At 40.2% G+C, this 496,576-nt stretch overlaps 2 protein-coding genes and 2 long non-coding RNA genes across 9 annotated transcripts; 2 read left to right on the top strand and 2 right to left on the bottom strand.

The window, feature by feature from the left end:
- Positions 1–38,299: 38,299 nt before the first annotated feature.
- On the top strand, positions 38,300–412,970 carry HECW2 (HECT, C2 and WW domain containing E3 ubiquitin protein ligase 2). Of its 5 annotated transcripts, none has more exons than XM_023622255.2 (29): positions 38,300–38,734; positions 192,134–192,460; positions 271,159–271,266; positions 279,445–279,539; positions 283,833–283,908; positions 288,265–288,434; positions 290,781–290,923; positions 295,549–295,649; positions 296,310–297,659; positions 298,896–298,991; positions 307,368–307,518; positions 308,213–308,316; positions 309,120–309,244; positions 319,400–319,585; positions 336,199–336,333; positions 339,638–339,740; positions 341,729–341,825; positions 357,176–357,259; positions 361,415–361,524; positions 371,604–371,724; positions 373,191–373,304; positions 383,670–383,822; positions 385,609–385,707; positions 389,048–389,177; positions 390,214–390,360; positions 391,010–391,124; positions 393,941–394,026; positions 395,051–395,163; positions 409,881–412,970. In XM_023622255.2, exons 2-29 carry the CDS (start codon positions 192,169–192,171, stop codon positions 409,990–409,992), a joined length of 4,716 nt encoding a protein of 1,571 aa, XP_023478023.1. In that variant the 5' UTR covers positions 38,300–38,734; positions 192,134–192,168; the 3' UTR covers positions 409,993–412,970. The 5 variants fall into 5 exon arrangements, with proteins under 5 accessions (XP_023478023.1, XP_070098173.1, XP_070098174.1 ...); XM_070242072.1 differs by having other exon boundaries at positions 38,670–38,872; XM_070242073.1 differs by lacking the exon at positions 38,300–38,734 and adding an exon at positions 39,357–39,495.
- LOC111768780 (uncharacterized) lies at positions 390,583–391,014 on the bottom strand. Its single transcript, XR_002801319.2, has 2 exons — positions 390,849–391,014; positions 390,583–390,751 (listed from the first exon to the last, which is right to left on the bottom strand). It is a non-coding gene; the product is annotated as an uncharacterized lncRNA (long non-coding RNA).
- LOC102150082 (uncharacterized) lies at positions 396,332–403,629 on the bottom strand. The gene is made up of 4 exons (XR_011428593.1): positions 403,473–403,629; positions 401,708–401,895; positions 396,526–396,600; positions 396,332–396,441 (listed from the first exon to the last, which is right to left on the bottom strand). It is a non-coding gene; the product is annotated as an uncharacterized lncRNA (long non-coding RNA).
- Positions 412,971–435,781: 22,811 nt separating the features above from the next.
- Positions 435,782–472,522, top strand: STK17B (serine/threonine kinase 17b). Of its 2 annotated transcripts, none has more exons than XM_023621972.2 (8): positions 435,782–435,960; positions 445,540–445,704; positions 452,149–452,361; positions 462,343–462,487; positions 464,393–464,519; positions 466,331–466,379; positions 467,511–467,690; positions 469,085–472,522. In XM_023621972.2, the coding sequence occupies exons 2-8, from the start codon at positions 445,583–445,585 to the stop codon at positions 469,365–469,367; spliced, it is 1,119 nt and encodes a 372-aa protein (XP_023477740.1). In that variant the 5' UTR covers positions 435,782–435,960; positions 445,540–445,582; the 3' UTR covers positions 469,368–472,522.
- Positions 472,523–496,576: the final 24,054 nt, after the last annotated feature.

Genomic DNA, 496,576 nt, shown 5'->3' with positions numbered 1-496,576 from the left:
TTGAGGACTTTTGTGTCTGTTTGTGGGAGATGTTGGTCTTTATTTTTCTTTTGTAGTAATGTGTTTGGTTGTGACATTACGATAATGCCAGCCACATAAAATGCATTGGGAAGTGTTTCCTCTTCTTATTTTTTTCTGAAATAGATTGTATAGAATTGGTATTATTTCTTCCTTAAAATGTTTTCTAGAATTTTCAAGTGAAACATCTGGGTATAGAGTTTTCTTTGTTGAAAGGTTTTTAACTACAAATTCAATTTATTTAATAATTATTGGGCTATTGTTTTGGGGCTTTTTCTCTGAGTAAATTTAGTTTGTGTCTCTTAAGGATTTGTCCCTTTAAGTTCTTGAATTTATGAGCATAGAGTTGTTTGCAGCCTTCCCTTATTATTATTTTAATCTCTGTGAGGATGTCATGATAGTCCCTCTTTATTTCCTAATATTGGTAATTTTTGTCTTCTCTCTTTTTTTTCTTGGTCAGTCTGGCTAGAGGTTTTACCAATCTTATTGATTTTTTTTAAAGACCTGGCTTTTGGTTTCAATGATTTTTCTCTATTGTTTTCCTGTTTATTGATTTTTTTTCTCTGTTTATTATTTAAACCAGAATACTTTTGAGAGTAAAAGGGCTTACTATTAATAATTAAACCAAGACAAAAGGCATAAACTGGAAATGTTCCAGGAAAACTAGGATGTATGGTCACCCTGCCTCTATAGGATATGTAGGAATGGGGGAATAGGTAGATGGAAACTTCTGTGAAGATAAAACTTTACAGTGTATGCCTTTTAGTATTATTTTTATTTTAAATCATTTGAATGCATAACCTATTCAAAAATAAAATAAATGTACTTCTTCAAATATCTGGCATAATTCCTGGCATAGAGTAAGATCTCAGTGTATGCTGTTGAATGAATGAATGAATGATCCAGTTAGCATTGGTGATTACCTGAGTTTCATTGGAGAAAATGGGATAATCATTATACATCCAACTCTGAAATCTACAGCATGTGTATCACAATTGAATGATTGTTTTGCTCTGTATTCCTAACCTGCAGGTTTGATAACATACATATTATCATCACAGATTTAGTTATTTTGTTTTCATTATTTATATCTTTCCAGTTCATTCGAGGCATCTTACCTGTGAAGAAAGAGTAAACTGCAGCTTACTGTAGAAACTCAGGAGGAAGGAAAAGGATATCGCTGAGGGTCTCCCCTGCTCTCTTCCTTTTCCTCAAAACCTGTGCTCCACCTACATGGTTGTTGTAGGGATTTCCATTCTGTACACGGTTCTGTATGTATGCCCCATGCACAACCAAAGTCTCTTCCACATGATTTTTGGCCAAGAGAACCTCCACAATAGTAGGAAAATTTATGAGAAGTAAGATTTATAACGTGATTGTTTAGGATTCAGTGTCTGGATGAAATGTTATCAAAGCTGCAGTCAGGACCTTTTCAGTTGTGTCTGAGACTCAGCTGCTTTATTGGATGTGTAGCATATCCTTGAATTCCATGAGTCAATAAATCAGATGACTTGAATACAATTTTTATTTGTGGAATGAAAAAGGATTATAGCATCGTTTCTTGTTCTGTGGATTTGGGAAAAATCATCTCTCTCTCTTAAAAATCATATCTTTTATACATATCTTTTTTTTTTTTAAAGATTGGCACCTGAGCTAACAACTGTTGCCTATCTTTTTTTTTCCTGCTTTTTCTCCCCAAATCCCCCCAGTACGTAGTTGTATATTTCAGTTGTGGGTCCTTCTGGTTGTGCTATGTGGGACATTGCCTCAGCACGGCTCCATGAGTGGTGCCATGTCCGCACCCAGGATCTGAACCAGTGAAACCCTGGGCTGCCGACGCGGAGCACACAAACTCAACTACTCCGCCAGGGGGCTGGCCCCTATATATACGTATGTTAAAAAACTGATTTGATAAGTTAAATGTAAGTAATACATTTTTAAAAATACATTCAAAAGATAACTATTTCTGGAAATAATAAGAATGCTCCTAGTTATAGTAAGCAAAGATTAACCCAGCCCTTCAAAACACAAGGCTCTGAGATAAGCTACAGATCAATATTACAAAAGGAATGTGTCTCATCCAAAACGTACAAAATTTCAAGTGCGTGAAAAGTGGAAATTAAAATAACATTTCACGTAGACATTGAACTCTAAACAACCAGTTTGTGAATCTTATTTTTCAGGATTTAATCCTTTATTGCGAAGGTTCTGTGATTCCTTTGTAAATCTTTATTAATTATACTTGGACACGGATGGTGCTTTGTTACAATAATGGTAACCCCCTACAGCATATAAATATATATATTCTACTAAAAACATTCAAATTGAGATCACGGTATCACTTAGATATCTTGGTGAAACAATTATCATATGGTAAAAGGCTAAATCTTCATAAAACGTTATTTAGTAAGTTTACATTGCAGTGTAGAATTGTTTCTCTTCTGGCCCTCAACAAAGAGAAAAATCTATATTCACATTTCTGTTTTTGTTGTTTCTCCATAACAGTCATTACAGAAGACCCACCAAGATAGTAAGTTTAATCAAACATATGACAATAAAATCAAGTTTCTACATTAGCTCTGAAGTGCATATTGTCCCTTGAAACCTTTGACAGCTTGGCTGCTTTCATTTTCTACCCCCGTACACTCTCTTCCTGAAAAGCATTCTGGCTTCTTAAAATAGCTGTTCATGGAAAACATTCTCTCTAGCTACAGTGCTACTAAGATACAATTTCTTTTCTTATGTAAACTGAACAGCTTACTAAAGTCAAAGGACTACTGTTTTATATGACAATGAAAAAACTGGGTTCATGTATTCCTTATTCTACAATTGCAGTTTTAAAGATTTTTCTTAAACAGAAATCTTTGTCCTAGAAATATTAGCCAATATGCCTGACACTGCTGTTCTTTAGCTGTATGATCTTGGGAAAGTTACTAAACTCTGTGCTTAGTTTCATATTTGTAAAGGAGAGAGGATTAAGTAAGTTAGTAATACTGCTAAGAGACAATTAATTGTCCATAGGTCTCTCACATTTCTCTATGACTTGGGAGGAAAGGCACTGACTGCCCTTTATTCTGGACTGTCTTGTCAAGAATATTTGTACTGGGAACAGCCTTGGAAAATAGAGACCGTGTCTGCCTCTGGAGCAAAGGGCAGGCTTGCTTACCATCCATTATAAAAGATTTGGATTCCCTAAACTCAGGAATCTCCTCCTATAACACAATCCATCACATGTGCAATTATCCATCTGGGCCAATCTGTGAGGCTCCTCTGGTACTTGGGGGTAAGGGGAACTAAGGCAAACATGCTGATAATTATGCTGCTTGCAGTGTTATGAGTAACAAAGTCCTTTGTCTCTGACCCAGGAGTCTCATGTCTCTGTCAGCATCCATGAAACTGGCAGGATAACTTGCTAGCTCACAAGAAGGGTAGAATCTCAGACCCCTTTACAGTCCTTGACACAGATGAAAGGCTTAGGGTCTGGAATATAGAAAATGCTCAACAAATGTTAATGTTTATCACCATCAACATTATCTATCTGGCTTCAAAAATACTAAGATTTGACCTAGCAATTATGCTTCTAGGAATTTATTTGGCTAAAAGTTGTGAGATATGTGTAAGGGGATGATTTTAATTATAAAATTTTTTATAATAAAAAAATTGGAGTAAACCTAAATGACCATTCTATAAGTCTGCTATCACCAACAGTAATAACCACCTAACAAAACCACTCTAAAATTCAGTGCCGTTAAAGTAAGCATTTGTTCTCACACTCATGGATGTCTACAAGTTGGCCAGAAAAGCTCTGCTCTATGTGTTCCCTTCTGGGGCCCAGGCAAAAGGGAGCAGCAACTACCTGGGGCATGCTCTTCTTGGGAATGATAGAAGAACAAGAGGGCAAGCCCAACTGTGGAAACACATTTCAAGCCTCTGCTTGTGTCACATCTAATAACGTCCCAATGGCCAAAGCAAGTAATATGGCAAAGCCCAAAGTCAAGACACAGGAAATTACACCAAGACCACCATGAATCCATGGCAAGAGTGTTGGGTGGACTATAGGAGAGTGAGGAATTGGAATCCACAATTTAATCTACCACAATCTTCAATAGAAAAGAGGTTAAGTAAGTATAGTATGTTCAAACTAAGCAGCCATCAAAAAGAATGAGTATACTTGAATATTCTAAAATGGAAAATGTGCACAATATAACAATGAATGAAAAGAACAGATTGTAAGATATGTATATGATCCTGTTTTTATTTAAAAGAAAAACCTTTAAATACATGTATTTATTTTATATGTGTCGTAAAGCGCTTGGACGGATACACAAACTTTTAACAGTATTTATCTTCAGGATTGGAGTTGGGAGATGAGGCAAAACTTACTTCCACTTTATACTTTATGTACATTTGTATTGGAAAAACGTTTTTATAGATATGTATTACTTTTATAATGAAACCTGATAAAGATAAAACAAAAAAATACTGAAAGAAAATGACGAACAAAGATGTTTTTATCTTTCAGGTATTTTCTAGTTAATGACTCATTTCCCATTCCCTTTTCCCAGTACACATAAGAATAAAATAAATCTAATATCTAGAAGTTTTAGGTCTTAGATCCTGCCCCCACAAAACATCATTCTGCTTCATAAATGGTCTGTTTCATTCCATATAATCGCCCTTAGAATTATTGGGTATCTTTATGGAGCAGAGCATTCCTAAGAGTATTTGAGGATTTTCTGAGTTTCTTGACATTTATTTCAGATATGATATTTTTATGTTTTAAAATTCCCATTTGGTTCCTTTTATTTAAATTATGATTTCTATTTCTCCGTTGAGAACTTCCATTTTCCCATTCATTTCAAGAGTGTTTACTTGTACCTCGTGGAATATTGTTATAAAGGCTACTTTAGAATCTATGTCTGATATTTCCAGCATCTGTGTCAGGAGTCAGCAAGCTAAAGCCTGTGAGCCAAATCCAGCCTGTTTTTTGTCTGGCTCACCAGCAAAGAATTGTTTTGACACTAAGGTTTTAATTAAAACTAAAGTTTTAAATGGTTGGGAAAGAAATCGAAGGCTAATATTTTGTGAGGTGAAAATTATATGAAATAAAAATTTCAGTTTCCATAAATACAAGTTCATTGGAACACGGCCCTGCTTATTCATCTACATATTGTCTGTAACTGGTTTTGTACTACAATGACAGAGTTGAGTCATTGTGACAGAGACCACATGGCCCACATAACCTAAAATATTCTTTCCATATGGCTGTTTACAGGAAAAGTTTGCTCCTGATCTGAGTTATTTTAGGCTTTGCATCTGCTGATTGTCTTTTCCCTTAAAAATTGGTCATATTTTCCTGTTTCTCAGTAGGTTGAGTAATTCTGGATTGTATCCTAGATATTTGGAATATTACATGGTGAGACTCTGGGACCTTTTAAAGTCCTCTGGAGAATGTTGATTACTTTTTGTTTTAACAGAAATCAACCCAGTTAGGTTCCGATTTTAAGCTCTATCTCAACTTCTGTGGGAAGTGGTTTCAATGTCATTTCAATTTCTGAAGCCTTTGCTATACTGCTTCATGTCTGTTCCATATGTGCACAGCTTGGGAGTGAGCCTGCAACTTATGTTGGTTCATACACAGAATCAGAGGGTCTCCTCCACCTGTCTCCTCTCTGATATCTCCTTGATTCTCTTCAACTTTTTTTTTTTTTTTTGAGGAAGATTAGCCCCGAGCTAACTGCTGCCAATCCTCCTCTTTTTGCTGAGGAAGAGCGGCCCTGAGCATACATCCATGCCCATCTTCCTCCACTTTACATGTGGGACGCCTGCCTCAGTATGGTTTGATGAGCGGGGCCATGTCCGCACCTGGGATCTGAACTGGCGAACCCCGGGCCACCGAAGTGAATGTGTGCACTTAACCACTGTGCGACCAGCCTGGCCCCTCTGTTCAACTTTTGAGGGCCCCTTTTCCCAGTCTTCTGGGTAGAAAAATGGGATTTCTCAGAGAGTTGTTGTCCATGCTGCTGCACAATTACACACAACTGGAGTTTCCTTAGAGTAACAGCAGCAATAAAAGAGAGACAGAGAACAGAAGTTTACACCTGTACAGGCCATTTTTCAAGTTTTGAGTCCTCTCTACAATCCACTTGTTATTTTTTTTCCCCAGAGTCCTCAGGTAGTTGCTTTTCATTTATTGTCCACAGTTTTTATTCATATAAGGTTTTAGCTCCTGCATACAATTAAGGGGCTGAGATTTCCAGAGCATTAAACACTGTTTTAATAATCACTATACCACTATTTGGTAATAATTTTGCTCTAAAAGCTTGGAATTATTGGGATTAAGAATATGCAAAAGGCACTATCATGTTTGATTTACCTAAGACCATCAATCCTCATGAATCCTTAGAACCTTTACTAGAATAGAGTACGTGAATGAATTCTCATGATGAAGACACATTGACCTGAGTGAAGAGGTTTACAGACCATGACAAATCTAAGTGGACTCAAAGTGTTTATTCTGTTAGATCTAATATGAGAAGCTGCATGGGTCAGTCAATGAGGCCAGGACTCTTATTTACAGGTGACAAGAGGAAGAGAAGAAGAAAATAATTTTTTGCAAGTCCAGGGGTGGAGTTAGCATGGTAGAAAAACTAATGGCCCCACAAAGATGTCTATATCCTAATTCCTAGAACCTGTGGGTGTGTTACCTTACATGGCAAAAGGGGCTTTGCAGATGAAGAGAGAGATCTTGTCGTGGAGAGATTCTCTGGGTTATCTGGGTCCAAAGCAATCACAAGGGGCTTTATAAGGGGAAAGAGGGATGCAGGAATGTCAGAGTCATAGAAGAAGATGAGATAATAGAAACATATGATAATGGAAGCAGAGGTCAGAGAGAGAGAGTAACATAGACAGAGAAAGAGATCTGAAGATGCTGTGCTGCTGGCTTTGAAGATGGAGGAAGGGGCCATGAGCCAAAGAATGCGGGTAGCCTCTAGAATCTGGAAAAAGCAAGGAACAAGATTCTCCTCTACAGTCTCCAGAAGGAGCAAGCCCTGCCAATACCTTGACTTTAGCCCATTGAGACTGATTTTGGATTTCTGACCTCCAGAACTGTAAAGTAATAATTAGGGCCCAATCTCTCTCTGTCTCTGTCTCTCTCTGTCTCTGTCTCTCTCTCTCCCTCTCTCCCTCTCTCTCCCTCTCTCCCTCCCTCTCTCTTTCTCTCTCTCTCCCCCTTCCCCCCTCCCCCTCTCCCCCTCTCTCTCTCTCACTGTCTCTCTCTCTCTCTCTCTCTCTCTCCAGCCTTCCACACAACTCACTCTTGCTTCTACTTATCTCTACTTGACTTCATTTCTATTGCAGATGTAGGCTTTTCTCACATGATGAGAAACATGGCTGCAAGCAGCAGCAGTTTCACCTCTTTCCAGCCCTGTGTCTGCAGAGTCAAATAGGATTTTACCTTCTAGAGCCATTTAGAAGTATCTCAGAGGAGCACTTTGATTGGCTTGGCTTGGGTCAAGTCCCCACCCATTGAACCAAATTATCCCAATAAATGGAAGAGGACATAACAATAAGCCAGAGATGCCTCAGTCACTTGCAGACCCCCTGAAAGGGGGAAGGGAGGAGGAGGTTAATGTAATGGCGGTTGCACTAGAAGCACATGGAAAAATTAGCAAATTTTCCAAAGGATAAAGGGTTACTGATCAAAGAGAACAAATGTCCACCACAGTTGCTTATTTTACTAGCTAGACCCAGCAAGGCCACAGCAAAGATAATGTCAGTACATAACCCTGGATTTCCGTTGAGATTAACAACTAAGACCACAATCCACCTCCTATTCCATTAACGGGTCTGCATTTACTTGCCCACTTTACCAGCTGCATCAGTTAATATTAGATTTTGCTTTGAATGACAGTAAATTCAAAATAATGATGACTTAAATAGGATGGGGGGTTGCTTCTCTCTCACGTAGATGAAATCTGGAGGTAGACAGTTCAGGGCTGGCAGATGCTCCTCGGTGTTAGGGCCATAGACATTTTCTCTCTTGCTGTCTACCATCCTTAGCAAGTGACTTCCACCTTATGGTTCAAGATGGCTCCTCATGCTCTAACCATTGTGTCTGTATTCTAGAAGGCAGAAAAGAAGGAATGAAAAGAGCACATCTCCTTCCTAAAGATATTTCCTGGAAGTTGAACACATCCTGTTGATCAGAATATTGCCACATAGCCTGATTCTCAAGCCACCAGCTTATTTCCTGAAAACTAGTGGGAAAAATAATTGAACTTGAGGGGGAAAAGTGCAGCTCTGTCACTTTCTAGTTTGGTGACTTTGGGAAGTCATAATACAAGACAGTTTGTTTATCTGCAATTTGAGGGTGTGACCATTAAAATAATTTTTAACTTAAAAAAGCTATTATTTCTTTTAGTTTGTAACAGAAAGAATGTTCTAAACTGATTGCTTACATGTCTTATATCTATGTATTTTTAGGCATTGTGATTGGTCGATTAGCTTCAATACTTTCCTATAATGGCCTCTGGAATGGCACTGTTGACCTCCATCCTGCAGAGTCCCAGTGGCTTTTTTTGCCTCCATCCTTCCTGACCTCTCTGTAGCATATGACACCATTGCTTATCCTTATCCTCCTGGGCACCTCTCTTCACTTGTGTTGTAGAACAGAACACTCCAAATCAAGCACAGACAGACTCAAATCCTCAAACTGAGCTGAAGCTAGGCTCTACACTGTAACAAAACTGGACTGAAGTCTCAGGGGAGACAGAAGGGAAGCACAATACAGGCTACTGGCTATTGAGTTTGGCTGCCTTTGTAACTGCCTTTGTAACATCCATGCTGCTGCTCTTCTGCTTAGAGACCATGTGGCCTCCGTGGTTGAGGCCAGTTTCCTTCACCTCTTATGAGGAGCTTCAGGTACATTCTTGGAAGCCAGGCCTAGAGGGAAAAAATTCCCTTCTCACCCTATTTAGGGTCCTTTTCTTCCCAAGCTGATTGACAGTGAAAATAACCATGTCCATCCTAATAGCTCACATACGTGCTTTAACATGACACCTCCGTGCACAGAATCCAATATGAATTCAGGAGATGCACTCCCAACAGCAGCAGGATCACAGCTCTAAATGCCGCACTTCCAAATAGCAGAGAGACAATTTTTTTTAACGTCTCGAACCTGTATCGTTATATTTTGAATAATACCACTTGCTGGACAGCAGCAATTCAGTTCAAGATGAGCTTTGTCAAACCCAGTCTGGTTCCTCTTATGATCTCTTCTCCAGTGTGAGATGAAAGTGTCTACATGTGCTTCCCACGCTTCTTGGGATTACAGAGTCTGATCTGTGATAACTGCTCAAATGAGAACAGAAGCGTCTCAGCAAATGTGGTAACGTTCTGCCGGCAGAGGGCTATTTGAACCTACTCACAGTAAACATTTCTCCAAAGAGGACTTAAGCTGCAGAGATTCTGCTCTGGTTATAACCAAGAGACAAATTCGTGATTACAAATGCAGTTTAGCTTCCTGGAACCCATAGCAGGCACGTGGGTGCCCCATGCTATACCCGTTAGCCTGGGTGATTCCAGGCCACCTGTGGTGGACAGCTCCAACACAGTGCCAGTGTCCAGTCTCAAATGTGGGCAGTGGTGTCCCTTCGCCTTTCTTGCTCAGGGCTTTCTCTGAAGGCACAGAAGGCTGCTTAGCCCATGCAGGCTCAGCTGGAAATTTGGAGGAAGTGGTGGTAACACTCCTGGAGGCAACTCTCAACCAGTGGTGAAGGGAGATCGGAGAATAACGAGCCTGCCTCCAGTTCTTTAGTGAGATGATTCTGGGGCACATTCTCCGTGGTTCTTCAGAGAATTCCCAGGGGAACCAAACCCCAGTTGCCTAGTTAAATGAGGCATCCTTTGTTCGTCCTTCTCCCTTCTCTGTTTCCCACTCTCTCTACTCTTTTATTTCAGCTTCTTACTTTAGATCACATCCTAAATAAACATCCCACACCCAAGTCCTTGCTTCAGATTCAGGTACTGGGAAAATCTGAACTGAGAATCACAGAACTCTAATATCTGCATTGTTTTATGTGGGCTTCAGTTTTCTTTTGTATTTTTAAATGTTCTATTTGAGTGATTTTTTTCAAATTAAGGAAATAACATATCAAAGCTGCATTCAATTCTGAGTGTCTCACAATACTCGAAGACTGATTGCAGTTCTGAGATGACGTTTTGCCCTGCCCCCAACTTTCCCCTATTTCCATCAATGCTTCAGAGATCTTACAAGTGTGTTGAGCCAAGACTCAAGCTCAAAGAACCATATTCAATCCCCCATAAGCTCTTTCTGCAAAGAGGAAGTGTCTCTGAAGCATATGCCTTAGAAACAGGAGCTCAGCCCTGAACTGAGGGCAGAGGAAAGGCTGCCTTCCTCTTTCACATCTCCCTCTAAGAGTCAATACCTTCTTGCTGTGCAGTTGATAACTGCATTCTCTGTGAACTTACATATATCTTAGAAGCATAAATTATTTAATTCATTAACCAAATAGCCATTTATTGCTTGCATCAGACACTATGCTAATTACAGGGGCAACCACAATTAATAAGACAAGATTCCAGAAGACAAGGGATTCATTGTCTTATTAGAGAGACTGAAACAAACAAATTGCCCTCCTGCTGTCATCAAGGAAAGCCCAGGAGACTCAGCACATAGAAAGGGCATCTGATGAGGACAGGGGTCCAGGTAGTGAGGTCTGAGAAATCTTTCTGGAGGAAATGTTGCCAGAGTTAAGTAGAAAGAGATGAATAGAAGATGTGCAGTTGACTAAGGACAGAAAGGGAGCCCCAGGTAGGAGGAAGAGTCTGTGCAAGTGTGGCTGGTGGTGAGAAAGCAAGATGCGTGTGGGGAGCAGCAAGTGCAGTGTGAGTAGAGCAGAAATGGTGAGAAATGAAACTAGATAAGTAGGAGTAGTTGGATCAAAGTTGTGCTAAGGGCTCTGAATTATGTCTTGAAGCTGCCTCAATTTTGTCAGTCTCTGAAACCGTTTACTTAGTGAAATGACTAGATTTATGCTTTAGAAAGATCAATTTGGTAGTCCTTTGTAAGTGGCTTAGAAACAGTAAAGGATAGAGGCAGAGAGGCTAATTAAAAGACTGCAGCAGGGGCTGGCCCCATGGCTGAGTGGTTGTTTGTGCACTCTGCTGCAGGCGGCCCAGTGTTTCGTTGGTTCGAATCCTGGGCGCGGACATGGCACTGCTCATCAAACCACGCTGAGGCAGCGTCCCACATGCCACAACTAGAAGGACCCACAACGAAGAATATACAACTATGTACTGGGGGGCTTTGGGGAGAAAAAGGAAAAAAATAAAATCTTAAAAAAAAAAAAAAAAGACTGCAGCAATATCCAGGCAAATGAGCCTAAAGATCTGAATTTGTATATGGCATACTTAATTGACCACTGCACAATTTTTGTGTGTGCAACACCTACTTACTGTGTGAGGAGTACAGTTTTGAGGTTGCTGACTTAGGAAGCTATTCAGGAGGCAGCAATGGTGGCCCACAGAGACTGGTTGAATGTGGGAGTGAAGAAGAGGGAAGAATTCAGGATGGCTTTGTCAATTGGGTAGAACATACAGCCATTTAAGAAGACAGAGAGAGGAGGAAGATGAGGTTTTGTGGTATATTCGTTATCTCTTCCTGCATAACAAATTTCCACAATTAACCTGCTTAAAATAACACATTTATTGTTTCACAGTTGCTGTGGATTAGGAAACTGGATATGACTTAGTTGAATCCTCTGCTTAAGGTCTCATGAGGCTGCATCTGGAGGCTCCACTGAGGAAGAATCGGCTTCTAAACTTACTCAGGTTGTGGCCAAATTCATGTCCTGTTGTTGTCAGACTAAGGGCCCCAACTTATTGATGATGATCTGCTGAAAGCTGCCTTCAGCCCCTTGAGGCGACTTGCAGTGTCTAGAGGCCACCCACAGATCCTTGCCACATGGACTCTCCCAGCATGACTACTAACTTTGCTGAGCCAGCAAGGAGAGTCTCTGGAGCGAGTCTGCTGGCAAAACAGAATCTTATATAACATAACACGGAGGTGTGCCATCCCGTCAGCTTTGCCATATTCTACTGTTAGAAGCAAATCAGAAATTCCACGCACGCTCAAGGGGAAGGAATTTCACAAAGACGTGAACACTATGAGGCAGGAATTAAGGGCCACCGTAGAGTCTGTCTGCCACATTGGGGAAAATGAGTTCCGTTTGGACATGTTGAGATTCACGTAACATCCAAGTAAAGATGTCCAGTGGGATATGTGAGTCTGGAACCAAAACAGAGTTTTAGGGCTGGAGCTGTAAATCCAGAATCTACAGATGGAATATAAATGGTAGCTGAAATGGTGGAAGGAAGAATGCATATTTAGGCATCTGAGAAGATGGAGATGAATTAATATTCTCTCTTCAAACTTGAGGACAGCCAAGTTGTTCCCCAGCCTTCTTTTCAGAGTGAAACAATGTCAACACCCACTTCTATTTTCTCCTTACTACTCCCTTTTATAATCCTTTGTTTGTTCCCCTTCGGACGTCCACTTGTTTCTGTGCATTGCACTGAAATGAAAGAATTCAAATTAGAGGCTGTACGTTATTAAAGGTTCTGGTTAATCCTTAATAAAGCAAAACTATCTCCAGGGTATTTAATGATCTCTTTTGTTTGTCCTTGTTAATGTGATTTTAAACTTTTAAACAATGTATTGTATCCTAAATCATATTTCACTCACCCAAGACAATATTGAAGGAAGCCAAAAATAATTGAAATCTCCCCAAACTAATTAAAAACCTCAGAGCACATCTAATAATAATTTAAAAAAATAAGAAGGGAATATGTAATTATTGACATGTTTTACAAAGTAATTTGGGCATCTGTGTTGAAGAGTAATAACAAGGGAAGAATGTTAACCATGTTACCAATACATTCAATAGGTTACCATAATATATCGGGTTTAGCTGTTTAGATTTTGGAGTCAGAATTTAGAAGAAAATTATAAATTATGTAAGTTAGGGAATTACATAAACTAGTTCTTGCAGTGTCATAGAAAATGACCAGAAGAGTTGAAAAGGAAAAGGTATTGGGATAACGGCTAAGGGGTGTGGAATTTCTTACTGGGAAAATGAAAATGTTCTAAAATTGGTTGTGGTATGGATGCACAACTCTGTGAATATACTAAGAACAATTGAATTGCACACTGTTAATCTCAAGAAGGCTGTTTTTTGAAAAAGGTGGGCAATAGTGTTTATTTGCTGACAGTGTTTGTTTCAGCTGCCATATCTCTGTTCTCCACCAGGGCAAGGTGAAGGCTGGAGCACCTAGCGATTTGAAGGTGCTCAGCTGACAGGAAGCCAGAAATTTCTGTGCTCTTGCTGCTTCTCTAAGCCGTCGCAGAGGAAAAATCCATGTACCCTTTCTTCAAGGAACTCTGGAATCAGTCTCTCTCTCTCTCTCTCTCTCCCCTACTTCTGTCTCTTTCTTTTTCTTTCTCTCTTTCTTTTTTTTTTTTGCTGCCAAATGTGTATTGGTAAACAACTGTAGTGTTCAGAGATTAAAAATTCTAGTTTAGTAACTTGAATTTTTAATTTATGGTTTTATGGAAGGAAGCAGTTTATACATCATTTTAAAATTAACTTTATGTACCTTATGGTAATATTTATTTTATTTTTTTAAAATACAAAACAATCATGTTATTATCTGTGTGCCTTTCCAGATCCATTTTCTGCTCTCCTCTTTCCTGTTCTGTGCTACAGGAGACCAGCCTTTATGGAGACCATTGGACAGACTCTCCTGCCTTCCAGTTGCTTGTGGCCGGTGGAAGGCACAGGCAGAAGGTCAGAGCAGAGAGGAAAGAGTGCCTGCTGTTGATTTTCCTTTGTAGGCTTTGGTTTAGGCAGCAACTGAAACCCTCTGATTCCTCTCCTGAAAGTCAAATCTCCTGTCAGACCGCTATCCCACACTGCAGCTCACACCAGGTTATGGAAACATTACTCCCTCCCCTTACCCTTTCAAGTTCGGAGGTGGTGAGGGCTGCCCACTGTTACTACTCCCTGGATGTTTTTCCCTGTCTTCTTGTTCCTTAAAACGGCCCATACCTCTGTAAACAGTCCCTTCTGTACCCCTCTCATTACCTTCTCTCTAATTACCCCTTCGCATGTGTCATCAGCTTCTTGCTGGGATCCTAACCATATTAGGATTGAACCATAGGATATCTTGTGTCTGGATCTATACAAATGGAGAAAAATGTTACCAAACCCCCCAAAACAAAAAAGGATGGGAATAATATACATCAACTTCAGGATAGTGATTATTTCTAAGGAAGAGAAGGAAGGAGGAAAGTGGGAATTGTGGTTTTTTTTTTTTTTTTTTTTAGCTATATCTAAACTTAGTTCTGAAAATAGTATTTAACAAAAATCTAAAATAAATATGGCAAATAGTTAATTCTTGTTTAATCTCAGTTGTGGATACATGGATGTCTCTTTTCTGTATTTTGGAAAAATTAAGAAATGAAATAAATTTATCTTATTTTAGATTGAACCTGTTTGTAAAAGAACCCACTCTGGAGGATAGGTTGGGTGCACCTATGGGGGGGATTTGGTGTATGTGGACTAAGGAAAGGGAAGACAAAGCCTGAGCGTTTAAGGTGCTACGCTGGTTGAATTGCACACAAAAAATTAGCTGAATCTATACCCATAACAACACAGATAAGTTCCTATTGTTCCCGGGGGATGATATAATGACATTACTCATCTTACTTAGAATCCTGGAAACAGTGTCTCAGGGCCATGTAATCTCGTGCAAAATGTATATGCAAATAAACTTGGAGTAGTTTTAACCGTGAGGCTTCCACAAAGAGAACTCTCTACCAGCCCTGGCTGCTCTGATTTGGGGAGAAGAGTCCAGGAACAACAGTGTAAACAAAATGGAAGACCGTGAAGATGGCCATGGACTAGAATGAAAGATGTTTTCTTTAAATCCTCACTTTCTGAGCTGGAAACATTTTTGCTAATTATTCTATGGCTCAAATTCTCTTTCCAGGTTCCTGGAGAAGTCTCTTATGAAAGTGGTGGGCTGACACACTAATTTTCTAGACCTCCTCTGAATTCTCATTGTCTCTATAACATACTTGGCACTTAACTACATCCTTCCTGGTTTTCAGCCATGATGTTTGTGTGGGACGGTCCCCATTGCCCTCTGTAGGGGCAGATCCTGGATGGGGTAGGCACAAACCAAACAAATCAATCCATCCCATCCCCCAGCCCCCATCGTGATTGGCTTAGAAATATGCACTAATCTAATCAGATTCAAGGAGACCTAAGGAGACTTTGCGGGGGCTTCAGGAAAAGAGAGGCTTCTGTTCTTTCCCTGGGCTTAGGGAAATAAGGATATGAGGAAGATGGGATTGCTGCAGCCATCTTGCTACCATGAGAGGAATCGGCCTGATGATGAAGTCCCAAGGAGGCAAAGTCAACCTGGGCCCTGGTGTTTTAGTTTGGCCTAAAGTCAGGCTGTGCCCAGTACCAGCCCTAACTGAAGGTTTCAGTTATGGGAGCTGACACATTCTCCCTCCCTCCCTCCCTTTCTTTGAAAACCCAACTAATACAGAAGCACCTAGTGTAGTGTGACTCTCAACAAATCCTCTGATCAGCTGACAAGGTAGATTTGCTGAATTAGACAGGTTGTCAACATCAGTTAGGCAAGATTTGTGTTTGAATGATAGTAACATAGACACAAACAGTGACTTATGTACCCAAGGGTTTGTTCTTTCTCCACAATAAGTTCAGAGTTTGGCATTTCAGGCTGGTACAGTGACCCTGAAAGGGCCAGGCTTATTCTACCTTTTTTGCTTCACTGTGTTAGTCATGGATTCCATTTCCAGTGTTAACCTCCGGGTCCAGTGTAGCTGCTGAACTCCAGCCATCATGTCTGTGTTTGAGGCAGAAGGAAGGAAGAAAAGAGGAAGGACAAAAGGGTGTACTTTCCAGCTAAATCAACTTCCTTTAACTGTTTTTCCCAGAAGGCCCACCCATAACATCTCATTGGCCAAGATTTAATCTTATATTTGTATCTGGAAGAGAAGCTAGCAACTGTAGTATTTTAGCTGGAGATATAACTACCTATGATAGACTGATTAATGGCTGTCTTACTTCTCCAAATCTGTGACTATGTTACCTTACACGGCAAAAGGGACTTTGCTGATATGATCATATTAAGAATCTTGAGATAGGTAGAATATCCTGAATTACCCAAGTGGGCCCAATGTATTCACAAGGGTCTTTATAAGAGAGAGGCAAGAGGGCTCAAGGCAGAAGAAGTAGATGGGACGATGGAGGCAGAGGTTGGAGTCGTGAGCTTTGAAGATGGAGGAAGGAGTCACAAGCCTGGAAATATAGGTGGTCTCTAGAAGCTGGAAAACGCAAGGAAAGAGACTCTCCCGTGGAGCCTCCAGGAGGCAGGCCTGATGACATTTTGACTTTTTAATTCAGTGAAACTGATTTCAGAATTCTGGCATCCAGAATTGCAAGGTAATACACTAGTGGTTTTCTAAGCCATGAAATTTGTGGTGATTTGTTATAGCAGCAATAGGAAACTAATACACTATTCCATATGAAGTTAGTGTTCTGTTACTAAGGAAATAGTCTCCATCGGTTTCTGCTGGAATGGGAGGTAATAAACGTGTGGATGATGAACATCCCCAAAACCCATGGCCGCTTGGGTACAGCCCATTTATAAGACAATTGCCATTACATTTGTCTAATCATAGAAGTATGATTCATCTAAAAAGAAAATGACCTTAATTAATACACTTTAATTTGGAAGCTTAGTTGGCTGAAAAGTCCCCAGATGGTCATTTTTTCAGTTCTTTAGCTCATAAAAGTTTTTTTTTTTTTTGGTGGTAGTAGTGGGGGGCAAGGGGAGTAATAGCACCTGTATTTGCCACAACTTTAGTTAACAAAAGGAAAAAGAATGTATTTGGAACTGTATTTCAAAAAGTGGATTAAAAAGTCTATAACTGAATCAGAAAACCTACCACTGGAAGTCTGATTGTCATGAATACAATGGTTACAAAAGAGATATTTGGACAATTTTGTTCACAGTGTAATTTTCTAATGTCGTCAATACGTACTAAACATTTTGGAAAACTTTGTATGTTGAATATCCTCGTTGAAGTTGTAATGAACCAGAATTCTCTCATAAGAGGGGCTGCTTATGAAGGGCATGAAGGTGGTCCTGTTTCTTTTGACAGCTACGTGGGTGAGACAAATCTTGTTATAAACAAACTAAACCAAAACAGTCAAATGCCTAAAATAAGGAACTACCATCATTATTAGAAACAACTATATGATGGTACTCAGAGAAAAATGATATTTTCTTTAGAAGAGTCCAAGCAAAATGGAATGAAACTCTTTATTGCAGAGTTTCTTTGATGCTCATTAGTGACTCTTCTGAATGCTGTTTAAAGTCCCTCGGGCGTGGCAACCATTGCCAGGTAGGGCTTCACCTCCTAAGGAGTTCAATGAGGTAAGAAGCTGCTGTTAGTTAACAAGCCAGAGGAACCGCATAGGCTGTAGGCTGACTACATAATGTGTCTTCCCACAACTCAACATCCAGACAAAATAAACAAGAATCAAAATGGCCATGGTACAAATCTGTCTACAAGTAAGGCTATGACGAACTCTGGCCTTCCAGTGGGGGGCTGCTAGTGCCATGTGAGTTTCTTAGGTGGCCCTTGGGTTTGGTTTTATGATCTTCCTCCAACAATGTGAACTCTTAGCTTATTTTGACACAAGATAAGCTAAGTAAAACTCCAGGAGAGGGTGCCAGCCCCTTAGCAGAGTGGGTAGGTTTGTGCACTCGGCTTCTGTAGCCCAGGGTTTCACCGGTTCGGATCCTGGGCGCCACCCTAGCACTGTTCATCAAGCCATGCTGAGGTGACGTCCCACATAGCTTGACTAGAAGGACCTACAACTAGAATATAAAACTATGTACTGGGAGGGTTTGAGGAGAAGAAAAAAGAAGAGGGAGATTGGCAACAGATGTTAGCCCAGGCCCAATCTTAAAAAAAAAAAGACTCCTGGAGAGTGGTTTTTGTGTGTGTAATAAAATATACATAACATAAAATTTACTATATTAACTATTTTTAAGTTTACAATTTCATAGCATTAAGTACATTCACAATGTCGTGCAACCACCATTCATCTCCAGAACTTTTTCATTTTCCCAAACTGAAACTCTGTACCCATAAACACTAACTCCCCATTCCCCCTCCCCATAGTGCTGGGAAACCACCCTTCTCCCTTCTATTTCTATGAATTTGACTAAGTACCTCATATAAGTGGAAACATATAAGATTTGTCCTTTTTTGTCTATCTTAGCATAATATATTCAAGGTTCATCCATGTTGTAGCATGTGTCAGAATTTCATTCCATTTTAAAAAATATTTTTAAATTAATTTTTTAAATTGAGGTCACATTGGTTTATAATGTGTAAATTTCAGGTGTACATCATTATATTTCAGCTTCTGTATAGACTGCATTGTGTACATCACCAAAGGTCGAGTTTCCATCCGTATTTGCCCCTTTACCCCTTTTGCCTTCCCCTCACCCCCTCCCCCTCTGGTAAGCAATAATCTGTTCTCTTTATCTATATGTTTGTTTGTTTATCTTCCACATATAAGTGAAATCATATGGTGTTTGTCTTTCTCTGTCTGGCTTATTTTGCTTAGCATAATACCCTCAAGGTCCATCAATGTTGTTGTAAATGGGATGATTTCATCTTTTTTATGGCTGAATAGTATTCCATTGTGTGTGTGTGTGTGTGTGTGTGTGTGTGTGTGTGTGTGTGTATACCATATCTTCTTTATCCATTCAACCATTGATGGGTACTTGGGTTGCTTCCACATCTTGGCTGTTGTAAATAGTGCTGCTATGAACATAGGAATGCATAAATCTCTTTGAGTTGTTGATTTCATGTCCTTTGGATAAATACCCAGTAGTGGAACAGCTGGATCCTATGGTATTTCTATTTTTAATTTTTTGAGAAATCTCCTTACTGTTTTCCATAGTGGCTGCACCAGTTTATATTCCCACCAGTAGTGTATGAGGGTTCCCTTTTTTTCACATCCTCTCCAACATGATTTTTCTTGTCTTTTTAATAATAGCCATTCTGACAGGTGTGAGGTGATATTTCATTGTAGTTTCAATTTGCATTTCCTAATAATTAATGTTTTTGAACTTTTCATGTGCCCGTTGGCCATCTGTATATCTTCTTTGGAAAAATGTCTGTTCATATCCTCTGCCCATTTTTTTTATCAGGTTCTTCATTTTTTGAGAATTTCATTCCTTTTAAAGGCCGAATCATATTCCATGGCATGTTTATACCAGATTTTGTTTATCTATTCATCCACGGACATCTGGGTTGTTTTCACCTTTTGGCTTTTGTGAATAATGCTGCTATGAACATTAGTGTATCAATATCTGTTCAAATAGGAGAGTGGTTTTTAAATAGGTAAGAGCATCTGATTCACCTAGGAGAATTCTCAAAATATATACAAGAAAGTGGGAGACTCTACCCGTAGAGGCTTTGACTGAGTAGGTGTGGGGTGGGAGTCCAAGGCACACACATCTGATTACAAATCACTGCTCTGATGTATCAAGAAGGCACATAAAAATGAGAAAAAAGTTTTAAGAGACATCAATGGAACTCTCTCCAGAAATAGCATGGTCTAAGAAATTATTTCTAAGGACTTTTGTGCATGGGACTAGAGTGTTATCACTATGTTTCATCTGGAAGACATCCAAAAAGTATGAGATGCTAATGTAAAACAGTTGTGATGTTGAGCATTATTGTTTGAGATGATGTCATGATAGAGGCTTCAATAGTGACGATGAACACCCCGTTAGGGAAGCGAAGTTGGTGGCACTTGGTCATGGGATCTACAGTATTGTCCTAAAGAGAGAAAGCTCTGGTTCTAGAAGTAGGGCTGGTAAATTTTTGAACACTTTTAATTGAAATGTAATATGGATACAAAAAAAGTGCACCCCTACTAAAAATGTCTAGCTTGATGAATTTTCACAAACTGATGCACTTGTGTAACTAGCACCCAGGTTAAGAAAGGGACTATCATCAGCTTCCCAGAATCCTCCCTCATGGCTCTCTTCTATTCATAACCAGCCCCCCAAACCCCAAGGTATCCTCTATCCTGACTTCTAAATGGCATTAGTTAGCTTTCCTTGTTTTGTGCTCATATAAATGGAATCATGCAAAATATATTTTTTTGTATCTGTCTCCCTTCACCCTACTATGCTTGTGAGATTCACCTATGTTGTTATTTAGTTGTAACTTGTTCATTCCGTTACTTTATAGTATTCCATGTGAGTAGTGTTTGGGTTTTTTTGTTGTTCACGTAGGCATATATACCTGAAGTGTGTAAGAGCAAATCATTATCTTGATGTAAATTCATGGGAAAAGCCCTTAAAACTGTTCAAAGCCTCTAGTTCTAACTCTGTGCTCACCATGATGCTAATGTCTAAATTGTAATTTGAGACTCTAAATGATATTATCCACCGGAAAGGAGAACCCTGAGGTGTGGCCTAACATTTCTGGTGCCAGCGATTCCCTTCAGCGAGTTAATAACTGGATGTCTCGAAATATACCTGAGTGTCCTGTGAGTTGTTTTGGCATGAATAGATTCCCTGTGATTCTGTCCGCTCCAGGAGAATTGATAAAATTGAAGTTTTTGAAGCTTCAAAACTGAGATATTGACTGTCAATGAATCTAGGTCTGAAATTACCTGATGGCGATTGATCTGATCCCTATTGACCTGAACCCTATTGATCTGAACCGTAAAACAGTCTACTTGAAATGTACTTCTAACTGTGTCCAAGTCTATCATTTCTCAAAGTGTAAATATCCTGAAAAAGAATGCCGGTCAGGAGCCCAGCAGAAAATAGGAGGCATGCTGAACTGGAATGTTGTACAGAACGTCACACAAAGTCTGTTTACAGACGCTTAGGCGGAGTTAAGAAAACTAACAGGAATGTTGAGGTCCCCAGGGACCAGCAACAGTGAGAAGTTGCTCCTATCCATAGCACAAATGGCAATGATGTCCTGGAGTCCACTGGGGGCTGGAGTAGTGGAAGGGGGACTGCCCGACAGAGGGGATTCAGCCACCGCAACGAAGGTCAAAGAGGAAGTTGGAGAGAAGACACTCCAACTCCTCACTCATCCTACCCTCCAATCTCCTCCAATGCTGGGAACAAGGGAGCCTGTTGGCAGTCTTATGGGTCAGTCTGCCAGGACACAAAGCAGGGCAGAGAAGGGTGGAACATGGGTCCGCAGAGCAGGTGGCTTGGCACACAGAGAAAACCAGTGTAAAAGGATAAGCTGTATGTGGCGTAACATCGGCCCCAGGACATGGGGCAAAAATAATGCTTAAAAGGGCACCATAATTAAACTTTTTATATATTTTATGTCATTTTTCTAGGGCCTCACCCTTGCTTTTAATTTCACAATGTATTTTCTATGCTTCTGTTTCACTTTAAGTCTTTTTAGATTAATTGCCGCATCACCTGTTACCTCTGTGTGACCTTGAACTAAATCACAACATAAACTGCTTGGCACAAGTTTCAGTAATGAGATAGCTTCTGGGAAAGATGTCTTTTCTTTGGCCAAAGGCTATAGCATCACCCACAGTCTTGTCCCCATACAGAATCATGTTTTGGGTTGGAATTTTGAGCCAAGTAGAAATGCTGGGTCTACCTGACATATTTGTTCATCAACAAGAAAAATATGCCAACTATAGTACACATTTTGGATTTTTAAAGCATTCGTGGTGTTTCTTAGATGCATAAACAAAATATTATCTTCTAGGGGTATCTCTTTCTGGATCTTTAAGTTTATTTTTGTTTTTCATCTCAAGAAATTGTGAAGAGATATATTCATTTAACAAGGAATTTTCAGCTCTTCCTATATGAATATTATTGAAAATGCTATAAGGAGGGGTAGTATTAAGAAAAATGCTGAAAAGACGAAAAGAATAAGAAAGTAAGAAACTATCAAGGAAACTATTAAAACAAATGCAAAAGTTATCTGAGCTAGTGAGTGATTTGAGTGAGATTAATTTTAGGCATCTTAAGGAAATAAAACTTTGAAAAGTAATTTAAAAGCTATCTTATTTTAACCAAAAAAGACTATACACCATGGTAGAAAAAATACTGGATTTTGAGTCAGCGGCCTGGTGCTAGTCTTGGCAAAGAGCTTATGCTTTCTGTGCTTCAATTTCCAACCTGTTAAGTTGGGATAATAGTGAAATTAATTTCTCAAACGAGAAATTATATGTTAAGATTTTTTGAGAAGTTAAATATTCTTTGCTAATAATGCAATTGCAATATTTCAAAAATGCCTCCTGATTTAGTTTCCCTCATTGGTAAGCCGACCTCTTTCCCCCATCCTGGCCTCATTAAAGCTTCGCAATGAGAATGCCAGTCAGAGCCCAGCAGAAAATAGAAGGCATGCTGAATGAGAATGTTGTACAGAATGTCACGAAAAGTCTATTCACAGAGGTTTGGGCAGAATTAAGAAAACTAACAGGAATGTTGAGGTCCCCAGGGACCAGCAACAGTGGGCAGTTGCTCCTGTCTATGGCACAAAGGGCAATGATGTCCTGGAGTCCAGTAGGGGCAAAGAAGCACATGCTGTAAAGGCATTAGGCAGCCCAAGGAGTCTGCTTTTAGCCAAAGGAAATCCCAGGTAGACAGGAAGGCGAAGTAAAAGAAAAACATCTCTTCTAGCTCCAGCAGGTCATGGGGGCAGACAGAGATAGGAGAGGCCCACAGTGCGACAGATGTGTCTCTTAAAATATATGCCCTCTCCAGTCTGGCCTCAAGAAGTGGATATGTTAGGGAAAGGACTCTTATTTTGATTTATTTTGTTTATCCATTTATTTTTATTGGAAAATACACGTAACATGAAATTGACCATCTTAGCCATTTTTAAGTGTCCAGTTCAGTGGTATTAAATAGATTCACATTGTTGCACAACCATCGCCATCACCTATCCCTATAACTCTTTCATCTTGTGAAATGAAAACTCTATACTCATTAAACAATAACCCCCGACTCTTTTCTCCCTCCAGCCCCTGGCAACCACCATTCTACTTTCTGTCTTTAGGATTATGACTACTCTAAGTACCTCGCATAAATGAGATCATACAGTATTTGTCTTTTTGTGACTGGTTTATTTCACTTAATACAATGTCATCAAGGTTCATCCATGTTGTAGCACATTGCAGAATTTCCTTTCCATTTAAGGCTGGCTAATATTCCATTGTATGTATATAGTACATTTTGCTTATCCATGCATCTGTCAGTGGGCATGTGGGCTGCTTCCACGTTTTAGCTATTGTGAATAATGCTCCTATGAACATGGGTGAACAGATATTTCTTTGAGACACTTCTTTCGATTTTTGGGGGTATATACCCAAGAGTGGAATTGGTAGATCATATCATAATTCTATTTTTATTTTTTTGAGGACTGCCATATTATTTTCTATAGTGGCTGTTACCATTTTACATTCCCACCAACAGTGCACAAGGGTTCCAATTTCTCCACATCCTCACCAACAATTGTTGTTTTCTGTTTTTGTTTTTGTTTTTTTTAAATAGTAGCCAACCTAACTGGTTTGAGGTGGTATCTCATCATAGCTATGATTTGCATTTCCGTAATGATTAGTGATGTTGAGCATTTTTTTCATGTGCTTATTTGTTATTCGAGTATCTTCTTTGGAGAAATGTCAAGTCCTTTGCCTATTTTTGAATTGGGTTAGTTTTTTTTTTTGTTATTGTTGAGTTTTAGGAGTTCTCTCTATATTCTGGATATTGATCCCCTATGAGAGATAAGATTTGCAAATATTGACTTTTTACTCCCTTGCTAGGGTCTTTTGATGTACATTTTTTGTCCTGAGGAAGATTTGCCCTGAGATAACATCTGTGCCAATATTCCTCTATTTTGTATGTGGGTCACTGCCACAGCATGTCTGCTGACAAGTGGTGTAGGTCCATCCCCAGGAACTGAACCCAGGCCACTGAAGTGGAGCATGCCAAACTTCACCACTAGGCCAGGGGGCCAACATCCAGAAATTTTTTTAATTTACATCTAGTCCAACTTGTCTATTTTTTCTTTTGCTACCTGTGTCATATCCAAGAAATCATTGCCAGATTGTGTCATGAAGCTTTTGTCATACGTTTTCTTCTAAGAGTTTTATTGTTTTAGGTCTCACAGTTAGGTCCTTGATCCATTTTGAGTTAATTTTTGTATTCGGTGTTAAGTAAAGGTCCAACTTCATTTTTCTGCACGTAGTTATCCAGTTTTCCCAGCACTATTTGTTGAAAAGACTATCCTTTCCCCCATCAAATGGTCTTAGCACCTTGTCAAAAATCATTTGACCATATATGCGAAGGTTTATTTCTGGGCTGTCTGTTCCATTCCATTGGTCTATACATCTGTCTTTATGTCAATACCACACTGTTTTAATTACTTTATGCTAACACCACACTGTTTGTGGTAAGTTTTGAAATAAGGAAGTGTGAAACAACCAGTTTTGTTCTTCTTTTTCAAGATTGTTTTAGTTATTTGGAGTCCCTTGAGATGCTATATGAATTTTAGGATGAGTTTTTCTATTTCTGCAAAAAAAGTCATTGGGATTTTGATCAAATCTGTAGATCACTTTGGGCAGCATGGGTATTTCAACGATATTAGGTCTTTCAATCTATAAACATAAGATGTGTTTCCATTATTTGTATCTTCTTTACTTTCTCTCAGCAATGTTTTACAGTTTTCACTGTGTAAGACTTTCACCTCCTTGGTTAAGATAATTCCTACATATTTTATTCTTTTTGATGCTGTTGTAAATGGAAATGTTTTTGTAATTGCCTTTTCATGTTGTTTATTGTTTGTGTATAGAAATGCAACCGATTTTTCTTTTTTTAAGGAAGATTAGCCCTGAACTAACATCTGCTGCCAATCCTCCTCTTTTTGCTGAGGAAGACTGGCCCTGAGCTAACATCTGTGCCCATCTTCCTCTACTTTATGTGTGGGACACCTGCCACAGCATGGCTTGACAAGCAGTTCGTAGGTCTGCCCCTGGGATCCAAACTGGTGAACCCTAGGCTGCCGAAGCAGAACGTGCAAACTCAACCGCTGCGCCACTGGGCTGGCCCCGAAATACAACTGATTTTTATGTGTTGACTTAGTATCCTGTTGCTTTGCTGAATTCATTTACTAGATCTAATAGATTTTTTGTGGAGTTTTTAGGATTTTCCACATGTGAGATCAGATTGTCTGCAAACAGAGATAATTTTACTTCTTTCTTTTCAATTTGAATGCCATGGATTTCTTTTTCTTGCCTAATTGCTCTGGCTAGAGCTTCCAGTACTATGTTGGATAGAAGTGGTGAAAGTGGGAATCCTTGCCTTGTTTCTGATCTTAGAGGAAAAGTTTTCAGTATTTCACCAGTGAGTATCACATTCACTGTGGATTTTTCATATGGTTTTTATTATATGGATGTAGTTTCCTTCTATTCTAATTTTATTGAGTGTTTTTATCATGAAAGGGTGTTGAATTTTGTCAAAAGCCTTTTCTGCATCCATTGAGATGATCATGTGGTTTTGTTCCCCTTCATTCTGTTGATGTGGTGTATTACATTGATCAATTTTCATATGTTTAAACATCATTGCATTCTAGGAATAAATCCCACTTGGTCATGGTGTATAATCCTTTTAATTTGCTGCTGAATTCTGTTTGCTAGTATTTTGCTGAGGATTTTTTCATCAATGTTCATAAAGGACATTGGCTTGTAGTTTTCTTTTTTATAGTGTCTTTATCTGGCTTTTGTATCAGGGTTATAGTGGCCTCATAGAATAAGTTAGGAAGTGTTCCCTTCTCTTCAATGTTTTGGAAAAGTTTAAGAAAGATTGATATTAGTTCTTTACATGTTTAGTAGAATTCACCAGTGAAGCCATCAGGTCCAGGGCTTTTCTTTGTTGGGAGATTTTTACTTTTTATATTTTTATTTTTGGTGAAGAAGATTTGCTCTGAACTAATGTCTGTTGCCAATCTTCCTCTGTTTCATATGTGGGTTGCCACCACAGCATGGCTTGACAGTGCTCTAGGTCTGTGCCCAGGATCTGAACCCATAAACCCAGGCTGCCAAAGCAGAGTGTGCTGGACTTAACAACTATGCCATGCAGCCAGATACTGTTGGGAGACTTTTGATTACTGATTCAATCTCCTTACTAGTTACAGGTCTATTCTGATTTTCTGTTTCTTTGTGATTTAGTCTTTGTAGGTTTTGTGTTTCTAGGAATTTGTCCATTTCATCTAGGTTACCCAATTTTTTGGCATACAATTGTTCATAATACTCTCTTATAAACATTTTTGTTGTTGTAGAGTCAGTAATAATGTCTTCATTTTCATTTCTGACTTTAGTAATTTGAGTCTTCTTTCTTTTTTTCTTAGTTCATCTAGCTAAAGGTTTGTCAATTTTGTTGATCTTTTCAAATAACCAACTTTTTGTTTCACTGATTTTCTCTATTCTCTATTTCATGTATCTCTGCTCTAATTTTTGTTATTTTCTTCCTTCTGCTAGGTTTGCATTTAGTTTGTTATTCTTTTTCTAGTTCCTTAAGTGGCAAAGTTAGGTTGTTGATTTGAGATCTTTCTTGTTTTTTAATGTAAACATTTATAGCTATAAATTTCTCCTTCAGCACTGCTTTCACTGCAGCCCAGAAGTTTTGGTATGTCATGTTTTGATTTTCATTTGTCTCCGAGAATTTTCTAATTTCTCTTGTGAATTCTTCTTTGATCCATTGCTTACTTAAGAGTGTGTTGATTAATTTTCACAATTTTGTGAATTCTCCAGTTTTCCTTATGTTACTGATTTCTAACTTCATTCCATTGTGGTCAGAGAAGATAGTTTGTATGATACCTATCTTTTTAAATCTATTGAGACAATTTGTGACCTAATATATGGTCTATCCTGGAAAATGTCCCATGTGCACTTGGAAGAAAGTACACAATTGTTATTGGGTGGAGAGTTCTGTATGTCTGTTTGATATAGTTGATTTATTGTGTTGTTAAGTTCTCTATTTTCTTACTTATCTTCTATCTGGTTGTTCTATCCATTATTGTGAGTGGGGTATTGAAGTCTCCAACTGTTATTGTAGAACTTTCTATTTTTCCCCTCAATTCTGTCAGTTTTTGCATCACACATTTTGATGATCTGTCAGTAGGTGTGTAAATGTTTGTAACTCATATCGTCTTGCTGTATTGTACCTTTATTATTATATAATGTCCTTCTTTGTCTCTTATAATCTTTTTGGATTTAAAGTCTATTTTGTCTGATGCTAGTATAGCCACTTCTGCTCTCTTTTGGTTACGATTTTCATGGAATTTCTTTTTCCATCCTTTCACTCTCAACTTGTTCATGTCTTTGGATCTCAAGTGAGTGTGCTGTAGACAGCATATAGTTGGATCATGTGTTTCCATCCATTCTGCCAATCTCTTTCTTTTGATTAGAGAGTTTAACTCATTTACATTTTTTTTTTTTTTTTTAAGATTTTATTTTTTCCTTTTTCTCCCCAAAGGCCCCCGGTACATAGTTGTATATTCTTTGTTGTGGGTCCTTCTAGTTGTGGCATGTGGGACGCCGCCTCAGCGTGGTTTGATGAGCAGTGTCATGTCCGCGCCCAGGATCCGAACCAACGAAACACTGGGCCGCCTGCAGCGGAGCGCGCGAACTTAACCGCTCGGCCACGGGGCCGGCCCCTTAACTCATTTACATTTAAGTTAATTACTGATAGAGACTTGCTTCTGTCATTTGGCTATTTGTTTTCGATATGCCTTGTAGCTTTCCCCCTCATTTCCTGCATTACTGTCTTCTTTTGTGTTTAGTTAATTTTTTGTAGTGAAATGTTTAAATTTATTTCTCATTCCTTTTTGTGTAGTTTATAGCTATTTTCTTTGTGTTTTCCATGGGGATTTCATTTAGCATCCTAAAGTTATAACATTCTAATTTGAATTTATATCAGCTTAACTTTAATAACATACAAAAACTTTGCTCTTTTATAGCTCTTTTCCAACCACTTTATGTTGTTGATGTCACAAAATTACATCTTTATACATTGTGTGCCCCAAAACATAAACTGATAATCATTTTAAATACATTAGTCTCTTAAATTATGTAGAAGACAAAATTTTAATGCATTCATCTCTTAAATTATATAGAAAACAAAGTTACAGTAATACTAGCTTTTACATTAGTAATTTTTTCTTTAAATTTATTAGTCTCTTAAATTACGTAGAAAACAAAGAGTGCAGTTACAAACCATTGTTACAATAATACTAGCTTTTATAATTACCTATGTATTTACCTTGATTTCTCCATATGGCTTTGAGTTACCATCTACTGTCCTTTCATTTCACCCTGCAGGACTCTCTTGAGCATTTCTTGCAGGACAGGGCTAGTGGTCATGAACTCTCTCAACTTTTGCTTATCTGGGAATGTCTTAATTTCTCCCTCATTTTTGGAGGATGGTTTTGCCAGATGTAGGATTCTTGGTTGAAAGTTTTTTTCTGTAAGCATTTTGAATATACCAGTTCACTGTCTACTGGCCTCCAAAGTTTCTGATGAGAAATCTGCTGATAATCTTAGGGTTAATCTTAGGAACACTTGTCTGTGATGATTTACTTCTCTCTTGCTGCTTATAGGATTTTCTTCTTTGGCTTTTGATAGTTTGATTATTGTGTGTCTCAGCATGGGTCTCTTTGAGTTGATCTTGCTTCGAGTTTGTTGAGCTTCCTGGATGTTTATATTCATGGATTTCATCAAATTTGGGGATTTGCAGACATTATTTCTTCAAATATTCTTTCTGTCCCTTTCTCTGTCTCTTCTCCTTCTGGGACTCCCATGATACATATGTTGTTCTGTTTAATGGTGTCCTACTGGTTCTTTAGTCTCTGTTCACATTTCTTCAATCTTTTTTCCTTCTGTTCCTCAGACTCAATAATTTCCATCGTTTTATGTTTAAGTTTGCTGATTCTTTCTTCTGCCTGCTCAAATCTGCCTATGAAACCCTCTGGTGAATTTTTCATTTCAGTTGTTGTAATTTTCAGCTCCAGCATTTCTTTTCTTTTTCTTTTTTAGGTTTTCTATATCTTTATTGGTATTGATATTTCCATTTTGCTCACATACCATTTTCTTGACTTTCTCCACATCTTCCTTTAGTTCCTTGAGCATCTTTAAGACAGTTGTTTGTCTAGTATTTCTGCCATTAGGTCTTTTTCACAGTTTCTGTTGATTTTTTTTTTTCCTTTAAATGGGCCATATTTTCTTGTTTCTTTGTATGCCTTGTGATTTTTGGTTTTACTCAAATCTAATAATATGGTGACTCTGAAAATCAGATTCTCACCCTTCCCTAGGGTTTGCTGTTTTTTGTTATTGTGTGTTTTCTTTCTCTCTTTCTTTCTTTCTTTCTTTTTTCTTTTTTTTTTTTATCATTGTAGGCTGTCTCTGGATCAAGGACCAGCCTGAGGTGTAAACTTAAGGTCTTCTCAGGTCTTTTCTGAGCCTTTCTGGGAATGCATGGTCAGTTTCTAATTTTTCCCATATATGCAGCAGTCTTTGAATTTCCTAGTCTTTCATGTGTAGCTCTCAAAAGGGCAAAAAGCAAAAACCAAAGGGGAAAATAAGGGCAGCAACTCTTTAAATCCCCGGAAGTCACTTCAGCTGGAGGGGGAGAGGCTTGCATCAAGGGGTGGGGTAGGTGCAACAACAATGGCTATGCTCCTCTTTGTCTATACCTCTGTGATCAGACACAGCAATCAGTGATCAAAGCACAGATGCCTGAGATTTGGAGGACAGGGTCCTTTTTGCCTGTCCCACTTCCCACAAGCTGTGTAAAAGCTGCTCCAGGAACATGTGCACAGCTGCCTGCCACATGGCTGGGGTTGGGGGATGGGTAGCAGCTACTGTGCTAAGAGCTGAAATTGGCCTAAATTAACCACAATTTACCATCCAAATCTTCCCCTGGAAGTTGCAAGCCTTCAACAGGCTTCTAAAATAGTTACATCAGACAGATTCTGATGGTACAATTGTTGTCCACTGGGGAGACAGATTCCTGGTGCTTTCACCACTATCTTCCCAGAATCCTCTTCAGTTTATATTTAAGGTTTAGTAAGGAGGTTGCCTGACAGGCTGCCCTGGCACCAACTTGAGGGCAGCGGCATCAAAGTAAGTTCAGGGGCCCAGTGTAGTTAGACAGAGGGAAACTGTGAGTTTAACTTTGCTGAGGCTGCCTCAGTTTCCTTGCTGAGGATGGGCCTCAGAACTAACCACATGCTGATAAGAGGAACATGGAAAGCAGCTGCGCTGAGAATGGAGTGACTGTCATAGGACCACAGGTGATGAAAGGTGAGGTGAGTCCACAGTAGAGCCCATGGGAGGCATGGCCTAGGCCATGGAGTAGACAGCACATATGACAGTGCAGGGGAGCAGAATCTGTCACCTCAAGATGTGTCTCTTTGGCATGGGAATTATTTTGGGCTGGTTACCTTTAAGAAACTGCAGACATGGGAGAAGCTCTGAAAACCAGGTAGAAATTACCCTTGTAAAAGACATTAACATTTGTAAGGGAAATCTCCATCTTAAAGGTGTCTCCCTCTCTGTACACAGAAGAGGGAGGATGACCTTATCTCTAGAAACTGTTATCAATGCAGAAGGCAAGGATTTAAATCTGCATAATAACCTTACTCTTGTTTACTGTGCTTTTTCCGGTAATCTCCTATAACTGACTCCCCTACCCCCAACATCCTCCTTTGTCTTTAGCTGAAGACGGTGTTTTAGGTTGGCAACCCCAGCCATTCTGGGAGTTACTGAGTTTTTCTGGGTTTCTCCCATGTATACGTGTAATAAAAGCTTTGTTTGATTTTCTCCTGTTATTCTGTCTCATGCCAATTTAATTCTTAGGCTAGCCAGAAGGGTCTAGAGGGTAGAGGAATTGTTTTCCTCCCCTACAACAGAAATATAGAGGCATCTATAGCAGAAGCAGCAACTACGAGGAGGCCCAATCAGCCAGGGATTAATGCTGGGCTCCCTGGAAGCTGGGAGATCAGAGAGTGAGTCACAGTAGCCACAGGCTTTAGCAGCTTTCACCAGCTGAAAACCCAGAGGTGGGACCAGTTAATTTTCTACAGTCGGGGCAGCCCAGACAGCCACTCCCCATGAGAGGCCAGCATAGATCCAGAGGATGCCATGTGGACATCTGGATTCAGCACCTCAGCTGCTGTCACATGGTCACTTAAGACATAAGCCTCCACTGCCACCTCTCCTCCCAGGCACTTGCTTGGGAGAGGGGGCAAAGTCTGGGAGACTGAGCCTTTTTCAACTGAAAAGACAGAATTAATCTAAAGAGATTCTTTAAACTTATCAGGCTAATTTTACCAGGTGGGCTTTTCTTCTTAAATTCAAAAAATAAATTTTAATTTCAAGTAGAAAAGATCAAATTAAGGATGAAATAAAGAAACATACAAGTATTAATAGTAATAATCCCTTTGCAATGGAATCACAAATGTACTCAAGTTACAGTCATATCTTTATATTAGCCCCTGAAACACTTAACTCTTTTTGAATGAATGAACAAATGAAGTACATAAAAAAATACATTAAAAAATTGGGGGATGGGGAAACACTACTCTAAAATATCTTAAAAACCAGGTGATTGCGGACAAAACCTTAATACAGTAAGATGCTATTTATCCATCTCCCATCTCAGCACCTCTGTACTTGCTGTTCCTTCTTTCTGGAATGCTCCTCCCCCAAATGCCTGAGTTGCTGGTCCTTTACTTCTCTCGGGTCTTTATTTAAAAGTCGTTTTCTCAGGGAAGCTGTTTTCCTCCCCTATCTAATATTCAACACTTTCAAACCTTTTATACAAATAACCCCCAAATATGAATGGCTTAACATGGTAAGCGTTTATTTCTTACTCCTGTCTCAATCTGGGCACAAGTGGTGCTATTCTCCTGGGTGGCTCTTTTCCAAGCAGTACTCACAAAGCCAGACTTCTATGTTGCAGTGCTGCCATCTTTCAACATGTGGCCTTCCTGGTCTAGGGAAGGGGGAAGAGGAGGTAAGAAAGGTATATAGTATGATTAACCACCTCATAGTGGGTCTAGAAATGACCCACATTAGTTCTACTCACATGTCATTCGATAGAACTAGTGACAAGACCACTTATCCATGAGGCAGCCTGGGAAAAATACAGGAGCACATAGCGCTTAGTAAAAACTAAGACATTTGCCTTCTGGTTATCAAATATCCATCTGTTCCCTTTTTCCCTGTGGCAGACAATGAGTTAAGTTCTCCATTGAGTCATGTCCTGATAAAAACCCTTTCCTTGAGTGTGGGTGAGATCGGTAACTTGCTTCTAACCATTAGAATGTGGCAAAAATGATAAAATGGTACTCACTTGATTAAGTCATGTTATATAAGACTCTGTCTTAGAAGACTGGAAAGATAGATTCTCCTGCTAGCTTTGAAGAAATGATGTCATTTGGTCTGGAGCCAGGAGGAAATGAATTCTGCCAACACAGTGAGTGAGTGGATTTTTCTGCAGTCGAGCCTTCGGATGAGAATGCAGCCCAGCAGACGCCTTGATTGCAGCCTTGTGAGACCATGAGCAGAGGTCCCAGTTAAGCTGCGTCCAGATTTACAACCCACAGAAACTGTGAGACAATAGATGTGTATCGTTTTAAACCACTAAGTTTGCAGCAATTTGTCAAGCAACAATAGAAAACTAATGCATTCCCGTATTTAAAAAACAGTCATTTTCTCCCTAAGGAGGACAATCCAGCCACTGTTTTCTAGGTCTTTGGGTGATGTGCAGTGCTCTCTATCAAGTCTGGATGTGGTGCCTTATGGTATAACAACACATTGCCCAAATGGACGAGATACCTGCCTCCTCTAAAATCCGCTATAGAAATATGGCTACCCACAATAGGTATTCACATTTGGAAAAGAAAAGAATGGAAGACACACAGCAGTCTCTTGTCCAGAGTAATTCTGAAATGCTATGGGTAGGCACTATGAGGTATGCCCGCCCTGGCAGTTTGGGACGTTTCATGAGTAAATTCTGGTTTTGCTCTCAGAGAGGACCTCCCTCACCTTTTGTTCTCCTCTAGCTCCATCCAACCCCTTATCTCCTCTGTGAGGTGCTTTCTTCCCCATTACCCTCCCTGGCCACATATGAAATGAAGAACAATATATGGGATCTCCTTGGGGGTGCACAGCGTTCAAAACCTGCTTCCTGCACATGGAAAATTGTTCTAAAGTCTTGACCTGATAAAGATTTTTTTAGTCTTGGCTAATAGTTTCTTTGGTAATATAATTTCCTCTGAAATAAATAGGTTTCTGATGTTTTGCTTCCGGTCAGTTACACGTGCCGGTAACTACACCCAAAGTGTTTCTTCTAAATATAAACTTTAAACCTCTCTCAACTTAATGGTAACCCTGAAGCTATCTGACCACACCTTCAAATTTGGTCTTTTCCCTGGTGGAGTTTCACTGAGGCTTTGTCTCTTAAAGCCTTTATAAATCCCATCTTTTACTGCTTGGAAACTAAAGGCAGTCAGCCTTTCTACCTGCACACAGATTGACATTTCTAGACTCTCGATCATTAACTCTTTTTCATTTCTTTTTGAAAACGGGCTATTTCTTTCCTGAACTCATCTCTTTCTTGTGATCCTTTGCCATATGCAACCCATAGTTTCCATCACTTGCTAATTGATTCTTTCAAGTCACTTACCTGAGAGCTGCTGACTCAGTGTCACAAGGTAAGTTATCGCGGCAATATTTTACTAATTGTTTTGCCACTGCATATTATTCTCACTATCTTCCTAGCTTCCAATATCAGTTTTCTTGCTACCTGTTACTGAACTCCTAAGTAAATGCCACATATTTCAGGTTTTAATTATAACAATACTTTATTTCAAGGTATCAATTTCCATTGTCATCAGGGTCATTAATACTGGCTGCTGTAAGAAATAACTCCCACATCTAAGTAGCTGAACACTTTATTTCTGGCTCACATTGCAGTCTTAGTTACCTCTCCTCAACTGATGGTTCAGGGATCCAGGCTCCTTCCCTCTTGAGATGGCACCATTTCAACACTTGACCTCTGTGGTATCCAGTGAAGATGAAGAGAATGAGAGAAGTCACATCGAATTCTGAACCTTCACAGCCAGAAGTGACACCCATCACTGCTGCTTAAATTCTATTTGCCGGAAGTAGTTACCTGGCTCTACTAAATGCAAAGGAGACTGGAAAATGTAGAGGAACATATGGATATTGTAAACTTTAACACTTTCTGCCACATCTTGCTTATTACTTGACCATTAGAATATAAGCCTCACAAGGCACGGATTTTTGTCAATTCTCTCTACTTTCATATCCTCAACACTTAGAAGAGTGCCTGGCTTATAGTAAGTGGTTATTAAATATTTACTTAAATATATGAAAGGGAGAATTCAGAGCTTCCTACCATTGGTAATGGGTGAGAAATTGGAAGAAAACAAGAAATTCTGAGCAACCAAAATACATCAATGCAGAGGCCGGCCCCATGGCCGAGTGGTTGGGTTTGCGCACTCTGCTTTGGTGGCGTGGGGTTTCTCCGGTTGGGATCCCGGGTGCCGACATAGCACTGCTTGTCAGGCCATGCTGAGGCAGCGCCCCATATAGCACAACCAGAGGCACTCACAACTAGAATATACAACTATGTACTGGGGGACTTTGGGGAGAAGAAGAAGAAGAAGAAGAAAAAGATTGGCAACAGATGTTAGCTCAGGTGCCAATCTTTAAAGAAGAAAAATTGATGCCACAAAATGTATGCACTAACCTCACATACTTCATTCACTGCAATGCCTCCCTCCACAAGCCATTCTAGACAAAGTTCTAATGGGAATACTTCCCTAGTCTATCAATTCCATACCAGACCATAAGCAGGAACTTAGAATGAGATAAGAAAGATTATCAAGAAAAGAAAAGGTAATATGTAGGAAAAATATGGGGTTCTAAGGAAAAAGTGGCTCTTAAAGAATGACAACAACAAAAACTATGGTAGCCTGTGGCCATTTAGTGTGGAGGCAAATGTATTTACACCTACTTAGCTTCTATGGGCATCACTGAGTCATAGCAAAGTAAATAAATCATAGTCACCATGAAAATAATGAGTCAATTAGGTTTGATACACTTTCTTTAAAAGACAGAAAAGTTGTAACACATTTAAGAATATATTTTGGCATTCAAATGGATATCCCTCAGTCATGCTCTAAATTTCCTAGTTGTAACTAGTCACTTATGATGGTTGATAGATAACACATAACAGGAATGGATGTCTCAAAGTATTTTGCGCTTAATGAGTCATTTCTTCAGTTGGAAGTTCCTACTCCCTGAATGCTATGATATTAGACCATATTCACAGTATCAGGTTCAATACGGATCCACATTTTGTGGAGTCTGAAGATTATACAATTCAGAGCCTTCTTTAAGAAAAGAATGCATAAGTATAAAAGGAGGAACGAAAAATAATGTTTAAAATTTAAAAATCACAATAAATTACAAAAATTCCCAAGTACCAGACATCACCAAATCCAGAAAAATACCATGATTTTAAAAAAATTAATTAACTGCCTAATATACCTTTACAATACTTTTAAAAATATGTTTTGGTTGCATACTCTTTGATTTCTTCTTCATCTGAAAATGATTTTGTCACATTTTGTTCTATAGAGTTAACAGATATTACAGTAGCATGCTTTCTGCTGGCATAGTTGATTGAAATTTGTTTTTCTCGTTGATCGCTTAGAAGAATTTCTTTCCAGTCCACAATTCATAATTGGGAAAGTTACATACATTTTTAAGTCTGCTGTCAAATTTGGGAAAATCTCTACCAAGTTTCTTCTGCATATAAAGAATAAGATGTGGGAGCATTTTGCACATTCTGGTTCTGGGTCTTTACACTTCAGACATTGTCTACCTCATTGCCTATATACTTCCCCGCTGGGGTCCTGGGGTCCTGAAGTATCAGCATTCATTTGCTGACATTCTTTGGCCTTCCACCTTCATGTCATGACACCAAGTGGCCCAGTTGATGGTAGGCCTTGGAGCAGTCAGAATAGATGTCACTGTTAGATGGGTTATAATGCCCATGAACCACATAAATTTATTCCACTTAACTAACTCAACTTCCCCTTAGCCAGATCCTCAAAATGGCCTGTAACCACTCCAGCGCTTCCAGACACAAGGGGAATTAAGACAGAAGAGAAGTTAGAGTGAAAAGAGACTCTTGAGATTAAAATATTACTTTTGAAACTTTTACAGAATCATAAGACCACCTAGAACACACTTCTAGGACCCCTTCTGCAGGGTTGGAAGGGGCTTGAAGTTTAACTTTCTTGGACTCTGCCTCTGGGTTTAGCTTCGGACACTACACTTGAGGAGGAGTGTTCACACACTTGAGCACATTCACAGAGAGGCGGTAACCCAGGATGGGGAAGGGTCAGGACGCTCCGTCATACGATGAGCAGTTAAGGGCCATGCAAAGATCTTGGAAGAGACAATTCAAGAGGTTCCCAAGTCTGTCTTTAGTACTTGGAGTCCTGTGAGGAGAAAGAAGTATTTTGACTCAATGTAAGGAATCACTTTCTAATGTTAGGCCAGTTTCGACATAGAATTGACCAGCTTGTGAAATACTGAGTTTTCCTTACGGGACTGGTTTATGAAGAGGTTAGATGAGAACCAGTCAGGGATCCTGTGGAGGGGAGACCCAAACTGGGTAGTGGTGGTGAAGGTGGAGGCAGAGTGCGGTATGAAAGAACCTCACCTTTACACACTTTTGCAAGTCTGGGATTTTAGGATGACTTTGCTCTTACTATTATTTGACACCATAGCCTCAGGTTTAATGCTGGATGTATAGATAGTTTTAAAGACAGATGTGGTTCACCTTTTTTTTTTTTTAAAGATTTTATTTTTCTCCCCAAAGCTGCTGGGTACATAGTTGTGTATTTTTAGTTGTGGGTCCTTCTAGTTGTGGCATGTGGGATGCTGCCTCAGCATGGCTTGATGAGCAGTGCCACATCTGCGTCCAGGATCCTAACCAGTGAAACTCTGGGTCACCGAAGCAGAGCGTGCAAACTTAACCACTCAGCCACAGGCTGGCCCCAAGAGGCTCACCTTTTAAAGTGAGAGAAAAAAGTTTTGTTTTTTTTTTTAAACTTAAGAGAAGCACTAATGATCCATTTTGGCTCTATTTTTATGCTTTTGGTTTAAAGCTAGATTGTAACATAGTGATTAATCAATACAAGGGGTTACGGGTTGCAGGTGTGGGATTGCTGGGTCTAGAGCAAATTGTACATCGAGAACATCACAGGAGATCTCTCGGGATCCCTATTCTTCCAGTCGGAACAGAACAGGATTCTTTTTTTGCCGGCTGTGTGTGTGTGTGTGTGTGTTTCATCAGTTCCGTGGAGGGCCATAGCAATGGTGCCTGGGATGGATAGATCCAGGGGAATAATGAGTCAGGGCTTTTTGAGACACGTGACAGAACACAACTGAAACTGACCTGAGGCAATCAAGAGGAGGGGGATTTATTGGCTTCAGGGATGGAGTTCACTTCAGACACATTTGCCTCCTGAGCCTACTTGAAGTTGGCATCCTTCACATGCACTGGTGGTACTTGTGATCACTGGTTTATACTCTTTCAAATTAGTTATCCTGGTTAAAGGGCTTCTTTTTCTGAACTGATTCAGCAAAAGCCCCAGATTGAGTTCCTGGACCAATATGCCCATCCTAGAAGCAATCACTGTCGTCTGGAATATGATGACTGGGGACAGAGGGTATGAGGTGTCAGTATTATTCCGGAACTACAAAGACTCGTGGGCGAGGGGGAGGGGTAATTCCCAAAGGAAAAAAGAACCGCTGTTACTACAAAAGACAGAGAGATGGATAATACTGACAGCACATCCTCAAAAATCCCCAAATACAGATACCCATTATTTGGTGGGAGGGAGGGGGAAGAAATGTTTGGGACTTCCTCCATATGGCTATAAAACTGTAAAATCGAGTAAATCTTTCCCATATCCGGACGGATACCATGCAGAGGGGGCAATATCCTCACATTTCAGCGTTTTTTACTGTTTCTCCGAAGTGGGACTGAGTCAATAAAGATGCTACAGAAGACGTAAGTAGACAGCTGGAAGTATTGATACAGAAATTTTTAATTTTAGTGCCCTCTTTAGGCAGAGCAGCTCGGCGCGCTGTCAGTAATCCATTTTTAGTCGTGACCACACCCCGTGTAGGTGACATGAGTATTACCGCCTTGCCCTTGCAGCTGGGGAAACCGAGTCATGACACTCCTCCATTCAGCTTTCCGGTGGGATTTAGGAAGAGACCTGCCTGCATGACCTCAGAGGGTCTCCTCCTTCCTCCGCGGCGCCTCGCAGAACCCTCATGTCCTTCGGCGTCGCAGAAGGAGAGCAGCTCGGCTCCGCCGCAGCCTCGGGATTCGTCCTCCGCTCCGCAGCACCCGCCCGCTCTCCCGCACCTTCCTCGGGCAGGTCCAGCTGGCCCAGGTTTGGCTGTCCCTTCCGTCCCCCTCGCCCCCGCCTCTCTTCCCCTGGTCCCCGACGTGCAGGACGCCCCCAGCCCGGCGCCCCGCAGGGAGGCGCGGGCCCATGGCGCGCGGGCGGCTCGTGGGAGGGGCGCCGGAGGTGAGCGGGCCGAAGCCTTCGCCCCTGCGAGCCGGGGAAAGGGGGCGGCGGGCGGCCGGCCGGCAGGCGGGGAGCGGCGCGAGGGGGCCCGGCGGGCCGGCGCGCTGCTCGCGGGCGACGCCTGGAGAGGGAGCGCCCGCGAGCGGGGACCTCGGAGCGCGGGCGGGAGCCATGGCTTCGCGCGTCCCCGCCGCCGCCGCTGCTGACTCGACACGATCGGCGGGGCGCGCGGGGGGCGCGGCGTAGCCCGGGGCGGGCGGCGCGGGGCGGCCGGGGAGCGCCGAGGGGCGCCGGCGGCCAAGGAGGATGCCAGCACAAAGGCGAGCCGAGGGCCCGCGCGCGGCGCAGGGCGGCGGGACGGGCGGCTGAGGGCGCGCCGGGCACCTCTGCCCGCGCCGCGTCTCTCTCGTCGCCGCCTCGGGTCGCGGGCTCGGGGTCTGCAGCGCAGGGTCCCTCGGCGCCGGGAGCTGCATGCGACGCGCGGCGGCGCCCCCGGCCGCCTGTTGTCCCCGCGGCGCGCGCCGAGCGGCCGGAGGGCGCGGGGCCGCGGGCCCGGGCGACTGCGGGCCGACTGCGGGGCGCCCTCCCGCCCGCGGCCCGGCCCGGCCCGGCCAGCCGGCCAGGTGAGTGCGCGGCCGCAGCCCCCGGACGGCGGGCCGGGGCTTTGTTGTCCTCGCTCGCGCCCCGGCGCGGTCATTCATTTGACATTTCGGCTTCCGCTGTCTTGAAACGCGGGTGAGAGGCACCGGGGCGTGTTTCGGGGTTCGGTTCTCCCGGGGAGCGGACACTTCTGAGCGCATTGGAGCATCCCTTGCGGGAGAGGAGGCTTCCTTTCCTTTCGGTTCGGAATGTGCTGTGATGCTCCGCTGCTGGGGCCTGGGGCCTGGGGCCTGGAGGAAGCTGGGTCCGCGGATTCAGACGTAGACGTTTCCGAGGACGTGCAACTGCAGAGAGCCGGCGCTTCCATGCCGGGTCTCCTCTGTTAGCCGTGCTCAAGTGTTTGCCTTGCTTCTTAGGAGTAATGTTAGGAACACCTTTACAGGCGCATGTCTTTCTTTTGGAGTTGGAAGTCTTTGGAGACATACCGAGAGCTTCCAGTTAGAGTTACAGGGGATCAGTGGATGTTAAACTTGGAGAAGGAAAGCGTTAGCGATCATCACAGATAGAGGTGGACGGTGGGCAAACTTCCTGGGGGCCTTCAGCCTTCCTGCTGCGATTTCTGCCTTCTCTGTCCCAGAGTCAAGCCAACTCTGAATTATTATTATACATATCCTTCTGTCAAAGTGTGAAACTTGTCTTTTTTTTTTGAATAGTTTTGTATAGTTTGTCATTTAGAAGAAAAAGATTTTAATGTAACTGGTAGCGACCTCTATGAGACCTGGTGAAATTTCATGTATTCGTTTGTCTTATCAGTGTGATTTTCATTTTACTATTTCTCCTATTCCCTCAAGGGCTCATTTCTTCTGTTGCCTAGAGAGAGCTCCCCTCCCCCAACCCCTTCCCAACAGATGGCTGTGTGTACTGAGAGGTTACCTTTAAAATGACACTCACGTTGCCTATAAACAAAGAAGGATCAGTTATTAAGCTTATCTTTGGTCTTATTAAAGCAAGAGGCCTATTCTGCATGGGGATGTTATTAATGGTGTGAAAATCTGGAGCTTGCTAATCTGTTTGGTCATCAGAAGATTCCTGCGGGGCTTGTTTATATAGTGTGGGAGACAGATGGCATCGCTGGCGAAAAAGAGAAGCCCAGCATAAAGGGTTATTGTATTCTGCAGAAATGATCCACTTCACTGTTGGGAGGTGGGGTAGGGTGGGGAGAACATAATTTTGATCTCCCAAAAGAGCCATTATAACCTTACCATCCAGCAGCCTGACCAGTTAATTTCTCCTGTCTTTGAACATTGGAAAATCATCTTAGTGCTATTGATTTTGATTATTTCTTTGACACATTTTGGCCTCAGTTGTGGTTATGTGAAGCAGTGCAGTTATATTAACAAAAATGTCTTTGAGTTTAAGACTATCGTACCACCTATGGGTGGAAAACAGTCGGAGCTCTCTTAGCTCATACAATGGCCCCTTGGACTCATAGTGTCTCCTAGCTGGAAGGCCATTAGTCCTGTCTGCATGAATTCAAATGAGTTTCGTTCACCATCTCTGTGACAGGTGGTCTCCCAAGTCCGAGCGTTTGCTCCCAGCCTCTCAGCTGTGGGTAGTACTCTACTTCTGTGAGACTAAGACACTTGCGTTGCCACTGCCTCCATCACAGCACTGAGCGGCCTTTGGCCTTGAATCTTTATGGATGACTGTGGAGTCCATGAAGAAATCAAAGTCATTCTCAACATTTGAGACAGGCCGGCCGGAGCTTTTCTGCTCCTCCCACCATTGTAGATTCTTTATGTGCTGTAGATTGCAAACCTGGTCTTCCCTCCTTATGAATGTGAGGGAAAATATTCCAGTAAGTTAATATTCACCAGCCACAGGACTAAATTTAATGAAGAACATGAGCAATATTTGACCCCTCTGAACAGGAGGTGTGGAATAAAAGTAAGCATTGGTTCTGTTTAACTTGGGCAGTGTTACTTGGGAGAAAAACATATTTTCTTACTCTCTTTAAAGCCTTTTGCATCACCATTCTCAGCAAAAGGCAAAGAAACTAAGGTTGTTGCCTGTGGTTGAGGACAGACGCCTTTTCTTCTGGATGAATGTGTTTTGCAGGAGAGGTGGCTTTTGGGCTCTGCCCAGTTTCAGCATGTGCCCTGGCATCAACGAAAGGATCTGACATTCAAAATACATGTTAAATCCGTGGCTGGTATCTGTGTACTCTCTCACCAGGTTGCTGTCTCTCTTGTGAAGGATTCCTTTAAGAGAAACCCAGGGCTCCAGGCGTGGGGCTTCCTGTGGGCCTGGCCTGGATCCACATTCTAGTGTCTTGCTGCATGCTTTCTTAGGTAAAAATGGAACCCGTTTTGCGTGGTGTGTTGTATGGGGAATGGCAGCATGCAGTGAAAAGCTTTCCACTTTGATGTTGAGAGCAGGCCTGGCCTGAAGGGGAGAGGACTATATCTGAAGCTTGTCTGACCCAGCAGAGTTTCATTCTTTACTCACAGGATGCCTTTTGTATGGGAGTATGAATGAGGGGTTAGAAGGGTGACCTGACCTCTTGGTTTGCCTGCAGCAGTCCCAGTTTATTCCTCTTGACCTTTCTTAATGCTCAAACATGTCCCCTTTCACGTTTAAAAGTGCCCTGGTTTGGATGATGAATTATATGGTCATCCTAAATATTGACGGATCTTGACTATTTTCTTTACCATCCTCTCCTGACCTCAGACTTTGAATCTTGCTTTATCTCAGTCTTTTATTTATTAAGTGCAAAGATAAGAAAGGTTAAAAAAAATTAAAGCAAAAAATGCATACGGAAAAAAAATAGCAAGGAAGATAGAAGAGCGAGATGATTGATTGCTTGTCACCTATTTACACATATAGGAAATAAAACAGTTTTATCCTTAAGTTGTTAAGTGTCTCCTGTGGCTCTAAGCCTATGTTATTATTGTGTTCAAGAACAGTAAGAATTAACACTTGCCATTTACCTAGGGCTGACAGGAATTGGGACAACCCCTGTGACGTGGGAGAGCAGCTTCAGCAGAACCTGCCTGCAGAGCGGATAGATGCATGGCTCTTGCAGATATGAATGCAAGTTTCAACATCTCGTGTTTGGTTCAGTCCTTGTATATTTACTGAGAGTTCAGAACATAAATGTTGTTGTGAAGACTTGACTCTGCATCCTGCTAGTTTCCAAGCCCTCTGGGCCATGAGCGTAATAGAAGAGCCTTTGTTTTCTGTCCTCTTCTGACTCCGGTCTTGGGTGTGGGTCTCAGCTTTTCATACAGAGGGCTTGCAGAGAAGACCCTGGTGTGCCTGCTCACCACGTGAAAATTCTCATGGGGGTCTGAGACTGTGCAGGTTACCTGGGGTGGGGGTGAGGGGTGGGTTCCAAAGCTAGAGATAGGAAGCTTGTGGCACCTACTTCTGCTGTGCTCCTTTGCTTAAAGAATCTCCTGTTTGAAATATTTTGCTTGCAGTGCTGGCCAGTAGGTGTTATAATTGATTATGGCTGTCACCTTTTCCATACCCACTCCACTAAAATACTCTAATGCTTGGTCAGCATGCCTGAATAAGAAGAATTTTACGTATCTCCTTAATAAGTAGGATGACCATGTAACTTTTTTGTCCAGACAAGGACACTTTTGAGAGTAGAAGGGGATACTAACTGGAAGGGGCACCAGATCAAAAACTATAAACTGGGGCTTTCCCAGGAAAACTATGATGTGTGGTGGTCTTAACTATGACCCATACTTATACATGAAGAATACCCATATAAGGGCCAGCCCCAGTGCCCTAGTCATTAAGTTCAGTGTGCTCTGCTTTGGCGGCCTGGGTTCCCGGGTGTGGACCTATATTGTTCTTTTGGCAGCCATGCTGTGCTGCTTGCCCACATACTAAAAAATAGAGGTAGGTTGCCACCGATGTTAGCTCAGGGCAAGTCTTCCTCAGCAAAAAACCCGAAAAACCAAAAAACACCCATGTGATAGAAAAATGTCCTTAGCTTCTTCTACATTTGTTCAACATATATGTTTATGTGTGTACATGCACATATGTGTATATGTTTACACAAACATTGATCTTATATCTATGGGTATGTGTATTGTAGGGTTGAAATTAACCTCTTAAGAAGGCCTAGTTATTTGGAAAATTGTGGCCTTCATCGTCTTTCATGGACTGACTTGTTGTTGTTGTTGTTGGGGTTATGATAGTTTACAACCTTGTGAAATTTCAGTTGTACATTATTATTTGTCAGTCATATTATGGGTGCATCACTTCACCCTTTGTGCCCACCCCCCACCCCCTTTCCCCCTTGTAACCACTCATCTGTTCTCTTTGATGGACTGACTTTTTAACCAAACTCTCTGCGTCCAGCCTCTCCAAACTTTCAATCATCCTCTGACCTTGTGTATTTCTGTTGGTATAATTCTCTTGCTTAAAAACCTTTGATGGCTCTCCATTTTCTGTTTAATTCTTAATGTAAGATCTGCAGACGATTTGGTGGTTAGAAGGGAACAGCAATGACAGAATTTTATTCATTCATTAATTCATTCAACTACTATTCATTGAGCACCTTCCATGAGTCAGTCTCTGATCTTGGTGCTGGGGATACACCAGTGATGAAGAAAGGTCCCTGCCCTTGTGGAGTTTTCATTCTATTGAGGGTAGAGGAGTGGGAGTGGAAGACACTTAATAAATCAAATAAATAAGTAAATTATGTAGCATGCTGGAAGGAAGTAAGTACTTTAGAAGGAAGAGAAAGTAGAACAGGATAAATGTGGTTGAGTAGCCTTCATGGAGAAAGAGACTTTATCAAAGACTTAAAAGGAGGTGAGAGAAGTTACTCATGCAGATTCCTGAGGGGAAGTGTTCCAGGCAGAGGGAACAGCCAGTGCGAAGGCATGAAGGTGAGGATGGGTTTGAATGTGCTCAAAGATTAGCAAGAAGACCAGCATGATAGGGTAGGGCGACCAGTGGGGAGTTGGAAAGGGGGTGTAGAGTGGCAGAGTATGTGGGACCTTGAGATATGAGAGTAGTTATGATTTCAGCAGAAATCCCACTGTGTTCTTAATACTCATTACAATATTAAAAATTGTGTTTGTACTATGAAGACTGTCCCGGTCAATATAGCTTACACTTCATAAATGGTGCACCTCATCTTGGTTAATAGACTTTTTATATCATTGCTTATTGTTTATTTGTTAAAATAGCATTTTTTTGATGTTGTTGCTGGTCTTAAATTGTATCCCTATTTCACAAAAATAGATTACTGGCTCAAAAGTGGTATATTGAAGAGTGAAAATAGTGATGAAAATGGTAATGTAAATGTCACAGTTCAGAATGTCATAAACATACTTAGAGAACTGAATCCCACTACAAATGTAAACTGTAAATCTGTGTGTATAATAAGGGGATTTGTGAGACTGATGATTTCAAAACAGTACTGAAATTGAAATGTGCAAACGGAGATTTGACGATGACTATCTCAAAACTGTTTATCATTGGGTTTACCATCCATTCGCTCCTAATCCCCAGTAGTTGCCTGTTATGAAACTTTGTCCAATAGTGGCATGAAGCCATGGATGTTTTGGTGTCATTTTCAAACAAAGCACAGTGGCTTCTCTGTTACACTATTGAGGTTTCCCAGGACAAACACACAATAATGCTTTCCATTACAAAATTAGCATATTATATCGCTAAAGGTAGATAAGAGACTAAAACTCTAGTGGCATTGTTAAAGGATCCTTGTAGCAAAAATAAGAATGAGTCAGATTATTGAAGAGACACTTGGAAAATCAGCTGGAAAGTTAAAACAAACATTATCCTTGGAGAGAAACCAGAAGTTATTGACAGAATTCCTTTGTCAAATGACATGGTTGTCTGTTGCATAATATCAGCGGAGTGGAGTGTGGAAGAGCCATCACTATCAAGTTCCTGCTAGCAGATCTTTCACTTTGCGGTCGGTTGAAACCACCCATGTCATGCAGAGAATGAGTCAGCTTTTGGCATTGGTTCAGGGAGGAGTGCTTGGTGATGCTTTGTTCATTTATCCCTGGATACTCGTGCTATAAGGGAAGAGATTTTTCTTTTGGTTAGCTGTTATTTACGAGACTGGAAAAGTTGCTCAAGGACCGGGACTGAGAAGAGTGCTAGTTTCATGCTCACATAAGAAGGTGATGGCTTTGTGAAGAAAAGAAGTTGTACCTGAAAGCCAATCCACAGGCTACTCCATTTACAGAGAAGATGCAGTGCCTTCTGATCTTGAGGAAATGCTAAAAGAAACAACGAAAACCGGATACAGCCACATTGCGGCCCCTGAGTGTGCGTGTGCTGTGCAAAGTGGTGGGCAGGGAGCACGGGATTGCTTCTGCGTGCTGACGGACGCTGCCTGGCCAGGCGCAAGGCACTTGTGTAATATTGTGTCTGTGGAGGAAGAGAAGTGTTTCTTCATGACACTGATTAGAAATGATTTCTCTTATATCAAGTGACTTACCTCAATAATATACTCTGCCCACGGTGAACCGCGTCAAGGACAGGGAGGGAAGGAAGAATTGTTAACACACAAAACAATCTGTCGCAAGCTTAAGACTCAGAAATTTTTTCATTAGAGAGAGTTGAAGGTCCACGTTGACCATAAAGGGTTAAGGAGATAACATTTCTGGTAATGGACAGTCCCTTAAATAATAAGCATGTTACCTCTCCGTGATCTCTTGGAAGAAGAAGAACACGAAGAAATAGAACGCAGCCCCGGTCCTTGTGATGGGGAGAGGGCTCAGGTGTCTGCTCGATATTTGAGATCCTGTAGAGAACACGATGGGAGGAACCTAGGCTGTTAGGGTTTTGCGTTAAGATACTAGGTGGCAGGGGGCACAGGTCGAAGGAGGTGGAGAAGTCTGGCAATGGGGCGTGACCTTTCTTACACTTTTGCCTTGGGCTTGGCTTCATTTCAGACAAGTGGACCGATACTCAGAGGTTTTCACAACTTGATCTGTATTGCCCCTGACCTAACCTAGAAAGAAAAAATCAATGATCCCTGGTGGTCTTGGATTCTGTTTGGGTATGCCTCCCCTCTACCCCCCACACCCCCTTTTCTTCTTCCCTCTCTTCCTTTGTTGTTTCCTTCTTCAAGCCGCTGAGTTGGCATCTTTAAACCAGAAGAGACTTTGTGTGCTCACTTCCTATATCTCCGCGTCTTAAGGCGGGTATAGCTGCTATGCGGGCGAGATGGATAAGGGCCTGTAGGGAGGGGAAGTTCTGTTCCTTGCTCAGCTAAAGAGTTATAGCTCACATTTGAAAATCTGAACCTTATTCTTCAATAAAGATCCGTTTCCTTTTTTTTGAACTTAAATAAAGTTGGAGTCATTGTCTTTTGTCTAATAACTCTTCTATAGTGATGGCCATTATTTAATTCTAGGACAGAAGTCATTCATGCATTATTCATTGAACAAACATTGAGAGCCTTATATGTGCCAGGCTCTATGCTAAGTGATAGGTATAAAAGAGGTTAATAGTTAAACATGGCCCTGCCCAGATAAAACAGCGAATCCAGTGGGAGACAGGCCAGAAAGATACGCTAAACCAACAAATATATAATTGCAAAACAAATGTGGCAAAAATGTTTACATTTGTTAAATCTGGGTGGTGGTATGTGGGCTGCTATTATATTAACTTCTGAACTGTATGAACTTATGAATGCATTTTTGAGATATTTCATAAGTGAAAAATTAAAAAAACATAGTCAGAAGTGTGATAAGTGCTTTGCAGAGGGGGACTTTGATAGAGAGTGCAGTGTTGCTGAGACTTCCTTTAGATAGAGAGGTCAGGGAAGGCCTGAAGTATAATTCATCACTTGCCTAGATGAGAGGGATGAGGATAAGCTGGACAGGGTTCAGAGAAGAGTCACAACGATGATTGATGACAGAGTTGAGAATAAGACCTATGAGGACAGTCTCAAAAAACTGGGACTGCTGAGCAGCAGTAGAAATTAACCTGATGCAGCGATGTAGGGTATCTTTTTCTTAAATTTATAGGGGCTTTTATACATCCACATTCTCTTCACTCATTTCCCATGGTCAGGAGCAGGCAAGGCAAGTGATTCGGATTAGAATTACTTGTTAGAGGAAAATTGAAATTTTATTCCGCAGTTGAGGAAAAATTGGAAAGGACCTCAGAGGCAAACTAATTCAGCCTTCCTGTGAAGAAATATCTCTTTAATGTTCTTAACAGGTGATTGTCAAGTTCTTAGGAGATCGTTCCCACGCTTCCTCCACTCAGATGGGGTGGTGGTGAGTGGGGGACTCTGGTTTCCTTTAATTAGGCAGGTCTTCTTTCCACCCCATGCATATGCCACACTCATCTCTGCCTCAGTACCTTTACCATAGGAAGCACTTTCCACCTGGGATGCCCACCAATTCTACTAACTCTTCCGGGCCCCGGATCTCCATTGCCTTTCTGTATACAATTTGAAAACTGGTTTTCATCATCTTTTCCCCATCTCACCCTTCTGAAGAACGTGGCATTCCTAGGAGTAAGTGCAGCTTCCTTTCTCAGTGATTGACAGTAAGGGTGGGGTGGAGGGAGTGTCCTATTCTGGAGGGGACAGAGGGAAGTGTGTTTGGTTTGACGTCTTCCCCCAGATGCTGATAGGCCACCCCCTTGGCATCACTATTTTTATAGCATTTAAAATCTTAATCATCTGCCTCTTTAGGTGGTGCACTTGTTACTTTGTTTCCTGTTAGTCTTCGCCAACTGGATTTTAAGCACTCTGAATGTATGGAAACTTGGCTAGCATCTCTGTGTAATGATCGCAGAGTGAATATACAATAATCAATGACTAATGGCTGAAGGAACCATCATTTCCTTCCCATGGACCATTATGAAAGGCTGTTATTTATATAAATCAGATATTAAGTTGGCACAGATCCGAAAAGATTGACATTTTTGTAGTTTTAAAATGGCAGAAAGTCAAGTCTTGGAGGTCTCATTCATTCAGATAATTCTCATCTCAGAAACCTCCCTCTTCCTTTGTAAGTCTTCTCTTTGCTATTCAAAGCATAATCCGCAGACCAGCAGCATCAGCATCACCGGGAAGCTTGTTAGAAATGCTGCATCTCAGGCCCCACTCCAGACCTACTGAATCAGAATTTGCATTTTAACGAGATTCCCCAGATGTGTTGTATGCACAGTAAAGTTTGAGAAGTATTATTTTAACTCATCAGAATTCAGAAATTTGGGAGGAACATTTGTCTTCAAAAAGAAATAAGTCTGGAAATGAAGATTTCATTGGTCTATGGATGATGAGATCGTCAGTGCTTTCTACCGTGTGGCCTGGAATTACACTGCTTCGTGTAGGAGCTTCCAGGCCAGAAGATGCCTCTGTAACAGTGTCTTGGAGTAATTTAGGTAAGTGGGGGATACTTGGATGTCAGACACGATGGTGATTATCGGAAGTTGAAGCAGTTGTTGGACTGAGAAGCTAGGAGAAGGTAGAGGAACACGACCATGCAACCTGAAACCAAAGATAAGGGGAGAGATCTTCCTTTTGTGAGTGGAAACAACTTCTAACTCGTGGGACTTGGACTCCTCGCAAACTTCAGCCCCTCCAGAGTCTGCAGGTCGCAAATGAAACCAGCTGGCTGTGCTGTGTGTGGAAACCTTGTGGAGAGGTGAGGATCACAGGAGGCATTCTTCATCGGGGGGGAGCGCGTGTCACCACTCAGCTCACCCAGTTGTTGCCACTTGGGCATTTGGGTCCAGCATGGCCAAATCTTCTGATTTTTCAAATGAAGCTAAAAATGTAAGTTTGTATGTAAAACATCTCTTGAGTGTAATATGTTGGTAGTTAAAATGTTTATACAACAGCTCAGGCCAAACAAAATTCATATGCTGCCTGCATCTGTTTGCAGCCCCTGATCTGCAGCTACAAAGCATATGAGTGGTGTGAATACCCGGCTTTTTCAGTGTGGGGCACCAACACAAATAGGGGTGTTTTGGTCCTAGTAGGGACCATTTTGGATTTTGTTACGAAGTAAAAGAAATAAAAAGACATAAAATAAAGGAGCTGCATTTGCTTTGAAGGCCTGACTTAAAATCTGTGTCTGGAGAACCTCAGTAACTAACAGTATTTGAAGGAAAGAGTTAGGTGCCTAAAGGAATAAAACTTAGGTCCTGTAGCATCTGAGGGGGGAGTAAGCATAGGGTTGAGATGATGGTGAGGAGATGGAGACATGGGAATTACTCGGCACCCCAAACTAGGATTACACACTCCAATGGGGCAGTCAGAGCCTGGAGGCTGGACAACAGCCTGGACCTTCTTGTGCTGGGAGAGAAGTGTGACTGGAGATGGAATTTGACTTAGTTTATCTTTAGCCACTGATTGTTGAATTTGGGTGGCTGCTAATATTTAAAGTTTGCTGGAATTGGGTTTTCAATTAAAGTTTGTTGTGATAATATTAGCATTTTATATATTTTGAGAGGAAAACTAGGGGAAGGGATCAAAATTCTTTCCAAGGATTTGTTACTAATTATGTTTCTTGTTAAAATCTAAATTCGTCAAGGGTCAGGACTGTTTATTATTTGTCTTTGCATCCCCGGCATCTAGCACAGTCTGGGTCAGTGAATGTTTGTTGACCTGAACTGATTATAAGACAAAATATAATTTATTTTCTGTCTTGGTAAGTCATTCTTTGGGTATTCCTTTTCCTCACTGATTTAAAAAAGTATCAGCTTTATTGAGATATAATTTACATAACATGAAATTCACCATTCTAAAGTATACAATTCGGTGGGTTTTAATACATGACAGAGTTGTGTAACCACCACCACTATGTAGTTCCAGAACCTTTTCATCACCCCTGAAAGAAACCCAGTACCCGTTGGCAGCCATTCTCCATTTCACCTAGTCCCAGCCCCTGGCAACCACCGTTCTATTTTCTGTCTCCATAGATTTGCCTACTCTAGACATTTCATATAAGTGGAATTAGATAATATGTAGTTTCTTTGTGCCTAGCATCTTTCACTTAGTGTTTTCAAGGTTCATCCACGTTGTAGCATATATCAGTACTTCACTCTTTTTTATAGCCAAATAAAATTGTATAGATGTCCACGTTTTCTTTATCTGTTCATCAGTTGATGGACATTTGAGATGTTCTCACTTTTTGGTATTGTGAATAATTATGCTATGAGCATTTGTGTAAAAGTTTTTGTGTGGATATATGTTTTAATTTGTCTTGGGTATACACCTAGGAGTGGAATTGCTGGGTCATATGAGACTTTGCGTTTATCATTTTGAGGATCTACCAAACAAGATTCCAAAGCAAGTGCACTACTTTACATTTCAATCAGCAATGTATGAGGGTTCCAATTTCTCCATATCCTCATCATCGCTTGTTATTGTTTTTCTTTTTGATTTTAGCCATCCTTGTGGATGTGAAGTGGTCTTTCATTGTGGTTTTGATTTTCTTTTCCCTAATGACTAGTGATGCTGAGCGTATTTTTGTGTGCTTATTGGCCATTTGTATATATTTGGAGAAATGTCTATTCAAATCTTTTGCTAATTTTTAAATAGGGTTATTTATCTATTTTTATGTTGTATGAATTCTCTATATTCTGGATAATAGACTTTTATGAGATATGTGACTTGAAAATATTTTTCCTATTCTGTGGATTGTTTTTTCACTTTCTTGATAGTGTCATTTGAAGCACAAAAGTTTGTAATTTTGATGAAGTTGTTATCCCTTTTTTTTTTTATCCTTGGGCTCTTGGTGCCGTATTTATTCTTATTGATCTTCTAATTGTTCTATTCATTATGGAAAATGGAGTATTGATGTCTCCAACTATTGTTGTTAAATTGTCTATTTCTCCCTTCTCCCTTCAATTCTGTCAGTTTTTATTCATTTCTTCTGCAGCCCTGTTATTAGGTACATATATATTTATCATCATTATATCTTCCTTTTAAAAAATTATTATTTTTAGTTGAGGTGACATTGCTTTATAACATTATATATATTTCAAGTGTACATCATGTTTCAATTTCTGTATATACTACGTCATGTTCATTATGTCTTCCTTTTGGATTGACCCTTTTATCATTACAAAATATCCTTCTTTCTCTCCAGTTACAATTTTTATCTTAAAGTCTATTTTGTCTGATATTAGTGTTGCCACTCCAACTCTTTTTTTGGTTCCTATTTGCATGGTGTATCTTTTTCCATCCTTTTACTTTCAACCTATTTGTGTCTCTGAATTTAAAGTGTCTCTTTTAGACAGCATATAGTTAGGTCACTTAAGAAAAGTATTCTGCCAATTTCTGCCTTTTGATCAGAGTGTTTAACTGGAGTGTTTAGTTTATCTATATTTAATGTAATTACTGATAATTAAGTAGGATATATGTCTGCCTTTTTCCTATTAGTTTTCTGTGTCTTCTGTCTTTTTTATTCCTTGATTCTTCTATTACTGCCTTGTTTTGTGTTAAATATGTATTTTCTAATGTCCCATTTTAATTCCTTTGTTGCTGCTTTTCTGGAGAAGGGAATTTTCGTAGAGTTTTACTCCATCGTTCTTGATGATATTGTTGTGATATGTTTTTGAGTTCTTTTCTTAGTGGTTGCCCTGGGGATTGCAATGAACTTTTTAATTTAAAACAATCTATCTAGTTCAGAGAATTTCAACTTAATTTCAAAAGTATATAAAAACTTTATTCCAGTATAGCTCCTCCAGTCCTTGCTTTGTACATTATAAGCCCATCACTACATTTTAATAATTGTTGCCTTATGCAGTTGTCTTTTAAATTAGACGACAGAAAAGAGTTATAAGCAAAAGTGCATTTATGTGTCTTGTACATTTAACTATGTAGCTAGCCTTACTGATTCTCTTTATTTCTTCATGTGGATTCAAGTTAGTGTTTGATGTTTTCTCATTTCACCTTCAAGGACTCCCTTTATTCTTGGAGGACAGATTTTGCTAGTGACAGATTCTCTCAGGTTTTGCTTGTGTGGGAATGTCTTAAATTTCTCCTTCATTTTTGAAGGATAATTTTGCTAGATATAGAAGTCTTGGCGAGTTTTTTGTTTTATTACTTTGAATATGTTATTCCACTGTCCTCTGGCCTTCATAGTGTCTAATGAGGAATCAAGTGTTAATCCTACTGAGAATGGCTTGAATGGGATCAGACATTCTTTTCTTGCTGCATTCAAGTTTTTGTCTTTCTCTTTTGACATTTTGCCTATGATGTGTCTTGATGTAGATTCTTTTAAATTTATCCTACTTTGAGTTTGTTGAGCATCCTGAATGTATAGATTAATGTTTTCATCAAATTTGGGAAGTTTTTGTCCGTTGTTTTTTTAACTATCCTTTCTGTGCCTTTCTTCTCCTTCTTGGACTCCTTGTATGCATGTATTGATGCAGTTGCCGGTGTTCCACAGATCTCTGAGGGTCTTAATTTTTCTTAATTATTATTTTGTTCCTAAGACTGAATAATCTCAATTGACCTATCTTCAAGTTCACTGATTCTTTCTTCTGCCTATTTAAATCTGATGTTGAACCCCTCTAGTGAATTTTCCATTTCATGTATTGTACTTTGCAACTCTAATTTTTATCTGGTTCTTTTTTTAAAAATAATTTTTATTTCTATGTAGATACTTTCTGTTTGGTAAAACATTCTTTTATAGTCTCCTTTAATCTTTAGACATGTTTTCCTTCAGTTATTTGAACATATATGTATATAATAGCTTATTTAAATCTTTGTCTAGTATGTCTCAAATCTGGACTTCTCAGGGACGTTTTTTGATTGATCGCTTTATTTCCTGTGTATAGGCCATACTTTTCTATTCATGTGTTGTAAGTTTTTGTTGGAAAGTGGACATTTGAAATAATATAATGTGGAAACTCAGTAAATCAGGTTTCCCTCCCTCCCCAGAGTTTGGTGTTTTTGCCCTACATTGTTGTATTTGTTTACTCACTTTTCTGAACAAACTTTGTAAAGTCTGTATTTTTTGTCACGTGGCTACTGAAGCCTCTGCTTGCTTCTTAGTGGTCAGCTAATAATTTTTTTTTAAAAAGATTTTATTTTTCCTTTTTCTCCTAAAGCCCCCCAGTACGTAGTTGGCATTTTTAGTTGTGGGTCTTTCTAGTTGTGGCACGTGGGATGCCACCTCAGTGTGGCTTGGTGAGCAGTGCCATGTCCATGCCCAGGATTTGAACTGGTGAAACCTTGGGCTGTCGAAGCAGAGCACACGAACTTAACCACTTGGCCATGGGGCTGGCCCCGTTCAGCTAATAATTTGGCAGAGATTTCCTTAAGTGCGTGGAAACAATAAGTCTCTCAGTGTTTGCTGAGAGGTTCTATGTGCATGTTAGGGCACATCTTCAGCAATCAGCCAGGCAGTTGACAGCTCTGCTTTAGTCTTCACTTCCTGCTTGCACAGAGCCTCAATGTCAGCCAGAGGTGAGAAATTAGCATCTTCTTATGTATTTCTTGTGTATATGCACAGTGCTGCACATGCATGCAGCCTTCTAGATCCTAAGGAATATGTCAGAGTTTTAAAAATCCTTTTATGGACATCTTATTCCCCAAATCTTCCTTTTAAGTTTGTTTGCCAGCCTCTTTTTTTGCCCCAACTGGCATTGCTGCTTCAGGCATCTGCAGTGTTAGGCAATTACAGCTGATTGTTTTCAACAAATGCTATGGGGATAGAGCTTTTCCCATTGAGTGAGCTCTGAATTAGGTCCAGTAAACACAAGCCCTGATAATGGGGCTTTTCTAGATAACTTCCAGGTCAAATAGTGACAGTTCTCTGAGATAGGGCCTTTTTGGGGAACTTGACACCCATTCTGTCTTCTCCAGTGACTGTTAGAGTGCTGGTTTGCACACTTACTGTGGCTGCAAGGATGCTGGTTTTCAGGGACACTGATGCTGGTGAGAGAGTGATGGAAAAGGAAAAATTAAAATGCCACAAAGCTTGCTGTTCTTATTGAGACTCAGCCATTTTTTGTGACAAAATCATCCTTGTGATGTTATAAGCTGTTTAATTTCCAGAATTGTGAAAAATTTGATTTTGACAATTTCTGCCAATATTCTTTCTGCTTTTAGGGAGGAGTAGATTTCTGGCCTTACTCAGCCATTCAGGAAGTGCTTTGCCTTCCTACTGAATTTTACAACTGCCTGCTATCCTTGTGATGTTACGTTTGGTTGACTTCTTTCTCTCTCTCTTTTTTTCTTGTGTTCTTGCTTTCTATTTTTAAGATTTTGAAACATAGTTTTATTATCTTTTTTCATCTTTGTTATTTGTTTTTTCCCACAGGTACATACTTTTTTTTAACATCCACGTGTAGATTAAAAAAATTAATTGAGGTAAAATACACATAACAAAATTTGCCATCTTAATTAACCATTTTTTCTATTTCTTTCTTTTTTTTTGCTGAGGAAGGTTCACGCTGAGCTAACAACCATGTCACTCTTCCTCTATTTTGTATGTGGGTTGCTGCCACAGCATGGCTGCTGACAAGTGGTATAGGTCTGCACCCAGGAAATGAACCCGGGCCACCAAAGTGGAGCATGACAAACTTAACTACTAGGCCATGGGGCCAGGCCCTTAATTAACTGTTTTTAAATGTACAACTCAGTAACGTTAAGTACATTCACATTGTTGTGCAACCAATCTTCAGAACTCTTTTCATCTTGAACAACTGAAAATTTGTACCCACTAAACAATAATTCCCCATTTCTCCCTCCCCCCAGCTCCTGACAACCACCATTCTACTTTCTGTCTCTATGAATTTGACTGCTCTGGGTATCTCATATAAGTGGAATCATGCAGTATTTGTCTTTTTGTGACTGGCTTATTTTACTTAGCGTAATATCCTCAAGGTTCATCCATGTTGTAGCATGTGTCAGAATTTCCTTCCTTTTTAAGATTGAATAATATTCTGTTGTATGTATATACCACATTTTGTTTACACATTAACCCGTTGGTAGATACTTGGGTTGCTACCATCTTTTCACTATTGTGAATATTTTGCTGTGAACATAGGTGTACAAACATCTCTTTGAGACCTTGCTTTCAGTTCTTTTGAGTATGTGATTGGTTTCTTTTTGCTTTGTGTGGAAGCATCTGTGGAAATATCCAGTGTGATAGTTTTTAAAAATAGGTTAGTAAACTTAATGAGTTTCTTAAATTTTCCTATATAATACATTCTTCGTTAGACAGGACTCAGAATTATTTTCTGATTCTTCATGGACATAGATATTACTTCACTTGTTCTCCCATTTTTAAGCTGGTAAGGTTTTGTAGTTTTTAAATGACTTGAAGACATGTCAGGGCTAGGAAATGAGTAAATTACAAAATCAGTTGGGATCTGACTTCTGATTCCTAGTTGTAACCTTAAATTCCTGTGTTCCATTATTTTTTTATGAGTCTAAATAAAAAGAAGACTGTAGAGATAAGAAGTATTGTAGTTCTTTTGAATAAGAAACCAATATAGCATTTCATAGTCTAAAGTTTACAGATAAACAAGTAGGATATTGGAGAAATATATTTAGGAACAGAAAGGAACATATTTAGTCATTGAAGTAGATGTGAATGGCCGTACATTCTTTGCACGTCTGGGGAGCAAACTCAGATGCTTGCGTAACGTAGGCAGGTAATATAACTCTGTGAAGCAGACCAGCTGAGGACTCTGGTAAGCTGAACCTCCCATGCGCTTTCTAAAGGGACGGCTGCTGCTAGCTTCTGCCAGATTATTGCCCCAAGATGCTAAATGTGCTAGTTTTTCAAGAAAAATCAGAAATTGGAATTTTTATGTGAAATCTCCTTATTTTAAAGAGTATAATTTAAATTACAAATAATTTAAAGATGTAAATAAAACATTATGCTACTCAACCAAATAAGTTTGCAAGCTGGATTTATGATTGTAATTGAGGTCAAGAAACTTATGAATTCAGAGGGTAGCTAATTTGATAGATACCACATAAATAACATGTTTACGATAATTGGAGAAAAAGGAATAAAAATGCTTATGATGGTAATATTTCTAGTGCTGGAAAGGACCGTAAAGATTAGCTAGTGTCTCCATTTTATTTTATAGTTAAGGAAACAAGACCCAACAAAGTTAAGTGACTTTCCATGTTTGCACTCATACCTATTAAGACTTTTGGAACCATGCAGAGCAAGCTAAAGCGTAGCAATGCCAGCTCCTATTCTTAAAATGCATTTGGCTCTCTCTTGCGTTCTCATTGACGGTAACTTAGTTTTAAATAGACTTTTTCCATATGCTTTCACATGTTATGTCCTATGATCATCACAATCTCAAATTATAATATAGGTGTTATTCTCATTTGGCAAAAGAAGAAACTGAGTCCCAAAGAAGTTTTGTGACTTGCTCAAGTTCACATAGCTAGTTTGTAATAGTATATCCATTATAATTTCTCCTACAGCCTGAGACACCTTTGAGAGTGATAATTACACTGGGACAACAGGCACAAATGGGGACAGTCCTTGGTCACTTAGTGATAGAGCTAATAATAGGATCTAGTCTCCTTATTTGTAATGTAAATTCTTTCATCATAGCGGGAAGATCAATAATATGACAAAAAAAAAAAGGTGTCCTAAGGGAAAAATATACAAGTGCTGAAAAGACCAGAAGGATAAAAGATTATCATGTGGAAAAAAGTAGACAGAAGACATTTCTTGGGTAAGCTTTGGTGTTTATCAAGGAGAAATTGACATTTGAGACAAAGTTTTGTTTCTATAATTTTTCTTTTTTTTTGACTAGTGCTTTTTTAAGGCTCTTTGTTTTCCTCCATCTGATTTTATTCATACTTCTAGTCTCCATTTTGCAATAGATGGGGATGGGTGTCACTAAGTAACGTGAGTTTTTGACTTGGCGGCACTGTCTGAGATGTTTTTAGGAACTGAAGTTTCATGTAATGGGAATACAGAAATAACTGCCGTAACATAGAGAATTTTTATTTAGATATATATTTGCAGGTTATAATGACTTATCAGTTTTTTAAAGAAACACACAACTTGACTTTGAATGAACTTCTGACAAATCCTTAGCTAAATTTGGAAATGCAAAGATAATAAGAGAGAACAAGGGAAGCAAGACATGCGAATCTCCAAGGCAAACAATTAACTATTTCTAAAGGACCTATGTTTGAAGTGATGTATTTTATTAATTGTTTTATTTTTAGATGTGTGTAATATTAAAGTTAACCAAAGGATTTACTGGGTAACTGTGGTATATAAATAAGATTAAAAATTTGTTTTCAAATTTTAGAGGAAATAAAATATGCCACTTCTCAATTTCCAAAACATGAGAAGGTTTTATTTAGTGATTTTGTTTAATTCTCATTAAGGGAAGGATGAAATTAATCTAGAAACAGACTTATTAATGTATCTTACCACTGATGTTTTTACCGTATAAGGTAAGGAAGCCTCTTACTTTTGCTAAAGAATGTAATTAGTTCCAGGATTTCTTTGTGACAGAAGCCCATAGCAATGTTAGGTAATGAATTCTGATTGAACACCTAGAATTACAGAAATATCCCATTCCTGCATTTTCCATCTACAGGCACACCTCAGAGATACTGCGGGTTCTGTTCCAGAGCACCGCAATACAGCAATTATCACAGTAAAGCAAGTCACACAAATTTCTTGGTTTCCCAGTGCATGTAAAAGTTATGTTTACACTATACTGTAGTCTATTCAGGGTGCAATAGCATTATGTCTAAAAAAACAATGTACATACCTTAATTAAAAAATACTTTATTGGGGCTGGCCCCGTGGCCGAGTGGTTAATTTTGCGCACTCCGCTGCAGGCGGCCCAGTGTTTCGTTGGTTCGAATCCTGGGCGTGGACATGGCACTGCTCATCAAACCACGCTGAGGCAGCGTCCCACATGCCACAACTAACAACTAGAAGGACCCACAACGAAGAACATACAACTATGTTCCGGGGGGCTTTGGGGAGAAAAAGGAAAAAAATAAAATCTTTAAAAAAAAAGACTTTATTGCTAAAAAATGCTAACCATCATCTGAGCCTTCAGTGAGTTGTATTCTTATTTCTGGTGGAAGGTCTTTCCTCAGTGTTGGTAGTTGATAGCTGATCTGGGTGGTGGTTGCTGAAGATTGGGGTGGCTGTGGCAGTTTCTTAAAATAAGACAACAATGAAATTTGCCACATCAATTGACCCTTCCTTTTGGGAACAGTTTCTCTGTAGCATGTGATGCTCATTGATAACATTTTACCCACAAAAGGATTTCTTTAAAAATTGGAGTCAGGACCCACAACTAAAATATACAACTATCTACTTGGGGGATTTGGGGAGAAAAAGCAGGAAAAAAAAAAAAAGAAGATTGGCAACAGTTGTTAGCTCAGGTGCCAATCTTTCAAAAAAAAAAAAAATTGGTCAGTCCTCTCAAACCCAGCTGCTGCTTTATCAACAAAGTTAAGTCATTTTCTATATCTTTTGTTGTCATTTCAACAATCTTCACAGCATCTTCACCAGGAGTAGATTCCATCTCAAGAAACCACTTTCTTTCCTCAACCATAAGAAGCAACTCCTCATCCGTTAAAGTGTTGTCATGAGATTGCAGCAATTCAGTCCCATCTTCAGGCTCCACGTGGAATTCTAGCTTTCTTGCTATTTCCACCACATCTGCAGTTACTTCCTCCACGGAAGCCTTGAATCCCTCAAAGTCATCCATGAGGGTTGGAATCAACTTTTTCCAAATTCCTGTTAATGTTATTATTTTGACCTCTTCCCATGAAACATGAATGTTCTTAAAGGCATCTAGAATGATGGATCCTTTCCAGAAGATTTTCAATTTACTTTGCTCAGATCCATCAGAGGAATCACTATCCATAGCAGCTATAGCCTTACGAAATTTATTTCTTAGATAGTAAGACTTGAAAGTCTAAGTTACTCCTTGATCCATGGGCTGCAGGATGGAGGTTGTGTTAGCAGGCATGAAAACAACATTAATCTCTTTGTATATCTCCATCAGAGCTCTTGGGTGACAGGTTCATTGTCAATCAGCAGTAATATCTTGAAAAGATTTTTTCTCTACGGTGGGCTTAAAATCTTCAGTAAACCATGTTGTAAACACATGTGCTGTCTTCCAGGCTTTGCTGTTCCATTTATAGAGCACAGGCAGAGTGGATTTAGCTTAATTCTTAAGGGCCCTAGGATTTTTGGAATGGCAAATTAGCGTTGGCTTCAACTTAGTCACCAGCTGCATCAGCCCATAACAGGAGAGTCAGCCTGTCCTTTGAAGCTTTGAAGCCAGGCACTGACTTCTCCTCTCTGGCTCTGAAAGTCCTAGATGACGTCTTCCAATATAAGGCTGCTTTGTTTACATTGAAAATCTGTTTAGTGTAGCCGCCTTCCTGAGTTATTGTAGCTAGAGCTTCTGGATAACGTGCTGCAGCTTCTCCATCAGCACTTGCTGCGTCCCCTGCACTTTTATGTTATGGAGACAGCTTCTTTCCTTGAACCTCATGAACCAACTTCTGCTAGCTTCACACTTTTCTCCTGCAGCTTCCTCCCTTCTCTCAGCCTTCACAGAATTGACAAGAGTTAGGGCCCTGCTCTGGATTAGGCTTTGGCTTAAGGGAATGTTGTGGCTGGTTTGATCTTCTATCTAGACCGCTAAAACTTTCTCCATATCAGCAATAAGGCTGTTTTGCTTTTTTATCACTGTGTGTTCACTGGAGTAGCACTTTTAATTTCCCTCAAGAACGTTTCCTTTACATTCACAGCTTGGCTATCTATTTGGCACAAGAGGCCTACCTTTTTGGCCTGTCTTGGCTTTCAACATGCCTTCCTCACGGAGCTTAATCATGTCTAGCTTTTGATTTAAAGTGAGAGATGTGTGACTCTTCCTTTCACTTGAACACTTAGAGGCCATTGTGGGGTTATTACTTGGCCTAATTTCAATATTGTTGTGTCTCAGGGAATAGGGAGGCCTGAGGAGAGGGAGAGAGATGCGGAATGGCAGGTCAGTGGAGCAGTCAGAACATACACATTTATAGATTAAGTTCACCGTCTTATGTGGGCGCTGTTCACGTCGCGCCAAAACGATTATAATAGTAACATCAAAAATCACTCATCACAGATCACCATAACAAATATAGTAATAATGAAAAAGTTTGAAATATTTCAGGAATTACCAAAATTTGACACAGAGACACGAAGTGAGCAAATACTGTTGGAAAAATCGTGCTGATAGACTTGTTCAACTCAGGGTTGCCACAAACCTTCAATGTGTAAAAATGCAATATCTGCAAAGCAAAATAAAGTGCCATGCAATAAAACGAGGCATGCCTGTAATTTCCTTGGAGTTGAGGTTCTATAGGTATGCCGTTCCGCTGCCTCACAGCTTGTCTCAGGTGACACATGTGCCAGCTATTGTGCTGTGACAAACAAGGGTCACTGGTTTATGATCTTTTCTAGTTAGCAACATCTTCTCGTTACCTAGCACCCAACTGCTAAGCGCCTGCCTTGTATTTTATACTCACATAACATCATCACCCCACTTCTGTTACCAATTTTACGATTGTTTGGGAATGAGCTCAGCTGGTGTGATAGGCACTGCCCCAAAACACAGTGGCCCTAAAGGTGGAAGCTTATTTCTCTCTAAAGTTTTCTCTAATATTTCTGTCTTATTTTTACCTGAGGTAGCGTTTTGGAAAAACTAATCCTTCCCTCCTGTGTGTCTCCTTTATTTTCACACAGAACACTTCACTTTTGACTCTTCTGGTCACCAAATGTGTGGAGGGTTTTCCCCCACCAAGCAATTCTCTGCGATACCAGCTGGGTGCCCTACAGTTTAATTCAATTCTGACACTCTCTCCCCAGTGATAGCGTCAGATCCCACGGGTTAAGGGCTCAGGCCCACGCCCTGCCGCCGAGTTCACATGCCAGAAGAAAGTACTAGGTCCCCAGGTTGCCCATAGCTGCTGTCCAACTTGGCTACGGATTGGAGGTTCCCATGACCTCCTCCCCCTTTCGATTTGATTAACTTGCTAGAGCAGCTTATAGAACTCAGGGAAACACTTATGTTTACCAGTTTATTAAAGGATATGATAAATGATACAGATGAACAGCTAGATGAAGAGATACCTTGGGGACGTCTGGGAGGGTCCCAAGTGCAGGAGCTTCTGTCCCTGTGGAGTTGGAGTGTGTCACCCTCCCAGTCGGTGGATGTGTTCACCCACCTGGAAGCCTCGTGAACCCCATACTATTGGGACTTTTATGGAGGCTTCATCACGTCAGCATGATAGATCATTAACTCCACTTCTAGCCCTTCTCCCTTCTCAAGAGGATGGGGGCAGAACTGAGAATTGCCAGCTTCTAATCATGGCTTGTTCTTTTCCGTGCCCAGCCCCCCATCCAGGTGCCCAGCCCCCATCCAGGTGCCCACCCAGAGTTGCTTCTTTAGAACAAAAGACACTCCTATCACCTAGGAAATTACAAGGGTTTCAGCCCTGTGTCAGGAACCAGGGGCAGAGACAGTATGTATTTTTTCTATGGTTCTGCAGGTAGCCAGGTAGCCCGGGAGGGCTAGGCTCTTTGAGGGCTGCGTTTCTTTTACTTTGTGGCTGTGCCATCCCTTCGCGTGCTGTCATCATCTGCATGGTTGAAGCTGCCTCAGTTCCACATTTGTGTTCCTGCCTGTGAGAAGGGAGAGAAGCACGTGACATGGAATTGGGGGCTGGCAGATGTATCCTCTAGCTGAATGGTCATACCCTGGGCTAAAACTGTTACCGGGAAAGAAAGTGAGGTTAGGTTTTGGGCAGTGCCTGGCAGTCTGCCACAGTTATTTAACTTCTCTGAATCTTAGTTTCCTCCTTTGTGAAATGGTGATAATAATGGTGTCTACCTCAGAACGTTGTCTTGAGGGTTAGGTAAGGTCATACGTAGTGATTCTTTATTCAGTTTCTGGCATATAAAATAGGCTTAATAAATGTTAGCTTTTAACTAGGAAGATATTTTTCTAACGACAAGAATCACTATTGCTTTTTTGTTTTTTAACACCTAAAGAACTCTTAAGCAATGCTTTTTTTACTTCAGGAAAATTGTGCTGTTTAAAGCAGTAAAAGGCATGGAACTAAATACTACATACATGGAGACCACAGATGTTATAGAAACATAGCATCTAGGTTTTTTGTTTGAAAAAAAGTATTGTTTTTTAAAAAGTTTTATCAATGGACTATTTCCCGCTGTTTCTCATAATGGTTTTAATGTAGATAACACGTAAGTAGGTTTTGAGGTAAGTAGTCCATTAGAGCAATTTAATTTCACTTGTGAAAATTTTAGTTAGATTTTTCTTTCAAAGTGGGTCATCGCTAGAAGCAATCCATTTATTTGGGAAGATGTTCTTAGCATATGGATTTGCTGCAAAAGTGAGAATTCTAAAATGCCTTTGTGACTTAAAAAAAGTTGTTTTCCTGATATTTCGCTGGGGGGAATAAACTGTAAAACCTCTTACTAACTTAAAAAAACCCCAAACTTCTTTATTATTGATAGTTTTAGGCATATACAAAAGTAGAGAAAACTTAGTAATATTTTGAACTACCTGAGTTTGAAAGTAGGGAAAGTAATCCCAATGATGCGGGGTCGGTGAGCCGAGGAGTCGAAAGAAAGATTTCTTAGACTCTCAAGATCTGGCAGTAGTGCTCTTTTATTTAGAGAATAGTGTGGAATAGCATGGGGACAGGACCCATGGGCAGTCAGAGCTTCTGCTGCCGCTTCTTCTGCTGCCCCCGCTGGCATGGGGACAGGACCCACGGGCAGGCAGAGCTGGTGTGTGGGGACAGGACCCACGGGCAGTTAGAGCTCCTGCTGCTGCCCCGAGTTGAGGGTTAGGGCTAAATTTAAGGCATGGGTATGTGAGTCATCTCTTTACAAGACAAAGGAAAAAAAGTTAAAATGGTACCAGTGCCGGTAGGGTCCGGCCATTGGGCGGTCCCACAATTTTTAGATAAGAATCAAACCGGATTGAGTAAATGGCAGAAGTCACCGCTCAAATATTATCTTCAACTAAAGACAAAGGAGGATTTTGGGGTGGGGGGTCAGTTACATGAGGTTGCCAGACAGTAAACGACTTAAGTTCTTGCCTTCCCCATTAAGAGTTTCCAGAGATAAGGCCATCCCCCACTTCCTCCTGGCACAGAGAGGGAGGCATGGAGATTTCCTTCACAAATGCAATTGTCTCTGATCAAAGGGCAAGCAAATTCCACTCCTTGGAGCCTGGTTCTCATCTGCAGTTTTAAAATTAACCAGCCTAAAAATCCTCGTCATAAACCGTGTTTTAAAATTAAGCAGCCTAAAAATCCTCATCACCAACACTCCTACTATAATAGTATTGTGAATATTTGAGTGTGCTATCTATTATTTGTCATTGGTAGCTGGGAGAAAACGTTTAAATCTAAAACAAATTATTGTCTTTAATCTTTCATAGCCAATTATTATTTATTTTCAATGTTATTGTTTTTCAATAAAGAAAGATAACTTTATTTGGGGTTTTGCTTTCCTTATTAATTTTATCCCATCAGTTGTTAAGGATCATTTATTAACGTTTTTGAAAGCAATTCTTAGCAGAAGCCAGTTTTTGGTTAAAAAATAAAGATGAAAAGTGACTAGGCCGTTATTCAGGGATTTTTGTTAGTTTTGTGAAATCATATGTTAATTTGGTTAAAGTGGAGTCTCTTTCCTTTGGAAATGTATTTAAAGATGAGAAAGCTGACCTTTAAATCTATTTGTGCTTTAATCCCCTACTTTCTTTGATGATAAGAACATAAGAAACAAATGACGAATCTGTTCCTTTGTTTTTTGTTTTTTTGGTTTGGCCCTCTACGAATATGTTCATTTGCTGCATAAGAATTCTCCCTTGGTTTGCTATTTCTTGGGCAAAATGCCACAAGAGAATATGTCTGCTATCTGCTTTGTCATTGTCAATTTTAGATTAAATTCCCCTAAGTTAGGTTGAGTTCTCATTGTTTTAACTGTAGCTTTTGGTACGTGTCCTCCTGATCTCTGGAATCGCTGCGGGTTTACTCTGTGGTGAGTTGAAGAGGATCGCTTTATGTGAGGTGAGACAGGGATGGGATTCCATAGCCGCCAGCCTCCTAGTTGCTGAGGTTGGTCTTCATTGTCAACTTGGTGACAAGTGTTGGCCTAAAGGCAGGTTTGGATGTTCCCAAAGCATTTCTCTTCTATCCCTGAAAAGTACTGCTTGCCTTGAAAAACATGGAAAGCACAGAAAGAGAAATTAGCTCTCAGCTTTTAACATATTGTCTACTGGACAACCTTAGTCATAAAACTTTTAATGCTCTATTTTATTTTTAAATATTTATGATCCGTATAGATTTGGGATATTGAATGCATAGTTCAGAGATAATTGTAATTGCTACCAAAATCCAAAGATAAGTTTATGCTGGAAGCTTCCACAGTAGGAAGCATGAGATTGAGAAACATAAGTTTTTATGGAAAAAATAAGGCTGAGGAGGAATAAGAAAAGTTAATCAGTGTTTAAAATAAAAATTTTTTTCTTCTCTTTCCCTCACCCTTTAATTTTGAAAATTATTATCTGCAGAAAAATTGAAATGAAAAGTACTCAGATTTATGCACCCTTATGTTCATTGCAGCATTACTCATAATAGCCAAGACGTGGAAGCACCCCAAGTGCCCATCAACTGATGAATGGTTAAAGATGTGGTATATATGTGTGTACACACACACACACACACACACGCACAATGGAGTACTACTCAACCATAAAAAAGGCAAAACTGTGCCATTTGGAACAATGTGGATGGACGCTGAGGGTATTATGCTAAGTGAAATAAGCCAGACAGAGAAAGACAAACGCTCATGTGGAAGATAAACAAACACATGGATAAAAAGAACAGATTAGTGGTAACTAGAGGGGAAAGGCATGGATGGGATGGTAAAGGGGCACATATATATGAGGATGGGTAAAAACTAGACTAGTGGGGCTGAGCATAATGCGGTCTGTACAGAAACTGGTATACAATAATGTACACCTGAAATTATACAATGTTATAAGCCAATATGGCCTCAATAAAATAACTGAAAAAAAAAAAGAGCCAGCCCTGATGGCCTAGTGGTTAAAGTTTGGTGTGCTCTGCTTCCGTGGCCTAGGTTTGGTTCCCAGGATAAGGACATTCTCCTACCACCCCAAATGTTGTTGCTATTGTTATCACCATTGTTGAACCTAAGAAAATTAACCATAATGTGGATTATCTATTACTATGGATTCATGGATATTAAAAATTAAACGTGTTTTATTAAAGATTGGCACCTGAGCTAACAACTGTTGCCAATCTTCTTTTTTTTCTTTCTGCTTTTTCTCCCCAAATCCACCCAGTATATAGTTGTATATTTGTTTTAGTTGGACTTTCTATTTGTGGCATGTGGGATGCTGCCTCAGCGTGGTCTGACCGGTGGTGCCATGTCCACGCCCAGGATCCAAACCAGTGAAACCATGGGCTGCTGAAGGGGAGCACGCGAATTTAACCGTTCAGCCATGGGGCCGGCCCCTAAACGTGTTTTAATTGATTATCAATATTATACTTTTAGATACACCAGTTGCCCTAAATCTGGTACCCCTTCCAGCCAGCTCCTTTATTCTTTATACATGACTCCTGTAGTTTTTGAGTACTTCCCTACTTTTGGGAATAAATATTTTTAAGTGACTAAAGTAAAGTTACATTTATTTTATAATCAAGTAAATAAAAATATCCTAGACATTTTACACAATTAAATTAATTTTCTTCTATCAAAAATTGCTTGGTTGAAGATTCTCCTTTCCTATAGTCTAGTGATGTGTGCATAACTTTGATTTACTGAAGACTATAAGCATAGCAGGAGTCCAGTTTTTGGTGTGTTTCTCGAAGTTGGTCCTTTTCTGATTCATGATTCAGAATAAAAACTCCTCAGTGCTGCCTCGTTGGACCCTCTGTCATCCCAGAGACTCAGAATAACGTGGATGCTTAAGATGGAAAAAAAGCTCTGGGACAGCCCTCCTCTCATGTGTCCACTCTGTTTTTCCCTCCTGCCATACTGTTTGGAAATAGTATTTACTAGTGCTCATTTTCCAGTATCTTTCCCAAATTTTAATTGGAAAAACCTCTACTGCTTCTCTGCCATCGACTTTACCTCCTTTTTTCTATCTCCAACCTCTCTTTAAGCATTAACCCTGAAATTGCCATTGAAAACAGTTTACAAAAATAACTCCTACAGGGAAAATGTCATTAAATTTTAATTACCGGGGCCTTATGAAGAGTAGTTGCCGTAAAGTATACTGAAATGGAATCCTTCTTTTGTCAAGTTCTGATATAAATGACTTTACTTCTCTATACCTTTAAAGCACACGTAAGAATTTCAGTTTCAGTCCATCTCTCTAGTGGTGGTGTTTCTAGTGTGCTTGGGGGTCGGGAGCGATTGGAGGCGGGCAGGGACCAAGCTGTTCAGGATCTCTTACTAGGCTGACATTATCCCCTCATTCCTTGTCGTCGGAAATTCTGATTAACCACATGTGGATCTATTCAGGCATTATTATTTTGGCTGCATTTCTCTCTTCTTAGCCTCAAGACTGTTTTAAGAGATTCAGATACCTTGCTCATATCTAGATGTTGTCGAAAGCATTGTCATAATCCACCATTCTTATAAGCCTGTCAAAAAGGAAATAAAGTGTTTGACATAACTTAATCTTAGCGAAACCATGCTGTTTTCTAGTGAATGCCTCTTTTTATTGCTCCTAAATTCTCACAAACCACTTATTCGGTTATTCATTTCCGAGGTTTGCAGGGCAGGAAATCAAGCTGTGTGATTTTCCGAATCTACTCTGCTTCTAACTTTTGTCTACTCCCAGACGGCAGCCTGTTTCTGCAGCTGCATGCTGGCCATGCTGTGGAGTAAGATAAAACTGTGGTCAAGAAGTCATTGTGTGGACCTTTTTTGTGGAAAATTGTACTTGAGGACCCACCAAGAAGATGTCTGCAGACTCTGTTTTGAGAAAAGCTGACTTAAGAAAACTAATTTTCTGGAAATGCCTGTCAATTATTTCTTCAAAAGAGAAGTCTTGTCATTGAACTAGTAATATGTTTTTAGTTTATCCAAAAACATGAATACACAATAAAGAATTTCTGTAACACTCAGTTCCCTGGGGCAGGGGTGGGGAGCAAAGACATATGAGGACCTCACTGAAAAAACAGTGGCTGGGACCTTTGCTACTAAAGGCTGGTCTCTGCGCGTCAGCATCCCTCGATGCTTATTAGCAATCCTGAATCTTTGACTCTGTTCTAGTCCTGTTGAGTCAGAATCTGCATTTGGACGCTATCTCCAGGCGGTTCATATACACATTAGGCTTGGGAAGCACTGGGGATCGTTTTCGTGAGACTGTCCCTCTGCATGGAGACTGGTTGGGTGATAAAGGCTCATCTTGGGAAGTACCTGCAGATACCAAATAGCATAGTCGGGAAGATCGTTTCAGAGTGAAAGCATTTCAGGTATTTATTGTAAACTCTTGGCTGAATACGGTTGTTAGATGTTGGCCTTCCTACACTACTCCTTCCAAGAAGGCTTAAAGAGATGTTTCCCAAATACCAAGAAAATTATTATTATTATTATTATTTTTTGATGAGAAAGATTGGCCCTGAGCTAACATCTTTTGCCAGTCTTCCTCTTTTTGCTTAGGAAGATTATCCCTGAGCTAACGTCTGTGCCAGTCTTTCTCTATTTTGTGTATGGGATGCTGCCACAGCATGGCTTGACGAGCAGTGTGTAGGTCAGTGCTTGAGTTCCAAACCTTATGAACCCCAGGCCACCAAAGCAGAGTGTGTGAACCCAACCACTACACCACTGGGCTGGCCCCAAGAAAATTATTTTTAAAAAGTGATTTTGTAGTCATTTTGCTTGTCATAGCTAGAGGGCTCAAATACTTTCTTCTCTTTTCCTGCTTTATATATTCTTTGTATCCTGATACCATGTGGCTAAATTTTTTCTTTTTTGAGAAAGATTAGCCCTGAGCTAACTGCTGCCAATCCTCCTCTTTTTGCTGAGGAAGACTGGCCCTGAGCTAACGTCTGTGCCCATCTTCCTCTGCTTTATATGTGGGACACCTGCCACAGCATGGCTTGACAAGCGGTGCCATGTCTGCACCCAGGATCTGAATCGGTGAACCCCGGGCTGCCAAAGCAGAACATATGCACTTAACCGCTGCGTCATGGGGCCGGCCCTTAAATTTTTGAAGTGATGCTTCAATGTGTAGGGAAAACTCTAGGAATAAAGGTGTTAGGAGGCCTCTGTTGTTCACGTCCTAACTGCTGGGCTCCCTAAGCCCAGTAGGATGGCTCCTTTAGTTCTGTGACACTGGAGGTTTGGGGTGAGGTGCCAATTTACTGTGTAGCCCTGTGAATAGTGATCACTGAACTCTAGATGTCATAACTCCCATAGCCCAGCATTAACTTTAATAATGTTGATGGCAGCTTGATATAAATCAGATTTGCCCAGCTTTCTAGATGTTTCACTTATTCTGGCGTGACGGTGAAGGAATTGAGCCTCTTCCACTCATATGACAGTCTCTCACATCTCTAGATATTTCTGAGGGGTGGACAGGTCAGATGTGAATCTGATAGGCTAATATATGTGCCCTGGAAGCAAACGCCTTAAGCCAATGCCAGACTGCAGGTACATCTTCCTGGCTCGCTCAGGTGGGAGGTCCATTGGGAATTGCTAGTGTGATGCCCTGACAGAGGGCAGCAGGATGATGTGGTGGAAAGAGCACTGGATTTGGAATTAGATGGATATGGGTTTGAATCCCAACTCTCCTGTTTATTAGTTTTGTGGTCTGGTAGCAGTTATTTAATCTCTGATTTCTAATTTCTATAAATGTGAAAATAGGGTTAGGGGCCAGCCCCATAGCTGAGTGGTTAAGTTTGCGCCCTCCGCTTCAGTGGCCTGGGGTTTTCCCAGTTGGGATCCTGGGCACAGACATAGCACCGTTCATCAAGCCATGCTGAGCTGGTGTCCCACATGCCACAACCAGAGGGATATAGAATATACAACTAGAATATACAACTGTGTACTGGGGAGCTTTGGGGAGAAGAAGAAGAAGAAGAAGAAGAAGAAGAAGAAGAAAAAAAAGACTGGCAACAGATATTAGTTCAAGTGCCAATCTTTAAAAATAGGGTTAATTTGTAGCTCCCAGGATTGTTGTGAGGCCCTAATGAGATAATATATTAAGAGCCTAATACCATGCCCGGCACAGAGTAGGTGTGCATTAAGTGGTCAGTACGCATCACTGTATACATTTGGTATATTAAATAATTCCTTACCAGTTTTTGTTTTTCATGCCTGCCCCAGCTAAACTAAGTTGGGATTTAAGTAGCTTTTGATAGTTTTGCCCATCCAGTATATTCCAAGTGATTCTTTGCCAGGTAAGCATCATCTTTTATTATTGCCACCATGGCCAGACATTGACCTTTAAAGGCACAGTGTTTTTTTTTTTTTAATTGCAGTAATATTGGATTATAACATTATATAACTTTTGGATGTACATCGTAATATATTTAGAATTCTGTGTAGATTACATCATGTTCCCCACCCAAAAACTAATTATAGTCCATCTTGTCACATGTGAGCCTAATCAGCCCTTTTGCCCTCGCCCCGCTTCCCCTATGGTAACCACCAATCCAGTCTCCATTGCTATGTGTTTGTTTGTTGTTCTTTTTATCTTCTTCTGAGTAAGAACATACGGTATTTGACTTTCTCCCTCTGACTAATTTCACTCAGCATAATACCCTCAAGGACCGTCCATGTTGTCACACATGGCCGGATTTCATCATTTCTTATGGCTGAGTGGTATTCCATTGTGTATATGTACCACATCTTTATCTATTCGTCCCTTGATGGGCACCTAGGTTGCTTCCAAGTTTTGGCTATTGTGTATAGTGCTGCAGTGAACATAGGGGAAAGGCACAGTGCTTTCAACCTGGCAGATTCATCAGCTGGATCATAGCTAGCAGGGATCACATGTCCAGAAAGCTGAGAATATTCCTTCTTACACAGAGGATGTGGCACCATGTAGTCAGAGTCAGGAAAAAGAGAGGATACGTGTAAGCCATAACATTAACTTGTGGTGAAAAGGGCTTTGATGATTAGTCATGTTCTAATGATTGGGGCATGTGGAGTTCTTTTCCATGAGGAAGGCTATGAAATGCAATGCTGGGCTTCAAAAAGTGTGCTCATGTAATCCCCTGGAAAGGAAATTTTTCTTTACAATTTAGAAAGGATGTAGAGTCCATTGTAAGACTCTATAGCCGAGTTTAGAAGTCTACTTATATTGGAAAACTAGGAAGTGTGGCGTAAAATCCCTAATTTATCAGTGTTGTCACTGCAAATATTTGATTATAGCTTTTCCCTTTTCTTCTTTCTGTCCCTGAATCTGAGCCCACGGCCACGTGTGAGCTTGGAGACTCTGATTTTAGATATAGATGGAGTGTCTTGATTATTTTTAACTCTAAGTGGTGGATATTTGGAAAAGGTTAGAAAATTAACTTTAATCAGATTTAAGAAAATTACTGAATGAGGAATATAGTTTGTTTTGTTTATTATATTTATGCATCTGTAAAATGGTGATAATAATAGTACCTACTTCATGGGATTATTACCTACCTTATAGGATCGATGAAATACTATATGTCGAGTGCTTAGGCTGGTGCTTGGCACGCGGTAAGCACGTATTAAAATAGTATGAGGTATTATTAACTTTTTGTTACTAGTTTCTCTCTGATTACAGAACAGAAATGTTCACTGTGGAAAATGTAAACTGAAACAAGGAAAACAAAAATGACTGTAAACTCTCCCCGATGAAGACTGATATTAACATTTTGGTATGTCTTCCCAGCCTTCTTTCTGTTCCCCTGTATACATATGTTTTATATAAGGAAACCAAAATTATACTGGTTTGAAACCCACACTTTTCACTTATTATATTAGTAATGTTTTCCCATGTCATTGAATATTCTTCTATCACATGATTTTATTGGCATTTTATTTTATGTGTTTCCTAAAACTTGGTTTCCCTATTGTTAGATATTTGTGTTGTTTTCGATCTTTCATTTGTTTTTAGTTTATGGTTTAAGAGCAGTTTTAGTTTACAATAAAATTGAGAGTATGGTACACAGATTTCCCATATAGCTCCTGCTCCAACAGATGCATAGCCTTTCCCTTTACCAACATCACTCATCAGAGTGGTACATTTTTTACTAAGGATGAGCCTGCATTGACACATCATAATCACCCAAAGCCCATAGTTACCTAAGTGTTCACTCTTGGTTTTATACATTCAGTGGGTTTGGACAAACGTATGATGAAATCTATCCATCACTATAATATCACACAGGGTATTTTTCACTGCCCTAAAAATTCTCTGTGCTCTGCCTGTCCATCTCCCTCCCACCCCCCCACCTGACAGCTGCTGATCTTTTTGTTGTTTCTGTAATTTTGCCTTTTCCAGAATGTCATATGGTTGGAATCATACAGTATCAAACCTCCTCTGGCTTCTTTCACAGAGTAATGGGCATTTAAATTTCCTCCATGACTTCTCATGGCCTGATAGGTCATTTCTTTTTAGCGCTGAGTAATATTTTGCTGTCTGGATGTACCACAGATTATCCATTCACCAATGTAGGGCATCTTGATTGCTTCCAAGTTTTGGCAATTATGAATGAAGCTGCTGTAAAAATTCATGCGCAGGTTTTTGAGTGGACGTTAATTCTCAGCTCTTTTGGATAAATACTAAGGAGCATGACTGCTGGATCATATGGCAAGAGTACATTTCATTTTGTAAGAAGCCACCAAACTGCTTTCCAAAGGGGCTGTACCATTTTGCATTCCCACTGGCCATCAATGAGAGTTCCTCTTGCCCCACATCCTTGTCAGCATTTGGTGTTGTCATTGTTCTGGATTTTGCCATTCTAATGGGCGTGTAGTGGCACCTTGTTGTTGTAGTCTTTCGTTATTTATAAGTAATTCGCCAGTGAATATTTTTTTCCTGGAAGAGGAGTTGCTGGATCAAAGACGATGTTCACTTTTGTACCTGTTGCAAAACTGCCCTCTGCGGAAGTTTTACAAATTTATATTCCCACTTGGAATATATGAAATTTGGTGCTCACTCTAAAAAGGAACATTATAATTTTACAAAATTGTCAATTTGATAGGTAAAAAACTTTATTTTCTAATGATACTGAACTATTTTATGTTTAGAAACTATATTTTTCTGAGGCTACTTGTTTTTGTCGTTTGCACTTTTTTGGGGGGTTTTGGTTTGTGAAAAGTTCTTTATTTTTTAAGGCTATCAACTCTTTCTTTTAAAGATTTTATTTTTTCCCTTTTTCCCCCAAAGCCCCTAGGTACACAGTTGCATACTTTTAGTCGTGGGTCCTTCTAGTTGTGGCATGTGGGATGCCGCCTCAGCATGGCTTGATGAGCGGTGCCATGTCCGCACCCAGGATCTGAACTGGTGAAACCCTGGGCCACCGAAGCGGAGCATGCAAACTTAACCACTTGGCCACGGGGCCTGCCCCTAAGGCTATCAACTCTTAATCAAGAATGTTGCAGATATTTCCTCTAATTTTTAATGTGTTTGTTCATAATGTTTTTGATAGAGATTTTCATTTTTTTGATAGTCAAATTTATCAGTTTTTCCTTTATGGACTTTACATCTGTGTTATGCTTGGAATGTCTAGCTCCATTCCAAGATTATATAATCATTGTGTTTTGGTTCACTTCTTCATTCCTATGTTTTAGTTCCACAGGTGTTTATTGAGTGGCTCTAATATGGCAGTGCTAAGTCAATAGTAACATAAAAAGTAATAATTCTTACCCTTTTGGAGCTTCAATCTAGTAGAAAATAGACTTTAATTTCTTTAAACTTTGCACAAATAAAATTAAAACTGTGGCAAGTGTTATGACGGAGAGGTAAATGGTAATATAAAAATGTCTAATGAGGGTAACTGACCTGCTGGGGCCTCCAGGATTGCGTTCCTCAGGAAGTGATCTTGAGCTAAACTCTGAGGAAGATTGTCGTTCCGTCACAGTAAGGAGGTGGTGGAGGAGGGCATTTCAGGCCCTGGCAGAGGCCACTGTAGCTGAAGCACAGAGATCAAGATGAAGCGGGATTATGTCGAGATTATGCCTGGGGAGGAATTTCGAAGCGAGACCATCTGTGGACTTGTAGGTCCTGTTGTGGATTTTGATCTTCTGTTGTAAGAGCAATGGAAAGCAACTAATGCGACTTAAGCAGGATGTTTAAAGTAGATGACACGATGATTTCTTTTCTTTTAAAAAATGTTAATTCTAATCCCTTTGGAGTTTATTTTTATGGGGCCCATGCGTTTTCTTTCCAAGTAGTTAATCATGGTCTCCATGCTGCTTCTCTTCCTCCTCCTCATTCTCCTCCTCCTCCTTATTTTGTTATCCAATCCTTCCTTTTCCCATTGAACTGAAGTATGCTCTTATCTAATGAAATTTTATATATAACGTGTGTCTTTTATGCAGTAAGAGGTTTTGATAGGCCCTTTGCTTGTGTTTCTTCTTAGTCTTACATGAGGGGAAATCTGTTCATTCCTGATATAGGCCATATTTGTCCTTATTCTTGGTGTTCTTATTCTGGGTTTACCTTGTAGGTTTCATAATCCTTTTTTTGGCCTTTTAAGCTGGAGGGCTGAGTGCTGTGCACTGTGTCACTGTGATCTTTCTTCTTTTTTTTTTTGTTATTGAGTTCATAGTAGTCTACATCAATGTGAGATTTCAGTTGTACATTATTTCTTGACTGTCAGCACATAAGTGTTCTCCTGCACCCCTCTGTGCCCACCCCCGACCCTCCTTCCCCTGGTAACCCCTGAACTCTTTTCTTTGTCCATGTATTTGTTTATATTCCACATATGAGTGAAATCATCTGGCGTTTGTCATTCTCAGACTGGCTTATTTTGCTTAGCATAATTCCCTCAGGGGCCTTCCATGTTGTTGCAAATGGGATGAATTTGTCTTTTCTTCTGGCTGTGTAGTATTCCATTGTATATATATACCACATCTTCTTTATCCAATCATCAGTCCATGTCTTGGCTATTGTGAATAGTGCTGCAATGAACATAGGGGTACATATGCTACTTTGGATTGTTGACTTCAAATTGTTTGGGTAGATACCCAGTAGTGGGATAGCTGGGTCATATGGTAGTTCTATTTTTAGTTTTTTGAGGAATCTCCATACTGTTTTCCATAGTGGCTGCACCAGTTTGCATTCCCACCAGCAGTGTATGAGGGTTCCCTTCTCTCCATACCCTCTCCAACATTTGTTATTTTTAATCTTAGTGATTATAGCCATTTTAACAGGTGTGAGGTGGTATCTTAATTTCCCTGATGATTAGTGAGGTTGAACATCTTTTCATGTGTTTATTGACCATCTGTATATCTTCTTTGGAAAAATGTCTGTTCATCTCCTCTGCCCACTTTTTGACTGGGTTGTTTGTTTTTTTATTGTTCAGTTGTATGAGTTCCTTATATATTATGGAGATTAACCCCTTATTAGATATATGATTTGCAAATATTTTCTCCCAATTGGTGGATTGTCTCTTTGTTTTGATTCTAGTTTCTTTAGTGTTGCGGAAGCTCTTTAGTCTGATGAATTCCCAGTTGTTTATTTTTTCTTCTGTTTCCCTTGTCTGAGAGGACATGGTATTTGAAAAGATCCTTTTTAGTTCGATGTTGAGGAGTGTACTACCAATATTATCTTCTAGGAGTTTTATAGTTTTAGGACATATCTTTAAGTCTTTGATGTGATCTTTATTCTTTATGGATCTGTGGTCCAAAGCAGGTATTTTCTGATCTCTTGTCCTTGTTATCTTTCTATAAGGGTAAAAATTTATTTCGGGATGATCTGAAAACACTACAAGTAATTTCCAAGCCAGCAGTTTTGCACATCACAGAGCCCAGTGCTTGTTGTTCTTCTGGGCTAATCCTCTCCAATGATTGACTTCTGTTTGTGGATCACAGTGCCCCCCAGCTGCACTGCGTGCTAGAAAGTGTAGCTGGTGGAGATTAAAGTGGAACTGGTACAAGAAAACAAGTATTGGCCTAAGAGGGCAGCTCCCGCTACCTGAGAAGGCAGCCTGAGGGAGTTCGCTTCCCTTTGTGTGCAAAGCGCAGGTTCTGGGGGGTATGGGGTGGGGACACATATTTTGGGTAAGTGAATGAAATACTCCCATGTGACCTACTTCGATTTAGGTCCTAAGACTTCAAATGAGCTTTAGTTAGGAGTTGTTTCTTCAGTTTTTTGCTAAGTCATTGAGCCATTTGTCGAGTTTCCGGGCCTGTGAATATACGACTGAGAAGACATTGAGCCAATGAGCATAAATCAAGAGTTGCTTGTTTTTTGTCACTGTAATTCAGAAATTGTTTTTAAAAACCCTCTACCCCCATCTGAGATGTCTGGAGATTCCTTTCCTGGTGAACAACTCCTTGTCTGCTGCGCCACTTGGGGCTGGTCATTTGAGTGAGATGTCGAGGTTACTGACTGAAGAGATTTTATTGGAAACATGGAAATGACACCATCGTATACGTGTGTTGTGGGTTGGATGTTGTTTATGGCTCAGTCAATGGTGTCTTTGATTAAAAACTCACGTAGTCCGTGGGGCATCGATTTGATTGAACGTAAAGCTCTGTAAGAGGCCCCTTTGATTTCGTGAATCATCAGCCTGAAGTCTCTCCGGACACTTGTTTTGCAAATCAGAGTTTAAATGCAGATGTCTCCTAGACCAACAATTTGGTGCAATTTTCTACCATGTTTTCTTGGTCACTGCTCATCCTGCTAAGGAGCTTGAGGGCAATTGACTAGTGCCTGGGAGTATAATTTTGTTGCAGGGTGTAATGCAAACACTATTACCATTTGTAATGCTCTATTTATTTGTTTACCTGTTTATTGTCTGTCTCCTTATAGAGGAGGAAAGCTTTTCTATTCTTTCCTTCTAGGTTCTTTGGCCTAATAATTAAATTGACATAAGACAGATTAACAGGAGAAAATAAAATTTAATTTTATAGGTGTGGAAGTCTGTAAAAATATGAGACTCAAAGAAGTGACCAAAGCCGGCAGCTTTTGTACCTTTTAGACAAAGAAATGAGAAATTTATGAAGAATTGGCAAGACAAAGAAGTTTGGGCTTACGGTAGTAAATTAGTGAGGAAGTAACAGGGTTTGCGTATATAGGCTTCTCTGCCCTAAATGGTGATAGGGATGTCTCTCTTCCTCCTGGTGCGGGGTTGGGGGAGGAGGGTACCTTTCACATGGGAGATTTACTTCCTGCTTTTCAAGGGGACAAAGGAGGGTTAGAGTGTCCTTCTTCAACAGCTGTTTCTCAAGTAATTTTAATTCAAAATAATCAATTTGCCAAAGTGGCGTATTTTCTTTTTTCTTTTTTTTGAGGAAGATTAGCCCTGAGCTAACATCTGCCACCAATCTGCCTCGTTTTGCTGAGGAAGACTGGCCCTGAGCTCACATCCATGCCCATCTTCTTCCACTTTATATGTAGGACGCCTGCCACAGCATGGCTTGATAAGTGGTACGTAGGTCCGCACTTGGGATCTGAACTGGTAAACCCCAGGCTGCCCAAGCAGAATGTGTGAACTTTAACTGCTGTGCCACTGGGCTGGCCCCCCAAGTGGCATATTTTGGAGTGGCATATTCTGCTCCCCTTCATCGTCAATAGACTTTAAGCAGTAGACATAGCTGTTTTATTCTCCACTGTGTGCCCAGAGCCTAGTGCGGTATCTGGCATGTGATAGATGCTTCATACATATTTGCTGAATGAATGAATGAACTTGAGAGTCCCCGTAACTTCAGGTTATCGGGGAGTCATAGACTTATGTTTTTGACTTTTGTTGGCTAACCCACAACTTCAATTAACTGGATTCCAAAACCTCTTCTAGGTATAGTAGAATCACCTCGTGCAGTCCCTACTGTTGAGCAGAATTTAAACCAAATGGCATTTCTGGGGAAGAACCATTATTTACATATCAAATGCATTTTCTTTTGACTTGCAAAAATGATCATTATCTTCTAGTTTATCTAAATTTGATTCCTAGAAATCAGGTATAGGAAAACATAAGGGCCTGTGAGAAAGGATGGGGTTTTCTTCCCTTCAGCCCCACCATACCCATTTTTTCTGGGGCTTGGAGCACAGCCGTCTCCCTTCTGGGGCCTTGGCCAAGCTAATAGTGGAAACAGTTTAGGTAAAGTGGGATGGAGATGAGATATTTTTGGGTTCTAGGGTTAGGCTGAGAGGAGCCTAGAGACTTTAGTCTCAGGCTGAATCTGGGAGTTCCTTTCTTCTGATTCACTGAAGAGGAAGGACCCACCCCCTCACTGCCGTTCTCACCTCCACCTTGCTCCACTGAAGGAAAATCTAGTGGAACCAAATGGTGGAGACAGCAGCAGAGGAAGATGAGAGGGAACCTGGGACTCTGGCCAAGGAGTTAAGACGCTGAAGGAACCACTGGCAAGCAGAAGAGAGGAAGGACGTCCCAGTGTCTCAGAGTGTCTCAAAGTGATCATGTTAGGAGATGGTGATTTATTTTTATTTTTATTTTTTAAAGATTTTGTTTTTTCCTTTTTCTCCCCAAAGCCCCCCGGTACATAGTTGTATATTCTTTGTTGTGGGTCCTTCTAGTTGTGGTATGTGGGAGGCTGCATCAGCGTGGTTTGATGAGCAGTGCCGTGTCCACGCCCAGGATTCAAACCAACGAAACACTGGGCCGCCTGCAGCAGAGCGTGCGAACTTAACCACTTGGCCATGGAGCCAGCCCCAGGAGATGGTGATTTAGGGAACGATAAAGTAACTTTTTTGTACCGTCCTCTGTACTCTGTGCCTCATTTTTTTAATAGTAAGACTTCTCTGCTAATGGACTGTATTTCTTTTTCTTTTTTTTTTTTGAGGCAGATTAGCCTTGAGCTAACATCTGCCGCCAATCCTCCTCTTTTTGCTGAGGAAGACTGGCCGTGAGCTAACATCCATGCCAATCTTCCTCTATTTTATATGTGGGATGCCTCTCACAGCATGGCTTGACTAGTGTGTAGGTCCACACCTGGGATTTGAACTGGTGAATCCCGGGCTACCAAAGCAGAGTGTGTGGAACTCTAACCACTTGGCCACTGGGCGGCCCCCGGACTGTATTTCTGTTTTCTCTAAAGTTGAAGCTTAGGTCATCTTCTGTGAGTGAGACAGATAAAAGCTGTCTGGAAATTTGAGGATAGTGGAGAAAGTGAGAAATAGTTGTCATGGGAGTGGACCAGAGGGCTGCCTAGGGAAAATCTAGAAGGATTTCTGGGCAGTTGAGGGCCTGAGAGGTACTTTGGGGAATATAAGTGTGTCTGGCATAAACCTGGCTGGTCAGCATCACATCTTCCAAGAAGCCTTCTTTGACGCGAAATCCTCTCTGATTTACGACTTAAATCTCTCTCCCTGCTACTCATACATCCACCTGGCGCTACCTTATAATTCTTTGCATTTTGGCTGAAGTATTAGTTTCCTGCTTCTCTCTTCTCAAGGACAGGGCATGCCTTGTTCCCTCTTTTGGACCGTAGGAGCTAGTGCTCTGCCCATCTCATATTAGCCTCTGAGTAGCATTTGAGTTAGCTGAGATATGGAAGAGAAGCACAAGAAGTGATTCCGGGTGGTGTATTGTTATGAAAGCTGGGGAGTAGTGTCAAATGACAAAAATAGTACAATTTAGTAACTAGTTTGATGTCCTTTATTCAAGGGAAAACAATCCATGGACTGGGGGAGTGCAGCACCTCATGAGCTGTGGAGCACTCTTCCTGAGGGATTTTGGGCAAAAGCAAGTTTTATAGAGTCAGAAGAGACAACGTGGAAACAGCATGGTTGGCTGGGAGGCTGGGGATTTTGTTACAAAGCTAGCAGGTCGTAATTTCTAGGGTCAGGTAAGCTGGCTGCAGCTGAGTTGGAGGATTGTGGTTGGTGTATGTCAGGTTTCCTTGACAGATGCTTGCCATAAGTGTGGCTGACTTAGGTTTAGATTTGTGATGTGGGCTGGGCCACTGGGAGAGTCTTCCATTTTGTGGGTCCCAGTATGTGAATTAACTTGATCCACAAAGAATGCTAAGAAAGAGTGATAGTCAACAGTAAGAAGTGCTAGGAAGGAAAATCAGGAATGAGAAGGGTTGCGTATGGTGTGAAGGAAGTCACTGATGACCATGAGGAGGAGAGTTTCAGACAAAATTTGGATCCTGAAGTCAGATTGCAGAGGCTTATGAAAAGAATGCATGGCTAAATAAAATTATGTTTCCTCAAAATTTAGTGTAATTTTCAATTCATATTGCTCTCTTTCAGATCAAGGAGTAATTATTGTACATCTAAGTTTAAAAGAAATTTATAATGATGTTTGCCGTTTAAACAAAATTATTGGATAGTATGTTTAGATACTTGAAATTGTATGGTACTGCAGAGATGTAAATCTTTATGCAGTGTGGGGGAGATTACACATATATAAAGAAGGATATTAAATTCCAGGATTTGTGTGTTCTGAATTATCATCTGGAATAGAAATTTATCAGTAAACAGAAGCCAACTTTTGCTAGGTGGTGTCTACAAATGTTACCGAGCCCTAAGGGACCACTGACCCACAAGTGGATCCTTTTGTCTGGAGCTGCCTGCGCCCCTAGAACGAGAGTGGGTTCAGAATAGCAGAGCAGAAAGTATTTGTTGATCAACAGATGGAGGAGACAGACCTTCTCCCGGAGGGAAGGCGAGCAGGGTTCTTATGGGATGTGGAGGGGGCGGGGTCTCCACATCATCATTTGCGGGGGTGGGGGGGGGCGTGGGGGGGGTGGGGGCATTGGGGGCATTTGGGGCATGCACAGATCTTCCTGTCTTCCACACGGCACCTTTTGCACGCATTTCCTTTAGTGCACAGCACCCCATCGCCTTCTTGGGCCTTTCTGGTTTGGACTGGTTCTGCCGTGTGGCCATCTGGCGTTGTTCTGACTTGGTTCTTATAAGTAAGCACAGCTTAAAAACAAAGCATTAGACATGGAAAATGTTTTAGGGACTTCCCTGGGTGACAGAAATATTAGTCTTTCCACTTCCTAGAGTGGATTACTTCAAAATAGTTGTGTTTTCTATAGTCTGTCATTTTTTAACAATAGCTTGAACATTTTCCATCTTTGAAGGTCTCATACAAATATTTGCAGAAAATAGTATCTAATTACTATTTCTTTTCACTTAACTTCCTGCCCCTGTCCTTGGCTATAAGTTATTGGGTTTCTTTCTGATAAAATGAGGTGGCTGTGTCTTTTAGTTGTTTTCATTGTGAGACTTTTATTTCTTTCAGTCCCTGAGGTATTGCATTTCTTTGGCTCTTTCTTATTCAGCAGATAGACCAGTTTACCTGGTCTGTTGTGATGACGATGAGAGGAACATGTGGATTTCGTTGAATTTCCTAGTTCCTCTTGGAGACAATGGACTTTTTGCTGGGCAAAAAGACAAATACTTAGATTTTATTCTAATCAGAAGTTTGAATGCTTAGCACTGTCTTGCTTATATGCCAGCAACGAGGCATTAAAGATTTAAAATCTTTATTGATCTTATTAGAATTCTTTTTTAGTCATTAACGTTCCTGGATGTAGCTAAGTTTCCTTTAGTTGACTGTATTTGATCTTAAGATGTAACAAATTACCAGGGCAGAAGATAAGAATTGGAGGTTCTCATTGATCAAACATACACCTTCACAAAAAAGATTATTAAAATAGATGCCTAATAACACACAGATCAATGGAGCAGAATTGAGAACCCAGAAATCAACCCACACATCTATGGACAGCTAACTTTTGATGAAGGAGCTGAGAACATACAATGGAGAAAGGAAAGTCTCTTCAATAAATGGTGTTGGAAAAGCTGGACAGCTACATGCAAAAAGGTGAAAGTAGACCATTATCTTACACCATACACAAGAATTAACTCAAATGGATTAAAGACTTGGCTGTTAGACCTAAAACCATGAAACTCCTAGAAGAAAACATAGGCAGAACACTCTTCAACATCAGCCTTAGTAGCATCTTTTTTTTTTTTCCTGAGGAAGATTCACCCTGAGCAAACATCTGTTGCCAATCTTCCTCTTCTTTTTGCTTGAGGTAGATTTGCCTGAGCTACCATAACATCTGTGCCAATCTTCCTCTATATTGTATGTGGGTTGCCACCACAGTGTGGCTGACAAGTGGTGTAGGTCTGTACCCGGGATCCAAACCTGCAAACCTGGGCTGCTGAAGTGGAGTCTGCTGAAATTAACCAGTACTCTAGGGGGCCGGCCCGCTTAGTAACGTTTTTTTGAAAAGCATGTCTCTTCAGGTAAGGGAGACAAAAGAAAAAATAAGCAAACGGGACTATGTCAAACTAAAAAGCTTCTGCACAACAAAGGAAACCATCAACAAAGTGAAAAGACAACGTAATAATTGGGAGAATATATTTGGAAATCATAGATCTCATAAGGATTACTTTCCAAAGTGTATAAAGAACATACAAGTCAACAACAAAATAACAAACAACCCAAGCAAAAAATGGGGAGAGGATCTGAATAGACATTTTTTCTAAGGAAGATGGCCAACAGGCACATGAAAAGATGTTCAGCATCACTAATTATTAGGGAAATGCAAATCAAAACTTCAATGAGATATCACCTCAGTCCATCAGAATGGCTATTATTTAAAAGACAAGAAATAACAAATGTTGGAGAGGATATGGAGAAAAGGGAACCCTCGTACACTGCTGGTGGAAATGTAAACTGGTGCAGCCACTGTGGAAAACATATGGAGATTCCTTAAAAAATTAAGAGTAGAACTACCATATGATCCAGTATTCCACTTCTGAGTATTTATCCAAACAACATGAAAACACTAATTCAAAAAGATATATGCACCCCTATGTTCATTGCAGCATTATTCACAATAGCCAAGACTTGGAAGCAACCTAGGTGCCCATCAATGGATGAATGGATAAAGAAGATGTGGTATATATACAGAATGGAATACTACTCAGCCATAAAAAAAGATGGAATCTTGCCATTTGTGACAACATGGATGGACCTTGAGGGCATTATGCTGAGTGAAATAAGGCAGATGGAGAAACTCAAATACCGGATGATTTCACTCATATGTAGAAGATAAAAAAACAACAATAATAAACAAACACATAGGCACAGAATACATCGGTTGTTGCCTGGGGAGAAGGGAGAGAATGGGGGAGGGCGAAAAGGGTAAAAGGGCACATGTGTATTGTGATGGATGGCAATTAGATTTTGGGTGGTGAACACAATGTAATCTACACAGAAATGGAAATATATGATGTACACCTGAAATTTATATAATGTTATAAACCAATGTACCTCAATAAAAAGTTAAATAAATAAAAAAATGCCTAATAAATTATGGTACATTCTTCTAATAGAATTCTAATTTACCATTAAAAGTGATGCTGTAAAGAAAAATTTATTGCTAGAAGAAATTCTCTACAATATATTTTTAAGGAAATAAAGCTAGTCACAAAATAGTATAAATTATTTCATGATCTCATTTTTGTATCTATTTACTTATGTATTTATGAATAGAAAAGAAACATCTGGAAGAATATATACCAAAATGTTAACAGGGATTATCTCTGGGAGTTATAAATAAGGATGGCTTTCCTTTTTTTCCTAATAACATTTATAGAGACTGAAAGTTAATACTAAATTTGAAAGGAAAGCTGTTATTTAAAGAACTTTCAGTGAAAATTTCCTGTCTGTGGTAATTTCTTAATTTCCTTTTTTCTTTAGCTCATTGCTACTTCTTAGAGGTACGTCTAGAGTGACAGCGAAAACAATTTCCCAGTTGTCATTCGTTTCGTAAGACGAGTCACATCACTGTTAGAACTTGGGTTTAAGTTGAGATCAGAAAATAAAACTGTCAGGACCAGGAAAGAAGTACGGATGGAGACTTCTAAGTGGGAATTAGGATTTAGGCTTAGAATATTAAGTGAAGGATAGAAGTTCGCTTGGCCTCCTAAGACCAGGACATTAACCAGTGGATGAGTGAACCAAACTAGTGCCAGAGTCTAGCCTGAGATTGCAGACTGGAATACAGTTCAGAAAGGTAAGCGGGTTGGCAAGGTCAGAGTGCTGAGACAGTTCAGCTAGGCAATCTCAAATAGAATGGACAAAGGATCACGTCTCTGACAGTTGAAAACCCAACAAGAATTGGGCAAGCCTCCAAGGTGAGTGTTGCCCAGCAGGTGACAAGTGTCATCTTTTCTTTCAGGTCCTGTGCTCATCAGTGAAGCCTGTCATCTAGACCTGGCAAATGACTGTCCAAACCCCTGAATCATGCCCTCTGTCACCTTTACCTGGTGGTTCACATACCTCGTGGGAGATGGCCCATGGGCCTGTTCACCCCAGAATGTTAGAGCGTTGCCTGAAACCTGTCAGGTCGATTGGTAAACATACTCTGCTATGAGTATCATTTCTCATTCAGTTTTTCCTGGGAAAAATGTCTGTGGTGCAATGCTGAAGAAAATTGCTTGTATTATAATCTGTCTACATAGAAGCTTTAACCAAAAAGTGCTTTTCTGTAAGGAAAAAGCTATGAAAGTAAGTTTTAGTCAAAGTAGTTTCTGTGTGTGGGTATGACTTTAGTGTAGACGTTGAAGGATGCGGTGATATTAAAAGAGAATGCGAATGGTAAATATCAGGGAAAATATAGTTTTGACCAGAAAAATTAGATTTAGGTTAATGAAATATTCTTTGGAACCATTAAAAAATGTAAATATATGGATAAGTCTTAAAAACTTGTTGAAGGACAGAAGACCCCAAATAATATATTACAATATAGTTCTACTCACATGTGATTCAGAAACAGGTGAAACCAAACTATGTTGTTTTGGGGATGTATTCAGAAGTGGTGGAATTGTGAAGGGAAGGGAGGAAGTCATTTTCCTGAAAGTAACGATAGTGAAAGCTTCTGGAGGAAGCAGGAATTTATGGTCAGGAGGGGGCACACAGGGGCTCCTGGCTACTGACTCTGCTGTAGTTTTTCAACCCAAATGGCAGTCACAGGTTCTCACTTTATAATTATTTGTTACAGAGTATATTTATGTCTTCTGCATTTTCTGTATCTGTTTTCTTTTCTTTTTTTTTTTTTAAAGATTGGCACCTGAGCTAACAACTGTTGCCAATCTCCTTTTTTTTTTTCCTGCTTTTTTCTCCCCCAGTCCCCCCAGTACATAGTTGTGTATTCTTAGTTGTGGGTCCCTCTAGTTGTGACATGTGGGATGCTGGCTCAACATGGCCTGATGAGCGGTGCCCTGTCCACGCCCAGGATCCGAACCAGTGAAACCCCGGGCCGCCGAAGCAGAGTGCGCGAACCTAACCACTCGGTCACGGGGCCAGCCCCTGTTTTATTTTCTAATAAAAAGGCTTTAAAAAGGATGTAATGACTACCATAGCGAGTATGCAGTCTTTGGTCTCAGATTTAAAGGGCTCCTAAGTTTGTGTTGTGGGTTGAATTGTGTCCCTCCAACGTTCATGTGTTGAAGTTCTCACCCCTCGTACCTCAGAATGTGACCTCGTTTGGACATGGAGTCCTTACAGAGGTAATCAAGTTAAAATGAGGAGATTTGGGTGGTGCTTAATCCAACATAATTGGTGTCCTTATAAAAAGGGGAAATTGTGACACGGAGGGAAGATCTGGTGGAGAGACATAAGAAGATGGCCGTCTACAAGCCGAGGAGAGAGGCCTGGAACAGATCTTTGCCTCACAGCCCTCAGAAGGAACCAACCCTGCTGACACCTTGACTGTGGCCTTCTCCCCTCCAGCACGGAGAGACGATGTCTGTTGTTTCAGCCACCCCGTTTGTGGTGTTTGTTACCACAGCAAAGTAACACGGTTTGGAAGACTAATCAAGATTTTACTTTATTTTTTTAATCAGTAGGTTTACTTATTACAAGTGACCGGCTTTAGGGTTTTTCAAAGAGGAGCGCGGAGAACCCCTTTTCCCGTGTGACTCAGGCATCTCTAATTAAGGTGACTGAAGAAGGCTAGGAGCAAGTATGTGGTTTATTCTCAAGTCGTAAAGGTTTTGTTTAATATAATAGTTATCTAATTATTTTTCAGAGTTCTGACTATATTTTTTTGCCTTTTCTATTTTCGTAAACATCTGTCTGTTTCATATAGTGACTTCACACTTGATTTCTTTTCTTTTCTTTTTGTGTTTTTCATGAGGAAGATTGGCCCTGAGGTAACATCTGTTGTCAGTCTTCCTCTTTTTGCTTGAGAAAGGTTGTTGCTGAGCTAGCATCTGTGCCAGTCTTCCTCTATTTTCTATGTGGCTCGCCACAACAGCATGGCTTGATGAGCTGTGTGTAGGTCCGTGCCCAGGATCCAAACCTGTGAACCCTGGGCTGCTGAAGTGGAGTGCATGAACTTAACCACTATGCCACTGGGCCAGCCCCACAGTAGATTTCTTATGGGTGTTATTTAAGCAATGAGTTGCATTCCTCTATTAAACTCACCCATACTGTAAAAAACAGACCTCACTCAAGTTCCCTCAGCTGATGGAGCTGCCCAGGAAAGGAGATTCACAAATGATGTCTGACACTACACTTCCGCTCAGTTGGCCCTCAGTTGCTGGTGTAGGATGTCTCCTTGCTGCCCTGGAAACTAAGCATGATCATGTGATAAAGTCTGACCGTCGAGGGATGGTTGCCCCCTCCATTTCTGTTTCCTCCTTGCTGACTCAGACATGGTGAGACTTGAAAGAGCCATCTGGCACTAGAAGTGGAACCTCTTCCTGCCTGGACTGGTTACCTCTGGACTGTGAAATGTTAAGATGTAAATATGTTCAAGCCGCTTTGCTTTTCGATTTCTGAGTAATAGCACCTGTGTCTATACCCCCAACTAATACACCCCAGTAGTTAGAGGAAGGTGAGGACTATAGGTCTCCTGCCAACTCCCCTACCCCAGGTATGAAAGCAAATGTTTATTTGTTAGAGGGCATGAAAATACACCTAGAGGGCCGGCCCGGTGGTGCAGCGGTTAAGTTTGCACATTCCGCTTCAGCGGCCCAGGGTTCGCTGGTTCGGATCCCAGGTGCAGACATGACACTGCTTGGCAAGCCATGCTGTGGTAGGCGTCCCACATATAAAGTAGAGGAAGATGGGCATGGATGTTAGCTCAGGGCCAGTCTTCCTCAGCAAAAAGAGGAGTATTGGCGGCAGAGCTCAGGGCTAATCTTCCTCTAAAAATAAAAAAACCAACATCTACAACCTACTTTGTCAGTTTAATAAAGTTTATGTGTTTGTCCTTTTAGATGTTCCCCACTTTGCTTAATAGAGTCACTGGAGGTGGATATGACAATGTTGTAGAGGCAAGATTCAGTTAAGCTTAGAGTTGGCATTAAACAGCCAAAATTGTCCAAATAAAGTGTGCCTGAGTGCAGAATCCAGCGTGGGGCCATCCTGCTGAGTCAAGCCTTGTAAATAGGTCAGGTTATATCCCTTCATGGAATAGTGGGGTGCCCCTTAAGTATTTCTAGCCAATTCGCAAGTCTTGAACATCTCCAATTTCAACAATAAAAGCCCATTTCTAATTTCCATTTTGGTAACTGACAACCTTAGATCTTTATTGGCGGTAAAGACAGTGAAAATCTTATAGTAGCTGTTTCTTAATGTGGCCTTTTGATTACCTGATTCTTCAGAGTGTATTCTAAAGGAAATTTCAGACCGCTTAATGGTAGCTGCTAGCGTTATGCTGCTTCTCTCAGCTTCTTGCTGCTTCTCCTTCTACTCTCTTTCTCTGCAGCCCTCCATTATACCTTCTCCCCAGAGTCCTCATAACTTTTGATTATTCTTGGCTTCTGCTTTAGAGTTTCAGTTTGTTCTTCCTCTTGATTTTTTCCATCCTTCTACTATATGACAGCTGTTTCTGTATAAGTTGCATTCAAATACCCTGGGAAAGGATCTTACTGAGTTGCTTAATCCCTATTCAGTACCCTTTATTCATCCTGGGGCCCAGCTCTCTTGCTTGGCCACCTTGAAGACCAGGGGTCTTTCTCGTGACCAGACTACAGCTGACACCTGGAGGTCAGGCACCAACCCCTGATCCAGTCAGTTGTAGCCAGGGTTGCAGGATACCTTTTATAAAGGTTGAAAACTTGTGTGTAAGAAACTGTTTCTGGACCCGTTGTTCTTGTTTTTTTATTTTTTGTGAGGAAGACTGGCCCCAAGCTAACATCTGTTGCCAGTCTTCCTCTTTTTTCATGAGGAAGATTGTCCCTGAGCTAACATCTGTGCCAATCTTCCTCTATTTTATGTGGGATTCCACCACAGCATGGCTTGACTAGCGGTGCTAGGTCTGTGCCTGGGATCTGAACCTGTGAACCCCAGCCCGCTGAAGCAGAGCACGTGAACTTAACCACTATGCCACTGTGCTGGCCCCTGGACCCATTGTTCTTGAAGACAGGGAATATACCAAATTTCTCAGACCCCTCTCCAATACTTTCCTTGATGCTTGAAACGGAACAGGGACATAATCACAAACCAGATATTCCAGTAAAATTCTGACAAGTGTAATTAATTAAATCCCCTCAACTAATGTTTATAGAGTGTCTGCCAGACACTGTGCTAGACAAGTCAGCCAGTCATACCAAGAGCTGAGTTGAGTGGAGGAGACAAATGATGACAAACAAAACAAAAAAACACTCATGACAACACCTTGAGGAGAAGGCCCCTGTTTCCTTCTCTCCATGGCCTGGGTTAATTAGGACAAGGAGCTGGGAAGTGGCCCTCAGGGAATCTGGCCACAGACAGGATTTGTGCCTGAAAGAAGGAAGGAAAGTAATACGTTGCAGCCTTTATTTGCATGAAAGTTGGCTGTAATAGGGGCTGAGTTTACGGAGATGCACACTTTTGTCCTGTGAATTTCTTATAGCAGTGAGCATAAACAACTCCTTGTAATCAAAATAATGTGGGTTTAAAGAGCCCACCGTAATCAAAATATGAGCTGTGTGTTCACCTTAATTGCAAATAGCGTTGGTATATCTTCATCATTGGAAACTGTTGAGTATGCCATTTTGCTACAGTAAATGGTTTTTTGATGCTAAAATTCACTGGAAGGAATTCACAGCATTAATTTGGAGGATTTGTGAGTTCTCTTGGGTGCCATAGAATTTATGAATCTATTAAGTGCTTTTTGATTACTCTCAGTGCTTGGGATCCAGTGATGCATCCCCTTCAGAACTTGGGAACAAGGGCTGTGTGATTGCCTTTGACAGTTAAATGGAGCAGAGACAGAATGGCTTCAGGCTTGCCAGGCAGATTGAACATATGAGCATGGTTTAGGAGAGAACGTGTCAGTGCAAGTGGGGCTGGTCAGGTGTTGAAGGACAGGAGGATGCCCAAGGATGAGCCCTGGCCTGCTCTGGGATGGATATGACTGCTGCTTTAAACAGATGTTGATTAAACATTCAAGTCATATTATACACTGTCCTTGGTCTCATTCCATTTTCTCTGTCAAAACTCTTATATATTGATCAGGACTTTTTTTGTTTACAAGAGATAGAAACCCACCTCCAAGTGGCTTAAGCAAAGAAGGAGTTCATTGTCTCTCATAAATGTAAAGTTCATGGGGCCTCCTGGGCTCAGGCATGGCTCGACTCCGATGGTACACAAGGTTGTCAGGCAATGTCTCTCTCCATCTCTTGGTTCTGCTCTCCTGCTGGCTTCGTTTTCCATCATTGCTCACTCCTTGAGGTGGCTCTCTGTGTCTCCCAGCTCGTATCCTCAGTTTAGCAATCCCACCAATTGCTGGGGCAGTTTCAGCCCTGGGGTTGGCCAGTCCGGGGACATGTGCCCACCCAACCATCTAAACCATAGGTTTTCTTAATCCGGGGCGAGTAGTTCTCAGAAGTAAAATTTTGTAGTCAGAATAAAGTGGAATGGACTTGAATAGGCAGAAATGGCAGTCTTCCTCTGAAGTTCTGTTGTTTGATTTCCATGGGATGTGCCTATGGGAAGAAAATGCATTTGCTTCCAGGCTCCTTGACAGAGTTTTCCCTGTAAATTAATACAATGACATTCTGTGTGTGTGTGATCACATGTAGAGCTTATGAGTTATGATAAGGTGAATTTGTCCCCGAGAGAAGAGTCTACTCTGAATATGGCAACTACTCGGATTCCACAGCCTCCCAGACTGAGGTGCCAGGTCTGGGCTTGAGCAGACAGAGTCTGAGGAACGGGGCCTCGTGGAGCCCTCCTTTCCATTGCTGTTTGCTGTTGCTTTTTCCTTAGGAATTCCCACTCCGATTACCACATTATGTGTGTGGTATGCCAGTTTTTAAAAAGGGCCTGGCAACAGGAAGACGTGAGTTGCCACAACAGATCCTACCTGTCCTCTAGCCAGCATTGTGTTTAATATAAATACCCTCCAGAGACCTCCGGTCTGACTTGCTCTTGGAGAAGTAGCGCCATTATTTTTCCCCGTTCCTACTTCATGCTGTGCAAATGTGGCATTGGATGGAATCCGTTTCCCAGAAATGGTGCCTGTGGAATTGTGAGGTAATCTTGCCACAGTGGGCTCAGACTTTCTGGGGGTCCTAATGGAGTGCTTAGGGCAGAGGGAGGGGTGAGGGTGGAGGGGGGAGTTGGTGTGTAGGCCCTGAGAGGAGGGAAGAGTGGCTGTTGAGGCTCAGCATCTCCGTCCCCTGCCCCTCCACACCACCCCAAAGAGTGAAGGACTCCTGTATCTTAGCTCGAAGACAAATGGGACCTCACTAAGTGCCCTCACCTGCCCCAGAAGGTAAATGTTTTACTCTGGCTTTTCAAGGTCCCCTGAGGCTCAGGGAGGGAGGCCCACTCAAGTCTGGCACCTCATCCTACTGGGGTTCGGGTAGAGGCCTGCCGTCCCCGGGGCTCCTGTGTAAGGGCTGGGGTAGGCGCAAGGCTGTGCTGGTTCTTCTGGGGGAGCCCGGTCTCTTTCCTTTCCTGCGGGCCTCGTTTCTATGATGCCTACTTGAGAGCTGTTTGCACAGTCGCTTTGCCTCCTGCCTCTTTGGATCCCTTTGCCTGGAAAAGCCCTGAAATCTGGGAGCACGGGGCTCCCCAGTAGATGAATTGAATGCCACGAGAAGGCCTACCTAAGGCTTTCTAGATATTTTACCAATTTACCTGTCTTTCTGGGGAAAAGTTACTGTGTCTTAGAACAGGAAGGACAGCACACAGTGGTGGATTAAATACTGAGAAGAGCAACATGAAAGTTAAATTTCTGTAATCACCTCTGCTGTCAATAATGTCAATAGTTTATATTTGTGTAGAGCATTTTATGTTGAGTATATAACTTCTTTATATGCACATTTACACATACGTTAAAAAATGTATTACAGCATTTCCAGATTGTCTTTTTGGGTAGATCTTTAAAATGTATCTTGAGTGTTCTACGTAGGAAATCACTTTTTTATTCTAAGAAGTTATGTGCATCTTAATCTGTAACACTCTTCACTTGTAAATTTGTATTTAACTTAACAGTTAATGTCTAAAATATTTTCTGACTGTAGCAAATGTTTGATTACTAGAATTTAGAAGATATGGAAAGGTGCAGAGAAAAAAGTGAAAATCTCTGAAATGCCCCCTTCCAGTACATTGGCGTCCCTCATGGGCTCTCTTGCATAAGCTGTACCCACATTGCTTCCTCCGTGCTTTCCAATTCTGATTTCTTCACTAGAGCAAGTACATAAAGACTCTTCTGAAGCAGCCTGAGTGAATACTTCTTCTAGAATTTTAAGATTTCCCTCAATCCTTTACCCATTCTTAATTTGACAGAAATATTTTTAGTTGCCTTCCTCTACCAAGTCTTTCTAAAGCATTTAACTTGGTTTCCATAGATACCATCACTGTTTCTTTTTGCTCTCAAAGTTCTGTGGTTTACATAATATTTAATTAAGTTATATAATTACAGTAACAAGAAGAGCTGGCATAAACAGGGCTGGGAACAAACACAGTTGGGTTTTGGGGGCGTGCAACTCAGCTGGTGGGAACAGAGGTGCACATGCAGCCTGGAGGTCCAGTGGGCATCGCTCAGTATGTTTTATGGAGGGAATGAAGAGCATCAGCTATTGGTAGGGTTGGGTAAGTGAAGGCTGGGTTAGAGGAGGTTGGGAGGAGAGTTTTTGATGTAAAGATTCTGATGGATGGAAGGGCACAGATAAGCTGAGAAGAGTTTTATGTACAGTCTCTTGCCACATCGCTCAATTTCCAAGTTCTTTTATTCTTTCTAGTTCCTGATACATTCTCTTTCATATAAGTAGGATGACGTCATTTCTTTTGTGTGATCATTCTGTGGAGAAAGTGTACTGATTAAAAATATTATACTTCCTCAGTGTTTTCTATTCTTTGTTTCAGAAAAATGTATGCAAAAAGAAGATGGAATTTGAAATTGAGATTCTTAGGCATAAATACTCCCTCTCTCATACCTGATTGCTAAGTACCGATCAGTTTCGTTGATGCTAGCAGATTAGCATAGTAGCTTAAAGATTGAGTGGGTCATTAATGGGTGAGCAACTACTTGCTCTTTCAATCTTTAAAAGTCTTAAAGGAACACCAATCATGGATATAAAAATATGATAAAAATATATATTTATTGACTAACATTTTACACAAAGCTCTTGCATGTTTTCTGTCATTCAAGCCTTACCACTTCCTAAGAGGAGGAATGGCGGAGAATATCACCCCTATTTTATACTTTTGTGAAATGAGCCTCAGCGGTGAAGCAATTCACCCAAGGCCCTGCAGTGGCCGAGCTCCTCAGGCAAGAGCTCAGGAATCTTCAGAGTTTCTCTAACAGTCCAGCTTTAGTCTCAACTTAAGACTCTAGGATGCTTCTGGACTTCTGCCACTATTCATGTCAATTGGGCAATAGTTCCTTGTTTTTAGGACTAAAAAAATTGCATAGACTCTTCCTTTTCAGACTACCACTTCTCACTGTTTGAAGGACTTGGTTTCTTTGTTCAGAGATATTTTTTCCATCTTCAAAGAGTATTTCAGCTCCAAGAAAACCGCCATGGCAGTGGGCTGGCTTGGTACAGAGGCAATGGCTGGTCCCCGGGCCAGTTACTAAGCTTTTATTTCTGGTAAGTTTTGATGAGTAGTCTGCAAGCTGGCCTCTGTTCTCTCTCAGTCACAGGGGTTGTCCTTCAAATAAAAATGAAGGTACCTGGGAGGAAAACTTACACAAGCAAAAAACAAAAGTCTCAGAACATGTTGGCTCATGATACCTTTGTGTACTTATACAAACTCAGAGTTTTCAACAAGACAAGTGATTTTTACCTAAGTACTCAAGGCTGGGCATGGAGGGGCGCTGGCTAAGTCTGTGACCCACTGAGCTCCAGAGTGGCTGCTCTGTTAGGAGAGTTATCAGGGTGGAGCTATATCTCTCCCATTAGTGTGATGTGGGCACTTCTGTAGACCTCCTTGGCGGTGACCTCTCTGAGGATTGCTGAGTGTGTGGGGTACCTTTTAACATCCCCAAAATGAATCTGGGGCTGCTGTGCTGGATAGCAAATTGTCCTTTTTATTGCCCTCTCAGTGATTCAGTGTTTGCCAAAGTGTCATCCAGAACTACCTGTGTTAGAATCTCTTGGGGTGGGGCCTGGGAATCTTAATTTTAAACAAGCTACCTATTCATAGGTACTCTAAAATTTGGTAACCACTGGCTCCTTTCTCATCTTCTTTGTCTTTGTCACAGGCATTTGAGATACACTAAGGCTAAATCAGTTTATGGAAGGGGGTGGGGAGGACACAGGGGGCCAAGGTCTCTAAGGTAGAGACACAATCGACGCTCCGGACCATCTCTGTTAGTGTCCTCAGTCTTTCTGCCGAGCGCTCCTCAGCCACACCTCAGCCTGGCCCGTTCTCCGCCCTCGTTCCTGCTGTCCCTGGGTTTATGAGAAGTCTTTCCATAATTGCAATCATCTGTGTCCTGTCTGGTCTGCTTGGCAGGCCAAGAGCTCTGCCACCTCCTGATCCCCAGCTTCCATAAATTATAAACTGTTGGATCCAGCCGGCTGTCTCTAGGTTGGGTGTTTGAATTCCTCTTGGATCTGTTGCCTTCCATCCCGAGCCTTTCTGTCTTCCCACCTCGCACCCTGTTCCCATACATACACAGCACATTCTTAAGTTCCTAACAGGTTTTTTCCCCAGTATCCTTTTTTGTTTTTTGCTTTTGTTTATATCCACAAGCACATTTTCCTGGAAATTCTGCTATGGTGTTAAGGTGTTCGGGTTCTTCCGCCATAGCTGATTTTCCCTTTGAGGTTCCCAGAGGCCTGGGAGGGAGGAAGAAGAATAGTGTTCTTCCTTCTTGCTGGGATGGGGATGACTTTAGGCAAAATTAAACAGAAAGGAATTGGTTTTGTCCTTTCCTTCCCTTTCACTAGTTTCACCTTTCCTGGCCTCTGTATTTGAAGTTAGCCATGAGATGGGTGATGTATATGCCACGCAAGAGATGGCTGATGTGTGGGGAGCTCTTGGCTTGTTCCGTTACCGCTGCTGCTGTCTTCCACCCAACACCGCCACTGATGCGGCCGTCGGAGACCCAGAGAGTTGCAGTGGACTTCTGACTTGACGGATCAGTGCTCAGTTTATTCCTGTAGTACAGTGGCCATTTGGCAGATGAACAGTATGAGTAGCCGGCCTTGTAGCTCTCAGCTCCTAGTCCAGAAAGTTGGATTATGTGCCTGCTGAAGAGCATTTTCCATGTAACTTCTTCTTTTTTTTTTTAAAGATTTTATTTTTTTTCTTTTTCTCCCCAAAGTTCCCCGGTACCTAGTTGTATATTCTTCGTTGTGGGTCCTTCTAGTTGTGGCATGTGGGATGCTGCCTCAGCGTGGTTTGACGAGCAGTGCCATGTCCGTGCCCAGGATTCGAACCAACGAAACACTGGGCTGCCTGCAGCGGAGCCCGCCGACTTAACCACTCGGCCATGGGGCCGGCCCCTCCATGTAACTTCTTAAGATGTATAATCTCCTTTTCCCCTTCAAGCTCGAGGTGAGTCCTGGATGCAGATCTAGGTACCAAATGGCAGACTCTAATGGTTATCAAGAAATTATTAGTTTTTTTACTAGCCCTCTTTCTGCTATCAGTAGAATAATTCTGGAAGTTGGTGGGGCATAGATACATAGGCAGCAGGAGTTTTATGAGGCCGAGCATGCCAGCTTTGAAGATTTATGGGCTTTAGACACTTTCTCTGGAAAGCAAGTGTCCACTGGCATTTCTTTTCTTTTCTTTCTTTCTTTCTTTTTTTAGTGAGGAAGATTGGCCCTGAGCTAACATCTGTGCCGATCTTCCTCTATTTTGTATATGGGATGCCACCACAGTGTGGCTTGATGAGTGGTGTGTAGGTCCGTGCCTGGGGTCTGAACTTGCGAACCCTGGCCTGCCAAAGTGGAGCACGTGAAATTAACCACTGCACCAGCGGGCTGGCCTCTCCACTGGCTTTCTCATCTTTCTAGTTCAGCTCTCTCAGATGGTCCTGTGGCCCATACAGTAGTCTCTTATGCAGAATGCTGCCGCAGCTGTCACAGTTCCGAGTGGCAAACCATGCACGTAGGTGTACCGAGAAAACTAATGAACTCAGAATTGGACAAAGCCAGAGGGTAACGCACATTTTATAGGAACATCAGAGTGTTCTCATATCAGGTTATTCTTCCATGAAATCTATTATCACTGACTTATTCATTGTATCCAACCTTGGCCATTTATAAAAATAGAGTTTAAGTTTTTAGGATGCTGTATAATTCCGGCCCACTTTGCTTTTCCAGATTGTTCCAAGAAGTGCTCCCGAATTATTAAGCCTCAATTACCCATTTCTTCCCTCTGTAACAGTTCTTTGGTAGGTGTTAGAGTGGAAAACAATCTGATTACATTCTTTATTGTCTAGTGATTCCCCTGGAGGTAGTTGGATTTTTTTTTTAGTGGGTAATGATTGTTAAACTCAGATCTCTAATTGATGACATCTGAGCAGTGTAACATAATGAAATGAGCAATTTCAGACATTCTGGGCAAAAGTGAAGAGGCAACATAAAGGAATTTATGACAGTTTGTCCTTGTGTAATCTTCTAAGCTGTCTCTGCTTTCTCTGACTTGTCTTCTGCTGCTTTTGAACTCATGCCGTCTCTGCGTTTCCAAAGTGACTGTAGGAATTAGGGCTGGGTGGGGGGGGAGGGGAAGCATGGCCAGGCCTTCCCTGCATACACGTGGGGTTGACCGTGCCACAGCCCTTAGACCTAGAAAGGTATATGGTGAGGGGATGTGCAGCATTCTCACATATGGGCTCCCAGGGCGGGGTGCTTGAGGCCTTTCATTAAATTGCCCTAGAGCTTGCCTTTAGGGGATCTCTTTATCTTTCAATATGTCATGCAAGGCATCACACACCAAACTCACCCACCCTCTGCCTCAGGCAGCTGAATTGGGTGTAGGACAGTATAAAATTTCTAAACGTTGATGTATTTGAAATCTTGTCCTTTCCTGTGTGTTATGTTGGAAGCAGCACTTTAAGAAACAGCAAAACCAGCATGGTGAACGCTCTGTATTTCTTGTAGTGGTGCTAAGAACCAATCCACATTCATTTTAGTACTGATCATGATTTGGTGTTTCTTCAGTTGGAGTCTTCACCAGCTTTCTGAAAGCAGCGCTGATTTTTGCAAACTTGGAAATCTATTTTCTCTTTTATGGGAGTGCTATAAAAAAGGGAGCTTTATTTTATTTTAGTTTTAAAGATTGGCACCTGAACTGACATCTGTTGCCAATCTTCTTTTTTTTTCTTTCTCCCCGAAGCCCCCCAGTACATAGTTGTATATTCTAGTTGTAGGTCCTTCTGGTTGTGCTGTGTGGGACACCACCTGAGCATGGCCTCATGACGTTTCTAGGTCTGTGCCCAGGATCCGAACTGGCGAAGCCCTGGGCTGCTGAAGCAGAGCACGTGAATGTAACCACTCAGCCACGGAGCTGGCCCTTAGAGGCTAGCTTTTTTAGCAGTTGAAGAAGAGTGTTTTTAGTAATATTGACAATTTGTTTTCTTCTTAGTCATTTGCTGTGCAAATTGGTATAAACTGAAGGAGACCACATTGGTTGGGGTGTTGGCCACTTTGTTAATTTAGTGTTTGCCATTTCAAAACTGTCCCCGTTTAGGTGTGGGGAACTATGTGTCAGTTGAAATAGGATCTGATTTTGGGAACTCAGGCTTGTAGCAAGATGGTTGCCCCTAATAGAATTTGAGGCAAGAAGAGCACAAAAAGTGCCCTGTTCATTCTGGTTATCCCTGCCCAGCCAGGTGAGGCCACTGGAGGAGGCAGTGAGTGCTGTCGTGTTTGACAGTAGAGGTTGACCGTGGAGACGCTGTCTGAGGCTGCGGCGGGCGGTTGTGTTAAGCAGGCTCTCGGGAGCTACTTTTAGCTCTTTGAAAAATTTATATCTGAAAGCCCCAAATCTTCCTCCTGCGTCACAGCAGCTGGCCTACATTCAGAATACGCAGCCTCTCATCTGATATTTATGGGAGCTGGAGTGAGGCATCAGAGAATAGAAGAAGATTTAGCTATCATTTCAACCCCCGTTCTCATTTCCAAGTTTCCAAGGCTGAAAAGATTCTTCCACAGTCCTTAGGTATGTATTTTTTAAAGAGGAGAAAAGAAACAAAATCCTCCTGATGTTTCACACTCCCTGAATTGAGATCTCAGAGCATGTTGCTGCTAATAATTTATTCCTATTTATTAATGCTGACGTATGAGCAGTTTCGTGTGTGTGGTAGGGAAGAGCTGCATAATTTAAGAACAAAGCAGAGTAAACATTTTTGGCTGCACAAGGACAGGAGCCCCTGACACATTCGGAAGACTCATTTACAGCCAGACTAAACTTCCCTGTGGTCAGGAATTGCAGCTGCAAAACAGGATTATGAATAGCTGGATATTAAAATTAGTACATACTACTTTCCAGTTGTCTGATCTCAAGTAGTTTAGCACACAAAGTTGGGACTTTTTTGCAGATGCATATTATCAGTGAAAGCAAATGAAACCAGAATTCTGGGAATAGTGTGCAACAGTAAATCGGGGAGTAGTAATAAAAAAACAAGTCAAATCCCCAGCCCAGCTGAGCGCTCGTGAACAATATCAAAGCGGCAGATGGTCTGGGTTGGAGAGTTCTTGGCATTGAGGATGTACAGTAGCCATTGGCCACAAGGCTAGTACTACCCCAAGCCAAATTTGGTTTCTTGTTCTTGACGCAAAGCAAGAATGGAAGCGATTGTGAAGCTTTCATCTTAGACATTTAATTAAATTCTGTAATGTAACATTGACCTCGTATTGTTTTATAGTGAAGCAAGCTGAGCCAGAAAAAAAGCCTAGTTTAAGGTGACAGTAACAGAGCTACTTGACTAATTAAACACATTGCTAATGGAAAATGAAGAATGAAATTACATCTATATATTCCTTTTCCGGTGCCATGGACAAGGATGCGTATGAGTTTGCTGAGATTAAGGAATAGGAGCTTTTCTGTCCTTCAGCCTGCAGATTTAAGGGGAATGCAGGAGGATGGAGAGGGAAGTGAGATACAAGGTAAGAAAAAACAAAAAGGACGAGTTGTTTCTTGGCTGCTGTGGTTCAAAATAATTTAAAGGGCGAGGTTCATTTGTGGTGGTTGAGGCTGCTTCATATCATGGAAGGGGCTCTAGAATGTCCCACATCAATGACAGACGTCAGTGTGCTAGAAACGTGGCATTGGAAGTAGATAGAGGTCATTGCTTGCTAATTCCCAACCAACGTAGGGGTCTTTCTTACAGTTTCTTCACAGGGGATCAGGTGACCTCAGCTTGGACCTTTTCACATTATAATTTATTTGTTTACCAGAAGATCAACTGCCCAATCCCTAGTTTCCAGGAAGAATGAAAACATGCTAACTAAGCACCTGTCTCAGTCTTCAAACCAACATGGGGAAGATGCAGTTGAAGTTGTGTGCAGGGTAAAGGGATAGGAAGAGGGCACCTGGTTGGTCTCCACATCAGATAAATATTAGCCTGAAAAAAATTATAGCTACAGAAACTGTATGTTATCTTTCTTCGACCCCCATGCATTTTGAATATATTTTCTTTTTTTTTTTTTTAAAGATTTTATTTTTGCTTTTTCTCCCCAAAGCCCCCCGGTACATAGTTGTATATTTTTAGTTGTGGGTCCCTCCAGCTGTGCTATGTGGGATGCTGCCTCAGCATGGCCTGATGAGTGGTGCCATGTCCGTGCCCAGGACTCAAACTGGCGAAACCCTGGGCCACCGAAGCAGAGCACGCAAACCTAACCACTTGGCCATGGGGCCAGCCCCTGAGTATATTTTCTTTCTTTCTTTCTTTCTTTTTTTTTTGAGGAAGATTAGCCCTGAGCTAACCCCTGCCAATCCTTCTCTTTTTGCTGAGGAAGACTGGCCCTGAGCTAACATCCGTGCCCATCTTCCTCTACTTTATGCATGGGACACCTACCACAGCATGGCTTTTGCCAAGCGGTGCCATGTCCGCACCCAGGATCCGAACTGGTGAACCCCCGGCCGCTGAGAAGCTGAACGTGCAAACTCAACTGCTGTGCCACCGGGCCTGCCCCTGAATATATTTTCTTAATAAGATGTTTTGGGGAGCGACAGACAGGAGAGTTCACTAACCCATGCCAAATTATGCCAAACTAATCTCTCCTTCCTCCTCCCTCTTTTCCTTTTTTCCCTTTTTTCCCTTCTTTGTCTTCTTCCCTCTCTTTCTCCTTATTAGTATTACCATAAGTAAAATAAGATTAAGTAGGGAGATATGTCTAGGTTATAGCAAGATAATTGATAAGATCTCTCCAGGTGGCATTGTGGCCACGATGGACACATGTGCCCTGGATCATAATGTTAGGTGCCAGACACAGTGCTTGGTGCCACCTGTGCAACAGTAAACCAATGAGAAGTGGCCCCTGCCCTCTAGGAGCTTACAGCATGTCTAAGGAAAGAGACTGTTACAAAACGAAGGCGGGAAAATATGTTGAAGCAATGATGGGAAGGTGCGGCGTGTTCTGTTGGATCTAACGGACCCTCAAGGTTAGGGAGGATTTCTCCAAGAAGAAGATCTTGAAGCTGCAATCTGGAGACAAATAATTAACCAGGTTAACATTAGGAAGTGGTAGAGTATTCCCGGGAATAGCGTGTGCAAAGACTCAGAGGTGAGAGAGAACATGTTCTCTTCACGGACCTGAAAAGCATTAAATATGGTAAGTGCATTTGTTAAGGTACAAGCTAAGCTGCTGTAACAAGGTCACCCCAAGTTGCAGTAGCTCCAACAAGATGGAAGTTTATTTTCTCCCACAAAATTGTCTGGAATTGGTTGACAAGCCAGGGTGGATAGCCAGCACTACTGTTAAAGGTCATTCTGGAAGTCAGGTTCTTTTTTCTTGGTCATTCACTTCACCAATGAAAGGTTATTTCTAGCATCCCTTATACTAATTAATGAAGGACAGGTGCATAAAGTGATAGCTGATAGCAAGAAGTCTGCTATTGGAATACGTGTCAAGGGGAATGGAACCCAGTCTTAAGGTTAGGGATAATCTCTCAGAGGAGGTGAGAACCGAAGCAGAAGTTGGCCACCTGAAGCTGAGGAGGTGGGAGAGCTCCGGGCAGAGGGAAGAGCATGTGCAAAGAACTCATGGCGAGAGGGAATCTGGTATATTTAAGACACTGAAAAACACTGGGTATAGTGTGTGTTAGGGAATAATTGAAGGTGCTGCAATAAAGAGACCACAAATTATAATAACTCAAACAAGATAGTTTATTTCCCTCCCATAGAACAGCCAGGATTTGGTACAGCAGCTTCTGGAAGCTGGACACCTGCATAGGGTCTTTGCAATGCTAACAGGAATGAATTCTTGATTAGGGGACTTGAACTGTTTACTATTGTCCCATGTTTGTAAATTAATACACACGCACGTATATGTCACTGTCTCACTATATTTTAAAGTAAATTACAAGACAGCTCCATAAACTATGTTAAAGAGTTTAGGATCTATCCAAAGGTAAATGTGAAGCTATTGGAAGGAGGGGAATTAAGTTTGCAATTTAGAGACGTGGCTCTGGTTTTAGTGCCGTGAATGAATGGGTGGGCAAGGCAGAAGGCTGGAGACCAGGTAGGCTATTGCTGTAATCCAGGTGAGGAAGGATGTGGTGTTGTGGACTCTCTGGGACGGTTATCTACTAGACATAGTAGAGTTAATAGGCAGAACTTCAGGGAGAAGAGTTTGGCAGAAGTTAACTATTTTAATCTATTGCTCTCCAGACCTGAAATTCATAATATTATTTGAATCCCAAGACTTTTAAATGTGCACAAGTTTATTTAATGAGGAGTTGCAAAGTCACGTATTTACTAGTGCTTGAGAACAGGAAAACGAAATAAATACAGCAGGTCTTTGAAGTGGTGGGGGGGCTATGTGGAACTGGATGGCATATGCCCTCTCTGAGGGGCAAGTCTGCTCAGTTCCAGCCAACTGTTGCCATTTGTAAAAGACAACTCATTGTTGCCAGATCTTTTGACTTTTTTCCTTTTTTTAAAGAGTCTTGGATTGTTATATGAAATCTTCTGACTTTTAATTATTGGCCTCTAAGTGAAAATTAAACAGACTTACAAAGTACTGTATAGGCCAGCACTGGAAGGGCCAAGCAAAACAGGTCTGTAAATGGGATTTGGTTTGCACAGATTGATTTGTGCTTAGGTGTTACTAACTGTATCAGGGTAGGCTGTTATAACAAATCCAATAATACAGGGGTCAAAAGAATAGAGATGTTTGTTTCTCATGTGACATTTCCAATGTGAAAGGACCAGGCAGCCAGACATCCTTGCTCTTTGTGGTCATTCAGGAACTTCCCAAATTTTGCTCCACCATCCCCAAGTATAGTATTGTTCATCTGCATGGTTCGAGTTGGGTCATCACATCCGAATTCCAGTCCTCAAAAAGAGAGAAAGAGAGCATGGGTGAGGCATGCCCATCTTAAGGTCCTTGCCATATATTCATAACAACTCTTAGTGTTTGTTTGTATTTTTTACAGTGTACTTCCCTGTTAATTTTTTTTATCCTTAATGATTCTTGAGCCTGGCGTGATGGGTTATCATTCCTATTTGACAGAGAAATGAGGTTGAAGTAGGTGGTGACTTGCCCAAGATGACAAAGAGAATTAGTGGCAGATTAGACTCTACCTTGACTCCCTTTTAATAATAATAAAATGCCTTTTAAATGAATTTATAATAAATATTTAAAATAAAACTCCATTTACTTGAGTTCCTGTTACCAAACAAAACTTAGTCACCTACCAAAGTGTGAAGAGAGATGGCAACATATTGTTTTCCTCCTGGATACATTATCATAGTCCTCTTCCAAGGTATCATTCTTGATTATTCTTGGCATAACACGGGGAATCCACAAAAGCCAACAGTCTTTTGAGCGCTCAGTAGATAGTTTTGCTCTGACTGAACCAGAACATTTTTTGTCTTAAATGTTGCAATTTAATTATGTACAGGAACATTGATTCCTTATGGTGTGGTTTCCACATGCGGTTATAACCCTCAACCTCATTCAGTTTTTGTTTCTGAGAGAACTATTAGAGAGTGTCGTGGCTGGAATTGCTCTCATTAGTCAAATCAGTCTTACGGTTCTGGGTACCCCTGACTCCCTGCACCAATAAGTGAAATTTCATTTATCGGTTTTGGGAGCATTTCGCTAGTACGAATCAGAGAAAGCCCCAGAATTTCCAGACACTTGACTGCTCTCTCTCATTTTTACTCCAGCCGTTGAAGGAAACATTGAAATGGTGAATTTGGAGTTCTAGAGAATGAAAAGTTGTAGGGACGTGGAATTCTCTGTCCTTGGGCTTTTATTAGAATTAGGAAAAGAACCAGGCGTGACCACATAATTGTGACTGCTCTGATGAAGAATGGGCAGAACAATGGAACAGTGATGAGTTGACAATGCCTTGGATGTGCACAATAGAAAAGCCTTTTTTGTTTTGTTTTGTTTTTGGAGGAGCATCGTGTTCTGGTCGGTGGAGCCTGGGATGATAATGCCAGGATAGCAGGGTTCTAGTCCTGGCGCTTCTGGCACGGACGCGCAGCACTGACTTGGAAAGTCTGTTAGCTTTGGTTGCTTCAGGGAGCAAATCATTTTTCGTTAGGGGAGGCTGGTCTACCTCCCATGTAGAGAACAGGGTGGCGGTCATGTTGCTTATATGTAACTTAATTTCTGTAATTAAAAAAATATGCTTGACTTTGTTTTCCATTAATTAGTCAATTTCCAATAATGTAGGCACGAATGTTAATATTGAATTAATTGCTTGCTAATGCATCGCACACTTATGTAACTGAATCATTTAAAGAGATAAAGGTCTGTATCACTTTTATTGAGGGAAGAATTTATCATATTAAGTAATGGCCCAAATGATCTGGAAATATAGGAGAACCTTAACCAAAGATGCCACCGCCCATACGCTCACCGTCACCGCCATCAGCAGCGTCTATTGAGCCCTTGCTGTGGATTCATTTTCTAGAAAAGGAAAATGAAGCTTTGAGAGGAAAGCGATCACTCAATCTTTTATGGTCTCTATGAGCAAAAAATTAAGGACTCTTTATCATTATATTTTTAAAATGTTGAAATACAAAAAAATGCAGACCTGCGAGTCTTTGTGTCGGTGAGCTTTCTTTAAGCATTAATTTACATGACTACTTACAAAATTTTAACCAGGACATAAAAATCATGTAACGTTTCTTAAAAATGTTCTCCAAACTATTTCTAGGTTTACATTTGCTAAAAATGTAGACCCCCCCAGGGCTGGAAGTACAGTTCACAGTGTTCTGCTACACGTTTGAAGCTTCTCTGAATTGCATTATTTCCAATATTCATGTAGATGCTTATTCTGTTTTATATCTTTTGTTTTATATCTTTTGTTTTAACATAAAAATACTGCTGTTTTAAATTGCTCAACATTGGGTAAAATTTGACACTTCAAGAAGGTTTTCCTGTCATTTCCGATGCTTCTAGCATTGCCTCAGACCCTGAGTGTGAGCTCTCGAGTTTGGCAAGTGCAACTTTATGTCGTGTACGGTGGCTGGGTTCACATGATTTAGTAATATTCATATATAAGTTTCTGAAACATTGTTGTGAAGAAAATATTTTGTAATTATCTCCGTTAGAAGTTTTCTGTGTAAAAGCAGTGATGAGTTGGTGACTAATGGTAGGTTTTTCTTTTTGGTACTCCCTTTTCATAGTAGTGCTGAAATAAAAGGGAGACTCAGGGTAGAGGAAATGCTTTGAAGTGACAGGCCTGGGTCTCATCCTGGTTCCCCCACTTCTAGCTTTGTGAGCTTGGGCCAATTGTTAATACTTGACCGATAAGAGAACTTCGATTCTTCGTATGTTAAGTGGAATGATAATATCTACTACATTAGATTGTCGTGAAGATAAAACAAAGTAATGCTTTTCTCCCTACCTGAATCCGTCCCAGTGTGTCCATCTGCCACATGGCCGCTGGGTTTTGGAAGGGATGTGAACATTAAGGGATGGCTGGGAAGCTTGTGCCTAGCTTTAAATGTATGCTTTCTTCCATAGATCCTAAAACCACACTGTTTTATGTTTTAGCTAGCTTTCTCCTGTTCGCAGTATATTTTCTCTGATCTTATAATAAAGTACTTTCGTCTTACTTTTGGTGGATTATTACTCATGTATTCCCTCCTATGGGAGCTGAACATTAATCTTAACTGGATTGAATTCCCTCAGACCTGCCTGTCTCCATGTTGACTATTCTGCTTAACTATGCGACACTGCTGCATGTCCGTCATTGAAAGCAACAGTTGAAAAACTGTTTTGAGTATTGTTTTACAAACCAATGTAAGCCCTTTTGCATATGCACCACTATTAGGCTTATTTGCTTTGGTAAACATCTCTAACCTCCAATACTTAGGAGTAACTTTCTTACAGGTTATAGTGAAAGCAAGTTTCAGACTTCATTCCATTGCACATGAAGATGTTTATTAGCAAGAAGGTACAAAAAAAATATCATATAGCATGCTCTGTAATCTCTATGAATTCCAAACAATCTGTCCTTTTTAGGTGCTCTCTCTCTCTCTTTTTTTTTTTTGTGAGGAAGATTGGCCCTGAGCTAACATCTGTTGCCAATCTTCTTTTTTGCTTGAGGAAAATTGTTGCTGGGCTAACATCTGTGCCAATCTTCATCTATTTTATGTGGGATGCCACCACAGCATGGCTGGACACGTGTTGCTAGGTCTGTGCCTGGGATCTGAACCTGCGAACTCTGGGCCGCCAAAGTTGAGCACCCAAACTCAACCACTACGCCACTTGGGCCGGCCCTTTTAGGTACTCTTTAGGTGCACATTACATGGTAGATTTTCCTGGGGCAATTGCAACAGTATTCTAGCAGGAAGACTGTGTTAACTCTCTAGGGTTGGGTGGACAGGAATCCACTGAAACAGGATTCTATACCCAGGGCCTTTAAGAATCAAGCCTAAGGTGCCAATCTTAACATCACAGTCTACATGCTCAGTAGATTTTTATTTTTTGGTAATAATTTGAGATTTACAGAAAAATTGCAAAGATAATACAGAGTTTTCATATATCCTTTACCTGATTTCCTCTTTTGTTAACCTTCTACACTACCATGATTTATCTGTCAAAACTAAGAAATATACATTGACACGTTGATGCTAACTAAACTCTAGACTTTTTTCCTCTAACACCCTTTTTCGGTTCTAGAAAATCCAGTCCAGAATACTACATTGCATTTAGTCATTAGATTTTTGTCCTAGGTTTGTGGGAGAGATCAGTTCACACATCTTAAGCACCGCTAATTTTACCAATGAAGACTCGTCTCTAACATCTGCAACACCTGTGACCAAACCTATCAATGGTGATTGGAGAGAAGGAAAGCTGTCCCTGGGAGTGCGGTTCTTTTGGGTCAATGTCAGGTGACCACCATTGGCCTGTATAGTCCCAGTTAGGGTGGAGATTAAAAGGAACACACACATACATTTCATACTGCTCTGCTGTGGTGTTTAAAAGTGAATTCCAGGTAATAATATAATACTTGGGTTATGTTCAAATTCAGTTTAGGTTAAGTAGGTGCTATAGATCATTGAGGAAAGGAAATCCTTCGTTCTTTTTAAAAAAATTTACAGCATTTTCCACCCTAGTTAGAAAAAGTAGTACTTTTGTTTACTTGTAAGACATCCAGAAAATGGAGAAAAGCATAAAAAAGTAAATATGCCTGATTCACATAATTCCCATCCTACCGATTTTCTTGGGTTAAACATTAATTTTTCCCTTAAATCTAACTACGCCTGTGACCCCTAGCCGCGAGGAGAATGTTAGCAGTGCTTGCAGTCTGTGAATCTGCACATCCTTCTCCAAGTGTTTCATGGAGGGTTTTGCCTTTTTGCCATCAGAGGTGGACTGGACTGATCTCAAGAGCTGAGGAGCAAGAAGACAAGATGCTTCTGAGCATAAATTATTACCTTTATTTCAGCAGAGTTTATTATGGAATTTTACACTTCTGTGTTTTCAAGAAATAAGGAAGTGTGTAAATGTTCCTTAGCACATAGACTGATTGACATGTGATGTCACAGCTGAAGCAAGCTGCCAATGTTTTTGTCTGTTTATTTTGCTTTTTAAAATTTTTTGGTACGGTTGTCGAGTTACTGATGTGTCACTGTGGGAGAGATTGATGACTGCGGCTTTGCCTGTCTGCTGCACTGGTGAACCTGTGAAAGTGGGACTGAGTGGCAGAGGAAAGGCAGGTTCCCATGAAGTGGGACGTTTCAGTCCTGACTCCACCACCTTCTGATGGTTTGAGATTGGACGTGGTCATGCTGCTTGGCCTCTCCCTGCCTTCTTCCTCACCTGTAGCACCGGGATGGTGATAAAGACGTCAGAGCTCTGGGGTTACGTTATCTGAGATGATGTATGTAAAGCACTTAAATACGTGGTAGCTTTTATTAATAGTAAATGTATTTTTTTAAAATGGTTGTGAATTGAATTAATTCCAGTCCTGAGGCAGACATCTGTTGAGCTCCCTCTGTGTGCTAAGCTCTGGCCATGGCACCAGGGACACAGAGAAATGACGTGTCCCAGTTCTCAAGGTGCTGCACATGTCGTGGAGATAGATGCCGACCCTACGGCACATGTGGGGCAGGCGTTATGGGAAGACTGGTGAAGGCCAGAGAACCCTGCCTGGGAGAGGCAGAGATACAGAGAGGATGCGGGTCGTCAGGAAGGCAGCAGACGCTGAGCTGAGGCTGCGTCCTGGATTAGTGGGGGAGGGCGGGGCCTGGCACAGAGGAGTTCAGGATCCCCTGGAGGCCCTGAGTGGGACTCTCTAAAGGACTTCCCCGAGGTGACGTGCAGAAGCCTTTTGTAAAGTGAGCCTTTGCTACTGAGGTCTTATAAATTTGGTTTCAGGTATCCCATTTCCATCGCATCAGGCTCAGATGCCTCTGCATTTTTTTTTTGTATTATATTTTATTTTTTCTTAACACACTTTTGGATTATAAGAGACCCATAACAACATTATAGAAAATTTGGGAAACAGAGAAAAAGAAAAAAAAAAAAAACAGTCCACAATTCCATAGCTGTGTTAGTACAGTGGATTTCCGTCTTTTTTCAGCTCATCCTGGATGTGTATAAAAACTCTCTTCCTCCCCTTCCTATTTTATGCCACTCAAATTTGGTTAACACAAACATTAAAGAAGTCTGAATTGCACGCCACATGCTCTCTGTGGGGTGTTAAAGGAGGGGGAGTTGCGGTAAGGATGGATTATCCTGCGGGGCTTCCCTGGGTGATGATTGAGGTTGAACTATGGGAATTATGAGCCCCAGACATTTTTAGCAAGAGTTGCCGTCCCCAGTCACTGGTGAGCTGCTGTATCTGGAAATTGTGGGGAGGCGGGGCTGGGGGTAGTTGGGAGTGTCCATAAATGAGGACGGAATAATTTTCACAAATTTTTATCTTATATGCCTCTGCTATTGATTACCTAATATTTTGTATTTTCTACCTAATATTTCTAATTTTCTGTTTACCTACTTTTTATTTAACTCAAGGAAGTTTGTTTTAAATGGTAGCTCTATCCCATTATTACATGATTAAGAGAAGGTAACTGTAGCAATCATTATGATGAAAGCAAAACAATGTGGTCAACTTCTAGTTGGATACTGATACTTGCCAAAGGCTCTAAGCCAAATTTCCGCTCTTTCTTAAGATGGGAGATTAGCAAGTGCTGAAGATTTACTGACGGCGTCCTGTCATCAAACAGAGACTTGGTTTCAGTAGAACTATTGGAATAAAGTGCTTATATTGTATGTGTGCCAATTTACTTTGAAAGTGCTTGAGGATAAACAGTGTGATCCTTTCCTCATTTTCTTCTTAGAGGCTGTTCTTATTTTAGGTACCCTAATAAGCAATTAATACCTTCAGTATTAGACATTCAGAACTTCAAATATTGTTATAGACATCTATGCCAGAGGATTTAACTAGCCTAAGGGATGTTAGGAATAATTTTTCATCCATGAAATGAATGATGCTTGTATGAATAAGCCATGGGAAGCCCAGGAGTTGCCGCTGGGGTGGAGTCCTCAGGACACCGGTTCATCCTGCCGTCCAGACACCGTGTCTTTCCTCTTAGGTGGTAGTAGGTAGTACGTGAGGAAGAAAGGGGGACTGCCTTGAGCTACAAAACAGGTTGGTACCTGCTCACTAGTAGGTGCACCTTTGGCTGGATTTAGTCCGTGACTTGATTTCAGAACATACTACTCGGTAGCAAGCTTGTGGGGAATGGGCTGCATAGCTTGTACCTAACTTCACCGATTCTTACTAAAAGACCCAGGTTTTCTGAACAGGTCTGCTTGTAATAACTTTCTTACTCTCTGATTCAATGTGATTTAAAGCCTGTTCTATTACGAAGCAACATATCCTGAATTTTGGAAAATATAGCCCTAGGGAAAGCCATGTTTGTTTAACTCTGGCTTGTTTTCTAGCAATCTGGGGTAGATCAGTATTTCTCAAATTAACTGCAGAAGGGTCAGTTTTTCTTTCTTAAAATTTTGATTTCCAAAACATTGTGGACTGATGCTATGAATTACTAGAAAAATAAAAGAGAAACGGTACATACAAGATATAAGCCCAGACTTTTTATTATTAGATTCAACAGACAAAATGACATTCCAATAAGCAATAACAAATATAACATAGGAAAATTATAATTATGAAAACTGTGCACTTGTTCCTTGAAAGTGTGTGTATGGCAATTAATTAGAGAATTGTTATTACATTCAAACTTTTGTTGACCTGTAATTGTAACTAAACAAATAATTGTAAGTGAAGCAGCAATTCCCCATAATATGTGTTCATACACACACTTTGAACAACTACCATTTATGTCAGTATTTAAAGTTTTGTGTTTTTTTTAAGATTTTATTTTTTTCCCCTTTTTCTCCCCCAAAGCCCCCCAGTACATGGTCGTATATATTTTTTTTAGTTGTGGGTCCCTCTGGTTGTGCTATGTGGGATGCTGCCTCAGCATGGCTTGATGAGCCGTGCCAAGTCTGCTCCCAGGATCTGAACCGCCGAAGCAGAGTGAGCGAACTTAACCACTCGGCCACGTGGCTGGCCCCTCAAGTTTTTAATGCTACAAATGTACTTGCTTTCTGCTTCTGAACATATCTCATCTGGGTTGGACTGATGACATGCTACTCACAAAGCATAGTGTCTACCTAAAATGTTTTAGGTTTTGATTTAATAACACTCATAGTCGAGAAACCCGTCTCGCAGAGAGTGTGTTGACAGGAATGGAAGAAGAGATTTTTAAAGCAGTTTCTTCAAGCTCAGGATATTCATTTAAAACTTTTATCCAAAGTGAGGCAAGTGATGCTATTATTTTCAGATTAATCCTCCATCCTTTATCAGTCACCAATTTCAAGAATTTTGTAGTGAATAACTTGCCTCTTGAAGAAATAAATGATTTCTGGATTTTACACACTTTTGGATTATAGTTGTGCACTAACTGAAAGTGCTGTATGTTGTGGCATGGACCTATTGGACGTTCCTGGCATACGGCTTGTACCCCATGTGTCCCACCCCACAAGTTTGATAAACCCCCAGCTGGTCTTGACTTGTTCAGTGAGCAAAGTCCACTGACCACAATTGTGGATGTCAGGACAAGGTCAATGTGCTAGAATTTCTGACTGCTTACTCTCTATTTCTGCACTTATTTCACCGACCAGTAGCAAACCTTTTGCTGATGGGCACTGGTCCATGGACCACTCTGTGAGCAGCACTGTGCAGATGATCCCTTTTACTTACTGTATCTCTGTGCTTAGGATTTATTTTTTCCTCCTCTTCTATACCTATCCAGATCCTCCCCAGTTACACTAGCCTTTCAGAATATCACTTTTGTGGCTTCTTACTATATTCATTTGTTCTGCACATTTTTGTTTAATTAATACTGTTTTGCATTGTCTTCTCATTGTTTATGAGACGAATGTTTTCTCATCAGCAACATTTCGAGCCTCTGAGGACAGAGACTTAGCACTGTGCTGGGAATGCTCATTGAATACTCTTTAGGCGGATTGCTGGAAAAGGCGAAACAGCAACCACCACTGTGGTAGACTTAACATTTAAAGATGGCAAAGTTTACATATAAAATATAGAATATTATGAAATTTACTGTCCTATCTTCACTGTTATCCATACCTAAACTACAAATGAATTTTTTAGGCTTAAAAAATAAAGAATAAAGGCAAAATGAGTAAAGGGAGTCAAAAGGTACAAACTTCTGGTTGTAAAATAAGTAAGTCCTGGGGGTGTAATGCGCAGCATGGTGACTGTAGTTAATAATACTGCATTGCATATCTAAAAGTTGCTAAGAGAGTAGATCTGGAAAGTTCTCATCACAAGAAAAAAAATCCTAACTATTTATGGTGATGGATGTTAATGAGACTTACTGTGAAGATCATTTTGCAACATGTACAATTTGAGTCATTATGTTCTACACCTGAAACTAATATAACGTTATATGTCAGTTATACCTCAATTTAAAAAAAAGGATAAAGGACAAGAATAGTGGAATGGATGGTCTTATGGTTTTTTGTTTGTTTTCTTGGTCTGAAATATTGTATTAGTGGTATATTAAAAAGTCAAACCAGGGGCTGGCCCCGTGGCCTAATGGTTAAGTTCTTGTGCTCCGCTTCCATGGTCCTGGGTTTATGGGTTCGGATCCTGATACGGACCTATACACTGCTCATCAAGCCCTTCTGTGGTGGCGTCCCACATACGAAACAGAGGAAGATTGGCCCAGATGTTAGCTCAAGGCTAATCTTCCTCAAGCAAAAAGAGAACATTGGCAATAGATGTTAGCTCAGGGCCAATCTTCCTCACCAAAAGAAAAAAAAAGTAAAACCAGTTGAAGAATTGGCAAGAGAAGTCTTTTGTATCTAGATAATTGATACAAAATATTGAAGGAAGGTTGCAAAGTGGTGGTCTTCAAACTTGCTTTATTTGGGCCATATAGTCTTAAAAAATTAGAATATATCACATGAAAAAATCCAGATTTCTTTAAAAAGCCCTAATGTTAGGCCTCATGGGTAAGAATGGCAGTTGCTCCCTGCCTGTTTCGCAGCTCCCTACCATGTCTCACAGTCCCCACCTTTCACAGAGGGTGTGCAGTCGGCTTCATTAATTTTCCTTACCTGCCTGGACCCTGGGTGTTAGAGTGTGACCTCTGGTAAAGGGTGCTGCATTAAAAAGTCTCCCACACCACAGCGTGTCAGTGAGCAGGCTGCAGGGAGGGCCGCTACCTAAAGAGAATCTATTGGATTGTCCCACTGGTGATGTCCTAACTCCTGTCACCCTGCTTCTCACGGCCTGCTCTGAGGGGTTGCTGTTCTCTTTACCGTGCCTTCCACCCCCTCCACCCCTACTGCCCTCCTGGCCTGTCTAGAAACCTCCACCCCAGCCTCGATCTGCTTGCCCCTCACAGCTCTGTCCTTTGGATTACACAGTTTCCTCATGCAATGCTAACCTTACGGGACCCCTGGTTTTGCCTTTGTCTTCATTGTTCTGGAATATTCTTTCATAGCACTTTGTTTCTTCAATCTCGCCTATTATAATTTGTAATCATATACTTAATGTGCTTGCTTATTTAATACCAAAGCATGAGCTCTACGATGGGCCATCTCCACTTTGTTTGCCTCTTAAGCCTCGCCCCTGGTATTGTGTGACACGTGCTAGGCACTCACACATGTGTCGGTTGAATGAATTGAAGCTGCCGGTGCAGCAGGCTTGAGGGTGGGTTGTGGAATTATTGGCACCTCTGCCGTGTGCAGTACGGCAGTCTATCTTAACTTAAAGCCCATTTCTATGGAATTATTCCAGAAAATGAATGGCAGTATTGACTGATGTTTTGATAAGTTATTAGTTACGTTTTTGGTGCTTGTGATTTCACATGTAGAAGTTTGATGTTTCATAATTCCAAAAATAATTTATTTACTGTACCTGTGTTAGCATTAGTCAGAATACAAAGTTTAATTTCTAGAGATTTTCAAGAGGGTAGAAGAGAATTCCTCACTACTAATTGCTTGTGGTTATAATTCTGAGGGGAAAAATAAGTCACCATTAAATTAGTTTCATACTAATTAAAACTGCAGTACTGCACAATACAGTAATTAGAACTGCTTGTCCGTAAGCTCTTCTGGGCTTTTGATCACATGTAAAAATGTAGATGGCAAAGTAAAAAGTAATATAATAATCCCCGTATTTGTGGAAAATAACTACTGAAATCCTACTTTGTTTTTTAAATCAGTGTCTTAGTGTTGGGGGCTGGAAGTTTTGTTTTTTTTTTTTTAATTATGAAGTATAATAATTAAGGGAATTTATTTAAAGAAAATCCCACAATCTTATTAAACCATTTTTATTTTTCTACATTTGAATCAGAAGCTTACTGAAACATTTAATAATTTATTTTTCTCCTGATTTTGGTAGAAATATATATATTTTTTCAAAGATTGGCACCTGAGCTAACATCTGTTGCCAATCTTTTTTTTTTAACTTCTTCTCCCCAAAGCCCCCCAGTACATAGTTGTATATTCTAGTTGTGGGTCCTTCTAGTTGTGGCATGTGGGATGCCGTCTCAGTGTGGCCTGATGAGTGGTGCCATGTCCACGCCCTGGATCTGAACCGGCAAAACCCTGGGCCACCGAAGTGGAGCATGAGAACGTAACCACCATGGAGCTGGCCCCTAGAAGTATTTTTTTACAGAGTAATAATTGTGGTTATTTGAAAGCTCAAGATAAAAATATTCATAAAAAGCAATCCTGTAGGAAATAATGGAATTCTCCTTAGGGATGGGCAAAATGGAGGAGGAATGAAAGAAACGAGCTCTTTCTCTCCTAAGATGCTTTTGGGGGCTGAAGGGATGGAGGGCAAAGAGCCAAGAAGGGAGGTTGCAGAGGTGCCTTCTGGGGTAATTTGCATATCCTCAGAAATATTAGTGGGAGGGAGGATGAAGGAATTAAGCCTGCTAAAGAACCAAAATACTGTTCTTTCTTATTATACCCCCACCTACTCATCCTCCACACGGCCCTCCACACTGATGCTTTTTATAATCCATGAATTTTGAAAGTCAGACTCTTCATGTGCGCATCAGCTGCAGTGGGAATCCAGTGGCTTTCTTCTGCAGGCTCTTAAATTGTGATCTTGAAGAAAATGTTTGCTGGTTGAGTTTTATAATTTGTGTTTTAGCTGCGCCACAGAGAAGAGTGGAAATATTTAGCTTGTTTGTCTTGAACATACCTGGAGATTGATGGACACCAGCTTCTGTATTTGACACAGTGTGGCTTATTAAGTGTTCTTTTCTCCCCTCTGCGGTGTAGTAAAGGAGTAGAAGACAGGTTAGAAAAAGTAGGTCATAAGATTTAACCGAAGAAAAGTGAAGGAGCATATTTCTGTCTCCCGTTTTTCAGAAAGCAGTTCCCGTTTAGAGACGGTTGCAGAAGGACAGAAATACTCACTTGTTTAAAGTTCTAATTTTTTCCCCCAACATGTAAATTATATAAATGGCATAAGCAAACATATTTAAAATATAGTTCCCTATTATGATTTTTCCCAGGACAGTTTAAAACAATGAACCCAGGTTTCCAGAGTGTGTTGGAGTGAAAGAGGAGTGTTAATGTCACAGGAGAGAAGTAGCTGGACAGACGTTCTGGTCGACTGCTCTTAAACCGCCTGACCCCTGCCTGGTGGTGGAAGGAACACGTTGACTTTTCTTACTTGTTCCGTTGTGTGAGGAAGACTCCTCGTAGAGTGAGCTGTGCTTTCTCTTAATCATGACGCTGCAGTTAGGTATAATGTTTAGGTAAGTTATAGAGTTGGTTATTTGAAATTCAAAATGCATTTTTCCCCTGGAAATAATGTTGTAATTCAGTGATAAGAAGGCAGTGTAGTGTAGTGAGTAGAGCCCTGGACCTGGAGTTAGATGTTGCATTGCCTCTAGGCCAGGGTCCCTCAACCTCACCACTTTTGACAATTTGGACGGGTTAATTCTGTGTCGTGGGGGGTTGTCCTGTGCACTCATTGTAGGATGTGTAACAGCCTCCCTGGCCTCTACCCTCTGGATGCCAGTAGTAGTCACCCCAGTTATGACAATCAAAAATGTCTCCAGACACTGCCAGATGTCCCTTGGGGGCAAAATTGTCCCTAACTGAGAACCTCTGCTTTAAATGCATGAGCTTTAAGGCCTTGGTCATATTATATAACACCCCTCAGCCTGTTTTTCTCCCTATAATTTGGGTACCACTCACTTCCAAAGAGATAATGAATGATTTTGAAAGTGCTTTGTAGTCTACCCACATGTGTCTCTATTTGTATGTGCGTATATGTGTACGCATATCATATTTAAATATATGTACACATATGAATAGATTTCCCAGTGTTGAGCCATTCTTTTATTTCTGGAATAAAACCTGTTTGATCACAATATGTTGTTCTTTAAAACTATTTCGGTTTTTAAAACTATTGGATTTTCTAATATTATACTTAAAAGATTTTATACCTAGAATCATAAGTGAGCTTGGCCTGTAGCAATGTTTCTCAAAGTGTGGTCCGTGTGTCAGTACCAAGTACTGGCAGAATGTGACCTACTGTTAGATAGTATGCAGATAAATATTAAAAATTGTTGTAGGTATGCAATTGTATTCATATAATTTTGACAAGTGATACTGGTTTCCCATTTATAATAGTGATATAAATTTATCTTTTAGAGTAGGGAATCCATTTAAATGGACATTAATCAAATAATATTTATATGTACTACAGGTGTTAACTGGATATGTTAAAAACTGTGAAGATGGCTCCAGAATGACTATTTGGGAAACTATTGGCCTATAAAGTAAGGGTGTGTGTGTGTGTGTGTGTGTGTGCGTGCACGTGCGCGTGCTAGAGAAAGGCGTGGAAGAGGGGAGGAGACCCCTATGTGTATCCATGCCTGGTTGTTTTGCAGATTCTGTGAGTCTCCTGAATGTTCAGAAGCTTTCCATAGAGGGGTTATCTGGGTCCATTTTTTTTTTAGAGGTATTTTTTTTAATGACTTTTCTAATTTCTTTCATAGTTATTGGTCTGTGCAGTATTTTCACCTCCTTTGGGTCTTTTTTGACCTAGAATGCGTCTTTTAAGTGAGATCACGTGGGCCGTTTGCTCCCCTCCTCACTGGACTTGAACAAGCCGAGTAAGTCCCAGTCCCTTTCCCCGCTGACCCCATGCCTCTGTCCTCCCTGACCACTGCATTGAAAGACAAGCCCCCTTCCTTGGCTCTCCACGCTAACCGCCTTTATTTTTCTTCATGGTACTTAGCACCGTATGAGTGCTCTGTATTTCTTTCTCTCTCCCTCAACCCTCGCCCCAAGGGACCCTCTGCAAGAGGGGGACTTCATGGGTTTTGTTGACTGCGATAGCCCCAGGGCTTGGCATATAGGTCCTGGAAATATTTGTTGAATGAATTAATACATTTATATTTTCCTAGAAAATTATCTACTTTGGTTAGAGTTTAGAATTTGTTGGCATGAATCTGTAGTATTCTCTTAATACTGAATTGGCAGTTATGTCCTCTTCTTCATTTTTATTGTTGCGTATTTGTGTTTTCCTTCTTCTTAAAAACCAGACTAGCCTGTCATTCGTCTGCTCTAATGGTCTTTTCAGAGTATCAGCTTTTGATTTATTAATGAAGTTAGCTTTCTCTTCTATTAATTGCTGTTTTTGTCATTATGAATTCTTTATTTCTGCTGTCTTGGTGTTTAAAAATTATTTTTAAATTTCCTTTTGAACTATAAAGTATGGTTATGAACATAGTATTTTATTCTTGTTGTTGTGGATCAGATCTTAAAATGCTGTTTAAGGCACGAGGTAGCCAAACACCAGTAGGTAAGATTCTCGAGTTGGCCGCTCGTTGGGCGGCAAGCGAACGCAGTGGGAGGGCCTGACTGGAGCTCACAGGTCAGCTAGAATGCTGTGTGTCCCATATTTTCTTGCTTTGTGATCTTGAGGAACTTGCCAACCTTTCTGAGCTCAGTGGATAAAAATGTGGATAGTAATAGTGGTTGTAAAATTTTGTGAAGAGTAAATGAGAAGATATATGTAAAAAGCCCAGTTCCTGAGTGTGGAAGGCACGTTCACAACCACATTCCCTGGTATTGGAGTGCGTGATGTGTAAGGTTTGATGCTACTCTCTCTGTCCGGAAGAACTCTCAAATAAGCAAATCATTCAAGTCAAGTAAAAGAGAGAAGCCAGGACCTCAAAAAGAGAGGGACCTTGAATTGTGTGAGGATAAGGGCTGGTGTGGAAGATGGGGAGAATTAGACTACAGGTGGAAGTCGAACATAACATGCAGTGTAGCATGACAGAGGTGTGTGGGCCTGTGGGCTGGCGTGGACCTGTGAGCTTTTCCTTGAAGCCTGTAGTGTTTGCCTGGTGGGTAGCCAGAGGAAGAGGAAGCTGAGTTAACTGCAGTGATGGTCATGTGAGACAACCTCCTTGCCAGGGGTCTGGCTTGGAGGGACTGAGAGGGGAGTTCGTCAGGTAGAAGCATCCAGCAGGTGAGCCCAGGAGAGCAGGTGCTGCATCCGTGTGATGGGGTTGGGTATACCACAGTCCTGGTACCACTGGTGAGCTGGGCATTGTATGACCTCTGCCATTTTTGGATAAAGCAAGCCCGGGATGCTCCCAACTAGAAGCATCTGTGATGGATTTGACAGTGGGAGTCTCTGGGTTGGTGGCTCTGCTGTGGAGGGCTCACGAAGAGCAGAGCAAGGCCTGTGGTGGGAAATGTACTTAAAAATTCTTTTGTGTGTAATGTGATAAACAACTTTTAAACGCTGCTGCTTATGTTGGAAATTTTTGTGTTTGTGTTTCTGTCCCTGTGAGGTGGGCAAAACTGGCCTTATGCAGAGGCTTAATAAATATCAGTTCCCTTCCATCTTTCTTCTTGTTTCCTTTCTTTCCACTCGATTCTTCGAGCTGTGTTCTCAACTCGGCTGTTTCAGGGAGACACCACTCCTGCAACAGCAGAGCACTGGGCCTCTCCTTTGCCCTTCCTTCTGCTGCTGTTGGCAGTGTGGTTGGAGGAACGCGAGGGTGGGAAGGGTGGTGGGGGTCAGGATTGTAGGGTTTTTCTCTTGCCCCTGACTCCTCTTCCCCTCTTTCTCTCCATGCTGCTCTGGACTGATACTGAAAAATTGCATCTCCTGCCTCTGTACTTGGTGAACACACTGCTGCCCTCGGAACTGGGCAAGAGGCCGTTCCTGTGGCTCTCCTCTGGCATGCCCCTCCCCACAGAGCCAATGGTGTGTCCGTCTGGAGCCTGCGCCCTGCCCTCTGGAACACCCTCTGGGCAATCTGGGTACTGGATTTCCCTGCCCCAAAGGCCCAAGCCTGCTTCTAGGGCCTGCTTGGGCCCCTTGATGGGGCTTCCTATTGAGGGCAAACGGAGAAGTCAGTGAGCACACCCTTAGGGGTGTCTAAGAGGCAGCTATTTACAGGAATAGAAGAGAATTTGTGAATAGAGCTTGGTGAGCTGGCTCAGGGGTCCACAAGTATGCATGGGTGAGGCTCCTCGTGGTGCCGATGGAGCTGGGGGTAACAAGAGAAAGGTAACTGGCATTCTGGCCCCTGGCACTCTGGTTAGAATTTCAATTCAGACCTGGCTTTCCAAACAGTTATGAGGGTCAGGTAGGAGAATAGGACATAAGCCTAAGTCACTTAATGTTTTGATCTATGATAGTACTTGTGGGTTTCGATATTGAGAATCTTTTGCATTTGAAGGGACTATTTAAAAAATGAAAAGCAGGAGAAACTCTGTGCTCTCATGAATATAAGTACAAAACACATGGAGTACTTAGACTATTAATGCTAATTCGAGAATTGGTAGTTTGTTCCTAAAAAAAATATATATCTTTTTTGTCAGTTATTGTAGTTGTGGCATCTCTTTCAACTGTCTCTTCAGTACCATGCAAAATTTGAAAGAAGAGTTTCACAGTGAAGAAAACATGTTAAAAAATATTAATCACCTTTTATAACCTATAATTTAAAAAGTTATTCCGATGTTTTTGGGTTTTCATAAAAGAGACAGATAAAGAAAATGTTCCCGCCTCTACTAGCAGCTCATTTTTTATTATGTAAAAATTCTGGGTATTCTTCTTAAATTTCTGAAAAGAACAACCTGAAGACGGTTTAAAGTAAGTAGGTGGTTTCATTACATTATTATTTGCACTCATTTTATCTTTCCTTCTTATCCATCTCCACCTTCATATTCCAAAGAGAAAAATGTTGCCTTTTGGAAATGTTTTAACCCAGCCAATTAGGGCGGGAAAATTAAGGATGTCCTCGCTGTTGGAAATTTGCCCTCCATCTGTGGGCATTGTGTTTTTCGAGCCAAGCCTGCCTTGACCTTGGTGTCTGAAGTGTTGCGTCCTGGCTAGGTGACTGCCCCGTTGACAGAGAAGTAGCTGCAAGGGAATTGTGGGCAAGAAATGGAGATGTGGAGGGGCCGTGGTTGTCCTTAAATCCAGTAGAGTTTAGGTGGGTCATTCCCAAGTGCTGTTCTGAGACAACGTTTTTATGGCTTTAGAAAAACGTGGACAATGTACTGAGTTTTTATTAAAGCTGAGGTTATTCAACTTAAGGAATTAAATGAGAAATGCTAAATGATGTTAATTATGCTAGTTTTTGTTTTCTCTTAAATATCTTTGTTTGACAAAATAAAAAGTTTGCTAGTCTATGTCAGCCCTCAAGTTGTTTTTGGAATTCTACTGTCCTGTGAATCCCAAAAGTCTACCATTCACTCTTTTAGTGGCAGCAGCAATTACTGTATCAGCTTTTGGTCTTTTTTCCTAGCAGTGAGAATTGTTTCTATGAAAATTACTTGAAATGCTCACATCTTTTAACAGTGGAAGATTTTATGTATATGCGTATGTATGTATGAACGTATGTATTTTATGTGTTTTTGTATTAAGGAGATCAACCTGCTGCTAATGTCTGTGTTGCCATTAGGTCATGGGATGGGGAATTGGGTGCTGAGGTTGCTTTATCGTGAGTTATATCAAGTTGTATGCTATTTCTTTTTTCTAAAAGTTGATATTCAGAGTGCTGGATCTTAGTCAAAAAACTTGAGGAAAGAAAGTTATATAGTTCTTTAGATCACATGTATTATCTCAACTTGGAGTCATAGCGATAGTATTGTTTATTTAAGAATTTCCATGAAGGGCAAGGAGTTTACCATATCTTTTTTTTTTTTTTCCCCGAGGAGGGACATTTTTAGGGATCCTTACGGTTGGAGTAAAATATGCAGTAGGACTTAAAATAAAATGGATTCTCAGACTCATTATTCCATCTGTTGTCATATGCTTATAGAAAAGAATAGAAATGTGATACACAAGTGAGCTTTGTTCTAACAAAGTCAGGTGTCTCTGGAAGGGCGTGCAACTTAATCCTTAACTCAGAATGATTAAGAACAATGAAGTTAAAATAAAACCCTTCAGGAAAAGAACTTGCTGGAAGTGCTTGAATTCTTTAGGGTGGTGTTGGGGGTTTGGTCAACGTTGATGTTTAGTGTATATTAAGTACTTTTTTAAATTTAATTTTTGTCCCTTTAAAAAAATGTATGCATTTTAATATGTTGTTGAGTCTAAGAGGGGAAGCAAGCCCCAGAATTCAGTGTAACATGAGAATTTGCAGAGTGAAGGACTCTAAATTTGCCTTTGAGAAGGTTACCAGTAAAGATAAAAGATGTCTGAAACTGCCTGTGGGTTCTAAGAATAAACTGAGCATCATTTTCCAAGTTAAGCCTCCATTGAAATAGCTTATTTTCTTCTGCATTCTCAAGTCTTTTCAGGGTCCCTTGGCTTTGAAACTGTTAAATGCAAGAAGCATTATTTCTGTTTCTTTGTCAAATGTGTTTAATTTAAGTTAGCAAACTAGCATTGATTTGAAAATTAAGACTGCTTAATGCTGGCAAAGTTCCAGTGAAACTAGTCTACTTTTATATCCTGCAGTCAGCATGAATTTAAGCTTTTTTTGAAAGCAGTTTGTCAGTACATCATAAGAACTTTAAATATGCGACCTTTTAATTCTACTTCTGGGTTCCTATTCTAAGAAATAATCAGAAATACATATAAACCTCTATGCACAAAGATGTTCACCATAATATTATTCATAAAAATGAAAAAAGGGACTTTGGGGCTATTTCCAATAAATGGGAATGGTTAGAAAAGTCATGTAGTCATGTAATAAGATATTTAAATAGCTTCTAAAATGACACATCCTGAGAATTTTTAATTAAATGAGAAAAGAAAACACTTGCCAGAATGTCAAGTAAAGAAAAAACCAAAACACAAGTTGTAAGATTTCTGTAACTTTCAGTTATTGGAAGAGGTGGTAGCTCTCGAATTTCCAAGGTGCCTTTGCCTTTCTGGTGAGCTGGTGAGTTATTATTGCTGAAGAGTAGCTTTCTAATGCATTCAGTGGAGTCAACAAGCATTCACTTCCCATTTACTCTGCCAGATATTATGCTGGGCCCTGAGACACAAAGATGAAGAGCCTAAGATCCCCAGTGTCTGAATGCAAACTTGATATTTTCTCCCGTTGACTAGTAAGCAGCGGAGTTCTAGTTAAAGGTCCCACCCTGGCTTTCTTTCCTGGGTGGAAGTCTTTGCCTTAGGAATCAAGGTGGGACAAGCCACCGTGCTGCAGAAAAGAAGCCAGGAAGTCCGACTCACCTTAGGAAATCTTCAGTGGATAGTTGGCTCTGCACATTTTCAGCCTGCATATTTTGCAGGAATCTATAGATCCTAGAATTGGGGATTGGGAGTAAGATTTGATGTACTTTTTAATGTTGTGTCCACATTTCTCTCTCCTTTGGGCTCCTAAAGACCTCCAGCCAGTCCTGTTTGTATTAGTCTGTGCTGTCAACTGGGAATGGGTCCATATTCCTCACTTAACTGAGAATTTCTAAAAGGCAGGTACCAAGACACATTCATCTTTTTAGCCCACTTCCCTCCAGCCTTTCATAGTGTCTAGCAAATGGTAGGCACTCAAGAAATGCTTGGAAAAAATGAATTATGGATATTTTATAGTTAACAACTGCTATAATGTAGAATAGGTGGATGGAGAAAAACCAGCTTAAGATGTGAGTAACATACAAAAAACATGGCTTCCTCAGTGCCATCACTCTTCAGGAGTGAAATTTTAGGAAGAAAATTTACTCTGTTTTACAGGTCAGTGAGGTTATATGGTATTTTATACCTACTATCTTACCCGGACTTAACAAATTTGAGACCAATTATAAGGCAACATAAGCTCTTTGGAAAAAAAGTGCTATGCATATCTGAATTGGAAATTTGATTATTTTTAACTCCAGTGGGAGTTCAATGGCAAATGCAGAGTGAAAAAGGGCTTAAGAATTGGAGGAAAACATGCTGTAAAAAGAATATGAGCATGATAATTATAAAAAATGCTTGACATTAGTCATACCGATAGAAAATAAACATATGATAATTACTATATATGTACGTGTGCATATATAAATATATGTATTATATATAGGTGTGTATGTATATATGGAGTTAATCAGTGTTTCTCATATCAGCACCAGTATATTGCAGTTGTGATCAATAAAAAGAAAAATAGTTGAAAGCATCAATACATATTCTCTGAGTCTTATGTTTCAAATACTGTACTAGTCTCTAAGGCCACCATGGTCCAAGGGTTTTATATTTTCTTAGTGATTCAGGACACACACACACACAACACACACACACACATTCACACACAAAGTTAAAAAAATACGTGCAAGCACGTGCTATAGGAATTTCAGCTAGTTTTTAATAGGTCTAAAATTAGTCCTTTCAACCTCTATATATTGTTATTGAAAACTTGTGTTCAGTCAAGCATGGGGGGAAAGCAGCTCATTTTGTAATTAAAGTTCCTTATATTGTAAATATAAAGTCTGGTAGCTGGAAAGATAAAGGAAATGCATTCCTTTCCTGCTCTGAAACCTTCAGTGGCATTTCTTGCCTGCAGAATAAAATCCAAAATCTTCTTTCTGTTTTTAACCCCTATTGTCTGTTTTCCACTTTATGCAGACTTCTCAACATTGTGAATTGCACTCTGTCTCCAAATTGACCTTCCCTTGATTTCCTGCCTCCGTATTTCTGCTAAATATGATGCCAGCTGCCATGTGCCCTGTGTTAAGAATCTTATATATTCTATCTCATAAAATCCTAACGGTGACTCCTCGTTTGGGTTCATTATTTTGTCCAAAGCCACACAGCTAGTAAGTGTGAAAGCCTGAACATGAAGCCAGGTTCTCTGACTGGCAGCCTGTGCTCGTGCTCTCCGGCCTTTCTCCACCACCTGGAATGCTTTTTTCCTCTGTCTCTGCGTGTCTAAATCCTGCCCATTCTGCAAACCCAGTTTGTGTGAAAGTTCTGCCCTGAATCTTTTCGATAGGTGGTCTCTCCCTCCTTTGACCATCTGTCACTCTTTATACCTCTTTAGAGGCATCCACCATCTTTTGCATTATATTATAGTATTTTTATGTTACGTATCTCATCTTTGCCAGCAGCTCACAAGCTTTCTGAGTATAAAGAGTGATATGTGTTACATCCTACCAACCTGTATTGGTCACCTCCAATGTGCCTGGTATCGTGCTATGCCTTTCCGTGCGGTTGTCTTGCTTAACCCTCCTGGCAGTACTGGGAGGAAGAAATCTTACGCATCTTACAGAGGATCAGAGTGGGCAAGTGATGTTGGAGACTGAAGAGCAGATGCAAAGCTAGCATTTGTAATCAGAGAGTCTTAACTCTGAGCCTAGAGCTCTTTCCACCATGTACAGAATTCCACCTATGGAATCCTCAATGGAGTGCCTTGGATCTGAGAGGCATGCATAAAATCTGTTGAATGAATAAACATGAATCACGTTAACTGTAATCTAGAGTTTTACGTATAAAAAATGTACCAGGACGTTGTAGTAGTCTTGAACTTTTGGATTTCATATATTTGCTTGTGTCCTGGACTATCTTGAGTGTCCCAGAGGCTCTAGGACTCAACTACCCACTCCTCAATTGGCATGCCCTTCCCTCTTGTGCTTTGTTTTTGTAAATGGCAGCACTATCTATCCAGTTGGCCCAGGAAATCTGGGAATCTTCCTAAACTTGTTCCTTCTGTAACTACCCTTCTCCCCTCCCCCATCTAACTGAATATTGAGTTCTGGAAATTCTACCTCTTAAATCTCTCTTGAATCTGTACCATCCTCCCTGCCATTTGGGGTCATTGCAATTGCCTTCAAGTTTTCTCCTCTCAATACCATCCTCCACATTGCTACTAGAATGCAATTTCTGACATGGAAATCTGATCATCTCACTTTCTGGCTGAAAATTTCTTTTCAGTGGCCCCCCACTGGCAACTTGTCAGCATGCCATACTTTGTGATATGGATTCCAACTCTCTGTCCAGCCTCAGCTTCCCACCGCCACCCTCTTGGCAACACAGGCCATTTTCCTGAAGTCCTGTTCTCAGATGTTCGTTCCTTTAGATTTGGGATACCTTTTTCTTGAAATGCCTCTCCCTACCTGGTGAATTCCTACTCATCCTTCAAGACTGAACTCAAAAGCCGTGGCTTCCATGAGACAGCACTGAAGCCCTGGGGGGGTCAGTCATGCCCTCCTCTATGTTTCCAGCTCAGTTCAAACTTACAGTTGGAGTTGTAATGTGTGTGCTTACATGACTGTTTCCTCTCAGATTATGAATGATTAGTCTTTGTAGTCTAGTGCCGGGCACAAAACCACTGAACAGTTATAAATGCTTACAAAGGAAGCCAATTCTGAATAGTAAATAAGTAGGCTTACTGCCCCCCCCCCCCAATTTTGGAGTTACTGTTGAACTATTGTATAAATATGATTGTAATCTCACTGACCGCTAGCCCCAAATTTTCTTTTTGAAAAACATTCAAAGTACCTGAGAAATACTGTTCCTCCATCTCTAGTTTAAATTATGGCCAATTAGCCATTTGACAGACAAAAGAAACATATGTTTTTAGAAAAGAGATGGACAATACCCAATACACTGACATCCCTAATTTACTCTTTGAAATATAATCAGATTGAGAATTCGGATACCCAGAGGCTCAGTGGTTTTAAAAAAAAAAGTGTATTTCCATTAGTAGCAGAGACATGTCTGAATTTCTGTTTGTTATCTTATCTAATTCTGATCTTTTTAGAAACATTCAGGCAGATTTTTCTGAAATCTGAGTGTGCTTACTTCAATCAGCTGTCCCCATTCTGTTCCCTCCTGTCACTTTACAGCACAGGTTTTGTCTTTTTATTTTCGAGTCAAGATCTTTGTTAAAGTTACATCTCTGCTCTCTAGCGTCTCAGACTTGAAAAGCCTTTGTTGTTTTTGTCAATAAAATGAGTCTATTGAATTTTGTTGATGAAATTTTTGCTAAAGAAGGGCAGTTTCTCTGGCAGCTTCAAAGGTATGTAATACAAGATTAAAGATGATGAGGACAGCAAAAGGTGTGGCAACACTTACTTGCTGCTACTGATGTTAATCTCTTTGGAGTGCATTCCCCCCTGCCCCCCAAGTTTTCTTTTAAATTTGAGGAAAGAGAACACTTTGCTAATAACAGTGGCACCCTTGAACTAGCACCTCAGAAAGAAAAATATATTTCATCTAGATCCACCCCCCACCCTCCTTCACCCCCAATCCTTTGGCCTTTGAGGATGAATTTGCTGGAGAGTTTAATAATTTCCATTTGATAATTTGGTCTTCAGCAGGCCTGACGGACACCTTATAGACTAAGTAACTTTTTTCCTACTTCGTCTTCTGTCAGCTGCTTGCAGGTTTGGCCGTTCCACATGGCAATGGACATTTCCCCCAGCGGTTTTGGGGAGTAGTAAATTGGGGATTTTTAGTGAGAGGTGGGAAAGTCGCCATAATTCTGTCTAGCGGCCTGGGGTCCTGGGAACTCACAGCCTGGGAAAATGGTCCAGCCTATATAATGCCGATCAGGTAACAGAGGGAGACTCTGACTTTCTGACCACAGTGTACGTGCTGTTTCTGGAACATTCTGTGATGATCTGCATGCTTTGTACTAAGGAGTGTTACTCTCAAATATAAACAATCGCTTTTCTCTATTTACTTTGCAACATTTTTGACTGTTAGTTTTTCTTAATAGATTGTCTGTTTTTAATTTAAGTATTAAATGGTAGTGTATACTATTTTAGAATCAGGATTTTATGTTAGGCTTGAAGTTTTAAATTTCCACCAAGATTCAGAGATTTAACCCACCTATTTGAAAAATCTTCATGAAGTTGTGTTTCTCTTAGTCCTGTTAGTATTATATTCACTTTAAGTGAAATCTTAGAAGAGCTAATCTTGGAATTATAGTGCATTTATTCCTTATAATTATTATCTTTATCTTAGAAACAAATTGTATACTTGGGGTAAATTTGTTTGTTTTATTATTATATCAGCATATAGACAATTATAATGCTGAAGAGTTTGGAGTTGAGACCATCTGCAAATGATACCTTACTATTTTAAGTTACATCTGTTATCTGATAACATCTTGAAAATTAGTTTTGAGTGATGGTGGTTGGTTTTCTTCCATTATAGACACAAACTTCTGGGTTAATAAGCAAATCAGTCAGAAGGCTAAGGTTTCTCTGTTTTTTGTTTAAAATGTTAACATCCCATTATATTTAAGTTCATTGACGCAGGGGCTGTCACAGTGCTTAGCCAGGCTTTGAATGCAGTAGGAGTGGAGTAAACCTTGTTTTTAGATAGTCTATGTGCTGCACACTTCTTTTCTTACAACTTTGTTGAGGTATAATTTACATGCCACAAGATTCACTCATTTTAACTATATTCAGTGGTTTTTAGTTAATTTACAGAGTTGTACGGACATCATCACAATCCAGTTTTAGAACATTTTCATCACCACAATGAAATTCCTCATGCCCCTTTACAATTAATCCTTTTTCTTACTCCTGGGCCTAGGCAGCCACTAATCTTCTTTCTGTCTTTCCACGTTGGCTTTTTCTGAATATTTCATATAAATGGAATTGTATGATATGTGTTGTCTTGATTTTGGCTTTATTCACTTAGCAAATGTTTTTGAGGTTCGTTCATGTTGTAACATGTGTCAGTACTTCATTCCTTTTTTACTGCTGAAGAGTATTCCATTGTATGGACATTCCATGCATTGTTTAACCATCCACCAGTTGGTGGACATTTGAGTTATTTTCTGCTTTTTGGCTATTCTGGATAATGCTGCTGTGAACATTTGTGTACACCTTTTTATTTGGACATATGTTTTCATTTCTCTTGGGTAGACACTTGGGTGTGAAATTGCTGGGTTGTGTGGTAAATGTGTGTTTAATTTTTTAAGAAAATGCCTGTTTTTCAAAGTGGTTGCACCATCTTCACTCTTGGTAGCAGCTTATGAAGGTTCTTGTTGAATAAATCTTTTTAAAGTGCTTTGAAGGCATTCTCTGGGTTGAGTGAAAGCAGACTGGTGAATGAATTTATTTTGTGGGCAAGAACATCTCCTGTCATTGTCAGGCAACAGGTGTAGGAGTGTGGCCATTTTCATGAGAAAGATGAAACTGGAAAGGAAGAGAAGATGAAGTGAAGGGAAAGGGGGCAACCCATCCTCCATCCTTTGAACAACCATGGTTCAATTGTTTGTTATTTGTTCATTAAATTTGGTTTTGGTTGTGATTTTTTCAGTGCTTTTCAGGAGTAGTTAAATAAAATCCTTTCCAGAGAGGGCCTAGCCCAGAGAGTGAAGGAATGTCCCAGGCCCTTGGCACCTCTGTCACTTTTTGGGCATCTCCCTCAGTGGGCTGAGTGTGGGAGAGTAGGGCTGCTGACATCTCCTCTTGCTTGGCTGTGGTGATAGTGGAGAGTGGAGAGCACCCTGTATGGTGCAAAGGGAAGAGCTCCTCTGTGGAATCAGATAGCCGTGGCTTTGAAATGTGCTTCTGCCACTAACCGTGGAAACCTGTTCGAGCCCTTAGCTCTCCTGATTCTCAATTATCTCATCTCTCTTGGTTACCTAACTCTTTCCTCTTTGTAGTCTTCTCTGCAGGAGAGCTTCGCATATCATAACAAGGGTTAAAGTATCATGCAACGAAGAGAAGAAAGTAGGGGAGGACACATTCCTATTCTTTACTTTTGGCTACGCCATCCGCCATCTCTCTGATTCTTTGGGATCTTTCCTTGTTAACAAGACCTGCTTCCCAGGGCTAGAGGCCAAGGGACGGGTCATCCTGGACTGCTAAAATGGCAACGGCAATCTTGAGTGCGTGAGGAGTAAGCATTTGCACAAGGCTTTGTGGTGTGCTCCTAAGCACTTCCAGGGCTGGTTTTCTTGGAATTTTTTAGTCCGATGGTTTGAAGGAAAGGATTTGGATTGAGTAGATTGACTCTATGGGACTTGCATTACTGTGTGGATCCATGACACAGGTTCTTTTGATCTTCCTCCTGGTCACGCATTAGTCCCTATTGAATTTAGCAGTGTCCCTCCAACACACCCTTGAATTATAACAGCATCTTTGAGAATAAATAGCTTCGAGGACCTTAGCAGAAAATCAGTACTTTGTTATGGAAAATGATAGCTCTCTTATGATAGAGTGGTTATATCTCTCACTTTGAGACCTTGAAAAACCTTCTTAACATTTCTAGCAAAGCATAAAAACAAAGTACCATTTAAAAAAGGGTGTTCAGTATACCCTTCTAAAAGCCTACTAACTGACAACATTATACTGTCTTCTGGTTAACAATACCAGCAAAACGATACTAGGGACTCAATCCCTCTGTAAATTCCCTTTTTCTTGAAGTCATCTGCCTGTGTAAGTACACCTTAAAAAAAAGGAACTTAACTAAAATTGCAAGAATAAAAGATACTAACTCTATTTGTGTTGCTCCAAAATCTCTTAAATTTATTTTAGTGAAAATACAATTTTTTTGTGAGGAAGGTTGGCCCTGAGCTAACATCTGTGCCCATCTTCCTCTATTTTGTATGTGGGACGTTACCGTAGTGTGGCTTGATGAGTGTGTGTAGGTCTGCACCTGGGACCCAAACATGTGAACCCCAGGCCACTGGAGCGGAGTGTGTGAACTTAACCACTATGCCACCAGGCTGGCCCCAATATACAATTTTTAATACAGTATAATCTGTGTAGGTAATATTTTAGTCTTTGCTTTTTAATTTACGTTTGTACGTGTGTATTTTTATGCACTGAATTTTTAAACTGTTTATCAAATACTATGTGTAGTCACTGAGTTTTGTGCTATACCCAAGTATCATCTCGTTTAATTTCCACAATATTCTACATAAGGTTAGATGCTATTTTGACGTTAAAAGTCATGGTCATTGTAGAAAATCCTGAAAAAGAAAGCGAATCATTAGCAATCCAACCATTTAGAGACAACATTTTGGGGAAATTAATTTTACTTCTTTTTCTCCTAGGTTTATATAGACACAGGAGTGTTTTATGTAGTGTGTGTGTGTATTCTTTTTTTTTTTGCTGAGGAAGATTTGCCCTGACCTCATGTCTGTTGCCAGTCTTCCTTGTTTTGTATGTGAGCTGCCACCACAGCATGGCCACTGACAAGTGGTGTAGGTCAGCACCAAGAACCGAACCCGGGCTGTTGAAGTGGAGTGTGCTGAACTTAACCACTAGGCCACTGGGGCTGGCCCTGTGTGTGTCTTCTTCATGAAAAAATTAGAAACTTATTGTATGTATTTTTTGAAATATGCTTTTTATTATTTTAACAATATATGGTGGAATGAACGTTTCCTCATACTATTAAATACTCTTCTATAACATCACTTTAATGATTTCCCCTGCTTATTGTAAAGGGAATAAAGCTCACTGTCATTCAGTCAGTCAATTCAGAAATATAACAAAGAAATAGAGTCACTGTTTTGTGTCTATGCTTTGAGACTTTTCCCTATTTTTGATCTCCTTTAAAGGAGCTATTTACATGTGGGTAGAAATACTTGTCAGGACTGTCATCTGACTTGCCTTAACTCTTGCTGGTTTTTATTGTAAGACAGGAATTGGGTGTTTTGCTGTTTTGGATGTAAGAAGGGATTTGGTCCTGTTCCTTATAACACGCCCTTGAGAAATGGGATCGTAAGAGCCTCCTTGGAGACCATGAGCAAACTGACTTACATGCCTGTAGACCTGTTGCTCACGATGGGAATGAGAGTCTTACTGAATACTTGCCAGTCCTGAAACGTGCACAGGCACTTCCCCATTTATAAAGGAAATATGGTAAGTAGGGTTTCAGAAAGATCATGGGCTTTGACACTATCCCATTTGTTAATTTGTGGTTCTAGGTCTATACCTTATTTTCTAACTAAGCTTGTTCACGTTCCCCAGCCAGCTAATTGGAGGATAAAGGGTCCTGATAGACCTCAGGCCTCCTGTTAAAGCTGGTGCATTTTGGATAGATGTCATTGATACTGTACCCTTGGGAATACTGCCTAGTAAATGCATTGATCTCAAGAATTGCTGTTTTTTATGTGAAAATTTTATCTTAGAACAATGTCAAAATTTTAGAGCCATGTATTTTTGGTCAATACTACAGTTTTGAGATGATTAAATTCATCCAATATTTGGCCCCTGTCTTCGGAGACCATCTGGGTCAAGGTCAGATTCTCTGACAAGGCATTGCCTGGGGTGGGATGTAATTCAAGGCACTTATCTGGAGACCGCTCCTGCAGGCGCTGTGACTGAATAGCCTAAGTTCTTTCTGTGGAGAGTGGGGTGTGGCTCCGCTTCAGGGCTAAGGTCTCAACATCAGCATCTTGGAACGTTAGTAAGCCGAGTCTGGATAGGGTTCAATTTTACGAGGAATATACTGGTTGGCTTTCATGGACCAGCCTGAGCATCCTCACCCAGAGATGGGTGATGTAGTGATAATTACCCATCTTTCATGGCACCACCTTGGCAATAATGGCAGTTTATTTAAACCCTCTGTTTGCGGATTTCATATTAGCCCTGCTTTCCAATGAGGAAATGAATAGAGGTGAAGCTGCTTCAATTTCTCTCAGCTTATATTTGGAATCACATGGGAAAGGGGTGGACATTGAGCATTTCTATTCTTGTTTAATAGTTCCTTTGGATGCTGGGTCCCAGTCTTTGTTACCAAGTTAAAATATCCTTCCATTCATTAAGCCTCTCTAAAAATAGGGCAGAGTATGCAGTAATAATTAAGGGTGCTGCATCCCACGTGTCTTCTTCCCATTTCTGTCCCTTCCAGGGGAAGGCTGCCACCCACCCCTGGGCCCTGAGAGGATGCTCAGTGTTGCCAGTGAGTTTATGTTTTCTGTTGGGAACACTTGTGTGTAATGCTGGCAGAGTGCACTGGCTTGAGGGTTTTTCACAATCATCGTTTTTCTGTGAGCCCAGGGGGAGTGCATCTGCAGTGCATGACTGTGCGGAGCTTGGCCGGCCTCCCTGTGCTCTCACATCATGAGAAGGTCTGTTGAACTCTCCGTCCCACCGGCCAGCGGCGAAGTTGGGAAACATGCGGGAAGCTCAGCTGGGAGGCTCTGGAGAGCTAGGAAAGGCCATTTAGTTTGCCTACAGAGATGTGTGGTCCCACGTGAGGTCTATGGTAGAGCTTCCAGAAGGCCTTCTCACTTTAGGAATTGCTCTTGGCCCTTCTGTAAAGTTTTTCTTTCTCTCTTTTTCTCTCTTTCTCTTTCTGTCTTTCTTTCTCTCTCCTTCTTTCCCTTCCTTCCTTCCTTCCTCTCTCTTTCTGTCTCTCCATCTCTTTCCTTCCTCCCTCCTTCCCTCCCCATCCCCTCCTTTTTTCTTTCTTTCTGCTTTTTCTCCCCCAAACCCCCAGTACATAGTTGTATATTTTAGTTGTGGGTCCTTCTAGTTGTGGCATGTGGGACACTGCCTCAGCCTGACGAGTGGTGCCACGTCCGCGCCCAGGATCTGAACCGGCGAAACCCTGGGCGGCCGAAGCAGAGCGCACTAACTTAACCACTTGACCACGGGGCTGGCCCCATCCCCTCTTTCTTTTAGAAAATAACAAAAGGCTGCAGGAACTGAAGCATGGCCTGCATTCTACCCCAAAAAGAAGTCAGCTATCACAGGGAACATGGTGCCAGAATCTGGACCTAGAATACCACCACACCCTTTGCAAAATCCACAAGAATTGCTGTGTTTCCGACACTATTTCTGTGTGATATAGGTGGGGAAATTACAAATGCTGTATTCGGTATTGGTAAGCGATAGGAATAGTGTGGTGTAATGAAAGATAGCTAGTTCTGAATTGATTAAGGGATTTATCTTCCTGTGTTTTGAAGAGTTTCTGCTTTCTCCTCATTTTACTAGCCTTCATTTTTCTAAGTATTTTTATGCCTCATACTTTTGATCACATTTTTCTTCTTAAAACTCATTTTTGTTTTTTAAATTAAGTAGCTTTTACAGCCTTATCTTTTATGGTGATAACTCATCTCCTTACTTTCCTTGTTATTATCTCCCTGGCCAGCTCCCTTCCCGTCTCTTTCCCAGCCACGTCTTCCTCCATCCCCTTGTTACGACGTGCTGATATTCTCTCCTCTTCTGTCCTTGCCCTGATCCTTCCCTCTTCCTGGTTTCAACTCTGTGCTCTGCTCCCAACTCAGTTTCTCTAAGCCACACCTTTCTGGAGACCTCCACTGTGATGCTTCACAGATACCCCACGCTCGACGTACCCCCATCAGAACTCAACATTTTTGTACATTTTCTCATCTCCTATTGCTCTTTCTCTTGTGATCCTGCCCTTTAGAAAACTGAGAGTTGTCTAGACTCTTCCTTCTCTCAGTAACCACATCACAAGGCCCTGTTGTCTCCTCCTACTTAATAACTGATAACTGTCTCCTTGCCTCCTGTTCCATGCTCGCTGAGTCAGACTTGAATTTCTTTTGACTTAGAATCTTTTAATAGAACCTGTAACAGCTTCCAGTCTTGTCACCCACCTGCAGTACAGCCAGAGGACTCCTGGCCACCTTGAATACAGAACTTCCATGCTTGAATCCTTTAATCAGTCCCATAGGTTTCAAGATGAAGTTGAAACTCTGGAGGATACATTCAAAGCCCTCTGCGACTTGACTTCTTCATGCCTCATCAGCCTCCTGTGTTGCTGTTTGCCACACACTTCTCCCATCCTCAGAACACATTTGCACACGCATGCACACGTACACGCTCATGCACACAGAGGCTCAGACACACACTCTCATTGTTACTTTCTGTTGCAGGTTAACCCTGCAGTTCCCTGAACATGCCATACTCTCTTACTCTTTTGTTCCTGTTTGTTGATTTCATTTTGGCAACACATTGCCCCTCCTGATTGCTCCTCCTTTGCTTCTTTGCCTGGCTGTCTTCTTGTGGTCCTCCTTTAAGACTGAGAATAGGAACCATCCTTCTGGAGGAAGTGACCCAGCATTTTGTGTGATTCTGTGCCTCAGCGTTGCTGTCACTGTGGCCACAGCCCCGTTGAAACATTTATCGTTCTGTCCTGTAGAGATGTTTGTACTTGTTTGGTCTGTGTCTGGACTCACCATAAATTCATTAAGGTCACAGACCTTTTCATTCATTCACTCATTCATTCATTCAGCAAGTATTTGAGCAGCTTCTATGTACCAGGTACTGGTCTAGATGCTGCTTTTTTTGTATCTTCAGGCCTAGCACCAAAAGTGTAGTGACTGGAAAATAGTAGGATATCAGTAAATGTCAGATTACAATCTGGAATAAGATTTTCATTTTCAGAAGAGAAAATATTCTGGACAAATACATTAAACTGTTAGCTGTGGTTAGCTTTCACTGTGGGGTTACTGGTTATTTACACTTTTTTCTTTACCTTTCTCATTTATATTGAGCATATATTGCTTTCATAATCAGGGCAAAAACCTTAAAATGATAAAAAGGAATTGTAATTACAAGGATAATTACAAGGAAAAGTGGTCATCAATTATATATTTTTATTCTTCATTTTGTTAATGTGGTGTATTACATTGATTGATTTGTGGATGTTAAACCATCCCTGCATCCCTGGAATAAATCCCACTTGATCATGGTGTATGATCCTTTTAATGTGTTATTGTATTTGATGTGCTAATATTTTGTTGAAGATTTTTGTATCTATATTCATCAGTGATATTGGCTTGTAATTTTCCCTTTTTCTATTGTCCGTGTCTGGTTTTGAAATCAGCGTAAATTTGGCCTTGTAAAATGAGTTAGGAAGCATCCCGTCCTCTTCAGTATTTTGGGGAAAATTTGAGAAGGATAGGTATTAAATCTTCTGTGAATGTTTGGTAGAATTCACCAGACAAGCCATCTGCTCTTGGACTTTTGTTTTTTGGGAGGTTTTTGATTACTGTTTCAATCTGTTTACTTGTGATTGGTCTATTCAGATTCTCTATTTCTTCTTGATTCAGTTTTGAGAGATTGTATGATTCTAAGAATTTATCCATTTCTTTTAGGTTATTCAGTTTGTTAGTGTATAGCTTTTCATTGTATTCTCTTATAGTCCTTTGTGTTTCGGTAGTATCTGTTGTAATTTCTCCTCTTTCATTTCTGATTTTATTTGTTTGAGCCTTCTCTCTTTTTTTCTTAGTGAGTCTGGCTAAGGGTTTGTCAATTTTTTTGTCTTTTCAAAGAATGAGCTCTTAGTTTCATTGATCCTTTCTATTGTTTTTTCAGTCTCTATTTTGTTCATTTCTGATCTGGTTTTTATTATTTCCCTCCTGTTAATGACTTTGGGTTTTGTTTATTCTTCTTTTCCTAGTTCTTTTAGACATAGTGTTAGATTGTTTATTTGATATTATCTTTCTTGTTTCTTGAGGTAGGCCTGTATTGCTATAAAATTCCCTCTTAGTACCACTTTTGCTGCATCCCATAAGTTTTGGTATGTTGTGTTTTCATTTTCAATTGTCTCCAGGTATTTTTTGATTTCTCCTTTGCTTCCTTCGTTGATCCATTAGTTTTTCAGTAGCATGTTGTTTAGTCTTCACATATTTGTGACTTTTCCATCTTTTTCCTTGTAGTTGATTTCTAGTCTCATACCATTGTGGTTGGAAAAGATGCTTGATAGGATTTCACTCTTCTTAAATTTATCAAGGCTTCCTTTGTTTCCCAAAATATGGTCTATCTTTGAAAATGTTCCATGTACACATGAAAAGAATGTGTATTCTGCTGTTTTTGGATGGAATGTTCTTTCTATATATATCTATTATGCCCATCTGGTCTAGTGTTTCATTTAAGGCCATTGTTTCTTGTTGATTTTCTGTCTAGATTATCTATCCATTGATGTAAGAGGGGTGTTAAAGTCCCCCACTATTTTTGTGTTGCTGTCAATTTCTCCTTTTATATCTGTTAATACTTGCTTTATATACTTCGGTGCTCCTGTGTTAGGTACATATATATGTTAATAAGTGTTATGTCTTCTTGGTGGAGTGTCCCCTTTATCATTATATAATGTCCATCTTTGCCTCTTGTTGTCTTTTTTGTCTTGAAGTCTGTTTTGTCTAAGTATAGCTACATCTGCTTTCTTTTGCTTGCCATTTGCTTGGAATATCCATCTTCTATCCCTTAACTTTGAGCCTATGTTTGTCTTTAGAGCTGAGCTGTGTTTCCTGGAGGCAGCATATTGTTGGGTCTTATTTTTTAATCCATCCAGCCACTCTGTCTTTTGACTGGTGAATTCAATCCACTTAGGTTTAGAGTAATTATTGATATATGAGGGCTTAATACTGCCATTTTATCTGTTTTCTAGTTGTTCTATATTTCTACCTCCATTAGCCTATGCAGGTTCTATCCTTACCTCTTCCTCTTCTGTGTTTTTGTTGTCACAAGTTATTCTTTTTTGTGTTGTGTTTGTGACCAAATTGAAGTGGTTATAGTTATTTTTGATGCTTTCTCACCCTTTATCCTTTATGTTATAATTGTTTACTAATCTATTCTGATACAGATTTGCAGTTTTATTATTTTTTCTGTCTATTTACCTTCTTGCTCAAAGCTTTGTGAACTTTTGCCTTTTTGTTTCAGGTAAGAGGGCTCCTTTCAACGTTTCTTGTAAGGCAGGTCTAGTGGTGATGGACTGTCTCAGTTTATCTTTGTCTGGGAATGCTTTTTTCTCCTTCATATCTGAAGTATAATTTTGCCGGCTAGAGTAATCTTGGCTGATGGTTTTTGTCTTTCAGTATTTTGAATATATCAGTCCACTCTCTCCTAGCCTGTAGAGTTTCTTCTGAGAAATCCACTGAAAGTCTGATGGATGTTCCTTTGTAAGTTATTTTCTATTCTTTGGCTGCCCTTAATACTCTTTCTTTGTCATTGACTTTTTACAGTTTTAATGTATGTCTTGGAGAAAGTCTCTTTGTGTTGATATAATTAGGAGTTCCATTAGTTTTGTGTACTTGTAAGTCCAGTTCCTTCCCCAGGTTTAGGAAGTTCTAAGCTATTATTTCTTTGAATAAGCTTTTTACTCCTTTCTCCCTCTCTTCTCTTTCTGGGATACCTATTATCTTCATATTACTTTTCTTAATTGAGTCAGATATTTCTCATAGAATTTCTTCATTTTTTGGAAATCATAGTTCTCCTCTTCCACTCGATTCATTTCTAGATTTCTATCTTCAAACTCACTAATTCTTCCTTTCGTATAGTCTGCTCTATTTTTAATGCTTTCTACTTTATTTTTTATCTCATTAATTGTGTTCTTCATCTCCAAAATTTGATTGTTTGTTTTTTTTTATAGTTTCAATCTGTTTGGTGAGGTACTCCTTCTGTTCATTAATTTTATTTGTGAGCTCATCGAACTATCTTTCTGAGTTTTCTTATAACTCATTGAGTTTCTTCATGACAGCTATTTTGAATTCTCTGTCAGTCAGATTGCAATCTTTTGTGACTTCAAGTTTGGTTTCTGGAGAATTGTCATTTTCTTTCTGTTCTGTCATGTTACTGTAGTTCTTCTTGGTAGTTGGTGAGTCAATCCTCTGCCAGCACATTTGTGGTAGTAATCACCTTTCTTATTTGGGTAAGGCTTTGGTTACGAGCCACTTTTGGTTGTGTTTGAGAGCCTGCCCTTTCCACCTTCCACTGCTTCTGCTAGAGGTGTCATCAGTGCCCTCCTTGTGCTGCTTGTACCTCTGAGGTTGCTGGTGCCTTGCTGATTATGATGTTGCTGCAAGCTCAGGTGTTGCCACTGGGGTCATCAGGCTACGAGCACTTCTGCTACTTCTGGGGTCACTTGGGTCTCCTGTTCCCCCACTGGCTCTCCATGGGCTCCCCACAGGCTTGGATGCTGCTGCCCTGTGCACGACCTGCACTACTGCTCTCGGGTTGTCTGGGTGTATTGGCTGCACCACTCCTAGGGACACTGGGTTCATGGGTGTCACTGTTGCTGCTGGGGGCCTGGGGATCCAGGGACTTGTATGCAGAGCCAATGTTGGGGGTGCCACCACTGGGGTCTGTGTCACTGTTTCTGCTGTGGTTCCTGAAGCCTCTGGTCTTAGGTTCTGCCTGCCACTGCTGGGCGGGGGCAGGGGCTAAGCAGGGAGACATTGTTGGTGCTGCTTGCTCATGCAGCCTCTGGTCTCTGGCATGAGCCCTTGTGTTTTGAAAACTCAGGTCAAGGTGCCCTGCCCCAGCCAGGGAATTCCAAGTTATATATACTGTCCCCACAGTTGGAAAGACCAGGCCACTAGTAGGGGTGGGGGAGAGGGCAGGGTCACCAGCTCCACTCTATGTCCTGAATTCTTGGCACATGTGTGCCACCTGCCCTGGAGGGGAAGCAGGGGCTAAGCCTCTTATGCTGTGTCTGCTCCTGCAGGCTCTGTATGCCAGTGTGAGGATCTGTGCCTTGGATTGCCGCTGCTGGGGGAGGGGGCTGCTCCCCTAGTTCCACTGCCTCAGGGGGTCCAGTCCACCTAACTTCAGGTATATAGATGCATGGATCTCTTCTGCATCCTGTCGTGCTGTGTAGGTCATCCTTTGTTGGTCAATGGATGTCCGATTGGATGTTTTATAAAGAGGAGAGACAAAGGGAATAACTCAATCTGCCATGATGTTGATGTTACTCTCAGGAATCTATTTATTTTTAAATGAAAGAAGAAGCAGAACACGAAAGAATATATACAGAAAGAACACAGTTTTGCCTTATGTATGTTAAGAAAGGGGACCTTAGACAGAAATAAATCCTTAAGTGTACGGTTAAATGATGTTCAACAAGGGTGCCATGGCTACACAATGGGGAAAGGACAGTCTTTTCAACAAATGGTGCACGGAAAACACGATATCCATATGCAGGAGAATGAAGTTGGATCCTCACCTTACACTGCATACAAAAGTTAACTCTATAAAGCTCCTAAAAGAAAACATGGAGGAAAAACTTGAAGACATTGGATATGGCAGTGATTTCTTGACTATGACACCAAAAAGCATAGGCCATAAAAGCAAAGATAGACAAATGGGACTACACCAAACTTAAAAACTTCTGTGCAGTATAGAAAACAATAACAAAAACTTTTCTGTGCAGGAAAGGCAACCTACAGAATGGGGTAAAATAGCCCAATCTCTCTTTCCAGAATTTTCTTGTCTCCTTCTCATATTTCTCCTTACACCTGTGGTTCTCAGGCCTCACTGTGTATTAGCACCACCTGGGGACTTCAAGACAAAACAAAACAAAACAAAACACTACAGACGCCGAGGCCCCCTCCCAGAGACTCAGTGTTAATTGGTCTGAGGAGGGCTTGGAATCAGCCCCCAGCTGATTCTTCTGTGCTATCAGGATGCGAACCACTGCCTCCCACACGTCCTGTGCTTCATACACACGAAAGGAATGCCTGCTACCTCTTTGGACTCAAACACCGAAGCTGGCACAGAACCTGACACATGTAAAATAATCACCACTTCAAAATTTGTGGATTAGTGACTAAAAGTGGCTGTTAGGGAATTGCAAAGGCTCCAAATGCCGTTTCAAAATTTATAATGTGATTGACATTCCTGCAGAAATCTCAGTGACTTTTAATCTGGAATGTGTGCAGGTTGGTTACTAGGAAAGAACTTGCTTAACAGTAATATCCATAATTCTTCACTATTGCTACCCAGCTCAGGATCTGTAGTTTGCACAACTGAATAAGACTATTAGATGTGAACGGCCGGTCTCCACTGTTCAGTTTGTCAGGAAAGAGCTGAATAATTAATGATACTAATAACAGTGACGTCTATCAAGTGACACACTGGCACACTCTTTACAAGCATTATACGGCGCACTTTACACTCACCATCTCATTAATCCCACGGAAACCCTATGAGTTAGATGCTGTTACCTCATTTTACGGGCGAGAGGCTGAGTCCCCAGCCCTCAACGCTTGTGTGCAGTCTAACGTCAGAGAACGGTGAGGGGAGACTGTAGGCTGAAAAAATAGAATGGTAGGGTTTCTGAAAGTTGGCATATATTATTCGGAAAACAAACCAGATTGTCAAGAACAGCAGGCCTATTATCTCGTTTTTGTTTCAGAGAAACATTTATCTTTGGAAGCTAAGATTAGCTTTGCTTTTAAAAAATCTTTTAGTTAAGTGTTTATTGATTTCAGACGAGTAATTCGTACCATTCAGCCATTTTGCTTCCTAATAGGTAATTATGGAGGGGTTTGTAACTGAGGAGCTTTTTGTAATGAATTCTTGATTTGCATACCAGGCCTGTTTTGTGAAGCTGAGCATCTGGCTGAGTGAACTGGCACAAAACTTTATTAATGTAATGAACATCTGTTTAGCATTTACTGAGTGGTAGGTACTGTGCTTAAGTACTTTGCATGCGTTATTTCATTTAATCCTTACAAAGACCCAATGGTGTGGGTACAGTTAACCACAATTTAGCCAGTGAAAAAGCCGAGGCTCAGAGAGGGTCAAGGCTCTGCCTAGAGCCACACAGCTCATAAATTGCAGAAGTGGGACTCAAAGCAAAGCTGCCAGTCTTCAGAGCACATGCTTTTAACCACTACATTAGATTGCAGTTCAACATATATGCGTATGTTAAGAAGGCTTTGAGTTTGGGAATGGAACACAAAATTATAAACTCGTTGGCTCTCTTCCTTCGTGAAGGAAATGGTATAATTTTTATAATGCAAAAGTTGGAAATAATCCTTTATTAAAGAAAGGCTTTGACTGCGGTGGCTTTGAAGGTCTTTTTCATTGCCAGGACTATATGAAAATTGAGATCTAGTGAAGGTACAAGATTGTTGTTTGCATGATGGTAAGAGAATTTGGGCCAATTATTGTCTTTAAAAGCACCTCGCTTTCCCTGAGGTCGATTATCTGACAACATCTCTGTGAGAAGCAGAATGCCTGGGTTTATCCCCTGGGTCCACTGCCACTGCTGTAGAGTAGGGCTTCTTTTCTGTACATCTTGGGGCTGTTGTGAGGGACCGGGGGGTTAATACTTGCAGCACACTGGGGCAGTGCTGGGCACAGTTCACACTCAGCACGTGTCAGCTGTTAGAGAACATGGGCACAAAAAGCCTCTGAGAAGCCAAAGTGTGTGTCCCAGAGTTCACGCATTAAAACAGAAGCCCGTTGACGGGGGCCACAGGTGTGATGCTTAATTGGGTGTGACCCGATTAATTGGTCCCTCTAAGTGTGGGAACAGTTGTGGCAGATTGAATTATCTCGTTTCTCACTGAAAAGCACGTGGAAACAGCATGGTGGAAAAGGATGAGGCTGCTTGGCTGCCCAGAAACAGACGCAGAGGCAGCAGACTCAGAAAAACACAAGGTGCAGGGACTCCAGAGCCAAAGCAGGTTGGGGTGGCTTAATGTCCGGACGAGCAATTCTAAGATGAGACGGGCCTCTTAGAGTAAGGGGATGCCACACGTGCTGCGGTCTGAGCACCACCTTTCAGGTGGAACAGTTCTGGATCATTAACTTGGGAAATGCTAGAGAAATGAGTCTGATTTCCCTTGTAACGTGCTCAGGCGTCTAGGAAAGGAAAAGAAAAAAGTCTTGTCTGCCATATTATTAAAAATGGTAGTATTTTCTTCTGATTGCAAGGTAATTGTTAGTTGTAGAAAAGCACAAGAGGATAATAAGTTAACCTAGAATCCCACCTCTGGTCTGGTGTGTATCCAGCCAGTCCTTTTTTAAGGCAGATATATATATATATATATATATATATATATATATATATACACCACACACATAATATATATGTATGTGTGGTATATAAAATATACATTTTAAAAGGATACGTATGTACACACATATATAAAATACATATTATGCAAAAATATGTATTATATATAATATATTCTAAGGAATATATGTACATTATATGTGTATGTATATAAAATATACATTTTAAAGAAATATATATACATATGCTGTGTGTGTATATATACACACATATAGTAGTCATTGGGGGCTAAGTCAAAGCACTCACCAGAAACCCATTGGATCAATCATAAAAGAGGATATAGAAGATTCTATGTGTTTTACATGGGACAGAACTTTTTTTGCACGTTACAGTTGGAGACCTGCTGAGCCGACGAGAGCAGGGAGCAAAGGGAAGCTCTGTCTGTGTCTGCCTTGGTGCTCAGATCATCCTGGCCTTAAGATAATTCCAAATCAAGGTGGAGAGCTCGAAAATGTTCCAGTTGACCTCTAGGATTTAGTCATTTTTGTAGTAACATCAAGCTTCTGTTACTTTTGTATATTTTAGTAGATTTATTGTTGTGTATGATTTCATCTTAGGCAGTGGTTATATTCTAAAATCAGGGCATAGGTAAAGGCACATCTGAAATAAATGCATGTAATTAAAAACAGTGGGGTTATGTTGTAGTATAGTTTTGGACACTTTTAAAATTTTAAACTTAACTCTAGTTTAAACATTCCTTAAATCAATAAATATTTTTAGTGAGTACTTAGTCATCTGTCTTTTGAATGTGCCATAGTTTCTTTAACCAAGTGCCTTGGATGTTAAGGTTGTTTCTAGATTTTGATGTTATAAATGTGATGAATTAAGGGCATTCAAATTTTTATGCACGTCATTGGGGAAAATTCCTAGTCATGGAACTATAAGTCAAAAAGCGAGTAATTTTTTTAAGGCAAATAATTTGACATATATTACTAAATTGCCCTTCAGAAATGTTATACTATTTTCCTTTCCTTCACTCCCATAGTTACTGATATTTTAAAAGTCATTAAATCATTGTTTTTGTAGAGTTAATTTAAGTTCTGGCCTGGCTTATTAAATAATGAAATAATTTATTTTTTCCTTTGTGACCCTATAATTTATACAACCCATGGCCAAAAATGGAGGAACAAAAAGAATAAAGAAAATCAAGCCTGTGGAGCTGCAGGACTGAGAGGCGATAGTCAGCTCCCTTGCATGATCTCTGTGAGCTGGGCAGTCTGGTAGTGTGGCGTTTACTGACATGACTCTCCTCGGATCCTGGAAACGTACGCTTGTACGAGGTAGTCGCAGGTCTAAGTGGTTAAGCCTGTTTCCTGTGGAGAAGGAAGTAACACAATCTCATGGTTGATTTACAGTGTGGAAAACCTACTGGAGCTTTCATTCAGGTAATGCTTGGATTGACTTAAATTGTGTGTATTCAATGGCATTGTTGCTATTGAAGCAAGTGAGCTGCTGGGCGGGGGACTGAGAACCTGCAGGCATTGCCACTGGGACGGAGACCTCCCGTGCTGTGTGCAGTCAGCTCTGGGGTATAGCCATAGAGAGAGGAGTTAGATCATTCCTTCCCCTGTGCTTCTCATTTCATTTCTGTTTCCCACTCTTTTTTTCATTATAGTTGCATGATTTATCAGTTTAGTCCATGGTACATTAGATTTGAGGTCTATTAATTTTCTGTCCTTCAATTACTACATATGTGTAACTAACACATGAAAGATGATGAAAAATTAAGTACTAGCACGATAGGTGAAGCAATGATGGTGTTCAGGTCTTGTTTGTATTCCTAATCCCCATCCTAGTGCCTAACACAGAGTAGGTACGTGTTATGGGCTGAACTGTGTCCCCTCAAAATTCATATGTTGAAGTGCTAACTCCCATTATCTTAGAATGGACTGTATTTGGAGATAGGGTCATTAAAGAGATAATTAAGTTAAAATGAGGCTACTGGTGGGCCCTAATCCATATGACTGGTGTCCTCGTAAGAAGGGGAGATTAGGACAGACACACACAGAGGAAAGACCATGTGAGGACACAGGGAGAACATGGCTGTCTGCAAGTCAAGGAGAGGGGCCTCGGAAGAGACCAACCCTGCTCACACCTTGATCCCACACTTCCAGCCTCCAGAACTGTGAGAAAATCAATTTCCGTTGATTAGCCACCCAGCCTGTGGTACTTTGTTACGGCAGCCCCAGCTAACTAATACCGTATGTTATCAACATTTGTTGAATTAATGATTGTCTTTTGAATTCCCCTGCTCACTTTTAAAAATCATATTTGTTGCCGAATGACTTTAACTGGGTCGCGACATTTTCTGCATAAAACTTTTCACTATGGTGAGGCAGTCACCTTGCTTATTCTAGAAGGGTATAAATAAGCCTTGCAAGTGAGGATCTAATTAGGAAACTGTCAGGTAAACAGATGATGTCTCACTGGAAGCCCCTTACGGAAGCTTCAGACTGCTGAGCTTTGTGATTCAAAGACCCTCTCCTCCGTTCAAATTCATTATACATTTCACTGATTTGTTCGTACTTTTTCTTTCTCCCTGAATTTTTTCTGCCTACCAGCCTGCTTTTATGTAAGAATCTGTTTTCCCTAAGCTCACTGGCTTCACTTAGAGTCTTTAAACTGAAGTGTAGTGAGAATTAAATTTATTCTTAAAGGCATGCCTGCTAGGTAATTTTAAACACACATTAATGTAACTGTGAAATAGGTACCTAGACAAAGGAAATGACAGGCATTTTAATGAATATGTGAAAACATTGATTTCTTTTCCTGACTTGGCTTATGAATTTGTTATATCTCTTCATTTCCTGAAAAATGAGAGTGATGCAAGAATGCTTTGCGTGTCTTCAGGTTTCCAGTGTGTTCTAAATGTCTTGCCAACTGGTGTTAACCCTGAGCCTCGCTCTGCTCTCCTCCTCTGCTCCAGGGTGCATCTCCACGTTAGGTACTCACCTCATGTGCTCATGTGGCTGATAGACTTGTTACCGCACAAAATTGGGGTTCTCTTGCCCGATGTGCAGAAACAAACCAGTTAATTATGGCATCAGCCTTTGGGAAAGAAATCCACTTTATTCTGTGAGATTGATCTGCAGGGAGACAGGGGGCTTGTGCCCTTAGATGTGTCTCCCCACTTCAGGATTGGGGCCAAATTTAAGAGGGAGAGCAGGCTGGCATGTGGAAACACTGGCGGAATAGGTTTTGACTGGTGGGCTTCAAGCACTTATGGTAAGGTTCTATACATATATGATAAGCTTCTAAACATTTATGATGAGGTTCTAAACTTTTATGGTAAGATTTTCAACATTTGTGGTAAGGTGGGGAAGGAATTTTAACACTGGATATTCCGGAATGACAGACCTCTCACTTCTGATAAGAGTCTGACTCTTAAGTTCTGGTTGTGTCCCGATCCTTTGGGTCCGCGGGGAGGAGAATCTTTGGTTCAGCCATTATTTCAGGTCAAGACCTCTTCTTCTGCGCATGCTCTGGCCACGTGACTTTACAAATTTTCTGAAAGACAATTCTTAATCACTCTGTTGATAGGATGGGATCAGTTGAACTGGTCCTGGAGGGCCCGCGGTTACACACTGGCTTGTGGGCTCCCTGATGGTAAGGACGGTGTCCTATTGGAATTTCGGATCTCCCTTAACTCTGCCAAGTGCCTTCATGTGCTTGCTATGTGTGTGATGAAGTGAATGCAGGACTTGGCAAATGTGCAAATAATTTTGGGTCACCAAAGTGAGTCACTTCGTAAATTGCTTCTTAAAGACTCTATATAGTAGCCAAGTTGCCTGAAATAGTTTACAAGTGTTATACCATTATAGATGCTCACTGTATTTTTAGGTTAAGATAAAAATGAGGTTCATTAAACTTGGAAGGTTAAGCAACCAATCTAAAGCACATTGTAAACTTACCTGGGTTGGGATTTCTGAAGAACATGCAAGGTAGTGCTGTACTTACAACTGAATATTTTAAAAACCAAACAAAATTAGCTCAGTGCTCACAAGATCATCTTTCATAGTCTGTAATAGCAGGCATACTTGCTGTCAAAATAGTGTGAAAACATATAGCGTGAGTCAAAGAAATGATGCCATTGATGTAATAAATAAATTGTTTATTTACTGACACATTTTGCTCTGGCTATGCCTTTTTCTTTTTTACCTCTGAGGAAGATTAGCCCTGAGCTAACATCTGCCAATCCTCCTCTTTTTTTCTGAGGAAGGCTGGCCCTGAGCTAACATCCTTGCCCATCTTCCGCTGCTTTATATGTGGAACGCCTACCACAGCATGGCTTGCAATGCCGAGCCATGTCCGCACCCGGGATCCGAACTGGGGAACCCCGGGCCGCTGAAGAATGTGCACACTTAACCACTGCGCCACTGGGCCAGCCCTGCTTTGGCTATGTCTTAAAAGACAATAATAAAAACCTCCCTCTTTAATTAGCTGACATAACTGATAATCAAGTATCTCAAGTGTTCTCATCATATCCTCAACTTACTTATTGGGGATCTAATATATATAGAAGATACTGCTTTGGGGTAAGACACTACAATTTTGTGAACACATTATTACATTTATAGGACATTCGTAAATATTAAATTTACAACCCTAGAATGAAGGCAGAGTGAATACTCCCTGGAAAGATGGGGAAACTGATGCTCATTGAGACTGTGATATGTTCAAGTGCATATGCCTAGTAACTGACAGAACTGGAACCGGAACTTCCATTTCCCTGTTTTCAATACTGTGGTCTTTCTACCAGTTCTAAAAATATTACATGTTTATAAGAAAAATGGTTCCTAGGTTTAATCCATGAGTCTAGTCATGTGTATAATCACTGCGTTAACGGTAGTGCTGGGTGCTGTAACTAACACCATAGCTCCAAAATTTTTAAGATAAGATTTAACCTAGAGAACATAAGAACTTGTATAATAATGAGGTTTTAATTTATTTTATTGAAATAAATATATTTTAAAATGATTTATGCAAGCACATCTACCAACCCATGAAACCCTACCCACTTCCCCATCTCCAAATATTGCCCTATAACCTGATGCTCAACAACAACAAAAACGCTTAGTTCACACAGTTGTCCTTTATTGTACCTGAAGACTGAACTAATAAAAGCCACCAAAAAAAGTTTTCTACCTTAAAGTTTGCGGTAGAGCTAGATGGAATAACTTTATTATTATTTGAATACTTGGGCTTATAACTCCTTAGAAATGGTCTGTACCTTAAAAGAGCATGTGGCATAAAAAAGAAGATAAAAAAGGCACATGAAGGTCTTGACGTCTAGTGTAAATGAATGATATGGTGGGTAAAGGAGAGATAAAGGAATTAAATGTTGGTTCTCATTTTAAAGTCTTTATGGAGGATGTGGGTCTTAAGCCACATTGTAGAAAACTATTATGCTAGAAGTGAGGTGGTGTAGGGTAGTGATTAAGGGTGGGTGCTCTGAGTCTGATATCTTGGATTTAAATCCTGGCTCCACATCTTAGTAGCTAGGTGGCCCTAGACAAGTTACTTAAATCCTTTTGGCCTCAGTTTTGTCATCTATAAAATGGGAAAGTCAGTGTTACGACTCATGGGGCTGTGAAGATTAAGGGCGTCAGTACCTACCAAGCACATGGAACAGTGCCTGGTGGGTAGTAAGTGCTCAGAGAGTGGTAATTACATGGGAAAGCTGAGGATAGAATTGCAATGTGGAAGAGGAATTTGGGAAGCCAACAGCAGCTCCATGTCATCAGGTCATGTTATATGTGACAATAACTCAATCCCCAGGAAGACTCCTGACTAGTTTCAGGTCTTATGGAATATTGGAGAGAGTAAGACCAACCTGGGTTCATAGCTTGTCCTGCCGTTTACCTAAACTTCAGTTTCCTTGTAGATTGTTTTGAGACCTAAAAAGAGAACCTGTAATTCAGTTCAACAAACATATATCGAGTGTCTGTTGTGTGCATTGATTGATACCAGCCACTTTTTTAGGAGCTGAGGTTATAAAGAGAACTAACTAACTTTCTGGCCTGGAGGAGTTTGCATTCTGGTGTTGTTAAGTAAGTATGCCTGCTTAGGCACAAAGTGGGTAAAGAGTTAGCATGGTGCTCAGCACGTAGTAGGTCCTCAATAAATGTCAATTATCATCCTTCCTTCAGGACACCCTTCATCCAGCGGATCTTTAGATCAGATTAGTGCTAGGCTTACCATGCAGTTATTTCGGGCAGGGATTGGCAGACCTCTATAAAAGGCTGTAGTAAATATTTTAGGCTTTGTTATCCATATCGTCACTGTTGCAATTACTCAGCTCTGCTGTTGTAGTGAGGAAGTAGCCATAAACACTATGTAAATGAACGCAAGTAGCTGTGTTTCAGTAAAACTTAATTTACAAAACAGGTAGCTAGGAGGTAACTGAAGTGACCTGCCTCTGTTGAGACATTGGATATTGACTGTTGACCTCGATGTACTTTATTTGTAGTGGGTCAACTCATAAAACATGCCTGGAGAAGGAAGGAGTTCTGTTGTTGAAAGAAGTGAACTGTATTTGCCTGCCTGAAATAGGATAAAACTGGGATGTTTGGGAAGTGAGAGTGGCAGAGTGGTGGGGCCACACAGAGGGGTGGTGTGGAGTCCACCATGAAAACATGGTGGAGTGTTTTGTGGGATGGCTTTAAGAAAGGAATGAAGTGGTCAGAATAATAGATGGATGTAAATTTCAACCACATCATAGAAGTTGGTGTGCAGGTGAAAGAGGAAGGGTGAAATGGGTTGAAATGGCGATGAAGGAATGTCATAGATTCATAGATGTTGGATTCCAAAAGGACCTTAGGATTGGGTCCAGTCTTCCCATTTCAGTGATAAAGAAATCGAGACCCAGAGCTGGGCAGTGACGTGGGTAAGTTTGAACCTCCTCTTAGTGGACAGCTGGCTCTTGAACCCAGAATCCAGATTTCCTTTCCACTATATCCTTCAGCAATATAATGCCAAGAACTTTACGAAAGACGGGAACTATGATTGATCCCATCGCTAGAATGCTGTTGCAATTGTTCTCTCATTTCCAGTACAGTGTTTCTATAGCCAGTGAGAAGGACTGATGACATTTTTAGGTTGATTTTCTTTTGAGACCACCCTTTATCTTGTAATAGTTAGGGTGGAGTTTTGCTCGGGCTCCTAACAAACACTTGCCGTTATATACTGTGGCCATTAGATTCATTGTAATGAAGTTTCTAGGACAGGTAAAAATGTAGGCCCCAAACAGGTTCCAGCTGGCAGGATGCTGAGCTGAAGCCCTGTTTCTGTGCAGGCTGTGATTTTGTGATTTTATTTACAAACATTGATTTCAATCTTTTTCAGTTTCCTGGAAACGTTTCTGTCTCTGGATATATTTTTATAGCTTTGGCTGCATTCCAAGATGCTGGTTTAAGGTGGGTCAGACTTCAACAAAAGTGGTTAACTCACTTTTATACCTAAATTTCAGGGAACAGAGAGGAACAAAGAAAAAGGACTAAAGGAGTGTTCCAGTTCAACCAAGGCCATCTCGCCTTAGCATGATACAGTCTCTAAACCCTGAACTATGGCAGAATTCCTAATTAAGTGAATGAGTTCATCAGATGTTGAACTGGCTACCATGTACAAACTACAGTGCCAGAATAAATGATCATACTTAGCATTTGAAAATGTGCTGGACCCTGTGCTAGTAAATTATTAATATTAACGTCATTACTATTATTTCCTAAGATGTTAGACTAATACCCTGTGATTCTTGTACGTGCAATTTAAGGCAACTAATATATGTCTTACACTATTATTAGAATTTCTAGTAGTATTAGTAGTCATTTTAGTATTCAATTTAGTAGTCATGAAGCATTTTTGGTTAATGGTTATTGTGAAAATGTTGTCAGGAACTACGTGTATACTTGCTTTAGACACAGGATGGACATCTGCATCTAGGAGTTTTATCTCATACTTAAAATCATACCTTTAGAGCTGGAAGAGTTTTCGGAGATTCTGTAATCCAATATCCTCACGTTACAGATGATGAAGCTGTGGTCTGGAGAGCTTAAATCATTTACCTGGAATCCCTATACAGTTAATTAGTAGCAGAAGTAGGACAGACAGTCCAGCTCGATTCCTAAGAAGTCAGGAGTAATGAGAATTTTTTTCTTTTGGGATAGGAGCAGATTTTGAGAATGGAATCTCTACAGTGGTTTCCTGAGTCAGCCTTTGTACTCTATTTCTTCTGGACCCTGACACATAAACCAGCCTTGTTCCCATCTCCTGAGCATTATAAAAATTTGGCAAGTTTTGTAGTGCCTGCATGTGCAGGGCACCAAGTAAGTGGCCTTGGGGAAATCACAAAGGTGTAAGGCAGTCCCTGGTCTTAAGAATTTACCAAGAGCCCTGCCGGTCTCCACCCTGAAGTGGGGAAAGGGTCAGGATTGCTATAGGGATGGGAAGTTTCAGACTAGGCAGATTCTTACTGGGATTCAAGATAGGTCCAAAAACTTGGACTTTTAACCGTTATGCTTTCTTGCCTCTTTAACTGTAACTACAATGCCATTACCACATCTAAAACATTAACAATTTTTTAATTTCATGAAATATCTTGGTCTCATCAATGTCATAATGTTTTTTCCACCTGCAAGGATTTAAAAAACTTCCACATGAGGCCCACGCATTGCAATTGGTGGGTATGTCTTTCAAGTCTCCTTTAATCTAATGAGTGCCCCACCTATTTTTTTCTTGCAGTTTAAATTTTGAAGGAATCAAGTTATTTGTCCTCTTAGAATTTCCCACAGTCTGGATTTTGCTGAACGCATTCTTTGTGGTTAGATTAATATGTTCCCCTGGCCACTGTATTTCTTGTAAATTGGTAGTTGAATCTGGAGGTTTGAACAGATTTGGGTTTAATTTTTTTTGGCAAGACTACTTCATACTTCAGAGGTGGTGGTGCGTTCTCACATAGATTCTGAAAGTTTGTAGGAAAAGGAACGTGTAGCTCCAAGGTGCTGTCAGTTTTCTTGGGAAGAATGTTCCCACTACTTAATGGAAAAGGCCTGGAAACCTTCACCCCACCCACCGGGCTGGGTTGGCTGTCCTTCCCTTGTGTTTCCATAGCAAGTGATTCCATAGCATGTATCAAATTAGATTGTCCGCTTTTGTGTCTGTCTTCTCCACTTCAGTGTGCACTCTTCAAGGAATTGTATAATTATTGATTTTTGTAACATAGAGCTTAGCATAGTGCCTGGTATTTAGGCACATGAGATTTATTAAATCCATTAGAATAAATAAATTAATGGAGATAAAGGTGTTCTTGAGGCATGTTTCGGTCTAGGGTTATTGCTCTGCTTGGCCAGTTGTCAATATTTGGGGGCTATGGTAAGGCTTGGAAGCAAAAATAGGAATGCTTCTTTTAGTTTTATTATGAAATCAATACACATTGTGGAAGTTGCTTAGCCTTTAAAATATCAGTCTAAAAAATAATTGGTTAATTAAAGGGGGACCTTAATTCTCTTGAGGTTAGCTATCAAATTGTAGCTGTAGGCAAAATTGGACTGTATTTGCTTGTTGAAGCTGTGGCTACCCGGTGACCTTTAGAAGAAAACAGAAAACAGGAGAAGCAAGGCTAGCTTCTTGGGTGTACAACTAGTGCCGTCACACAGGGCGCTCCACTCAGAAGGGCTCTGTGCTTGGGGTGCAGTGCTCTGTGGTTGCTATCTTGAAATTCTTGATAATTTTATTTTTGAATTTGTGTTTCTGTAAGTGAAGTCTAGTGGGACAATGGAGCATGTCCAGGAGCGTGGAGCCCTGCCTCCCTGGGACAGATGATGCTCTCCCACCTCCTGGTACCCTGTTCCTGCCTAGCCTGCCCCCATCCTCACCATTAAGCAACCACTATCACCCTCTGTCCCTAGTGGAAGTCTGGGTGCAGGGAGGGCCTGGGTCCACCATGCACACCCCTTGGTGTCTCAGTGCAAGGCATGGTGGTGGTTATTCTCCCTGGGCTGGCAGCTCCATAATGCTTTCAACAGGTGACTCAGTGCCCCTCATCCACTCCTGATCCAGGTACTGAGTGTGTCCCAATGCAGAGGTTGCAATCCCCTGGGGTGGTCTGTCCACAGTGGGTTGGGTAGCATGCCCCATTGCAAGGGGAATGGCTTGACTTTACTGCCCCTGGCGCAGATACTCTTGGTCCAGCAGCTGGTGGTAGGGGGAACCCCCTAGCTGGTGGGCTGCACATTTATGCCAAGCCATGGGTCAGGGCCTCAGGTGCCTGTGAGGGTCTGTACTATCCTGGTGAGTATCTCTGTACTCAAGGCAGCATGGCATTAAATAGCAAATAAAAAATACCATGATAGTTTGAGTGAGAGAGATGACGGAAGAAAGGAAAAGTTTTATATTTTAGTACCTTTAATGGCACTTTTATCCCACTTTTTGAACCAGGAGCCCTATATTTTTATTTTTGATCGGGCCCTGCAAATTATGTAGCTGGCCCTGAATAGAACATAGTCACAAGGCATATAGAAAAAGGAGAATCTTGGTCATTCTGCAGCTAGCTCTCTCCAGGGGGAGAGAGTGTGGTCAGTTTACTTGGATTCTTTTAAGAATAACATCTCCTTAGCTGTTTTGTCTGAAGTATACTTTGTAAGGGCCTCTAAATCCCTTTTTCTATCATTTCAGTGTTCACCAAAACAATCATGTGATTATCGTTTGCCTCCCATGATCTTAACTCTGGGAGAGAATGTCGGGATCAAGTGAACTTTATTTTCTCATACCTAATGCTTAATAGTTTTCTAATACCTTATGTCTCATAAAAGATAGTTGTCTTTTATTGTAAACTAAACTAATTGATGTTTTCATTTTCTATATTGGTCTGTACGCTTGTTTTATGAAAGTCCACCTTTGAAGATGCATCCCGCTTGGCGGGATGCCACAAGTAGGTTTCTGAGCTTTCAAGCTTGAGGGCTGAAACTTGACCCTGAGGGTCATTAATCCCAGAAAGGAGCAACACCCTGTGAGGTCTCTCAGGAGGTGGTCTGCCACTGATTTCCTCTGTGAGTGTGTCCACAACATCGCCGTGTGGCCGGGTACCGATGTGCTTATTTTTCCAAAGCATTTGTGTTCTGGGCACAAATAACAGCTGTGAAGCTTATTCAGGCCTTGAACAGAACCAGCCTAAGTGCACCTCTTTGGGCAGCACCTAATAAGCCTGTGGCTTCTAAATAGGATGGAATTAATATGTAATTGAAAAGGTCAGGGAAACCAGGCTAAAATTGTGATCGTCTACCTAATTTTAGACATAAGAAACAAGTTTGTGGTCTTCAAAAGATCTTTTAAAAAACATTTGCTGCCAAACACCTGCTCTACCATATGCCACTAGTTCTTAAGTAATCCTGAAAGCAGGGATGGGATATTACAGAAGAGTTTAATTATGAATGCAAAACCTTCCTGAAACTTGCTACTGAAAGCTTTTCAGTGTCTACTGCCTGCAAGAGATGGGTCATGACTGGAGAGACTGCAAAGGGCTAAAATTAAATCCTTTATTTCCTCCCAAATAAAGTGTTTATTCTCAAATTCGTGTCAAAAACATTTCTTGAGTACAAGTGCTTAATAAGTACCCTGCACATATGTCTTTGTACATAGGTATTATGTACAGTGACCCCGTTGAGCCAAGCATGGAGGAGAAACACGAGTAAGAGTCAGACGTTTTGCTTATGTAGCCAACACACAGTAGAGAGGATGTTTTGGGCAGGACTCTGTGGTTGCGAGGGACCTCGAACTTGCTTAATCAAGAACAGAATCTTTTTTACTCTGTAACTGAAAGCTCTGGGGACTGGACTAGGTTTTGCATGGCACGATGCAGGCGTCAGAGAGTGTCTCTCCCCTTCAGCTCCATATCTGGCAGCCCATCCAGCTTTCCATCCTCCCTCGGCAGTGCTTTTCCTGGTCCCTGAAGGAAAGCGGGGCCAGATTCTGAGAGAGTTCTGTGGTCTCCACTTGTGTAACGTGCACATCCCAGAAGCCCTCACTGTGGCTGAGGGATGGAATGTGCTGACTGCTGAGCTGGACCCTCTGCGGTGCCCCTGGGGCTCAGACGAGGCCTCGTCTTACTCTAATGGACTGAGAATGAGGGGGCAGTGTGTCCCCAAACAGAAATCAGGCTTTTATCACATGTAGAACAACCCAAACACCACATTTTTCCTCTGTTGTAGTTAAGTGAATACAAAAATAAGTATATTAAGATACTAAAGTACACAGTACTGTGTGTGCAGGGAGGTGAAAGGAGAAAGGAATCTTAAGTTGGGGAAGTTGGAAAAGCTTTGTGGGTGGGACCCCCAAAACTGATGCGTTTGGTTAGAAATGTGGAAAGGAAGACATTTCAGGCAGAACCATCTCTTTTATTGGGGAGAAATGGGGAAAGCACGTGGCTGAGATGGGAACCAGGTTGGGAGGAATACACAGATTGGAGAATAGATATTTTGAGAGGAGTAACAGTTTGTGTGGTGGGGAAAACTTTTGTGGGTGTGTTGGCAAAGGTCTCAAATGCCGGGTAAGCAGTAGGAAGTCCTTGAAATGTTTCTCAGCGCTGGCAATATACAAATAAAGCTGCGATTAAGACAGACCAGGAGGTGATTCAGGTCGCACTGAAGTAGGGGGACCAGTTAAGACCGTCTTAGTCCTTCAGATGAGAGGATGGTACCGGGAATGGAAAGATGGGGCAAGATGGAAAAGAAAGGGTGGGTCTGGGAGGAAGAGTCGAACATAACTCAAAGCTCTTGAGGCAGGTTTATATTTATAGAAATAAGGAAGCCTGGAGAGGGAGCTAGTGGAGGAAGAGGAGAGAGATCCAGAGTTTGTCCTTGGAAATATTGAGTCCTGCGTCAACACAGCGTAGTGTGCTCGGTTAAGCATTGGATGGAGACTCAGGCAATGGACCAGAGTGAGTAGCTGTGGCTCAGAGACCCAGTGATTCCCAGAGGCAGTCTGAGAAATGTGTTGAGGCAATTTGGATTTTGAATATGCTCCTGAGATTTAGTGGACATTGCTGCAGTACTCGAGGCGTCCCGCATAAGGAAGAGCTGTTCTACCCACATGTCAGTTGCACTTCCCGTTCAGAAGGTTCAGAACGCCTTCCTGATGATGGCAGTCAAGGCGCGTGCAGTCTTGTTGGCAAGCATAAATTCCTACTGCTTGTGGTTTTTATGTCTGTAATGGAGTGATGAATATTATGCCAAGGGCTGCAGGTGCTTTTGGGATTTGACTCCCACTTTCCCTTTGAGAGAGACGGGGAAGATGTATGTCTGAGATGGAGCTGGAAGTGATGTGGAACCCCCTGGATTCACTTCCTTCTTCTACTACCAACTTGTACGTGCTGACAGTGGTCAGTTTTCTGCACTGTTGCTTTGTCGTCCATTACGTAGGACAAGGAGGGGCTGGCTTTGTGCCTGAGTAATAATATCCTAGTGCAATGAGTTTATGTTCTACTATATTATGGCCCATTCCCAATTATTTGAGGCTGAATTATGTACCCTTGTCTTTGGCCCTGACATTGGCTGTGTTCCTTGTCACTAATTGGGGTTCCAGTGGGTGTTCTAATGGGTGCTTCCTGACCCCATCTTTCTCTTGAGATGAAATCCAATAATCATCGTTTGTTATAAGATGGCCCTCTTGTATATCCCACTGTTTAGCGGTTGTCTTTGCCATAGCCAGGCTACTGTCCTTTCTTATAGTTGCTAACAGTGAGTTTCTATTTGGTGGTACAAATCAGTACAGGATTTCCCAAGAATTGAGCAAGTGGGATGAAGGCAGCTTTCTGGTGTCTCACACTGCCCTGTTCTCAGTTGCAGGGCTGGGTTGCTGTTCTGGAATGAGTTGGGATCTCCTCTGATACTTCTGACATGTATTTTTCTGATACTATTCTTTATGAAAATATTTATGGGGATTAGGTAAAAAGCAACTGTTGAGAATAAAGTTAAAATGAATAGCAATAGTAATAGTAACAACAATAATTACTCCCCCTCGACATACCTTTTATCCCCCTTCTGGTTAGTGAGTATGAACAACAGAGTGTTCAGACTTACTTTACAGAACCATATAGTCAAACGACAGTGATGGCAGAGCTATAGGCGAGATAAAGTCTGCTTTTTAGGTTACTGACCAGCAGGAAAAGTAAAGACACTGCTTGCCAGCCGCCAGGAGACCTGTCTGTGGACATGTGTCCGTTTTTACAAGAGCCGTGGGGAGCTGCACAGGATTGCAGCTGAGCTTTCTGCTCCCCGGTCTGCCTGCTAATCCTTGCTGCTCCTTAGAGCCTCGGTCAGCTCTCCCCTTGCCTGGAGCCCTCCTGTCACTCTGATTTCTCCTTTTTAATTTCCTGCTGCTTCTGTTTCTCACAAGCCGGTGCCTGAATCTCACCGGAGGCTTGTTCGCGAAGGGGACTTGTGTCCTCCCTGAGGTGCTCAGCTCCTGCAGGACAGGGGTGGCCTCAGCCCTCGCTCCCTTTCAGACTATCAGGCAGGCGGTGAGAGCTTAGTCTCTGCTTGTCAGTTTTATTCAGATTTCATTTTAAAGGAGTATGAAGATTCATTCAGATTTTTTTTTAATTCTCTTTGAAGAGAATTAAAGGAAAATCAATTAATAGCACAGACTTTGTATTAGATTATGGCACTATGGAGAATGAAACCGTCTGGGACATTTGAAGGGATTTTGAGATTAAATGCATTCTGCATCCCATTTAGAATTTTTCCTCCAGAAGCACTTGAAAGCCAAGAAAGAGGAAGAAATGCTGTCTTTATCTTAAAAGTCATACAAGATTTGCTATAAATGGTCTATTAATTTTTAACTTTAGTAAGGAAATTTAGATTGAGTTTGATTTTTTTTTAATGGTAGCAATTTGATGAATTGAATAGACCAGAATTCTTATTAGATGGCTGCTAGAAAAATACTCATTACAACCTTCTTCCACTCATTAAATATGGGCAAATTTCTCTTTTTCATATCTTCACTTAGCTTTTACTTTTAATGAGTTGAGAATATGATATTATTTCTATCTGGACCTTTTTCATTTCCTTCAGGGGAAAAACTCAATCTTTTACTGTTCAGAATTCTACTTTCCTATACAAGTTGTAAGCCCTCCTTCCTTCTTTTCTGGGTTTGTCAGTAACCAAATTAGATAATGGACCCATATGAAACCAGTGAGAGCTTTGGATAAAATGTAAATTAATTATTTTCTTTTTAGATTTTTAGCTATTTAGCATCTTGTAGATTAAAAACCTCTACTTGATAGTTGCTAACTGAATTTTTTCATAATGGCTCTGTGAGAAGAATTGAAAAATAATACCCAATTTGGTAAGGATGCGGCAAAACAGGCCCATTCATACATTGATGGTGAGAATATAAATTAGGAAATGTGACCATAGGAAACACTCTCCAGATATGCCCCATGCTTATCTTATATGTGTCCTTAAATGATATCTTTTTATAAATTGCATTTATAAGACATCTCAGATGTAAGCAGAAATGAGGAAATGTTAGCCATTAGTTGAATATTGATACCTAACAATTTTTGAGAAATAACTTTGTGCCAGCTGCTGGTTTAAGCATTTTGCATGTATCATTTTACTTATTTGCCCCCCAAAACTAATGATAGTTGTGCTATTGTCACCTGCCTTTTTTTTCATAGGGAAACTGAGACACAGAGAAGTTATGCAACTTGCTAAAGTGATAGAGCCAGAAGTGGAACCCAGGCCACTTGACTCCAGGGTTACTACAGCACATGGGTTTTTTCTGGGTGGGGGAATGTGTTGAGAAAGTCTATGCTAGAGAGACATGGTGAGGGATTAAAGGGTCCCAGGTTGGGAAAATGTGGGAGGGGGTTTGATGACAAAGGCAGAATAAGGATGGTCCTCAGACCAGCTGTGGGTTTGCTGAAATGCTCTTCTTCTGTAGCAGCACCTGGGCTTGCCTTTTGAAACCTCCCTTCTTCGGGACGCCGGAGGTGGGCCTATGACCCGGCCTGGGCCAATCAGAGAAGTCCTTGCACCTCTCGGACCACAGTGATTGGTTCGAGGATGGCCAGATAACTCACACAAAGCCAACTAGAACTAATAAGTTTTCATTCCGGAAATTTTATTGTGACTCTTTACAAAGAGATGCTGTCTTTTCACTGGACTTAAAGCTGGAAAGATGTCAGCCTGGAGCTGCTGGCAGACATCTTGCCACTATTAAGGTAAGACCCTGCTAGAAAATGAGGATCATACAGAGAAAAGCAGAGGTGAGAGATGGAGAAAAAGAGATCAAGTTCTGATATATCTCCTGGATCTAGCTATGTCTAAAGATGTGACGTATGAGAGATCCACTCCTAGATTTTTCAGTATGTGAACCCACTTTTTTCCCCCTTCTGCCTCATCTCCCCTGTCCTCTCCCCTCCCTTTTTTTCTCCTCCTCTCCCCTCCCATTATAGGTGAGTTGGGGCTGTGTTGCCTGGGGATCTTCTGAGCCTCTCAGAGCCAACCATTGAGAAAGGACTTTGGTCATTGATGCTCTCTGGGAGGCAGAGCTGTGGAACCGTGCACCAAGCCAGTGTTGGCATCAGAGAAATCTGTAAGCTGTGAAGACCCATCCATGATAAGTCCCCTCTCCCTAGGTCCAAAGAGTGGGGTGGGAGTATGCTACATACCATGTTTTCTGAATTGAACATAATTCTAATAAATGGGCCTCTGCTTTGAAAGCCTTAATGTTAGAGTGGTTAATTTGCTTAGTCTCGTGCACTTGAGGGAAGAAACTAGAAATCCCAGCAAATGCTTTCATCAGAAACATATTTATCCTGTGATATCCTATTACGTCCTACAATGTACCTTGTAGGAGTCAAATCCTAAACACGTAGTCAGCACGGGAGACAGGGTGGGAATTCTTTGATAAATCTTTCCATTATCAGATGTGAAATGACGGATAGCTTTCTCTCTAAGCTTTGTGCCTTTTCTAGAGATGTGTAGCTGTCTTGCAAGTCACAAAATCGAGGTCTGTATAAATTGGTACTACTGAAGGCCTATGACCTTTAGTAAGATTTTCTGAGCTAGCATCCAAATGAATGTTTGTGAGGGATTCTTTGAGAAGGCTCTCTTTTGCCTAGTATGGGAACATTATTATTAAAGTGCACACTTCCCTATCAAATATATTAATTTCCCTCAGTTCATGGCTTAATGATATTTGTAGTATCTACCCACCTCTACTGCAGGCCTTTATGGGAGCTGGCTGATGTGCTCTTTCTTACATTGTCTACTCATTGTTAAATTGGTAAATGATACATCATTTCATTTTCACTCAAAGGCATATTTAAATTCTTTATTATACGTTTAGTGAAACTATATCCTTTTTATTATGAATTCAGTTGGCAGTAACTGAGATCACTAGCTTAAAGGCCAAGTAGTTTATTTTAACATGCGGCTTCTTTGAATAGTTATTTATAGTAAGATGATACTACTGGATTTTATATAGTTTATTTCGTGGGAGAATCACACTCCGACCTAAAGGGTGTGTGCAACAAATAGTCTTTTCTGGCTCCTGAAGTTGGTTCTGGAAAAATTTTAGCTGCATTGTTAGGCAAGATCCCACACCCTCACCCACATTTTCTGGTGATGTGCCATTTTCTAAATAGGTCCTGCCTGTTCCAAAATGAGTATCAGTAGCTGGCAGCAGTTGGAGAATGTTAATTGAGCTCTTGTGTTAAAGAGTGGCACTCAGTTTCCTAGATTGTGCCCTGTTCCCCTGTGGGTTTTCCAAATGATTTCTTTCCTTTTCCCTTGTGTGTTAAATAAAACATTCAGCACTAATAAATCCAGACCTTGTGCTGCACTGGTTGACATTTATGTCCACCTTTGTCTTGAAGCCGGTTGTAAAATTTGATCCGTACAAAGTTGGCAGACATAGTCTGTTCTCAGACCGCAGTTTTAATCATCTGGTTCAAGAAAGTTATCACTAATAAATTCTCTCTTAAAAATCCAGTCCTCCCCTAAAATTCCTGTTTTAACCTCCAGGGTTTGGGTATAGGTTATTGGATGGGTGATTCTTAAAGTCAATTAATTGTCGTCTTGAAGAGTGGTTTCTAAACTTTTTTGATCTTGCACCCAGGTCAGTGAAAATTTATTTGTACATGATGTACACTTACCATTGTGAAAGAACACATTATAAATTATATGTTACATAAATTAAGATAAATAATTTACACTTGGGTCTGTTATGTATATTATACAATGGACAAAACCTAGGGATCAAAAGGATTTTATGAGAAAAAAGTTTTAATATTTTCTTTTTGAGCCCAGTGCACCTTGCTTTAGAGACCACTGATTTAGAAAGCAGAAGATAATTCAGTGCACCCAAATGGTTCTTTTTGAGCTATACCACTAATCCCAGTTTGATGTTTTTGAAGGATGTATTTTTTAGTAAACTTCCGAATGAATTTAACTTGAATACAACTTCTGGTCACAATTAATTTCTATCAATTCTCTATTAAGGGAATGTGGTTACCAGTTCACCAAGACGAGGTCTTAAAATTTTATTATGAAGTGTTTGACATACAAAAAAATATAACATGTAATATAACAAACATCCATATTTTTATCTACTACCTTAAAAAATAAAATAGTACCTTTCTCCTGAAGAGGGATCCACTCCCCTGAATTTGCTGTTTCTTATTCCCATGCAATTATGGACCTATGTTTGGGTCCCAAACAATGAGTTATTGTCTTGCATGTTTTAAATTTTATGCAAAACATGCATACAATATGTAGTATGTATTTGTCCACAGCTTCCCCCCTCTGTACATGTTGATTATGGATAACTCTAATTCATTCATTCCCACAGCTGTATAATATTCTAAAGTTTGAAAATGCCACCGTTTATCTATCTATTCTTCTGTAAGCAACATTTAGTTTGTCTCTCCCCCCCCCCTTTTTTTTATTATGAATAATCCTGGTCGAGATTTTTAAAGTGAACATTGGTTAAGCTTTTCCTAGGATGTACCTAGGACCAGAAGTGCTGAATTGTCGGGTGTGCATCTGTTTGTGTTTACACAATATTCCCCACCAGTGCATAGATGAATTCCCCTGACTTCTTATCCTTACACCTGGTATGGTCAGACTATTTAATTTTTGCCAGTTTGATGGACGTGAAATGATATCTCATTGTGGCTTTAATTTATCTTTTCGTAATATGTTTATTGGCTATTGAGATTACATTTTCTGTAAATTGCTTATTGAGGTATTTTGCCCAGCTTTCTATTTTTTTATTTACTGGCCACACACACACACACACACACACACACACACTGTGATTCAATGACCTTCAATAGAATATAGAACAGTTCTTCATTTTTCCTCTCAGGTCCGGCCCTGATATGGAATCATATCACACCCCACCCCTTTAAAAACCTCGTTGCTTCTCCTTTAAGGTGACATTACAGTGTAAACAAGCTGCGATTAACTTGCTAAAAGACATTTTGCAACCTAAAGGCTGTCGAGGAAGATGGGGTGGATAAATGTAGGAAAATACCAACAATGCAGGCTTCTGCAATTCCCTTGTGAACACTTGAGGCTTAGACGTGTGTGTTGATATGTGTGTATCATCCTGCCGTTGTTTCCTTCCTCTTCCAGCCCAGTTTCCAATGTTACAGATCTTGCTGACCCTGGAGTTATTTTGACCTACACGTTCATATCTAGGGAAAATCTGTGGCTGTAGAGTGGAGATATTAACAACAAGCCATGTAAAAGTAGACTAGCGTAAAGCAGTGCTACTTAAAGTGTGGTCTGCGTCGGGCGGCTTCCCATCACTTGATAGTTCATTAGAAATGCAGATTCTCAGGCCACACCCCAATCCTACTGACTCAGAGGCTGTATTTGAACAAGTCAAGTTTGAGAAGTTTTTCTTTCAAAAAGGAATCCCAGTCAAGGTTGACCTGCCTCCCTCAGTCTTCTTTCAAAGTAACTGGCGCGTGGGCGTGGGAGGGTGTTGACATCACTGTGCACAGAACAGACAACTTGAGGCTCTATGCGCGTGAGAGGTTCATTTTAGTTCATTTGTTAATTGAAAAACTCTTCTCTAAAGAAACAACTAGGGGAATGAAGGAGTTACGAGTAAAATATGTAGTGATGATTATTAGACTTTGTTGCTATCTGCTATTTTATAAAGAAATGGAAGCTTTTTAGCAGGAGAAGAGAATGTAGTTTTGTAACATGGATCACTTAGGGACTAGGCTAGGCCTGGATTGGAGGGGCTTGTAAGCAAAAGTCTAGAAAGCATGAAAATTATTTAGAAGAAGAGGAAATAGGAGGTGGGATCAAGGGAGCATCAAGGATCTTGCTCAGAAATGAGGAGAACACCTTCCCTTTTCTTGTTTCTATGTTAGAAGTTGTATTGCCGAGACCCACTTTTATTTTAACCTTTCAAGTTTAACCTGGTAAGTTAATTACTATTTCTGACATTGTTTCTATTGAACAATTTTCTACTGAGTAGCCCTTGTAGCCAGCCCTTGGTGGTCTAGTGGTTGAACGCCCGAGGCCTGGGTTCATTTCCCAGTCAGGCAACCACACGACACACAATGGCAGTCTGTCGGTTGTCATTCTTCGGTGGCTGTGTGTTGCTCTGATGCTGAAAGCTATGTCACTGATATTTCAAATACCAGCAGGGTCACCCATGTTGGACAGTTTCAGCAGTGTTTCCAGACTAAGACAGACTAGGAAGAAGGACCTGGCCACCCACTTCCGAAAAAATTGGCCATGAAAATCCTGTGAATAGCAACGGCGCTTTGTCTGCTAGAGAGCTGGAAGGTGAGAGGATGGTTCAAACAGACCAGGCAGCGTTCCACTCTGCTGTCCACAGGGTCGCTAGGGGTCAGAATCCACTCGAGGGCACTAACAGCAACAACCCTAATGGACCTAGAGCCGACTGGGGTTATACACACACATAGCAGCCATTTCCTGCACTTAGTGCCCATAGAGCCTAGGAAGAGAGTCAGATGTGGAACCAAAGCTATAACAAAGTTAATAGAAAGTGCAATAATAAAAGTATTGAAACTGAGCCTCAGTGTCTTCCTGAAGTCTTATAGGATTACTGTGAGGATTTAATGAGATCTGCAAAAAGGCCCAACAAAAGTTCTCAGTAAATAGCAGCCACTCCTTCTCCTCTTCCTTCCTCCTGTCCCACTAGTCCCATCTCAAACAGTTTGGTTCCCGAGTCTATAGAGATTAGTACTAAGAGGTTAGCAGTAAGAATAGTAGTAGTGGTGGAAGTGTTGATGAGGTGCAAAGATAGGGAAGAAGTGATTTTCTGTGGGAAGAGACATTTGGGGTTCCAAGTGAATGGCTTGAAGAATGCACATGCATAGCTTTTCTAAGTGTTGAAGATGAGGATCATCTTCATTTAAATTCCAATAATTCACAACTTGCTGAAGATAAAGACTAGGCTGAAATTTATCCTAACCCATTTTTTTGGGGGAAGCCCTAGGACAAGCTTTATGAGGCAAAGGGACCTCAGCTGTTACTTGTTATGTCCCAGCAGGAGGCAGAGTCACCAGGTGACATGCCAGCATGCTCAGTAGCAGTGTGAGTTCTCCTCTAACAAGTCTGAAAACTAAGGGGTTGGGGGGTTATTAGAGATGAGAAAGAAGTTCAAGATCAGGAGTTGAGCACAATTGGAAACAATATTCCTAAAAATATTGCTTTATTCCTCTCTTCATAGAACTTCAGTAGCTCCCTCTGCCTATCTAGCTTTCCAGGTATCCCTGTACTGGTCCAGAGTCCATTTCTGGCTCGCTTTATTCTTTTACCTGTCTTCCTGTGCCCATTCAGTAATCCCACTGGGGATGACTGTTTCCAGTCTTTCCAGCTGACCCAAATCATAACCATCAATTAATATCTGCTTCAAATCACACTTCTCTTTCCTCTCTGAGCTCTTCCTGTTTCAGATGATTTGGATACCTGCTGTCCATCTTTCCTGCCAACTTCAGTCGTATTTTGTGCACCTGTCCCTCCCTACATTGCCTATGTCTTGTCCCTCTGAATGCTTTGGAAGTTCCCTGAGAGCTGGAGATCTTATAATTTTCGGTTCTTACAAGTTCTTACAGTTTCTTAGAAGTGATGGTTACTTACTGTAAAAGATAACCCTTTGCTAGCTAAATTCCTGCCATCTGAACCCAGGAACAGAATAGATTTGGATAGCTTTTTGGAGAGGAGGGAATTGGAGGAAAGTCACAGAGGTCTAGCTACTTTCCTCATGGCTTATCTCAAGCTGCCAACTTGAGGTCTTTGAAGGTTGGGAAGAGATGCACACAGTTAGCTCCTGAGCCAGTGAGAGCCAACTCCAGCACGCCACTTAAAGAGATGCCCCATCTCCCAGCTTGTTATCCAAATCTGAGCAACAAAATATTAATAGATTTGAATAACATGGTTTCTTTCACTATCAAACTCATAGAGGGGATCGGGGGGTTTCATTTATTCTTGATGATTGAATTCTTCTGGTATGTGGGTATGATAAAGAGAATTCTTAGCCTTTAGACCAATTTTCTAGTTCCTAAAAAATATTTTTACAGGCTTCCATGTTAGAGAGCCAATTAAGAGGTTATGAGATTGGATCTGAGCAAAGATTTCTAGCTGTTTGTTTGCACAGCCTATGAAAGCAGTTCTTTGAAGGACTATGAGCATAGCAGACATTCAATAAATGTTGGCCAGATGATTGATCTAAGGAAACAGCCAAAGAAAGAGGAATAGTTCTTTTGTATATCCAGTAGAAATGCACAAAGCTAAAGTAATATAAAACAAGAAGCTGGGAAGCTTCATTTATATTTAGTGTCCTCTTGGATCAGTGGTCAACCAGAATGGCCAAGGATTTGCCAGGCTCATTTAGGAAACATGAGCTCATTTGAGCTTAATATGAGTATAGGTATTTGTAGAGGAAGTGTACTAATACTTCCTATGGACAAAGTAAAAGATAAGGCAGATTCCCTAAAGTAAAATTAGGTTTAAAGGTAGTAGAAGAAATGGTGAATTTAAGAGCACCCTAAAAATCACGGTATAGTTTGGGCCCATATTGTCCTGGGCGCATGGTTGTTTTTTAATCTATTCTTCTTATTTTGGAAGATTAAAGACATGGAAGCCAGCAGTATTTTGATTATACAAATTTGAATTTCTAATTAAAGCTAACCACTGCTTCACAGATAATCTAGAGAAGAAAGTTAAAGCCTGTTGCTTTTAATAAACACTGCTGAATTTGGAAGAAGACTAGATTAGCCAAAAATCTTATTTTATAACTTGAGATTCTAAAATGCAATAGAAAATCAGCCCCTTAGCATTTCCCAAAATATTCTAATCCATCTGCTTAAGAAAATTACTGCCACATACTGTAATTTGTTAGTAAGAAATAAAACGCGTTCACTCTTAATGCTGTGATTGGGGTGGTTCATCCTCCGCTGAGGAGTATATACAACCACCCCTCTAGGAGTGTGTTAGGATTACTGGCAAATACGGGCGTTACCATCCCCTCCTTTAAGCAAATGTTCTACAGACATGTAATCTTATCCTATTTGGAGGTGTATCATCCTCTTTCCTACCATGCACCTAAAAAATAGTCATGGCACTAACCTCTTACCCTCCCTGAATTCTCATGGGTTTGAGCATAGCCAATGAGATACAATTACAGGCTGAGTTTTTGCCTCTTGCTTGTAAAATCCTGGAAATTAAACTTCAAGTTTCCCTTTGACTTTTTCCCTTTGATTGTTTGGTAGTTTTGTAATGGAAAGAAGATTGAATATCTGAGCTCAGTCAGCAAAAACCCGTCACTTGCTATCCTGAAAGGAAGTAGGGTCTGCTGTAGTTGTGGTGGCGCCTTCACAGTTAGTAAAACACAAGACTGATGATACTTAGCTTGTTATTCTAACTCCCAGCAGCACTATTTGGCCCTGGATCTACACTAATTTTTTTCCCTCCTGTGTAATGTATGCAGTTGTTCAGATGGGAATTTGGGGTGTGTTTAAAGGCCCAAAAATGAGAGTGAAGATGAGGCAATAAGAGCTGGTGATAAAGTGGCAGCATATACTGTCTTGGTGCCATTTTCTGGATGTTCATGGTGAAAGATCCAAAATGAAATTGGAAGCAATAGAGATGAGAGGGGCCCAAAAGTGGGTGGCAATTTTAATGTGTTCCCTTTCAGAAGGATAGGTAAAAGAGCTTTTCAAAAAAAAAAAAAAAAAGCTTAGAGATGGATTTAAAAGTAAAATAAAAGGACCTGGCTCCTCATAGATGGAGGGAGGGTGGGACAGTAGCTTAAAATAGTACTCACTCTCAGTTCCTTTATAGGAAGCTTCCAGCACAATTTGATTTTATTTCTTGGGTCAAAATGAAGCTCAGATAATGCATGGCGCTAGTTGGTTCTGTTGCCACTAAGGGTTCTCAAGGGAGGAGAGTCACCGCACAGGCACTGCCGCCTGCTTGTCACAGCGTAAAGTGTGGAACGTCTTGGGATGAGGAGAGCTGTGGCGAAGAACCATTGCATCTGACAGAATTCAAAGAACAAAGAGATCAGGTCATTCAGTTAAATCATCCTGGAAATGGTTCCACTTTATAATATAAAATAGAATATTATATAAGCAAGTTTAAAACAATGATGTCGGCTATCTGTCTGCAGTTACTACTGTTAGAGTCATAACGCATAATGCAGTATTCTGAGGAAGCCCAGCCTCGTAGTTGTTAACTTTTATTTCTATTAAAATTCCCTCTTTGCAGTTATTTTTTGTTTCTTTTTTCAGGGTTGGGTGGTGGTGGTTGTTGTCTACAGCCTGACTTGTGTGACGAATCTATCTTGGATCTATCAATGTATTTCCAAACATTGCAGACACTAAGGAGTCTCTCTTGTTTTTTAGAGAATTCATCTCAAACTCGGTAACCCATGCTAACAACTACAACTGATAGAACACACGCCAGTTACAATGATTGCTGCTGCTTTTTCTCGTTCTAATCTCATGAAAAAGATGAGACAACCCTGCTACACCCGCAGGGCTTTTGGTGCTGCCACCTGAGATCGCTAGGGAAGATAGGATTGGGTTGTAACACATCCCATGACTCATTGCTGCTGACCGACTACAGAACTTCCGAGTTCAACTTCTACCAGGACTCAGAAGCCCTGGCTTTAGGACCATTGGGGAGTGGGAGAATTTGCAATTTCTTTCACTGCTGGTGGGAGTAGGGGACATTTGTCTCATGTTTGGAAGTCTCCCTGGAACAGGGGACAACAAACAGGCGGGAGCTGGGTTCCCTCCGCTGGCTCTCTTACCCATTTGTTTCATCTGCTTGGGCCATTCCTTAAGGCTTTCTCTTACATTGTATTTTCTGGTCTTTCCTTTTGCTCGCCCCTGTGTCTCCTTAGATTATACATTTCTGATGTTGTTGAGATGAGAGCGTGCAGTTGTTTTGACATAATTTATGTCCAGTAATACTCAGGATTGTTAAATATAATGAAAGATCATTTCATTTTGTTCAGTGTCTTTTTTTTTTTGGTGGTGGTGGTCAGGGGTTGCTTCAGAGATTTGTAAGTTTATCATTTACTAAAAATTTCAAAACCATCTGCTTTATAAATAAATGGCCTTAGAAGAAGACCTATTAATAAAATAGGTTTGTTTTTGGTCAGAAGTGATTATATTAAGTTTTAAGATTCTAAGCTAAGACCTAATTAAAGCATAACCAGGAATTGCCATCTGGAAAGCACTATTAATGGATCCAGAAACATCTTTTGTCATCTTGAATCATAGAATAGAATTTGCACTGAAAAAAAAAAAAATGATGGATTGGGTAGAATCCAAAGTCTATGAAAAAGTCTGGTCTACCTAATTCTTTTTTTCTTTTGGGCCAATTTATTTTGCATATCATTGCCAATTAATAATAATTCCTCTATTGCTTATGTGCAGAATATAACATTTAGTTTTTGTAGCCCTGTGCTGTTTGTTGTTTTTTTAATGCTGTCTCCTGAACTGGACTTTGAGGTTCTAGAGAACATGAACCAAATCTTTCCTTTTTCTACATATTCTGCAATGCCTAACATGGTACTGGGCATAAAATAAGTGCTTAAGGAACACCTAGTACTTTGTTAGGTACTCGTATGTTTATCAGGTCAATGTGTTTACATTCCTGTCATCTTCCTCATCTGGTTTCATAGTTTTTGCTCTGGAGCTTTTTGGAGCCTTGCCTCTTTGCTTTAGTACATAGCAATGCTGAATCACAGATCTTCATCCATTGGAGGTGGGGTGAGGAGTGGGGGGTAGTAACAGTTAAAGCCAGGTACTCCCAGCTTTATAAGACCTTTCACTGTCAGAGATTGGGTAACTCAGTTATATAATATAATAGAACTGGTAGAGGGCACAGGAAAGGGAAATAGCTCCATATATTAGACTAAGGTGGCTTTAAAGAATGTGGGTACCATCCCTTTGGATTCTTTCTTTGGACCATATACCACATGCATCATTGATGAACACCTTGGCTCATTTCACATGTTTCTTAAGTATTGAGTGCTTCTTCTGTATTTGGCCTTTTCAGGTTTTGTAGTAGTAGGTTTTTCTTTTTAGTTCGTTGTAAGGGAAAAGATAACAGAAGTGGGAGACATGGTTATTCTGACTTCTAAATGAATCACAGACATAAATTTGTAGAGCTGGGAGATGTCTTAGAGATCAGATAGCCCCACTCTCATTTTTATAGGTAAGAAAATCGAGGACTGGTAGGGTTTAGTGACTTAGGTAAGGTCACAGTTAGTAGAAGTCAGAATGGGACAGAGTAGGTTGAGATAATTGATTTATATTATTTCTAGACTCTCCAACCCAGTTTGTAGAAAGTATTATTCTGTGGATAGATATTGAAGAAACACACATTCTTAAAAAGTGTAATTTAAAAAAAAAGGTCTTTTAAAAGATATTTCATATGCTAATATATTGAACAGCTCTATAAGATGACCCTGCATGGAATACAATTAAGAGGTGAAAATACCATGTAGTGGGCGTATAGTTGAGAAATCTGGGTCCTAATTCCAGACCCATTAATTGCAAGATATATGACCTTGGGAAAAAATCATAGAGCACTCAGAAAGTCAGTTGATGTTATCATTCAAAGTGGAAGAATTAGACGAGGTTGTCTCTGAGGGCTCTTTACTTCTAAAGTCTTGTGTAAAAGTGAAACAGTGGCAAACACCTGACCTTGACATGGTCAAAGCTTTATGAAATCAGAGTTGAGACTGACATATCTGGTGTCTTACCAATGTGTCAGCAGCTTAACATTCAGAAGTTCATTTCTTGATTCCATACCATCTCTATTTATTAGGCATTATTGGTGCTTTTCCAGGTAATTTCTATTTCTTAGCCTTAATTTGGATACCTCTTCTTTGCCTGGAGCTTGGTGCAGGAATATGAATACCAGGAATAGATACATAAGAACAGTAAACTTATTATTTAGGAATCTTTTGGCTTTTCCAAAGGAACAGTCCATACATGTGGTAGATGTGTTGGTGTAATAAAGAATAAAGAAGGGGCTGGCCTGGTGGTGCAGCGGTTAAGTGTGCACGTTCTGCTTTGGTGGCCCAGGGTCCGCCAGTTCGGAACCTGGGTGCGGACATGGCACTGCTTGGCAAGCCATACTGTGGTAGGCGTCCCACATATAAAGTAGAGGAAGATGGGCACGGATGTTACCTCAGGGCCAGTCTGCCTCAGCAAAAAGAGGAGGATTGGCAGCAGATGTTAGCTCAGGGCTAATCTTCCTCGGAAAAAAAGAAAGAATAAAGAAAACTAGGATGCTTAAATTTGAAGCATCTTTTAAGGAAAAGTGCTATCACTGCTCTGTGGGCTAGGTTTGTTGAATTAGTGTATTTTGCCTGATAAACTTCCCTTATTTTATACTCTGTAGAAAAATAAATCCAGAGTTTCTTAGCCCTGCTCCCTCTTATTCAAGGAAAGTCCCCCAGGAGGGTAAACAGGAAGGCCACCTGGTCATATTTAAATGTAATTTTACCTTGTCTGCCATCACCATGTGCTGATTGTCATGATCTTGAGGAATCAATCTTGCACCAGCCCAAGCTGGAACCGTCTGCAGTGTCTGCGGCCCTGAGCCCTCCCCACCTTTCTTCAGAGGCTAGCTGGTCAGTCATGACTCCCACAGAGCCATTTGCAACCCACTTGTAGGGTGCTTTTGGAAGACTGTGGCAAAGGCAGTGTGAAGCCAGTGGGGTGGCAATATTTTCCTGTTGGGGTAAGGTCAGTTGGTGATAGGAAATAATGTATATATATATATATAGTACAAGCTCATAGCTTAGGGTCTGGCACATTGTAGGCTCTCAGTAAACATGTTATTATTCTGCTTTATGATTTTACCTCTAGGTTTAAGCCCTCAGGCAATCAGCAAGCAGGCCCCTGTATTTTGTTAAGACTTGGGAAAGAGCCTCCAGATTTTTTTTTTTTTTTAAAGATTGGCACCTGAGCTAACAACTGTTGCCAATCTTCTGTTTTTTTCTTTTTTTAAAATTCTTCTCCCTAGAGCCCCCCAGTACCCAGTTGTATATTCTAGTTGTAGGTCCTTCTGGTTGTGCTGTGTGGGATGCCACCTCCGCATTGCCTGACGAGTGGTACCATGTCTGTGCCCAGGATCTGAACAGGTGAAACCCTGGGGCTGTGGAAGTGGAGAGTACAGACTTAACTATTTGGCCACAGGCCAGCCCCGAGCCCCCAGATTTAGTGTGGAGTTTTAGAACACTGTTCTTTCTATTTTTTAACTTAAAAAAAAAAAAAAGAATCTAACATGTTCTGTGACTGTAGCATCCCTGATTCTAGGGATCTGCAATTAGGGGCTTACTTTGTACTGAAGGCTTATATATCTAGAAATAATTCAGGCTCCTTCTAAGAGTGTGGGAGTATGGGGGTGTGAACTGTGAAAAATAGAGTCTTTCTTTTGAAATTTATATGCTGCTTTAGGATGAAAACACCAGGAGTCAAAAATACTAGATCAAAATGCAGCTGTTTAAAATTAAACGGCTCAGAATTTTGGGTTACAAATGGTGGTCTAAAACTTTTTTGTCATTTATATGACCTATTTCCTTAAGAAAAAAATTGATTTTGGGCCATTGGTCAAACTACATTGTCTTTTGAATTTTCTTTGTTTCTCAAGTTAATTTGAGAAATATAATAATTTTTTATTCCTAGTGTTGTATATTACTATGGTCTTTATTAAAGGTGAATGCAAATTTAGTTAATAAAGACTATTTTAATTTAAAATATCACATAAGACTTTTTTCCGCAAAAAGAATGCCGCAATTAAGGGCCACAATTTAGAAACAATGCCAAATTTGTATTGAAAGGATACTTTGTAAGAAAAATGTATAGAAAAAGTTCTCTATAGCACTACTTTTTATAATTTTGAATTTTGGAATACTTTAGAAATGCTTTTATTACCATAAAGTCATGAATGAAAGAAAGATATCTATGACCACTACAATTATTCAACTTTGTTTTAGAAATTCTAACCAATGTAATTATCCCAGAGAAATGAAACAGGAAGATACAGAAATCACCATTATTTGTAGATAATATGATTGACTACCTAAAACAATAGGCCAAGGAAATGGAAATAATTTATGAAAATTAAATAAAACGACCTATCTTTAATCCCAGTAAGAATCACATAAATGCAAGTTAAACAATAATGAGATTTGTTTTTACTGTTCAGATGGGCACTATCTCATATAATATGGGCAAATATTTATTGAGTACTTATTGTGTATCAGGTGTTGTAGTAACTTATTTAATCCTTAAAAATAACCCGTTAAGATAGGTGTAATGATACCATCTCTGTTTTGCAGAAATGTTGAATAGCTTTCCAAAGGTCATAGAGCTAGGCCGTGGCAGAGCTGGGATTGGAACCCAGCTATAGAATTCTAGTCCTAGAACCTGTTCTCTTATTCACTAAACTGCCTGCAAAGATTGATAACATTGAGTGTTGGTGAAGGTGTGGGGAGGGAAATAGCCATCTCTCCTGCACTGTAGATATGGGGACTGTTTACTGTACCTTCTTTCTAAAAGGCATTCTGGTAACACCACTCAACAACTTAGGATCCAGCAATTCCACTTCTAAGAATTTCCCCTAAGTAAATAATCAGGGAAGTGTGCAATAGTGAATGAATGAGGATGATTTACAACATGGTTTATAGTAATAACCGAAATGTCTGTCTTGAGGGAATTACTGAATGAAATTATGGTACATCATGCAATGGAATGTTACATGCCTATTAAAAAGGATGATATAGTGCTGTTTGTTAATATGAATACCCACATTTCATATTGCATGAAAACAAGCAGGTTATAAAACAGTTTGTACTCTGTATTATGATCTCATCTTATCTATACGTCTAAGTAACCGGGCATGTATTTATAGACCAACATGCAGTGGGCTGGCATCTCTGGGTGGTGGCATTATGGATGATATTTATCTTCTTTTTTATCTTTTCTCATCTTTTTTGAAATTTTATTGTGGGCATGTGTTATTTTTATAATTGGAAAAAAGCCTGTTTCCTTTCCTTATTCCCTCAACTGTTATTGTTTTGTGATAAAATTAGGTGGGCAAGTTTTACCTTGTTTTCATGCTTTCCGAATGTGAGGCAGTCTTTTTTGTGGAGCTTTTCTTGAAGCTGCATGTCACAATTTTGTTTTTGAAGTTTCAGCTTGCAAGGTGATTTCTTCGCTACCCCAGCAGCTGCAGAGATCCAGGGTTCTGTCATTAGGGGGCGCGGATGAGCTTTGAATGTGCTCTGAACTGTGGAGCCCACCCTCACTGGCTTGAGCTTCCTGATTTAAACATGACCTTTCTGTAACATAATTTATATAAAAATAGAACTCTGTTTAAGTAACTAAACATAAGCTATCACTGAACAATGAAGCAGATGATATTAAAATCAACAGATGTCATTAATAATCAGGAATTCTTCATCAAACTGTCACACTGTTTCTTTTGTGATCATACATGCAGGTCCTGATTAGAATGTTCTTTTCCTCTTAAATCTCAGTTTGATGTAAACACCTCCCAAAGCTTGTGGTCCATTCCATACCCCACCTGGGTTTGAACTTGTCTCGTTGAAGTGCTTTGGGAAGTTTATTTTTTATTTAGATTCTGGGTCAGATACCCTAAACTTCTATGATGTAGAAGAACAAAGAGTCATCACTAGTTTCTTGGAGGGGATCCCAAGCCCTCGGTGATTAGGTGCTTTCAGTCATAGAAGTCTTTTTGTGTGAGTGGATTAATTTGCTTACATGGTTTCTGAGGGAGAGCGAATACATATAAGGGTCTTGCTGAGTTCCCTAAACATGTTACTTAGAACAGAACTAATGACCATTAAAAGCAAATTTACCAGAAAATAAGCTAGTTTTTATTGGAGGCCACCCTTTTATCATGGATTCTTACTGGTCCTTGTGGATGGGGCTTAGCCATGGTTGTTTTTATATTCTCAGGCCTGGAATTGATTTGCTGAAATCATAGGATTATCTCGTTGGACAGTGGCCAGTTCATAAGCCCTGCTCTGAAAATAGACCAGGCTGTGGTTATTGGGCCCAAGTTTTTTCCTTAGAGCTTTGGGGTCAGTCACTCTGATGCGGGGTCGGTGAGCCAAGGAGTCGAAAGAAAGACTTCTTGGACTCTCAAGGTCTGGCAGTAGTGCTCTTTTATTTAGAGAATAGTGTGGAATAGCATGGGGACAGGACCCATGGTCAGTTAGAGCTGCTGCTGCCGGCATGGGGACAGGACCCATGGGCAGTCAGAGCCGCTGCTGCTGTCACCACTGCTGCTGCTGCAAACATGGGTGGAGAGTAATGCTAAATTTAAGGCATAGGTAGGTGAGTTATCTCTTTACAACACAAAGGAAAGAACGTGTAAACCGAGTTGTTAAAATGCTATCAGTGCCTGTAGGGTTCTGGTTATTGGGTGGTCCTATAACTTTTAGATAAGAATCAAACTAGATTGAATAAATAGCAGAAGTTACCGCTTAAATATTATCTTCAGCTAAAGACAAAGGAGGATGTTGGGGGTGGGGGGGAAGGTCAGTTACATGAGGTTGCCAGACAGTAAACAACTTAAGTTCTTGCCTTTGGCATTGATTAAGAGTTTCTAGAGATAAGGTCATCCCCCTTCTTCCTGGCACAGAGAGGGAGGCATCTTTACAGATGGAGATTTCCCTTACAAATGTAAATGTTTCCCAACAAAGGGCAAGCAAACTCCGCTCCTCAGAGTTGCTTTTATTAAAAGTAACCAGCCCCCTTCTCATCTGCAGTTTTAAAAGTAACCAGCCTAAAATAATCCTCATCAACTCATTTGGCCATGCATAGACAAGGCCCAGATTGTTTTCTGTGGAAGATCTTGCCCAGAAATGATCTCTTCACCCACCTCCACGCAGAAGAGGAGTGGCTTTTTGTGTAGGCATACGTACTGGTCAGCTGCCTTCACGTTCATAAAAGGATGAGACCCCTCCCAGTGGCTCTGCCGTTAGTCACTTGTGTCAAATATTGAAGGTCAGATTTCCATTAGTGGACATTATCTTGAAATTTCTGTTGCCAAGTTCTTTTTCTTTTTTTTTTCCTGGGAAAGAGTCAGCCTGAGCTCACATCTGTTGCCAATCTTCCTCTCTTTTTTTTTTCTCCCCAAAGCCCCAGTGCTTAGTTGCATATTCTAGTTGTAAGTCCTTCTAGTTCTTCTATGTGAGCCGCTGCCACAGCATGGCTACTGACAGGGGAGTGGTGTGGTTCTGCGCCTGGGAACTGAACCCTGAGCTACCAAAACCGAGTGCACCGAACTGTAACCTCTAGGCCATCAAGGCTGGCTCTCTGTTGCCAAATTCTTGCAGGAAACTCATATATGGGAAATTCTATTCACAAGGATTTGTTTAAAAAATATGAAGTCCAGCCATTGCTTTAGGATCTAAGATTGAAGTCTAAATTTTACCCTTGAGTTGAGCTGGAGTGTAGCGGCTAGACCAGTGCTGTTCCCCTAGAAATATAATGAGGCATTCCTGTTAGTTTTTTTAGTAGCCATATTGAAAAAGAACACATGAGATTAATTTTAATAATTTATTTTATTTAACCTAATATATCTGAAGCATCATTTCGATTTGTAATCAATATAAAACTTTTTAATGAGATATTTTACTTTTATTGTGAATACTAAGGCTTTTTTTTAAAATCTGGTGTGCATTTTATGCTTACAGCCTATCTCAATTTGGACGAGGCACATTTTGGATGCTTAACAACCACACGTGGCTGGTAGTTTTTATAGTGGACAGTATACTGTAGACCGTTATAGACCCATGTATGAATGTTCCTGAATTGGTGCTATTTGTGTTAAGCCAATGAGATGTCATCAAAATGGTAATACAACAACATTGTTGTGCTTGATGTAGATATAAGATTGCAGATTAATACTTCCTACATCAGAAAGACTAATAAGAGAAAATTCTCTCAGGTCTCATTGATGAGGATTTTTAGGCTGGTTAATTTTAAAAAACTGTAGATGAGAAGCAAGCTCCGAAGATTGGAATTTGCTTGCTCTTTGAGAGATATTTGCATTTGTGAAAGAAGGGGGGATGACCTTGTACGGACCTGAAATTGGCCACCCCAAGATATGTCTCTTTGGCATCAGGATTGTTTGGGGCTGATTGCTTTTGATAAACTGGGACAGGGAGGGAGGCTCTGGGGAATGGAACTTGCCCTTGTTGGGACACATTTACATTTGTAAGGTAAATCTCTATCTGTAAAAGGTGCCTCCCTCTCTGTAGCAGGAAGAAGAAGAGAGATGACCTTATCCCTAGAAACTCTTAATGGGGAAGGCAAGAACTTAAGTTGGTTGCTGTCTGGCAATCTCATGTAACTGATTTAGGGTGGTGGCTTCTGGCCTTTACTTAATCCTATTTGATTCTTGTCTAAAAGTCATGGGATCACCCAACGACCAGACCCCACCTGCACTGATACCATTTTAACTTTTTTTCATGTTCTTTCCTTTGTCTTGTAAAGAAATGATTCACATACCCATGCCTTATAAAATTAGCCCTAACCCTCAACTCGGGGCAGCAGCAGGAGCTCTGACTGCCCATGGGCCCTATCCCCACGCACCAGCTCTGCCTGCCCATGGGTCCTGTCCCCATGCTATTCCATACTATTCTCTAAATAAAAGAGCATTACTGCCAGATCTTGAGAGTCCAAGAAATCTTTCTTTTGACTCCTTGGCTCACCAACCCCGCATCATCATCACCCGAAAACCACTTGTGTTCATCTTGTGGACATGTGGACCCGGCCTGTGACTCTTATAACTCTTTGGTTGGGATGCTAGAAAGTTCAGAGACAAGTTAATGGTGTGTTTCTAGAATGAGAGCAGCACAGAATGGCGTGTGTTCTGGGTATGCACTTTATCCTTGTCTTTCTTCCTCTTACTTTCCTCACTGACTTCTCTTCGGCTTGTTGAATGTCGTACTGCAACATGCCATGCAAATTTGTTTTGAAGAAGGATGGGGATAAATAAAATGCTGAGTTATCTAACTTTTATTAAGTTTAAATAATTATGTCACTCTAAATTTTATGGAAAATAGAATTGAAAAATATTAGAAAGATTGAAGTCTCTCAGGGGACTTTTGGTTCATTTAAAATTAGTTTAATAAACAGGTATACTTGGGAAGATAGTATCTATGTTAGTGGGTCTAACTTGGGAGTATATGGAGATATTCACTGTTAATTTCTTATGTCAACAGTCCTCAAAGTTTAGCGTTCACCAGCATCAACTGGGGAACATGTTAAAAATGTGATGTCTGGACTCCGCCCCATGGATGTATTAGGATCAGTAGATTTGGCTTGGGGTCTAGAAAATGGTAGTTGAACACATTCTCTGGTTGTCGTATTCCTGATAGCTGCTTCTTCCATCTTCCTTCTTCCTAACCCCAATCTCCCAGAAAAAGTACTCTCCTTACCTAATCTCCACAGTCTTTTTCTTTTGGTCCTTCTCTTTTTTCCTAGCTTTATTGAGACATAATTGGCATATAACATTGCATAAATTCAAGATGTACAACGTGTTGGTTTGATGCCCTTATGTATTGCAAAATGTCATCACCACAGTGTTAGCTAATACCTCCATCACATCACATGATTACCATTTTTTTCTTTTGTGGTGAGAACGTTTAAGATCTCCTCTCTTGGCAACTTTCAAATATATGTACAATATTATTAACTATAATCACCCTGTGTACATTAGCTCCCCAGGACTTATTCATCTTGTAACTGGAAGTTTGTACCCTTTGACCAACGTCTTCTATTCCCCTCTGTCCACCCCTGACCCTAGTCTTTTCTATCTTTCTTCTACTGCCTCTCTTGGGCTAAGCACCATGTTTCTTAGGTCAACTCAGATTCTTTGGATTTTTCAGTTTTTCCTCCTTGCTTAACCAATTGTCTAGGTTTTGTACACGAAATGGTGGGATGTAGCTAGTTTGTTATCTAGGATTCTTAAAGTCTGTGACAGAAATGCAACCCAACTTTCCTAACCAAAAGAGAAGGTGCCAGAAGAGCCCAGGCGTGGGCCTTGTCTTTGGCTCCCTGGAGTGAGGCTGGAGCCGCAGTCTCTTGGTCAAAGGCTGGCTGACCACCAGCGTCCACAGACCTCCAGAAAGCAGCAGGGGAGCACTCGTCTCAGAGGAGGACAGGAGAAACGCTGGTACTTGTGATTCCAAATCTCTTCTTTATCCCGGTTACTCATGCATCATGAGAGAAGGGCTGAGTATTGTGAAGAGTGAGTTTTTGGTTTACACTGTGATCCTTCTTTTAAAAAACATAATTGGATTAATGAGGTAATGGATAAGTGCAGGTGTTTTGATATTTTCCCCCAATTATAAACAGTTATAATTGATCTGCACTTAAATGAGATTTTAATTTGTTTGAAACTATTATTAAAGGCCATGGTATCTTTCTAAATTGAATAGTGTTATTCTAAACAAAAACAAATATTTAATTTTATTTATAAATTGAATGTATTTCTTTCTTTGAATAGATTTTAATCCATTAATTAAAATGCTGCTTCTTGTTGTATATTGAATTTGGGAGCAGAAACCCAATTTCTCGAAATTTTATGAGTGAAAATAATTTGACTCATTGAAACAAATGAAAAATTTTCAGCATCTTTGGAAAGAAAGTGGCAATTTTACTTATAGTCATATAACTTTATCTGATATGTGATCTAAATAAAGTAGTTCTATCAATTTTGTAACAATTGTCTATTCTGGGGCTGGCCCTGTGGCTGAGTGGTTAAGTTCGCGCGCTCCGCTGCAGGCGGCCCAGTGTTTCGTTGGTTCCAATCCTGGGCGCGGACATGGCACTGCTTATCAAACCACGCTGAGGTGGCGTCCCACATGCCACAACTAGAAGGACCCACAACAAAGAATATACAACTATGTACCAGGGGGCTTTGGGGAGAAAAAGGAAAAAAATAAAATCTTTAAAAAAAAAAAAAAGAATTGTCTATTCTATAGAAATCATTCCACCAGATTTCAAACCTTGCTTCATCCATGGTGTTCTTCTCTGTTCCACTTTCCATGAATAGTTGCCATGTTTCTTTTACTGCACTAGATATCTGGCGAAACTAGTGGGAAAGGAAAGGTGTGGAGACGACCAAGCTGCTTTGTGTGAGGAATTACCACGTGTGGTTCTGAAGTTAGCTGGAGAGCCATTAGGGTGCCCCCAGGACTGGTTTATGCATCAGTGCATTTGGGTGGGAGGAAGCTGGTACTTTAAGCAGGCAAGGTTCCCAGACTTAGCGTCACCAATTTCCTCCTTTTTCCCTGTATCTTTAGGCTAAGAGGCCATCACTGTCTTCCTTTTAACATGTACGCAAATGCCATGGAAACCAACCCCAGCATTGATATGGGAGGCAGAACTTCACTTCTCAGCTCACTGCAGGATTTCTGTGTACAAACCTTCATGTACTTGCTCAAGGAACTCTCTAAAGATGTGTTCATTACCCTTTTCAAAAATAGCCAGGTGAGAGGAGAAGGGCAAGAAGGATGTGATTTTTACTGACTCCTGCTCTGGAAGGGCTTCTGTCCTCAAAGCCACTCCTTCGGGCCTCTTTATTATGCCTGCACATTACAAAGTTTGTCAGAGTCCAGGGAGACTGTCTCGAGAGAGGGAAATTGCTGCTCCTCAACAATGTTAGGAGCTTATAAAGTTGACTTATAGTAAATCTATGGCATACAAGAAATAAATAAATAATGACTTTCTATGTCTGCAAAGCTTACAGTAGGTGGACCAGAAGTGGGAACGAGGAGGCGGAGAGAAAGCAAGCAGGTAGGGTAGCTCTGGAGCCCTGCTTTGGCAGTGGAAGCCTGCTTGGTGCCCATAGTTAAGGCATTGACTGTAAACCCTGTAAATAGATCATTTCATCCCTCCCCCCCCAATTTTATGGATAAGCCAAGGTACCACATGATGTGGTCTTAGTAACCCAGTCAGATCTTGGGGCTTATAGAAGCCACAAGGAGCTGTGGCATATGGGAAGAGAAGCTGACTTTAAAGACCTGAACATGGGCTGGCCCGGTGGTGTGGTGGTTGGGTTTGTGTGCTCCACTTCAGCGGCCCAGGGGTCACGGGTTCAGATCCTGGGTGCGGACATACATGGTGCTCATCGGGCCATGCTGGGGTGGTGCCCCATGTATAAGTTAGGGGCAGATTGGCACAGATGTTAGCTCAAGGACAATTTTCCTCAAGCAAAAAGAGGAAGATTGGCAACAGATGTTAGCTTAGGGCCAATATTTCTCAGACACACACACAAAAAGACCTGAGTGTAGGTCTCAGCTTGGTGCCCTCGTCTGGAAATCAGACCTATAGCTAACATTTCCATCATGAGGGAGCTGTGGAGACAACATGGGGGTGAGGAAGGGGGCAGAGGATAGACAGGAGATACCAGAAAAGCAGGCCTCTTAAAGTGAATCCATTTACATTGGGAAGCCAAATTTCATAGTAAATAAGGGAAAAAAGGGTTTGATCTTGACAAACAAAAGTTCAAATTAGAGGAATCAGTTTATTTTAGCTTACACACAACAAAATTCAGATTACAATCACAAATAAGGCCTAATTATTAGAAGGACCGAAGAACAAATGAAGTGAAGAACAAATGAAGTGTTGACGTTTCTAGAGGGTCGAGGGAGCTAATTTTTTTCAGGGAGATTATGCTATTTGTCTTTCTTACCACAGTCGTGAAAGTCCTATTGCAAAAACTGCTTCAGGGCTCTATCACTTCCACAAGGCTTCTCTTTGATCCTCTGATATTCAGATTACTCTTCATCTATTCTCCTGCAGTTGTCAGCTATTCTGACATTGCCAGATCCTTATCAGTCAGTGGTTTTGCATGTGATTCAACTAGGTCTTCAAAATCTTTCATTGACTTTTATGAATTCCTGAATCTTCCTAGTTCATGCACTTTCTCTTTGCACTCAATTGATTGTTGAAACATCTGAAATTCAGTGAGTGACTAACAGTCAGAGATGTGACTGGCAGGCATCAACTCTCTCAGTGCCTGTGAGATGTGGTTGAATGGGGACTCATTTTAAAAGTCTTCACTTCGTTGTTTTATGATGTTTTGCTTTCTTCTTCAGCTCCTTAGTAGAGAGGAGCTGGATAATGAATACCGAGATAAAAAGGATCTCTTCTTCCTCAAAAAATACTTGAAAACTATAGTGCTATGAAAATGCAGGTATTCCTTTTGGGAAAGGCTTAAAACATTTTTTTTTTTTAAGAATGATCTTTTTTTAAATTTATTTTTACTTTTTGAGGAAGATTAGCCCTGAGCTAACATCTGCTGCCAACCTTTCTCTTTTTGCTGAGGAAGACTGGTCCTGAGCTAACATCCATGCCTATCTTCCTCTGCTTTATATGTGGGACGCCTGCCACAGCATGGCTTGCCAAGCGGTGCCATGTCCACACCCGGGATCCAAACTGGCAAACCCTGGGCCGCTGAAGCGGAACGTGCGAACTTAACCACTGCGCCACCAGGCCGGCCCCATTGAAACATTTTTTTATTGTAATACTTGATTTAAACTTGAACTTGGTATCAATAAGCAGGATCATGATACTGAACAGAACTGTTTCCTTATCCACATGCAGCATATTGATGTTTGTTTGACTGTTGGTTCTTCCAGATGATTCTCCATACCGCTGGGAGTCTCTTGAATTGGGTGATTTATTAGTTCTTATTTTAAGTTCATTCTTCTTCTAGACTTAAGACTATAAGTTCCTTGAGAATGAAGTCTGTTCTGTTTGTTATACGCTGGACCCAGTGAGCCTCACCCATTGGAGGCACTGGAGAAGGATGGTTTGAATGACAGCCAGGCAGGGGTGGCCCTCTGATCAAGACTGATGGGTGACTCCCCTCCCTGACATGATCATTCCTTATTGGTGGATTCCGTCCCTTGGCCCTTTTTCTGCTTTCATGCGCCTTTTCTTAACCTCTGTAATCATGGTCAGCATTGGCTGGTAATCTCAGACCTTGGAATTTAGTCCATATGTTTGCAACTTCTGCCCACAACCGCTGCACTGTTCCAGTGAAATTCCTTCCGTTAGAAATCTTACTGCAGAGGCAAATCACTTGTAAAGTTAAAAATAATAATGGATCATTTAATTGAAGGGGACATTGTTCTGGGTGCTCTGCCGAGAAAACCATCTAAATATGGTTGTCAACTTAGAGGGGACGTCTGTCTGTCATTCCAACTCTGCATGAAGGGTACATTCTAGTGGGGAGAGATACTAGAGTGACACTAATAAACTATACTGTGTGGATGTGAGTGCTATGGAGGAAAAATAAAGCAGGGAAAAGGGATAGGTAGGGTTGGGGCAGTTGAAATTTTACATACAGTGGTCAGGGAGGGTCCCAGTGAGAGGGTAGCATTTGGTAAAAATGTGAAGAGGCAGCAGAGTGAGTCATGTGGATATTGAAGAGAAGAGCTGAGGCAGAAGAAACAGCAGATGCAAAGGCCCTGTGGTAGTGTGGCCGGTGCCTTCTAGGAACAGCTGTGGGACTAGGGCAGCATAAGCATGGATGGCTGTAGTGGTAGATGAGATCAGAGAGGACAGGGGATCAGATCATGTGGGTCCTCGTAGACCATTGTAAATGTTTTGGCTTTTACTCTGAGTGAAATGAGGGCCACTGGAGAGTTTGGGTAGACAACAAATAACCTGACTTACATTTGAACAGAATCACTCTAGTTGCTGTGTTGAGAATAGATGGCAAGAAGCCAAGGATGAAAGCAGGAAGGAGGCAGTTATTTGTTTGGAGGACACGTGATCGTGGTTTGGACCAGGCGAAGGCAGTGAAAGCTCATTCCTATCTTTCCTCACTTTTTAATAAGACTCTTTCTTTGGCCTAGAATTCATGCCATATTCCAAGGGCCTCTTCTGTCTTTCAGCGCCCGGTTCCATTTCTCCAGCAGGCTTCTCTTAAAGGCTGTAGTCCCTGTGGTCGTCCCCCGCAGCGAGCTCACTGACTTCTGCGCTTAGACCTTGTAGCGTGGAAGGCAGTTGTCCTCCATTTCTTTCATGTCGGTTGACTTGCTTTTCTTTCTAGACTATAGCAAAGGCCTTATCTTGTGTTTTGCACACAGAGCTGGCACTTTACTCAGTCAGTCCTTTTTGGATGGCTGGCTAATTCTAAAGAAAGTCAGCATGTATTCATCTTGTGGGTTTGGTCCTTTTCCATGCTTCTTTTCTCTTTGGAGCAGTTAACCCCATCCATTCATTCATCTGAAAAATATTTACTAAACGTTTACTGTTTTGTGGAGGATGTAACATGTAAGGGAAACAGTAATTGTCCTCAAAGAGTTTCTAGTCTGGCAAGAGAAGACATGAATCTTCATGATTAGACGACGAGGCATTGTGAGGTGCAGGTGACATGAATGATACGCAGAAGGCCGCTGGAGTTCAGTGGTAGGAATGTTGCCTTCTGGCTGGGTGTTCTTCCAGAAGAGAGTGGTCCCTGGGCCCTGAAGCTGGAGTAGGTGGAGAGAATGAATGGTATGGGCAATGCTGGGTACGCTAAGCATTTTTATGGGTAGCAGAATGGATGTTTGCATTGGAGAAAGTTTGTATGGAACTTTGGGGCTATTTAAGCAAGTAGAAAGAAAGCGACTCAAAAATCCACGCTCTCCTCTCCACCCTGACCCCAGGAGCCACCACTCAAATCCATGCCATCCCCACCTCTGCCCCCACCTGCTCACTTCAGGTCCCAGCGTAATCAGCTAAATGCCACTGCCTGTGAGAGGCCTGGCCTGCTCACCCGACCTCAGCTTGGTCCCAGCCCTGCCCCGTGGTTTGCTCCCATCATGGCCCTTTAATTATGTTATTTACTTAATTGGAAGTGTTGTCATTGAAAAAGTGCTGCAGGGAGGGAATAGATGGATTGACCGTCTGGGGGAAAATACGAGGCTCAGAACGGCCTATTAAGAAGTGATGGTTTAGATGTGATATGACGTGAACTTGGGTTCGTACGGTCGTGGCAGTGGGCATTGGAAGAGAGGAGCATTAAGGCTTAAAAAAAGTGTGTTCTGTGGGGTATAGGAGTACCTGCCACAATTACTTGTGCTTATAGTTATGGCCTCTGGTGTTTTATGGAATAAACAATTGTGTTTAAATAGAGTTGGTTGTCTTTTCTAGCAGCTTTTGACAGTCAGTAACTAGGGGCGCATGTTTTGTGGTTTGTTTTGCAAGGAAGACTTTCCCACACAAATATGCTCCAGTCACCACAAAATAATGCAGAATTCTTAAATATCTGAATTCCATTTACCAACAATTGGTAATTATCTGCAGCTTTAGCTGAACATAATGTTTTGGCATGTGTTCCATGCAAAAGAAAAAACCATCTTACTCCCCAAGGAGGTACAGGGAATAAAAGTTTAATATCTTTCAAAAGAAATGACTCTAACATGAATTGATTCCACTACCCTCGCAGAAACCATCAATATTTATTAATAGACAAGCAAACCACCAGCAATGTTTGATATCAAAGCAGAGAGTTTTTCTTTTTTTTTTTTAACACTTGGATCGACCATGGAACTTCATGTGTGTTTACTGAAACATAGGTTAGAATTTTACAAATATATGAAGTTTTGTTTTCCATTTTCCTAATCTGGCGTGATATTTAAAATTGATTCTAGAAATTAAGTTTTACTCTTCTTAATTTAATAGCATTTAAAAAGTATAGATCAGTGTTTAAAAAAATCGATATCTATGCCAATGGATATCATTCCAGTAAGAGACTCAACTCAGCATAGTCTACCATCAGCTATTGAGATAAATGAGTAAAGATGTGGCCGTCGTTCCTCCCACACATGCTGTCCGCTGTCCTATGTTCTTCTCTCATTACATATTTCAGAGTCTGCCATTTTTTCAGTGATTTTTTTCTTTTTCCTTTGTTTTTGTCCAGTATTCATTTCCTTTTCTTCTGGTACCAACTCACTTCCTCCTTTTTGAGGACTCTCTTTTCCCCTACCTCCTTCAGTCTGAGTGGAATTGCTGGCCTGCATGCCTTTTCTTCTTCTGCGTAGACCCATAGGATTCTCTCTCCCAGGACTCAGTCCTGAGCAACACGATGGAGAGAGGGCAAATGTCTGGGTGGATAGATCCTGGTGGCTACTAGTAACCAAGAGCAGCTTTGACTCATTGTTTTTCCTCTTTGTTTTATTTTATGAGCTACCCTGCATCTTTTCAGTGAAGCTCCTTTCTGTTTTAGTTTATCAGAGAGGATTTCTCTTCCTTGCAACTAACTAATGTGCCCTCAGGGATGACTGTTTATTGCGATAGATAGTTGGAAATATCCTTTCATATCAAAGGTATATACTTTAGTATATATTTTTTCTGATTATATATGCTATTTGTAGAAAATCTAAAAAAATACAAAAAGAGAGGAAAAGAAAATTATTTGTAATCCCTCTATCTATAACTATTGAAAAAAAATCTTTTTTTCTGTATGTGTTTATAAACACAATTTAATTATATTGTGTATATAACATTATTTGATTATACTTAACATTTTATCATGGTGAACAGGTTCCCATGCCAAAAATTAAAAATATGCTTTTAATGGCTCCATAGTATTTTACAATGTGAATACACCATAATTGAACTATTCCTTCATTGTTGGAAATTTATTTGCTTTCAGACTGCTTTCTATTATGAATAATGTTGTGATGAGTATCTTTTTTCATAAATCTTTGCCAGTTTCTCTGCTCCTTTCCTTAGGTAGAGCCCTAGAGACAGATCACTGAGTCAAGGGGGGTGTGAGCATGTCCAGGTGCCAGCCAGCCGTGTAGAGAGCTGCCCTGTCAGCGGCGTGTGGGTCGCGGCCTCACGCACAGTCACTTCTGAGGACTGTTATTTTTCAAAGTTGACATTTTAATGGATAACAAATTATATCTTATTTTTGTTTTAATTTGTTTTCCAATATGTAATTATTAATGACTTCAGTTTTTTCTTTTGTGACTTATCTATTCACATCTACAAAGAAAAGTTTAAATAATTGAGTTAAAAACCTTATTTAGTTTAAAGAACTAAAAAGAGTTAAATCAAATCTTAATTATTTCCTCTTCTTTATCTATTTGCATATTCAGTGATTTAAAGCTAAATCAGCATCTTGAAAACACTGTTGGACTCAGTCTTTAAAATTAACAACTTTTGGAACTTAAAATTATTTCTTTCTATTTGTATATATCCCTTTTCCAAGTTTACAGGTGGACTGTTTTTATGTTGTGGATCCTAACGTATCATTTAATAAAATTGCGGGGAGAAGAGCCTTTTCCTAAAGGCGGCAGCCTGGAGGAAAGATTTCATTTTCTGATAACTTTTCCATCTGGGAAGAGGGAGTGAGGGGCAGCTCATTGCCCCAGACTCTCTGTGAAGTCATGGAGCTTTTCCTGGCAGGGTGTATAGGAGGGACTTTTCTGGTCGTCTTAGTCATTTTACTGTCATGCTCCGGCCGAGTAGGCTAAGCATTGGGTTGTGATTGTGTATGACAAACCCTGAGTGATGACTTATGAATGCTCTCTCTTAGCAGTAGACACAGTGGAAATCCACTGAGGAGGGATCTTTAGTCAAGAATTTGGTGATGGCTTTCTTCATCTCAATGCTGACCGGCCTTGTGGAGTCTTGACCATAAATATAGTTTTTTTCCCCCTTTGTTTTCCTCATTTATATAGTAAAACACACATGGAGTTTGAAGCATAGTATAATTGAGCAAGTGTGTGTAGGTGGGTATTTTTTTGGAATTTGAAAGGTTAAACAAGGATGCTGGTTATTCTTATCGGATTTAATATCCACTCTAGCAAGTGAAAATCCTAGGGTGCATTTCTAGTCTGTAAAAATTTTTTGACAATGCATGCTTTCAGTACTTGCCCCTTAGGTGAGGTTTAGTAAATTGACATTCGCCTCCAGGTTCTTTAGCAAAAGTATTTTAAATAAAAACCTGTTACCATGCAAAAGGGCACCATCTGCTTGCCACAAGACAAAAGCCAATCGTCAAGAGGCAAGATGGGGGCAGAGAAAGGGCATTTTATTAAGTGATAAGCTAGCAAATCAGAAGATGGTGGACCAGCATCCTAAAGAACCATCTTAAGGAGGGGTGCAGAATCTTGAAGCAGTCATACAGGCCAGTGGGTTCTAGAGGAGGGGATTGGGAATGTTGACCCTCTGGTGTTACAGACTGGGGGTCGCCACACCAGATCTTTAAATTGTCATTGATGACCGCTGTCAGCATAGACGCTCTGTCTGGGTGTCATCACATTACTGAGGAACTCAACAGAAGAAAGTTATTGCCTTATTGCAGCTGGGAGGTGCATCACAAGCAGGGGTCATAAGATCTACGGAGCAGGTCCATCTCCTGGCGGGTGCATGTCCAGCTGGGTTAGTCAGTCAGAGGTCATTCAAAGTTACTATGGGGTTTCTTTTCTACAGTATGGCGTCCCTCATATCAACCTTGTGTTGAACTGGTATCAAACGCTTGGTTAATGTGTTTGTCATCTGCTACTCCCTGTATCTTCTAAACAAAATTTCCTGCTTTTGGAAATGAAGTTGTATACTAAGGTGTTTTGAAATTTGCTTAGTAGTTACTTCTCTCTTGACCTCTGGAAGAAAAGTGATTTGTTTTCAGTTGTTCCTTAAGCAAATGTCTGTCATCTGAGAGAGCAGCATAGTGCAGAACTAATCGTAATTAGAAGAGGGAGGTTTCTTTTAAAGAGTGCTACGTCATGTTAGGTTGTGTCCGTTGGGAAGTAGACATACAGGCAGAGGCTCACCATGGGAAGAATTATCTAAGGAGCTTTAAAGGACCAGCTTTCTAGTTAATAAAGATGGTGGGTTCTAATCATTTCCCCTAACCATCAGCTTTGTCTTCTAAAGCTGCTCATAAGAACATGGATAATTTTCTGAAGAAAATTTATCTTTCTTATTGCAGAAGGCATAGGTGTGAAACCAAGAAACAGATCAAGAATTCTTAGATTTCAGTGGGAGAAAGTGTAAAGCAGCCATTCCCTGTTGTTTGAGTAGCATGAATTTTCCCATATGAGAACATTGCATTGACTAATGTCGTTATAAATTAAATTTTAACTGTAAAATTTAGAGTCGTTTGATTTTCCTCATCTTTTTGCAGCTTTGCAAATTAATTTTTGCATGGTGTTGGATCTTATTTACAATCGAAATGTGAACTCTAAAAGATACATTACTTTTCCTATAGGGGAAAAATGAAGTTTTCCAAAGCAGATTTGGTGATAGTCCCTCATTGTCATCTAAGCATTCTGGTTTTATTTCTTTTGCATTGATCTAACTTATGTAAAGTATAACATCTGAATGAGGCTTTTAAACCTTGAGCTAAGCCTTTTAGAGATACATTAGCATCTTCAATTGTAATTAATCAACACTAAGGCTATTATTAAGCAGAAACTTGTATTTGAATATTTGTTTTACCTCTGTCCTCATAATAACCAGCAATTTGAGCTCACCCTCACAACAGTCTTTGGGACATAGTTACTTGGATATATTGCATTTACTTTAAACTCACCCAGAATGATATTGATTTTCTCAGCCCTGTCAGTGTTTCTGGGGTTCTATTGTCACTTGATTGAGAAGTCAGAATTTAGTCCTAATGCTTTCCTCACTTTTATCCCCTATATTCAATCTGCTGCCAAGTCTTTGTGCTCTTTCTTTGAACTATTCCTGTTGATCCGCTTCCTTTTTGTGTTACTAAAATCCATTCTTGGGCACTCAGGGCCCCAGGCCTTAACTAATCTGTTAGCTCCTAACTGGTTTCCCACCCTGTTTTCTTCCTCTTACAATCGGCCCTGCATAACCTCTCCGATTAAATTTCCCATACTTAAATTTAGTATTTTGACGCCTCTGCTCGAGACCCTGAATGGCTCCCTGCTCATCACTGTTGGAGAGGTTCCAGCTGAATCACTTCACACTCTGTGCCCAAGGTGCTCTAAATCCTCTCTTCTTTTCTCTAATCTCATGTCTCACTATGTACAGTTACTGGCTTGTGGGTGGTGGGCTCTAAGAGTTCTTTTACCCGTGGGTTATTTGGAAGTTAGAATTAATTTTTTATGTAGAAATAATTCTTTAAGATCTGTCGTTGAGTTCCTAAGCCATAATTCAAAGACCTGTGTATCCTAATGTAGCTGATTTCTGGGCTCTGGGAGCCAGGAGCCATGTCAAATAGGGAAGCCAGAGACCCATGGACTGTGTTCTCCTTCTTTCCTAAGCACAGGGTCACCAGCACTAGGCAGAACTGATGGTGGTTTTTGTGTATAAAGGTGGTCTTTAGCATTTGATTTCTCTTAACTGTCTTCCAGGTCCTAGTGTTTCTGTCCCCAGACTCTTAGGCATGGAGAGCTATTCCAAACTAAATAATGCATTAATTAATTCAGTAATTATGTTGTTTGCTTACTAAAATAACAATAGTTGCTTTTTATTGGTCACTTTTGCATGTGATTTTTCTAATCCTTACAACAGTCTTGCATGGTACATTAAAGTTACTTGCATTTAATAGATGAATACATTGAGGCTGGGTGCACTTCGTACATTTTTTTTCTTTCTTCTAATCCTTTAAGACTTACCTCAGATATGTAACCTCTGCCACAAAGTATTTTCTCTCTCCTTCGGACAACCTCCTGCCTCACAGATCCTCAGTTTCCTCATCTGAAAACAGGTAATGGTGATAGCGCTCAAATTTAATTCACAATATTCTGGGGTCTCACTTGAGAAAATACACGGGAAAGTGCTGTGGAAATGTTTGAACACTTTATAAATAGTATATTGCTATCACTTCCTGATGCCCCACAAGCATTTATTACCTCCGTCATGTATTTGTTAGGACACATTGTACATAGAGATGAAGTGTCATTGATACCAGATTAAATTCTTTTGTATGTGAATATTTGGTCTTCTCTCCAAAAAGCCGACGTTCCTGGAGGGTAAGGGCCATGTTACATGCTTTCGGAAAAGAAAAGAAAGAATTTGAAAGAAAACCTCACTCTTTTTCCTGTTTAGCATCCTTTGAGGCTTTATGCTAGGTATGTACCGGTAGATGCTTCATACGATTTTGCATGGTTCAATTAAACTAGCAAATTCACACTTTTCTAGCTTGTATTTTCTTTTCCACTAAAAGTAAATATATTATTTACTCAGCTTTTGGATCCATCTATTACATATCTCTTCTTGTAAAAATGCAGGGTTCCCAAGAGCTGGGCCTTTGTCTTTTGCTCTGTTGTATCCTTAATGCCTTTCACGTGGGAGGTGCTCCGCAAAATTTTCTTGAAGGAAGGAATGAATGAATGAACCCAATACTGGTGAGAAAGTCAAATTTCCACCTGTATCTCTGGATTGAGGACCAGAAAATGGCTCTTGTCAGGATTATGGGGTCAAGGCTCACATTTCAGAGGAGTTGAGTCCCTCAGTGCCTACAAGGCTCTTTTTTTCCCCCTGTTTTTGGGGCTGTGGCCTTGAATAATTGAGGATGCTGACAGCCTACTCTCCCAATGGGTGGGGGATGAAGGGACTAGAATTAAAGTAGGCTGCAGTCACATCATAGTATTAATAACAACTCGATTGATTATTACTGTATATCAGGCCCTGTTCTAAATGCTTTACCTGTACAATTATTCAGTTCTCTCCGGTATCCTATGAGGCAGGTGTCATTATGTCCTTACTGTACAAGTGGGAAGATGGGAGCACAGAAAGTTAAAACAAATTATCTGAGACCACAGAGCAATTTAATGTAGAGACATGACTGAAACCCAGAAATCAGGCTCTGGGCTTATTCTCTCTCCACTGTGCTAACCTGTCTCCCTGATTAAATAGAGGTCATTTTAAAACAACAGTGTTGGTGTACTTACATGTTTTTTTCTTTTTTTCTGGAGCCAAGTAATTTTCTGTAGTTCTTCTGTTGTGACTTTAAGGTATGAAGGTTCTGGCCTCTTCCTTTCTCTTGGGGATGTGGTTCAGTGATAGACAGCCTGCATTTGCTGTCTGACTGCAACGTGTTAGCAGTTAATTATTTATAGTGCTCCTTGAAGCTGATGTGGTGCTTTCCTCACTCTGCATTTACAAAGAAAGAACGGCCTGTTGAAACCCACTGAAATGAACATGTCATGAAACCCTCAGATTACAAGTTGACCTGTATTTTAGGCTTCATGAGTTTGAGGTTGTGCAATGGTTATGGGTTATATTGTGTCAGAATTACTATATACCACATCAGGAAAAGAACTGTTAAGTTTATGAAGAATATCAGTTTCTCTGTTTTATTTTTGTCCTTTTCACATAGGGTGTCTAGCCCGCCAATCCAAGTTATTTTAATTCAAGGGATAGTGCTAAAAATAGGAGATCAACTTTATGACAAATTAATTGAATAAATACATTTACAAGTACCATTACCCCAGCAATGGCAGAATTTGGGTCCTCTTCACTCAAAGTGTTTATGAAATGGTTTGGGGGATTGGAGAAATTAGGGAATTCACCTGTTTTCTTCCCTGAGACTCAGTATCCAAGGTTTTTAGTTGTAATGTAACTATTGCACTAAGACTAGTTTTTTGTTTTTCTTTTTTTAGTGGAAGCTCATGCTGACTTTGCAGGATATCTTTGTAGGGGTGGCCTTTAAATGAAACATGGTGTATCAAAGAGGCCAGCACGTGCGAGGGATGCAGAGTAAATGTTAAATTCATAAATTTATAAACTGCTGAATTATGTAGTTCCGAAATGGGTAATATAGAGGAGAGCTAGATTCATTCTGTGCAGAGCCAATAGGATCCGGGTGAGGTGGTGTGAATCCATGGGCAGACAGGAAAGGCACTGGCAGATAGAACCTCAAATGCACTAGATTACAGTGCCCAGGTCTTAGAAAGAATCTCTGTCAGAATCTGGCAGTGGAGAGAAAAATGGATATTTTAGGGCTAGACTCTCAGTGAGCCAAAATGGGACTGTATCTGTGTTCCAACAGGAAAAGCCCTGTTTCTTTAGATGGAGGCCAAGTGGAGCCAAAGGAAATAGCTTATCGTGGGTCCAGATGGTAGAAATAGTGTGGACTGGCCAGAAAATCAGAGATGGCGAGGGGCAGCCCCAGAAAAGGGACACAAGGTGTAAGCCGTGCCCCTAGGAGCTTAAGAAGTATCTAGGAGAAAAATGCTCACTGTTCATTTAACAAATATTTATGAATACCTACTGTGTACTGTGTACTGTTGCAGACACTGGGGATAAAATAGTGAACAAAACAGATGAAAATCCCTGCCCTTGTGAAGCTTACATTCTTTTTTTTTCCCTTTCAATTTTATTTAGGTATAATTGACAAATACACTCTACTCTCTATGCTACACTTCTGCTCTTTTTCTAAGAGTTTGACTTTTTTTAAGATTCTACATATAAATTTTACAATGCAGTGTTTGTCTTTCTCTGTCTGACTTATTTCACTTAGCATAATTGCCCTCAAGGTCCATTTATATTGTCGCAAATAGTAGGATTTCCTTCTTTCTCATGGCTAGATAATATTCCATTGTATATATATAATAAATCTTCTTTATCCATTCATCCATTGATGGACACTTGGTTGTTTCCATATCTTGGCTATTGTGAATGATGCTGAAATGAACATGGAAGTGCAGATATCTCTTTGAGATCCTGTTTTCACTTCCTTTGGATATATACCCATAAATGAGATTGCTGGATCATATGGTAGTTTTATTTTTCGCTTTTTGAGGAAGATCTATACTGTTTTCCATAGTGGCTATACCAATTTACGTTCCCACCAACAGTGCGCAAGAATCCTCTTTTCTCCACATCCTCTCCAACACTTGTTACCTCTTGTCTTATTGATAATAGCCATCCTAACAGATATGAGGTGATATCTCACTGTGGTTTTGATTTGCTTTTCTTGATGATTAGTGATCTTGAGCACCTTCTCATGTACCTGATGGCCATTTGTATGTCTTCTTTGGCAAAGTATTTACTCAGTTCCTCTGCCCATTTTTTAACTGGATTGTTTCTTTTTTGCTATTGAATTGTTTGAGTTCTTTATATTTTATATTTTGGATATTAACCACTTATCAGACATATGATTTTGCAAATATTTTCTTCCATTCAGTAGGTTGCCTTTTCATTTGTGTTGATGGTTTCCTTTGCTGTGCAGAAGCTTTTCAGTTTGATGTAGTCTCATTGCTTACTTGCCTTTGTTGCCTGTGCTTTTGATGTTAAGTCCAAAAAATCATCCCCACAACTGATGTCCAGGAGCTTGCCTCCTATGTTTTCTTCTAGAAGTTTTATGGTTTTAGTGCTTAGTTTCAAGTCTTTAATCCATTTTGAGTTGCTTTTTGTATACGGTATAAGACGTCGTCCAGTTTCATTCTTTTGCATATGGCTGTCTGGTTTTCCCAACACCATTTATTGAAGAGACTGTCCTCTCTTCAAGCTTACATTCTTGTTGGGGGAAGTACACAATAACCAAACAAATAAGTACATGGTACTGTGCGGTACATCAGATCATAATAATTGCTATTGAGAAAAATACAGCAAGAAAGGAGAGATGGGGAAAGCTGGGGTGCTGCAGGTTTAAATATGATGGCCACTGTGTTTAAGTGAGGAGGTGATATTTGAGCAAGCTTTTGAAAAAGACAGTAAAGTTTTTTTCAAGAGTTAGGTTCCTATGCTAAGGAAATTGAGCAAGTGAACTTGTTCTCAATGGTATATTTTAACTATGTTTAGCATGTGTCAAAATTTTGTGTCCTGCTATTTAAAAATTTAGTTACAGCAGGAAATAAATACATGTGTGGGGTGAAGGAGAAGAGGATGCCATTTCTGAAGGTGGGGTGTCTGGTAATGGAGAGACCTAAAATGGATGGTAGAGAAATCCCCTTCTCCTTAATTGCTAGGAGAAGTTGTGCCGAGTGAAATTGAGGGCCACAGGTGTGTGATGGTCTTTGCCGTCGTGTGACCTCAGTCTATAGAAATTGTTTCTGACATCATCAGTTGACAGTAGAATAATAGGTTTTGACAGCAGAAGATTATATGGTTAGGCTTTAATAAATGCTCCTCAAGGCTTTATATCTGGGAAGCTTAAACCTGATTCCTCCCGTTGTAGCGCTAATGCTTTGCGCCTGTCTGTCTCTTGCAGCTTTGTAGGAAGCCAACCTCAGAGAGGCAGACGGGATGGCTAGCTCAGCCCGGGAGCACCTGCTTTTTGTGCGGCGTCGAAATCCCCAGATGCGGTACACACTGAGCCCAGAGAACCTCCAGAGCCTGGCCGCCCAGAGCTCCATGCCCGAGAACATGACCCTACAGCGGGCCAACAGCGACACGGACCTGGTGACTTCTGAGAGCCGCTCCAGCTTGACTGCCAGCATGTACGAGTACACGCTGGGGCAGGCCCAGAACCTCATTATCTTCTGGGACATCAAAGAGGAGGTGGACCCCAGTGACTGGATTGGTCTCTACCACATAGGTGAGTCAGGTGAAATGGACCTGCCTGTGACTCAAGAGCATCCCCTTTTACTCTGACGTCATACTATTCTGTATTTTCTCCTGGAAAAAAAAAAATCACACGCACAAGTAAGCATAGCAAGACTCTGGGAATTTTCCTTTCTTCTTTGAGAGTGAAAGAGTCAACAGTTACAAACACCTTTGCTGATATGAATTTTGTGGTTACATTTCTGCTCTGATTAAATGCCAGAACCTGCAGATTTTACAGTATTTTCTTTTTAAAACTTCTCTTTGCCCTTGGTCAGTAGTCCTATTCTGGAAAGAGGTGCTTATTAACGTTTACTTATATTTTTACACTGATGAGAAAGATATCTTAGATTTAGATAACTGATGTGAAAAAATGTTCTGTATTTTCTAAAGGTTGAACTTCATTAAGAACACCTTGTAGTCTAAGGTATCTTTTCATTTCAAAATTCCTTGATGTGTCCTGGATCAATTAGATGAAGAAAGTGTCGTATTTTCCTAACAAATAAGTTAGAAATAGATCGCTATTTGTTTTAATAAAAATGTCCCAGTTCTGTGTGGCTAATTTGCATCAGTTATTCAAAGGCGAGTGAATGATGAATATGCATCCCAGAAAATACAGAGTCTGCTTTATTTGAAAGCCAAAGTCAAAACCTACCAGTCAACCATGAAGAAAATCTAAATCCAACCTGATAATGAAATCTAGCATTCCCCAAAGTTGGAGAGCTTTTTAACGGAATGAAGGGAATTCCTTTCAAAATTTAACATCAGATATGTTATTAGAAAGACATCGTTGGTTTCAATGCTGATCATAAACCAAGCAGCCCCTTCCCCCCTTTTTAATGAATAAATTAGCAGGAAAAACAGACCCATCGTTTATGGCAGTGCTGCTCAGTCAGGGACGATTTTCCTCCCTAAGGGACATTTGGCCATGTCTGGAGACGTTTTTGGTTGTCACAACTGGATAGGGGATGGGAGACCAGGGATGCTGCTAAGCATCCCACAATATGCAGGACAGCCTCCCACAGTAATTATCTATCCCCAAATGCCAACAGTTCCGCCGTTGAGAAACCCTGGTTTGAAGCAAAGTAATATTCTTGCTGAAATTTTATTAAAATGTTAAACCCACTGTACTTTATGTTTCTCTGGGACCCAGAATTTTATGTTGACTAACATAAAGTTGGTTTGTATTTACCTTCGTAGCTCGTAATGTTTAGTCATGCTGGATAGCAAGAAATCTAAAATGACAAAAAAAAAAAAAAATCAATGAATTCTTCTCTTTTTTTCTCTTATGACAGCAAAAGGGGGAAAAGTCTTCAGAGTTTAGCATTTTCCCCAAGTGTGTTTAAATATATATTAAAAGTGAGGAAATGCTTAATATGAGACAACAAATAGACTGTGTTTTTCTTAAATGCTTTTTATGTGATATTTCTTTGGGACACAATCAATTTTACTTTCTTGATTGAAGAAAGTAATTTTTGTATGAATAACTTAATCTGTAAAATGCCGGAATCACTTAAGACAGTAATGCCTATTACTTCATACTTTTTTCCCTGACTTTCTTCCTGTTTCTCCATCTCACTTGTTATATTTCCCTTTCTAAATGTATTCAGGAAGGAACTCAAGTATTCAAAGCTGAGTTTATCTTATCTCCAAGTGATGAAAACCACAAAATCTTGGTGTTCTTATATTTTACTTTCTAGAGGGAACAATATAGGTCAAAGTTCTAAATCTGGAATTAACCCAAGGATATAGCTAGGAAAGTAGAATTAGGAAATAAATCTCTTTAGAAAAATACTAACTCTTCCTCAGTCTATTTCAAGAGGCTTCTGTATCTTTCTCACATAGCATTGTATCTTTGCTTTGTTGTATGTAATGTCTTTTCTTTTCCCCTTTGGCCAATTTCAACATTTTCTCTTTATCTTGGTTTTTAGCAGTTTGTCTATGATGTACCTAGGTGTGATTTTCTTTCTGTTTATCCTAGTTGGAATTCTCTGAGCTTCATAAGTAAATGTTTTTGATGAAATTTTTGGCCATTGTTTCTTCAAATACTTTTTCTATCTATTTTTACTTTCTTCTTCTTTTTCTGAGACTCCGGTTACACATATGTTACATCATTTCATGTTGTTCTACAAGGCCCTGAGGCTCTGGTTAATTTTCCTTAAATCTCTTTGATATTCAGATTTGTTAATTATCAGTCTTCAAGTTCACTGACTTTTTCTTTTTCAGCTTCATTCTGCTATCAATCTCATCCAATGGATTTTTAAAATTTCAGTTGACTTCTCATGTATGGAATTTGCATTTCTCTTTAAAAAAAAATTTTTTTTTTCTCCCCAAAGCCCCAGTGCATACTTGTATATTCTAGTTGTAGATCCTTCTAGTTCTTCTATGTGAGTCACCGCTGCATAGCATAGCAACTGACAGATGAGTGGTGTGGTTCCATGACCAGGAACCAAACTTGGGCCGCCAAAGAGGTGAGAGCACTGAACTTTAACCACTAGGCCATCAAGGCAGGCTCTGCGTTTCTCTTTTTATAGTTTTTATTTCTCTTATGAGATTCTCTATATGTTAACTCGTTCAGACCACATTTTTTAATTGAATTGATTACCGTTGCTTTAAATTCTCTGCTACATCCAATATCTGGGCCACCTAAGGGGCAGTTTTTATTGTCTGTTTTCCTCTTGGCCATAGATCCCATTTTCCTGTTTCTTTGCATATCTAGCAATTTTTTATTTTACATTGGACAACTGAAGATTCTATGTTGTAGAAATTCTGAGTTCTGTGGAATAATTTTATTTGAATGTTAATTTTTATTCTAGGAGGCAGATTTATTTCCTTGTACTTACTGGGTGTGATTTTTACACCTTGTTAGGATGGATCCATGGAAAGCCCAGTGTAGTTCCCCAGCACTTCTGACTTGATGGGACTCAGCCTCCAAGTTTGGTCTTGCCTGTGGATTTTGTTAGGGCTTGGTTTGGGGCTTTGTTAGGTAGGTCTATGGTAGACCTTACTCTAGGACTTTGCACTTATTCCTGAGTAGTGGCGTTTCTGAGGTCTTAGCTGGAGGCCCAGAATGTTAACCAGATCTCTCTGCTCTGGCTGGGCTGTAACTCTGGGGTTCTCCAGCATGCTTGACCTCTAGCAACATCACTGTACTCTCAGCCCTGTAGCAGCTGCTCTCTGGAAAGCCTTGGTAGTCTCACCCTGCACATGTGTAGCCCAGACTTTAGCCAAGGCCTGTAGGGGATCCCTGTGTCCACTTTTGGCCTTCACTCTTGCATAGTTCTTTCTTTCCAGTGCCCTGCCTTGAGATTCCAGTCACTTTGGTTGACTCACACGCTGATCTCTGCCTCCCCAGCTTATTAGAACTGCCCTGGACCCCGGCCTCCCCGCACTGTGCTCAGAAAATCATCCCCTGGCTGAGATCTGGGTGGTCATAGAGCCACCTCATAAGTTTCTCTTCTCTCTGGGATTTTAGTCTTATACCACCTCTTGTGCAATGTCTGAAAACCACTGCCTCCTACTTTTACAGTTGTTTACATTAGGAAGAATAGTCTGGAACTAATTACTTCAGTATGACCTGAAGCAGAAGTTCCTCCCATGCTTTTGATTTAGGGTAGGCAGTAAGAGGTTCCACTTAATTCTCCCATGTAGCATTTGCAGAGAATTCTGAATAAAACTGATGGTTTGAGGCCCATGTGTTCGTCAGTTTTTCTTAGTGCATTTTCTGATTGTTTCTGATCCCTACCAGGGAAGAGGCGTGAGGAACTGGCACCCCTAGACCTCTCAAGGGATTGAGATGAACACAGACTAACATTCACGAATGAAAATAGTGCACAGGTATAATGAGGTACTTGGTGTTCTCAGACATGTTGTTGGTTTTGGCAGGTTTTCCACAATGAATAATTTTAAAAGGTATCTAGAATATTAAATATGGTTCACTTATATAGTTGCAGGGTCGTGGCTGTTTAAAAGGCTTATCTGGGACCTCAAAATGAGTGAGCAGAGGCCCTGGCTTTAAGCAGAAACAGCCATTTATCTCCTGAGGTTAAGTCAGGCTGTTCTGACCACTAGACTGGAGGCAGCCTTGCTTCTGTGGGGACTTTGCCCTTCCACATGGAGAGAGATGGATGACAGCACTGTAGTCTTTGACTGACAGCCATTTCTTGATCTCTTCTTCCTGATGGGGTTGAGGGTGGGCAGCAAGCCCTTGATCCCCAGCCTCAGGAAAGGTCTAGACCTACATGGGAATTCAAATAGTGAGTAGTCTAGGAGAGGGCATGAGACCCAGTTCTGGCCAGTGAGATGGAAGGGGAGACTTAGGGGGACTTCCTTTTCCAATGAAAAGCCAGAGCTTCATGGAGAGAGAGTCTTTAAACCTCCCCTTCTCTTGTACTTGGGATTCTGGTGAAAGGATGTGTAATCTTGAGTTGTTGCATCCGTTTAGCAACCATAGACATCAATCAAGAAGATAAAAAGCTAAGGACAACAGAGCAGAAAGATAGTCCAGACTTCTTGGTATATAAAAAAAGTCTCCCCCTCTTTGTTTAAGTCATCATTTCTTTCTTGTATGAGCATTTATTCCTAACAGAGCCTCTGGGGTGGCCATAAAGATGGGAAAAGGAAAGGAGAGACACAAGTGCTTTTAAAGGCAGGTGAAGACTGAGTGGGCCACTTCAGGAGTTGCCGCTCCAGGGAGAGTGCTTGGGCTGCTTTAGTATAGGTAAAAGCCACTAGGTTATTTTTATAAGAAGTAACAAAAATTTGATATAAAAATTTTGAAGAGAGTAACCCCAAGCCCTGGAAATTTTTGAAAGTTTAACAAGACCAGGAAAGTGATGGGAAGAATCTTTCAAATGAGTAATTAGTAACTTGAAAATATGCAAAAGAGTTTTCATGGACATCATTAAGTGAAGGTTGGTGAGGTGATATGTTTGGAGAAGACCTGAGAGCAAAGAGGAAATGCAAGGCTAGGATGGGGAGAAGAATCTCAGGGTCCAGGTTGTGTTGTACTTTAAGGCTATAATGGCTAAACAGGAATATGCATAATAAATTATCTCAGGCTCTGGGAAGTAGATGCGCTGAGAATCCAGGTTTCATGACAGTATGTCAGGAAAGTCTTCAGGTTTCTATACCTCTTGGTAGGAAGCAGCCGCTCCCCACCAGTTGTGTCCCAGGAGCCGGACTGTTTCCTAGCAACGTCTGGTTTTATTTGTGGAACAGAGAGATGGTCTCTATAGAAATAAGTCCCGAAGGGGAGGGATTTGGGCGGAACACCGGGCTGGCGAGGTGTGGCCTGTTGGCACACTCTGCATCTTGATTGTGTTTCTCTTGGCTTACATTTTCTTCCTCTCTAGAAGTGTGGTTAGTTTTGTTTGGCTAATTGTTAATAATGTTTTGCACTGTACAACTCACTCCAGATGACTTATAGCACTGTGAATCTGGAGGGAAAATATATTCTCCTGAATCAGGAAAATAAATCTTTCTTTAGGCAGTTTAGGCTGTAGGGGAGGAAGACTTTTCCTCTACCTAAATGTGGGTTCGTCTGGCCGGAGAACGAGTTAAATTCACATGAGACAGAATAGCAAGAAAAAATTGAACAAAGCTTTATGAGGACCATGGCCTAGGGCCTTTCTTCCCAAAGGAAGAAAGGGCACCGAAGAAGTGGGGTGCACATAGTGGTTATATACCCCCAAACAGGATATTTCACATATGATTGAAATGTCCCTCCCACAATAGTCACAAGATTGCCCTGTCGGCACAGAGCTTGATGGACACAGCAGGTAGTGGGTCTGCTATCTCAGAGGGCTTGTAGCAGGAGGCAAGTCTATTGTCTCGAGCTGGACGGTCACAGGTGAGCGCAGCAATCAGTTCCTAGCCTAAGGAAAGATGCTTAATCCTTTTGGGAGGGGGAGGGAAGTCAGTTACAGGAGGTTACCAGACAAGCACAATAAACAAATGCAGATTTAAGTCCTTGCCTTCCCTATTGATTAAGAGTTTCTAGAGACAAGGTCATCTCCCCTTCTTCCTGGTAAAGAGGGAGATAGCTTTACAGATGGAGAGTTCCTTTACAATGTAAATGTCTCTTACAAAGAGTAAGTAAATTCTACTTTTCAGTTGCTTTCCTGTCTGCAAAGTAACTAGCCTCAAATAATCATCATGCCAAAGAGACATATCTTGGGGTGGCCAAATCCAGGTCCCCACAAGGCAGTATGTAGATCCTACTGGGAATACAAAGAAAAAAAGTTGAAAATATCAAGGCACCACTTAGAGACACTTTGGATACGAACATGGTTCTCAAAACAGATGCTAATTACATCTTCTCCCTTCAGAAAGTTTCACATACATCCTGAGATTTCCGGAGATGATCACAGTGTAGCTATGGCCCTGAATCTCCAAATTACAACAGTTAATACCTTGCAGATGGTTTTCAAAAATCACTAAGTTTATAATTTATGGTTGGTCTCCAAAATTGGAATCGACCCCTCACAAGTTTAACCGTGCTGCTCGCTGCCTCCTCCTAAGCTCTCTAAATGAAAAGAGCCAAATGCTCATCTCGTGTAAAAACACGTAGGGGGCCCAGCACACACAGCTTTTCACGAACAGCCAAGTGGATGCCTTGGAAAGAGGAGGCAGAGCATATTAAATTTGTTTCAGGTTCACTAATTCTCCTTAGCCTTTCGGTTTGTGCGTATTTTTCTGGCTATTCAAAAGAAAAACACTTCAAAAGGCTGAATTGGCTTTTTCTCATTTGCAGGCCACTTTAGGTACCTGAACAGAGCTAGGAAAATGCATGTTATGAACATTTTTAAGGGTCTGCTGTGCTGTCCAGGAGTGCTACTCAAAGCGCTGATCTGCCAACCATTTGTTACTGATCTGTGACTAGATAAGAAACTTTCTCCAGGGTGTAAATCAGTGTAACTGCTTCCTTCACTGAGAAAATCTTGCTATTAAAAAAAAAATTCACTTAAGCTAAATAACGGGCTTATTGAGGTAGATGTTTCATAGTCTGGCTCAAGCTTCTTACCTTGCCATGGACCAGTGACTAGCAGCTGACCAGAATCTGTCTGGACCACACTGAGTATACCTCTCATGTCCATCTGTTGATGAGCTCTTCAAAGACGAAGGGCAGAACAACTGTGTATTGACTCTGTCTTAAAAAAAATCATGGCTTATGTATTATGATGTTTCTCAGATTTCTTTGCAATTGGATGGTAAAATAAAGTAAGATTGCAACAGTCAGCCAAAGCATTAGGATCATGAATTTTAGAGCTCTGATCCCAATGTTTAAGCTGATGTTTTATGGATAAAAAAGACTGAGGTCCAGAATGGTGATGCCATACAGCTAGTTGAAGGCCGTCAAGGCTGGAGCTCACGTGTTCTGTGTCTCAGTCTTCATTTCTTCCCCTCTGTGTTGAAAAATATAGTCTAGTGTTTTCTAGCCTTTAGTTATTCGCTCAGCACCTTCTAGATTTTTACAGTACTGGATTATCACCTGTACTGTTAATATTTTTCTGTAAACCATCTGATTAAAACAAAACAAGCTGGTTATTTATCCTGACCTTGTTCTAAGCAATGAGGTCTGGGACAGTTTTGCTGTGTTAGTTGTATTTCTTTCTAACATGTATTAACTCTTCAAAAATAGCTTTTGTCGATGAAGCACCCAGGATCATTCCATGCAGCGCGCTTTGAGAAATTCTGAGGTTATCAGTGGTTAAGAGCACAGGCTCTGTCGTCAAATAGACAAGTCAATTCAAATCCTAGCTTGGATGAATTATATAATCTTTTAAAACCTCATTTTCCTCATCTGTAAAAAAAAGAAAAAGACTAAGAAAAGTACAAATATCATGAGAATTAAGTGCGATAATGTGTGTAAAGCTCTCAGCAAGATGCCTGGGCTCATTGTAAGGTCCTGCTGATTATAAACTCTCATCATTATTTTGGCTACTGTTAATGATAGTGAAGTCATTTTCCTGGTAGTATAAAGCTTCAGCACAAACTTACCACTAAATCAGTCCACAAGAAGGGATTTCCAGATTGAAGTGACATACTAGGACAATTCTGCTTATAGAAAACAAAAGCCGTTCCTTTGAAACTGAGCTCTAGGAATTATACAAAGCACTAAAAATATGAATGCTAAATAAGGCAGTATTTTAATTTGAGTATTATGTAGGTTCTAAACCAACATGCTTTCCAAAGTGATGGAAAAGTTGCCGTTTAATCTGAAATTCAATCAAATGGAACAAAGAATTTATGTATAAGGTATTCAGTTTCCAGAATAGCTATCAAATAGTTGAGTGCCTATTCTTAAGCTCTTTTTGTATTTTTACATGATTACTGCCAAAGAGATATTACTTAAGGTCATGTCTTTACATTTTAAAAAATGCTCTTAGAAAATAAGAGGTTTGAACATGACATTATTTTTTGGAGCAACTTAACTCTAAATTACTTTTTGTTACTTAGTACTATCAGTCAGAACAGGTCAGATGCTGCAGTAATTAACTAACCCTGAATCCTCAGTGGCTTACCAGAACAAAAGATGATTTGTTGTTGCTAACGCTGCCTGTCTAGCATGGGTTGGCAGGGGGCTTGCTTTGTACTGTAATTTAGGGATGCAGTCTCACAACCCTCTTGGTTTTTACCATATTGGAATATTAAAGGCTGACCCACCTTGTCATTATAGCATCTGTAACACAGGGCCTCTCAGGCAGGTGTGAAGGGAAGAGAACTGGAGATTGTTACTCCAGCTCTTAAATGCTTTGGCCCCAAGGCGACACATTTCACTTCTACTCAGAGCTGATCATTCAGCATTAGTCCCGTGATCTGCCTCACTACAAGGGGACTAGGCAATGGGGAGAAGCTCCTGGGTAATTAGTGAGCAGTCAAGGTCTCTGCCATTAGTAGATATGTCTTGCTCATGTGGGGACCTGGAATTGGCCACCCCAAGATATGTCTCTTTGGCATCAGGATTATTTGAGGCTGATTGCTTTTGATAAACTGGGACAGGGAAGGAGGCTCTGAGGAATGGAACTCGCCCTTTGTTAGGACACATTTACATTTGTAAGGTAAATCTCTATCTGTAAAAGGTGCCTCCCTCTCTGTACCAGGAAGAAGAAAGGAGATGACCTTCTCTCTAAAAACTCTTAATCAATGCCAAAGGCAAGGACTTAAATCTGCATTTTATTGTGCTAGTCTGGTAACCTCCTGTAACTGACTTCCCTCCCCTTCCCAACGTTGGTGTCTCCTTAAAGATTAAGCATCTTTCTTTGGGCTGGGAACCGATTGCGGAGCTCATCTGTGACTCCCCCCACCAGCCTGAGGCAACACACCTGCCACCCTGCGGCATTCACTGGGACAGCAGACCTATCTGTCGTTTCCATCAAGCGCTGTGCCGACAGGGCAATCTTGTGACTATTGTGGGAGGGACATTTCAGTCACATGTGAAACGCTCTGTTTGGGGGTATATAACCACTATGTGTACCCCACTTCTTCGGTGCCCTTTCTTCCTTCGGGAAGAAAGGCCCCGGGCCATGGTTCCTCATAAAGCTTTGTTTAATTTTCTCTTGCTATTCTGTCTCATGTGAATTTAATTCGTTCTCTGGCCAGACGAACCCACATTTGGGGAGAGGAAATGTCCTCCTCCCCTACACTCACAGCATCTCTGGTCCTCTGATCTGTTGCAAAGCCTAAGGCAATCCTTGCGTTGTCACTGCAAGAATAGATGCTGGGGGTTAAAAAGTGTCATACTTTGGAAGACACTTTGCAAGGTGTTCAGGAGCCTGAATGAGAGCACACCTCTGGGGGTGGGGGACCGAGGACAGTACCTGACATCATGGATGCACAGTGGCAGTGAGTGGAATCTGCATTCACAGCATTGCATTGGTGTCTCAGACCATCATGGAGCTTTCTTTTTAAACATGCATGTCAAAGATTTGGTTCACAGAGAAGAATGGTTGTGGAAGACTTCCTTGGGCATTAGGTAGATGTTAAAAAATGGTATAGCTCAGTGTACTGAAGAGGCTAAAGTATATTTTATCCCCTAACGTACTGGTGGAAAGCCATACTTGAAATAGACATTCATCTCTCCGTATATTGAGATGGTTTTTATTTTCTGTCCAGTTATTCTATAAACATTACCTGAGTTTTTTTCCCTCGTGGCGATTTGTGTCACTTTTCCGTAAAGGAGGCTTATTTAGGCGCCATAATTACTCCCGGTTACATAATTGTAAATATTTTGTGAAGATAGCATTGGTATGAGGTTTAGAAACTCTTCATTCTGGTAAAACCCATTACTAACCCACGGAATAATTGCTTACCACATCTTTTAATTTTGCAGTGTTTGTTATAATTGGCTTTTCATACTTTTCTAGGGACTAAATAGTGGACACACCAATAAAGAACACATTTTTAATGCCATCTTTTTATCCTGATATCTCTCTTAAAGTCTGTTGTCTGTTCTTAGCTGCTCTATCAACTTCCTTTTAGTTGTTGCTGATGTACCTTTTCCCACCAATTCACTTTCCGCCATTCTTTGGCTGCTTCAGATAGAGCTGCTGTAAATCATCTATAGCTTTATGGTTTTAATCCAATCCGGGTGACTAGCTTTTAAAATTTGTGCATTTAGTGTTTTTACATTTGCTCTTATTTTTTTTTATACATTTGGATTGATTTCCACATCTTATTTTGTTTTCTGTATTCCGTGCTTTTTCTTATTTTCCCCCTACTTTTATGTCTTCCATGGAAATGATGAGTTTTCTTACTCCGTACCTCCTACATTCTTCCTCAGTGTGTTTGCTTGGAAGTTAAACATTCTGGTTCTAGTCCGTTAGTGGTTCCCTTTAAAATTTTGTCATGTATAATTGAGTCAATAAACGATATAAGGAATCAGTATCTTTAAACACCTGTGAACTGTCCAAGGATCTTAGGACATATTCATTAGAATCACTTTCCTCCCCATCTTCTCTTTTACTGTTGATATTTAATTCCCTCCTGTTTCAAACCCCTTCTTCCATGTTAGTCATTATCATTATTGTTTTGTTTTTTTCATAGACAAGAATCGTTCTGGTTATATATTCTGCCAGACAAACCCCTACAAAACGTCGTGGCTTAAAACAACAATTTACTGAATGAGTAGACAATTTAATGATGAAAAAAAAGACATCTGAATCAGTGGCACTAAGTGCATGGGATTTGGTTTTCCTACAACACCCACACACACTCATACAGACACACACCAAAAGTTGCGTTCTAAAATAAATGGAAGCAAGTAGGAGAAGTTTAAAATTTAACTTCAAATCCATGTGGATTTACCAAACCAAAGAATACTTTTTTTCCCTCTGGTTAACGTAGGTAATGATAAAAGGGGTCAGGTGTGTCTGAAATCTTCTCTTCATTTTCCCCAGGGTGTTTGTCCCTCTCTGGGCTCTCACGTGTTCTCTCTTTCGTTTTGCATCATTTATTTTTATCCTTAGTTTAAGCCAGGCTTAAATCTGAATTACAGTAGAGCTGTGATAACTATCAAAGTCATTATGTTAATTTCTGTCAGTTGTCTTCCACAGTCTGGCTGGCATTATTGTGGAGTTTTCGAATAAATACAGACTCGCTTCACAATAGTGTGTACTTCATATGGACTTCGGAGGATCTATAAGGAGCAATTCAGATTTTCAGTGTGTTTTAAGTTGTGGGGACAGTGTTATGACTCAGATTTAATGGTGACATTAAGGAATTCTTCCTCTAAGTCCTTGTAGTTTTGCCTTTTGTGTGTATTTTATTTAAATTATGAGTTGCAAAACTCCATATGTATGCATGCTCATGAAGAAAGCCTGATTTTTCTTTTCCTACATCAAAATTTATAAAACAACAATAAATACTATAGATGGTCACATTTTCTCAAGGTACTGTATAAAATCGTTTCGAGAACCACACTAATGTCTTAATTACAAACAAAGGTTGAAGTGGGTAGAGTCCAGTGGATCCATTAACCTTGGCACTGGGGAGTAGGTGGCCAAGAGGATGGTTTTGGTGTCGGGATATGGGACAGACCTGGGTTCAGATTCTGGCTCTGCCACTTAGTTGGTGCTTAGGAATTATTTAACCATTCCGAGCCTCAGTTTCTTCATGTACAAAGAGGGAACAATACCAAGTTTACAAAATTGCAAGGAAGATGAAACGAGATGACATTTGTAATGTGTGTACAGAGGTAGTTGCTTCATGAGAGGTAGCAGCCACACCCCCCACAAACATTTGTTGAGAGCCTACTATTTGTCTGCTGCTAGGCAGAAGGACACCAACACGAATCAGATCACATTTTTGTGGGGTGAGAAAGAGGTCAGAATGGTGCAGTGTGTTCAGAACAATATTACAGAGGCCATGAGAGCACGGAGCAGGAACAGTTTAATGCCTGAGGTGGGTTCAGGGATGGGAAGTGTACAGAAGGGGCTTCACCAAGAAGGTGATATTTAGACTCATCATGAAATAGGATTTTCTTTCTTTCTTTTTTTTTTTTTTGGTGTTCACATGAGAAAGTCATTCTGGGAACTGGAAATATCCTATGCACGTGCCAGGGCTTCCTTATGCTCTACTTGAAGATTGCACCTCCTGTCCTCATCGCCCTTTCTGCTTGGCTGACTTCTGTGCATCCTTTTAGACAGGAGTCAGAAGTCACCCACTCTGAAACAGTGATGTGAAAAAATTGCTAAGGGACTCTTTCAGAGCTGGTGACTCTGTGTTGTAATTTGTCTTTTTCCACATTTGTCTTTTCATGCCCTCTTAGCTCCTTAACTGCGTCCTGTTCATGCTGTGTCCTGAGCACCATACCTGGCTCTCAGTGCTGCATTATCCATACAGATTAATTCATTTCATTAAAGAGTAGGTTTTAGCCAAGAACAATTATGACATTAAATACTTTTTTATTGAAGATTATTCCATATTATGTAGTTTTCTCCCAATGATTTTTATTCAACAGATTATTTTTGGTATTCATTCATTCATTCATTCATTTGTGCAGCAATATTAGGAGTTTACTATGTACCAGGTATCAGAAAGAATTTTTTAAATATCTATATTTAAGACCGTAGTTAAAGGGCTGTCATTCTAGATTTTTCAATTATTATATAAAATATTGGCCTTTTGCCTCCTATTTCCTTACCCATGGATTCTGTCTTGATTAGGAAAGCATCGTATGTTTAAATAGAAATAAATGTATTCCCTGAATTCAGCTTATTTATTGCTTTAACTCCTATTTTTTTGTCCTGTCTTGTTCTCTTATTTCCAAAAATATGCATCTGCTGCTCTAAGCAATCATGAATGTTTTTCTGAAAATTGTGTGTAGTTTGGCGTGAAGAATATCTGTAGTGTTTCTGATGTTCTGAAATATGTATTTATATATTCACAGTATAACTGTTACCTCTATTGCAAACAAGTGCTATTATAAATTACTGATGGGTCAAGAAATGATCGTCTTGTTACTCTACAAAAATAAGTACTACATTTTGAAGGGGATTATAGTTATAGCACTAGGCTAAAATGTTATAAGCAAATATGTTACCGAAAGACAAACTGAAAAAAAAAGCCGCCTTGAAAATTCCAACTGAGGATTTACATTAGGTTATCTAGTAGGATTCTAAATATTGATTCTATTTCTTTTTAAAGCATCCAAATAGATAGGTTTCTTTAAGTGTAAGTCTGTGGCCTATTTTTGATAGGGTAAAACATTCTGTGTGAAAAGGAAAGCATTAAGAATTCAGTGAACCTCTGGAGGAGGTTAAATTCTTAATTTTGGGCTGTGTGACAGCCGTTTCTTCTCCTGTTCGCTTTAACTACCAAAACCTGTCACTCCTGAGCCATTTCAAGGAGAGAAACAAGGTGAACTGTGCTCTGCCCATGACCCACTGTAACTGCTGATTTGAGCAGGGTTCCAGGGCATATGTCAGGTAACTTCGAATTTTCTGGTCCATCTTGTGATTCGCTGGCCTGAATGGAGTGCTACTGAAAGTAATAAAATTTCTTTTAAAATATCATTATTATTACACGTAAAAGTCTAACTACAGCAGTACAGCTAAGATAAGCAGCAACGTTATCATCTTTGTGTTGTGCTGCTATCCATGGGAGCTCCAGAATTCCTCATTTTCCATAAGTTTCACTCAAATGTAAGGAAACTGTGTTACTTATTTAAGGAAATTGAATGCTGGTCGTGAAGTACTGCATTTTTCATCATTTGGAATCATTAAAATATATTATTCGTCTGTCGAAATTTATTTTCAATCTTAGAGTCATAGAGGTTTTAGATTTAGAAAGGAAATTAGTGACCATTTACTTCATTGGCCTCATTTTACAAATAAGAAACAGAGGGCCCAGATGAATTAAGTAGTGTGTCCATGGTTGATAAGCAAGATCATGGAAAAGCATGCAGTGTTTAATAGGAATTGCCTCCACGGTGGAGTTACTCATGAAGGGAAGTTAGGTGCTAACATCAGTTACTGCAGGTGATTTTTGAGTGTAGTCGAAATTACCCTTGAAAAGGCAATGTGGCTTAACAACGAGTTCAACACAACCAGGTTTTCTTCCAGTGTTGGAATAGACTGCTGTTAGACAGAGTGCCAGGGAAGAAGTTGGCTTGTGTTTAGGGGCAGTTTTTATACCAAAAAACCCTATCATTTAAAACTAAAATTCCGCCCAGCCTAGTGGGCTGCTTGGAAGAACTGTGTATTTCACGCTCCCTTGAGGGCCGTACACTCAGGGGCTGGCCTGGGTCCCGTGCTATTTAGATTGTTCTCTTTCGCAGCCTCTCTCCTTGTCCCCAGTGGGCCATGTGCTTACACCAGAGTATGCAAAAGGGGCAGTTGCAGTGGCTCCTCTGAATATCAGTTCACCTTTGAGGATTTGATAGAATCTGATGAGTCGCTTCCTTTAATGAAGGCTCTGAGAGATTTATTCAATAAATTGGTTTTTTTTACTAGTTTTTAAAGCACTGTCTGAAATATCTCCCCAATACTTATTGTCAGTTTGTCTGAGCAGTACTTCAGTGAAAGAGTTTTTCTTTTACAGCTGTCACAGTTTTCAGATGACTTCTCTTTTCAGATACATAAGCATATTTTTTGTTCTGTTGTTTCTTATGCTTCTTTTTTCAGTTCTGCTCCGTTCCTTGGGATTTGGATTCCACAGGGCTGAGTGTGAACCGCAAACTCTGGGCCTAGGAAAGGCTCAGATGATCTAATATGATTGTTTAGGGTACAAAAATTCCTTTGCCGTTAAATTTCAAACCGACTCATCTTTCCCTAAACTGTCAGTGATGTAATTTATTGTTTCCTAAGGGCAGATGTGACCAACACCAAAAGGGTCCATGAGCTGAAGTATTTCAAATATTAAAATATTTCAAAATTTCTTCAATATCTCTTGAGAAAAGAACATGAAGAAATAAATGATGTATATGGAGGATTCTTATTTATGAGAGGTTACGTTTCCCGTTTACCAAAATCATGACTTGCAAGTCAACAATAACTCTTAAAAGTGACACCAGACCTTTGTCGGTCTCTGCCGCCCCGCCTCAGATGCTGTCCGCTGCCCTTTATTGTTGACGCTTTTCTTTTCCTTGGCTGTGACACTGTCCTGGCTCCCCAGTTTTCTGGTCATTCATTTTTTCCTCTTTACTGAAACTCCTTTGTAGTCTTCAGGTTTTATTGTGATCCTTTTCTTTTTAATAACCGTCTCCTTGGATGCTTTCATTCACTCCCAGCTTTAGGCTGTCGAAGCTTTCTAACCAAGGGGGGCTGGAGCCATCTCTTCCTGGCTCATGCACGTTTCTTCCCAATTCTGCATTCAGAGCCCTCACCTTGGTGCGTGAAGTCAGCTGTGATGAGAGCATGTACACCACAGAAAGGGGCGAACACTGCACCACAGGGCCCCCCCAACCCCAGCCAGCCCAGCGCTCGTTTGCCAGCGTACCAGTATCGAATCCTAACCTCTGTCTGAAGCTCCCGAGATCATCTTCTTCTGCATATCCTACTCCTTCCTCGAACTCAGCTCGTTCAAAACAAATTGATTGGCATGCCAAACCAGTTCTTCTCGGTTTCCCTATTTTTGTTAGTAGAAACCCCAGTTTAGTCTGTCAGCTTTGAAAACCTTGCCCAACTTGACTCCTATACCGCTGTCAACCTGCACATCTAGTCTGCTGCTGCGTGATGGAAGTTTTAAGTCAGCCAGGTTTCTAACTGGCACTGTTGCATCGTTCAAGTCTTACTTTCTTTAGGTCTTTATCATTACCTTCCTCAGTAATCTCCTCAGTCTAACATACTTTTGTCCAAGCCATGTTCCACATTATTGCCAAACATTTAATAAATAACAGTTTATTTTTGCTAGGCATTAAGCTAAGTGCTTTATATATCATACCTCATTTAATCCTTAAACAACCTCGTGGAGTAGTGTATCAGTTAGGATTTGTCAGTGACTAACAAAAACAACAAACTAATCTAGCCCTTCCCTGGACCCAATGTCTGTGGCCAGGAGGATGGCGGAAACAGATTATCCTTCGAAACCACAAGGCCACCTGGAGGTAGGATGGGACTAGTGTCATACAAGCTCCACTGCGGAGGCTGGGGAGAGGGATGGATGCCAGGTAGTGCCATAAGTGGCTAATTTAGGCAGCTGTTAGTATTCTCATTTTACAGCCAAAGTAATAGACCAAGAAGTTAATTAACTTCTCCGGGGTGTTTTCAGTTAGGATAAGGAGGAGCTGAAATTTTCCTGACTGTGCAGCTTAGGCCATCCATTATCCTTTGTCATAAGCCCCCAACTCATGTAGTAGAGGCTGTGAAGTTGGGTAGACCTGTGCGACACTGGGCAAGTTACTTACCCTCTCTGATAATATCAGTCTCATAGGAAATAATAAAATCCTCAGCAGGATTTTTCTGCATACATATAAAGTGCTTGGCACAGGACTTGGTTTAATAAAAGTCTAAGAAATGTCAACTATGATGATGATGATGATAATTAAACTGTATATTTCAGCAAGGCAAAGAACATATTTTTCTCTTTCTGTTTGCTCTACTGGCGAGTATAGCCCATTGCTTTTGGATAAAGTATTTGTTGAGTCAAAAAAAAAAAAACCCTAAACACTATGTGTAGGAAAATGGGATGATGGAAATTGTACTTCAAGGATTACTAGCATCATTAACGTACAAGGATGTTAAAATGGAACTCATCTGGGATCAGTTTCAGCTGAGGCCCCCAGTGAAAGGTGACAACCACCTCCACACTCCAAAGTGAGGTACTTGCCCGTCCAGGCAAGACGTGGGGAGGAGGTGGCCCAGAATCATTCTCATGACCCTTACCTGGCCATGCAGGTGAGAGAGGAGTTGTTGGCTTGATGGAGGATTTCTTTGGGGCTATCGTCAATGTGCTGGGGAGCCCATTCTCTCTGTCAAACACGTACACGCTGGAGAGATGCGGGGGGCTTTCCTCCACCTCACGTCAAGTGAGAGGGCTGTCCGAGGAATTGCTCCGAGTGCTCGTGAGTGTCCTCTGCAGTGTGAGGGACACCGTGGACTGGTGTCTGACCCCACCTGAGGACTCTAAGGGCGAGAAGCTGTGGCTGAACTCCGAGTGAGGAGGGCTCGCTGGAGTGGCCTTCACTGCCTGAATTGTTGGGACGCGAAGGCATGTTTCTTGTGGGCCAGAGGTAGGATCCACCCACAGTAGAGCTGGTGCGGGGTCATTGTCACACCTGCTCCAAAGGACTACCTGGAGGAGCTGATGTTGCCCAAGGGCCACCTGCAGGGACAGGATGGAAGACCTCGGCTGAAAGAGGCCAAGTGTGCTCCTGGAGGCCCAGCATCTGAGGGGCGGAGGGTTGTAAGTGACTACATTGAGGAAAGTGCAGGTGAGAATCCCTGGAAACGGAGCATCTCTCCAGAACCGGGGAAGTGTCCCCTTGAGAGAAAAAGACACTCCAGGCTCATAGAGTGTGGCATCAGATTGTGGCAGTGCCAGCTCAGCCAGACCGTCTCTGCCTCCTGACCTCTCCTTCCACTGCTGTCACGCTGTTAGAGTCAGACGCAGGTGGGCGATGGAGAATGCAGCCACGCCTGCTATCTCTCCGCGGGCTCCCTGCCTGAAGCAGGCCTGAGCTAAGACAGAGGGAAGATTTCATTGTAACTGAAGTTTGGAGTTTTGACCATGACACAGGACTGGACATTTTTTTACAGAAGCAAACATTTGTGTGTCTTGATGTAACCAGAGAACTTTTCAGTTATCTCAGCATGGCCAGAAAAGCCAAGGGGCCTGCTCTCATTTCATCCAGTGTGGAGCACAGAACTAGTCCCACAGCGCAGACTGGAGCAGGCAGCTGAATCAAAGAACAATGCTGCTTTAAGTTGCACCCAACGCGCCCTGCCTGCTCGGTGTAGTAGTTCACCGAATACCCAGTTATAAAATTCATACTGGAAACGATAGGGTTAAGCATTGTCTTTGGAGTGTGATGTGGAGAAGACATACTGAGATTTGTTTGGTTTGATTTTCAAGTTGCAAATTGAGATGTTACAGGAATGGGGGCCAGGCCCGGCTTTAGTCTTAGATTTAGGGTGAACTTGAGCTCACCGCCCCTGGGCCGAGTGGGATAGAAAATGGAACTGCTGGGGAAAATGTTGCCTTTCTCTGTCTCTTGCTTCTAAGTCAAGCCAACTGACAGCTGTGCTCAAGTCCCCTGGAGAGAACCACTTTTGAAGAAATATGCATGTGCCATCAGGCTCTGAACTATTTATGGAAAAGCAAAGCACTTCGCTCAAAAGCTGCAAAGAAGAAAGAGCAAATCAGAGGACCGTGTTCTCCGTGCTTTTGACCACGTTGGTGGGAAACAGCCGGGTGAGGAGGTGGACAGCGGAGTAGTAATCATCACCAACAGCGACAAACAACACACTGAGGCAGGAGCTGCCTGAGTTCTTGAGGCGTGAAGCACAGAGAGACTGAAGAGAGGCCTCCTGTCCCTAAGAACGGCCTTGACATTCCTATAGACACCCGCGCAGACCGACAGGCTAAGAGAAAGGAGGGATGCTGTGTGCCGTCTGTGTGGCTGGGGTAAACTTCGAAGAAGGAAGGGGGAGCTCCAAATTAGCGAGCGGAAAAGAAGGCAGCATTAAGGTTTTAAGACTTTGGTCTTCCCTCCAATTTACCCATGATAATGTGTCTATCGTGCCTTTATGTTTAGAGTGCTCTTTCAGAAGCATTTCATGGAATTCTTAGAGCAGCTGTCTGCCTGATTGTGCCACCTGAGGGTGGAAACCAGCTGAGGAAACTAAACGGGTGACGTTGCTTACCCCAGGTCAGATGGGTGGTAACAGAATTTGATCAAATTTGTCTTACAATTTCCTAATTCAGAGGGCTCTTGTGGTGTACCAGCCTTTCGTGCTGTGTTAACAAAGTGGGGTGAGAGGATTTAAGATGGTTTGTGGGCAATATTTTTAAAATTTAATAGTGATGTGTTTATTTTCAAGGTTATGTTATATTATTGGCAGGAAGACTGGTTTTCCATTAATGGACTAAGACAAACTTATTTAAGTAAAAAGAGTAGAAATAAAAAATCATCAAGTAAATAGTGCTGCCGAGATGTGTCGGTGATTGTGAACGGGGCCTGTGCACTTGTGATGTTTAGGAACCCCTGGTCTAAAGGCTTATTGGCCAAAAACATAGAACTTATACTTTGATTACGTCCTCTGAATCTTATACTTGAATTGTCTCATGTGGCTCGGTCCCGACCTCACAAGTGCATTATAAACTCTGTGAACAGGGACTGTGTCTTATGTAATGTAGGTGTTATGGGTTGAATTGTGTCCTCCCAAAATTCATGTGTTGAGGTCCCAACCCCAGTACTTTAGAATGTGACCTGATTTGGAGATAGGGTTTTTACAGAGGTAATCAAGTTAAAATGAGGTCATTAGGGTGAGCCCTAATCCAGTATGGCTGGTGTCCTTGTGAAAAGAGGAAACTTGGAGAAAGATGTGCCGTACAGGGAGAACGCCGTGTGAACGGGAAGATGGCCATCTCCAAGCCGAGGAGAGAGGCCTGGAACAGATCCTTCCCTCACAGCCCTCAGAAGGAAATAACTCTGTCCACACCTTGGTCTCATTCTTCCAGCTTCCAGAAGTGTGAGACAATAAGTTTCTGTTGTTTAAAGCACCTAGTTTGTGGTACTTTGTTTTGGTAGCCCTGGGAAACAAATATAATAGGTATTTGCTTAAATACTGGGAATGTAACTAAAAAAGCCTCAAACTGAATAACACAGTCTCCTTCCAGTGTAATTTTGATCACAGTTGTAGCAAGTTTCAAATTAAAAATGCTTCCTCAGGAGCTTTAAGGCTTTCCCGGGCTGCCTCTTCTCTCTTTTTCTGCTTCAATAATGCTCTCCCTACCCCACTCCCACCCCAGCACCACCATCTCCTGAGCTTGGCACCCTCTGCTGTGTCTCTTTCATGTACAGTGCCCTAAATGTCTTGACTTGGCCACCCTGAGTCATATCAAGGGCTGTCTTCCTTTCCACAAGCCTTTGGTATTGAACTGGATTGCTTTTTTTAACTTCCATTGCTTTGTGGTTTTTTGATTTCTTCTGACCAGGAAAGAACCTTTAGAAGTGGTAGCACCCAGTAAAAAGAAAGGGCACTATTTGAATTCACCACAGAACCTGGCCCTTAATTAAAAGATGCTGCTGCCTCCCACTGAACTATTGCTTTGTGTGGCACTTGGAGCTCAGAGTCTGTATTTATCTCGAACTAAATGTTGAGTTATCTCAGCACACTGCATCCTTACCAGTTGTGGGTGTGTGCCTTCCACTGGATCCTGTGAGCTTACAGACTGGCCGTGGCTTCATCATGTTTGGATCCCCAGTGCCTAGGACCCGATTCAAATTCAATAACAATCTGTTGAATCATGACCATTTTAAAGGAGAACTGAGATTCAGTGTCCTATAGGCTGTATTTCAATTTGACATACAGTGAAATTCTGTGATATGATGCACCTGAAATGCTCTTCTAGTCTTTAGATTCAGAATCTTGTTGATTAGGAGACTGCTTTTAGTCCTGAACTGGGTTCCCAAGATTTTGTAGATCCTGTATTTCTAGGGAGCTTTAGGAATTATTTTCAATGGTTTAGGAAGTGATCCATTTAGACACAGGAGATGGACCTAAATAACTCCCCCTTTTTTCCGTGATTTCTTAAAGATGTATTTCTATGAGTTAGATTGGACAGATATGATCATTTTCTAGAATCCATCTAATTTAAACCACTCTGTCTATTTTTAAGTTCTGCTCTCTGTGACTGAATTTTTAAAACTCTAACTGTCAGCACCTGACACATTGGTCCTCCTGGATGATGTTATACTTTTCATCACTTTTAGGATTTTGTCCAAATGTAATGTTGCCATTTACCGATGGAATACTTCCATCCAAATGTGTTATATGCACTTTTGTTTTGAAGAGCAAGGCAATGGAATGATGATGATGTTTATAAATCTCTGCTTCCAGAAATGAGAACACTTGGGAAAGCAACAGCAGTTTTACATCTTTTCATGATCAAACCTTGCACGAGGATGCTGCCATTCTATCCCATGGGATAAGTCTGTGCTGGCTTGTCGGGGGCAGCTATCTTAGAGTCTTTGCTGCTGTGGGAGAAACAAGTAACTAAATGTTGTTTCCCATATTCCAACCTGGGGTTGATGAACCAGGGAATTCACTTTAGTAGATCTTTCATGATTCTCATGCCAGGTTTTGTGGGTAAAACACAGTCTCTACCTTTAAGGGAGTTACTGTGTGATGGGCTCAGGATGGTGGCTCAGGTTTGAGGCTGGGATCTGGCATTAATTAGCACGTGTGTGTCTTCTCAGTCTTATTCTGGCACCATGGCACGTTTCATTCCTGCCCTCACGCCCAGAGGGCTCCTCACTGAACCTTACCACTGCCACAGGATGTAGAAGTGGCACCCACTTGACAAATACGGCTGGGAATGCTCTGTGAGCCTTTAGCCTAATTCTACAGGAAATCCTTGGGTCAGCTGGAGGCTTTCTGAAACTTTCTTTGATATAACTCAGTAATTAAGAGATCCTGGGCACTTTTGTGGCTAGGTTTGAGTCTGGTTGGTTGGCCAAAAGCATGGGATTGAAGTAGCACCATTCTGTGCACTACAGATGGAGGGAAGATTGGTCACTGTCTTGGTGGTGCCTAATTTTTGTTTCATGGAGCATTTCCTGTAAGAAATCCTCACTTCCTCAGGAGTCAGAGTAGGTATGACTCAGACAGAAAGCCATAAAGTTCTACGTTTTGTATCCTAAAGGAATCTTTGAACTCACTTGTTTAACTTCTCTTACATTTTAGTCAGCAAAACAGAGGTTTATAGACTTGCTCCATTTTTCACAGCCTGTTAGTGGAACTGTCTAGCTCTAGAATTCGGGTCTTCTCTTTGTCCTCTGTTGGTCTTGCGTTGTCTGTTTTGCCCAAAATCTTTCTAGCCAAGCACTGTGTTCAGTGATATGTTGATAAACTGGCTGTCTCTTAAAAAAAAAAAAAAAAAAAAACCTCTCTGATTTGTAGTGTTTATAGATTTCCATGGTATAAGTACTTCCACCATGGCCAATTTCAAGCTGCCACCAATCTAACAACCAGCTTTCAAAATTCTAGAAACTTAACGATTGGCTCCAGCACACGGCTGATTGTATTCTCCTGCCTCTTCTTTTTAGGCATTGTTGGTGGCATGTCAGTGACCAATGTCCTGTGAGGTAGGTAGACCCTGTGGTGATGAGAGAAAAAATAATGTGACTAAGAAAAGGGCCATTCATTGATTAGCTCAGTTAAAATAAGTCCAGCATTCCCTGGTTCTAATCTCTTCGTAAGACTCTGTAGTCTTCTTGAGTTAACATGTGATAATAAATACCGGAGGCTAAGGGTGCATGTTTCTTTTGGTTCTAAAGCATGTTAGAACAGTCACGTTGTGGGACTTAGAATTTCCTATTCCTGAAGATTCTGCATCTTGAAAGAAAGTCCAGTGGAGGAGTGCAGAACATTTCCCATCTCATCGTTTACTTATATTTCACTATCACCACTGCACCCAAACCCAATTTGGCACTCCTCCATCTAGCTATTTTGAGTTTAGAGACCGGAGGGGACAAGATATTGGGGACAATGTCATCAGAATCAGAACTGCTTACAGAATAACAGATTCTAGAGCTGGGTTGACCCTGTAGGTAATCATCACTCATATACTATAGTTGAGGAATCTGAGAGACCGATGGAAACCTGAACATAACCACCGGGCTGTTGGGAGTCATCATTTGGGATTGTAACATGATTCTTGATACCCCATTCAGTGTTCTTTCCATGACAGCATTATGACTATTTGGTTTTTTCACCACATTCAGAGCATGGGAAGAAATATAGCATATGTCACTAGCCTCTGACTTCAGATGATAAATCTTGGATTTTCTATATGTCCTTTGTTCATACCAACAAGTGGGAAGTGAATAGAGTACTGATTTGGAGGACTGCCTAGGAGTCGTTTAACCTCCTGCCACTTGTGGTGCATAAGTTGTCAGTGAAAGGACTCGGAAGGTACTGGATGATGTGAAACTTGAAGCTTTTCAAAAGAATCATTAAAGGGTGTTTATATATTCGGAGTGAAATCTTCAGGATTAAGATAGAGAATACCCCAACTGTCTTGCCTTGAGAGGAAGACTTGGCTTTGTATGAGGATTCAGTTAGATCCTTCAAGAAATTAAACACCTACAATGTGCCAGGCATGTGCTAGGCACTGGGAATACACAGATGAATAAAATAGCAACTTTGTTTTCTAGGAACATACAGCCTGAGGGAGAAGAGACGTGTCAATAAATAACTTGAGTATAACTTTCTAAGTGCAGCACATGCACAGAGCACGTGAAGGCAGAGGGTCCAGTTCAGTACAGGTTTTCATTTGGTAGCCTAGGCTTAGGAAGAAGAGCACTGATCAGGGAGTCCAACAATTAGGTTTTGGTCCCAGCACTGCACTGCCTGACTGACCTGGTATAAATCATTTAGCATCTTTCTCTCAATGTTAGCAAAAGGAAGAGTCTTGGTGACCTCCTAAAAGGTTCTTGGGAGGATTAAACAAATGTCTATGCAAGTGTTTTGAAAGTATTGTCTGTCACATAAATGCAAGTATATTATTTTCATTTTGGAAACAGGTAATGTTTTTTTTTTTTGACCAGAAAGCTCATACTCTTTGACTCAGCCCTCCATATAAGCATTCGTTATAAAATATTTATTGAGCACCCTCTTGGTGCTAGACATACTTCCAGGTCCTGGGCTACACCAGTGAATAAAACAGACTGGATCCTTGCTTTTGGAGCTTATATTCTAGAGGCAAAAGACAGAAAATCAACAGAGAAGAAGAAGATCAGATAGTAGTTCAAGCAAGTACAATGCAGATAATAAAAACAGAGTAATATGATAAGAATGATTGGGTAGACTTTATATTGGAGATCAGGAAAGACCATTCTGAAAGGTGACTATTTTTTCTATTTTATTTTTTATTGAGATTATGATAGTTTACAACCTTGTGAAATTTCAGTTGTACCTTATTATTTGTCACTCATATTATAGGTGGACCACTTCACCCTTTGTCCTACCTCCCACCCCCCCTTTCCCCTGGTAACCACTAATCTTTTACCTTTGTCCACATGTTTAACTTCCACATATGAGTGGAGTCATACAGAGATTGTCTTTGTTTATCTGGCTTATTTCACTTAACATAATACCCTCAAGGTCCATCCATGTTGTTGTGAATGGGACAATTTTATCCTTTTTCATGGCTGCGTAGTATTCCATTGTGTATATGTATATGTGTGTGTGTGTGTGTGTGTGTGTGTGTGTGTGTGTGCGTGTGCGTGTGTGTATACACCATATCTTCTTTATCCAATCATCAGTTGATGGGCAATTAAGTTTCTTCCATGTGTTGGCTATTGTGAATAACGCTGCAGTAAACATAGGGGTGAATGGGTCTCTTTGAATTGCTGATTTCAAGTTATTTGGGTAGATACCTAGTAGTGGGGTGGTTGGCTCATATGGTATTTCTATTTTTAAATTTTTGAGAAATCTCCATACTGTTTTCCATAGTGGCTGCACCAGTTTTCATTTCCACCAGCAGTGTATGAGGGTTCCTTTTTCTACACAACCTCTCCAACATTTGTTATTTTTTGTTTTGGCTATTTTAGCCATTCTAATGGATGTAAGGTGATATCTTAGTGTAGTTTTGATTTGCATTTCGCTGATGATCAGTGATGATGAGCATCTTTTCACGTGCCTATTGGCCATCCATATATCTTCTTTGGAGAAGTGTCTGTTCATATCCCCTGCCCATTTTTTGATTAGGTTGTTTGATTTTTTGTTGTTGAGTTGTGTGAGTTCTTTATATATTATGGAGATTAGCCCTATGTCAGATATATGCAAATATTTTTTCACAGTTGGTGCATTGTGTTTTTGTTTCAATCCTGTTTTCCCTTGCCTTGTAGAAGCTCTTGAAAGGTGACTTTTAAGCTGAGTGGCAAGAAGGAACAAGCCTTGCAGATATCAGAGATAGGAGCTTTATAGGCAGACGAAACAGTTCCAGCATAAGCTCTAGTCAGAAATGAACTTGCAAGTTTCAGGCACAGAAAGAGGGGCAGTGTGGTGAGAGCACTATGGATAAGGGCAAGTAGGACGTGATGGGGGTCAGAGAAATGGGCAGGTTGGATCACAGAGCACTTTATCAGCCAGTGGGAGGAATTTTGGTTTTATTCGCAGTACAGGGGAGACCAGTGAAGGGTTTTAAACAGCAGAGTAAGAAGATTGTTTTGTCTGCTGGTGGAGAATGAGTTGTAGATCAAAGTCTTGTAGCAGAGAAGGTGAGAGAGAATATGGGCTTATAGCAGAGAAGTTGATAGGAATAGAATGTATATATGGTGTTATTGAAGATACTATCAACAGAATTTCCTCGTGGCTCAGATATTGGTGTGGGAAAGAGAAGAATCAGAGATGACTCCTTAATTTTTGACCAGAGCAATTCAAATTACTGAGGGAGGAGTAATTGTGGGGAATGAGGAAGAAGAGAAGAGGCAGTTAAGAATTTTTCTGTCCCTGTCAAATTTGACATGCCTATTAGACATCCAGGTGGAGATGTCAAGAAGGAAGTGTGGTCCTTGAATCTAGAGTCTAGAAATCATTGAAAAATAGATGGAGCTGGAGAAGTGCAACCCCGTACTATCTTGAAGGGGTTTAGCATGGAGGCTGGGCAGAGGGGAGAAGGAGTCACAGAAGTCTGAGAAAGAGTGGTCGAGAAAGAAAACCATGAGAATGAGGTGTCCTGGAAGCTGTGAGGAGAAACTAGGGAATGATCAAGTGGGAGGGAAGTAATCAACAGCGTCAGTTAGAGCTGAGAGGTCAAGTACTGTAAGAGCAGAGAAGTGACAGTTGGGCTTAGCAACATGGTAAGGGGGGTCATTGGTGTCTTGACAAGATTGGGGGGGATAGAAGTTGGAAGGAAGTGAGTTGGGGAGAAAATGTGAGTGAGAAAGTGGCTATTTTGGCTGCAGACCATTCCCTCAAGAAGTTTGCTGTGAAGGGGCGTAAAGCAATGGAGTAGTGCCTAGAGGACATTCGGAATAAAGCGAAAACATTTTTGTGTTTTGTGTTAATAGATGTGACCTAGTAAACATTGTCCAGGTGACGTTGGTGATGCAGGAGAGAGGATAATGGCAGGAGATAAATCCTGGAGAAGATGAGAGCAGATGCAATTTAGAGCACAAGTCAGGGGCTTAGACTTCAGCAGGAGCAGAGGTACTTGATCCAGAAGGGCAGAAGGGAATGTAGAGAAGATGTGTCTAGAGGCAGGTGAGTGGTAGATCTGGCAGTGAAAAGGTGAGTCTCTTTGCTTCTGTTTTTTTTGCATTGGAAGGCAGTAGGGAGGCAGAGGAGAGAGGTAAACACGTGACACAGTTACCCAGGGAAATGAGAGAGTACGTATATCAGAGCAGTGTAACAAGGTTGCCTGGCAGTGTTGAGTTCCGTACAAGATTTGTGGTCACGAGTCTAAAGTAAGACCAGTGAGCATCCTTGTGTTTGGTTTTCTTTTATTTCCACCAGCCAGGCTGCGAGGGGGTTGTAAGTAGGTAGCTAGGTTTAACTACTGCTGAGCTTTGCCATGAGAGTACAGGAGACGGGAAGAAGGAAGATGGAGTTAGAGGGTAAGTGTAAGAATAGATCAAGGAAGCTATTGGGATAAAGAAGATATGGATGACTTGGGGTGATTGACAGAGAAAGTGAATTGGAGGGCTTGAGATGGAAGGATTTCTGGAGTGAGAACACTGGAGCTGGTGAGCTGGAAGATCAGGAGGTGTTTGAATACAGAAATATGCCAAAAGACAGGAAACAATTTCCAAGATGATAAAATGAAAATCTCAGGAGTAAAAATCACTTTGGGGTTTGATGCAAGTATTTAGAGTGTTTCTCCACGATAAAAGAAAGTGTCAATACATTCTCAAGTTATAAACTTTTGACTAGGAGAGGCATTAGAAGGCCCTCCAAACCTTCCTGGCTGGTCTGGACAGGTTTATTGGGTGTTGGGAAATGAGAACATCACTTTCTTCTACTAAAAGGCTTTGAAAAATCTCTTTATTCCTAAATAACCCTGGGAGACATGGCACAAAGAAGCGTGACTAATACTTTGGGCAAGGGACTAAACATTCATGGGGAGAGTCATAGGGAGAATTATGCTTTTTAACTATAAAAGTTAGTAGAACGGGACTCATCGCCAGCCTCCAGTTCCAGTACCATGTGTCTCCTTACCAGTAAGAATGATTTAAAAAATCAGGTTCATCCAATGTGGACACTACAAGTTGCTACAGACACTTCAGCTGTAAGGAAGCTGTTTGTTGTATGGATTCAAACAGAAAACTTTCTCCTGGAACTTAACTGCATGTAGTGCAGTGGTTAGCCAGCCACAGCCAGTGAGTAGTTCTGTTGTATATTATTAAAACGAAGCGTCACTTAAAGCATTGATCTCAGGTGAATATGAGGCCTAAACCACATTCATGTAACATAATTTGAAAAGAAATTGTGGATGCTCTGGAACATGTTGACAGTGTGGTGGTGAAGTAGACAACATGTTTGATATACAGCCTGAGTGAAACCTTGAAAAAGTGTCTGGCTTACAATCTGGCTACGTATATTAAGCTGGGAGACAGACATGTTTCTATTTTTTGTTTTTTAAATTTCCTTCAAAAGATCTGAGGCCCCATTACATTTTGTCATTCTTCTTCCCTGTGTGTTTCCTTACACCTACTGATCTTATGGCTATCTTATGGTTATCTTATCTTCCCTGCAGAGAATGAATTTTCCAGAATGTTGTGCTTCATTTCCTTGAGAGCTTTTCAGCTGTAGAGTTTTTTCACTGACAAGAGATAGCTGTGAAACTTCAGGGAAGTGACTCAGTCTCCTAAAATAAATCATGGAAGTTGCCGAGGACTTTGTAATCAAGTCACATTTTGCAGAAATGAGCTACAAAGTATAAATGTCTTTTTGAAAGGACGTTTTAAAAATTATGGCATCTTGAAGATCTGAAGGTTTGCATTTACTGAATCCTTTTCACATGATGAGATGAACTTTTAATGGCAGAATCTACCTTTCCTGGGAAGTCTTTTTAACAGTCTATTTGTATACCCACGTTTATGTGAAAAGCAGAAACATTTAGTGATCTGTTGCTTTATTAGGATGATCATGTTCCCTAAAACCTGTCTATTAAACACTTTCTTGCACATTACGTCAACTGTCAAACAAAGAGTCAAATACAACATTGAGTTGAGCGTCACTTTGGTAGCCTGTGGCTATTCGGTACTTCAGGCTCGCCCTTTGACCAGGTTCTGCCCTGCCCAGCACAGTTACAACCGGTCATCGGTTGGGGAGAGCCACAGAAGGATAAAAACCCCAAGGCAAAGAGGTCCATTTGTTAGCTAATTCTTGCTCTATTTGGTTGACAAATACTTAAGTTTCTTTCATAAGTACGTATTTGGTCTCCCAAATTAAATTGTTGGCCATAGATGTTTTGTTTGCTCACTTACAGTTTGTTTTTTGGAGGGGTTCTGGGCTCTTGTCAAAGGCCCACTGCAGTGACTTGTATTAGGTACATGAAAAACACATCACTGGCTGTGCTGCATTATTCATTCTGAAAAAAACGCTGTTAATGGAATGACAGAGAAACGTTCTGGAGCATCGTATCTCTCTGGGGGACTGAATAATCAAAGCAAAAGTGGCCGAAGTAACCCACAATGTGGAGAGGCACTGGGTACAACATTTATGGCTAAAAGTCTCTCACTTGGATTCTCACGTTGGACAACAGTTCCAAAGTATCTTTGACTAAGAATAAAAATTATACTGCCTGCAAACCCTCTCCCAAAAAACGAAATCCGAGGTCTGTTAAGTGGCCAGGTACAACGTAGCTGCTTGATGATTGAATTTTTGACTAAAGCTTGCATTTCTTTTTTTCTTTTAGTGAGTTAAGGTTATTATGGCAAGTTTCTCTCCTTGGGATGCCTAGTTACTGCTGGTCCTCCATCCATCTGATGATCCTACAAACAGTAGCCATCCCTTGATTCAATGTTTTAACTTATCTGGGAAATTTTGTTTTCTATGGGAAATCATATTGATGAATTAATAAATTTCTCTCATTAATAAAACTTTTTCTCTAAGATGATAAAGGGAAGCTCTTTAAATGTTCATATTTCGTTTTAAAACATCTGTGGATGTATATTCATATTTGTGTGTATAAAACCTCTATGAAAGGTATATTGTTACCTGATGTGATAATTTGAAATATTTGGTAAGAGGAAGGGATGATTCATATTTTCAGAGGTAGAGTTTTTAAAGAAGAATTTTATTTAAAAATTGCTACAAGAGTATTATATTTTTTTGTAAAATTTTGAGCAATATGAGTTGTTTCTTTTTTTCCACTAAAGGTAAGAAGTATTAATGAGGGACTATATATAATAATACGCATACATAAACACACTTGCACAAATAAACTTTTAAACAAAAAAATGTATCATGCTAGACGTATTCTTCTGTAAATTGCTTTTGTTTTCTCTTTGTAGTACATCTTGGACATCCATCTGTCTTAATATTTATTGTTTTAACTTTTTTATAATATTCCCTAATATGCTTGCGCCATAATTCGTTTAACCATGACCCTACTGATAGTTATTTGGGTTGATGCCAAAATTTGATATTACAATTAGTGCTGCAGTAAACATTCATACACTTACATTTTTGAACATTTGTGTTAATATTTCTAAAAATTTAATTTCTAGGCATGGAACTGCTGAGGCAAAGAATGTGCATGTTTAACTTGAGTGATATGGCTAAGTATCCCTCTAGAAATGTTCTATCAATTTAAAAGCCTATTATTAAGCATGAAACCAAATTAGAAATTGCTCAAATGATAGAGATTACAAGTCTGCTGAATGATTAGGACATACATCACAGATGAAGTGGTATACCTTTTTAGATTTCATGGAAATTTAAAAATTGTATTTTAAGTAGACTCAAGTTGAATATAAGAATAGGAAATTATTTTAAACTTCGTATTTTGCATTTTCTGAGAATGCAGGTTAGTGGCACAGAGAGAGGGCAAAGAGTCACCATTTGGCCTTGGAAGGGGCGGTGAGTGAAATGCATCTGTCAGGAAGATGCTATCTGGAACAAGATGGTATTTAGTTAGGTTTTCATGATTTTTAAGTAAACTAACAGTGACTGGGATTCCGTCCAAGAAGGTCTTTGTGCTGGGACAATGCATATCTTTAGGCTCTGGAATGGAAGTAGAATAACAAAATTTCCTGTGCATATTTGGTTTATAAAAATAACCTCTTTGAAAGCACATTTTCAAGTTTCAAGTATCCCGTGCTTCTGAACTATTTCTAGGCTATCCTGTTTCAGTCAAAGGGCTTGATTTTAATACAATACACAAGCTTATCTTTTCACTCAAGAGCAGAATGCTATATCTTTTCCAGAGGTATGCAGGCATTAGTCATATACCCTACTCTCCTTCCCCCCAACACGAAATCCTTCCTCTGTCTGTCCCACTTCCTTGCTGATGTATGCAACGGGAGGATGCAGTTTCTCTGCAACGTTGGCAGTTATAATTAGGCTATCCCTTTTGGAAAGGCCTCAAGAAACCCATAGTGGAGGTTCCAAAGGCACCGAACACTATTCACTGTGATTAGAAAAATTGTTGAAAATTTGAGATTTGGTTCTTGGATGTATGGAAATGCTCCTGAAGAACTGGCCTGGGGGAGGGAGCCAGTTAATTTCATGTAAGATAAATTCTCCTTGCTTACAGATTCTAGCATAGTTTATTATTGTAGGGCCTACTCTGTTATTAGTTACTCTTGTAATTCAATTACGTACAATATAATTGTTGAGTACTACTCTATTAGGACCTTCTCGAGGAGTTTGTTTAAATCCAGAGGACCCTCTCTTGTGCTGAAAACTTGCCAGCTTCCAATGCCGCTATTCTCTTGCCTAGAAAACATCAGTAGACACAGCAGTGAAAAACTATCGAACCGTTTGTTTAAAGATGTGTTAATATTTGTTTATAATTTGAAGTATTCTCTTGAAAACTAGTTTGGCCTCCAAGTCCAAGCATCCATCAGTCCTTCTTAGGAGACTGTGTGGTTAGAGCACCAGCATTGGGGTTCAGTAGGCCTGGGTTTGAATCTCACCTTTGTCACCTACTAGCGGCTTACACTTGGGCAAGGTATGTAAATTTACAGTTTTGTCGTCTGTCAAATGGGCACCATGACTCCTGTGGGACTGGAGAAAGAAATGAATAAATGTTTGTGAAGTGTATAGCGCCGTATTTGACCTGGAGGAAGATCTTGACCCTGAGTCACTGTTCTTGTAGTTGGCACTTCCTTCTCCGTTTTGTGGAAACTTAGACTCGTACTTCCCAGAATTTTGCCTCAGAGTTCCCACTGCAGACAGTGGTGAACAGGTATTGGTCTCTGGAAGTTTAAGCCAAAGTAGTCTGCTACTAGAATAGAATTATTTGAAATCTTGTTTTATCTCAAGCTCTTGGTAATGTAAGTGTGCTTTCACATAGAAATGCTTTTTTGGGATTACTAGTTAAATTACTTAATGTTACTCCCCTTTCTTCTTTAAATCTTTAAAAGAAATTAACCTCCAAAAAATACGCTTCATGTTTGTACTGGGACCAGGGTCACCCCTGGCACACCAGTGTGTTCTTCTGGAGTATGCATACCCAACTGGAGAACCATGGCCAGTGGCTGAGGTCCACAACCACAGCCCCGGGAACAGTAGAGAGGGACTCTAGGACTATCAAGGGCTGTATGCAGTTGTCATTTTGAGATTAAGAATGAATTTTTCGGCCAATACATCATCACTAATTGAAACAAAATCAGGTAATAACATTGGATTGTAAACATACGTTGGTTTGGAAGCCATACTTCTATCGCTATTTTAAAAATTTGTTTCTCCTCAGAATTGTTGAGCTCCTGAATCTGTAGAATACTAGGAACCTTTTACTCTCACTGTGGAAACAAAATTTGGGGATACAAGATATCCAGAGAGTCATAGCTGCATACAGCGACATATGATGAAAAATGAGTGGTGTGGTTAGTAAATGACATTTTCTTTTTTTTAAAGATTTTATTTTTTCCTTTTTCTCCCCAAAGGCCCCTGGTACATAGTTGTACATTCTTCATTGTGGGTCCTTCTAGTTGTGGCATGTGGGACACTGCCTCAGCGTGGCTCGATGAGCAGTGCCATGTCCGCGCCCAGGACTCGAACCAACGAAACACTGGGCTGCCTGCAGCGGAGCATGCGAACTTAACCACTCGGCCATGGGGCCAGCCCCAGTAAATGACATATTTAAGAGAGAGAGATTCTGCTTTGGACTGAAAGCCAGAGGTGGCTTCGTAGACATTCATAAAGGACTTAGAGTTTGAAGAACTGGTGGGATTTGGTTGGTTGGAAAAGAAGCTATTGTAGGGGTATTTCTTCTCTTCCCTTCTCATAACCAAGCTGTTTCTAAGTCTTAACTGCTACATCCTCTACCAACACCTAATTTATTAAAACCTATAGCAATATCTCTTGCTTTCACAAAGACCTACAATAATTACATAACATCTCCCCGGCTGAAATTGTTTATTTAAACTGTCACGTTTTGCTATAGATATCCCTGTTTCTCTACATGCGTAATTAAATTATTTTTCCCCATGGACTTGGCCATGTTGTTTTGTTTTCAAAACCCTTAAGTTGATCATTAGCCTTCCTTGTCAAATTCAGTCCTTCTCATCCAGCTGAGACTGTTTCCAGACCAATGTGTCCTCTCTCATTTCTTACATGGACACATTCAGACTTTCCAGGCCATTTTATCCTCCTCTCTCCCTGCTGACCACCCCTTTCACCCCCACCTTTTTTCCCTTCTTTGCCTTCTTCCCTCCCCTTTGCTGTCCTGAAACAACCTTCCCTTTCTTAAGAACAGCTCCACTTCCTGCTCATGTATCTCAGGAAGGACATGCTTTCTGCGGGGCTGTCTGAGCTTTGTGGAACCTAGCCCTTACTATTATCCGGCTCACCCTGTCTCCAGTGAGCCCTTCTGTGAACATCTTGGGTGCAGGTGAGAAGGATGAGGCAAGTGAATCAGTGGTATTGGGGCATTCTGTTGAGTTTTAAAGGGCTTGGCATCAGAAGCATTTGAAAAACAATGTCTTGGCGTGTATGAAAGGAAGTGATAGCTAAACGCGTCAGTGAAGACCCATAACCCAAAGAATTTAACTACTTCCAAGGGAAGACTGATTGTGGCAAGTTGAGCACCTTAATAAAAATGGGAAAGGTGCCTTGAGTGTTTGCAGCTGATGATGCTCTCTGCCATTTGCTGGGAGATGAAGGGGGTTCTGTCACGATTACCTGTGAAGTTATGCAGAGAGCTAGCAAACCTGTTGAGCATAAACATAATACATTCTTTAAAAAATAATAGAAAGAAACCACAAAAACCAAACTCACTTACGTCTTCACTGTCCACTGCCTCCCAACCCACCAAAGGATTTAAGATTTGACAAATCCAGGTCCCTAGAGGCTGCCTGGGAGGAGTTTGTGTGTATAGATGCAGGTCATGGAGATGACGTGAATGGGGTAGGGACAGTGGCCCCAGGATGTGAACGTCAGTAAGCTTTTGGGGAGGTGAGTGAAAGGCTTACTTTCTGAAGAAGTGATATTTCTCTGGTACCTGCATTGTGCTAGGCACTACCTATGGATGCCCTCGTTTGTTCTTCTGGAGCCGGAAGCAGGACACAGTGTCTTTCCTCTGTCATGCCTAATTGGATAAACAGCTCCCATTCTTCCATATGTGGAAGACTTCACAAAGGCAGTTTTTTTGAGTCGGAATATATGCAAACCTAGGCCTACGTTATATCCGCGAGACAATTTGCTGGAACTGGCAGGGACGTTGCCACCGTCCCACCTAGGCGCTTTACTCATTCTTGTTCCCTCCTTGACCTCTGTGAACATTTCAGCTTTATCACCACCACTGAGAAAATGCCTGGAGGCAAGTCTCTGTGTATATAAGGGCGTTAATTTGAGGAATATTTCTCCAAAAGGAGACACAATAAGGATACTTTTATAGCTTATGTTGAGCATTTAAAAATTGTTCTTTTTAAAAGGTAGAAACAGTCTTATACATTGCAACCAGAAATGTATAAGAATGCCTGTTTTTGCTTGTTTATTTTTATATCTTTTACTAGATATGCAGAGAATCTTTAAAAACGGCATTTAAAAATTATTTTATTTTATTGAGGCCATATTGGTTTATAACATTATATAAATTTCAGGTGTATGTTGTTAGATTTCAATTTCTGCGTAGACTACCTGAGGGCATTTTTGAACTCTTCTCTGTATGATAATTTGCTGTCTGTTTTTGGTTCTGTGTGTATTTTCTTTCATCCCTTTGATGAAAGAGATGTAAATCATTTTGTAGAAATAGATCACTTTGATGTAAAGAGACCCTGGGAATTGACCATCTGTGTTTATCTAAACACTCTCTCTGTAGTTTGAATTATAAACTTCTCAATTACTTTTATGCTATTGCTTTTCCTTGTATATTTTTATTGCATTTAGACATGTGACCCCCGCCCCCATTCTCTATCCCCAGCCCTGGCAGCCAACATTCTACTGTCTGTCTCTATGAATTTGACTACTTTTAGGTAGCTCATTTAAGTGGACTCTTACAAAATTTGTCCTCAAGTTTCATCTATCTTGTAGCATATGTTAGAATTCTCTTCCTTTTTAAGGCTGAATAATATTCCATTGTATGTATAGAACACATTTTGCTTCTCCATGCATCCATCCATGAACACTGGGTTTGTTCCACCTTTTGGCTATTGTGAATAATGCTGCTATGAACACAGATATACAAATACCTGTTTAAGTCCCTTTTCAATTCTTTGGGTACAAACGCAGAAGTGGAATTGCTGAATCATGTGGTAATTCAATGTTTGATTTTTGGAGGAATCACCATACCGTTTTCCATAGCAGCTGCACTGATTTTCATTGCCACCAGCAATGCACAAGAGTCCCAATTTTTCCCCTCCTCACCAACAGTCATATTTTGTTTTCTTTATAATAGCCATCCTAATGGGTGTGGAGTGGTATCTCATTGTGGTTTTGATTTTCATTTCCCTAGTGTTTAGTGATGTTTAGCATCTTTTTATGTGCTTATTGCCCATTTGTATATCTTTGTTAGAGAAATGTCTATTCGAGTCCTTTGTCCATTTTTTAACCAGGTGGTTTTTTTTTGTTTTTGCTGTTCGGTTGTACAAGTTCTTTATGTATTCTGGATTTCAATCCTTTACAGATACAGGAGTTGTAAATATCTTCTCCCATTCCGAGGGTAGTCATTCATTCTGTTGATAGTGTCCTTTAACGCATAAAAGTTTTTAATTTTGGTGAAATCCAACTTATCTATTTTTTCTTTTGTTGCTTGTGTTTTGGTGTTATATCCAAGAAATCATTGCCAAATCCAATATCATGATGTTTTCTCCTTGAAATTTTATAGTTTTAGCTCTTACATTTACATCTTTGATCCATTCTGATCATTGTTTATCATAGAATATGAGAAAGATACAGCTTCAGGGGCCGGCCCCATGGCCGAGCTGTTAAGTTTGTGCTCTCTGCTTTGGTGGCCCAGGGTTTCGCCAGTTTGGATAATGGGTGCCGACCTAGCACCTCTCATCAAGCCATGCTGAGGTGGCGTCCTACATAGCAGAGCCAGAAGGACCTACAACTAGAAATTACGACTATGTACTGGGGGGCTTTGGGGAGAAGAAGAAGAAGAAGAAGGGAAAAAAAAGAAGATTGGCAACAGATGTTAGCTCAGGTGCCAATCTTTAAAAAAAAAAAGAAAAAAGATCCAGCTTCATTCTTTTGCATGTGGATATCCAGTTTTCTCAACACTTGTTTAAAATTCTGCCCTTTCTCTATTGAATGGCAAACATTTAAAAAAATAATATTTGCAAACCCATTGTTTTTTTCTCTCAGAGAGGCATTGTGGAATATTGGGTTTTGGAATCATACAAACCTGAATTTAGATGTAACTCTACTACTAACTAACTATATGATCTGGGTAAGTTAACTGACCCTTCTGAGCCAAGTTATTGGATGGATCATCCATCTGTCTGGCTTCTGATCAACTTCTAGATGGTCTGAACTCTGTATGGACTAAAGGGGTGGTGTTTATTGACTCACTGAATTTTACACCAGCCCCAAGTTCAAGCAAAGGGATGGACAAAGCATCTTATTCTCAAAGTCAAGATACAGCAGAATTTTGTTTCCCTTTATCTAATTGATTTGCCTTATATTTATGTAATGAGAGAAATAGAAAGCAAATTCCTTCTATCTTCACTCTTTTTATCTGTAATATTTTTTCTACAGTCATTTTCTGGGATCATAAAAGTTTTGTATGCAAAGAATGATGTTTCCATGTCTTCCTTTTCTCTATTTATTTACTGTTTTTTCAGTGTTGATTTCTATTGTTTTTGTATTTATTTAATGTTTTCCAGCAATATTTCTGAAACATATTGGTAACATTTGACATTTTTGTATATTTTTTTAAGGAGAATGATTCATGCTTTTTCATTACCTTCTCCTACTTCTGAGATTTATAAACTATTATTTTGATGTTTCGAAGATAGATATGTGTTACATTGCTCACAAAAACACTAGCAAATCTTTTCTCCTAAGTCCTTGACTTGAACATTTACTATTAAAAAGTAAATTTTGTTTATATAATAAATTTCCTTAAGCTTTTGTACATAGCATTTTAAATAATAAGTATAAAACTTAAAATCAGGGGCCAGCCCCGTGGCCTAGAGGTTAAGTTCAAGGGTTCCGCTTCGGTGGCCCAGGGTTTCACTGGTTCAGATCCTGGGCGTGGACGTGGCACTGCTCATCAAGCCATGCTGAGGCAGTGTCCCACATGCCACAACTAGAAGAACCCACAGCTAAAAATACACACCTATGTACTGGGGGGCTTTGGGGAGAAAAAGGAAAAATAAAATCTTTAAACAAAACCCAAAACGTAAAATCAAAGAACTGGAAGGCTCCTTAGCAATCAGACAGCCCTGGCACAGAAAATAGGTTTTATCTTACATGCCTGTTTGAGCTGATTAGTAGAAGTTACGTAGAGTGCTGTTTAGTAAGATTGAAGCTTCATTCTGGAAAGAGCTGTATAATCCATTAATGGTGTTTAGTGTAAGAGATGGAGAACAACATTATTCAATTTTTTTTTTTGAAGATTGACACCTGAGCTAACATCTGTTGCCAAATGAGCGGTGCCATGTCCACGCCCAGGATCCGAACCAGCAAAACCCTGGGCCTCTGAAGCAGAGTGTGTGAACTTAACCACTTGGCCACAGGGCCGGCCCCCAACATTATTCAATTTTATTCTATTCCATTACCAATCTTAATATAATCTATTTTACAGGTTTAAAAAACTTAATCTAAAAGGAAAATGATTTGCACAAATTTATATAGGATATCTGTAGTGGGTTGAATGTTGTCCTCCCAAAAGTCTTGTCTACCTGGAACCTCAGAATGACTTTATTTGGAAATTGGATCTATGCAGATATAATTAGTTAAGATAAGGTCACACTGGATTAAAATGAGTCCTAAATCCAGTGACTGGTATCCTTAAAAAAAGAGGAGAGGACAAATAGAAAGACATAGAGAAGTCCAGGTGAGGACAGAGGCAGAGATTGGAGTGATGTAGCTACAAGCCAAGGAACACCAAGGATTGCCAGCAACGACCAGAAGCTAAGGAGAGACAAAGAAGGATTCTTCCCTGGAGCCTTTAGAGGGAGCATGACTGTGCCAACAGCTTGATTTCAGACTTCTGGCTTCTAGAACTCTGAGAGAATATATTTCTATTCTTTTAAGCCACTCAATTTGTGATATCTAGTTATGGCAGTCCTAGGAAACTAATAGAATATCTGGGACTAGAATACATAATACATCCTTATTCTACTTTCAAAGAGTTAAGCACAGCACGAGAAAAGCATAGAAGACCTAAATGTTGAAAAGTGGAAATTCTATAGATTACACTTGTTAAAATTTTCGGCACCAGATGTTGAGATCTTAAATCTAAATTATATATTCATAAGAACTAAATATTATAGTGAGAGCAATATCAATTCAGTACAAAAATGGAACAAGGAAGATCTTGATTGAGTGCTGTATCAGTCAGGGTCCATGCAGGATGCAGGTAACCATCTCAATTTAGATAATTTGAGGAGCCTTTAATACACAGACTATTTACAAGGGTATGAGAAGGGCAAAGGAAAATCACAAGGGCTGATACATGGCTAGTAGCAGTGCTGTGGGGTACCATTACCACTCCTAGGCCTGAAGATGCAGGAAGAGGGGCAGTGGACTAGAACCTGGATAACAGAGAGCCAGGTGGAGAGGGTCACCTGGTAGGAGCTGTGTAACCTCCAGGGGAGCTGCATATTTAAGACTGGGAGTTTAATATCCTAACCTTACTCTTCTCCCTCCCTTCTATCACTTGCTATTGCTCCCTGTTGACTAAGCCCAGAGCAATCTTGAAGACAAAGGAACTGAAGGATACAGTCCGTACAAATCAGTTTCCCAGGGCAGAGAACAGAATGGAGAAGTGTGCAGAGTGGATGGGGTGAGGGTGGGGCAAATGGAAGATATCCAGCCCAATGCCAATGAGTATAAGAATATCATGATGTAGAATTTCTTAGACAAGATATGAAGTTCAAGTCAGAAAATCCTCTTGTCTAGACATTTAGCCCATTCATCACACACACACACAAAAGCAACATTTTTGCCTAGCACAAAGTCTTAATCTACTTGTTGGTAAGTGTCTTGTTTCTTATGGTGATAAGGTCTATAGAAGTGTGTATTTGTTTCCAGAACATTAAATGCATTGGCCCCAGCTGGCATTAAGTATGAAAGCATTGTGTTAATAAAAAACAACAAAGTTGAAGATGGCCTTGTTTCCCCCAGGAGGCTGGAAGTGCAGTCACAATACTCTCTCTGCCACGTTGTGAATTAGTACAGTGTAATTTCTGTTTTACAGATGAGAAAAGTCAAGGACAGAAAAGACTAGTAATCTACCCCGGTCACTTCTAGTGATTTTAGTATTCCTGCAGGGACTTTTGCCGCTTAGTTTGAGAAGTGATCAGCTGGCTGCTGTGAAGTCATGATATCTGATAATTTGGGGTAGTACAAGGAGTACTGGCAAGAATGTAAAAATAATTCCCTCTGAGAAGTAAATTGTAAAGTCGACATATTGAGTGTGCCAAGTAGCCTTAAAGAACTTGCACAGTTCTGACTTGAAATCCCTGAAGCAGCTGGTGAAGAGCGTGGATTCCAAAACCTGCTGGCCTCAGTTCAGATTTCACTTGGCCACTTTTTCCCTGTGACATTGGGTAAGCCACTTAACTTCTCTGAGCCTCAAGTACCTCAGGAATAAAGTCGGTATTGGAATAGAGTCTACCTCATGCAGTGGTAGGGAAAATTAAAAGAGTTAATGAATATAAAGTACTTCATACAATACCTGACATCAAAGAAATACTGAATAAGCATTAACTATTATTAGGCCAAACCCTGGCTGTAACAGACTTAACATTTTGAAATATCCAAAGAGGTTTTCAGAAGGGGCCTTGGCTAGCTGTAGAAGCTTAGAGCGAGCAGTGTGGTCCTTGGCAATGTCCATCTAATCACTGTCCAGAGAGAGGTCTGCCCAACGGTAAGGTCTGTGTGGTCCCAAGGGCCAGAGGGGCATGTGTCAAATGGCGTTAGCCAGAGGCCTTTAAACATCTGAAGTCACTCCCCTACTTCTGATTTCTTGCTACCAAGTAAACTTGTGATGATAATTTGGCTTTCTGTGTAGTTTTCCTAGAAGGCAAGAGGATGGAAGAATTAGGCCCCCTTCAAAGTCATCAACTTAGTCTGCCTCTGATTCTGACCAACTCTGGGGGCCTGACAAGATCGAACCTCTTGCAGAGCCAGGAGGCAGATCTCTAATATTGGGGATTTCACCAAGTCGCAGTCTCCCAAACCACATTCCCCAGGCTGTTTGTAGTATTCATTGATAAAGCTTCCCTGGTCGGATCAGTTTCGGACACCATAGGAGTCCGAAGGCTTCTGGGAGCTTTTATATTTGCTAATGCATGTTGTGAGCCTCTAAGAGGGGTATAGTGTCCACCACATTCTCCTCTTATTTGACCAGGAGCCGCTTTTCCTCGTAACTTCTCAAAATGCTAAGATTTCTCAAAACACACTAGAAAATGCTGTACTCCTAGGGAACCATCTCTCTGTAAGGCTTCTTGGTAGCACATCCATTTGCCTGCAGCAACCAGTTCCCCAACACGACAATTACTTTCATGCATGGAATATCGTTCAATTAATGACATGAGGTTGCTGTGCCATATGGAGAGAGAAACCAGACATGAGTGAAAAATTTGTCCTGAATGGTCCATAAAGTGACTAATCCATAACAGATTGCACTTCAATCACAACTCATTATACACTGATTTATTTATGCTTCAAATCCTGGGAACTGGTACTTTCCTGTCTCCGGTCAAGGGTCCCCCATAGAGAGGTCTGTACTTTCGTTCTGTGTTTCACAGGTGCTCCTCCTCGTGGCGGGAGCCACGCCCCCAGTGCCCATCTTCCCTGCCAACAAAAGTAACTGACATAATAATCAGAAAGCAGCTCTGTGGACAGTGACTCTTGTGTCTGAGAAGTAAAGACATCCAGTAACCCTAATATTTTTCCTTCTGCAGAACTGCCACAATGTTGTGCTTTTGATACCCAGAAAAATTTACCCCTTGTTTCATTTTTCTAGGTTTCCAGTCTTGTCTATTGAAAATCAAACATATGATTAGATGCTGTACATACATTAAGGAAAAATAAAATAGGTGTAGTTTGAAGGCCCACAAGTAAACAGAAGGTTGTGTAGCATAGTAGTTAGACTCATGTACCTTCAAGTCAGATATCTGGATTGAATCCTGGCTCTGCTACTCGTCAGTTGCGTGACTGTGGGCATATTACTTAATCTCTCTGCGCCTCAGTTTCACTATCTATAATACGGGAATAATAATAGCATCTGCCTCTTAGGGTTGCTGTTAAGATTAAATTAATTCGTATTTATAAAACACTCAAACGACTGATAATACTATATAAAATGTTAAATCCATATACCTAAAGAAGGTCATGAAAAAGCAAAAAATTAGTCTTTCAAAAATAACCTTTTTGTACAATTAGAGTAATAAAATTGTGTTTTAAGGAATGTGTTTGAATAACTCAGTGCTCCTAAACCCTGTTTAATTTAACTGAGGTGAATGAGGGCTTGGAATTTGATAAAAATTATCCACTGCTGATACTCTTCAGTGAAATAAGCAAGTTGCCAAATGATGGTCCCACAGTCACAGCAAGGAAGACAAACAGTGTAGTGTGGCGTGTTCTTCTCTTAGCGTCACCTCACCACACGCACCTCAGTGATCTCTTCTCTACTACTGACTGAATGCTGAAATGGGGCCACAAGATCTCTATCCTGGGGGACGTGTGTGCATATTCTCAGGGGTGTGTTTTTTACAGTAAGTTTTAAGTTTTGTGTTTCTGTTCCAGGGATAATCTCTCCAAAGTATTTAAACATATTCTGACTCATTAAGATCATCAGTTTATAGCATTGGTGCTTACAATGTTGCTGTCACCAAGGAATACTGCTTTAATTGTCTGAGCTTAGGAGAAAAGGTAAAAGGTAGGTTTAATATGTAAATGATGTGCTTGTGCCAAGAAAGGGCCAAAAACAAAGATTTCACAGTAGTTTTAATAGAGAAAAATGAGAAGAACTGAGTCATCACCCAGCATCATACATTATATTTTCAAAATAACCTTTGCCGTTGGTAGCTGGTGTCGTAGTCTCATTATAGTTCCACAAAACACCATCACCAATGACGGTAAATAAGCATTGTTAATTAGGATTTTGTTTCCTAGTTTTGCTTGTGTTTAATGCATAATTTTTTTGTTTTATGAATTTGTTTAGTACTATTGATATTTAGTTATATATTTGTGTATATTAAATATTATAATAAAAATAACCTATCTATGCTAGGGATCGTGCCAGAAATCTTTTTCCCCTTTATATAAGGAATTTATTCATTAGTCAAATTCAAAACACTGCCTAGGAAGGAGATGGTCTTGGCCCTGAGAGCTTCGTTTTGCTTAAAAGAGACTCAGGACACAAAATGTGGAGGAGATTTTTCCCACCTTTTCCTAACTTGCAGTGCTGGGTGCCCAGCTTACCAGCCTGGACAAACAAATGCTGTACATTTTCTATACAAATGCTGTAAATGGTGGCAGTGACAGGTAATTCAGACAGGTAGTCTGTTTCTTTATATTGCCCTCAGTTTCTCTGCTCCTTTTACGTCTTCAAATTTTCCCTTTATCTCCTTGCTGCTCCACGAGCATTTTCTGGCAAGCTTCTGCCTTAGGGCCTTTGCACTGGTCATTCTCTGCCTAGGACACAGAGGCGATCTCTCACACCTCACTCCCTTCTTTGCTCAAGTGTCACCTTCTGAATGAAGCCTATTCTGCTTTTCTGCTCTCGAGCCCCTTACCCACCCTACTATTTTTCCCTGAACACTTATCACCTCCCAATATACTCTGTAATTTACCTGATATGTTTATTGTTTCTTGTCTATCTGCCCCTGCCATCTCCTGCTAGAATGTCAGCTCCATAAGGCCGGGAGTGTTTTTGTTTGTTTATTTCACTAATGTGTACCAAGGGCTTAGAATTGACCTGGCACAAAGTAGTCGCTGAATAAATAACTGCTGAATAAATTTGCATTCCACTTTCTCCTTAGTCCATTTCTTCAAGTCATAGCCTACATTTCTTCTTTCCCAACAGTTTTGAGGATGGGAGTGGAGGTGGCACATTGTATATCTTGGTACAAAGAAGTTCAGGATACACAGCTCTGCACTGTCCTGACATTTTTGACATTCAGTGAGGCATTTTACATTAGATGAAGTATATTTAATAGATATTTATAGATAGGCTTCTATCTATCCGGTTAGTTTCCTTTGGACTAGTTGAAATAACTAATTAAGAGAACAGAACTCATCTCATACAGCAGTTATTTTAATCCAGCTAAGTTACATTCCAATAAAATACTCTGCGTTAGTATTGCACTTGACAGTTTGAAGAGCACTTTGGTAAAAGCGTCCTTGTATGTTCTCTTCCACAACTTTGACTAGACTGAACAGATATATTCAGTCCTCTTTCACTGGAGTTCCAGAGAAGTTAAAGAACTAGCACCAGATCACAAAAATGGGCTTCTAAAACCTGCAGCCTCAGTCTCGAGTCCTACCTCAGTGAGCAGAGCCCTGTTTTTGTAGCAGTTATGGCATCAGATTACAGGCTGTTAGTAGAGAGAGATGACTTGGGAAGGTGTTTTACAGGACGAAATTTCTCTCTAATGAGGCCATTATAAAAGATTTATTTTAATATTCCCATTTTCAGTGGTTTATTGAGTACTTTTCATTAAGTAACTATAGCTTTAATATTCTGATTAAGTAAATGGGCTGTTGTTTGTAAGGCAGAGAAAGCTTTTACATCTTAATGAGATTACATTGTGATGTATTGCCTGTGGGATACAGGAAAGAAACCATGCAGGAGGTGACTCAGGAGATTTATTGTAATGTCATGAAGTTATTGAGAAATGCGGAGAAGAATAAAATAGATTAAACACAGGTGTTCAGGACAAGTGACTAATATTTTATGAGGCATGCAAAAGAAATGAGTCAACTGGCAGCATAGCTTTTTTTTTTTAAATTTTACTCAGGACATTGTAATAAGGACTGTAAAAAGTACTAGGGAGGGGTATCACAAGTGTTTTCATGATTTCACTGTGTAAATACTTATAAATTTTTATTCTCTTGTCTGCTTCCCTACAACCCTTATAAGTAACCCTTTTAATAACACTTCTGTTATGTGACTTGCCACGTTGTGATTTTTTTTAATGTAGCCATTGCCTCCTCTGGCCTGTGAGAGATGGGACCAAACCTTCATCATTTTGGTGTTCCTGGTATCCAGCATGTATTTGGCCATGGAAGGCCATGCACAGTGCATGTTCATTGTCAAGTGAATGAGTGAGCTTAATGAGCAGTCCTGGATGAGATTGTTGCTTTAAATAATCAGACCTTCAGTTGGGGAGATCCAGATTTCATTTCTTTCTGGGTTTGCACAGATAGAATTAGGAAAAAGAACATCTGAATGTAGAGTGAGCAACACCAAGTTAATTGCTTTGCACGCATTACCTCATCTAATCCTCAACAACCTGTGGAAGTTGTACAATTCCCATTCCCATTTTAAAGATGAGGAATATGGAGCCTGGCCCCATGGCTGAGTGATTAAAGTTCCGTGTGCTCCGCTTTGGCAGCCCGGGTTTGTGGGTTTCGATCCCAGGCACAGACCTACTCCACTCACTAGCCATTCTGTGGCAATGTCCCACATACAAAATAGAGGAAGACTGGCACAGATGTTAGCTCAGGGCTAATCTTCAAGCAAGAAAAGAGGAGGATTGACAGTGGATGTTAGCTCAGGGTGAATCTTCCTCAGCAAAAAAAGATGAGGAATATGGAGCCCAGAGGTATTAAATTATTTGTCCAAAGTCATACCGGTAATAATTGATAGAGTAGGGTTTGAACACAGGGAATATATTTAACCACTATGCTAAACTGCTTAACTTTTTTGCCATGAAGTAAAAGAAAATATAGTTTCCCTTTTCACTTATTAAAGATTTGAAATGAGTGGTGTACATGCAGTGTGAAAGTTCACCATAGAACGATTTAGTTTTATTAGTTGAAATGTTCACCTTCCTTTTTACTCCTGAGCTCACCTCAGTCTAACTTCCAGCTCCAACATTTGACTGTCACTGCCCCTACGAAGGTCACTAGGGACCTCATCATTGCTAAATGCAGTGGGCATTCTTCAGGCCTTATCCTCGAATCTTTCAGGCTTTGATGCTGTTGATCTTGTGCTTTCTTTTTTGAAAACGCATGTCTTTTGGCTCACATAAGGCCTTTCTCTCCTAGTTATTTGCCTATATTTGTTTCTGCTTTGTGCTTCCCCGTCTCTTGTTCCACTTTAAATATTGGTGTACCCCAGCCTTTTCTCTTATGTCATTTTCTTCTCAATTTCTTGGACCTCTCTGAGCAATTTCATCCATTCCCATGACTTCGGTTAACACCCATACACTTAAATCTCCAATCCTGATTGTTTCTGGGTGCCATTATTGTATTTCCAGTGTTGACTTGACATCTTTATCTGGATAGGCCCCAGACTCCTCAAGCTCATTATGCCCACACCGAACTTGACCACATCCTCTGTCCTGTAACCCATTCACCTCTTCTTTTCTCTATGTTACTGGTGGCAAATCAGAGATTTCAGACTTACTGTTAAATTTTTCTTTATCACGTCCACCCAATTGGCCTGGTTAGTTTACCTCTTCAGCTTATCTCTTTCCCCCCCCACTGGCTCTGATCTGTCCCCTACCTTTGGAGCCCACTTCTGACTAGTGTTCCTGCCGCCAGTCTCTTCCCGCTGCCCTTCATCCTCCATACGGCCACCAGAATCAAGTGTCTTGTAAAAAATAGAGTTTTATCCTTGATCATGAAAGTTAAGCTCAGTGAAAAACGTGGAAAACACAGGAAATAGAAAGAATAAAATAAAAATTTTTTGTAGTCCTGCTGCCATCTCCAATATAATTCTTACTAATATTGAAACCAATTACATCTTTAAAGTACAGTGTGATCATCTCAACTACCCTGGTTTAGAACCTTCACTGTGAAGCAAGACGGAAGTGCGGTTTCCTCTGGAGTCAGTTGCTTAGATATGTTTTAAAGCCAGGCCATTTATAAATAAGGAAGGCAAAGTGGAGCGTCTCCTACTACCAGATGGAGAACACAATTCCCCATCACCTTGTACAGACTCTCACTGTATCCTTTCTGGGCTTCATCAACTTTCTCTTGACTACAGTGATTTGTAAAATTTGGACCCCTCTCTAGATTCTAATTTTATTTAAAAATAGTTGTGTTAAGGTAATTTTAATATTGAGTCTTTTGTCATATTTGAATACCCGTGTTACAAAGATCTTTTTTGATTTAAGTGATATTGTTGTATGGCTCAAAACTTTTTTAAATGCAAAAAGGAATAGACTGAAAAGTCTCCTTTCAACCTCTCCTGCATTTCCAAATTTCTCTCTTTCCCTCTGACAGGTAACAGTACTTATTAGTTTCAGGTTTGTTTTTCAGAGTTTATATGTATATGTAGTTTTTATAAGTAAATGCAAATATATATATTTTTTGTTTCCCCTCTTTTTGTATAAAAAGTAGCAAAATATATACCTTCTTCTGTACCTTGATTGCTTCACTTAATATATTTTTCAGATTTTTCCATGTCAGCACGTAGAAAGAGTCCCATTCTTATATGTTTGCATACTATTTTATTGTTGAAGTGTACCATAATTTATTAACTGGCATGCCTGATGGAGATTAACATTTTCTCCAATCTTCTCCTACTATAAACAAATAAAGCTATAATGAATATATATGTATATATACATATATATATATATATATAATCACTGCAATTATTCTTTTTTCAAGTGAGGTAAAATTCACATAGCATAAATTAACCATTTTAAAGTGTACGGTTCAGTGGCATTTAATACAGTTATAATTTTTCACAACCACCACCTATATCAGACTCCAAAATATTTTCATCGCCCTAAGAGAAACTCCATATCCATTAAGCCGTCACTTCCCAATACCCCTACCCCCAGTCCATAGCGACCACCACTTTACTCTCTGTCTCTGTGACTTACCTAGTCTGGATATTTTATATAAATGAAATCATACAATATATGACCTTTTGTATGTGGCTTCTTTCACTTAGGATAATGTTTTTGAGGTTCCTCCACATGGCATGTATCAATACTTCATTTCTTTTTATGACTGAATGATATTCCATTGTATATATATATATATACCACATTTTCTTTATTTGTTCATCTGTTGATGGATATTTGGGTTATTTCAACGTTTGGGCTTCTGCGAATAATGCTACTATGAGCATTCATATACAATTATTTGTTTGAATACCTGTTTTCAATTCTTTGGATATGTACACCTATATGTGAAATTGCTCAGTCTTATGGTATTTCTTTATTTAACTTTTTGAGGAACCTCCAAACTTTTCCACAGCAAATTCACCATTTTACATTCCCACCACTAATGTGTGAGGGCCAATGTCTCCACGTCCTTGTCAACACTTGTTATTTTTATAGTCTTCCTCGTAGGTGTGAAGTGATCTCACTGTGGTTTTGGTTTGCATTTTCCTAATGACTAATGATGTTGAGCATCTTTTCATGTGCTTCTTGGCCAATTATATGTCTTCTCTGGAGAAATGTCTATTCAAGTCTTTGGCCCATTTTTTAAATTGGATTGTTTGTCTTTTTGTAGTTGAATTGTAAGAGTTCTTTATATATTCTGGATACTGGACTCTTAACATATATGCGATTTGCAGTTATTTTCTCTCATTCTGTAGGTTGTCTTTTCCCTTGCTTGATGGTCCTTTGAAGCACAAAAGTTTTTAATTTTGATGAAGTTCAACTTACTATTTTTTTCCTTTGTTGCTTGTGCTTTTGTTGCCATAACTAAGATTCTCTTCCCAAATCCAAGGTCATGAGGATTTACTCCTATGTTTTCTTCTAAGAGTTTCATATTTTTTGCTCTTACATTTATGTCGTTGATCCATGTTTGAGTTAATTTTTGTATATATGGTGTGAGGTAGTGTTCTGACTTCATTCTTTTGCATATGGAAATCCAATTATGCCAAAACCATTTGTTGAAGAGACTCTTCTTTCCCCATTGGAAAGTCTTGGCACTCTTATTGAAGATCAGTTGACCATGAATGTATTGGCTTATTTCTGTACTCTCAATTCTGTTCTATTGGTCTGTATGTCTATCCTGTGCCACTACCACACTCTTTTGATTGCTGTAATTTTGTAGTAAGTTTTCTAATCAGGAAATATGAGCCCTCTAACTTTGTTCTTTTTCAAGATTGTTTTGGCTATTTGGGGCCCCTTGCAATTCCAAATGAATTTGACAGTCACCTTTTCTATTTCTTCAAAAGAAGGCCATTGGAATTTTGATAGGGGTTGCGCTGAATCTGTAGATTGCTTAGTATTGATATCTTAAAAATATTAAGTTTTCAATCCATGAACACAGGATGTCTTTCCATTTACTTAGGTCTTCTTTAATTTCTTTCAGCAATGTTTTACAGATTTCAGTGTACAAATCATTCACCTGCCTGGTTAAATTTATTCCTAAAAATTTTATTCGTTTGGGTACTATTATAAATGGAATTGCTTTCGTAATTTCCTTTTGGGGTGTTTATTTCTAGTGTGTAGAAATACAACTGATTTTTGCATTCTGCAACTTTGCTGAATTCATTTATTAGCTCTCATAGATTTTTGTGGATTCTTGAGAATTTTCTGTATGAGATCATGTCATCTGTGAATAGAGATAGTTTTACTTCTTTTTCAATTTGGATGCCTTTTCTTGCTCTTTCTTGCCTGATTGCTCTGGCTAAAACTTCCAGTACAATGCTGAAAAAAACGGAAGTGGCAAAAGTGAACATCTCTGTCTTATTCCTGACCTTAGGGAGAAGGCTTTCCGTCTTTCACCATTGAGTGTGATGTTAGTTGTGGGTTTTTCTTAAATGCCCTTCTATTCCTAGTTTGTTAAGGATTTTTATCATAAGGGTGTTGCATTGTTTCAAATGTTTTTGTCTGCATCAATTGAGATGATCATGTCCCCCCGCCCCTCCCTTCATTCTGTTTCTGTGATGATTACAGTGGTTGATTTTTGTGTGTTAAACCACCTTTGCATTCCTGGGATGAATCCCACTTGATCATGGTATATTATCCTTTTAATATGCTTCTGGGTGCAGTTTGTGATGTAATTACTTTTATGGCACATATAGGTAGTCCTTTGGGAATGTGATGAATGCTATGGGCCCTCTCTACAGAAAAAAATGAAATATATACATACACAACAAAGTCTGCCTGCCATTTCATGGATTTCACCATCCTCAAAAGTCCACCTTTAAGGATCCAAGAACTTGAGGCTAAGAAGGGCTTTTTAAGGTTATAAAGCAAGATTGCTGCTAACCATAAATGGGAATATTGTGGTTCATCCATTTGCTTCCTTTTTTTTTTTAAGATTTTATTTTTCTTTTTTCTCCCCAAAGAACCCCGGTACATAGTTGTATATTTTTAGTTGTGGGTCCTTCTAGTTGTGGCCTGTGGGATGCTGCCTCAGTATGGCTTGATGAGTGGTGCCATGTCTGCGCCCAGGATCTGAACCGGCAAAACCCTGGACCACCGAAGCGGAGTGCGCGAACTTAACCACTCGGCCACGGGGCCAGCCCCATTTGCTTCTATTTAATCTTAACTTTTAAGGGACTTTATTGTTTGGTTTTGTTTAATATTATATTTAATTTTATTTCAATTTGAGCTGGTTAAAAAACTATCAGCCATGCCTTGCATTAGATGGTACACTTCCTGGCAGTTTAGGAAAGCTCACTTCTTTATATCACACTAAGCTTCCAAATCATGGTCCACAGAGAGCCTTAGCATAAGGATGTTGCCTCACTAATGACCCTTCCAACCTCAACTGGGTCTGGTTTCTGGGAAATTCTGCCCTCCTGATAGGAGGTAAGTGTCTGCTTCCTGACTTCCGAGAACTTCTCCTCTGCTTTTATTTATTATGATTTTAGAAACATTTTCTACTTACTAATAGACTAAAACCTGCCCCTTTATAATCCCTTACACTATGAGAAACCAGTGACCAGCTTGAAAATTCCACTTTTGATTCATTTTTAGTGAGACTTTTGTATGGGCATTTATTTTACTTTATTTTGCTATGCTGGTTTATAAGTTGTTAACAATCAAGGTGACAAAGCCTTATGAAATGATGATACAACCTTAATAGAAACTGCCGTCGTAGCCCACATGGTCAGTACGGCGTGTTGTACTTAATTGCTTTTCCAATAGGAGGGATGACTTTGTGCTGAACTGATCTTTAGAGTCAGTGACATGATAACCATGTGAGGTTATCAGTCAAGTTTGTAGTCACAGAACAGTGTCGTAAAAGACTTTTGACTTCACTGAGGATCATGCTTTAAGCAACTGTGCTTGTTGAAAGTGGCAGCTGGTGGAACTGAGAAGTTCAATAGAAAAACCCCTAATCCGATCTTCAGGAGACGACTATGAGGAGAAGCACTTCTAAATAGTAGCGTTAGGACCTCCAAAAGTCTGCTTCTCTAAAAAGCAATGAGAACACTGGAGAAGATTTTCAAAATCAGCTTTTTCAGAATTCTGGAAATCAACCAAAGGCTTACAAGAGGAACGTTTATTCGGGGAACAGGTTGAGTCTCAATTAGAACAGCAGGCTTTGGATCTGTGGTGTTTTAACTTACCTTATTTCTATCCCCCTCTGCCCAGCTCCACAGTAGCTTTGAAAACCAATAGCCTTGTGACCATGGTAGCTAAGAGAACCAACAGCTTAACAGCTGCTAAAAGGGGCAGAATGGATTTCCAGCTCCCCTAAAAGCCTCATCCTTAGAGAATTGTCACTACTTGACATGTCTGGCAGTTCTCTGGGGAAGCCCCATTCTCAGGGCCTCCCTTTATATGACCTAGTTCAGAGCTTACTCAGTGCAAACAGCCCTATCTCCAGGACATTTGTCAAAAACAATCAATGGCAATTATTTAGCATCACAGCTGCCTGAGGTGACGATACTGCTTGGGGCACACAAAGGGCTGAGCAAAAAATGGTAAAAGGAAAAAATGGAGAATGACTTGTCCATAGGGGCTTTGAAAAACTTTGATATATTCCTGGGAATCTAGAAGGCCACACATTTTATGCAGGGCTGTGTGATGCTCAGGAAGAATGTGAAAAGGCCCTCATTTCTCTTATCTAGCCAACCTTGAGGCTCTGGGCAAGCAGGAAGTGAAGGCCAAGGTAGAATTGTAAGCTGCCAGAATGTTGAAAGTGTGATCCGTCATACACACAGAGTCTATTAGCAAAGGCTGGGAGACTTATTGGTTCAAAGCATTTAAAGAAATCTCTGTTAAACTGTTGTCTGACCACTAAGCTATCTGAGCATAGACTTCAGTGGCCTCTCATGACAACTGTTTCACCCCCATAAACTTCTAATAAATAGGGACATTTTCTTTTTTGTGCTGAGGAAGATTAGCCCTGAGTTAACATCTTTTGCCAATCTCCTCTTTTTTTTTTTGCTTGAGGAAGATTAGCCCTGAGATAACATCTGTGCCAGTCCTCCTCCACTTTATATGTGGGTCGCCACCACAGCATGGCTGATGAATGTGTGGGTCAATGCCTGGCATCTGAACCCGCAAACCCGGGCCACCAAAGCAGAGCACACCTACCTTAACCACTATGCCACGGGGCCAGTCCCAGGACATTTTCTTATAGAAATACAATGCCTTTTTACCCTTAATACAATACAGAAGAATTATCCAATATTAAAATTGTATTGTTTCTCAAAAACCAGTTGATTTGCTTCAAACAAAATCCAGCAAACTATTTATTATGTCCCCTTTAATATAGTGTAGTACCTCTAGCCTTCACTTTTTCAAATTGGAGAATTACATACATACTGAAAAGTAACCCTAAGTTTACAGCTTAATTAATGGTCTCAAAGTGAGCATATTTATAGTAAGAGTGCTCAGATCAAGGAACGAAACATCTCCAGTGCTCTGGAGGTCCTCTCCTGCCTTTCCCAATCACACTCCTAAAGGCAACTGTTGTCCTGACTTCTAACACCACACCACACATAGTCATGCCGCTCACACTGTGTTTGCTGAGGAATAGCACATACTTTGGAAAGTCCTTAAGGTGCTTTAATCTTAAATGTACAGCATGGTGAATTTTTACATATGCACACACTCTTATAACTACCACCTAGACTGAGATGTAGAACGCTCTCATCACTCCAGAAGCCCTCCTCATGTTTGCCTCCAGTCACAATCTGCCTAAGGGTTGACTTCTAAAACTACAGGTTAGTTTTGCCTCTTTTGTACTGTAAAAAAGAATCATATAGAATATTTTATTTTGTGTCTGGTTTCTTTCACTATCTTTTCTCCTTTTTCTTTTTCTTGGTGACACTTAACAACTTTATCAGTTATCCTGTAGAATGTCCCATATTCTGGATTTGTTGTTTGCTTCCTGGTAGTGTCCCACTTTTTTTGATGTTCATTGATCCATGGGTACAGATTGTGATAGCCTAATATAAGTTAGGCTCATTGTAAAGTTTCCCATTAATTTTTTAGGTAATGTTTTCAGTTATGTTATTTTCTTAGGTGTTGAAAAATTGTGAATTTTTTAATTCTCTCATTCCTTCCACGTTTGTTTCCTGGAATTCTTGTGTAAAAAGCACTTCCCCTCATCAGCTATGACTCTTCGGTTACTCTGAAATACAATTTATACTGTAAAGACAAGATAAATGCTTAATTCTTTAATTTTCGTTGATAATTTATTTTCAGAGTACTTGAGCATTGGTGGCCTAGTTATTATCACTTGTGACGAAAGAGGTTTGCTTCTTTTTGGTGAGTTGCTGTGTATACTTTAATATCATTATGAAGTTCTGTGCTTAAAAATAAATTGTGTTTTAATGAGTTGCAGATTTTTTGTAATACTCAAATTGTACCATTTGGGCCAATGGAAAAACTATATAAGAAGGTGTTTTAAAAGCGGTTTTATATTTTATCCTTGATCTCTCCACCCTGAACCTTCATTCTCTTTGCAGCTAACCATTTGTGGTAGCTTCTTCTTTATCATCCCCTTGGTTTTTTTCGTAAATAAAAGCAAATTGTGTGTGTATGTGTTCTTGTGTGTGTAGCACACTATGTCACTATAAATACTATCTTGACCCTATGCAATGGGAGCTAAAGTGACTTGGCCAAAATGACAGAAAGATGACAAGGCAAGATCTAGATTTCAACCCAGCAATCTGACTCCTGAGCTTGGGCTCTTAACTGCTGTACTATGCTTATGGCAGTCTCATTGACCCACAACCCAAAAACAAGGCCAGAGGGGAGGCATTTGTGACTTTGTTTCTCTCAGAGTCATGAGTGGAAAAGTAATCTGAATACAGAATTAGCAATGAACTTGTTTTTACAAAAAATTATAAAAATGCTATTTGAAAATGCATCAGAATAAAGTTGTGCCAAGAAAAAATATACTTCTTGATTTTCTTTCTTTTTTTCTCTTTTATATTTTATTTGTTTGGTCCACATTTTCTGCTTTTAATTTAGCAGTATTGATTTAATCTGCTAGCAAGAAATAGGAAGAAAAGCTTATTTTAAGCCCTTTCAGATGTAACCATTGTTACTGCATGGTCAATTTGTAAAATGGAAGCTTTGCCTCGTTTGTGCGTTAAGTATTCTGAGGACGTTTCAGGAAAATCTACACCAAGATAATTTTTAGAACCTTCAAGCAAGAATACAATTCTTCCAAGTAGATACCCTTAGCACATGAAGAATTATGTGACCATAATATGATTTGCCTCTTAGGGTATATTTGAGACTGTCCGTCTCTTTCCTCAGGATTCTGAGAATTTACTCACTGGTGCATCTCCTCACGTCCCAGCTGCTTTGCCTTGGCACTAGCTAGAGTGCAGCTTCAACCAGCTTGGTTTCCATTTGATTTAGGGAGTAATGTTATTAAAACTTCCTTGGCCTGTTTATGAAATTGCAACATCTTCAAAGAGTAGTCTTTGTAGTTTGTAATTCTTTTCTGCTTTTCCGCTGAAGAATGAAAAACTATTTTATGTTTTGTTATCAGATTCTTTTTTACTTGTCAGTATAATGAGATTATTTAAATGTGGCTTTGTGTTTGTTCTGCTCTTAGCGTCTCTTCAAATTTTTGTTTTAACCATTGCTCCTAAATACATAAACTTGGAGACTTACTGAAGTTATGAAGTACTTCACATCCATGATGTTGAAGGGAAATGAAAACCAAGATAGAGAGTCAGTTCTTATTCATTTAATCAAAAACACGTTTTGGATGTTTCCCAGCATTGGATCATTGTTAGGAATATGAAGATTAATAAAATATCTTCTCTGTTCTTATCTTAGAACACAGACTGACAGAGGGGATTGGATATGACAGTATATCCAATTGGACCAGACTGTCTAACATTGGTGTATGAGGACAAGATTGAAAAAAAAGAGCATATATGAAAGTACTTTGCATAGTAGCTGATACATGATGGACATATAAGTTTTAAAAAATGTTGTCTTAATGAAAAAGTAAAAATTGTTTTTCTAGTAGAATCTATCAAGTTTCTTTAAAGAGAAACTGGAAATGATATCTGTGGTCATGAATGTTTATGATGGTTGATTGTACTATGATTTTTCTCTATGTGTGTATGTGTACGCGCTTGTGTTTCCAGTAGGAGTTAGACAGGCCCTGAGAGAGCCGGGGCCCTGATCTTTCAATAATTACGTTTGATTTAAATTGATGTGATAATTCCATTTGGAGCAGGTCTCTTTGGGTTCATGACTGTTGAGTACTTGAAATTTTGAATACAATTTTAAACTCAGTCAGATTCAAACCAGTTTTCATGTGACGTCTTTTGCTTCAAACTTTTTTTTTTACTGTTCCCTTTCCAGATGTATCCTGAATCTCTGTTTTGAATCTCTGTTTTGTCCCCTGGAGGTGCCTTTATGATGGATGATACTTGTGTTTTTTAGTGTCTTGAGACGTGGGTTATTCATAATATGTGGTTAGCTACAAGGTCACTTTTTTTGACAACTCCATTTGATGAATAAAAATTCCTTATGAATGAGTACTTCATAAATCCACAATATAAGTAATATTTTCAAATGTCAGAATAGCTGATGGTTAAAGATAGATTCACAAGGGAAATACAGAGGCTGTAGAAAGGTAGGAAAAAGATGCCAAACTTCATTTTTTTCTGTATTACTGTTTCTGTCTTTCTCATCACACTTAGCCAATTGAAGCCTCTCTTTTCTGATTATTAAAGTAATGCAAGTTCATTATAGACAAGTTGGAAAACATGAAGAATATAAAGAACACTTAAGTTTTCTTGCCACATAATAATTACCATGAACATTTTGGCATATTCCTTTTACAATTTTATTTTTGTAAATATTATACTATATATTTTTAAACTCAGTTAAGCTCATATAACTCTGTAGTATGTTTTTCCATGTATTGTATCATGAACATTTCCCATGTCATTAAAAATTATTTGGGAACATCATGTGATGGCTACATAATATCCTATAAAATGGCTGTGCCATGGTTTACCTATTAATTTTTTTGGACACATATAGTTTCTAATTATTCCAGATCATGACACAATGACCACTGAATTTATATAATCTTTGGTGGTACATGTTTCTTGAACATGCATCTTATTTTGCTTATGAAGCCATGGCAGATAATTTTTTTTTCATGTGTAAAATAATCCTCACTTTTCTGGTGTTTCTGTTTTTTTTTCGTTTTATGCCATTTTCCTTTACTGAAGGAAGTTTTTAAATTTGAGAAACAATAGCTTTTTTTAAGTTTGGAGGAGATGTTTATAAATAAACTCGAAGACATTAGAAGGTAAAATTACAAATCCTGATGAAGGCAGTTTGTAGTGGAAATGCTTACAGACCCTTAAATATAGCTGGGTAGGGAAGGGCGGAGGGAGCCCAGTTGTTACAGTCTGTTCCAGGAAAGGCAGTTTGGATGAACGCCATCTGCTTTTACAAAGATGTCTTGTGATCTTACTTTTATCTGCTCCACTTAACCTTTCCTGAAGTGATCACTGAAACAAATGTATGTAGTGCCGTAAAAAGAATTAACATAAAATTGTAATTCCTGGAGTTAAAGGCAATTCTTTTTCTCCAAAGATGTCACTTGAATTTTAATAAAAGTACTGAATTAGAGCCCCATTTAATCATATCAGATAACCTAGATCGGGATGACTCCAGAGGTCGGTCCATCTAGCCAGCTGCCTTCCTGGCGGACTGTCACTCTCTGCTTAGTATAAGTATATGTCACAGAAATAAAATTCTGAAAACTTCTCCAGATATTTCAGTGATGTAGAGTCTTCTCTGTTGAGAATAATGACAACACTGATGTCTGAGAGTTTACCGACAATGAGTAAATACTCTGCACCAGGCCCTGTCTGCTTGCTTTGGGTACCTTTGCAATCCTCTCAAAAGTGTGCTGGTTGTGCATTGTTATCATCCCCGTTTTCTCGATGAGGGAACTAAAGTTTAGAAAGGTTCATCATTTGGTCAAAGTTGCACAGCTAATAGATGTCCATTTAGGCTGCAGAACCAGTGTTATTCTGTACTGCCCATAAGCTGTCAGAGAGTTCTTACATAATTAACTAAATGAGAAAATGTCTTACAATTGATTTTAAAATGTTAAGAAAATATAATGAACAAATTTAGTGCATGATTTATACCTTTTGAGCATCACAGAACAAACTTGCATATTTAAAGGTTGACTTTATTCTCTTTTAAAAAAAGGGATGCAGTTATTTAGGGGGGAAAAATCCTCATTTTTCATTCTTCCTGGCTAGAGATCTTGGCAACTAAGAGTACAGTTGCTGTGATAGTGACTTTGTCTGCTGTGTGTACTGATCCATGCTCCCAGGGTCACCATCCTACACCTTTTATAAACACTGTGTTTTCCTTGGAATGGGACAAGTTATTCTTGGCAACACTCGTAGAGCAGAAGTAGCAACTGCAGGATGTCACCAAGGGTTATATCGACCCGAAGCAGGAATTGTAGGAATATGTCTAGAATTGAACTTGAATACTATTTAGGATGCAGGTCTTCAACAAGGGAGAGAATTATTATTCAAAGTTTCTAGGAGGCAAGAAAACTGCAAAATGAGATCTGTGTCCCATGCATTCATGCTTGGAAGAATATATTGATGCTTTGTGCTTCTTCCTACTGTTGTCATTGGCAAACATCAGTAAAATCGTTAGATAGCTGACAGGAACCCCACATAAGATGACCAAGGCCATTAAAAGACCTGCTTTTTGAGAACAGCCCGAAACAATAATTTCACGTCAGCAAAGATTCACAGATAGGGTGTCTATACCTTAAAGTCATGAAGTTCATCACAGAATCCTCAAATATTAAAGCTCAAGGGTCTCTTTGAAAGTTGAAAAATATACATTTCTAATAAGTAAAACAAGTGCTGCTTTATGCTGTTGAAAGTAAACTGTTAGGAAATTTTACTAAAATGTTATTCTTAGAGGTGGTGCAAGCTAAGAAAAAGTCAATTCACAAAAAACAAAGAGTGGTGTATTGCTGACAGATTCAGAGTGAGTTGTTATGAGAAGTTAAGGATGTTCATTCAGACGTTCATTCAGTAAATCCTTTCCGGCCCCTGAACTTTTGAGATGATAGCATAGAAAGCCACTTTTGTGTCAGATCCTGGGCCAGGAGGCTCACTGGACTGGCCAAGATGGCTGCATTCTTCTATCTAGAGTCTACCAATGCTTCTCAGGTTACCTATGATCATTCAGTTCCATCAGAGACACTGAGCTTTTTTTTTTTTTTAAAGATTTTATTTTTTTTCCCCCCTAAAGCCCCCTGGTACATAGTTGTATATTCTTTATTGTGGGTCCTTCTAGTTGTGGCATGTGGGATGCTGCCTCAGCGTGGTTTGATGAGCAGTGCCATGTCCGCGCCCAGGATTCGAACCAACGAAACACTGGGCCGCCTGCAGCAGAGCGCGCGAACTTAACCACTCGGCCACGGGGCCAGCCCCCGAGACACTGAGCTTTTTGTAAAGCAGAACAAAAATAAACCATTAGAAGAATGATATAGAATAAAACAAGATCTACAAAATATTAGCCCACATTTTTACTGCTGGATTAAACAGACTTAAAATGACTCTGACAGATTTCTGCAAAAGTTTCTAAAGGCTTAGGCTTAATTTCCATACATATCTCAGATCATTGCCAGCCGGTTTGTGGTCCGGCACTGGCCATGGTATGTATTTTGGGGAGCAGTGTTTGAGACTTGAATACAGACGAAATGTGTTTCCTCATGTTAGTGTCCCATCCTGTCTTCATCTTCCCTGTACTTGCTTGCCTTCCTACTGTACTCTCCTTTTCTTCTTTTCAAAAGGATCGAATGTATTCATCATGAGAATTGTTAGGGTAGGGGACACCGCAAAGGTACAAAGATACATGTCTTTTTTTGAGTTTTCTAGTAAAACGTATTTGCAAAGTCAAATGTGACGTTCACATATACGTGTACATTAACATACAGTTTATTAGATTTTGAGACTGTAGACCAGTGTCTCTTAAAGTGTGGTTCAGGGACCACCTGTATCAGAATTAGCCGGGGTACTTGCTTAAAAATGCGGACTTCTGAGACTCGTCCTATACCTACTGAATCAGAATTTCTGTGGTTTTCTCTGCGGAGTCTGAATTTTAAGCATGAGCCCCAGATGATTCTACTACACAATGAAATTTGAGAACTATTCTTTCTGGATTTGGGAATCTATGTGATTATTTGATTCTGTATCATACATGGTGGTAAATTATAAATGCAGATTCTGAAAATGTTCCCTGATGTGAATGTAGTGGAGTCTCTACATGTGTGCTTTCAAAGGAATCTCCAAGGTATATTATTGAGTTCGTTGCTGTCTCAGCCCTATGCAAAGCATTATTGGAAAAAGGCAGTGTTCTCATTTTACAGACAGGAGCAAAGAACACACATACACAAATAAAATAATTTTATATATATACTTCTCTATTGGTTTCATTTTATTTGCAGGGTTTATGTGCCAAAAATCTATTCTTAAGTTCACCCTGCTTTACAATAATATGATTTTATTTGAAATAATAAATAATGTAGCTGCGGAACCCATTAACCATGCAATTAAACAATCATTATGCATTGAATGAGGGAAATGGGATTGTATATAAACTGCTTTAATATTTTATTTAAAAATACTTGTCTTTACATTAACATAGGAGTAATAGAAAGTTCATCAGTAAGGAAAAATATAATGTTCTTCGATATGAATACAAAATTCACTCATAAGGAAAAATATATCCTTAGAGCTTCAAGATACATCTCAATCAAATAAAGGAGACACCGCTATAGCTCAGTCTTAATACTGTAGTGGAAATTACTGAAAGGAAAAGAACCACATTTATTCTTATTTGTGTATGCCTTTCAGAGTTTTGGATGCATTACATCTGCTTGCACATATCTGTCTGTTGGAAATAGAAAAGTGAAGGTCATTTCATCTTTATGAAAGCAATGGATCGCAATCCTAATATTTTGCCTTGCATGGACATTCTTAAATGGATTTCCTCATCCACCTAAGATGAGAAAATCAGTCCTTTGGGGACTTTTCTTCCAAAGCATAAGGATAATTTCCCAGATAAAACTGTGAAACTCTAAGAAAGTCTGCCCATACCTGCTTGTACTGAACTCAGAGTACCACAAAAATGTTGCTGTCGTGAAATTGTGCAGCCTCCTGGAAAATCTTCCTCTGCAGCTGTCAACCTTCCATTGTTTGCCCTTGATCACGTTACTAGGCCTCTCTGAGCTCAGTTTCCTCATCTTGGGCATAGTAATGGCTCTCAGAATTGCTGTGAGAATTCTATCATTCAGTGAGTCTGAAATACCGAGCACAGTCCTTGGCACATGATGAATGGCGGTTAGTCATTCTTGGGGACGTTGTGTAACAGTGGGAAATGTGTGGATAAGTTTTGACATCATCAGACCCCAGATTTGAAGTTCAGCTAGTTTCTTGCTGTGTGATCTTGTATGAGTAAATTATTCAGGCTCTCTCTCAGTTTTCTTATTTTGTGAAGTGGGGATTGTAAAGACTGTCCCAGACAGTTATTCTGAGGATTAAATGAGGGAGTGTGTATACACACGTATAGTACCTGGCACGTAGTGAATTCTTAATAGATAACAGGTGAGAGCCATTATTATTTGTATTGAATTTGATTGTCTCCCATTTTAGAAATTCTAAGGTAAATTTTAAAAACCACATATTTCATGTGCGTGTGTCAACCTGGGTTCAGATTTGAGATCCTACTCTTCATCTTTTATCAGCTGTCTCGTTTATGAACATATTTATAAGTTTTCTGATTTATACACAAACTGATATGTATTTCCGTTGGAAGATTTTAGTAATCGGAAAACAGAGTGATCATGAGACATGCATTCATCTGGCTGCTGTATGAGCAATGTCAGAAAAAAAAGCCTCCAATAAAAACTGCAGCAGATAGGCAGACACTTGCTGCAAGACTTAAATAATGCATATGAGTGATGTCAGACTCAGAGGCATGCAAAATGCGTAAACACAAAGGAAATTCATAACGTGCTTTTCAGGAAAAGGGTTGTTCCTTCCTGATGTGCTAACCTTGATTCTGTTTTGTGTTTTTGGTGCCAGCATAAAGATACATGGAGGAGACACGACTGAATTTTTCCATTGTCAATTTGTATTGTAATCTGAGAACTGTGTCTTTGCTCTTCTCTGCTTTACTGTTAATAAATATTCTGTGAGCTTTTGGGAATAAGCTACTTTAGTTAAGTGATGTCTTTAATTTTCTATGATTAATCCATTCAGTGTTCACAAAGCACAGTTCCACCCATGAGCATCCTTGCTAGATCGATAACTGTCATAACCACTTGGCTTTCAGAAGGACATCTTATGGAGATGGGGAAAAGGGACAATTTCTATTCCCTTATTCTTAACCTTCCCTTTCTCTCCCTATACACTGATGGTTACAATTTCTAGGCTTTTCTCCTTCACTGGCCACCTGTATCCCTCACCCTCAGTGCTCTAGTCACTCCTTGAAAGTGCCATGCATGCTGCTCCCCACCAGTGGGCCTCTCCACAGCGCTGCTATCTGGAATGATCTCTCTTTCCTCTCCCCTCCCCTGTCTACTCAATTCCTAATCATCCTTCAGAGCTTAGTTTGCACACTGATTCTCTGATTTTCTGGCCCAAGTCGTGTCGGCAGCTCATCTGTTCCTTATAGCCTTTTCTTTTTCCTTTGTAGCATGTATCATAATCATAATTAAAGAATTCATTTTATATTTGTGATTTAATGTTTCTCTCTTTCTCTAAAACCAAAGCTCTGCAAGAAAGAGCTGGGGCTATGTTTGTCTTTTTCCCAACTATCTCCCCCATGCCTGGAACCATATGATATCATAGTAAGTGAAAACGCTACAGTGTTAGATGGATGCAAAGTTAGTGTTAATGTGCTTCCCCATTTTATTTGTTGTTGTGGTTTTTGGGGGTCTTTCTTCACACAGGGATGTGGTTTGGAGAAAGCAATAGCGTTTGTAAATTTGAGGTCTGACACCATGGTCTTCTGACTGTACCTTCTCAATACAATAGTTTACTGTGATTAAAGAGGTACTGGCTGAACTCCTTGTGTTTAAGAAATCCCATCTCTGTGATAGGGTACATGTATGTGATGGCCTTAAGTCTAAGCTCCAACATTCATTTAACCTCCCTTGTTCTACGCTGTAAGTTTTTTTTGTGATCAACTTGGAAATCTAGTTCCATCATGACGATGGCTTGTGCTGTGGAAAAGTAGGTTTCCTTTACATAAGAAAAGAGCCTATTTGTCATATGTGGACATCGGTAACACATGAGTGGACCAGAACCTAGAGTTCAGCTAAAGTGGTCTATCTGGCAAATGTTGCAATGTTTGGGAGGCGAAGGATCATGGCTTGGAGGGCCAGAGTGATGGGAGCATCAGGTGGGATCCAGAGACCCAGGAGTGAGTGGCGGTAAGATTGCACGATGAGCAGAACGCATGAGCTTCTCTTCAGCCCCATAGACAGCCTATTGGTCCATAACTAGGAAGTAGTTAAGAGTTCAAGATTATATACTTTCTTTGACTGGGGATGAAAACAGAGATGCTGACATTGTTGAGAAGTCTGTTGTTCATAGGCTGTAATCACCTTTGATGCCAATAAGAGGAAATGAATTCATCCTTTCTAAATTTATTTTTCCTAATTTAATGGTGACTGAGCCTACTGTGGACCCGTTGGTCACCTGCAAACTAGTGAGGTGGTTGGCATATCCAGGAGAGTTATTTGAGAGGCAGTGTGTTGTAAAAGAGCTTGGGCTTGGGTGTCATTCAGATCTGACTTTAAATCCTGGCTGTTGTTACTTCTTCTCTGTGAGCCTCAGTTTCCTCACCTGTGACATGGGCCTAATAACAATATTGACTTCAGCCTTAGAGCACAGTGGCATTCATTAGAGACGATTTTGAAAGCCTGTATGATGTGTCCCTGGTACATAGTAAGCAGTCTGTACATGCTTGCTGTTGTTATTGTTTGCTGGGACACACCTGAAAATTGACAGTGATTTGTTCTAAGTTTGGGCCGGGTTTGCATGTCCAGAAGAGGCCTGGGCCCTGTGTTGGTGATTCTGGAGTGCCCGGCTTACCGTGTCCACTCAGTCTGTTCAAGAATCAGCCCAAAGCTCTGTGGCCCCCTGAAACTTCATGGCAAAGTATGTCGGCTTAAGGAAACAGTAGGGAGGAAATTGCAGCCATCAAATGTAGTGTGGAGCTTAAATCCAGTCAGCCTCAGTTCACAGCAAAAGCACATGACAAATGAGGACATTTCGTCTTGCTTTCCTGGAAGTTTGCTGGAAGGAGATGATCTTGCCACCTTTAGTTGCATTCACCCATTCAACCAGCACTTAATAATTGCAACTACTGCCTAGGCTGGGCCAACAGCTTCAGGAGGCCCCTTTCTCCATTAAAGAACAATGCATCTGCACTGCCGATGCAGCCCACCCCAACCCTTCCCAGCAGAAGACAAGAGCACAGCAAGATTGATGATTGTGTCTATTGTTGCATTAGAAGTGAGGTCTGAAAATAACTTCTGGAGTGATAGCCACATTTTTGGATTTTCATTAAAGCTATATGCTGTTTGAAAAAGTTTTACTCCTTTTTTACAGTTGAAATCACAAGTCCACAAGTTCCATTCTGGCTTAGTTAGGATGTGCGGTAAGCCTATCTGTATCTGAGTAATGGTGATAGTAAATTGGAGTGTGGGGATAGTGGTCCCTGTATTCTGAGTAAAGCAGACAGAAAGCTCTCCTCTCTGTGATAGCAGTCAGCTTGTTGACACAAGCCCACTGTGTATGAGAGAGAAAGAGAGAGAGAGAGAGAGAGTGTGTGTGTGTGTGTGTATGTGCGTGTGTGTGTACACGTAACTCATTCTTTGGAATTCTCCCGTGGAAAAGCAGAGGAAGGAAGCTGAGGGGAGGATGGGGCGATTGCATCCTGTACCCTTTGCAGGGGTGTGTCCACAGCTGCCTCAGCCAAAGGGACACTAATCCGTTATGTTTTTCACTTAGGAAGCCTGAATGGCGATAAGGCTTGATGAAAGACTGAGTGGCTCGCAGTGTCGTTCTTAGCGGGACAGCAGTCTCCTGCTGGAGGCCTGCTTGAATCCCTCTTAGTATTTCACTTCTAGAACTTTTGGGCAAGAGGCAGAGAAGCAGGCGCATCAGTGAAGTGGACCTGCAGAGCTCTCAAAGCCACGATAGGACTCCAGACCCGCCTCGACTTCAGTTCTGGCCACTCTTGTGAATGAAAGTGCCAAGTGGTAGGCCAGGTACAGGATTTTAAGGAGAATGAAACGTATTTCTTCTTGCTGCTTCCTAAATCTGATTTGAAAAGATGGATTCTACTGTGGCAAAGGCAGAGGGAAACTCTTGGGGATTATATGAGGTAAGGTATTAGAAAGTTCTGTGAAATGGATTAGAGTCACCTGATTTCTGTGTCCAGCTGTTTGAGATTTACAGTTGTCCATACCTTTCTCTTTGGAAAGTTCTTAAGTGCGGTCCCCTCCCAGTTTGGTTAGGTCCAATTATTACCGAAGTATATGGTGTGTTTATCACATTTAGTCACTTGATAACTCGACATCGGAGATCAATGCTGGATTAAAGCATGTAAAACTTTTACAAATAAATATGCAGTCCCCTCCCCGTGAATTTCTGGATTCCACTGGTTTTAAATGACTTAGTTTACTGCGATAGTAAGTACTGGGTCTGCCTACAAGAATGCTTTTGAAATGGCATTAGATTGAGTCTAAATAGATTTCGTGACAGGTGATCTGCCTCTGGAGTAATGTTTTTTGATAGATTTTAAAGCTCTTCTCTCATGAATGAGGTGTTACAGCAGATTGACTTGTGATGTAACATTTACACGGACAAGTATTCATAGATGGCCACATTCTAGACACTGTCGATTGAGCAGCAATCTTCAAACAAAACTTTAACTTGAGAATGAAACCATGTGTTTTAAGATTTTCTTGTGGCAACAGCGACAAACTGACCCAGTGTATTATAGGCCTTCAAAATATGCTTTAATTGTTTAAAAACCAGGAGGAATCCAGAGCAAAATTTCAGTTCTATCCTAATTCTTTACAAATTAATTTTTTCCAGTGAAAATTTCTGCTTTTTGGCTATAAAATGCCAGTCGGTCGTTCTCAAGGGATGTGGGCATGTTATTTTTTATTGTCGTTTAGGGTGCAACCGCCATTTAGTGCCTGAAAGCCAGGGATGCTAGCATTCCTACAATGCACTGGACAGGCCTCACAAAGAATTATTTTCTAGAATGACAGTAGCACCCTCATTAAGAAACGTTGATAAATGCTGAGTTTAATGAAAATTAAGGTGATGATTTAGTAAAGATTCGGGGGAGCAGTCTAATCTCGAGGAAGGTCATTCATCTTCTGAGTATGCCGTTTTGGAGAGGGACCCACAGGGAGCAGCCACTTCTACAAAATTAATTTTTAAGATCAGTAGCAATGAAAGTTCCAGAGAACTTGCTCCCACACACGTCTAGTTAATATTTTCAGACCTAGTTTGGAGTAGTGCCAACGAGTATCTGGTTCACTTCAATAAGGATAACCTCCTTCTTTAAATAAAGTTAGCTGTTAATGGTTCCTGATGCTTATTGTATGAGCTCATTAAGATCAAAGGAGTAATTTACCCCTAACCAAAGGATGCTTTTGTGCTAAACATTATTTTTTATAATGATGGTACAGTTCTCGAAGTCATCAGCTATTAGGTGCAGTAAAAGTAACATCCTGAAGGATCTAGAGGTTGCTTTTAAATTTCACTTAGTATTAAAAGGAATTATCTCTGAGTTGAGAGCTTAGTGTATGCGTGGTATTTTTAAAAAAATAATTAGAGGAAAGAAAGAGGGATGTATAATCAAAACCTCGTTGTCGTTCCTGAGGACTTTTTACACATACAGCGCCACGGCAGATTCCCAAGTTACACGCTGTGTTCAGAGTCCTGGTTTCGTTGTGTGGGGAGATGAGGGCGCCTCCGCCTGGTCCTTTATTGAGCCAGGCTCACAGCTCATTGACAGCATTTGAAGCCTTGATTGAGCTTGCATCCAAGAACTGGGCAGCACTGAGATGCTCTGTGAGAGTCTGTGCTCCGTGTGTGACGGCATAACGTACCATTACTGTGCGTCTGGGCTGTCCTTGTGCTGCCTAGTCATTTGGCGTCCATCGAGTCTCCGAAAACATATAAATAAGCATGCTTTTGTTTTAATTTATGTCTATTTATAGAAATTAAAATAAAATAAATTTATTTAAAAGAAATAAATTTAAAAAGTGAAAACTAAGGAAATGAAGCTGAGGAATTGTGCTTTTGGGTAGTATTTTAAAAAAATAGCACCCTTTGAAAGAAGGATGAAATGGATTGGAAAATTTGAAAAACTCACACGTTGAGCTCCTGATACGTGCCAGGTTCCCATACTGCACTCAGGTACTCCTCACAGCTTCCTGAGCTAGGTGCTGTTATCATTTAAACTCAGGCCCACCGTTTCTCTAAGTTCTAGGATCTTACCGTCACCTAGCAGCCACAGCCTGGCAGCGTCATTATCAAGCGGTGTATTACTTTTATTGCACCTGCAGTAAATGCTATGTACCTAAAAACGTACAGCATACTTCTGTTGGTGCATAGAGGGTCCATGTGGACTAATCGCCAGTGATCTATTAAGCATGTTGCACTAAGGTTTTATTGAGTTACTAAGTGATGGAGAATTGGAGCTTTATATTTTGACTGATCAAGGTTGAGTGTGGGAAAGTTGGACTTTCAGGAATTGTTTGAATAAAGAGAGGGAGGGGAAGAGTATGGTGAACTTAGTGAAACTGCAGGATGGTGGTTGGACTTGGCCGCGGCTTAGCAGTGGATGAGTCACCCCACAGGGTCATTGTACCGAAGAGTCTGGTATTGGTTCATGGCCTTTTGCACTGAGGGTGGATGTTTATAGTTACTGCAGCTCTGTCTACGCAGGAACCATGGAGACGGGAGGAGGGTCACATTTAGATTGTGCTGCCACGCTTGGTGCTGGGCCTAGGCGCGAACCATCGTGAGCCGTCGTCTCTTGTCCTTGTACAGTCCACTCTGCACACAGCAGCCAGAACGATTGTTTTTTAAAAAAATGTAGATCATGTCACTTCCCTGCTGAAAATCCTCCCGTGACTTCCCATCACCCTCAGAGTGGAATCCAAACTCTTCCCTGTGGTCTGCATGGAAAGGGTGGTGTGATGTCGAGGAGCGTGGCCTCTGGAGCAGGGCAGGGTGGGTTCACTCTGCACATACTAGTTTCAGGATCTAGGACAAATTTCCTAACTTTTAGTTTCCCATTGTTAAAAATCTGATAATAGTACCCCAAAGGATTGTTAGCGGTTTCAATGAGTTAATAAAGGCAGAGCAGTAGAACAGCGCCTGGCCCGGAGAAGGCGCCATGGTGTTGTTGTTGTCGTTATGTCTACAAGCTGGTGCTGCCTTCTCTCTGATCTCTGCTCTCCAGCTCTCTGCCTCGCTTGCTCTGCTCTGGCCGCATCAGTCTGGTGTTCCGCGGAACGCCGTGGGCTCGTTCCTGACTCAGGGTCTTTGCATTTTTGTTTTTTCCCTCTTCCCAAATCTCTCTGTGGAAAACGCTCTCATTTCATTCAGGTCCCTGTTGAAATGTTTTCCTAACTAACCTGCGTATAACAGTACTCTTCCACCAGCCTCTCTCCCCACCTCCCCTGCTGTCTCTGTTCAAGCCATGTTATCACTACCTGCCAGTACATTCTATCTACTGTACCATCTGACATAGGCATTATTTTGTATCTGCTTTTTTTTTTTTTTTTGAGGAAGAATAGCCCTGAGCTAATCCTCCTCTTTTTGCTGAGGAAGACTGGCCCTGAGCTAACATCCATGCTCATCTTCCTCCACTTTATATGTGGGACGCCTGCCACAGCATGGCTTGCCAAGTGGTGCCATGTCCACACCCGGGATCTGAACCAGTGAACCCCAGGCTGCCAAAGCGGAACGTGCGCACTTAACCGCTGCGCCACCAGGCCGGCCCCTGTATCTGCTTATTGATCATTTTCCCACTGGGCCAAAATCTCCACAAGGATAGGACCTTTGACTCTCTTATTCCCCCTGGAACTCCTGTACTTAGAATATTGTCTGACAGATGGTGGATGCTCAAAAAATATTCGTTGAATTAAATTTTCAATAAACTTCCTTTTCCCCGTCACTTCTATATTGCTTTTCTTTCTATCTTTAGGCCTTCACTGTTCCTTCTAACTCTCATCAGCCTGTCGTCACCGTGCCCCAAATTATGGACCCTAGAAAAAGATTTTTTACTCTACTCTTTCTCCTGAAAGTTATTTAGCAATAGAAAGTCTTGTTCTAACCTGTCAGCCTTGGTACATGGAATGGATTGAGGCATCTAGTGTCGTTTTATAGAATATTCCTGAAGGGCCTAATGTTAGATCTTATGCAAAGGTGTTTACCAAGTTACCAAATGCTGGCCATACTTGACCCTTTAAAAGAACCTGGGCTTATATTCTCTGCGTAAAGCGTCATTGCTGAGGAAATACCCATGGAAACTGTCATGGCGAAAATTAGGTACCGACTGCAATGTGTACTTCAGAGAGACTTTGGAAATTTTTAGGCCTCAAATTTTACAAAGAGCACCTAATTCTTGCTGATATTTTAATCATAAAATTAGATAAAACTACTATAAATTGCGTGTTCTGGTTTCACAATGATATTTATGATAAATTTGTACAACCACCAAATAAAATATAGACTTCTTGTTTGATATAAGTGAGCCTTTAGTGATTTTTCCATTTGAGGTATTATCAAAGAATTTGCTTCCTATATTTTATATAAGTAAACATCCAGTTGGAGAAAAAGTAAAACAATTTAGAAGTTCTCTGAAAGTCTTTGTCAAGAAAGAACTTGTTTAAGATGTTTCAAAGGCCTTTACTTGAAACTGGCCATGCGATCTTAGGTAAGCCAGTTCATCTTTTTGTGCATTGGTGTGACCAACTGTAAGATATAAACAAAATTGAATGTCCACTCAGCACAGCAGTGTGGTTAAATTAAGTTAGTTAGAAATTCATGTTACAAAGACTGTGAATTTAAATAAACTGATCTTGTTAAATTAGTCTAATAAAGCTTACCATGGAATTTGCAATGTTGTCCTTGTTTTTCTCTATTCTGAAAAAGATGGAGATCTCTTGGTGAGGATTTTATTTCTCTTTTGTGTATTTTAACACTCTAATACTAATATTCAGTTGACACTATATCATCATAATCAAAAGAAGATATCAAGACATCATTCATTCAACCAAATCTGAGCACCCACTATGTGCCAGATATTGTTCTAGTCACTTGAGATACATCAGTGAACAGAACAGACAAAGTCCTTGACCTCTTGGAGTTTATATTCTAGAGAGAAAGATAGACAATATATGAGAAGTATTAGTAGATGATATGGTATGTTAGTTGGTGATAGGGTTTCGGAAAAGACAGAGAGCAGACCAAGATAATCCAGGGAGGAGGAGCTGCAGTTTTAAATGGAGCAGTCAGGAGAGATTTCATTGAGAAGGTGATGTGCAAGCTAAAAAGAAAAAAATTGAAGGAGTGGATTGAGCCATAAGGATATATGTGGGGAATGTTCCAGACAAATGGACCCTGAGGCAGAAGCCTGACCACTCCTTTGAGGACATTGTAAAGGACAAAAAAGACTTTTGTTTTCCCTTGTAGGTTCACCTACTGGACCTGCAAATCAGACTGTCAAAAGACAGATGAGCAGGAGAAAAGACATACAAACTTAATTAGATGTTAACCTTTTAATTCTATGTTCATGGAAGCCTTCATGGAAATGAAATGAAGACCCAAAGAAGCAGTTAAACTCAGGAGCTTATATACCATTTTAACAAAGGACAATATATTGTGGAGAAGTAACTAGACAAAGAAAGGGGGGCTTGGCTTCTAAGGGTGGTAAATTGTGGGAAGGTAAATAAATATATGGGGGAAACTAATAGGAGGTAAGGGTTATTTGGTAAGGTTGTTTATGCAGACTGAAGTTGGTTCCTTCTCCATAAGGGTAAGGATAAGGGTAGTCTCCAGTGATTGAGTCATCCTCTTCCTCCTGGTATGGGAGAAGGAGACACCTTTACAAGTGGAAATTTATGTCTCGCTTTTAGACGTAAAGGGGAAGAGCAGAGAGCTAATTGCGTTCAACTCAAAGGGGCCTGTTTTGCCATGGCACTCTGATCGCCTTTGATGTCCAGAAGTCCAGTGCAGCTGGAGGGGAGCGATGAGGGATGGGGAGAGGGTAAGGAAAGACAAGGTCAGAGCTGTAATTTTTGGGGGGATTTGGGGGAAATGGGGCTGCCCATCCTGTAGGGCACTATTAGCCATCGTAAAGACTTTGAATGTTACTCTGAAAGAAACAGGGATCCACTGAACAGAAGCGAGACATGTTTCAACAGTAAACATGACCTGTGTTTAAAATGAATTCTTCTGTAAACCATCTCTGAGCTGCTCTTTATTATCTGGCATTTTGGGCCATGACTGAAACTCTTGGGAAGTATGTGCTGAAATGAGTCCAAGTGTTTCTTCCCACTGGTCTGTCGGTGGCTTCCTCCCTTGTCAAAGTGAGTGTTTAAGTGAATGGTTTAGGACCAGGTATTTTATACAGGAAGTTGCTTAGTAGAACCTCCTGCCTCTGCCCGGTGTGTGTGGGAGTGTGAATGATCAGGAGGCCCCTCGGGGTTGTGGTTAGGACTTGGCTATAAGTTAGAAGTCACCCAGCATGGATGATGGATGTAGTGAAACATTTAGCTCTTTGGCTTGGGCTCTACTTCCCCCTGGTGAGGCCTCCTGTGGGGAGGCAGTGACAGAGCCTCTCTCTCTACTTGGTGGTATGTGACGATGAATCAGCCTGTGCGCCCCCACTCCACTCCACTCCACTCCACCTGCCAGTGCTGCCATCGCGCCGGCGATGAGCACGCCTTTCAGTGCACACATCTCCCCGAGACCAGGCCTTGCCGACTTGTCAGGGGCTCTTCTCAGCCTCTGTTGCTTTTCTCTCCTGGAATGTGCTGGTGTCTTTGTCCCATCTCTGGCACGTTATGAACAGCAAATCTTTCTGGTATCTATAAGAAAATTGCCATTCAAGTGGCTTCAAAACCACAACCGCCAGTGGAATGGTATCGTCACTGTAGTCTCTAGGCATGTCTGACACTCACACTCTCTTTTGCATCTAGAGAGGCTTCAGTGTAAGGAATTGGGTATCTAGGGAGATTGAGTTGAAAACTAATGCCAAGTGTGCAAATTCATGAGGGAGTTTGTTAGTGAATTCTCATGGTGCTTCATAACATTGGTGCTCACTCCACCTCCCCTGCAGTGTAGTTCAGATCTCAAAGTCGTTGGTGGGGTTTTCCTGTCTCGTTGCAGTGGGATTCCGTAATCTGCCCAGGACATGCTGGTAAATTTGCAGTTTTAATAGCCAAGCAGTCCCCGTGAAGATGTGTTCTTTGCTTGGGTCTAGAATGATCGTTTTGATTCAAACTGTAGCTTAGTATTTCTCTTCAAATTGCACATCCCAGACAGGGCGTCTAATTCCCAGGTGTAGCGAGAATAAAGCCAGGCCCCTTTATGATCCGATCTCAGGGCATAGTTATATTCAATTTGTATCCAAAAGGTAATTTAAAATCAATTTAGATGTTTATGCTGGTTTTTGAGAAAATGTAGAGAGGGATTACTTTAAAGCCAAAGCAAATTTATGTGTCATTTTTCATCTCTCTGGCACAATCTGTCATATGGCAGATTTCTCACAATGGCAAATTTCTCATCTTTTCTCAGTTTCCTTGGGTTGATTGATAGAAGAGTGAGGGTTTTCAATCCTTTTTCTTTATTCCTATTCTATCTCCAGTGCTATGTGGAGGTTTTGGAAATACTGAGGTAGACGTAGAAACATTTCCAGAACCAAATTATGTTTGATATATTCGGTCCTGTCTCCTATAATCTCTTACTATCGTAAAAGCCTATTCACAGGACACTTTCTGGAATCCAAAAATAATGTACAAGAAAAATAATTTATCTTTTTTTTTTCTTGCTGGGGAAGATTAGCCCTGAGCTAACATCTGTGCCCATCTTCCCCCACATTGTGTGTGAGTTGCTGCCATGGCATGGCTGACGAGTGGTGTAGGAATCCAAAAATAATGTAAAGGAAAAAATTAATATATATATATTTTTTTGCTGAGGAAGATTAGCCCTGAGCTGACATCTGTGCCCATCTTCCTCCACTTTATGTATGAGTTGCTGCTACCACATGGCTGACGAGTGGTGTAGATCTGTGCCCGGCATCTAAACCTGTGAACCCAGGCTGCCGGAGTGGAGTGCACCAAACTCAATCACTATGCCATTGGACCTGCCTAAAAATTAATCTTTTAAAGATGTTTTTCACACTGATCTCTGTTTGTGAAATATTGTAGGGAAGGAAGAGTTTGAAAAAACTTAAAAGACTTTATCCTTACATTGTTTTAGCTTTTTGTGGCATTTCAAAAGAGAACTCTAAATTGAAAAACTAAATTTTTAAAAACTAAATTTAAAAAATTATCCTTTACAAGCACGTTATAGGTTAATGTGATTAATCCTACTTTTGCAGGGAAGAAAAAGGTAATGTCCTGGGTCCCAGGCAACAACAGTAACTTTTTTTTTTTTTGGTGAGGAAGATTGGCCCTGAGCTAACATCTGTTGCCAATCTTCCTCTTTTTGCTTTAGGAAGATTGTCACTGAACTAACATAGATAGCTCTAAATATGGCCATTTATCTGTTGCTTCTGATGACCATTCATGGAACCAAAAAAAATGAACCCTCGGAGGTAAAAAAATATGTGTAGGGAATGGCGAAACAAAGGAATAGATGGGACACTTTAATGAGTATTAAACGTGTAGCTCTCCCAAAGGATATCTTCATAGGCATCTCCCAAAGACACTGCAGACTTGATGGGTCCAGAGCCGTAAGAGTTACACATGGTCACAGGGAGCACTGATCCCTCTTCCTCAGATCTCCTTTAACACTTTGTGAAGTACACACACCTCTGTCATAACACCTTTTACACTGCGTTGTACCTTATGTGGCAGTCTTCTCCCACTACACTGTCATACACTGTCAGCTCCTTATGGCAGGAAATGGGTGTCTTGATCTTCGTAGTAGGCAGTCAATAAATGCCCTTTGAAGGAAGGGGGGAAGGAAGGAAAGAGCTAACAGATGAGAGGGACAGTAGTCAAAGAGATCTACATGGTCCACAGCATTGCTATAATTGTGCGGTTTCCCTGGAAATAACCATGGAACAGAATTTTTCCGAGTGTAGCGTTTGTAGCTCCTGTATCAGGATCACCTGGTTGGGGTATTTTCTAAAATTCAGATCCCTGCATCCTGACTCAAATCTACTGCCTCAAAAAAATCTCTGGAACACCAGCACAGGAGTCAGCATTTTGAAGAAGCCCCCAGGATATTCATTTGGAGCGATGGAGTTTGGCAGTCATTGCCCTGGTGGATCAATTAACTAAAGGGGAAGGCAGCCAATGATGAATTGTGACCTAGTGAATGTGCAGGAGATGTTAGTAAATCTGCTTACGTATAGATTTTGTTTAAAACCCCAAGGTTTTCCTCCTAGAAATCGTGTAGTTTTAATTAAGAAAAAGGGGCCTGTTTCTCAGCTAATTAACCAGATCTGAGAAAATTCTCTGAGCCACTGAAGTCTGTAGTTAATAGAAGAGAGCTGTGTGTGTGATCTTACATCTCTACTCCTTTATTCCTGGGTCCAGACACTATTTGCTTCTTCCTTGGAGAAGCAGACTTAGCAGAACGAGTCCAGGATTAATAACAGAACTAACTGGAACAGCCCTAAAGAATAATTTAAAAAACACTGAATGAAATCGTTTTGGAAACGTTCCATGAATTGCTAAAATAAGGCAAGAATAAAGATTTTCTAAAGTTTTGTTAATCGTGATATTTGCAAACAGATAGGTATAAGATTATGCTGGAAGGATTTAGGGCTTTTTGTGAGTTCTGTGCTTTTCTATTTAGAGAAAATGTACTGCCAACTAGACTTGTAAGAGAACAAAGGAGATTTATGGGACCTGATGGACAGGCTTTATATAAACCTTCCCAAACAAAATTAGATTTAGAGAAGGTATTTTGGTGTATGAATTAAACGTTGCCAACATTTCTTTTTTTGTAATTTTATTCCACTTATAAAGTTACCTAGGTATCTAGAATGTAGATTCTATTGTAACTGGAAAGCAGACGCTTTAATCCTAGTATGAAGGGAAATAAGAATGAGGATGGGAAAGGGGGCAGGGAAAGTAATGTTCAGAGAGCAAAAGCAAAAGCAAAGCAGGGGAATGTGGCGCATGGAAGCTGACATGTTTCCAGGTTGAGAGGAAGAAACTGAAGGTCAAGGTGAGAGAAGGTGACTGATGGAGGGGATTGGGTCAAGGGCACCATCATGATGGAGGGGTGAACCTGAGCAATAAACAGATACAGATACAGAAAAGGTGGTAGTGTGGAGATGGAGAAACCAAGGAGAAGAAGCCTGATGTCCTCCAGGTTTGGGATGCCCTAGGATGCATGGTACCCTGCTCCAAGTAAGAGGGTGGAAATTAGATCAGGAATGTGAGGACAGTGGGACAGATTTGAATACTTGTTAAGAGGAATGGGGAAAGGAAGTGACCTAATATACATAGAACAATTGGTAATTGGTTTTAAAGACCAATGACATCTCTTTGATCTATCAGAACTTTTATTCAGTTAAAGGAAGAAAAAGATTTATAAGTGCATCTATATTAAACATGTAGGGGATTTAGAACTCTTCCTCTGGTATACCCTTTTATACTTGGTTATTTTTCTTATTTGGAGTGGAGGCATTTTAAAAAGACTGGATCACCTAATACAGATGTTAAATGAGGGTCAATAAAAACAACTCATACAATCTGGGAAAAAATATCCTGTCCTCAAATATCCATGAAAAATAGATTTGAGCAGAGAAATGCTGTCACCGAAAAGGTGTTCCTGGGCTAGACTAGAACTGACTGCGACCTGAACCAAGGTGTTAAGCTACTTAAAGAAAAAGGTTTTAATCTGAAGGACCAATTAAAATTGGTCTTCCTGAGACAAAAGAAAGGCATGAGTCATTCTAGACATTCTGTAACCTGGTGTGACCAAGGCTGGCCAGGGCTCTGCTCACTTACAGCAGTAGGAGCAGTAGTTGCGGTGGAGGTTGTAATGTCATATCAAAGTAATTTGAACTCTGTACCCCTAAACTAGTTTATTTCTTGGAACTTTATCTTTTCAATTAAAGGTCACTGCCACTCAATGGCAGAAGTGCTTGTATCTGTCAGGGATAATGAGCTATCCGAGACATAATCTCATCAGAGAAAAATTTCAATCTAGAGTAACCAGAATATTAATTAACTTGAGTATCTGCCACGTGACAGACACTGTGCTTGGGGAAGGAATAAGACCTTCCCCGTGAAGCTTATGGGAAGGTCTCGCTGTGGCATTTAGATCTTTTTTTATCAAAACAGACCCAGCAAGCTTCTTCTCTGGGCCTGCTCATCCTAATTCTGACCCATTTCTCATCATATAGGGGACGTTTGAGTTTTGAGTTCCAGATAAACCTGGATGGTCATGGTACATTTTCGATATTTTACTTTAAGAGGCTAGCCTTTATTTCTTTAAATATCATAAGTTTAACCAAATGGAGTTGTCTTCATGGACTGTGACCCAATGAGGGGAATTAAAGTCAGAGATATATGGTTTATCCCAACGCACACGAGCTGGTGGGTGAATTGAACGCTTAACTCCAGGTTTATTTTTAGCTAAAGGGTCTGGGAAGGAAGCACCCATCCCTTGTTCTCCCTTATTTCCTCCTTCTGAGACCGAGGAGGGATATTCACCTCGTCCAGTATTTCACTTTGAAGTGAAGGTGGCTGGCAAAGAAAGTGTTATTAGTGACGGTCTTGGAACAAGAGATGTCGACACTGGTTCTCTGTCAAAGTTCTCTTCTAGGGACGATGGAAGGGGCTGTGTGAAGCCTCAGGCATCACTTCTGTCTGGGCCCAGACCTCTTGCTGTAGTTCTCGTCCCATCACCGCCCTGCCCTTCTATTTCTGTTCCTCAGTGGTCCATCTCCCCAAGGTTGTTATGGCAGAAGTGCACTTAGTCGGACTCAACTGCTGGCCTGTGGAGAAGAAGTCTAGCAATACCAGAAGCACACACCCTCTTACAGTGAGGTCACATTAACAAGTACAGTTTTATTACTGTCAGTCCTTATCATCATGATCCTAGTGCTTGCTCCTTAAAACAAGATTTGATGCTGACTTATCTTTCCTGAGGCCTCAAGAGGAAACTGCCACAACAATAATTTCAGAAAATTTCCCATGTGCCTCATCATGTTTTTTTTAAAAAAGCATTTTGAATAGCTGGACACCATCTACTCCCTTTGCCTGTGTCTCTTCCCTGCAGGGTCCAGCTTTCTGTGCCCTCAAAGTGACCAGTAGCTAATAGAGTACATTTATTTGTGAAAACATGAGAGTTGCTCTCCCCATCCAAGCAGCTCTGCCCATTAAAGAATCTCCTAGAAGGGAAGCAACCACCTTTGTTGTCTAACCTGGAGAAGTGAGGCATCTTGGGGATTCTAGGTCAAGTCAGGCATGAAGAGTCTAAATCAATGGGTGATTGTCGTGATGGTAAGTATATCTGTTAGGAATTGTGTGCAGCTGCAAGTAACAGAAACCCACCCACAGAGCCTTAACCAAGTAGGAGTTTATTTTTGCCTAGGTAGTAAAAAGCCAGAAGATCTTTCAGGGCTCAAAGAATCATCATGGTTGCTTCTAGCTTCTTTCACTCCCATCCTTAGCATATGGCTCTTGTCTAAGAAGAGGGGAGGGGCAAGAATAAAAGGATGACTGAGTTTACTCTTTTATTAATAAGGAAAATAATAGCTTTCCCAGAAGTCCCATCAAGTAGACTTTCTCTTATGTCTCACTGGCCAGAACTAGGCCACATACTGCCCTTAGCGGCAAGGGATTCTGGAGAGGTAAGTATTTTTAACCTATGGGCACATCACTGCCTGGGACAAAATTGGGGTTCAGTTGGCAAGGAAGAAGCTCAGTGGATAGGCAGTGAGCAGGATGCGCCCTCAGGCGCCACATGACGTCTTTCAAATCCAGTTTTTGGTGATTGCCTGAGTGCCTTCTAAATATCAGTGTTGTGGGTATATTTCTGTGACGGAGTGGACTAGTTTCCTTGTATTGTTTGTCTAGGAGTGGAGGTGTTGCCATGAGTGGTGTATGCCTTTCCATTCTTGCAAAGAACAGTGGCTGCTTCTTGGGCTTTCACAGTAAAGAACTTTTGACTTATCATGTGCTGAATGCAAGTAGCATCAAAGGACACTTGCCCCCAAAGTTCTCTGGCTTATCGATATGATAAAGCCAGTGGGACCCAAGAACAACCATGGACAGAACTCCTCCAGAGCTGAATTATCCGAACCCTCCCTTTAGCCCACTTTCTATTCCCTTTATGCTCAAAAGAAGAGAGGTTTTTCTTCTCGGGATTATTCCCTTGGGCCTGGGACCTTTTCTCCATCTTCCCTTTTTGAGTGTAGCTCTTACTTCACCCTGTCTGGTTTATTCCAGCAATGAGTTAATCTTTCCTCCTGGGAAGGGGATTTGGGGAAACAAATGAGGAACCTCTGAGAGCCAGTGTCACTGCACATGTTTTTGTGTACCTATAAAACTCTGAATGGTCTCTTTTTCATGTTTTTAGTTTCCTTTCCCACTCTAGGGCCTGGGACAGAGCTTGAGACGAGTGTGATATGAGCAAGTTACAGAACATGAATCTCTTAAGCCTTCGGGGAGGGGCAGGTGGGGCAGGCAGAGCACCCTGCCCGTCATCTTCAAGTGTAAAATCTGTTCTGTTTACCCCGGTCTGCCTACAAATATCATCATTGCCTGTGTGCCCTGAGGTCAGAAAGCTTGCAAAATGCTGCTCTCAGGCCTATTCTCTGGGTCTGTTCTTTCTATCCTTCTTCCACACAAAAGCCTAAATTCTGTCTCTTTCCTTTTCTTGTATTGGCTCGAGATCTGCTGCCTTTGGCCTTTTGTAAAATGTTGTCCTAGCAGACCTGGTGGCATGGTGTCTCCTGAGCACCATTCATGGCAAACCTGTTCTGTGTCCTGACACAGTTTCATAGCTTAATGTCCTTTGTTTTCATCAGCTCTTCCTTTCCTTTTCATAAAGGATTTTATAGATGGGCGCGCACCCAAGCCCTTCCTCATATGCATCAGCTGAAGCTTCAGCACTTGTACCTTTTGCTCTTTGCAGTTTTCTCTTTTGGTAACATTGGTCAACCTGGCCAAGCCCAGGGGTGCCATCTTCTTTCCATGGCCACCACCTCCGCCCCAATTCTCCTGTGTAAATGCAAGTATAGAAATTCAGGGGAATAATCTGCTGGGGGATAGTCCTTGATGATAGTGTTCATTACCATTGCCCCCTGCATCTTTTTTCCATTTATTTTAGAACTTATATTAGTCCTTGAGCTAAAGAAGGGCAAAGAGGTTATAATTAAGCTGAAAAGTGTTTCTTTGGTTTTTCCAGATGAGAATTCTCCAGCCAACTTCTGGGATTCTAAAAACAGGGGTGTGACCGGAACACAGAAAGGACAAATTGTATGGAGAATTGAGCCTGGGCCCTACTTCATGGAACGTAAGTAACTAAGTGTGAAATCTGAATTTGTTGTTAAACATTGCATAAACATGCAGAAATCTGTGGAGTCTTTTCTGAATGTTGTTTTAAAAGTTTTTGGCTCTGATTTACATGTTTATGCCATGTAGCCCCAAACTGGAAAATACGTTGTTATAGAAAATGTTCATTAGAGGATGTTCACTGGAAAATACGTTTTTTAGAAAATATTCATTAGAGGATGTTCACATATTTTGAAAAAAGTGTGTGTGTGTGTATGTGCACATGTATGTGAGTGTGTATATATATATATATATGTATATACTACCTATACCTTATGAATGTATGGTATATAGATTATGGTTATTTTAATACTTTATACATTTTTCTATAGCCTTGTGTCTACATTTGTAATTAATACTTAATTATATTAACTTTAGGGAGCAGAAAGAATAACTCAAGATTTAAGTGAAATTTAAGAATTTAACAACTTATGGATTTTATTTGCTAACTTTGCTATTATTTTTCCCAGCAGCAAAATCACTTTTGATTTGAGTCCTGCTCTTTGCAAGCGTAGATAAGGTAGTCTGGGGCCCACTGCCATAGAGGTCGATTTACTGGGAATCGGAAATTGGCTGCAGATAACTCAACCATTGCCCAGTTGATCTGATGTTGTATTTATTTGTAAATACTAATTCTTATATAAAATACATGGTTTACGAAATATTTTCTCTCTTTTTATTTGGGGAGAAGGGGAGTGTTTTTATTTGCCATGAATATTATTGAGAACATAATAAATACATTATTGTGGAATAGATAGAGGCGTGAATGAGTAAATGATTTACTGGTTGATCCAGGTTAGTTTGCATTTACAGAATTTTTCTTTAATGTAGAAAAACATGGACTCTTCAAAATTTTTTTGAGTTGTTTAGCTCTGTGTAAGAATTAAGCTTTCTATAGGCAAAGGATTTAATATTAGAGAGGGTGTGTGGATACTCATACTTAAGGGTAGGAATTACTAAACCTTAAAATATAAAGTAGAGTTTGACTAAATGGAAACCTGCTGTCTTCATATCTTTACTGAAGCATATAAAACTTGTGTAATGTAAAAAGTTATTTTAAAAGATCGACATCTGTTGCTTTGAAATGCCATTAAAGGCATCAGATAATTTCTTCCACGTCCTTACTGATAGGTCAGCATTCCAGAACTTTCTGTAATCCTGTTTCTGCCCCCTAAGGAATGTCCTCTTTTCATAGTTCAATTTCTGGCTAGATTCTCTCTTTAAACTTTAAATGGAATGTAGTTTCTAAGGGAATAAGCTCGGGGTTGGCCCGGTGGCGCAGTGGTTAAGTGTGCACATTCTGCTTCGGCGGCCCGGGGTTTGCCGGTTCGGATCCCGGGTGCGGACATGGCACCGCATGTCAAGCCATGCTGTGTGGCAGGTGTCCCACATATAAAGTAGAGGAAGATGGGCATGAATGTTAGCTCAGGGTCAGTCTTCCTCAGCAAAAAAAGGAGGATTGGCAGATGTTAGCTCAGGGCTAATCTTCCTTGAAAAAAAATTTTTAAAAAACGGAATAAGCTCATGATATAAAATTATCATGATATATCAATAAGCAAGGAGAAAAAAGGAGATACGTGTGGCATAATCCCAATTAATATCATAGCATGTAGGAAACAGTCTAGAGGAGATTTGCTAAAATGTGAAGAAGAGTTGTGTCTGGGAGGTGAGATTATGGGTGATTTGTTTTTCTTGCCTATTTCTACTTTTCTTTACTCTCCAATGTTGGCCCAGCTGGCGTTACTGTCTAAGTAATGAGAAAAATAAATGATCCAAGAATGTGGGAAAAAATGGAATGGGGACTAGCCGGGTTTACTTTCAATATGGTTCCTCGTTTGGAAGGCTTCCAGGGTTCGATAGGGTGATCTAACTGAGAAATATTGCCAGCTGAACTTCAGGGGAAAGGGTAAAATAGCTTTCCTATTCTCTTCAAAATGCTGAAGACTGCTAGGAATGATTGCCTTCTGATGGAATGTGCAGATCCAGCTTATGGCGCTCACATGAACACCTGGGGAGAAGTCAGTATCGCACGCTGCTATAAGTGGGACATTATGTGTGAAAAAACCCATTTACGGGGTATCCCATTTGCCATGATTGATTTCCCTTCCTCTGTCAAAAGTGTTAGAGATTTGTAATATCCTAGCTGATGTGGGTATAGTAAATGTTTTTCTTGACCCCTCGCTCTAGTATGAAGTAGAAATGGGCTTGACATTGAAGCCAGGAATTGGAAATGAAGAAAACAATAGGGTTTCTTTCCTTTTTCTTTTCTCCTCAAATTTAGCATTCCTACCTTAATTCTTCACACACAGAATTGGGGGTATTGTGTAGCATGATTGTAAAACTGAAAATATTCTGGAATGTACCTTTTAAGGACTGAGAAAAGTCATACAAGTTAATGTCCTGGGCAGTGAATAGGAATTACAGAAAGATTTGGCTTTATAATAAGTTTATCTTCATTAATCAGAATGAGGCCTCCCCCAACACATCCCTATCCTTTCAATATCTGTTCAGTGTAAAAAACCTCAGGTGCTATTTATATCAGTGCTTAGAGCTGTAGTCTGTGTCTTTTAGACATCATCTTTTTACCCCATGTCTGGCTAGAGCAGACCTAAGGGGACTTCACAGCATAATGAAGTTTTACTTGAATCTCTGGAGTTGATGGCATGGAACTTAAAAAAAATCAGGGTAGGGGCTGGTGGTTAGGCAGCTTCTATATTTTCTACCCCTGATCTTGAAAACTTAAGACATTTAAAAACTTTTGCTGTTATCTTCAGGAGAAAAATTTATCTTTAGCTCATCAAAAGTCCAAGCAAAGTAAAATTCTCTGAAAATTGATCTAAGTTCACAGGCAGACCTGGATTTGAGCACCATCTAAGCTATTTGTGAGAGTAAAGATGGCTTCAATTTGTCTGGATAAACCCCAGAGGAGGCAGGTGGCTCGGACTTATATTATTACTTGGGGCCTACTTGAATGAATTTCAAGGACAAAGGTTTAATTTGGGGTAGACGGCCCTCGCAGGCGTCGGAGAGGAGCATCGGCTTCATCTGCACTTACTCGTCATAAGACTGTCAAGTATTCCTCAAATGAGCTTCTGCTCCCAGAAACGGAATGGGTCATCTGTGCAGTGTACATTCTTGAGGTTTGAAATGTAAGAGGTTTCAAAAGTTGTCTTCGCATGCCAGGATATCTATTTTATTCTTATATAGTTCTTTATAGATCATGGTTATTCGTTTATTCATTCATTCAAGCCTGTCCTTCCTTCATACCTGTTAGCTCAGTGCTAATCTTCCTCAGCAAAAAAAAAAAAAAGAGCACATAGGACAATGGTTAAAATACTGTTTTAGGATAAATAATAAATTGCAGGTAGCTTGATTTTCTTTTAAGATATTCTATTTTAATGAAATAGAAATGATTAAAAGAACAAGGACATTTCCATTCCATTTATCTTTATGGTTCAAAATATTTAACTTCTAGACACTTGAGGAAAATCCAGACTTTCTAAATAGGAACAAGCTATTTACTACAGCCTAAGTGAGTTTGTAGCTATTTAAGTTGATAGACCAGATCCCAGTCTTTGAAACAAAACCATTTCTTGCAGGAAGTGGCCTGTGGAACCTTTTTTTTATTATTATTATTATTATTTTTTTTTTTTTTTTAAGATTTTATTTTTTCCTTTTTCTCCCCAAAGCCCCCCGGTACATAGTTGTGTATTCTTCGTTGTGGGTTCTCCTAGTTGTGGCATGTGGGACGCTGCCTCAGCGTGGTCTGATGAGCAGTGCCATGTCCGCGCCCAGGATTCGAACCAACGAAACACTGGGCCGCCTGCAGCGGAGTGCGCGAACTTAACCACTCGGCCACGGGGCCAGCCCCCTGTGGAACCTTTTTTCAGAGAGGGCTTGAAATGGAATCTTATGCTAATACCTGGAGTTAATGTAGCTGAGTTGAGATTGCTTTTAAAAAATAATTTTTGAATAGATAATATATGACAAGAGTATAATGTTAAAAAGACGAAAAGTGAAAGTAAATATCTCCCCAACTTGATGCCCCAGTCACCATTTTTCCCTCCCTGAAGGCAATCACTTTTACCAGTTTCATGTGATACATCTGGAAATATTTTATTGACATACAAACCCAGAAATATATTCTTCCTTTAAACAGATGGTAGAATGATTGCTTTAAAAATGCGATGTCAGACTCCCGCAATTACAGAAGCCCCTTTCCTTAGGAACAGTAAGTTAAGTTCCTGAACACTGTCCTCCAAGGTCCCTTCCATCTCCACAAGTACTGAATGCGTGTTTGCACAGTGATGGCCTCCCATCTGCGTTGGAGATGGGGTTGGCGCACTGTCTATTGCTCTGGGGGGCATCTTCATTTGTATTTATGAAAGTTAACAAGTTAAAAATTTGAAAATAAAAGAGCTTCTGTGCCTTATCAGCATTTTAATAGAGGATAGAGGCTGCCAAATCTTTATTTTAGTAGTAACTCCATAGATGAAACTGTCCTTAAGATTGTTGAAAGGGGCCAAAATGTATTTCCATGTTTCATGACTGGCTTCAGCCCCTCGGAAGGGACCTCAGAGAGAGGAAGATGCTGCTCGGGCCATGCTGTCTTCCTTCCGAGGCTGGCCCAGCAGACTGTAGGTCCTTGCAGGTTAAGGGGAGAGCCTCACCCTTCTCCTGGCTTCCCGCCCTTGGAGGCAACATCCTTGTTATAAGTGGATTTTTTGGAGAATATACTCTTGCTTTTTATAGTCCAAAGGAATGGCTATATATGTATATATTATAATGGCTATATATTATGGAGGGGAATGTATATATATATTCCCCCCCATAATTTGAGGCCACAAGGATGAGATGTTGGCTGCCGCCTCAGGCTGTGGAGAAAGCATCCTCGGGTGTACAGGGTGGTGCATAGCTCCTTAGTCCGTATCCTCCATCTCCCCTGCCTGTGAACAGGGCTCCCCCTGTGGGCCATGGGCTCCTCTCTTCTCTGATGCTCGGCCTTCGTGCCTGCGTTTGCTTTCACCTGTCCTATCTGTTTCTCAGGAACAGCTTTTGTTTTCCACTTGCAGTTGGGGGTTCAAAATGTAGTTAAAATGGAAACATGACACCAACTTCCCTTTTCCTTCCTTTTCAGTATGCTTCTAGTTACCTTTTCTCATAACTAAAATGTTCAAGAACATTCATCAAAATGCTGCTCTCTCTCTTCTCTCTCTCTTACTCAGAGGGGATGTTGTTTAGTTACACCATTTTTTAATTTTTTATCTTGAGTGAACTCCTAAAACACTAAATAATATTTGAAGAAGGAAACTCCCACTCAGCATGGAACATTCCTATATTTTAGGGGCAGGAATCTTCACTGGTGTCCTGCTGAAAGGGCCAGCTGGTTTCAGCCCAGGTGCAAACAGCTCGTTCTGTCCAGTCCTGTGTTTCTCTCCCTGGTGACCAGAGTGTGTGTTTGGTTTTGTAATGAGTGAACTGTGTGACTCCCCTTGGCTTTGCCCCGAGCCTTAAAGCATTATGAAGCTGTCAGCTTTGTGGTGTTTTTGGTGATCATATCCACAAAATCTGCTGTGTGCAATTCAGAATGAGTTATTTTATAGCTTCAGGGATTTTAATTTGTCACCGGGGTTGGAGATTTTTGTTATAGTAAGGAATAAAACAACCCCCAAATGGGTCAGCTAGTGGAGCTGGCCTGGCTATCCACATCCTATAAATAAAAATCAGCAGTCACATTTTTTGTGTGTGTCTCATAATCTGTTACCTAGCTGACTATTAAAACTTTAGAAAAGAGGAGATGGTAGCCTAACTTGAGAGGGAGTTCGGGGAAGATGTCTTATAAAAATGCACTTCTCCTTGTTGGAAAATGAGCTGCTCGCTCACTATCGGTTGATTTGATCTGTGGGGTGCTGCTGCCAGCAGAGTCACAGCCTGCTGGGCCCCAGCATTTGAGTGTGATTGTGAGCTCCTGCCACAGAATTCAGGCTTCACACACGTCCCCATGCTTGTTCTCCGTTGACAAGCCTTGTGCATGTTGCTTAACTTTGTCCTTGCAGGATGCGTGCTACTGGTCTTGGAAGAAAGCGAGTGGGAGAGTAAGGTTTGCTCAGATCCATACAGCTATTACTATTTCAGTAATAACCAAAAACCTGTGTTAGTGTTTAGGATGGTCATTTGTGGCGTGTGCCCAGGGAGGGGAAGTAAGAGTAAAGCTGGAATTCCTTGCTGGTCCTCCAACCCAGCATGCTCGTTCCTGCCTCGTGCTTTGCCACTCCTCAGTCCTAACTCTCTCCACACCCTTTTTCTCATCTGTAGCTTTGAGTCCTGACCCATTTGTTCCATGAGGCCTTTCCGACTCTCCCGTGTCCCCACTCCTCTTCTCTGTGGTCACACTTTTCTTCCCTGCACCCTTCCTTTTGAGAATTTGTCTTCTGTATTTTGTCATGCCTGCAATTCTCATGTCAACAGCTACACTGGACGTCACCTGCTAGACACACACCTTTCTGTGATTCCCTCATGCTCTCTGGCTTAGTGCTGGGCATGGGTTGTGGTGGGGCCATGGTAAAAATCTTTTGCAGGACCATGCTGACTACATTGTGAATCTCCGCATAGTGATTAACATGCATGATGGAAAGCTCAATATTTTACCCAATGACAGATGGGGTTTTTTTGAGATTTAGCATTTCATCATTGATAGGAAAAGTGTAATAATATAAATTCCTAAAAGAGGATTTTTTTTTTTTAAAGATTTTATTTTTTTTTTCCTTTTTCTCCCCAAAGCCCCCCAGTACATAGTTGTATATTCTTCGTTGTGGGTCCTTCTAGTTGTGGCATGTGGGACGCTGCCTCAGCGTGGTCTGATGAGCAGTGCCATGTCCGCGCCCAGGATTCGAACCAACGAAACACTGGGCCGCCTGCAGTGGAGCGCGCGAACTTAACCACTCGGCCACGGGGCCAGCCCCGTAAAAGAGGATTTTTTTAAATCATTATATTGTTCTCTTAAAGGAAGCAAAGCAAATACTCTGGAGAAGGCCATTTGGTACAGTCAGAAGAGTCCGTGAAGATTAACCTCCTTGGGGAAATAGATTGAGTGGCCCCACTTTGGTAATCCGGTGACTCAGCTGAGAGAGGAACTCCACTCCTGTAGGCTGGGACTCCCCCTGGTCCCTGCCCTTCAGCATCATTGCCTATAATGAACAATACCTTGGGAAAAGGCATCTCCCAGTGACACTTCAGTGACTCAGACGCTCTGTATACAGAGAAATTCCGGTGACTGTGGCTTTAACCATTGACACATTTTGGCTTCATGGTCTTGGAAATTGTAGTTACTTTCCAAAATCAGTAATTGACATTTGTATTTCTTTTTATCAAGTTCAAATTATATATATATATATGCATACACACACACACATATATACATGTAGATTTAGATACACACGCACACACACTTGTGGAGATTATATCTATAATCTGTATCTGTCTACATGCTGGTACTCATATATACCAGTGGTTCCTAAATTTGATCTCTGTCTAGTGGCTGCATTTAAGTCACTTGGAAAATTGAAATAATACAGATTCCAGCCCCTACCACTGCAGAGTCTACTACAGTGCTCTTTCTTGCTTTGTTAGCCTGCTTTTCTTCTATTTCCACTGACAGCTACAGTCTGTCTGTATTGTGGAGGATAGGAGCAAAGGCTTTGGAATTGGGCTTTTGAGTCCTGACCCTGTCGTTTCCTGTTTGTTTGGCCTTGGACAAACCTCAGCACTCCCTCTGTAATACGGGGGCGGGCAGTTCTGCCTCCCGTGGCTGAGGTGAGGATTCAGTACGACAGGAGCAGACAGAACCCCTCAGTGAATGGTAGCTAGTCTTGTTCTTATCTCTACACTATATATATTTTGGCATGCTATTTTTGTGCGTTATCTTTCTAATATATTTGGGCTGTCCTTAGAAAATTTCAGAGGCTCATATAAAGTCAAACAGGAATTGGTATATTCTGTTCCCTCTGCTTGGAAAAGCAGGGATCATTCCAAGAGTCATGAGGAGGGTTTCCTGAGAGGCAGTGGGGTGGATTTCCTCGGCTGATTCCTAATTGACTTGTTTTGGTGTTTACATCATTGTTTTTCTCCAATCGATTTGCAGCGGAGATAAAAATCTGTTTTAAATACTACCACGGCATTAGCGGAGCCCTGCGGGCCACGACCCCCTGCATCACGGTGAAGAACCCCGCTGTGCTGGTGAGTGCCCCCACTGCCCGCTTCCTTGGGACGTCCGGCCAGGATGTCTATTTTTGCCCGTGCAGCTCTGGCAGGGAGGGTGGGGAACAATGAAAAAGGAAACGCAGAACAGCGTGGGCACCGTTTTAGCAAAGGAAGTCACTTATAAGACTGGCATACCTGAATCCATAGCACAAACCAGTGGGAAATAATGACTGGATTTGTAACTATTCTGTATATAGCAAAGGAACCCTCTCATGAAGCAACTTAGCGAGCGCCCCATCATGGAAAGTGTTTTCAACTTAGTCTGGGTGACTGGTTGGTAGGACACAGTGGCGTTGCATCTTACATGAATTTAATTTTCATAAGTTTAGTGAGGAAAAGAGAGAAAAATAACAATTTAAATAGTGTATGATTCTACCTGCCAGTCAACTTAAGGAGCTTTGGCCCCAAAGAGAATGTGAGACGAAGGTCAGGAATGTTCTGTTCTCTCAGGAGGTCTGAGCGCTGGGTCCCTCTCGAGGCTGAGTTGAGGTCTAGTGTCTAAAGACACCGCACATATATGGTATGACGAAGCCACTCAGTGGAAGCCAGTCTCTTCACCAGGACTTCAGTTGAAGAAAGAGAGATCTAATTTAGCTTTGGAGGAAACTGGTTGTATTGGACTTTTGAAGGAAAGTATATCTATTTCCAACACGGCGCTTTCCTAAGGATTACTTTTCACAGTTTTGTGGTTTTTCACTCCATCAATTAACTTTGAAATCTAACAGCTTTGCAAGATGCACTGCATTGTCCATAGGGGTTTGGACTCAGACAGTTTGGGGGGATTCTTAGAGTCTAAGATATGTAAATCATTGCAGTGTTTATTGGTTATTAATAAAAACCAAGTCATGAAAATATAGAAGAAAAATATTGACTTCTATAACATGGAATCTTCATATTATGTCTGTAGTGTGTGTATACACATTTATAGATGCATGGATTTTCGGAAATAGGCCAGTGGCCAAGTTGACCCCCTGAAAGTCAGAAAGTAGTCTCTGCAGATGGCATTTTGAAATTGTCCAGACCTACCAATGCAGTATCCAGCGATCTTTCCTTTTATTTTATTCATTCGGACAAGTAGTCTCTGGGTGCCTGCTAAGTGCCAGGCACTGCAGTCGCCACTAGGGATGAAAGGATAACTGGAAACACAGTCCTTGCTCTCCTTGGTCTGGTAGGGGAGAAAGACATCAATTAAATTAAATTATATTTATTTAAGTGATCATTGCTCCATTGAGTAAAATGGAGCTGTGAGACTACACGCTAGTAGGATTTATCTTGATCAGGAAGATCTTGGAAGGCTTCCCTGAAGAAGATGTGTTTGTGGGACAATCAGAAGGATGAGTAGGAGTTATTTAGATGAAGAGGGGGAGGGAAGAGCATTTCAGGCAGAGAGAACAGTATGTGCAAAATCTTCAACATCTAAGTACTCTGCTCACGTTTGAATTATATTTGAGGTCCCATTATAGTAAACATAGTATAGAATATAAAAGGATAACCCACACTACCTATAGATCTTTGAAGGTCACAAGGAGAATAACAATTGTTGACTTCAAAATCTGCCGTGTCACATAGTAAGCAGTGAAACATGCTTTAATTAATAGTCTAAGAAGAAAAATTATAAAACTAGAAATGTGGGGCTGTTTATAATAAAACCTTTGAAAAATTAGCTGTGTATGAAATTAAAAAATAGCTTCCAAGCATGATTTTCTGGAATCAGATTTTCTTGGACATGAGCAATTTCAATGATCAGGGATCATTGAAGGCATCAGATCTCATTGCACCCTGGTGAACATTGATCTCATCCATTGGTTTTGCATTGTGATCACTCTGTCAAAGCCTGTGGATAGTTGGAGATGGTTTGCTTCAGACAGGTTTTAGAACACCTTAAAAGCTTCATAGATACAGCACTGGCAATCAGAACAGAATATTTTGGTTCAAAGGCTGACTAATATATTTCTGACCAAGCTTGAGACAATTGAGTCTGTATCCAAAATTGAGAGGCTGTGCCATATGGACACCTCATTGCGGGGGTGAGTGCTGTGTTTCTATCACAGCGTGATGGTCATTGAGCTGTATGACATGTGTTTGGTTATTGTGACTGATTAACTACATTGACATTCACAATGCCCATTTGGTATGATTGTTCCACAACCAGTTGCAAAGAATAGACCTGGAAGAAGTAACTGAGAAACCAAAAGGAAGGAAATAGCTGCTGTTCTAACTGTGCGGTCTCCTTTCTCACATATCCTTTTGCAATGAATCAAGGATAAAAAAAATTGTCATTTGCACTTTGACATCATTGTCATTCATCAGTGTACACAGTGAAATGGCTCAGACCCTTGGAACAGGAAATCCTTTGGTTTCAGAGACAGATGAAAGCTACCATCACTCATGACCATGTACTGTTTCGGCACTTGGTGGACAGTGTTGTTTCTGGGTTTTCCTGGAGTGAATCTAGGGAGTGAGTTTATTTTACAAACCCCTCTCTAAACATGGAGTACAGGTGTGTTTATTATCACTGATGTCCCTGTATCTAGAGGTAATGTTCGATCTTTCCTGGCTTTATTGTAATGAATGATAAAATTGAATTCTTTGAGTGTTATTTCAGAGAAGCATTTTGCCGCAGTGGTTTATCTGTGAATTCTGTGGGAATGATTTCACAATAGCCTTTTCCCAGACAGTGAATTACATTTAGAAAAAGGAGAATTTGGGGGATTTTCTTTTGTTTCTATAGTTTCGTATAATATTTTAAATAGATTTTAAGTGAAAACACGCTAGGACTCTTTCCAGTCTCATTTAACTCACTTAGCATGGGTATCCCTTAGCGGGGAGAGAGGTTGTATCTTTGGGGTGGGACATCTCACTGGCTGGCATGGTCCGTTTGAGGGGAAGCCACAGTTTATCAGATGTCTGGCTATGCCCAGGGCACAGGGTGGGTAGGTTGCTGAGTGTCTGTCTTAGTTGTCTTCTGCACAACCTCACTACTCACCACTCTATATTCCAGGGTGAAAGCAGGACGAGTTGGTCACAACGATCACTTGTCTGGCCAGTATGCTGCTCTCTCTGCTCCAGTTTACCTGGGGGTGATGAGTCAGAGGGGTACAATACAAAATAATAAACTATACCTACCTGTTGAGAGCCAACCCAGCACTGTCAAGGAGTTGGTTCTAAGGACGGAATAAAATAAAGATACCTGGCTATTGCCCTAGTATATTGTGAATGACACGTGAAACAATCAGGAAGCAGTCACACAAAATAGTCTTAACTACAGTACAGGAAATGGAGGAGGAAGTAGGAATTAATATTTCAAAATTTCAATGGAATTTATTTTGAAATTTCTCAACTTTGCTTGGAATAGTGAAATTTTTATTTTGGGGAGGTATATGAATTTTACAGGAGTATGGGAGCCCCCCAAAGATGGGATGGAAGGGTTTAATCTACACTTTAGAGTTAAAATGTAGTTTCTGTCTCCCAACTATTCAAAAAGTATTCCACCTTCAATTCTGCCTCTTACAGTATTATGGACTTCTTTTTTAGAGACCCATGAAACTCTTTTTTCCTAGTGTACCATAAATTAAGTACTGATTGTACATAAATTGAGATAAAGGCCTAAATCTGCTATGCAGCTTATAAATGACTGGTTTTAAGTGAGATATAATTTACTTGAAAGCTTGTAGGAAGAGCTTTACAATACAATAGCATTGCAAATTCTTATTATTGCTAATTATAATTGCCTGTGCCATGTACCTGCAGCACAATAAAACAGAAGCTACAAGGGTGAGGGGACACCCACGTGTCACTCAGAAATATTTGGCAAGAGAAGATAGTTATACATATATATGGATGAATCTGATATAAATCAACTGCATAGTTTATTCTAGGTTTTCCTAATAAATCTGAAGGAATTTGATGTTTGGTTTTTAATTTAGGGAATTATTTCAATATAGTAATATAAGTACATTTACTACATTTCAACTATATTCTTAACAAGGGAGTAAAAGGATGTAAAGTAGGTTGATTCCTATCTTAGGGAATTTAGAGGTTCATGTCCATCTGATTTGGAGTTAAGATTAAATTTAAGTATGACTGTTTCTCTTGTCTCAGAGAATCTGCCTCCGTCTCAATTCCAAGATTTGTAGCACATGAAAAGATATATACTACAATACAGGTTTGATACAAAAATCACCATATTTGCAAACGTTGTGGTTCCCTGGGGAGGTTGAGAAGCATCATACTTCTGTGAAACTTCAGATACGTGCTTTTTCTCTGTAGATGGGGGCAGAAGGCATGGAAGGAGGTGCTTCAGGAAATCAGCATTCACGGAAACTCGTTAGCTTTACATTGTCAGGTAAGGCTGTCCGTAAGCGTGGTGTCCAGTTTGCAAGTGTGCAATTTCAGAGGCATGAATAGTCATTCTTTTCTACACACTCATATGTGATATGTGAACTAGTTGTTTATTTTTTTGGTAATACTTCTAGAAATTCAAGTATAACTCTTACAATGATAAAATTAGATTATTGATATAAACTTACAACTTATTTATTCTACCAAGTTTTCTGGTGATAAAAAGACCATAACTATGTATAGTTACTTTTTAAAAAAAAAAAAAACTGCAATGTAACATGTGCTAATCCCACAGGAGAGCTTTGATTATTGAAAGCAATTTGTGCTTACCTTGTCTAAAGAAAGGAAAAATTTGGAGACTAGGAGAAAAAAGCCAAGGGACACTTCTCTTTCTGTGGAGGAATGCACATAAAAATTGAAAAGTGGATAGGACAATTTTTTTCATTTGTTTTCTGGTTAGTAGAATATTCTAATTGCTTGTGTGTTTATCATACTACTAAAGCACTGTTTTTCAAGTTGTGAGTTGGAACTCTTTTGTGGTTTGTAAGATTTATTTAGTTGAAATCAACAATTTTTGAAACCAATTTAAAAAAAAATAGACAAAAATCAGAGTTTACCACCAAAGGGAAATATTTTTTCATAGAACATCAGTTTATACAAACTGAAAATTTTCACACACAAAAATATACACACCTATTTATGTGTTTACTAGGTTTCAGTTTAAAATGTATTTCACACACACATGTCAAAAAAGTTTGAAAGCCACTGATTTAAAAAAATTAGTTGGCAGCCATAAAGTCAAGGATATTTGGAATGAGCTCTTGAAACAGACAACTGTGATGCAATGCATACAAAATAAAGTCTAACAGACATCTGCCACTGTAAGACGTTTTGTTTTTATTTTTCTATAGGTGTAGTGCTTCTGAAATTTAAATTAGATTCATTTCTTCTTGGCAGCACAAAAATGTTGTGAATGAAAATAGACATTTTCAAGAATGAGAGTTAGACGGCTGATTGAGAGCAGAATGCCCATGATGCACAATTATCACATGTGCTTAATTGTGCCCCCTAGTTCACTGCTGGTGCCTGGCCTTCTGAGGATCTGTGTCTCTTCTAGCATTTCCTTCTTCCCACTTGAGATTATTTACTATGAAAGCCTTTTTTATTTTGGTTATATGGTGAGTCTCAGAGGTTGTATACTGGTGGCTTATGGTTCAAATTTGACCAATAAATATGTTTTGTTTGGAACCCTCAGGGTTTAAAAAATATTTAGGTTTTTAGGAGGGCACCTAGAAGTACCCTTGCTGTGGTACTGCTCCCCCATCCCCTTATCTGTCTGTCTCCTGGAAACATTTCCATTGGCTGCCTGCGCTCTAGACACTCACAGTCCTGAGGGGCGGCAGGTACAGAAATCCTTCATTTGTAGGTAGGGAGCAATTAGCCAACTTCCAGAGCTCAGAAAAGAGTGAGACCATACCAAGAGTTTTCTAAGTTTTGAATCATTGCCCTATGCTTTCAAGTGATCAATGTCATTCTAAACATAACACACACATATTGATTTTGACTCCAGAGGGTATGTTAATTAACTCACCATGGGAGAATGACCATGTGAAAGTCGAAAATCCCAAGACATCTTCCTTAAAAAGTGGGAGCTAAGCTTTGGAGCAAAGCCAAATGCTTCTTCTTTAAATACAACTTCCAACATTTCACCTCTATACACATGGCAGCTAGCTACCTAAAATCTGTTTTATTTCCTACCACAGAGTCAGATATTTGCAGATGGTGTACAGAAATTGCTAAAAATTATAGAAAATGAAAGCAATTCTATAATGGCAACTCCAAAAAATGAACCTGATTGTAGTATATTGACAGTGGATGATATTATTTATCCAAGAGCATGGAAGCACTGTAGAATGGCTGCCTGCAAATGTTCTACTCTCGATTATTTTGGATAAGTAGGGACACAAATAATTGAACTCTAGGACAAAAACTGTGTTCTGATTGATATCTTAAACCTCTTCTCCAAATAAACCTTTAAACTAAGATGTTTAAAATGTCCTACCTTCGGGGCTGGCCCCGTGGCCGAGTGGTTAAGTTCGCGCGCTCCGCTGCAGGCGGCCCAGTGCTTCGTTGGTTCGAATCCTGGGCGCGGACATGGCACTGCTCGTCAGACCACGCTGAGGCAGCGTCCCACATGCCACAACTAGAGGAACCCACAACGAAGAATACACAACTATGTACCGGGGGGCTTTGGGGAGAAAAAGGAAAAAAATAAAATCTTTAAAATGTCCTACCTTTGTGACTTTGAGTCCTTATTAGGTGGTGTGGATATTTATGAGCAATAAAATATATTGAAGAAAAAAGAGACAAGCAAGAGCAGAAATGAGATAGATAAAGAGAACTGAATAACCAGACTATAAATAATTGGTAGTATATTGTATTTAATAATGAAGATTTATTTGTACAGTGTCCCTTGTGGGCAAGTTTAGTATAAAGATTATCTAACAGTGACATCTTTCATCACAGAGACTTAATCTTCTGGTGGCATGCTTTTTGTTCAAAGGAATGTTTGCATGAATAATTTAGCTTTGTCAGATGTCACGGCAGCCATTTCTGTACATGTTACTTCTCATTTACTGCAAAGAAATACCTTGTTTAGAAGTAAATTTAATATCTAAAGAATATCATACTTCTGTCTTTGAGTCCAAGGCGAGCATAATCAAGAAAGGCAAGAAAATAAATATGTAAATTGCGTTTTTCTCTCAAAGCTATTTTATGCTAAATAAAGCCAAGTGAAAACGTGTAGCATTATTAAATTGATAGTAAAATGCAAATGGTGTATTAATAGTGACTTCATAGTTTATGAAGTACTAGGAATGGAATCTATAAGGCTAATGGGATTCGGCAGCTTCTCAGAAGTGCCTATCTAGTTCTTTACTCATCTTTCCCGCCTCCCACTCCTTTTCAGATCAAAGATCTTACTGTGTTTCATGCAGTGTTTTTAACATAAGGTCCTCTTGATTGAATTTTTCAATCTTTGCCAACATATTAGACTGCCTCCCTCTACTGCCGGTTATGTGTCATTAGACAGTCCCGGTCTGTTTTCATCACACGCATCTAGGCCACTAGTTCTTGTTGGCCATTGGTGTACTCCTCCAGGGAGTGCTCCCTAGAGATATGGCTCTGTGGGCAACCCTAAGCCAATTCTGTCCTTGTGAGAAAGACTTTGTGTCTCAGGAAGGGCCTTGTGTAGGATGACCCTGGTGACCTCCTGTAAATTTAGGGTCACTATACAAAGTCTGTTCCCTGGCCGATCTGGGTAATCCAAAGGTCTTTGAAGGTTTCAAGGCCATCTGCAGAATTTCTATCTGAACCAATGGTCAGGACCTCCCTAGACTGATCATAATGACATGACGTTACCCAGAAACAGTCTATTCTTCCAAAAGCTTTCAGGTTCACTTGGCTGTCAGGCCAGCCTTATTCAAACTGATATTCTCAGAAAGGCGTTGGGGGACTAAGCAAAGCCAGCTTTGTGTCCTGACATTTTGTATCTCGTAGCCTGACCATTTTTAAAATGTCGGTCTCTTCACTAGCCAGAGTTTGGCCAGAACTTTTAGCAGCTCCCATATTAGGAAATAACAACTGGTAAATCTAAGATGAGTTGTGGGATATTCATCAAATACTTGTTAGCTAAAAGTTATTGAACAAGTAACCTTGCAGTTATTTAAAATAGCAGGTAGCATTCAAATTTTAGAAATATAAATAGATATATAAATCTCCTCTGTTCCCCTAACATTCATTACATTTGTGGAATATATGTGACATTCTAAATGTGATACAACTGGATGTGTGCTCCAAAGTTTCACCCCCAATTAAACTTAGTCAGTGCATTCCACACATGTATGTAGAAGATTCATTTTTCTCTCATGAAGGAACATATTGGTGTTCCTTTTTAATAAACTGTTTACTAAGGATTTCTCTCAAGACATTGTTTGAAATGCTGGTTGCCAAACCACGTTGAAAAAGGTGGTGAAGATGCACATGTTAGAATGAAGATGGTTCCCAGGAAAAGTCAGTTTAGGTATGTAAGGTGGTGGTAAAAGTTTGGCTTCATTTTTGCAGCCTGTTAGGAAACACCCTGCTAGAATTAGTCATAACCCACTTGTCCTCACTTATCTAAGCAATCATAATCTGAATAACTTGGTTATTGTTTTGCCAAATAGATTCTGTGTAGAGTGTCCTGTGTGATTATTTAACAACAAATTGTCATTGAGTTGCTTGTTCTAATCAGGATATGTGAATCCTTCCTCTCCCTCTCTCTTCCCCTACCCTCTCCTCCTCCCTTTCTTTGTCTTTAAAGATCTTAGAGCAGTCGGACTAAAGAAAGGGATGTTCTTCAATCCTGACCCTTACCTTAAGATGTCCATTCAGCCAGGGAAGAAGAGCAGTTTCCCCACCTGCGCCCACCATGGGCAGGAGAGAAGGTCCACCATCATCAGTAACACCACTAATCCAATTTGGCACCGAGAGGTAAGATGATCCTCCAAGGTCTTCTACTTGACGGTTAGGATGTCGGCCAACTCCATCTCTTTCCTCTGGACTCTGTGCATCATTGAGCTCTTTATGGGCATGGGCGGGATGGTTGAGGTGTCTAGAGCATCTGTCAGAAAGAGGGTACGATGAGATTGAGATGGTCCTTTCTAGCCAGGGCCAGGTCTGGGATAAGGCATGTGAGGCACTCACCTCAGATGCACGATTTAAAGGATGCCAAAAAACCCAATAATCCAAATAAATATTTCCATCTAACGTTTTTTTAAAACATCAAAATCAATGCAAAAAGTTCCTGATGAACAAAATATCAAAATTTTAAGTCAGGGCAGGATCAGTAACAGCGCCTTGCAGAGCCATATTGGAGCCCGAGGCAGGAGGAAAATCAGTAATACTGATTTTGTTTTTATTAAAAATTTTTATATTTTCTTGTAGCCTATAACAGTACAAATTAAAGGAATTTCTCTCCCTATGGGCTTTGGCAAATGTTTTTTGGATTTCTATATTTCGGTTAATTAAGTGAGCCATGCAGAGAATTGTCATCCTGAGCGAAGCCGGGTTGTGTTGACGGTACTTAGACTTCCTCACAGCTACGTCCTGCTTCCAGTCATCTTAGTGCACCTGTCGGTGAAAGCAAATGAAGGGTTTTCTCATTAGAACTGCTGAAAGTCAAAGAATGAACAGAGACATCGCTTCCCATGGAGTGAGCAAAGCATGAGTCTCCCACCATTTCTCGCGGATGCGAGGCACTAGTGTTAGAGTGTCCTTGGATAAACCTTTATTGGCACAGGAGTTACACAGTTAATTCGGTCATTCCCTAAATGTTTAATGGCAATATGTTGCAACAAGGTTGTAGAAATATTTCACGGGAGAGGGAGATAATTCAGGGGCTCTAAAACCAATTGGAGAGAAGATGTGGCTATTTGAGACTGGCCAGCACAGAAGGATGTTCCTCCGGGGCAGTTCTTATGGTTATTTAAATGGATAAATATTGCATATATTCTTATACCTGATTTAAAAAACTATTTATGGTCTCCAAATAGTAAATAACTCTTAAAGGAATGCCACTTAAGTTAACACATTAGAAGCCTAGAAGAGATAAAACTTATCTCAGTATGAGCTCTGGAAGGCACATAGTGGATATACTAATGACACTAGCAATAACTTTATTTCCCAACATTTTATATTTACAAAGTTCTTCACCATGTTCCCAGTGCAAACCTGATAAGGGGGCAAGGGGATGAGATGTTCAGCTCTCCAGTTTGGTGATGAAGAAGCAGAAACTTAAAGTGTTTATGTAACTAGCTACTCAGAGGCAGAAATAATGCTTAAACTCAGCTCTCTTATTCTAAGCAAGTGCTTTTTCCATTAAGCAGATTACTAAACTGCATGGCCCTTTGGAGAACTTTAATTGTTATGACTAAATAAACTTAGTGGCGCCTAAGTGTCAAGCTGGCTAGCACCATTCACATCACTGTGGTTGCATGGATGCTGTCAGGGAAGGAGTGAAATGATTCGGGTTAGATTCTTGGCTCCATCACTTACTTTTCCTGAGATCCTCATCATCAAAAAGAAAATTTTATCTTTGTAAAGATAAAATGAAGACAATATATGTGAAAGTCGCTGTAAATGAGGAAAGCTCTTTCTGTGAATTTTGTATCCTTATTAATGTCCAATCCCATTTTCTCCAGTGGCGTCCTTGAACAAAACAAGAAAGCTTGTCTTAACCTCATACTTTTATTTTTCTCTCCCAGAAGAAATGACCCTGTGTGCCTTTTAAATTAAGTAATCTCCATTTAAACATTGTTTTATTTTAATATTGGTCAGGGAAACCACAGTATTCTGCAGATGTTCCGACTTTAACCACTAAGTGAAGGAGTATTTTAACCTGTGCTGTGCAACTAACTTCATGATGACATGGTATCAGGAATTCAAATTGCCGTTAATCAAATACGTTGGTTCATTCTAAACCTTCCTATAGCAGGATATTAAATTTCAAAGCATTAAGATACAATAATGTAGTGAGTACAAAAATTGTATTGTGCATAATTTAATATTTGATAACATCTGAAACCGTTGAACCAGGAAGGGCTGGATGATTGAAGGGACTCCTTTGTCATGCGGATCCTTCACTGTTGCTTTTTAATCATTGTGAATGTTAATGATTCTGAGTGAATAAAAGATTGACAATAGCTGCGGATAATTCTAGCAGTGGAGAGTCTATATGTCGTTAGGATTTAAGAGATACCATTTTCTATAGTAATAAAATGATATAATTTCATACTTGTCTTTCTTTTGAATCAAAATGTTATCTGGTTTTGTTTCCAGAAATATTCCTTTTTTGCACTTCTTACCGATGTCTTAGAAATTGAAATTAAAGACAAATTTGCCAAGAGCCGTCCTATCATCAAGCGTTTTCTGGGGAAACTCACCATTCCGGTGCAGAGGCTGCTGGAGCGGCAGGCCATCGGGTAATCAGCCCTCACTGTGGGCATCTTGTTGAGATTTGTTTGTACAGAAGCAACTGAAATGATACTTTGTAGTCCTAGGACTTTTCTTACTGATAAGAAGTGGTAACATAATTCTTTTAGAAATAAAAGTACCGGATATTCATTAAAATGTGCAGGACCAAAAGTCCACTGTTTTAAGTATGTACCTTGTTTTCCCTTGGTCTCTGTCTTTCCCATCACGTACCTACTGTTAGCACTTCAGTGTCCTGTCAGAGTGCACGATTATTTTTGAGTGTGTTGAAATCTGCCGTGAATGCCTCTCCCTAGAGCGAGAGCCTAGTGTCAGGCTGACGTCTCCCTCATCCTGATTATTCCCACCCGGAGAACTTGTGATTCCTGAAAAACAAAGCCACCTTGTTTTGGATCTGTTTAAAACATGACCTAGACCCTGAGGGGGTGTTACAGTGGAGCTCCTAGACATATGCATTCATCCGGGTAACTAAAATGTACTCATTGAGAGAATTTTAAAATGTGATTCAATGTCTGTTCTCTTTCTGTGAGGCTTTTGCAAGTTGTCAATAAGGTGGTGAAGAAGTCATCACATGCCTCCATCCCTCATTAGAAATGGTGTCTATATTTTTACACAGTAAATACCAGCAAAGCCAGTTACACTGGTACTCCGAGGTAGCACTGGGAGCAGCTTTCTTGTCTCTTTTTCATTGTAGGAGAACATTAAGAACAGGTGGCAATAGCAGTAGTGGTAGTAAGGGTATTGGTAGCAGTAGTAGTCGCAGCAGCAGCAGTAACAGTAGTAGTAGCAGCAGAAGTAGTAACAGCAGTAGCAGTAGGAGTATAAAACAAAAGTAAACGAAAGATGCTGAGAGCTTCCTCTATGTCAGGAGTTAAGAACATCACGCCCATTAGCTCCTGTAATCTTCTCAACAACTCTGCTAGTTAAATAATGGGATTATCCCCATTTCAGAGATGAGGAATCTGAGGCTAGCGAGCAAGTGGTGGAGCGGAGATTTGAGCTCAGATCAGTTTGCTCTAGAACCCTATAAGGACTGGCGGTGTTGCTACATTTCTCTAGCTAACTGAGGGAGCTTGATGGTTCATATTCATTCTGCTGCTAATTAACTGTCATATTTCAGAAGTCACAGTTTCCCTGGGCGTTAGTTTCCTTATCCGAAAAATAAAGCATTTAGACCAGATGATCTCTAAGGCCCCTTCAAAATCTGAAACCAGTGAGTTGTAATTCTCTGGTCATCATAGGCAATGGAATTGTGGTTGAGCCAGCCCATGTGAAGTAGAAATATTATACTGCATTCTAGCGTCCTGGTTTATCTGATAAAAGCTGGGAAATCACATTTTTAAGGATAATTATTGCTTCTTGTAGAGGTAATATACTTTGGGAAATTTTTAAAAATTATTTTTAGGATTTATAGAAAGTGAAAGATTATAAAGAGTGAGAATTAACCGTGGGAAATACATCTATCATTTAATTTATATAATTATAATCATGTAATTTAGGAAATTCCTGTGACACTTGGTAGAAGTGTTGATTTCTCTATGCCAGTAAGAATGATCAAGGGAAAATAAAATCTTGTCAGTGCTTGAAACTCTTGTTGACTTTTCATTTAGTCTTTTAAAGAACTGGACACCAGAGAAATGCCGGTCATGGATTCCATGTATACTGGAAGAAAGTCCAGCATGAGCTCATAAAATTCGGAATTATGATATGTTTCTATATAAGTACGTTAAAAGCATTCTCTGTTACTGATACTTAGGGATTTGCTTTATTAAGTAAGAATGACAGTGCACATTAGTATATCAGCTATTAACATCTAAATATATATTTCTGATCTAATTATTGCTTTTCATCAAGTAATTGATACATCTTGAAGAAGTTTGGATTTTCATTACTTACATGTTTGGTAGATTGCAACTCTCTGAAGTGGTTGAGGTTTTACAGGGTTCGGTTTTAGAGGATGGGCTAGACCTCCTTGCTAATTACTATTTTGAGAGCATTTGTTTGAATGTGACATTTTTCATAGAGTGGCCTGCATTCTGTCCAAGAATCACATCACTTTCCCATGCTTTGTGAACTGCTCTGATCACATCAGTGAGAGACTGTCTCAGCCAGGTAGTGCGAGTTCTTGGCACTTATTCTTTATAATTACATATCATAATCATATATAATATATTGTTCACAATAATATATCACAGCAACAGGCAGGATGACTCAGATGCGACTGGTTGAGAACAAGAAAGCAGGTGAATCCCTGACACAGCAAAGACGGAGCCCTTGACTCAGAATCTCTGAATAGGGAGGATTTCCTGTATTTATAGGTTGAGTAGTTGAACTGAGTATCTTATCAGTTTGGCTAATAAACAGCACTAACACCTGCTAACATTCTTTTCTCCCAGTAAAGAGTCTCATTTGTTCAACAAATATGTGTGTCTGTGCACACGCAGATGTATATAATGTCGACTAGATGTTAAACACTGTGTTGTGTTGGGGAATGTGATCGCGAGCAGAACCGATGGATGCCGTTCTCTCCTTACGGTTCCTCCTAAACGTTTATTTCCTAGTTAAAATCCATCACTTTTATAAATCTTTATCATCAACAGCAACACTTTACTTTTATTGGCCAAGGAGGAAGAAAGGAGAGTCAGTTTATTTTTTACAAAGAAGTGACGATTTTATTATTCCAGGACTGAATGTCCAAAGAGATGAGTGAGGAAGCACGATGTTGAGAGCAGGGCCATGCAGTTTGCTGCTGGGTTCATGCATTAGTGGGCAAAGGTGGAGCACCTGTGTGTGTCAGGCACTGTTTGAATGCTGGGAAGACAGTGCTAAGCGAGTATTATGCAGATAGAGCCATTCTATAATGTTATTTGAGCACTCTAATGTAAAAGCATTTAACATACCTGTAATGTCTAATAGTTACAAACGCCTATATATCCCTTTACAGAAATTTTGTTTTAATTCCAGTTTAAGTAGAAAAAACATTGTGATAGCAGTTGCATTGAGGTGAGCCACGAGTAAATGTCATTAAAATGCATGCTACCAAAAGCAGCCTAGAATTGCTGAGAATATACCTAAAATGAGATCATGATATGGTGACTGCAGAGTAGGGGCTCTGTGTCAGATGAATCTGTGTTCTAATCCCGGTTGTGTCACTAAACAGGTGTCTGGCCTTGGGCGAGGTCCCTACCCTCCCTGTGCCTTAGTTTCCTCCTCCAGAAAACAGGGCCACCACCTCCCTCACGGGGAGGCAGAGCCCTTAGCAGAGTGTGCGTGGCACACAGTAAACACTCAGTGTGGGGAAACAAAGCATTTTAAAAGCATCAATCAAGTAAAAAAATTATTACCATGTTTCTAGGGAAGACAAAGAAAAAGGTAAAGGAAATAATCTTATTGTTTTAAGAAATTCTTGAACTAGGATTTCACATTAGCGTATGTTCTTTTCCATGGATAACATCTATGTAGACTTGTGCTGAGGGGGCAGAGAAGAGCAAACAGAATAGTTACGCAGATTAATGATAAATAGCAGACTAGAGGCTCTAAACTGTGTACCGGTGCAAATATGAGGTAGACGCATTGCTTTCCTTCTGAAGTTGCCATTAGAGGGCAGTGTGAGAGCAGAAATGGTGAGATTTGGTACTGTCCCTTTGATTATTTTCCTTAATTAAGAATAAATCAGATTCAGAATGAAAGTTGCTTGCATACAAGGAAATGATGTAATTGCATTTGACTTTGATAAATAAACAGGGAATTGAAAATGATGGACAACTCAATCCTTGAGGAGGCTGGTAGCCTGGGCCTGGGCCTAAGGTGGTGCAGAAACTGGGCAAGCCCAGTTCTGGTCCCCTCCAGGATGCCACCAGGTGTGGCGACAAGACCCCGCCCCAGTGGCATATCTAACTTGTCCAGCCGTCCCGTCAGGACCGCTCACAAGCCACCCTGAGCATCAGTGAGAACCAGGCTCCCCCCAATGAGGGCCAGCAGCTCCAGCGCCTTCCTTTGCACGTGAGGAGGGGGAGGCTCAGCACCTGCTGCCCCTCACACAGCTGGAACAGCTGTCAGGGTGCGGCCTGTTCTCACACTGCTCTCCCTTGACTCCCAGCTCCTGTGTTGCAGAAGACAGCAGCAGGTGCCCTCCATGCCGTCGAGTGGCAATCCTTACCTGTGCGTGTCCTTTTAGAACTAGCTTCCAATCGTGCTAAGTGCTAAGGAGCCAGGCCCTCTATACTTTAACACCTGAGTCAAAAAACACCTAAAATTTTAGGCTTTTCACAGCTCCTTAATGACTTTCAAATGCCCTTTCCATGGTCACCCTTGGCAGTGACACAGCAAATCAGTGCCCTTTAAAAAAATCATATAATAATACTGTTTTGGATTGTCTGCATCTACTAATAATTGTCCTTATGACAAGATCTCCTTTTATCCCTGGGTTTATAAGTACTTGTTTATGTGAATGAATAATATTGCATTGGACTGTAACATGCCTTTGAGCCTTTTATTTTCTTGTAAGTCTGAAAGTTTTAAGAGCAATATGTGGGATTTGGGGGGTGGCCAACGGGAAGGAGATGAAGGCTGGCCCTGGTGTCATAGGATGAAAGGACCATTTCTCCTCTTACAGTGATCAGATGTTGAGCTACAACCTTGGCAGAAGGCTCCCGGCTGACCATGTGAGTGGGTACCTCCAGTTTAAGGTGGAGGTTACATCTTCTGTGCATGAAGGTGAGATATCTGTATAAGTATGTCGCTGTTGGAAGAACCTGTTAAATCTTACTCAATTGCAGTTTGCATTTGAATGGAATTGATTTGTGTCCTGTTCCAAAAATAAAATAGCTACCAAAGGATTACCTGCTGGAGTTTTCCAAGCAGATATAAAAGCCTATTTATCAAAAAATATCTCTTAGGTTTATGCCTGCGTTCAGAAACTGAGCTGTAGAAATTCCAGCCCAGTCAAACTTACCGGCAATGTATTAATTTAGTAAGGAACAGTGAATCTTAGCAAGTCAGTGGTCCTGTAAAAGGGCCTCAGTGGGATGGCCAAATTCTTTTTTTTTTTTTTTTTTAAAGATTTTATTTTTTCCTTTTTCTCCCCAAAGCCCCCCAGTACATAGTTGTATATTCTTCGTTGTGGGTCCTTCTAGTTGTGGCATGTGGGACGCTGCCTCAGCGTGGTCTGATGAGCAGTGCCATGTCCGCGCCCAGGATTCGAACCAACGAAACACTGGGCCGCCTGCAGCGGAGCGCGCGAACTTAACCACTCGGCCACGGGGCCAGCCCCTAGATGGCCAAATTCTTTGAACTGATTGGTGGTAAAGGAATAGGACATTAAAAGTTCTTTCCTTATTGCTGCTTCATTTTCATAAATGCTGCTTTCTCCTTCAGATGCTTCTCCAGAAGCTGTTGGCACCATACTTGGAGTCGGTACTGTGAATGGAGACCTGGGAAGCCCTTCTGATGAGGAGGACCTGCCAGGGGGCCATCAGGACAGCACGGTTTGTTCTAATGGCCCAGTTTCTGAGGAGAGTGCCGATGGGACGCCCAAGCATTCTTTCAGGACTAGCGCTACTCTGGAAATAGACACAGAGGAGTTAACGTCTACTTCTTCCAGGGCCTCACCTCCCAGAGGACGTCAGGATTCACTCAACGATTACTTAGATGCTATTGAACAAAATGGCCATTCCAGGCCGGGCGCAGCTACCTGCTCAGAGAGGTCCGTGGGAGCCTCTCCGAAACTGAGGAGTAGTTTTCCCACCGACACGAGGCTCAATGCAATGCTTCATATCGACTCCGATGAAGAAGACCACGAGTTCCAGCAAGACCTAGGTTATCCATCTTCCTTGGAGGAGGAAGGAGGGTTGATAATGTTTAGCAGGGCTTCAAGAACTGATGATGGGAGTCTGACATCTCAGACAAAGCCAGAAGACAACCCACTGGAGATGGAGGAAGCCTCCATACATGAAGCCGCTTCCTTCGAAGATAAGCCAGAAAATCTTCCAGAGCTTGCAGAGAGCTCCTTACCCTCAGGCCCTGTCCCAGAGGAAACTGAAAATGGCCCAGAGTCTCAACCAAGTGCTGACCAGGGCAGCACCGAATTGTGTGGCTCTCAGGAAGTAGATCAGCCCACAAGTGGAGCAGACACGGGCACTTCCGACACATCTGGAGGAAGCCGAAGAGCCATCAGTGAGACTGAGTCCCTGGATCAGGGGTCTGAGCCTTCCCAGGTGTCCTCTGAAACAGAACCCAGTGACCCTGCCAGGACAGAGAGTGTGAGCGAGGCCAGCACCAGGCCTGAGGGAGAGAGTGACCTGGAAGGCGCGGACAGCTCCTGCAATGAGAGCGTTACCACACAGCTGTCCTCGGTGGAGACTCGGTGCTCGTCTCTGGAGAGTGCGCGGTTTCCCGAAACCCCAGCCTTTTCTTCTCAGGAGGAGGAAGATGGAGCCTGTGCAGCAGAGCCCACCAGCAGCGGCCCTGCTGACGGGCCCCAGGATTCCATATGTACTCCCGGTTCTTTACCTGTGCTGCAGGTGCCCAGTGGAGAGGAGGAAGGGCCAGGGGCAGAATCAGCCAATTTACCTGACCAGGAGGAGGTGGGGGAGGTCTGGCAGCGGAGGGGGAGCCTGGAGGGAGCTGCTGCTGCTGCTGAGAGCCAGCCCCAAGAAGAGGCTGATGCTGGTGAGGCCCAAGGGGCTTGCGAAGGGGCCACTGGCCAAGAAGAGGGCGCCACTGGAGGTAGGATGTAGAAGACAGCATGGCTCTTGGCTCAAGCACGTCTGCTCAAAGAGAAGTCTTGTGGTTTTGTCCCTCAATGTGAATTACACTCCCGTCAAAGATTTTCTGAATTCTTCACCTTGGGGTTCAACAATTAGCTTTTTTTTTAAAAATAAGTGGATCTTCTATTGCTGAAATAAGAGGGCTGTAAAATAATACTCTTCCAACTTAAATAATGAATTTGGAGGCTGTGCATCAGGAGTGCAGTGTGGGAACTTGCCCTCCCCAGGAAGATGGCCTGGTGGGCGGGGCGGCCCCTGTCCACACAGGTCCTAGGGCCTGGATGCCTGAGGGCTGGTGCATAGGAGCAAACTGCGCATGTGCATGTGTGTGCTGTGGGACAAGGCATCCTGGGTGCCCAGAACCGGGTCCCCTTGTCTGGGCAGTGCTAAAAAAACAAATAATGAATCTCTGGTGAGACCTGGGTTTGTAGATACAAAACCAAACAGGTCAGCGGCTTCTACACTAGTGTAATACACAGAGATTTCCGGGAACTCCTGAAGTCACTCCTTCTTATATAAAACCTTCAAAACAGAAGGTTATGTGTGCTTTGCATCAAATGTGATATTTTTGCCTTCTGCAGTATGAGAAATGTCACCTCAAAAAAAAGAAATGCCAACTAAGATAGGTGATGCATTCTGAGACTTGAAGGAGAGCTGTTTGAGTGTCTGAGGAGGCGAATTTACACCTGAAATTTGTATTATGTCTTAATGAATGTGGCTCGGTAGAATGGCTCTTTTAAAATGTTCTATTATAGATGCATCAGAAAGTCTAAGGATAATTTCATACGCCTAAATAGCGTAGACTCAGAAATAGGAAGGATTTTCTTGTTCTGCAATTTATTTTTCTACCTAAAGTATCCCCTTCTTTTCTTCCTCCTCCTTTTTTTGCTTTGTTCTTGTTTCCTTCATTATCTTGCGTCCATTATGTGAGCCTGAAGCGTTAGTGCGTGAGCAGGACAGAGGCCCCCATGGGAAAAGGTAGGGAGGGACAGACGTCTGCCTAGAGGACCCGCTTCTGACTGAGCATTCACCTGCTGTTGTCCTCTTTAGTTTCTGGTTCCTCATACGGGAAATAAGACGAAAGAGAGATAAAAGATTAGCCCCAGAAATTAGATGTTAGATGTTTTTTTGCAAAGGCTGTTTTGACATTGATGGGGAAAACAATACCTGGGTAACTTTTTACCTTTAATCCTAGGTTCTCAAGCCAACGGCCACCAGCCATTGCGATCACTGCCTTCAGTGCGCCAGGATGTTAGCCGGTACCAGAGGGTGGACGAGGCTCTCCCACCAAGTGAGGACCTGTTAACTAAAGGGCTCACCTTGATCAAAGGGGGCAAGGGTGGCAGGACCCACAGGACCTAAAAGATGGGTGCCCAGTCCCTGAGGTGAAGGGATCTGGAGATATTAGATGTAGTCTGGAAAGTGCTAGGCTGATGACTGCTGTCTCGCACTGTTCCTCCGAATGAAAGGGCAGCTGGGGGAAGAGTAAATACTATAATGTCATGGAGTAAATATTGTAATCAGGAAATTAGATCCAGATATTTTGGATAGTTGGGTATATAATAGAATTTTTCAAAACTGTGCCCAACCGGTGGCATGAATTTTCGGTTAGTAGACAAGTTGGTATCATCTTAGAAAAGCCTCCTTCTGTGTAATATACTGCTTTTTATTCACTTACAACATTATAAATCATTAAATACAGACCCCTGATTTCTTTTCTTAGGGATATTCAGAGAAGTGTTATTAATTTCAGAAATTAGTCTACCATTTATCTGGATCATGACAATTATCCGGGGATTTGAAAGATAATTTATTTCTCTCGCTTTCAAGAAACACATAGCAGTTAAAGGAGAGATGGTTGATGATCTGGGATGCTGGGAAATAGTTGTGTAACCTGAATTCAAAGGTCAGAGTGCTACCCATCGCCAATCATAATCTTGACATAATTTAAATTCTGTTTAAGTTTCTACAATCCCTTAAAGCAATATTGCTCTGTGAGAGCAAAGCATTTTGATGAAGAGTAATAAAGCTCAGTAAATACTGCTTTTTAAGAAACATTGGAAATACGTGTTTCAGCCTTATTGCTTTTCCTTCTCATCCACTGTCTCTACTCACCCCTCTTATGTGTGACCGTGACAAGAGGCTGAGGCCTTTGGCCCTCAGGGTTTTAAAAATGGTGGGACATAAAGGGAGGGACTATGCATTTAAAGGGCTAAAATGCCAAGTGGTTAGTTTTGGTGAGTGCTGACAGAAAACTGAATGGTAACTATGTACAATTCATCAAAATATTGGCTTGAGCCTTTGGAAATTCTCTTGTCTGCAGATCCTTCTCTTGTTCATGTATTTAGGTAACTGAGGATGGTTTCTCATAGGAAACATATGTTTTAAGCAGTTTTAAAAAATAGACTAAAATTAATTAACCATTGTGTTATCTTAAGCAGATGGGGGGAAAAACCCTTCTTTATTGTTTACCCTTGGAAAAAAATTAGAGGCAGAAAAGATAAATATCCCTGGGAGATATTTAGATATAACTGGAGGAAAATGAATTAGGAACACGAGGAGAGAATTCTGGGAGAGCTTTATTTATAGGGGTATGTGGATTACTAGTAAGGAATTAGAGTTTCAGGGGCCTGGACAGGAGGCATAGTATTGCGCTATGTGTGGATAAATGGCCTTCTCCCGGCTACATCCAATAGCTCTGAATTTTGTTGGACCATAATATGGGTCTCTAGATTGCATTCAATAAAGACAGGCACTTTCTTGCTGAAATTATGACCACTATTTGTGATAGTTCAATGCATTTGTTTAAACACTGATATTTGTGTTACACAGAGTACATCTTAGAATTTTTAAAAATAAACAATTGGCAGTTCATTTTAATATGTTGATAAATCCAAAAGTAAAAAAAAAAAAATTTAATAGTATGTCCAATTTAATAGTGACTGATGAACAGGAAGAAAATTCTTAAGACATATTCCCTCTTATGCAACTTGCAAATTTGGGGATTTGTATTATCAGGGATGCGTTACAGATTATGGTCTGAGCATACCTGATAACTGTTCAAAGCTGTCCCCACACTGCTTTGCCCCTTCCTATCACCAGTCTGTTTCCTCCTTCCAATGGTCTATTAACACTTTGCTGCCCCTGCTTGTTGTCTGTCTCCATCCCAGCCTGTTCTCTGCCTTCCTTTCCTCACCGGGCAACTCTGCTGCTCTCTCTGGCAGTGCCTCTACCTTAGAGCTGGGCATTCTGCATTCCGCCTTTACTTCTGCCTTCTGCCTTCACACTGCGTCTCCCGGGAGGCTCAGCTAAGGGGCATCTGGTTGGAGCGTGCAGACTGATCCGTCTCTTAAATGACCTGGCAGAATTCTTTTAAGGCCAAGACTTAGACTTTTAACACTATTAATTTTAATAGCTCAAACTTGTGTAGTTACTTACAGTTTACAAAGATCTTTTACATGCTTTATCTGTTTTTTATTCTTTGTAACAATTTTGTGAGGTAGGTCAAGCAGGTCTTGCCTGTAATTCATAGATGTATGGGTGAAAACCAGCTAATCTGATTCTTTAATTTTATAGATGGAGAAATTGAAGCCTGGATAAATTAAGTAACTTGCTTAAGATTGCATACTAGTGAGAGTTGAGACAGAGGCTCAGACATTCCTTCTCTTCTGTTAGGTATTCTGGTCTAAGATTAGAAGGGGCGGGACTATTGTGTGGGTGGGGAATGTAAATTCTGAAAGCCTGGTTATGTTATCTATTAGGCGCACACGACACTTCAAAGCAAAGGGTTTGGGAGTTTCACTGAAAGTTTATTGTATTGTAGGTTTTGAGGTCAGACCTAGGAAAGCTCAAAAGGTGCTCAGCTTTCTTCTCCTTCTTCCCAGCGGAGGGCCTCATTATAAAAGAAGTGGTCACAGTCACTGGATGAGCAACTATCTCATGGCCCAGACCCCAGACAGGTCTGCTCTGTGAAGCGTCTGTATCAGACTCAGAATTGCCTTTTCCTCTCTGGAGGGTGTGCAGGTCACATCCCCAGACCTGCAGGACAGGCGTCTGAAACATTGCGCCTGGAGCTCTGATGCCGCTCATTCTTGATTCTTGCTTTTCTTTTTCCTTATGATTATTGTTGTTATTTTAGCTCATTTTCACCTTAAAAATACTTGTGTACTAACATATAGTGAGGAAAGCATCCAGCAAACTTATGCTTTTCTCTGAAGATTTCCCCACTCAATTAGGGGGAGTCCGTGGTGCCCTTGCTGTGCTGCCTCACTCTTAGAGCTGGCCCTGTGCTGGTCTTCTCGTCAGTGTTAGAACTTAGTCTCTGAACATTGAGTTGATCTCTTTTGTTGCAAAGCAATTTTCCTTGTTTGTTTGCTCGTTCTTGTAGTCCTCTTCCTCTGGCCTCAGGATCTGGGAACAGACCTCAGACTTAGTACAAAGACTGCTCAGCTGTGATGATGATCCACCAATTGGTTCTCCAAATCTTACTCTTGCTTTAGGCTATGGACCTTGCTGTGACCTTGTGGGCTATGTAACTCCAACCGCTGGTTGAGAGATATCCTAATGATCCATACAAAATAAGAAAGTGCCAGATCTCGAGGGCAGCGAGGCGCTGTTGAGAGCCTCCCAGGGAGCAGCTTGAACTTGAATATGCGCTGAGGGTCTTAAGAATGTGCTGCGTCTTGCTCTGAGATGATTGATGGTGCTGGGCTGGAGGCCGCTCAGGGCTGAAGTCCACTAGAACATCGTCAGCATGACAAATCTTGGTCTTTTTAGCATTAAGATAAGTGAAAAAAGAATGGCCAGCTCAGCCCCTTCTGAAAAATTATTTTATTTTTCTCTTTTGGCTCCAGTGTAATTGTGACTTAACCCATTGCTGCACTGGAGACAAAAGGGAATTGTTGAATAAGTGTTTTTCCCCCAAAAGGGTAGGAATTGGAACAGATTCAGGATGAACAGTCTGGATTAATGGGCTCATAGGATCCCAGGATTGTTGCCATAGCGTTAGGACTAATGTGTTACTTATGTGGTGGGTTCAAATGGGTAGGTCTGGAAAAACACGAGGGAATGTTTATCATTTTTGCGGTTGTGCACTTTCATTATTAAAGCATCCTTTGAAATGAAAGTTTAAAACAAGACAGTGAATCTGAAAAGTATAATTAATCCTCACTTAGAGTTTCTACTATGTTTAAGGCTAGGAGCTCTTATGCTCTACAGCCTAAAAGGTAGTTTTGAGAAAATAATTGATACTTTTAATCTAAAAAGCTACTTTCTTAAAAGTTGAATATTAAGGTCCAAAATATGCAGCTACTTGAGATTCTTTTTAAACTTTTTATTCAAATATAATATACATACAGAATAAAGCAGATTCTCCCAAAATGAACACGCCTCTGCAACCAGCACCATAGCACTGGCACCTGCAGGTCCCTTTGTGCCTCTTCCAGTCACTAACCCCGCTTCTGAAGGGGAAGAGGAGTGACTATCCTGCCTCCCAAAATCATAGATAAGTTTCACTTTTGTACTTTACACAAATGGTATCATACTTCCTTGACTATTAAAATAAGGAAAAAAATAATCTTTTAAACACTGCTGTCTAGCATTTATCACAAAGCTTAATTTTTTTCCTTAAAGTGCCTTTAGTTCATTATAACTTCATCATCTTGCCATTTTGGTGAAGATACCATGGTTATTATAACTTTTGTATAGGGGGTTTATAAATTTGTTTTACAATGTTCAAGTACTTCGTGTGTCTAAATCCAGTTGGAACCAGTTCAAGCCCCACTCAGAGTCCTCTCACGTCTTTGATTCATGTAGACAGCCTGATGCTGGTTTCCCCTGGTAGGTGATTCATTCTGTCTAGACACTTTCTTCCCAGGCTCAGCATTCACTGAGATGTGTTCATATCTTCATCTGATCACCTGGATGGTACAGTGGAGACCAAGGAGTGGTTTGAAGGGAGTCAGAAAGAAGAGTGACGACAGAGGAATCATAGGGACAACTCCTGCCCCCTTCCCAAACATGCTGGTTCTCAAAGTTGAAAATGTCTACAACCTCACATATTCCTGCCTCTGGTGTCCTGTCTAGGGATTGATGCCGTGACAGTAGGCCTTGCATAATTTTACATGCTTTCTAACTCTCGGACTTCCCCTTATTGTTCAGCTATTTCAAGGTGCTATTATATTTGAGTCTCAGGCTGTCTCCACATCTACTTGCTCCTGGATTTCCGTTTGGGGTGTTCAGGCTAAAGTTTAGTTTCTTGTGAGCTTGTCCTTGAAGACCTCTGAGAAATCTATCATGAGCTCCATGGTTTGTCCAATACATTAACTGCTGTTTTAAGTTCTTAGTAATTTACGTCAGTGTTACGTTAGTGTGTCTAGGAATCACCTGGAAAGGTTGTTAAAAATGTAGCTAACTGAGTCCTAGTTTCACATAGTCTGATTCTGAAGACATGAGATGTATCCTGGGCATCTGTGTTTTTATTGATCCTCGAGTAATCCTGACACAGGCTGAGTCTCACAGCTTAAGAAACAGTTCTCTAAATAATAGTTTTCAAACTTTATCACTGCTGTGGCTCTTAAGGCAAATGAAATCTTAGGTGGAAGACCAATATGTGCAACAGATAATACTGAGCTGCAGTGGCTAAAATGGGACTGGCAGGTGGTTCCAGAGCCCTACCCCTCAGGACCCCAAAGCCCCTGGCGCTATAAGGCTTAAATTTAATTAGAGTTAAATTTGGAAATTGTGGCCTAGACAAGATATTGCTAGATTCTTCCTGAGCCTAATGTAGTAAAATCATTTTGCAGATTCATAATAATTTTAGAACTGAAAGGGACCTTAGAAATGTTTAATTCTGTCCTCTAATTTTTCAGGTAAAGAAACTGTAGTCCATAGAGTTATAGTAATTTGTTGAAGGTCATGTAGCAAAGGCATGACAAAGCCATGGCCAGAAACCAGGCCTTCTACTTCCCAGTTTAGTGCACTACACACGCATACCCTGATATGTTGTTCTCAGGCTCGCTGCACGCTGATCATAGACCCCACTTCATAGTGTGACAAGACAAGGGAGTAAATGCTACAATCCCAGTCTTCTAACCCTGCCTGTCTGATTTTAGCATTGTCTGTGAGAGAAAACTTGGACGAGTGCTCATATGCTTTCTTGTACCAAGAACAAACTGTGGCCAATATAAAAACTTATCAGATGTTAAAGCAGCAGTACCCTCATTTCCACCCCACGAAGTAACTCTGATAGATACACTAGAGAGCTATCTTTCCTACTGGCTCCTCCACTGTCTGTCTGGACTTCCACTTGAAGAAGAGTGCATATGTAGTTCATGAATAAGTCAGCAGCATAACCGTCTTTCCCTATCCACTGCCAAGTGTCCACTTGAAACCAGCAATATAGCATTTCTCTTTATGGAGACCCAAGTGACAACCTTGATTTAAAGATACGATATTTGATAGGGCTGGTCTTAATGTGCATCCAATGTCCTGTGTTCTTAGAAAGCAAATTTTCAGAACTTATTTTCTTATTCTCCCTATTGCACATAGAAATGTCTTTACGGAAATACAAATTAAGGTTATTACCTTAATAACCTTTGCAGAAAGTGAATACAAGAATCATTCTTCTTTATGGCTTTATGTTGTTTAAATTATTTGTTCATTCATTACATGCTGTGTGCAAGGCACAGTGGTGAACACATTTGGAGATTCACCCCCACCCCCATATGGGCCTCGTCCAGACCACATTCCATGAGGTAAATTTTTATTCAGTTTGTTCAAGGAAAAAGTTCCATCTTTGAAGATAATTTTTTGACTTTCTTTTGTCAGCAAGTGGAAAGTATGCAACAATGTGTTTTCTTTTCTGCCTTGGCTGCCAGAAAACTTAGAGCCAAATTTTACTTACAATCTTATCTTGGGAGTTTGGCAGCGTCTCTCTTTCTGCTTCCTTTAGTTGGTTTCTGTTCTGTTTTTATCCCTAATTGACCTATTCTACATTTTTTAAAATTGGAAGCTACTGTAAACATTCTTGGGGGAAGGAATGGCCATTTGTTTTTATATGCATTTGATTTGACATATAACATGTGCTTGAATGACTCTGGCTCTAAGGAGAAAGGAATGCGATGGGAATAATCGGCTCTCAAAGTTTTCGAGATGGGAAAGTACTCAAGGAGCAAGGCAACACACTGGAATAGATCAAACGGTTTTGGAAAACAGTTCCTGAAAATGCTTAATGTACTTCCTGTTTGTCAGCATATGGCAGGCTGAGCATGAGGTCTTTTGGAAATGTCCTACTGCTGGGACTGTGGCTGTGAATTCAGATTTGGCAGGCTGGTTCATTGTGAGTCTAGCTTACCTTGGAGGATGAGACATTGAGTTATTTGCTGTTTGTGTGGTGCTCTTCCTCAGCCCAATTTTTCTTTCTCTTGCCATTTGTCATAAATCACCATGTGCTGAGATCAACAACAAGAAAATCTTTTCCACTCCCCACGAAGGCAGCCTTCAGTGATTGCCTGGAGCTGGCTGGGATCTTCCAGGCAGGTCTTTCCAACCCTAAGGACTTTGTTGGAATCCTTGTCCTTGCTCCATTCACCTCCAGAGCAAATGCCACCGGTGGTCAGGAGCAAACCTGCCTTCCTCCTCGCCTCCAGGATTAGACCATGGTGTCTGTTATGAGCTATGTGAGCACATGGAGAGTTTTGAAATAATCTAGCTGCTCAGGAGAAAGGTGCTTACTAATTTCAAAAATTAATTTACAGATAAATAGAAATGTATAAGGAACTTTCCTGGTTAAAGCATAGATCTCTGCTGTTTTCACGTGTTCCTATATAAATTACCCTTCCCAACTTGCATCAGTTTCAAAATTTTTGCCTTTTGCAAAGATCAGCACACCTCTTCATATTTTAATAGGGGAATGGCCTTTTAGAGAGTCACAGAGGTGGGATGGCTGGCTCTGAAGACCAGTCTGCTTGCTGTTTTTATTTAACATGCACTTACATATTTGTTTACAAAGATTAACACACTTCAGCAATGAGATTGCTTCAACATAAAATTAAATAATCTTTTAAAACATTGTATTTATTTGAGATTGGAGGAAAGTAATTACCCTTGCTCTAAAAATGTATTCATCTTTGGGAAACTGCAAATGGAAGTTTGTAGATAATGATACTGTTTAACCACTAGGCTAGCATTATTTTCTTCTGAAGACTACATTTATTAAAATTTTATGTAAATATGCACGTGGAAATTTCCAACTCTGAGTCTTTCATCTAAGTTGGAAAAGACAGAGAAAAATCCATTTTGGGTGAAAACAAACATCAATACCAATTTTGATGTGAATATCTAAAGTATTATGATACCAACTGCTTGTATTTTTAAAATTCTGGCACTCATACGTGAAGGATGAGCATTGTGGGTGGGTCTGGAAGAGTCTCTTCATTCAGAGATTCTTTAAGGGGTTGGTGTTATACACACAGAGTATATTTACTAACCGGCCACAACAGATTCTGGTGTGGACTGGGGGCAAGTGCGGGATTATGCAGTGAGGGGAGTGTTATTAGCCCCAAATTATAGCGTGTCTGAGAGAGAAATCACGTGCTGCACTTAATGAACCACACTGATGCCTTTGGCTTCTCCTCCTAACCCCTCTCGGTGCGTTGCTGCTGTTTAGACTGGGAGGCGCGCATTGACAGCCACGGCAGGATCTTCTACGTGGACCACGTAAACAGAACCACGACGTGGCAGCGGCCCACAGCGCCTCCCGCCCCGCAGGTGCTGCAGCGCTCGAACTCCATACAGCAGATGGAGCAGCTGAACCGGCGGTGAGCACGCGCGCCTTGGTCTGACTCTTCTGTTTTGCGGTTGGGCTAATTTTTACATGGTGCAAAGTAGAGAACACGGTTGTCTCTTTCGTCTTTGGGTGTCTTGTCATTAAGGTGTAGCTGTTACCTCTTTTGATTCGTAGACTTCATTGATCTTCTCTTGGTTAAGAAAGTAATAACCATACACATACACAGCTTGATTGGAAACAAGAGAGGAAATAAGTAATGATGACCCCTTCTGTCAACCCAAGGCATTGATTTTTAGTAAAACAGCACGTACATTCATAATTTGAAGACAAATAGCTTTTTATAGATATCTAGAATCTTCATTCATGATGCTTCTTTATCAACCAAAGCCTTTTAAATGTCATTCTTTTTCAAAAACGAATTGCTATGGAATAAAAAGTTCTTTTCTTTAACACTATAGGAATTTAATTTTCTTTGGTTAAGGGCCATGCTTTTTAAAAAAAGTTTTATTAATTTGTTAGGAAAATGTTTCCTAAGCCATGAACAGAAGAAATTCAATGCAATGTGTTTACTTAAACAACAGATGGCCCAGATGGTCAGGGAATAGGGGTCTGGGCAGAAGATGGTTGAGGGTGAGAAGACAGTGAAAACTTGTGGGCTATAGGGGAGCGGTCGAGTCCCAGGTTTTAGAGGCCGCTGTGATGTAACTCCAGGCTCATGACTTTAGATATCAGAGTATCCGCAGAACCATGACGAACGAGAGGCCTGAGGAAAATGCCAGTGCGATCGATGGGGCCGGGGAGGAAGCTGACTTCCACCACGCCAGTGCGGGTAAGAGCCTTTGGGTTGGTTTGTTTCATCATCTCACAAAAGTAGAAAACAACTAAGTAAGGATTTCCAAGAACCGAGGTTTTTCTTTTAGTGAACTTTTGATCTTCATTAAGATCTGATAACCCAACTCAAAAAGTTTCATTCACCAGAGACCTCTTCCAATCCTTGACTTTTTAAAATTTAATTTTGTTTATTTATTTATTGTAAAGATTGGCACCTGAGCTAACATTTCTTGCCAATTTTTTTTTTCTTTTTCTTCTCCCCAAATCCCCCCAGTGCATAGTTGTATGTTTTAGTTGTAGGTCCTTCTGGTTGTGGCACGTGGGATGCCACCTCAGCATGGCCTGACCAGTGGTACCATGTCCGCGCCCAGGCTCCGAACCAGCGAAACAGCAAAACCTTGGGCCGCCACAGCAGAGAGTGCGAACTTAAGCAGTTGGCCATGGAGCCGGCCCCTTCCAATCCTTGACTTTTTATTAGTACTAAGAAAAGAATCACAAAACCAAATACAATATAAATTACCTTAATATCTGCATGTGTGAGATAGTGGAAAAAGATTAAATCCCATCACTTAAAAAATCTAAGCATGCATTAAAATGTTAACAGTGACTAGAAATTTTATTCAATTCCATTTTGGTGTAATTCAGAAAGTCAGGTTTTATATATGAATTTACAGCAAAGGAAAAGGTACTTTGGGGATTAAAATAATAGCAAGTGATATAGGTATTCTTTGGTTCTTTGAAAATGTAGATGGAAGTGAATAGATATGTGTCCCTGAAGCCTTTGTGGTCTGCCCCATCTAGATTTCCGACGGGAGAGCGTCCTGCCTCACTCTACCTCCAGATCCAGGCTCACGTTGCTGTTACAGTCTCCCCCCGTGAAGTTCCTCATCAGCCCAGAGTTCTTCACCGTGCTGCATTCTAACCCTGTGAGTGTCAAATCTGAACGTCTGGGATGGGAAAAGCAACAGGCCAAAGGAAATGATCCTCGTTTATGTAATGAGAGTAAGAAGGATAATAGCTGATGTTTACTGAGCACTGCCTGTGTTCCAGGCTCTGTGTTAAGCATTATTATGTTAAGCCAAAACTTCTTTGTGTGAAGAAAAAAATTAAAGTATGATAGAAAGCGTTTCTTTGTGACGTGAATCTTAAGTTGTGTCACAGAATCAATAATGGACACTGGTTGGTAAAAACAGAGTAGGAGGGCCTTCCAGGTGGAGGATATGCATGAGCAAAGATAGAAGTGAAGAAAGTGTCCTAAATGCATAACGAGTTATCTCATTCATCCAGTATGTATTACTGAAAACATGATTTATGCTAGAAATTATGGTAAGTGCTTCAGACACAGTGGGCAGTAAGATTAAGTTCTTACCCTGGAGTGGACAGAGCATAACGGCCACTTTAGAAAGATGGTTATAGAATGCCTGTCTGAAGAAACAGTTTTGAGTCGAAAGCTGAAGGATGAGAAATTGTTGACCATGGGAAAAGCCAGGGGAAGGTCATTTCAAGCAATTGAAACAGCAAGTGCAGGGACCCGAGGCTCCGAAAAGAGAGCAGAGGGGCTCCTGTCTTGTGATGGAAAGAGGGAGTCGGGTGATGGTATGTGGAAAATCAGCAAGATCCAGACCATGAATCTGGCTGTGGGACATGGCAAGGAATTAGGATTTTATTCTGAGATGAGTGGGAAGCCCGCATGTGCTTAGAGTTACTGCTCCCGTCTGGAAACTATAGAAAGACAAGAGTGGAAGCAGAGTGATGACAGCGAAGGCTCTTCCGTGGTCCAGGGGAGAGACAAGGATGACTGGGACCATGATGTTGACGTGGAGCTGGGGAGAAGTGCGTGGATTCAACAGGCATTGAGAAGGTAGAATCAATATGACTTGGTGAAATTGGTTGTCAGGGATGAGAAAAAGAGAAGAAGCAAGAAATACTTTTAGGCTTAGGTTTGACAAATGAGTTAGCTTGTTGGGTCAGTGGTGCTAACGTGGGACTAAACAGCTCTCAGTTTGACTGGGTATGAGGAGGACACAAAGAAAGAGCTTTCTGTATCTCTGAGGTGTTTGGGTATCACAGGGTGGGCAAAGGGGATTGCTGCGCAAGTCTCTAGTGCTGAGGGAGTGGCCTGCTGCAGATATTAATTAGAGGAAGGTTGTCTTAGCTGCACAGAATGATCTAGAATAAGGGAAACACTTGCCATAGAAGTCCAGCTGTATAATCCATTCATCAAGGCATGAGTGGCTAAGAGCCTGGACTACGAGGTAAAGAAATAGAGAAGAAGGATCCAGCATGAGAGGAGTCACAGGCAGAGAGCTGGCAAGATTTGGAGGGTAAATAAAAAGAATAGAAACAAGAAGATGACCCTGAGTGTTAATAGTAATACATAAATAATAATAAACAATAATACATAATGAATAATAAGAGGAGAGTTAGAATGAGAGGCTTGTTAAGGGAGTAAAACAACATATTGAATTTAACAAAACAGATGATGTGCCTTAGGAAAAGTAGAGTAGACTGTGGGAAAAGTGGAAGTCAGCATCGTCCAGTCACCAGGCGTTATCATGGGGTTATTCACGTGTACGTGTTTATTGACGTTAGCATATTTCTGTCTTATTTTATTAGCTTTGCTTTGTAAGTATAGCATCTGTCTGGCTTTAGTGATCATTATCTCCTGGTTTACAGGTTTAGCTTGAACAGAGAACACTTACGAGGAGGGTGAGCAATGAATAGAGTTCTAGCTGTCTTCAGATTTCTTGCGAGAGGGATTAGACGTCAATAAATTGTGTGTTCAATTTAGCAACAGTTTGTTGATGTCCTATAATGTATGTAAGTGCGGTACTAAGTCCCAGAGGTACAAAAATGACAGCAACCATGGGCCCTGGAATCTCAGACTTGAAAACACATTCCAATGCAATGACCAGAGTTATGAGTGCAATAATCAAGGCTGTAGAAGCTGTAGGAGATAACCCTGCTGGCGTGAGTGACTAAGGCACATGGAGGGAGCCATCGATGGGCTTGCATTTGAGACAGGTTTTAAAGCTGAATAGGAACTTGCCCTAGAAATAAGTTGGGCCAAAGCAGCATTCACAAAACAAGAGATTCATGAAGTTGCAAGGCTGTCTCGATAATTACTACAAAAGTGCTGAAACTGAACTATAGGAACAGCAGTTTAGTGTTGCTGATGTGTTGAGAGTAAAGCACACTAGTGAGGGTCAGATCTGAGCCTGGAGAGGTAGGCAGAAGCCAGGTTACAAGAACCTAAACTCGTGATTGGGACACTTCTAGGAGATGGTAGCTTTCCTACAAGGAACAATGGGCTAACATGTAGAGCTGTCACTCCAAAACAGAAAGTATCGTACTCTGGTGGGAAGAGCTCTGAACTTGGAGTCAGAGAACACGAGTTTTCCTTTCTTTGTTCATTTCTTCATCATTCATTCAACCAGTGTTTTTTAAATGCCTGTGATTTGCCTGGTACATTCTAGACTCTGGGGATAGAGTGGTAAGCAATGCAGGCAGAGTGGTATGTGATGACAAACTAGTGAACAAGAAAAGATAATTCAAGTAGTGCAGCATGGCAGGAGGCAACTGAAACAGCACCCCGGGCTAAGGTGACCTCGGGACGAGCCCGTGGACACACTGCTTTAGATTGGGTAGACAGGAAGGCCTCTCTGAGGGAGCCACACTCAAGCTGTTGCAAAATGTCTAGAAGCCAGTAAGGTAAAGGTCTGGGAGCAGCACCTTCCTTGCCAAGGAAGAGCAAAGGCTTGAAGACAGGCATCAGCTTGATGGGGTACGTAATAAGGTCAGAGGGGTGAGGGCAGGGCGCCCGAATGCAGGGCTCGTATGATCTGGCAAGGAGTTTGGGTTTTATTCTAAAAGGACTTATTCTAAGGGGATTTCCTATGGAGTAGTTTCAATTTTTAAAAGTTCTTTCTAGCTGCTGTGCCAAGAATTGGTTTTAGAGGGTAAGATTGGCATCAGGGAGACAAGTGCAAAGGCCCTGTGGTGAGACATGGAAGGAGCTTGGACTGGTGCAATGGCAGTAGAGATTGTGACAAGTGGATGCATATGGAACATATTTTGGAGGGAGAGCTGACGTTCTTGCTAGTAGATTAGTATGTGGGAATAAAAGAAAGAAAGGCTTCAAGAAAGAGCAACTGATTGGATAGTAGTCTTCAGGAATTTGCTGGTAAATGTTCAACAACCAGCTCTGTGGGAAAAAAGTGTGTGTGTGTGTATCTCACATATATATCTATCATAAATTTTACTTATGTAAAGGGTGTGTAGCACACAATTTACAAATAATAAAAAATAGAGACAGAATGCTTCTGTTGATTTTTGCTGAACTTCTTTATCAGTCACCAACCTACAGTTGTAGTCGATGAACAAGTGTCGTTCCAACATGACTGTTTTCATTAAAGTTAACACGTAAGACCACAGTGAACAAGGGAGATGCATGTCGGGACTTCACACTTCTGTGTCGGTGAGCTCAGCACCTTGTCTGTTGAGCCAGATGATAGTTAATGAGTACTGGATTTGTATTTCTTTATTTGTGTGTGTGTGTGTGCTATTTGCAATGTAACGGTGCAATTTGAAGTCTCATCTGTATTATTAGCATTTTATTTTCTCCACCAACTTCTGAAGTCTAGAGCTTGTATCTAGGAAAAAGCAGCGAACATTGTCTATAAAGGACCAGAGAGTAAATAGTTTGGGCTTTCGGGCCAAGGACAACATATAAACGAGTGGAGGTGACTGTATTCCAGTAAAACTTTGTTCGCAAACACAGCCAGCCCACCTGGGGGGCCGTGTCTGCCCACTCCTGCCCTAGACAGCCTGCAAAACAGCACATCAAGGCCTGATTTGCATTTACTGGTTTCTATAGTGTTAATACGCCTGCTATGGCCAATTTCAAGCTACCAATACTACCTTCCTAAGCAGAGAGTTCTGACTTCTCTGTGGGCTGCCTTCTTTGGTACAAGCTTCTCATCACTAATAGCAGAGTTTCAAGTAGAGGCTGGATTAACAGTCACTGGGCTGTGGTATAAGCTGCAGTTTATAAACTTGGTAGACTTTTATAAATAAATGCATATTCCTGGTTCCCAAACCTTAGCGATTCTGGTTCACTAGGTTTGGTGTGGGGTCCAGGAGTCTGTATCTTTTTTTTTTAGGCCCCTTAAATGATTCTGATGCAATTGGCTGGTGACCTGTAATTTGGGAATTCCTAGTGTCCAGAGATGCTATATAAACTGACCTCCTCACTCCCTTTGTCACAACCATAACTCATCCAGACTTTTGTCAACTAACTTGTTTTAACAGTGGAAGATCCTCAGCAGCTTATAGGTTTTTCATTTATTTTGTTGTCGTGTTGTCATTATTTTTCTCTTTTCTTTCCTTGGGCATGATTTTAAAACTTCTTTTCCTGGGCAGCCCAGCTTGATTTGAAAGTTTTTCTGCTAAAACATTTTAATTTTTTTCTTCCTCCTGCCTGAACTGCATTCATTACTGGCTCAAAAGATGACCCATGCTGGGCATCTATGCATTTCTGTATGATTTAAATTCTCTTGGGTTTTGGAAACCTTCTTTCCCTGACTTATATATGGCAGGAATTAAAGTAGCTGGATTTTTCTTGCTAATGGTCTCAAGGTATGAATTATGAGCTTAAGTCAGACAATTTTTTTGTAAAGGGCATTACTTGCTGACATTTCCTCTTTTTCTTAGATTAGCAGAAAATGTTACAAAATAAACTTTTAATCAGTTTTCTTATTTTAAGATTTATTATCTAGTTTTTTTCCCTCGAACTGTTTATAATCGATAGCTATTGCAGTGGATTCCCTGTTTATATTATTGAAAATGTTCAACATGAAAAAGCAGCATATTAATTTAAAAGCTTTCCTAATTCTTTTTTTATGATTTGAAGATATCAGTTTATGTTGAAAGATAAGCATGAAAAGTAGATTTCATGTAGCAGTAATTTACTAATCATCTTTATTGAAAAGAACAAAATTAAGTAGATATATGACTGTCATAACTCTTAGAGAAAACTTGGAAAACAAAATATTGGGTTTTTTCTTTGTTGCATTGTGATTGCTTTGAGATCTATTCTACTGCCCTCTGCTGGTTGTGATCAGATTTCTTCCAAAATTGTCTTGATAAACTATTTCTCCTGGTAACTCAAGATTTAGTTATTAGTGTCATGTCTCTCATAGTTGGTATGCGTGTGTTTGTCTAATTAATGTCATTCATCAATACATTTCATTATATGCAGTTGAATAGTGTTTCCAGCATACTTGCCAAATAATTATTACTCTGGCTTTTAATAAGCTCTAGAAATACATTAATTCCAACATCTAAACTCCTTGTTCTTAATGCGGAAAAATGCGTGTGTATATTCTTACAGGTCAGGAATACCTACTGTTGCAAAATGCATGAATTGATGGTTTACAGTTAGTTTTGTTAGTAAGTTCAATTTTCTCTTCATTTTACTCTTTAGCTAGATGAAAACAATGTAAAATCCTTTATGATTAAAAATATTATAAAGACAGACGGGTGAGACATGATTCATCTTATGGAATCCCAGCATACGTCTAACGGAAACAATGTTTCTTGGTTTTGTTTATAATAAATTTTGTTTAGCAAATAATGTATACAAATGCCCACATCTCCTCCCTTGTGAATATGAGAGACATTTGCTATAGATTCAGTGATGATATTTTCCAAGCCTGAATTCAGAATACCCATCCTTGGTGAAAGATTTCTGAAATATGAAAGATTTTATTTAGCAGTAATGTACTCACCGAGGTGAGGATCTTTCAATAGAAAGAACAGAATTTGGTGAAATCAAGACTGGGCCATGTAAGCCAGGACATATGGTCACCATAACACTAAAAAAACCTGCCAAAAAAGGAAAAAGGATTGATTATTATTTGCATTGTGGTTGATTGATAGGAACTAAGTGTTTACATATAATTTCTTATTCTGCTGCCAAATGGCTATAACATTCCTCTCAAAACCCTCAATACTTTTCACTTCTAACACCTCAAACACTTAACCAAACGAAACACATTAAGCTCTAAGGAGAGTTATTTTAACTCCACTAAAATTCCACTAAAAAGTTCCACTAAATTCCACTAAAGAAATTCAGTTGCTCATGCACTCAACCATGGAGTGTTTATTTCCTGCTAAGAAGACAAGAAACAACCAAGAGGAAGTTGGGAAAGAGAGTTTGGGAATAGAGAAAGAATAACTAAAAAGGACATTTTAAATCACATCGAAGGAAAAGAAAACTGCACCCTTCAGAGATCCCTTAAAGGAGTGTCTCCTGTTAGCAGTTGCCAGCTGGCCTCCCTGCTCGTGAGTCCACACGCAGTAGCTTCCCAAGTGAAATCTGTGCATGATCATGAGACTCTGCTGTGCAGTAGGTCCCATTTGCCCTTGGCTAATCTACTTTTGTTTCAGGTAGAAGATCAGATCCCTTTACTGCATCTTTTTCTATAAGCCCAAAACTAAACAACAACCGAAACACAGAAAAGGATCCCCGCCCCATTGGAACCTCTAAACCCCAGAGGGAGAATAAAGATGGCTCTTCTCTCTTGACCCACAGCTTTGGCCATGTCAGCTTCCGTGAAGACCAAGCTCTTTCAGTCTACTCTCACCTGTTTAGGGTCTCTCGCCTCTTTGGACCACTCATTCCCAGCTCTGCTGGTTCCATCAGTGTGTCTCAGTATTTTCACTGCAGCTGTGGCCTTTGTTTCCCAGACTCTGCTTTCTGCCTCCAGTGAGCCTCTTCCTCCCGCCTCTCCCTGTAATTTTCCTTCCTCATCCTTTTGAGTGATCAGGCCATGCTCATCTCTGTATCCTTGGGGTTTAGCACAGGGCTTAGCACATAATTAATGAACGGATATGAGATGCTTCTCCAGTTGATAGAAAGTGGGATGCTGGCCCAAGATCTTCAAAGACTAAAAATAGAAAACAATTTTATTACATTATTCTGTTATAACATAGGTACGATGGGTCTAATCCCTTATATATCCTTTTACTTACGTCTACTCTGTATTCTTATGGTGATTTTTACCTCCTCGCAGCACTTTTACATCCTTTGTTCCATTGGATTTGAATCTCACCTGCCCGTAAGACAGCAGGGTTATTATTATCTCATCTTACAGTTGGGCAACTGAGGCAGAACAGAGATTCAGTGACTTTCCCTGTCTCTGTTCACGAGTGACAGAGCTATGACTGGCATCCTCACTGTAGTTCTGTATGAACTGAGTATAAATATCCTTTGTGAACAATATACACACATATATATTTTCAAAAATAGTATATATATTGAATAAACATATATAAAATATATATTTAAAAACAGAATAAACATATACTATATGCTGTGTAAACATATGTAGCATGCATGTGTGAATATATGTTACATATACAGGCGCATATGTAAATAAATGTATGTATGTAGTTTATTAAAATGTAGCCGTCTGGAGGGATGTTCCTGTTTGCCTTACAGGTCTTATATAGATCCTAATGGTTGTATACGTATTATTTAGACGTGAAAAAGCTTTGGTTCTAAAGGTTGTTTGCTAGTTACTGGTGAGAGAAATCCTTCTTGCACTTAATTTACTTTGGTAGGTGCTTTTTGCAAAGATCGGTGGAACTTGGCACTCTATTACACGTCTCACTGAGTGGAGAAGAGGAAGATGAAAGGGCATAATAATTAACTATAAGACCTGTCTTCAGACTCCCGGCTTAAAGAGCTGTCCCGCCCCAGGGAATTACTTCAAGCCTGAGGCTGGGATGGCTTCCTCCACCTAATTGCCACTACTTCTTCCCTAATGAAGTTCTGCTTTTCTTTAGCAGAGTGAGGAGCGTTTCTGGTGCTCTAGATAAAGAATCAGGATGTGACCTATTTACTTATTTGAAGGTGGGGGAGGAGAAGAGAGGGGGACCAAGAGACACACCTATTTAGGGCAAAAGTTTATGTAGTCATTTATCTGATGGCATTATCCCACAGTAATTCGTCCCCAAAGAGACTTATTAGGGAGTATGACATGAAAGTGCATTACCGTCTCCACCACACAAGCCGGTGTGGTCTCAGGCCTATGAGCTTGCAACGGCTTATGTGAGAATGTATCAGCAGCACAGAGCCAAATGCAGAAAACAGATGCCTTGCTGAGTGTATGTAAAACTCCAAGACAGGGTCAGCCACAGGCTAAACTATTCGTTAGCTAATGTTTGTCTCTAACAACCTCCAACTTCTTTTATTAGTCTCCTTCTCTGCTTTCATGGTATCACTTTCTTATTCTCTCATGCTCTCTAATTGCCCAGAGCTCCTGCATAGGCCTGCCTGCTCTGGCAGTACTCTGTGCTCTGAACCTCACAATTTCTCACAGCCATCAAAACCTCCTCTCATTTAGACTGTCAGGTTGAAATACGACCTCAAAACATTTTATCCTCACGTGTACTAAGGAACTAGTACACTGGTATTTGGGGACGGTTCAATATTGTCTTCCTTCCTTCCTTCCTTCTGTTTTGATAGGGGAAAAGTATTTTAATGAAAAGCAAAAAGTATATAATGATGATAAATCAATCAGAATAGCTATAAGAAACTTATTTTGTATAGTTCAGGTTATATGTCAATAATAGTGTCCAACAAATCTCAGTGCCTTAAGCTAACAAAGATTTGTTTCTCATTCCAAATTGGGTTGTCAGGGTTCTCTGATTCCTGTGGTCACTCAGGGACCCAGGGACCCAGCCTGGGGAGCGGCCACCCTTTCCAACATTGACCGTTGCTGTGCTTACTGTGCTAAAGGGAGGAAAGTTTTAGAGGGACTCACACTGGCAGTAAATGCTTTGACTGGACATGACACATCTTGAAGGACCCTGGAAAAATGGGAGTAATGTTGGCTGTCCTTGTACTCATTCATCTTTCATCCTTAAGGACTAACAGAGTACTGGGCACAGCAAAGGCAGGAAATGTTTATTAAAATGAAGTGAGTTCCAGGGATTCTGGTTTCTTTTGGATTTGCCTTGGTCTTAGACCGAAGTAAATAATGGAACCCATGAAGTAAAGACTCAGTCTAATGTCCCTGGGATACCAAAAGTAAGAGGACTCCAGGCCCTTTGAATCTATCTGAGAAGAATAGAATTCCGGGATAGATTGTGCATGTCCTGGTCAATTTCATGAATATCATGTTCCTTCTGCTAACTCATGGAAATAACTCCATACAGTTATTCCTTTTCTACTGCTTGGCACAAGGTATTGTGCATTGAATTTTTGTGGACTGACTCATGTGGACAGCCCATGGCTTATGGTCAATTTTTGGAATCTTCCTTAAGCCTCATAGAGATGAAGACTGTGGAGTTTTTGACCAAACAATCTCTTTTTTGTATGGTGGTATAATGGAGCTTTATTAAATGTGCGTTTCAATCGTATAATTCAACCGTATGTATACACAGGGAAAAAGAGAAAAAAAATAGTGAGATGTATAGTCCAGGGAGTTCTACCTACTTCACTGAGCTTGTGCCTCCAAGGAGGTGTGAAATGAAAAACTTCAGTCTCCTGTGGTCTTGGTTGAACAGGACTCAACTATGAGAGCGGCTCAGCCCATCACATGTACTTCTAATATTCAGATATACAGCCAAGCATTTTTCCACACAGCTTGACTCCTGAATGTCTGCCAGCTGCATCACCTGGCGCTCACCCCAGAAACAATGTTCAGTTCCAATGCTGGAGGGAAAACTGGCTATGTTGGGGCTCACCGTGAGGTGTATATTTCTCTCCAGCATGATGTGATTTTGACTGTATGTTTTTTGTCGAAAACCAACTTTAGGACCTAACATCCCCTGTAGAATGAGACTCCACAGCAGTCTTGTTGTTTAGAAAACTAGACATCATCAGGGAAGACTACCTTACTTTCTGTCGTCTTTCTATTATATTTTGCTCTGTTGTTTGCATGTGTAGGTCTAGGCTTATGTTGAAGCCCATGTATGTACCCACCAGGAAAATAGATGTACCCGTGTGCAGTATGTATTTTGCTCTACACGTCACAAGCAAGTGAACGTTGCTCCTCCATCCTCTTCTCCAGAGTGCCTACCGCATGTTTACAAACAACACGTGTTTGAAGCACATGATCACCAAAGTCCGGAGGGATACCCACCACTTTGAACGCTACCAGCATAACCGGGACCTTGTGGGATTCCTCAACATGTTCGCAAACAAACAGCTGGAGCTGCCGAGGGGCTGGGAAATGAAACATGATCATCAGGGCAAGGTAAGAGGCGGGAACTATTGTGGGGAAACTGCCGATGGCCTGCGGGCTGCTGTGGCTTTGGCATTTGGCTCTGCTCTTCCCGTGAGGGCTGAAAGCCCTTTGTGAGGTGAACCTTTCCGTTCCATCTCCTGGTTCAAGTGAAACCTGGACGAGCGGATTGTTTGTTACGACACTATTCTGAAGTAGTGTGTGCAGTGGACGGGGATGAGGGCACTGGTTTGGCCCAACACTCGGTTTTGCCTGGACGTTTTTCTACCTGTAATCTCTCACCGTCTTCTGCTGATTAGAGAAGAGATTTCTTAGGCACTGACACTTCCTCCTCCCTCAGCACACAGCCTGTGTCGTCGGTAGTTGAATTAAAGTTGGGGTATTGTTTGGAGAAGGTGGCTAGGAGGTTGCTAAGCAGTCGTACAAAGTGTGTCTTTGTGGCACTGTCTGGGTCTGGGCCTCAGTCTTGTTGGTTCAGACCCCTGCTTTTGTTAGCACATTAAACAAGACTCACAGACTGATGAAGTTAGGATGAGAAATACGTAACTGTGTCGCACAGGCCAGAGTTGCCATGTCTGTACTTCCTTCCTAGACAGATGAACGAGAAAGCAGGGTTATGATCAGGAGATTGTTATGGGAGTGAGAAATCAGAATGAGAAAGTAATTTTTATCAGGTGTTCTTCAGCTAAGATTTTATTTACTAAGTCTTGTTTCACACCTCCTGTGAGCCATGAACTGTTTAAGTCTTTATCTGGTTAAGCTCCTCACAACAGCTCCATCAGGCAGGACTATTATGACTATTGCCTTTTACAGATGAGGAGCCCCAGGTCCAGAGCTGTCTGGGGACTTGCCCGGTGTCACCGAGTGGCAGTGACTGAGCTGTACTCTTACCCCGGTGGTCTGGTTCAAGGGTCACGCTCTTCACCCCAACATGATGCTCTCCAAGTATTGAGGAACCAACCTCAGTTTCCCTGTCTATAAAAAGACTTGAAATACATGACTTTTATGGTGGAAAGGATTAAAATGACATGATATTTAATTATGCTTGGCTCATTCACTCAACAAATATTTATTGAGCACCTATGCAAAACAGATGAGCTACCCAGTTCGTAGAACTGCCATTCCCATGGGAAGAGATGGGCAGTAGACAGATAAGTAAATCATAGCGTGCCAAGAGCTGATGAATACTGTGATTTAAAAGAAAGCAGGGGACGGGGTCTGGAGAAAGACAAGGTTGGAGCTATTTCACACAGGTTTGCCAGGGAAGCCCTCACTGATAAGACTGTCCAGGTGCAGAGACCCGAACGACGTGAGGAGTAAAGCAGCTCAGGCAAAGAGCACTCAAGGCGAATGGAGCGTGTGAAGGACTCAGTAAATGCCATTCTTCCCCAGACTACTCTCTAGCAGTAAGACCTCAGTAGCATCTTATTCATCCTGCACTCAGCCTCGCAATCTTATCTGAGAACCTATAGGCAGTCAAATAGACATTACAAAGTGCATGTGTTTTAACACATGTGAGGAGCCGTGAGACTCTCATTAGAACTAGTGACTTGATTTCTGTAAATCTTTTTAATAAACCTCTAATTCCCAGCCCAGAGAAGATTAGAAGTGGCAAGCGTGAAGTTTAGGATAGATGGAAGAGAATGGATTTGTGATTATGTCCCAGGACCCCGGGTAAAATGACATTGTATCAGAGTCAGGTGGGCATGACAGGGAAGCCTTTCCAGGACACTAGAAAGCTAGAAGGAGGGACACCTGGCACTTCCTGTGCCCTCCCCTCCCAGAGGAGCAGGTCGCATTGCTCCTGTGAGTTTGGTTCAGCAGCTGGAGAGCCCAGAGTTCGTAAACATTCTACTGAATGGAAGGGCGTAGACGGTCCGAGTAAGGACTCTGGAAAACACTGCTGGTGTCATACCTGGGTATAAAAGAGGAGGAGTGTACCAAGCTGTGTTCTCAGCTCTGACCAGATTTTGCCTGCTGTCGTGAAGAGCTGTACTCACTAGAGAACCCGGGTCCAGGGGAAACCCAGGGCCAAGTAATGCTGCCTGTGTTTCTGCTCTGTGGAGAGACTGGCTGAGTCACTTTGTGTCCCTTGCCACAGGGGATGGGGAGCTTATCTTGCACACGTGGGGGAGGAGGGCCCTTTCTGCCAGTCATAACTTGCCAGACACCCTTCAGGAGAGAGCTGCTTATTAATAAGCCGTGGACCTTGAGAAAAGTTTGTTACATTTAGGATACTGTTTAGGATGAGTTACGATGTATTCTTAAGAACAAGTTCTGCCTCAGAGCTTTTATACAAGTTTCGGTAGTTAAACAGCAGTAAGTATTATCTTGGCTCTGTGGGTAACATGGCTATCCACCTTATTCCCTGAGGGTGTTGGACTCATTTAGGGGTTTCGACCTAAGTTGTAGCATTATAAAGAACCCTGACTGTGGGCTGGTAGATAGCTGACCTCACAATCTGCTGGTGGCTTTGCATTTGAATGCTGCTTGTCATGAAAGACAGAGAAATGGATTCTCAGACACACCTGAAAGCTTATCCCTTTAGCCTAATCTCTCTGCTTCGTGCATTAGGACTCTAATAAGATTTTTAGCGAAGCTGGATGCCTTAACTCAAGCAGGTCTGTCTCCCTGGGATCCCGCCTGTCCTTCCTTTACGAACGACTGGCTTCCAGGGAACTAAAATCACTTACAGGAACATTGGGAGAGGCTTGTGCTATGTCTGTATTTGGCTGCGGCTGCTTTTCCTTACACCTTAGAAGTCAGGGTTCCCATCCTCCAGGCACTTAGTAGGTTTTCTTCCAGCCCCGAAATCTTAGCCGCCCCTTTTTTAATGAATTGTTTTGCTTCCAGAACATTTAAAGGGAGTGAACTTTTTTCCACGTAATATAACATCAAAAGCCATTAAATACTACAAAGTTATTTTCCCACATGATGGCTGATTTCTAGAATTGATGTGGAATAAGATGTGCAAATCCTCATCTATGTGAAAAGGAATGATCCTAAGAGGAATGTTCTCAAACTTAGCTCTTCGGGCTTATGCAGTTTGGCTCCATCTTCTCTTCTCAAGTGCAGCATCTTCCTTTCGTGTTTTCATTTGTTTAGTCATTCAGCACTTCTGATTGCCTACTGTGTGCACACCAGTGTAATACCAACAAGAAAGGCTAAGGCTTAATGTAGCGTCTTGTAGTATGGAACATTGACTGTGTGCTAGGCACCTTTGTCAGCACTTAGATTAGTTCCTTTCATGCTCATAGCAGCCTTGTAGATAGCTGCTATTTTTGTCCACATTTTATAGAAGAGGAAACTGAGGCACAGCATGGTTAAGTGAATTGACCAGGGTCCCTCAATCCCTAAGTGATAGAGTTGGATTTGAACCCAGGCAGTCCAGCTCCAGAGCTGCCCTCTTCGCCTGCTTCTCACAAGTGCATAGGGTGAAGGGTTGTCTTCTAGCAATTATCATGGAGGTAGAAGGGCTCTGCAGGATGCTGTGGGCGCCTGTGGTCGGGTCTCATCGTCAAGGAGGTGGGGGCTGCCAGATGCATCATCCAAAGGCAGCATGTTGGGTGGGGTGAGGGCAGCAGGAGTTGCTCTTAGCTTCTCAGCCATAAGTGGTCCGTCTTTTCTTGAATCCCCCACATAAGTTCACTTCTATTGTTTCTTGACATTTGTCCCCATCTGTCTCATGGTATAGTTGATAGCATGTTTTGTCTTCCCAGGCAGATGAGCCCCTTCTCGAGATTTCTTTTACTTATTTTTTAATTACTCACTCTTCCACCCTAGTGCCTTTCACATGGAAGGTTTTCAAAACCAGTTTGATGGATGAATGAAATGTCACCTGTAGTTTCACGGTTATTCAGTCATCTCTGCTTTGGACAAATGACCGAGCTGCCAGGCTCCCTCCCCAGACCTGCTCCCTCCTCCTGTGCTCTCACCAGAAGCAGCTTCTAGATTTGCCCCACTTGACCTCTCATAATGCACTGTTATCTTGGATTTTTTGCATTGCTTGTTTGAACATCGTGGTGATTATGCTGTACTGCACGTTAGCTGTCTTCGTATTTTGGAAGAGACTTTTTGTCTTAGTTATTTAAGGCCAAAGGTTTAAATTGGGTGAGATTTTATAGGATTCTAGAGCCAGTATGCTATTTTGCGGAGTTTTAGGGTGAAAAATATCTTTGACTCACGTAAAAGAAGAGAAATAAAATATTCTTCTACAATTAACCATTAATTAAATAATAAGACCAGAATATCAGGACTTGCTAGATGATGCTGATGATCATGATGAAGACAATGATGGGAATGATGATTCCTGCATTTATTAAACTCATACCTTGTGCCAGGCACTATACTAGGCACTTTTCCATGGATTATCTTATTTACACTTCCTGGCAATTTATGAGGTGGGTATTATTATTGTTATCCATATTTTACTGAAATTTAGAGAAGTTAAATAATACATATTAGCAAGCAAGTGAGAAATCCAGGATGGAAACTCGAGCAGTGTGACTCTTCACTGCTACGCTCTACTGGGAGGGATTGTCTTTGGAAGTGAGAGATACGTTATCATCCTAAAGAAGAAGAGTGCTGGGCCAGATGCTGGGGTTACTGGTATCCTTCAAGGCTGAGTCATACATACGGGTCTCAATTAGATCACAGATGTTCTAGCAGAGGACATGCCACTAGAACCACATACATGACTTCATGCTTAAATAGCACAGAATCCTTATGCTAGGGGCACATAGAATAACAGAAGGGAATGGAGTTCACATATGTTGATGACTTATTAGATGCCAGGCTTTCTGCTAGAGATGTTGTATAAGCTCATTTAACTTTCACAATAATTCTATGGAATTGGTTTTTCTATAGATGAAGAAACCAAGGCTCAAAGAGGTTAAGTGTACAAGGCAACTCAGGTATAAATCCATGTCTCTCTGTATGGAGAGCCTGTACTAATTTTCCCATACAAGGTTAGTCAAGACCTCACTGGCCACTAACCACCTGACTAACTTGGGATACATCATTTAAATTTACTGGATCTGAGTTTCCTTATCTCTACAAACAAATAGGTTGGTCTTTTCATGTGTTTATTGGCCATTTGTATATCTTCCTTGGAAAAATGTGTATTCAAATCTTTTGCCCATCGTTTAATTGGGTTATTTGTGTTTGTATTATTGAGTTGTAAGAGTTCTTTATATATTCTGAATACTAGTCCCTTATCAGAGAGATGCTTTACAAATATTTTCTCCTGTTCTGAGGGTTGTTTTTTCACTGACTTGTTGGTATTGTTTATAGTGCAAAATTTTTAATTTTTATGTAATCCAGTTTATTTGTATTTTCTTTTGTTGCTTGTGCTTTTGGTGTCCTTTCTAAGAAAGCATTATCTAACCCAACATCACAAAGATTTACTCCTGTGTTTTCTTCAAAGTTTAAGCTTTTACAGCTAGGATCCATTTTGAGTTAATTTTTTTGTATGGTGTGACATAGGGGGTTCAACTTCTTTCTTTGCATATGGATATCCAGTTGTCCCAGAACCATTTGTTAAAAAGACTATTCTTTACCATTGATATAACTAATTATTAGAACAATGCAGATCAAAACCACAAGGAGCCACCTTATTGGCCATAAAATACCAAACCCACCTTATTTAGGCCCACCTGATTGGCCATGAAAATACCAAAACAAAACAAATCTGGGAAATAATAAATGTTTAGAAGGATGTGGAGAAATTTGAACCCTCACATATTGCTGATGGGATTTAGAATTGTGTAGTCACTTTGCAAACAGTTTGACAGCTTCTGAAAAATGTTATACAGAGTTGCCACATGATCCAGCAATTCCACAACTGGGTATATACCTACCCAAGAGAAAGGAAAAGATCCTTCCACACAAAAAGTTGTATGCAAATGTTCAGTAGCATTATTCATAATAGCCAAAGGGCAGAAACACCCAAATGTCCGTCAACTGATAAATGGATAAATAAATGGTAGCAGATCTGTACAATGGAATATTATTTGAAGACACGAAGGAATGAAGTACTCATACATCATGGATGAACTTTGAAAATATTTGCTGAGTGAAAGAAACTAGCCACAAACGATCACATGTTGTATCATTCCATTTATATGAAATGCCCAGAATAGGCAAATCTATAGAGATAGAAAGTAGATTGGTGGTTTCCTTGGGTTGGAAGTGGGATAGGGAGTGAATGCTAAATGGATATGGGATTTCTTTTGGGGGAAGAAATGTCCTAAAATTAAATTATGGTGATGGTTGCACAACCCTGTGTATATACTAAAAGACAGTGAATTAGACACTTTAAATGGGTGAATTGTATAGTGTCTGAATTACAGCTCAGTAAACCTGTTTAAAACATTAACAGATTGGATTAGAGGTAGGCCAAGATTCCCTTTTTAACTCCTAGATTCTTTAGATCCTTAATTCTTCAGTCTTGAAGTTTACGTGATATGGTTCCAAACTGGATTTGACATCAAATGTGTAATGCTTTTCTTTCTGCTTTTAATTACATTTGGAAAAGTCTCTTGTTCAGTATTCCACAGAGTGTTTTCATCAGTATTTTGTTTGGGATCTGGGTTACAGTGTTGGTATAAACGTTTTATACTTTTGCAAGAAATACGCATCAGTAGTACTAAAATGTGATGCTTTAAATGCTTCTGGTTTTTGGCTGGGTTTGATCATTAGTATGTGTTCATGGGGATACTATATCTGGAAGATGAATACGGGCTTTAATAAGGAAAACCAAATGTTATTTAACCTGGCAGTCTTTCTTACTTTCTTTCTTTCTTTCTTTCTTTCTTTTTGTGCCATTGTTAATTTGATAAATTTGAGAAAATTATGCTGCAGTGGGATCAGGATTTCTGGGTCCACTGCTATCTGATCTGCCCTCTATGACCTCTAAGTTTTCTCTACACTTAATCTTAGCCAAACAGCCGAGAAGCGATCTCAGTTTTCTCTTACGTGAGGGTTAGGAACACTGTCTTGTCCAGCTCCTGGGGCTGTGGTTAGCATCAACTTAGATAATGGTGGGATTACAAATGGAAGAAAAACAATTAGGATTATAATTACCACAGTTTACTCCGTAATTGACTTATTATTCCTTGATTTATGGTATAGAAGATAGAAGCTGTACAATTACAAACCTCTAGAGGTTTATGACTTGGTTTAGGGAAAGCAAAGGTATGGAATTTTCAAGTACCTACAAAGTAAAATGGAATATTTTATTTTATTTTTATCCAGGAGTACTGCTCACCAGGTGATTGCTACCCAGCTCACGAAAATCTTGATTTGAATGATTAGGTCAAAGCAAGGATCTACACAGAACGATAACTAAAGCGTCTCATCAATTTAGAATTTTATGAAAATGATAAAGATTTGTTGTTAATGGCTGCATCCTTACTGTAATGGGAAATATACAGCGGTTTTATAAAGGATGTACTGTAGGATTAGTATCAGTGTCCCATTCCTCCTTTTAATGAACTGCTGATCTCCTTTCACTGGGATGGTCCAACAGAGTGGTTTTTCACGGTAGACTTCCTCTTGTTGTTCCTGTTCTGTGTTGTCCGTGTTGTCCATGTTTTCTGTGACCACTGCAGGGTAATCTGCCTTCAGATGTTTGCTCCTGCCCTAAAGGTGTACCACAGCCCAGAGGGGTGTCTGTTTCTCTACCATGAGTGCTCTGTTGTTGTGGTCATTCTGGAAGATTTGTTCTCTTGCCTTCAACTCTGGTGGTTACCGTCTCCATCAGCCATGGTCACGAAAGCAGAGTTTTGAAAACATCCTTAGCAAGATAAGTAACTTCCTCCTTAGAACTAGAACTGAAATCAGACCCACACATTTGCACAGAATCTTGCACTTCCTGTGCAAAGCCGCTAAACACTCTGCTCCAGACTGTTTTACCCCGAATGCCTCTCCTTTGCACTGTAACGGGACGTGCACTGTGCGCTGGGTCTGCAAGGGTCCAGTGCAGAATGACTCATTTCTGGCATGGGATACTTGGAAAGTTTTTATAGCAAAGATAGGATTTGAACTGAACCTTGAAGGATGAATAAGATTTTGATAAAAAGAGATTGTGGAGGAGAGGAAATAGGAGGTGGGGAGGAAAAACACCCAAATTAAATGCATGGAAACAGGAATGCACCAGGAGGATGTGTGTAATTCCTATGAAGAAGTGATGGGCAAACTTTGAGTGACTCTATATTAGCTATATAGAGACACACAGACCCACATGCACACACACTTGAAAGCTGATGGTGTCACTTCCAATCCAAAACCTGAGAGGCTCGAGACCCAAGAAGAGCCTATGTTTCAGTCTGAGTCTTAAGGCCGGAAAACACCAATGTCCCAGCTCACTCAGCTGGAAGGAGTTCCCTCTTCTCGGCCTTCTTGTTCCATTCAGGTCTTCAGTTGGCTGGATGAGGCCCACCCGCTTTAGAGAGGGCAATCTGCTTAACTCAGTCTGCTGATGCAAATGTTCATCTCCTCCAGAAACACACTCCAGACACACCCAGAATAATGTCTGGCCAAATGTCTGGGCACCACGTGGTCCAGTAAAGTTGACACACAAAATTAACCATCACATATCAGTCAAGTAAAATCAGTGGAAGCTCCATTGCAGAGGGTTAAGGATAACAGAGAGAATGATGCAAAACGGCATGGATAATGAGAAAAATACTATGAAGTTTGTTATTTCTTAAATTCACATTATGGGCTTATGATGTGGTTTAATTTTTAGAAAAAGTATTGTTTTTTGACTCCTCTTTCAGATGTTAAATATGGAATACTTTTTTTTCCTGCCCCTTTTTTGGTACCCCCTAACAGTATTAATATAGGGTGTTTTTCCCAGATCATTCTTCTTGGGCTTAAATTAGAATATTAAGAAACTTTGAACTTTAAAAGCAATATGTCCTGGCTGGCCCCATGGCTGAGTGGTTAGTTTTGCATGCTCCACTTCCATAGCTCAGGTTTGTGGGTTTGGATCCTGGGCGAGGACCTACACCACTCGTCAGCCATGCTGTGGAGGCATCCCACATACAAAATAGAAGAAGATCGGCACAGGTGTTAGCTCAGAGCTAATCTTCCTCAAGCAAAACAAAAGGAAGATTGGCAACAGATGTTAGCTCAGGGCCAATTTTCCTCATCAAAAATAAAGATACCTCATAAACTTTGTGTCTTTTTAATAAAAATGTAAATTAGTAACCATCTCCTTATTTAAAGTAAAATATCCTTTCCCATAGTTTCCCATAGGTGTTTTTTCCTACAAAAAATCATATGCTGTAATATCTCCCAGCTAAATTGACATCCATATCTGTATCCAAGTTTTGTAACTCAAGGGGTTTGTGACTTTGGGGTCAGATTAGGGGTTTGAGTATGAGAATGGTCCAAATACCCAACTTTGATGACCATGGCAAGTAGCAGTTACGGATATGAGGATAGGTTTTTAGAAAGGAACAAATGTTTGTACCATGACAGTTGCCATGACAGTCAGCCTACTTGGTATTCCCGTTTATTGAACCCTAACAGCCTTTGTGGCTGCAGAAGTTGCCCCAGTGATGGCACACTCTGGTTTCAATCCCACCTGAAGCTGACGACCACACTTCCCAGGGTCAGGTTCATCTCAATGAGTAAAATGCAGCTTCCTATTTGGAGGTCTCAAGTGAATCCCAAAAGTGTGTTAACAGGATAAATTCTCTACTTTGAAAAGTATGTTTTTTTTGTCAATTTGACACAACATTTGTTATTTTTGTGGCAGATCTCTTTAATTGCTTTGAAACGACTAGTGCCTCTTTGTGGTGGTTACCTACTTTAATCACCTCAAGTGACATAGCCATTCAGATAGACGTGGAATTAAACACTAAATTTATAAATAGCACCTGCTTTTTAGAAAATCTCTTGCTAATTTTTAAAGGGGTGAAAAGGTGTTAGATCAAAAAATAACCCACATAAATACACATAGAAGGCAAAAGGAAAGAATCTTTCAGGGCAGCATACCTTTTTGAATGGGAGAATAGAGCAGAGGTTGGTTTTGTGAATGTGTTTCTGAGTAAAATGCTAGACTCATGGAATCCTGAAGGAATCGCTCAAGTATGGAGATGGCTTTGCTTTTTATTTTGTTGTTGTTTGTTTTATTTAAAAAATTATTTTTGGTTTGTTTGGTTTTTTTTTTTTTTTTTTATGAGGAAGATTGTCCCTAAGCTAACATCTGTTCCCATCTTCCTCTATTTTGTATGTGGGACGCTGCCACAGCATGGCTTGATGAGTTGTGTGTAGGTCTGTGTCTGGGATCCAAACCCATGAACCCCAGGCCACTGAAGCAGAGCGCATGAATTTAACTGCTGCACCACCAGGCTGACCTCTGCTTTTTATTTTTATTTTTTTTATTTTTTTTAAAGATTGACACCTGCGCTAACATCTGTGCCAATCTGCTTTTTCTTTTCTCTTTTCTTCTTCCTCTCCCCAAAGCCCCCCAGTACATAGTTGTATATTGTAGTTGTGAGTGCTCTGGTTGTGCCACGTGGGTCGCCACCTCAGCGTGGTCTGATGAGCGGTGCCATGTCCACACCCATGGGCCGCTGAAGCAGAGCATGTGAACTTAACCACTTGGCCATGGGACCGGCCCCCTGCTTTGTATTTTTAAAGTTGTCTTCATGGATGGATCTTTTTTTAAAATATAATATGCTATTTTAAAATTTCATGTCAATGACTTCTGCTCTACCTAAAATGGGCTGATCTGGGTAACTCTATTCTCAGTCTTCCAGAGGGACGTGCTGGTAAATGTTTAACAACCAGCTCTCCAGGGGAGGTGTGGAGGAGGACCAATTTGTAACATTTGCCATTTTCCATGGTGTAAATTCTCCCACCACAGCCAATTTCAGGCCACCAGCATCACTGTTGGCCAGCTCCCGGAATACCTTAAAATTTCACAATCAGCTCTCATGAGCTAGTACAAGCCATCCAGCATACCATCACTGACTCTCCTATTATATTTCCAATGCTTAAATACCGCCACTCCCAACGCATAAAATACCTCTCCTTTAGCTAACATTTTACCTCTAACGGGTTGGGGATATTGTACTTATCCCCATCTACTAATACACCAGCTGTTTCCCTAATTCTAGCTCAAGTACCATGGATTCCTGTTTTCTCTCCTAGCAGCTTTAGTTCTCTGAGCATAAGTCTAACAAAATAGCCTTCTTTAACTTTTTTGTGACTGATATAAATGTCCTGAAATATTTGGGAGCACTCTCTCCCAACTTTGATGAACCAAGTGGTAGAAAGTGTTAGCACAGCTATTTTTTACTTATGATAAACTGTACCATTCAGCCTTTTCCACTTCTACTGTTGGTAAGAGTTCTGTTTAGGATATAACAGAGAGGAAATAACAGCATGTTTATTCCTTATAATTGGGGAATTACTATGGAGGGAGCCAGGAGCTGAGAAGACACTTAATTTTGGAAGGGAGAGAATGTGTGAGTAAATACAACCTTTATAAAAATTAAAGTAGATGACAGTTAACTTTTTTCGAGCATTTCTAAGACTTTGTAGAGTGAAAAGCCAGACGTTAGAACAGATTCAATACAGAGTGCTTCTGACTTATAGATTGTTTTTCTTTCATTGTTTCCATAGCTCTTTAGAGAAGAAAAGATAGACGATCTGGCCTTCTGTCTTTCTGTAGCATAGTTACAAGTGCTTTTTGTTTTGTTTTGTTTACGTGGTTTTTTAACGTGGATTCCTGGTTTGGCCAAATGTTAACTGGAAACAATTTCAAACTTCTGTAACTGAGACTTGTTGAGCCTGAGGTTGGTATTTCTTCACAAATATTGATGGCTCTTTCTTTTCTTAAAATAATAGAAGCTTTAAAAAAAGAAAGAAAGAATTGTGTAAAGAGAAAAGTGTATTTTCTTTGGCCTCACTAAAATACCACTTGGCTCCAACCGGCCCTATTTCCTGCCTCTGACCATGCCCCAGAGCAGTGAAAGGGTAGACGTTCTTAAAATGAGATTTGCCTTTGTGTATTTGCATTCCTTTCAGTTTTTGACTATCTTGTTAGTCTTAGTTGGTCCAGCACTGTGAAGCTCAAGTGAATTTCCTTAATGAATCTTAACAGTAGGGGATCTGTGTTGTTCAAAATGAGCTTTGCTAGTGGCTCATCTGAAAAAGACTTATTTTTCGATACAATTGCTTTTTTTTGCGTAGTCCACATTCTCAGCATGCTGTTTATCGAGACAGTATTTATTAATACATGTTAGATACTTTCATAAATAAAGGCAGGCTATTCAAGAATGATAACATAAAAAGGGACCCAAATTTTTTAAAAAGTACTAGGTCAACTTCATTTCTGGCTTGAACTAGTTAGGCTGTCCTGTGGGAAAGTGATCCACTTTTCTGACATAATTGGTTTGTGTGCCACAAATAGAAATGGCAAGCCTAAAATTTGCACGGTAATTTTTCTATGCTTTCCTTTTCTATGCTTTCCTTTTCCATGCTTTGATAACTCACCTCTGAACCTAGCAGTCCCCTTTACGTGGACAAAGCAGAACACCAAGGAGACTGTCCACACTCACCCAGCGCGCGGAGCAGAGCCCAACACAGGCTGAGGAGCCGCATGCCCAGGCTGCGTTCTGTTAGTGCTCGAGCTGGGTGGTTTTGAACGAGGTCTTAACTGAGCTCTTCCTCCCCAAGCGCCTGGCAGACTTAAAAAGCATGTGTAAAGGATCTACACATTCCACTGGACTCTGAAACTGAGCCCCTTGTGGGATCCCAGTAGCACCCCCATTCGCCACCCACAGCCAAGCCTGCAGCAGGTTCTCAGTGCGAACTGTGCAGCGTGTGTCCAGCTTGCTATCTGGCATCGGGAGCAGCCTTTTCTGTGTTGAAGCAGTGGTGAGGCTCAGCGCTGTGTGTGGCTGTTATTGTCAGCCTAACTCAATAAATCCTTAAATGCTTTTCTAAAATCAAGTACTATGTGAGGTGTGAGGGAGTGGGAAGAACATAAAAAGAAAGAGATAGGAGACACAAAGCAGAAGGGAAAAAGAGAGAAGATATCTGAAAAGGAGAGAGACAGGAAAGAGGGACTCCTCACTGGGCTTTGGAGTCAGACAGAAGGAGGGGTTCAAAACCCAGATTTATAGGTTCCCCACTATGCATTTCACTTAAATTGGGAACGGTTACCCAGCTGTGTTAAAGGTGACTAATAAAGAGATCTTTATTTATCAAATAATGAAAATCCTTATTTATAATGGTGGTAGCTGGCTTATGTGTTCTGTGCTTTTAGTTTTAGAAAGACTGTGTTTCCTTTGCATTGCTGAGGCTTCAGGGTCTCAATTAGGATTTGGTTTGGCTGCGTTGTGACAGAGACCCATATAAAGTTTAGTATACAAGATTTTCTTCTCTCACATAAAGAAGTTCAAAGGTCAGCAGTCTAGAGCCTTTAAGGTGGTTCCTCAGATTGTGAGAGCCCAGACTCCTTCCAGCTTTTTGCTCAGCCATCCTTCATCTTCATGGTTCAGTATGGCTGCTGGAGCTCCAGTAATTACATCCCTGTTTCAGGGAGCAGAATGAATGAAAGACAAAAGGAGGGCTGACCTTATTAAAATCTCCTTGTAAAGAAGTTTTCAAGAAGTACCATGTGACACTCTGTTTACATCTCAGTGGCCAGAACTTATTCTGGGCCACACATACTTTCTAGGAGCCTGGGAAGTGTAGTTTCACTGGTTCTCCATTTTTTGAGCCTTGTGTATGGACTCTAGCAAGAAACAGTGTGATGCTTAGAAAAATGTCTTAGAAGTTAAAACTGTTATTATTAGGAATAATATTAGTAACTCATATTTAAGGGGTCACAGGCACTATGTGCAGAAGTTTATATGAACCATCTCATTTAACCTTCCTTTGATGTAGGTGTTATTATCCTCATTTGACAGAAAAGAAATTGTGGTTTAAACAAGTTGAGTGGTTTGCCCAAGGTTACATCACTAGTAAGCAGTGGAGCTTAGAGCTCAGAACCAGACTTGTCTTTTACTAGATTCCAGGCCTTTAATCACTGCTTTGCCTCCCACTTTGCAAGTTTTAACTTTGTAGCTTATTCAGATCTACAATGGGATGTTTTAAAACCTTCTCTCCTGTTTGTGGTTTTGTAGTCGTTAGCTCTCTACCCTTTTTACCAAACACACCACACACACACACACAGACACACACATACCCCTCTCCTTTATTTTTTTCAAATCTTTAAGTATTTTTATGCTTATGGAAAAGAACTTGACTTTTAACACTTTAATTCATTGTGAGTTGATCAGGAATCTGGATGTTAGAGTTTTTGGCCATTTCTTATGTATGGCCATTTCTTTCTCCCAGATGCAGCCCTAAAAGCTATTGGGGATAACAGGGTAAGAAAGAGTCCCTAGCCTCAAGGCATTTACAGTATAATTCTTTAGAGAATGGATTTTAGACAAGCCTCTTAACATCAAATTATACTATGACACTACATGTCAATCACAACTGACCTAGATGTGCACACCCATTTGTCCTTATAATTACGTGAGCATCACTGTGACCTCTAAATGACTACCCATCCCTTCAACACATTCCTAAGAAATTAGGTTGAGTAAATAGGCAATTCTGTATTAGTACTCTTTGTATTTTTAAACAACATGGCTTATTATTATTATTTTAGTAATAAGAGCTTAATTTACATAAAGAAGATATGGGGTGGATTATAATACCTGTTATTTTGAAATGTCCATTTGTAAAAACAATTGAATTCCTATTTTATGACATTTTGAATAATGGCAGAAATAATGTTCAAGTGTATTATTAGAAGCCCAAATCAAAGGGGGATCTGTGTGACATTTGGGACCAGAGCCTGCCAATAGCAGCCTTTGTAGGGTTTATCACTGGTATGCTTTTTTGACAAGATCAGAGAAGAAAGATGTTCCACCTGACAGGTTAGGAAAAAGGGAGCAAACCCAGAGATGTGAGGCTGATGACACCATCTCCCTGCGAGACTTCCATAAATCCAGTCTTTGTACCTGGAAATCGGATATTGAGAGAAGGGGCTGGCAAGGATTCTCATTCTATCCATTTCTCTGCTTTGTTTTCTAGTGCATCTACTGCTTAAAGTTATTTCTTTACAAAGAAGTCATTTTTTTTTCTGTTTGGGGGCTACCTACAAATTATTCTCCCCGTTTCCTGATATGTGTACACAGAAACATTCTGTTTCATAATGGGAAGGTGATTTTTTTATAGGCATAGATATGCTGTCTTCCCCTGAGATTTGCCTAGAGGTATTCGCTGCTAGTCTTTAAGGTACTTTGTTAACAGCTCCATCAGTTCTTTTTTTCTTAGGTTACTCTGCACACTGTATCATGTGCCCTGACACTTGATTTATAGGTAAGAGTCTGCTGGCTCTCCCAATAGTCCCTTTCATCTTTGATGACCTAATTAACTTTATCTGATCAGGGAAAATTGACATTTCCCTATTGTCCTTCAGATAATGGGCTTCATTATTACTGTGAGTGAATTTTACTTTGAAAACTTACACCATTGTAAGTTGGCTCCTAATGATAATGATAAATAGCACTTGTGTAGAGCTTTAGAATTAAACAAACCAAAAGAATAAAGAAGGCCTTTCTACACGGTGTGCAATCCTTACTGCAGTGCTGAGGGAGATGGTGCAACTCATTCACCATTTCCCGTCCCCAGGGATTCTGCGGTAAACCAGGAACTGGGTTTCCTCCCTCCTCTCACATCATGGGGGAGAAACGTTGATTATGAATGAGGGAGACATGTTGTTAGAAGAAATCTGTAGCTCGCAGAACTTAAGTGGCTTGCCCAAAGTTGTTGTACATGATAGAATTTGTGTGGATGTGTGATCGATGACTAAACTGGAAAGGTAAGTAGGAAGGAGATTTTGAAGTCTTGGAAAATGGATCAGAGTTGGAATGTTTTTTCTATAGACAGTGGGTAGCCAGGAGAGGCTGAGGATTGGAGCAGTGATAAAATCAAAGCCTTAGAAAGACTATTCTGATAGTGAGGTGCTGGGTCAATGAATATGGTTGTAGACATGTGGAACAACCGAGGAAGTGCTAATACTTATATGCGTAAGAGAAAGCCCTGAAACAATGGATGGTACTCAGGCTGGGATGGGACAAATAGAGGAGACACTGCTGTGGGAAAATGGAGCGGACTTGGGGGCTGACTGCATAGGAGAAGGAAAAGAGAAGGAGAAGCCAATGATGTTTGAAGCTTCAGGTGATAAGAAGAACTAAGTAATAACTGTGGACAGCAGTAGGAGCTCAGAGAGCGTCAGTTAGAGAAGCCCAAATGGCTTCTTTCTAAGATCCTATCTTTGATGACTCTTAAGAGTATTTCCTAAAACCAGGAATAATGTTCCTTCCTGCTCTCTTCATTTTGGATCCAGTTTAAGAATGGCTTTCCCTATTTTGGTTTGTCTTGAGGGAGTAAGGAAGAATTCCCCCAAAGACTTAAAGTTGTGAGAAATTGGAGCTAAGATCACTACTCGGAAGTGGGTCTCTTTCCGAATGCGTGAAACGATAGGTCAGCTAAGACCAGTGTGTGGCGTATGCTGACTACTGATTGAGTGGACTGTTTCCTAGGCATTTTTTGTCGACCACAACTCCCGTACCACCACGTTCATCGATCCGCGGCTCCCGCTTCAGAGCAGTCGACCCACCAGCGCGCTGGTTCATCGGCAGCACCTCACGCGGCAGCGCAGCCACAGCGCGGGCGAGGTGAGTCCTGGGGGCGCCCCGGGGACCGACCGACCTGCTGCTGCAGAGACGCTGCGGGCATGGGGGGGCTTGGTGGAATTGTGCTGGCTTTTATTATTAAAGGTTTTATTTTTCTAGTTTGATTTAGAGGTTATCATTTGGAGGCTGAAAAGTGTTGGAATGTTGACAGGGCTTCTCTGGAAATAGCTAGAGCCTAAATTACAAATTTAAAAAGTAGAAGATAAGAAGAAAGATTGAAGAAATTAGAGACTTTTTTTTTTTAGTTCAAAGGGTGATGAGAGAAAATTCATAATGTAACAAGATGGTCAAGAGAGGAGGATGACCCATTTTGCACACGTAAGGGCAGCTGGATTCATGGGAAGAAAGGAATGTAATTTTTAGTGTGCTAAAATTTGGTTAAATATAGGGAAGTTCCTCAAGTGAGGGTTGCTGGATTAGATTTAAATCATTGACCAAAGCTATGGGGTTGTGGTATCCTCACTAATATTTTTTAAAATTCGGATATATCTGAGAGTTGATTTATGTACTCTATGTACCCAGAGAAAATGGGCGGAATTAATTGCTAAGCGCTCTGCTGGGCTCGCCTTTCCTAGTTCGCAGTGTCCCATGGTGACCACAAGAGGGCACCCTAACAGCCTAACCAAAGGAAAAAAAAAGAAGAAAGAATCTCTTCCTGTTTCCCTTTTTCTTTAGCAGCTTAAACAAAAACAACTAATATTTTAGGTCAAAATTTTTCTCCTTAATACAGGCTTATGCTTTGAATGTATATCATTGCTTGGTACACATTGTTTCTAAAAATTCCCTTAGATAAACAGAATTAAGATTCTTTTCCTGCATGCCTTTTCTACATCTACGTGCATATCGTATTTTCAGTATTACATTGTAGGTCAAATATTTTTGTAGCCTCTATTATAAGAACAACTTACGACTGCAGTAAATAACTGGATTTGATTCATCAGAATTCCACTCTTGGAATGTCCCCTCATGATTTACGTACTTACTCTAATGCCTCGTGTGTGTTTGCTGGTTGTAAGTGCAGCCATAGAAGAGTATACAAGAGAAGCTCATATAAAAATGATATATAAATCTATTCCCTTATGAGGTATGCACAAAAATATTTGTTTTATGAGTAGCTAATAAATCTTTACCTTGCTGTCGTATAAACCATTAATGGTGAACTGGATGTTGCTAACAGCATTCATCTTAGAAGCAGAACAGACCTCTCACCTTTGGACCGTGTGCGTGATGTGTAGCATGAATAGGGCCCTGCCTGACTTTATCACACGACCAGTGCCCTTTAGCCATTTGCCTTATCTTGACTTCACAATATGAAGCTGCTGTTCAGTCTGGTCAGGACTACCTGTGAGATTAATAGCTATCCTTATATTTTCTTTCAACCCCTTTGTCTCAGAACTTGAATTCTTTTCATGGTCTCTTAGTCATCTGTTGTGGGAGAGGGATCCTAAGGTACACATTAAAATTTGGATGAAGATTTCTCTTCCTATTGATGGAAACTGAGCAGTGGAACAGAGATAACCCCATGAAGACTCAGCGTTCATCCCCAGCGTTGATGGACCTTTGAGGAGAATGTGCTTTCTGGCCCAGCTGTTGGAAGCACGCACATCCTGCAGCACTACGCACATTTATCAGGGCTTGCCCACTGTCTGACAGTCTGGTTTGAAGAACTGAGGTGTCAAGGAGAAGACTGTCGGCTGTTCTGGGAAATGATGACACATGACGTATACTGACAGCGGGGAAATTTATGTTGGTGTATTGAAATGACGAGTTCTGGGTCTGACAAACAAGGGGTGGTTAATGACTGAATCTCCCCCAAGAGTGGCTGACTTCATTCCTCCGAGCTGATAACTCAAGAAAAGCACTGTGAGAAGCTTCTTGTTACATCTGCGAGTCTTTCCAGCCACTCTCTTATACTTACTTAGCAAACATTCCAGGTAGTAGAAATTTGGGATGGAAGATCCAACAAATTAATGTTTACCAAACACCTGCAGTGTAGAAATATGGTGGTTGGTGTGAGAGATACAAATGAATAGGATATATTCCTGTCTTCTTATTAAGGAGGGAATACATGAAACTACCCATAATCCAAATGAATAAAAATATGAGTGAAAATGCTTTCTAAACTGGTACTAATGGCAGCTGCTTTAGCAATGTACACCACATGCCGTGGGAGCGCAGGGAAGGGCGCATCTAACGCCTGCTCATAGGGAAGGGAAGGCTTCCTCCAGGACGGGCTGTTGGAACTATGCTTTGAAGGATGAGTGAGAGCATTCTTGAAGGATAAGCAAGCCGTGGAGGGTGGGGACGATATTTCTCATTTTAGGGCCTTTAGAAAAACCCTCACCAAACGCCTGACTGATGGAATGTGATAAAATGGTCGTGAAGATTTGAGTGGGTGGGAGTAGATGCTCTATTTTAAAAGCACCAATTTCTAAATCCACTCTGTTATTCTGGCTTTTGTTCTCTTTCTCTCTTACACTGCTGTTCTGCTGTTGTCTTAAAAGGCTTCTGTCATGGGGGGAGAAATGCTAAAACAGAAGCTAAAGCAATGTTAGAGTTTTCTGGTAAGAATATTAATGGGCATTTTTGTTTATCTACTTGGATGTATGAGTTCCTAAATCTATGCTAGGACAATAAATAATTCAGGTTAGGGCAACCCTATTTAGCTGCTCCACACCTGCTACGATTAGCTCCCTGGTGTGGGAGGTTCAAACCAGAAAGAGCTGTTGTACTGGGTGCTCTAATGGGCATGTAAAATTGCTCCTAAGGAGATAATACACCAACTCAGAAAGCCACACGAAGACTGCTGCTCTTCTTCCCTCCCTGCCGAGGCAGGGAATTCCCTGACCTGCCTTGGCCCAAAGCAGGTATATCCTGGCAGTGCCCCAAGGTGTTTTGGACCACCCAGGTCTTCTCTCTGATCCTCATGTTGCCGGCTGTGTTCTGTGGAGGCAAAAGTTCCTCCTGATGAACAGGTCTGCAGTTCAGCTTCTATAGCCCCAATAATTGTAAGCCTAGGGAAGCACTCCTGTACCCCTTGGTAAATAGTCACTTCCCTGGCCCCTCTCAAGGATGTGGAAATGGATGCCCCAACCCCTCCCGTCAGTTCGGCAGCTAACGCAGGGCTTCTGAGAATCCTGTGTCAACTCCTCAATTGGCTTCTGTACTGATCACTTGGTACTTTAACAATGCTCATTGTCAGTTATTTTGAACAACTCAGCTCGAGGTGCTGATATAAAGCACTCTAGGTCTTGGGGCAGAACATAAATGATGCTTTTGTTTGCAGGTAGGAGAAGATTCTCGACATGCAGGACCACCAGTTCTTCCCAGGCCGTCAAGTACGTTTAATACAGTCAGTCGGCCGCAGTACCAGGACATGGTTCCAGTGGGTATGTCATCCCTTTTCAGAAATCTTTATCTTTGCTTTTCACATCAGTATGCAAGATGCACTCTGTGCTGAGACTTTCCTATTGTCAGCCTGCCTCTTTGCCCTGTACTGAGAAACGATTGCCTTATCCCTAAGAAATTGATTTGAGTCTCAAAACACTTATGTCTTGTAAAATCCTATAGGGTAAGATGTTTTTACACTACCCTAACTTTTTCTGAGTAGAGCTATTATATTAGATTGTTGAAGTTAAGGAAAAGTAAGTTATTAAGGCGACTGTATTATGTGGTCATTTCAAATTAAGCATTAGGACAAGCATATACTTAGTATATATCTAATGCTTGGGACAGAATTTAAATGGTGTGTGAGCCTGTAGTAGCCTTACAAACAAGAAAGCAATGATGGCACATTCTTCAGGGTTTTTGTAGCAACTACAAGGCAGCAAGAGCCTCCAAAATTGTAAAATAAAAATAAACGAATTTGGGCAAATAAGCCTAAAGATCAACTTGAGTTGTTATTAACATGATGAGGTTGAGTAGGTCAGTTTTCAAACCTGGAACCGTACGGCAGGTGGAGCGGACAGACTGGCGGCCATATGGGCTTCCTGTTCCATCTTAAATTGGAGCAGCTCTCCATTTGTCTGTTTTTACTTTAAAATTTTGACTTTTTTAGGAAAAACTTTACCATGAAATGTAATGTAATACCCTTGACCTAAAGAAGTTTGACAGCCACTAGGTAAGAAGAAATCTTGGATCCAAGTCTAACGTCTACATCTTATTATGCCCCTAACAATAGGATGCTAAATACTGCACGTAGAAGTTTAAAGCACTATAAAAGTGTGCTCAACAAGTCATCTAGTCTCTCGTTATGGGTGGAATGTAAAAACCCATTGACAACACTTCAATTATGAAAGTGTTTTCATTATTTATATATGGTGAAATGTACACTTAGCGACACTTTGAATTTGACAATGGGATTCCATGTTAGCAGATTGTATTTTCTTTTTAATTTTTTCAAATTGAACTGAAATGTATACGTACAGGCAGCACGATGCAACTACAACTTGAACCGGCAAATGTCTAGAGAATTATACTTCTTTTGATTGATCATTTGTTAGTTGAAGAAGGCACGTTTCTTGATCATATTTATAAACACAAGAGTGTTGACTGAACTAGAACCGCTAATGTTTGAGAATTCAGACACTCAGTTCTGTGATTTAAATATATCTTTATTTCTGATTATAAATAGCTATAATCAAGATGAATCATCTTAAGTAAACAAATTAGTTTTCTTGGCAAAAGAGGTATTAACAGGGCCTATACTAAATTTTAATTAGCTTTTTAAAGTTCTGTGAACGAACATCAGCCAGCCCTGATTAAGATTTAAATTTTTCTTTTAACGTATTATGTTTCTTTTAATGTATTATGTTGATGACACTGATTGTGTTGTAGCTGTTGGTATAGTTGGTTTGGTAAAGAGCTATGTGTGGCTCATGGCATTTATTTCCACATAGAATTTGGGAATGGTTTGTCCCCTGCATTTTGTTGGTAGCTGTTTCTGACAGCTATTGCATTTTGGCAACTTGTTCTGCCTCTTTACCTCTCTACTCCTCTAGATGGCTGATATTTAATCAGAAGATGGTTTTTCACTTCTAACAGTTGCTTATGAGGTTGATTTTGGTAACCAGTAGCTCACAACGATCAGCGTCTAGAATCTTGCTGGTGATCTCATCTTGCACTGTGATAGTAAATATGGCTCATCGAGTGAGTTTAAGGAGTGCTTCAGTGACTCACACCCAATAGATGGAAGTCCAGTCCTCATATGACAGAGTTGACACAAATTGGAATTTAAGCATCTGTAGTGACTACAAGCTAGGACTTTGAGTATAAAGAATATTAACCAGAAAAACATATTTTTAAAAGTTTGGATTTATGTGCATAAAACTAATAAGAGATTTTTTTCAATATTGTTATATTTTCTGATTTTTTTCAGCTTACAATGACAAGATTGTTGCATTTCTGCGCCAACCCAACATCTTTGAAATTCTGCAGGAGCGTCAACCTGACCTTACCAGGAATCACTCACTCAGGTAACCGTAATATTGGTATTTGGCTCAAGTCGTGTAAACCCAACTGTTACATCTTCAGTAACATTAATAATCATCTTGGAAATTCACTCTTTTCTTTCTGACTTTCTGAAAAGCCGTCTCGTGCACCAATACTTTACGTCATCAACACTGTATCATTGTAGTCCTGGCTTTTCTCTGTTAAGTTCAAGGGTTGAATAAGATTGACTGAAGAACCTAGAACCCTCCTTAAAGAAGAAAAAGAATGAAAGAGAAAAAAAATTCACAGCCAACAACGCATCCTAGATGTGCAGATTATAATGAAAATAATAAGACGCTAATATTTTTGAGAGTAGCTTGAGTAAACAAAAGTAACACAGAGTTTATTGAATTGAGATTTATAAAATCCTAGACTTGGTATTCACATTTTTCCACAATAAAAATGCAGTGGAACCCAAGGAAGGAATCTGATCCTCTCCACAATTCAGCATTCCCCTGCACGAACCCTCTCTTCTAAACAACACTTTGAAGCATCACGCTTCAAGCCCGATTTTACTTTCCTGAATACATGCTGTTCCTTTTCCCTGGCAAGTTTTTCTCTTCTTCTGCGTTTGGCAAGAAAGATATTTCCTATTAAACTCAATGCAAGCTGCCCCTTTTTGAAGTCTTTCAGCTCCACTGTGCTTTCATGATCTAGTCTGTATTTCTCAACTTCAGTGTTCTAGGCATCAGTGGAGATGGAAAAAAGTGCAAGTTTCTGCTGAAAATCTGACATAACTTAAAGCCCGTTTGGTTTACACGTTACCTTTGCTGGTAGAAATACTTTTGCCGCATGGTGCCATCCTGGCCCACAGCAGTGATTCTCAAATACTACTCAGTTGGACCAAACAGTTTTCATGAGGATCACCTGGGGAGCTTCATAAAGGACAAAATGCCAGGTCTCATCTCCCTTCCCTGAGTTCACACCTCCTATCCTCCCATGTCCTGCCCAGAAGTTTAATTCAGCAGGTCTAGGGTTAGAGCTCAAACATGTCCTTTCTTAAAGCCTCTCTATGTAATTCCGGCGGCACAGCCAGGTGTAATAACCTCTGGTCTAGACACTAATTTGATAATTAATTGTGTAAAGTTATCAAGCTGTCCTTCATACTATTTTGGTTATGTGACTTTTGTGCTTTGATTTGACTTTTCAAGTCCTTATGCTGTATTTCCCAATTAGATTATAATCTCCTTACAAATAGGGATCTTATCCAACTCATCATTATTTTTCCTCCTTACTCCTCAAATCTATAGAATAGCACTTTATATAGTGAATATAAATATATATATATTTGTTGATTTGATAATAAATTATCAAATATTCTTATGGTGCTCTCAGTCTCTTGTATCCTTTTTTTATTGAGATATAATTGACATACAACATTGTATTGGTTTCAGGTGTACAACATAATGATTCAATATTTGTATTGTATTGTATTGTATTTGTATTGATCATTCATATGATCACCACAATGTCTAATTAACATCCGTCACCATACCTAGTTATAGATTTTTTTTCTTGTGATGAGAGCTTTTAAATTCTACTCTCTTAGCAACTTTCAAATATGCAGTACAGTATTATTAACTATAGTCGCCATGCTGTACATTACATCCCATGACTTATTTATTTTATAACTGGAAATTTGTACCTTTGGACTCTTTTCACCCATTTTGTCTACCTCCCACCCTCATCCGTTTCTCATATCTTTAAAGTTGCCGTTAACCTTCTAAAGTTTCTAAGCCTTAAAGCTACATATAATTTCAAGTATGACACTACAAACGTTGCTCATACAGAAATCCCAGTTTTGAATTAGTTAACATGTAACTCAGGTCTCAGTGTTGCCAACTTGACAAGCATGCTGTTCTCAATTACAGAGAATTATAAAAATTATACAAGCTATCATTTTGTATATTTTATATTATGGCATCCACTCAGTAATCCATGGTCCACTAGAGAATCTTGTATAAGAAGTATTTGTTCATAAAATTGCAGAAATGAGCTCCTTAGTTGTCTAATGAGAGATCTTAGAGATTCTGGGTCTCAAAGCAAGACAAACAAACAAAATCCCTCCTCTTTTGCGAATCATGAAATAAGGAGAACCCTATTTTCTCTTTTTTCTACCAGTTCCAACCCCAACACACACATACTTCTAGTCAATATCTGTTCCTCTGAAAGTACCCCACCCCCCAAAAATAAGAACCAGAAAGAGGAAACTCAAGAAATTTTCCAGTTTTGCTCTGCACTCCACGTTCTTATTTACACCAATTTAACATAGCCTCAGATCTCCACCATCGGAGAAATCGTGTGATTTAATATTCCTGAACAGGGCATCCAACTTTACCATTATCCTTTAATGACTTGGCAGAACCTTAGCAGATCCTAACAGAGGAAGAGCTGCAGGCCCCAGTGGGGAGCTTCCAGTTTTGTTTTTGTTTTTCTTTCTGCTTTTTCAAGTTGTAAAAGTTTCTAATCTTCTAAAGATTGCCGAAGATTTTTATCTTATGGTGATGTCAGAGGTCCTCGGTTAAGTACAGTTCTTCTTCTAACATAGATCTCACATGGTAATCTATTGCTAAGAAATTATTTGATAGGTTTTGAAATGTTCCTCTCTTATTCCAAAACTTATTTTTAAGTTTCCATTTACATTTTCTAAAACTATTGACAGAGTTCGATCATAAAAAGTGTAGCAGTCATGACCAGTAGAAGGAAGCAGGAACTTAAATCAATGAGATAATGCTCTTCCTCTTACAGTGTGTGTCGCAGTGCACTTTTATTTTCTGAAAAGTTTTCGGTAGTTAAGCATTTTGGTTATCATAGCAACGTAATGGGGAAGTTTGTATATCTAAGAGAACATTCTGTTTCATAAAGTTAAAACTGCATTGTAAGAAGCATTCCCACAAACTCAGGGTTCGGAACCAGCCGGGGTTCTTTAATCTCGTATTTCAGTGATATTTTTGATAAGAAGTTTATGCATGGAATACAGCCAGCGAGTAATTGTGTGTCAAAGGTAACTGTGGACCTTGCAGTCGTATCCTGAGCAAGGGTTCCCAAGGCCAGCGTAGCTCTGTGTGCATTCTTTCTCCTCTGTGTCACAGTGACTTGAAAGAAGTGTCCCTTCTTATTTCCTCCATAATATAATGAGGAAAAAGTGTTAGCCCTTGGGAGATTCAAATAGGTGCACCTCTTTGCTTTGTGTTTTTCTTGTTTTGCTTGTGATTCCTCCTGAACCAGAGGATAGCAGCAGTTTATTTAGTTTGTATATCCATATAAGGCTTCCTCTTCCTTGAGACGCCACTTGTGTATCTTTTCCTGTAGAATGGCTATGGTTTTCCATGCAAGGGGCTATGGCTTTTGCTTTCAATTTCCGTATTTAAATCACTGCTTCAAGTTCATCTGTCATGCAAATGTGAATGCTAAGAAGTTGTCCTCTTTTTTCCTTTTTAATCTCAGAAGAGGTTTATTTCCTTAGTTAGAAATATCAACCTCAGTACCACCTCCATCACATGGGCAGTATCACCATTGGATTACTAAATCCTACTGTTGGGCCTCATCGAAAGACAGTAATCATACTGAGAAGCTTTTTGTATGCTGTGACATTGAAATAAAAGCTGAAATAAAATGGTCTAATATTTTATCTGAAGGCAAATATAGTCATTAATAGAACAACATTTTAAGTATATTTTATAGGTGAATGTAATGAATTCAAATTCAATAAAATTTTTGGTAGTGGTGTTTGTACAACATCGTATTATGAACAAGGATCTAAGTGTCATAAAACTGAATTAAAGTTGTGAATTTCCCCTCTTGTGTAATTATTAGTTCCAGCCAGTAAATCTCCTCTCCACTAGTCCAGCTGTCCCCAGGCGTCAGTGATAATTAATTTGGGCTCCAGGCTGATTCCTCCTTGACTGTTTCCTAAATAAGTTCCCTTGCCATGAGGATGTGATCTGTGATCCTTTTTTTCATTCTGTGTAAATTGGGCCATTCCATTTTTTGTGTCATTAAATCAGCAACTTGGAAGTCAAGAAATTCTGAGCTACAAAAGGCAAATGGATCGTGTCTCAGTGTTCACCAGAACAGAAGCAGACACAGACTATATGACCTTCTATTTCTTTCCGTCATCCTATTTTAAGAGCCCTGGAATTTTTTTATTGCTCAATTATACTCTTAATTTTTTTTTCTTTTTAAAAATACTATGTGCCATTGTAGAACTATCAAACAGAATTACAGATTTTATGAAATAAAGAGTTAAAATTTCTGAAAGCTTGCTTTCATAAAACAAACCCCAGTGTTCAAAATTTCTGACCTATTTCGTGTCTAGTTTTCTAGTAAATGAGTTTTTCTACATTTAATATTGGGCTGGAAATATTAATCTCAGCTAACATCTGAGCTACTTGGTCAAAATAGCCTAAGTTTACTTCTGCCGATCCTTCAGCATTTTCTTGTTAAGACCTGCCTAGCTCTCTCTCATAGTCCTCTCCTGCTTTGTTTACTGCTCACTCAGATGTCTGGAATCAACATGACAAACTTCAGATGTCTGTTGTATCAAATTTAAGTAACAGGAAATCGGGGTTAGAACTATTATTTTCTTAGGGACCATTTACATAGGCATAATTACTGAATTTTTTAGAACACCTGATTAAAATAAGTTATTGATACCATGTAGTAATGATCATTGGAGAGTCCTGGTCTGTCTTTCACTGAAAGACCAGCATTAATACTGACTCCTAGAAAGTAGTAGAATATAGATCTTAAGAGTTCAGGCTTGACTCCTATAATTTATATGGAACCATAAAAGACCCCAAATAACCAAAGCAATCCTGAGAAAGAAGAACCAAGTGGAAGGCATCACACTTCCTGATTTCAAGCTATATTATAAAGCTATAGTAATCAAAACAGTATGGTGCTGGCATAAAAACATACTCATAAATCAATGAAACAGAGCAAGAACACAAATAAACCCAAGCATATATGGTCAACTCATATTTGACAAGGGAGCCAAGAATACTCAATGAAGAAAAGACAGTCTCTTCAGTAAATAATGCTGGGAAAATTGGGTTTTCATGTGTAAAAGAATGAAAATAGACCCCTGTCTTACACCTCTCAAAAAAATTAGCTCAAAATGGATTAAAGACTTAAATGTAAGACCTGAAGCCATGAAACTCCTAGAAGCAAACATAGGAAAAAAGCTCCTTGACATGGGCCTTGGTAATGATTTTTTGGATGTAACAGGTAAAACACAAGCAACAAAATCAAAAGTAAATACATGGAACTATATCAAACTGAAAAGCTTCCACACAGCAAAAGAAACCATCAACAAAGTGAAAAGACAACCTGCAGAATGGGAAAAAATATTTGCAAACTATATATGTGATATGGGGCTAATATCCAAACTATGTAAAGAAGTATACAACTCAATAGCAAAAAAACAAATACCTTGATTAAAAAATTGGCAAAGGACCTGAATAGACATTTCTCCAAAGAAAATAGACAAAAGCCAACAGGTACATGAAAAGATGCTCAACATCACTGGTTATTAGGGAAATGCAACAAAACCACAATGAGATAGCTCCTCATGCCTGTTAGAATAGCCACCATCAAAAAGACGAGAGATAAGAGGTAAGTGCTGGCAAAGATGTGGAGAAAAGGGAACCCTTCTGCACTGTAGGTGGGATTGTAAACTGATACAGCTACTATGGAAAACAGTATGGGGGTTCCTCAAAAAATTAAAAATAGAACTACCATATGATCCAACAATTCAATTTCTGAGTATATATCCAAAGGAAATGAAAACACTAACTCAAAAAGATATCTGCACTCCCATGTTCACCGCAGTGTTATTTACAATAGGCAAGGCTTGGAAACAACCTAAGTGTCCATCGATGGATAAATGGATAAAGAAGCTGTGAGATAGATAGATAGATAGATAGATAGATACACACACACACACGTATATATACATACACACAATGGAATATTATTCAGCTATAAAAAACTAGGAAATCCTGCCATTTACAACAATATGGATGGAACTTGAGGGCATTAAGCTAAGTGAAATAAGTCAGACAGAGGAAGAAAATGCTGTATGATCTCACTTATATGTGGAATCTAAAACCAAACTCATGGAAAAAGAGATCAGACTTGTGGTCTGAGAAGTGAAGGGAGGGGGAATTGGAGAATGGTGGTCAAAAGGTGCAAAGGTACAAAGTTCCAGTTACAGGATAAGTACTAGGGAGGTAGTGTACAGCATGAGGACTATAGTCAACACTGCTGTATGATATATATGAACGTTGCTAAGAGAGTACATCGTAAGAGTTCTCAGCATATGGAAAAAAAGTTTTTTTCTCTTTTTGCTTTCTCTTTTTATTCTGTCTATATGAGATGATGGATGCTAGCTAAATTTACTGTGGTAATCATTTCACAATATATGTAAGTCAAACCATTATGCTGTACATCTTTAACTTATAAGTGATGTATGTCAATTATATCAATAAAACTGGAAAGAAAAAGAAAAGTTTAAGTGTGGAGTCAGACAGACCTGGTTTGAATTCTGGCTCTGCACCTTACTCACCAGGTGACTTTGAATGAGGCATTTAACCCCTCCAAGTGATAGGTTCCTCTTTTGTAAAACACCAATAGGAATTTCTAACTTGCAGAGTCCTTTTGAAGATTAAATGAGATAATATATTTAAAGTACTTGGTATTGTATAAGTGAAAGTAAGCATACAACAAATTTAAGTTAATATTATATCAGTAGTCTGTCCTTCACTTCTTTATTGCATCACAAGGATTCAGTTTAAAGTAATTTGCTCATAGATTTACTCTGATTCTCTACACCATTCCTGACACTGGACTATGAATAAATGGAACCACATGACTCTGAATACAGTTAGAATACAGAAAGGGGCTCTTGTGGTCTATGATTAACTTCCGTGTAGGAAGGTGTTCTAGTGTTGGGCTCACGCTGTGCCCTACGTGAAGATTTGCTCTACAATTTTTTACATGTGTAAGATGAAACCAGCCTTCATTGTTCCATGCCTACACAGAGGACTCAGCCTTCCGGCTCATGGTTCATCAGAAATTTCTGAATGTCGAAACGTCATGGCAGTGTCATTGAGACAACCATTTCAGAAGCCATCCAAAGGTGTATTAAAACATCTTCGCAGGCAGCTAATCTCGTAGATCTAATGAGAGCTTTGGAATTTTGCTACCTAGGACAGTAAAGAACACAGATTCTTAGAACTTGTCATCTATTGCATGGCTTCTGCAGAAGGAATAATTGCGACTTATTTTTATTTGAATGGACATGCTAATTTATAGTTGTATACAGGCTTTTGACATATACATCATGTATATGTCTAATTTCATGTCTTCCATGCATGGAATTTCATAGCTATTAACTTTAAAACAACTGGACAGTCAATCACTTAAAATAAAAAAGGCCCAAAAGAAGAACTCTCATAGGCAAAGTTAGTTTAAATTCTTTTAAAGTATTACATCCAGGTATTTGTTAAATTGTCTTCCCGTAAGTATAGTTCCCTGATGTAACTTGAAAGATTTCCCAAAGTACAAATATGTTCATCCACTGGATATTTCTCCAAAACGTTATATTTTTCTTGCTAACAAGTGGTTCCATCAGGGCTTTCAAACCATTTTCTAGCATGAAGAAAAACCATGTTTTAGGTATGTCTGTTCCACTATTGATTTTTGCTGTATTCTATTTCGTTTATCAAGAAAACAGTTCAGCAAAACATCGTCTTCTTCAGTAGCTTATCAGACATGGACTCAGTGTGGACCAAAGAAAAATGTCACCGCTGAATCCAGCCTCAGCGCTTTTCCCAAACCCAAAACAATAATAGCCATTTCTAAAATCATAGAGAACTATGCATTATCATTTATGATAGCACAAAATGGTTTTTAATGAATCTGCTTATTATGTATATATTTAGATTAATTGCTAAGTTATTAGTGAATCAGAAGCGTTTCTTACAAAGCAAACAAAATATGCATCCCCTCTATATCAATAAGGAATTTTTTCCTGTCTATCTCAGTGGATTTTGATAGTCATGGAAACTGTCTTCAGAAAAATTAACTTGGGTAAAATTTAAATCTCCTTGTTTCATGCACATTGTCTTACGTACAATGGGACACTATTAATATATCCCAGTGAATCAGTTATTACTCTCAATCCTTGGGGGTACATTTTATAGAACACATTCTTCCAGACCCAGCAGAGTGCCATTATCCTAAAAATAAGGTATCCTATTTGTCTGACTTTTATAATTTACAATAGAAATGGCATAATAGTACCATCTGTGGCTAAAATGTTTTAAAACATCTTGTATTCTTCTACCATATGCATTCCTATGTACTTATACATGCCAAAGCAAGTGTAAGCAACATGAAGTCAAGGTCTATATCTCAACTCATCTTTTTAATCCGCATATCTTATATTGCATAGAGTGAGTGAGAAATATTTGGTAAATCAATCAATTTCATGGGCAGTATATTTGGGACTTAATGATAGCTTAATGATAAACAATGAAAAACTTGATAAAACTATTTATCTCAAAGGGCAAGTAACTACATTTCCATTACACAAAATCGCATATATAAAGATACAGAATCTACCCTTTTAATAGAACAATTTATACATCTTTGTATATTCTAAAACGTCATTTTAGATCTCAGGAAATGATAACATAACAATTATTTACTTTGAAAACTTGGCTAAATTTCTCTAGCACATAATATTATTCTGAGTATTGAGATGGAATTTTGAATAATATTCTCAACTCTTAAAATTATATCCAGGGGAGGGAGGAGGGGGAAAGGGGTGATTAGGCACATGTGTGTGGTGGTGGATTGTAATTAGTCTAAGGGCAGTGAGCATGATGTAATCTACACAGAAATTGGAATATATAACGATATACACCTGAAGTTTTTTTTTAAAATGTAAATGATGATCCCATTAAATAATGATTTTCATTCAAAGTCAACAATAACAAAATTATGTTGCGATTTTGATGGGAATTGTCTTTTATTTTTGAGTTATTTGGATGTAATTAAAATATTTATAGTTTTCTGTTTTTCTTCTACAACCATATGTATTTTTCCAGTATTCAACCCTTTCATTTCTTACAATAAAATTTTCTTGTTTATTTATTTAGGAACTGAATGAAAGTTTCTTATTTAGGTTCTCCCAAAGTATTTTATGTTTTTGTTTCTGTTTTGGGTGGGCTTTTTTTTTAAGTCTTCTAAATAGTGACTGCCAAAATGTAGGAAACTACTAGTTTTTGTAGTACTATTTTCCAGAAATTGGTGCTTCAAGTTCTTTTTTCCCTTGCCTTGACATTTTATATCACTGTTTAGAACATACTGCCTTCACCCTATCTGTCGCTTTACGTGCTGCTTAACTGGCTTGTCCATTCTAATTGCTTCACAGTAACCAATTTGTTTGAGTTTTTTATGTATATAATTATTTTAAAATAAAACTACAGGCAGATATAACATAGTATCAATTCCTGACTATATATTTAGTTAAAACACTTAACAAATGCTTAATAAAATATTATAATACATAAGAAAATACAAACCTCTAGTTATACATTCTAGTATATTCTAGGTATTAATTCTTCAGAATAATGGTGGACTTCTAGGTTCAAGCTGTTAAAATGCCTTAGGTAAGGTGTCTTATAACCAAATGTTTTTGTGTGTAATAACTAAACTCCTTTTTGGAGTCCAAAATGGTTTTGCTTTATATAGAATTTTGATTGATTGAGAATAATGTTTCCTATTATCTATTAAATTATGAGAAGTGTAAAGCCTTCATATGCGTTATCTCTTTGGTACTCACGGCATTTTTTTCAGGTTTATAGAGAGGCCAATGTCTTATCTACTGCATATCATAAAAGTACTCAATAAATATTTGTGGAATTAACCAAGGTAAACAGCATGATTAAAACAACTTGCTAACAACAGAAACAGAAAAAGGAGTTGGTCACCAGGCATCTAGTTTGGCTCTATTTTCAATAGATCATACTGTCTATTGAAAAAGGAATAAATAATTAGGAGGCCTACTTAATAATATACTCAATAGATAAAAATTATTGAGCGCTCCTATGTAATAGGTTCCATGCCGTTCTATTTTATTTGCTTTTGTTCATTTAATCCTTTCCCCAACCCTATGAGGCAGGTACTATAATTATGCTTATTTCAAGAGGAGGAAACAAGCAAAGAGAGTTAACTAACTCTAAATTTTTAGCAAGGGAGCTGATTTATATCTGTTTACAACAAATTTTGCCCCTAAACATATGACTGACTGATGCCACTTCTATGTGTCCACAAGAATCATGTGACCATAATGGACCTATATTTCTAAATCTAACCTATATAATGGAAAGTAGAAAGAAAAGTTGCTCTTTCTACTGCTTGGCTCCATCCTTCGGGTCAGACCATGCCCTGTGACTGTAATAAAGAGTATGAATGATCAATGCTAATTCTCCTTTCTCGACATTACACCATTAGAGAAGTCATGGGGGATTTCTCCAAAATTGCCCTCACGCAGTGTTAAACAACATATATATTTTTGAAGGTGTTACTGAACCATGTGTGTGCAGAGTCTGCAATCCAGAGAGTTTTGTGGTTTAGAAGCATGGCTGCTTCTGATTGTTTCTGACCACGTGTTCTTCTTTAACTTCACCAAAATGTTGGTTGGTTTCAATGAGATTATTTTCTGTGGGAATTCCGGTCTTGAGACTGTGTTCTTTGTCCTCAAATGATCTTCTGCTAAAGTTGATCTTCTGGGGTGATTCTGTGCACTAGAGGAAGTGGTTACAAAGGTCTAAATATTCTGGGCATCTGACACACAGCAATCGCTACCAACTTGTTTCTGAGGTTGTCACAGTTTAGCATCTTGCTATAACAGCTGTGAGTTTTCTTATTAAGAGAGTGCCTCTTTACCTGTCTTTGCACTTCCCTCGGTGGGTTCTGTTTTAGTAAATAATCTGATGTCATCCTTCTGATTCTTTTTCTCAGCCACAACAAAAAATGATAGCGAGATAGTTTATTCCAAACAGTGAGTGGACTCAGGAAAATTTGTTAGGAGCCAACGTGGTTATTTTGACGTTAACTCGTCTTGTGCCCGGTTTATATTTTAATGAGCACTCCTTGTGTGCACAGGATATGGGTATTTGGGGACACAAAGACTAAGGAAGAAGGGCTTTTTCCCTTGAGAGATTCATGTTTTAAAAGGAGCTTAAGTTGTAACTGAGTGGAGGAGTAAGAAGGTGCCATGGAGGAGGTGCTGAACGTGCTCTCAGGGGCACAGAGAGGAACATACCCTTGCAGAGGGTCGAATGATAACATGTTCTTTGACTATAATCTTATCCTCATGATAAGCCGCTAAAATTGAGTAGAATTTCTTCATTAAGGAAAAGGCAGCAGAGAAAGAAATTATAGGACTGTCACAGATCCCTTCTCACTCTATAAATGTGTAAGGTAAACTCGAGTAAACACATTAATGTAACTTTTAAATGTCCCTCTAATCAGAGTCATATGTATCTTTAACAATATTTCTCAAACTTGTTATGTTTATTTCAGAGACGGGGGGCACTCACAGAAATTCGTGAGGAGCCAGATCTGTTATTTTTCATTCTAAAAGTAGAAGAAATATTGCAGATCTACAATGTTGACTTTAACCACTTTTATTTTAATGAAATATAAATGCCTACCAATATAAGATATTTATAAACTTCTTATCCTTACAGCTTTTATAAACTATCAAACAAAAAGACATACAAATTAAGCAAAAACTAAAAAAGTCAAAAATACTGAATTAATGATATTGATATGAGAAAATTTTGTTTTTCAAAAGCTACATCACAATATTGAGACCATTGTCAGTGGAAAGATACATTTGTGCTTTTTGTTTCGCTTATTTTTGACTTGATTCCTTTGATACTGCATCTGATGGTCCGTCACATGCATTATCATGGTCATCGTTTCTCCTTCTCAACAAATAGCTTATTTTTGTCTACTGGTTCATTGTTTTCACAAGTCAATTCATTTAGTGCTATACCCCAACTACAATACTGAAGAAAAAATACACCATTCAATTACCCTTGATGATCCAACCACCACTTTTCTATATGCAAACTATTACAAAATTTTTGTTCCTAGAATAAGCCATGACATCTGTTATGCTATATTTAGCATAAACCCATAGTTTACTTTTTAAATCCATTTCTTTTGTTTTCTCTTTAGCCTATGGTAATATGTTTTGATCTTGAAGAATCAAAAGCTATCTCTAAGAGTTAAGCACAGCTTATCTCCTTAGTCTGTCATCACAGTGAATCCAGGCAAACAGAACCAAACCAGAAAACAGACCGCTGAGCTCTCCCCTCCACTTCCCTAACTGGCAATGTATATGCGTGACCTTGCCTCACTTCATCATTTTCATTATGCAAATTAATACTGCAAAAGAAAAGGTTTGCCTTTCTAATGGGTAAAAGAATTGTGTGTGAGAGGCAGATGGGGACTGTTGTTCTTCTATCTAACGTCAAGGCCCTGCTGACTAAGGGCGTGCTCACCAGCACTTTGAAAGTTCATCTCTGGTCACTTGGCACCAGCTGTCTTGTAAATGCAAACATGGGAGCCGAAGTTACATGGCAGTGTTCAGTTGTAAATGTCATCCAGATTATCCAAAATATGCTTACCTCAATTTTAGCAGTTTGGATCACCAAAGTGAAAACACAAAATTTTTAAATTCTCACAGATCTCGAGATTATGTCTGCAGATTTCTAGTCGACAGAGACACCAGTTTGAGAAATACTGATCTGTAGAACATTAGGCAAATTCCTGATAACCAAGAAGTAGTTCCTGTGTGGGTTTTTTTTTCTCAGAAAAGATTGGTGACATTTCTGAGGCTATCTGCTGACTTCTCTCTCTTCCTCAGCCTTGACCTGCTCTCTGGACAGTCAGTAAGCCAATGCTTTCTTTGTTTCTACATGAAAGGACTTTGTAGGAGTGGGTATACGGCCTAAGAGTTCAGTTAAGTGAATGGAACGGTTTAAATATTTTCATATAATCCTAGAATTGCCCATTGACTTTCCTCCACTGCACCATGAACTCTTTGAGAAAGGGACTGTGTCTTACACCCTGTTGGATTCCCAGGGTGTGTACCGTGCCCAGCACTTAGTAGGTACTCAGAACACATTTGCTGAAAAAATGAACGAATATAAGAAAAGTATTTAGTGGTACGATGTACATCAGATAACATGTTCCAGGGTCTTGTTCCTGGAAGCATATGACCCATAGCCTGTCATTGTGATAAATTAGCTGCCTGATAGAAAACTAGTCTCAGCCTGCCTGTGGTATGTTCTCGCCTGAAGAATCAGACCAGTTGCCATCGCTGCCTGATACTTAGGACCTGGAAAGTGATGAAAAGTTTCCCAATTGGCCTGTTTCCTCTGGTGTCTTTCCCTTTCCTTTCCTCAGCCTGTCATCCTTGTGACTCAGGAAGCTATGATCTTTTCCTTATTCACAGGAAGCGTTCGGGCCGCAGTCCAGAGCATGCTGTCTTTTCCTCCCTCAGCCCACTCTGTAGCTCCAGTTAGGGAGGTGGAGGCGAGCGCTCCGCTGTCTGTTTTCTGGTTTGGGTCTGTTCGCCTGGATTCGCTGTGATGATAGACTAAGGAGATAAGCTGTGCTTAGTTGGAGATAGCTTTTGATTCTTCAAGATCAAAACATATTGTTACTGACCCTTACAAGAGTACTTCTTTGGTTAAGTTACTGTTCACTTTTTCAACAGGATAACTCTTCTCTATTTTAGCTTCTTTAAGCCAACTTTTAATCTCTTATCAAAAAATCATTCACCGGATAAGGGGCATTGGTTGCCGTCATGTGCTTCACACATGTGAATGTAACACTTGAGGGAAAATGTTCTACCTGGTTTGAGCCTTCAAACTGAAATAACTTTAAGCAGAGAGGCTGGCCTTTCTCTTCTGGACCGGTTCTTTACATGCACATCTGCCATTCGTGGTATATATGTCTACTGGCAATGAAGGACAGGAAAGGAAATGTGGCAATACCAAAGATTAGATGCTTCATAAGCTAACATATTGTGTAAATGGATCTAGCCAGAAAGAGCTGAGGACTGAACTCTGTCCTAGTAAGCCGTGTGGCTGAGGGCAAATCATTTGACTTTTCTGTGCATTAGGAAATTTTTCATCTCAACAGTTAAACCTTGCCTTCCCTCTCATTGCCTTCAAGCCTGTAACCAATCAAGAAGACAATTTGGAATTTGAAAATATAAAATGCAGTGGAACTTTTTGAAAATATCAGACAGAAAAGCAAGATGTTCTATAGATAAGAACTAAGTCTAAATAAATACTTACATCAGAGACTGACATTTTATTTTACAGTATACAGGAGTCAGAATATGTGGCATTAGCACTTAGAGTAAAATGGCATACTTGCGTTGGCCCCTATGTTCCTGTCAAATGTAGTGCTTTCAGTACCATAGTTTATGTTATTTTTTATAATTCGCATAAAAATTAACATGTGTGCTTTAAAATAGTGTGATTGAAATGAGAGGAAGCAACTAAGAAATTTTTTTTAATTGTATTCATAGAAAGAATTAAAAATAGTGACATGATGACTGAGCAAACAAAAAGAAAAAACTGGTGTTATCACATATATCTATAATAAAATAATGGTAGAGGTATCTCACATTGTTGTGTTTGATATGTGTATGTATAAGTATATATACATTTGCAAGAATCTACACACAGTCTTTTTCACCCCCGTAGTAACTGAAAGTGTTTCAAGCTTTCAGTTATTTGAAAGAGCTGTATTCTTTTGTGTTGAATATATAAAAGCATAGATCCTGTATGCTTCCAAGTGAGAATGTGCTCATCACACATAATTTAGAGGTATACCCTCAGGAAAACAGATGAATATCCCTACACACTTCCTTTTTGGAATGACAGGGAATCAACCTGAATGGTCTGGACTCTTGCTTAGAGTCAAGCCCACAAGAGGCTTTAACTCAAAGCAGACACTGAGTTTTATTGGTTGGATGGTACTGCTGCCTATAATATACTTGAGCAGCAAAATGCTGAAACCTATAAAAGAATTTTTTTGCAATGTTAGAACTGGGTGATGTTGATGCTCACGAAGTCTTTCTTGAAGACAAGGACCGTGTCTCTTGAATGTGTATTCCTGGCTTATCACACAGTAGCTGCCATGTATTCTTTTTTAAAATGGTGCCTAAAGCACTGAGTTATGTCCCAAAAGTCTACCACATATATTTTGAGCTGTTTCTTTGCTTGAATAGGGAGAAGATCCAATTTATTCGAACTGAAGGGACCCCAGGATTGGTGCGTCTTTCAAGTGATGCAGACCTTGTTATGCTGCTGAGGTAAGTAATGCTAGTTCTTGTGGAACGTCTCCTGTCATCAGATATTGTGGAGCTTTTTAGCAAATAATATGCCAAAATTGGTTGCCTAAAGATATCTCCTTTATTCTTAAAGATTTATGGAATACTCATGTTGAAGATGTAGGGTGCTGGTTTAGAGAGAATTCATTTCAGATTGCATTTCTTATTTCTGAGATCTGTTTGATTTTGTTTTTACTTTACTGGTAAAGGAGGTGGTATGGGAGAAGGGAAAGGTTTGTAGAGGCCAATGAATAGAATGTCCCACTCACAGAATGGAACAGAAGGGCTTATCCCTCCAGCTTACCCCTCCAGAGGAGAAGAGAGGTCATATTTATATTTTCTTTCAAATTATTTTCTCAAAATGTGCTTTGTCCCCTTTTGTTGATTCAACATGATTTATTTACTTTATGGTTTTGAGAGTTTAGATTTGGGAAATCAGATAAGAAAGTTGAAATTTGGTCATTGGTACTCACTGCCAACTTGATAGCCCCTTTCATAAGACTGACTAATTGTATTTTCTTTCCTGATGGTTAGATCAGCTTTGGTTTTAAAGTTTAGGGTAGTTTGAAGGGAAACTGGCAAGTTTTCAAAAGACTTCCTCATTTTTAATAATATCCGTCAAATGTAGGAGGCCAGAGTGAAATACTGCTTTGCTCCCTCCAGTGGCTGGGACGCCCACCTCTGTAACCTCCGTAGAATTAAAGGGAATGCATGCGGAGCCGTATCAGGCCATGTTCTGCTTATCCCAAAGTGCTGACAATCTCGTTCGTGTTGTTCATGATGACCGTGACCCTAACCATTTCTAACTGCCATATTTGTAAAACTAAAGCCAGAAAGTTATTTTCCTTCACTGTATAGTTGGAGCGTAATTCACAGGGATATAATCACTTTCCCTAGATACTTCACTTCACTTGACCCTGAACAAGACCTGCTGGGGAGTGAGGTCCCTTCTTAGTGTAGGAGGTGACCTCCGACTATGGGGTACTGAGCTGGTTCTGAAAGCAGGGTGTAGTGTGCTGGATGGTCAGGAAGATTATTGGTCTATTAACGTGGAGTGTGATGTTTCTACCATAGTTGGGTTGGTGATAAAATAGTAAGTTTTGTTACAAAATTCTGCCTAGGATATGACTCTTTCACTTCATTCTAGAAATCTAAGTTTTTTCATTTAAACTAAAGAATTCTGCTTTTGGAATTAGTAAAAACAAAAATGGGTACAAAACAGAAGTCATGATTATCGCTCACCTGTCCTTAGTTAAATAATTTTTAGATGGTATAGTCTTAAATATTTTGTCACAAATAGCTTAGAATATTTGTACTTTGGTAAACACCACAGTTTGCATGAGTTTCTTTGTGTTATGTGTTAACTGGGAAAGTATATTCACAACACATAAAACAAAGATATCATGAATACATAAAGAATGCCTTCAAATCAATTTAAAAGAAGAAAACCCAAAAGAAAAATGGGTAAGGGATATAAAAAGGCATTTCATAGAGCTTGAAGTTTGAATAGCCAGTAAACTTATGGAAAGATGCTAATAATCATAAAATGCAATTCAAATAATGAGATACTATTTCACACTATTAGATTTGAAGAAGTTAAAAAGTCTGATAATACCAAAGGAGAAACAGGAACTCTCATGTTGTCTGGATTTGGTGAGATTTCAATTTCTACAGCCTCTTCATAGTACAGTTTGACAATATCTTATATAGTTGAAAAGGCATAAGCCTTATGACTGAGCAACTCTGCTGTTAGATATATACCATATTTACGCTAAGAAACTCTTTTACATATACACAAAGTGACATATACAGAATGTTCCATTGCACCATTATTGATAAAAGCACAAAGTTGGGAAAAAAGTAAATATTTGTCAAAAGATTTAGGGATAATAAACAGATTTGTTCGTAGAATGGACTTCTACATAGAAGGTAAAAGTAATCAACTAGATCCTTATGTATCAACATAGATATCAGAAATATATTGTGAACAAAAAAAGGTTTGAGAATGCTGTGTACTTACATAGCATTTATGTAATTTTTAGCAGTGCTTAAGGCGAAACTATATATTGTTCATCTATACATATATGTTGCAAAATATAAAATTAGGGAAGGGAAGGAATGATACTTATAAAGTCATGATAGAGAACAAAAGGGACTTCCTATACACACATGCACACATACATATACATCTATATGTAGATATATACAGATCTATAAGTATGCATGTATGTTTGTCTGAAGCAAAAATCGTAGTTTTAACATTTATTAATCCTGGATGACATTGAGTGTTTTTATATTATTCTATGTCACTTTTGTCTTAAAATTTTCAAGTACAAAAATTCCTGTCCATGTGAAAGATTTCTGAGTATTGGGTATATATAAAGGACATGATAAATGTCATGGAGCAAAGAGACAGCTGTAGGAGTCTGAGGCGAGGAAGCTAATTCCTCCTCTTCAGTTAGTGTAGCTGTAGGTTTCTAGACCTTTGTGGTATCACAAAGTGATACATGGGTGTTACACAGGACTTTTCCTTAGCAATAAATTCGCATTATTACAATGGCTGTTGATTTATTGGAAAAGAAAACTGACTGTTTCAGGGCTTAATTTGGTATTAGAAACATGATTACTTACTGCTTCTGTTCCCAAATCTTTTGCCTTTTGTAGTTTAAAAGTGGAAAGATGGCTTTAAAAAATATCATGCTAAAAATGCTTTTGCTGCAGTGGTGTAGCAGACGTGTGCCTGTGAACGAAGAGCCAGAGAAAGAATTATAAAGTGTTATTGCATCGCTGTCACCCAGGGTTTCTCAGTCTCAGAAGGATTCATGTTTTGGGCTGGATATGTCTTTGTTGCAGGGAGCTATTCTGTGCATTGTAAGATACTTACTAGCATCCTAGGCTCTATCCACTAGATGCCAAAAGCACCCCCCTCCCAGTTACAACAACCGAAAATGTCCTCAGACATTGCCAAATGTCTCGGGACAGTGTAGGGGAAGGGCAAAATTGCCTCAGTTTCGAGCCAGGACTATACCCCTTAGGAGTCCTTTCCTTAAATGTGTGTAAGATTAAACTGTTGCCCCTTCTTCTGAATGTTTTCTGAAAACAGTAACAGGCTTTTGGATTTGGCCAAGTTTGAGGAAAACCTGCTTCTACCTCTTAATTAAAAATGTTGGCCCCGTGGCCTAATGGTTAAGCTCGCACGCTCTGCTTCGGAGGCCCAGGGTTTCACTGGTTCGGATCCTGGGTGCAGACCCAGCACTGCTCATCAGGCCATGCTGAGGCGGCATCCCACATAGCACAGCCAGAGGGACCCACAACTAGAGTATACAACTATGTACTGGGGGGCTTTCGGGAGAAGAAGAAGAAAAAAAAAATCACATGTCCTCTAATTTTTATTGTTTTAATTCTATTTTGTCAAGTGTTTCTATATTTGAGCTTAGTGCGATTAATAGTACTTTTCTTTATCATAATATTTAGTGAAAAGTCTTGGATTCCAAGATCTCAGATCCCTGGTTACTATCTTTTAAGAGAGTATTAGAAACAGAAATTTCAATATGGAGGAGAAAGAAGACATTGGGTTGAATAATCTAAGATCAAAATCCTCACATTTGAAAACCATTATAAAGCCAGAGTAAATAAGAGAGCTAATTGTTTAGCAGTTGTTACTATTTAGGAGGTGTTTTGTTTTATTTTTTAATAATCCAATTAAATCCTAAGCTCTTTGAAAGCTGAGACCCTGTTGTATATCACTTGAAATAAAGATAGAGAACACATGTTGTGTATTTATTATGGGTTCTCTGTAAACATTGTGTGTTTGAATCTCATTCCCAAATCTAAAAACCCAGGTACTATTTTCAAATGAACATGTCTCAAACTCACATATTTAAGAGGCAAAATTGAAATCATGTTGTCCAAAGTTGGTGGGAAAACAGGCGAATAACCACAGGTTTCACAAAAGCTGCAGCAGCGGGCCGTTTTGTCCCAAGGATTACCTGCAGGAGAAAGGGGCGATGCTCCCTGTGGGGTGTGAACTGGAGCTCGGATGGATTGGGGTCAGAGTGGGAGATCGACTGTCTTCCTCGTTGTGAAAACAAGGCTTTCCCTCCTAAAGTATGCACTTTGTTTCTTATCTTTCCCCAGTTTATTTGAAGAAGAGATAATGTCATATGTGCCTCCACATGCCTTACTCCACCCCAGCTACTGTCAGTCCCCACGTGGCTCCCCCGTGTCCTCTCCCCAGAACTCGCCAGGTGAGTCCCTGTGCTGCTTGCTGTGAATTCTCTGAGGGGTGAGCCCCAAAGTCAGACAGTCTGTCCCTCACGTAGGACGGTAAGGGAACACTTTGGACACATCTTTAGTGTTAGTACAGGTACACATTGTGCGGCACTTCCTTTCTCTTAAAACTGGCTTGTTTCCATGGAGATTCATTTTGACAAGAAGATAATGACATTCCAGAACAGGAGGATTAATATTAGTAGTATGATATACTCAGATATAGAATTTACTTTTCGTTATGATGTATAGTACCTAATATATCTTGGAAAATATTAGGGCATAAAATACTAAGTTAGCTTTTTGGATTTAAAAAGTATTAGTTAGGAGACTTATTCAATGAATAATAAAAAGAAATCTCTACTTTCAAAAACTTATAGAATTAAAATTAGTCAGTTTAATGGACTCAGGTAGTTTTCCCCTGCAGTAGTCACAAACTGCATGAGACGGGAAGACTGAAGGTGTGTGGGCAGATCGAACTCATTGACAGATGAAACTAACTAAAACTAAGTTCACATTCTTTTTGAAAGAGGTATGGTGTGAATGAATGAGCGAATGGATGAATGAATGAATGAATGGTAGAAAATGCAGCTTAGCAAATGAGGTTTTTTAAAGGAAAGCAGTCATGATGTTGCAAGGATATCAGTTGTATTTATCATTATAGGCAATGTATTGCTCACACTTTATTAGCTATCAGAATTTAAAACTATTTTAATAGAAATCCACCTCCTTATGTGTCACTAGAAGCTGCTGTATGTTCTTTTATATATAGCATGTGTTTTCACATATATATACATGATAACGAAGCTGCAGCCTAATTGAATACCGCAAACAGGAAAAGGTCTATTAATTTGTTCATTTAACACAGATTTATTGAGCATCCAACTATGATCCAAGCACTGAATTAGACCCTGGTGTTACAACGATGAATAATATACAGTCTCTGCCTTTGCAGGATTCATAGTGGGGCACTGAGTCAACAAATGACTGTAAAGCTCTGTGGTTGACCCTGTAGTGAAGAGATGTACGGGAACACAGATGTGGGGACAATTCCTCCTTCAAGAGGGGGGTGGGGTGTTTGGGGAAAGACGAAGACAACAGGTACGAAGGGGAGCCTTGAAGGAGGATGAATAGGAGTTTCCGGGTGGACCAAAGGAAGAAGGGCATTCTAGGTAAAGGAGTAGCATAAGCTAAGCCACAGAAGCATGAGGAGTAGTTTAGGACAAATTAACAGATACAAGTGAAGACAGGTTCTCAAAGCTCACGTTGGAAAAATCGCCTAGGGCTGGCTGGTCATGGAAGCCTTACTTTGTAGTCCATGTGGAGCCACTCAAAATTTACAGAATCATATCCTGTTTGACAAAGTTCAGTTTGGTTGCAATATGGAGCATGTATTAGGTGAGAGCCTGGAGTCAGAGAACCTATTTGGGAGGCTGTTGCATGAATCGAGGTGGCATGATAAAGGGCTGGACTAATGGTGATGGAGAAGAGAGAATTAATTCAAAGACTATCTAGGATGTAGAGACACTAGGATGTAGGACTTGGAGTCCAGGTAGGGAAGAGTCAAGACAGACTCTGAGGTCCTCACCACCTAGACTGCTAGGCAGATGGTAACACCATTCACTAAGAGAGGAAAAGGATTAGACTGGAGGGGAGGGGTTACATGAGCTTGGTTTTGGACATGTTTTTTTGAGGAATCCTTGGGCCATCCAACTGGTGATACCCAGAGACAACTGGAAAAGACAGTCATGGCGCTCAGGAGAGGTTAGCAGCTAGGAAAACAAGTATGCTGGTGGCTGGTGAAGCCCAGAGGGTAGAGTAGAGGAATGAGGGAGGACAAGTCATTGAAAAGGAGAGAAAATAGGATGGTGACAGGAGGAACTCTAATGTTTAAAGAATGGGCTGGGATAGAGGAGCAAGTGAAAGAAAGAGAGCCAGTGGATTTTGGAAGAGACTTAGGAAAGTCTTTGCAGGAGGCCAGGTTCCAAAGAGATGGGAATGGTTAACAGGGCCAAATGCTCAAAGGATTCAAGAAGGGTGAAGTCTGAAATGAGGCCGTTAGATTTGAAAATCATGAAGTTAAATATGGCTTTTGTCAAAGCAGTTTCTGTTAATTAATAAATAGGTCATAAACTGGAATGTGACCAGTTACAGAATGATATAGGATGTGAAGTAGCCGCCAGGAGTGTAGAATATTCTTTTCATGAAGTTTGGAAGTGAAAGAAAGCAAAATAAGATAGTACTTAGAAGAAGAAGAGTTAAGGAAGAGGTTTTAGGATGGGGAAGCTGAGCACGGGTGTGTGCAGAGGTCAGAAGATGTGGGTGGAAGGAAAGATGGTCACTGAATGGGGCAAAGAAGCAGCAGTCAACGCAGCAGAGGCCTGTGGGAAGGGAGGACACTGGAGGCAAAAGCACAGGACAGCTGGAACAAAGTAGGGACACCTATTTTGATGATACAGGATGAAAAAAATAAATATATGACACTACGGGTAAGTTTAAAGGTATAGGGGGAAAATTGATGGAATTCATAGCTGGCTGCAGGCCTTACCAACTGTGAGTGATTTGGGGCAATTTACTCCCTTCCCTGAACTTAAATTTCTTTTTCTGTAAAATGGGAATAATAGTAACCACCTCCCATGGTTATGTGGAGAACACCTTGCCTGGTACCTGGAACATAACAAACATCCAATAAATGTTAATTTATCCCTTTTTCTTTCTTTCTGGAAATCTGGTTCTGAGCAGTGTAATTTGTCAATATTTGAACCATTAAGAACTGGAATATATGAACCCATTTCTTCCTGATTTGCAGAGCTGTCTGCCTAGATATTTAATCATTCTGACTGGTCTTTATCTTAGCTGGAACCTATGGTAAAGTTTAAAAACGGGTCATCCCTTTACCTGATGCTTTATGGTTAACGAAATGATGCTGTGTGGCTCATTGCTTATTCCAGCCAAGACTCACCTTTCCAGGCCTTTTCTGTGGCCCATCCTCCCTGAGAGAAAGGTAGATCACCAGATTCAGTCCCTTCCGAGCCCTACCAAGGCATGTGCTCCTGCAGACTGGCTGAACATTCTTTGAGACTGTGTGAGCATTCTAAAGGGTGACTAAGTTTGCCTCTCTTTCATTTAGCATCACAAATGTACATGAGTAACCCGTGGTGGCAATAAAATATGCGTTCTGGAAGCAGCTTTAGAGTTAAACATTTTCCAAAGACATATAACCCAAATATAGCTGAATTGCTAGCAGTGTTTTTGGTGGTTTTAATTTTCCGGAAGAATCATCTCCATATTTTTGGCCTACTCTGTTTTGTTGGGCTTTATTTGATCTTGAAATTGGGGTGTACTTCCTGATATCAATGGAAGTAACTATAACTAATGCCACACGATACAAGGGCAGGACTAGCCTCATGTACCCTGTGGCGGAATCTTCTGTTTCTTTGAGTAAAATATCCTCCCCTTCTACCAGTTTTCCTCAAGTTTTTGTGAAAAAGTTTCAAACAGATTTTTTAAAGTGGTCTGAGCCTCCTTCTTGTGACTAGAATTTCATCCCTTTTAGTGATGTGAGAATAATATTGTAAAAATTATGACAATAATAAATTTTAACGGTCTTCTTTCAGAATGCCTAGGAACCTTATAAACTTTCCACACTTTTCCTCATTCCAAGCACATTTACATGTCGTTTCAAGTACAGAAGAGAGAGGGGCTTGAGAAATTTTGACTGCTTTTTGCAGCTGTTAGAGTGCTCACCTAAAATTTGTCAAAATTTTGGAATGTGAAGGTTTGTTTTTCTAGGACCATTATAATGCCAGTCCTGACCTTCGCTATGCCAGAAGGAAAAACCATATAGTTTATTATGCCAAATATAGGACCCAGAAGTTTATTTAAGGATCTTTGTAGCTGTACATTTCTAGGAATTTAAATGCAATAACACCTAATTTATCTAATATTGTTGGAGATGTGCTCACTTATGTGAATTTTCCACATAACCAAAGCTATGACTTTAAGTGTCAGAGAATTTGTTTAACCGACCATTTGCTGAAACTCTTTCATAAATACAGTCTTTCTCCCTCTTTCCCTATACTCAGTGACCTGAGGATATTTCATGGTTTGGGGGAGATCATCATACAGAGCTGTTGTTACTTGACTAGAACCAAACTATATCTGGAAGCTAGTGACAGCACCGGGTCACACTCAACAGAAGTAAAACACACCAGAGAGCACTAAAGAGCTACGTGGGTTTTTACTGAATGTTGTCTCCGGGCGTGAGATTCGAGAGGGAATTATTTCTCCCAACACACAGTGTGACTCCTTAAGGATCCTCATTTCCTCTCTCTCTCCCTCCAGAGTCTTAGCATCTGAGCTGCTGTTTATCTCATCTCTTGCCCTTTTCACAAACACTCTCTCTTCTCTTCTCTTCTCTTCTCTCTCTGTGTCTCTCTCCCCACTTCCTTCCCTCCATCCTTCGTTCTGGCCTCTCCCTTCCTCCATCTTTCCCACAGTCCCTGAAGTAGCTTTATACTTGTTTTTAGAAAAAGTGTTCTATTGACTTCTCTTTGCTCAGCCCCACAGAGATGATCTGTGAACCAAACAATACAAATGAAGGATGCTCCTGGGCAGGTGGGGATGGGGGGGCGGGTAGATTGTGATTCCAGAGACTAAAGGAAAGCAAATAGGTCTCTGTCACATGTGGAGGTGTTATTGTTCTTGTTGTTGTTAGTGTCCCTTGTCCCCTACCCCTAATGCTGTCAGAGGATGCCCTTCCTGGCATGCCCTTCAGCTTTCCCCTTTTAATAGATTGCTTCTAATTTGCCAAGATCTGAGAAACCAGATTAGCGAGTTGGTTTTTAAAAACATTAAATGGTATGTAGGGCCAGCCCTGATGGCCTAGTGGTTAAGTTCGGCTCGCTCCATTTCAGTGGCCCAAGTTCACTTCCCAGGCATGAAACTATACCACTCGCCTGTCAGTGGCCATGGTGTGACTGCGGCTCACATACAAAAAGAGGAAGATTGGCAACATATGTTAGCTCAGGTTGAATCTTCCTCAGCAAAAATAAATAAATAAGTGGTATGTAAATGGGAGCATGAACAATCTCAAAACAATGACCTAGGGCCTTTTACTGCTCCTAGAGAATAGAGCAAAACCATGAGGACTTCAGTGCTCATGTTTCATGCCAACTATTTTGGAGGTGTTTTCTTTTTCCCTTAATTTCCATTGTTGACCTTATGTTCCAGAAAATGGAGTCTTCCGGATATTACTGTAATGCTTGATAGTTTGTTCTCATTCCCTAACGGGGAATTGTAAATAAAATGTCACAGAGATTTTCTTTTTAGAAAGTGAACCAGGAAAGAAGTGGGCTTCTGAACCATTCCAGTTCAGGGGCCTGAGCCGTGCTGGGTTTGGCTGAGCTCCATCCCCGACCATCGCGGGGCAGGAGCTAGTCATCAAAGAAATCTGGGTTCCTGGCACACCCGGAATCAAGAAAGACCCAGCCTTCTTAGCAGTTGGAGGCCAAGATTTTTCTCATATCACCTGAAGTATTTTATCAGGTAGAATTCTTTAGTTTGTATATGATTATGCAATTTTGTAACAGTAAATGGAAATAGTATAACACTAATATGATAGTACTTTAGGCCCGCCTAGCAAAGTTAGAGGAAAAAGAACCCTAATATCTGTTACTGAAATTTTTCCTGCAAAAAATGAACATAATGCTGACTCTCCATGAAGTCAGCCCTGCATTTGATCACTTCCTAAATAGAACATTGACCTCTTTGTATCTGACTTCCTGTTTTAAGACCATGAAGTCCATGAAATTACTCTCTCTCTAGGAGTATCGTATCCTAGAACTTCACTTGCAGTTATGATTGCCATGCAATTCTATTAGCTCAATCATACAAGATCATTTTTGATTTCCAAAGTGGAAGTAACGGCATTGCTGCCCTGGAATTTCTTGGCAGTTGCACCTAACTAGCATTAAGAATTTGACCAGGGCCACTGGCATAATTTACTGTAATTTTTAAACCATGAAGTAATGTGTAAGTGATTTTTCATAATAGAACTATTAGTAAAAGAATTTTTGCATTCAGCAATTTCTGTCTCCAGAGTTTCCATAATTGAATCTCTTTACCTGGAGTGTAAATGGAGTCAGAAGTAGTTTTTATCAAGTGCCTGTATTGATATTGATGGAATGCATTATGGCATTTCCCACATCCTTTTAAGTATCTCAAATTATACAGCAATAGTATATGCTGGGTTTTTGGTTTTTGGGTTTTTTTCTAAGTAATCAACACTTGAAGAATCATGTTTCTTTTCAGTCCTGGAAGATTTTCATTCAGTCTTTTCTTCCTCTTTGTCCTCTTCCCTATCAATGATCATGCTCTTGAACGCTGATTCATTACGGCTGCTTTCTGAGCTGTCTGGGTTTGCTGCTCTACAGGTTCTCAGACAGCCGTGCTCACGGCTCTTTTCTGCCACCCCTGAGTGGACTCGTGCTGCACTGCCCTTTGGCTCAGGCAGCCAAGACAGCAGCCTTGTGCTCGTGGAGATCAACACATGTTCCTTCATGTTGCGAACGACGCCTTTCAGATACACAGGAAGCATTGCCCCTGCGTTGGGCCCTGGCTGCTGCCCAGGTGTTTCGTTGGTTATATTTAACCTTTCTGTAGGGGATAATGGTTCTCAACCTTGGCTGCTCATTGGAGTCATCTGGAGAGTTGCATAAAACACTTACTTACGCCTGGGCCTCACCCCAACAGATTCTGATGTAATGTGTCTTGGGTGTGGCCTAAACATTGGGATTTTTAAAAGCTTCCTAAGTGATCCTAAGGTGCAGTCAAGATTGAGAACCACTGGCTAGGAGTGTCTTCTGCATCCCAGACCTTTTTAAGGTCAAGTTTATTTGCTTCCTTTATGACATAACTATTAGCAGTTTGGGTAAAAGATTCATAACCGTGCAAACAGACCTCTGGACATACTTGATCAATAACCAGTTTTACTAAAATCCATTCCTAAAGCCCCAACACATTTCCCCATGTATTTATTTTCCAACTCAATGCAGACAATAACAATAACAGCTAACACTTACATGGAGCGGCTTCTGCAACAGCACTGCACGAAGTGCCCAACATACGCTAACTCACTTAAACCCCAAGTGTGGTCTGGATCTCTTCCCCAGATCTCCAGCACCATATTTTCAAGTGCCTGTGGAGTATATCCACCTGGACGCTGTCCTCTGCAGCCCAATATGTATAAAGCTTCACCCGCCCATGTCCACCAGCATCGTTTCCCACACTGCTTTTAGCATCCGATAGACCTGGCTCAAATCCCAAACCTACCATTCACTGGCATATGACTTCAGCGTCCTTAGTTACAAAGTGGTGATGATGTGTAATCATAATAATGCCTGCTTCATAGACTTGTTGTAAGGATTTCCCAAGATCCTCTACATAAAGTGAATTGTCCCTAATCCATAGCAGGCACTTAACAAATGGCAGCTACTGTGATTGTTTGAAAAACTTTATGCTACCATGAGAGCTTCCTGTTTCTCTTCCTTACTTATCTGCTGGTACTGATTCTTATTTCACACGGTAGATGTTTCTCTGAGTCACCACACTCCTGTCTAGTCCTCATCCCCTCAGGCCTCGATTGCTGAAAGGACTCCTAATTGGGTCTCTTCCCTCCAGTCTCCTTTCCTCTTTCCCACCCTTAATCCAGTCAACACACTGAAAATCATTTCTAGAGTAAAACACCCCTGGTATGTTATTCCCTTACAGGGAACCTATAAAGGCTTCCATGCCCAAACTCCTCAGCCAGATTTTTTAAAATTGCCTCTCATAATTTGGGTCCAACCTTTTGACTGATTTAATTTCCCACTTACTCCCTAGCACTCCCCTCTGCTCTTGCTTAGTGGTCTCTCCTCAGTGTCTTCTGAACATGTGTACAAGGCTTATCTCAGCTCTTCCTGCCTTGCCCCAGTGTAGACTATAGATTCTCAGTTTATATGGCCTGCTTCTACTAAAGCCTCCTCCCTAAAGTCTTTTCCATTTTGATCTCTACTACCCTCATTTACTGTTACTTTTCTATAACACTGATCTCAAATGCAGTGTCATTGAGTGGCTTTGGTGTGGTTGAGAACAGGCTTCGCCTAATGGAGCAGCAGCCCGCCCAGGGAAATGCAAGCCAGTTGTTGCAAGCGTTCCCAAATAATTTCCAAGAGAAAAATCTGGATTTTTTTTTTTACTTGAAATCTCCTAATTTTTAAAGATGGTGTGGCAAATCGAATAGATCATTAGGGCTGGAACAGCCCTGGGGCTATCGTTTTATCCCCTCTGCTCCATAGTTTGTATGCCATCTAGTTTAGGACTTAATTATTCTCTCATTGTTTGATATATTTTATTTCTGTCTTCCCAACTAAATTATCCACTCCAGCAACCCCACCTCAATCATTTTGAGCATCTGTTGCTGAACTAAATACAGTATTAGCAATGAACAATAATCACTTAATTGATTCATTCATTAAAGAACTTGACGAAAATAATCCATAACCAATCTATAAGTGAAAATTTGGGAGAGTTTATTCTGAGCTAAAATCTGAGGACCATGGCCTGGGGCCTTTCTTCACGAAGGGAGAAAGGGCACCAAAGAAGTGAGGTGTACAGAGTGGTTACATACCCCCAAACAGGATGTTTCACATATGATTGAAATGTCCTTCCCACAATAGTCACAAGATTGCCCTGTCAGCACAGCGCTTGATGGACACAGCAGGTAGTGGGTCTGCTATCTCGGGGTGTAGCAGGAGGCAAGTCTATTGTCTCAAGCTGGGTGGTCACAGGTGAGCGCAGCAATCAGTTCCTAGCCTAAGGAAAGATGCTTAATCCTTAAGGAAATCCCAACGTTGGGAGGGGGAGGGAAGTTGCACCTTTATCTCAAGGGCCTTTGTTCTTGCCATAGGGAATATCTAAAGCAGATATACAATGCATGCTCAACGGCCTTGATCAGGCCCTTTTGGAAAGACAAGGTCAGGCCGAATTAGGTTTACACCAAATGGCTTCCTCATATACTCCAATATATCCTGTTACTTGCCATTTTTGTTTGTCGAACTACTTAATGAGCTTCGTGGCGTGTAATGCATCAGGCTTCCCAATTCTTGTTTTCTGGTTTCTTTCATTGTGTTGTGAAATATTTAGTAGAAATATCTGATGTTTTTGTCATGGCTCTGCGTCTGATTCCCATATTCAGTATCAGTTTTGTATCCCGGCTTGTTGGTTAGTCACCTTGAGACACAAAGCCAGATTTTTCAATGGAAAGAAGAACAAACTGTGTTACTTTTACATTTTATTAATGATATTTGCCATTGAATGACATAAAACATCTACAGAGAATTACAGAACTTGTCACTTACTAAGTGCAACAAATAGCAGTATTATTTACTCTTTGTGCATCCAGGAGACGTGTGCATTCTGAAATTATATCTGAATTCTGTCTTTATATCAAAATTATTCTACCCTGCATCATGGAATGTATTAATTATGTGTCTAAAATAATTGTTATAGTGCATATCTAAAAGAAGTTTTTGTAGGTTTTTCAGAGAGTGAAGTGTGGAAACTTACTATTCCTGCTTTATATTCCACATATTTTCACATTGTAACTTCCTCTCTAATTGCCATGATATCATCTCAGCAGCAAGCAAAGATATTCCACCCTGAACAGTTACCCTGAGACATGACTAACTCTGTTTGACTCATATTCATTTGGACTGAAAAGGAGAACATATTTGACTACACATGGGCACCATTGTAACTGTTCAATGTAACTATTCATTGTGACTATTCAGGATTGTTATTCTCAACCAGCTGCCACAAAGGAGACGTCTCTTAAGATCCTGGTTAAGCTCTGTTGTAGCCTTCGGCCTGGGGAGGTGGGAAGTGCAGGAAGTGAAAGTATCGCCTCCTTTTATTTGTTAACTGTGGCCTCAATCCTGCCGTAATGCTTTTTGGTGACGTGATGAACATCAGGACATTGCACAAATCCACACCCTCCTCTTTTTGTGGTTTGCTGTAGGTACTCAGCGTGCCAATGCCCGGGCGCCAGCCCCTTACAAGCGAGACTTTGAAGCCAAACTAAGGAACTTTTACAGGAAGTTAGAGACTAAAGGATATGGACAAGGCCCAGGGAAATTAAAGTAAGTCAAACTGATACAAACCATGAGATTTGTAGATGGTGAAAGGATGGGATGCACTTGGGAATGTAGGAAATTTGTTGTGATTTGGGACAACCAGCCTTTGTTTTAGTCAACATAATTATTTTGGCCTGTGTAAATTACAAGATCATCTAAAAGGTAGTTCTGGAATTAAGCACAACTAAGCTTAAGGTTTTAAAACAAACAGCAAAGAGACTACCACGTCCCATGTGAAAATATAGGCAAAATCAAAAGCGGATTTATTTCATTCTCCTGAAAAGTACCTCTCTGTTGGTGTACAGTATATTCCTTAGATGGAAGGCTCTCACAGTGGGCTGGACAGCACATTACTGTTGCCTGAGCTGACCTGAGTGTAGGAACACCGCTCAGCTGTTTTTCATTCTGTGAAATAAATTTCACTTGTCCAATAGACTATGTCGTGAATGTTGTCTCTGCCTTTCTTTATCCACCTCCCATCAAATGGGGAAACTGAAACGTCGTCACGTTCTTTGGCCTAGAATTATTTTCATTTTCTACTTACCCCTACTCCTTCCATCCCGCCTCCACCCCTGTGCCATGTCCCCACTGGAGACCAACATGCCACCTGAGGGAGCACAGAGGAGGGAGATCTGCCCTGTGGCGACACCAGGACCTGGGATGCCTGAGAAAAGCACGCAGCCCAGCAGCCCCCGCCCCCATCACTGGCTCACAACCCCACACGAGGGCTTGCTCCACTGAACCCCGAGGTTCCACTCTCATCACCCTGCCCCTAACACCATCCCTCTCTGAGCTCTGCTTATGAAGGTCTTGATGATCAAGCTTGCATGCCTCTGGCCTCCCTATTGTCTCCCTTTCCATTACTGTTTGCGTTAAAGGCAAATTGATATCTGCTTAAAGAGGACTTTGTCATTATCACAAGTAGATTAGTCGGCCACAAGTATCATTCATTTTCTCTGTCACCTAGGAAATCTCAAGATTCACTTCTTTTGCAAAGTAAGTTAAGCACAGTAAACTCCTCTGCTCTGGAGGACACTGAGAATTTTCTTTTTCTCCTGTTCTCTCTAGGCACCTTGTAATTGAATTCCTTGTCTAGATGCATTCAGGCCTAAATCATTACCTCACGGGGTTGTTCTTGCTTTACTGAACCAAAGTTTTGTGTTTGTGTTGTTTTGTAACCATTTTCCTTCTGGGATGAATTCATGTGACCATTCAGAAAGGACTCTTGAGTTGCTGTTACAGGTCATAGGTGGGGTGCTCTATTTGCCAATGATTCTCTTATGTCACTTTCGTTAATGCTGTTAAGAGTTAAAGACAAATGTGCACTTGATTGCAGATAGCAATAGAGTAAGTCACTCCACTTTTTGCTTAGGTAATTATGGTAAATGGAAATCAAATGGCAAGTGCCCAGTTCTAGACAGATAAGGATTAGGAAATAATCTGTATTTTTCAAATTCTCTCTCTACGGACAGGTTAATTATCAGAAGAGATCACTTACTCGAAGATGCTTTTAATCAGATCATGGGCTACTCCAGAAAAGACTTGCAGAGAAATAAGCTGTACGTCACCTTTGTCGGGGAGGAAGGGTGAGTTGCACAGAGAAGTGGCCTGCGGAAGGCACGCGGGCTGCGGCTGCAGGCGGACGCTCCACCACAGCAGCTGTGGTTGCCTGAAACAGGAAATCCCTCTGGCAGGAAATACATTCTATACACTTAAACCTCTCAGCTTTTTTCTTTTTTTAAGGCTTCCTCTGGTTTTTAAATCATTTGACATAGAAATTCTTTGGTAAAAACCCGTAACTATAGATCATTTGTGAAAGCAGAAGCCTGGCTTGGTTTCTTCTCTCTGTAACTCTCTTCCTCTTAAGGAGAAAAAGTGGGCTTGGAGAGAAAAAACAAGGAGTTGCATTTGAACGTCTGTGAGCTTGTTATCTGCACTGGGTGTGAGCAGACAAGCTTCTCCTGTTAAGCTCAGTTTCAGAATCACGAATTCGAGTCCTGCCGTTCTACCCGGAAGCCTCAGCAGCTGGGAACTCTTGGGCCCCGGTTCTTATTTTTCTGTCCCTGGTTTTTCTCTTCCTTTGCAGCAGGAGCTCACATACCAAAATAACTACCTGCTGTAAACACACATCTCCATGTTCTCTCACTCTTCCAGGAGTGTGCTTATCTCCATAAGAGTGAGGAAGTGAAGGAGTCAAAGACGCCATGGTGTTTATCACTCCAAGTAAACGTAACAGTCTTTACATAACACTTCAAGAGATGCCAGCTCTCCTCTGTCCCAGACCCTTTCCTCTTTCCTCATTTCAGGTCTGAGTTTCAAGTCTCAGCACCTTCTTCGTAACCTAGCCATCACCATCACCAGAGTGACTTTAAAAAATACCACACAGTTGCGTAAACTCTGGTTGTCTTCTCTGTTGATTTGGAAGATTTTAAGACCACCCCCGTCTTGGGCTGGCCCCAGTGGCGCAGCGGTTAAGTGCGCACGTTCCGCTTCAGCGGCCAAGGGTTCGCGGATTCAAATCCTGGGTGCGGACATGGCACCGCTTGACAAGCCATGCTGTGGCAGGCGTCCCATATATAAAGTAGAAGAAGATGGGCACGGATGTTAGCTCAGGGCCAGTCTTCCTCAGCAAAAAGAGGAGGATTGGCGGAAGTTAGTTCAGGGCTAATCTTCCTCAAAAAAAAAAGACCACCTCTCAGTCCTGCCCAAGAATAAAGTGCATTAAATTATGGAATCATAGTAGTATATCCAACAAAGTCAACCATGTGGTATATGGTTGCTGAAATGAAGGCTCCAAAACATAAAATAACTTGCATGTGCTAACAGAACTAGATAATAGCAAAATCAGGATTCAAAACTAGGCCTTTCATCTTTCCTCCAGGACGCTTGGACCAACACTGGGATGTAGGCAGAACTCTGAACTCTAGTCTATGCAAATTTCTTTCCTACCCGTGGATTTTTTACTATAGTAACTGGTGATTGATAACTTCTGCTCTTGTCACGTATACTGTGGTACAGTCTCCCAGCTGTGACTAAAGTAAAACAGTATATGGGAAAACAAGACAATGTGGCAAAGTTTAAGCAAAAGCTTGCCTGAGACTTGAGCCTTTTGTTGCCCTGCGTTAATGGACTTCCAGCTCATGTTAGTTGGCTTAAAGATGGAGGTGCACAGTTGAAAATGAAGGCAAATATTTTTAGCCTAATCACAGGTATGAATGGGATTCCAAATATTTCCTTACATAACCATTCTGGTTTGGATGAGAATACGTTTTCTCCCCCACAACTCCAGCTGCCTTCCCTCTTTGTCGGACCCTGGTTTGTTGAGATCTCAGAGATGTGGAGAAGAGTCTTTGGAAGCCCTGGCACTTAAGTTTGAGTAGAACAGATGCTTATCATGCTTGATCCTCCTAAGCAGTTGCCCTGTGATCTGGACTGATGACATCGTTCCTAGGAGGAGGCCCAGGCTGACTGGGGCTTGATGCCCCTGCATGTGATTGCCACTAATATCCAAATGCTTCCTGCTTTCATCACCTGTCTCCTTCCTGTAACCCCAGAGGGAAAACAAGAGGGAGGATATTTTGAGGTGTGACCTCAGCCATTAGGAACAATCTCGTAATCAGGCCCTTCTGCATATGGCTTGTTGAAGCTGGAGTAGGGCCAGATAATTTCTGCTCTCATGGCTTTATCATGTCAATATCATAATACAGATTATTAGATATAGACTTTATTTTGCTATTAAGGCTTTGAAAATACATATACTGTTTTGAAAGATTAAAACAGTCTACTCTTGCTGAAAAAATAGAAACCTCAAAATAATATAAAATTAAGAAGTTATTTTAGCCTTTGCCACTTGACATTCTCAAACACATTGACTCTATCACATTAAAATAAAAGATCATAGCATTTCTTTCTGGATTATAATAAATACCCAAAATGAAAAGCTACCTAATTTTTCTATTGAACTATAAAAATGGAGCTGGAAGTTTTCTGTCACTTTCCCTTCGTTAATTTTAATGCCCTCAAAATGTATCATTTTGTAAGTTCTTCATGTCTAGCTCTAGTAATAAGTGTTTAAAAACATATCCACGTAGTGCCCATGTCTTGGTTTCTATATCATTCTTCAATCAAAGGAACTAAGGCTCCTTGGAGAAATGGCTGACTCTAGGACTGGGGCAGGAAGTACACAAGAGCAAGCCTGAAGCATCTTGCAGTGGCAGAAAGGAAGAAGTGCTCAAAAAGCCTGCAGTGATGGGAGTATGTCACAGGGACACGAGAACCTACTGGAAGAGCTCCCAATGGCCCAAGCTAGAATAATTCAAACACAAAAATAAAGTAGTATTGGATTATAACCCAAAATGTAAAATAAATATATATACTGATCTAAATATGTGATCATGTAAATAAGTAAATGGAGGAGAATAGACAAACCTTCTGTGCGGAAGATTTCAAAGAATTCGGCATAATTCCTCACTCCTTAATTGCGGATTGCACACAGTGACTTTCTTCCAAGTAGTGCAATATGGAAACGGGGAAAAAGAAGTAAGTGTACAGTGGAGAAGCCTGACAAACACTCCACAGGTTGATCAAGGTTAAAACCAACAGTGATGTATCTCGTTGATATGACATGATGAGAATGGCACTTTACTTCTGGGGTCTTCCTCCCAAAATCCCATAACACCAGTCTAAGCATGAGAAAAACATCAGATGAATCCATATTGAGGGACATTCTCAAGATACCTTACTAGTTCTCCTTAAAATTGTCAAGGTCATCAAAAACCAGAAGAATCTGAGAAATTGTCACAGCCAAGAGGAGCCTATGAAAACATAACAAAGAACTGTAATTTGGTGTCCTGGATGGGATCCTGGCACAGAAAAGGGACATTAGGTAAAAACTAAGGCAATCTGAATAAAGTATGGGTTTTAGTTAATAATAATGTGTCAATATTGGTTCATTAATTATAATAAATGTACTATACTAATGTAAGATGTTAATAAGAAGAAAACTGGGTGTGAGGTATACAAGAATTCTCCCTACCATCCTTGCAACTTCTCGGTAAATCAAAAACTATTCTAAAATAAAACATTTATTAAAAGAAAGCCTATAGTCAGGATTTGGGGAGATTGAGGAAATGTTTCCCTGAACGACTTTATTTCCTTATTGTCTGATGAGTGACTGCCACCAGGGTACTTGTTGGTAAATGTATACTTTCTTCTGCACTTTGTCAGTAGAGTAATAAGTATATAGATACAGTTAATTCTGTGAAAGTCCAAATTAGTAGGGGTATTGGGACAGTCAGGTGTTGCTTAACGACAGGTATACGTTCTGAGAAATGCTTCCTTAGGTAATTTCATCGTCGTGCGAATATTATAGAGTGTACTTACACAAACCTAGATGGTATAACCTACCACATGGCTAGGTTTTATGGCACTAATCTTATGGGACCACTGTCATATATGTGGTCCATCACTGAGCAAAACATTGTTATGCAGCACATGACTGTATATATAGAATATTATTTTGTGTTGCTAATGTCAACTTTATATTATCTATGGGGGAATGATACTTTGCAATTCTTATTGATGCCATCTTGCTGATTATATTTTCTGCCTGTGATAATCAGGGTCTTTATTTACAAGAGATTAACTAGGGCATAAAGAGAAAGGGATTTATTTTTAAGAATACCACGTCTGCCTGTACTCCAAAAAGTTGTGGATTAGCAGATTCGCAGAGGGACTTCAGCTCTGCTTTAAGCTGTTTGGTTGCATAGGTCTGAAACGTGATGTATAGATTGTTCCTCAAATGGAAGATGAGGAACAATCTATACATCATGGAAGAGCTGAGTCAAGGAAAAGGATGGGAAAATTTATAGTCAGAAATTTACAGGATGACTACAAATTCTATGTGAGGTAGAATTAATCCCAGAATATTTATCTTTAATTCAAAAATACAAAAATAATTCTAGAGCCTGTTAACACAAATATGCTAGTTGACAATTAGCTGACTGTTGTCTTTCACTAAAATAATGCTTCATATTATGCTTGGCTTGTTACAAAAAGTAGACAGTTTCTAAGCAAACCACTGTGATTTAATTTGGTCAGAGCTGGAGGTTTTGTTCTAGTCATTAAAATTTCCACCCAACTTAAGTGGGTTATCTGCTCTTGCAAAGTGAAGGAGGAGGGGAGGTCAGCAGTGGTGGAAGGGCTGGAAACTGAGTCATCGTGACTGAATGTGGTGGGAAATTTTGTGCTGCGGTTGCCTCTTTCTGTTGGGCTTCAGTTGGCCTAGAAGTTGCTTCTTTAGGAAGGGGGCCAGAGGAGCACCACATATTCTCTAGCATCTTACTGTCTTCTGAATTAAAAGTCCTAGCAGCTAGAGCTTATGTGGTGTCCGAAGTTAGCTAGGGAGACTTTTGTGTTCTGATAAGGCATCCTGGGTGTTCACTTCTTAGTACCCCAAACAGTAAGGAAATAATGCCTGGATAAAGAAAGGATGTTTACACTGTGATTGCCTCGCCTCTTCTCTTCTCCAGGGCCAACTCTGTAAAAGGCACCTTTCTTTAAGAAGAATGAGTCATTCTATGAAAGGTGCCATCTATGTGACCTCAGTCATCTGTCTTGCAAAGCCCCACTTGGGCTAGGGAGGGGGTGTGCAAACAGTTTTAGTCTTGGGGTTTAAGAACAGGTGAGCTCTCTCTGTGGTATTTCTCCTGAGACAGGCAGCTAGGGAGGATGGGATCCGAAAGGGTTTTCTTATATCTCTGCTTATAGAATAATCTGCAGCTCTGACATCTGGCCCTCACTAGATATTGTTTGGGGTCCTGAGCTCGACTGTTTATTCCTCAGAAATCTGTAAAGCTTCAAGTTAAATTTTATGGTGCTGCTTGTTTTCTTCCAAAAGCGCCATTTGCAGGATAACCTAAAAAACCCAAACCTTGCTGAGGAAGAGTGCTTCTGTATCCAGGCTTTGGCTTGGGACCACCAGGTAAAACTTGGTTTGTCATATTAATTGCTCAAGAAATTCCATCCTCACCCACCAGGCCTCCGTAAGTGGCTCCAGAACTAATGCCTCGCTGCTATAAATATCTGAGGGTGAGTCAGAAGGTGCGTAGGCCATGTGTGCCTGAACCAACTTGTGAGAGAGCAAAGCTTTCTGTCTTCCGGAAAACTCGTAGAAAATGGTGGCGTGATTTCCCAAAGCCATCATCTTCCTTCATTTTATGGTGTACTTCTGTTGGAATACTTTGTTTTCGGTAATTTTTAGTAAAACATAAGAACAGGAAAATAAAATTATTTTAACAAATATTAGATGCCGCTAACAGATCGGGTGGTGTCAGCCCAGCAATGCGATGGTGTAAATTTAAAAATGCTTTATCAGCACTGCCTGGGGCTCAGAACTACATTGCCACCCTAAAGACATCTGTGCTTATTCCAGAATGCCCTCAGATGCAGCTGTTGTGTGGCTACACACCCGTTGTCCGGAGTTTCTGTATTTCCGTGCCAAGCCTTTAGCTGTGGAACCAACCTAACTGGCAAAACAGGAATGTAGCAAATGATCCCTGTGATATGAGTCATATTAACTATTTATATGGCAGAGGTGGCTGAGGTGATACAGGAAGCGCAGGCACGAGGGGCCCTGCTGGAACAAGTCCTATTGAATTAGGTAGACAAACAGAATGTGTAATCTACAACCTGCTCTCAAAGTTCTAAGTTTTTGATTATAATCAAGTCAAACCTTAAAAACTGTCTTGGCTTTAGAGTGACTCCATCAATGCTGCTAGAGTTAGAAAATAACAGATAAAAACCTGAGCCATTGAGGAAGATACATTTTCCTCCTGGAGGAACTAGTAGCTTTGTTCTCTTTTGGGGAAAAAAGAAGTTTTACTTTTCAGTTTAACTCCTCAGGGGACATTCATCCTATCTTTAGCCAGATTCAGCTATTAACATAAAAAAAGAACCAATCAGGGAGACCCATCTTTGTTGTTTTACCAAACTTTACCGTATTAGAAGATATTAGACCTGGAAATCACAAGCACGAAGCTTTCTTAGCATAATTCATTTGCGAGATTTCTGACAGTGTTGGCAAGTTGAGTTGTCTTTTAGGGATTGGCATTAGCCTGTTAATGTCATCACATTAATAAACCACCTGAAAGCAAACTTGTGAAAAATTATTCGCTCTGCTAGATGTCAAATATCAATGTGAATTATGGTGATTTTCTTTAGAGAGCATCAGATAGCTCCACTCAGTGACTCAACAATATTTATTGAGCCTCTGCTGTGCAGCAGGCTAAATACTCGGGATACAAAAATGAGAAAGACATAGTCCCTGCCCTCAGTATGGTTTCAGTCTAGATGTGTGTGTAGAGGAGGCAGACACAAACAGATCATTATCGTACGCTCCCGTAAGTGCAAGATTATTAAAACACTGAGAGCTGAAGCTCAAAGAAAACTTGCTCTTTCTAACTAAATGCCATGGTATAATTTTAAGCAGCTAAAACCCCGTTTTACTTAGACCAGTTGTCCCTTTGTAAGAAAACTGACACATGAAGTGTTTGGCTCATGTGTCAGCTGTCTGTGAACCTTAGCCATTGTGCGCCTTGATTGTCCAAAAGCCCCTGTGGATCAGGGGCCTGTTGACTGGAGCTCACTCACAGGCTCATCCTCAGTAGTTGTGACCACTCCTTGAGGTTGCATACAGCCTGGGGCACTGGAGTCATTTTCTGTTTCCTTGAAGAGATCTTCACTAAAGAAGAGGATTTATGCTAAGCCAAGTATTTTCATAAAGTATCATTTCCCTCCTGCTTTCTTTTATAACGGGTTCATAAACTTTTTTTGTAAAGGGCCAGATGGTAAATACTTTCGGCTTTGCAGGCCATACATTCCCTGTTTCATCTGCTCAACTCTGCCACTGTAGCAGGAAAGCAGCCACAGACAACACATAAACAAATGGGCATGGCTGTGTTCCAGTAAAACTTTATTTGCAAAGCCAGGAGGTGGCCCAGATTTGGCCTGCAGGTGATAGTTTGCTGACCCCTGGCCTACAAGCAACATTTTTTTCAGTGTTGATGAACATTTCAAATTTACTGAAGGGTAGGCTGTAAGGAGTAAGGAGCATTAAACTCGGTGTCAGGAATCCTCCTCTGCACCTTTCATTTGATGCAAGTCAGTCACTTGCCTCAGCTCAGTCCTTCTCCTCAATAAAATAAGGGGATGGACAAAATGACTTTTAAGATGCCTTTGACTGGCGTTCTCTGTTTCTGGAGAGACACAGGGTCTGCTGGGGAAATGCACCATTGATAGGAAATGTAGGGAGATATTTTGCATCCACAGGGATCTGAGTAAGCTGGGGCCACGGACTAAGTCTCACAGAGTGAAATTTAGGAGGGAAATTCTAGCACTTAGGTTTTTAAAAGATCCAGCCACATGCAGACAGGATCGGAGAGTCCCCGGTTAAAGGAGCCTGGGTGAAAGATTTGAGCGGATGTCCAGCTCATTATGAGTCAACGAAGTGGCTGCCCCAGGAGGCAGGATCATTTTAAGCTGCACTGGTGGAGAGAAGTGCCCAGGGGGAGAGAGCAGCAGCCCTTTTGAGTATGGTCATCAATGTGGGACACCACCCCTTCGGTCAGACTTTGACCCCTGGGAGTGCCCAGCGCAGAGGGACCAGGGTGGCCAGGGAATTCCCAACCTTGCCTTGAGAGGAGCTTGAAAGCATGGCCGTGTTCAGGCGTGGAGAAGGGGGCAGGAGGGCAGAGACCAGGGCTACAGAAACTGCTGAACTTAGAGTTTCTACAGAAAAGGACTTTTGGGAAATTTTTGTCTTTAGCATCTAGATTAGTACCCAAAACATAATAGGCACTCAAATCTTTGTTGAAAGAAAGCCTGTAAGTATGTGAAGAACGTTCAAGTGGAAAAAGTATTCTGCTTATTCTTGGCGTCAGGGACCCGACCTCGGACCGTGGGAGGAAGCCCCAGGAAGCGGCCTCGGCCCCCGCATGAGGAGGGCTAGTTCATCCTTGCACCTGGGATGCGCCCGGAGCGCAGCTTTGGGAGTCCCCAGGGCAATCCGAGCATAGTCCCACTGACCCTGGTGGCCACCTGGCAGCCACTTTATGTTCAGCTGCCCCAGAGGGCAGTTCCATCACGTCACCTTAAGGCCTGTTTGACCCTGAGAGTCAGCTAGGTTTGCATTTTTCTGCACACATAGGTTTCCTGTCAGTCTACACTTGTATCTCCCAAAGTGCAGTGTAGACTGGTGCTGTGTCAGATGATTTTAGCTATTACATAGACTGACATTTTTTATTTTAATATTTATGCATTTCTTTTAATGTGTATTAGGAAAAAATTAAGCTAACATTATAATCTCATAAATATTGTGTAAGACAAAGACAAGCAAGTACCTTTAAAGCTGATTTCATGTTTAAAGTTGATTTCATGAAAAATATTAAATAAATAACAGTACATATATGTTCAGATATGGTGAAAATCGAGAAAGTGGTATGTGAATAGCTGAAGTGTGTGCTAAGTAAATTCTGTTAAATTCTCAACTAAGACATATAAAAAACCATTTTTTCTTCCTAGTATCCCAACTCCCTATTCCACCTATCATAGCATCCTTTTCTCTATCACGCAGTCCAATCACTAGACAAGATCAGATAATTTCTTTTTTTTTGGCATTAAAAAAATGCAGTAATGCCCACAGAGTAAATTCCATAAGAGAGAAAAGAAATAGAGTGAACCAAAGAAGTCTTATAAAATCCTACCACCGCGACTCGTCCATTGCTTTCATTCCTCCTTTTGTTTTTGAACGCACATGTAAACTTTTTATCACAGAGTAGATGTCCTTTAGATTTTTCATTTTAAATTTAGCCTAGCAAATGGCTCTTTGGCAGACCCCCGTTTCCTGCATTTTTTGCTCTCACCATTGTTGACCACTTGTCGTTCCTCAAACCTAACACAGTCTTTTCTCACACTTCACTTTGACCCTGATGTCTTCATAAGTAAAATGGAATTTACACCGTAGTTCAGGTGCTAGAGTTTCAGCCTCTTCTCCAAATACCTTCCTTAGGAAGCTTTAGGCGCCCTCATTTTTCTTGTCTATAATTTTCCTTGGTGTTTTATAATTTAAAGTTTTCACTTGAACCCTATCATTCCATTTTTTTGCCTCTGATCTCCCTAGGGGGCCTTGTATTTGTAATATCCTCTCACCAATTCACTAAAGACGCTTTCTTCCCCCATTTAAAAATGTTTCAGAAATCCAGGAGGACTAATATCCCATGGATGTAGGTGGCTGATGCCCTCTGGTTTTACCGTGTTTAATTAAAGCCTTCCCACTGTAGTTCCTTTCCCCATAACCTCGCTCCAGACATTTAAAATATTTACCTTTGGGGCTGGTCCTGTGGCCTAGTGGTTAAGTTCACACACTCTGCTTCGGCGGCCCAGGGTTTCGCTGGTTCGAATCCTGGGCTCGGACATGGCCCCGCTCATCAAGCCATGCTGAGGCTGCATCCCACATGCCACAACTAGAAGGACCCACAACTAAAATATACAACTCCATACCGGGGGGCTTTGGAGAGAGGGAAAAAAAATAGATTGGCAACGGTTGTTAGCTCAGGTGCCCATCTTTAAAATAAATAAATAAATAAAATATTTACCTTTTTATACATATTTATGCAATCAAATTTATTCCCACGCTGCCTGTTTTATCTGTTATCTGATGTGTAGCTTTAGTTTGGGATATACTCCACGTAAATGTCCGTTTCGCTATTCTGGGCCAAGACATGGAGGAGATCAGGAATCATGATCACTCGATCGCTTGATTTGTTTTGGACAGTCCTGGTATGTGGACAATTAGACTTGTAATGAGTGTTCTATAGAAAGTTGAGCTCTGTAGAAAATGTGCCCAGTATATAGAAAAAAAAATAACCAGTTGCACTTTCTGTGGATTTTTAAAGGTTGGATTACAGTGGACCTTCCAGAGAGTTTTTCTTCCTGGTGTCCAGAGAGCTCTTTAACCCATATTATGGCTTATTTGAATATTCAGCCAATGACACGTACACAGTACAAATAAGTCCCATGTCTGCTTTTGTAGACAATCACCATGAATGGTAAGTATTTTTCCCCCAACGCTTTTCTTCAGTTGGTTTTCTGTGATATTAGTTTTTATAGCAACTCACATTTCTTTTAACATTTTTTTCATGGAGAAAATCATATTTTCAGTTAAATACCTCACTGGGCTCTTGTTTTTGTTGTCAACCTTAAATATACAGGCAGTCTTCAGGCTAGGAATAGATTATGTTCCATAAGACCAATTTTAAGTGAGCTGGGTAGCATTCAAAAGGTTTTTCCCATTGAAAGAAAGTTACAGATGATGATGGGTTCCTGGTGAGATGCCTACATCCTTCTCGTCACCTTTGGGCATCTCTGAGCCCTGAGGTAGAGGTGTGGGGGTGAGTAGGGGAAAGTCCTGACCCAGAGGTCAGGCAGCTTCCAGAGTAGCCCTTGGGGAAGTGGCCAACACTGGGGGGAGGGGCAGAGCAGCTGGGACTCCGGCTGAGGAGATGATGGTGTTCTCCCTCCCTTGTGAGAGGGAGGAAGGAGGGGGTGACCTGGGGGAACTGATGCTGAGAGGGAACCCTGGCGGAAGGGCGGGAGTGCAGAGTCACAGCAGTGGCCACCTACCCTGTTGGCCATTTGAAGTTTGTAGCCAGGGATTGCTGTTTTCCTAATTTCTCACACAAAATCAAGGAAAACTGGTATTGGATTCCCATCTGAGGATTATTTATTCTGAAAATCCCAAATTGCACTCTTCCCAAATGTCCTTAAATTTTTTAAAAATCCCTGCATTTATAGACTTTAAATGTTTTTATAACCCCTGTTTGCTTGTTCCTGTTCATTTTCACTGACAATAACAAAAAAAAGAACATGAGTAGGACTCATGGAAAAAGTTTCTTTGAGTCACGAGGTTATATTGGTGGGTGGAGGGCATTCACTTTTAGGGCTTATTCTTCAAATTAACTTCCGTTCTGCTACAATTTGGAGGTCCTCCGAACTGTAGCTATTGCAGTTATGCTAAGAAAAGTGGAAATAAAGAGAAACAAAGCTGCAGGACATTAATCTTGAATTGCCTGCCTAATACTAAAATTACGATTGGGCGGTGTGAACCTCAGTGTGGATTTACCCTTTTGGAAGGCTTCAGGCTTTCAAAGAGTTAGAAACTTGAATACTTTTGAAAGAGAAAATAAGTGTACATCTCAGTCAGCAAAGCCAGTCGTGACAGATGTATTTAATAAAGTTTCCCAGGTGATTCAGAATAGAATTGAGCCTTGAAATTTTAGAGAACCGAATGTCCCATGAGGAAACCCCCCCAAATGTCCACATGCATAATTCTTGGATGGTGACCGTTACCATCAGGAGGGAGGTTTGAGAGAGAATAGGGACAGAAACTTTCTTATTCTCAGATTGGGCTTTTCCTCAAAAGGGAATTGCTAGTGGGTTTGTGTTAGAGAAAGCCTGCTAAGATTCCTGCAAGCAAACTAGAAGGGACAGCACTTCTGTCAACATCTCTCAGAAGTGGTTTGGGGGAATTTCTCAGACATGCTAACAGGGAATTCATGTTGGCCATGGGGGTGCTACATGGTGGACATTATTAACTGGGGTGAAGGTGGAGCGGTATCTAAGTATCAGAGTGGAACAGATTTTTTCAAGAAGTAGATGTGAATATTGGCCTAATGAAGACACAGCCTACACTGCATACAAACTCTCAGGGACCTGGTAGGAATTAATCTTGGATACACTTAGATGGTGAGAGCTGGAAGGCATTCTAGAAAGCAAATAGAACCGTTTGGAAACTGCTCCGTGACGTGTAAGCTTTCTCGTGCTTTTCCTCCACAGGTTCCGGTTCAGTGGCAGGATTCTTGGTCTTGCACTAATACACCAGTATTTGTTGGATGCCTTCTTCACTCGGCCCTTTTATAAGGCTCTTCTCAGAATGTAAGAGTGTTTTTATTGCTTGTGTAATTAGCATGTAAGCGTGAAATATTTCCTTTATTGAGAATGGTCTTTTGTCAGTGTCATTTATCTGCTCACTGTCTCAAGTATGTTGTTATTAAACTTGATAGCGGTTTAGATTTCTGGAACGAATACAATTTCAAATATGGCTACTGTGTTTCTCCTGCTTCTGATCTTTTATTCCTGTCTCATCCGCAAAGTCTTGTTCCACTAGGAATAATTTATTCTCATTTATTGCAACACATGTTTCTTCAAAACAATTGTACTTCAAATACAGCACTGGAATTCCTGTGGTATTAATGCCAATTATTAATAGAATAGTTGTGGGTTAGTCTTGGTGACTCACAGCCCCCTTTTCTTTATGAGATACATTTTATATCTTGCTTTATGCAAACTTTCAGCTGCTTACTCTTGGTTCAAATTTTCATTCTCCTTTGTTTTGTTTTTGTCTTTTGTTTGTTTGTTTGTTACATGTGGGCAGTCCCGTGTTTTTCTTGAGACCTCCCTATATGCAAGACAATTATTTATGAAAATTTGGCATTCACACAACTTTGTCTTCATTGTTATCACAGGGAAAGGTTGTAAGTATTGTAAAACGTGGAGCAAACAGTTTCTGTCCTGTAATCAATAGTCACTTACAAGGCTGAGCAAGAGGAAGGCAACTGTCTGTGGGGGTTGGTAGCTCAAACTTGCAAGGAGAAAGCACAGAATGATTGCTTGGTTCTGTCCAGCTCATTCCCTAACCAAGGCCATGTACCCACGTTCTGTAAAATGGGAGCCCAGACTGCACATGAAAACCAAGCATTTCTAATGGGCTCTGAAGAGGATCCGTAGGAAGACTTTTGCCATCCTTCGTTTTGGGATCTGGGCAGGTGAAGTCCTGGGCAACTGGGCACTGGCCGTCTGCCTTTCCGGTTCTCCTGGGCCCATTTTGTATCTTCCCATTTCATTGCCTTCTGTCTTATCTTCTTTAAGCTTCCTGAAAGAGTAGTCTATACCAACTGTTGACACACCTTGAGCACACTTTAGCCTGGCTTCTTTCCCACCAGTAACCTATGGAAGCTTTTAAAGAATATTTTTCAGTCCTAATCTTAATGGACTATTCTGTTGCTTTTTATACTGCTGACACCCCAACTGCCATCCACTTATCTTGAGTCTTTCCTCCACTGGCATCCATGACACTGAGCTCTCCCAGTTCTCCTGTTACTTTTATGTCTCTTTTGTGGGCTTCTCCTCTGTCTTGCCCTTACACCTCCGTGTTCCGGAAGCTTCCATTCTTGGCCCCCTGCTTTTCTTTCTCTTTATGCTTTCGTGGGGAAATCTCTTCACCTGTCTCGTCTCCTAGTGACTCTCAAACCTGCTCCCTCAGTCTTGATCTCCCTGGAGTTGTAGGCTCACGTGGTCAACATTCCACTGAAGATCTCCCCTTGCGTGTCTCACAGGCACCTCAAAATCAACGTGGTTGAAACAAGTCGTCCATTTCTCCTGACCTAAAAATGTTCCTCCTCCCACGTGCCCAGTCACAGTTCTCAAGTCGCTCTGGTCAGAAATCAGGAGTCACCCTCAAACAGGGATATGTATTTACATACACATGTTCTGCTCTTCCCCACCTCCCCCCATTCCTGTGGTATAGCTCACTCCAAGTCATTTATGGTACGTTTTCCTGCTTAATTCCTTGTGGCCTCAGGAATTTTTTTCAACTTATAGCCCTCGGGACTGGCTTGCAATATGAGTTCATTTGCCATCCCTATTTTAGATATTCCTCTTTATAACACCAAAAAACTATTTACTAATTTGCACGTTTGCCTCCTAAATAATTCGTAAGTCATCTTCTCCCCTCCACCCTTAATAGCTGTGCTCTCATTAAAACTCTTACCTTATTTTGGCCAGATTACTGTAGTGGTCTATTTGTTGGTCCCCACCCTCTAATGATAACCCAGCCTCCCCCATCTTAAGTAATCCTCTACACAGTGACTTCCAGAGAAACAATTTAAAGTCGCATCTCGCATCTGGTCAGGTCATTCCCTGTCTTGAAACCTTTCAGTAGTTCTGCATCACCAAGCTCCTTAGAATGGCATTCAAGGCCTGCTGCCAGCTTCCTTCCCAGTCTCTTCTCTGGACATTCTGCCTTGTGGTTGCCTCTCTGGTCCTGCCCATGTGTTTGGAGTGTCCTGCACACTCTAACCTCTGTGCTTTGTTCATGTCGTCTCTCCTTTTCCCTTCTCTTTTTCTCTTTCTCTTCCTTTTCATCCATTCCCCTTTACCTCTCTAGCTTTGAAACATCCTGCAAAATTTAACGTAGGTATGATCTACTCCCAAAAGCTTTTCCTGAATCTCCAGGTCAAAGTAAACGTTCCCCATGTTTGCCGTGAGAGCTCCCTTTATCTACCATATCTTTTTTTTTTTAATTGGAGTGTAAAAAAGTGCACAAATTCTCTGTGGCCCACCCTAGGCTATCACTTATCACCTTATATTAACTTATCTATTTGTATGCCTGTCTCCCCCGCTAGACCATTAGCTCCTTGAAGGCAGTAACAGTTTATTAAGTAGCTATTAAGATGCCTGGTACATACTTGATGCCTAATAAATGTTTAGACTGAACCAAACAAAATTACCTTGAAAACTGGGCGAATGAGAGGAAATTTCAAAACAACTAAAGCAAATCAATTACTACCTCCTTACAACAGGGCCATATAATAGTAACTCCACCTCATGAAAATCCTTGCTCAACAATGAAAAAAGAGGAGAGAAATATAGAGAAGCCTTATAATCGTGGAGAGATTCTGTGGCTTGCTATTTTCAGAATCACGGAAAGAGTAAGAACCATGAAGAAAAAGGAGATGGATGTGAACGTGGACCACAGAATCTAGTCTTTGGGGAAAAAAACAAAGTTAAAGTACAGTATAGAAACATACAAAGAATTCTAATTAGGAGGACAATATTCTAAAGTAGTATAACAGAGTCAAAGGAATACTACACCCAAGTTGTCAACCTGAGTTCCACTTCCTGCTCTGGCGTTAATCGTGGCTGACTATGCACATGGCAGCCACTCTTTGTACCTCCGGTTCTCTGTCTGTAAAAGAAAGGACAGACTGAGTGATTCCTAAGGCCTTTCTTATACCCAGGATTATTAAATTTTATATCACGTGTCTGAATTATTTCGTTGGTTTGGTTGGTGAATTTGACTAAGAACATTCCATAAATCACTGCCTATTCAGTTGATCTTGTTCTTGTCTTGAATTCTTAGTTTCTTTTCTCATAATTCTGGGTTTTTGCTTACAGCCATGCCTACATATTTGTTTCTATCTGTTTGTCATCTTAGCCTGTGTGACCTGAGTGATCTAGAATACCTTGATGAGGAGTTCCACCAGAGCCTGCAGTGGATGAAAGACAATGATATCCACGACATCCTGGACCTCACATTCACTGTGAATGAAGAAGTTTTCGGGCAGGTCTGTGTGTGTGTGAATAACTGGTGACTAAGTGTGTTAATTGAAGCCTATTGGTTGGTGAAAAATTAATTCAGTGGCTAAGATCAGATGCTTATTTTTTTGTGGCTTGTTGGGTGATTTAAACCCAGGTTTATGTCTGGTTACAATAATCTTGGCTACAAAGGTTATTCTAATACCAACTGCAGATTAAGATGTTCTAATTTACAGATTATGATAACTATTTGTATGTTCTAAGCAATATTCATTTTATATCCAACTAAAATATTCACGTAAGATATTAGAAGGTGCTTTGTATAAAATAGAGTTTTTAAAAGTCCATACTACCCCAGAGTTGAATATTAAATTATTTAATTGGCGTTTGTGCTTTACTCTCATTCATATTTAAGAACTGAAATTGTTTTGAAGCTGAGGGAAAGTAAACAATATTTTGTTAAAGGTCTGAAAACATACTGGTTTTTTTCAAAGTTGGTAGAAGGATTGGTTAAAAGATTTCTTTCAGAAGTTCTGTACTAGTTCATATGTAATATTCTTATTTAGACATTAATATTTGGCTGGTCTTCTGAATCTCGTGTTTTGGAAGAGTTCTCAATTTAACATTCGCTTGAATGTAATTCTGCTTCCTTAAAGTAAATCTTTACTGAAATATTGGCTTCTGTATGTAGTTGATTCTGAAGCCTAGAGGAATTTGTGAAAATGTGTTTTTGTCAAACATTCAAAGAACAGTGGGCCAGAATCTGGAGCCAATTTCTTTTCTTTTAAAAGACTTATTTGTTTGGTTGCGATTGAAAACTTAACCTTCAGCACTTGCAATATATATAGTTTTAACACTGAGGCTTTCAGACATCAGTTCAATGTCTGCTTTTTCCTGAGCGTCGGCGTGTGCCTGGGCTCCATGCTGGCGCTTGCCCCTGTTTGTGGGATGTGTCCGGGCCAGGACATGGCCAGGTAGCCGACCCATTTCGGCTCACTGGTAGCAGTGTTCTTATAACATCGAGAGTATTGCTTTGTGGTCAGCCCTTTTGTTTTTTAATCTCAGATTACTGAGCGAGAATTAAAACCAGGAGGTGCCAATATCCCGGTCACAGAGAAGAACAAGAAGGAGTACATCGAGAGGATGGTGAAGTGGAGGATTGAGAGGGGCGTGGTGCAACAAACGGAGAGCTTAGTGCGCGGCTTCTACGAGGTGCAGACAGGAGTGGGGTTTTGCAGTCTGATATCAGTGATACCACTGTCCATCTTACTGTACTTTCTATGTGTGCAATATTTTCATTTTTCTTATCCTGTGTTTATCCTATCTCTTTCAATTTAAAGACTCCAGTATTTTATCCTGTATGTTTTAAGAACACCAAAAAAGTTCAATGCCCTGTTACAAGAGATCGCTGAAATAAAATGACCTGAATTCAAGTAGCATTTGAGGATTTAATGACCACTAATAACATGTAGGTCATGCATCTTGCTCATGCTTAGATACGGGTAATCACATCTCATGCTTGATATGTGAAATGATCATATCTGTGGGTCAGGATGAACTGTTGCAAGGGTTCCATGTGACTTCTTCTGTAGGAGCACTAGATCTATTTCAAAAGATAGAAAGAGACAGGATTAATCCGTGCTCAATTATAAAACAAAATTCTGTTGAGAAAAATCTCATCAACCTCATACTAAAAATACCTTCCATTAGTAGAGCGCTTCCCGGTCTTTAAAGTGCCCACAGGAAGTACATCCAGAGTGTCGCCAGACCTCCTTGTGCACTCCTTCTCTGGTGAGGCTTAATCGGAGCTGAGATTTCTCCAGGTTCTTAAGCCGTGCCCTGTCCTCTTTTTATTCCACAGGTGGTGGACGCCAGGCTGGTATCTGTTTTTGATGCGAGAGAACTAGAACTGGTCATCGCGGGCACAGCAGAAATAGACCTAAGTGACTGGAGAAACAACACAGAATACAGAGGAGGTGAAATTTGATTTATAGATGGCTGGATTAAAGGGAGGCCAGTGGGTCAGCATGCTGGTCTGCATGCAGGACAGGAAGAAGCGTTTACGCTCTGATCGTAGGTCTGATGCCGTCTCCTTTGAGACCTCAGGCAAGGTACATTCCTTCTCTTCCTACTTACCTCATCTGTCAAGTGGAGGAAGGACTGTTTACACACCATCTGAGGATGTCATACCTCTTTAATTGCTGGTGAAGAAATGTGACCTTAAGAACACTAATTAATTGTTTTATGGTGCTGTCAGTGAAGCACCAAGGAGCTCACATGCAGCTGGTCAAACTCCACCTATTCTACCTTATTCTACCTTGAAGAGGCACACCCGCTGAGCTTCCTGAGGAGCAGACACAGTTTTTCTGCATTTCACTGAACTATTTACCTGTTGTAATTCACAGTTGAAACACATGAATGGAAAAAGACACGATTCTCAAAATTCAAGTGTATTGAACAAACCCTTCTAAATTCAAGCATTAAGCTTGACCGAAAAGGAAATGGCTGTAAGATTAGTTGCAAACTGCACTATAGGACGCTTCACCACATGGGAAGCTTTAGAAGTGGCATTTCTGTAGGTCAGTACAAATTTTCAATTAGTAATTGGGATCGAAGCCAATAAAATTTGATGGATGAATTAATACACTTAGAAAGAAACCTGATGGTAACCCAGAGTTAAAGCTTTAGCCAATAATTTTTAGGAAAGAAAGAATACATTTTCTGAAATGTATTGCAGTGTTATAAACTCTTCAGGGAGTCATGGCAGTTAAGTTGTTTTCTGTTTGGTTTTTTAACTCAATGTGTAAGAGGTTAGCAGTGGTTCTGAACTTGGAGAGTGAAAAATACAAATGTTAAGTCACTGAATTAATCACTTAGCACAATAAACTGAGAGTTGAACACTTCTCCAGTTATTTGTAAACTGAAACGGATTTTTTAAAAAACAGTTTTAAAAGTTTGAAGTAAAAAAATACCTTAACATTTGCTAAATTGCTTCTGTTTTTGCCCATGCCTGGCTCTTCCAGCTCATCACTGTTGCCACGGCTGGCCTTGCTCAGCCATTTTCTCTGAAAGGTGATATTAAATTGCAGTTTCCATTATTAAATGGCAGTTTCCATTGCTGCTAATTCTGAAGTCCAGTTGCTGTAATGTCTTTTCCAATTGGTTCCATGTATAATCCATATATGGCCTGGTTTTTATAACTTTGTTAACCAAATTGTTTTCACAAACTAGAACACAATTTCTCCAGCATGCTACATAACTTACATCTTACCATCAATATTATTAGCTTATACCTTCCCCCGAGGAGATTCTAATAGCAATACCATTAATCAAATCAGCCATTTTTGTATTTACACAGTATAAACTTTTATTCACTGTATATGACTAACCAAGTGCCTATTTCCGTGGTTATTGTAAATTGTATCAAATGAAATCCTCGGGAGGAGACCTCTGGGGGGAGGGCACAGGAAAAGGGCGAGACACCCAGCTGCCATGTTTGCTAAACCCAACTATTGGCACTGAATGAAGGGGCGGCTCTGGTGCCACTTGCCATATGTTCATAGAGCAGCTGTTTATAGAGAATAGATGTGACACATTCACTCCTCCTCCTCCAAAAGGTTTGGCACAAACAGCAAAGGAGAGGCAGAAAAGGGCCGATTCGTAAGTTCAGAAAACTTGAAAGCTATAAAGAGCTAACGTACTTATTTCATAAATAAGGAAGCTGTTTGCTCAGCACCAAATGGCCAGTCTTTGCCAAAGGCGGGACATGGAGCTTCTGCATCACCGTGTCCAGGCTAGCCTTACTTACCCTTTACTTGGATCCCTTTCTTCTCCAAAGGGCACTAACCATCCCTGATCACATGGTGACCAGTAAGGCAGGATTCCCCCCAAATCCTTCAGCCACTGAAACATGTGAGAAAAAATTTGAATTAAAATAATTTCTACCCACCTTCTATTTTGGACTTACTTCTATTGACTCAGAATTAGAGTAGCTTCATGCACATCGAATATGTCAATTAATTGGCTTGAAACCTTAATTATACCTTAATCCTTGCCAGCCTTCTCTCATCTTGATTTTTCTTCATTGAAAGGTTTTGGAATTCACAACTACTGCCTAATCCACCAGTAGGATAATACTGTCAAGATTTTATTAAATGTTACTAAAGCATAGGATAAAATCACATCTAGGTTGATGATTATTTGGGGTTTATTAGTTGAAGGAATTAAAGTAATAAAATTACTTTTCCCTTTTTATTAATAAAATAATCTGACTTTAAAATATGAACATTCTGTGTTGTTTTAAAATAGATTGCAATTATGTATTTATTTGTATAATTGTTTGGTTAATGTGTCTCTGCTTTACCAGAAACCCTGTGAGGGTCTATTTTCTTTGCCGTTGTACCCTCAAGCTGAGCGCAGTGCTTAGCATAGTGGTACTCAAAAGTTATTTCTTAAATGAATGAGTGAAAGAGTTAAGCATTTCTAGTAACAGCGATTATGTTTTTCAGAAATGATATGGTTAAAATAACTCATTTGTTGTTCTTCTCTCCACGAGTCTCATTTACTGACCACTGCATGGAAACAGAGACCTCTTGGTTTCATTTACTGTTGTTTTTGTTTGACTTTTGACACATATGATCCTCTTTACAGTGTTATTCATTAGTCTTAAATTATAAACAACCTTTAAAGAATCTAAGATGATGATTTATGTCTGGGGATCTTTTGTCAGCACGTCATGGTGGCTTAAGATAGAAAAGTCAAAGTAATATGGCCTTTCATGATTGGTTTGTAGGATATCATGACAATCATATTGTAATTCGGTGGTTCTGGGCTGCAGTGGAAAGATTCAACAACGAACAGCGACTACGATTGTTACAGGTAAGATGCCATTAGTAATCTTTTTAATGCATTAATATAATTATTGTTGGAACTGCATATTTTTAGTAATTGCTAAATATACTCAATAAATACATCCCATGTTTATCTGCAAATGTGGTATATACTGTTTCCAGACTCTTCTGATTGCATGGTTCTGTGGCTTCATCACTATGCAGAACATCCCCAACCAAGCCCAAGCATTTCCTTAGAGTTGTGAGGAAGTACCAACTCCAGTCCAAGAATCCCAGGAACAACGTCTGCTTTCAGGGCAGTTGGGTCCCTTCAACAAGAGGTCCCAAGGTCTCTGCAGGCCAGCATCCCTAGCAACAGAAAGAGATGGTCTTCAATCTCATGAGAAGTGACCCAGCTCCTTGATAAAGAATCCTATCTTTTCCTCCATCCAGCTTTCCGCAAATTTGAGATAACAGTGAAGTTCAAGAACACTGTGAAAACTAACTCGTTATTTTCTTGCTGTGTTTCTGGTCACCCAGGGCAATTGCTGGTCCGTTGCAGCTAAAAAATTATCAGACATGAGGAAGCCTTCTGGAGGTTCAAGCAGAGCCTTACAAGTAGACCAGGCTTAACTCCTTTAGATCAAGAATCTGGCCCTCAAATTTGCAGGCCCATAAATTCTTTTCTTTTTTTAATTCACCTTGAGTTGATGGGGGATGGATGCTAGGTAGACTTAGATTAATTGATATATCCACTTTATTAATCTATAATGAGAAATATACATGGTTTAAGCTTCAGAGCTGTCAGCTATACAGGGTGCTCTATCTTCTACAAACTCTCCCCTTCCCCTTTCCCTTTATGATGCACAATCCTTCCTTGGTATTCTCCGGCTCTTTGTCAGAATTCTCGTGTTATGGTTATTCCACATCCATAAGTTTGGTCTTCCGAGCTTTCCCTCCCACGAGCAGCGTGCTGCTCCTCCCCGGGAGCACTGCGCATGGATGACACCGTGCTGTTGTTGGCAGCTGGTCTCCTGGCTTCACCTTCTCCTTCTGTTCTCTTGGGTCGATAGTTTGTCACAGGCACCTCCAGCATTCCCTATGAAGGATTTGCTTCTCTCCGAGGGAGTAACGGCCCAAGAAGATTCTGTGTGGAGAAATGGGGGAAAATCACCGCCCTTCCCAGGTAAAATAGAGAACGTTGCTTTACTGTCACTACAGCGTTCTAGCGGAAACCTTTAACTTTCGTAGATATTGAGTAACTACTGTTTTTATGTTAAAAGTTTGGGAGGGTGGAAAAAGCTTTTAGAATGAATTTATCTCTGACTACCTTTCTAAATGAGAGGGAAAAAAAAAAATGATCTTCCTGGTCATGCTTAAAATACATACATACATATCTTAAAATACAAAATGCAACACAACCAAAGCATTTGTGAGCTTTAGTAAAGCGATGTTGGTCCTCATACTTGTGGCTTCTTATGATTGTGGCTCTAATCTAGATGTTTCCAGAAGCTCTAGTTTTAAGTTTATGTTAATAGATACTTAGAATCCCTTCACTAAAAATTACTGTTCTAAAGAATATCAAATCGTGTGAGTGCTCTCTGCATTGTATTCTCATTCATAATAAGATGATCCATTTCCCTGGAGTGGAAGAAAATTGCTCTACTGCTGCCACTAATAAATGTAAGAGTCTGGTAAGGTAGTATTTGTGAATAAAAAAGTGTTTGGGGTTGAATGGAGATAACTGGAGCTGAAGCAAAAGAAAAGGAGGGAGCAAATGAGCAAAAGAGGAATGGAGACGAGTTAGTTTTAGAACTCCTTTATCTGATCAGGAGTAATAATATGGAATTTTTGAGGTAAAAAGGACCTCAGGCTGCCTCTTACTTTATTAATAATAAAACTGTAATTTGAAGAGGTTAAATGATCTTCCCGAGTGATGTTAGGTGCCCCAAGATGTCATCCTAAATTTCTCTAAGTACAAATGACTTTTAAAAACCTGTTATCAAGGCTTTCTTCTTGCCAACTGCAAGGCACTAGTTCTTAAGAATTATGTTGTAAGAATCAACACATGAGAAAAAGGATGCTGAGAACACAGTTACAGAGAACAATGGCAAGTGCAAGCTCAGGTAACAGTGTTACCCGGCGCAACTGATGTTCCAAATTTGGGAGACTGTAATTCCATTATTTAAAGAACTAATTTATTTTGTTTAGGCCTGAATCATGTTCTTTTTCCCCTTAAACACACGTTTGTATCTCAAAGCAGATTTACACTGTCTGAGTAAGGCCTTTCACTTTTCTGAGAAACCTAGGGATTTGCATCAAGGAGACAGGAAAGGGCAGAATAACTATGTTACCTTTCTCTCGAAATCTGTTTTTGTAAAGCCCCTGAAGTAGATGGAATAAACTGTAACGATAAGCAGATACGTCACTTGTTCACATTTAATCACTGCTGTTTTCACCAAACCTGGGGAGCAGAGAAAGGCATCTTGGTATAGACGGGGAGCTCGGCCTCAGAGAGGCTGGGCTGTGTCCCAGTTCTGCCACTTACTCGCAGGGGTCCTCGGAGAAGTTACTTAATGTTTCTGAGTCTCCGTTTCCTCCTCTGCCTTGTAGGTTGGTAATTCTGAGGATTAAACAAAATCATTCATGTAAAACATTGGCTGCTCACCCTGGCCCTGAGTAAGCATCCAGTCGATGGCGGCTGCCATTGTGATTTCTGTCACCATCATCTGTAACACATGTCAGGCAGTGGCATTTTGGAAAGAGCTCAGGGTTGGGGGTTAGAAGACCAGGCTTCTAGTCCTGCCTCTGCCACCAGCTAACTCTGAGACCTAGAAGATCACTTGATCTCTAGGCCTCAGTTTCCTCATCTGTAAAAGGCCAAGGACAAGGTGGTATACAATCATGTGTCACTTAACGACAGGGACACGTTCTGAGAAATGCGTCGTTAGGTGATTTCGTTGTTGTGTGAACATCACAGCGTGTAGTTACACAAACCTACATGCTGTAGCCTACCACACACCTGCACCATAGGATACTAACCTTATGGGACCACCATTGTATATGTGGTCCATGGTTGACCAAAAGGTTGTTATGTGGCACGTAACAGTGTTAGGTTTGGTTGAGCAAGAAGTAGCACTGACAGGTTGTTGAAGAAATTCAGGGGTCGGCTTGGATTCTCTTTTCTACTTCCCCCTGAGAGCTCCCGGAAGTTCACATGCTGACTCATTATAAACGGTGGTGCTCTTCAGCATCGTTGCAGACACGCAGTTGGGCAACAGGTGTTGTTGTTTCTTCCTTTCTTCATGATGACCTAAGGCAGGTTCTAGATTCCTAGTTTTACCCAGATGATAAAATAGCATAAACAAAGATGATAAGAGGCACAAGAGACAAGCAGACTGTTTTCATACCCTGTCTATGTCAAGCCCTAGCTCTTTCGGTCTGAGAGGAGGAGAGACCCTCTTGGCTCTTCCACTCCACAGTCAATTTGCGCATCCTGGTTAAGAGGCCTGAGTGCAGATCTCAGCCTTGTGACACGGCAGCTGTATGATCCTGAGCAGGAGCCTAGATCCACTCTGCAGAGTCGGAGTCACAGTGTCATGCCCAAAGAGTTAGTAAGATGAGGTCTATCAAAGTCCTTAGGGATGGTAGGTTTTCTTTGTTATTTTTAACCTTTTAACCTGAATCTTCTGTAAGCCACCACACCGCTGTAACTATTAGAATGTGCTCCTCAAAACAAATACTTTTAGAGGAAAAAGTAAAAAGAAGAACTTCATTGCATGACCGTATAATTTTATCAGGAGGGATTTCTTCATTGATAATAATGTTGTCATCACCCTTCATGAAATGTGGGCTGTAACTTAAGTGTAAAAAAGATCTGTAAGATTGGCTCTGATCAAAAGAGATTAGTTTACATGACTGAGTCCATTTCGCCTACCATCAGAAAAGATACACTGAAGCCATTTTTCCGGCTATTTCCTGACATGTTTACATTGTAGAATTGAAGAGCAGCTCTGTTTCAAGCTGGTCAACCCCAATGTATTTCTTTTTCTTATTAGTGAGATAATACTTAACATTTAAAATGTAACGGTATACATACTGGAGACGAAATGAATACATGTCCTACTTACTTAAAAAAAGTGTTCTCAATAATGAGGTACAACTGTAATTTCACAAGGATGTTAACTTTTATAACCTTAATAAAAATAAATAAAAATAAAAAAGTGTTCTCAGGGCTGGCCCTGTGGCCTAGCCATTAAGTTCCCGTGCTCCGCTTTGGTGGCCCCGAGGTTCACCGGTTCAGATCCCAGGCACAGACCTAGCACCACTTATCAAGCCATGCTGTGGCCGGCGTCCCACATATAAAATAGAGGAAGATGGGCACAGACAGTAGCTCAGGGCCAATCTTCCTCGGCAAAAAGAGGAGGACTGGTGGCAGATGTTAGTTCAGGACTAATCTTCCTCAAAAAAAAAAAAAGGTGTTCTCTAAGAAGTCTGGCATCATCTCGTGTCAGGCATGGGACACTGTACCCTGGAGAGTTGGAAGTGGCTACAAAGCATGAGGGCAAGCAGTCCCTGCAAACGGGAGGGCGTTTTAGTCTTTCTAGACATGGATGATTGAGGGCCTTTCAAACTTTCAAGCAAACATGAGTCTCATCGTTTCTCAGCCTTCCCAGTCTCACTTCACGGTAGCAGTGAATAGCAGTTCTCATAGCGTGGGCCGAGAAGTGTTTTAAAGTGCATATGGTTGTCTCTGAAGCCAGTACCAGTTGAATCCGTGGCTCTTTTACTCTCTCATGGTAATAAAGTAACTAGAGACCCAGATGATAAATCACGACGAAGGCAGACGCGTGTCTCCGTGGCGGCTAACAGCCTGGACACATTAGTGCATTCCCTCTGCTTCCTGGTTGGTACTTAGCTATGTATGTTGCATTTCTGTACAAGATTTCCTGTCCCCCAGTGCTCTGATGGACTTAAGAGACAGTAAATTCACTTTATGGCAATTGCTCTTAAACATTCCACAAAACAGTCTGCTAACATGCCAGCCTGGAAAATGCAGGGCAAATCCTCTCTCCTAGTGTGGGCTAGAGTTTATGTGTTCATCTCGGAGCTTCTTGCCAAGCAGGATGATGGCACAGAGGAGTTTGTAAACTGCAGTCACAATGGGGGAGCATTGATTTGCCAAAGCAGGGAACCAGTAATTTTTGAAAATGGCTGTGTCTGGAGATTATTATGAATGAAATGCTGACCCAAGTTAAGAAATAAGAAGCAAGAGTTAATTATGAATTGGGGGGTCTCAGGGAGAAAGTTTTTCCGATGCAATAAAACTTAAAAAGATAAAATTATTTTTTAAAGATAAAAGATGTTTTTTAATTTTTAAAACTCTGTTTTTTATTTTTATGAAAATGTCACCCAAAATGCCAAGAAATTAAATATATGTATATAATTTATATATCTCAAAAGTCCATTCCTGAGATAACCAGTAAACATTTTGGAGTGTATGCTTCCACTCATTTTTGTACACATAACACACACAAACACACATTTAAAAGCAAAAATGCAATTATACTGCATATACTGTTTTGACCTACTTTTTGTTTACCAAATATAACTAATCACGAACATCTTTCCATGTCATTAAATATTACTCTCCCACGTAGTCAGTAATTCAGTTTCTCCTCTTCTGGTACAGAGAGTGTTGTCCACTGTCAAAGTGGACTGTCAGCTGGGAAATAGGAAGGCACTTGAGGACTGGTACTATATTTTCACTTTCTTTAATGAAAAAAAAATTTTCAGAAAAAGAGATGGGCACTGGATGGACCCCTTGGTGCCATGTCTTTTCCGTATTTGCCTTGAGGCACCCCTCCTGGTCTCCCCAGTTCCCCTCCACCTGCTGGTCAGCTGAGGTGCCTTGTGGTCTGGGAGGGAATTGGCAGAAGATTCTCATACAATAGTCCGCTCCGTAGTTTAATCTCTGATGTAAGGCCCTCTGCACTGCCGCTCAGTTCTCACTGTCTAACAATAATGTTTTAAGTTTTTACTTAATTCTACCATTAAATCAACATGTGCTAACAAAAATATACAAAGTAGTGACTCGTATTATTACCTTATTAAACATCCGTAAATGTGCTGTATCCTTTGGATTGGTCTTTACTTTGGGAAGTGGGTAAAATGATCCTAAAAACATACTGTGTCTAAAAAGGGACTCTTCAGTGATTAAAAGGCAGAGCTACTGAAATGATTTGTGACTATTTAGTGGAATGAAGGGAGGTTTAATTGCTGCCTGCAACAGAGAACAGGATAGTCCAAGTCAAAACGACTAATGGTCCTTGAGAGCTGTTCCACAGTCATGTTTCAGAGGGTATATTTGTGAGCGACAAACAGAACAGCTGTTAAGGCGTGGTTAGCCCCTTTCTTGGCCTCGAGAGCAAGAACTAGCTTGAGTTCATCTCTTCCTGCCACCGCGTCCACTAGACCAGCGCCTCTCCTGGACTATTGCAGCGGCCTGCTGGCTGACGTCCTGCTTCTGTTCGTACATCCCGACACTCAGCAACCAGTGTCGTCCTCTGAAATCGCAAGATCACCTCCCTCCCCTGCTTACACCCTCCAGTGGCTTAGAATAAAATCCAAACTCCTTGCCAAGGAGGGCCGGGTGGGTGGCCTGGTCTGGCCTACCACTCCAGCCTCAACACTTACACTCTCCCCTGCTACAGCCAGCAGCCTCCTCCTGGCTGTTCCTCAAACTTGTCCAACTTAATTCTGCCTCAAGACTCTGGAACTTGCTGCCCGAACTCTCTTCTGCTGGTTTTTCATGTGGCTGGCTCTTTCTCACCCCCAGGACTCAGCTCAGGCACCATCTCCTGGGAAAGGCCCTCCGGGCTTCTACCCCCAGTGCACCTGTCACTCTCCGCACCTTATTTCCTTTAGAGGACTCACCCCAATTCATTCATCTCGTTTAGTTATTGCTTTCCTTGTTGACTATCTCCCCCTCTAGGATATAACCCTATGAGAACAAGGACCTTGTTTGAATTGAATATGGCTTTGCGCCTAGGGCTGTGTCCTCGCACATAATTGGTACTCAGTGAATGTTGTTCTTGGTGAATTCTTAAACCTGAGGTATAACTCTGGATCACTCCAGACAAGATATGCCAAAATCATTTTTTTTTTTTTTGAGGAAGATTAGCCCTGAGCTAACATCTGCCACCAATCGTCCTCTTTTTGCTGAGGGAGATTGGCCCTGAGCTAACATCTGTGCCCCTCTTTCTCTATTTATATGTGGGATGCCTGCTACAGCATGGCTTCATGAGTGGTGTGTGGGTCTGCACCCAGGATCTGAACCACTGAACCCAGGGCTGCCGGAGCTGAGTGCATGAACTTAATGCTGCGCCACCAGGCTGGCTCCCCGAAACCACTTTTGTATCTGTATATCCTCATCTGAATAATTGGGATAGGTACTAGTAATTACATTACAAAGTTGTTTAGAAGATTAAATGAGATAATACATGCAAAGTGCTTAAAACGAGGTCTAACACATCATTCAATAAGTTTAGCATTATTACTGTTGTTCCAAACACCTAGCCTTCAGAGCTGGCGTGATATTCTACAGTCTTTAGATATGGAAGAATTGTGCTATATCCACCCAGGATAGTTATATCTTGTTTGACCTTCCGAGAGTTCTCATCCTGAACTGTTCCTTACTGGGTTTTCTTCTATGGGGTTTAAATCCTTACCTTTAAAAAGCATGTGCTCTTCATCTTTTCCCAGGGCCATCCATGGGGGAAGAAGTTACCGCTTATAATGCATATTTTGAAGAGTTTTTTCTGCTAGTTATCCCTTGATGCAGGAATTCCCACTGTGGTGATGTTCCACACTGTCTTTATAGGTCCAGGTGCATTTTAATCAAGGTGACCTAACGAGACTTTAGAAGGAGACATTAATTAGTTAGTAAATCTAATTCCTCTAACAGGCCTGTAGATACTTATCATGGATTTACTGTGAGCAAAACCTTGTGGGAGGTATAAATTGACCTCTGTCCATGTGGACCTTAAAACACAGAGAGAGAAGTCATGGATATTTAAATGAACAGATAACCAACACCATCCCCACCAAATGGTATCTGACAAATGAGTAGTTGGGGAAGTAAGTGCCATGGAATTCCTTTCCATTGATTCCCATTTATTAAACACAACGAGGGTCAGGAGTGTGCACTGTGGGTTAAACAAATATTTGTGAACTAGTCTTAGCAGAAATTCCTAAGTTCTAAATCTCATGGTCTAAGAAAATATTCATGGAGATAGTAGAGAAATTATAGTTTCATTGAATTTTCTCACTCTGTGTGATTGGTCACTTGGGATTTCTCATGCTGATTACAGGCTCTGAATTCATCATTGACCCTCTACCCATTTCCTGTGTTCCCTGTCTTGGTTAATGGCACCTCTGCCATCTCACTCTCCACACCCAATCACTAGGTCCCTTTCATCGATGGACGAAATAGAAGAGGCCTTTGCATGGACACACCTCACTCCTGATGTGGCCCTGCCTCCCCATCTGGCTTCAGGTCCAGCCTTGGCACCTGTCGCTCAAGCACTTGTACGTCTCAGGTTTCCTGATGAGGCAATGCTTCCTCACACGTCCGGGCAATCTACTGAGATCACCCTTCTCCTTGCTGTTGACCCCGACAAACCCTGCATACCTACAAATCGTTCAAGGCTCGGCACAAATAGTGCTCTCTATAAAGCCCCTCCTGACTCTGCCGAAAAGACTTGTAACTCATTGTATTATCGTTGTTTGTGTGCAGGGTCACTAATAGCACATATGAATCTTTTGGATTAATTAGACAAAGGTGTCTTGTAGTGTCCTGGAGAAGTGCAGCCCTGAGCCAGGGCTCATGGTTTGGCGAGCAGCGCCAAAGGTAGGCTGGATTTCCGTGCCTACTTGCCCCAGCCAGATCCTCTAGTACAGAGCACACACTGCACAACCTGTAGGGGGTCTTATTTGCCTGCATGTTTTCCTGCTAGAGGGTAAACTCCTTGTGGGCAGAGATCAGACTATTCATTCTCATCTACCAGGGGACAGCTCAATGCCTGGCATGCAGTATGAGCTCAGTAAGTGTTTGCTCAATGAATGAATGAATGAATGAAATATGATGCAAATTGAAAAATTAATTTTTCTTCACCAGGGCACTTTGTATGGGGACAACAAGCTTTCAAAATATGGGATCTTCAAGTGGGAAAATAATGAAAGAGGTTCTACAGCTGAAAGGGCTTGGGTGCTGCCTGAACACTCATGGGCCCTGAATTAGGGGGCCCTGGAGAACCCAAAGGAAGCCCCTCTTGGCCTACTCCTCAGCCCAGCTCCAGACCAACTGCTCCTTCCTCCTGCACGCCCTGACACCTAGAATGCAGGCGCACCTGAGTCCCTTAGGGGGAAGCCTGTGGACGCTCCCTCCGGTAAAATTTGGACTGGATAGGTAAATTTTAGGTCAGGAATACTCACATTTCCAAAGAAATCTTGACATTAAAAAGTGATATGTTCCAAGGTCTCTTAGGAATCTTCCAGAATGCATTTAAGTATTTGCTTTTGATTTATTAATTACTTGATGCAGAGGTGGGAATAGGAGTAAGGAAACCGAAGTCTGAAGGATTAGGCACCACTGCCAATTGAAAAAAAGAGAAAGTATTGATAAAACACTTTCTAAATTATAATGCAAATAACAAAAATTTATTAGATCCAAATACATTTTCTTTCTAGGACTACATCTGTTAAGGCAAAATGAGGCCCATGGTTTTCTCCATCTCTCTCAGCTTAATTTAAGATCCTGTTTGTAATTTCTTCTTTGTCTTATATTTTGAGTCCTTATAAGCTACCAAAAATCACTTCTGGGAAAATGGGGAATAAATTAATAAATAAATACCCCACAGAAATACATTAATCAATTAATCGATTTATGAAAATTGAGATATAACTGTGATACTTCTGGCTTATTTGATTTGGATAAATGACTTGTCTATCTATAGGAAAGAAGAGAAGGTAAGCATGTGACCTCCTGGTTAACATTTAAAGAGTCCAGAAAACACCAAGAGATCTATTAAGTCAGACCAGATGTCTGGAGGGCTTTTAAATCTTGTTTATATTGACGCCAGCTTGATTTCCCAAGGATGGGTTTAGGCCTGCCTTCCTTGAGTGGTTCTGCTGCATAGATTTAAATGAGGTAAACTCGTTATAGCCTTAGTGTGGCTGGCTTTGAAAGATTCAAAAAATGTTCTTTTATTGAGACTGAATAACTGGATGTGCTTTTGCTGCCAATATCAACACAGTCCAAGGGCCCTCCTGTTATTTTCTGCTGGAGTTGTCTTAGGACATGGAATGGGGCGGGAGAGGGGGTGTGAAAGCCTCAGAGGATTGTGTTTTGTTTTGCTTTTTTTTTTTTTTCCTGTTCTTGGCTCTTACAGCAAGTTGATGGTAAATATTGGGCAAGTTATGTAACCACGCTATTCCTCAATTTCCTCATTAGCAATGCTGTCTTGTTTATAAGGAGTTTTGAAATGTTTGCAAGCACACAAAACGCTGGTGCAGATAGCCAGTGTAGATATCTAGTAGGTTTCTAGTCCACTTGATGTCTCTCCAATAGTGGAGGCCACCTACAACAGACTCACCTGGAGTGATGGTTAAAATGCAGATTCCTAGGCTCACCCCAAACTTCTGAACTGGAATTTCAGGGGGTGCCGCCGAAACTCTCCATCGTAAACCAGCTCCTTGGGTGATGCTGATGCCCTCCAGCATATCCCTCTGAGCATCTCTGCTTCCTGGTGAGCCTCAGAGAGAACCAGATGGTTTGACCACCTAAAAATCCCCTGGTATCTCCCAGAGTTTTCTGGACTGATCCAACCTGGACCATTTTCCCCAGAGCTGTTGCATGCTATGATTGTCATTCATTTAAAAAATATTTGAAGTTTTCTTTGCCAATCCCTGTCCTCAAAATGTATGTAATCTGGTAGGATGTTGAGGACTAGCAGTTCGTAGACAGGGTTGGGATGAAATTGACGCTCACACTTCCAAAAGTGAAAAAACAGAGCCGACAAGCATCAGTCTCTCTGCTTTCGATTTAATGTTGGACTTCCCCTAAGAACCCAAGGTTCAGGTCCTGTTCTTGATTTGGCCAGTGACTCAGCTTTGACCTTGGGAAAACTATTTAATCTTTCTGCACAGTTTCCCCCTCCACGATATATACTATCTCCATCCCCGTGAAACATTTTCTGGAGGAGCTGCTCAGTTTATTGAGAAGGCAAGTTCTGTTATGGTAACCAGCTGTTACGTAACCAGATGGCATTCAGGAAGCAGTGATAGCCTTACATTATGGATCAGTACTGGTGCTCATGTCTTATGACGAAGAGGATCAGAAAAGGGTGTTCCTTTGTGTTGAGAACTGAATCTATAGAGAAAAGACTTCCCAGGCTTGTGGATTTACTGCATAAGAGACTACAGAAACTGCAAAGAGACATGCTGAGTTCCTGTTTCTCTGCTCAGAAAGCTGGGAGAATGAAAGGACACCTACTTGCTCCCAGCTTTGCCCCACTGCCTGCCCTTGATAAGGGTGGGCCTACTATGTCACGTTTATTACACTTGCCACCTTTTCTTGGATGGTTTTACTGCCTCGAGATGTGTAGTAGTTTTCTGTTGCTGCAACACAAATTACCACAAATTTAGCAGCTTAAAACAACATACAATTCTTGAATTACTGTTTGTGTGGGTCAGGAATCCAGGCACAGCTTGACTAGGTTAAGCTGGGTCTTTTGCTCAGCATCTCGCAGGCTGAAATCAAGGTGCCAGCTGGACGGCATTCTCACCTAGAGGCTCAGCTAGGGAAGGACGCACTTCCAGGCTCCCTTAGGTTGTGGGCAGAATTCATGCCTTGCCGCTGTAGGATTCATGGCAGCTTCCTTCTTCAATCCAGCAACAGTGAGAGTCTCTGACCCCAGATGCTTTCTTAATGGTCTCACCTAATTAGGTGAGGCCCACCCAGGATAATCTCCCCTTTTGAATTAATATAAAATTAACTGATTAGGGACTTTAATTACATCTGCAGCATACCTTCTCCTTTGCCATATTCCATTGGTTAGTAGTGAGTTACAGGTCCCACTCACCCTCAAGAGATGGGGATTACACAAAGGCATGGGTGATGGTGGGTCTTTTTAGAATTCTGCCTCCCGCAAGACCACAAGGAGTTAAAACTCAGCACTCAATATAAGTATGTGCAAGAGGTTAATTGGGGACTTCAAACATTCTGTTTATGAAGTCTCATTCCCACGTATGTGGCCTTTCGTTAATTCTTGATTCACTGAAAATTAACCTGCGGTTAAGAGAAAGTATGTGGTTGTCAAGAGGGAAGGAACAGGCGTAACTAGGGTGTGATAGATACATTTTACCTAGAGTTGTATCCTGTCCTAAGCAAATAAAACATTAATTAGGGACTATTGCTTACCCAGAGGAAGAGTCATCTCGAATTCCTTTTATTTCCTAGTTCACCCAATATGATTCAGTTCACACAACAGAATTCACACATACCTGTTCAAGATCACAGCTATGTAAAATGAGTTCCTCCTTTAAGAAGAGTTGTCCCAAAAGTTGACCTATCACACTCCTTAATACATCAGCACTCCCAGAAGAAAAAAAAGGCCAAAGACCTTTATCAGGTATAAACAATAGAAATCACCCTTTCAACATGTTTCTTATAGCAACACACTGAAGAGAAAAAGAAAATGTGTCAGAAACGGAAGACAAGTAACCAGATTAACATTGCTCTGTAAATAAAATACATAAATAAAAATGTGAACAAGCTGGAAGAGATTAGTGGGAGATAATAAAAGAGTTAATCTCTTTATTTTGTAGTATTTGTACAAATAGTAGGAAATTCTAAAGTTTTAAAAGGTAAATGGACTTCACATTCATTAGGATGGCTATTAACAAGAAACAAAAAATAAGTGTTGGTAAGGATATAGAGAAATTGAAACCTTTGTGTACAGCTGGTGGGAATGTAAAATGGTTCCGCCACTATGGAAAACAGTATGGCAGTTCCTTAAAAAGTTAAAAATAGAATTACCATGGGGCCAGCCCTGTGGCGTCGTGGTTAAGTTCAGCACGCTCTGCTTCAGTGGTCCGGGTTCACGGGTTCAGATCCCAGGTGCACACCTACACCACTCAATCAGCCATGCTGTGGCAGTGTCCCATGTACAGAATAGATGAAGATGGCACAGATGTTCGTCAGGGCTAGTCTTCCTCAAGAAAATAAAAGAAGGAAGATTGGCAACAGATGTTAGCTCAGGGAGAATCTTCCTCAGCAAAAAACAACAACAACAAAAAAGAATTACCATATGATCCAGCAATTCCACTACCAGTTATATACCCCAAAGAATTGAAAGCAGGGACTCAAACAGATATTCGTACACCAATGTTCATAACAGCGTTATTTATAATAGCCAAAGGTAGAAACAACCCAAGCGTCCGTCAGTGGATGAATAAATTAACAAAATGTGCTGTGTACGTACAATGGAATGTTATTCAGCCTTAAAAAGAAAGCAAATTCTGACCCGTGGTACAACATGAATCTTGAAAACATTACGCTCAGTGAAATAAGCCAGTCACAAAGGACAAGCATTATGTGATTCCACGTATATGAGGTACCTGGTGTAGTCAAAATCAGAGAGAGAGAAAACAGAGTGGTGGTTGCAAGGATAGGGGGAGATGCGAGTTCGTGTTCAGTGGGTGCAGAGTTTCGGTTTGGGGATGCACTAGTTCTGGAGATGGATGGTGGTGATGGTTGCAGAACAATGTGAGTGTACTTAATGCCACCGAACTGTGAATTTAAAAGTGTTTAATAAGCTAAATTTTATGTGATGTGTGTTTTATCACAATAAAAATTCTTTTAAAGAAAAGATAAATAGGCAAAGGAGCTGAACATGTAGATCACAAACAAAGAATTGTAACAAGCAAGCTGACTTGGGGGGAGATCCTGACCCTTGTTGGTAACCAAAGAAATGGAAACTTACAAATGTCTTTTAAAAGAAGTACCATCTTTGAGTCTAGTGGGATAATGAATGTCGTGTGTAACACACAAAGTCTGGAATATAATTATGTTCCAAACATATTTCACCTCTCTTCTTCTTCCTTGACTTTCCTTAGAATGGAGATGAAGTCTTCATTGGATATTTCTATTCCAATGTTTCACACAAGATAGATTTTAAACCATTCCTAGGACTGTCTTTAAGTATGCTAGTTCAGTTTTTTTAAAATAAAGTGTTTTCCTTGAGGCCCAAGTTGAAGTTCCAGTGTTAGGAAGGTATAATAAGAATTATATTAAATGCAATTCTGAAATGTGTATTATATTTTTAAAAAGTGTTCGGCTGTGAAGATTAATTAAATGATTTCCCCCCATATATTCCAGAGTTTGTAATAAGAAGAGTCATAAACTCTGAGCCAGTATCATCTGTGTCCTAAAACTGGTATTCTTATAATGGTATAGCAGAGCCCTTTCGCATCCCTGTTTCTAATAAGCCATGTGGCCACACACCTGCTTTATTATCTCTTTGTTATCTCATAGTTTCCATGGGGCATTATTATCTTTTGGCATTTTAATGAAGGCAATTAAAGTAAATCTCTTTGATGGTAATTAAGTGTAGCTTACAGTACACCCCTTGTTAATTGGTCAGACACCATGAGCCAGGCATTGCATTAAGCATGTTTCTGTTATTTCATTTAATCCTCTCATCCTCTGAGACAAATGGTATTATTCCCATTTTGCAGGTGAGAAATTGAGGCTCAGTTTTAGTAACTCACTCCAGATCACACAGCTGGTTGGTAGAGCCGGTCTTCAAACCCAAGTGTGTCCGACTCCACACCTCGATCCTCCCATGATGCTCCCTCCATCTAGGAATACAGCTCTGTTTACTTCATAAGTAGTAAAGTGACGTATAAGAAGGAAACTTTAAACATGTGACTTTGTCGCAATAGTCCGTTAATAATCATAGCCCTTAAAAATTTCATATTAATTCAGGAGCATTTTTTAAAGTCAAAGTTATTTAGCTCCCACAAACAAGCTGTTGTACGTTCAGAGTAAATGCTTCCCATTCCATGTCAAAAGTGCAGATTTACTTCCTGATAAGATGTACTATTTAGAGACTGTCTGTTTTTTATTGTGATTCGGGTGGAAATAACAGGAAAGCATATTTTCTTCCTGTCGTGGCAAAAGGGGGAGCATTTCTAAAAAAGAATACTTAATGTAATGATTTAAATGGCCATTATTTTGCATTATGAATTAGGAGAAAGCAGACTATAGGATTCAAAGAAGCAACAATGGTCTACTGACTTCGACAGGGAAGTCCAGCCAGGGAATTTCCCAGGACTCTACGCCAGGAGGCGGGTCTCCAGAGACACTTGGTGCTCTTCTTTGCCCAACAAAATGAAAAAATTCAAAACCATAGATGATCAGAGAGACTTCTGGACACATGGCAACTCTGAAAATGAACCCCTTTGCAAGAGCTTATATTCACATCTTGTTTTTAGAAAAAAATCCAACATCAAAAGAGAAACAAAAAAACCCAAACTTGCCTTTGTAATTCTTGGACAACTAAAGAAATAGTAATATGTGTGTAATATGGATTGTAAATGGTCGTGAAAATGTAAAGAAAATATTTTTTAAATATCCCGTTTTCCTTAGAGAAATTCGATTCTAAATTTTTTAAGTCAAAGTGTTTTCAAGTTTTTTCCAAAAGGAGTGTGAAAATTGGCCACAAATCAATTTGACTATGAAAGACCAGCATGCACGCACACACACACACACACACACACACACACACACAATCTTGTTTGGCTCACAGCATCTAAACTATGTACTGATTCTGTTTGCAGAGCTCACACTTGTTTCAACCGTCTGGATCTCCCCCCGTACCCATCCTTCTCCATGCTTTATGAAAAACTCTTGACAGCAGTCGAAGAGACCAGTACCTTTGGACTTGAGTGACCTGGACACACAATGCCCAGCTCCGGATGGACAGGCGATGTCAGGAGCTGCCCTCTAGAAGAATGGCTGACCATGGGAAGTTTCAAGAGTACACTTCCGTTAGAGTAAAGCTGAGTGCTGTTACCTTCTAGGAACACGTGCTCTGTCTCATTTGGGGGCTGGATAGTGGTGATGGGTCCTCCTGGAAGGATTTGGGTGAGCTTGATGCCCAGGGAACAACCCAACAGTCTTTCAATCAACAGTTCTTGACTGCCAAACTTTTTCCATTTGTTTCGTTCCAAGACAAAGATGGACCTCTACACGATCAGCTCCATGGTCACTTTGAGGGACTCAGGAGAATCTTGAAACTTAATCTTTGAACGTGGTTCAAGCCAAACTGGCAGCACTTGGCCCAATCTCCAAATTAGTGCAAGTTAAATAATATAATAAAAACAAATATATTTCCTGAAAGTATATTCATTTAAGCCCTAAATTATAACAATATTCATTTTCTTGCTTATGAGTGCCTGCATGGTGTGCACCATAGGTTTCAGCTTTCAAGGAACATGAGTGAAAATGAAACCAAGTCAATATGAGGTAACTTTAAAGATTTGCAATAAGGTGGTCTGTGACAATGTATATGCAAAGTGATATGTATGTAATTTTGGCTGAAGACAAACTGTTATACAATGAATTACTAATGACAGAGTTTATGCTTTATAATGCATGAAAACAATTTTAAAATAACTAGCAATTAATCACAGCATATCAGGAAAAAGTACACAGTGAGTTTTGTTTATTTTTTATAGGTTCCTTATGTTCTTTAAGATGTATATAAGAACCTACCTATCATCCTGTATGTATCACCTGTTCCATTTTCACGTTCCATGCTTACTCGGGCATCATGCTAGTACGTATCCTTTTAAGCACTCTCCAGGGAACAAAAGGGCCTTTTATTTTTATAAAGGTACAAAAAAATTCCCCGAAATATTTTGCACTGAATGTACCAAAGTTGAAGGGACAATACAATATGGCTAAAAGCAATTCCATCACTTGACAAGTATAATAGAAAACAGCTTCTAAATCAATCTTCCTTCACAGTGCCATGTCTACACTACAAGGACTGTGCATCTAAGTAATAATTTTTTAAGACTCACTATATGTGATAGTATGATGTGCATTTATTTAAAATGCATTAGACTCTCTTCCATCCATCAAATACTTTACAGGATGGCATTTAATACAGATATTTCGTATTTCCCCCACTGCTTTTTATTTGTACAGCATCATGAAACACTAAGCTCAGTTATGGAGCCATCTGCAACACCCAAGATCAGCTCTCTTTAGTAATAAAAATTCCATTTTCCCTTATCAGTGAAGACATCACAAATTGAAACTCTCAGTCCTATATTTCTAAGCTTGCATTTTCACTGATGCATAATTTTCTTATCAATGTTGAGAAACAATTTTTCTATGGTATCTCAGAAACTGCATGACATCGCTAATGTTGTTTCCGCTCAGTTTTATCAGAGGGTGTCCTTCATTTTTATTGTTTTGGGGGTTCCTCCACATCACTGTTTATTTCTTGACTTATGGCCATAACTAATCAGATGTTCAACAGAGTAAAGTTAAATTGTGGGTAATAAAAGCCTTGGATTAACATTTGGTTTGCCAGCCTCTGGTTTTACAGGCATTGCCCAACCACTTCTTTGAGAATTATATTTATGAGTAGCCATGGAATTCCTATTATGGGATGTTGGCAAGCTTACACTTTATAGAGGTCATATGCATGGTTTTCATAGGTGGTTGTAAGAACTGATTGCTCTCCTGTTGGTTAAGCTATGTTTACTATCGGGACCCTCAAGAGGAATACCACTCGTGTTGCATTCCTGCACGAAAGGCAGATACTGAAGTGTGGGGAAATGTTCCGAAAAAAATGGTTACAGAAATCTGGAAATAAGAAAGGAAGATTTATCTGTGCACTGTAATGGAACCATAAGAAAAGTGAAGAGAAAAAACAACTTTAATTGGAAATGTTAGTTTGTACTTACTGATCATGAATGTAAGTATATATTTAATTTTGTAAACTATTTTTACTTGTTTGCATTTTTTTCATTATCAGGAAAAATAATGTAATATACTTTTTTAAAAAATACATTTTTGATGGTATCTAAGATGTTTCAGAGCTAGCATTCTCTAAGCAGCTGATATAGAAGGTTGCGTTTCTTTCAAAAATACATTCATAGACCATGTTAGCCTTCATTTCGGTTTGTGATACTTTGTTACCATAACCCACATTGTTAGGTAAAAGAGATTTGAAATAAAACGTGTCTGTAATTATTTCTAACAAATATAGTTCTTTGCTGAGGCATTGAACTTCCCAAATAACAGTGTAATCGTTTCGTTGCCACTGTTCTCCGAATTGGGAATTATCAAAGATGTACTTAGCGTATCAGATCACCATCATACCTGATCTATTATTCTTCATTGGTGAAACAAAAAAATCCAATAGTAACTATATAAAATATTGAATAGCATTTCCACAGACTAAATTAGACTTTAATGTCCTCTACAAATAGAAATATCCATAAATATTTTCTTCTGGACTGTGGACCTAGATAACTTGGCTGTATGGTCTTGTCTTGTTTAAGAAATTCATAAGTGATGCTTATGCTCTACTGTCTTATAGTCTAAAAGACAGTCATGATACATCATATATGTTTGCAGAAAGTCTCTTAAATGAGAGAAGAGACACGTTATTGGCATTCACTCTGTGCCAGCCACTGTGTTTGATGATGGAACTACAAGATTCAAAATCTCCCCTTGAGAAGCTCACAGTCTAGTGGAGTAGACACCAGGGTTCAAAAAAGTATTTTCCGTAAAATTTGATATGTTCTACAATCAAGGAATGAGGAGAGAACATCTCGCTCCGTCTGGGAGATCCACTGAAGGCTTTATATATGAGAGATACTGTGGCAAAAAAAAAAAAAAATCCAAAACATAAATGCTCTTTCTGTCGGTAACTAATGACATGTGTGTCGATACTGATCAAGTGTTGAAGCCCAAGGTGCATTTACAGACGAGGGTTTAAAGTGTGCAGGGGGGAGCTAAACCACGAAGGAGCAACTCAGGATCTTCAAATTATCAAAGAAATGCCAAAATTAAGTTTAGCAGTTTCCCTGTTTCCTTTCGTCTGCTCTGCAGTGTACCTTCAGTTTTCAGTGTGAAAAATCCCAGTCTTTGAGCCCACCCCACTTCTGGGGTCAGATTTTCTTGTGCACAAAATGAATGGATCTTGGTTAAAGAAGTACGGTCTCAATTTTCTAGCATATGTTGTGTTTATAATTTAGTAGAAATTTTGTAATAAATGAAGGAAAATCTGCTTCACCTGCATAACAATCAGAAGTGGTAAAACTACATTCAGATGATTGACAGTAATGGTAGCATATGTTTGTATAACGCTTTAGAGGTCAAAGTGCTTTCAGGTGCATCGTCTCTTGCTCCGCACGTGCTTTGTAGGGCAAAAGGTATCAAGTCCCGTTTGAGTTGAGGCTGATTTTCCTGGATGGCTGTGAGATCAGTTTCAGTACTTTATAGTGACAATTCTAGGTTTCATCTCTAGAAATGTGGAGACTAATGTTTCTACCATCATATTCCACGTACAGTGAATTTTGCAAGATGCTTCATCTACCCAAACTCTCATTTTTTCAAACGCTCTTAAGAAGTGACACCCTCTGAAAAGTCCATGAAGAAATTAGCATATTCATGGAAAAACTCCTCATAGACTTAATACTTGCATTTTACCACTTGTTATGGGAAATTAAAAATGGAATACAAAATTTGATGGTTTTTCATGGATTTATATAGTGTAGTCGTTTAGTTTTCTCAAATATTATTTGGAAGCAAAATAATGAAAACACTTTAATCAGAAGCCTTATTTCGTTTAATTTTTAATAAGGATGGATTCTAGAAAGTCCTAATAGCTGAGTTCCAGGGATGTGGATGAAGGAACCACTGCACGTTCTCTTTTCCACTCTGTCCTCCTCACATTCGTCCATTTTCTTTCTTTCTTTCTTTCTTTCTTTCTTTCTGCACAAATTGTGCTTACGATTTGACCACTTCTAACTAAGGCAAACATCTTATAATGAAGAGTCCAAAAGTCTTTCCAATTTAACCCCATTCAGGAAATGCCCAAGGCAGGTGAAATGATGCTATACCATCACCAAAAGGTCCCTGTAACCCCGCATAGTGAAAACATGCAAATGAAGAATGTGGCCCAATCCCAAACTGAGTCTGAGTTTCAGGCCCTTTTGTTCTCTCTTAGCTGCTTTCTGATCTAGTTGACAAGTGAAAACACTGGATCATTGACACCTTCCTTCCATAAAATTTGAGTTTAAATGAATGAGAATGTCACTATTAATTGCTAAGTTTGCAAAACCTATTACCTTTCTAGTTTGTGTTCTCCAGATAGATTTTTTTTGTCTCTCACGAAGGCAAAGGAATGCCAGAGACAGGAAAGCTTTCTCAGTTGTGGCTTAAGGCCAATGCTGTCCACCAGAAGGCTGATAAACACAAAAAGCAGAGCTGGGGAGCCCAGCAGTTGTGCCTCCCCCGGAGAATGTAATGCTAATTATTGACCAACTGTCAAGATTCAGGAGGTAACTGCATTCCGAGGGGCTGGCACAAGGTACAGAGTGAGTGTGTGTGAGGGACCCATATCACAGCTGTCTGGGCCAGAAGGGGTACAGGGATGGTAAAGACAGGACTGTAGCAGCGGGAAAGTTAAAACAAGGGTGGAAGGATCATCTTAGGGCTTGCTGGTAGGGGTAGGAACCTACACTTCAATTTGGTTTCTGACTGAGAAGAGGATGCCGTGCTGCCCAATGAGGGCATTCATTGCCTAATAATCTACCTGGTAGGAAATACCCTCATTTTATAACTTCAGAAGATTGATAACATTTTCTGTATTGCAAAACAGAATTTAGTCCCGAAATATTAAAGCTAACCACAGCTTAATCAGGAGATTCGACAGTTTAGCAATAAATTATGTTGTGGATTCTTTTTAACTTAAGAATTATTGTTACTATTATTGAACTTTGTATGTGAAATAAAGGAGGGGGGGTTGCCTGACATATTTATTATGCTTAATTTGTTTTTTTAGCAGACATTCATCGACATTAGAATAGCTTTTGGGACGTTTTCATGGTTTCTAATGGTAACTTCAATGTTCCCTGTTAATCTAGAAAGCTAACACCTAAGAATCAGGTTACTGAATTGCAAATGGAGACCTAATCAGGGTTTCCAATTTTTCAGGACGTTAATCAAGACTGAAAACACGTTTGCTTAGATTTAATCTGCAAGGTAGTTTATTTGGCTTCCGTGATCCAACAGATCAGCAGAATTGGAAGGCCCTAGTCGTGTGGTTTCTGAGGAACACCGAAAATTAAATTTATATGTGATTTTTTTTACATCTTGTGGCCTTGGGCAGGTGATATGTTTCTATCCAACTTTCTTTTGAGGTATTACAACCCTGAGGCGTGTTGATAGGTATGTTGTATGATTCAAACTGAATTAGCTCTTACTGATGTGGGGAAGGAACCATCAGTAAACTTCTGGTTACTATCACCTTCTGTAAACAAAGGATGGGTAATGTTCAAGACATACCTGGGAAGGATTAACCAGGAAACATACAGAACTGAATGTTCTTTTAGGACCTTAATGCTCTAAAAGATGTTATTACAGCCTATTTTTCTTTCTATGGTCTCGTAAATAAAATCTGAGGCTGTTAATATGTTGGAAAGTGCATAAGATGACATGTTTTTATAATAGGGATGCAGGCATTCCAAAATAAATAAATAAAAATACATGCATCTCTCTCGCCTCTTACTGAAAGTATTAATCTAATTTTATAATAATGCTTACTTTTTAATATTAAGGCTCTGTAAAAAAAAAAACTCATTTATTTCTAAGATTTCAGCAGAGCACAGGTGGTGTATTTTTTTAAGCCTTTCCATTTCTTTTCACCAACTCCACCCATTGTGTGTCTACACCATGTATCACAGTTAAAAGCTTTGTTTTTATTTTTGTTGAGTTGATTTAGGCGTCATCTTTATTCAGTATGATTTTTAACAGAGAATAATAATGGGAGGTATTTGCTATTTGGCATTAAGATTATACAGCTCTCATTTCACCTGATATTTAAATTTCATCTTTTTTTTTTTTCAAAGGAAATAATGCAGATTGTTGACATCCTGGAAATGATTTGTGGGTGGTATTAAATGGACCCTGGGACTTTGAAATGTATACTAGTTGTTTGTTTTCTGGAAAGTCTGTATTCTTATCCTCACCTGAACCCCTGACTTTTGTGTTGTATTTTTTTATGATTCCAAAATGCTTTGAGGGAAAGATATTTTAATGTGTACAATTTGTTTTATTTTCATACTGATCTCTATTTTTGTTTAAAACCATGTTGCATCATGAAATCACTTAATCCAAAATAAATCTTCTTTAAAAAAATATGTTCTGACTTTTCTGTGACACGTTTGGGGAAGAAAAAACCCAAAAGGAAAGAAAATAAAGTAGGGATACAGGTCTCATGGGATTGGTATTCAGCTTTGTAGATACAGGAAGTTCTCTTTTCATAATAGTTGTAATTAGAAATCTATTTAGTTTATCTCTAAAAGGATATTTTACTGTTTGATAGGCCACCAATTCATGATGAAGAAATGAATTAACACAAATCACAATCTCTTAACTCACTTGGGTTGGACTATTTGTTAAGCCATCTTGGTTGAATGCTTACTTCATAGACACATATGCACACCACAACTACCACCCACACCAGTCTAATCCAGGGCTCACATATTCACAAGCCTACAGGGGCCAAGTAGTATTTAATGAGTGAAACTGGCTGGGTGTAAGCAAAAGAGAGTGGTGGGATTTACCTAAAGGGGGCATTCTAATATTTGGCTCCCGCAGATCCTAGTCACATGAAATTCAGGTCTACTGTTGAAAAATCTCAGTTATCAAGAGAAACCCAGAAATTTAAATTTTTATGTGATATTTCTATATCTTTTTAATCTAGGTGGATCAAAGTAAACATGTCTATAGGTTGAATTTGCCTTGCAGTCCACCAGTTTGGAACCTTTGATTTAATCAATAACATTATCTTTTATACTTTAGTGGGAGCGTAAATGAATTGACCAAATAAATAAAATATTACTGAGACATGGGAGTTAATAGGAAGCGATGGGGAAAGGAGAAAGGCAAATATATGAGGGCAGACAGTCACTAAATGGTGTGCTTGAAAATGATCTGTGCTTACCAGTATCTTTCTGAAAACCACCCCATGTTAATTCATATGAGTTAAGAGGATCCCTGTCAAGATTTCATGGGACAGATGTGCCATTAAATTCTTTATTCTGTCTTTTAGACCAGAAAAGAATTTCATATATCACATCACAGCAGTTAAAGCAAAGGCTCGTCCTCTATAACTGACCAAAGTTAGACATTGTTGTTGAAAGGGAAGAGCAAGAGATTGCATCCATGGCACTGACTTCCTGGTTTTTGTATCATAACATTCCCTCTATAACCTTTGGCCTCAATGTGCTTTTATTATGATAAATTTATCTGTCTTCATTATATTCTTTTGATAAAACCTGAAACCCATTTAATTAGTGAATGTTTTAGCAATGCATAATTCCCGCTATCCTGCTAATCGCCCCCAGGAAGTCTTTCTTGATGTTTTTTCATTTCATCCTTTAACCAAAAAGCATTTAACTTCTTTATCAAGGAATGGAAAAGAGCTTTTTCTTCATACTTTCCTCTTTTTCTTGATCAAAAATGTTTACCTATTAATGGCTCTTTTCCTTCTAAATAGATACTTCCTTCTAAATAGATCCTAGGTTGACTAGTATTCCATTTGTCAACCAAAGTGAACTTTGGAATCAGGACAATAAATTGAAACAAGAACATCTGATAAAGATATAATGTTTACATTGATAGAAATGAGTTTCACACATTTTATTTGCCCCGTTATTATAGGTCCTCTCAAAAGATTTTTAGTCACTGCATGTTCATTTAGAAAGGAAAAACAATTTTCCAAAGAACAAATCATTGGAACAGTATATATTTCTTTGACTATTTATAATAACGTTACAAAATACTACCTCTTGCTACACAAAATACTTGGGTAGTGTAATGATTCATGTCTAGTTGGTATTCAGTTGGCACTGGAAGATGGACCCCAAATCCAAATTCTTGAACCTTGTTTTGACATTGCCAACACATCCCTCTCCCTGCCTCCACCCCCAAATTAAATTCCTGAGCTCAAAGCCAAGACTGCTTTTTATTACTATCAGGCTTTTGCCCCAATGTGCAATGCAATCTCCTTTGAATTCAATTAAACCCTATGTAGGATATCTTTTGCAGTAAGTAGAGTCAGTTCCAAAGAGATCAAAAGAGGTCAAGAGGCTCCCTACACCTATTTCTTCCTAAACCCACACTCAAAGCTTGATTCTTTTCATTTTATGTAGAGGGAAAGGCAAGTTCTCAGAAGACAAAGCCAGCCAATAAAGAGAAGTAAGAGAATATGTTGATATATGAATCTGGATACATAGTATATGAATCTGGAGCTGGTCCAGATTGCCCATTCTACGATTCTCAGGACAGAGTAGACTCTCAATGGAAACTACTACTGATGTATCCAGAAAAACAGGAAAGCCCAAAAACTAGATGGCCAGATCTGACCAAGTCTGGGCAGCTCCCATTACCTTCCAGCCTCACGGCCTGGAAATGCAAGAGAAATCTCAAGTGATGAAATTCCAAAAGGGAACGAGACCCACATCTGGGTTCCTGAAACTGACCAATCCAGACTAGCAATTCTTTTTTTGGGATGGAGTGAGGGAGAATGGGGAAGACCTATACATTTCTCCGGAGGCAAATTCTATTCTTGAATGATTGGTTTCCAAGAACAAAACAACAAAATAAACTGTTTTTAACTGTTGCCTAAACAATTATTCACCAGTTAGTGATAATTTACTCTTACTCCAATTTCTATTAGGAAGTCATGTCAACATTTCTTAAATGTTGCATCAAATCACCAATAGTGATAGAGGACCCTCCAAATATGGAAATGTAGCTTGAAGCTAGCCCTAGCAATACAAAATTATTTGTATGCTTCATTTACTTTTAAGTAAAACTTACATATATCATCAAACTTGGTTTTAATTTGAAAAGAGAAATTATTCCCCTTTAGCGTTAAATAACAACTGGTCCCTGACTCTCCAAATATTAAATTTACTGGTCCAGTAAGATAGCACTTTGATTTTGCCTGTTCCTTCGCTGGATGCTGTGTACCCTGGGCTGTGCACTCGCTGGTTTGAAAAGCAATGTCCAGATCATCAGATCCTCTTCCTTGTACAATGCCAATGATGATTTGGAGCTAAAATGTTTGGGTTTGTTTTCTCTCAGCTGCAATTAACCTGTCTGTTATATCACTCATAACAATGTTTAAGGAGGAATGAAGATAACAGGCTGTCTGAATCTTGGAACCAAGCAGGAATGCCAATAGCTTTGTGGCTGGAGTGTATGTACAGATCTTTTCTAACTAGCCACACAGTTTGGGTGTGGTGGTGGTTGAACACGTACACGCTAGTAAACTAATGTTTCCTAGCTGACTTTGACCTGTCTTGAGCTAAGGCCCTTAGTTAAAACATAAAATCGTATTTCAAAAATTAGCCTTACTCCTTGGAGAAAGGGCTGATTCTAGGAAATATACAAGATGAGCCTGGAGCATCTTGTGGTGCTGGAAAGTAAGGAAGTACTTTTAAAGAAGAAAGCCCCAATGATGGGAGTATGTCAAAGGGATACAGGAGCAACTGAAAGATCTCTACTAGCCAAAGCTAGACAATTTGAGCAACAAAATAAAGTAGTATCAGATTATAACACAAAATATAAAATAAATATCCATGTGTCCTTATTGATAAATAAACGATTGAAAATTTAATAAATAAAGAAGAGACAAATCTTCCGTGCAGAAGAATTCAAGTAATGTATGTAGGTGCTCCACCCTTAAATGTGGGATGTCCACAGTGACTTCCTTCCAAAGACCACAGCGCAGAATGGGGGAGGGGAGAAGAGTAACTTTACAGTGAAGAAACCTGACAAACCCTACCTCAGCCAGATCGAGGTCAATATCAACAGTCATAAATCATGTGGATAGGATGTTCCTGTATATGATGTGATAAAAAAGGCACTTTACCTCTCTGGTCTTCCTCCCCAAATCCATAACCCCAGTTCAACTATGAGAAAAACAGACAAATTCCGATATAGGAGCATTCTACAAATTATCTGATCTGGACGCTTCAAAACTATCAAGGTCATCAAAATGAAGAAAAATCGGAGAAACACAGAAACAGTCACAGTCAAGAGGAGCTTAATAAGACATAATGACTAAGTGTCAGGTGGTATCCTAGATAGGATCCTGGAATGGAAAAAGGACATTAGGTAAATAGAAAGGAAACCTCAATAAAGCATGAACTTTAGTTAATAATATTGTATCACTGTCATACAAGCTCACCTACCATTCTTGCTATATTAATAAAAAGGATGTTGAGGGGCCAGCCCCATGGCTTAGTGGTTAAGTTCATGTGCTCTGCTTGGCAGCCCAGGGCTCTGCTGCTTCAGATCCTGGGTATGGACCTAGCACTGCTCATCAAGCCACACCGAGGCAGCATCTCACATAGCAGAGCCAGAAGGACCTACAACCAGAATATACAACTATGTACTGGGGGGGCTTTGGGGAGAAGAAGAAAAAAAGAAGATTGGCAACAGATGTTAGCTCAGGCGCCAATCTTAAAAAAAAAAAAAGCAAAACCATAGGATATTGATGAGAACCTGAGGGCTTTTGTTGGATAAAAAGTTGAAAATGTCCGTTATAGAGAATGGTGAGGAGCAGTAGCTTTCCCACCTGGGTGTCGTGTGGCAATAAAATTCAGCCCCATAAACAACCCAAAAGAAAAAATTTAGTTGGTGGGGACAGAGGAATGGCTTAGCTTGTGAGCTTTACATGTAACATTTACTTACAACAATTAGCAATTATCTTCCACTCTTATCATTGTTATATAAAACGGAATAAATTTTTTTAACTCCTACCAGAAAAGAAGGGCAATCTCAGAATAAAGAACTATCCTTTAAATAAATTAATCTTTATTCATAATCAGGTTGGATTCTGTTATTTACAATCCAACAGTCCTAACTATTGCATTCTCTAAAGTATGAAGCACTATGTCTGGCAGACAGAAAGTGCTCGTAATATGGTGACTGTGGTGTCAAAATGTGATGTCTGACATCTGACCTCCTACATGAGGCGGGCACTTCCTTACCTAAAAGAGTCCTGCTCTGGGGTTCAAAACGTGGACTGGCGTGGATGAGGCCTTATTCACCCGTCTGTTGGAAGTCTCTGGGGCTTTGACCAAAGAGGGGAAAGTTCTCTCTCATGCTGTGACCCATTTCTCTCTCAGTGGGTCCATTTGCCTCAAGCACATTCATGAGCCAGTTGTTAGAGTCTGTTCTATCCATTGGGAAGGCTCCACTTTTTCACCCACTGTGTGTCCAGACATGAGATCCTCATTTTCCTGCAACACTGGAGGCCTGGGAATAGTATCATGTCAGCTCCATCAGAAGCAAACTCTTGGTCTTTCTATTGCCAAAGACTCATGACCCACATGATAAGGCACCAAGGCATAGTTTATAAAAGCACGGCCTTCCTCCACCAGAGTGGCTAAAATGAAAAGGACTGATGATAGCAACAGTTGGCAAGGATGTAGAGCAATGAGAATTCTCTCCATTTCTGGTAAGAGTGTAAATTGATGTAACCACTTTGGAAAAAGTGGAAGAATTGATAAAAGCCACACATGTGCATAGCTGTGACCAGCAATTTCACTTCAGCGTGCATACCCAACAGAAATGAGTGCATGTATTCACCAAAACACACGTTCAAGATGGTTCATACACTTTATTAATAACAAACACTGGAAATAATGCAGACGTCCATCAACAGTAGAATAAATAAATAAATTGTGCTTATATTAATTCACTGGAATATGACAGTGATTAAAAAAAAAAGGAATCAATTACTGCTGCAAGCAATAACGTGGATGAGTCTTGCAGACAAAAAAAGCTCCAACACGAAAGAGGACATATTGTAAGATTCCATCTAGATAAAGTTTAAAAACAGGCAACAGGAACCTGTGATGCCAGAAGTCAAAAGAGTGGTAGCCTTGGGAATATTGACTGAGAGAAGGGCAGGGAGCCTCTGGTGGGCTAAAATGTCCTATTTCTTTACCTGGATGGCAGTTACAAGGATGTATACATATTTAGATTTTATCAAGCTATACACTTAAAATACGAGCAATTCTTGTACATAAGTTATAGGCCAAGAAAAAATTGTAAGTAAAGTGAATTTGCTTAAAAAAAAAAAAAAGCGTAGTCTTTGAAATATGACAAATCTAGCTCCATATCCTTGCTCTGTCACTTACTTGGTGCATGACCTTAGGCAACCTCGCCGGTCTGAGTGTCACTTTTTTCAGTTGTAAAATAGAAGGAATTCCTTTTCATGAGACAATGTGTATCTAGCACATTGCCTTGCACTCGGTAAGTGCTTAGTATGTTTACTTCCCTTTCCGCTTCTGTCCCAGTGGACTGACCTCACAGTTCCTGTGTATTGTCTTTGGGAAGTCATCAGATCTCAGGCCTGTTTGTAAGGACAAGGTGACTGACCTACCCTAGTCCAAAAAGCAATCCAGCCTTCCCTAGATGAGATGACCAAATTACCTATTTCTTCAGATCCCTTTGGAAACTCTTCTGGGAACGATTCACTCATCTGTCCCCTCCATCTATCCATCTATCCAGGCAATCAACATTTATTGAGTTGCTACTTTGTGCCAGGCACCATGATAGGTGCTGGGGGAACACTGCTGAATAAAGCAGACATGCTTCCTATCTTTGGGGAGTTTATAATCTCATGGGGAAGACAGGCAGTAAACATATAAATCCATAATTATTAATTATGATAAAAAGTGCTACAAAGAGAGCAGCGATGGACAGGGAAAGCCTCTCAGAGGATGTAACATTTGAGGTGAGAACTGAAGGTGGAAGAGCAGCCAGTCATGGGAAGATCAGAGGGAAAGCCTCTGCAGCATCCTATCATTGAAGTCTTATAACATCCAAAATAATTACAGAGTAAACATAAAAGACAAAATCACTGCCAAAGAGAATCTTCTTATATATGAACGCTTGTTGTAACATCTACTCCGCTTCTCAGAAGGGTTTTTTGCGTATTCCTCTTCCTTCGACTGCCAGATAAGTAGCTTTCCACTATAGTAAAACAAACTCGTTTGTATGATGAGTTATGGAGATGGGACATAAATGGAAGTAAAACATGAGAACAGGTAACCTACTACTTACGATGCAGTGTGCTATATTGAAAAGGACATGGGATTTATTGTCTGAGTTCCAATTCTGTCTGCACTTCTGGCTGCATGACCTCAAGCAGGTCACTCACGTTCTCTGAGCCTGAGTTTCCTCATCTGAGAAACAGGAATAATAATGGCTACCTCAAGGTTGTGTTTCAAGAATTAAACGAAATGACACACACATAGCATTTTGCACAAAAAAGTATTACCATGCTTTACCTGTCTTTTCACTACAAAAACAGTAATCCTTTGTACTTATATAGTCTCACTACAGAAACGTCAACTTTTAAGAAGTTGTGCTTCTTTCTCCTAAATATCTTCCTTGAACTTTGGCTGTTAGTTTGGAATTCCTAGTTTTGTGCTAAATCTTATTACTTTAGGCGGTAAATCATTCCTGATTTTCCTAATTCCCCACCCAAAACTGCCTCAGACAATCCAGGGCACCAGCAAGGAGTGAGCATGGCCCAGCCAGTTGGGGAGAAGTGAACACTAGGTTTTGGGTGACTTCAGGGCTCATAGTGCTGCACGTGGCTACTGGTAAGATAGCTGTGGGCTCAGCCTGGCGTTCCATCTGGACTTTGGGTCCTCTTGACAAATTGCATCCTCCCTTCTTCCCCATTGTCCATGGTTGCACAGTTGTAGGACCTCCTATACTGTTTCAGAAAATGGGTGGGGTTGGGAGAGGAGAGAAAGTAGGTCAGATAATTGTGCTCTCTGGATAGTTCTCTCTCTTAGGGGTGGCCCCGAAGGGTCTACAGTCTTCAGCCCTATACTGAGCCATGACTTCAGTTGGGAAAGTCACTCTCAGAGTCTCTTTTCTCATTTGTAAAATGAGACAATTCTAGCCTTGTTTACAATAATCTCAGGATTGTTGAGGCTCAGATAAAATATTGCACGTGAAAGCTCTATATCAACTCTAAAATGCTGTAAGACTTCAGGTGCTATTAATATTAATATAGCCTGTGCCACACTCAGCATGCATGACTGGCCTAGCAGCTTTTTAGACCCGTTTAGGACTGAGCCACTAGAAGGGGATTTTTCTAGGTCAGTGAGTAATGGAAACTGCCTCAAAGGTATTGCCTATTTTTACTTTGAAAGAGCAACCTTCTCAGAGATAGACCTAATAGTGAGAAGAACTCAAGGCCCAGAAGACTAAAAGATAATTAAAAACTACACAAACTAGCCTACTCTGATAAGTTGTGTAATTTATTTGGCCAAATATAAATGCGCTGTCGGCCTTGGTTAAACCGAGCGAGGCCCACTGGAGGAATGGGAACTGATCAAATCTCTATTTCTGCCATTTCCTGTTCTTGCAAGTAAAGAAAAAGACAAATGCCCTGGGTGACAGACAGGAAGACACAAAGACATGATTTTATGTTTATGCAGCTTCTCTCAGGTACACCGAGATAATCATCTGCAAAGTGCTCAAAAATCTCATATTTTAAAAGATGCACCCAATTTAGACTTGTAAGTAATACGTTATCATTGGTCATTACCTGTGCCCGCTTTTTGATTTCTCAACCTGTTCTCAAGCTGGGAAGTGATAGTTTTCGCTTTTCTGTTGACTGCTATAAACAAACTTTTCATCTGAGGAGTTCACTCAGAAATATCAGAATCCAGATCCAAGAACCCCTAAACTCAAACCTGGACAATCAAAGAGCATGAGAGGAAGAAGCGATGGGTTGCTTCCCTCGTATGTTTTCTCTAAATTATTTCAAGACACTACTTCAAAGGATCTTAATCTGAGCTAGTATTTCAATGGTAGAAGAAGATGCTTTTTCTGGTCAAAATTAATTTAAGTCCCTAATAAACTGAGTTAGTATGAGATGGGAAGATCTGAAAGGCCTAATGGGCCCACATGCTTTTCACCTTTGAAGTCTAGCAAGAAAGTGACCAGAATAAAAATATTTTAAAATTTTCTTGTAAAATTGTAGAAGGGAGAACCATTTCGGGCCTTAGAAGCTCAAATAGAAAAGCATTATATTTTATATATCACGTTAAATAATAACGAAAAGTAACCTAATAGGAACCAGTTCCAAAATCCTTTCTGGATAACTTGGTACATTTGAAATCGAGTGTGCTTTCCATGCCTTTCTTAAGCACTCTATAAAACAAGATACTCTCGAATGTTTTAGAACATTTCTGTTTTGATTGGCTCAGAATGGCTGGAGGTACTTGAAGTGATTTATAATGAACTAAGCACATGGCATAGCGTCATCAGAGCCTTTTGCGCGTTTTATAGAAATTGCATAACTGGAAAGTAACACAACGAAAATCTTACAGTCTCCTGGTTGAAAGTTGGATCGCAATTTCAAAATTTTGGTATAAGTTTATAGCTGGAGTAGAAGGCCAACCTTTTTTTTTTTATCTTTCAAAATGCTAAACATTTTAATTTATTTATGTAGTTGCTTGTTTTCTATAACAGATTAAGTAAAAGGTAAGTTTATTTTGCTTTTTCTTTCCTTTAATTAACCATGGTTTATTTGTGGAATTTCAGAAAGGCCGATGTTAAAAGAGTTCAAGATATATAACTACAGAAGGTAACTAAGAAACCAATTTTTGATAGGATCAGCCAGAGTTATTAATTGCAAATGATTAAGCAGCTCTGGATGATTGATGCTGAAAAGGAATTAATTTAAAGGATATTGTGTAGCTCATAGACTAGAGATCCGGGCTGGAGAACCAGGGTCAGGACAAGATAAGCAGGAACAATGTCCAAAGTCACAACTGTAGATCGTTCAGGTGAATACACCTCTACTGTCAGAACACAGGATTCTATGCTGCAGTTTGTGCCGTCGACACCGCTAACAGTGGACAAAGGAGGTGCCACCAGGACTCCTGCTTCCAGGACCTCATCTCCCTGCCACTTCAGCTTCCATCACAGAGTTGCTCCTGGCCCCACCTCACTCGCTTCAGATTCTAAGGCTCAAGTGCATACAGGTGGTTGACAGAACCTAAGGTAACTGCTCCTGCCCTGGCTGCGGGGGAGGCTGTGAACGTATTTGCCACTTCACTTCCATAAACTCAAAAGGTAAGAAAGTCTCAAAACACGGGAGGGGTTAAGACACAAGGTGACCTCAGAGTAACAAATGTCCTAAAGCTGAAAGAGCAAACTGGTCACTAAGTAGTTCTCAATCTTTACATGTTAACATAATAGCACATTTTATGAAAAATAGCTATATTATCCAAAACAAAATAATAAGGGTGGCTTTGTTTTGCATTTTTGCACTCTCTCTAATATCTGGCTTAATGGAAAGCAGTTGGATTCTTATATCTGTTTCTACATTAATCTGCTGTAATATCATACATTCTGTAATCTCTGGAAAACTGAATCCTACACTTGTGAGAGAATAAGAATGAAAAGGGCAAATATCATCTAGTATTATTATAAAAATAATTTCGACCTTGAGGACTCCCTAAAAAGGTGTTGGGATCTCCCTACTCAGTAGGAGAATTGCTAGATCAAAGATTCACTTTGTGATTGGAATTAGATGATATGTATTATATTGAAACAATTCTTTGGATCCCTTTCTGCACTCCTGTCACATATATTTTTATCCAAGTCTTGGGAATTTTGCTTGGAGATTGACAGGTATTTTGAAGAGACTGCAAAAATAATAGCAGGACTGCATTTTGGTTATTTTATGAAGTTTTGTCCTCTCCTTTGATCTCAAAGTTTATTTCAGCCCTAATTTCTGATTCTATAGTTCCCTACATTTGGATATTTTTAGCAATGACAGACTCACTCATTTTTTTAAACAACCTTTTTATTTTAGAACAGTTTTAGATTTACAGAATTATCACAAAGATAGCACAGAGAGTACCCCACGACCAGTTTCCCCTATTAGCATTTCACGTTACTAGGGTACATTTGTCATAATTAATTAACTGATATTAACTCATTATTGTTAACTAAAGTCCATCCTTTATTCAGATTTCCTAAGTGTTTGTTTAATGAATGTCCTTTTTCTGTCCCAGGATCCCATCCAGGACACCACATTACATTTAGTCATCGTGTCACCTTAGGCTCCACTTGGTTTTGACAATTTCTCAGACTTCTCGTTTTTGATGACCTTGACAGTTTTGAGGAGTACAGGCCAGGTATTTTGTAGGATGTCCCTCAGCTGGGATTTGTCTGATGTTTTTCTCATGGTTGAACTGGGGCCATGGCTTTTTGCGAGGAAGACCACAGAGGCAAAGTATCATTCTCACTGCATCTTATTAAGGATACACATTATCAACATGACCTACAACTATTGTTGTTAACCCAGATGGCCTGGTTTGAGGTACTGTTGGTCAGGTGTCCTCACTGTAAAGTTACGTTTTTTCTCCCTTTACATACTGTGCTCTTTGGAAGAAAGTCACTGTGCACAGGCCACACTTAAGGAATGAGGAGTTATGCTGCACCAACTAGAGGATGGAGTGTCTTCATAAATCATTCATAATTGTTCTGTGTGGGAGATTTGTCTACTCTTTCTCATTTATTTATTCAATCATTTATTTTTATCAGTATGTATTCATGGATATTCATTTTATAATTTGGGTTGTAATCCAATACTACTTTATTTATTATGTTCCTGAAATTGTCCCAGCTTTGGCCATCGGGAGCTCTTTTGGTTGGCTCCTGGGTCCCTTTGACATACCCTCATCATCGTGTGCTGCTTTTGTTTGTCTGTTTGCACTTCCTTCTTTCTAGCACTATACAATGTTCCAGACTCTTCTATATGTTTCCTGCCCCAGTCCTAGAAATACCAATTTCTCTAAGGAGTTTTGGCTTCTTTTGGTGGAAAATGGTAATAGAAACCAAGACCTGAATGGTATGTGTGTTTATTCTTCCTGGGGTGTCACAGCTTCTAGAGCTGCTTCTCAGCTGACAGAGCAAGGAGATATGTGTATATATTAACCCATGCACACACACATATCTGTAAATATTTCTTTACGTAAACACCTGCACGTACATTAAGCTAAACATTAGAGCATACCAATGTCTCTAACTCTAAACCATTGCTACATGGGCCATTCTAGCCCCCTCCTCTTGCATTTGTGTATATTTGTAAGGTGATTTTAACAATGAAGAAATTTTGCAATGGTAGGTGTGAGAGGAAACAAAAGGATGAAAAGAGCAGGGACTCCAGGGACTAAGGTGAATTAAACACCCGAGAACCTGTCCTCGATTGTTAGTGGCTACAGTTTTTAAATATCCTAGTAAAAGGCCGTGTCACAGAGGGAGAGCTTGAATCCTGGCTCCACTAGTTATGACTCCACTAGTAACTCAGGTTACTGGGGGGAAACATACAACTTCCATGGCCCTTTGTTTCCTCATCTTTACAGGAGGAACCTATAACACTTTACACATAGGAGTGTGAGGACTAAATGCATTAACATAAACAGCACATTTAGAACACTGCAAGACTCAGTATTAATGAGCTATGATTACTATGTACCCTATGGGGTGAGAATATTATTATTTCCATTTTAGAGATGAAAAAACAGAGGCATAGAGATACTATAAGCTGCTCAAGTTCTCACAGCTAGTAAACTACATACCCACTCACTCATGATCTGTGTCCTTTAAAGGGTTTCTGAACAGCTCTATACTTATATCTCTTTCTGTAAAAATGAAGCAATGAAATGCTACTCTAAGAGTCTAAGGGGAAGGCTAACTACTGAAAAAAACTCAAGGATGCTTTGAATATTCTCAGTGTCAGGGATATGGTGATCATCACTAGTATTATAATTTCCCACATTATCAACACGTTTATGCCATGAAAGGACTCAGCTAGTGGAGTAGATTGGCTTTTTCAATGCTCATCCTGTCATCTTAAGGCATTTAAGGCAAAGTTCACTCCCAAGAAGGGAGTTGGTAGGGGTTAAAAGTTATCTCTGCCTTATCTATACCTGTTACTGCCTGTTGTAAGAAGACTTACTTAGTCAAGGGTTCCTGGAAGCTTGACTATTTCTTACCTGCCATGTGCTCTGTGGAATATGACACCAGGTCATGATTCATGGAGTATGCAGATGCTTGTAGAGAAAGTTTCTTAGGAAAGTGAAAAAGGAGGAGATTTGTTGGGGAGAACTAGTAGACATTTATCTACTCAAATCAAATAAATGACAATTTTATACTCCATGTTTATTTCTTCCTTCTACTCAATATCTACTTCCCTTTAAACACTAGTGACTCTAATTTCTTTATCACCCAAAGCCCTGGACGTCACCATTTTGTTGACTTTACAGCTTCATTTTGAACCTGAGTGCCTCCACCAGGTAGATTCTGAATGGGGAAGCAGCCACCTCCTCTCCCTTTCCCCTGCCAGTGACTTCACATTTTTTCCCACTCGTCTCTCTAGCATCGATCATAAGATTTGAGGGAAATCATAAGTATCTTAGAAAGTCATTTGACAAATATTCACTTAGGACCTATTATGGCTAAAGCATTTTGCTCATCACAAGATGCAGGAATGAGCCAGACATATACAGTCCTCCTCAGGGAGCCTGCAGACCATGGGAAAATCACAACAGCTTGTACAACCAAGGGCTTACTCTCATCAGACACTGTGCTCCGTATGCACTATCACATTTAAATCTCACAGAGGTAGCTATTATTATTACCCTCATTTTACAGATAAGGAAACTGAGGAGTGCCCAAAGTCACACAGCTAGGACGGAGCAAAACTGGAACTTGAATGCAGGTCTGTCTGCTGCCGCACACTTAACCACACACACATCCTCCCCATCTGCCTCACAGCTCTCACGAGGCAGCACCTCGGGGCTCCGTGTTCGCAGCAGCTCTTCCACTTTGCTGCAGTTTCTACTGAATACTTTGATTTGCAAATATAAAGGATTCTCTGAAGCACAACCTTAAACAAATTGTGTTAGACAGCTGGAAAGGACAGCTTAGACGGAAAAATGTGGCCGGATGCTCTGGGGCTGCGGGAGATGGAGGTGCATTGGGGCATCTCCAAAGAGAGGAAGGAGTGACAGGCCGAGGTAAGAGGGACTGACAGACCCCAAACCACAGTGGAAGGAGACCTTCAGTATTCTAGGATGCACTGTCTTTATCAGGTTATGCAAACGCAACTAGGATATAAGTATGCTTTCCTTTGCCCATATCATTCAAGTGGTTATTCAAATAAATTTAAAAATCATTTTTTTCCTGAAGTATGTCTGACATAATGAGGTGAAAAGACCTCAGGATTAAGAATCAGGCAACGTAAATTCTGTCCAGATATGCACCCACGGCTCAGTTGCGTGATCTTCTGCAAGTACCTTGACTTCTCTCATTCCAGGTTTTCTCCTTTGTAAAACAAGGGAATTGAGCCACCAAACCTTAAGGATTTTTGAAGTTCCAAACTGCTCTGATGCTATGATTTATTGAGAATGTACATTGTATCTAGTGCTGCATTAAACAATTTGAGGTTTAGAAGCAATTAGAAGGCACATTTCTAGCCCTTTGGATCTGTGCGGTCCAATACAGTAGCCACCCATCACGTGTGGCTCTGGAGCCCTTGAAATGTGGCTGGCATGACTAAATTATAATTGTATTTCATTTTATTTAAATTTAAGTTAAGAAAGTGATATTATATTCAGTTATTGAAACTTTTATGTTTGTAAAAACGTAGGGATGTGAATCTTCTTTTGACAATGGTAAATTTTGTGCAATCTAAGGTGGATCAACCGTTTCCAATGAAAATTTAGCATCTGAATTGGGATGTGCTGTAAATGTACAATATACTTGATTAAAGACAATATGAAAAAAGGATGTAAAATGTCTCATTAATAATTTTCTATGTTGATTACATGTTGAAATGACAATATTTTGGATATATTGGGTTAAGTAAAATATACTTTTAAAATGAATTCCACCTGTTTTGACTTTTTTAATGTGACTACTAGAACATTTAAAATGATGTATGTGGTTTGCATGACATTTCTTTTGGATGGTTCTGGAAGTTTATAGTCTATAAACTGTGGTGGGTGATTTGATGGGCAATCTAGATCCTAGTTAACCGTGGGTGCTTCGGGGGAAAGAATTATGTCCCTGTTTAAGGAAGACACCTATACCAATCTGAGTCATTGCGCTCATCAGGAAAGACTTGCCCCGATTACGTTTGCTTACCAGGTTTGTTATAAGAAAGCCAGGGAATGCAAGGTCTCTGTGGTCCCCAATGCTTCCAAAATTGGGACATGGCTGTAGGCACCATGGATAAATACACTGTGACTTACCCATCTGAGTACACCAGCATGCCTGCCTCCAGAGAGGGGATCTATTTGGACTAGCTTGTCTCCGTTCAACATGAGTCCCCCTGTTGGGTAGAGGTTTGAGCCAAGTCCCTTCAGAAGCTATTGGCCCCCTGTGTCTGGTTGCCTTTAGCCTGGCCACAAATTTCTGGCTTGTTCAGTGGGAGACAGGCAGTAGTGCTTCTTTTGCTCTTTCCACATGGATTGAACTGTAGGGTCTTGACACAAAAAACTGGTAATGCTTTCTTCAGAAGGAGGGTGTGTCAATGGCAGGAGTTTTGCATTTGGGTCCTTCTTCTCTGTATAAAATTCCACCCTCCTTCTCTGCAACTGTAGGGAGTAAAGGTGCAGTCAGGGAGGATCACCTTCCCTGGTCAGTGTGTGGCCAGCATGTGGTGACGAACCCGGTGAGATGAGAGGGGCACTTCCATGGACAGAATGGGGTGAATATCAAGGCATGATCAGAAAGGACCCCCATCCCTGATCACATATGGGGATTCACTTGGTGTTATCCAGGAGGACCACAGGATGAGTCTGCTAGGGCTGCCATTACAAATACCACAGACTGTGGGGCTTAAACAACAGAAATTTATTTCCTCACAGTTCAGGAGGCTAGAAGTTCAAAATCACGAGTCAGCAGGTTTAGCTTCTTCTGTGCCCTTTCTCCTTGGCTTGCAGATGACTGCCTTGTCACTGTGTCCTCACATGGTCGTCCCTCAGTCTGTGTTGTAGTCTCTTTTTTTTAAACTATTTTTTCAATTGAGGTATGCTTGACATATAACATTAGTTTTAGATGTACAACATAATGATTTGATATTTGTATACATTGTGAAATAATCACCAAAATAAGTCCATTTAACATCCATCAGCTTACATAGATAAGAAACTTCTTTTTCTAATAAGTTTTAAGATCTGCTCTCTTAGCAACTTTCAAATACGCAATACAGTATTAACTATAGCCACCTGTTCACGTAATGCTGTGCATTACATCCCCATGACTTATTTATTTTGTAAGTGGAGGTTTGTACCTTTTGACCCCCTTCACTCATTTCTCCCCCCAATCCCCACTTCTGCCAACCATCAATTATTCTCTGTATCTATGAACTTGGTTTTTTGTCTTGTTCATTTTTAATTCCACATGTAGGTGAGATCATATGGTATTTGTCTTTCTCTGTCTGGCTTATTTCACTTAACATAATGCCCTCGAGGTCCATCCGTGTTGTTGCAAATGGCAAGATTTCTTTTTTTATGGCTGAATAATATTCCATTGTATATGTATACCACATCTTCTTTTTCCATTCATCCATCAGTGGACACTTAGGTTGTTTCCCTCTCTTGACTATTGTAAATATAATACTGCAGTGAACACGAGGATGCATATATCTTTTTAAGTTAGTGTTTTAATTTTTTTCAGATAAATACCCAGAAGTGGAATTACTGGATCATATGGTAGTTTTATTTTTAATTTTTTGAGGAACCTTCATACTGTTTTCCTATGGCTGCACCAATTTACTTTCCCACCAACAGTGCACAAGTGTTCTCGTTTCTCCACATCCTCACCAACACTTGCTATTTCTTGCCTTTTTGATAACAGCTATTCTAACGGGTGATATCTCATTGAGGTTTTGATTTGCATTTCCCTGATGATTAAAGATGCTGAGCATCTTTTCAAGTACTTGTTTGCCTTGCCGTCTGTATGTCTTCTTCAGAAAAATGTCTATTCATAGCGTCTGCCTCCTTTTTTTTAATGCTGAGGAAGATTCACCCTCTGCCGACTTTTTAATTGGATTGTTTGGGTTTTTTGCTATTGAATTGTATGAGTTCTTTATATATTTTGGATGTTGATTCCTTGTCAGATGTATGACTTGCAAGTATCTTCTCCCATTCCGTAGGTTGCCTTTTCATTGTGTTGATGGTATAATCTCTTCATCTTGGATTAGGGACCACCTGTATAATCTCATTTTACCTTAAATATCTCTTTAAAGGCCCTATCTCCAAATACAGTTACATTCTGAGGTGCTGGGGGGTGGGATTCAACACATGAATTTGGCAGGGACACAATCAGCCCATAACCACCACCACCCCTGGTCAGTATGTGGCGTGCAAGGATCAACTTAATGAACTGCATGGTCAGAGGCAACGATGACAGAAAGACCATTAGGTCACATGGGGGTTTCCTACTCAAGGGAATGAGAGCAAGAACCCGAACCTTTGACATGGCTATGAATGACTTTAGGTAAATGAGGTAGGATGGAGGGACATGTCGACTCCTGAATTTTACTGCAAGGCCACAGATGGTACAGTCTGCTCCTCAGCACCAGGAACTGCTTGTTACTTGAACCACGTGCCTGAGACCAAGGAAGTGTAGCAGAATGTCCTTGGGATAGTGTGCTAAATCCTAGCTGGCAAATCTGACATTAGGCACCAAAGTTAACAACCTATTTAGGGTCATAAGAGAAACACCCAGAACAAGTACAAGTGAGCCCCGCACCTAGGAACATAGGGCAAAGAGGTGATCAGGCCCGGAGTGGAAAGTAGAAGTCAGCAAAGATTTCTGATTTCTGGGAGGGTAACCTTCTTAGAGTTGGAAATTGATGAGGAGGATGGTGAAAAACTGGAGCCAGGGCAGAGACAGGAAAATGCAAGACATGAAAAGATCCCTAGCAGGCTGCCTGGTTAGAGCAAAGGGCTTGTGACCACAAGGAAGGTTAGTTTAAAGCTGTGATGGAGAAAGAAAGGTCTGTATCTAGGTGTGAAGTGATGTGGGACCACGTTAATGACAGAGGGGAAGGCAGACTGAGTGTGAGGAGATTGGTCAGAGCTGGCGATTGTTCAAATGTTGGAACTGAGGAGGCCCAGAGTTTCACACACACACACCAAAAATCACCGCGTGATGCAGTCCTGCGATCCCTAGAGGTGACTGGTTCCGGTGCTGGTGCTGAGACCTCTGGGCTGCTGCCCTGGAGTTCATAAAGCAGAAGCTGGCAACAGTCTCATTGGCTTGTGGGCTCTTAGATAATCATAGTTGAAAAGTCCGTTTTTTCTTTGGTTTCCATCCTAACTTTAGGCTTCTCTAGTCAGTGCAATTGCTACTAACAAGAAAGTAGATAGATGGAAGCCATATTTTCCAAGTGACCAGGCTGTGACATATTAAACTGGGATGAATCAGTTAAGTAACAAGCAGCAGACTTCATTAAATGACTGTGAGGCATTTTACGCTTTTATCTTGGGAAAAATACAGCATGGAAGAGCAAACGGATGGCTTGATGGGAATTTGCTTGGCTTACTGGGAGACAGAACAAGAAAACGTCCACTTTAGATGCTGACTTAGTGTTAAAATCTTTTGAAAGAGCGATTCCCCTCCCAATATATTTTCCCACAGTCTTCTACAATTATTGTAAATATACTCTGCAACCACTCCTAGATTAAAGAAAACAAAAACTCAATTGTGACGCACAGAACTTTCAACTTTTTAATTTTCTTCAAGGGATAACAGATCCTGAGTAGTCTGCTGGGGGCTCTCACCTTTTCCCTTAGCACTCTATATGCAAAATCAGCAATTCACCCTGTTGGGACTCTCCTTACACCGCCTTAAGTCATGCCTCAGGACTCAATTCGCTGGAGCGGGCTTCAGCGGTGAGGCCCGGGCTCCGCAAATCCCCAGGCGAGGTTAACTTTGCCAAGCTGTAGCAAACCGGGCTCTACACCTGCCGGGTGAGTTCAGGTTATAAGGAAGATGACCCGGAAGAGTCAGAAAACAGGTTTTTGGTAGGCACAGGAGTTTGGGGACGAGTCGGAAGCAGATGGGACTAACTTGACTTCTTCCCTCTCCCCAGTCTGCGGATATTCACACCTGCAGACGGACTGAGCACTCCGAGGGGGAAGGGGTGCACCCAGGCACCCTCACAGCGCAGCGCCGCCGCCACACCCCGGCCTCGCCGCAATTACCCGGGCGCCCCACCTGCTCCGCAGCTCCGCCCCGCCCCGGCCGGCCGGCGCGGCCACACCCTCTCGCCGCCGGGGCCCCGCCCCGCAGCACGCGCCGCCGGCCGGCGCCCCGCCCCGCCCGTCACGTGACAGCCCCGCCCTCCGCGCGCGCTCCGATTGGCTGTCGCGGCGGAGGGGCCGGGTCCCAGCGCCCAGCCCTGCCCCGCGACGCGGCTGCAGTTTTCAAACCTCAACTGTAAGCTCCGGTTGTCGTCCGCGCTGCCGTCCCCGAGAGCCACCTCCCAGGGGGTCAGGTCGCCCCTGTTGGCCGTTGTCCGGAAGAGTAAAAGTGGGTCCTGCCACGCCCGGAGCTCCCCGGCGCCTCCCCGGGCCGGAGCTGGAGAACGCGTCCCGGGGCGGCCAGCGGCGTGGGGCGGGACGGGAGCCCCCTGGAGGGGCAGCCCCGAGGGAGCCTGCTGCGGCCCGAGCGGTCAGTGTCTGCCGCCGCGCGTCCGCGGGCCTGCCGCGGCTGGCGGGTGGGCTCGGGCTGCGACTCCGAACCCCTGAGCCAGCCCCCTTTCCCCTGGGTGCAGAGACCCCCCGAATGTGGGAGGGGTCCCGAGGAGGGATCAGGCGGGGTGGGCGGATCCAGGGTTCCCTGGGACCCCCGGGCTGGCGGAGATGGGCTGGGACTCTGCCGCCCCTCGAATGGCCGAATGCTCCGGCCCCCTAGCCGCATTGCGGCTGGAGTCCTGCTCCCCTGGTTTCCTCGGGTTCAGCGCGGGGGGCGGCCGGTGGTCCTCCCGACACCCCTCTCCGCCCGGAGAGCGTGTCTGTGTGTCAGTGAGTGTCTGTGTGTCTGCGCGCTGTCGCCCGGCCGGCCCGGGCTCTCCCCGGCTCGCGTCCCGCCGGGCCCCCCTCGCGACCGGCTCCCTCGCGTCCCTTGCACGTCGCGTCGACGTGGTCGGTCGTGTCCCTCCCGAGTTCACAGCTGTGGTGTGGGCACAGGTCGTGTACACATCTGGACTCGTGGACGCGTCCTGCTCACTCTGCTGCTTGGCGTCTGAAGTTTGTGCTCATCCTCTGGGGCATTTTCAGTTCCTGCTCGTGAACAGTTTTTCAAGTCAGTGAATAGAGAAGACCAGTTGCAGTTGTTTCAGTGATTTTCGGTGATCTGATTTTATTTTGACGCTGTGTAAACCACTTAAGTGTACGCGGCCCATCCTCAAACTCTACGACTGCAGTAGTTGATGGCTACGATTTTGACATTTACTCAGCTTTCTGTTTTATGTAGGGAAAAGCGCTTCATTTGAATTCCCTTAGAGGGATAAGAAGAGACAAAGTTGAGACTTTATGGCAGCTGGTAGCTAGCTGATAGTAGTTTTTCCTTTGTGATGGGACTGAAGGCGTTCCGACGGTAATTTGCAAATTGAAATTAAGAAAAAGAAATAGATTTTAAAAATCCAGCCACATACTGATCAAATTTCAATAATACTGGGTGTTTGTATCACATTCACTGATTGTTTCCCCGACGTAGTGTTTGCATCTGTGGTACCAGTGATGTGCTGAACCTCGCGGTGATGTTTGCCGTGGTGTGGCCCCTTTAAGTCCTCAAGTCTTGGAGAATGTGCCCTGAGACAGCGTGGTCTACAGAGAGGACCGGGCAGGTGGCAGTGTCTGCAACCCGGCGTTTTGAGCCCAGGAGCACAATTTTATTAAAAGGAAAAGATGATAAGCCTACTTTCTCATTGATACACCGTTTTGTAGTTTTAGAGTGAACCGTTCAGAAAATAGTTTTCACCTTCTAAAGTGTTTGTTTTATAACTATTAAACCACATGCCCATTGAATTGTTTATTTTTGAAAAAGCTGGTCCTTAGGAGCAATGAGCTAGTTTAAGAGCTCTCTTCTTTCCCCTTCCTCCTCTGAGCAGATGTTCAGTTTTTTAAAATTTCTCCAGTATTTTGAGAATGGAAGTTGTTATTAATAGCTGCTTTATTTTTGAGATACATCTCATGCATTTTAGATTATTTTTCTAAATTATGGATCTAAAATTGAAGTGAAATATATTTACATGGCAATATATTTAAGTTTTCTAAGTAAAATTTGTGTATAACTTGAAGGCCTTTCTTTTTTGTGTGGGACAGGATGCTTGTGGTTTCTCTTGGGCTCGCTGAATAGTGAGTTACGGCTTGGTTAAGATAGAATCAGTTTTAGGAAAGTCGGGACTTGACTAATTGGTCACTGTGTCAGCACATTAATAAGAAATCTGAACAAGACACGGGCATTTTAATGGCATTTTTCTAATCACAAATTTTATTTTTAAGCTCACATTGACAGCATTTTACTGGTGTTAGGTAAACATTTAAACATTATTTTAGAAGCTTTGTTTTGAAACTGTTTGATAATTGTTAGGAGAGAACTTCCTTTTCAAAATTTCCCTGGTTTAATCTTAGAAACCCAATTTAAAACTCAGGTATCAAAGAAATCAATTGCTAACACTTTCACTTAATCCTAAAATTGTCTCAAAATTGCGTGTATATTATCGTGTAGTGCATGTTTCCTGTATATAAAATTGGCAGCTGAGAACAGTACTCCTAGATTTACTGCTTTTAAAGGATTTTTATTGATTCTTGTTTTTTTGAAGAATTCTTTTGCATCCTGCGGGTATTGATTGTGTCAGAAACATTAACAGTCATTTATGTGCTTCCTTTCCACTTGGGAAAACTTTAAATGTTTTAGTTGCTTTAGTTTTCCCCAATATTGATGAGAAAATTCAATGACTTTATTTTTATATAGTTTATATTCTCAGACTATTATCAAAGGGTATTTCTTTGAATATTTCAGTTAACAAATTACTTATAAATTAAGTTACAAACACACACATATATATATATATTATTTTTTGTGAGGAAGCTTGGCCCTGAGCTAACATCTGTTGTCAATCTTCCTCTTTTTGCTTGAGGAAGATTGTTGCTGAGCTAACATCTGTGCCAATCTTCCTCTATTTTGTGTGGGATGCCGCCACAGCAGGGCTTGAAGAGTGGTGCTGGGTCCCCGCCCAGGATCCAAACCTGTGAACCCTGGGCCAACTGAAGTGGAGCGTGAACTCAACCACTATGCCACCGGGCTGGCCCCGAAACACGTGTTTTTATCTAAATATGGTGTGATAAATGTTGCAATTTTCAAGACATACTTTGTTAAAAAATTTTTTATTTCTTTGATTTATTTATCCTTTTTTTCCAAATTCATTTAACCTTGAACTTCGATGCCATTTTAAGCATCTAAACTAGCCAGTTTCTTTTAACATTATATGCAACATATTTCAGTGCACCCCTGACCCTTTGCAACTTCTTCCCCAAAAGAGGGCGTAGTTATACTTTAAGCATTTAAAAATTTTAATATTAACGGTGAGATGGTAGTTTCATCTTTAATCCTTAAAGGATCATATTCTATTTTGTATTGTAATAGTTACTGAATAAACACTACTTCAGTGATGATGATATAAGTAAACAGTACGGTATTTTACAACAGAAAGTTAATTTTCCATCTGATGAGTGACAGGCACTATATGTTTCTTGGCCGACTATGTTTCTGTTTTCCAGCATCTCCATATCCTGGTTCCCGATTACAGGGTTTAGTTCTCCTTCTAAAGGTAGAAGAGACAGCACAGCGCTTACTGTTGTGGCGCAGAAGCAGGCCCAGGGTCTGTATCTGGGACCTGAGCCCTTGGGTGGCATGTACTAGTGTTTATGCTAGGCTGGTTGGACTAGAGGCAGTCAGCTGGCTTCCTTTCCTGCTTTTCAAAGGATTAAATTCTTGAATTATACTTTCTATTCAATCTTTATTTAAAAAAAAACCTGTTAGTAGAATACATATAAGGAATACAGTGTCTTTCTTGACATTGAAAATCAGCTTCATCTCGGTCCCTACACCAGTACCTTTACTTCTAATCAATGACTCATTTAAAATGGATTGTTCTGCCACACTAGCAGAAAGTTCTTCCTTTATTTTGATGGATGCTAGATAAATAAATCTTCAATTCCTCTGTTTCCTAGGGAAAGTTTGGTAGCTATAAATGGCGATGTAGAAAGGAGTTGTTTCCTGCGTGTCTTACTTTGCATTGCCTTTCATATTTACTGTGTGAAGATATAGATTTATCAGTTCTTGGCAGGACAAGTATCTGAATTTCCTGATTGAAGTAACTTAAAATGTTGATGTTCTTAGCTAAAGTAGGAATTTACATAAAAACAGATGGCTACCTAATCTGGAAAGACAAGTAAATACAAAATGATCTATTGGTATTACATTACGATATCTGATAAGCTAATTTTATCCATGTTTCCCGACTTCGTGGCTATCCTGTTTAGAATTGAAATTGTCTAATAGCAATTTAAAATGTTTCTTATTTTATTTAGCCAAATACTGAATTAAGCAGAGACTAGCAGATTTGCAGCTCTAATACTGTAATTTCAAGATGGAGCTTATTCTGCTAAACCCTTAAAGATATGAGATGTACCTAAAAATTCTTCTTGCTTTATTTCATAATTCTTATCATTCAGTTCATCAAACTTTTTTTAAATTCCTGCCAGGTGCCAGACAAGTGTTGGAAGGTTAGTCACAAAAGTAAATGGTTGCTGCCCTTTAGACACTAAATGTAATTGCAGTCCCACGTGTTACATGTTGAGATAAAGAGGTATGTCAAGGGTCCTCCCGTTTGAAGCATAGAGGCATTTAACCCAACCTGTGGGTTTTAGGCAAAGCTTCCTGGGGGAGATGACATTCTGTGTTGAGACATAAAGGATGCATAAGAAGAGTTAGCCATTTAAGGAAAGGTAGAAAGGGTGTTTGAGGAGAGAAGTATAGCAGAGATGTAGAGGCAGAATGTCGACAGGAGGGTGGCAGGAACTGAAGCTGGTGTGTACCCGTCTCCAGGGCTTTTGTGTGTCATGCTGTCAGGACTTGCGCTTGTGGGGATCAAAGCAGACAATTTAATTCTCTAGATGTTTTTATTTATTGTATATGTTATATTCTATTTTTATAAAACATTTTTATTTGATAACTTTGAAATGAATATTATGATGGATGTGTTTAAAATAGAGCTAGTTAGAGGTTTATAGGGGCTGTTTGTCTTACTTTTGATCACGTCACATTTGCTTTCTCCCTTCAAGTAAATTAAAGTCCAAATCAAGCCTAACGTTTCCTTCTGTCCATCCTTCGCTGACCCATATCTGAATTCTTACTGTAATTATTGTAATGGGAGTTAATGAAAAACAATCTCTGAAAACATGTTTGAGATGCCATTACTTCTCGTCATACTGGGCCCTAGACTGCTTAGTTGTACCCTGCCTTCTGATACCCTCTTACTGTTTCTGGTGCCTGAGTGTGTCTGTGGTTGTGTACCCACACACACACATTTACCTACTAAGTCCCTTAAGATTTTTTTTTCGTTAGTGTAGCCTAGTAAAGTGTTAGGAAATGAATTTCAAGTGGGATGAGACATCCTGGTAATTTAGAATCAGTTAGAAGTCTGTGAGCTGTGGTAGAAAACAAGGACAGGTCTGGGACTAATGTTGGGGTTAGACAGTTTGGTGGGAAACTTAGGAAGATGCCAGGAGAGAGAAAGCTGACTGATAACCTTCATGTGGCCAAGGATTAAATCTTCTGTGAAGGGCAGCCAGAGCTTTGTGGAGGGTTTGGTGGACAAAGGTGACATTCATGCTCCACTGTATGCAAAACTGGCCAAAGGAGAGAAAATGGAAAAGTATTAGGCTGTGACAGTTGATTCAAGTGCAGTAAATAGAAGAAAAAATACGCTCACCGGCTGCTGTATGGTTGCCTAAAGCAGTTTGTAATACAGCTCTATTAGCAATAAGATAAGTTGAAGGGTCAGTCTTCATAAATGTGCTCTTTCTCTTTTCTGAGATATGGCTTGTGTTCCAGCACATTTGCAGTCAGTGACATGTGTCACAATTCGAAAGATGATTTTTGTATTCATGTGTATTTAAGAAACTGCTGCTTGCCCAGTGCTATTTTCAGCTACATTTATAGTCATACAAGTACCTGTGGTACATTCATCCCTATGCTGACCAACAGTACATGTGAGGGGAGGAAAATTTATTAGGGTAAAAAATTAAACACAAGTCAATGTCCAGTATTAGGAAATACTATTAAGTAATTTGATTAGTAAGTCCCTATTTATATTACCGTTATCCATTTCAGTCCTTCTTGTTTTAAAAAAAAGCTAAGCTCTTTTTCCTTCTAATATAACTAAATAATATGTATTTAAAAACTTAATATTTATCAGTATATTTGGATATCACATTTTGAATTTTTTTTGGAGGAATCCCAGGATGAGTCTGGATTTTCACAAGTGAAACTCATAATAAAGACATTTGTCTTAAGGTTACAAACTGTTATTCAGAGTATAGAATTATAACTATAACATTAATTCAGAATTTGTTAAATTGTTTTTTCTGTGCAGCCTTAAACAAGACATTAATTCTTGCTTAGTATTTACTCTAAATGCTTACATGGTCTCTGCATAAGAACTGACACATTATTTGGCTAATGAACACCATCTGCTCTATATAAATGCAGAGAAAATGTTGAGGCCTTAAAAACCTGAGCAATAATGGCTCTTGAACTTCCAAGCAAGTAAACCCTCAATGTGTAAAGAGAGATGTTTTGCTGTTGCATATGGGTAAGTTTCTGCATTCAGAGTCTAGTCATCCATATTCACAGCCATCTTTTTTACCCAAAGGTATTTATTAATTTTTGTCGATTAATAAATTAGTACCTGCTTAGTGTTACCCAAAGGTATTTATTAATTTTTGTCGATTAATAAATTAGTACCTGCTTAGTGTAGATATTTAAACACAGGAAAGTATAAATACTGCCATAATCCCACTACCTAGAGGTAACCATGTTAACGTTTTGCCATTGTTTTCCAGTCCTGTCTTCTATTTGCTTTCGTATTTTTCCCACAAACTTATAATACTGTACATAAAGTTTTGTCTTCCTTTTTTCACTAATATAATGAATTAAAAATATTCTTTGAAAGCACAATTTTTGTGTATATAATGTCTTATTATTTAGGTGTATTTAACCATTTCCCTATTGTTGGACTTCAGGGTTCATTCATTCAAGAAGTTTTTGATTTTTTTTCACTGTTGTACATCCTGCTTCATTGAACATAAATCAACTACATCTAAGAACCATATTGACTCTTTTTGAAACTTGAGCGCAGAGAATACTTATTCATAAAATATATTTTAGTTGTTTAGAGTTCTTATGAATAGATCACTTTGTTGATGGTATATTACAGCATAAGATCAACTTCTTAGATTCTAGGATCTAGATGAGGTGAACATCTTAGACTCAAGAACCTGTACTCTGTGTCTGTGATTGAGTTTGACACATTACTGTTGTGATGTTTCCCAAGGCCTGATTGATGAACAGTGTTTGGGAATATAGCCCAGTTTGTCTCCAAGATACGGGTACATCCCTTCTTTCTGTGTATACGTGTATAACATAAATGCAATCATAAGGATGCATAGTCATAGACTTTTAAATTTAGAAAAAAATTTGTAAAATCTCAAAGATGACCTGAAAAAAAATAGATTGAGAATGGAAATTGGTATTAATTTTTCAGAGAGGAATAAGCGACCAGTGAAACTCAGTTCCATCAGAACTAAGAAAGTACACAAATAGTTCATCAAAACAGAATAGAAAGGCAGAATTTTGAGAGTTGAGTCTAAGCTAACTTGGGGTGAGAGTTTTGTATATGGAAACAGGGTGCAGCTCCTCGGCAATGGCAGGGTACTGCATAGAGAGTATAGAATAGTAACAATATTTATTGAACAATCACGATGGGCTCTCATGGTTAGCACTTTACCAGTGTCATTCTCATGAGTTCATCATATTTTAATTTTTAGAGCTCAGCAATTGGATTCTGTCATCATCCGTACTTTAGAGGCAGCAGAATTGAAGCTTTCCTCTCTAGTCATCAGAGAAATGCAAAGTAAATCACAAAATTCCATTTCACCTTCGTCACACTAGAGCAGCCAAAATTAAAAGTCTGAATGGGGCAAATGTTGTCAAGAAAATGATAAGCCTTCCCACTCAGGGCTGGTGGGAATGTAAACTGGGGTGGAATGAAGGGACCGACTTCACCTGTGTCTGTGAGGTCTTACTTATTTTTAATTTAAACAAAATACGGCAAAGTAATAAGATTGAAAAAGCAAGTGTTAGGTTATTTGTATCCTTTCCTGTACATGTGAAATGCTTCCTTCTTTTCTTTTTAGTAGCAGTGTTAGTTTGCTAGGGCGGCCAGAACAAAGTACTGCAGAACGGTGACTCAAACAACAGAAATTTATTTTCTCACAATTCTGGGGAGTAGAAGTTTGCGGTCAAGGTGTGGGCAGGGTCAGTTTCTTCCGAGGCCCTTCTCTTTGGCTTGTAGATGGCCTTGTCCGTGTCTTCACATGTTCTTCCCTCTGTGTGTTTCTGTGTCCTGCTCTCCTCTTTCTGTAAGGACACCAGTTCTGTTGGATTAAGGCGTGCCCTAATGACCTCATTTTTAACTTATCTCTTTAAAGCCACTCTCCAAATATGGTCACTGTCTGAGGTACTGAGGGTTAGGACTTCAACACGTGAGTTTTGAGGGAGGGGCACAGTTCAGCCCAGAATAGTAGCAAAGTTAAATAATTTGGTTAAGATCTCGTAGCTGCTATGATGGATCAATGGGATTCAGACCGGATGTGATTCAGTCTGAGTGTTATTTTCGGAAGACTGCGCGGCTCCTCTTAGACAGCTAGAGATGTATCCCCACACTAGTTAGGCTCTGATTCCCCAAAGACAAGAGATTCGGAGAAAAAGATTTTGCTGACATAAGAATAAAATTGAGAAAATACAGAAACTGATAACACTGAAGTCTAATTACACTGCCTATTGCTAAGTTGAATATAGTTCGCATTTGAACTTGGGAAGATAAAGAACGGTACATGTCAAGCAGGAAATAAGTGGAGGAAAAATGTGGCAGAGAAGGAACAGAAGTCTTGGGGGTTCTTATAAGAGGGTGCTGGAAGAAACTGGATCTTTATTAGATAGGCATAGCAGAAAGTCAGAAGTAATTTGAAATATATGGTCTGCTATTGCCATTTGAATTGTTAATACGAAATAGTAGTTTTGATGTTAAAACCAAAAACATGTAAATATCACTAAGTTCCAGATAGACAAGAGCATCAGACATAGACCAGAACTCCAGAAAGCAGCTGTGTGTGGTTTGTCCGTCATCCAGCAGAATCATAGAGCTCTTCGTACAGGGCAGGCTCTGTGCTAGGTTCTGCCCAAGAAAGCAACGCTAAGATCTAGGAAAATCTCTGAATTTAGTATTGAAACATACACAGCCTGTGAAGCAAGTTCTATTTGTTATAGTCATTCAAATGTCTGTAATATAACTCACAAGATGTGAATTCACCACCAAATTTGTTTGGCCATGCAAAATTAAATTAAAAATGAGTAAGCATTACCTCGCTATGTTAAATTATCTTGTTATGTGAAGATATAATTTTAGAGAGTGAGAGTTTAAAAATGAAATTGAATGATTACTTGTATTAAAATTTTATTGTAACTGTTTTTTAAGAATTTGGGAGGTCTTACAGGATTTTTATAGTAGTGTGAAAGGAAGTCAGTAGCCTGGTTCAAGTGCCGCAGAGGTGATACCAGTGTGTGTGTGTGCTTTCTGTTTTCCTTCCTTTTGGTAAAATGTGCTCTTTAAATCTTCTTTTTTGGGGGAGACAGGAAAGTTGTATCTTATAGCTATATTTGGAGGTGTATAATGTAATGCACATCCTGTCTGAGATAACATCTTTTTTTTTTCTTAATTGCATGTAAGTTATATCCTGTGTCTGCTCTCTTTTTAAATAGGTAAAGCTAAGTGGCTGGAGGAGCGTATCTAGAGGCATCTGCCATGTCGCGGAGAAGGTTTGATTGCCGCAGTATTTCAGGCTTGCTGACGACAATGCCTCAAACCCCAATGAAAATGGAAAACTTTAATAATTTTTATACACTCACATCTAAAGAGCTAGGAAGGTAAGGCAACTTTGTGATGTGTGTGCTGTTTAAATTGGCATTTTGGATTTCTGTGTCTATAGTTCTATAAAACTCACTTGATTGTTAACAACAAAGATGAGACAGAGAAGTCATCATCTCTGCTGTTATTATACAGGGTCCCGTCCTAACGACTTGGAAGCAAAATGTGTGGAGGGTTAGTGATCCTGGATGATACATCCCACGCAGCTTCAGAGGCCCTGAGAGGAGGCCGGGCTTCTTGGTGGAGGCTGTGCATGGGAAGCGGCAGCTGAGCAGAGTGGCCGAGCCCAGACCTGGGCACCACTGCCGTCTCCAAGCTGCATGACCTCCATTAAAGTGCTAGGTGTCCCTCTTACTGCTGTAGTTACCCCGTCAGAGAAGTGGGGGTGAAGATAATTGTGTCTGTCTTATATCGTTGTTGTCAGGATTAGTTACTTAGTATTTGCAAAATATTTAGTAGAGTGCTATATAAGTCTTTGTTAAATAAAAAATTGTAAAAATTCCTGGGATATTGTGCTGGGCTAAAACAATATATAGGGAAATTCTCCTCTTCTTTCCTAAATGAAAAGAATCGACTCGTATTTGATAGTCTAATTCTATATGACGAAGAATGCATATTCTATGAGTAAAACCTGTGCTTGCACTAATACTAATCGGCTGTGGCTTCACCAAGGTGCAAATTTTCTTAAGGCCATGGAGTGACCTGATGGTACGAGATCATTTAATACTACTGTTTTAATATATCTGCAAGCAACCAAAGATATGCCAAGTTATTTAAGTTATATGTTTAGCATCTTTTGAGCTTTAAATGAAAGATACCTAACAAAGGGTTGGAAGATGGCAGTCAGTTTCTATCTTCAGTTTGATTTTAGTTCTGGAGGCAAATGTTTTGGCTTATGTTAAAATGGTTTACCCAAGGCCGTGTTTGTATTGACAGATGTACAGTAATACAGTATGATTGATTTTTATCTTTGAAAATCTCGATATGAAAACAAAACTTGACTGAACCGTGACCAGTAATTCTGTTCTCGGTGGTCTTTTATGTTAGGGGTAAAGGCAGGTCCTGGCTTTTTCACTGGTCAGATGTTGGATGTGACATCAGATGACCTTTTGCAAAATAAGGTTGGTAATATCTACTTCATCAGACTAAGACCTAGATGTGAAAGCATATTTCATAATTCTGGAATGTTTATTTAATTTTATGTGCAAAATATTTGGGTGTTTTAATGGTATGTTAAAAGATATAATTTAAAAGACCTTTCAGAATGTTTTTATGACATTGTTTAGTTCTAAATCTATCATTTTATTTTTCTTTGCATTGTAACAGGGAAGAGTAAGTTTTCTTTTTGTTACCTGTGTCTCACGTTGGTGGTCACAGACCCTTTGCCCTGGAAGGATTTTGTTGGTCAGTGGTCTTCTAATATAATTTTTAAGCAGTGCAGCAGTCTTTCCTCTAATGTTCCTGACGAGCTGGTTAAGCCTCAATTTGCATGATTCAGTGATGGGGAACTCACTACCTCAGAATGTATCTGTTCCATTTTGTGGGCGCCTCTTTGGCACAGAAGGTTCTGTTTTCTACTCTGCTAATACTTACCCAAAAGACGCGGTTCTCCTTTTGTAGCTGCGTATAATGTACATCTGAAAACCCTTCAGAGCTTTTGCATGTAGCTAAATGTTGCCAGTTTCCTTGAACACTCACCACATGACCTGATTTCCACACAGCCTTCCTTGACCCAGTTACCCTCTTCTGGACCACTTTGTATTCTTCTTCGTCAGTCTTAAGATGAGGAGCTCTAGACTGGACGCAGTGTTGTCCCTGTCTTACATCTAGAATACCACAAAGCTGTATGGAGGTCGCCGAAGACTCCATTAGGAGTTTCCCTTTTCCCCAACAGCCATGTCAATATGTGTCATATGGCATCATGTGGTATGTTAGTAAAAACAGGCTAAGCTCAAAAGCAGTTGACCTGTCTTTGCTCTAGATCTAAAGATGTGTAATCTACTCAGTTGTATGATTTCCTTTTCTTTAAGATGAGAGAGTGTGCACAACCAGAGGCACTCACGACTAGAATATACAACTATGTACTGGTGGGCTTTGGGGAGAAGAAGAAGGGGGAAGAAAAAAAGATAGGCAACAGTTGTTAGCTCAGGTGCGAATCTTTAAAAAACAAAAACAAAAGAAGAGAGGGTGGATTAAATATCTCCAAGTTTCCTTCTGTCACAAAAATGTTTGGAGACTGCTTTGAGCAGGATGTTGAATATGCAAAGCCTTGAACAGTACACACAGTAAAGAGTATTCTTTTCTATTTTTCTGAGTTAACTATTTTGATGAGTAAATGTACACACATTTATTAAATTAACTTTGCAAAATAAGGGATATTATGGGAGTTAGAAAGGCTATGAAATATTTTTTTTCTTTGAAGACTTTGGAGAACTTAAATTTTGAGGAGGACAATATTAATAATTCTAAATTGTTTTATAAATGAGGTGGCATCGTAAATAACAATCATAAGCTTGAATCAGCTGTACTTTTTAACATTTTAGAGCAAAAACTCATGATAGAATCTGATTAAAACAAATTCAGATCGCTGGTATCCCATTTTCTAATACCTTCATGAGGAGACCTAGCATTTTTCTTTTAATTGATAAAGGTTAATGAGCCACATGGTAAATATTGATATATCTGATTAGTAAATCTTGATAAGTTGGAAATCGTGACCTTTCGTCTGCCAAGAACTTACTTTAAGTTCTTTCAATATTGTTACCAATTTTAATATCCTATGCTTTTGCAAATGGAAATTAGCATCATAATCATGTTTCTCCTGGGGCTTGTACATTTTGAAGTATATAAACATATAATTCTAGCATGTAGTGAACTACAAAGCTATCTTTCTGAATCAATTGGTTTGCTAATTAATTTTAAGATGTTAATTAAGTTAGTTAAGATGTAGGAATTTATTTTCCTATCACAAACTAAGAGAAAACATGTAAAAGTTAACGGTTCATTTTTGACAATTCTCAAAAAACTTTGCATTGTTCCTGTTTTTTAGCATGTTGGGTAAGTTGTTTCCACCCCTCCCCCACTGAGGCAAGGTTTCATAGGACTTCTTGTGGTTAGAAGGGTGAGGCCGGTGCAGAAATAAACGTCAGCTTCCTTTGTGGCTTACCCTCCCCCTCCTTTCACATTTTATTGTGTGTTCTAGAATGCAAAACAGTAACTACTAGACCTTTTCACTGCTGGGAAATCTAGGCAGCTTTTGCCTTTTTAGGATATGAATTAAGTAATATTGTTAAGGGTTTTAAATTTTCTTAAATGCTTCTGTTAAATTTGATATAGGAGCATTATGCATTAAAGATTATTTTTGGGCTTCTAAACCACAGTTAGCACTTGAGAATAGAAAACAATTTTTTTTCATAACTCATCTGATAATTATGGTAAAAATGTTTCCCTTATTTAACAGTATGTAAGTGAATATATATGTAAAATTGTACTGGAATCTCAAATAAACTTTAAAAAATATAAATGCTTTAAGTACAGCATGCAAAATAGCACAATATATGATATCATAGTAGGTGCATATTCCTTGCATTCATTCAACAGACACTTCAGTTCCTATTGTGTATTAGTTAGCAAAGTGGAGATTTTATAATTACTGCAGTAATTAGGGCCCACAGGGTCCCTGCCCTCATGGGGCTTTTACTTAGTGGTGAACATTGACAAATAAATAATCACCAACGTCATGTGGTCGCCTTTGCTTCTGGTTGAGGAGTGCTATACTTGTTTAAGAAAGCCTCTGGAGAATGCCTGAAACATAAAAAGGGTTATTATTTAATTTTGTTCTTTGTTTCTGAGCAAATTCTGGTTTGTAGATACAATCATAAAATTACAGCAGAACTAAATTGTCACAACCAGTGCTATAAACTATATCTTTTTTCAGATGGACAGTTTTCTTGGCTAACTGGTTTGTGTTTCCTGAGTTTTACAAGGTGAATTTCTTCATAAAGCTCAAAATTTCTTTTCTGTTTTAGACAGATCTTAGCTTCTCAATCTAAGTGGGCAGAAGTGAGTGAGTTGCACTTCTTAAAAAAAACTTATCTTCAAAGGAGAAATTGTTTTGTAGTGGTGAGAAGAGAAAACTAGGAATGCACGTTCCACAGTTTAATTCTTGGCGCTCCAGTTCCATATGTGACCTTTCATGAGTCATTCAATCTTAGTCTGACTCAGTTTATCCAGTTTAAAATCTGTAAGACAGGGTGGTTTGAATAGAAAGTTAAGGGAACGATTGACTTGTTTGTGTGCTCATTGAAATGCATCCGTTTGTGTTCCTTTTGCATACAGTGAGAAAAATCTTATAGTTAAAATTAAACATCCTCATATCATAAATGAAAAGTTTTTTTCAAAGAATCAGGTTTGTGCATGCAAATTTGTTGCATCGATATATTGTTGTGACAATTTAGCTCTGCTGTAATTTTATGATTGTATCTACAAACCAGAATTTGCTCAGAAACAAAGAACAAAATTAAATAATAACCCTTTTTATGTTTCAGGCATTCTCCAGAGGCTTTCTTAAACAAGTATAGCACTCCTCAACCAGAAGCAAAGGCGACCACATGACGTTGGTGATTATTTATTTGTCAATGTTCACCACTAAGTAAAAGCCCCATGAGGGCAGGGACCCTGTGGGCCCTAATTACTGCAGTAATTATAAAATCTCTACTTTGCTAACTAATACACAATAGGAACTGAGTCAAATTATAGCTTGGTCACTTTGTTTTTGGCATTAGGAGCTATACTTTTTCAGCTTGGTTTCCACTGCTTTTCCTTGGCCCCAGTTTGGAGGAAATTTGGGAAATAAAGAGTAGGAATCTTTGTCATCTTGGTCCTAGAGAATGGCAAGTGAAATACAATCAAGAAATTTATTTTGTCCCCCACCCGCACCCCTACCTCACCTTCGCTCCAAACACCAAGTGTATTAAAAATAGTTTGCCTTGCTAAGCCCCTGATATGCTGTCTTAGAAATACATTCTAAGGGGAATTGGGGCAAGAGGAGTTGTGAAACAAAACTAACTCTCTGAAGATCCTTTATTTATGCCTGATTTGTTAGTATCTAGAGAGTAATTAGAGACTAAGGATAAAGGTTCTTAATTTTGGATACCCTGGACTCAGGCTTAGGAGATTTATGGATGGGCTTTGAAATTTGAAAACCCTCTGGAATTGTATGTAATACTTTCTATTTAAGGGCATGTGTACATTTTTCTGGGTAGGAAGTCAATGGCTTTTATTTGTTGCTTAAAATAGTCTTACTCAAAATAACTTTAGTTCTTTGGGAAACTAGATTTTGGGTGACCATAGTCTTAGAATACACATATTTGCCAGTGTCTTTAAATTTTGGCTGAGATGCTGAGCACTTCTATTGTAGAGAGCTAAAAACATACTTACTCCTAAAATGGTAAACATGACCGTAATGGGTGTGTTTGTACATACTGTTGGTAACTTTTCTTAGGTGATTGTAAAGTATCTTTGGATACTGTCCATAGGACACACATACCTTTGATAGCTGTCACAGGCTTCACAGACTACTGAATGATACTAAGATTTACTGGTAAAACAACTGACAAATTGTGGTAGAATGCTTCAAAGCTTGTTAAAAGTGGTGTTGGAAAGGCAAAGTGATTACACTAATAAAATTAAATGTCAAATACCCATTTTCGCATTCAGTGTAATTTTTTGTATTTGAAGAAAAGGTATTTTGATTAGAGAGTTAATGTGATACCCTGTTAAGGGTATGGTCTTTGGAAATAGACCAAGATACATATCCTCTCTGGGGTCTGCAAAACAGAATAGTGTTTACTGTATAGGACTGTTGTGACACTTAAACACAGTAATTTATATCAAGAGTATGCCATGGAGACGGGATGCAAAAGAGATCTCCTACAATGATAACATGTTATATTAATAGTGAAGAACAAATAGAATTCTGTCTTATCCTTTTATTACATTTGTCGTTTTCATTTTTTTTTTTTAAGATTTTATTTTTTTCCTTTTTCTCCCCAAAGCCCCCCGGTACATAGTTGCATATTCTTTGTTGTGGGTCCTTGTAGTTGTGGCATGTGGGACGCTGCCTCAGCGTGGTTTGATGAGCAGTGCCATGTCCGCGCCCAGGATTGGAACCAACGAAACACTGGGCCGCCTGCAGCGGAGCGCGCGAACTTAACCACTCGGCCACGGGACCAGCCCCTGTCGTTTTCATTTTTAAGTGATAGTACTATAAATTTTGAAAAGTACGGGCAGTATTTGATTCAGTTGAGAGAACAGATAAATTCCTAATGGAATGATTGTTTGAAAGGATTGACTTTAAGTTGGAGGGATAACAGTATCTGTGTTATAATGATGCTATTTTTTATGGAAAAGTTAAAACTGGTTGTTCTCATTTTTTCTTCCAGAGGAAAATTTGCTGTGGTTAGACAGTGTATATCAAAATCTACTGGCCAAGAGTATGCTGCAAAATTTCTGAAAAAGAGAAGAAGAGGACAAGATTGTCGAGCAGAGATTCTGCATGAGATTGCTGTGCTTGAGTTGGCCAAGTCCTGTCCCCACGTAATTAATCTTCATGAAGTCTATGAAAATGCAAGCGAAATCATTTTGATATTGGAATAGTGAGTATACTCTTCAATTTTAAGTAAATTTAAAGTATTTTAATTGGTGGGATAAAATTACTTAAAATGTCAAGAACAAGAATACGATAAGAACTTGTAAGGATTCCTGCTGATAAAATGTTAGAGGGAAATAGTTTACATTCAAATATTTTCACAAGGCTAAATGTATAGCCTCACACACATACACATACACAAAAACTAATTAAACATCACAAACTAAATAAGTGACAACAGTGCTTGGCGAATGTGGTGAGATGAGTATACTTTCATTGCTAACGGCACAGAAAATTGATGAGTTTTTCTGCAAAACAATCCGGTGGGCAAATAGAATTGAAATCATTTATATATTTTGTCCATCTCTTTGAAAACACATCCAATGAAATGAGCCGAGGAGAATAGAAAGGTAAGCTGGCATGAAGGTGGGCCTAGCACATTGTTTGTTAAAAAAAACAGTTTTATTTAGTATGCGATGTGCAGAAGACTGTTAGGAATTGTAGCAATACGGAGGAAAATTTCTCTCTTCCCAAAGTCATATAAAGTTGAAAATTCCCAAATAATCAACAGTTCGTCAGGTGGGGTAGAGCATGGTTAAGCTGACTGGTTTGTTAACCAGTATATTGACATACGATTCTAAAAAGTACCTTTATTGCATGACAGTCTGACACATTTATTCTAAGTATATAACAAATGTGTTTGAACATCTGCAACTATTGGAAGAGATCAGCTAAATTTATGTTTAGTATGCTTTTGGTTTTCGAGAAATCTCTTTTATAATAAACTAAAGAGATAATAAGTGATTTAGAAAAACAAATGTTTAGTAAGCTTTAGGTTTTGGTAGTATTTAATAAATCTATTTTATAATAAACTAAAGAGATAATAAATACTTGTATTAGAAAAAGTGCATTATAAAAATGGTAATTCTTTTTAGTAGCTAACCTGCATCATTACCTTTTGAATTTAAAAGTATATTAACCTAATTTTAGTATTCAGTTGTCTTAAAGATGAAGAGGTTTGTCTATATATTTATAAAAAATCAATATGTTTTTGTACCAGGAGAGTTGATTGCCTGGAATCAGTTTGTAAATCAAAATGCTTATTTTGCAAAATGTTAGTGGCAAGTAGTTCATTTAAGAGTGGATACTTTGTACAGTTCCCAGAACACCAACATACCAATTAAGGTATATTATAGTACCTTCAAAATAAATTAGAATTGCAGAAAAGCCCAGGATCCTACCAGTATGATTTCATTTTTCATATATTTTGGATTGTTTTTGTCAGATTCTTCAGCTGACCTTTAAAAAGTTGTCTGCTTGCATGACATCTTCTTGTTGGAAGTATGTGAAAAGCAGCTAACATTTTTCCAAAACAGTAATGGAATTCTGGGTTTGGAAAGTGAATATACATAGAAGCATTGACCACTTTCATAAAATCCTCTTTTTGTGGTTCATCCAAATAGCGACAGCAAAATGCATCACAAAGTATTGACACATTTGATGGAGGGACGCTGTTCATACTCAGAAAATTGATTCAGGTCCCCTGCCCAGTAACTGAGTGCCATGAGGGCAGAAGTGTTAAGGGTCCCAGTCCCCCGTGGCTGGAGCAGAGCAAGCCCTCAGTAAATGTTGAGTGGATTAATATGTTTAATTTCTTACAGAGCAACTGAGGCCTACTGAAAGTTATTACTAGGACTTTGGTTTAGTTACTGTGCCTATCACTTAGGGGTGGCATTGTCACATCAGACAAAGTTTAGCTGTTTTAATAAGGTGGCATAATTTTTTATATAGCAAAAATAAAATGGTAGAGTCTTTAATAACAGTTACCAATTTGATCTCCTCCTCAAACTATCCTACATACTCATGTTTCTTCCCCAACTTTTTGATTTTACAATATTTCAAATCTACGGAGGAGTTGAAAGGATAGTACAGTTAACGCTCATCCTCTTCAGCTTGATTCACCAGTTGGTGACGTTTTGGCTTCTTTACTGAATCACTTGAAGGTTGTAGGTGTCATGACATTTCTCCTTTGCATGCCAAAGTATTTATTCCAAAGAGTACGAGCATTCTTCTGCTTAACCAACACCAGTATAAACCTGAGAAAGTTAACCTTAATTCAGTAGGATCACCTAATACACAGTCCATATTTAAATTTCTTTGATTACCTCAAAAATGTCTTATAGGCCTATTTTTTCCTAAATTCCAATACAAGAGACAATCAAGATTCACACATTGTATTTGTTTGTTAATCCTCTTTAGTCACTTTATTTTTCGTGACATTGACCTTTTGGGAGGAAGTCTGTATCAGTTGTCACATGAAATAAACTACATTCTGGATTCGTCTGAGTGTTTTCTCATGATTAGATTCAGGTTCAGCACTTTTGGCAAGAAGGCTAGTGTAGGCGAAGAGGTGTCTTTCTTACGGAGTCGCATCAGACGGCAGCTGCCATCAGGCGGTTCTCTTATTGGCTTTGTTAATTAGAACATGGCTGAGGTGGAGTCAGCCAGCCCGCCCCATTGTAAGGAACCTTTTCCCCTTTATAATTAATAAGTAATCTAGGTGGTGATATTTTGAGACCTTGTGGATATTCTCTTTTTTAATAGCTTATCTTCTAGTGATTTTGGTAACCGTTGACACTACTTGTTTGAATTGTTATAGCGAGTGTCAGAAAATGATGACTTCTAATTCTACTATTCCTTTTAAATTTCTTCAACTGGCATTCTTCTGTAAAGAAGAGCTGCCCTTCCTTTCCCCGTTTTTAATATCAGTATAGATTCGTGGTTTATTTTTTGTGATTAATGAATAATAGTTTCTGCCATTATTATTTTTTTTTCAAAGATTTTACGTTTCCTTTTTCTCCCAAAGCCCCCCAGTACATAGTTGTGTATTTTTAGTTGTGGGTCCCTCTAGTTGTGGCATGTGGGATGCCGGCTCAGCATGGCCTGATGAGCGGTGGCATGTCTGCGCTCAGGATCTGAACCGGTGAAACCCTGGGCCGCTGAAGCAGAACGCGCGAACCTAACCACTTAGCCACGGGGCCGGCCCCTCTGCCATTATCTTTTGTGCCCAAATTGTCCCCCATTTGTCCAGTGGTACCCTTTTAAGCTTCTTGCTGTGCCCTTTTGATGTGATCTCTGTAGTGGAGGACTTCCTTGCTTTATGGCACGCCAAGATTTCCAGGGGCACCTTTTGTTTTCCCTACCCCGGACCTGCCATCAGCCATCTGTCCGAGAAGTTCTGGTTCTTTTTAGTGGAGAATGTTATTTAGAAACCAAGGTCGAGGAGCTGGACATGCTCATTGTTAACAGAGTATCGTTTCCAGGCATTTTCCAAGGATAGTGTTAGGAAATAATGTTTTTAAGAACTCACGAGTTCATTCTGATAGCTCCCATTCAAGTCCTCTCCCACAGGGCTCCGTGTCACCTCTCACTTCCCATGTTCGTTTCTCCCGTCACCCGCCGTGAGAACCCTGGTTCTCAATGACATTTACCCACTTGTTTGCCTTATCAAACCACAATACATGCAAAATAGCTCCGGCATAACAATACTAATACCACTTAGTAAAAGTTCCTCAGTAAAGGTCAGCCTTTTTTTGCCATTCTTTTTGTCTGTAGAATATAGCCCACTAAGGATGTACGGTCAGAGTTATATAGTTAGGTACACGTGTTTCTGTTCATATTCAATCTTAGGATTTGATTTTTAAATCCTTTATTTTTTTTGAAATTGTAAAAAAGATTTACATGATTCAAAACTCAAAGATGTTGAGGCCAGCCCAGTGGTGCAGCGGTTAGGTTCACACACCCTGCTTCGGCAGCCTGGGTTTCGTGGGTTTGGATCCCAGGCGTGAACCAACACACTGCTCATCAAGCCATGCTGTGGTGGCATCCCACATACAAAAAATAGAGGAAGATTAGCACAGATGTTAGCTCAGGGACACTATTCCTCAGGCAAAAGAGGAGGATTGGCAACAGATGTTAGCTCAGGGGCTCAGGGCCAGTCTTCCCCAGCACCTCCCCCCCCCCGAAAAAACCCTCAAAGATGTCTATAAAGGCGTATTACGAAGTGTTACTTCCATTCCTATCCTTTCTACTCTCTTCCCACCCAGCCTTTATAGGTAACCATATTTTCTAGTTTCTGCCTCATTTATGTGTTCCTTCTTGTTTATATAAGCAAATTTGTATGCATTTACATTCCCCTTTCTTTCCTACAGAAAAGGTAGCATATTATATATGCTCTTTTGTACCTTACTTTATGTTAGACTTAACATTATATCCTGGAAATCATTCTGTATTAGTTCTTGGGCATCTTTCTTACTACTGTTATTATTGCCCTTTTTTAAGTGGCTGCCTGGTACTCATTGTGTGGTTGTATTGTGCTTTATTCAGTCCGTCTTCTACAAATGGGCACTATTTGTGGAGGTGTGGTTTTATGGTACATTTCTAGAAGCGTGATTGCTGGGTCAAAGAGTAAATGCATGTGTAGTTGCATTAGATATTGTCACATTTCTCCTTATATGGATAGTGCATAATCACTTTAAAAAGGCACTTTTTTGAATTGTTGCATTTGCTGAATATATGAATCTAACTAAAATTTTGTTTTGAAACTGTTATAGCTATGTGTTCCGATAGCTCTATTTTATTTTTGGTTTTGTGTTTTGTTTTGCCTCTATATTTCACCTAAACCTGTTTGTTAACCAAATTAAGTTGTTTACTTTTGTGAATTAAACTTAAATTCTTGCAATCAGCTTGTCACTTTTTAATAATTGCTGAGTCTTTTATTTTTGTCTTAATACTTAGTCCACAGGAAAGTATTTCATTACCAATTATGAAGTCTAAATGATTTTTTAGCCTTTTCTTTGATTGTTTGAAAAGTAACATAAATACTCTCTTTCTGGAAGGTAGTATTAGATCTCTTTATAAATTGGGGGGAAATGTGATGATAGTTGAGTCATTCCAGCCCCGCTCTCCATGAGGCAATGACTTTTCTATAACAAGTGTTTTAAAAGCATATTTGGAGCATTAAATGAAATAGATACAAAGCTTTTTTTTTAACTTCTGGAAAGAAGGTATTCCAAATTGGACACATTAATTTTTTAGTGCTGAATTTTGAGCCAGCTAAAATTGATTATGAGGAGTAGTTATTATCCTTTGGAGAACGTGGGACAAGAACTTTGTCCTAGAAATAGTGGGGTTCAGTAGGGGAATGTGCTTGGATTAATGAGCTCTGTGAGATCGTATGGGAGAGAAAGAATATTTTTTTTTTGTCTAGAAATTACCAGCTTATGTTGTCTACTAAATATCTTTAAATAGTATGAACCCAATAGGAAATGACAAGACCATATAGCACAATAGCAAAGCATGCGAAGTAGAAAGCCTCACCTTCTGGAGGGAGCTCAATCTGAGCACCAGACAGCACATTTTCATGTAATCATAACAATTGCAACAGTAATACATGCTGGGCGTTTACTGTATAGCAGACACTGTGCTAAACACTTCATCTGTCTTCTCATTTGATTCTTAAAACAATCCTCCCAAAAGGGAGACTGGTATTCACTTCACATGTTCTGATTTAGAGGCAGGAAATACCCTGACTAGTTGTCTTTCCATTCTAAAATTCCGCCAGCTGTGTTTCCATCATTAGCGTAGGAATATAACTCTAAAAGAGACCCTTAATATAAAAAATTTAAAACGACTTCATGTTGATTGCTAGAAATAAATACTTAATTTAAAAATCTTTACTATGGCCCTCCAAAGCTATATAGATAAAATGAATGGAATCTGTATTTTGTGGATAAGGGAAATAGCACTTTGTTTTACTGAAAATCTTGGCCCTCTAGTACCCAAGGAAATCCATCAGTTTGGATAGGAAAATATTCTGATATTCATCTTTTATATGTTAACTTTATTGTGTTATGGGAGTCTTTCTCAAAGATGTTTTCTACTTCCCTACTAATTTTTAGAGTGTGCTTCAGAAAGCTGGAAAAGGCAGCTGGAGATGTAGATAGTGTGTAGCACCTAGGTTTGCCTGACAGTGTAACTGTAAAGTGCTCTCGTCACACACACAGCACGTCTCCAGATACACAGGCCGGTGAACACAGGCACTCTGGAGTTCCGAATGTGCGCTCGATGTCCCTCAGGGGCACACTCTTCTAATAGAGAAAGAGGAGGAGTACCTGAATGTACTTTCTAGGATGATGACAGTGAGCTACGTGGCTTTTCTGACTGTAGAGACATTTTTTCTTCTGTGTAGTCACTGCTCTGAGTGGCTTGCCTTAACAAAATGTCTGCTTGTCGGCACCTGCACACTGCTCCCATTATGCTTCCAGCTTCCAGTTTCTGCTCACCTCTGCAATCTGCTTCTCGCGTTGTCTGTTCTTTCCCTCCTCTTAAGCCTTCCTCATTTTCCACTTCCCGTGGCTCCACCTGTGTCCCTCTTTTGTGGGGGAAAATGGCACCAATAAATGCTACAAAAAAGCCATTGGTCAGCTCGCCAAACTAAAAGGAAGAGACAGTCCAACTGGCTGACAAACTTAGTATTTGTTTGATTTTGTTACTGAATAAACAAAGACCCTTAGGATACTTCTGTTTATAAAAATAATACCTATTCATTGTGTTAAAATTAGAGGGTATAGGGGCTGGCCCCGTGGCCAAGCGGTTAAGTTCGGGCGCTCCGCTGCAGGTGGCCCAGTGTTTCGTTGGTTCGAATCCTGGGCGCAGACATGACACTGCTCATCAAGCCATGCTGAGGCAGCATCCCACATGCCACAACTAGAAGGACCCACAACGAAGAATATACAACTATGTACTGGCGGGCTTTGGGGAGAAAAAGGAAAAAATAAAATCTTTAAAAAAAAAACAAGAAAAAAACAAAATTAGAGGATATAGAAAATAGAAATCATATGTAAACTGTGGTGATTTTTATGACATATTTCTGTATTTTAAAATTATTCTTACGTTTCAGTCTATGCATGTATACCTTTAGAAACAAAATTGTGATCTCCTGGGCGTACTCTCTTACAACAGTCTTTCCACTTAAGAATATATTGTGTTTTTATGTGTATGATGCGGTGTTTCTAAAAATGAGTTTTAATTTAGCAAGACTTTTTAAATTGCCTTCCTAATCAGAATTCAACAAGAAACCCCAGAATTCAGAAAGGCTGGATGTCGCTAGATTTGGAATTAACATTTGTCAACTCCCTATAAGAGCAGCTAATATTTACTGAACGTTTACCAGGCGTCAGACACTGCTTAACACAGGTCATCTGCTTTGATCCTTTGAACATGTGCTGTTCTTAGTACTTCACCTGGCTTATCTAACTTAGTTCTTAGAGCAGCCCTCTGCAGTAGGAGCTGTCATTTTCCTTATGTATCGTTACGGTACACTGGAAGAAACAGAGGCACAGTTGTCCCAGTTCAGGTGGCGAGTTGGTGGCAGAGCCAGGACGGACCCCAGGCGCTCTTGATTTCAGCAGCAGTCCTGCGAGCAACCTGCTGTCCTGTCTCTTATGTCCCAGGCACTGCAGAGTGCTTTACACACTTTGTCGCAGTTTGTTTTCTTATGTTTTGTTTTGAATATTAGAATTAGTGGAAGGTTCTGGCTATTGAATTAACTTTAGTGAATGTAATGTAAAATGTTGGTACATAAATAATTATAAAGTGTTCAAGAGTGGATTTCTTACCTAAGCAATTTATGTTGCCATATATATGAAGCATTCGGATCTTTCTGGTATTTTCCACATCTTACTAGTGGATGTAAATCCATATCTTATGCAGTTTTCTTATAATTTCAAATGATTTGGTCCGATTTCATATCAACTTTATCTTATAAAGTCCCTAGCAAGGAACTCATTCTAGGAGAATGTAAAGTGTCATCTCTTCATTTTCTTATTTGCTTATGATTGCATTAGTAATGTTGTCTACAGTGTCTTTTCAGGAATATATTTAGACCACGTTCTGTTTTGAGAGGATTTGTTTCATTAAAACTAAATAATGTAACCCAAAAGGGAAAGGGTGAGCGTGTCACTGGCAGTCTGGCCTGTGGAGTCCCTCTTCCCTCGGGAGACTCTGAGCAGGGCTGTGACTGTGTACATCTGACAGGGAGACCTAGGAGCCGCTGGGGATGGTCTGTATGTGAATTGTTCAGAAGGATTAATTTATTTGTTTCAGAAGAATGTGGATTTCTTTTTTCTTTCTTTTTTTTTTTTTTTTGAGGAAGATTAGCCCTGAGCTAACTGCTGCCAATCCTTCTCTTTTTGCTGAGGAAGACTGGCCCTGAGCTAACATCCAGGCCCATCTTCCTCTACTTTATATGTGGGACGCCTACCACAGCATGGCTTGCCAAGCGGTGCCATGTCCACACCCAGGATCTGAACTGGCGAACCCTGGGCCGCCGAAGTGGAGTGTACGCATTTAACCAACCGCTGTGCCACCAGGCCAGCCCCAGAATGTGCATTTCTAATACTGTCTTTCTATACCTTACTTTGGAGTTCACTACTATAAATTTTATAGCAAACTAAATTTTTCACACTCAGATTGTCTCTACCATGATACCTTGAGACAAATATTACCGTTAATTTCTCATGAATTTTTCTGGGAGTTTCGGGAGTTTGGGGCAGTTGAAATGTGAAGAATACATGATCAGGGCTTTCCTGTGTATTCCTTACCGGCTGTCCCTCAGTTTTTTCTGGAATGTCATAGATAGAGTATAAAGCAGCAAATCCCTGTGGCCTGTCATTGGCACACTGGGTACACGTGCTTGATGGGAGGTTCATCTGCAGTGGGAAGGTCCATCCTGTGACTTTCAGTGTGGGACTCAAATTTTCAATCATATTGATGTTTTTCTTCTCATGGCCCCTAATACATATGGCATGCTTCTTCCTCTTGGCACTCACCAAGACTTCTGAATTTCAGTTTCAGCCACTCTGAAGAATGGCTGCCTGTTACATCATTCATTCATTCAACAAACACTTACTGACTACCTTCTTCTATATGCCACACATTGTTCTGGTGGCTGTGGATACAGCAGTGAAACAAAGAAAGAAAAATAATAGCGTTTTCGAGAGTGAGCGAGTTCCTATTTTATCACGTATAATATGCTTTACTTGAGATATTTGCAAACACACCTTATAAATTTGATGAATAACCATCTAGATGTTTTTGTGTGATCTTCTGACAAATTTTATCTTATTTAGATTTTTGTCCTCAAAAAAAAGAAATCAAAATTTGCTGAGTTCACTGATAACGTCTGTTTTACAGATGGGGAAACTCAGTAAGTGAGTGACCCTAAGTTATATTGCTGGTAAACATTGGATTTAGGATTTAAGTTTAGATTATTAGATTCTAAACCTAGGGCTTTTTCACAATGCCTTTATCAATATTCTTTACATCTTCAGTTCTTTAAAAAAAAAGGGGGAGTTGGATTCTGGCTGCCAGTGTCCTGTGTGGTGTGGCAGTGCAGCCTACTGGTTAAGAATCAGATGTTCACACGTGTAACAGACTCGTCCTGGCCCCTGTCACTGTGGGACCTTGTGCAAGTTGGTGAACCTCTTGCTACTTGATTCTTCATCTGTCAAATGGGGATAATAACCACCCACCTCACATGGTTGTCATGAGGATCAAAACTGATGACACTCGTGTGTGTGTACATAAATGAAATGAAGGCAGGGGGCAGAGCCGAGCTCAGGAGGTTAGCTAGCTGTTATTTTTGCTGCAGCATTAAGGCAGACTACAATATTACTGAGTTATAAAGCTATTCAATTTTGTTGGTTAATTATTCAAGTAGTCACACCGAGAATTTGAAATATTCTTGTCATTTACTTGCTTCTTTAAAGATCCTTCCTCTGCCCCTCCCGCCAGCCCTGAAATGTGTGTAGAGAGAGACTGAAGTTCAGGTGGCTGTGTGTCTTACTTCATAGATATACAGTATTTAAAAGCTGTTATTTTCAGGTCAGTGATTTTTCAGCTGTCTGTTATTTGAATTTTATTTCAGTGCTGCCGGTGGAGAAATTTTCAACTTGTGTTTACCTGAAGTGGCTGAAATGGTCTCTGAAAATGACATTATCAGACTCATTAAACAAATACTTGAAGGGGTTTATTATCTACATCAGAACAACATTGTACACCTTGATTTAAAGGTACGTAGTGTGATTTTAAGTGACACAAGGTGTGCCGTCTCTGCTCTCCACGTGCACAGTTGCGAGCTGGCGTGGACAGGCCAGGCCTGTGGTCGCGGGCGTCCAGACTGCGCCGCTGCGCTCCTCGTTCGCTTGGCGCTGCGTGGACTGGAGTTTGTATTGATGGAGAGAAGACTGTGTGTGTGGGCAGCTGAGCTCAATCACCGGGCTCTTAACCCATCACTGCTGTGTGTTCTGCTCCTGCGCTCGTGTCACCCCCGCTTCCGGGGCCTGCCCGCCTCGTGACGCTGTCTTCCTCTCCGCGCTCATCTCGCTCCAGCTCTCAGCCCCTCCGCCGGCCCTGCTTCCTCGCAGCCCCACGCTCAGTCTTCTCTCTCCGGAGGCTCCCCGTCTTCTGGCTCCTCCTTTCCCCCAGACCGTTCACCCCCTTCCCAGGCCCTGAAATGCCGCTTCAGTCTCTCCTCTTAATCATCCTTTCTCCTTCGCCTTCCTCCACAGCCTTCCGCGGACGGAACATCTGAGTCTTGTCCTTTTTGGAATGTTGGGCTCCTCTCTCTGACCAGTCTCCCTGTGTGACCCTTTGGCCTCCACGCCCGCTCTGATAATAGTGATGGCTCTCAAAGCTCTCCCTGGAGCCCAGGCCTCTCTTAAATTCCAGATCATTTTTTCCAAGTGTAGATTAGATACTATTTGGACGTCCTGTAGACACTTTAAAGTTTGTGTCTCAAACTAGTCTTAGCATCTTTCCCTCTTTATCTCACCCCTTTTTCAAAAACGAAATCTCTTCTGTGTGGTTCCCCTATGGAGGAAGGGCGGTATTTACTCTCCAGCTGCCCCGTGGTGTCCTGTACAGTAAGATATGGGAAGAGTAGCAACATGGTAAATATAAGGTAGTCATACCGCCCCCCAGCTTCCTGTTAGGTCTTTTTCCTGCTAAAGACAAGTGTGTTACACAGCGTCGCACAGAACTTGAAGTGAGGGAGGGCGTAGGAACCTGGCTTTGTGTCCGTAAAGCCTGCAGTGACGACAGTGGAGCTGACGCCTGGCCCTCCTCTCCTGTGATGGTCGCTGTGATTTAATGACACACAAGCAGGGGACCTCCCCAAAGGAAGGCTTGTGATTCTTGTCACAGACTTTGGGAGCAGTGCTGGGCAGTGGTGACAGTGGCAGGGAGCTTTGTAATAGGCCTCAGGCCTGCAGTCAGAAAGCTGTCACAGGGTCCTAGGAGGCAGTGGGCGAAACCTCCCATGCTCCCTACCGTCTGAGCAAAAGCCTGGGAACAGTCAGACCCAGAACATCACACCGTACTGAACCATTTTCTCTTTCTGGAAGTGTGTGCCTTTTATTCCTTCATGCCTTCTGTTGTGCTGTGGCCCAGAGCACCTTTCTAACTGGCTAGCTCCTGTTTATCCTTTATGATTCAGCTTAAGTATCATCCAGTAAAGCCTTCTTGGACTTTATAGTGGGCAGATTTAAGTAGTCTTGTCTTTAATACTGAGATATTCTGTATCTCATAATCAGTCTATCAGTGTATCCATCTAATTTCTTTTTCCTCCAGTTTTGGAAGTGGGTGGCCAGGTCCTTCTTCCTAGTCTGTCAGGTCTGGAAGCTCTGCTGAAACCTGTCCACAATGGGTGACCCTGCTGGTATCTGAAATACCAGTGGCATAGCTTTCAGCGTCACAGCAACACGCAGCCCCCACGGTGTGACAACCGACCGGTGGGTGGTGTGGTTTCCTGACCGGGAAACAAACGAGGCCATGGCAGTGAGAGTGCTGAGTCTTAACTGCTAGACCCAAGGCTGGCTAGCTTAACGATAAATTCTACTTAATTTACCTCTGATCCCAAACTGGTATTCTTTTATTGTTGTATATTACTTATCATTTTTTTGCTGTGCTTTATTTAGCCACAGAATATCTTATTGAGCAGCATCTACCCTCTTGGGGACATAAAAATTGTGGATTTTGGAATGTCTCGAAAAATAGGGAATGCTTGTGAACTTCGGGAAATCATGGGAACACCAGAATACTTAGGTAAGCATTTCCCTTTATTTTCTACACCATTTTGAAATTTATTAACTAAATGATGCCTCTATAAAACTATATTGTAGAGCGTGTAATTCCAGGATATATTTGGATCAAGTATTTTAATGCACTGAAGTTGGTTATGACACATTTAAATGAATTGTAGTGAATGTGGGATTATTGAGAAATTCACAATGACTCACAGGACATTGGCCCTATAAGTTCAGAAGTTTAACATTTGTACATAAAGAAAAATGAGTAAAGGGAAGTTAGGGAATGGGAGAAAATAGAAAAAGAGGAAAACACAGAATCAAGTGGCCCATTCTCGCCTTTGAAGCCTGGCTGCTGGGTGGACGTCGGTCTGCTCTGTCCCGTCCTGACCCCTGAGCTGTTTAGATGGGGGGCAGCTCCAGCCTTGTGGGATCGGTAGCCCGACTCCTTGCTGTTTGTTGCTGCTGCTTTGAAGTGGGAGGTTTTGCCTAGGGTGGGAAAAGCAAGATTTTGAAGAATGGTGCCAAAAGAACCTATGACTAGGTAATCTAGGAATGTTGTACTAATCAACAAATTAGATCATACGGATGAAAGATAATTTAAATTGTAAGAAGCAGCATATAAATTTAAAGTATTGTAATTTATAGTAAGAATATTTTTGTACTTTTTTGTTGTTGCTGATGTTCATCTCCCCATGCATGCATTGGAAAGATACAACCAAACAGAGCAGATGCTGCTCAGCTAGGCCACTGGCCTTCCAAAATGAAAAGCAAAGCACATTCTAACCTTTGAATGCTAATAGGGGCTGTAGTGTCCTAGAATAAATGGCTGCGATTAGAGATAGCACAGCTCACAGAAGGACAGGAAAGGTTTAGGGGGCCAGCAAGCTGCTGATATTTATGGCTCGAGGGCTTTGTTAACAAAATGTTAGGGTTTAGGAGACAGTTGCTCTTTGGAAAAATTATGAAACCATACTTTGAAATAAGTTATTATTCAAGGGTAAATCCTAGTTTGGACTCTACCAATTTGAAATTTATAGTAATGTTTAGAAAGTATAGAGAATTTATTTTGCACTTTTTAAAAAATTTTGACAGAGGGCCAGCCCCGTGGCCTAGTGGTTAAGTTTGGTGCACTCCTCTCAGCGGCCCAGGTTTGCAGGTTTGGATTCCAGGTGTGGACCTACACCATTCCTCAGCCATGCTGTGGCAGTGACCCACTACAAAATAGAGGAAGATTGGTACAGATGTTAGCTGTGGGCTAATCTTCCTCAGGAAAAAAAAAAATTTTGATGGGCGGAGACAGTGGGAAATTAATTGCTTAGAAAGTTAGGTTTTTGATAGTTTAAGAGGGATATTTAATTTACTTGAAAATCTAAGCAATTCCAGCAAGCATAATTTGCTCTTAATGTCATTGTAAATGCGTATGATTTTATTTACCCTGAAGGGAAAATCTTAAATCAGTCTGGTAAAATAATGCAAACTAATTCATAGCAGTAATAAAATTAAAATTTTGAAAAGATTCAGCTTGTAACATTTTACTTCATAATTGTTCTTCTTGAGATTCATCTTAATGATTTAAAAAAAAAAAACTCTGAAGCTACCTGTTACTCCAGGAAGATTATTGGTGCTTTTGAATCATCTGGTTATATAATTTGCTCAGTGTTAGATATGTGTAAATGTCTAGTCACAGGATAATTAATATAATACTAAATTTCTATTGATCTTATATTAGTATTCTTTAAAATTAAATCCAGTTTTAATTTAATGTAAAATAATGTTCATGTTTTTAAATTTGTCAGTATTGAATTTGAGTTTTATTTTCTCTTTCAGCTCCAGAAATCCTAAACTATGATCCTATTACCACAGCAACAGATATGTGGTAAGATGTTGTTAGTTACCTAAATGCTTTTGTTAAAAGTTGGGTAGTATATGTTCTAGAGTTCTTTGATTCCAAAAGTAAATAATAAGGCTTTCTTTAAAAGATTTTGTTCAAGTATTATTATTTTGTCTCAGGAAAACATTTACATGCTCATTCTTTTTAAGTAACACTTTGGCTTTGAGCCAAAGATACAGGATTAACAAGGGAAAACCTTTTCTTGGAGGGAGGCTCAGCCTGTGCCCTGCTACCTGTCCCATAAGAAAGATGAAATGCCGTTTAATAAGCATAGAGCAAGTGCAGACGGGCACCAGATGGGAGACACCTGATCTGGGTCTGAAGCGCGAGGAAGGCTTTTGCTCAGCAGAAGAATGAGGTCAGGTGCAGGCAAAAGTTGAGTTTCCTAAGAGTCTATCTCTAGGGTACTGTGAGACTTTGTGGCTAGCAGGAGGAGAACTGGAATTGACGCTGGAACTTGAGTGGGGACCACCGTGTGGCACTGACTCCACAGGCCAAGGGAAGAGTTTAGACATATTCCCTGTGTTCCACGGAACTGTCGTGGATTTGCCGAGGGCAAAGGGTCCTGTGGCTAACTAAGAAGGTGACACGTGTCCTGTATGTAGTGTCTTCTTCCGGCCCTTGAGCACCAGGCTTGTCATTAACATATTTAAGCCTCTGAAAAGTTTTGCAATGAAAAAAGTCTGCCCACACAACTTTGTGCTTTGTCGAACCTGCAGACTGTGTTTGCACAGAGCCGCTGTTTATGTCTCACGGATCGTTACTGCGTCATTGGACACCTTTGAGAAATGCTGCTCTTTGAGCAACTTCGTGTCCTCGATAGCAGGGGTCTGTGTGAAGGGCAGGCCGCAGATGTAAAGATATATATTTAGTATGTTTATAATTATATAACGTACGTGCATTTCCCTCATACTCTTTTTCTGTGAGGCAAACTTTGATGTAATACAGTTATTTTAGTTTTAATAATATAGGAACTTTGAAAAGTGATTTAAGTTTGTAGTTAAACCATACAAGTTTTGAGGACAGGAATGTGTTGAGTATTGATTTTACTTTATATAAATGTTTTAAGATTAACACACTTTTTAAGTTCCCCTCTTGTCCCTTATTTGTTTTTAGGAATATTGGTATAATAGCATATATGCTACTAACTCATACGTCCCCATTTGTGGGCGAAGATAATCAAGAAACATACCTCAATATTTCTCAAGTTAATGTAGATTATTCAGAAGAAACTTTTTCGTCAGTTTCACAGCTGGCCACAGACTTTGTCCAAAGCCTTTTGGTAAAAAATCCAGAGTGAGTAATAACATTAATTTGTTTAAATAGTATTACAAAATAAATAATATGTGTCTATGAAGAAAGATACATTCTAAGACGATATAAAATTATTAGAAGTATCCTCTCAAGTTTCAGGTAAAATGGGAAGAGAAGTGGTATAAGAAATCATTAACAAATCCATGACTTCAAACATGGGAAATGTAAAATGTACCACGGGGAATTTTGGATTGAAGAGAAGATTTGGGTTATTTCTCTCTCACCCTTCCACTAATCCCTGAAATTCCCTGAAGTAATTCAGAGTAGGTTTGCAGTGCGCGTGGCTGGTCATGATGAGACTTTGCTGTGAACAATCTGTAGTTAAATAATCATAGTTAGGTAACACGTACAGATTACTGATTGTCAAATCTTTAAGGATCAGATGCTCTTTGCCTGCTTACTAAAGAAGCGACTTGGAGCTATAGCTTAGGACTCTTACCTCACTCATTGGCAGCTTCAAAGCAGGAAAAGAAAAAGCTGACCTCCCCTTTCTTCACCCGGATCAGCCGTGTTTACTTACTTGTCAGGCCTTTTATCTCTGGCCGTTACGTCATCTCCTTGAGGACTCAGTTTCCTTATCTGTTTAAGAAAAAAAACCTCATAGGTTTGTGAATTATTTTTTTGGCTTACTACAAGACTAAACAAATTCTCACTGACTATATTTTAGACACAAATGGTTATTTAGTAGAAAGAGTAATAATACTATTTGTTTCTGCTTATAAGCAGTTTTCATTTTCTTAAATATTTTTTCAATTACATTCTAAAATTTCTATAGTGAGCACATTAATTTTTTTATATGCAAGAAAAAATGAACATAAAAACAAAGACTAAGGAAACATGTTCTCACGGTAATGGTGGTTGTATTAAGGTTGGAGTTCTGAAGACAAAGAGGTGTTTTCCTTCCTTTGAAATGTTGTGATATTTGACCATATTATTTTTATAATAGAAAACAAAATTTAAAAACTCAAAATGTTGGATAAACATCATTGAAGAGTAGCCTTTGTTTTCAAGACTTAACAGTTATTGCTTTTAAGAATACAAGATAATAGAGGTTATAAATTACATATATTTTCCTTTCAAGGGTTTGTAAACCCAAGAGACTTTATAATTTTACTAATTTTTATTTGGGAGGCTAACATGTTCACAAACCTTTTGACCAGATAGTCTCATCTGGAAGCCCCATGATAAGCTGAATTTTGAGCACGTGTCAGAATTAAGGAAGCCCTAGGACCCCCGTTTTCCTATTATTATTCCCTTCTGTACCATGGATTTGTGTTATTTTCATGATAAATAAAAAATAAGTCTATAATCTATCAAACTGCAGACCTCTCTGACTTGACTTTGGTTCTCAGTTTCCCTTGTTCTTTCTCTCAAAGGAAGAGGCCCACGGCGGAGTCCTGCCTCTCTCACTCGTGGCTGCAGCAGTGGGACTTTGGGAACTTGTTTCACCCTGAAGAAACTTCTGGTTCCTCTCAGAGTCAGGATCATGCGCTGCGGTCCTCTGAAGACAGGACCGCCAAGTCCTCCTGTAATGGAACCTGTAGTGACCGGGAGGACAAAGAGAACATCCCGGAGGATAGCAGCATGGTGTCCAAGAGGTTTCGCTTTGATGACTCGTTGCCCACTCCCCATGAACTTGTCTCAGATCTGCTCTGTTAGCACGGGTCTCTTTGACTCGCTTGGACTGCATTTGGAATTTGAAATCCACTCCCATGTGAGATGGTGGTTTGCAGCTTCACATATGGCATGTTTATATTGTAAATGCACTTTTGCATAGCAGAATTTAGGGAAGAGTTTTAATGCTAAATTACTAGCTGCTAGTAGAATTTTATTTCCTATCCTGAGATATCAAGTCTGCAGAGAAGAAGATATTTAAATATATGACAAAAAATAAAATTGTGCATTTGAGTTTACATATTAATGAAAGAATGCAAATTCAAATGGATTTTTCTAAGTATTTTACATATCAGGAAAAAAGTGGTTTGAATTGTATTGTGGTTGATGCAGACTGAACAAAATGAAGACGTTTGAATTTGATATGTTCTCTGAGGTGAATCCTGTACTGTGCTTCTGTTGACAGAATTTTGTGTAGGATAGCAGTGTCAAGTTTAAGCAAGAATATATACTGTTTTATAGATGCTCAAGAGATATTTTACACTTGAAAATGGTTTTCAATGATGAATGTTTTGAAACTGTGTAAGATTGCCATATATATGTTCTGCTATATGAGATAGATCCTTCAACCAGAGCAAAGAGGGAGTTAGAAGCCTGATTTAGGGGTATTCTATACAAGTTGGAGCAGAGAAAAGAGTAGCATGGCATGATTTTTTAACTCAGATGTCTTTTGCCCACTCTCAGCACACTTCAGATTTAACAAGGTCTGAGAAATGGAGAATAGATGGTATACAAGCATAGGGGACTTTCATCCTCCAGAATTTCTGGAGTCGAAGATACTTAGGTAAAACTGAATGTGCTCTCTGTGTAGTCTGCAAAATATATTTATTAATTGAGTGAAGAAGAAAATGCTGACAGACAACTTAACAGAATTTAGATGTCTTTTAAGTCTTAGAATACAAGCCAGTCGTTCAGAGTTCTAAAAGTCTGCATAAAAAATATCGTAACACCAGCAGGACTGTGAACACAATACGAGAGTCAGCAGTAGTGACCGTGATCATAAAGCATGGTGGCGTCAACTCCTCGAAAGTGCTTGTGTAAAATTCCTGGCAAGTGGTGGGCACAGCAGAAGGTGGTCTGCACAGTGGCCTCTAATGACCTTTGCTGGGACCAATGCAAGTCAGAGTCTAGGGACAGCAGAATGTTTGACCTGTGGCTGCTGGCTTGTGTTCAGTCCTACTGGGGGCAGATTCACTCCTTTTTGGGTAATCTTTGGTGACTTTGCACCTGGTGACTATCAAAAAGCCTGTTATTATGTTAAGATAACTTTAACCTCATGACAATGTTACTATATCAAAAAAAAATGATATTTTGATTAAAAAAAATCTTGCATTTCCCCCCTTTGAATTATATATTACTGTAAAACCTTTAGTTTCTTGAAATTTGGTTAGACTCCAAATAACTTAAAACTGTTCTTAATAACCATCAGGTCACTTTATTTGGCTAAATGGTGAATAACTTTTACATCTTCAGCATTTCTTAAAGGAAAAGTTAATTCTACTTGTGTGTGTGTGCATATGTGTATATGTATATGTATTGTTGTATGTATATATGTATAGATGGATAAAATATAGTCTTTAGACAACTTTCTTTTAGAGATCTTTACTGCAGTATATTGTTCTCAACTCAGGTGCCAAAGGAGCTCTCTTCTTACGACATGTAAATATACATTTAAATTCTTTAAGAAGTAGCTTGTTGGTTCAATAAACTAGCCATTGCAGAAGCTAAATTGGGCTCTTGTATATCTAAAACTGATGAGTTTTTCCTAAAATGTTGATTGTCCATGTATTGGCCTTCAGTATTAAGCTAATGCAGGTACAGCTTAGTAAGACATTGCAGAAAGAGGAAATGATTACTTTTACAAAAGACCATACTATATTTTTAAATTTCTAGAGGAATTATGCCATACTAAAAAATTTTTAAAAATCAAGGAATGTTTGAATTATAAGCTGGTTCTTAAAAATATTTTATACTATCTTTTACTCTGAGAAATCTTAAAATAGTTCGTATGCCTCCCCTTAGTTAATAGGATTCGGAGCTGTAAATTTCCATACCTTTTTTTCCTAACAATTTTTATTGTAAAAAAGCAACTAGTGGTTGCACAAACAGTATAAAAATTCAATTTTTTCATAAAGGTGAATTTAAATGTTTTCACTGATTGCAATGTGAAAATAAATTAAGCCAATTTTTAGAGAGATCTTATTAACAAATGATTCAATTCATACTGTTTTTCTCCCAAGTTTAAAAACAAATGTCTATCAACAGCAGATGATGTTTCTCACTAACGTGGGAATCTAGAGAGCGCCTCTGGGGTGAGTAATGTCAGTAACACTTCAACACATCTGAAGGTTAACGTTAAATTCTGTCGAGTTTATAAAATTTAATTTACCTTCTGGATAGGATCCTTGGATGGATGGGATTAAAAAATAGATGAGTTATAGATGACACTTATAACTGTCATTTAAATTTTTCCCCCACAATACAGTTAACCTAACTCTTAGCAGTGAAATTGTAATGGCACTTGAAAGAAGTAAGCAGCACCCGTTCTCCGGTCTGTAGCGATTTGAGGCGCCTGTGCCAGATTATAATCAACACATAGCTTCCTTTATCAAGAAAGTCTGGTTATAAAAAAAAAGTCAGCTGATGAGTGACACACTTAGCTTTCTTTCTGGCACAAGCTCACTCTTTCATGTTGGATGGATCACAAATCGTTCATAGACCATATTTTGAATAGCCTTGTTCTAAGCAACATTTATAAATGTTGATATTTTATAACTGTTTACATTTCTTCTGTTTATTTTTGGATATTCAGTGTGATATCTGACTTAGAAACTTGTCCTTATTCATTGTTGTATAGACAATTGTACTTTAATTTTAAATTGTGTTAAAATTAAGTTATCTGACTTCCAATTTGGGGAATTATTATCAATTTATAATTTTATAAAAGTTTAAAGAACTTTAAACTGTAATTGTAAATTTCACACAAGTTACAACTGCCCTCCATCTTAACTTTTATTAAATAATCATGTTGCTTAAGTCATATTGACCGACGTTATTATGAATACTCCAGGAAAAAAAAAAAACGCTTATTACATCAACTTAATGATCCTTTGGTTAAAAATTAAAAAGCACTTTTTTTATGTTTGTGGTTGTCTTTTGCTTTAAAGTATTTCTAAATTTGTTAGTCTTAAAAGCAAACCTCCTTGCCTGAAGGTTCTAGCCCTTGACCCACGTCGTCTTTGAACTCCCTTTCCAATACTAATATGTTTATTAGATACTGTCTTTTGGAAAAGCCACATAAATTTGAAAACAAGATGTATTTTCTGATAATAGATACTTTTAGAAAATTTCAATGAATAGCAGTGCACTACATGTTGCATAAAGATGAATAAGGGATTCTTATTCACCCAGAAATAGATAAACTGCTTTGGGGTTTTTTTTAGTTTAAAAAAATCGAATGAAATAACAAAAGATGAGTAAGGGATTCTTCAAGAAGTTTATAATCTGGTTGCAGACCAAGGTACGATCTATTCCCGTTATTTACGATACTTATGTTCTGTAAAGTTCCCAAACAGTGAATACTGAAACATTGCTTCTAGGGGAAATACAGAGTTAGGTTCCTGCAAGCTTGTGTTTGTAATTTTTGTCAACTGATCAATACATAACCTTGTTTTTGTGTGTGTTTCTGTTTAAAGACATTTCTTAAAATAGAACTTGATTCACTAACGTTAAACTCATGGCCAACAGCACCGTAATTCATGCCTGAATAAAGCTTATCTAATACACGTGTTTCTCCATAAGGTACATCATGGCCTTGTGTAGGAACCCTGAACTACACAGCATTTCAGAACTATGCCTTGGGGCCATTCTTAACAGTGAAATCACCAACAAAAAGCACAAAAATGCAGAAAACATGACACTAAAAAGACCACAAAAAGGACATTTGTCTTACGGTCTGAGAGCTGAAATAAGATGGCAGCGTGTCACCCTGCTCGGCTTCAGCTGGGAACAGGGCGTCAGGCAACTCCATTTCTTCACTATTGTGGACATGTCTGCGAAGACTGTGAAAGCACCATGTGTGTTGATTTTGGGGTTACATACAAATAAACTTTAGCAAGTGGGTGAATTTGCAAATAAGGAATCCACGGATAATGAGGGTCAACAGTACACGCTAAAATCACCATGTAAGAAGTATGAAGTGTGAGAGAGAAATGGTGTGCAGAACTTGACAATTAATTGAATCCTTAGGAAGGAGAAATTGATATGTGTTGGAACTTTTTAATTGTGAGCAGTTTCCTTTCAGGTTCTATATCTTATTTTCTTTTTCTAGCACATAAATATTCCCAAATTTTTGTCTTTAGCCTAATTTTTCTCCTGGACACTGAAGTTGTAGGTATTATCTTTATTTGGATATAATGTAAGTATCCGCAAATGTAAAATAGCTCTAAGTAAAATCATGGTCATGTTCTCACATTCTGCATCACCTCCTCAACCAGACTTCCTGACTTCACGTTACCTCCATTAATTAACACAGCGCTGTTCACCCACACATCACAAATAGGAATCTCTAGCTGTCATTTAAAAATTTTGTTTCCTTACTGCACCTCTTCCAATTCGTCATTAGTTTGTATCAATGATATCTCCTTATATATCTTACAGTCTTTTCCTCTTGATTCATACTGGTACACATTCTTCCCTCTAGTTCTAGATTGTCTAGATGATCTAGAAAGGGCTCAGCAAACTTCTATAAAGGGCTAGTTATTAAATATTTTAGGCTTTGCAGGCCAGACAGTGTCTTGTTACAACTACTCAGTTCTGCTGTTGCAGCACGAAAACAGCCATGGGCAATATGCAAAAGAATAGGTGTGCCAATAAAACTTGATAAAAACAGACAGCAGGCTGCAGTTAGTCTGTTGACCCCAATCTGGATTATCACCATGATGTTCCAACTGATTCTCCTAGTTCTAGCATGATTGAGATGGGAGGAGAGGCCAGAAAGAGACAGGGCAGTGTGTCTCATCTGAACTGACTTCTAGCAAGCAGACTTCCAAGAGGAAGAGGACTGAGAAATGGTCATTGGATATAACGGTTTCACTAGAATGGTGAGTTTGCACAGAGCTGTGAAAATAGAAAGTAGAGGCCACAGGTATATATCGGTCTCCCAAGAAATCTAGGGAAAGAGAAAAAGAACACTAGCTAGAAGAGTGGGGTTTTTTAAAGGATGATTAGCCCTGAGCTAACATCTGCTGCCAATCCTCCTGTTTTTGCTGGGGAAGATTGGCCCTGAGCTAACATTCCATGCCCAACTTCCTCTATTTTCTATGTGGGATGCTTGCCACAGCATGGCTTGACAAGCAGTGTGTGGGTCCACACCGGGCATCTGAACCAGCAAACCCCAGGCTGCTGCAGTGGAACATGCAAAGTTAACCACTGTGCCACCAGGCAGACCCCTTGAAGAATGTTTTAAAAAATCTTTTAGAGGCTGGGCCAGTGGTGTAGTGGTTAAGTTAGCACACTCAGCTTTGGCCATCCAGGATTCGCAAGTTCAGATCCTGAGCGTGGACCTACACATTGCTGATCAAGCCATGCTGTGGTGGCGTCCCACATACAAAATAGAGGGAGATTGGCAAAGATGCTAGTTCAGGGACAATCTTCCTCAAGCAAAAAGGAAGATGGGCAACAAATGTTAGGGCCAATCTTCCTTGCCAAAAAAAAAAAACCTTTTAGGATGGAGAGGACTTGAAATTGTTAGTAGGAAAAGAGGTGTCCTCGTGGAGGCAGCAATTGAAATGTACAAGAGTGCAAGATGATGATAGAAAGTGCCAGAGAAAGTGATGAGATCACAAGGACAAATGGAGGGGTCGACTTTGGCTAGAAGAAGGAAAAACATTTTCTTCTCATGGACAAAAATGAAGGAAAAAAGATGATGAGAGGTGTGAAGTAAGAGAGTGGTCAGTTTCTCCTTACCTTATAAGAAGATTGTAGCTACTCTGCCAAGAGGAAAGGAAGTGGAGGTGGCTGTGGCTTGAGGAGTGAAAATTTGGCAAAAGATGGGGAAGAAAAGAATCCTTGAACAGTGTTGGTCAAATGAATGGAGTTTGCAATCTATCAGGAGAGACAGACATTAAATACCAAACGTCTTAATTGGTGATTAGTTTATTGTGTAAAGTGTGTGGCCAAATAATTCTTGTAATACTAATTTATAATTTCTGCCTATAGTTTTTCCTTTTATATCAGGAGACTGCTTCTTTGCATCAGGGAAGGTATATAGTAGCCTTCAAAAGAGAAAAAGAAAAACATGTTCCATTGGGGCTTTTATTTGCAAATACTTACATCTATTGAGAAAAACAGTTTGAAAAGAGTGGAAAAGGCTCAGAATGTAACAGGAAGAGAGAGCTCTATAAGTCTCGGAGCATCAAGAACATTGCCCACTTCCCCAGTGCATGTTGAGAATTGCAGAACCTTGCAGAGAGTGGTCCACCACAAGCAATGTGGCTTCTAGGGCTTGCGTAGAACCAAAAAGATTGTGTTGGGTAAACATTGTCTCTGGAATGAGCATGGCAGGGAGGGAGGGGATAGCATTGAGCCTGAGAAGGGTTTCTCGTGTGGGTCTCATTAGAGCATATTCTTTTACTTTGGACAACATCCTCATAAACAGAATGCTCTTACTAGAAAAACAACAGTAGATGTCATATAACTGGTTCTAATTGTGTTCCTTGGTGGAAGCTGAGAGCCTTCAACTGCAAGGCAAGTTTCTAAAAGTGATTCTACCATTGTTACAGACACTGGAGGTTGGCCAGCCCACCAACCATAGCCAACCCCCTTGTCCTTTGCCTGCCTCCACTACAGAGGCTATTCCAGCTCACTTGGAGCTAGGGATGAACTGGAAGTCTGCTGGGGGGCTTCTGAAAGGCTTTTGATTTCTGAATGAAAACCAGAAATACTGACAGACCCACAACTCCCCACCGTCTTGGATGGGAGCTGTTTTCACCATCTTGTAACTACCAAGGAAGGGACAAAGGAATTCTGGAGATACTGGCCCTGACGTTATTGTCCTACTGGAGCAATGGCAGCACTCCTTGCCTCAACTTTTCAGTATATGATTTTCTAAAATGTCCTAGTTGTTTAAGCCACTCTCTTTTGGGTTTTCTGTTATTTGCAGCTGAAAGCATCTTAATTGACGCAATCATCAATGTTTCCCAAATTCACATTCCTCATAATATTATTAGGTGTATGGCAAAGAAAGAAAGCATGGGCACCCAATTATATTTTGGAAACACCATGTTAACAGTGTTAAACATGCATTTTTACTGCAGGATTCCTTGAGGCCTTAATTTACACTGGGAATCTCCAAGTGAGGAGCCCAGTGTGTAGCGTGTTTTTATAATCACTTTGACCATGCTAACATCTCTCTGTAGTATCCATGGACACTTACTTGGAAAAACACTGTATCTGATGCCAAAGCAATTTGGTCCAGGTGTCTCTAAAGATCTGGCTTCTCCAGAAATACATGTTCTTTTGTGAGAATCAGCTCTTGTATAGCAGAAGGAAATGGGAAGGTCAGGCTCCTAATTCTTGATCCAAGTGAGACCATTTGCAGCGCTATAAGCTTCATTCCTTTATTAGAAATCCACACTAGGTTCTGGTACAACACATTCTGATTCTCATGGGCCCTCAATATCTTGAAGCTGTTTCCTTGATAGAAAGTCGTTGGCATGGCTTTCTGCTGGACTCTCAGCTTGGCCATGCCTTGGGTTCCAAACCAGCAGACTGCACTCTCACTGCTGCTTCATCTCTAGCAATTTAACTCATTTGTGCTATTTTCCCCACCCCAAAGCAAAGGCCTTGTATTAGGGTTCTCCCCAGAAACAGAACCAATAGGATACATATAGATATAAGATATACGTATATAAGAGGAGATTTATTATGGGAAATGGCCCATGTGACTATGGAGGCTGAGAAGTCCTATAATCTGCCATCTGCAAGCTGGAGAATCAGGAAAGCTAGTGGTGTAATTCAAGTCTAAGTCTGAAGGCCTGCAAACCAGGAGAGCCAATGGTGAGGGCAGGAGAAGATGGATGTTCCAGCCCAAGCAAAGGCAGCAAATTCTCCCTCTGCCTTTCTGTTCTATTCAGACCCTCAACTGATTGGACCATGCCCACCTGCATTGGTGAGGGTCATCCTCTTTACTCCATCTACCAATTCAAATGCTAATCTCTTCTAGAAACACCCTCATAGACACATCTAGAAATAATGTTTCACCAGCTATCTTGGCATCCCTTAGCCCTGTCAAGTTGACATATAAAATTAACCATCACAGGCCTTTCCATGTCTTCTGACTTCTTCCTAATTCATCAAAGCTTTTTTATAAGAATAGAGAAGTTCCAACATTTTCCCATTTACATAATTTCTTCACACACACGCACAATTTTCTGTTTTCTTATAAGGAAAAGTGAAAGTTTTATTTCTAGGAAGCAAATTGATCTTCCAGCTTATTGAAATCAATTAAATCCTTTCCTTTAAAATATATTACTAAGGAAACTGTTCAAGAATCTCTTCAATGGGCAGGGTGGGTACAAGTGTGGTCAGAATCAAATGAAAAATCTCTCACGTTTAGGTCCTATGCCAACCTTATGCTGTGGTCAACTTTCAGAATAAGCAAAAACAGGGATATTTTATAATTAGTCAGAGTGAGTCCACCCTCTGTGGTTCACCACTGGAATTTAAATTCAGTGATTGTAATGCCCCTTTGAAAGGCCAAAAGAAAGATAAATGCTAATTACGCCAATATTTCTAGCCAGATGGTAAAATGCAACTGGGTCACCAATTATAGAAACAATTGTAAGTGCGCCGTCGCTCCACTTATACTGAACAGTAAACAAATGAGTGCAAAATGTACGTGGAGAAAATGGCAAGAGAAAATTATGGAACAAATAGAACGGATTCTCTGTGTCATACAGGGCATATCACAGCCTTCCTTTCCCTTAGAAATCAATCATGATGAATAAATCTGAGGCTTCAGGATCTTCCCTGGTTAGAACTGAATTAGCTGTCTATAGAGTCACACAAAGTCAGATTTTATAGATGAAACATCGTCATCTATTTGTTTCTTCCTTTGACAGAAATTGTTAGCCCAATTTATTAAGAACGTGATTGGATTTTTAATTGGACTTTGCACAAAAACGCTTCTGAAAAAACGGAATATTTAAGTAATCACAGACTAAAGACCATTGAAAACAACTCTAAAGGGAGAAAGGAGCAGGCCCATTTTATTGAGGGCTTTTTGGCCACTTTAACCTGTGTGAACATCAATGACTTCTTTCTTTTACAAAACAGTAATCAGCTGTTGGCTTCTTTAATTAGTTCTGGTCCTAATTGATTTAATACTAATGATTAAGCATGGGATACTGCAAATAAACCTGTCTCCTTTCTTCCCAGAAATAGAATAATTGCATTGGCCAGTGGCTGGGGCCTTTTATTTTACCCAATTTGTAAGAGATTTAATTACTTTGGCTTGGTTCCAGTGTCCCAAGCAACACACACAAATAGTCCCACAACATTGTATCTAAGTATCAGTTTAATTTTGGGAAGTCTTTACAATGCATGTTTATAAAACGGTGTTTGTGCGTCTCTATAAAAAATACCATTTATGAGTATGTCTGTTTTCAGAGACGTATAAAATATAAGTTAAAGGAGGAAGAATAAAGTTTGCTGAGGGCCCACTGTGAATCAGAAATTATATTTGGCCCTTTTACTCATGCTGTTTCCTTTAATCTTCCAACAACTCTGCAAATCAAATGTTATCTTCATCGAATAGGTGAGGAAGCTGAGCCTCAGAGAATTTAAGCAATTTCTCAGTTCCCTAGTTACCATACATGGGAATTTGAGCTCAATTTTGCCTTTTCTATCATACCAGGTTTGAGTTAAATTTTCCAGGACTAAGTGAAAAAACTAGGAGAAAGTGACTGGAATCTGTATCATTTTTTTTAAAAAAAGTTTGGATGAAAATATTAATTTATATGTTTGATTAAAAACTAAAAATGTAAAAGAGAACAAAGCTGGAGGCATCACAATCTCTGACTTCAAAACATACTACAAAGCTACAGTAACCAAAACAGCATGATGCTGGTACAAAAACAGGTGCACAGATCAATGGAACAGAATTGAAAGCCCAGAAATAAAACCACACATCTATGGACAGCTAATCTTTGACAAAGGAGCTGAGGGTATACAATGGAGAAAAGAAAGTCTCTTCAACAAATGGTGCTGGGAAAACTGGACAGCCACATGTAAAAGAATGAAAATTGACCATTCTTTTTCACCATTCACAAAAATAAACTCAAAATGGATCAAAGACCTAAAGATCAGACCTGAAACCATAGGGCTTCTAGAAGAAAATATAGGCAGTAAACTCTTTGACATCAGTATCAAAAGGATCTTTTCAGACATCTTAAACATGTCTTCTCAGACAAGGTAAACAATAGAAAGAATAAACAAATGGGACTTCATCACACTAAAGAGCTTCTTCAAGGCAAGGGAAAACAGGATTGAAACAAAAAAACAACCCACTAATTGGGAAAAAATATTTACAAGTTATATATCCGACAAAGGGTTAGTCTCCATAATATATAAAGAACTCACACAGCTCAACAACAAAAAATCAAACAACCTGATCAAAAAATGGGCAGGGGACATGAACAGACATTTCTCCAGAGAAGCTATACAGATGGCCAATAGACACATGAAAGGATGCTCATCATCACTAATCATCAGGGAAATGCAAATCAAAACTATACTAAGATATCACCTTACACCTGTTAGAATGGCAAAAATAACCAAAACAAAAAGTGACAAATGTTGGAGAGGTTGTGGAGAAAAAGGAACCTTCATATATTGTTGGTGGGAATGCAAACTGGTGTAGCCATTACGGAAAACAGTTTGGAGATTTCTCAAAAAATTAAAAATAGAAATACCATATGACCCAACCATCCCACTACTGGGTATCTATCCAAAGAACTTGAAATCAGCAATTCCAAAAGTCCCATGCACCTGTATGTTCATTGCAGCATTATTTACAATAGCCAAGACATGGAAGCAACCTAAGTGCCCATCAACTGATGATTGGACAAAGAAGATATGGTATATATAATAACGGAATACTACTCAGCCATAAAAAAAGGATAAAATTGTCCCATTCACAACAACATGGATGGACCTTGAGGGAATTATGTTAAGTGAAATAAGCCAGATAGAGAAGGATGAACTCTGTATGACTCCACTCATAGGTAGAAGTTAAACATGTAGACAAAGAGAACTGATTGGTGGTTACCAGGGGAAAGGGGGGTTGGGGGGCGAGCACAAAGGGTGAAGTGGTGCACCTACAACATGACTGACAATAATGTACAACTGAAATTTCACAAGGTTGTAAACTATCATAATGTTAATTTAAAAAAAAAACAAAAATCTATCATAAAGCAAATTAAAGTTAGGATAGAATAATCTAAATTGCAATATTTACAGCATTACAGAATGTAATGTTTGCTAAATAGAAAAGAGAAACCTGAATAATTCACTAGTGTTTCCTAGTTAGCCATTTGTACCATACAAATAGGATTTGTACATATTACCTTTATTTGCACACAATTTGCCTTATGTGGAGCAGAAATTGGTATAAAATGAGTCCTCCACAATTCTTTATCTATGGTGTCTGAGGAACCTCTTGTGAAGATAGCCTTCGTAGGAAAACCTTCCCCAGGCAGAAGGAATAGCATTGGCTCTGAGGCAGGAAATGCCTGGCTCATTCAAGGAACCAAAAGGTCTCCAGAGAGAGGTGAGCAGGGGCCATATTAGTTAGGTCAGCTTTTGCTTTAAGGTCACGAGGTGCCCTTAAAGAATTTTAAGTGAGAGTTTCACATAATCGTATTCTGTGTATTAGGACTGTTGGTTGGACACTGTGTGGAGGGTAGTTGGAAAGGCATTAGATCCGAGGGCAGAGACCCACATAGGAGGATTATTTCAGCCATTCTGGCAAGAGGTGGTGGCTGGGGAAGCTGAGAGAAACAGGCAGATTCGAGTGTGCCTTGAGAGTCAGAAGTGATAGAGTTCCCTAATTACTTGGATGTGTACATGAGGGAGCATGGAAAGGATGACTCTCAAGTTTTCCTTTTGAGCAACCCTTTGATGGTTGTCTATTTACTAATACAGGGAACACTGGAGGACGAGCGTTTTGAAAGGAAGATGAGTTCGGTTTTGAATGTGTTGACCGTGACGCTGGTATTTGGATCTATGGATTTGGTGTGGCCAGCAATGGAGATACAGCTGAGAAGCTGCACAGAGGATCGAATGAGGTGACTAGCTTGGCGTCGGCCAGTGAAATTGAGCCACGCCTTGCAATGCCTTGCACAATTCCGGTCTCCGTTTTCGAGTTATATTAACCTGCTGGGAAGCCAGGTCTTCAGTTAGGACGTGGTTTGGGAGAAGGAGAGAGGTAAGATAGGGTAGAGAGAAGCGATTGGATGAAGAATGGAAGGAATTCAGAATTTTTTTATAGAATACCCACCATTCCTGTCAACAGAGAGGAACAACTACTTAAAACGGTGTAGAAGGCAGGGCTCCTACGTGTTCGTGGGTAGCTCTGCCGGAGCAGTGGGAGCTAGAAGCCTCGCTACTTCTGGAAGTGCCTATTTCTTTCTTTTGTCTATGCCTCCTCCCCGACTCCTTCAAGGCTTTGTACTCAGGTTCCCTCCCTCTTATGAAAATCTCTTCTCAGAAAGGATCTGAAATATATTCACGCAAAAGTGCAAATGACTAATACAAGTTTTAAAAACTATTCCCAGGGGCAGATTATATTTTCTGAAAAATAACCACAGAAATATTTATGATCCCTCACGTTCTTCCACACCTTGCCGCTCCGACCTCATCCCCATTTGTGTGACAGTACAAATAGGTGTTGTTTGTGAGTTGTCAAAAATGCTTGTGAAAAATTAAACGAACAAATGCCACCTAAATCAAACCGGCCAGACTACATTTATTCTTAGAGAGGTTAAAAATGGAAATAACCTCACTATATGTGAGATTTATATTGAGTTTTTGTCAAAATCATTGCAGTGTCTGAGCTTCAAATGTAGATAAATCTTATTCTGGTCACTGGATAGAGACAGCTCACATTTGCTTTGAACTTATAGCAAAAGTCTGTGAATGAGATTAATTTCTCTCAAAAATAATTCTTTAGTTTCTCTCAGGAAGCGGAGCCCAAACTCTGTTCTTAAAAAGTCAGGCATTTATGACTCAACCAGCTGAAACCTGAACAGAAGCTTTAGTAATTAACTCCTGTGACTACAAGATCATCGCAAACACATATAAAGAAATTTGATACCAAAGGGTGCTTTGCAGCCAGGAAAACTAAATTGCCAAGAACACAGTGGGTCCATGACTGGTACCTTTCAAACTATGAAAAATGAGCCAATGTCTGAACATTTTCAATAATATGCTGAGTCCTCTTTTTAAATAACAACTTTATTGAAATATAACTTACATACTATAGAATTCACCCATTCAAAATGTAAGATTCAGTGGTTTTTAGTGTATATTTACAGAATTGTGCAACCATCGCCACTATCTGATTCCAGAACATTTCCATCTCCCCACAAAGAAACCTGTTAGCAGTCACTCCCTGTTTCCTCCCAAACTTCCTAATCTTGGGCAACTACTTTCTGTCTCTGTGGCCTTGCCTATTCTCTAAGTTTCATACAAATGGAATCATAAAATAAGTGGTCTTTTGTCTGTCTACTTTCACTTAATGTTTTCAAGTTTCATTCATGTTGTAACATGTATCAGTCCTCCATGCCTTTTTGTTGCTGTATAATATTCTACTGTATGGATATACGGCATTTTGTTTACACATTCTTCAGTTGATGGACATTTGGGTTATTTCCACTTCTTGGCTGTTAAGAATAATGTGGTTGGGTACAAGTTTTTGAGTGGCCGTATATTTTCATTTCTCTTGGGTGTGTACCTAGGAGTGGAATTGCTGGGTCGTTTGATAACTCTATGTTTAACCATCGAGAATCTGCCACACTGTTTTCCAATGTGGGTACACCATTTTACATTCCCACCAGCAGTGTTATGCGGGTTCCAGTTTCTCCATATCCTCCCCTACACTTGTTATTGTCTTTTTATTATTGCCGTCCTGGTGGGTATAAAGTAATATCTCTTTGTGGTTTTGATTTGCATTTCCCTGATGACTAATGATGTTGAGCATCTTTTCATGTGCTTATTGGCTATTGGTGTATTTTCTTTGGAGAAATGTCTATTCAATTGCTTTCCCCATTTTAAAATTGGGTTATCCTATATTATTGATGTTGGGGGAGTTTTTTAAATATATACTAGGTACAAATGAGTCTCCTTAATTTTTGAGTAACTGCATCAAAGAAAATAAATATTAGATAAATCACAATATCTGGTGTCAGCACCCAGAATTGAAATATACACATATATGTACAAACAAATATAAAGTACAATTCTTTTATGTTTTAGCAAGAAAAGCTCCTCATTGCTTGCAGTAGCAAAACACTGAAAAAGTGAAATAAGGTACAAAAGAATGTGCAAAACATACAAGAACAAGAAACAGTTAAGCAAATATGGTATATTTATGTGATGAAACATTGTGCTGCTTTCAAAATGATAATTATGGACTGTTCTCCATGACCTTGGAAAATTTCTATGACATTAAGTATAAACACACACAGAGTATAATTTCAACTAGGTTTAAAAAAAAATATGTAGAGGGGCTGGCCTGGTGGTGTGGCAGTTAAGTTTGTGTGCTCTGCTTTGGCAGCCTGGGTTCTCAGGTTCGGATCCCAGGCACGGACCTATGCACCGCTTATCAAGCGATGCTATGGCAGGCATTGCACATAAAAAGTAAAGAAAGGTGGGCATTGATGTTAGCTCAGGGCCAATCTTCCTCAGCAAAAAGAGGGGGATTGATGACAAATGTTAGGTCAGGGCTAATCTTCCTCAAAAAAAAAAAAAGAAAAGAAAAAAGTCAAGAAAATATATGCCAGTATATTAATCATGTCAGCACCTGGGCAGTGGAATGCTATGTGATATTTCCCCATGCCTTCCAGTTATCTACAATAAGCATGCATTTCTTTTCGAATCAGGCATTTGAGAGGGGAAGAAGCAAAGTTGTCAGCAATAGCACAAAAAATGTAAAACTAAAATAATATACTGTCTTTAGCAAATTCTGATGATTTTGGAAGTACGTGGTTTTTCATGGCACTTTATTATATCTTTTTGAGTAATGTGGGAAGTTAGTCATTTTACCTATAAAGTCCCACAGCCATTTATCTTGGACTTCATTTCTCCAAATGTTTAAGATACTTCTTGGAGGGTAGCTTGGCGTACTGAAACATAGCTCCCTGTTCAGAAACAAGACTTTATAGTGTTAGTGCACCCCTCTGCTTTGAAATACCTATGAAATCCTGATCAGGGACAATTTTTCTTTGCTTATTTTTTGTTTGTTTGTTTGCTTCATATGTTATTGAAAGAGAGGCCCATAAAGCTTTGAAAAACATATTTTGGGCCACAATAACTCTGCACAGTTTCTTTTTCTCAGAGGCCAAGGATATTCCCATGATGTAGGCAGGCGATGGATCTCTGGCCACAGTTCTTGCAACTGCCATCATTTCAAGACCAACCACTAATTGCCGAGGAATTCACTGGGAGCTAAAAAAGAACTTTTCTTCCTAGGAGACTCCTTAAGATCTCTAGCAGATTTCTCTTGTTCTCAGGCCGAGTTCTCGTTATCCACCATACTTCACATTCTCTACTCTCCACGTGAACGTATTCTAAGGCAAAAACTACTTTTGAAAAACAAAATGTTCTGGAAGGTTTGAATCCACAGCGATATGGCGAGGTTGGCACGGAGCTGTGGACACATATCCAGAATTGCTGTTTGTGAATGTGATAGCAATTTTGCTGAAAATAAGGACTTTCTTTGCAATATATAGAGGTACGGATAGAAGAGAAAGTGGAGCTCTCCTTTGTTTTTCAAACGCCCTTTCATTTCCTGCTGTGTGCTGATGTTTCAAAGCCTCCACATGAATGCGTTCCAACGAGATTTGCCATAGCGGTTTCGTGGGAATGCCCATAAAGATTTTTTTGCTTTGGTTTTTGTTCTCAGTAGAAAGTGTTGCTTGTGATTATCCCTTTCTAAATTATATCTCTTTTTCAGATTTGAAAAAATAAGCTTTTGTGTTTTTCAGGAAACAGACAGTTTTTTTTCCTGCCCTGCTCAGGACTGAGAGGTTTTACTTTAGGAGCATGGAGCTGGCATTTTCAGGGATTTCAGGCATTTTCCGAATCATCTGCTTGAAGGCAGCACCGGACTCACCACCATTTTCCCGGTTGAAGTAAACTTTTCTTCCATTTTTCCTGTAAGTGGTCATTGTTTCAGCAGGTTGATTATTTTATCACATAAAGTGGTCATTGTTCCCCTGCCCAGGGCTCTGAATAAGTCAGGCCCTTCCTAGCAGTGGGACCCTCATCTCTGGGCTTCAGTGACGTTTACCAGTTTGCTCAGAGATTTTCATCCACGCAGGGACTTAAAAGTTGGGTAACATTTACACAACCTTAAAGAAGAATCATGCAATTCAAAAAGGATCCCCTGAAGCATAACCCCTGCTGGGCTCTGGGTCACAAAGCCTCCAATATGGGACTCCCCAAGGCTTCGCAATATGCACTTCGGTGGACAGAGACTCTTTTCTTCTGTGCTTTTTTTTTTTTTTTTTTCAACAAAAGGATTCCATTAAGGCGTGCGTCCACACACGAAAATAAAGCAGGAATGCAAGGGCATTTCCAAGTTCAATTCCTTTCCACAGCTTGCACTTTCTGGTCCCTGGGGAACGCGGAGGAACGTGGGCGTTTGTTGACTGATCCTGCTATTTGACGTCCTTCCTCAGGTTCGGCCACACGGGACTGGGCAGGAGGCTTCAGATGTGCTAACCACGTGATGAAGCTATTGATGGGAGTTATAGCTAAAGTTGATTGAGTACTCATTTGCCGGTATAGTGCAAATTCTACCTTTACCGCTCCTTTTCTCGTTTAAATCTCATAATCACTGGCAGAGGGAGAGATTATCCTGGTTTTGCCGGGGTTAAGCTGGCCAAGGTTATACAGCCAATGAGGGGCGGAGGCAAGAATTTAGTGCAGGCCATCTAGGCTACCAATAAATGTTGGCTTCCTATCCCTATTATTTTGGACTCAACTACAAAAGTACCCACATCTGTCAACTCTTCCTATTTCCACATGCTTCCCATGGAGGGGAGAGCAAGTTTGCAAGTCCTGGCAGGCAACTGAAATAGCGTACAACCACCGAGTGTGACACGCAAATGTCTAACAGGGAATCCTCTAGAATGCTCTGTGTTTACAGTGTCTTTAACAAACACTGCATTCCACATTATTTGGAGTTAAATTGATAAAAACCAATAAAACATAAATTTTAATAAAGTTACTCTCACAGGGATTATTAGCTGAATGCCAATATCTGTTGGCTTTAATAGCATTTAGAAAACTATGCAAGTTTAAGAAAGAATTACATTATAATTTGTGCATTTTTCTAATTGAAACTATTACATTATATTTTATGATTTTTGTTAAAGTGGTAAATGTATTCACCATAGAAAATACAGAAAAACAAAAAAATGAAAAAAAATTTTAAAAATCAACTTAGATCCCTATATTTAGGAATAAACCCTGCTAGCATGGTGATGTCTCCTTTACATAATATACCATAAATATATTCTTGCCACAAAATATTATAACATATCATTATATTTAATAATTACATGCTATATTATAGTATGAGTATAGCATCTTTTATTTAACCAATCCCCTATTTTTGGACATTTAATTTTTTTAACTATTCATTCTTGAAAACAGTGCGGCAATTATCCTTGAAGGCAAATCTTTGTATACATTCGCAATTATTTCCTTAAGATAATTTCTTAAAAGTAGAATTTCAAGGTCAAAGGATATGCAAAATATTAAGATGTTTTTCCCTTCTGGAAAGATTGCACTAATATTTTAAGGCCCAACAGCTAAGTGAGAGTGCCTGTTACTCCACCTTTGCCAAAATTGGGTATTATCAATTTTCAAATAATTACCAATTTTATAGGAGAAAAATAATATTATGCTGTATTTTTCACTTCTTTTCTCACGTATTTGTTCATGGTTTATTCGCCATTTTAACTTCTCCTCTGATTACATTCTAAGAAGCAAGATTTAAGAAAATTTTTTAGTTTAGTCCAAGCAATACCAAATATCTTGATGATAGGTTAAGAAAAAAGCTTTAGATGATTTTTTTTCTGGAGTCCTCCTCCTTTTTAGATGCCACAGCCATAGAATTTTGCGGTGGAAGGGTCCCTTAACGTTTGACAGGTAGGCATAGCTGTGGTCAGCTTGGTGGGCTTTTCTGCTCCGAATGGACGTGTACGTCGTGGGCAGCAAATGAACATTTGAAGAAATGTGCAAACAAATGACTAATAAGACACAAAGCAGCCTTTTTTCTGACTTGACTCAAAACGAAAATGCTGAGTTGTCAGGTCATCTGTGGCTACAAAAATAGTCTTGGCAAATAGTCTGGGGCTATCAAATTCAGTTCCATCTGTAATTGAATTAGGGACCCACATCCTTTTCTCCAAGGAAGTCGATGTACCTAATCCCACCTTTGACGTCAGCCAATGAACAAAGTTTCTATTTATGGAAAATGTCAAGGGTGATAAGCATGAAAGAGTAGTAATATTATTTTCTATCTAACTTAATAATTGGACCTGAACAGTGAGAAAATTTCTGCCAAACAAATACAAATGTTCTGTCCTGAGAAACTGGGTTAAAGTTTCATAGAATCTTAAAGGATCCAAAACAAAGGCAAAACAAACATTTCAAAGAGGGGCAATTACAGGTAGAAAATCCCGTGGAGATGTGCATATGTGTCACATCAAAAAGGCAAGGACCTGTTCCTGAATGGCCAAGATAATGCCAGCTATTATTTCCCTGTATGTGGTTGGTGTTTCTTCCAGAATTTGACAATCATCATTTGCAACTGGAATACTTGCTTCTAGACCCTTCCCCACCTCGGCACACTCACCCTTGCGCACACGCCCCGTCCAGGATTGTAATTCCCCCACCCTGAATTCCTCAAGGTAACAGACCTTGCACGTCCCACCTCCATCACTGAGTCTGGCACAGGGCAGTTCTTCGTCAAATATACATCACAGAACGAAAGAACAAACCAGCCAAAGCATGCCGGAATAAAGTGTTCAGGTAGGCGATCCTGGCCTGATCATCTCCACTGTGGGATGAAAAGGCTGAGGCTGATAGAGTTGAGACTTATTCAAGACTGTACAGTTAGCGACAGAGCCAAGACCTGACTCAAATCTCCTGTTCCCAGAATTACGTTCTTTCACTTTCAAAGGAAAACCAGCTTAGGCATTTTTAAGTCTCTATTCAATATCATAAAAGTGTATTTATTAATATCATAAAGATTGTTTTCCATTCTATATTTATTTATACCCTGTCTCATTTCCCAAATAATGCAAAGCGACCAAGGAACGCACAATGAGAGAGAGAGAATAAGGATCACGCATTGGGAAAATATACACTAGAACCATGATAACTAACATTCAGTCAGTGCTATGTGCCAGGCATTGTTTTAAGTGCTTCCCACAGACTAACTCATGTGACACCCACAATGACTCTGTGAGGTAGGTATTGCCATTATCCCAATTTTACAATCATGGGAAATGAAGCACAGAGAATTCCAGTAATTTTCTCAGGTCACAAAGCTAACTATGTGGTGAAACCTGGATATAAACCTCAGTAACTGTGGCCCTTGATATTGCACTCGAAGTCCTGTACTCTTCTGCCTTCTAAAGACCCTTGGGATCTGCACTTCAGCTTCTGTCTCCAGCCCACGCCCTGGGAAACGAAGCCCCTCAGTCTACCCTCACACGTGGTTCTAAGAGCCAAACTCCAGGCCCCTCTCCCAGACTCATTACACTTCCAGTTGGGTAAATAAGTACTAAGATTCGCATTTGGTAAGATGGTTTTTGTTGTTCTCAGGAGGAGGCTTGGTCCACCTGAAGTTTGAGCTCCCTAATTTACTGGTTGTGTGATCTTGGGCAGGGCACCTAGCTTCTTTGTGCCTCAGTTTCCCCATGTGTCACATTTGGACGATATTAGTGACTATCATATGTTTAGTGTGAGCACTATATCCGACCATGGGTGAAAAGCTCTTAGCACAGGGCCTGGCACATAGTGAGAATCACTGTTAGCTGTTCTCGTCATTATGAGAAAATATAACACTCTTCGATCCTCAGCTTTAGGTCCCACTGTGGTCACATTCTCAGAGAAGAATCTGAATCACCAGGACTAAGAAAATAAATCAGACACTAACTGTTTGCACTTAGTGTCATTTAAACCCTAGCTTTTGGCTCGATTGCCTGACCCACATTTGGTAATTCTAGCTCATCCAGACTCGGGTGTAATATGTCTTTTGAATTTTTGTATCTACGGGCTTTCTAGATCAGCTTATTGTTTTTGAATTTGAAAGTATGATGCTAATCATAGAAATGAGAAATTGTGGAAATGTATAAAGGGAAAAAGCTCACTCTCATAATCTCATCTTCTAACAACGGTGAGAACAGAATCAACCGTAATTCTTGGTTGTGGCACACTAATGCCATTGGCTCATGGATGGCCATCTTTTATTTTGTTTACTCATCAGTATATTACATGAATAGCAAAAGACTCCCTGCCCTGCCCAGGAAGTAGGATGGTACCAATACCTGACCTCTACCCATTTGTTTTCTCCCTATTCCTCCTGACCCTGTGCCTTCCTGCCAGAGATAACTGTTGTCCCAAATTTTGTGTTTGTCACCGTTTCTTTTCTTAGTTTCATCATGCACACACATATAAACACACAAACATGCATGCACATGTATATGTATGTGTGCCTAAATAATATAATATTTAGTTTCGCTTGTTTTGATATATTTATTGATATATTATTAAGATTCATTCATGTTGGCTTGTATGGCTGAAGTTCATTGCTTTAAAAACTTTCATGGGGCTGGCCCTGTGGCCGAGTGGTTAAGTTTGTGCCCTCTGCTTCGGCGGCCCGGGAATCGCTGGTTCCGATCCTGGGCGCAGACCTACACACCACTTGGCAGGCCATGCTGTGGCAGCATCCCACATAGAAGAACTAGAATGACTAGGATCTACAACTATGTACTGGGCTTTGGGGAAAAAAAAAAAGAGGAAGATTGTCGACAGATGTTAGCTCAGGGCCAAACTTCCTCACCAAAGAAAACCATTTAAAAAATTATTTTAAAAAATTATAACATTTTATCATGTACCTATGCTACAACTTACTTATCCTTTCTCTTGTTATCGGGCATTTGGAGATATATTTCTTTCAGTCTTTTAAAAAAATACGTATTTTTTAATGTTGTTACAATCAAATGCCAAATGCCTTTTTGCTTCTGCCTTCTGCTTGTCTCTACACTTGTCATTATATTTAACAATTTTCTCACTTTTATTATAAATTTTAGAGACAATAACATCTCATTCCGTGGATATATCGTAATTTACTTAATCATCTTGCTATTATTGGGCATTTAGATTATTTCTCATGTTGGCTGGCACAATTACTATGTAAACAAATATTATTGAACATAAGTATGTTTTCTGAATTTTGCATTATTTCCTGAAAATGATTTCTAGAAGCAGAACCACTGGGTCAAATGCCCAAACATTGTAGGATTCATGTATATACTGCCAAATTACTTTCCAACACTTTAATTAAAATTCAATTAATTAAAACACCATCAGCAATGGTTCAGAGTGCCATAGAAATGTCAGTTTAAAATCTAGATATTCAGAGGAAATAGCTTATCCAGACACGCTTGGCAACAATTAATTGGTCTGGGAAAACTAAACACAAAAGAGAAATATTTACAATCATTAATGAACTCTTTTAATTAACTCTTTTAATTAACTATTTTTAGAAATAGTTGAAACAAGAACAATTTAAGATATCAAGTACTGAAAAAGAAAACCTGGATCATTACTATTTTACCTCTACCATATCAAATATATGACTATTGGGAATCATCCAGATAAATGACCAACATTTGTTATTTTTCTTTCTGAACATTTGATCGGTTTAAGTAGAGTAAGCCAGAATTAAACCAACATACTGCCACAATACAAATTGTTTTGTTTGGGGAATTTTTGTGTCTCAAACTTTGCACTTGCCATAAATTAGCCTCCTACTTCCCTTATATACTATTTCAGGATTTTGTGTTCTTGAAGACATTCTTTGGTTTACTTTGCATCATGAAATCTACAATGTCCCATCTTTAAACCACTGACTTCACTGAAACCCTTGTCAGTTCTAATGGGATTCGGATAAGAGAATTTTTGTTCCTGGTATAGAAATTCCTACTGTTTTCTATGTTGTTGAAAAAGCCTCTCAATCTCCATTGCAGTGCCAACCAATGTGAGCATCATTGTGCCAGCATTTGAAGACATCATTCTCTCAGGGAATCATAATGAATTTAACTGAAGATTATTACTGTCTCTATCTGTATGCAAGAATTGATTAAATTATTTATTTCTTTATATCTAAACCCGATAACAATAAAGTGGATAAATAGTGATTCGAAAAACCCAATAGCCAAAACATAACATAGGCCTGTTTTTTGTCTAGAATGATTGGGGCACAATACCCCATGTACATTTTTAAAAGAAGTTGTTAGTTCAGAGAAAGGTCAAAATAATTCTACAAACATATAAAAGCCATTAAAAATATTGGTCTCCAGCTAGGGAAAGCTAAATTGATGTGGGGTCGGTGAGCCAAGGAGTCGAAAGAAAGATTTCTTAGACTCTTAAGATCTGGCAGTAGTGCTCTTTTATTTAGAGAATAGTATAGAATAGCATGGGGACAGGACCCATGGGCAGTCAGAGCTTCTGCTGCCGCTTCTGCTGCCCCCGCTGGCATGGGGACAGGACCCATGGGCAGGCAGAGCTGGTGCGTGGGCACAGGACCCACCGGCAGTCAGAGCTCCTGCTGCTGCCCCGAGTTGAGGGTTAGGGCTAATTTTATAAGGCATGGGTATGTGAATCATTTCTTTACAAGACAAAGGAAAGAACATGAAAAAAAGTTAAAATGGTATCAGTGCAGGTAGGGTCTGGTCGTTGGGTGATCCCATGACTTTTGGACAAGAATCAAATCGGATTAAGTAAAGGCCAGAAGCCACCACCCTAAATCAGTTACATGAGATTGCCAGACAGCAACCAACTTAAGTTCTTGCCTTCCCCATTAAGAGTTTCTAGGGATAAGGTCATCTCTCTTCTTCCTGGTACAGAGAGGGAGGCACGTTTTACAGACAGAGATTTACCTTACAAATGTAAATGTGTCCCAACAAGGGCAAGTTCCATTCCCCAGAGCCTCCTTCCCTGTCCCAGTTTATCGAAAGCAATCAGCCCCAAACAATCCTGATGCCAAAGAGACATATCCTGGGGTGGCCAATTTCAGGTCCCTGCAAGCTCATCCCCCCTTCTTTCACAAATGCAAATGTCTCTCAAAGACCAAGCAAATTCCAGTCCTCGGAGCCTGCTTCTCATCTGCAGTTTTAAAAATAACCAGCCTAAAATCCTCATCAAAATGATCTTGATTCTAAATCAACTCTTTGAAATCTCAAATTTTTTCTCTGGTCATATGTGTTAGACCATAATTTGTTAGGTTTATCTTTTTTCTATCGGTATCTTTCCCACACACACACTTTTCATTTTGTCCTATGTTTTCATCTACTCCTCAGTTTAGGTTTGAATGCTGCTTATGTTGTTTAATTTTAGATCAAAGAGAATTTTTTTGAAATACAGTGTAAAGTACTCTGGTATGTCATGTATCAGGCCATTTTTCCTAAATTGTTTTTACCTCCTTCTAAAATATCACTAGAGAACCACTCCTTGCCATTGCTTAAGCTTTTCCAAGGAGGCATTTATGGATTAACAATGGTTTTCCTCTCTGTGTGTGAATTTCTTCATCTATAAAACAGGGAATGAAATCAGTGCCACTTCACACAGCTAAGCCTAAAGGAGTTATGTCAAGTCCTTAGTTTAACGACAGGCCCAGAGAAAATGTGATATAAGAGGCAGTATTTTTATTTTTACTCAACCTAATGTGAATATCTATGCTAATGAAATCTCCAGTAGATTCTAAATACCTGCCCAACTATTGAGGATCAAACAATAAAAAATAACACCAGTGGAGGCACAAAATAACAATTACTGACCTTTGATGGAGTAAACATTTATTTAGGGGTTACTCAAAGCAAATAAAAATATTAAATAAATGAAGGCACTTCCGGGTCAGAAGATTTTTGAGTGAAAAGAGCGAGGGTTACTGACATTCGCACACTCCACCAAAAGGACAGCCCTCATCTCTTTCGGAAGATTTTTCCCTCTGATGTGGCCGTCTGCTCCAAAGGGTCCTTGAGCGGCCAATGCAGGAGATGCGTGTTTGCTACACATGCCACCTGCCATCCCTCTTTGTCCTTACGAATGCAACCTAGTGAGCCCTTCTCTTGTACCAGGAGGTGAGTCTTGATCCCATTCTCCTCCCCAGTGACTGGTTTAGAAATAGATGAATCATTAAATTCTTGCTAATGCCCCAAGAGACAAAGTCTACTTGGGGACTTAAGGGAAAATATTCCTGGTCCTTAAAAAGGTGATGAGGATTTTTAGGCTGGTTAATTTTAAAAAACTGTAGATGAGAAGCAGGCTCTGAGGACTGGAATTTGCTTGCTTTATGAGAAATATTTGCATTTGTGAAGGAAGGGGGGATGACCTTGTAGGGACCTGAAATTGGCCACCCCAAGATATGTCTCTTTGGCATCGGGATTGTTTGGGGCTGATTGCTTTCGATAAACTGGGACAGGGAAGGAGGCTCTGGGGAATGGAAATTGCCCTTGTTGGGACACATTTACATTTGTAAGGTAAATCTCTATCTGTAAAAGGTGCCTCCCTCTCTGTACCAGGAAGAAGAAGAGAGATGACCTTATCCCTAGAAACTCTTAATGGGGAAGGCAAGAACTTAAGTTGGTTGCTGTCTGGCAATCTCATGTAACTGATTTAGGGTGGTGGCTTCTGGCCTTTACTTAATCCGATTTGATTCTTGTCTAAAAGTCATGGGATCACCCAACGACCAGACCCTACCTGCACTGATACCATTTTAACTTTTTTTCATGTTCTTTCCTTTGTCTTGTAAAGAAATGATTCACATACCCATGCCTTATAAAATTAGCCCTAACCCTCAACTCGGGGCAGCAGCAGGAGCTCTGACTGCCGGTGGGTCCTGTGCCCACGCACCAGCTCTGCCTGCCCATGGGTCCTGTCCCCATGCCAGCGGGGGCAGCAGAGGCAGCAGCAGCAGGAGCTCTGACTGCCCGTGGGTCCTGTCCCCACGCACCAGCTCTGCCTGCCCATGGGTCCTGTCCCCATGCTATTCTATTCTCTAAATAAAAGAGCACTACTGCCAGATCTTAAGAGTCTAAGAAATCTTTCTTTCGACTCCTCGGCTCACCGACCCTGCATCAAAGGGACACATGAAAGAAGTTATTTTTATCTTCCAAACTTTGGATGTTAACTTGTAAGGGTATAGTGATTAGAACCACAACAACCTTTTTTCTTTTTTCTTTTTTTTTTTGCTGAGGAAGATTTGCTCTGAGCCAACATCTATTTCCAATCCTCCTTTTTTTTTCTTTTTTTTTGCCTGAGGAAGATTAGCCCTGAGCTAACATTTGTGCCAATCTTCCTCTATTTTTTGTACATGGGACACCTGCACAGCATGTTTGATGAGTGCAGTAGATCCACACCCAGGATCTGAACCTGCAAACCTGGGCCACCAAAGTGCAGCATGCAGAACTTTAACCACTTGGCCACTGGTTGGCCCCAGAAAAACCATTTTTGATCATGAATGGGCCAACCTGACGAGATAAACCTTTATGCTGAGAACGGCAGAGCAAGAATTTGGGAAAAAGTTGGATCTTTTTTTTCTTTTAAAGATTGGCACCTAGGCTAACAACTGTTGGCAATCTTCCTTTTTTTTAAGGATTGGCACCTGGGCTAACAACTGTTGCTAACCTTTTTTTTTTTTTTTTTTCTGCTTTTAGTTGTATATCTTAGTTGCCGGTCCTTCTAGTTGTGGGATGTGGGATGCCGCCTCAACGTGGCCTGACGAGCTGTGCCATGTCTGTGCCCAGGATCCGAACACTGGGCTGCCACAGCAGAGCACGTGAACTTAACCACTCGGCCACGGAGCCGGCCCCGAAAAAGTTGGATCTTTGATCATGTCATTGAGCTGTTGAATTAACCAACCTATAACACCTTGACTCTGTGACTCTGTTTTTAATATGTGAGATAATAGATCCCTTAACTGTTTAAGCCCTTTTGAGTTGAGGCTTCTGTTACTTGTGGCAGAAATCTCCACCCTAACACAGGGAGGTAGGGGACGTGTCTCACCTGCTTAGTCAGAACTATTAGTTTCTTATTGCTGGTGTAACAAATTTCCGAAAAGTTTGGCTTAACACAAATTTATTCTCTTACAGCTCTGGAGGTCAGAAGTCTAAATTCAAGCTGTTAGCAGGGCTGAGCTCCTTCTGGAGGTTTAGAGAGAGTCCGTTTCCTTGCCTTGTTTAGCTTCTAGAGACTGCATGCATCCCTCCACTTGTGGCCCCTTCCTCCCATCACTGCAATCTGCTTCCATCAAGACGTCCCACATGTCAATGAAAATAATCCATAACCAATCTATAAATGAAAATTTGGGTGAGTTTATTCTGAGCTGAAATCTGAGGACCATGGCCTGGGGTCTTTCTTCCCAAAGGAAGAAAGGGCACCAAAGAAGTGAGGTATACAGAGTAGTTATATACCCCCATACAGGACGTTTCACATATGATTGAAATGTCCCTCCCACAATAGTCACACGATTGCCCTGTCGGCACAGCGCTTGATGGACACAGCAGGCACTGGGTCTGCTATCTCAGAGGGCGTAGTAGGAGGCAAGCCTATTGTCTTGAGCTGGGCGGTCACAGGTGAGCGCAGCAATCAGTTCCTAGCCTAAGGAAAGATGC

This window comes from Equus caballus, chromosome 18 (genome assembly GCF_041296265.1).
Source record: "Equus caballus isolate H_3958 breed thoroughbred chromosome 18, TB-T2T, whole genome shotgun sequence".
NCBI classification, from domain to species: Eukaryota; Metazoa; Chordata; class Mammalia; order Perissodactyla; family Equidae; genus Equus; species Equus caballus.
Note: the sequence above shows the minus strand (reverse complement) of the source record. Positions and strands in the feature narration are given on the sequence as shown.

Excerpts from the sequence above, each read along its gene's own strand:
- STK17B (XM_023621972.2), top strand. The coding sequence starts at position 445,583 with ATGTCGCGGAGAAGGTTTGATTGCCGCAGTATTTCAGGCTTGCTGACG. Across the intron at positions 445,705-452,148 it reads ACATCTAAAGAGCTAGGAAG|AGGAAAATTTGCTGTGGTTA; the intron begins GTAAGGCAACTT and ends TTTTTCTTCCAG. Across the intron at positions 464,520-466,330 it reads GGGAACACCAGAATACTTAG|CTCCAGAAATCCTAAACTAT; the intron begins GTAAGCATTTCC and ends TTTCTCTTTCAG.
- HECW2 (XM_023622255.2), top strand. The coding sequence starts at position 192,169 with ATGGCTAGCTCAGCCCGGGAGCACCTGCTTTTTGTGCGGCGTCGAAAT. Across the intron at positions 297,660-298,895 it reads AGAAGAGGGCGCCACTGGAG|GTTCTCAAGCCAACGGCCAC; the intron begins GTAGGATGTAGA and ends CTTTAATCCTAG. Across the intron at positions 339,741-341,728 it reads CCAGGACATGGTTCCAGTGG|CTTACAATGACAAGATTGTT; the intron begins GTATGTCATCCC and ends GATTTTTTTCAG.